This window comes from Rhineura floridana, chromosome 15 (assembly GCF_030035675.1).
Source record: "Rhineura floridana isolate rRhiFlo1 chromosome 15, rRhiFlo1.hap2, whole genome shotgun sequence".
Classification (NCBI taxonomy): Eukaryota; Metazoa; Chordata; class Lepidosauria; order Squamata; family Rhineuridae; genus Rhineura; species Rhineura floridana.
The window spans coordinates 6,788,390-7,270,517 of NC_084494.1; the positions used below are offsets into that span (position 1 = coordinate 6,788,390).

Consider the following 482,128-nt stretch of genomic DNA (forward strand, 5'->3'; position numbering starts at 1 on the left):
TGGTAACCAGGGGGGCTCAGGAAGAATGATAAATCCATTGACGAGGAGTCAACGGGGAGATTTGCCAATAACTTCAGCAGGCATATGGCTGCAGAAAAACACAGACATGGGGGAAAGTTGCAGGCTTAAGTGACTGTCTTATTCCTCACATTGCAAACTAAAGCCTTTCCTCCCCCCTCCCTCACAGCCCTGTTACCACACACACCTTTGACCTCTCCTAGCTTGAACGAGGGGTGGGTGAATCTGTCGGCTTTGGTGTCTCTCCATTACTCATTTTTCCAATCTGAAATTCTCCATTTGCATTTTTTTTTTAAAAAAGTCCTCATGAAAATTTGGCACTGAATTTCTACTAATGCACAGGTTTGTATGCAATTTTGCATAGCACACACATTTTTTCAAAGTAGTTCCCCCTAATATAATGCATTTCAAGTGTGCATTTCAAAGGATGGCTGTGTTTCGGTTTACATATTGTTTCAGAAAGTGCAAATTGGGCAGGTTTGCCTATAGATGCAAACTGAATCTTCCCCCTCCCTAGCTTGAGCTCTCCAGTTGCATCCAAGTGTCTCGGCCAGTTTATTGTTCCAACCGAGGCACCACTTGACTAAGCCACATGTATCAAAGGCTCTTGGTCTCTTCATGGACTCTTTAATCATCTTGATGGCTTTTCTCCAAAGCGGTCTGTCAGTGAGTTGGAAGCTCTTGGATGCTGAGCTTCTCTGAATGGGAAAACAAGGTTCTGCAGTAATGGGGAGGATGTTCACAGAATGGCTTCAAGATCTATGAACTGGTTTCAGCAACAGAGCATGGTACCTGGTCCTTGGTTCCTAAAATTCAAGAATCCCCATTCTCTAACCCTAAATGTTGCTGTGGGCTAGGCACTCTGCACATAGCCAGTTGCACTTCCTGCTTTATTACTTCATAGGTTGTGGGAATCGGGTTGCCAACTTTTTTTCCTGCTCCTGCTCCTGTTCTTGTAACCAAAATCTAGATCCTCAGAAACTTAGCATGTGGTGCTCTCCCTGCCAGCTAAAGCTTCATCGGTTGTATTTTTGTACGTCAGGTTGCTTCTACAAGCACCAGGACAAGAAAGGGAGAAGGAAAGCTTGCCAACCCTCTCAGCTGTGGATCCAACCTAAGACCACACGCCCCCCCCAACTATCCACACTAAAAGTGCCAGCAAAGCAGAATACTTTAACCCAGGAGCGGGAACTTCAGGCCCAGGGGCCAAATGCAGCCCTTCAGACCTCTCATCCTGGCTCTCAGGACTATCCACAGGGTGTGAACCTCTCTGGGCCACACCCCTCTCAGGGAACCACACCCTTTCATTTCCCTGTTCTGTGCCCTCCTCAAGGGCTCTAGCCAGGCTGGAAGGCGTCTTTGAACTCTGGCTTTTAAGTGGCTGGAACGTAACCTACTGTTCAAGGGTAAGTGTCATGCCCATTGCCCTGCCCACACACTTCTGTCTCCACCCATGACTGGCACACAGCCCCTGGAAAGTTGCCCATAAGGGAATGTGACCCTTACCATGAAAAAGCTTCCCCACCCTGATTTCATCAAGCTGTTGGAAATCCAGCCTCTTCCTTTGCCAGCTTAACCCTTGGCGCAGACAGGTGGGTTGTGTAATGTTTCCAAAAGGTGCACGGACTCAGACTTTGGAGGCCCTCCTGTGGAAGGAGCTCCATAATTAAATGGTGCTCCTCACTCTTGAAAAATCCCAGCCCACATGATCTGGCCATACTTGGGTCAGAGCTTGAGGCTCCTCCTCCATATAACAGATATTATTCACACATACTTCTTCCTCTCCTGCCTGTGTTGCTAGCTGGCTGAGAAGCTGTTATTGTGGGCTGGGGACAATCACAGATTTGGGGTGTGTGGGGGTGTGTGTGGACATAATGGAAACAAACCAAAACAGTAACAGCTGAGTTGCTTGCTGGTAGGGATGGGCCAGAATTTTGATTCAGTTCGCATTTCAAGCTGAATCTATCAAATTTGCACTTTCCAAAACAATAGGACCGAAGAACAGTCATACTTCAAAATTTGACCTTATCTGAATTTTTTGATGCAGATCTCCAACCACACAATGCTTACAAAAATGCATATATTGGGGGAAAGTGTGCATAAAAATGAATATATGAGTCAAGATAACATGCAAAAATGCATTATATGTCAAGAAATGGCTTGCAAAAATATGTACATCAGTTAAAACTGCCTACAAAAATGTGTTTATTAGGAGAAATTCACACTAAAATCCTGAAGAATTTTCAAGAGGATTTTTAAAAGGAAAATTTGCTGCAGAAATGTGGAGAACTGAATTCATGACTGGGAAAATAAGAAACCTGGGGAACCGAAATGGGCAGGTCTTTCCCTCCCTGCTGGCTAGTGCTTCATTCACAACATTGCCCAGATGTTCTCTCAGCCAAGGTGTCCTATCTTCCTTCAAGGAGTGAGAGAGCAGAAACAGCTGCCATAGGAACAGAGGAAGCTGCCTTTTGCAGCATCAGACCAGTGATCCAGCCAGCTCAGTTCTGACTGGCAGCGACTCTACGGGTTTCAGGCAGGGGATGTTCCCAGCCCTACCTGAAGAAGCTGGGGATCGTCCCAGGGACCTTCTGCATATAAGAGGCCTAGGCTCTGCCACTGGTCTATGTCCCTTCTCTTGCCAGTTCTTTGTCTCTGTAACTGCCCAGGACAACACTGGCTTCAGGATGCAGTAAGGTACTGGGCAAGAGAGCAGACTGCAACAGCCTTGGGATTTGTATGAAGGGTGATATCAAAAACATGTTAAAGAAAGATAAGCCAGTGCACATCCTTCACCAGGAAGCAATGGAGGCAGGGATTTGTGCAAATGGGGGGGGGGGGGAGAGAGAGAGAAAAACAGGATCCTCTCATGAAAGCCAGCCAAGTTATACGCCAGTGGCAACCTCCACCCCATTACATCATTAGACTATCCTCAGATGCATTTTCTGTTTACCATCAAGGGTGATGAAGAGTTCTGCAAAATTCAAGAGCCTGCACAGCAGTATTTTGAAGTATTTTTGGATTCTTCAAAAGGGCTACCTTGACTTTTTACATTCCTTGTCAGCATCTCTTTCCAACCAACGCTGCTGTCACACGTGGCTCCAGCCCTCTCACTACCAGCCCTGCGCTGGAACAGCCTCGTTCCTTATTTCCTAGCCTCTCGGGGTAGCTACACATGATCACACTTTCATATTCAGCACCAACCTGCAACAACAGCCGTTCCCATCCACACAGTTCTGTTGACAAGAAACCAGAACTGGTGGGCAAGCAGCAGAGTCGGGCTGACTACAGACAACTTGTTCCACCAGCATTGGCACAGTCTCTACAGGCTGCCAGCTTGTTTTCAGGCTCAATTCCAAATCCGGCCCTTGCCTTTTGCTGCCCCACTTTACCCCATATGGAGTAGCCCACCTGCTGAAATCTTCCTCAGGCAGGCAAGTACAGGAGGAAGAGAAATAGAAAGTGAGAAGAAAGGAGGGAGAGCAGGTGCCACACTGCAGGGGCTGCCCTCAGGGGTTAGGGTCCTAGTTACAGGAGATATAAACCATCACCAAAGTGCTCACCAACAAAAATAGGGCTGCAGAGGCAGCCCAGGCTAAACAAACCAAGGTCAAGCACACAGAATCAGTCTAGGTCCACATGCAATCCAGAGACAAACAGGGGTGTCACTAGGGCGGTGCGGCAGGTGGAGGCCCCACCGGGTGACACCACCAGACGGGGGTGACACCCAGAGCTGCCGCCCCCCCAGGCACCGCCTAGGCACCAACGAGAGTCTTCACATGGCGCACCGGCTGCCTTCCTCGGCTGTTAGAAGGTGGAAGCGACGGCAGACAATGAGGCGGCGGCACGCTCCCGGGCCCTGTCGTTCAGCTGTGCGCTCCTAGAGGCCACACGCACGCTCTGCTGCACACGCAATCACTCAGAGTCTGAGAGAGAAGGCACTGTGGGCCACACCGGGTGACACCAACCCTAGTGACACTACTGGAGACAAAGCCAAGCAAGAGTCAAAGAGCACTCTCCCAGAAAGGCAGCTCAACAAAAAAGCAGAGACCTCTGCTGTTTCCAGTGACTGGGAGGCCCAAGAGGGAGGCTTTACATTTGCAGGCCTCCTAGGCCACACCCCAACCACAGCTGCTGGCAGTGAAGGAGTTGCAGGGGCTGCTTACTCATGAGTAGACCAACATCTATGGGTCTGTAGACACGTGCTGTATCATCATCCGCCTGGGCCCAGAGCCTCTGGTGCCAGTGCTCTCAAGGACTGGGGGGTGGTTCCACCTCCTCTTCCAACAGTTCCAGGGGCTCTTCTTCAGGTATCAACACAGAGAGCCCTCAAGGAGATCCTCAGTGTTGGGTTCAGGGGGGCTACCTGCTCCTCGGGGTCCTCAACCTGCGGGATGTAGGGTTGCCAGGTTCCTGGCCTGAGACTGATCCTGTATCTTTAGAAGAGAAAGTCAGCCAAGTGCAGGTGTTCTTGCAACACTGCAATGGGAAAAACCACAAGGTGGATTTCTTCCTTTCCCCTGCACAACTTTTAAATATACAGGAGACCTTTTGGTTGCCAGGCCAGGCCAGGCCAGGAACCTGGCAACCCTAGCGGGATGTCTGGTTTGTTCTCAGAGGACTCTCATGTCTGATAGGGCATGATGACAGGAGGAGAGAGGGAGAGAAAGGGGGGCAGGGAACAGAGACAAAATGATGGGAGAGGAGGGGGGAGGCCTTTTCTGTGGTGGTGCCCAAATGGCAGAACTGCCTTCCTAGCCTTGTACACCTGGCTCCTTCCTTGCTATCTTTCAGACACCGGGCAAAAGTCTGCCCTCTTCTTTCAAGCCTCCGTAATTGTCTTAATGTCGCTTGCTCTAAGGGTTCATCTGGGATTTTCTTTGCCAGTTTCATTTGCTTGATCTGCTCCTTGAATAGTCTTGTGGGGTGGCTCAGAGTGTTTTTGTCATAAACTCCTTGAGGTGAAGCATAAATAAATATCTGGGGAGGAGACAGTAGCTCAGTGGCAGGTCAGGACCTGGCATGCAGAAACTCTTAGATTTCAGTCCCTGGTTTCTCCCATTAAAAGGATCTCGCAAAGAAAGATTCGGGGAAGAAGGGCCAGCCTGAGACCCCAGAGAACCACTGGCAATTGGAGGAGGTGGTATTGTCTTTAGCCAGCCGAACCAATTGTCTGACTGAAAAGAGGCCATCTAGGCAGTAGCGGCTCCATGTCAGTACGGCCGTGGAATCGGCTCTGGGTTTTTATCCAAACTTTCAAGGAGCTGTCCAAAGTTCTGAAAGTTCAGACTAAAACTCTGAGTGGATTCCACCGCCCCGCTGACATGGAGCCACCAGCCACCACTGTCAATTTCAATTTCTCTCAGCTTCTCATTTTTCCAATATTAAATTCAGTTCTCCGCATTTCCACATCAGTTTGCAAAAATGCTGATGGATTTTCCTGAGGACTTTTTTGTGCACATTTCTCCTAGTGTACGATACTTTGTATTCCATTTAGCTGCACCACAACATTCAAAGAAGAGTGAATTTCAAAGGATAGCTGTGTTTTTGGTTTGAGTGTTGTGCGAATTAGGTATCATAGGTGAACTGAACGGAAATGTCATCTGATAAGGAATTGAGATTAGGAGCGTTCACTAGGAGGGATGCACCAAAGCTTTCCAATAGTATTAGATAAAGCCACATTTTGTTGCAACCAGATGGGGTAACAGGAAGCTCAAAGCACAAAGCCTGAGGTACCTTTGAAACTTCCAGTATGTGCTGCCTCAGGACCCAAACGGTTGGCCACTTCCACACACAGCAGGAGCCTGCCAGGTGATAATCAGTATTGCGCCTTCTGCTCCCACCTCCTTTCAGCACTTTTATGTATTATTTCCCAGGCACCCTGAGATCTCTGCTGCACAACGTCTGCTTTATGGAAGCAGTCCTTGCTCTGCAAATTAGTACTTTGTTTTTCATTTGGAGTTTTTTAAAAAATCATCACTAATCAGCCTTAAGGTGAAGCAACCTCCTGACTTGATACATTGAACGACCCAGTAAGAGCCTAGATAAATCTGTGTTCTTGTTGATATTTTTATTCAAGCTGAACAACTTGTGCAAGCTGAACTTATAATTGCAGAGAGATGCATTCCAGGCTAGCTTTAAAAATGGAATCTCTGCATTGATTTAGACACTAGGGTGGGTACACAGACTGTCACAGTGTTACTTATATGCATGTGTGTGTGTGTTTGTGTGTGTATACAAAACTGTTTCAACACGGTTCACCTCCCACATTTGAACCACCTTTTAGGGCTGAGGTGAGAAAACTTTTTGGCTGGAACTTTATCTGGATCTGGCCCTACCCCACGGGCCAACTTTGACAATTGGGTGGGGCAACCCACCTGTCAATCACATAAAGTTATGGCATCACACGATTGACAGGTGGATTGTCCTGCCCACCTGTCAAAATCCCTAGCCATTTGTGAACCTCCCCGCAATTCTCCTTTCCATCCCCACTGTTGGAGGTGGAGAGGAGCCACACAGGGCAGCTTCAAAGAATGGAAACTGCTTTCCCCTCCTTGAGCCAGATGTACTGCTGCCACCCATCACCTGATTGGCAGTTGGGAGAAGAGGCCTCCCTCTAGCAAAGGAACCATTGGGAGTCCTCTTTAAGTTGAAAGAGGGCTCCCGGTAGTTCCTGTGAAGCCCGTCCCTTACACATCAGTGTAGGAAAAGTGGGTGTGGCTTCTCCAAAATAGCCTTGGGGGGCCAAATGGGGGTGCTTGGTGGACCAAGTATGGCCCATGGGCCAGAGGTTTCCCCCACCCTGTTTTAGGGCATCACTATCCCTGTAAAGAGATAAATGAGATATCAGACTAAAGCTCAGGACATGCAGATGAGCATGAAAAATGGTGGCTTTGCCAATTTGCCCTGCAAATTTGAGAAACTCAACAAAGGAAAAACAAAAGCAACCAACCTGCGGTAACACAGGTGACGGTATCTGAAACCAGTGCAGCAATTGGCTGTGAAAATTGCAGTTGAAATGAACTTTTCCAAGTTATTGGCACATGTACTGAGGTGGTATGGAATGTGTATGAACATTCCAACTTCTCAGAAGTGTAAAAACCCCAAATCTGCCAGTTTATCAGGCCTGGTGACAGATGGGGCTGCCTGCTGTTGGAAGGTTCAGCACTATTGAGGAATAGGACAAGTTTTAGGCTGTGTTTGTGTGAGAGAGTGGTATGTGAATGGCATGCGTGAATTGTGTTTGTGAGTGACTGCATTAGCCGCAGGCTGGGGCTGATGGAATTAGAATTCCAAAATATCTGAAGAGCTCCAGTTGGGGGAAGGCTGGTGTCTATGACGACTGTCTGTGAGGGCAAAACCAGCTATATTAACGGAGGTGCATGGATGCATTTCTATCTCTGAAAAATAGCAACATCAGGGGTGGGGTGATCTCAGTTGGGACCACAGTACAGAAGGAAGGGACTTTGACTCTTTGCTCGCCCCCCCTGCCCCAACCTCGCCAATTTCCGAGTGGAAATCCTTCCCCAAATTGCTATTTGAACCTATCAGGAAAAAGGATACCCTGTGCAATATGGTGTTAATTTGTTTGCTATGGGGAATTTTTACCAAGGCTATGCTTGGGCAGGGTTAAATCCCTCTCTCCTGGCACTATGCTCCCGATCTGGATTAGTCCCCACACGGCTATGTTACAATGTTTGCTGATGGGTGGCTATATCAACTGAATAAATCAATGACTTCCAAGGGGCTGTCATTTAGAGAGAATCAGACGCATTCACACAACTTTGCCATCATGCCTGGTTATTCCCTCATACGCATTCACCATACTCAACCTCCCAAACGCTGCTCAGATGCGCCATTCGCATAGCTCCATTGGAAGATGCAGTTTGGTCCTAAGGAATGTGAGAATGAAGAGGAAATGGGCTCTACCCAAGAATAAGCCAGAAGTTCTGCACATGAGGGCATGGGGATAAGCAGTCATGTCATGGCAAATTCAGAAGTGCAGAGTCCCTCCATAATACTCAAAGCCACACCCCTCCCCCCTCTTTTTACTGCTGGGTTGAGAATGAGATCCTTGTTGCCTTCTCTATCAACAACAGACATCCCTAGACGCCAATAAGCATTTAAGGGGAGAGTGTTAGCAGCACAGGGGATCCTTCTCAGTGGCTAACTCATCTCCTTTCATTCTGATTAACTCCAATCAGCAGGAAAGGATAAGGAAGCAGGAAAGGACATAGGAACCTTGCTGGGACCCTGGTCCTTAAAAAGTAAGGAGTCTAAGATCCCCTGAGACCCTGGATGACTACACACCTGATAAGCATGCTAGATCTGCCCCTCATTGTCCTCCACTGAAGTGAAGAAGCTTCCTCTACTCAAAGCAGAGGCTTCTGGAGAACACTGGAAAAACCAAGAGGTTCTACTTTACACGGGGAGCCTTGGTGAGTAGCAGGCTTCCTGATTCACACAGTCAATCTTGAACTCGTGGTGAGAAATGAGGACACAGGCAGAGCTAGCATTTGTGAAATTTTCCAGTTTACATTAACTCCTGCAGAGGGCTCTAGACAGCATTGCACGCACAAACACACACACACAGCATATGAGTTACACATGCCTCCACTTGTTCAGAGATATTTTATTGGGATGCCTTCTACTAAGAGCCAGTGTGGTGTAGAGATCAGAGTACTCGACTAGGCTCTGGGAGACCAGGGTTCAAATCCCTAAGTTCACTGTGTGACCATGGGCCATTCCTAGTCTCTCAGCCTAACCTACTTCACAGGGTTGTTGTGAGGATCAAAATAGGGAGGAGAAGAACAATGTGCACCATCTTGAGCTCCTTGAAGAAAAGGTGAGATGTACACGTAATAATAAACAAAAATAAATAAATTGAAGCTGTTAGGAAGTCATTAGAGGTGTGTGTGTGTGTGTGTGTAGGTCTTCACTTTGTGAATGGGATGGAAGAATCTGAAAGTTTCTCCTCTTTTCTCATTTTTCCAGTCTAAAGTTCAGCTCGTCCCATTTCTGTGATTTTCTTTAAAGCCACACATTTCTCTGAATATACTTTTGTAGGTAATTTTGCCTTTCATGCATTTTTGCAAGCAATTTTCCCTAACTGAATACCTTTCTGTATGCTGTTTTCCCCAATACGTCCATTTTTGGCTCTGCCTTTCTCTAACACGCACATTTCCGTACACGTTTCTTTGGCTGAAGACCTGAAACGTAAAATTTGAGAAAGTATAAATGTTGAAGGATACCTCTGTTTCAGGACCTGTCAATGAGGAAGGTTCTCTTTAAAATGCTGACCAAAGGAATGTCTCTGTTCAGTCCTGGCTGCGGAGCTGTTTGTGGTGCTGAACCTGTGGCTGCAAAAAAGGCAAATGCTATTTTAGTCTGCATTAACAGTAGTATGGTTTCCAAATTGCATGAAGTATTGTTTGCCCTCTATTTGGCACTGGTTAGGCCTCATCTTGAGTACTGTGTCCAGTTCTGGACACCGCACTTTAAGAAGGATGCAGACAAAATGGAACAAGCTCAGAGGAGTCCAACAAGGATGATCAGGGGACTGGAAACAAAGCCCTATGAGGAGAGACTGAAAAAAATGGGCATGTTTAGCCTTGAGAAGAGAAGACTGAAGAGGTATATGACAGCACTCTTCAAGTACTTGAAGGCAAGCAAGAGGAATCATCAAAGTCCAAGGGCAAAGGATGCATCTCAGCCTGTTAAAAGCACTCAAGGAAAGTGTGACGCAGGGCCACTGAGGGGTGTGGCCTAGAGAGAGTCCCAAGGGTCAGATGGAGAGGCTTGGAGAGTCACATTCGGGGCCCGGTCATGAGGTTCCCCACCCTGTATTACAAGCTTCCCTAAACCTGTACTTCTGAATCTTGAACTGTGAGCTCAGCAACCTGTCAAGTTTGCAAATCTTCTACTGCTTTTTTGTTGACATGTTTATATCCTTCCATTTCAATGCCTTGTCTACAGCAGTTTACAATAATTTTTTTTAAAAAAAATGAAAATGAAATAAAACCATCAAAGCAAGAGCAGACTCTATTAGGTCAGTAGCAGTCAAAACATTTTCAGCTGATGAATGCATGAGAGAAAAAAGAGTTTCTTTCCTGGTGCCTAAAGGAGAGTAGAGTGTGCTTTTCTGGGGAGTACGTCCCAGACTCAGGATGCCCCAACTCAGATGGCCCTGTCTCCAGTAGCCATCTGCCTAACCTCTGATGGAGGGGCCACCTGGACTAGGACCTCTGATTAGAATCTCAGTGAACAATCAGGTTGCACCTTCAGGGAGTCTTTTTCACATTGACTCAGCTTCTTGACCGTGAAACTAAAATTGAGCTGAAATTTATCGGAAGAGATTTTTCTGAGAAAATTTCTGTGGATTGTGTTCAACTAAGTCCTACCCAGAGTAAACCCACTGAAATTAATAAACCTAAGTTAGTTATGTCTACTACCTTCAGTGGCTCTGAATAAGACTAGCACACCCACCCTGCAAATTTCCTGTATTTCCAACCTCCCACCCCTGAAAATGAAGACTACCTTGTCACATATTCTCCACCATTTGTGTGTGTGTGGCAGCAATCACCCCACCACCGACGCCCCGAATGCCACAGGACTTTACAAGGTCTGGGGTATTGTGGGCAATGTGAAATGGTGTCTAGGCTGCCAACACAGAAGCCACTGCTGCCATTTCCCCTCCAATTTCACTGCCCACAAACTATGTGCAGGCTTTTAGGATGCCATTTTTGCTCAAAACAAGAAAATATATCTTCACAGAATACGTGGTCAAACTATAGAATTAGTTTCCACCAGATGTACTGATGGCCACACACACGGATGGGTTTAAAAGAAGATTCACCAAATTCATGGAGGAAAAGACTATCAATGGCTGCTAGCTATGTTCTAACTCCACTGTCGAATGCCAGTTGCTGAGGATCGCAAGTGCAGAGAGTTGCTGTTGCACCCAGGTCCTGCTTGCAGGCTTCCCATTGGGGCACCTGGTTGGCCACTGTGAGAACAGGATGCTGATCTGGATGGGCCTTTGGCTTGATCCAGCAGGCTCTTCTTAAATGTTCTTGCACACTGATCAGGCTTGTTGGAATTCGTTGTTGCAGGGATGGCTAACCTGCTGCCCTCCAGATATTGCTAGACTCCAGTTCCCATCAGCCCCACACAGCACAGTCAATAGTCAGGGATGATGGGAGTTTTGGTTCTGCAACATCTATAGGGCACCAAGTTAGCCCCTTCTGCACTATTGGCTGACTTTAACTGTGCTTGCCCAAGATCTTCCTCAGCGACTGGAAGACTTGGTGTGGTGAGGAAGTGGTCTTCCCAGAAAGATTAAGGATCATTTCGCTGAACAATACACTTTGGAAACCAGTGTCCTTTGAGCCTGTCTCTGACAGTCTCCAAGATTCTTTTGTAACAACATTGAAGCTTCTGTGACTGATTGTCAAAAGAGGCATGTAAATATTACTAGTTATTATTGCTTTAAAGGACAGGCCTAATTTCCTTTCTTTCCCACAATGCTCTGGTCTTATAACCTTCCCAATCATAGCTGACATTCTAATTGCAACCTTTGTGTGCAGCCACGGCTAAATTTGATCTGCAGTGCCATGGAAATTTGCATTAATTGGTTCATAATGCACTGCCAGGAACTTTTAATTTCTTTATGGGTGACAGAAAACATCACTTGAGAGAGGACATGGAAGAGGTGAGGCTTTGGTCGCTTGGGTGAATCCAATCCCACATTATAGATAATAAGCGCTCTAAAGGACAGTTTGATTTTAAAGCAGACGTGAATATTTTTCTAATGACCACAAGGGGGCATGTCCTAAACTTTAAAAAACAAATAAATCCAGAAACCATTAACACTATCTCAGGCCCTCAGAAGGGTGTCTGCTTAAAATCCCACTGAACTCACAGGGATCTAGCATTAGTGCCACCATGTTAATTACGTCTTAAGAAAGGGAAGCCAACAGAAATAGCTATGAATCTTATTTAATAGTTAGCTTTTGGAGCTGTGGCGAAAGTTCATGTAGACTCTGAACAGAACAAGAGCCAGAGGCATCCCAGATTGGTATTGGGCAAGATTTACCTTCCCATGCCACCATGGCACCAGAGCATGCAAAAGGAGCCCCCTTTCAGTGTCAGATGTCTCTCGGAAGGGCTGGGAAAAGCTCCCTCCGGAGAGCTGCTGCCAATCAGTTTAGAATTGGAGAACCTTCAGCCTGAGAGCCCAATGCGACCCTCCAGAGCTCTCTAACTGGCCCTTAGGACTTTCCCCAAGCCACACCCTTCCTTGAGTGTTTCGGCCTGGCTGGAGGGAGACGTGTCCCTGAACCCTGACAATGCCTCCTGCTTCCTGGATGAAAGGCATAGAGAGGTGTAGAAACTAGCTGACTGAACGAAAGGGTGGGGGAGAAAAACATTTGTTGCTCTGCGCACTTTTGCCTCTGGCCCCATTCACCACGAGCATGTGGTCCTTGGAAGGTTGCCCAAAAGGGAATGTGGCCCTCAGGATGAAGAAGGCTCCTCACCCTTGGTCCATGCAATCCTGAGCGAGATGGACCAGTGGCCTGTACACTTAGGTTCCCTGGCAATGGACAGCCAGGGGGAAAAGGAGGGCTGGCTTCCAATATCTTTGACAGTTGTACAGAAGGAAGATCACCTTCACACCAGACATTTATTCCGCTATTATTCCACTTTAAACAGTCATGGCTTCTCCCAAAGGATCCTGGGAAGGGGTAGTTTGTGAAGGGTGCCGAGAGGTCCTAGGGGGCCTCTATTTCCCTCAAGGACTTGCAATTCCTAGGAAGAGAGGTTGGTTGTTAAGCCACTCTGGGAACTGGAGCTCTGTGAGGGGAATAGATATCTCCTAACAATTCCCAGCACCCTTCCCAAGCTACCCTTCCCAGAATCCCTTGGGGGAAGTCATGACTGTTTAAAGGGGAATAATGGTAGAATAAATGTATGGTCTGAACATGGCCTTGGTAGGTGTAGCTTGCATTGGCCAAGTAGCTTCATTGAATGGAATTAGCTCCAGATGGCTATTAAAGGAATAGGCGCCCTGTGCTCTTTTGCATCTGGCCAGCCAGATGCCAATGAAGAAGTCGTGCAGAACGAGATGATGCCTGATATATGGGATTGCAGTCAAGAGCAGCTTCTCTCTATAGAGTCCTTCCTTCCTCCATTCCTCCTAAGATGTAGTTGTAAAATGCTGTGCATGATGCCATCTATGTTCCCACCCCCTCTCCACATGGCTGGCCATCATGGGGACGAGAGGCAACGTGGTGGCAGTGGGGTGGCTGGGGCTGGGACCCCTCCACACATTATTTCTACGTAGGGAGGGGGTTCATTCAAACCTGAAATAAATTTACAAATAAATAAACACGTCATGTGCTTCGAAGAGGGTTTGCATAAACCTCTCCAGATTTAGAAATAATGTGTGTGGGGGGGAGGGGTGTCACAGATCTTGACGCCACCACATTTTAGTACACATTTCTCGTTATATTTTGGAATGCAATTTTGCCTGATAAAGACAATTTGCACACAATTTACCTTACAATAATTTGATGTCATTTTCACTAATATATGTATTTTTATACACACTGACCCTTAATATACTTTATCTTCTTTTTTTTGTACCTGTTGTTTGGCATTGCAAAATTCTGAGAAGTGTGGATTTCAAAAGACAGCTGTGTTTCGATTTGTGTACATTGCAGGACGTGCGGGTAAGCTGGTCCACATTCAGACGCAATGCAAACCAGATTTCAGCCCCACCTTTAATCCAAGGTGCAGGGAGGGGTAAGACGGGACTCGGTGGTGCCATCTGGAAAGTGCCTTGGGAGAGCCACGCAGCTCTTTCTAAACAACTGTCTTTCCGCACTTGGCAGAAGGCCTTTTTCTTTCCCTTTGCATTTGCTCTTCCTCCCTTTTTGTCATTTTGTCTTTACTCCCTCCAACATGCTGTTTTATTGATCGCGGCAATTTACTTGGTTTGTGGTTGCTTTTATTCCTATTTCTTGACCGTGAATATCACGGGTGAGGAAACTTTTTTGGCTCAAGAGCCACATTCCCTTTGGGGCAATCTTCTGGGGGCCACATGGCAGTGGTGGGTGGAGCCAGGGGCAAAGGTAGGCAGAACAACAATGTACATTTTATCGTTGTCCCGTAGGTTTGTTTCTGCACATACTCACACAACCCTCTCTCTCCTCCATCCAGGGATGCAAGAGGCATGATCAGAGGACAAGGACACGTTCCAGCCCAGCGAAAACACTCAGGTCCAGGGAGGGGCATGGCCTGGGGAGAGTTTTGAGGGCCAGATAAAGAGGTTGGAGGGCCACATTTGGTCCGTGGGCCTGGCTTTCCTCCCCCCTGATGTATGTAATAGTTAGGGTTGCCAGGTTCTTGGCCTGAGACTGCTCCTGTATCTTTAGGAGAAGAAAAAGTCAGCCAAGTGCAGGTGTTCTTGCAACACTGTAATGGGAAAAACCACAAGGTGGAATTCTTCCTGCACATCTTTTAAAGGTACAGAAGACCTCTTGGTTGCCAGGCCCCGCCTCCAAGAGGTCTTCTGCATCTTTAAAAGTTGGGCAGGGGGAAGGGAGAATTCCACCTTGTGGTTTTTCCCATTACAGTGTTGCAAGAACACCTGCACTTCTCTTCTCCTAAAGATACAGGAGCAGTCTCAGGCCATGAACCTGGCAACCCTAGTAATATTATGTTTCACTGATGTGCATATACTTTTTATGTACTTTTGCAAACCGACAGCACCACCCACTCATTTTGTCTAATCTAGAAAGGAAAGGCTGGGCTTGTAATTTTCTTATTCTTTTTTTCTTTTTTCTTATGAATCCTTCAAAGTTTAAATATGCTGTCTGATGAGAAGCCACGTAACAGCGACTGCAGACAGACTCAGTTATCACTTATCTGCATAGAGTTATTGTGGGGCATTTCTTTCTAATGCAGCTACAACGTATCAGCATTTGCATATATTAATCCCCGGGTAGTCCCTGCATTATACACGTATTAATTGCATTTATGAGGATATAGCTATATTATTGTGTCCTAGTCTTTCTCTGGTAATTGCTTTTAAATACAGTTTCTTTCTCCCTGTTTATTAACACATAGACACTAATTTGCCATTATTGGTAGCAGGCATTTAACCAGGGGGTGGCAGCTCAACTAATGATGATTCCCTTCCCCCCACCCCAATCAATGAAGATAAAAGTATTTCTTTTGCAATTAACTGGTGCACCAAAGGCTCCAAGACAGTTTAAGGCCTATGGCATAAGAGAAAGCAGCACTAAAATCATCCAGAAGAGGGCAGCAGTGCATATAAGAAGAGCTGGGTTGGATCTGACCAAAGGTCCATCTAGTTCTGCATTCTGATGCAACCACTACAGAGAGCCAATCAGGTGCTTTTGGGAAACTCACTAGCAAGCAATGAGGGCCACAGCATTGTCCTATTTTTCCCTGTACAACACCTGATGTTCAGAGGTGTACTGCTTCTGAATCTGGAGGTTCCATTGGGGTATCAAAGCTGTGAACAACCGTACCCAGTTCTCTGAACCAAAAGATACCTGTTGCCTCCAAATTTGAATGGTTTCATCAAAGGAATATGTGAAACTCAGACCTTCCTCTACTACTCCCATGCTCAATTACCTTCCCTCTCAGCTGTTAGAATGTTAAAACAGACACAGCTGGTGAAAGAGAGCAGCCATTTTTAAAAAACGTTTACAAAGCCAGCCACAATCCGTAAGATTTTCATTTCTGCCTGTGAGAGCTTATTCAGATTCTTCCCTTGAGCAGTCATCTGACTAGCCTTCAAAGTTCATGTGGCAAAACTGTTTGGTCTCAGGCAGTGACACTGGGTGTCGGCCTACACTGCAAAATCTCCCATGAATGCTGCTGCAAAATCTACTACGCTGCTGCTGTTTTTAGCTCAGAGGCTGCCCTCAAACAAGAAGTTGCGTCTTCTCTGAAGAAATCCTGAAAACGGAGGTGCAGAACCTGTGGCCCTCCAGATGTTGCTGGACTCCAGCTTCCATCATCTTCCAATCCTCCATCCACTTGGCTAGAGGGCAGGGATGGTGACAGCTGTAGTCCAACAATACCGGAGGGTCACAGCTTCCCCACCCCTTCCCTACATTCACTCAGTCGATCACTGCGCTCTGCAGGTGAGGGCCTCCTGCAGATACCATCTCATCAAGAAGTCCATTCTGCACAACATAGGAAATGGACCTTTAGTGCAGTGGCACCGACCCTTTGGAATTCCCTCCCTTAAACATTATCTGCTGTCTTTTTGGTGCCTACTGATGGACTTTATCTTTCAACTCGCCTTTTAGGTAAAGTCCTTATCCCAGTCTGCATCCTTGTTGGAATTGCTTTTAAAGGTGTTTTTAAATATGTTTTAAAAGATTTTTTAAAAAAGATTTTTTTTAAAAGATGTTTTGTTTTTAATATGTTGTATAGATGTTTATAGTGTTTTTTCACTTGTTTGCCAGCCTGGGCTCCTTCTGCGAGGAAATAATTGTTGTTGTTATGTGCCTTCAAGTCGATTACAACTTATGGTGACCCTATGAATCAGTGACCTCCAAAAGCATCTGTCATGAACCACCCTGTTCAGATCTTGTAAGTGGGATAATAATAATAATAATAATAATAATAATAATAATAATAATAATAATAATAATAATAATAATAATAATAATAATAATGGTGGTGGTGGTGGTGGTTAGGGTGTTGAGGAACAGACATCAGCACAAACATAGGGGCATAGCAAGCTGCCTTATACAGAGTCAGATCATCTAGCTCAGTGTTTTTTACATCAGGGGTTCCCAAACTGTGGTCTGTGGACCAACAGTAGTTCATGAATTTATTCAGGTGGTTTGTGCATCTGTGGATCTGTGGTTAAAGATGGGAGATGACTTTTGATTGCACTTTTATTGCAGTACAATTTGAATTCTATGGAATTACAATCTCAGCAGGCAGAGAAATCATTAAGAGACCTTCAGCAATTTCCAAGTGGTCTGTGGGGGAAAAGTTTGGGATCTACACGGATTGGCAGTGGCTCTTCAAGATTTCAAGCAAAGTTATCTCCCAGCCCCAAGGGTATAGTCGTTCAGGATCTTGGGGGGTCTTAGACCCCTTACCTTTTTGGGCACAGGGGCTCAGCAGGGTCCCTATGTCTCCAGCATCCTACAAACCAATCAGCATGAAAAGGGAGTGTGTTAGTCACTGAGAAGAGTCTTCTAACATGCCTCCTTGTCCTCTCCTGCTCATTGGAGCCAATCAGAAGCTCTGCCACTGAGCTACACCCCTTCCTTCTGAATGAATGAGAATGAGGGAGTGCTCTTAACATGTCGCATCCCATGGCAATCTGCCTTGATGCTGCAGCCCTCCCGTGATGAGGCCCTCCTCCAAATGCCCCCCACATCTGAGGTGGCAACCAGAAAGGGGGGATTCTCACTTGTGGTGCCCCGTCAGAAGAATCCCCTTCCCATGGAAGTTTGCATGGCACCAGCTTTGCTATCATTGAGGCCCCAGGTAAAAAAAGTTTTTTCTGCTCCTAGGCCAGCCTTTGCCAACCTGATGCCCTCCAGATGTTTTGGTGGACTACAACTCCCATCAAACCCAGCATCACCCAGCCCTGCCAGCTGAGCTGATGGGAGCTGTAGTCCACCAAAACGTCTGGAGGCCCCAGGTTGGCAAAGGCTGCCCTAAGTCTTGTACATACGTGTTTTCATATTTGCAATATTTAACACTTGTTCTTCCTGGTCGCTCACTAGTTTCCTGACTTCAGTGTAGTTCATTTTTAAGTGCTATAATTGTTTGCATTATTACTTTACTTTCCTAGTTACTGTTAAAACACACCCTTTTGGCTCTGTCGATGTTGGGAGCTCCGATATTGGCTGGGCCAGGTAGGAGTGCAGAATCACACCCTACGTCAGAGTTTGGAAGTAATTCGTTACAAGTACTTGTAATTCATTACTTTTTTGAGGAATGAGTGGGTAATTCCTTTACCTTTTAATTGTAATAGAACTAGGAGTAATTTTATTACTTTTGTGGAGTAATTGTAATGTTTCCAGCATTACCTTTGGGCATTACTTGGGAGTGGAAGCAGGGGAAGTCTTCTGCTCCTCTGACTTGTGGATGAAAATCATGTGCCTCAAACTGGGCTTCTGTGCAGTGTTGCTCTTCCCTCATGCTCTGTGGGTGGGTAGGAGGCGACAAGGGAAGAGGTGGAGAGTGAGACGGGTGGAGAAAACAATTATTTTAAAATACAGATAGTGGTGGTGAAGAATGGAGTGGAGGGGAAAAGGATCCGGAGGTGAAGAACATGGATAAAGGAGGAGAAAGAGGCATTAGCAGAATGGAGATAAAGAACTGTGGAGGTGAAAGATGGCAACATGTGTGTGTGTGTGTGTGTGTGTGAATACTGTATTTGCACTTGGTACACAAAGTGGCCTCCATCACCGTCTCTGGCTACTGTGCTGCATTTGCAGTATTTTAACTTTTTTGCATCTCAGGGGAAAATGTTTGCTTGGGTGGGTGCCCCTTAGTTGGTGGCAGGGCAGGGTACAGGAGGTGGTTGAATGAGAGAGATGATGCTTGCTGGCTGAGGGGGGGTTGCACTTGGTTTGATATGCAAAGATCTGAGCGGTGGCCTCTGCCTCCCTCCCCACCTCCTTACCAGTGGAGAGACCACCATTGCTATCCTATGGATAAAAAGAATTATTCTACTACTTCTGTATGTGTGTCTTTATTTTTAATGTTGTTTTAGGCTACTTAGATGTGCAGCAGCCAAGGCCAGCACCTTGTAGGCCTTTTTTTTTTAAGTAACTGAAATGCAATTGTAGTGATTACTTTTGAGAAAAAGTAAAGTAATCAGTTACTTTCAGAGCAATTGTAATTGTAACAGTAATTACTTCTTTTTTCGGCTATGTAATTGTAACTGTAATTTATTACTTTTTAAAAGTAATCTTCCAAGCTCTGCCTTGCATGAATAAATGTCTGTGATTATTATTGTCTGAACCAGAGTTCTGAATAATGCAGAAGTCTGTGTTTCTTCGTCTCTCAACACAATGCCTGGGTGAGCCTCCATATCAGAGTTGGGAAATCTCAGGCCCAGTGGGGACCAAATGTAGCCCTCCAGGCCTCCCTTCTGGCCCTCAGGATTCTCCCCAGGCCACACCCCTCAGTGGCCCTGCATCACATGATCCTTGAGTGTTTTTTCCTGGCTGGAATGTGACCTTGAAAGCTAATCCTGCCTCATGTTTGTCTGGATGGTGGATAGAGAGGGGTGTGTAAGTGTCTGTAGAAAGGCAAATTTTACATTAATTGTTCTGCTTATGCTTGCCTCTGGCCTTGCCCATCACTGACAAGTGGCCTCCAGAAGGTTTCCCAGAAGGGGATGTGGCCCTCGAGCTGAAAAATGTTTTCCCACCTACTCTAAATGCACAGGACAACCAGCTGCCCATCGGGACAGACTGTCTACACCTTGAAGTGTTGTGCAGAAGGGGGAATCTTGGCGACCTGTCACGCAGAAGCGAGGGAGGTTGCGCCACCTTCAATCCCACCCCTCCAGAGAGCTCAGAGTGGTGTATATGCATCTCTTCCCCCCCTTTCATCCCAACAACCACTCTTGTAGGTGCTTCCAGGTTGTTGCTGTTTTCAAGTGGGATTCAATCGCATACCTGCAAATTCAGGTGGAACAAACCGGATTCCTCAAAAGACCACACTTTTGCGACAAGGAAAGTGATGGGGGGAAATGCACTGGACAGTGTGGGATAATGCTTGCTTTGATGCAGCATCGTCTAACTTCCCTGCAAACAAATCTGGCGGAACGCCCAATCAACAGGTTGTCTGAAAGTGCCCCACATTAGGCTATGAAAAAGTGACTGGCTGAAGTTCACTCTCTAGGTTTGTGCCTGAGTTGGGTTTGAACCTGGATTTAAGGGGCTTCCCTGGATTTAAGGTCACTTCCAGGTAACCTGTTGGTTAAGCATTCACCCTGATTTGTAAGTTTGTGGGGAGCTTATATGACAGCCGCTGTTTATTGGGCATTCATTCTGATTTGTTTGCGCAGAGGTTATTTTTTAAATTATTACTTATTTATTAAATTTATATCCTGCCCTTCCTCCCAAAAGGAGCTCAGGGCGACAAACATCTTTAAAAACATCTTTAAAACAATTCCAGTACAGATGCAGACTAGGCAGATGACATCACGTCAAGCATGCATTTTCGGGTCATTTTCTGTATCACAAAAGCCCATTTTTAATTTTTTTTTTTAAAAAAGTGGGTTTGATATGCAAGAGCGCCAAAATTCACTTTAACCACAAAAGTAGCTGCATTCTGGAAGTCCCCCAAAGCTGAACATTCTAGCAGCACCACCACCCTGGTTCTGAAAGGTTCCGGAGCTAGGCTGTGTTGCTTTGGGGCACCCTCTGTCACGACATCTGTGCCAAAACAGGAAGGCACCCAAGCCTTTCAGTGCTGAAGAGCTCCCAAGTCCTCCTTGAATGGTTTCTGTAAAAATCTGGGTTGCAGCCCCAAAGTGTCTGAGCTAGGGTCTATGCCTAGGGCAGCAACGTAATACCTGATTCCCTTGACTCCTGGCTAGGATCATGTCCCAGGCTTCCGTGATAGTAAGAACATTGCATCTTTTACTGTAATGTCTGGCTAAATCTCTCTACACTGCACTGGCTGCCAGTGAGCTACTTGGCCCAATTCAAGATGCAGGTACTAGCATTAAGGATGGGGGAAGATATCTGCTAAATTGGACTTAGTACCGGATTCCGACTGAATTTGACAGTCCGCTATCTTTTCGGACTGGCACTGATTTCTTGCAGTGGGCTGTGGCTATAATCAACACAGATTTCTTTGCGGAGGGCCACGGCTGTAATCAGCATGAATTTTTAAAAACAATGTTCCCCATTTTACGTAAGTATCATCATAATTTCCTCTAAATTGATGCATTCCTGCGTGTAGGTGTGACAAATAGGAAAAAATAAACCACGTGGAACATCATGATCATTTACATAGGCATTTATGTTAAAAATCACACAATTTCTTTTTTGCAACCAAAAAACCCACAAAAACCAGCGGATCGAATCGGCAAGTGCTGAAGCAAGCGGGAACAAGAAAAGGAAAGATCAGGATCAAACAATGGATTATCAGAATAGAAGCCGATTGGAACTAGGTGGCAAACCCCATCCCTAGCTAGCATACAAAGCCCCTAAAAGGTTTGGGGCCCAAGCACCTCCAAAAGCACCTTCCTCTTGGTCTTGGGCTCTACAATTGACAGGGGAGGCCCTGTTGGTGGTGGTGCAACTGGGTGCTGCCTGTTTGGCTGTGATCCACAACAGGGTCTTCTCAGTGATGGTTCCCCACTTGTAGAATCCCCCCCACATCTCCCTCACTATTATTTGGTGGTTGAAAAAGACTGTTCCTGGCAACCTTGACTTTATTAGCTGTGAAGGCTTTTTAAAGATATTCTTAATTGTTTTTATTTATCTTAATTTACCCAAGGAAGGCGGGCCCTGCCTAAGAACATAAGATCAAAAGAAGACTTGCTTGCTGCTGGGTCAGGCCAAAGGGCCACCTGGAACAGCATTCTGGTCTCATAGGAAACCCACAAGCACGACCTGAAGAACTCCCTAAGGCAGCATGCATCCTGTGTCTGCAGGCGCTGGCATCCTGCTCGCGGGCGGCTCCCGCTTCCTCATTCGCGATTGTCTGTTGACTTCGCTGAGTGTATTCCGACAGCATTTCGACACGCATTTGGTAAGGCTGTTTCTTCACCGTCTCATTCCGACACTGAGGCAAGGGCTGGCTTCCGTTCCCACCTTCGTCCGCAAACCGATTTGGGTTTTTTCCCCGGGGGAAAAAAATCTGGATTGGAATACCAAACGATGCATTCGCCGATAAACTCGGGTTGACCTCTGCTTAACGTGTGAATCGATCCCCCTGACTGCCCGCGTGCCTGGCGACCCCGCACAGGATTGCAGCTTTATTGGAATGTCTGAACAGACCGTCTAATGCACTCCCCCCACCCAAAGGGCGCCTGCACCTTCCCGCTTTGATCCGCCCGGGGCCTCCTTAAAGGCCGGGGAGTCCTTTCGCGATCTCTGGCCTCCTCCTCCTCCTCCCCCCTCCCTCGTCCCTTTCCGCGCAAACTCTCCGCTATGCCTGCCGCCACCGCCGCCGCCGCTGCTATTGGTATCACACGCATCCACACACACACGCACGCACACACAAGCCCTGCAGGAGCCGGAATAGCGCGAGCCCAGCCCTGCTGCTGCTGCTGCTGCTGCTGCTACAAGGAGAGGCGAGGAAAAGGGGAGAAGCGCCGGCGCCAGGCAGCCCCGGGCCCGGGCGCGCGTGCCTGCCTGCCTGCCTGCCTGCCGGGGGCGGGGAGGAAGGATGCGAGCCCGTTACTGCGTTTGCTCTGCAAGGCTCCGCCGGCTGCAGCAGCCTCAGCGCCGCCGCCGCCACCACCACCAGATCGGGGAGAGGCTTGTGCAATAGTTCAAGTGACGCACCGAGGGAGTAGGGAGGGGGGCTATTGACCCCCTCCTTTCATTTCATGTCATTTTTTGGAGGAAGGGGGAGATTTTTTCCTCTTTTTATTCACTAAGGGGCTTCATCAGCACTGCAACTTCAACGGAGCTCCCCCCCCCCAATAAACCTTGCATCCGTTTTTTCCTTGTGTTTGCACCCCCTCTTTAAAAAAATACCCACCGCAAGGGATGGCAAACTTCGGCTCTCTGGCCGCCTCTTCTTGGAAGATCTTAAAGTCCTGCTGAACAAAGATCAGGTAAGGCGCCAAAGACTTGCCCGACGGGGGGACGGGACGGGGAGAGGTCGGCGCTCGGCGCTTGTCGGAATGCCCGCAAACGGCGTCCCCGCCGCGCGGCCGCTTCCGCCCGGCTCTGCGTGGACCGAGTACAGGCGGAGAAGCCGCCGCCGCCGCCACCGGGCTAAAGTTGGTCGCGACGATTGAGGGCAGGATGAGCTCTCTGTTCCACCCCCCCTTTCCATTCGGCATTTTCCTATTCCTCTCTTATGCCCCCCCCCAGCCGAATCCCACCTTTCCCACGTTAGATGGCTTGGACCTGAAATCATCCCCGCGGCGCGCCTCGTCGCCCAGCTTGTTCGCCACAGTTGCAAAATGCCACAATTGTCCCTGCACCGCCCCCCCCCAGCTTTTTTGTTTTGTTTTGTTCCGAAGGAACAAAATTTGGTCCTGCTTTTTAAAAGAGGCTGCTTCTTTCAATGAGTAACCAAAAGGTGATGCATTTTGCAAATAGGAAAGGCTCCCCCCCCCAATGGAGGAGTGGGACCAAGTTTTTTTTTTTTACTGATGTTGTGCGGGGAGGGGGGGGCGCGAGAATAAACCTCTTTCTGTGCGCTTTTGCTCCCCTCTTCGCCCTGAAAGGCGACACCGGGAAGTGTCCGCCGCCGCCGCTTCGTTGTGCTGCGGTTTTTGATGGCATTCACAGGAAAGGTCCTCTCGCTCCCCCTCCCCGCCGAATTCAGCGGGCCGTTTCCCCCTTGTTGCTGGCTTTTTGAACGCGATGCCATCTAATACGAATAAATCGGCCACAGCTAATGACAGGCTTTTAGGAGGGTTTTCTGCGTTCGTGGATTTATTGATGCAAAAGGGGGGGGAGGAAGAGATTTTTTCCAGTCGATTTCTCTCTCCCTCTCCCCGTTGCATGCGACTTCCCAAGATCGTTTGCGTCTGAAATGGGTGCTTTTGAGTCCTTGCTTCTATCTCTTGGAGAGGTCGTTGTTCATCTGGGGGGGGGGGAGCGAGGAAGAGACCACCGGTGGTCGTTTGCTGTTGCATTACCAGGAAGAACGCGGGGGGGGATTTGCTCTGTCCGCGGAAGGCGGCGGAGCATCCCCTTCGGTGGCGAAGTTGCAGTTGGATGGGGCGGTTTCAGTGGGTCAATTCCTTTGGCTTTGCAAGCCGCAGTGTGCCTTTTTGCTGGGTGGCAACAAGAGAGCTCTCTACCCCCCACCCCCACCCTCCCCAAGGAGCGGCTTCGGAAGATGGGGAGGCTTCGCCTTTGAAGGAAGAAGGTGGATGGTGGAAGGCGGGCTTGAAGAAGAAAACTGAGTTCCTTAGAGAAGCTCACTTCCAAGTCCTGGTTTTTTCCCCAAAAAGTCATATTGTGTTTTTTTACAAGGTGGGTGATTCTGTCCAGAAGTGTTCTCTGGCGCCCGCTGCAGGAGAAGGAGGAAAGGACACCTTGTGGCCTGAGCGTCCTGTTGGAAAGACGCTCTCGATTTGTTTGGCCACATTCACACCATACATTCATTCAGCTGTTATTCCGCTGGAAACAGCCATCGCCTCCCTGAAAGAATCCTGGGAAGTGTCGTTTGTTAAAGGTGCTGAGAGTCTCTAGGAAACTGCTCTTCCCCTCTTCTGTCCCTCTTCCCAGACAACTCTGGGAACTGTAGTTCTGTGAGGGGAATAGGGGTCTTCTAATAACTCCCAGGACCTTCACAAACAACACTTCCCAGGATTCTTTGGGGGAGGCCATGACTGTTTCAAGTAAAACAAATGTCTGGTGTGGATGTGGCCTTTACATGTATGTAGTTCCTTGATGTCCCATGACCCACATCTGAATGTGTGAACCAAAACCATTGAAAAGGCTTATGTTTTGAGGGATAGGAATATTCTATCAGTGGTGGTGAAGACTGGATAGCTTACATATCCATTGTCACTTGATGTCACAGCCACTGAGTTGTATCTTTCTTTCGTTAATCATTTTATGGATGCTAGGAACAGGGTGGACTTTATTTCTGGGTAGATTCTAGCTTTCCTGTATTGTATTGAATTACCACTGCCAAGAGGTTGGCTTGTAGGTAAACAAACCAGGGTACAACATACCCAAAGGGTAAAATGAAACACATCCCTGTTTTTTACATTCTTGCAACCAATGTGTTGTGGACTTCTGCGCTGTCATGAGTTAAGCCATCTGGGTGCCCAGGTGATGTCTTGAGGTCGTGCAGCAGGGCCTTCTGGGTAGTTGCTCCTTGGTTCTGCATGGAGAGTCGCCAAAGTCAGAGCCTGAGCTTATTAGTACTCTATTTTTTATTTAAATGAACTTTCAGCAGAGTTCATTCCGCTGAGAGAAAAAGGAAGAACATTTTGGGGTGTGCTGTTGTGTTTTGATCTGTGTGTCAGTAAAAAGGGTAGTTTGCCTGCCCCAAAATGTGTGAACTAGTCATCCTCATAGATTTAAATCAGCCTTTGCCAACCTACTAGCCATGTTGGCTGTGCTCTGCCACCATAGTCAGAGGCTGTATGCTTTTGGATACCAGTTGCCGGAAACCGCAGGAGGGCAGAGTGCTCTTGCACTCAGGTCCTGCTTGTGGGCTTCCCATGGGCATCTGGTTGGCCGCTGTGAGAACAGGATGCTGGACTAGATGGGCCACTGGTCTGATCCAGCAGGCTCTTCTTATATTCTTCACCTGGTGCCCTCCAGATATGTTGGACTAGGGCTCCCATCAGCCCCAGCCAGCATCTGTTGGGAGCTCTAGACCCAAACATCTGGAAGACTCCAGGCTGGCAAAGGCTGATCTAAAATATATGTGAAATATTTTGTGACGGACGGATTCAGCCACCTGGAGCAGGTTTTGCGATCACACTAGTCTGAGTTGGCTCTGTTTGGAGAGATGAGGAAGGGATGGGGTGCCTGTGGAAGGAACTGAGTGTGAAAATGTGCATTTTGATGCTGCTGGAGAAGTGCAGATGAGTCACTTGTATGCATCTCTTTTGTTTTGCGCTTTCATCCCCCCATTTGCACTGTGGGTTGACATTCTGCTCCGGTCCTCTGTGCACTTGCCTTGCTGCATACAAAGGCACAGATTTTGGGAACGCTTCAGCGGCACAGAGGGTGGCTTCAGTTCCTCTTGAGTGTAGCAGAGCAAGGGCTGGCTCACCTGCGGCCCTCCAGATTGTGTTGGACTCCAGCTTGCATTGGCCCCAGCCACTATTGCCAGTGGTCGGGGATGATGGGAGTTGTAGTGCAGCAACATCTGGAAGGCACAAGGTTCCTATCCTGCTTAGTTGCAGACTCTGTTTATTTTACAGGCTCGTTATATAATGGTGGGGCAGTTTCACCACTTGGTTGACGGCACAAGGCACTGTGGTTTGGGGAAAGGCTGTAGCTCAGGGACAGAACGTCTGCTTTGCATGCAGAAGGGCCCAGGTTCTGTCCCCAACAGCATCTCCAGGTAGGGCTGGGAGACACTTCCTGCCTGAAATCCTGGAGAGCAGCTGCCAGTCAGTGTGGATGAACCCATGGTCTGCAGCAGCTTCCAGTGTTTCTATTTATGTATTTATTATTTGATTTATATCCCGCCCTTCCTCCCAACAGGAACCCATTCTAAGCTAGGGATGGGTGAGAATTTCGATTCAGGTAGCATTTCAAACCCAATCTCTCAAAGGCGCACTTTCCAAAACAATATGAGAATAAGCACCCAGCCATCCTTTGAAATTCACACTTATTTGAGTTTTGCGATGCAGTCCGCCAACCAACCAGTGTTCACAAAAATGCATTATGTTTGGGGAAAGTGTTCATAAAAATGACTATATAAGTGAAAGTCCCAGGCTATGGTCTGAAGGCACAGGAGGCCAGCTCCCTGCTGAAGCTAAGCAGGGTCAGGTCTGGTCAGTGCCTGGATGGGAGACCGCCTGGGAACCACATCTAAGCCTCCTTGGGTTTCAGTCATGAAAAGAAAGGCAGGGTATAAATGTAATAAATAAATAATAAATAAATAAATAAAATACAGAGCCAGTGTGGTGTAGTGGTTAAGGCACTGGACTACAACCTGGGAGACCAGAGTTCGAATCCCTACACAGCCATGAAGCTCCCTGGGTGACCTTGGGCCGGTCACTGCCTCTCAGCCTCAGAGGAAGGCAATGGTAAACCCCTTCTGAATACTGCTTACCATGAAAACCCTATTCATAGGGTCGCCATAAGTCGGAATTGACCAGAAGGCAGTCCATTTTCATTTTCAAGTGAAAATAACATCCAAAATGCATTATATGATGAGAAATGACTTGCAATAATGAATCCCTTAGTCAAAACTGACTGCAAAAATGTGTTTATTAGGAGAAATTCACACTAAAATGCTGGAGAATTTTCATGAGGACTTTAAAAAAAAACAGACTGAAGCAGAAATGTGGAGAACTGAATTTATGACTGGAAAAATGAGAAATGGAAATTGACAGATCTTTCAGTCCCTGTTCTAAGCCACGAGGTCCTTCACCCCCAGTTCCAGTCTCACCTCAGTGATGACATATTTGCTAGGAGGCTTGGAGGGAGACTTCTGTGGTCTCCAGCTTCACAGTATGAAGGTTATTTTAATACTGGCCTGGTCATTGGAAGGATTACCGTAAAACATTTTGCATGCTCAAGAGTGCTCTGGAAATTCGGAGTGTTGTTTACTAGAGTAAATTTAAACATTTGAAAATCTCACAATCCAATTTTATTCATGCTTTCTTGGAAGTAAGTCACATTAAGTCCTTCCTAGTAAGTTTGTTTAGGATTGGAACCTAGGTTTAAGTGTTATGATTTCTGGCTTTTCTGGAAGATGCTTTATGTCCATATTGATACATAAATCAATGCATGTTTTGTCAGAAGTTCCATGCTAGTCATAGGACTCATTCATTAGTAACTGTCTTTAGAACCTAAATGTGATTTCTGGATTGCAGAAAAATCTCTATATGGATTATATCAAACATTTTTTGACATGGCATGCTACTGGACCTCTTGGAGGTGGTTCACTTTCTTGCTTCTTATCACAGTCTTAGTGATTGAACATAGTCACTCATCTGGGCACCTCTGGTGTGTAAGAGCCATGTCTGGGTGACCAGGCAGGGGAACTGCTAGTAGACTGATGCCACAAATGACAGACAGCTTGGCTAACATGGGCAGGCTGGCTTGTGTTCAAAAAAATAAAATAAATGCAGGCTAGTAACTTGTTTGCAAAGCTGGCCCTAACCCTTTCTGTAGTGACTACTAAACTAGGTTAGCCTAGTTCCTTGTCTCCATTGTTAGATAGTTTGTATTTATAGATGGGAAGTTTTTTCCTTTCATTCTGCTAGGTCAGATTAGCTAGTGGTCCTGGGGCTGTACTTTACCTTCCCCAGGATCAGAGATTGGTGTGGGCTCCATAAGGTGTGGAAGGTCTGAGCCTCAGGGTGGAGGGTGTGAAATAATCAGAGTGTATTCTGAGCATGAGCAGAGTGCCTATCACCAAGTAAGTGCAACTAGCCCTGACAAATCAGGTTTTAGAAGCATGGGTCTCTGGGGTGCGTCACACATCTTACGTGCAAGCTCAAAGCCCAGTACCTCTCTCTTTGTAGAAATGAACCACCGTTAGGATCTCTCTGCTCTGCAATTGCCTTGGATGCAGTCAGATGGCTTGCTGTCCCTTCTTGAGATGTGTTGTAATCTGGATTATGTCAATTAATCCAGGGGAGATTAATGGGTGAGGGGTCCTGCCATATGTCAAGGAAAGCCTTCGAGATCCTTGCATCTCTCTTGCTGTACAGTTCTGTAGAGAGCATTGCAAAGCAGAGCGATGGGGACTTGATGTCGAGCTATTGTGTTCCTCTCCCAGCAAGAGAGCCAGTTTGGAGGCGCTGATGGATTTTATTTAGCCCTGGTCTCAGCTGGCCGTGATATTGGCAGTGTCTTAGCTCCTATGGCAGCCCTCCCCCGAAATATGACCCAAGTGATCCAAGTTGCCTTTCTAGGCCACCGCTTAACTCTTTGCTCACCATGGCTCACTCTGAGATGGCCCCTTTGGCATCTCATCCGGGCACAGGAAGAACATGGTGCAGCCAGGAAAAGGGCATCGCTTGGACACATCTGTGAAATGGAACGTCAGCCCCCAGATGGCAGTGCTCAGGCCCCGAGCAGATCACCAGCCAACATTCTTCCTCTGCTGGATGGGGTGGGAGAGAGAAATGGAACAAAGAATAATGTACGAAGCAGCATCTGGGGTAGAGTGGGAAGCATGAGGATGTGTGCATTGAATTAAAACAAAGGCATCATGTTGAACCTGGAGTGCTTCAATAAGTGGGTTTTTGCATCTGCCTTCCCACTGGAGGAAGTGAAAGGTAACCAGCTGTGGTTGGGATTGTTTGATGGAGCTCAGTTTGGAAATTCACAGTGAGAGAGAATCACCTGCATTGGATGCACTTTGCGGTGGCTTTGAAATCACTGCCAGTGATTGGCTGAGCTGCCCACGTGTCACAGAAGAGCACAGAGCAGCCGGCCATTGGCTGAGCTGCAGTGATCATGGAAAGGGGCAGGGCAAGCAGGTACAGAGGCATAAAAGGGTATTGGAAGGTGAGCCATCTAGGGAAGAAGCTTGGCACGCCCCAGAGGAATAAGGTCCGCATGGCCAGGAGATGGAGAGAAGGAATGGGGCCATTCGCAGACTGATTTGGAAGCAATCAGACCAACTCTTCGGCTGCAGGGCAGCTTTTGGTAGAGTCTGTAACCTCCCATTCCATTCATTTCTGAAGCTGCCTTTCAGGCCCAGTGCTGTCCACTCTGGCTAGCAGTGATTCTGCAGGGTCTCAAGCAGAGGGAGGCGCTGTGCAGCTCTGCACTTAAGATGATGGCAGGTGGTGGGGCTGTGGAGTCGGAGTTGTGGAGTCAGAGTCGGAAGCAATTTTGGGTGGAGTTGGAGTCAGTAGAAATGTACTCCAGCGTCAAAATAAAATCAATATTTTAATATTAATATTAATAAATTAATATACATTTGCCATTTATGAAGGAGTCGGAGTTGGACAGTAGAAAAATAGAGGAGTCAGAGTCGGAGTCGAAGGTTTGACGTACCAACTCCACAGCTGATGGCAGGGACTGGACCCAGAAACGTCTGCATGTCAAGCCGGAGCTTGACCATTGGAAAGGGCTGGACCCTCATTTCTGTGAGTTCTGAGTACTGAAGATCTCTTGGCAGACAAGAGACATTCTCTTTGAGCCCCTGCTGCAGCTGCCCCTAACCAGCTGCCCTCCAGATCACCTCCCACCACAGCCCCAGCCATTCATCTGTGGCTGCCCCTCCCTCACAGATCAGCCCCGGAAAAAATCCTGTTGTAATTTCTGCAAAGAGTGCTTAATGGCTGTTTCATCCAGATTCTGTAATTCTTCTCAATGTGACAGCTGTTCACGTGCAAGGGAGAGCACGAGGGATTTGTCACATTTGATAAGGACACTAGCCAGTTAATTTCTGCCCAGGAGGACAGGGAGAAATTGCTCTGAAATCTGATGCAATCCTGTAATGCTCTGTTCCATACAGATTCCTCCCAAGTTCCTTCACCTGTCTTTTGCATGGTGGGATTGCATGATCAGGAACCAGTGGTGACGCACCTAGAACAGGACTCCCCTCTCCTGGCTCCTGGAAGAGTCCTGTCTGCAAACGCGAGAGCCTTGCCCCATGGAGGGATGGAGGAGAGCTATGCATTTTTATGTGGTCTCATTCGCAGCTCCCAGATTAATACACAGATCAGAACATAATTGTCCTTTGGATTTTGCACTTCTCTGAATTTTGCAATATAGTTCTCAGCTCCAGAAGCATACCGAAATGCATTAAAATGTGTGGGTTTGAATAAATTACATTTAGAAATGCATTTGTTGAGATAAAATGCATTTTTAAAAAAGAAAAATCTATTTTAAAAAAAACAAATTCACAAATTACTGTGGGAATGAGATGCACTTACAAATAGACTCATGCAAAATTGACAGGAATCAAATGCAGACAGATGCAGCCATCCTTACTCCTTGTTTGGAGAAGTCTATAAGGAGACTCTCTTGCCATTGGCGATACGATTTTGCGTGCCAAAGGTGGGGGACGTTGTTCAGACAGAGGGCTCCATTTCCTCATCGCCAGCCTGCCGGGGGCCATATACCAGGAGGGTGGGCTGGGCCAGAAGAAGTCATAGGTGGGCCGTGGATGTGACTCTCCCTTTTGTACAACAGGATGCTCCCAGTCACACAAAGCGTCAGAGATTTCCACATCCCCATCTTTCCATCCCTTGTCTAAGCAATCAACTGATCAATCAATTAAATTAAATAAATAAAATAAAATAAAACTGTCACAACCACACACTTTCCAGCTGCAAAAAAGCAGTCCAGATGGGAGCACCAGTGGCGGCTGGTGGCTTCATGTCAGTGGGGCAGTGAATCCGCTCTGGGTTTTAGTCCAAACTTCCAGAAGCTGTTCAGGAGCATAGGAAACTGCCTTATAGTGAGTCTGGCTTGGTCCATCTGGCTTAGTATCATCTATACTGCAGGTGGGGAACCTACAGCCTGTGGGCCAAACTTGGACCACTAGGCGTCCTCCTTTGGCCTTTCAGCTGTTTTGGGCAAGCCACGTCCACCCACATCCTACATCTCCCCCGCCCCCCTACCGCAGGAGGAGACTGTTCACAGAGCAGCACAGGGCTGCTTGCAAAAGGGCTTTTCAGCAGCCTGCATTGCACTGATAAGGGTCTGGCTCGCCAGCTGGAAGAGGCTTCCCACTCCTGGTCTGGCAGCGGCTCCCCAGCTTTCAGAAAAGGAACATTCCCAGCTCTGCCGAGGGATTGAACCTGGGACCTTCTGCATTGCAAAGCAGTTGCTCCACCTCTGAGCTATGTCTCTTCTCCTGGTCAGTGTGTTTCTCCACGCAGACCAGTGTTGCATATTTGCTCTCCAAGTCTCTGGCCTTTGAAATCACCTGTTGCCACCTGAGATCTTTCCGAGTGGAGGTGGCAGGGACTGACCTCTGGACCTTCTGTCTGCAAAGCATGTGCTCTGCTGTTGAGGAAGAGGCCCTCCCTTTCAGATGACGACATGTGTAATAGGTAAAAAAAGAGGCAAGAGAAAACATAGGAAGCTGCCTTCTCTCAAGTCAGGCCATCAGGCCATTCTTGATATTGTCGCTGACCGGCAGAGGCTCTCCAGGGTTGCAGAAGGGGGTCTTTCCCAGCCCTAGCTGGAGATGCTGGGGACTGAACCTGGAATCTCCTGCATGCAAAAACACACACTCTTCCACTGAGCTACATCCCTTCCCAAGGAAACACAACTTATGTGTGCACTAATTAGGGATGGGGGAGGATATCCGCTAAACCAGACTTAGTACCGGATTCTGACTGAATCCAACAGTCCACTATTTTTTCGGACCGGCACTGATTTCTTGCGGCAGGCTGTGGCTGTAATTGGCACAGATTTTTTGTGGTGGGCCCCGGCTGTGTTCAGTATGGATTCCTTTTCTATCCCCCCCCCGATTTTACATAATTATCTTTGTAGTTTCCTCTAAGTTGATGCATTCGTAACAGTGTGTAGGTGTGATAAATGGAAAAAATAAACCACGTGGAACACCCTGATAATTTACAAAGGCATTCACCTTAAAAATGACGCAATTTCTTTTTTGCAACTGACCCTCCCCCCCCCCACAGCACATCGAATTGGCGGGTGCCAAAGCAAGCGGGAACAACAACAAAAAGGCAGATTGGGATGGAACAATGAACTATTGAAATACAATTGGATATTGGCAGCAAACCCCATCCCTGCTAATATAGGGGTAGCCAACATGGTGCCCTCGGGATGTTGTTGAATTGCAACTCCCATCATTACTAACCATTGGCCATGCTGGCTGGGACTCATGGGAGCTGGAGTCCAACAACATCTGGAGGTCACCATGTTGGCTATCCCTGCAGTAATGTGGTTAAATGACTGTGTACATCTTAAAGGGCAGTTGTGCCGAAGTTCCAAGTTTTCATTCCTGCAGTGGCAGCTATGGGCAGTGGGAACTGCTTTGGGTTTTAGTCCGAACGTTCAACGAGCTGACCAAGGTTTTTCAGCACCTTGGACAGCTCTGTGAAAGTTCAGACTAAAACCAGAGCGGATCCCACTGCCCCACTGAAATGGCGCCACCAGCCATCACTGCACTGCTGAGATAGACTGCTCCTTCTTCTTAGCACTCAGTCAGATCAGAAAATGTTGTTTGGTTTGGTTTTTAATCTGGTTGCTGCTGTCCAGTGGATCAGGACAAACTGGCCAGAGTTGCATGACAACATCTGTTCTCTCCCAGCTGTACTGGTGATCAAATGTGCTTCTTTGTGTTTGCCCAGTCCATCTCAGAGCTGTTACCTTCAGAACGGGTTGTATTCAACTAATTTCTATTCAAAATAGACCCATTGGAATTAATGAACCTAAGTTAGCCATGTCTGTTAACTTCAATGAGAAGGACTAGCATTGAACATCATCCTGTGCTTCCAAGCAGGCTGGTTTTTTCTCTCCCTGCCCCTTGAAATTATCCAATCTGACATGAAAGCGTTGGCTGAGCTCACACTCAACACTATTTATTCACTTATTGCACTAAGCCAGAGTTTGCTTCAACCATATCTTTGCTCAACAAACCACAAGTCATTTCACAGATGAGCAAACAAGCCATGGCTTCTTTTTCCAAAGTTCAAAGATCATCAAAGGTCGAGTGGCCATGGTTAGGCAAGGATGTTGGGTTCAGATATACATCAAACCATAGTTAAAATAAGCCATGGCTCATAAGTTAAAAGCAAACCATGGTTTAGCACCATGGCTTGTTGCTGGAAAACAAGCCAAGGCTCATCTGCTAGGCTGATTTGCCTACACAATGTGCCTAGACAAGCCATGGCTAGCATTAGTGTGAGGCAGGCCACTGTGTAATTAAACAGGGTTTAAACTGTCAATCTATTACATGAGGAACCTTGCAAATGTCCTTGAAAGTTATGAGCCTCCCTTATCACATATACTTGCGTTAGTTCTTTGCAGCCCAACACAAAAACCCAACTTTGGCATGGTTTGGCTATGTGGTTGCCTGAATACCAGTCTTGTTCGCCACAGGGGACTTGGTGCCTTTTCTGGAGGTATACTTGACACCCAGGACAGATGGCCCCATCAAATTAACCTGCATTCCATGAGGTGTCCGGGATCTAAAACAGCAGGAAAGACTGAAGGGAGCTGGGTTCAGGATTTATTGCCACTGTGGAGCAGCATTGCGAGACAGGCAGGATATTTGTCCAGTTTGGTTGGATGGAGCCCTTCCTGTCTTTAGGGAAACCTTCCTTAGAAGTGCTATCCATGGCTCAGAGGAGTCAGCATCTCTTCATTCCGGCAAATATTTGGGTCACCTGTCAGCTCTTATCTCAGAACTGGATCTTGCAGAGCAAAGCAGTCTGTTCTCTTGCGGATTGCAGGATGTGACTAATAAAAGTCAAGATTGAGTAGGTAAGAAAAGGAGAGTCAAGGAGAGATAAGTAATTGGCGAGAGAGAGAGAGGAAAAGATTAGGTACATAAAAAGATTTACTATCTTAAGAGCATGAGGACTGCCTTGCTGGATTTGTCCAATCTAGTCCAGCAACATCCCAACTGTGGCCCAAAAGCAGGACATAAAGGTAACATATCCTGGCCCTGTTTGCACCTGACACCTGCTATTTAGAGGTATAGTACCTTTGAACATGGAGGTTTCACCAGAGGTTAATTAACACACTGAGCACTAGTTTTTGGTAGGCCTAGGCTCTAAGGATTTGTCTAACCATTTTTAAGAAGCCACCTATGGAGTAGGTTTTGTGCAGTTGGTGATATTTCAAGTAAGACAACCTTGGGCTGCGGCTGACGTCCTTTCCAGGTGCGGGCAGACAGGTCACAGATAGGCTGCCCTGGGTAAGGCAAAGGCCCATGGGCCAAAGGCAAGTTCAGAGACAGAGTCAGGCAGGAGGCTGAGTTCCAAGGAGAAATGGCTGGCTGGAGGGGCCAGACGCAGGAGCACGTTCAAAGGCAGACGGTGGTCATGATCCAAGGCTGCAGGCAGGGAACCAGAGCAGGTGAATAGGTGCCCTCTCCACACTAAGGATGTGTAAGACACCATTGTTTTTCCGTTCCGCCATGTATTCATCACATGCAGCACCGTCTTTGTTCCACTGCAGTTCATCTTCCACCCAAAACGATGTTATTTGCTGTCCATTGTGGGAAAATTACATAATTTATGTAATTAATTATGTAAGGAAACACAATGCAAATTGGGTGGGCAGAACATAATAAATTACGTATCATTTGCAGACTGAAAGCAGCAATACCACCAAATACCAGGCATATTCGCCGGATTGATTTCTCCTCCGGACACAGAATGAATACGCGAACATCGGCTGTGTTCACTCCCATTTCCACTTTCGTCAGAATTCTCTGACATCGCACTCTGACATCAACCCCTCTGATCTCTTATCATTATTGAGTCCTCTGATCATGTGACATCACACTCTGACATCAACCCTTTCTCTGACATCACACTCAACTACACACTCAGAACACAGTGTTCAGAGGGATGAGCAGGATTGGCTTGCAATTCAGCTGACTGTATTCAAAAAATGAGGTCAGCTGACTCTCTTCAGACTGGAAGAGCAGCCTAGGGGGCAGAGGGGTCAAGATGCTCCTGGAGGCAGGCTGCTAGATGTTCCGGTTCGAGCCCCTCCCCCAGCAGCACACAGATAGTTGGGGGTGGGTAAGGAATGAAAAAGGTTGTTCAATCATGTGCAGAAGTAGGGTGGGGCGTCAGATGTAGGGTGAGGAGTCTTTAGGGAAAGTTCTACACCAGTCTTCGCCATCCTGGTGCCCTCCAGAATACTGAGGCTGATGGGAGATGTAGTCCAAAACATCTGGAGGGCACCAGGTTGATGAAGGCTGTTCTACATCCACTCAGCATAGAAAATCTGGGCCCATCTGTGTAATAGCGTAGCAGCAAGGTTTAAAAAGGAAGAGACTGGACTCCTTCAAATGCATGTAAATAACCAGTGGAATTATTATTATTATTATTATTATTATTAATAATAATACTGTTACTACTACTACTACTGCTACTACTACTAATAAAATTTACATCCCACCCTTCCTTCCAGTAGGAGCCCAAGGAGGCAAATAAAAACACTAAAAATACTCTAAAACATCTTAAAAACAGACTTTAAAATTTATTAAAACATCCTTAAAAACATATTAAAACATATTTTTTTTAAAAAAGCTTTAAAAATGTATTAAAAAGCAATTCCAGCACAGACACAGACTGGGATAAGGTCTCTACTTAAAAGGCTTGTTGAAAGAGGAAGGTCTTCAGTAGGCGCCTGTCTAACATTTAAAAAGGTAAAGGTGTCCCCGCACTTATAGTGTGAGTCGTTTCCGACTCTTAGGGTGACGTCTTGAACGTTTACTAGGCAGACCGTATATATGGGGTGGGATTGCCAGTTCCTTCCCCGGCCTTTCTTTACCCCCCAGTGTATGCCGGGTACTCACTTTACCGACCACGGATGGATGGAAGGCTGAGTGCACCTCGACCCCTTTTACCGGAGATTCGACTTCCTCCTTCTGTTGGAATTGAACTCCAGCCGTGAGCAGAGCTTTGGCTGCGTTACCGCCGCTTACCACTCTGCGCCACGGAGGGTCTAACATTTAAGGGGAGGAAATTCCAAAGAATAGGTGCCGCCACACTAAAGGTCCACTTCCTGTGTGGGACATTGCAGTGGGAGGTTGGGGGTGCTGCCGTTGCCTCAACAATTTCTAAAAAGGAATGAGAGGAATGCACTCAGAAGGGGCCTTTTCATGACTGCCAGACATGATAGCTAGGGGTGCAGCAACCCCCTTTCCCTTTATCCCCCCCCCGGTTTGGAGACAGACTTCCTCTGGCTAGCAGGTGCTGAGGCTGGTTGAACATCTGCAGCAGCTGCAGGTCACATAGGACTCCCTCTCCTTCCCTCCCTACCAAATATATATAGCAGATAAGAAATGTGTGAAGAGATGACCTGCAACAGAGAAAGAGAGACTACCCTAAAACAGGACAAGCAGTGGAGGAGTGCTGGCGGGGATGTATCCTGATAGGGCATGGATCCTGTAGTTGTTGTGCCTGGTCATTGATTTACAAGCAGCCTTCGCCATCCTGGTGCCTTCCAGAAAATTGGGGCGACGCTTTGCTTTTATAGTTGAAAAAGGTTGGGAGCCAGAGTGCCCGGCCGTTGTCAAAGGTGCCAAGCAGGTAATGTTGTGGTGATGGGGCAAGGGGAGGCCCAGGGTAAGCTGATCATAGAAACCTCTTTCCATAGTTCTGCCTGCTAATTTGACCCTTAGGCATGAAAGGCTGTTTGCCTCTTGCTGCAGTTCCAGCCCAGCTCCTAATTGCATTAGGAGTAAGGCTCTCATTTGGCCTGATGGAAAGCTCGCTTTCCAGTGCAAATGACAATCAGGTTTCTCTCTGTGTGTCGCTCCAGTCTGGTGTGGGGCCACAGCAAGGGACAGAAGAAACGGAAAGCCCTTCTACTATTCCATCCTGCCAGGGGCCTGATCTCGATTGAGCCCCATGTACCGGCTTTTAATTTAAGCCATCTGTACAATTGCCAGTGTGGTGTAACGGTTAGAGTGTTGGGTTAGCGCCTGGGAGACCAGGGTTCAACCCCCCACTTACCCACGGAGCTCACGGGGTGACCTCTGGCCAGTCACCGTCTCTCATTCTAAACTTACCTCGCAGGGTTATTGTTTTGAGGATAGAATGGGGAGGGGGAAGAAGAGTGTATGTCACCTTGAGCTCCTTGCGGGAAAGGCAGGATATGAATGTGAAAATAATTTTTTTTTAAAAAATTGTGAATGGAGTGACTAGGGTCACGGGGGAAAAGGGAGGCCTCAGATCTGCGAGTTCCCTTATTAGGAGGATTACATGTGGATTGGCTCTAAGAAGGACTGGATGTAGAGCCGGATCAAATCAAGTCACAGCAGTTCTTAAATTGGTATATAGAGCGAAGGCCGTCATCCTGCTGGCCTAGTTTATTTATGTAATTTATATCCCGCCTTCCTCCCAGTAGGAGCCCAGGGCGGCAAACAAAAACACTAAAGACACTCTAAAACATTTTAAAATCAGAGTTTAAGATACATTAAACCAAAACATCTTTAAAGGCATCTTTAAAAAAAAACTTTGAAAACATTTTTAAAAGCATCTTAAAAACATCTTTAAAATTTAGTAATGGAAAGATTGACCTAAGAACCGGGAAGTCAGATTTTGCCTCTTCTGGGAACTCTCAACCTATCAGCCTCAGCCCTAACAGCCATATGAGGATAGCAATACTTGCCTACCTTGCAGAGTTGTTGTAAGGATAGCAGTATAGCAATGTATGAGAAACACCTGTTATAATAAATTGGTTTTGTTGTTGTTTTTGCCCCTCCCCCTTGACCCAGTGCTCTGCTTTTGCAGACTCAGACCACTCCATCTCCCCCCATCCCAACCCTCCCGGCACGGGTGCTCTTGTAAATAACTCAAGGTGTAAGGCAGGCACAGAGTGTTCTCTGGCAGGGAATAGTCCTTAATCTTGGAGCGGTTTTTAACCCCAGTCTTGCATTTGGAAAACCTTCCCTTCCCCCCCTGCAGTTAAGGTGAAATAAATTCCAAAAAAGGGCTGCCTGACTGCCAGTGATAGCGACTCTGATCCAGCGATTGGCAAAGAGCATCACTGTTCACGAGATCAGCCTTGGTGGAACTGCCAAAGATGCATTCAGGCTCCGTGGAATGGGGAGTGGCAATGGGCCAGGAAGGCAGAAAAGGAGTGTTCCCGTGGCTCTTGGCCCAGTGGGCCGTTCTGCAGCCGCTTCTGGGCAAAGCTTCTCCTCCTCCCTTGAGAGTGGGCAACCTTCAGGACAGGTCTCCGTTTTTGCCGCATGTGAAAGGCTGTTTGCTGGCATTGCCTCTCTTGCATTGTTCTTCATCCTGCGACTCGGAGCTTTCATTTTAACTGGGGAAGCAACACTGGGGAAACTTTGCTTCAGACCGGAGACTGGTTTGCAAAACATGGTGAACCAAATGGTGGGCTCCTGGGACCGTGCAAATGGGCAGGCTTGCTCCCAGAGAGGAGCTCACAGCACCTTTCCTTTTGCCAAACCTTGGCTACAGCATGTGGTTAGTAAGGAGAGAGCTCAACCGTAAGCCTGGATTCGGATCAGTAGCGGCTAGTGGCTCCATGGCAATGGAATCCGCTCTGGGGTTTAGTCTGAACTTTCAAGGAGCTGTCCAGCTGAAGCACCTTGGACAGCTCCTTGAAAGTTCAGATTAAACCCTGGAGCGGATTCCACTGCCCCACTGACATGGAACCACCAGCTGCAACAGATTCAGGATATGTGAAGGCAATCCTTGACTTAGCTCAGTGCGGCTTGGGTGGGAGCAAATGGGACTGGGGAGGACCAAACGGGCTCCTCTCCGGAAGCCCATCTGTTTGCACCATCCTGAAAAGCTGCAGCTTGCCTTACTGTGTCATGCAAATCCTTCCTGTTCTTTCCTTGAAAATAGATGGAGGGGCAAGCTGGTTTGAATGTAAAACAGGGTTATCGCGTAACCCAGAAATACTGGTATCTCAGTGCCCAAGGGCGGTATCAATCCTCAGTGAGTTCTACAGCTTCTTTGGCTTCTGTGAGTTCAGGCCTGAGGGCTGAGCTTGTGTTCAAACATCAGACGGAGAATTGCATCCTGACTGTGCACACCTGCTTCTTAAAATCCTCATGCCTTGGTGTCCAAAGGAGTTAACAGGTTGGCTAATATTCAAGCTTTGCAAGCAAACGGGGAATGACAAACTGCTGTGACCAGTCTCATTGCTTAGCGCGTGCCCCCATAGCTCTTACATACATTGGATCCAGAGGTCTAGTAAAAACCCCAAGCAGGACTATTTGCTAACAACCGTTAGCCAAGCATGCCAGTAAAGAGACGTTAGCTAAGGGACCTCTCTTAATGTGTCAGTTGGACCGCTGTGGTGTGTGTTGCTGAAGCCTGGAGGTTGTGAGAGCATTTGAAGCATGGAAGAGATTTGGAGAGTTCAGCAGCTCAAGGGGAGGATGTGATGATGACAAGATCACATCCGCGGGAAGAGGAGAGATGCAAAACATCTGCATTCCTGCTAAGGAGAAGCTGGAAGCAGCAGGACCCAGCGATGGCCTGAAAAATGAGCCCAAAGCCTCAAAATGAGAGAACGTGTCAGATCCCATCATCTGAAAGGGAGGAGACGCATCCTGCTAAGCTGCTAGCTGCCAGGATGCATGGGTGCCTTTACATTACTCTTACGTTTGTCCAGTTCCCTCAGAGGAAAGGCTCCCTGAAGGATCTAGAGCAGAAACTGAGTGGTTCTGCTTTCGGACTGGAAAAACAAACAAACCCAAAGGGAACATCCCAAAGATGTTAGGAAAAGGGGCAGATCAGCGGAGAGGGTAGGATTATCACCCCCTCTCTGCTCATCAAATGATCGATCTGGTGACCAAGGGGGAGCTCTTTGCATGCCCGTGAATCAGTCCACTGGGCTCTTCCTAGTTACACCATTTTTTCCCTACCACTGGCAGAATTGGTGGGGTCATGGTGGAATTTTGTTGGGGATGAAAGCTTTGTCCTGACTATCAGGCCACAAATGAGCAAACACACGGGATGTTTGAGCACACACAGATTGCTAAAAATGGTCATTTTTGTGGCCAGACGGAGGGAAGCCATTATTCATTCAGGTAGGGCGTGTTCCCTTGCCCTGCAGTGTTGGGGGGTCTCTTCCTCCTCTCTTGCTCTCATTCCCTTCCCCACCCAAGTTGATGCCGTTCATTCCCACCCCAGAAGGACTCTCACAGAAAGCATCCAGTAGCTTCTGGCTTTGGGGGACGAGAAACTGTGGCAGTCTTATATATTTTATTGCCCTTAATTGAAATTCTGTGAAGTCTCTCTGAATGATAATCAGGCCTTTGAGGAATTGCCGTATCTTCCTGCTGCTACTATGATGTTATCAAGAAAACATCTATATCCTTTTGAAGAAATCTGTCTTCTGACGGAAGAGCCGAGGATCTGTTCTCTGGTGTCGCGGAGATGCCTCTTTGCACGCAGCCAAAACATGGAACTCTCATTTCTTGTCTGTACTCTCGGCCCACCCCTGAAAGCATCACAGAGAAAGGGGAATCAAATAAAGGCGTTTGTCATTGTTGGAAGGGTTGGGATGCAGCTCAACTCGTGGGTTGGCATGGGGACAAAATAGATAGAGAGGGGAACCGCCAAGCTTCCTAGACCGTCTTTCTGACCTAACCTGTATTGACCTTCCTTCAGGTGTAAGCTGATCTTCTTAGGGTTGATGCTGACCTCATTTCCTGACGGCAACTCTTTCTTGGGAGAGAGGAGACATATTCCCCCCCTCCCCTACAGAGATGAAAGGGCAAGCATGGGTCCTTGCATCTCCCACCAAGTTAGTTAGTTAGAACTAGGATCTTTTCTGTCCATCAAGTATGTACTTCCTATAATAATAATAAAAGTCTCAGTGCGATTGAAACTAAAAGAAAGAGACTCATACAGCATTCAGTATGCAGGCACTTTCCAAGCTGTGTGTATTCGGCTCTGCTAAATTAATCCACCAGATTCATGGCCCCAGAGCAGGACTCCTCTGAGCCAGAGTCCTCCGGCAACTGCAGCTCCAAAGAGGAGATGGATCCATGCCCTGGTTTGCCCCGTGCAAGTCCATGGGCACTGGAGCCTGCCTCCCCTCTCCCCAAAAAGACGCCTCTGCTGCCAAACTCTGATGGCTGATCCACAGACTCCTCGGGGGATCAAGAGAGCTCCCAAGGGAGGCAACTGCTGCATTGCCTGTCTGGAGCCTTGAAGAACCCAATTAAGCACCCAGCATACCCTACAACAGCCTTTGCCAATATGGTGCCCTCCAGAAGTTTTGGGCTGCAACTGCGAACATCATCGTCAGCAAGCACAGTACACATTGGATGGCTGATTACCCCAATTAAACAGCCTCAAAAATACTTCTTTAAAATAAGTTTCTGGATAATGCAAAAGGACCGTGTTTCCAACACAGGTCAGCAAGGGTCCCTTGGAAGCTCACAAGCAGAGGTGGTGACTACCCACCATTTATTCCCAGCATCTGGTCATATGCAAGGCAGTTTGCTTCTGTAAATGGAGGCTCGATTCAGCTGCCATGGTTAGTAGCCATTGATTTGACCCATCCCCCATGCATTCATCTGACCTTTTTAAAAAAAGCAATCTGTTCATATTGTTTGTTGATTTTTATGCTGCTGCTCCTCCAAGAAATTCATGGCGGTATACCTGGTTCCCGCCTGCCATATGTATCCCCACAGCAGCCCTGTGAGGTAGGTCAGACTGATAGATGGTGACGGGCCATGGCTCACCTAGTGAATTTTATGGCTGAGTGGAGAATTGAGCAGGCTATCATGCAAAATCCGATACTGTTCTTGCTGGACTCCAAATCCCATCAGCTCCAACAATCAGGGATGATGGGAGGCGGGAGTCCAACAGTACCTGGGGGGGCACCAGATTCCTTATCCCTGCTTTAGCCACTACACCACACTGCCCATCAAAGTCTAAGCCAGCCCCGCCAACCTGAGGCCCTCCAGATGTTTTGGACTATAGCTGTGCTGGCTGGGGTGGATGGGAGTTGTAGTCCGAAACATCTGGAGGGTGCCAGGTTGCCAAAGGCCGATCTAAGTTAACATTTTTTTGCATAGCTTGCCTCTCGATCTGATGAAAAAGTTTGGTCTGCGGGATCGACTGGCTAAGAGCTCTTCCCTTCCTAGGGCCGTTCCGAGGAAACCCGCCTCCTGCCGCAGAGTTGGGAAGGTTTATCCAGCTTGGCTTTGGGTTTAATAGACAGGAACACCAAATTGAAGAGGGCCACCCTCTCTGCAGTGGAACTCTCCCATTGTGTGTGTTTTTCACGGCTGCTGCTGAGTGAGATAATGAAAATTCTAAACAAACGCTAATCGTCTTCTAACTGCGCCGGTCTGTCTTGGCTGCAGTAAGATCTAGTGCCTGGTAAATGACCAGATTGGGGCTGTCGAAAAGAAAGTGGGGGGTAGGGATGGAAAGAGCTGTCCAGTTCGGTTCTCTGTTTCATTTTCCCAGTCTTAAATTCAGTTCTCCACATGTCTGCAACAATTTGCAATATATTTTTTTAAATCCTCATCAAAATTCTCCAGTATTTTAGTAAGAATTTCTCCTAATAAAAACATTTTTTGTAGGGAGTTTTGACTAACGTAGACATCTCATCATACCACAACACGTTTTTGCTTGTTATATTTTCATTTTATGTATACTCTCCCCTAATATATGCATTTTTTGTAAACCTTGTTTGGCTGGCAAACTGCATTGCGAAAATTGAATGAGTACGAATTTTGAGGATGGCTGAGTTTCAGTTCTCATATTGTTTCGGAAAGTGCAGATTTGATAGATTTGGCTTGAAATGCAAACTGAATGAAAATTCTCTTCCATCCCTAGTGATGGACAGCACTGTCTCCTGCTGCTGAGCTCTGAGATGCAGCTAGGCTGGTACGGACCAGAGAGAGGGCATTTTTGATTGTGGCCCCCACCCTCTGGAACTCCCTTCCTCTCGATCTTCGCCACACCCCCTCCCTGATAGGTTTCCGCCGGGCCTTGAAGACCTGGTTATTCAGGCAGGCCTATGTGGTCTTCGGGGGGCAAGTCAGTTTTTAATGTTGTTTAGTGTAATACTGTTTTTTTAATTTTTGTAATTCGGATTTGATATTGTATTCTGTTGTGGTAACGTACGTTGCCTAGAGTGGCCATTTGGTCGGCCAGATAGGCGACTCACAAATAAAATTTTATTATTTTATTATTATTATAACAGTATGATAATACTAGGGAAAGGCTGTAGCTCCATAGTAATGCACCTGTCTTGCATGCAGAAGGTCTGTCGCACAATCCCTAGCAGAATCTCCAGGTACAACCCTGTCTAAAACCTAGAGAGCTTCTGCTAGTCATTGTAAACAGTACTGAGCTAGATGGATCATTGTTCTGACTTCTTACAAGGCACTGCCCTGTGTTCCTAGGCATGAAAGAGATAATCATCCAACCCACCTTTTAGAGCAGAGATGGGGAACTAGCAGCCCTCCAGATGTTGTGGACTACAGCTGCCATTGTCCCTAACGATTGGACATGCTGGCTGGGGCTGATGGGATTTGGAGTTCAAAAACATCTGGAGGGCCACAAGTTCTCCACGTTTGTTTTAGTGCAAACTGGCCTAATTTCCTGTTCTTGGGATTAATATGTGGACTGGAACGCCGCTATCAGTCAGATGACACAGTTTTCTGAATTACGTGATGTCACTGCAGTTCAAAAATGTGCCTAACAATGTGTATTATCTGAGCAGAATCGCGTATTTTAAGGCAGGTATGGGGAACCTTTGGCTATCCAGATGTTCGATTCCAGCTGTTGTCAGGCCCAGCAAACAGGGCCAATTGCCAGGGATGATGAGAATTGTAGTTGAGCAACCATTGGAGGGTCAAAGGCTCCCCAGACCTGTTTTAGGGGAAGAATGTATAAAATGTGCTCAATTTAGATGTGGTGTGTTTTTTTTTACCAAAAAAACCCTGCAAATGTACTGCCTTCAAGTCGATCCGACTTATGTTGACCCTATGGATAGGGTTTTCATGAGGCTGAGAGGCAGTGGCTGGCCCAAGGTCACCCAGTGAGCTTCATGGCTATGTGGGGATTCGAACCCTGGTCTCCCAGGTCATAGTCCAACACCTTAACCACTACATCACACTGGACAGGATAGAAGGGATCTATAACTGAGCCCTAGGGATGGGTGAGAAATTCAATTCAGTTCATTTTTAAAGCCAAATTTATCAAATCTGCATTTTCCAAAACAACATGGGAACTGAAACACAGCCATCCTTCGAAATTCACACCTATCCGAATTTTGTAATGCAGTTCGCCAGGCAAACAATGTTTCCAAAAATGCGTATGTTATGGGAAAGTGTGCATAAAAATAAATACGTGAAAAGAAACATACAAAAATGCATAACATTAGGAGAAATTGCAAAAATGTGCACAATAGTCAAAACTGCATACAAAAATATGTTTATTAGGATGAATTCTCAGTAAAGTGCTGGAAAATTTCATGAGGATTTTTTTTTTTAAAGTTGCAAATTGCTGCAGACATTTGGAGAACCAAATTTAAGACTGGAAAAATGAGAATTGAACTGTATCAAAATTGACAGATCCTTCCCTCTCTACTGAGTACATGCAAAACTGAGATGGAATGTAAATAGGCTGACATGGCCATCTCTATTCAGCACCAAGAGCAACTGGACGTATGCAGACATGCGGATGTGCATAAATCTGGATTGATCAGCAGGGAGCTGCTGTGTGCAGGACACTGCGGTTGGAGCCGCATGTTTTTGGATCCCTCCCAGTCCTGAGAAATGCTGGGTTTTTGTTCTTGTTTTGGTCTTTTAAGGGGAAATTAGGCTTGAGAAGCCCACCTTGGCCAGGTGTCTACTTCCATGCCCACCAGCTTTTTCAGTTCTTCACTGTTGTAAACCTGTTCTAAAGGTACCTGGTGGCAGTGCAGAATTTTGCCTTCTTTACTTGCCTGGGTTCTTGTGTAGTAAGCAAATGAGCAACTCCCGTCGCTTCTGATCCTCTCTTTGCTGCATCTTTCCTCTGGGGTGAGTTCACAACAGGGAAGCTAAGATCACATTAAACGGCTTACATCATCTTAACCAGCCATAAGCGATTACAAGCCCATGTAAAATGTTTTTTGTGGCAGCCTAGGTCTGGTTTACATGTACAAGGGAGAGAGGTGGTAGAGTCCTGTAGCGGTAGAAGAGACCGTACCACTTCAGACTGCAGGTGGGATATCACATTTTTAAAATGTTCTCCAAGATTTTTTTAAAAAATCACTGCTAGTACTGAAAGAGCAGTACTGCTAAGAGTAAGGTGGGATAATACCTTTCTGCCGAATGTGTTGTCTTCTTACTGATGTGCAGGTTTCTTTTTTATTTTATTCTATTTCATTTTATTGTATGTAAACAATTTATAAACCACCCGGCGTTTGAAAATACTGCGGTGGTATATTAAAAAGAAAGAAAAACAAAATATAAAGTTAAAAGAGTGAAAGCACATTAAATCCATCTTTAAATCCAATACTTGTGCTGTCTCTTGAGAGAGTCTTCAAAAAGGGCATTGTATGCCTGCATTCTGAAATGATAAGCTTCTTCTCTGCTGCCTCTGTACACCAGCCCTAAACATATTTTGCACATTCAGAAAAATTAAGTGGTGACATTTTTTCCCCTGCGCTGAAGGCAAAGAACTGCATCTCTGAATGCAAGGAGGCAAGTAGCCTGATGGGTAGAGGGAGATGTTGGGGCACTTCAGCCTCTTTCCCCATTGGCAGAGCAACTGTGTACTCCCTGGCTTGTGAATTTGTCCCAAAGCACTGCTGCAAGTTTTTGAACTCTCCTCCACAACCTGAAGGACTAGAAAGTTGCTTTTAAAGAACAGGATGCTTGTGACTGTGTGTGGATTTGAGGCAAGCAAAGTGAGCGGTCTCTGCTTGCCTGGAAACTGTGAGGGCCCAACTGCTGCTGCCTGCCTGAAGCGGGCCCCAGTTACCTTAACCTTGGGGAGGTGAAGGAGATAAGCGGCAGGCACATCAGAGGCCGTGGCAGAACGTGCTTCTGTGTCAGGTGTGGGGCTGAGACTGTGAGTCTCATCAACCCCAGGGGAAAAAAAATGCTGTTATGCCACTAGGGACAGTGGGGTTGGTAGACTCAGCCCCATCCCTAGTGTGGGAAGTGCTCTGCTGGGCCTCGAGAGCATTTGCCCTTGCTGTTGGTGCCCTTACCCTCCCCACGGCAAGTAATGGGGCCCTTGGGGCAAAGGAACGGGGACAGAGGCAGGCACTTGGAGGGTTTGCAAGCACTTGACCCCAGAACTCAGAAATGCACAGCCTTTTTCGGATTAAACTTTGGGATGCAGCAGATTACTCTCTGGCGGCATATGGACATTGTTTTTGCCCCATGCCTGCAACATGGATGTTCCTTTTTCAAAGTGGCTTATTATCAATTGGAATTTTTTGAGGCATCAGCTCTCCCCTCCTCTCCGCACCCCCCCCCCCCGCCATGCTTATGTGCCAATCCTTCCAGGGGAACGCCTGGGGCGGGTTTCTCACGTGGACAACCATGATAATTTCTTAACAGGGTGACCAAGAACAGAATATTATCTCGTTACAGCTCACAGCATCTCCTCATAAAAACAGAATCAGTAAAAAGCATGTCTTGTTCTGCCTGTTTATTAGCTTGTACTTTGGCGGTGCCCTCCATAAGACCGGACATCTCTCTGAGGCAGCTACTGCCTGCAAGGAAGGGGGGACATGGGAAAGGAGGCTGCACAACCCTGGGAAAAGCAAAAAGTCCCCTCTGTCCCTCCCTCTGCCCCAGCGCAGCCTGTTCCTGAATGGCCACCCAGGAAAGGAAGAATTGCTCAGTGTGAGGGTCAACCCCTCTGTAAGTTCTGAGGTTAAGAATATGTGCAAGGAATAGCCAATTTGCAGGATTCCGCCATTTTTATTGTTTTCCATGACTACTAGGTTACGGATGTAGGGAAGAGTGTCATTCTATACAGAAACTGAAGCTCAGACTGTTGAAATATTATCAGTCCAGCTGTCTGCCTTGTGCAGTGTCACTAAGTGTTGCTTGCACATTTTCAAACACATCAGCATGACCTATTGGTTAGAGTGTTGGGCTTGGGCCTGGGAGACCTGCTCAGTTATGAAGCTTACTGGGTGACCTTGGGTCAGTCCCTGTCTTTCAGCCTAACCTACCTCACAGGGTTGTGGTGAGATTGAGAGGGAGGAGAACCATGTAGGCCACCTTGAGCTCCTTGAAGGAAAGGTGGGATATAAATATAGTAATAAAAGTAAAAATAAACATTTGCAGCCATAAGGGCTTGAAAGTTGCTTGTTTTTATATTTTAAAAAAGCTGAGGCTGTTAGAAAGTGGCATTCTGTGTCCAATGCCACTTTTAACACTTCTGCAGAATGACACCATGTTTTTTTCGTTCTATTTATATCCCGTCTTCCATCCGTGTAACTCAAGCTGGTGTACTGCGACACCGACCAGACCCAGACCTGCTCAGCTTCAGCAAGGTTGCTGCAGTGCTTGCCTCTTTAAATCATAACTCTGGGAACACAACTCTTGCATGCAAGCAGCAGCACTGTGGCTGCTTATAATGCAACCACTGAAACAGTGGCGGCTGGTGGCTGCAATGTCAGTGGGGCAGTGAATCCGCTCCTGGTTTTAGTCTGAATTTGCAAGGATCTGTCCAGAGTGCTGAAAAACCTTGGACATCTCCTTGAAAGTTCAGACTGAAGCCAGGAGTGGATTCACTGTTCCACTGACATCACAGCCACCACTGCTTTTAAATTCAGGTTGTTGGTGTTGTATGACAGTTGGCTGTGCCATTCCCACCATGTCCCACCCCCCACTGGCCACCCTTGCAGCACTGCAAAACAAATTTTCACAGCTTTGGGGACGGTACATTGAGCATTGCTCACACTGCATGGGCAGCTGCTTCACATGGACATCTTATTCCATGCAGCGGAGACCTAGAGATGGACAAATCTGCCAATTTTGATTCCCCTAGTTTCTCATTTGTCCTATCTTCGGTTGGGCACATTCCTGCGACAGGTCTCATGAAACTTCATCAGCATTTTAGTGGGTGTTTCTCCTAATATACAACACTTGGTACAAAAGTTTGAGTACAAGGACATAAGAAGAGCCTGTTGGATCATGCCAAAGGAGGCCCATCTAGTCCAGCATCTTGTTCCACAGCGGCTAACCAGAGACCTGTGCTAAGCCCGCAAGCAGGACCTGAGCACAGGAGCCCTCTCCCCACTTCTGATTCCCAGCAACTGGTCTTCAGAAGCATACTGCCTCTGACTATGGTGGCAGAGCATAGCCATCATGGTTAGTAGCCATGGATAGCCTTCTCCATGAATTTGTGCAATCATCTTTGAAAGCCATCCAAGTTGGTGGCCATCACTACTTCGTGTGCAAGAAGTTTCCCCTCCCATAATGAAGTTTTGTATGTTATTTTCACTAATGCATTTTTATGCACACACCCTTGACCCTCCACATTCCAATTTATTTCTGTGCAATTTGGAACATAAGAAGCACTTTTATACTAAGGTAGAATATTGGTCCATCTAGGTCAGTACTGTCTACACAGACTGGCAGGTGCTGTCCAGGGTCTCAGATGGGGGCCTTCTCCAGACCTACCTGGAGATGTCAGAGACTGGACCTGGGACCTTCTATATGCAAAACAGATTACCACTGAGCTATGGCCCTTCCTCTTGGAGACACCATCAGAGTATGCAGATCTGTAGTATTAAAGATAACGTTTAACTCGTTATGACTTAGCACTGTTTAGCTCCCTACCCAGCTTCTGATCAGGTGCCAGAAAAGGAATTCCTCCCCCCCTGTCCTGCCCCACTGTGAGGGTGGTCGGCTGGTGTAGATCTGAAACATCTGATGAGGAAGCAAAGTCTTCAGCTGTATGAAAATAAATCTCAGCAAAGTTTCATACGGTCAGGCTTTTAAACAAGTTTGGATTAGACTAGCACAGTTTCTCAAGGTGTTCTCTCATCTGCTTGGACAAATATTTACCCCATTATGTTACCCCACTGCTGAAAGAATTGCACTGGGTTCCCATTAGCTACCAGGCAAAGTTCAACATTCTAGTTTTGGTGTACAAAGCCCTATACAGCTTGGGACCAGGATACCTGAAAGATCATCTTACCTCTTATATATCCAATCAGTTGTTGTACTCTGCAGGTGAGGGTCTCCTGCAGATACCATCTTATCAGGAGGTTCGTTCTGCACAACATAGGAAATGGACCTTTAGTGTGGCGGTACCTACCCTGTTGAATTCCCTCCCCTTAAATATTAGACAGGCACCATCGCTGTTATCTTTTCGGCGCCTACTGAAGACCTTCTTCTTTCAACAAGCCTTTTAAGTAGAGACCTTGTCCCAGTCTGAGTCTGTGCTGGAATTGCTTATTAAGATTTTTTAAAATATGTTTTTAAATATGTTTTATTTTATTATGTTTTAAAGTCTTTTGTTTTTAAGATGTTTTAGAGTGTTTTTAGTATATTTGTTTGCCAACATGGGCTTCATTTGGGAGGAAGGGTGGGATATAAATTCAATCAATCAATCAATTTCACTATTGAGTTCTCTCCATTTCTAATTTTTCCAACCTTAGGTTCAATTTGTCAGTTAATCCTCACAAAGTTTTCAGCGGATGAAGATGATGATTACATTTATATCCCACCTTTCCTCCAAGGAACTCAAGGTGGGACACAAACATGGTTTTCCCCCTCCTGATTTTATCCTCAAAACAACCCTGTGAGAGACAATGACCGGCCCGAAGTCACCCAGTAAGCTTTATGGCTGGATAGGGAACTGAACCCTGGTCTCCCAGGTATTAGTCTGACACTGGTTCTCTGGTGCACATTTGTCTGAATTATACTTTTTAAAAATAACACTCCACTCCACCATAAGAAACTTACAACACAGGTTACAAGTTGCACATCACAAAGCACTATCAGTCACACCTTGTGACCACAATAACAAATCAATAGGCCTGTAACAGGTCACCACATATCATTTACATATTTGTGTGCACAGTTTTGCCTAGTGTACACATTTTGCAGGCAATTTACCCTCAGATAAATCTGTTTATATACAGTATTATTTTAACTAATACATGCATTTTTATACACACTTTTCCTGATCTATAAATTTGGAGAAGTGCGCTGCAAAATTTGTCGAGGCACGAATATCAGCGAATAGCTGTGTTGTGGTTCACGTATTGTTTTGGGAGGTGCAAATTAGCTACATCTGCATCACAATGTGAACCAAGATGGATTTCGCTCCTGTTCCTACCCTGGGCTGCCCACTGCATTTTGCCCACCATGAAATTCAGGGGAGATTTGGTCTTGCCTTCTTGGGTGTCAGATCAGATCTTCAGTGGAAGATTGAAATGTTTTTTTATAGAATAAAATTCACCAGAAGGCTTCTGGACATCCATAACAGTGGGAGAACATCTCCCTTTTCAAATAGCAGCCCAAACAGAACCTCCAGCCAGGGGAGGCTGGTGGCTCCAATGTCAGTGGGGCAGTGAATCCGCTCCAGGTTCTAGTCCAAACTTTCAAGGACCTGTCCAAGGTACTCTCAGCTCAGTTTGAAAGTTTGGACTAAAACCTGGAGTGGATTCACTGCCTTACTGCAATTGGAGCCAACAGACTCCACTGCCTGCAGCAGTAAAGTACTTACTATCTTGTAACGCCCAGACTACAATGCAATGAGGAGTAAACTACTCCTGTTCACTTCTGTGGGCCCACCCTTACCTTAGTGCTGGCATTAACTGCGGCAGCTTGTGAGCATGGGTGCAGCCACCCCCCCTAACTTAATGGCTATGGTGACACAACATCATTTGCAGCTGTGTGGCACAGAGGGGCGCTGTGCTGCAGACGTTGATTAAACCACAATGATTAATAACCACTTCGTATGACATATGCACAAAATTCATATGCACAAAAGCAGGACTGCAGCTGAACGTCCAAAAGACTAAAGTAATGACAAAAAGATTTCTGTAACTTTACAGTGGACAATGAGGACACTGAACTTGTCAAGGATTATCAATACCTCGGCACAGTAATTAACCAAAATGGAGATGATAGTCAAGAAATCAGAAGAAGGCTAAGTCTAGGGAGGGCAGCTATGAGAGATCTAGAAAAGATCCTCAAATGAAAAGATGCATCACTGAACACTAAAGTCAGGATCATTCAGACCATGGTATTCCCGATCTCTATGTATGGATGTGAAAGTTGGACAGTGAAAAAAGCAGATAAGAGAAAAATCAACGCATTTGAAATGTGGTGTTGGAGAAGAGCTTTGCGCATACCATGGACTGAGAAAAAGACAAATATTTGGGTGTTAGAACAAATTAAACCAGAACTATCACTAGAAGCTAAAATGATGAAACTGAGGTTATCATCCTTTGGACACATAATGAGAAGACGTGATTCACTGGAAAAGACAATAATGCTGGAAAAAACAGAAGAGAGTAGAAAAAAAGGAAGGCCAAAGAAGAGATGGATTGATTCCATAAAGGAAGCCACAGACCTGAACTTACAATATCTGAACAGGGTGGTTCATGATACATGCTCTTGGAGGTCACTGATTTATAGGGTTGCCATAAGTCGTAATTGACTTGAAGGCACATAACAACAACAACAACAATTACATTTTGAATTTAAAGAATTCACAATATTGAAGGGGGGGATGTGAGAAGCATGGAAGCACTGAAGGTTGCCTTCTGTGCGGTTGCCACACCAGCAAGCTTTGCAAAAGCTTTTACGAGCTTCTCGAAGCCTTGCTTGATAGAATTGCTCCTGTCTCCTGCTTCAGAGGTGGCTGAATGCCAGTGCTGGTCCTATTCTTGTTGGATGCCAGCCTTCCCCATCCTGGGGCCTTCCAGATGTCTTGGACTACAACTCCCATCGGCCCCAGCCAGCACAGGAACTGTAGTTTAAAACATCTGCAGGGCAGATGTCGTACATGATGGGGTCTGTTCTTATTCTGGCCGTTATCTGGACAGGGTGAAAATCTCAGGGTGAAAGCCATACAGGTATGTATGTTGGACCCAATGGCCTTATAAGCCCCTTCCAACTCTACTATCCTATGATTCTGTGATTCCTAGGGCTTTTTGAAACATGGAGGAGGTCAATGGTAAACAGGACATGCTTTGCCTGTACAGGGTTTCAGGTTCAGTCTTGCATCCTCCTGGTAGAACTAACAAAGGTTCCCTTTCCAAGTCCCTGCAGAACCACTGCCGTTCAGTGTGAACAATAATGAGCAACGTGGCCTGACAGCCAGACTTGATATAAGGCAGCTTCCTCTAATGTAAAAAGATATCACCATCTATTTTCAGGAAGGGCTGTAGCTCAATGGCAGAGATGCTTTAGATGCAGAAAGATTTGATATCATCTCATCCCTTATATACCCAATTGATCACTGCGCTCTGCAGGTGAGGGCCTCCTGCAGATACCATCTTATCAGGAGATCTGTTCTGCACAACATAGGAAGCGGATCTTCAGTGTGGCAGCACCTACCCTGTGGAATTTCCTCCCCTTAAATACTAGACAGGTGCCATCCCTGTTGTCTTTTTGGTGCCTATTGAAGACTTTCCTCTTTCAACAAGCCTTTTAAATAGAGACTTTATCCCAGTCTGTGTCTGAGTTGAAATTGCTTTTTAAGATGTTTTTAAAGCTGGTTGTTTTTTAAAAACATATTTTTAAAGCTGTTTTGCTTTAATATGTTTTTAAAGCTGTGTGTTAATATGTTTTAAAGTCTTTTGTTTTTAAAATGTCTTAAAAGTGCCTTTAATGTTTTTGTTTGTCACCTTGGGCTCTTTTTGGGAAGAAGGACAGGATGATGATGATGATGATGCAGAAGGCCTCAGGTTCAGTCCTTGGTATCTCAAGCTGGGCTGGGAAAGTCCCCTGTCTGAGGCCTTCAGGGGCCAGCACCAATCAGTGTAGACAGCGCTGAGCTTGATCAGAGGTGGGGGACATTTTTCTAGCCCGAGGGCCACACTCCCTCTTGGCCAACTCTCCAAAGGCTGCATGGCAATGGTGGGCATGTTCGAAAAGAGGGTGTGCTCACCTCACACTCTCATAGCCCCCCCCACATACACACAGCCCTCTCGTCAGCTGTAGGGGTGGGAGACTGCGGGATTGTGGAATGTCTGTCTCTTTCACAGGCAGTCGAGCACTCTGGTGAGTCCCGAGAGGCGGCAGTAATCGCTCAGCACTCAGGAAAGAGTGGGACACTCGGCTGCCTACTCCCGCATCAGCACTCCTATCTGTTTGGATGTTTCCTGAGCACTAATGATGATCACCAGGTACTCAGGGAAGATTGGAGCCAATTGGAGCACTCAGTGGCTGCTTGGAGACCACTGCCACCAATGGCTTCCGCCCCCAGGGGCTGGGGATCTTCTTCTTCTCCTCCTTCAGCAGCAGCAGCGTTGTCAACAATGCTATCCTCACAGGCTATTTGTGCAGCTGATGCTTTTCATTTTTTAATTTTCTTTAAAAAAGCATTTAAGGCAATGTTGTGGCACCTAACCTTTGGAATCCCCTCCCATTAAATATTAGACAGACACTGTCTCTGTTGTCATTTTGGAGCCACCCGAAGGCCTTCCTCTTCCAGCAAGCCTTTTAAGTAGAGATCTTATCCCAGTCTGCATCTGTGTTGGAATTGTTTCTGAGATGTCTCTAAAGATGCTTTTACTGTTTTATCGCCTATTGTTTGCCGCCCTGCGCTTCTTTGGAGGAAAGGCAGAATATCAATGTAGTAGATAAATAAATGTTAGTAGGGGGCTGGTGGGCCACTGAGAATGGCGAAGAGGGCTGGTGTTTCCCCACCCCTGAGCTACATGGATCCAGTAGCTTGAGTGGCGGCCGGTGGCTCCATGCCAGTGGGGCTGTGGAATCCTCTCCGGGTTGTAGTCTGAACGTTCAAGAAACTATCTAAGCTGCCGACAACTTGGACAGCTCTTTGAAAGTTAGGATTAAAGCCCAGAGTGGATTCCATTGCCCCACTGACATCGGAACCACCAGCTGGCATTGTGCAGCTTTGTGACTTCCCCGTGCTTCACTGGTTTGCTCGATGATAGCACAGCCAGTGTGTGAACTTGCTCCGTGGGGAAGGGTTGCGTCTGAGAGATGACCTGTAAATAATGTTCTTGGCCCTGTAAATAATGCGGTGGCCCATCCACATGGCCAAGTCAGCCTTTGATGCTGCAGTTGCCAAGGGATGACACGATAACCAACCCTTGGTAACTGGCAACCTCGCTGGATCGTCACCTTGTAGTGGTGAGTGGGCTTGCGTGTTCCATTGAACCCTGTGAGCGATGCCGTCGGGAGTCATGTACTCCCAGCAGGGTCACCCATGGTGGTAAGGTCAAGGGAGAGGAACCAGACAAAGAACGATCCAAGAAAGTCCTCAAAGGCAGAACAGGCAGAGGATAACAATGTGTACGTTACAACGGCTGTGAAGGGGGATGAAGGCTGCAGCAGATAAAGGACTTCCAATCGTCATGGTACCCATGCCATTCGATCAAAGCCTTTGTCTGTCAAGATTGTGTGTTGATCATCATGCACCGATCTCCCCACATAAAACAAATTCACGCACAGGCGTCTTCCATAACAAAAGTCCCATGGCGATTGGCAAATGGCAATGGGGGCAGGACTGTGAAATCCAGAAGCCCCTAGTCATGGTCTGGTACATTGGCAGTGGATACAGATTCAGACGGATTCAGACTATATTTTGGAAGACAATCTTACTCGGTCATGAGTGATCGCCAAGAAGAACTGGCTACCACATATGTGAATTGACTCCATTTTAAAAAATACATGGGAATTCTCGGGAAGGGAGGCCTCGTTCAAACATGCATTTCAGCCACTGATTTCTCATCCCTTGATGACTCAAGGCTGAATGTGTGAACAGTGTGACGCAACTGCAGCATCTTGATGTGATTTGAGGAGATAGAAAAGTATTGCCCATAAGGATATAGGAAGGCATCAATTTCCATTCCGATCTGTGTTTGTTGCATGCAGAGCTGTTTCCGTTCCACTGCAGTGTTGCATGCAGCACTGTTGGCTTCCAACAATAACTACATTATTTGTCTCACTGTCCACTTTGGCGGAATTTTACATAATTAATTATGTAAGTAATTACATTGTCATTATGTTATTCCATATCATTCATTTCAGTGCAAAGGAGACACAGTGCAGATAGGGAATAAACTAATCAGTTAGGTATTGTTTGCAGACTGAAAATAGCAACAGTGAATACCACTCATATTTGATGAATTGATTTCCGTTCCAGACATGAGACAAATTAGCAAACGCTGGCAAACTCTAATCTCGTTTCTGTTGGAATGCTCTGATATTCCAAACTGATTGATGCTTTTAATGATGTTTTTATGGTTGCTTTTACTGATTTTATATTTATATGTTGTATTCTGCCTTGATATGAAAGTGTGGATTATAAATACATACATACATACATACATAATTGTTGATAGTAGCATTAGTAGGTTTGATGGCATTTTCACTCATGCAAGACATCACAATGAAGGGCACAGCATCCAAAGGGGAGCCATTTCCCATTTTTTGGCCAGAGGTGACTTTGTTCCATGGAAGAAGGACTGCTAAAATAATGGAAAAAGATCTGGCTGTGAAATTGCTGGCTTCCAAACAGTGGTGGAATGGGGCAGGACCAAAGCACCACCACTTATTTCACAGCAGGGATGAGGGCCAGTGTGGTATAGTGCTTAGAGTGTTGGGCTAGGACCTGGGAGACCAGGGTTCAAATCCTCACTCAGCCATAAAGCTGACTGGGTGATCTTTGGTTAGTCACTATCTCTCAGCCTGCCTACTCACTGGGTTGTTGCAAGGATAAGAATGTCAGGGAGAGGAGAACTGTGTACACGACTTTATCTATTTATTTATTTCATATAACAAAATTTAAGTCCTGCTTGATTGTAGAAACCTCTAAGCGGTTTACAAAAAACTTAAGCTCCTTGGAGGAAAGGTGGGACATAAATGTAATAAAAAACTTGTCATCTCCAAAGATGGAGAATTACATTTTTGAATGTTTGTTGGTGTTATTCTTACTTTGTTTCTTTTCTGTGTTACTAATGTTTCTACAGAGAATCTAAACTATAAAAGTTTCCCTCATTATTCATCCTAGAAATCTGTGTCAAATTTATTTTTATTAATTTCAAAGCCTTTTTATTGGTCAATGTCATATGCTGGTGAAGATAGCTTTTGTGTTTCAAACTGGAGGCTATGGTCTATTTCTATTTTGGGTGCATTAACAGTTGAATCTGAAACTGCAGTTTGATGTAAAATCAGACTGATTACAATATGTTGCTACTTAAGCAATGGCTCTAGCTGTTGGAAAAAACAAACTTGGCCTGCCCAAGATGCATGTTTTCAGCCTGCTATGCTTAAACTACTCCACTTAAGAAAAGGTGGGCATGGTCAATTAAAAACATAGAGCACACCTAGAATTTTGCTAGAATTTATTTCACCTCCCACTATTTTATCTTGTGCAAACTGAGACACTCTTCATGTCCATTGGAAACTATTCTGCAGAACAGTCAGTGCCATTATTCCACAATTGTTTTTGGAGGGGTTTTTTTTAGTGTTGCAAAGTGTTGCTGTACTTCACATATTCACAGAAACAGAAACAAAAGAGAATGATTTACTATAGGAAACTTCCCTAAAATTGCAAAGTAAATCAAACATAGTTAAAGTGACTATCTGAACGATAACAACTGTTTCAATATTGTTGCTTCCTCCCTGCTAAAATAAGATCAGCACAGCACATGTCTTGTTTCTGTTATTTGGGCTGATTGCAGGTGTTACCACCACTCACCATATGCTCAGATGCACATTTTACCAAATTCTTCCAAGCTACACAGGAAAGACCAACCCAAATTGTGTTTGCATTTTGCCAATTTGTAGCGTAGTACAATATCTCAGGAAGGAGGTGAGGTCTTCTGCTCCCTTGGGGCATTCACTGTAGATGCCCAATTTCCCTGGTTTTTAAAGTTTCATAAAAATAGAATCCTGGGAAGTGAAGGGTGCTGAGAGTTGCCAGGAGATGCCCTGTTCCCCTCACAGAGCTTCAATAAGAGCAGCTGACTGTTAAATCATTCTGGCCACTGGAGCTCTGTCAGAAGGAGTCTCCTCTCAGCACGCTTCACAAACTACACTTCCCAGGATTCTTTGGGGGAAGCCATGACTGTCTCAAGTGAAATAACGGTCTGGCATGGGTGTAGCCCCGATTAGCCAAGCCCAGCAGCTGTGACTGTGGCTTTTAGAACACTGACAGTTGGTTCTTACTGAGCATGCCCCACATTATCATTGAGTTCAATGTTAAATTTCTTAAATTAATTAAAAATCAACCAGGCATTTTTTTTAACTTTTAAACTGCAGTAGATGAAGGTCAGAGTATGGGGTAAGGCCAGTAATAGGATTAGAGATACTCTGTGAACATGGCTGATTTTTAATGAATTTCAACAGATTATGAGAACTCTGTCAGAAAAAAGTCCAAAAGGGGTCTGTTTTCTCTCTTTCTCTTTTTACACTTTGAACTCTTGATTCCCTCTGACTGTTTTGTGTATCGCCATGAAAATTTAGAGGGTTGTTAAGCAAGCGTTTCTGAGTTCAGGACTATAAGTTTTGTAAGGTTTTGTTTTGAAATGAGCTTATGGGAAGCAGAAGAATGGCATGGGGTATTTTCAATTTAACATTGAGGAATGTGAAAAATCCATGCTGACTATAGTATACAGACACTCTTGTGGCTGTATAATAATGTTCTCTCTTGGGGTGCTGTTTGGCAATTCTCTGCATGCTAAATAGCTGAGTGTTTCTCAGAGAGAAACCCACCAGATAAGCTAGGCAGATAGGTTACATTAGTGTGCATGGCTGTTAAATTACCACTTCTTTATTTTGAAAAAAAGCCAAACATCCACAAACCTGCCAAAATATCACAAAGGAATGAGCAAGCCTTTGAATTCACCAGAACTCTTCGTCAGACTGGATGTTAAGCAAAGTGTGTGTGAGGGGGGGGGGGAGAGAGAAGCTGGTTTGATATTGAAGCCATCATGTCTGCCCTGTTCAAAAAGGGATGATTATTATTATTTGTCACCCACCCTTCACCCAAAGGTCCCACAGCAGGGTACAACAATTTTAAAATACAGCATTAAAAATAATATAAAAACAACCTAAAATCCCCCAATAGGGTAGGTCCTAAAAGTGCATGTCTCAGGTGTTAAAGGCCAGGGTAAAGAGGTGCATCTTCAACATTCACCTAAAGCTGCACAGCTAAGTTGCCAGATGCACCTCAGTGGGGAGAACCTACAAAGAGCCTGCTGGATCAGACCAGTAACCCATCTAGTCCAGCATCCTGTTCTCACAGGGGCCAGCTAGATGCCTATGGGAAGCCTGGCAAGCAGGAACTGAGTGCTGGAGCATCCAGGAGTTCCACAACTTAGGGGGCCTACAGAGAATGCCCTCTCCCAGCCCCCCCCCGAACTTCCGCAGGTGGAGGAACCAAGGTTGATTTGATTTAAATCAAATTGATTTAAATCATGATTTAAATTGCTTCTCTGAAGGACTTGATCTTAATGATTTAAATCATTAGTTTAAATAACTAGTGTATGAGATTCTATTTAATCATCATTTTTCGTAGAAGTACATTACTGTTTAATATAACCTTAGTACATATTCAGAGATGTAGGTTTCATTAGAAGGTAAGTGCACACTAAGCAATTGTTCTGAATTGTTTTCAGATTAATTTTTATCAAAAAAATGAGGTGATAATTTGGTCATTTTAGTATTAAAGCAGAATGAACTTGTGTAGTCATTCAGGAGATGAACCAGCTCCAACTGTTCAATTAATCATGATATTTTTGTCATGATGTACCAGAATCACCACCACCAAAGAGGGTTTTAAATTGTACTAAAATTGTTCATTCTTCTCGTTAGTTTTCTTCTTCAACAAGCAACAACATTAACAATACATGCACATGGATTTTTGAATGGTTAACTATTTTAGTTTTTGGATAAATGTAAAGTTCTTTAAAAATAAAATTTAGGCAATTTCAACCAAGTCAACATGAGAAATTTAAAATATTGAGTGGTCAGTCATCTTTTTCACTTTGGTCTTGTTCATTGTCTGGAAAAGAAATACAACCTTTCTTGCTTTTTCAGTTCCCAGATTATTTCTTCACCTGCAGGCTAGTGCTGTGAAGAGCTGGATTACCACTTCAGTGGTCTCCTTTTTGTTCAGATCTACTACATTTCCCCAAATTCTCTCTTCATTGACCTTCCCTAATGAAATTTAACAGGGATGAGTGGAAAGTTTGCACAGGGATAAGTGCAAAGTTCTACACCTCAGAAAAAGAAACCAAGTGCACAGTTATAAGATGGGGAATACTTGGCTCAGCAATATGACATGTGAGAAGGATCTTGGAATTGTCGATCACAAGCTGAATATGAGCCAACAGTGCGATGTGGCTGCAAAAAAAGCAAATGCTATTTTAGGCTGCATTAACAGAAGTATAATTTCCAAATCGCGTGAAGTATTAGTTCCCCTCTATTCAGCACTGGTTAGGCCTCATCTTGAGTACTGCGTCCAGTTCTGGTCTCCGCACTTCAAGAAGGATGCAGACAAACTGGAACAGGTTCAGAGGAGGGCAACAAAGATGATCAGGGGACTGGAAACCAAGCCCTATGAGGAGAGACTGAAAGAACTGGGCATGTTTAGCCTGGAGAAGAGAAGACTGAGGGGAGATATGATAGCACTCTTCAAGTACATGAAAGGTTGTCACACAGAGGTGGGCCGGAATCTCTTCTCGATCGTCCCAGAGTGCAGGACATGGAATAATGGGCTCATGTTGCAGGAAGCCCGATTCCGACTGGACATCAGGAAAAACTTCCTAACTGTTAGAGCCATACGACAATGGAACCAATGACCTAGAGAGGTAGTGGGCTCTCCGACACTGGAGGCCTTCAAGAGGCAGCTGGACAGCCATCTGTTGGGAATGCTTTGATTTGGATTCCGGCCTTATAGGCCCCTTCCAACTCGACTGTTCTAGGAGTCTATGGTTCTGTCTTTGCACTTAGAGAGAGGCAAGGTCTTGAGAGAGAGAGAGCTAGAGAGAGAGAGAGCATGTGCACTTCATGTACACTACCTGCAGAATAAGATTGATTAGATTGCCGCCCTGGGCTCCTACTGGGAGGGAGGGTGGGATATAACAACAACAACAACAACAACAACAATAATAATAATAATAAAATCCCCCATCTCCATAAACTGTCGCAGAATAAAATGAGAAGTTGCACAATTAGCATTCATAATGACATCTTTGACCTAGGCTCTTTTTTTACCAATTGTTTTAAGAAAAGTTTGAAATCTGATTTAAATTAAAAATATACAATTTATTTATTTTTTAAGAATCCTATTTAAATAAAAAATCCGATTTATTTGTTTGTTTGTTTATTAAATCATTTATTTTTGTCAACCCTGGGTGGAACTACCAAAACAGCCCCCTCTGCTGATCTCGTTCTTAGAGGGGTCACGGCTATGGGAGTGTGGCGAGGGGGTTGTCCGGAAGAGGGCCCTCTCCCATACAGCTTCTGAAGCACCTGGGACCCGCAGCCTTTCCTGCGTGTGTCTTTACCTGACCTGTGTCTCTCCTCAGGTCTCTTCCTGGCTTTCATGAGCAGCTGACAGCTGTTGGGTGTGTGTGTGGAGAAATTTTCCCTGGCGGTGGGCAGGCAGGCCTTAACGGAGGCTTTAACAATATCAACAAGAAATTAGTCTCTGCCCCCCCTTCCCAAGCACTCTTTCTTCTCAGACAGCAGCACTCCGTTATCTCAGCTGCCATTTTGAAAGCAGTGTTGGCCTGGGATCTCTCTCTCAGTAGTCCTTTGGCTTTGCCTTTGAGAGATGATGGGGGATTCATGGGGGCTGCTGTGGGGTGGCTTGCCTTAAGCCCTCCAGCAAGTTCACACAGGAGACAGCTTATGTGCCCATCTGGGAGTGACTGCTCCCTTTGTCACCCTCCCTCGTGTGCACATTTGGGGAGGCCCGGGGCCCGGGATGATCAAGAGTCTTGCATCAAGGTGATTGAAGTGCTGAGAGAACCGGAATTTTGTACAGTTCTGAAATCACTGTGCAGATTTGCATCTCTTACTTTGCATAATGTTCAGTTTCCACTGTTTTAATAAAATAATGATTACTGTTTATTATTCTGCTCCTTTACCAAATGTACCAGAGACATGCAGCCATATAACCAACTTCACTTGTAGATCTGGTGTGATTTTATTTTGAGAATCTCTTGCAAGCAACTTTGAGAGCCTTTCAGGGCTATAAAGCAGGAATTAAGTATTAAATAATGTCCTATATATATTTATCCTGTTTTGGGGGCAGGCAAAGAGCTAGGAAGGGCCCCTTCTGGCCACCAGAAATCTTACCTGACCTTGATGTAGTGGTTAGAGTGTTGGACTGTGACCTGGGAGACCAGGGTTCGAATCCCCACATAGCCATGTAGCTCACTGGGTGACCTTGGGCCAGTCACTGCCTCTCAGCCTCAGAGAAAGGCAATGGTAAACCACCTCTGAATGCCACTTACCATGAAAACCCTATTCATAGGGTCACCATAAGTCGGGATCGGCAGTCCATTTCCATTTTTACCCTCTCTACCTCCTGAGAAATCAGCTGGCATTGCCTGTACTCAGTTTTGAGTACATCTTTGTAACCATAAGAGCTAGAAGCCTGCTTTTTAACTGAGAGCAGAGATTATAAGATAGCTGAATTCTGCATCCAGGGCCATTCTGTGCATGGAATCCTGGCACACTTATAGCCTTAACTATAGTGTCAAGGGATGCACAAGCCCATGTTGCAGCCAAGAAGCTTATGAGAAACCAGCCATCAAGCCTCCCTCATTGACTGTGCCTGTGTTACTTAGTTAAAGGCACCCCCTGCTACCTGCACCTTTTCCTCCGAAATAGTTTTACCATAGTTGTGCTGTGTCAGTCAGTATTCAAAGCCTGAGATAGCATCACTATCTGGTATCAAGGGTTTGTTCCTTGTGATCCTGGTCTGGTATCAAGGGTTTGTTCCTTGTGATCCAGACTGTGTCAGAAGCCTTTTGCCTTATCCAATCACCAGAGTTCTTTTGCTCAGGACATCAAAGATAAAGGGGATATAGAAATTTCATGGCTGCTCCTGCAGTAGCAATTGCAGACATTGGTGGCATTTTAAACACAAAATCTGGTTGTGGCTTCTTTGGGATATTGTCCCTTTTTGTTTTCATTTTAAGAGCTAAAGCAAGTTTCTAGACCTCAGTGTTATAGTGTTTTTGAAAATATGGAAATGAATGGGGCGCTGGGCACATGCTTTCTTTAAAAGGATCCTAGTGGCTAATAATAGTAATAAAAATAAAACAAACAACATGAGAGGGAGCACAAGGCTGTGAGTTTCATTAGCTCCCTGACTAAAAGTATAAAATTAACACAGACGGAATGGAGATGGGTAGTACTTGGGGAGAATCAGTAGGAAGTAGGGAATGGAAAGATCTGTCAGTTTCGACTTTCTCCGTTACTCATTTTTTCAGTCTTCAATTCTCCATATTTCTGCTGCAATTTGCAATTTTTTAGAAAACAAAATCCCCATGAAAATTCTTCAGCCTTTTAGTGTGGATTTCTTCTACTAAACAAATCTTTGTAGGCAGTTTTTGACTTAATGTACACGTCTTTGCAAGTAGCATCTCCTACCATAATTCTCTTTTGTATGTTATTAATACGAATACGTTCATCTTTATGCACATTTTCCACTAATGTATGGAATTTTGTGGACATCGTTTGGTTGGAGAACTGAATCGCAGCTGCACATTTTGAAAGATGAGTGTGTTTTGGTTCTCATATTGTTTTGGAAAGTGTAAATTTGATAAATTCAGCTTTGAATGTGAACTGAATCAAATCTCTCCCCCATCCCTCGTCGGAAGGGGAGCCTGGCTAATTTGGGTTGGAAGAATCTAGGCTAGAAGAGTTCCCATGAAAACTGAACACAGAGGGCTAGAAGTAGATAATCTTTGTAGGCTTGGGTGACCTAGGGGAGGCATTTATCCTCCAGGCTTTTACTGGGACTCCAACTCCCACCAGCTCTAGCCAGCATGGCCAATGGTCAGGGATGACGGCAGTTGTAGTTAGAGAGGCTGGAGAATCACAGTGGAGATCCAGTGCCTGCAAGGGAGGAGGACCATCACTGCCCAGGGAGGGAGAGCCATCTGCCTGCTTTGCTGCTGCTGCTGCTGGATAACATCTCTGCTCTCTCCTTCTTGGGCTCCTGCTCTGCACGTGGGCACCTCGCAGGACCAGGCCCCAGGTGGCGCTTTTCCCAGGAAGAAGAACGGTTTGAGAGCTGCGTTGGTGCGCATGGAGCACGGGACTGTGGTTGTTGTGTAGACCTGAATGGAATGAGTGGATGTTTGTATGACTGTATGTTGTGAGTGTGTGTGTATTTTTATTTTATTTTATTTTTATTTTATTTTTATTTTTATTTTATTTTATTATGTGCCTGGGCGGGAGGATAGGGTATTGGGAGGGGGGACCAGAGGGGCCCCCTGTTAGCGTAGTGACGGGTAATGGGAGGTATGGCGTTGTGAGGAGGACATGCCGGTTGAGGGGAACTCGGCACAGACAATTGGTGGCTATACCGTGTTCCGGTCCTCCCCACATCCACAGGATTGCTGGTAGTTCTATCAGCCAACTCTCGGATCTCCAGTTGCTGCTGCTTAATGCCAGATCGGTAAATAATAAAGCTTCCCTCATCCATGATTTAATTGTGGATGAGGCGGCCGATCTGGCGTTTATTACTGAGACATGGGTGAGCGATCTGGGAGGCATTAATCTCTCCCAGCTGTGCCCACCTGGGTACTCGGTTCAGCAGGGGGAATCGCTGTGGTCTATAGAAGTTCCATCCCTCTCATTAGGCACCCTATCCAGGTAGCTAATGGTCTGGAGTGTCTCCATATTACGTTGGGCCAGCGAGACAGACTGGGAATACTGTTGGTGTACCGTCCACCCTGCTGCCCAACAGCCTCCCTAACTGAGCTGATGGAGGTGGTCTCGGGTTTGGTGTTGCGATCCCCCAAATTTATGGTATTGGGGGATCTCAACATTCATGCCGAGACCGCTTTGTCTGGGGCGGCTCAGGACTTCATGGCCTCCATGACAGCCATGGGGCTGTCTCAATTTGTTACTGGCCCTACGCATATTTCGGGGCACACTCTAGACTTAATTTTTGCTACTGGAGCAGGGGATGGTGATCTGGGAGTGAGGGATTTTACATCTATTCCTCTGTCATGGACAGATCATCGCCTATTGAGGTGTAGGCTCACAATGTTTTCTCCCCTCTGCAAGGGTGGAGGACCTATTAAGATGGTCCGCCCCCGGAGACTAATGAATCCTGAAGGTTTTCAGAAGGCTCTGGGGAGTTTTCCGGCTGATAAAACTGACGCTCCTGTTGAAACCCTGGTCAATCTGTGGAATACGGAAATGACCCGGGCAGTTGACACGATCGCCCCGGTGCGCCCTCTCCTCTGCAGAGCTCAATTGGCTCCGTGGTTTACCCCGGAGCTAAGAGTGATGAAGCAAGAAAGGAGACGGCTTGAGTGCAAATGGAGACGAACTCCCGACGGCTGTGGTCTTGCACTTGTGAAGATCTCTACCAAGCTCTATGTGAAGGCGGTGAGGGCAGCGAAGAAGCAGTACTTTGCTGCCTCCATTCAGTCATCTTCTAACCGCCCAGCGGAACTTTATAAGGTTGTTCGGGGACTTTTACACTCTGGTCCTCAGAACGCAATAATACCATCAATAGCCCGCTGTAATGAGTTTGCGAGACACTTCCAAGATAAGATCGCAAACATCCGCCGGGACCTTAACTCCAATATTGTAGCAGTTGAGCCTAATGAGGTGTCCGGAGCACAGTCCTGTCCTGTTTTATTGGATGAATTTCAGTTGGTTCAGCTCGAGGACGTGGACAAGGTGCTTGGACAGGTGCGGGCGACCACTTCTGCTCTGGATCTTTGCCCCTCATGGCTAATAAAAGCTAGCAGGAACGGAACAGCCGGATGGGCCAAGGAGGTGATCAATGCCTCTTTACGAGAGGGAGTGGTACCACCCTGCCTGAAACAGGCAGTGGTGAGACCGCTCCTAAAGAAAACCTCCTTGGACCCTGAAAATCTTGACAACTATAGACCGGTAGCAAATGTTCCGTTCCTGGGCAAGGTTTTAGAGCGTGTGGTCGCTCACCAGCTCCAGGCTCTCTTGGATGAAACTGATTATCTGGATCCATGTCAATCGGGCTTTTGGCCGGGGTTTGGTACAGAAACAGCCTTGGTCGCCCTGTATGATGACCTCTGTCGGGAGAAAGACAGAGGGAGTGTAACTCTGTTGGTTCTCCTTGATCTCTCAGCGGCTTTTGATACCATCGACCATGGTATCCTTCTGGGACGTCTTGCGGACTTAGGAGTTGGAGGCACTGCTTGGCGGTGGCTGTGCTCCTACCTCAAGAATCGTCTCCAGAAGCTGGTGCTTGGGGAGCATTACTCGAGTCCCTGGATACTCCAATATGGGGTCCCACAGGGTTCAGTTCTGTCCCCCATGCTCTTTAATATCTATATGAAGCCGCTGGGCGAGGTCATTAGGAGATTTGGAGTGCGTTTCCAGCAATATGCTGATGATACGCAGCTCTACTTCTCCTTTTCATCTTCTTCAGGTGAGGCTGTTAATGTACTAAACCACTGCCTGGCCACGATAATGGACTGGATGAGAGCTAATAAACTGAGACTCAATCCTGACAAGACTGAGATGCTGTTGGTGGGAGGGCTCTCTGCCCAGATGGTTGATGCCTGACCTGCCCTAGATGGGGTTACACTCCCCCTAAAGGAGCAGGTCCGTAGTTTGGGGGTCTTATTAGATCCACTCCTGTCACTGGAGGCTCAAGTAGCCTCGGTGGCACGGAATGCGTTCTACCAGCTTCGGCTGGTAGCCCAACTACGACCCTATCTGGATAGGGAGAACCTTGCCACAGTTATCCATGCTCTGGTAACCTCTAGATTGGACTACTGTAATGCACTCTACGTAGGGTTACCTCTGAAGACGGTTCGGAAACTTCAGCTGGTGCAGAATGCTGCGGCCAGAGTTCTTACTGGGACAAAAAAATTTGATCATATAACACCTGTCCTGGCCCAGCTGCACTGGCTACCAATATGTTTCCGGGCCAGATTCAAAGTGTTGGTTCTTACTTATAAAGCCCTTAACGGCATCGGACCGCAATACCTGGCGGAACGCCTCTCCCGCTATGTACCTACCCGGTCGCTGCGCTCGACGTCGAAGGCCCTTCTCCATGTCCCAACGCATAGGGAGGCACGGAGAACGATAACTAGAGCTAGGGCCTTCTCAGTGGTGGTCCCCGAACTATGGAACGCCCTCCCTGATGAGATACGCCTGGCGCCTTCTTTGCTATCTTTTCGGCGCCAGGTAAAGACCTATCTCTTCGCCCAGGCATTTTAAAAATTTTAAAATTTGAATTTAAAATTGAAAATTTTTAATTATGTTTTATTGTGTTTTTGTATTTTAACCTGTTTTATTATGCTGTGCACCGCCCTGGGAGCTTATTGCTATAGGACGGTCTAAAAATGTAATAAAATAAAATAAAATAAATAAATAATAAATAAAATGAAGATGGAAATGGAGTCTGCGTCTGTAATGGAATTACTTTTCAAGAGGTTTTTAAAGCTTTTTTTAAAAAGCTGTTTTGTTTTAATATGTTTTAAAGTTTGGGGCCAGCCCACTTTACCTCGGAAGAGGTCTGAATACCTCCAAAGAGGCTCACTTTGGTTTGGTATTCAGTCTTCAGCCAAAATGGGTATACACTCTGATCACTCACCGCTGAAGAAATGGGAGGAATCAGTAGTCTCCCACTGCTCTCATGGTGAAATATGCCCTTCTTACCATCCATCCATGACAGGTGACCAGTTGGTGGTCCCCTCCCCTCATGTGCCGGACAGAAAGAGATTCAGTGCAGCTGATCCTGAAGTTCAGCTTGATCCTGTGCTTCCCCCCTAGATTAGGCCAACTGACCTAGTTGAATTCCCAAAATAGTGGTATGCATTGGGAAAATTCTTAAATCAGAATAGGAGCTGACTGTGGACATAGACCACCCACCCACCCCCACCCCCACCCCATAGTATGGATTTAGAATGTGGAATAAATCCTAAATCCAGACTCCTTCCTGAACTTAGAAGACATTCCCTTTTGGCCTGTTGCCTTTGCAGCTGCTCCTGGGAGAGCTGACATGGTTATGTGATAGTCCCATCTTGCAAATTGGTCCCTGAAAGTCATTAGCCCACAGCATTGCTAGTCTGCCTGCCTGCATACATCTCTGTCAGCTATTTGTGGAATGCCAAGGGCCTGAAGGAGAAGAAAAGAACCAGCTTCTAATTTACTAACCCTTCCGTGTATGGTCACATGCAGACAGGTGACCAGGCAAGGAGTTATTTGCAAGCCTGTGATAGTCACTAGGACCCTTCTGCTATCCCAGCCTTCAACAACCTGGTGCCTGGGCTCCAGACATTTTGGATTCCAACTAGAACTCCCATCAGCCCTGGCCAGCACAGCCATATTGGCTGGGGCTGATGGAAGTTGTAGTCCAAAACCTCTGGAGGTTGCTGAAGGCTGTTCTTAACATTGTAATTGGTGCTCGTGTCATGAATTTGTATTGTGTTTGCAGCAGTGAACCCTTGCGAGAAAAAGTGTTTGTGTTGGGGTGAGGAAAAGCTTGGTTATCCAAAATCATCGGTGTGTTGCATGGTGCCATTTTTCAACCCCTTTTGAGCAAGGGTAGCACACTCGCTGTTCTGCTGGTTCCAGTGCGTTGCCACCTCTCTCTTCTGAAAATGGGGGCACATGAGGCTCCAGGTGGGAGCAGCTTGAGTGCGTTTTTTTTCCAAAAATTTAGCTTTAAAGAGATTTCACAACTGATTTGCAGATCAACCCATTCCCCTCCAGATGTAGCCAATGGAAACACGTTGCTCTGATGACTCTGGTGACTCCTGCTGGGAGGAAGGGCGGGATATAATAATGATAATGATAACGATAAGTGTTCACAGCCTTCTCTCTCTCTCTCTCTCTCTCTCTCTCTCTCTCACACACACACACACACACACACACACACACTGTTCCCCCATAGCTTCTCCATCTTAGCATCACTCCTTCCCCAGTGAAATAGATGAAGAGGGAGAGGAGAGTTTGGGCTTTCTGCAAAGTGCCATATTGAGCTGAGCCCTAGCTCTTAGCACAAATCAAGCTCTGTGAGCGACAATACAGATGTGGGGCAGGGGAAGGAAAGGGTGTAGGTAGGAGTGGACCTTTGTGACAGAGGGATGGTGTTATATGATTGTGTAGTGTGCTGGCAATGGTGCCAGGGACTGTGCTTAATTTTTATAAAGGGAAGGGGCTGGAGGCAGACCTGTGTGGAACTCATGCCCTTTAAGGCCTGTGTCCTTAATTCTCAGGAGGGCAAATACACTGTAGCTGCTCAGTGGCGAGATAAATGCCCTTTTCATATGCTCATGGGCTTTTGTTTTTACATATTCCATGACTCAGGCCTTGTGTTGATAACAGATGCAAAGGCCAAGCCCTGGTGGAAATGAAGCCGAGTCCTGGCATAAATATGTGAAATGCACCACTTCATATATTGGTTGTAAATTATCACCCAAATCTTTGATTGCGGCCACCGAGTTCTTTTTTTAAGAAAAGCAATTGTATGAATGGATCAATATAGAAAATGTCATTGCTAGAATAGGTTAGCAACACAGTTTTTCTGTGCAGGGGTCAAAACAGGATCTGAGAGCATGTCAGAATGGGAGCATCCTTGCTCCAAGATTGGCAGCTTGGGGTCAGATGCAAAGTGTGGGAAGCAACGCTGGCAGAAAGGCGAGCAACAGCACAGTGGGATTAATCACACCCTACACGCACAGACATAAAATTATGGTAACTGCAGCTTGGCACATTTGCTTTGTGGACAGCTGGAGTGACCCAGGACGGGTTGTGCGTAGATGCTGTGCGGCTTGCAGGAAAAGTGTGTGAGAGAGATGCTTGTAAAACCTCTGTGCATGCATGCATTCAGACGGGGCCCAGCGACAGACTCTAGGCAAAGCCAGACATGTCGCTTTGGCAGGGAAAAGCAGGGCCACACCTTTTGGGGAGAGGGCCATAACTCAGTCTGGCCCTGCATTAGGAAGGTCATTGGAATCAGTGTGTAGACCTGGGGTCTTCAACGTGATGCCTGTGCACACCAAGGCACCCTCAGGTGCCCCACTTGGTACTAACCAAGGCCATAGCTCAGTGGTGGAGCATGTGCTCTGCATGGAGAAGGGGTCCGGTAAACTCCCCTTCATGCCCAAGTGTGGCTGGGAAAGGTTCCCTGTTTGAAACTCTGGGAAGCCGTTGTCAGTCAGTGTTGACAGGTGTGACCTAGATGGGTCAAAGGTCTGACTCACTATAAGGCAGTTTCCTATAGTTCCCCTGCCCCCCTCTTTTAAAAAAAACAAAGGAGGGGTTTTTGGCGTGGTTGTTAATTGCCTCCTTTTACTTCTGGGTAATGGGTATTTTGTGATGCCACACCGATCAAAATGCCACTGTCCTTCAAACTTAGCTCTAGTCCAAAGTTTAATTTTTAGCGTTCCAATTAGACATCTGTACAAAAGTGTGTATCTTCGAGGTAAGCATGCATAAAGATGTATATATTAGTGAAAAGCCTACAAAATGCATTATATTTGGGAAACTGACTTGCAACAATGTGTCAATTAGGAGAAATGCACACTAAAATCCCCACAGATTTTAATGTAGACTTAGAAGAAAAAAATGGCAGACGGACACAAAGATATGGCGAACTGAACCTAAGACTGGAAAAATGGGAAACAGACAGCAAAGTGGACAGATTCATCCATCCCTAATTCAGGAGAAAGGCCACCTTATTCATGTCCTGCTTATGAGCATCCAGAGGCATCTTGCTGGCTCGCAACGAAGTCAGAATGCTGGACTAGACAGGCCTTTTAGTCTGAACCAGCAAAGCAACCCTGATGATGTTGAAAATGCTTAGAGGAGGAGTAGCCAACATGGTGCCCACCAGTTGTTGCGGGACTCCAGCTCCCTTCAGCCCCGGCCAAGATGGTCAATGGTTTGGGTGATGGGAGTTGTAGTTCAGCTGAAACCTGGCCAAGGTTTTAGTCTCAGCCACTTAGGGCAATGCTAATGATGGCAAGGGAGTAAATGGGAGGGGCTTGATCTCTTGTTTCTGTGATGTCCCCCAGAATGGCACACTGACCTACTTGCCCTCGCATCCAGCTCACAGGATCGTGTGGGGAAGCTGTGTGTGTAACAGGCTGCATACGTTGTCCTGCAGGTGTGTGCTCTGATGGGATTTTACTGTTACAAAAAAACCCTAGCATGCATGTCAAGCATTCCATTTTGGATGCTTCCTGAGTCCCCCAAGAAAGGCTTGCAGTTCCTTCTTTACCCAGCCTTGTTATCTGATGTGAGTTGAGCTTTTGCACAGAGGGGTCAAAAGCTCTCTTAATTGCTGACTTCTGCTTCAGCGGCACTACTAATGGACCTGTCGCTCAGGTGAGGGCAGCAGAGGGAGGTCTGGGCATCCTTCTGGCATTCCAGGTCGCTGGGAGTGAAGCACTGAACGAAGCAGCGGCAACGCGCCTGCTTATGTGCCTGGGGCAAGCTGACCCACCTTTCTCTCTTCCTCTGCCTGTTGCCTTGCCAATCTTCCGCAGCTGCAGAACGACTGTGGAATAATCCTCCCTTGAAGGGACACTGGGAAGTCTGCAGAGGGGGAACCGGAAGACCTGGATTCTGTGCTGGGAACAAATGACGTAAATTTGCTTTTCATGATTTACATTGTTGCATCATTTGGGGGATGGGGGGGAGATTGCAGAATTGGGAATGTAGTGGGCATTGTGCACATGTGTGTGTGTGTATGTGTGCATGCCTGTGCTTGTGCTTGTGCGTTGCTGTGAGGAAGGATTGAAAAAGGCAACTTGGAGGGCCAGAGACGTGGCAGGAGAAGAGCTGTGAGGAGTGGGCTGAGAAGTAAAGCAGGAGGGGGACCTCAGGTCAGAGAGCAATGTGGCCCTCCAAGCTTCTCCATCTGGGCCTTCGGATGCTCCCTAACCCGCACCCCTCAGGGGCACTGGTGGTGGCTGGTTGCCCAAGTCAGTGTGGCAGTGGAATCCGGTCCGGATTTTAATCTGAACTTTCAAGGTGCCGTCCAAGGTGTGAAGGCATCTTGAGGGTGGAGCCTAGACAAAACGGGAGGTTTGGGGCAGAGTCTGGGCAGAATCAGGGATTACTGGGCTTGTCAGCCTTCAGGATTGATTAGCTGCAAGGCCAGCGCTTCCGTGTGCAGGGCTGAGGCATCCCGGACTTGTGGGATCCATTAAAAGGTAACAAATTGTCGCTTGTTTTTTCACTATGGGGGGTGGCGGTGTCATTTTTGGATTTCTTTTCCTCAGGCACCAAAGTGTTTTGGGTCTGAATCTTACCTGACAAAAATGCGGGTTGGTTGGTTGGACCAGTAGCCTACTTACTGGCTTACTGTGGGCAGCTCTACTCCCTGGGCTACAGAAGATGTTTAGTGGCAAATGTTTCCTCCACCTCAATGACATCAAACTGCTCGCCGCAGCTTAGCAACCAAGTGGGCTCCTGCATCTTAACTCCTGAGCCTCTTCCTTCCTGGCCACGGCCCTCCTCCGCTCTGTGGCTCCTTCCGCCACTGTCTGGGCTGGTGCGATCAGAGCAGGCAGGAGGGTCTTCCTGAGACTTCGGGAAGAATGACCATCAGAGGCTTCTCTGTTGGAATGAATTAAAGCAAAGAGACAACGATTTGGGAGAAAAGTGGCCTGGGGGAGCACTTTCCTGGCCCCCCTCGGTCACTCAGGCCAGCTTGACAGGGTAGAAAGATGGCAGCACATCTATCATCATGGAGCAAGTGGGGGGGGAAGAAGGGGGTGCAGGCGAGAGAGGGGTGTTGGGTCAAGCTTAGATTTTATTTTTTTATTTATTTTATTTGATTGAACTTTTATACCGCCCATAGCAAGCTCTCTGGGCGGTGTACATAAAAAAATAAAACACTTACAAACAATCTAAAAGCAGCTAAAAAAACAACTAATCATCCAATTATAAAAGGTGTGTTGTATGACTGTCTATTAAAACATTAGATACAAATACAAACTTTTAACAGATATAAAAATATTAAATATTAAAATATTAAAATATTAAAATGCCTGGACAAAGAGGAAGGTTTTCACCTGGCGCCGAAAGGATAGTAATGTAGGTGCCAGGCGAACCTCATCAGGAAGGGTGTTCCATAATTCAGGGGCCACCACCGAGAAGGCCCTCTTTCTTGTAGTTGCCTTCCGGGCGTCTCTCTGAGTAGGCACCCGGAGGAGGGCCTTCGATGTTGAGCGCAGTGTACGGGTAGGTTCGTATCGGGAGAGACGTTTCATCAGGTATTGCGGGCCCATGCCGTGTAAGGCTTTATAGGTTAAAACCAGCACCTTGAATCGGGCCCGGAAACATATAGGCAGCCAGTGCTGAAGATTTAGGCTGAAGGTGGGTGTTTGCAGTGCAAGGCAGGGATAGACAAATCTGTCTGTTTCATTTTGGTGTCACAAGAAGGGGCTGTATACTGCGTCAGACTATTGGTTCATCTCGCTCATTATTGTCTACACTGGCTGGCAGCAGCTCCCCAGGGTTTCAGGAAGGAGTCTAACTCTACCTGGAGATTCCAGGGATCAAAGCTGGGACCTTCTGCATGTAAACCAGATGCTTTATCCCTGAGCCGGGGCCCTTCTCAATTTCTCATTTTTCCACCCTTAAGCTGCATAGTCCCAGGCTCTGGTCTGAAGGCATGCAAGGCCAGCTCTCTGCTGAAGCTAAGCAGCGTCAGGTGTGGTCAGCGCCTGGATGGGAGACCGCTTGGGAACCATATGTAAGCTGCCTTGGGTTTCTATCATGGAAGGAAAAGCAGGGTATAAATGTAATAAATAAATAATAATTTGCCACATTTCTGAATTAGTTTGTGATATATTTAAAAACTCACTTTTTGTACACATTTTTGCAAGTGATATGCACTAATTTAATGCATTTCTGCTTGTTATTTATTTATTTATTTATTTATTTATTTATTAAATCGCTATCCCGCCCTTCCTCCCTAAGGAGCCCAGTGTGCATTTTTATGCACAGTTTCTCCTAATGTAATGCATTTTTTTGTGCATCTTAGTTGGAGAAATGCACTGTGAAAATTCAGAGAATGGCAAATTTCAAAGGGTGGCTGCATTTCAGTTTGCATATCGTTTCAGAAAGTGTGAATTAAGCAGGTTTGCATTAGGGATAAACAGCACTGAATTGCTCCCCTGCCCCTTGCACAGGGGCCCTGCCATCTGCGGCTGGAGTCTAAAGATCAACAAGCAGATGGTCCTGCTCTGTTGACCAGCCAAGATCCCAGTATTTATATAGGCCCAGCCAATCCAACAGCTTCATACTGCCAGCCAATTGCAGGAGGAGATGCTGCCCATTGTTACTTCCTCTCCTTCCTATCTTGCTGAGAAAGTTCTGCATGTCTGGCTTAAGGATCCAGGTTCGATCCCCACAGGCATCTCCAGGTAGGGGTGGGAAAGAAGCCTGCCTGAAACCCTGGAGAGCCCCTGCCAGTCAGTGTAGGCAGTACTGAGCTAGATGGACCAATGGTCTGACTTAATATAAAGCAGCTTCCTGTGTTCCTAATCGCTAAACTGTCTTCATTAAAAAAAAAAAAACACTTCTAAGCAAGCAGCACTCAGGGGTCTAAATGGGAAAAACACACACATATACACACACACAGTTTTTTCCTTTTGCTGCAATCCACCCTGAATTGCAAACACTATTGATTTTTCTCGTCTTCTCATAGCTGCTCTCCACTTAGCCCTGGAGCAGCAAATCAGCTTTTACGCCAGTACAATAGGGGCAAACATGAACTTTGCTCAGAGAGCCCTAATGATTATATATCTCCATCCCTCCGTTCCTCAGTCAGGGCTCATTATCTGGAAGCTGGAGAGGATGGCTCTCAGGACAGTGTTGGTTTTCCTTTTTTAAAAAAAAGCTTCAAAGCAAACGACAGGTGGGCCAGTGTGATTAGTGGGTAGAGTCTTAGGCATGAATAGTAGATCTGGGTTCAAGACTCTGCTGATCCCAGAGCATCGGGTGACCCTCATGCACTCTCACTCTGTCACCTTAGCTATACCTCACAGGGTTGTTGTGAAAATAAAATACAATAGCCCTCTGAACTCCTTGGAAAAAGTGCTGGATATACATGTGACATACATGTGGGCACCACTCTGTTAAGGGAGACTAGAGGGTCACTCGCTTTGGATGTCTACACCCATGTTGTGCTCTGTAAATTCAGTAGAATCATGGGATGGTAGAGTTGGAAGGAGGATATAAGGCCATTGAGTCCAACCCCCTGCTCAATGCAGGAATCCAAGTTAAAGCATTCCCGACAGGTGGCTGTCCAGCTGCCTCTTGAAGGCCTCCAGTGTCGGAGAGCCCACTACATCTCTAGGTAACTGGTTCCATTGTCATATGGCTCTAACAGTCAGGAAGTTTTTCATAATGTTCAGCTGAAATCTGGCTTCCTGTAAGTTGAGCCCATTATTCCGTGTCCTGAACTCTGGGATGATTGAGAGGAGATCCCGGCCCTCCTCTGTGTGACAACCTTTCATGTACTTGAAGAGTGCTATCATATCTCCCCTCAGTCTTCTCTTCTCCAGGCTAAACATGCCCATTTTTTTCAGTCTCTGCTCACAGGGCTTGGTTTCCAGTCCCCTGGTCATCCTCGTTGCCCTCCTCTGAACCTTTTCCAAGTCAAGTGGTAGAGTCAAGTGGTAAAGCTTTTCATGGCCTGTACCAGTTCAGGCTTCAGGTGGTGATGGGATAGAGAATGTATTATTATTATTATTATTATTATTATTATTATTATTATTATTATCCTTGTAATAATAGTAGTAGTAGTAGTTGATTAATTAATTAATTAATTAAATATATATACCGCCCTTCCCCCTGAAGGAGCTCAGGGTGGCAGCTGGGGGCTCCATCTCAGTGGGGGAGTGGAATCCGCTCCCAGTTTTAGTCTAAGGTTTCAAGGAGCTGGCCAGGGTGCTTTCAGCGTAGCCCAAAAGCTTGGGCTAAAACCTGGAGTGGATTCCACTGCTCATGGAGCCACCAGCTGCCACTGGTGGCATGTATATGCAGGGCCAACTTATCCATTAGGCGCAGTAGGCACAGTGCCTAGGGCCCACAATATTTTTAGGGGCACACGAAAATGTTTTAATTTCTTTTAAAATCAGGAAAAAATGAACTTTTAGGGTCGAAGAAAATCTTTTAATTTTTTTCTCACATCAGAAAAAAATGAAATCTTTAGGGCCCACGAAAATTTATTAAATGTTGCCTAAAACAGAAAAAAAATGTTGAAGTATTTAAAGTTATCTCAAAAATGATTTTTAATATTGATATTATTATGGAGGAATGGGCCCACGAAGGCAAAAGTGCCTAGGGCCCATGAAAGTCATAATGTGGCCCTGTGTATATGTGTCCCTACAGTCCAAAATATCTGGAGGGCCCCAGCTTGGCCTGTGGTAAAGGATGATGGGAGTTGTAGTCCAACACCTCCTGGAGGGACATAGGTTCACCATCCTCAGTTTACCTTTATTCTTCTCTTCCTTTCTTACAGTGGGTAACAGTGGATTATGAATGGATGACAAAGGGAGGAGGGGCATTGTGCAGTGAATTTGCTGACCACTTTGGCCCCATTTCTGTAATTACCCAAAACTAAAACACACACACATACGCACAAAGCATAATATTATTTAGGAACCAACACCAGCACTGTAGGCTTTTGAAGGCTACAATCTTATCCCCATTTACCTGGGTGCAAGCTCCACTGAACTCAATGGGCCTTAACTTCTGAGTATCAATCAATCAATCAATCCATTTTATTACGGTCATAGACCCATATACATAAGACAAGTATTTCATATATTAAAACAGGGATACAAGGAGAATCAAAAGGATAAAACATCAGACTATTGTAGTCTATATTACAATAAAACATAAAATACTTCAAATGTCCTAAACATCAGGGGGAGACTTCTGAGTAGATATGTATAGGAATTGCACCTGTGCGGTCAATTGTCACTGCTCAGAATTAGCAGTTCAGCCCATCCCTAATTTTTGAATAAATCTAATTCAGCAGTGATTGTGCTCCAGGTGTATTGCGGTTTCAGCAGTGGTTAGAGTAAACTTACCCAACCTAGTGCCCTCCATATGTCTTGGACTAGTGATGTGAAAGCCCTGGGGGAAAAAACAGAGGGGAGGGTTTTTTCTTTTTTTAATTTTTGGGGGGAAATCAGGGGAAACATTTCCCCCCCAATTCTTCCAGTTTTTTTTCTGGGGCCCTCCCATCTCTGCCTTGGACAATGATTTCCATCAACCTAGTCCTTTGGCCACAATGGCTGGAGCTAATGGGAGTTGGAGTCCGATAGCATCCAGGAAGCACCCAGTTGGAGAAGGTGGCTGAGAGTGTTGGACTTGGACTGGGGGAGACCTGAGTTCAAATCCCTTCTCAGCCACAATGCTCACTGAGTGATCTTGAGCCATCCACCATCTCTCAGCCTAAACTACTTGGCAGGGTGGCCGTGAGGATAAAAGCGGAGAAACCCCACGTAGGTCACCGGCTTCTCCTTGGAGGAAAGCAAGATACAACTGTAATGAAATAATAATTGATTCTCTTTAACTGCTGGAGTTGCAGATAAAAACCTCTTTGCTCTTCTGTGCCTTTGGGGAGCTGGCTCCTTGAGCTTGGAGTATCTCCAAGTGATTGCTCTGTTGCCCGGTGGTGCCTTCTGCTCCGTTGGATCCCCAGTGCCAAATCTCTTCTGTATGAACGGAGGAAACATCTCTCTTGGGATCACCCTCTAGCCCTTTCTTTCTACCTCTCTGCAGACCTTCAACCTCTCCTTGGCTTTGTTTTACCTTTTCCACGCCTCTGCAACAGAATGGCTCCAAGGTGGCCTTAAGCCCATGATGTATTCAGAGCTCTCACTTAACAAGGCAACCCCAGCCTCATTATTTCATTAATGTGTTACCAAAAAGCTGTCTGAAGGCTAAGGGGCTCTGCAGGTTGGATTATTCTCCAGAAACTGAGCATCCCCTCCAAAAAAGATCCTCTGGCTTTGTTTGTAAAAAGACTTGGAAGCAATCTCATTTATGTATGTGCACATGTGGGTAAAACGTGCCCATAGGCCCCCTCACTATTTGGGGTCCTTTACAGCCTTGCTTTAGTCTAAGGCAGCGGTTCCCAAATGTGGGCCATAGACTAGGGATGGAAAAATCTGTCAATTTTGGTTCTTTCAGTTTCTCATGAAAATTCTCCAGCTTTTTAGTGCAAATTTCTTCTAATAAATACATTTTTTGTAGGCAGTTTTGACTAATGTACACCTTTTTCAAGCCATTTCTCATCATATTCATTTTTGCTTGTTGTTTTCACTCATATATTTATTTTTATGCACACTTTCCCCTAATGTATGTATTTTGGTAAACGTGGTGTGGTTGGCAAACTGCATTGCAAAATTCAGATAAGTGCAAATTGGAAGGATGGCTGTGTTTCGGTTCTCATATTGTTTTGGAAAGTGCAAACTTAATCAGATTTCTCCCTCTTCTCCACTGTGGACCTGCCAGTGGTCCCTGAGCTTCATTCAAGGTGGTCCATAGCATGCCTCTGGATTTCATTAATCACACTGAATATTCACAGTGGTCTTTTTATTGCTTTTTAATTTCTTATAATAATACAATTCTGTGGAATTACAATTACTACAACGAGCAGAACATTTATTAAGTGGTCTACGAAGACCCTCAGCAAGTGTCAGGTGGTCCGTGGGGGAAAGCAGTTTGGGAATCACTGGTCTCAGGCAGAAGCGGCTGTCCTAGAGCCTTCTAGATGTTGCTGTACCACAACTCCATAAACCCTGACTTTTAGCTGTGGTGGCTGGGGCTGATGGGAGTTAGAGTCCAACTATATTTGAAGATCACTAATTCCTTATCCCTGGTCTAAGGCATCAGTTGACTTGATACTTTCTCTTGCCCACCTGAAATTAATGAGATGAGAAATTAGTTCTCATTTATTCAGGGGCTGTTGGCACTCTCTTTTTAAAACCTCTCATTCATCAGTTGAATGTGTCTATGTCTAATCTAGCATTCATCAGGTGTTTTCTGACCATTTCAATAATTAGGTGAATATTCACCAACCATCAGATTTCTTCTTATTTTAGTCTTTGATATTTGACAGTCCTGAAAAATGGACAGGCAGTGGCATTTTAAGGTTTGACAGTATTCAATAGTTGGCCCACGACAGTTTTTAGTATATGACAGTTTAAGGCTTACGATATTTCATATCTGACATATTTCTTGGCCATACTCAAGAGACACCAGTGAGCCACAGCATGCTCAAATACTACATTTTTGTGGCAAAGTTAAAACAAAGTAGTTTCCAGTCCCTGGTGATGCCCCTCTCTCAGCCATTGTTGACCGGCCCTATGTGCATCTCCAGAGCTCCACCTCTTCATCTTGTTTCTTTTCCATTCATTACGCTATGTGGACCATCATCTTATGGAAGGTTGGGAACTAGCTGTACATACATTGGGAGAGCAACGGACATGCCAAATATGTTTTATTGTTTTATTTCAGAGACGACAGCACTGTGCTAGGGATGCACATGAGCGCTCTTATAAAAATTAGACGAATTTAAATACAATCACAATCAGTATCAAGTCACAACAGGATCTTGCTCTTTGTAACAGCCTGTTCAAAAGGCAAAAGCGAGAGTGTCCGCAAACCTGCCTGCTTAATGCCTTTGGGAAACCGTTTCCTCCATTTGCTAGGATATAAAGTGCTTTGTATAAAAATGACAACTGAAAGCTCTTGGCGGAAGGCAGTGATTTTTCAGATGGCGCTCCAGGGAGCTTGCCGGTTCCTTAGAAATTTATCAAGGATTCCTCAAGGGGAGGATCAGTAATGGCGGGTAAGCTTCTCTAAAAGATGGTTTATTCACTGCTACCAGTCTCTCATCATAGTCTCCAGTACCTCTGTTAATTATTATTATTATTTATTTAATTTATTAGTCGCCCATCTGGCTGGTTGTCCAGCCACTCTGGGCGACGTACAAGATAAAACAATACATTAAAACATTAAAATTTAAAACCATAACAGTAAGAAACCTAACCCACCCCAAAAGCCTGCCTGAAGAGCCAGGTCTTCAAGGCCCGGCGGAAGCTCATCATAGAAGGGGCATGGCGGAGATCGTTTGGGAGAGAGTTCCACAGGGTGGGGGCCACTATTGAGAAAGCCCTCTCTCTAGTCCTCACCAGTCTAGCTGTTTTAACCGGTGGGATCGAGAGAAGGTCTTCTGAGGCTGATCTTGTTGAGCGGCATCCCTGACGATGCTGGAGACGCTCCTTCAGATAGACTGGGCCAAAACCGTATAGGGTTTTAAAGGTCAAAACCAACACCTTGAATTGGGCCCGGTAAACAACCGGTAGCCAGTGCAACTCCTTCAGCACTGGAGTGATGTGATCTTGCCAGCGGCTGCCTTTAATCAGACGAGCCGCAGTTTTCTGTACCAGTTGCAGCTTCCGGACCGTTTTCAAGGGTAACCCCACGTAGAGTGCATTACAGTAGTCTAGGCGAGAGGGGACCAGGGCATGTACTACCGGTGGGAGCAGATGGTTGGGAAGGTAGGGGCGCAGCCTCCTTATCAGATGGAGTTGATACAGCACCGCCCGGCTCACAGCCGAGACTTGAGCCTCCATGGTCAGCTGGGAGTCAAGAATGACCCCCAGGCTGCGGACCTGGTCTTTCAGGGGCAAACGTACCCCATTGAGCACCAGGTCCACATCCCCCAGCCTTCCCTTGTCTCCCACAAACAGTACCTCGGTTTTGTCAGGGTTCAGCTTCAGCTTATTCCTTCCCATCCAGCCACTCACCGACTCCAGGCACTTGGACAGGGTTTCTACAGCCAACTTCGGTGAAGATTTAAATGAGAGATAGAGCTGCATGTCTTCCGCATACTGATGACATTGCAGCCCAAATCTCCTGATGATTGCCCCCAGCGGCTTTATATAGATGTTGAACAGCATTGGGGAGAGGATGGAACCCTGTGGCACCCCACAAGTGAGAGGCCAAGGATCCGAGACCTCATCCTCCAATGCCACTCTTTGGTACCTACCAGAGAGGAAGGAATGGAACCACTGCAATACAGTGCCCCCCATGCCTAACCTCTTCAGGAGGTCCAGGAGGATAACAGTCCTGGCCCACTGTCCACTCACTTGGAGCAATGGCATCGCCCAAGAGTCCTGGCCACTATGCCAGATGAACAGAGGGGGTCTCCTCAAATGCTTCCAAGAATCCTCTGCAACCTGCACACGTTTCAACATCCATTTCACACTGCCGTACCTGGCTCTAGATCATGGGTTTGTCAGCCTGAGGGCCACATGCGCATTCTACTGGGGGGCACGTACCGGGGTGGGCAATGGGCAAATGTGGGCAGAGCAATGGATGTGACTCTTCGCTTTCTAGAGCAGGCTACATCCCAGCCATGTTTTTGCCAAAGGTTTATGTATCCATATATCCAGCAGTGAATGGCAGGGTGGGATGGAGACCCTTACCTGACCTCCTGGCAGGTAAGATGCTGCTGCTTACTGGGAGGGAGAGAGGCGAGGCGGCAGGGAGGGTTCCACAGTACAAGTGTGCCAGCCCGAGCGCCAGATTGGTTCCGCTGGTGTGTTTCCAGTGCATCAGCCTCACCGCCATCTTGTTTCTCTGAGTAAACAGTAGTGATGCACCTACTGGGAGATCAAGTAAGCACTTCTGCTCCTCCATGCTGTCTGCTGCTGCATAACCTCTCCATCCAGGCAAGCAAGAGGCACTGCCATAGTCCAAGGGCACATTCTAACTGGGCAAAAACAGTGACAGAGGGTGCGGACCATGACCAGTGAGGGGGATGGCCTGGGGGAGTGGCCACAAGACCATAGGAAGCTGCCTTGTACCAAGTCAGACCACTGACCCATTGAGCTCAGGGTTGTCAACGGCACCAGGGATTGATGCTGGTGGCTCCATGTCAGTGGGGCAGCAATGAAACACCTTGGAGAGCTCCTTGAAAGTTCAAACTAAAACCCAGAGCCGTTCCCACCACCCCACTGACATGGAGCCACCAGCTGCCACTGAAAGCCTGTGCTCTCTGCCACGGAGGTGTAGCCCTTTCCCAGTGGCCTGGGAGAGCCTTGAGGGCTGAATAGAGAGGCCCAGAGGGCTGCATTCAAGATGGAGGCCCCTCACCCAACCCTAGATGTATCATTCTAGCTGATGCTCATTCCCTGTTATTGTGTCTTATGAATGGTGCAGAAGCGCACGGCTCCAAGTAACAAGCGGCCGACCCCAGTGCTGAAGGCAAGGTGTTCATTACAAACCCCTCCAAGGATTAATTAGACTGCTTGGCCAATAAAAAGAGAAGCAGCCACCTTGTTCCTGTCCTTGAACCAAGATGCAGCTGCAATTTGTCTGCAGAGAGAAATCAGAGTGAGGGGCAGGCCAGGGTGTGACCACTGAAAGAATATCTGTGCACATCATTCATGGAATTGTAGGAACAGGTGGTATAACGGGAAACGTTGTAATGCCATATCGATATAAAATTAAAAGGCAGTTCTAGAAGATGTTGAACAAGGCAGGGCTAGTTTACAACAGATTTAAGTGTCCTGAAAGACGTAAGATGCCTTACTCCTATGTGAACTGTCAGTATGCGCGTTACTATTTAACATTCCTGCAATTGCCAGTGGTGTGATGGCTTTTCTTCAGGACCCACAAGTGTGACAGTCCGTACCTAGGGGGCTTAGTTTAGGGAATCAACTGACAATGGCCCCAGAATCCGGCCTCTTTTGATATACTGACAAGCCCCACAGTCATTGACCCAACAGTAACAGAGAAATGTGGCAGGAGTGGTCATTGTGGAAACCTTTTGAGGAATGGCGAATTGTGGCCCTTGCTCACTGTTTCACCTCTGCTGCTTTGCAAAGGGGTTACTCTCATCCACAAGTAGGGATGGGGAGGAATTTGATTCAGTTCACGTTTAAAAGGGCAAACCTACCAAATTTGCACTTCCCGAAATGATAGGCAACCTGAAACACAGCCATCTTTTGAAATTCACACTTCTCTGAATTTTGCGATGCAGTTCTCTAGGCCCGCCTTTCCCAACCAGTGTACCTCCAGATGTTGTTGGACCACAACTCCCATCAGCCTTAGCCAGCATTGCCAATGGTCAGGAAAGATGGGAATTGTGGTCCAACAACATCTGGAGGCACACTGGTTGGGAAAGGCTGCTCTAAGCAGTTAACGTTTGCAAATAATTCATATACTAAAGTGTGCATAAAATGCAGTATATTTGGGGAAATTGCTTTGCAAAAATGTGTACTTTATGCAAGATTGCATTGAAATGTGTATATTAGGAGAAATCCACACTAAAATGCTGATGAATTTTCATGAGAACTTTTTTAAAAGAAAAAAAATCACAAACGGATGTGAAAATGTGGAGAGCTGAATTGAAGATTGCCCAGTCCTGTCCATGAGGGAAATATTGCTTGCACGTGCTTAGGAACAAATTCACGATTACTTCATTTCCTTATTACTTGATGCCTTAAAGGTTGCCTTCACGTATTCATAGTGAGTTTGGGGCCTGAGAACTAATAACCTCTTATTTATTTATGTATTACATTTATACCCTGCCTTATGGCCAAAAGGCCCTCAAGGCGGCTTACAAAAAACACGAATATAGCAATACATCAATAGAACATAATCCATCAATAAAATAATACAATTCTCAAAATTAAATAGCGAATAACATTATTAAAAGAAACAAAAAAACAGCAATTATAAGCTTCCAATAGCAGGTATCATACTGCAGGAATCATACTGGATCCTTCTGATCTTGTTGGAAATTCTGCCTTGAGTTGTCACGGCTTCGTCTCCTGCATGGTTTTAGATCCAGCTCTTCCAGCTGTATTTATGTGGCCCTTGGTGGAGATGACGTGCTTGCGAGTCCTGCTCTGGAGCACGAGATCGGCGACACGCTCAATAAGGTCATAGATGGCGTAGATGTTGGGGTGTAGATGTTAGGGTGCACCGGCTCGAAGCACCCGATCTTGACGCAGGTGGCCGCCAAGTTAGAGAGGCTGAACTGCGGCTGTGGCACGCTGCCTGGTGATGGGCCCAACTGGTCCTCCAGTGCCTCCAGGCTCTGCTGCTGCTGCTGCCCGGCACCCTGCATGGGCCCGCCCTGGAAGTTCATGGCTGCCGGCCTGCGAAGTGGCTGGGACTGGGACCGGGGCCGGGACCAGGAAGTGGCGGTGGCGAAATATTGTCTTGTGAACTGAGGTTGGCTCCTGCGCGTCCTCCTTGGGGCTCTTCATGGCAGGGTGGCAAGGCAGGGCGAAGAGCCGCTCACGGGCCGAGGGCAGCGGCAGCAGTGGCTCCTGAGTGTCTTCCTTGGGGCTCTTCATGGTGGGGCGGCGGCAACTTCCTTGACAGGTGATATCCTCCACACATCCTCCTCTTCATGGCATTGGAACTGAAGGATCTGACCATGAAGTCTTTCTGGCTGGTGATCCTACCCTGCTGCCAACACTGGCCAGTGAGATGCCCCCAAGAAGCCCATGAGCAGCGGCCTGAAGGAAAGAGCCCTTCCTTGCCACTTTATCCCTAGCAGTCAGTATCTGGAGGTAGACTGCCTCAGACCATGAAGGTTCTCTTCTTGACATAGCTAATAGCCATTGATAGACCTATCTTCCATGACCCCCCCTCTAATTCAAAGATGGGGAGTCTGTGGCCCTCCAGATGTTGCTAGGCTCCAGCTCCAAGCATCCCTGATTATTGGCCATGCTAAATGGAACTGATGAGACTTGGAGTCCATCCCTGCTCTGATTTCTGGTCCCATCCCCTGCACTCTCCAGCTTTCTAAGATAGGCAGGAAATGCTGCTCTGCCATGGAAGTTGGGGAGATTCACTCTGCAGCCCGCTCTGCTTATTTCCCACATCTCCGTGCACATTTTTCAACGTGCCTGCATCCTTGACAGCAGCTCATTTGTCTCAGTGTCAGGTACCGCCTTCTGGGCTCTAAATTTAGAAGTGGAGGTGCTTCTGTTTCTGTGGGGTGTCTGTCTGTGTGTGTGTGTAGAGGATACACCCTCTTTCATGCTTCCTGGACACCTTCCACTTCGCCTCTGCCTGCCGGCAACATAGCAGATGCAAGCTGAGTGTGACAGCTTGCCAGGGAGCCATGGCTCCACGGAGACAGTTGACTGCCAAAATCTCTGGTTCAAACCTGCCCAAGGTTTGCAACGGGTCTGTGTGTTTTGCTTTGGTGGCTTGCTTTGGATGGGAAAGAAAGTCTTGAATTGCAGGTGTCCCTCAGGTTTGGATGCAAGCCCAGATTTGATTTGTGGCAGGCCTCCTGGAGTGGCTTGTAAGCCCTACTGAGGCAGAGGGCGATGTAATGTGTGTGATGCACAGAGGACAGCCAGCCCCTGCCAGCAAAGAGGACACAGGTTTGCAGGTGCTAATTTGTATGTACAGATGCAAACTTAGAAATAATCACTATAGTTTAACTAGAAAGACAGTGCATCTTGCCATAGTAGGGAAGGGTGTGACCAGGTGACCTGCGTGCCTCTGACCTCCAGGAGCTAAGCGTTGATGGGTAGCTTTGAGAGCCTGGCTGTTGTCTCTTCTCAGGGTTCTTTAGCTGTCATCCGGAAGCTGTCAGGTTCTTTCTTCAGAAGGATCTATTGTAACAAGCCAGCCTGAGAAAAATTGCTGCCTAAGATGCTGGAGAACTACTGTCATTCCATAGGGATGGGGGACAAATTAGATCAATTCACATATAAATCTGAATGTATCAAGGTAGCAGTTTCTGAAACAGCATGAGGCCCAGTACAAAGCCATCCTTTGACATTTGCACTTACCCAGGTTTTGTGGTGCAGTTCTCCAACCAAACAATGTTTACCGAAATGCATATATTAAGGGAAAGTGTGCATAAAAATGAATACCTTAGTGAAAATGGCATGGAAAAATGCATTATATAAGGAGACATTGCTTGTACATAAGTCAGAAACTGCATAGAATGTGTTTAGTAGGAGAAATTCACTCTAAAATGTTGAAGAATTTTCACAAAGATTTTATTTTAAAACTTAAATTTGGCTGTAGCAGCTGCGAGTTGAGAGTCCCAGTCACATCTGGAGTGCCACAGGTTACTGGTTATCTAGTTCAGTGGTTGCAGAGCACAGCCTTTGCATGCAAAATGTCCCACGTTAAACACCCGACAGCTCTAGTTAAAATGATCTCCAGCAGAGGCGCTGGGAAAGATTCATGTCTTGAGAAGCTGAAAAGTCAGAGAATACTGAGCAATACTATTTCTCTCCTTTTTTAATCCGGAAGGTAAGAAATGGGATCCTGTGCAAGTTTACCGAGAATGGTTTGATCATTTGCATGCTTAATAAATTCAATGGGATTTACTCTGCTGCAATCCTACTTAGGACAAGTAAAACTGACCACAGGGGATAGGGAGGGAAGGGGGAGGAAGGGCAGGGATAAGGGAGGAGGAGGGAGGGGAGGAGAGCAGGTTTGATTATTTGCATGCTTATTGAGTTCAGTGAGATTTACTCCCATGCAATCATGCTTAGCATATGTAAAACTGACCATGGGGGTGGGGAGGAAGGGAGGGAGCGCTGGAGTGGGCTGGGAAGAAGGAAAAGGGGAGGGGAGGAAGAAGGGAGGAGGAAGGGAGAGCGGAGGGGAAGGAGGTCTGATTATTTGCATGTGTATTGTGTTCAGTGGGATTTACTCCTGTGCAATCATGCTTAAGATAGGCAAAACTGACTGATGGGGAGGAGGAGGGGGAGAGGAGAGGGGAGGGGAAGGAGGAGAAGGGGGATTGGAAGGGGATGGGGAGGAGGAGGGGAAGGGAGGGGCAAAGGAAGGTGGAGGGAAGGGGCAAGAAGGAGGGGATGGAGAGGAGGAGGGGAAGGCAGGTTTGATCGTTTGCATGTTTTTTGAGTTCAGTGGGATTTACTCTTGTGTAATCATGCTTAGGATAGGTGAAACTGACCTGGGGGAGGGGCAGGGAAAGGGGAAGAGGGAAGGAGGGGAGGAGGAGGGCAGAATGGGGAGGGGGAGGGATGAAAGTGGAGGGGAGGGGGAGGAGATTGGATGGGTGGGCACTGGGCAAAGGGAAAGCCCCTTTCCTTTCCAAAAGGAAAACATTGTGAACAGTATCATTGCTTGTCAGCATTTCCCCAGCTTTTTATTCTACAGCAGGCACATGTAGCCTCCCACCCAAATTTAAACCAAAGCTGTCCACACCAGACGTTTATTCCACTTGAAGTTTAAAAGTTAAAAAAATGCCTGGCTGATTTTTAATTAATTTAAGAAATTTAACATTGAAGTCTCTGCGCCATCTCTGCTAACTTTTCAGTGCCTTTTGAACAGTCCTTTTAAGTTGAGACCTATCCCAGTCTGCGTCTGTGTTAGAATTGCTTGTTAATATGTTTTAAAAATGTTTTTAAGCCTTTTTTAAAATATGTTTTTAAAGCTTTTAAAAAAATGTTTTTAACGTTGTTTTGTTTTAATGTATTTTAAGGTCTGTTTTTATGATGTTTTAAAGTGTTTTTAGCGCTTCTGTTTGCCATCCTGGGCTCCTGCTGGGAGGAAGGGCGGGATATAAAACAAATAATAAATAAATAAGTCTATTATTACCTTGGGGATGCTCAGTAAGAACCAACTGTCAGTGTTCTAAATGCCAGACTGACAGCTGGTTGGCTTAGCTAATCAGGGGCCACATTCACACCAAACCTTTATTCCGCTTTAGACAGTCATGGCTTCCCCCAAAGAATCCTGGGAAGTGTAGTTTGTAAAGGGTGCTGAGAGTTGCTAGGAGATGCCCTGTTCCCCTCACAGAGCTTCAGTCAGAGCGGCTGACTGTTAAACCACACTGGCCACTGGAGCTCTGTCAGGGGAATAGGAGTCTCCTCTCAGCACCCTTCACAAACTGCACTTCCCAGGATTCATTGGGGGAAGCCAGGACTGTCTAAAGTGAAATCAAAGTCTGGTGTGGGTGTGGCCCCCTGATTAGGCAAGGCCAGCAGCTGTGAGTGTGGCTTTGAAAACACTGACAGTTGATTCTTACTGAGCATGCCTGACATTATCATTGACTCCAATGCTACATTTCTTAAATTAATTAAAAATCAGCTAGGCATTTTTAAAACTTTTAAACTGCAGATAATGAAGGTCAGAGTATGGGGCAAGGTAATAGGATTACAGGTACTCTGTGAACATGGCTGATTTTTAATTAATTTCAACAGATTATGAGAACTCACAAAAAAGTCCAACAGGGGTCTGTTTCTCTCTCTCTCTCTCATTACACTTTGAACTCTCAATCCTCTCTGACTGTTTTGTGTATCACCATGAAAATTTAGAGGGTTGTTAAGCAAGCGTTTCAGGAGTATAAATTTTGTAAGGTTTTTTTTTTAAATGAGCTTATGGGAAGCATCAGAATGGCATGGGGGTATTTTCAATTTAACATTGCGGAATGTGAAAAATCCATGCTGGCTATAGTATACAGCCATTCTTGTGGCTGTATAATAAAAGCTGGTTTATTGATATATGGTCACAGACCCATTAAAATAAATAAAATACATAATCAAGAAAACATCTTCATCTCCGCAGAGGCATGGCCGATCCTCATAAAGGGCACCTTGGTACTGCCCTTCCAAGAGTGCGGAAGAGAGACGATTAAACCTAGGTCTAGAAAAGGCATGGTGTATAATAAAATGATGGAGAAAGCAAATAGAGAAAATGTTTTCTTCCTCTCATAAGACTAGAATGAAGCTGCATGTTGGACGATTCAGGACAGACAAAGAAATGACTTCTTCACAAAGAAGCACATGTTGAATCAATGGAATTGGCTCCCACAAGAGGCAGTAATGGCCACCATCTTGGATGGCTTGAAAAGAAGATTAGACAAATTCATGGAGGGCAAGGCTATCTTTGGTTACCAGCCATGATGGCTGTGGTCTGCCACGGTAGTCAGAGGCAGGATGCTTCCAAACGCCGGTCACAGGAGGGGAGAGTGCTCTTGCGCTCAGGTCCTGCTTGCGGGCTTCCCATAAGTGCATCTGTTTGGCCACTGTGAGAACAGGATGCTGGATTAGGTGGGCCACTGGCCTGACCCAGCAGTCTCTTCTTATGTTCTTAATCTATGCATTTGAAACCCGTCCCCTTGATTAGGTTACCACACCTTTTCCTCCCTGTCCTTCCGCAGGAGAAGGCAATGGTGTCTGGGCCGGTGTTGATGTGTCCGCCATTGCCGGGGCTGCCTACCCCCATTTTTATCTGCTTCCAAATGGACACACTGCCGGGTAATGCAGAATCAATCTGCAAGGAGCTTTTGTTTTCAGAATGAAGCTAGTTTCCCAAGAAGTGCTTTTCAGGGGCAAAAAATACACAATAGATCTAGATTCTATGTGGAGGACTACATCAAAAAAAGAAGTAGTCAGCCTCCATTGATTCTAGAATAAAATGTCATGTGACTTTCTGTCACACAAACATGAGTATGAATAGCGGCAGAGGCTGTGTTGGGGCACTCTTCTTTATGCATCAACCAGGGATTTGGGGAAAAGGTGGCTGCCTCTGCTGGATCAATACAAGTCATAAATCACGCAGAGCTAAAAGGGTTTCTGTATGTTTGTTTAAGCTGAGCCAGGCTGTCTAGCTGGGCCAACAATCCCTTTTGCAGATGAATCATCCCTGTTTGAACTATGGGCTCCCCCCAAAGCTTAGTCTGCCTTTCTGGGGGTGTTACCCTCTCTATAGGTAGAGGTACCCACTTAGACTGTACACTCTCCCTCCCAATTCTCCCCCCAGTGCTCTGGTTTGCTCATGCCACACAAGTTTATCATTTGATGACTGAAGGATCAAGTGGTAATTTTTGCATGCATAAACCTTCCATTACAGTGAAAAGGTGAGATGGAGAATAAACACACACACACCTGAGAAATTTTGCCATCCTTAATGGAAGTGTATTTTCTTTCTTTCCTCAATTGCAATTGATGGGTGTCTTGGTGACACCCTGGAGATTTCATCTTGATTTCTCCCTCTTCCACAGGAAATGCAGGGCAGACTTTTATGGGGTCAGGTTACTTGTGAGGAGAGAGGGAAATTATGGTGCCTTTTTACCAATCAGTTATTTTCCCTCACAAAAAATATTGATACTAAATACTGATATTTTGAAAGGAACTGTCAATAAATGAAAGGAAATATTGATAAAATTATAGCTGTTAATAATATTTTAGGGCAGAAATAGCCACGTAAAATTGCTCTTAAAAATCTGATCTGCAATGATAGAGAGTAAGTGAATTATTGGAAAATTTGGTACCAAATCCAAATTGGACAGAAATCTAGCACATCCCTAATTCATAGCTAGAGAAAAAGTATATATCACATGGTACTGCCCTCCTGGGATTGTACCAATTGAGGGTGGAGGTGGAGGATTGCATTGCATTTGTCCCAACCCTATCTACTCCTGTAAAACATTCCCAAGATCTAGCCTAATGTTGTTTCTGCCATGTGAGTTTTCTGAATGCCCCCACCCCTTCCCAGGAGAGTGTGCAATCATGCAGTCTCTCCCTTACTTTCTGAAGTGGCACACTCCCTGGAAGGGCTGTACCACCTATTGAATAATTATGCAATAATTATCAACTCATAATGGATCAGCTCTTATAGACAGGCACCTAGTTTGACATTTCAAGCATTCAGGGACAATTTCCTTGCTGTCCCTGTAGAAGTCACTGCTCCTTGCACACTTTCTAATCGGAAAGAGGCAAGCCCAGAGCAGTGACTCATACAGAGAAACAGCAGGCAGCCACCTCAGAGGGTAAGGTATAGTCACCCTTTTGCACTGTAAAAGTACATATCTGGAAGGAGGTGAAGTGTGGTCCTAATATGTATTTGTGTGTGTGTGTGTGTGTGTGTGTGTTGAGGCGAGGGGGAGAGGAGGGAGAGGTTTGGCTGCTGTTACTCAGCTGTGAGCAAAATGCACTTTGCACATGCATAGAGTTTCCCATCATCATAATCAATAATATTATTAATAATAATAAACTAAGGATGCTGATATTTTTGCAAAACTTCAGACCCAGCAAGGCTTTACTCAGAGCCAGCTTGGAGACTGAATATACCTGCAAGAGGAGAGATTCTGTTCTTCCTGGGGGGCTCTGGTTTTTCTCCCTGATCCTTACCTTCCAGGAGGGAAGGGAGAAATTTGTTTGATTCACATTTTAGTGCAGTGATGCCTAATTTGCATGTCCCAAGGCAATACACAAACCAAAACATAGCCGTCCTCCAAAATTCACACTTCTGTGAATTTTGCAAGATGGTTCTCAAGCAAACAACAACAAAAGTGTGCCAAAAAAGGACTTTAGGAGAAGTGCGTACATGGTGGGTTTTTTTAATGGGATTGTTTTGTTGCACATTTTAGTCATGGCTGTTTTTATTTTAAGTTGATTTATATTTTAATGGGGTTGTTAGATTGTGCATTTTAATTATGGCATATTTTTAATTATTATGTATTTTAGCAACGTTGTGCAATTGGTGTTTATGTTTTGTAACTGGTTACAAGCCTTCTGCACATTGGGCGGTATATACATTTTAAAAATACATATTTTTGTGCAGACTTTTTTTAAAAAAAAAAAAACCCTGCAGACTGATGTGGAAATTTGGCTAACTGAAGTTAAGCTTGGTGAAATGACCAACTGAGAGGAACTGGAATTAACCATTTCATCCTCCCTCATGCTTCAGGCAGGGAGGCTCCAGCCTGCCCTAAAGTCGGGAGCCTTTTCTCCAAGGGCAGCCTGCTGGTTGCCATGTCTCCATGCTTAGGGACAGGCACTCCCCTCCAGCCACTACTCTTCGCCTTCTTCAGCCCTACCACAGAAAGAAGTTTTGGAGCCCTGTTGCACTCCTGCTTCCTGTGTTGCAGCGCTGAGCTGCAGGAGCCAGAGATGAGGAAGAACTTCAATTCAGTTTGTAGTTATAGGTGAACCTACCTAATCTGCACTTTTGAAATAATATGCGGACCAAAACATAGCCATCCTTCTAAATTCACACTTTTCCTAATTTTGCGATGCTGTTCTCCAGCCAAGTAACGTGTACAAAAATGCATATACTCCATGTAAAATGTGCATAAGAATGTGCATATCGGTGAAAATAGCATACATAATGCATTATATTAGGCAAACCTGCTTTGCAAACATGTTTATGTTAGGCAAAATCGCATACAAAGGTTAGGAGAAATTTGAACTAAAATGCTGGTGAATTTTCATGAGGACTTGTATTAAAGAAAAAACACAAACAGATGTGGAAAGGAGAACTGAAGAGCAGAAAACTGACTGATAAAAACTGAAATTGACAATTCCCCATCTCTAGTTATGGCCTTGAAAATAGATTCTAGGGTCAGGTTTCTTCCCGCAGTTAACCTCCTCTTTCTGATTATCTTTTTTTTTTTAAGGGCAAATGTCATAGGATGAACCCTGCTGGACCACTCTTACTGTCTGTGATATTGTGTCTCCTGTGGCTGTCCTGGGGCTTCGACCCAGCTCCCAGCGCCTGCTCCGCCTTGGCCTCTGGGGTCCTCTACGGCTCCTTTTCTCTGAAGGACCTCTTCCCCACCGTCTCCACCGGCTGCTCGTGGACCTTGGAGAACCCCGACCCCACCAAATACTCCCTGTACCTCAGGTTCAACCGGGAGGAGCAGGTTTGCGCCCACTACTCGCCCATGGTTCTGCCGCTGGACCATTACCTCTCCAATGACACCTGCAGCCAGCCAGAAGTGACAGCCTTGCCACGGGAACAAGAACAGGAGGACAACGGAGGGGAGGTCAGGTTGGAGCTTTGCCAAGGTGGGGCCCCCATCACCTTTTTCCATTTCGACAAGAACTTTGTGCAGCTGTGCCTGGCGGAGGAGCCTGAAGCGGCCAGCCGGCTGCTGCCCCCCGAGGCCGTGGAGTTCCGCTTTGTGGAAGTCCTCCTGATCAACAACAACAACTCCAGCCAGTTCACCTGCAGCATCTTGTGCCGCTGGCTCGAGGAGTGCCTTCGCCTCGGCACCAGCCAGTCCTGTGGCCTCTCGCAAACTGGCTGCACCTGCCAGACCCCGCAAGCCCTTCCGGCCCCTCCGCCACACAACCAGACGCTCTCCAACGTGCTGACGCCGCCTGCAACCACCAGCAGCGATTGCTGCGTGACTGAATTGCATTCTGGGAATGCGAATGATCTGTACTCTCCGGAGATTAAATACGGTAAGTGTGGATTGTGGGGCAGGTGGTTCAGGCTTTGCGGTAACGCTGCCCCTACGGCAGCCTTAGCAGAGAGGGTTGCTTGTGGAGGTCTCTGTTTTGTTCCCACCCCACCCAGGTTCATTAATACTGCTTCAGATCAATTTGATTTTGAATCCCTCATTGGCACTAGTAATGTTGCTTTGTGTTGGGACTGAGCAAAATGTTCCTCACTCCCCTTTGGGAGTTAACTCTTAAGAAAAAAAATACGATTATTATTTATTAGTCCCTTTTTTCCCCAAAACTAAATGCAAAGCAAATTACAACATTAAAACAAATATAAATACAAAAATAAAAGCATCCTAAAATACTCATGAAATACATAAAAACAAGAGCCAACTGCTCCACACCTGACAAAAAACAAGCAGAAAATTAAACGCTAGAGGCCTGGGTGAACAAAAATGGTTTTACCTGGTGCTTAAAAACAGGCAACGATGGCACCAGGCATACCTGAGTACTGCATAGCAATATTTCACCAAGTCCTTTTTGAGTGGAGAGCTGTCCAACCCTAACACAAGGATGTATTCTGTACCAGGGAGCAGAGCCACTGCACACTGTTGAGATTACAGAAGGGCCAAGCCTTTGGCCTGTCGCAGGTACAAAGATCCTAAATTCCTGTGTTGTGTGAATGGCAAAAAAGGCAACCAGGTAGTCATTTCTTGGTTACTGCAGGAACTCTTTTTTATCTTGACAGTTCCATGGGTGGTTTGGGGCGGGGTCTGTAGGTACCCTGTGTGGTCTTTCCTTGAGTACAGCCTTCGCCAAACATTCACAAAATATTTTGACAGCAACTCCCATCAGCCCTAGCCAGCACGGCCTTCCTGTAGCTTCTTATACAAAGAGATGAGCTACAGTCATTGTTCCACCCGTATTTGCATCTAGGCCACCCACCATGGTATGTGGCCCCTGTAAGGTTTCCCAAAGGGGAATGTGGCCCTTCAGCTGAAAAAGGTTCCCTGCCTCTGCCGTAGTGCCCATTAGGGATGGGGTTCGCTGCCTAGTTCTGATCCGCTTGTATTCCAGTAGTCCGTCGTCCGATCCCGATTTCCCCTTTTTTTGTTCCCACTTGCTTGGCGCTTGCCTATTCGATCTGCTGTGGGTTTTTTGGTTGCGAAAAGAATTGTGTAAATTGTAACGTAAATGCCTATGTAAATGATCACATTCCACGTGGTTTCCCCCCTATTCATCACACCTACACACTGTTACGAATGCATCAACTTTGAGGAAATTACAAAGATAATTACGTAAAATCAAGGGGGAAATTGGGGGGCAAAATCCATGCTGATTACAGCTGTAGCCCGCTGCAAGAAATCAGTGGTGGTCTGAAAAGTTAACGGGCTGTCAGAATCCAGTACAAAGTCCGATTTAGCGGATATTCTCCCCCATCCCTAGTGCCCATGTGTTAATGATGCATTGTGTCAAACAGGAGTACCAAGTTTCTGTGTGTTCTGAATGTGCTGCTGATTGATTTCTTTCCATGGCCCTGAATTCTCGTGTCATGGGAAGGAAAAATACTTCTTGCAGAGTTAGGACCTGGCCTTACTCCAGCTCTGGGATATTCCCAAGTTTTCAGTGCAAGGTCAGCTTCCCAGCTGAGAAGGGGTTGCTTCTTAAACAGGTCTCTTGGCCCAGGTGAGCTGCTCCTGTCTCTTTGCTGCTGAACTTCTCCTCTCTGAGTTGGTGAGGGACCAGAGCGCACGAGGCCTATGTTGCTCTACACTGGCAGAGACACAGAAAACAATTTACTGGGAAAATGACCCCTTTTCCTGTGGCAAATTACCCTTGACTGTGACAGCTCAGGTGCCTGTTATTCCAAGCCAGAATATAAAGGAGATGCAATTCAGCCCAACGAGACTATTAACCAGTCTGAATGAGGCCATTTGCATGTTAGAGGGTGGCACAAGCTGGAAGTGGAATGATACCTTTTCTCTCTGGGCCAACAGGCATGTTTTGAACAACCACCTTGCTGCTGCCACCTCTGCTACCGTGAGATGATTCAGTTGGGAAAGGCTGTTCCTCCATTTCCCCTAACATGGGGTTGTCTCTTCCAGCACTACCATAACTGTGCCAGCCCACTAAGCCTGTTAAATGTGGGGTTCCTCAAGTGACTTCATAAGCTGGTATAGCACAGTGGGGAGAAGAGCCTGGCTGAGAGTCCAGAGTCTGTGAGTTCAAATCCCCGCTCATGTCTCCTGTGTGGCAAGGGCCAGCTAAAGATCACCCCACCGTGAGTGGCTCAGGGGTTACGTGCCCTGCCACCTGTGCAGCCGTGGGCAAGCTGCCTAGTCCCAAGGAGCCCAGCTGCCCCCCAGCTGGCAGTTGCGGGCAAGGAAGGGCTGGCTTGTGCAGCTGTGGCAAGCTGAGCAGGCCCTGGCCAGCTGGGGAGGAGTAGCCTCAGAGGGAGGCAATGGTAAACCCCCTCGGAATACCGCTTACCATGGAAACCCTATTTATAGGGTCGCCATAAGTCGGGATTGACTTGAAGGCAGTCCATTTCCACTTCCATTTCCAAGTGACTTCAACTCATTTTGGTGTCTTGTCAGTTGCCCTCCGGCAAATGCATTTCTACATTGGGTGCTTGATGAAGTTGATCTTTGTGAATTCTGATGCGAACAAATATGATCCTTGCCTCTGGACTAACATGTGGGGTTGTATTCAGCTAAGTCCTATTCAGAGTTAACCCACTGAATTTAATGAACCTTAATTAGTCATGTCTATTAACTGCAATGGGTCTACTCCAAGTATGACTAGCATTGAATAACACCAATGGATCTGAACATAGCTGCCTATCCGTTTTTGCACTTCCCATATGTTCCAACAAATCCCTGACTCATAAAACATATCAAAATATGTTTTGAAATGCATATTTTGAGAGAATGCATGCATAATTTTAAACTGTTTTTAAAATGGTATTTTTAAATTGCTGTGACCTGCCTTGGGATCTTATGGTGAAACGCAGGTAATAAATAGATAATAATATTTAAAATAAGTATTTCAATGTGTATGTGGATTTTTTAAATTGCACAATAATGCAAAAATGAGATGGAATGGACTTTAGAGTGAACACATACAAAAATGGCAGACTGGAAGTAAACTATGGCCCTCCAGATGTTGCAGAATGACAACTCCCATTAGCCAGTGGCCAGGGATGATGGGAATTGTTGTTCCATAACATCCAGAGGGCCAAAAATTTCCCCACACCTGGTTTATATTTTTCTGAGGATCCCACAATTGGAAAGTTTCTCTTTATAGAATTTTGCAGAATGTCAGGTATTTCAAGCATGGCGGCCTGACTTGCTTAGCTGGTCAGGTACCAAAAGCTTCTCTTACACTCCAGAGTTTCAGAATTTGGAAAAGACGCTCATGTTGCAAGATGGAGTTTGTCAAGCACTCTGTGTGTGCTTGTATGTGTGTGTAATAAGACTGCCTGTCTTTACCCACATTGCAGAGGCATTAAAGTGTAATTGAGTTGCATTATTTATTATAAGATTCCAGGGCAGGTTACAACAATATAGAATACAACCATTAAAAACAGATGAAACCATTACAATGATAAAACAAAGCAAAACCATTCCAAGCGGAGCAGAATAATGTAAATTCAATCAAAGAGGTGGGTCGCACAAAACAAAATACCTTAATTGTCAAAGGCTAGGCTAAAGAGGTATTTGGGGCCTTTCAGATCTTTAGGCAAAGTAAGCATTTTCTGCTCAAAGTGGATGGGGCTGTTCACAGGAAGCCCTGCCCTTGTTGCCAGGCAACTACTCCACGGAGTGTTTGGACCACATTTGCAAGAGGACGAGCATTTCCCAAAGTGGGCGGAGCTCCTCAGCAAGCCCAGCCCACAATGTCAGCCTGTGGCTCAGGCTAGGTCTGTACTTGTAGCAGCAGGCTGTGGACTGTACTACTTCAGGCTGTGGATAGGAGATGCTGTTTTCAACGGACCTCCACACATTTACTAAAAACAGTCACTCCAGATTCACAAAAACAGAAAACGTGCTCAGCTGGGAGAGTGATTCCAGCTCATTCTGCTCCCTGTCATGCTTAGAGTTCTACTTCTGGGAAGAGGGGCAGGTGGTAGGGGAATGTTCAAAATGTGGCTTCCCCATCTGCAATCTGAAATGGTGCAGCCTGCACTAGAACACCCAGGATCCTCTCATTTCCTCCTGCTCTGTGGGTGGAGCTTTTGAAACTCAACTGATATTGCATTACACGTTTTATGGTGTCGGCGACGGGGGGCTACAGCCACAGCTTCAGTGGAAATGTTTAGGTGACCCTTGCTGTGTAAGTAAGAGGCACATAGGAAGCTGACTTATACTGAGTCAGGCCATTGCACTGACTGTCCGTGGTTCTTCCATGAGTCTCAGACCGGAGTCTTTCCAAGCCTTCCCTGAAGATGCTGCCCGAGATTGAACCTGAGACCTTCTGCATGCAAAGTACTGAGCTCTTGTAATGAGGGCATGCAGGGCCCTAGGAGGGGGTAACAGGCAGTGAATATTACTGCAACTCCTCCTGAAAAACTCTTTTTCATTGTGGTGTCTCTGTTCAGGGGACTGGAAACCAAGCCCTCTGAGGAGAGACTGAAAGAACTGGGCATGTTTAGCCTGGAGAAGAGAAGACTGAGGGGAGATGTGATAGCGCTGTTGAAGTACTTGAAAGGTTTTCACACAGAGGAGGACCGGGATCTCTTCTCAATCGTCCCAGAGTGCAGGACACGGAATAATGGGCTCAAGTTGCAGGAAGCCAGATTTCGACTGGACAGCAGGAAAACTTCCTGTTAGAGCCATACGACAATGGAACCAATTCCCTAGAGAGGTAGTGGGCTCTCCGACACTGGAGGCCTTCCAGAGGCAGCTGGACAGCCATCTGTCAGGAATGCTTTGATTTGAATTCCTGCATTGAGCAGGGGTTGGACTTGATGGCCTTATAGGCCCCTTCCACCTCTACAATTCTATGATTCTATATCCTGCCCAGAGAAGCTTGCCTGGCCCCATCAGTGTTTACTTTTCATCCCTGGTAGACTAATTCTGTAAACAGATTGCTGTCTATGACATATTATTGCTGCATGGCTGTGGCTCATTGCTCTGGCAGTTTGCTTAATTTTAAACTTTTTTAAAAAATTGTTTTAGCGATTTGAATTTTCTGGAAAAATAAAATTATTGTTTGAGGCATTTGTATATTGCTGTCAGGTGTCCCAAGTAGGTCATGTAACATTACCTCAGTGATCCTTGCTGCAGGGGTGGGAAACCCGCAGCCTGTGAGCTGAATGAAGTCTGTGCAAGAATCCTATGATCCCCGCAGGATGCCCACCTCAAACTCACTCACCTGATCCTCTGACACATGCACTCCCTTCAGCCACCCAGAAAGCTGTTTGGCATGTTGCAGTGAGCATAATTGACATGGGAAGGGAAGAGATTGCAGTCATACCAGTCACACTCCCCTCAGCTGGCCAAACAACCCCAACTGCTGGGAGGAAGGGTGGGATATACAGCAGCAACAAGAACAACAACAATAGCTTTCAGCTGTCCAACCAGAAAGCTCCGCTTGGAATGATCCCCTCTCTGCTGAGCCGCATGGAGACAGAGTGTCAATGAGGAGGACTCTTCGGGATGGTGTGTGTGGGGGGCAGAGTAATTTCCCAGCCTTTTGCTGCGGCAAGCATGTGGATAATTTGCAATCGCCAGAGCTGCGATTGCTTTCGAAGGGCAGTAGTTTGAACTCCCCGTTACCTTCCTCAAATTATGTTTGACATTCAATTAAAAACCCTGAGGCACCTGGACATAAAACGTTAGTGTATCTGGGAAGTCGTGGGGGTAATGTTTTTTTTTTATTATTTGCAGAGTCATCACACAGTGGGCCAGCGGGAATTGGACTTGTCCTCGATGGGGGAGGGTAGAATATGGGGGACGTGGCTGAAGAAGAGCCAGGCTGGGGCTGGGCATAATGTAAAAACTGCTTGAGTTCCAAGGAAGATGTCTCTGTTAGAGATGGGAGAAAATTTCGGTTCAGTTCCTGTTTATAGGCAAACCTACCTGACTTGCACATTCTGAAAGAATACACAAACTAAAAAGCAGCCATCTTTCAAAATTTGTACTTTTCCACATTTCGCAATGCAGTTCTCCAGCCAGGTAATGAGTACAAAAATCCACATACTAGGGTAAAATGTGTAAAAAAAAACCCCTGCATGCATTTGTGAATATAACATTAAAATGCACTATATTGGGGGAAATTGCTTCGCAAAATTGGACAAAATTGCATACAAACGTGGATATTAGGAGAAATTCACTGCTGAATTGCCACAAGGACTTTATTTATTTTAAAGTCCTTGTGGAAATTCAACAGTGAATATCTCCTAATATGCACAGGTTTGCATGCAATTTTGTCCAATAAACTGATGCAGAAGTATGGGGAACTTAATTTATGATTGGAAAGATGAGAAAGTGAGAGAATACCAAAATGGACAGATTCTCTCATCGCTCATCTCCATCTTGTGGAAACTCGGCATGATGCAAAGTCAGGTGTGTCTCGAGTGAGTTCAGCAAAGGTGGAAGGAAAGAGGGAAGAATCCTGGATTGGGTCCATTAGGTCTCCTTCTCTCGTGGTCCTGCTAGGACATTAGCTACCTGCACATCCAAGCACAAAGCCTTGTCTTATAGTGCCTCGTCCTTTTCCCTGCTTGCTTCTTCCTGCTGGACACTGTCGTATCCGGGATGGGACTCAGGAACCAGGCCAGTTGATGAAAGCAATTCAGTTTTTATTAAAGTAATATCCAGACACAAACTACGTCTTCTCATGAAGTTACACTACAGAACATATCCTGCGACATACAAGAGAGTTGACAGAACGAAGGGTCACTATCTCTCCTGTCCCTTAAGAAGGGGGAAAACGGGCGCGAATTCTCTCACTCCGCCTCAAAGTGCTCTCATCCACCACCCTTCTCTCCCCCCTCCTTTCTCTTCGCTTTAGCTGCCTCCTGGTGCGCGGTGAAGGAGGAAGCACGTCCCCCTCCCCTTCTGACTCTGGTATGGGTGAAAGTGGGGGGGCAATGTGTAAACTGTCTGGCGGTTTCTCTTTGCTTGTCCCTGGCTCAGGAGGCCCTCCCTCTCCCTCTAACTGCTCTGAACTCAGGGGGGGAGGAGGCATGGGAACTTCAAGGGAGTCTGTGAGCCTTCCAAGGTCTTTACTGCTAGACAGTTCTATCTCTGGGATTTCCTCCCCCCCCTCCTGCTGCTTCTTCGCACAACTCTGGATAAATGACCCCCTCCCTTTCTTCGTCTTCTGAATTCTCAGGGCCCCAATCCTGCATCCTGACAGACACTACTAGTTTTGCACTGAAAATTTACCCTGCCCCCTCTGAAACCATTCCCCATCAATTAATGAGAAAAGAAATTGCAATCAAATATTGTCCAAGGGAGAGAGAATCTCAGTGCAGATCCTCAAGGGTAGGGTGCAGGGCTTTTATTGCACTTACCTTTCTTTTGGGGTGGCCGAGGAGTATTTGCATGAATGTCCTTTCTTTCGTTTTACAAATCCTTTCACTGGTGGTCTCCATTTTGCAGCCTTCCTGGGTGCCTGCACTTCCTGAAATCCCTGTGGTGTCTTCGGCTGGGCTTTCCTTTTAAGTGTGGGAAGCTGCGGGGGCTGTCTATCATGCTCCTGACAGCTGTACATTTTTAAGTGACGTCTTTTTTTACTTTTAAAGAATTGGGTGCAGAAAGAGTTAAAAGTAAGGGCTTCCCTTACAAACAAAATCAGCAGAAGTGCCAAGCATTAGGTAGCCTGCCTCCTCTGCTTCCTGCGCTTCATAAAAGGCCAAGGGAAGATAGTATGAGGTAGCTTTTTTAGAGCAGGGCCATTTTCAGATCAGGAAGTGCAGCCAGCCAGGAAGGCTGCAGAGTGGTGGCAAAATGATTAATACATACCACCCTTGGCTACCTCACAACAATACAGTAAGCTTAACCCCTCCCCCAGTGAAATTATCAATAAATTCTAAAGTGTCCTGTGATTGAGGCAAACCACCACCACCACCCAGAAGCGTCTTTTGTGGAGGAAGAAAACTTTTTGAGAAATTGGAGGAGAAGTTTTGGCATAGGACTAGCCACTGCTACTATGAAGGAGATGATGCACCTACAGGCTGATAATAATAATAATAGTCTGACCAATGAACCAGAATGTCCTGAGTTCAAATCTTGTCTCTGCCATAAACTCACTAGCAGCTCTTAGGGAAATCACTAGGTGGTCTCAGTCCTTCCCACTCCCAATGTGAATTATGGAGGCCATAATACTGGCTATGACACAATACTGATTCCTTTGCAATAAGGATTTTTGAAATAATTATGTGAAGCTCGTTCAGTACTCTATAATGCGATATGAAAATACAGCATCATTATTTTAAACATCCAGTGTTTCAGCTCTAAGGGGGTTGCAGAAAACCTGATTCATCACATATCTGGTGAAGTGGACTGTTGCCCATGAATGCTTATGCCATAATAAAATGGTTAGTCTTTAAGGTGTCATAAGATTCTTCATTGTTTTTGCGGAAAACCTGTTAACACTTAGGCTCAGGTTGGACGTAACTCTAATGCAAGCATGTGCTCACAGTAAATATGGTGGCTGCTTCGCTGTGCGATCTTAGATTGTAATGTTATTCTATTGATGTGTCATTTTGTGTTATTTTGTTCATGTTGTACGTCGGCCAGAGTGGCTGGATGGCCAGCCAGATGGGCGACTAAGAAATCCAATAAATTAGATTAAATTAAATCTTTTGGCTTAGTGTTGTGTCTGAACTGGGGCTCATAGTTTGTCTTACTCCAGACAAACCATGAGCTATAGCCAATATTTAGTTCTTTGCTTACCGCTTGTGGTTTGTCTGGGGCAGACAACCCACAAGCTTGGGTTCAGATGTAATGGTGAGCCAAACCACGACTTAGCAGCTTTGAATAATGAGGCGGCAGCAGGACTAGTGGTGGAGTGAAGCCATTTGCACATTTGCGAAGTACTTGCACACTTGTGTGTTTACACTTAGCCATGGTTTGCCTTAGAGTTGTGACCAAACTGGGCCTTGACATCCTTAACAGGGCCGCCAGCAGATTATCACTCTTCTGGTTGCCAATATCTGCCAGTGGGGCAGCGTGGGTGGACCTGTGGTACTCCCCCAGCTTCCTGTCAATGTGGATCGCTGCTGCTGACTGAGAGGGAAGGGGCAAGTAGTGGGGAGCTTGGTGTGGCATGCACCGATTTCCCTGCGCCTCAGCCTTCTCAGTCAGCAACAGCAACCTATGGTGTTGAGAAGCCGGGGAGAGCTATGCAGCCACCCCGCTGGCCACTACTGTTGGTTGACATTGTGCCATCAATGGGCAGCCTTCGTGAAACAGACAGAGCTCACAATCTAAATTGTGATAGGCAGAAAGAGAGCAGAAAAATAGGGCAGGCAAGGGCTGTTCTACCTCCAGCAAAAAAAGTTTTAAAAAACAGAGTCCATGGACATGCTTGAGAGAAGAGAGTCATTTAGAAAAGGTGTTTAGAAAAGGCAATGCATTGTATGCATTCTCAGAAGTTGTTGCGAAGGATCCATTTTGTAACATCCCCAGATCATGTTGCAGGGGAGATGTCTTTTGTTCTCCTTCTTCTCTATCAGAGTCAGAAGGACCAAACCATATGAATTTTTTCCTGGATTTTACAATCTGGTTGTTGGGGAGGGGAGGAGTTGAGTACGGTGTTTGAAAACAAGTTTTTGAACACAGACAAAACAGGACTTGTGGAAGAAGGCCAATCTGAATCTAGGGAAAGATCTGTCAATTTTGGTTCCCTTAGTTTCTCATTGTTCCAATCTTAAAGTCAGTTGTCCACATTTCTGCAGCAATTTGCATTTTTAAAAAATAAATATATTCATGAAAATTCTCCAGTATTTTAGTGTGAATTTCTCCTAATAAACACATTTTTGTAGGCAGTTTTGACTAAGGTCCATATTTTTGCAAGCCATTTCTCATGATATAATGCATTTTTGTATGTCGTTTTCAGAGCTTGGAAAAGTTACTTTTTTGAACTACAACTCCCATCAGCCCCAGCCAGCATGGCCACTGGATTGGGCTGATGGAAGTTGTAGTTTATGTACACCGCCCAGAGAGCCTTCGGGCTTAGGGCGGTATATAAATTAAATTAAATAAATAAATAGTTCAAAAAAGTAACTTTTCCAAGCTCTGGTTGTTTTCACTCATTTTTATGCACACTTTCCCCTAACATGTGTGTTTTTGTAAACATTGGTTGGCAAACTGCATTGCAAAATTCTAATAAGTGTGAATTTTGAAGGATGGCTGCATTTCAGCTCTCACATTGTTTTGTAAAGTGTGGATTTTATAGATTCAGCTTGAAATGAGTACTGGATCAAATTTCTCCCCCATCCCGAGCTAAATCCTTGTCCCTGTGCCATACTAGTTTTCTGTGTACAGGGAGGTCTGAAAGTTTCCCCTTCGTGATGTGGGGAGAGACATGTAACACCTCCTCAAAGTAGTTCACCCTGAAATACTACAGGAGAAGCTGTATCCCACACCGCAAGTCTCCCCAGTTGTGTTGGCTGTATAAATTGCCCATGATTGTGGCCTCTGAATGATTCCCTACAGCACTAGCGAACATGGCATGGGTGCACCTGGGCATATGAGCCTGAGAGTGTGCTCAGAATCATTCTCCTTTGGCAGTCTGGGAGTGATTGACAGAGGATGGATAACTCCACTCAGTCACCCTGTCTTGGCTGCTCTCAAAGTCAAGACCGTGGGCACGCTGGACCCCCGAACTGGCTGAAGCCGGCATCCCTTCTCATCTTCAATTCTGGAGTTCTGGGCTTTGATGGTTTCCAGCTGCCTCTCTCTCTCTCTCTCTCTCTCTCTCTCTCTCTCTCTCTCTCTCTCTCTCTCTCTCTCTCTCTCTGTGTGTGTGTGTGTGTGTGTGTGTGTGTCTGGCATCCCTTCTGGTCCATTGGTCTCTGTGGCTCACAGATGTCATGCAATTTCCCTGCTGCCCGGGTGCAGCTCACTGGCACACAGAGGGCTTTTCTGGCTGCATGAGCAAATCTTCCCAACTCCCCTGTGGGGCGAATATGCCTTCTGTGGCACTAAAACATGGATCTGTGGAGCCTCCCCCCCAACACCGCACTGGCTGGCTGGGTCATTGGGAAGTGGATACATTCACATCCCTCTTGATCTGCCCGCCTCCCCCCCCCAGAGCCAAGGCGTGTGCCACTCCGACCTCGGAGACGGCAACTCTGCTGAGGAGGTTAAAATGAAGATAGTTGGGAACCATCAGGTAGCTATGGCAACTGGCTGGAGGGAACTGCCTTATGCAAGGTTGATTAGGGAGAGGAGAAAAAATATGTATGATCTTCAGCTTGATTTTATGGGGCTGAGGGGAATGGCTGGCGCAAGGAGAGTGGCAGGGGAGGCTGTCACCCAGATGTGTCGGGGTTTGTGATGGACGGTTTGTTGCTAGGACAGCCGGCACAACACCAAGCGACACATTGATGATCTGGGTGCGAGTCTCTGCTCATCCCAGTAGAAGTGGAACTTCTGGCCTCACATAGTTGCTAGGATCTGTTGAGGACAGGCCAAAGGGAATCGAGTCTTTGCTGTGGCGCAATGGTGGCTGGTGCCCATTGGGACTGGTAGGATGGAACGCAGGGAGGCCAGCAGTAGAGGGAGCCAGAAGGGATGACAGGGGGAGCCAACTAAGGCCCCATCTGCACTATGCTTTTAAAGCAGTATCATCATCACTGTAAACAGCCACGGCTTCTCTCTGAAAGAATCCCGTGAACGGTAGTTTGCTGAGAGCGCTGAAAGATTTTTGAGGGGACGCGCTGTTCCCCTCACAGAGCTGCAATTCCAGGAGTTCCCTGGGAAGAGGGATTGATGGCTATGGGAACTGTAGCTCTCTGAAGGGAATGGATAATACAGTGCAGATGGGGCTTATCCTAGGTTTGTCCCTGTCCTCTTTTCCTGGCAGGTTCATCAAGGGGCGAGTTCTTCAACCACTCTCTGGAATGGTTGTAAGCCAGAAGGCAGGCAGGTGGGGACTGGCTGAAGACAGACTGAGATTGGTGGGGCTGGGCCCCATTCACCCTCATGGACCAGCCTGCAGTGGGGTAGCAGCACCCGGGTGACCAAATCCTGTCTCCCCTGGAGGTTAGCCAAGCTCCCTACTTACTATTATTCTGCCTTGAGTGTCAGAGGCACATGCTCCTGAATACCAATTCCTAGGGAACACAAGTGGGAAGAGTTGCTCTTGCACCCCGGTCCTGCTTGTGGGCTTCCCACTGGGGTATCTGGTTGGCCACTGTGAGAACAGGGTGCTGGACTAGGTGGACCTCCTTTGGCCTTGTCCAGCAACAAGGCTATCCTTATGTCCTTGTGTTAAGAATTTAAGAATTGTGTTAAGAAACTAGAGGGGCTGCTAAATCCTTACAATGCCTGCATTCTGCAAATAAAAGCATAATAATGGAGCAAATTGATTCCAGATTGGAAATGTTGCATATGTAGACCAAAGACCTTGCTGCTGGCTCCCTAGAACAAAGGTGGAAGTAAAGATGCTGGCTTGTTTTAAGACAATAAATTCCCTCCTCTGTAGCTGGTAGGGGATCCCCCCCATCAAGTTGGTGGAAAGATTTTTATTTTTTTAAGATAGCACTTGCATGTAATGGAATGGATGCTTTCAGTGATGAAGGCGGCAGGGTGCAGAATATAGAGTGAGCAGGGAAAGTTACTAAATTTGGACCCATTTTAGGAAGGTAATAAGTTTTAAGGCAATCAGTGCAGCTGCAGAAGCAGTGGAGAAAGCGTGAAAGGCACAGAGCAGAGAAGATGGCAAGACTGGTGGGCTCTTGGTGCTATGTGTGTGTCGAGAGTAATTTTCCATTTTTGATAACTTGGGAGGGAATGGGAGAAAGAACTGCTGATAAATTGCACTTGTGACCGAGTCTGTAAGGCAGACTACGATGAGACCCAGTTACACTGGTAAAAGCCTTCCAGACATATGCCTCTTTCAGATAACCTGCTTATTAAGCATCCATCCTGATTTGCTTGCACAAAGCTTATGTGGTGGTTATGCTGTACCCAGTCTTTATCGAGCATTCATTCTGATTTGTTAATGGGGCGGTTATATGACAGTAAACATTCATTCTGCATTCATCCTGATTTGCTTGCAGGATGCTTTCCTGTCTTCCCATTAATCATCCATTCATGCCATACTTTTCAATTCATTTCCTCATCACTGTCCACAGTGTTTTTGTTTTTTTTAAGTGGATTTGTGGCACTATGGTGACAGAACACTTTATTATTTATTTATTGAATTTCTTACTCGCCCATCTGGCTGGCTATCCAGCCACTCTGGGCGACGTACAAAATAAGCATACAGATACAATAAACATTAAAAATCTGGACACAAGATAATAAAATCTAGCCCACCCCAAAAGCCTGCCTGAAGAGCCAGGTCTTCAAGGCTCGGCGGGAACTCATCATGGAAGGGGCATGGTGGAGATAATTTGGGAGGGAGTTCCACAGGGTGGGGGCCACAACTGAAAAAGCCCTCTCCCTAGTCCTCACCAGTCTGGCTGTTTTGACTGATGGGATAGAGAGAAGGTCTTTTGAGGCTGATCTTGTTTAATTGACTTTAATTGTATGAACCTAAAGTTCCACAATATGCTTGGATCCCTCCTGCGATAGTGAAAGTCTGGAGTAGAGATGGAAATATCTGTCATTTTTTGTTCTTTCCGTTTCTCATTTTTGTAATGTTAAATGTGGTTTGTCACATTCCTGCAGCAATTTGCAATTTTTTTAAAAAAAAATTCTCATGAAAATTTTCCATTATTTCAGTGCGAATTTCTCCTAATAAATCCATTTTTGTATGCAGTTTTGACTAATGTACATATTTTGCAAGCAATTTATCCTAATTAAATGTATTTTTGTATATTATTTTCACCAATACATTCATTTTATACACATTCTCCCCTAATGCATGCATTTTTGTAAACATTGCGTGGTTGGAGAACTGTGTTGCAAAATTTGGATAAGTGCAAATTTTGAAGGATGGCTGTGTTTCAGTTCCCATAGCTTTCCGGAAAGTGCAAATTTGATACTTTTGACTTTAAATGCAAACTGAAATCAAATTTCTCCACTCTCCCTAGTCTAGAGGCATCCAGAATTGTTGTGCATCTAGTAAAATGCCCATTGCTGTGTCAGGGGAGTGGCTCTGAGGGGAAGGATACTCTGTTGCAAGGTGCCAGGAAAGGGAAGACGCCTTTCAGTGTGCAGGGCATGTGGGAGCCGTTCACTTCCATGGGAGGAAATAGGGGAGTTTGCACCCAGCTTCCTTAATTCCATAGAAGTTAGCAGGAGCCATGGAGAGCCAAGTCAGCCCCGCCTGCACAGTTCCACCTATTGGCTTCGCCAGTCTGTCACCATCAAGGTACCTGGCACTTTCACAGAGTGACATCAGCAAATTTTTTTTAAAAAAACGCATAAAATGTAAAGACAAGTCTCTGCTCCAAACAAGCTTATAATCCTGATTTTGACAGTTGGGTTGAGGGCCAAGGAAAGTGAGAATCCAGGAGAGCAAGTGGAGGGAAAGGACCACTGAGCGAGGCCAGGACCACAAGGGTTGGTGAAGGGAGCAAAGGTGGTTGGGGATGAGGAATTGGGGGGAAGAGGGAGGGGCTCTTAGGCCAAAGATCTGACAGAAGAGGTCAGGGCTGAGGAGGGCTCTGAAAGAAGGGAGAGGGAGGCTGTGCATTTTGGGAATGAAAACTCCAGGTATAGGGGGCAGCAATGGAGGATGGGGATATGGCTTGCCATCCTTAGGCCCTTTTACTCAGTGGAGGCTGGTCCATGAAGGCGAATGGGGCACTGCCCCACCAACTTCAGTCTGCCCTCAAGCAGCCCCCCCATCTGCCTGCCTATCAGCTGCTTCCTCCCCAGTGTTGCCAATTGTAGACCCCAGCAGGGAGGAGGATGGGGACAAGTGTAGAATGAGTTGGCTCCACCTCCCACTGGCTCTGGCTCCACCTACTGGTGGGCTCCCTGCATTCCGCCCCGCCAGTCCCAATGGGCTCCATCCACCACTGCTTTTCCTTTGAGTTTTTAGCTAATAGTAGGTGTAGTGGGTAAGGTGTTGGACTAGGACCTGGGAGACCAGGGTTCGAATCCCCACGCAGCCATGAAGCTCACTGGGTGACCTTGGGCCAGTCACTGCCTCTCAGCCTCAGAGGAAGACAATGGTAAAACCTCCTCTGAATACCATTTACCATGAGAACCCTGTTCATAGGGTCGACATAAGTCTGGCCGACTTGAAGGCAGACCATTAATATATATAGGACTGTGCTGAGGCAAAATGCCCCCAGATGCGTGGACTCTCTCTGTTTTTCCTTCTCTACACCTTCCATCCTCAACTTCTCTCTCAAGTACTCTATATAAGCGGGATTGCTTAAATATCCTTCTGGGGTCTCTTCTCTGACAGGTTGTTTTTGCTGGGCAGTTGCAAATCCTATAAGTGCTACCCTCAATTCATCTACCCCTTTACCCTCATGAGGTAAATTGAATGTTATGCACTTCTCCACCAGCTCCTCTCTTTTCATTTTTATGTATTCAGCCATGGTGTTTGAGTTCACTCACTCTTTGCCACACACTCTTTGCCAGTCACTCTCACAAGAAATCTTGTTTTGTTATTTCTGTTTGCCACACAACTATTAGGGATTGTCTAGTATTCGTATCTCACTGCTACAGCCAACACCTGTGACGTAGTCTCCTTTGTCACCACGTGTCTTTGGGACTCTCTTTGGTTCGTATCTGGATTCTCTGTTGTTCGTATCCCACCGCTACTGACACCACATGTGATGCGTCCTTCCCTGGCTCTCCCTGTCAGGTTCCTACCTGCTCGTGGTTACTGCCTGTCACTAGGCACCACCAGGGACTCCACCAGTCCGGACCACACTCTCTTATGGTTTACCTATCCGCTCTAGCACAGATCTCAACAGATCCCCCTGCTAGGCAACCACCAGTAACGTCCCAATACTAGTATTCCCAGAGACTCTGAATACTGGTATTGTTATTCTCTTCGCCGCTGCCACCATTTGTTACAGTTCCCCTTCAGCCTTGGTCATTACCTTACCCTCCCTTCTGGTCTGTGAAACCCCAGCCAAGGATCAGGCCTTTGGTAAACCAAATTAAGTATTTATTACAGATAACAAAGCTAACAAGATTAACAAGATTTCTTCTTAAGGCACATAAGCATATGGTTTTACCCAATACTAATCTGAACTCCACCTCCCTCCTGCTAAACAACTCTCTAAACCCCACCAAGCAATCCACTCTTTCTCTTCTCCCCCCAGATTCCACAATTCACCACCTCACATTCACCAGATTTACCTGTCATCCTTTCATTTATACTGTCAGCCATTTTAAACATTCAGCCAATCATCAAGCATTCTATTGCCCATTCACTCCCCCTCCTCTTTCACTACTTACCATGTATACTCTAAACAACCAGCACTTACCATATATACACTAATATATGGGAACATCACAGCCTTCCACATTTTTTGGAAGCTCTTCTGCTGGTGTCTGGCATTTTGTTTCTCCCAGAATATCCTGGGATGATGCTGTGCCATAACGTGACATCATTCTCCTGGGGGACATTCTGGGGAAAACAAGACTGTGGGCAGGAGTCAAGGAGACAGGAGGAATTTTGAACATTGCCACCATGCCTGCCCCTCTTCCTCTCCTATGCCGGCCAACAAGACCACCCCTGAGGAACACTGGAAGCTGCCTTCTGCTGGGCCAGGGCAAGGATCCATCTAGCCCAGTGTTTTCAACACTGACTGGCAGCCACTCTCCTGTGTTTCAGACAGAGAACATTCCCACCCCCCCCTGGTGACACCAGGGGCTGAACGTGAGATCTTCTGCATGCAGCGCAGCTGCTCTGCCCCTGAGCTCTGCCTCTTCCCCTGGACCACACCCTTGGGCCATCTACCTCAGTGTTGTCAACACTGACTCACGGCGGCCCTCGAGGGTATCAGGTAGGGGCCTCTCTCAGCCCTATCAGGGACTGACACTGGAGACCTTTTGCATGCAAAGCATCTGCCTGGCAGGGAGAGGTTTGAGCCAAGCACTAGACGGTCCTGTAAGCAAGTCTTTCCCCTCTGTGGCTCAGGTGAGCAGGAATCCTTTTTAAGTAAGCAGGTAAAGAAGGTCAGGGAAATTTGTTCAGGCTGCAGGTGTGCCTCAGATGGCTTCCATTTGGGAAGTCGCTTGCACAGTCGCCCTGCACAGCTGCTTTAAACCCAGCTGGCCTTGCTGGAATGGAGGTGCAAGGCGGCCCACAATGTCGGGGGACCAGATCCCTGGGAAGACCAGCAGGAGCTGCGGCTGCTTCTTCCCATTCCCTCCCCTCCTCTCTATCCAGGGCTCTTATCAGTGATATTAAAGCCAATTAGCATGTTTGCTTTTTATTCACTGCCATTTGTTTTCATGTGGCATGAAGCATCTGCTGGGCCAATAAGAGGACTGTCTATGGGGCGGGAAGCAGCCATCCGCCTGCCTGCCCGGACATGCGCATGGACCAGCGTGCCATTTGTGGCAGCCCTTGCCCGCCGTGACCAGATGGGAGATTTTAATCACAAGTGCCAAACGGCCCTGCTTTGTGTAATTGACAGATTGTTATCAGCAATGCTTGACACGCCTAATAATAATAATAATAATAAAAGGAGAAGGGGGAAAGAGGGCACACAAAACCTGGCACTGCCTCTGATGGCTAAGCAGGAGACAGCTTTGAAAGCCTGTTGACAGATCTGAAGGGCAAGGGAGTTAATTAGAGCTGGTGCGGCGGCAGCCTGCAGAGGCAACTCACTTGTTCATGTGGAGCCCTCTTCATTTCCTTCTCTTGCTGGTCTTCTCTTCCCTGCAAAGAGAAGCCTCTTGCCTTTTCAGGTGGGGCAAGAGTGGATGGCAAGAAGGAAGCACGAGTGACGCGTTTTTGCAGTGCGGGAACAGGGTGCTGTTGTTTTCCAAAACCTGTTGTCTGTTTGGGACCATTTCTGTTGCTTACGGAATAGACAAATCACAGCTGTTAGTGGCACCCCAAAATTTGCTCTTCTCCCACAGGAGGGAGGTGCAAAGCTCCCAATCTGGGATGCCTCGTGCATCTCCCCATTGGGAGGGTTGGGAAGATGAGTGGGGTGCTGCTGGCTACTTGGGGGCTTGCTTTGGTGTTGTTTTGTGTTCTGCCCTGTATTTGTGGCATGCAGCACCATTTCCATTCCAGTGCAGTTTGTCTTCTGCCGAAAGCTACATTATTGGTCTCACTGTCCACTGCAACAAAATTACGTAACTTACATAGTTTACGTAATTAACACAATTAATTGCGTGGATTACGTTGTCATTATGTTATTCCACCCCATTCATTTCAGTGCAAAGGAAACACAATGCAAATAGGGAAAATAACAAAATCATTTGCATATCATTTTCAGAGTAGAAGAAACGACGGCAGAGATGCCAATCATTTTCACTGGCTTGATTTCCGTTCCGGACATAGGACAAATAAGCAAACATAAGCAGTTTTTGCTCCCATTTCCATTTTCGTTGGAATTCTTTGGCATCCATCCTCTCTGCTCTGTTGCTTATTCTTTTATAACCATATGCAACTCTTTCTCGTGGGCACTATGGTTCTTTGTCCCCATGACTCTACTAAGCAGAGAGTTCAAGGGTTCTGCAGCTCTGATAATTTCTCTTGATAGCTTTGGGGAAGAGGTCCTGGCAAGCAGCAAAAGCCTTGGCTGCTGTTTCTTTTTCAAATTCCTGCAGATTCTCTTCAACTGGGATTGCCTGGTCCAATTTCAAACGAGCCGTGCCAGGCGGTCTGATACTCCTCCCCTTGGGAGTCTTAACTCCCCTGCTTAATAGATTCTTCATCCTCCCCGATAACCCCCTTTTCTGCTCTATTCCTGGCTTCTTTCGCTTCCGTTGCTGCCCATTTTTGCTTCTGTCGATCACAGATGACACAACCTGGCCCCCATCACTGCAGCAGATGAGCATCACATTGCTCTTCCTGTATTTATTGCTACAAGCAACCACGAGAAGCCAGGGCCGTGTAATTCTATTACAGTATATCTAAAATGGAACGGCAAATGAGGACCCAAATGCACCAACAGAGTTCTTTTAAAAAAAAATCCTCTGCTGAATTTTTGCATTGGGGAGAGCTGTGTGGAGAGACCTGGCAGAATTGCCTGTGCTTGGCAGAGGCTGATTGGAGCAGGCAAGACCAGGATAGGGCAGTGAGTACCAGGCAGCCTCTCTGCTTTTGGGGAACGTTTGGTTTGATTTGATTTGATTTGATTTGATTTTAATATTTCTAACCCGCCTTTCGGCCAAGGCGGCTTACAAAAGAGCACAAATATAAAGATACACCAATAATACATCAATAAAACAATACAAACAATACAATTTGCAAAAATTAGATTATTAAATTTTAATGTTATTTATTTTTTACTCTGCAATTGTGTGTGCTCTGGGGAAGTATTTTGAAATTACTGCATTAGCTTGTAAATTAGTTTGCAGTTTTAAGAGCTGGGCCCAAAATCCCCTCCCCAATTTTTCAGCTCCATACGCAGGGCATTAAACTGGGGGGGGGGCATTTTGGCTATTCTTGAGGGGGGGACCCATGATAATTGGGGAGAGGGAAAGTTACACCAGTTCATCCTGTTACATTCAGTTTGTGGCTGGCGTGACCCCACCAAAGAAAAAGATCCCCCAGGCATTCTGGTGGGCAAATGCTGGGCGCCATCAGAATTAAAGAGGTTTGCTTACTTTTGCCCACCTTCCCCCATGCAAAAGAAGGGAGGTGGCTTTGTTACTGACTCCCCCCCTCCCCTGCCATCAATTTGGGTTGAAATTCTAAATCCTCAGCAACTCAATGAACTTCCTAGGATATCAGTGGGGCATAGCCCTAGGGCATCATAGCCCCACCCCCAAGTAGTCTGATGGTGGGTGAGGCCAGTTGGCAGACTGCATGGTGCTGGGCTCTTGTTGCCTGGCAGTGTTCCCTATTTAAAGCTCCATCTGCACTATTCATTTAACACACTATGATACCACTTTGGCAGTCATGGCTTCCCCCACAGAATCCTGGGAACTGTCATTTGTTAAAGGTGCTGAGGGTTGTTAGGAGACCCCTATTCCTCTCCCAGATCTACAGTCCCCAGAGTGGTTTAACAATCTATCCCTCTTTCCGGGGAACTTTGGGATTTGTAGCTCTGTGAGGGGAACAGGGGTCTCCTAACAACTCTCTGCATCTTTAACAAGCTGCAGTTCCCAGAATTCATTAGGGGAAGCCATGACTGTTTGAAGTGGTACAATGACACTTTAAATGTATAGCTAGGAAGTGGCTTAAGTGTTGACTGGTTGGCTGGTTTTGAGCTGCTGAGATCCTGCAAGGGAGGCAGGAGAGGAAGAAAATCCTAGAGAAGTGTGGCAGAAGGAGATCCAAAAGGGTGCCTAGGAAAAGAAGGTTTTGTTTATATACTGTGTTTCATTTACAAAACTGAAAGTGGTTCACAACTTATATAAAAACCATTTGAAATCAATAAATAACAAAAAATCAAACATCCAGATTGTCATTGACCATAATTCCAGCAATTACAACATTCAGAACCAAAAAAAGAACTGTTATCAGTGTTAGGAAACAATGGGGTAAGCAGAAGCTCTGTAACTGCAAAAGCACCCCATTGTGGGAGCTCGCCAGATTGCCCTAAGGAGCTTATTTGTGGGTGCCACAATGGAAAAGACCCTCCGAACTTCTGTAGGCTGATGTGGTCCAGTCAGGGAGGGTCCCACCTGTAACTTGCAGGTTGGAAGAGGGAAGGCCCAGAGGCCAACAAGGTTGGAAGGCAGGAGGGTCCAGAAGAACTGTTACCGTTCTTGTTTAGTGACATGCCTCTTAATTACCAAGGTGGCTTCTAAGCGGTTTATAAGAATAAAACCAATTACAAACACTCACATACAATTAGAATACACAATAAAACAATTTCATCAAAACAGCAGAATAAATATCCACAAGAAAAAAGTAGAATAAAACAAACTCATTAATGCAGCATAACAATTAAAACAGTTAAAAAAGGAGGGTGAAGTCAGAAAATCAGATGAATGCTTGGCTTAACAAATTCAAGGTTCTGGTTTTGGTGTTCAAAGCCCTATGCAGCTCAGGACCAGGATACCTGAAAGACCGTCTTATCCCTTATATACCCAGTCGATTACTGCGCTGTGCAGGTGAGGGCCTCCTGCAGATACCATCTCATCAGGAGGTCCATTCCACACAACACGGGAAGCGGATCTTTAGTGTTGTGGCAGCTACGTTTGGAATTCCCTCCCCTTAAATATTAGACAGGAACCATCTTTGTTATCTTTTCGGTGCCTTCCGAAGACCTTCCTCTTTCAACAAGCCTTTTAAGTAGAGACCTTATCCCAGCCTGCGTCTGTGCTAGAATTGCTTTTTAAAATGTTTTTAAAGCTTTTGTAAAAAGCTGTTTTTAAAACTGCTTTGTTTTAATATGCTTTAAAACTGTTTTGTTTTAATATATTTTAAAGTCTGTTTTTAAGATGTTTTAGAGTGTTTCAAGTGTTTCTGTTTGCCGCCCTGGACCCCTACTAAGAGACAGAGTGGGATATAAATTTAATAAATAAATAAACAAATGCCAATAATGATGGGGCCTCTCATATTTCAGCAGGCAGTGCATTCCACAACACCGAAAAGCCTGCTTCTGTGTTACCATAAGCCAATCATCATCAGACTATGGCTAAACTAACCTGGTTGCATTTGCTGAGAATAGGATTGCCAGGTTCAGGGACTGAGCCTGAGCCTGTACCTTTAGGAGAAGAGAAAGTCAGCCAAGTGCAGGTGTTCTTGCAACACTGTAATGAGAAAAAGCACAAGGTGGAATTCTCCCTTCCCTCTGCACAGCTTTTAAAGATACAGAAGACCTTTTGTTTGCCAGGCCCAGCCTCCAAGAGGTCTTCTGTATCTTTAAAAGTTGTGCAGGGGGAAGGGAGAATGTCACCTTGTGGTTTTTCCCATTACAGTGTTGTAAGAATACCTGCACTTGGCTGACCTTCTGTTCTCCTAAAGATACAGGATCAGTCTCAGACCCTGAACCTGGCAACCCTAGTTGAGAAGAAGAGAAGTGTAAAGGGAAGAAAAATGGGGAAGTCAGGAGAGGTTCACATGGCCAAGAGGTGCCGAGGTGACACATATTGATTCAAAATAATCATCTAACTCAGGGGTTCATAAGCTGTGGTCCATGGATGGTCTTCAGGGGGTCCATAAATCACTCTCCCCCAAAAACCCTCAATTTCCAATGCAATAAAATTAATTGTAATTAATTCTTTATTTATGGGGGTCCATAGCTTTTATCAGATTCTCAAAGGGGTCTGTGACCCCAAAATAGATACGAACCACTGATCTAACTCTTTGGCTGCAGGCCTGCAGTAGTCATTTGGGTAGCCCACAAGGATCGAGGTGAGTCTCTTCCCTTGTGCCCTGTTCTGGTCTTGTAGAGTAGTAGTCTTCAGTCATTTCAGATCTGGGGCCTACCCTTAACCCAAACATGCATTTGAGGACCCATTTCTTAATTTTCTACAACATATCTGTATGGGTGGTGCTGCAGCAGTTGCAACTCACTTTAGACCAGACCATGACCCGATAGTGCAGGAGTGGGGAACCTTTTTGCCCACCCCACCTTACAGACCAACTTTGACAAGTGGATCAGGGCCATCCACCTGTCAGTCATCTGACATCAGGTGAATGTAGGTGGGCATGGTTTGGGGGAAAATGGCCTCACAGGCCAAATTGGACCCCCTGGCAGGCTGAAGGTTCCCCACCCCTTTGGTGAATCCTGAATCACAGGTTGAATACTATTGCCGAAGGGGATGAATACCATTGCCACAGGGCAAGACAGATTGGTTGTTGAAGGATCAAAGAGGGTGTTGTGAGTCAGGCAGTTGGGAGGGGGCTGGTCGAGGGTGAGTCAGAAGATGCGGACTTAGACTGGGACCCCGGGGTGGGGGATGACAGTGGGGTGAACTCACAGGATGCGCCAATCCCGTCTCAGACAGTACAGTTTCTCCCACTCCCAACTTCCCTGCAGAATCACCACCTAGCTCATCGGACACCCTCCAGTGGGACACGCCCCTGCTGCCCGCCTCTGAGACACAGCTGGGCTCATCAGACATTTCCCGCCTAGCGCTGCCCAGTTTCCCACACCTGAACTGACTGTTAGAAGCCCCCCTCTCTCAAAGGGAGAGCTGGAGATCAAACCACCTTCGCCAAACACACAGAGGCACCAGAGGCAGGAAGTTCAACAGTCGGAGCTGAGGAGGAGCCTCCGTGTGCACGCATGATCCAAGCCGACTTAAGCTGACTCAGGGGGGGACCCAGTTGCTGAGCCAACTTCTTAGCGCTGCTTTAGCATGCTTAGTCAGTTAGCTGAGGGCCAGAGTTCCTAGCAAGCTTAGTTAGGCTAATGAGGCGCACTGCTTTCGATGTATCTGCAACTTTAATAAAAAGAGAAAAAACCACAGACACGTCTGTGACTGAGTCCTTCAATGACAGGCAGGACAGAGAGTCTGTGCTCTATGGCCTCTCTCCGCATGCCACCCCTGCGGCATTGGGCTGCCAAAGTAGCATGGGAAGCTCTCAATTCCTTGCGCCAGGCAGAGGGAGGGGGAGGGGAAAGTGCCTGCAAGGGTCCTGGCTCTGGGCCTACAGGAGCTGGCCGTGTGACATCTGGCTCCGTGGGCTATAGGTTTCTTGATCTCCTGATCCTGTCGGGTCTATGACCGCAAATAAAATTTGTTGTTGTTGATCTCCTGATCACTGCCATCAGAGTCAGGAATCTGGTCTGACTCCTCAGTGGGTGACACTGTAGCTCAAGGAAAGGGAACTTGTGGCTCTCCAGATGCTGTTCGACTACAACTCCCATCATCCCTGAGCATTGGCCATGCTGCCTGAGGCTGATGGGAGTTGGAATCCCAACAGCATCTGGAGGGCCACAGGTACCCCACACCTCATCACTGCTGGACTCTGGCATCATGACAAGTTGCAAGCCCTCATGTTTTTTTTACTTGTAGCAGCCCCACTATGCAATTTTATAATCTGTAGCTAAAGCTTCAGCTGAACCGTTAAACCCTTTCATCACTTCAGGCTGCAATCCTGTACCCACATCAGAAGATCCAGTGGCCCATCTAGTCCAGCATCCTGTTCTCACCATGGCCCCAATGGGAAGCTCGCAAGCAGGGCCTGAGCGGAAACCTTCCCTGCTTGTGATTAGTCACAACTGGCATTTGGGGACATGCTGTCTCCGACAGCGGCAGTAGAATGTCAAGTAGTGATGGCCACCAACTTGGACGGCTTTAAAAGAGGATTACACAAATTCACAGAGGATACGGCTCTCAGTGGCTAGTAGCCACGATGACTGTGCTCTGCCTCCACGGTCCGAGCCAATAAGCCTCTGAATACCAGTTTCTGGGAATCACAACCAGGAAAGGGCAGTTGCACTCAGGCCTTGCTTTTGGGTTTCCACAGGAGCACTGAGTTGGCCACTGTGAGAACAGGATGCTGACTAGATAGGCCTTTGGCCTCATCCTGCAGGCTCTTCCTATGCAGTGAACCCCGCTGACCTCCATGGGACTTTCTTCTTTCTTCATATATAGGATTGTGCATTTAATCTTGTAGCCCCCCAGCCCACATTGTTTAGAGAGATGCAGACCTGCACTCCATCGGCTGCTTCAGACCCTCCCTGCAGCAGGGTGCAGCTGGAAAAATCTTGCCAGCGCCTGGTTCTTCTCTTTCCTGCGTTGGGGAGCTTATGAGGTCATTAAAAGAGGCAGCCAGTCCAGTTTACAGCCGAGAGTCCTGCTCGGTTTACCCTGAGGGTAAGACTTTGCGGCAGGCTGACCGCCCAACGTTCCTATCAGGGGAAGAGCACCAGGCCCTCTTCCACAGACCCTGCATGCTGCAAGGGCAGAATTCTGTAAGGTCAGTTTGAGCTGAACCCCTTTGCTCCCCCCCAAACATATACCCCCCTTAAACATACAAATTATGGTGTTCCCTGACTTCCCTGAATGGGGAAAGTCCTGAGTAGTTTTTATCTCTGTATATATAAATTTGTTCGTGGCATTTCTACTAAAGGTATTCAAAGCTGTTTACAATAAAAAAAAACCAGAATAATAAAACCCAACTTAAAAACCCAATAAAAATAAAAATCTCTAACAGGTAGCATGACACCAGCCACTGAAAAACAACCTGCCATGTCAGCTAGGCAAGGCCCCTGAACAGAAAGAAGCGGTTGCCTCTAAGACAGAAATGGAGAACCTCAGTCCTGGGGGCCAAATGTCTCCAGGTGACACCATCTCACCGGCCCTCCTTCACACTGTCCTGGAGAGTTTTAGTTTGGCTGAGACGTGACCTTGAATTCTGATCATGGCTCTCTTACCTAGGTGGAAGATAGAGAGGGCTGTGTGAGTGTGTGTAGAAGCCAGCCTTCTGTACAAAGGTGAATTTTAAATCTGTCGCTCTGCCCAATTTTGCCTCTGGCCCTATCTCGTACTAGCATGTAGCCCTTGGAAGGTTGCCCAGAAAGGGCCGTGGCCCTCAAGCTCAAAAAGGTCTCCCACCCCTGTGTGACGGGAAAGAGTTAAACATTTGCCTCTAGCATTGCTCCTCCCAGGGCAGAGGAGGCTCCATAGTTTGGCCACCTCAAGGGTGAAGGTCCAGCTTGGGTGTCCCCCAGCCCCTCCCCGAACATGGGCACACACGCTCAACTCACAGAAAGGGAAGAATACAGAGGGAAGGACCAAGACTGGAATGTAGAGTGGACATGTATCCTATTTTACAGAAGACAGTCCTCTGTTTGGAAGTCTGCCTGGTTCAAGCCTGGCGGGAAGATCAAAACCCGCAAGGATATCAGAAGAGCCTGGCTGCTGGATCTGGCCAAAGGGGGCCCATCCAGTCCAACATCCTGTTCTCACAGTGGTCGACCAGATGCCCCAATGGGAAGCCCTCAAGCAGAACCTGAGTGCAACAGCACACTCATGTGCTTTCCAGGAACTGGTGTTCAGGAGCATCCTGCCTCCGACTATGGAAGCAGAGTATAGCCATCATGGCTAGTAGCCACTAGTAGCCTCCTCCTCCTCCTTCATGAATTTGTCTAATCCTCTTTTAAAGTCATCCAAGTCAGTAGCCGAGAGCCAGTGTGGCGTAGTGGTTAGAGTGTTGGACTACAACCTGGGAGACCAGGGTTCAAATCCCCACACAGCCATGAAGCTCACTGGGCGACCTTGGGCCAGTCACTGCCTCTCAGCCTCAGAGAGAGGCAATGGTAAACCTCCTCTGAATACAGCTTACCATGAAAACCCTGTTCATAGGGTCGCCATAAGTCGGGATCGACTTGAAGGCAGTCCATTTGCATTTTCCAAGTCAGTAGCCATCACTGCGTCCTGGGGGAGCCAGCTCCATCATTTTAACTATGCATTGTGGGAAGCAGGACTTTCTTTTGTCTGTCCTGAATCTTCCAGCATTCAGTAGGGGGATTAGGAGGGGACTTGAAGTTCCCCAGCAGCAGTTAGCTCCTGGACAGGAGACGGAGCTATCACCTGGCAACAGGTTTCCCCACTAGGATGAGATGTACTGTGTTTCTATTTAAATCAATACAATTGTTTCTAAAATTGCATCTCTACATAACGATCCGCACATGTTACACAGATCTGTGTGCCTTCTTTTGACCCTCCTTTCTGGCAATGCACAAGCCGCTCCCTTCCCAAGACGTGCTGTGGGTGTCCATGCCTAAGTCTAGGCCAGGAGGAGGTGTTCTCCAGCTCACAAGCCCTTGAGCTGAGTTGCTGGAATTAGAGGAGCTGGGGTGGGGAACCTCAGGCCCTCCAGAAAATTGCCGATGTTCACTTATTCTTTCCATGTCCAGAACGGAAATCAGTCTAGCACATACAATCAGTATTCATGGGGATTGTTGCTTTCAGTCCACAAAGGCACATAACTGATTATGGAGAAGAGAAGACTGAGGGGAGATATGATAGCACTTTTCAAGTCCTTGAAAGGTTACCATGCAGAGGAGGGCCAGGATCTCTTCTTGATTGTCCTAGGGTGCAGGACACGGAATAATGGGCTCAAGTTACAGGACATCAGGAAAAACTTCCCAACTGTTAGAGCAGTATGACAATGGAACCAATGACCTAGGGAGGTGGTGGGTTCTCCAGTACTGGAGGCATTCAAGAGGCAGCTGGGCAGTCACCTGTCGGTTATGTGTTAAGCTGGATTCCTACATTGAGCAGGGGGTTGGACTCAATGGCCTTATAGGCCCCTTTCAGCTCTATCATTCTAAGATTCTGTGTTTCCCTCCCCATTTGCCTTGTGTTTCATTTGCACAGAAATGAATGGGATAGAATAACGTAACATGACAACATAATTTACTTAATGTACATAATTACATAACTCAACATAATGTCTATAATTTTGCCACAGCAGGCTAATAAGTTTTGGTGGAAGATGGACTGCAGCAGAATGGAAACAGTGCTGCAAGTGATGAATGCAAGGCAAAACGATGCCTTCTTACATCTGTACTCCACAGCCACGCCCCCTCTCTTCAGGTCATACCCATCACTGGCCCTGCTTTGCACTCACCTTGAGTGTTATTTGCCTGGCCGGATTGTGTCCTGGAACTCTGATAATGACTCTTACTTGCCTGGGTGGAGGGAAGAAAGGAAAGGGGTGTATGTAGAAACTGTTATACAAAGGTAAAATTTATATTTGTTTTTTTGCCCACCTTTGACTCTGGCCCTGCCCACCAGTTTTATGTGGCCCCCAGAAGGTTACCCAGAAGGGAATGCGACACTTGAAGGCTTGAAGGGCAAAAAGCAAGGAGGTCCAGCCGCGTGGTCCAGGCTCATGTAGAAGGCCAGGTTCTGGATACTTATCCCAGGCCTGGCCATTGTTGGGCCTGATGTTATACACTCTTGCTCCCATTTGTACCCAAGATGTAGAGCCAAATAGCTTAATAAGCAAGCCAACAGGTTTGACCCCTTATGATGGGTAGATAGAATCAAGTCTCTGGCTTGGCCCAACATGGTATAAATAGCAGGGACCTGGCCTTTTGCCCTTGCCTGGTTGACAGAGCAGAAGCCACTTTCAGTTGGACTTCTGGCCCCAGGTCAGTCCCTTGTTCCACTTCCGGTAATGTGCAGGGATTTGCTCTTTCCACATCTGGATTTGGGGATGGCATTGTGTATATTACAGGCAAAACCTTTCCAATTCCTTTGTGTATCTCATGGAGAAGCTGAAATGGGAGGTTTTGTTCTTTCCCTCTGCAACAAATAACCAGATTGAGAGTGTGTTGCTCTTGTTTTTAGAAAGGTCCTTTCTCTAGACTGGGTGGCTTTCAAAAATGTGAGGGGGGAGGGGTAAGGGAAGCAGAGGATTCAAAATGCCCCCCCTTCCTGTTCCTGACTTGGAGCTGACTGTGCATCTTTGTCAAGCTTTTATACATTCCTGTTAATTTCACGCAAAGTGCCCTTGATGGATCTCTTGCTATTTTTCGTGAGCTGAGCCATAAATTTGTGACATCTCAGTGTAGCAATCTGTTAAGTGCACGTCGGGGGTGGCAGGGAGGAGGAGGAAGGGAGCGTGTGCGCACGTGTGCATGTTATGTCCATGTCACACGCCAGAGATTGACAACGCTGCCGGTTCATGAAGGAGGTGGGGTGGTGATTAAAACTGAGCAGGATTCTCTGCCTGGATTTTGATTTTCAGTGTTGTGACAATTACCTTTTGAGGTGAAGTCAAAAAAAGAGTACAAATTAAGTGCCCTAACCCATCACCCTCACTCCACTCTCACACTTCATTTACACTCTCCATTTTGCTGGCAGGGTGCTTCACCTTCCAAATTTATTAGGGGGTCATGGTGAGGAATTCTGGCCAAACTTCATCCCTCCTTCACAACACTATTTGCAGTGATGGGTTGTCATATCCCAAACAGGGGTCACAAGAAACTCATAATAGAGGTCAGTTATTTCAATCCAATGTGTGAATTTCACCCCTCTCTGGAGCTCCAAGCCGCCACACCACACACACACTTCCCTTCTCTGCTTGTGACGTCGCTTCGAGAGAGGCAAAGTTAGGACTGTAGGGCTTCTCCGTCAGTTCTGCCAAGAGGCCAGTTTCAGTGGGACTTGTTCCCTCAACTGTTAAGCTCAAGGAGAAACCAATTATTGTCAGGAACTCTGTCAGTCTTCCCCAGCAATGTGCAGCCACGGAGGGGGGGGGGTTGTTGGTTGTGTTCTCCAGTGCATTCCAAGTTCATACAGGATGATGTGTGGTGCAGCAGATCTGGCAGAGCAAAGGATGGCCTAAACAGCCTAATTGCATCCCGGTGCAGTTCCATTGGCATTCAGTCATAGATCTCTCCCATTTTGTGTGGCTTTATTTTTAAGGAATGCAGGAAAAGTCTACATTTAAATGGTACACATTTTGTATGCACTTTTAATGTAAAACACAGATTTTTATGCTGTTCAGTGCACTTTTTAAAATGCCAAACATGTATTTTTGTACACACTTTTTGTGCACTGAATCTGCATTGCAAAATCTGTAGAAGTGCATAATTGGATTGAGAGTGCTGTTCCAATCCGCAGGCAAGATCGGGAGGGTTGGTCCACTGCAAAAAGCTGGCAGAACAAATTCCTTCCCTAGGTAGCACACTATGTAAACTTAAGGCTACGCTCTTGGATGTGCCCCAGAATCCTCTTCAACAGCCAGATTTTTCATGCCCAGCATGGAAAGGATCCTAATGTCAGGGGTGTTCACATGTTGCATTCAATGAGTGTACTATCTGCATATCTGTGTACATGAATAGTTGAGCTGCACACTTGCGCAGCTATTCACATGCAACACTCAACAGTTGTATGGTCTGTGTACCTGTGTACACAATGACTGATCAACAGATGTGCACTCTTTCACACAAACACTTGTACATATGTAGATACAGCTTGTACCTGCATTCACTACAATGTGCAAACAAGCCTATAGAAAGGGTCTCCTCACAGAAGGAAATCTTGAAAGCCACTGTTTTTTAGGAGGATCCTTTCCAATTATGGAAGGGGAAGTGTTTGCACAGAGTAGGGATGGGCCAAAATGTTTGCCCCTCTTTCAGGTGGTAAACAGAGGGCGGCTGTTTTGTGGCCCACTGACTTAGATTGTAAGAAACAAAGTAGGCCTGAGTGGAACGTTTTTCATTTAACTTTTTCAGCTCAAAGTTGTGGTGCTCCAACAAGGCAAAAGGTTTCAAGGAACTGCTTGCCCTCCTGACTGATCTTATTTCACTCTCACTTTGTGCTTCATTGTCCTTGCACTGATAGTACTTCTGGGAGTCCTGGGGGTTGATGGGCACATTATTTTTCCTTCCCAGCAGGCTTCAGAGTGAGGGCAAGAAGCATCGCCCTTCCTTGGATTGGCTTCATGATTATCTCATGTCATCATGTCACATCATTGTGAAGCCAATGAGAAGGGGTGTGATGCTTCCTGCCCTGACTCTGGAGCTTGCTGGGGAAGAGGGTGTAAATGGCTGCCAGGGCTCCTGGGGGAAGAGCTACAACAGGCGGAGGATAACATTGTGTATGTTACGACGTTTGTGAAGGCGGATGAAGGCTGCATCAGATGAAATACTTCCAATCGTCGTGGTATCCATGCCATGGGATCAAAGCCTTTTTCTGTCAAGATTGTGTGTTGATTGTCATGCACCGATCTCCCCACATAAAACAAATTCACGCACAGACGTCTTCCACCCAAACCAAACCAAAAGTCCCATGGCGATCGGCGAATGGCAACGGGGGCAGGACTGTGAAATCTGGAAGCCCCTAGTCATGGACTGGCACATGGGTGGTGGATACAGATTCAGTCGTCCTGGCTCAAGGACCGAGGCAGTTGAGTAGTTTGGTAGCTGTATCCACGACTGAGCAGTCCTACTCAGGATCCACTCTGCTCACCCCATATGGGGAGGGGGCTAGAAAAGGTGCCCTAAACATAGTCTGCCTCATCTCTCTCCCTGACTGGATCACCGCGTCCAGTGGGGTCACCACTTAGCGGTCGCAAAAGACAAATGAACTTTGGAACATGGAATATATGGATGTTGCTGGACAATACAGATAGTGAACGTCCTGAACGCAGGACTGCCATCATTGCGAGGGAGTTGAGACATTTTAATATTGACATAGCAGCACTCCAAGAAACTCGAAGAGCAGGAGAAGGACAACGGAAGGAAGAAAAGGGAGGCTATACCTTCTTCTGGACTGCCTGAACAAGAATGATGAATACATGGAGTAGGCTTTGCTATTAAAAATGATCTTGTGAAGCTCTTGTCAGAAGTTCCTACTGGCATTAATGAACGACTGTCAATCTCCAATTAAAACTCGCCAAAAACCAGCAGGCAACTATTCTAAGTGCTTATGCACCAACATTAGATGCTGATGAAGACATCAAGGAACATTTTTATAACCAGCTGGACCCCATCTTATCAGAGATACCTAAGGAGGATAAAATTATCCTCTTGGGCGATTTCAATGCAAGAGTTGGGCATGATTTCGATTTATGGCCAGAAACCATTGGGAAAGAAGGAGTTGGCAATAGCAACCTGAATGGCATTCTACTTCTGATTAAATGTGTAGAGCATAATCTTGTTATTACAAACACACTCTTTCGGCAGAAAGATAAATTTAAAACATCATGGAAGCACCCTTGGTCGAAGCACTGGCATATCCTGGATTACGTAATTGTCCGTGCCAGAGATTGTCGTGATGTACTCCTCACCAGGGCCACGACGAGTGCCGATGACTGCTGGACATACCACGATTAATTCGAACCACTATGGCCATTAATATTGTTCCTCAACGTAGGCTCCAAGGAAGAAAACCAAGGCATAAAATGAACATTCATTCCCTTCAAGATCCTATTAAGCGAGCCTGCTTTCAAACAACTCTCAAGAAACATCTACTGACGGGACTCCCTGAAAATGTCGAGGAACACTGGATTAAACTGAAGACATCCATTATTGCAGCATGTGAACAAACGATTGGATACCAAACTAAGAAACATCAGGACTGGTTTGATGAGAATGATAGTGAGATTGAACATATCATCGACATGAAAAGGAAAGCCTTCCAGATATGGCAGAAAGACATTAACTGTGCTGCTAAGAAAAACATATATGCCAGTGCAAAGACTGAGGTCCAAAGAAGAACTAGAGAACTTAAGAACGCCTGGTGGATAAAGAAAGCTCAAGAAATCCAGCACTTTGCAGATGCTAATGATGCACGGGGCTTTTTTAATACCACAAAGGCCATTAAATGGCCTATGGACCAACAAATTACAGTACAAATCCCTTACATTCAGTGGATGGTACCAAACTTCTTAAGGATAAAGAGTCTATTGCACTGCGCTTGAAAGAGCATTACCACAAACTCCTTAATCTTAACTCTATTGTGGCTGATGAGGTCTTCTTGCAAATTCCACAACAATAAACTAGAGACGAGCTTGCAGTATCCCCTAATTTGATGAAGTCAGTAAAGCCATCAATCAAATGAAGAACAACAAAGCTAGTGGACCTGATGGGATTCCTGCTGAAGTCTTTAAAGAAGGTGGGCCTGAACTTTCACAACAACTTCATAAGCTCATCAAAAAAACTGGATGAGGGAGAAGCTCCTGGAAGACTTTAGGGACACCATAATTATCACCCCTTTTAAGAAGGGTGATAGAACATATTGTGGGAACTATTGAGGTATTTCTCTTCTTGCTACCACAGGTAAAATTCTTGCAAGGATCCTCGCAAATCGCCTCCTACCTATCTCAGAGGATGTCTTCCCCAAATCTCAAAATGGTTTCCGCCCTTCCAGGGGGACAGTGGACATGATCTTCACTGCACGACAGCTTCAAGAAAAATGCCAGGAGCAGAATGAACCTTTATATATGGCGTTTATTGATCTGACTAAGGCCTTTGTTGTGAATCGAACTGCTTTCTGGACCATCCTTCTGAAAACTGGATGCCCTGATAAATTTGTGAATATTTTGTGACTCCTTCATGACAACATGACAGTGACAATTTTGGATAACAATGGCTTTCGGAGAGATCCATTCAGAGTTGAATCAGGCTTAAAACAGGGATGTGTCATTGCTCCTACCTTATTTGCTATTTTCATTGCTATGATTCTACACCTTATTGAGGGGAAAATTTCTATGTGGAAATCACATATTGAACAGATGGAAAGCTTTTTAATCTCAGTAGGCTGAAAGCAAAAAGTAAGGTAATGTCACTCTCTGTTGTAGAACTTCAATATGCCGATGATAACGTAGTCTCCACACATTCAGAGAAAGATCTTCAAACTATTTGCAGAAGCATATGGAAAGCTTGGGCTCTCACTTAATATTAAACAAACCAAAGTGCTTCATCAACAGGTGCGAAGTCCCTATGTAGCACCATCAATCCAGCTTAATGGTGTGACGCTGGAGAACGTTGATCACTTCCCCTATCTTAGCAGCCATCTCTCTGTAAAAGTTGACATTGATGCTGAAATTCAACATTGTCTGAGCTCTGCGAGTGCTGCATTATCCCGAAGCGTAGAGTGTTCAAGGATTGGGATATTCGCAAGGAGACCAAAATGCTTATTTACAAAGCCATTGTACTACCGACCTTACTGTACGCCTGTGAAACATGGACCATTGATAAACGCCACTCCCAACTTCTTGAAAGATTCCACCAACGCTGCCTCTGGAAAATTCTGCAAATTACTTGGGAAGACAGACAGACTAATGTTAGTGTTTTGGAAGAAGCAAAGACTACCAGTGTTGAAACAATGATCCTTCAACATCAACTTCGCTGGACCAGCCATGTTGTTCGAATGCCTGATCACCATCTTCCAAAGCGGCTACTTCACTCCTAACTTAAGGATGGAAAACGGAACATCGGTGGACAGCAAAAGAAGTGTAAAGATGTTCTTAAAGCGAATCTAAAAATATGTAACATGAACATCAAGAACTGGGAAGTCTTGGCCCATAAACATCCCAAATGGAGGTCGGCTATTATCAAAGGTGCTGTGGACTTCAAAGAAGCACGAATACAGGGCGAATGGGACAAATGAGCTAAGTGGAAGGCACGTCAAACAAATCCTCATCACAACCATCTTCCATCTGGAAACCTATGTCCTCACTGTGGGAGGCTGTGTTGATCCAGAATTGGCCTCCACAGTGACAGTCATTGTTAAAGACTTACCCTGGAAGGCAATCTTACTTGGCCACGAGTGATCGCCAATGAATGAATGAGTTGGATGTATGCTTCATCCCCTCTTGTTCCTCCCCAAATTTTCAGCATTCGGAAAGGCTGGGGACATTGGAGGCGGCATTTCAGCTCAGCAGTAAACAGGTGCACTGAGTCTTGAGCCATCCATTGTTCCCACATACACTGCCTCTTGAACCCCTGGGCCGCGTGTACTCTGCATATTTTCAAAATATAAAAATAAAATCCTGTGCCAGGCAATGCATGACGCCTGCCAAGGAAATTTGGATTCTGTGATGCCAATGGGGTGAACTGGCCCAATTTCCCTTTCTCTCTGAGTAAATTTGTTCCATGTTTTCTTGCTGTTCCACCAAATCCATGGCTGTGGGGGATGGGGAAGGAGTGCCACTAAGAATTCTTGTGCCTCTGGAAACGGCAGCTCCATCTCAGGGCTGCCGTGGCCAAGAGTTGTTGCTCAACCCACCCGCCTCCCTCAATCCATCTCATCTCTTTTCAAAACCCACTCAGCTTCCTTAAGTTGACTGTGCATTTGTGTGAAGTACTCCTTTTTTGTTTTGTGATCCAGGATTAGTTTCCCCTCCATGCCCCTTTGAGTGCCATTATTTCAGTAGAAAATGTGGCTTATAAAACACTCAAATAACACTGTCTCTCCTCATTCAGCTTTGGGTTAGTTTCATCGGATACCTTTGAACTGGAGAGTTCAACAATGTGTCTGTTTGCTGTCTCCATCATCTTATAAATCTCTATTTTGTCCTCTCCCCACCCAATCCTTAAGATTGGCTGATATCTGGAATTTCCTGTAGGTACGCCTGCGCCGTTCCATTTCTCTTGCTACCTTCAAAGCCTACCTTTTCCATAATGCCTTTGGCACAATTCATTAGCCCTCATCCTATGCTGAAAAACTAGCCCTAAGTAATTTATGTAAGTCAAAAAGAGCACAGTAGGGAGCCTCCTCTATATTGTGCTCGAATTTGGAAAGCCTAAAATAATATGTTTTTTGTTTTATAATTATGTGTGTGTATATTTATCTACAGATGGATAGTGATACGCTTTTAAAGATATGTATGTGCATGTGCACATGTCCAAACTTTGTTATTTAATTTTCCTTTAAGAATTTTCTGATTTTTAATATAGACTGGCTTTAAATTCAATATTCTGCAGGAAAGGGGGGATTTTAGGTTTTTCTGGTGATATGTTTTTCTTTTTTATGTCAAGCAGTACTCATATTTGGAGGCTGTAATTGATGTATAATTGGTTCCTTAAAAAAGTTAATTAAAATAAAAAACCTAGCCCTAAGTAGATGCAACTGAAACCCTAAATACATATGATTCCCCAGTTTTACCGTCCCCTCTGTATTCCCCCCCCCTTATCAGTGACCCCTCCTGGCTTGAATGTTGAACAGCAACATTCCTCAAGGTGGAAGCTTGCCTTTTACTCTGTCAATTGCTGCGCACGTTGATAGCACACTATTATGAGGGTGGTGGTGTTCACAGAGTACATCAGTACAGAGAACCCTTCAAAGCAATACCACCAGCTCCTCACTTCCCCTTCTCATACACACATACTTGCCTAGACCAAAGGCTGTCATGGCTATTTCATGGTTTCTTCTGCCTTTCAGGTGATGGGGTGGAAGCGGATCAGAAGGTGAAGACACAGTGGCCGCGGTCGGCAGATGAACCAGGGTTGTACATGGCACAAACAGGTAACAGCCTTTGTGGGCAAGTGATGGGGAGATGTTGAAAGCCACCAGGGTCTTTTCAGGGAATCCTCCCTCACAGGCAGATTCAGCATTTTCTGTGTGTCGTGGGTCACCATCCTTTTTGGTCTCATGGGCACATTTCACCAACCCCCCCCACTCCACAACCTGTTCTATTGGCTGCAGTAGCATACTTCTTTCAAGCCTAATTTCGAGGGCAGGAAGGGACCTTGGTGGCATAAAAGAAGGCCTTGGTGGGCATGTCTGCCCATGGGCATCCTTTGGGCACCTCTGCTGTGTGTTATTTTCTCTCTGTGTGTTTTAATTCCAGATGTTTCAATAACAGGACAAGGGGTATTACAATTACAGTGGTACTGCAAAAAAAGGAAAACAAAAAGATTTTGCAAATCAAATACACATAGATTCTGTCTTAGAAATGTTGCATCCAGAGATCTGGATCTCTGTCTAAGGCCAGGACTCAACACTAGAGTCACTATCAACGTTTCACCTACAGCAACCTTTGAAGTCCTCCCCAGATGAGACATACCTGGGATTTTGAGGGAAGATAGCAGAGTTTTGATGATATTTGCAGTGTTTCTCAGGGTGGGAACTGGCTGGGGGTGAGATGGGGTAGCCCCACACATTGCCTTGACTTCCACCAAAATTCTCCTAAAATGAAGGTTGAAGCAAATTGTGAAGGTTCTTCCTCAGACTGAAAAATATGAAAGATTTAAAAGGAAAGGGTTTTAATGTGCGAACTCCCCTCAGCTCAACTTGGAATTGTTCAGGAATGATGAACATCTCTAGGGAACATTTAGAATTTCACCACCACCAATATTCCTAAACTGATTTGAAACACTAGTTGCCTTAGGCACTGATGGCCAGACAGAGCTAAACAAAGCTACCCAAAGAGGATTTTAAAGCCTTTAATTAAACGCTGCAGGGCGTTGAGGGAGAGGAGAGATACAATCCCTGAACTTGTCTGACCAAGAAATAGGAAGCTCCCCCCCCCCGCAATCAGCCTATAGCTTTTGCAAAGGACTCCTGTGTTTACTCTCTCTCTCAACTAAACCCCTGAGCTGGGGAACATCTGTGGCCCTCCAGATGTTGTTGGGTTACAACTCCCATCATCCCAACCATTGCCCATGCTGGCTGGGGCTCAGAACTGGAGCCCGCATGTATTTGCAGGGCCATCGGTTCCCCAGTAACAGCTAGTATAGCACAGTGGGGAGCAGAGCCTGGCTGGGAGTCCAGAGTCTGTGAGTTCAAATCCCTGCTCGTGTCTCCTGGGTGTCAAGGGCCAGCTAAAGATCACCCCACAGGGAGTGGCTCAGGGGTTACGTGCCCTGCCACCTGTGCAGCCGTGGGCAAGCTGCAGAGTCCCAAGGAGCCATGTTGCCCCCCAGCTGGCAGTTGCGGGCAAGGAAGGGGCTGGCTTGTGCAGCTGTGGCAAGCTGAGCAGCCCCTAGCCAGCTGGGGAGGACTAGCCTCAGAGGGAGGCAATGGTAAACACCCTCGGAATACCGCTTACCATGAAAACCCTCTTCGTAGGGTGGCCATAAGTCAGGATCGACTTGAAGGCAGTCCATTTCATTTTTTCACCCTTGTAGAACAGTAGCTAAAGGGGGCGTCATCACAAATGGTTTTACACATGCACACACACACCACGTCATTACTGAAGCACTGGTCCTACCATGCCCTTGGAACCACTGGCTTGTCTCCTGGGTGTCAAGGGCCAGCTAAAGATCACCCCCACAGCGAGTGGCTCAGGGGTTACGTGCCCTGCCAACTGTGCAGCCGTGGGCAAGCTGCCTAGTCCCAAGGAGCCCAGCTGCCCCCCAGCTGGCAGTTGCGGGCAAGGAAGGGGCTGGCTGGTGCAGCTGTGGCAAGCGGAGCAGGCCCTAGCCTCAGAGGGAGGCAATGGTAAACCCCCTCTGAATGCCGCTTACCATGAACACCCTCTTCATAGGGTAGTGTTTTAATAGTGCTTTCTTTGCTGAGAGAAGACAATAAAATCATACACATTAAAAAACACAAAAAATTGAAATAGATAAAAATACAAAAAATACAAATAAGAAATATAGTGGAGTGATATTAAAAGGGGACTAAAGAGGTAAATAGCGCCAGTGTGGTGTAGTGGTAAAGGTGATGGACTAGGACCTGGGAGACCAGGGTTCGAATCCCCACACAGCCATGAAGCTCACTGGGTGACCTTGGGCCAGTCACTGCCTCTCAGCCTCAGAGGGAGTCAATGGTAAACCCCCTCTGAATGCCGCTTACCATGAAAACCCTATTCATAGGGTTGCCATAAGTTGGGAGGGAGTCCATTTCATTTCATTTCTAGGTCCCCCAGTAGCTTATGGTGAAACCTCAAAAGCTTTCCTTCCAAAAACCTCAATGTTGTGAAATGCAAATTGCAACACTTGCATCATGTGCATAATTAGTTTGTGAACCAGGTGAATAAATAATGCAGCCTGGTGATGTCACATCACTGATTTTGGATTTTGATGAGGCTAGCAAAATCATGAGACAACCAACAAATTTTGGATAGCTTCTGCATCTCAGGACAACTCCCCACATCTTCATCTCTGAGAGATCTCAGCTGAGATTCCTTCCTTTTAAGGATGAACTGAAAGATTGAAATTTCAGACACTCAGCTCAATATTTTTGGCTCCTGATTCACTTTTTTTTCTTTCTAAAAAAACTTTTTTAAAGCAGGCCCCCCACCTCTTGGGTCTGGGGATACATATGGAAATCTAAAAAAAAATGGTCAAGGGACACCCCAAAATACCATTTCACAAAAGAAAACCAGTGATGCTTCACCTTCCACCAAACAGGAAAAGAACCACCACATGCCCCGAAACAACTAAAACACAGACAAGAAAGCAGGCAAACCCTCCCAACAGAAAAGGCAAAAGGATCTCAATGGTGGGGGGTTTGGGTGGGCTCCGTGTCTGTCTGTCTGTCTGAAGGAGTTGTAATGTCCATGGGCGTCACATCAGGGGCCCCAATTTTGAGATATTTTCTTGCTCCTGTCACTCCTGGGTGGGCTGTGACCATCACTCCCCCACCCTACATTAGAATGATGCTCTGTGACAATGTCCTGGCAGGGAAAATGGCAGCCTTGAGCTGGCCATCACCGAGGATAGCTCCACTGCTATATGAGATGGTGGTAAAATACTTAAAAAAAATCTTTAAAATGGGGGGGCAGGGAGAGAGCCCACTGCTGCTCACTGCCACAGTAAATTCCATCCTGAAACCTTTCAACAAATCGCCTCCCAGTAATTCATGTATTTATAACTTTTTTAATTTCCTGGAGTAATTTTAGATGTGGGGTGGGATAAAAATAACAAAATGCATGCACACACAAATTTTCCACCTGCAGATGGGGTGGCGATTTTGTGGTGTGTGTGTTATACATCTCTCCACAAACGGTCATGGCACGGATGAGAGGCAGTAAAGATTGCCGAGCTGAGGGGTGAACACAGTTGGACTAAACCTGCCCTTTTGCCCTTCATCCCAGGCAAAGGGTGCAGCAAGGGCAAGTTGACCCCCACTTTCAGTTGTATCCTAGACTGCAGCCATAGAACTGCCCCATAGAACTCAGCAGAAGCCGTTGGAAACAGAGCCAACTCTTATCTGCCCACCTTCACCCTTGCATTTGCACACTTCCTCTCTGTTTCATTTTTAATTTAGTATTTTGGGTGAGGGGAAGAAGCACGTTTGCACATTTGCATGTGACAGAACCCCCAAAGTGGGTCATTTCTGAGAGAGAGAGAGGTGAGTCTGTGCCAGGGATGAGGAACTTCAGGTCCAAAGACCAAATGTGGCCCTCCATGCCACTCTGTCAGGCCCTCGAGACTCTTTCCCAGCCACACTCTCCCCAGCTCTCCTTTGTTTCCACCCTTCTTGCATGCTTTTGCGTGGCCCAAATGTGTTGTTGGTCATGCATCTTGCTTGCGTGGATAGATGATAGAGAGGGTGTGTGTGTGAATGTGTTTAGAAACTAGCCTGTTCTACAAAGGTGAAATCCATATGTGTTGCTCCCCACACAAACACACACTTTTGCCTCTGGCCCTGCCTACCATTGGCATGTCCACCCTGAAAGTTGCCCCGAAGGGAATGCCGTCTTTGGATGAAAAAAAGGTTCTTCATCTCTGGCCTATGGCAGTCTTTGTCAACCTGAAGTCCTCCAGGTGTGCTGCCTGGGGCTGATGGGAGTTGTAGTCCAGAACATCTGGAGGACTTCAGCTTGGCAAAGGCTGGTCTATAGTTTTGCCAATACGGCGTTTTTGACAATGTTCACCACAGGGTTGTATAGCTCAAAAGAAGACCAGTTTGCGGGTGAAGGAGACTGCCAGCTGTTATAACTGGTAGATAAGGTCTAAACTGGGACGTGCTATTAATCATTCACTTCTTCCCTGGCGCCAGCAGTCACATGCATTTTAATTAAGATGCAGCCCCCAACGACTGAAAAACCTGCATTTCATCTTCAATCCCCACCAGTCCCCTGAGTGCTGTCATTTTCATGGCGACAGCGAATCAAGATGATGTGTGCTTATCCCTTATTCCTCTTCCCACCCGCACTGCCCCCCCCAGTGCAAATGAGTTTAATTCGCTCCATTTATGCGTTCTCTTAGCACCTTCCTTGGAGACCCATAAAGAAAACAAATGTATTAATTGTTTCGCTCCCACGTATTTATGTAGCAAATCCGTCTGGGTAATATGAACGCCATTCACTTTCCCTCTCCTCTCCCTTTCTCCTTGCCTTTGATTTATAGTCTCTGGGTCCTTGTGTGCATTGCCTCGGAAGACAATTGGAGCCACAGTCGAGGAGAACTTGGAGGGATCTGCTAGGCCAGTTTGTGCAAACAAAGATAGCGGCCAGTTTGTGGCCTTGCTATCTAAGCTAGGCCTCATCTGCACTGTCCATTTAGAGCAGTGTTATACCGCTTGAGACAGTTACACCTTTCCCTAGAAGGTGGAACATAGCGAAGAGGCAGAACAAGCAGACATAATACACCAGTAACAGGTGCCTGCCAGCCTCAGCTTTTCCTCCACGTCAGACTGAGGAAGACAGGAGCACTGCAGTGTCACCTGACCACACCGTTCCAGGTGACACATCGTGCCACCAGGCAATGCCACTGGGCAAAGGAATCGTGGTCGACGCAGCACTGACACCCCAGGCAAGTTGCTCCTCAGCAACAGGAATCCCCATCAAGACCCACGTTCTTCCCAATCGTGATGGTGGCTGCTTTGTCTCACTGCTTCCTTCACCTTGATTTCTTTGATCATTTAAGATTTATGTAGGGCATCTTTCTGCCCAAAGCCCCTTCCCCTTTGCAGGCTGTTAACAGATCAAATTCTAATCAGCAATTAAAATACTACAATAAAAATAAAACAGCCTCAGCAAAAACAGAACAATTTTTTTAAAAAAGCCCAGGCAGCCTCCCCACCCTGAAAAGCACCAACCCTGTCAAAGGCCCAGCAATCATCATCATCATTACATTTATTACCAGGGCAGGTCACAACAATATAAAATACGTTATTAAAAAGCTTAAAACAAATTAAATTCACAACTAAGGAAGGTCTTAAAAATATATCTCTCAAGTGTCAAAAGCCAGGGTGAAGAGGTGTATCTTCATCATACGATGAAAGCTGTGCAGTGAAGATCCCAGACGCATCACTGTGAGGAGGGGGTTGTACAACTTAGGGGCCACCACAGAGAATGCCCTCCACCAGACCACCATCTCCCAAGCTTCTGAAGATGGCAGAACTACCGAAAGGGCCCCTCTGCTTATCTCAACACCCGAGAAGGTCTGTAGGAAAGAGGCAGTCTTTCAGATATTGGGGACCTAAGTCATTTAGGGCTTTAAACAGTAGTGCGAGCGCTTTGAATTGGGCCCAAAAATGAACTGGCAACCAATGCAGCTGTTGTAAATAGGTTTATAAAATCTAAATGGAATCCCAGCTAATAATCTGGCTGCTGCATTTTGGACCAGTTGAAGTTTCCAAGTCATCTTCAAGGGCAGCCCCACATAGAGCGTATTGCAATAATCCAATCTGGAAGTTGCCACCCTGGGCTCCTGCTGGGAGGAAGGGTGGGATATATATAAAATAAATAAATAAATAATTTGTTTGTTTGTTTGTTTGGTTGGTTGGTTATTTAAAATATTTCTATCCTGCCCTTCTACCCTACAATAGGGCACTCAGGGCTGCTACAATAAAATCTCACACATATATAATAAAATACACAATAAAAACACAAAACATTACAGTAAATTAAAATGCATAAAATACTATTAAAATACTATTAAAATACTATTAAAATACATTATGCACATACATACATAAAATGCATTATGCATGCACATACAAACATACATACATGTATATATGTGCAAACACATATAAGAAAGTGAGAATAAAAGAACTTAAAAGGTAAAAATAAAAGATAAAAAACTTAAAACAGTGTCAGGCTGACCCATCATAATAAATAAATAAATAATGTCATCAGAGCATAAATAAAGTTATCAGAGCACAGAGAACTTTGGCTAAGTCATCTCTGTCCAAAATGGGCCAAAACTGGCAAACCAGCTGGAGCTGGAAAAAGGCACTCCTAGCTGCTGAGACCACCTGAGCCTCCAGTGACAAGGTTGAATCTAGGAGCACCCCTAGCCTAGATCCTTCCAGGGGAGTGGAACCCCGTCTAGGACAAGCAGTCTCCCCACCTCCCAGACATGAGAACTCTGGACACATAACACCTCTGAGTGTTTTCAGGATTCAGCCTCAGTTTATTGGCCCACATCCAGCCCATTACCGCCTCCAAGTACCGGTCCAGCACCTCAAGTACCTCTCCTGATTCAGATGGAACAAAGAGATAGAGCTGGGTGTCATCCACATATTGGTGACACCTCACTCCAGATCTCCTGATGACAGCTCCCAGCATGTTCATATAGATGTTAGAGAGCATGGGGGACAAAGTGAAACCCTGAGGGATACCATAGGACAACTCCCGTGGTGCCGAACATTAGCCTTCCATAACTACTTTTTGGAAGCAGCCTTGGAGATAGAAGGAGAACCACTGAAGCACAATTCCCCCAACCTGAGACACTTCAGAAGGGTACCATGATCAACAGTATCAAAAGCCACCAAAAGATCAAGGAGAATGAACAGGGTCTCACTTTCCCCATAACTTGCCCAACAAATGTCATCCACCAGGGTGAGCAAAATAGTTTCAGTGTCATTGCCGGGCCTGGAGCCAGACTAGAATGGATCCAAGTAATCAGTTTCTTCCAAGCATGCTTGAAGCTGGACCGCCACCACCTTCTCAAACACCTTGCCCAAAAAGGGGATATTTGCCACTAGGTGACAGTTGTTTAAAATGTCTGGGTCCAGGGAGGTCTGCTTGAGGAGGGGAGACACCACCTCCCCGTTCAAGGAAGATGGTACTTTCCCCTCCTTCAGTGAAGCATTGATCACTCACCGGACACACCCAGGCAACCCCTACAGTTAGCTCTAAGAAGCCAAGATGGGCAAGGGTCAAGGGGGCAGGCGGTTGGCTGCACTTCTTGAAGCAACTTGTCCTAGAATCATAGAATAGTAGAGGTGGAAGGGGCCTATAAGGCCATCAAGTCCAACCCCCTGCTCAATGCAGGAATCCAAATCAAGGCATTCCTGACAGATGGCTGTCCAGATGCCTCTTGAATGCTTCCAGTGTCAGAGAGCCCACTACCTCTCTAGGTAATTGGTTCCATTGTTGTATGGCTCTAACAGTTAGGAAGTTTTTCCTGATGTCCAGTTGAAATCTGGCTTCCTGCAACTTGAGCCCATTATTCCTTGTCCTGCACTCTGGGACGATCAAGAAGAGATCCCGGCCTTCCTCTATGTGACAACCTTTCAAGTACTTGAAGAGTGCTATCACATCTCCCCTCAGTCTTCTCTTCTCCAGGCTAAACATGCCCAGTTCTTTCAGTCTCTCCTCATAGGGCTTTGTTTCCAGTCCCCTGATCATCCTTGTTGCCTGTGAGGATCCCACCTCAGACCACCATCTGTCAGGTCCCTCCAGTCAGGATCCTGGTTTTTATTTGTTCTCTCACCAGCTCTAGCACAGATCTTGCAAGATCCCACGGCTAGGCAGCACCACCAGCCACTCCCTATTTCACAATATTGCCTGGGGACTTTGCCTTAGGGCTTATCCAAACAGAGCGGGATAATCCACCGTTTCCATATCCAGTTTGTCAGCTGATAGTCCTCACTTTTCGCCTTTTTGTTCACTGTTTCCCAATGAAAAAAATTGTCCCAATGAAATTCCCGATTTCAAACAGCAAATCGCATTTTTGCCAGTATTGGAAGGAGCGGATTTAACCCGCGAAAATGTGTGACACCACGTGACATCATTTGGACAACTGAAAAATAATAAGCACACATAGCGCACGTGTCACACATTTTGCAGTCATCTGGATGAGCCCACAGTCTCCTTCTGGCTTGTTGTTACTTTGTGTCTGGGTGCACTTGCAGGCCACAACCCCCCTGTATCTTTGTAGTTTGTCAGTCTTAACTTTTATCTTTGTTTCACCTGGCTTAAATTAGACATATATAATTCTTATTAGGTCTGGTGTTCATCAACATAGTATATTCACTTACCACAGTTATTATTAATATTCTCTTGTGCTTTTCCCCTCCTTTTAAAACATGAGCACGATAGAAGAAAAGGCCCTTTCAAATACATTTATCTGTTCTTCCAACTTTTTAATGTGTCCACTAATTCTTTAGTGTACAGTGGGGAGCAAACCTTGGAAATCCTTGTGAAGATCTATGGACTTACTGAGTTCCTAGGATAACCCTCAATCTCCCCAATTATTTCAACATAAAATTGAAATAAAAGGACTCTCAGGGTTTTTGAGAGGCTGAACAATGCAAGAAAATTATGTTGCCTAGGTAAGGAGTAGGGATGCAGGAGGAATCCTCCCATTCTAAGTTCCTGTCTGTCTATAAATAAGTAAACAAGATTTTTTAAAATGCATTTTTGACATCTGTATATCTTTTTCTCTGTATATTTTTATCTGTTGGTAGCAAGGAAGAATGAACAGATATCTATCTGTATGGAAGTTGAATTACTATTTATTATACCTTGATTTGTATTGTTACAAAATTCTGCCTTTGACGCAGGTTTCCTGTTTTCCACACCAATGTGGGATTTGTCAAAGTAAATACTACTGAGGAAGCAGTGGAGAGATACAAGCCTGTGGGGCAGAACCATGCAAAGCCAGAACTTTCTGTTTTCACTGCAGGAGTTCCCATGGTTAAAGAAATGAGCTGCTTTTAAAGCGTGCAGTGGCTTACCTTGTTGAACCAAAATCAGGAGGCAAACCATGCAGAGTTTTCTTGTTTGTGCAGATCCCCTTTTGGATCTTAGCAGTTATAATGTTCCTTCCCTCAATCCTGTGCAAGATTCATGGTTATGTTTGTGATGCTACTGATCCTCACAATGAACGAAGGGCAACTTTAGCAGCAGCTAGTGAGGTAACAAAGAGGAAGAGGCTGCTGTCAGGATCCCTCCTCAGGCCACCAACCTGTCAGGTCCCTCCAATCAGGATCCTGGTTTTTATTTGTTCTCTCACCAGCTCTAGCACAGATCTCACAAGATCCCACTGCTAGGCAGCACCACCAGCCACTCCCTATTTCACAATATTGCCTTGGGACCTTGCCTTAGTCTCCTTCTGGCTTATTGTTACTTTGTGTCTGGGTGCACTTGCAGACCACAACCCCCCTGTATCTTTGTGCCTATAAAGCATACAGCCCTGGGTTGCCCTGGATACTTGATGATACACTATCTCTTCACCTCTGCTACCATTTGATACTGTTTCTCCACCTTGGTAATTACCCTGCCCTCCCTTCTGGTCTGTGTAACCCCCAGCCAAGAATCAGGCCTTTGGTAAACCAAGAAAATATTTATTTATAAACACCAGGAAATAACAAGATTACTTTAGGTATATTTAACAAGCGTATGGTTTCATATAGTGTCACTCTTTATGTCTCCAGTCATATATAATCTGCCTTAATACCAGCCAAATATAATCCAACCCACAACCAACTCCAACCCACAACAACCGACCCACAACCAACTGTCATCCTCTCATTTATACCTTCAGCCACTCAAACGCTCAGCTAATCATCATACAGCATTCTCGCCCATGTACTCCCCCCTCTCACTCAATCCACTTACCATGTATACTTTAATAAACCCGCACTTACCATATTTACAGTTATCAAAATACAGGGGCATCACATTGCCCTCCTCTGAACCTGTTCCAGTTGCTCATGCTCAGGCCACAACAATCAAAACTGACCCAATACAGACAGACCAGACAGTACTCTGGATACCTCCATTGGACTTACTCTGACTGTGGCATCCAGCTCTGTCAGAATCTGAGTGACTTTGTGTCCATAGGCCTAAAATAGTTTTCAATCCCAGGCTAGAATTTTTGGTTTGGACAATATAAGACCCAGGTTCAAAAGGCAAGTACCTGTTTGGCCCTGATGTTCACACAAGTGGCTTTAGACAAGGGATTATCTTTGAGTCTCAGTTCCTGCAACTGTAAAATGCACATAATAATCTCCCTGTGGTAAGGGTGTTTGTGCTGCAACAAGGAGTAAGTGTAACATTTCACTCAGTTTTCTGAGCTTCAGAATTGGACAGAAAATAATTCTGAACAGCTGTATCTGAATTGGCTAAGTATAGTTCCCAGTAAGCAGCGAATCAGGGTTGATTTCCCCCCCCCACTCCTTCACTTTGACTGGCAGGCTAAAGGCTTATTTTACCCTTTAAGAGGAGGTACCAGTATTTTGTTGTATGTTGTTCTGCAGGCTTGAGGACTAGAAGCATGACTTTTTAAAAAGAAAACAAAAAGCAAAAGAAAGAAAATGACAGCTCTCAAGATCCTGTTGAAACCATTGGTTCCTGGCTTGCAAGGGAGGTCCTTTTTCAAGATAAACACAGAGTGGAAGCAAGATCCCTCTTGACATCCTTGGGACCACACTGAATATTAACAGCTTTGACTTTAGTCTGCTATTCTCTAGTGTAGTCACTTCTGGGTTTTGCTGTTGTCTACTACAGACAGTCTAGGAACAGAAGGGATTCCCCCCCATACACACACACACAAACACACATGCACAGGAATATTAATTTTACACTCATATTTGAAGGTCAGTGTTCTGCTGGAATGACTTCTCACATTGACGCCCCTTTCGGCTGATATTTGCTTTCTCTTTTCTTTCTCTCTTGCTCTTTGAAAAAAAGGTAAGTCCCCCAACTCCCCTCCTCCCTCCTCCATCTGTTCCTCCATAATTTAAATGGATGTCCTCCACTGTGGGACCGTCCAATAACTTCAGATAGATCATGAAGTCTAATAAAGAGCCAGATTGTTGTAAATGTCAGCGTCTTGTCTGCTCAAGGCAGAGTGAAAGAGAAGCAGGTTGGCTGAGCCAGGCCCGTGCTGTATCCACCAGCCATGGCCAGGGGGCAGCGAGGAGTGGGCTGCTTCACATTTCAGCAAATGATGGGTCCACATGTTTTCTCCATGGCCTCTGAAGGGCGTTTGCATGTCTGAAAATGAGGAGAGCCCTCAAGGACAGAGGGCACAGCATACCAGGTGCTTTTCACATGCACCGATGCCCATAAAAATGCTACCGAAACGATGCAAGAGTCCCATGGTGGGAGCACAAGTTTTAGGCAAGGGTGAAAAAGCCCACAGAGAAATCTCTCGTCAGCCTTACGGAAACTTTGGGCTTTGCTCAGACATTTTGCTGAACAGGAAACTTTAAATGGCTTTCAGCTTCAATTTTAAAGCAATCTGGTGGCAACTTCGGAATCTGCCAAACCCTTCTTAGAAATGTCACCCGGGGCCTTTAAATATAGAATGACTAGAGATCTAAATTATCTCCTGTATATTCACCTCTCCTCCCCTTTCAAGCTTACCCAAATATTGGTGATGACTGTCTAGAAAGACATATGGCAGGGTGGGAAAAGAAAGGATGTTTTCGCCTAAGAGACTTCTATCCACAGGGATTACCAGTCTCTGTTCAACAATTCAAAATAGATATTTCAACATGGGGATTAGGATAGTTACACACTCATCAGTTGGAGCAAATATTAAAAGACCCACAGGTGAAATCATATGCTACAAAACCCACCACGCCATTGGAAAGGATAATGTTGGACAAAGACTTGAGTGGAAAAGGCCTGGTATCCATGGCATGTAAAATATTAGTAGAAAAATATACAGGACGTCTCTCGGGTCTTAGGAATCAATGGGGAAAAGATCTAGGATTTAAGTTGAATGCACCAGATTGGATAATGCTCTATACATTTAAACATAATAAAACAATTTCTGCCAATCATAAGGAAATTATGTTAAAAATATTTTGTAGATGGTATCTCACACCAATCCTGCTGTCTCATATATCTTCGACTATTTCACCCAATTGTTGGAGAGGTTGTGTCCAGAAAGGGACATATTTCCACCTGTGGTGGACGTGTACAAAGCTTAGATCGTTCTGGAGTATAATCGACACTGAACTCATCAAAATTACTAAAGAAAAAATTAACCTGAATCCAGAATTGTGTTTGCTTTCTTTATATAAGGGTGACAATAACAATTTGAAATCCAAAAATCTTGTTTCTAAATTATGGTTAGCTGTTAGGATAGTGGTATTGCAACATTAGAAACTCCTAGGTGACTTGGATGAACAGGCGTGGTATAGAAACATAAGGACAATTGCAATTTTGGACAAGCTCATGTTGCATCTTCGATACCTGCAAGGCAAAGCCAAGCCAGAATCCTTCACAGAAGTGTGGTGGACATTTATAGACTATACAGCCCAACACGATTTACGTGATCAACTTTCTACAATGGCAAAATATATTTGGTTGTCATGATCAAACAACCTACATTACTTATATGATGGACTAATCACTCACCTGTATTACTTTTTCTTATCTGTATGATCCTGAATGATATTTGTAATAGTTGTTTTTGGCATTCCATGACTCCGTGGGGAGGAGGGAGGTGGGGGTTGTTGGGTGGTTAAATATTTGTAATCTGTTAATTAAGTAATAAAAGTGTACATAAAAGACCCCAGGGGCCTTTATAGTCTCTCTCCTCCCCCTGCCCCAGTGGTTATGTGGGGGAGAAGAGGCTTCCCTCAAAATTCCTCAGATGATTTCACAGAAGGTGAAATCTCCAAATTCTCTCTGAATGTTGTTTTAGGCAAAATGAAAGGGAAAGGTCAATAGCTCAGTGGAAGAGCATCTGTCTTGCATGCAGAAGGGATGGGGACTCTTTATGAAACTCTGGAGAGCTGCTACCCAGGGCTGGCCCCAGACATGCCAGGGGCCCTGGGCACAAGCCTGCCCCGGTCCCCGGTCCTCCCCTTCCACGATTCGCAGCAGAATCGCTGCTGTGGATCGCAGAGCAGGAGCTTCAGAGCCCCTGCCATTCCCTTGCTCAACCTACCTTTTTGGCTGTGTTGTGTGGCTGTGCGCGCAGCACGCACAGCGCTACCCTTAACCAACATGGTGGCTGAGGTTTTTCTAAGGGGCTGAAGCATCTCCCGCCATCTTGGCTGATGGGAGGGATGCGCGCACATAGCACGCATGCATGCCATTAGCCAAGATGGTGGCAAAGGCTTCAGCCCTTAAGGGAAACCTCGGCCGCCATCTTGGTTAAGGGCAGTGCTGCATGCGCAATGTGCACACCCACACAACACAGCCGAGAAAGGTAGGTTGAGTGGAGGAATGGCAGGGTCTTTGAAACTCTCACCCTACGATCTGCAGCAGCGATTCTGCCACGAATCATGGAAGGGGAGCAGAGGGCCCCCTCAGGGCCCCCTGTAGCCCCAGGGGCCCTCAGCCAGGGCCCCACCTGCCCACTCTTTGGAGCTGGCCTTGCTGCTACCAGTCATCTACTAAGCCATCTACTAAGCTAGATGGATCAATGGTCAGGCTCAGGCAACTTTCTATCTTCTTACGAAAATTCAGGAGCAGTTCTGTTGGGGTGAAGGAATTCATCTTTGATGTCAGGTATGAAGCAGGTAGGAGTGTCCTTGCTGTCCATCCAGGGAGCTGTCCAGAAGACAGTGCTGAAACCTGCTTTTCTTACATAACAGGGCTACCCTGCGTTGCGCAGGGTGAAATGAAACATGACATCAAATGCATTGAGGTTCATGGGAAGGCCATTTTTTGTTAGGATTACAGCAAAGTGGTGTGGGTGGGGAGTGTTAAACTCCCTCTCCCTGCCCATTATGATCCCAATCCTGTTTGGGCCTCACTTCTCTTTGCATTTAAAAAAGCAGCACTGCACAATAAATGAGCACACAAAAGCATTTCACATCATGTTCCTAAGAACAGAATCCATGTACCCCAATTGGCCCTTGTGTTACTTAACAAAGCAGAGAGGAGTGCAGTTTAAAACACTGGCCCGTCTTTACCCAGGGTGATGTGTTATGCAGTCATGTCACATGATTTAGGTGGAGCTACCAAAAGGCAGTCTGGTGTAGTGGTTAGACTATCAGACTAGGGCCAAGGCTCAAATCACCATTAGCCATGAAGCTGACTTTCCTTCAGCCACCTTTTGTGTATGCCAATGTGTGCTCTCAAGGTGAAGGTTGGATTAATAATAATAATAATAATAGCAACAACAACAACAATAACAACAACAACAACAATAATAATAATGTGTGGTTGAGTCAATGAATAGATGTGTGATACTGTCTGGAAGTTACACCCAACCACAAGATACTGCTGTTCTGATAGAGGATAAACATATTTGTCAGAGAAGCAATGTGTTGGGTCCCCCCCTTCCCCCATGCTGACATTTTAGTGGGATCTGAGCTGACGATGCTGGGAGTGGCTACTAGCACCCCTGGGGCTCCCTGAAGCATGCCTTCTTAATTTCTGCCCAACCTATAAAGTTCTATAAGAAGCCACGTCTTCCAAAGGTGCCAGGGCTTGGTGATCTTCTCTCCTCCAAAGGAACTGGAGGATGCCTCTGAAATCCCTATTGCCCAAAGACAATGCATGACAAAGTCTCTGCCAAAATAAAGGCCAAGGAAGGTCCAGGATAGACTGTCAAAGTTGCCTTTGGGCGCTTCAGCTTAGTGAGTCTTTGCCGTTGGGCTTCCCAGATGCCCGACTGAGTCATGGGGCTGATTCACATACTCATTTCTCAGCACGCGATGACTCACTCGATGGCTGGCAATTGATTTATACATTCTGCAGAACAAAGCAATGATATTCCTGGATGGATTGTAACACCTCAGACTCACAAGAGAGGCTGGGGTTGTCTCTCTGAATGCTCCCCCTCCCATAAAGAAACAGCAACTTTTATATTTGCATATAGTAAACACATACAATAGTTTTAGCATAATCCTGTCCCTGGTGTGCAAGTGTGTTCCAAGAGCTTTTTATTAAAAGAACGTTAAAACACTGACACCCTGCTGTCAGACCTGAAGTGAGAGAGTCCTGAATTCTACCGCCTCATTATGTATCATTTGTAAAGCAAATATGAGCATTTGAGGTGATTCAGAGGATAAGGAGGTTCTATCAGCGGTGATTAATCTGTGCTGTCTCATTTCCTGCATGCAGGTTATCATTTGACATTTGCTGCAGCTGGAAGCATCCACTGATAAACCTCTGTGTGGGAAACAGCTAAATGTCTAACTAGTCCAGCCCCCCACCCCCGCCCAGCAGAGTGCAGGTTGGGCATGACTGAGGAGTTTGATCTTTGCAGGTTCTGAAATGAATCCACACCTTTCAAACTAATGTGTATATTGGAATTTAGTTCCACTATTCTTACGCAATTCTCAACTTTAAAAAGATAATTATAACAAGACATTTTTAAAATGTGTATTTTGGAAGGGCGCACACTGGATTTGAATAGATCCTGAACCAAACTGGGCTTCTTTGGGAGTTATCCGAGGCTAAGTATGCTCCCTCCATATCGCTCTGAACCAAATTTGGGGCCTCCCAACACTTAGTGGGCAATCTGGAGATTTGGCACCAAACAGAGCTGCAAAAAACATTTGTCTGCAAAAAATGGCAACGTTTGTGCCCAAGCTTGCCATTTGAGGACATTTGCCAAGGTGGGGGGAAAGAAAGCCTAGAGGTATATTTTTGTGACTGACGTTATCTAACCTCTAATCGGAGTAAAGCACTGTTATACTCATTATTATTTATTTAATGTGTGCATCTCCCCCCCCCACACACACACAAAAATAACCCTTGAAGTGACTAACAGCAACAATAAATACAAAGGGCAACAGAATAAATAAAATACAGAGCAACATTAAAAACAAGGCCCTGAAAAGTTTGTTCGCGAAAAAGGATTTTGTCAAGCGTCTCCAATGAGACGGTTTTGGGGAAGGGTGTTGTCTCTTCCGTGTGCTTTGCGAGTTTTCTCTCTTCTGAGCAGGCTGTTTTGGTGAGGATAAATGCATTGCCTGTGGCAGCCCCCTCCAAACACTTCCCTTGTTTGTGGCTCTGTGTGGTACTCTGAACCTTCCCCACACTTCCCTGCTAACATGGGCAGGGCTATAGCTCAGTGACAGAGCACCTGTGTTGCATGCAAGAGGTCCCAGATTCAATCCAGGGGAAATCCTGGAGAGCCACCATCGGTCAAAGTAGGTGGACCAACACTCTGACCTGGCATAAGGCAGCTTCCTATGTTCCTGTGCCTTGCTGCTGGTAAAAAGGGAGTAGTACTAGTATCGGGAATAAATGTGGTGGTGGTGCTTGCTTGGGAAATGCCGGGAGTTCGAGTCCTTCTGCCTCTGACACATGCCCACATCCGCATCTGTCCAGTCCACTTTTGTAGTGTTCTGTGACTTTGGTGCCAATTAAGCAGAGCAGAAAAAAGCCTAAAGCACTTTATTTCATTCATCAGAACTCCCTAGCCCCTGCACCTATCCTTCTGAAATTTGGCAGATTTACCACCTAAGGGATGCTGCTCTGAGGCATGCCATTTTCACACGAACTGTTTGTTAGCATGTACATTTCACAAAGAAGGAAAACCAGCCATGAAAGGGTTAACGGACAGTAAAGAGTAAATCAAAACCCTCAGGCGAGACAGGTGCAGACCCTAAAGCACCTAATGACTAAATGACCGTGATGGGCTATAAAGACAGGAAAAGAAAAGGATGTGTGGGTGTGGGGAAGTAAAGAGGAGCAAAAGACGGACTGTGTAACTTGTGTATTCGATGTTAGAACTGCTGTATGTTATTCTGCTGATAAAGGACTGTATATTTCTACATGTGAGTTGGACCAAAGCAAGGGGGTGACTACGGTCGGGTACGCCAGTGTATGTCTGCCAGAGCAAACGCCAACACTGTTGCCCACAAAACTACAGGGAAGGAAGCGACTCCTTTTTTTATACCCCCCACCCCCCAAAAAACTTTAAGGTACCCAGCAGAACATCCCCCCGTATCTATCCTTCTGAAACGTCTTACCTAGGGAGCTGTTCTCCAAATGATGACATTTTCACCAGTGCTGGTGCCAGGTACGACTTAGCCCTTGGGCACCAGCCTGCCCCAGGACCACAGCACCCACCTGCACCTACATCTCCCTTCTGTGGTAAATGCTGGCCACGCTGCACGCACATGCCTATCATCAACCAAGATGGCGGCCGAGGCTTCCGTAAGGGGCTGATGCCTCCACTGCCATCTTGGTTGATGGCACGCATGCATGTAAGCGTGCACGCCTGCCTGCCATTAACCAGGATGGCGGCAGAGACATCAACCCCTTAGGGAAGCCTCGGCTGATGGCAGGCATGCACGCAGTGTGGCCAGCATTCACCCCAATGGGAGAGGTAGGTGGGGTGTGCAGGCAGGTGTCGCGGGCCTGTACTGTTGTGTGGGTGGCTTCCTGGGAGCTCCTTCTCTGCGATCCGCAGCAGGGTCAGGAGCTGGTGCTGCCATGGATCATGGGAGTGCTACCCACCTATCCTAAGGAGGGGCGCCTCAGGGGCCCTCAGCCAGGGCCTGACCTGGCCACCCTCTGGTGCCAGCCCTGATTCTCACACAAATTGCCAACAAAACAATCATGGGGGAGAGGGGATAAACAAGTTCTTGTTTTAATCAATACCAAACTATAAAGGCTATCCTTGTAGGAAAACCCCTGCATGTATCCTTCTGAAATTTGGCAGTATTTATCTACTCAGAATGGGCAGGTATGATTGCACCTTTCATCCAATTCTGTTAAAAACAAAAGTTACAGATGGCTTCCTTAGGAAAAAACAAATCAGTGAAATTTTAATGTGTGCAGCACAAATAACCCCTTCACCTATGAGTCTGAAATTTACAGGCGGGCCCCGCTTTATGGTGCTTCACCTTTCGGCATTCTGCTAATGTGGCTGCTTTCAATTAGGGAAAGTCCCCACTTTAAGGCGCTTGTTCTGCTTTTACAGCGGTTTTTGCTCATCGCGCGCCATTTTCGTGTCATTTTTGCGTGCGCACCATTATCTTCAATGGGTTCCGCTTTTCAGCGGTTTCCACTTTTCGGCAGCAGTCCGGAACAGAACCTACCATATAAATGGGGCCCGCCGGTACTAGGCTTTATCCACTCAGGAGGAACTACTATGCCTGCATATTATATTCAATTCTGCCAAAAAGGGGGGGGGGAAGGTTTTAGCCATTTGTTGATTTAGCCATGATAGTCTATCCTCTGAAGTCAAATTGGACCATGTTCTGAAGCAGTGAATTGGGATCCAAACCAAATCGGGCATTCAGTGCACAATCTTGGTGTCTTGGGGGGAAATGATTAGAAGTGCATATTTTGAGGAACACGTATTTAAATGCAAATTTTTGTCCCTTTTCTTTTTCTTTCTTTTTTTTTTAAAAAAACATAGATTATAGTAGAAATAAGAACAGTTTATGGGTGTACACATGCAGAAGAGACACTGACTGGAAATAGGCTGATTGACTCATTCTTAGCTGCATGTGCAGAGCACAAACCTACTTGTCTGTTCTGGAGGTGGCTGAACTGATTTTTCTCTGTGTGTCTGTGTGCTTGTGTGTGTGTCTGTCTCTTGCACAGGTGACCCTGCAGCAGAGGAATGGTCTCAGTGGAGCGTCTGCTCGCTGACCTGCGGTCAGGGTACCCAGGTGCGGACTCGCTCCTGCGTCTCATCACCTTACGGGACACTGTGCAGCGGGTTGTTGAGGGAGACCCGGATATGCAATAATACCGCCACCTGCCCAGGTAGGCAGGCCAAAATAGGCCACGGGGTCTTGTTGCCATTTGCCCCTTCCTTCTACCCCTTTGTTACTACTTTTTCCTTCACTCTCTCAGGTTGCCTTCATGAGAGATGCCTGTCGACCATTATGCTTTGTTTTGTATTCCCAGAATGTTCATTCCAACCTACATCATTAACGGTCATATGTTAACATGGCAACGTTCTTAGAAGCCGCTAAAACATTTGGTTCAATTTGGGTTCGGGTTTAGCTTTGTCTGTGTGGGTTGTGGTTCAGTCCCTCTGAAGATTTACTGACCTACTCCACCCCACCCCGCAGGACAGGTGCAGTTCTGGTTCACGAGGAGAAACAAGTTAATAGGCCTAATTTGTTATAGAGGCGGTTCAGCCATAACCCTTAAGTACTGTGAAGTATTAATGAATGAAAAATAGCTAAAACAGCTCATAGTAAATTTGCCACACGTTTTTAATGTGCCCTGTTTAATTAAAGAGTATTTTACCCTTTGCGCAACAAGGCCTGTCTCCTGCCTGATCAATGCCCAAGCACTTTAAAAGGGCAGAATGAAAAATGGGTAAAAACTCACCCAAATGTTGTTTCACTACATTCTGAATCTGTTCCAGTTGGGGCCGGTGAGTTGTAGTGCCACACCAGGAAATGTTTAATTGAACCCTTCTTTTGAGGGCCAAATGGTTGCATCTCCCACATCTGTAGCAGGGGTAGCCAGTGTAGTTTCCTTCAGACATTTTGGACTCCAACCCCCATCGGCCCCAGCCAACATAGCCAGTAGTGAGGGATGATGGGAACTGTAGTCCAAAACAAGGGAGGCACCACTTTGGCTGTCCCTGATATATAGAATCTGACTTCCAGCACAATCCTATGCTTGGAGCAAGCCCCACTGTGTTCATTGGGCACTTACGCTCGCCTTAAAAGCAGGTGGGAAGATCTTGAATTGAATCAGTGGTGTTGGGGCCTGGGGGGTGTTTTCCTAATCTCAAGTCTCCCTCTCCCACTCTCCACCCCTCTTAAGCTGTTCTTTGCCTGCCCTGCTGGAGGCAAATACAAGATAAACTCGATGTGGGTTTGAGATTATGGGAAATGCAACAAGGGGAAAGAGTTCAACATCTGTTCCCCTCCCCCCAGCACTGATGCTCCCCACCCCAACCTGCTTTGATTTTATTCATCAGTAAATGTACTAATAAATAAATACCAAGATCCCCTGGATAGTGTGGAATTTTGAATTGGGTTGCTGAAGGCAGCCATGCCACTACTTGGAGGGGTGGGGAGTCTCTTTTCTTGTAAAAGGAGAGAGAAATCCTTGGCCATCTTGTATTGAAAGAGAAGAGCACCCCCTGAAAATCTTTATAATCTGCCTTTCTCCAAAGATCATCCCACCCACCCCTGAAACTTTATGAAAAATCATGGGCCAAAGCACTAATTACAGTGCAGTCGTAGATGTGGCTACTCAGAGGGAATTCCCATTGGGTTCAGTGTGGCTTACTCCCAGGACTGGAGGAGCAGCCTTGTCTGGTGGAAGCACTCCTATCCCTGGGCTGGGGAAGAACCAAAGGCGAAGCATTAGAAATATTGGCAGGCACATGATGCCTGGGAGGGAGGGGTTTCCCCCCCTTTGTTTTGTTTTCCCTTTCCATGATTTTTTTGGGGGGGGCAGATTTTACCATTCTGCTTCCAACAGGAGTGGAAATACTTATGCCAGCTACCATGACTGGCGTTTCCAACCCCCCACCCCACCCCCGACTTGGTGAGCATGTCAGGGGAATAGTAAGATTTTGGATCCTCAAATCCAAACCCTTCCCCAATAAGCACCCAGTGCACCCCTTTTTTCTCTACCGGTGTTGGTAAGGGTTAGGGTTAGGGTAAGGCAAAGACTGTTGAGGTTTCCACAGCAGCTCTGAGGCTCCTTATGAGGTCTGATCTCCCTCTTTGAGGTCAAACTTGTCCCTCCACCCTCAGAGTAAAAGATATGAAATGTCTTTTGCCCCTAGGATGCTCTAATTGGAATCACAGGATTGCCCCATTAAAAGAAGGGTGGCTAACCTTTGGCCCTCCAGATGTTGCTGGAATAAACCTCCCATCATCCCTGACTGCTCGCCATGCTGGGGCTTATGGGAGTTGCAGTCCGGCAATATCTGGAAGCCCACAGTTGGCCACAGTTGGTCCACAGTTGGTCCACAGTTGGCTTAGAGTCTTAGTTCCGTTCTAGTCCAACGGAGACTTTCAAATAACATTCAGATCCTGTTCTTCCTCAAGGAAGATATAGAAAGGCAGTTGGGTGTCTCCAGCACATGGACTTAATTAGGCCCACCAGGCCTCCCCATTTGGCCCATCAGGCTGTTTTTGGCCAAGCCACACCCATCACCCACCTACCCCACACCTGACATCAAATATGACATGAGGTGTGGAGCACGTAAAGACTTGACTGGGCCAAAAGGGGGGTTGCAGGCACTGCCAATTAGCACACTGAAAACCCCATGCCCAGCATTTTACGAGAGCCAACCATCAGCTGCTCGCCAGAGCTTGCCAAGTGCTGTGCCCCTGTGTAGGAACATCGTTCTGATCTGTTTCCTAAGCAGGAAAGGCTGCATCCACATCAAGGAATATTGGATTCTGAAAATGAACAACCGACAACGCATGCCTTTAGGGTGGCACACAGGGAGAAGGATAGATTCTTCTTGCATGAAATTGTGAAGTTGCAACTTTCAGAATTGCAGTTTTGCATAGATGTGGCAGGGAGGTTGGCAGGAATGCTGGATTGGTTGCGCCTTCTCATCCATCCCCCCTCCCTCCTGGTAAGCAGCAGTGCCCCACCTGCCAGGAAGTAGCGTGGTGTCGCCTCCTCATCCGGCAAGCCACTTTTGCTTAATTCACAAGCCCGCAAAAAAAAGAGAAAAATCTTCAATTTAGTAATACTTTGAAAGTGCCTTCCTTCCTTCCTTCCTTCCTTCCTTCCTTCCTTCCTTCCTTCCTTCCTTCCTTCCTTCCTTCCTTCCTTCCTTCCTTCCTTCCTTTCTTTCTTCAAGCCCTGAAAAGCTGTGTAGCTTTTAGTATTTAGTATTTTGATTTAAAGGAGGTTGAAGAGTTTATATGCATTAATTAGTATTCACAGCCTATGACAGCTAATCGATGATGGATCACTATCAGCTTGAAAAATCTGATTCCTGTGTGGAAACACTGAACAGAGCTGAACTGGGGAGCTTAGGAGGGCATTGTAGAAAGATTTTTTAAAAACAACAACAAAGTTTCCCTCACCACCATTCTGTTTAATCTGCATTCATCAAAGGCCAGATTTCTCATTGGAATGTTGCAAGTGAGTCTTCCTCACTGTGTTCTTACATTTCACCTCATGTGTCTTTTGATAAATAAACAATCCAGAAACCATATTTAGATATATGAGCCACTGGAGTTACTAGAACAAATTACACAGAAAAGCAAAAGACATACAATAGGCATATAATTTCTTTTTTAAAAATTTCAAGGAAACAAAAATTACATAGGGTGCAATCCAACTTGTATTTATGCCAGGTTGAGGAGAGTTGGATGTGGCAGACCCCCAGCTGAGCCAGCAGGGTCCCGGCTGTGCTGGGCTCTGCCTGCAGAAGCCCCTCATCCCAGCTCCACCATGGCAGAGCTGGGACCCACCAGAGAAGTTCAGCCTGGTGGAAGGGGTGCCGGTGGAAGGCCCGAGAAAGGGCATGTCAGAGGAGGGGCAAGGGAGGGTGGACTTACGCAACATCCACCTTCTATTCAGAGCGCTCCTGTGGGTCCCAATCTGGGCTAAAGTCATGCCGAGAAAATGGTTGGTCATTATAATGGAAGTCCATGGGAGCTCTTACTCGCCGGTTGGTTTATTCGTGAGAGCTGGCTTTTTCTTTTTTATTCGTGCACGCAGTTCCCAGCTGAGCTGACATTCCACCGGGCCAGCACCTCTCGAATGGCAAATGGATGCCGCAGAGCTTCCCACCAATTCCTCCTCCGCCGGCACCCCTTCTGCCAACTTCCCCTGAGTTGAATTGCTGTGTTAGACAGGAATGTCAGCTTAATACCTATTAGAGGACTAGCTGAAAAGCACAAAGTAGCAACTTAGCTGTAGTGCTTCAGAGAACCTTTCCTCAGGCAAAACAAGAGAAATGGAGGGTGGGAGTAAAAAATAGTTTTTGATAAAAGCTTAATTCCTGCTATGTCTTTCTTTTAAAATGTTCCTTTTTCTGCTTTAAGAGCTTTTTATAAAAAGTCTGGAAGTTAATAAGTTCTTCAATAGCTCCTGGTGTTTTTGAACGCCGTGAAGACCTCATATGTTTAGCTAATTGTTTCTTGGCCAGCCTACATTCTACATCAAACTATCTGTGTGCCTAAGAGTTCAAGATATTAGATGTTAGTGACTTTACTACCAAGTAAAACTTCAGTTATTATTTCATGGTATGTATCATTTGCTAAGGGCGGTATATAAATGTAAATAAATAAATTTACTGCATTTGGGTTTTCCATAATACATTTGCGGCACTCCAACTTGAGGGGGTCTAGTAACTTTCCATCTATAGCTTCTCCTATATTGGAGGTCCATTTAATTATTTTCTCCCCTATTACTGCTCCATCTGCTTTATGCAATTTCATTATTTTGTAAGTTTTAATCTTAGTCTGCAATTTAATATGCAAAGGCAGACGGTCACTCTCTGTCCTTTCTAAAACATCCATAAGATAAATCCAGGCAAAGAGTGAAGGGGAAATTAGAATATAATCGACTATACCACCACCTCTTTGGTCCAAGATGATGTAATTACCTTCTGATTTGTCCAGGGGGGTACCATGTAATGAGAAGAGGTGGTTACTGTATAAGAGCTCCAAAAGTTTTTTTTACCATGTTTGTTGGTCTTCTTATCTCTAGAGGTGTGACCAAAAGTGAGAATTTCCTCCTCAAGGATTTCCAGTACATACCCACTGCTGGGGTTCCTATTCTCGCATTAAAATCCCCCATGATCATTAGTCTAGCTTCTGAATATGTCTGATCTATAAGTTCCAATAAATTAGTAGTTGTTGTTGTTATGTGCCTTCAAGTCGTTTATGACTTAGGGCGACCCTATGAATCAGTGACCTCCAAGAGCATCTGTCATGAACCACCCTGTTCAGATCTTGTAAGTCCAGGTCAGTGGCTTCCTTTATGGAATCAATCCATCTCTTGTTCGGCCTTCCTCTTTTTCTACTCCCTTCTGTTTTTCCCAGCATTATTGTCTTTTCCAGTGAATCACGTCTTCTCATGATGTGTCCAAAGGATGATAACCTCAGTTTCATCATTTTAGCTTCTAGTGATAGTTCTGGTTTAATTTGTTCTAACACCCAATTATTGGTATTTTTCGCAGTCCATGGTATGCACAAAGCTCTCCTCCAGCACCACATTTCAAATGAGTTGATTTTTCTCTTATCCACCTTTTTCACCTTGTCCAACTTTCACATCCATACATAGAGATCGGGAATACCATGGTCTGAATGATCCTGACTTTGGTGTTCAGTGATACATCTTTGCATTTGAAATAAATTAGTTAGATCTCTCCAAATGTTCTTTATTTCCAGTACTGTTTTGCTCAGAGGCAAATATACATTAACACAGACCCCAGTATTTATTTTGAGTACTGGCAAAGCAATACCTTTGTTATACTGTCCTTGTAATATGTAGGGCTCTCCTTCTATTTCCACTGAAATGAAGGTGGCCAGCCCCCTCTTGTTTGTCCTTTGTGACTTTTTTTTTTTTTACTAGATGGAAAAATTGTGAATAACCATTGAGCTCTGGGGGACTATTTTCTTGGGCCCAGGTTTCTTGAATGCAGACAACTGTTAATTGCTGTAGGAAAATTTCAAGCTCTCTATCCAAAGTTTTCTCTCCCCACCCTGCTAGGTTCCATGCTATACAACTTAGTCAGGCAGCTCTCATTATATGTTTTAGATCCCTTCTTTTCTATAAACACACATCCATTATTAGTAGGTGGGAAAATACATCTATCGTTGTTGTTGTTGTTATGTGCCTTCCAGTCGATTCTAACTTATGGAGACCCTATGAATCAGCAACCACTAATAGCATCTGTCGTGAACCATATTGTTCAGATCTTGTAAGTTCAGGTCTGTGGCTTCCTTTATGGAATCCTATCATATTAATTTCTTTAATTTCATGGATCGTTTCCAAAATTTCACCCTGTTCATGTTTTTGTAAATATTGCCTACTTGTCCACTTCCCTGGAGCCGTAGAATCAACCAATGCAAATATTCTCTTATTTTCATTAGTGTCTGCCCTAAAATGTTGATCTGCTATCGTCTCATACTTCTCCAAAACATGCGGCTGTACTTCCATTAAGGGCAATTCTTGATTTTCTATGGTAACTACATTCAGCAGAGGCTTCTGCTTCTCATCTTTCTTATCGCTTTGCCTAGCTACAAGTGTTTCTCTCAACTTATTTATCTAAGATGGTATTTGCTTAAGGCCATACTACCCTGAACACTCCCTATCTCGTCTGATCTTGTGAAGCTAAGCAGGGTCAGGCCCGGTTGGTACTTGGATGGGAGCCCGCCTGGGAATACCGGGTGCCGTAGGCTTAGAGGAAGGCAATGGTAAACCACCTCTGAATACCTTTTATCCTGAAAACCCTATGAATATATCCAAAAAAGATTCGTAGGGTCGCCATAAGTCATAATCAACTTGAAGGCATGTCACAACAACAACGTGATGGTATTTTGTGACTCTACCAGTAAAGCAGGAAATGGTTGAATTAAATTTTCTTCTTCCGGTTCTAGGGGAGTACTATCCATCTTAAGAGTTGTATCTTGTTTCGTTTTGCTCTGACCTAAAACCTGTGTATCCTCCTTAATTTTTAGACTCAGGTCCTTACCAGGGCTTCTAGTTATCAGTGTTCTTTGTGAAGTCAGTTTCCTTAGTTTACCATGTCAAGATCTAATTTGCACATGCTTGTAGTATTGGGAGGATATTGGTTAGATGAGGCACGGTAGATAGGAATGGGCAAATCCATTTCTTTTAGTTTCTCATTTATCCAGTCTTAGGTTCAGCTTGCCCAATTTCTGCATCAATGTGCAATTTTTTTTATAAAAAAAGCCCTCTTCAAAATTTCATCAGCACTTTACTGCACATTTCTCCTAACACACATTTTTGCAAGCAATTTTCACTAATATATGCATTTAAATAACTTCTGCCCAGTCTCTAATCTCCCCTTTTTGGGCAAGGTAATTGAGAAGGTAGTGACCGCTGAGCTCTGGGTTTTGCTGGATGAATTGGATTATCTAGACCAGCGTTACCCAACCTTTTTCGACCCAACGCCCCTTTGCAAAATCTTTTTGTGCCCAACGCCCCCCTCAGATTAAGTATATGCCAATGCTTCCTATTCTTCCCTTAAAATATGAGTAATGCATAAAAGGTATTTTCAATGATTATTACTGATCATTTTTATCATGCCTTTTTATTGCACTTAGATTACACATTGAATTCTTAGTATGATTTATTAATATACATACATAGTTATAGAAAAGTAAATAAAATGAGATTTATTATACTAGTGTGATCCTTGAGCTTGATGAGTTTTGGTTAACTTCACAATATCTGGAGTATACTTGGATAGTAATAGTCTTAAGTCACCACGACTAACAATATCCAAACGGTTTCGATTCTTCACTAGTATGCGATTCACTGCACTAAATCCTAACTAATGAAGTCCACACAGTATGAACCAATAAAATACACTGTGTTACTTAACAAGAAACTCATTCAGTTTACTGGCATTGTTTCGTTAAACAAGTTCATTTAAACATCACAGAAATAAAGGGTAGCGAGTGTGTCCCATTCCTGAAGAAAACCAGTGAATAACTGTCTGTCTGCGTCACCCGTTTGCACATGGCACTCATCCGTTGGAAGAATGCGCCCTCCACCAATACACCCAGCTTATCAAACACTCTCTCGTGATTGGTTCCAACATCCCTCAAGGCAGCATTGGAACATTACCTAGTGCCGGGGCGTGGCTAATATCCCCATTCCTTGATATGACATTGGCTGCTATTCAGAATTTCTTTACTAAAGAGCACACACTATTTATAGTGTTATTTCCATGAATTGAGACTATTAAATACATTCTAACTGGGGACAAAACAGTTTAAAAATTAATGATTTGTGTATTAAATAAAATTAAACTTAAATGCTTCAACTGTCGCAACAGACCGCCAAATGTCAACGCCTCCCTAATGAACCCAAACGCCCCCTAAAAATTTTAGTCATGCCAATGCCCCCCTGAAAGGCTGTAATGCCCTCCAGGGGGGTGCTACCGCCCACATTGGGAATCGCTGATCTAGAGCCTTTCCAGTCAGGCTTCAGGGCTGTCCATGGGATTGAGACTGCCCTGGTTGCCCTGCTTGATGACCTATGCTGGGCATCAGACAGGGGGAGTGCATCCCTGTTGGTGCTGCTGGACCTCTTGGCGGCTTTTGATACCATCAACCATGGTATCCTTCTGGGCCGTCTAGCTGGGATGGGATTGGGAGGCACTGTTTTACAGTGGCTCTGGTCCCATCTGCAGACAGGTCCAGAAAGTGGTGCTGGGAGACTACAGCTCAACCCACAGTCCTATGGGAAGCCACAGGGTTCCATTCTGTCTCCCATGCTCTTTAACATCTTTATGAAACTGGTGAGAGATTTGGAGTACAATGTCATCAATATGTTGATGCCACACAACTCTATCTCTCCCTACCATCTGATTGCAGGGAGGGAGTGCTGATCCTAAACCAGTGCCTCAAGGCTGTGAAGGGATGTACGTGGGCTAACCAACTGAAACTTAATCCAGACAAGACAGAAGTGTTGCTGGCCAAGGGGAAAACTGCGCCATGGATAGGGCTGCAACCTGTTCTGGATGGGGTCACACTCCCCTTGAAGGAGCAGGTTTGCAATTTGGGAGTACTCCTGGATCCTGCCCTGCTGCATGAATATCAGGTGGCTGAAGGAGCCAGGAGTGCTTTTGGCCAATTCATACTGGTCTACCAGCTGTGCCTGTTCCTGGAAGCAGTTGACCTGGGCACAGTGACACATGCATTGGTGACATTGAGACTTGATTACTGTAATGTGCTTTATGTGGGGCAGCCTTTGATAACAGTTTGGAAATTGCAGTAGGTTCAAAATGCGGCAGCCAGAATGTTAACGGGATGACAGTGCAGGGAGCCCTGTGCTTTATCGACTCCACTGCCTCCCAATTTGTTTCCGGGCCCAATTCAAGGTGCTGGTTCTGACCTTTAAAGCCCTAAACGGGCTTGGATCAATGTACCTGAGGGACCACTTATGCCCATATGTACCTGCTCATGATTTAAGATCGGCTGCCTCTGGTCTCCCCTGTGTGCCTAGAGTGAAAGATATTAGAGTGGCAGGCACTCAGGAGAGTTTTCAGCTGTGGCCCCCAAGCTCTGGAATGCCCTGCCCTGAGAAGCCCACTGTACTCCCCCCCCCGCAGTGGTGTTCTGAAGACTTCTAAAACCATCTTTTTCCTGAGAGCTTTTGGGAGGGATTGAAACTAGAGCCTGAAACTGATTTTATTTTCCCCTCCTTTTTAGTTTTACCTCTTTGGACTGCCTTCAAGTTGATCCCGACTTATGGTGACCCTATGAATAGGGTTTTCTTGGTAAGCGGTATTCAGAGGAGGTTTTACCATTGCCTTCCTCTGAGGCTGAGAGGCAGTGACTGGCCCAAGGTCACCCAGTGAGCTTCATGGCTGTGGGGGGGTTTGAACTCTGGTCTCTCAGGTCATAGTCCAGCACCTTAACCACTACACACTGGCTCTCTTTACCTCTTTAGTCCCCTTTTAATATCACTCCCCTATATTTCTTATTTGTATTTTTATCTATTTCAATTTTTTTTAAATGTGTATGATTTTATTGTGTGCCGCCCTGAGTGCCCTATTGTTGGATAGAAGGGTGGAATAGAAATATTTTACATAAATATAAATGTTATGTGCACTTTCCCTTAACTTATACATGTTGGAGTTGGAAAACTGCACCCAAAATTTGGAGAAGTGTAGATTTCAAAGGATAGCTCTGTTTTGGTTTGCAAATTGTTTTGAGAAGCGCAAATGAGATAGGCTCACCTTAAAATGTGAAGCGACCCAAATCGCCCCCACATCCCGAATTGTAGAAGCCCCATCTGCAATATATGAAGTCTAAACATCAGTAGATCTTTGGAAACTAATTAGGTTGGCTTATGCACAGTACAAAAGGTCTCAGGTTTCCCCAAAGTATTCTGGGATAAACAAGCAATGTCCACTCTCCTCTTCAAAATATTAAAAGCCAACAGTTATTCATTTCTGTCCCAAGCACTACTCAGCAGAATCCATGGGTAAGGCAGAGAGATCAGAGTTAGAAAGCAAAACATGGTAGTCCTTATGTTAGCAAAGCTGAATATTAATTATAGAAGGTGCAGTAGATTTCAAATATACGTTCCCCAAATTTTTGCAAAGACAAAACGAATCATCTTCTTCCATTCCTAATTCCAGTCATTTAAAACAAATGTAAATGTTGATGTAAAATATTATTGTGAATACATTTGTTTAATGATAAATAAGTGTTGATTAAGTTTGACCAGGAAGCTGTTCAAGTGCTCTCCAAAGTGGGCATCTTAGGAAAAAGTCCACAGACTTCATCTCATGTACTGGATGATGGAAATGCGTTTTCTTAGCACTGGATTCAGCATCCTTTTCAAGACAAAACCCAAATGAACTTGGGAATTTTCTCCCTTTTTCATATGAAGTGCATGATTCCTTGTAACACCTGCTATGATGTCACATCCACCCTATGTGATGTCACATCCAACAGATGTGGGTTGGGTTGCAATTGATAAGATCAGCTTAACCTTTACAGTTACGTTCTTCAATTTGGAAAGCTTTTGTAAAGTTACAGAAACACAACCAGAATAGTAGATGATGATGACGATTTATTAGATTTGTTAGTCTAATTTTTGTTACCCAAAAATCTCCAAGTGACTTACAACACTGTTAAAAGCACAAATAAATATAGCATAAAAACAACAACAACCACCCCATGACAGCCACAGGAAGCTTTGACAGCACACTAATAAAAAACATCATCTCAGTCTATCAAAAGCCTGGGGGGAAAGATGTCAATGAAGGTGCCAGGCAGACTTTGCTGGGGAGCATTTTCCAGAGATGGGGAGCCACAACTGAAAAGGCCCTCTCCTTTGTCACCATTCCCTGAGCCTCCCTCAGTGGGGGTCCTGCAGAAGGGCCTCAGAAGAAGATCAAAACTGACTATAAAATTGGGTGGCTTCTAAAGCTCACCTGATTCTACCAGGTATACTTGCTAGAATGATCCTTTAGAGCCCTGTTCTTCAACCTTGGGCACCTGGATGTTGTTGGACTACAATTCCCATCAATCCCATCCAATTTAGCCAATGGCCAAGGATGGTGGGAGTTGTAGTCCAACAACATCTAGGGTTGCCAGGTCCATGGACTGAGACTGATCCTGTATCTTTCGGAGAAGTCAGCCAAGTGCAGGTGTTCTTGCAACTCTGTAATAGGAAAAACCACAAGATGGAATTCTCCCTCCCCCCTGCACAACTTTTAAAGATTCAGAAGACCATTGGGAGGCCAGGCCTGGCAATAAAGCGGTCTTCTGTATCTTTAAAAGTTGTGCAGGGGGAAGGGAGAATTCCACCTTGTGGTTTTTCCCATTACAGTGTTGCAAGAACACCTGCACTTGGCTGACTTTCTCTTCTCCTAAAGGTACAGGATCAGTCTCAGGCCATGAACCTGGCAACCCTACTAGGCACGCAAGGTTGAATAACAGTGCTTTTTAGAGAGTGTCAGATGGGCAATTTTAATAGCTGCTGCTCTGAAGGAGGTTCTGCATCAATGTGTGAAACACTGTCAAAGTAGAGTGTGCATGCATGAGCCCTTCACTGCAGGGTGTGCCGGTAATGCTGAACCATTGACACTTGGTCACCAATGCAGTGATATGTAACAAAAGATGGTGAAAAGACTATTCCTTTATTCTGGCTGATATTTCTGCCTCCCCAAATGGGCAGCATTATACATTTGAGATGCTTATCATCAGCTAAAGTTGATGTGTTGTTTGTTGATAAGCAGATCCAAATTGTTATTGCCAATTGCATGCATTATGCTGACCGTTCATGATCAAAAGCAGCAGTGTGAATCTGAATCACTGTTGTTCATTGTGTATGCAACATGGGAAGCTGCCTTATGCCACATTGGTCCATGTAGCTCAGGATTCCTCACACCAGCCTTCAGACCTGGCTCCAGCAGTGGCCCAGGAAGGGCACTGGCTGAGGGCCCAGGAGTGCAGAGGGGGCCCTCACTGGTCCCTGCGGAATGGGATCTGCTGCTTGTTGCCGACCCTGTCCTGTTCCAAAGAACAGGAAGTGTTTCCCCCCCTCCTCTAGCTTCTCTTTTTATCCAATTCATGAGAGTGGAGAGAAAATTGAGGGGAAGCCAGTGTGGTGTAGTGGTTAAGGTGTTGGACTACAACCTGGGAGACCAGGATTCAAACCCCCACACAGCCATGAAGCTCCCTGGGTGACCTTGGACCAGTCACTGCCTCTCAGCCTCAGAGGGAGGCAATGGTAAACCCCCTCTGAATGCCGCTTACCATGAAAACCCTATTCATAGGGTTGCCATAAGTCGGGATCAACTTGAAGGCAGACCATTTCCGTTTCCAATACCATAAAGATGAAAAGCTGAGCCCAGAGGGTCTCCTCAACTTGGCCACTGTCTCACTCAGGTGTTGAGGACATTGTCTTGGTGAGTTGCCGCCTAATCTCTGTAATCTTAACCCCTGAAATGCCCTCCATCAGAAGGGCAGAAGGAAAGAGCAGTGGCACAGCTCCAAGCCGAGCTGGATCACAATGTAGCAGAGGAGGAACAGGAGGCTTCCTGGCATGGTGTGCTCTGCTTGCAGGGCAAGCAGCAGGGACTCTGGAGCCATGGCAGGAATGCCCCTAATGCATTTACTGGCAGAGGTCTGGCATTCCTCCTCTCTCTCTCTCTCCTGTCTGATTCCTTTGCCACCCCAGTCTTTCTGTTCAGGTTTTGTTTTACTTTAAGAGGGTGAAGCCAAGAGGGAGGAGGAAAGCAAGAGGGCCAGGGGCTTCTGATAGCCTTTGCTCATGGGCCCCCAGAAACCTGGAGCCAGCCCCACCAGCCTTCCTCAGCCTGGTGCACTCTGCTGCATTAACAGAAGTATAGTTTCCAAATCGCTTGAAGTACTAGTTCCCCTCTATTCAGCACTGGTTAGGCCTCATCTTGAGTACTGCGTCCAATTCTGGTCTCCACACTTCAAGAAGGATGCAGACAAACTGGAACAGGTTCAGAGGAGGGCAACAAAGATGATCAGGGAACTGGAAACCAAGCCCTATGAGGACAGACTGAAAGGACTGGACATGTTTAGCCTGGAGAAGAGAAGACTGAGGGAGATATGATAGCACTCGTGAAGTACATGAAAGGTTGCCACACAGAGGAGGGCTGGGATCTCTTCTCGATCGTCCCTGAGTGCAAGACACGGTTGCAGGAAGCCAGATTTCGACTGGACTCAAGTTGCAGGAAGCCAGATTTCGACTGGACTCAAGTTGCAGGAAGCCAGATTTCGACTGAACATCAGGAAAAACTTCCTAACTGTTAGAGCCATACAACAATGGAACCAATTACCTAGAGAGGTAGTGGGCTCTCCGACACTGGAGGCATTCAAGAGGCAGCTGAACAGCCATCTGTCAGGAATGCTTTGATTTGGATTCCTGCATTGAGCAGGGGGTTGGACTCGATGACCTTATAGGCCCCTTCCAACTCTACTATTCTATGATTCAGTGATTCTGTCATCCCTGACTATAGGCCTGTACTGGCTAGGGCCAGGGCCGGATTAAGCTGAGGAGGGCCCCTAGGTTGATTGGTGTTTGGGGGGCCCTTCTCCCTACCTTTCCGCTTTTTTTCATGCAGGTTTGCCATCAAGATGGCGGCCGAGGTTTCCCTAAGGGGCTGAAGCCTCGGCCGCCATCTTGATTGATGGGAAACTGCAAAAAACAGCAGAGAAAAAGGTAAGTGAAGCGGGGGTATGGTGGGCGGTTCAGAAGCTCTTGTCCCATGATAATTTTTTTTAGCTTATGCAGGAGCTCCCAAGAGCTCCGGGCCCCTAGGCTTCAGCCTACGAAGCCTAATGGATAATGCGGCCCTGGCTAGGGCTGATGAGAGTTGTCGCCCAAAACCGCTGGAGGACACCAGGTGGGGAAGGTTGGTCTGCACTGACTGTGGCTCTCCTGATATTAGACAGGAGTCTTTCCCAGTCCAACCCGGGGATGCCACGGATTGAAGCCGGGACCTTTTGCATGCAGATGAGATGCTTTGCCACAGAGCTTCTCACTGAGCATCACACTCCTCATTCATTCAAAAGTATAAAGGAGTATGAAGGAATGCAGATATGAATAACTTGTGGATTGCATATGCAACTGCCTTAATTCCACATCATGCTTGCCTTCATTCAAAAGCACAGGCTGCAGCATACATTTATGCAGATCTCGGTAATTGTTGCACATTGCATGCACAATTGGCTTAATTGTACAACAATCTAGCCTGCCACAGAAGTGTAGAGAGCTTCATTTTCTGGTACATTTCTTGTTGTCATGCTTCACCCAATTATGCTTGAACAAGATTTAATTTTGCCAGTTTTTTTTTTTAAGAAACCAAAATATTTTTTGTGAATCTTGCAGTATTATTCCGGAAAGACAGAATACTTCAGGTTGCAGTTTCTTTTAAAACAGATTAACTCCAGTTGGATTTTAAAAACAGAACATTTTCAGCCATCTCTCTGTGTAAACTTAAATCAAGAAGAGGATGTGCCCGTAATACATGCTGACCATTTTTAGAACATAGTTTGACTGACTGACTGTTCCTCTGTCCGCCCAGGGCTGGACTAGATAGCAGAACAGAGGGCTCTTGTGTTTGTGCAGATGCATAGCAAGGAAAGAGGAGAAGCAAAATTTTGTTTTTCAGTAGTGGGGATTTCGCTGCTCTCTGGAAATGGAGGGGCACTGATCTGACTTTTGGGGAATGTGAGAGAGAAGATACCATAAAAATGTCTTGCTGGGCAGACTCTGGTCATAGTGCTGCCTTCTGAGAAGGGCCCACAAAATGCCTTGGGGAAGATCCCTACTAGCATACAATGGAGACAAGCAGTCTCTTGTTTCATTTGTTTATTCATTTATTCACTATATCACAAAAATAAACTTACTATTATTTTATGCAAGCATTTGGTTAGATTTGTACCCCTTTATGTCCTTCTACTGATGTTTTTAAGGATTTTATGGATTTGTTTATGTATGGTTTTATATATGTTTTGTATTTTTAAATCTATGTAATCTGCCTCGGGATCTGCATTCTGGGTGAGGGGCAGGCAACAGATATATATACCCTTCCTCCAACCAGGAGAACAAGTCAGCCAACAACATAGACTAAGGGTGGTATTCAGCTGACTTTTTGCGCTAGCTCAAGGATCAGCACTAGTGCAAGGGGATTTTCCCCCTTCCCCTGTGTGCACTCAGAATTGTCCCCAAATCTGTTCCAGTGGGTTGGGGAACCCCCAAAATAGATTTATGGGGGAAGAGAGATGGAGGTTGTTCCATGGGAACCTTAGCTTTAGCACTACATTGAACACAACCCTAAGCAATTGCCAACTTTTGATAGTCAGAGGAACAGATTCAGAGGGGAGCAGCAAAGATGGTCAGGGAATAAGGAAAATGTTCAGCCTTGAGAAGAGCAGTCCAGGTCAGGACCACCCTCTTCAGACACCTGAAGGGTTTCTACACAGAAGAGGGCAGAGACCTGTTCTCTGCAACTGCCCCAGAGAAGAGAACTAGACCAGATCGGCTTCAGTTACAGGAGGATAGCTTTTCCTTGAAAAGTAGGATGGTAAGAGCAGCTAGATAAAGGGATCAATTACCTAGGGGGTGGGTGGGCTCTCCTTCACTGGACGTCTTCAAGCAAAGGCTGGGTATCCACCTGTCGGGGATGTTCTACTTGTGGATTTCCAGCATCAAGCAGGGCCTCAAAACCTATTGTTCTGCAACGTCACTGAGCATGGCTGTTGGTTTGTAATGGCTGGTAGGCAATTGGTAGAATTCTCCTCCACGTAAGAAAGCAGTCGAACCTATGATGCTGCCTTGTATTGAGTCAGACCATTGCTCCATCTAGCTTAGTATTGTCTCCCTTGACGGGCAGGTGATCTCCAAGGTCTCTGTTCAAATTCGTTTCCAGCCTTGGTACCTGAAATCTCTTAATGGATGTTGCTGCAGATTTAACTGTGACAGGAACAAACTTCCCCAATCAGATTTTGACTTGGTTGCAGAAAACAGCTGTTTTCACAAGATCTTACAAAATAGCTTGGATTATTCCAAGCCCAGCGGGACCTTTCCAAACCCCCACAAATGTCACCTGGAGAGCATTGGGAGCATCCCTCCCACAGTCGCTTCCTTGTGAACCTCTAAAGCCCATTCCTACCTGTCCACCTTCCTATCTGCAGTAGTGGAAGGGAGGGAGGTCCCCTTTCTCCCTCCTCCTTCTCTGGCTTCTAGCACACAACTACAGCTGCAAGCCAGGAGCGCTGGGAAAATTACATCTCCCAGGTCTCCTAGTTCCTAATTCCCTGCTATAGCTGCATGCCAGCACCCAGAGATAGAAAAGAGAGACCTTCCTCTCCCACAGTACTGTTGGAAACAGCAAAGAATGGGGATTTGGAGGCTGGTGATTGAGAGGAAGGGCTTAAGTTCCTCTCTGGCTTGGATTTTTGTCTGAACTAGAGAAGAACTTTCAGGGGTGCAATGTTCACCACATATTTGACGTGAGTATCATAAGGGGAAGGCTGTAGAGCAACTGCTTTGCATACAGAGGGTCCCAGGTTAAATGCTGGCAGCTTAAGGTAGGGCTGGGAGAGAGAGAATCCTGCCTGAAACAGCTTCCAGTCAGTGTGGACAATACTAAGCTAGGTGGACCAAGAATTGGACTTGATATAAGGCAGCTTCCTATGAGCTCACCGAGATATATATTTCCAACACAGGAAACATGAATCTTGGCAACATGACCACCTGTGGCTTTGTATATGCAATGTGTGCATGCATTCTTGTTGCTGAGCTGTGTCTCCTCCCCTTTTCTGCCATCACAACATGAGTGAATGTCTCTCCCTATAGCCTGAGAGATCAACAGGAGAAGCCTTAGTATGGATGCCACCAAAGTCAAGGATGGCTTCTACTTTTTTGTGGCTCCTTCCTAAGGAAATTCCCTCCCCAGACAAACCTGCCAGACCCAGTCCCTAGAGCAGACTTTGTCTGAACACCACACTTTTAAAAGGATGCAGACAAACTGGAACAGGTTCAGAGGAAGGTAACAAGGATGATCAGGGGACTGGAAACAAAGCCTTGTGAGGAGAGACTGAAAGAACTGGGCATGTTTAGCCTGGAGAAGAGAAGACTGAGGGGAGATACGATAGCACTCTTCAAGTACTTGAGAGGTTGCCACACAGAGGAGGGCCAGGATCTCTTCTTGGTCATTCCAGAGTGCAGGGCATGGAATAATGGGCTCAAGTTGCAGGAAGCCCGATTTCAGCTGAACATCAAGAAAAACTTCCTGTTAGGTATGACAGTAGAACCAATGACTTAGGGAGGTGGTGGGCTCTCCAACCCTGAAGGAACTCAAGAGGCAGTTGGACAGTCACCTGTCGGGGATGCTTTAATTTGGATTCCTGCATTAAGCAGGGGGTTGGACTTGATGGCCTTATAGGCCCCTTCCCACTCTACTATTCTATGAACCTGGCACCCTCCACCTGTTTTGGACTACAACTCCCATCAACCTCACATGCATACATGTACTCATTCACACAAACACTGCAGAAGCCTACCATTTTGTTCTCAAGCAGTGGGGGTGAGGACTACTTTCCCCCCAAGCCATACAACCAAATAAATTGTTCTGAAACTACATAGAGAGGAGAAAACCTATAAAGAGGCAGGGAAAATAAGGTGGAAACAAACATGAAGAAACTTTAATGGGATTGAAGAATGCTGCAAGACATATGGGGGGTGTAGGTTTAGCGTTAGGACTGACAGTTCTTGGGTTTCTTGAGAAGACAGTAAATGATTTAGCACATATCTGTGCTACCGGCCCAAACTAGACTGAAAACTCACGGTCGCCGTTGCCAAGCCATGTATCATCCGCGTATCTCCCGGTTGTAGCTAGTCAAAGTCAATATGAGACATAATGTCATCACACTCTGTATTGCTCTCTTTCTGTGCCACCTCAGTGACAGTGAGCCTGGGGGATGGGGAAATGCTGAGTATAATATCACATCATGCCCATTCTTCAACAAGACACAACTGAGAGTAGGGACGGAAGAGAAATTCAGTTCAGTTTACATTTGTAGGCAAACCTGCTCAATTTGCGCTTTCTGACATAATACACCAGCCGAAACACAGCCGGCCTTCGACATTCACCCTTCTTCAAATTTTGCAAGTTTATTTTTCAAAATTTTCTTCAGCAACTTAATGTGTACAAAAATGCATATATTCGTGAAAACAGCATTGAAATGGAAATGGACTGCCTTCAAGTCGATCCCAACTGATGGCGACCCTATGAATAGGGTTTTCATGGTAAGCAGTATTCAGAGGGGGTTTCCCATTGCCTTCCTCTGAGGCTGAGAGGCAGTGCCTGGCCCAAGGTCCCCATTGTGGGGATTCGAACCCTGGTCTCCCAGGTCGTAGTCCAGCACCTTAACCACTGCACCACACAATAAAATGCATTATATAAGGAGGAAATGCTTTGCAAAGATGTGAATATCAGACAAAACAGAATACAAATGTGTATATTAGCAGAAATTCACTGTTGATGTTTTCTTGAGGACTTTTTTGAAAAAATTACAAACTAATGTGGAAATGTGGAGAACTGAACTTAATAATTTAGACTGGAAAAAGAGACACTGAAATTGACAGATATCTCCCTCCCTAACTCAGAGACACACAAGTCAGTGGTGACCGAGTTTCAGGCAATGCCTAAGAACGTAAAAGAGCCCAGCTGGCTAGGGATGGAAAGATCTGTCCATTTCAGTTCTCTCCATTTCTTATTTTTCTAATGTTAAATTCCGTTATCTACATTTCTGCAGCAATCTGCAATTTTTTTTAAAAAAAATCCTCTTGAAAATTCTCCACCATTTTAGTGCAAATTTCTCCAAATAAACACATATTTGTAGGCAGTTTTGACAAAGGTATACATTTTTGCAAGCCATTTTTCATCACATCATGCCTTTTTGCATGTTATTGTCATATATTCATTTTCATGCACACGTTCCCCTAATATATGCATTTTTATAAATATTCTTTTGTTGGCGAACTGCATCCTAAAATTCTAATAAATGCAAATTTTGTTTTTTTTTTTTTTTTTTTTCAATAATTTTTATTCAGATTTTCATAAAACATACAAGACAAAATCATAAAACATTCAAAGACAAAAAACAAAATCAAAAATAGTTAAACAAAAAGAAAAAAAGAAAAAAAAAACAAAAATAAAAAATAAAGAGTAAAATATTGACTTCCCATTTGTCAAAGATCAAATCAGTTATAAGTCTATAATATATAACAATCCTGTCTCTTAAGTCATATTATAAAATCACTTTCCTCCAGTAGTTATCTTACTTAATCATCAAATCTCATAAACATTACTTTATTCTTTCCACAAAAAGTCAAAGAGAGGTTTCAATTCTTTAAGAAATATATCTATCAATTTTTTTTTCCAGATAAGCATATCGATTAATCCATCTCATTACTAATTATGATAATCTTGTTGTCATAACCATAGTCAAAATAAACATTTCAATTAATCCATCACATCAGAATCTGTTAGGTTCAGTAATTTCAGTAGCCATTGTTCTATTATCCCTATTAGTTCCATTTTCCATCTTCCATCTTCAGTAGTCTTGTTAAGTCCAGTAATTTCAGTATCCAATCTTCCATTATCAGTATTCCATAATAATCTTGCTGTCAAAGCCATAGTCATATAGTAAGAGTCTGATGGGAATTACCTCTATCCCAAATATTTTCTTGCCATCCATTCTGAATAGGTTGCTGAAATACTGCTGTAAAATCATATCTCTGTTCTTTTTTTCAAAATACACTGGGTCATCTCTTGAAAGTTTTTCCATTGTCACATGGCTGCAGTTAATTCCATAGATTTTCTCTATATTGGGCTCCATCACATCATTCCAGTCCAGAAGATTATCCATGCCATTGATAACTTTATCTCTAGAATCTTCATTAATTTCTTCAGAGATAACATTGAGTTCCAAACAATAGATTTTATTTCTAAAGTCCATAGACTCCAAATCTTGTTCCTGTTCCACGTTTGTTCCAATCTCCGGAATCTCCTCTCTCACAGGGACCCCTGTTCCAGTCTCCAGGGTCTCCTCTCTCACAGGGACCCCTGTTCCAGTCTCCAGGGTCTCCTCTCTCACAAGGACCCCTATGTCTTTAATCTCCTGTGTCTCCAAACAATAAATTTTGTTTCTAAAGTCCATAGACTCCAAATCTTTTTCCTGTTCCACGTTTGTTCCAATCTCCGGGGTCTCCTCTCTCACAGGGACCCCTTCCAGGGTCACCTCTCTCACAGGGACCCCTATATCTTTAATCTCCTGCTTCATTTTACTCAATTCAATTTTCAGCTCCTTACAACCCTGTCGCAGGTTTTGTTTCGTTATCTCAATCTCATCCATTATTTTCTGAAACATAGTTATTTCCAGCTTCTCAGCCACTTTCTTAATTGCCATTTTAAAAAAAAAATATAGGAAAACCACTTCTTATTTCAGCAACAATTGGGTTAATACTCCAAACTTGGTGACATCACAGTATAAACAGAGCAGACAGCCTTATCTCTCCATGCTTAAGTAAACAAAATGCAGTTCCCAGGATCGAAACAATTAATGGCGGTCGTCAGAAAACAGATTCGTCAAAATAAAATAGACCAAAAAGAGAGTAGTCTCAGACAATATAATATTCTTCAAAATAAAAATCTGGAATAGAAATCCCTCTTCTGTGTATATCTTTAGAATGCAAATCCAGGACAGCTTTTTGCAACAAAAACAGAGATAAGCTATTAATTAGTGAGTAGCAGAGAGAAGTTATGGCTCCCCAGTGAGATGTCAAAAACCGATCAATCTGGCAAATCTCTTTTAAACAGCAACAATTTAAGTCAAGTAAAAGAAAAATATAGAAAGAAGGGTGCTTGCCTGTTAGTGCGTTCTCTCTTAGAAGATAAGATGAACGTTCGCTTTTCCAGATAGAGCTTGTTGTTAAAAATCCGTCCCACCTTCGTCGGCTGGACCTCGTCCCATAAATTAATGAGATCTGGTCGTCCCAACAAAAATAGGCTTTGAGGTTAATCTCTTCGTTTCTCCCTACCCGGGAGAAGTTTAATCAGTCAAAAAAAGAAAAAATCTGACTGATATATCTGAATAAGCTTCTTTTGAGGCAGGAGCCTGTCTCAAGAGCAGGCACAGGCTAAGTCACCCTTCCCGGAAGTCTAATAAATGCAAATTTTGAAGGATGACTGTGTTTTCGTTCTCATAAAGTGCGAATTTGATAAATTCTGCTTGAAATGCAAACTGAATCGAAATTATCACGCATCCCTACGGCTGGGTCAGGCTGTGGAGCTCTCTAGTGCAATGTTTGATTTCTAACCATGGCCAGCCAAACATGTCCAAGACACTCACCAGTCAGGCATAAATGCCTCAACCCTTCCTGGTTATTTCTCACTAACACCTGGTGGGGTTTTTTGGGGAGATCCCCTCTGAACAAGGTTGTTCCATTCAGCTATCACATCTAATAACTAGATAACTAAGAACTACTCACCTATTAAAAATCTGGCATGGAAAATTAAAATCAAAACCTTAAGACTCAATCACTGAATTCATCCTTGGAAAAGTAATCTAGCTTTAAGGATCCAGCAGAGAACTGGCAATATGGTGGAATAATAGGACCTCTTTAGGTATTATAGTTCTACTGTACTGAAGTCAAAATAGGAAGAAAACAGATGTTATTTAATTTAATGTTAATTTTAAATTTAATTTTATTGTATTTTTTATTTTTAGTTGTATTTTAATTTTGTTTTTAATATGTTTTATAATCTACACTTGCTTGTATTTTAATTGTGGTTTTATCTTGTTGTACACCGCCCTGAGAGCTTATTGCTATAGGGCGGTTTAGAAATGTAATTAAATAAATAAATAAATAATATCCCAGGGGTAGAGCACCTCAGGCCAAATGGGTGCCAAATGCGGCCCTCTAGGCGTTTCTGTCTGGCCCTCAAGACTCTACCCACACCACACACACCCTCCCCAGCCCAAGCTGCTCACCAGCCCTGCTTCACATCCTCCTCAAGTGCTTTTGCCTGGCTGTAATGTGTATCCTTGAACAATGAGAATGTCTTTTGCTCGCCTGGATGGAGCGGGGGGGGGATGAGTGCATTTTGTGTGAAGATGCTTGCCTTCTGCACAAAGGTAACATTTACATTTGTTGCTCTTCCCGATTTTGCCTCTGATCTCACCCGCCACGGGCATGTGGCCCTCGGAATGTTGCTTAGAAAGGAGTGCGGCCCTCAGACTGAAAAACGTTCCCCACACCTGCAATAGCTGTTTGTAGGCCTATCTTCCATACATTTGTTTAACTTTTTTAAAAGCCATCTCAGCTAGTGGCTACCATTGCATCTTACAGCAGTGAATTCCGTACATTAACTGTGCTCCTGTATACGTGTCTGTGTGTGTATATATATACTTCAAGTTCTCAAACTATTAAGAAAGAAAGAAAGAAAGAAAGAAAGAAAGAAAGAAAGAATGTCTTTGCTCACATCACTCATAATTTTATAAACTCTGTCATGACTCGTCTACCCTATCCTTGGTGGGGTTTTGGTTTGTTTGTAGTTTAGCCTCCCTTGTAAGTGCTCCAACCCCTCATTATTTTGGTTGACTTTTTCTGTACCTTTCCAGCCTTTTTGAGATGGCTTGACTGGGAATTTCACACAGTTCTTCCAAATGTGGCCGCACCATAAATTTATAACGAAAGCACAGTGATAATGACGATTTTATTTTCAAGCCCTTTACTAATAACCCTTTAAAACAGACTTTCCCTTTTTCACCACCACAAACTGAGTAGGGTTGGGTGGTTGCACTACGGGGCAGAGGAAACTGCCTTATACCACTGAGTCAGACCATTGGTCTGTCTAGCTGTTTATAGGCTGTACTGATGGGCAATGGCTTTCTAGGGTTTCAGACGGGTTCTAGGTTTACCCAGGCTGATGTGAAGATGTTGGGAATTAAACTTGGGATTTGTGGATGACTCTTCCCCTGGCTAAATCCACTCATGAATTCCCTCAGGCCCCAGAGTCAAGTCTTGACAGCATTTTGCACATTCACCGTGATGGGTTAAAAAAAAGTGTTGAAAGGGATCTGTCAGTTTATGTAATTGACCACCCCTGCCCTGAGACAACTTAGAAGAAGAAAGTTCTTCATACTGTTAAGCTTTATAAGTAGAATGATCTGCCTAGATCTCCCCCCGCCATTCATTTCAGACCAGTTACTTGATGTTCTGTCCTCAAAGCAACGCATTGTTCCTTCTCTGTCTCAGTCTTCCTCCACTGACTCTGTGCAGACTTTCTTTGTGCATTCCCTCCCCTCCCAAGATGCCTTTCCCATTCTGCTGCTCCCAAGCACACACCTGTCCCACCCTGGCTGAGAGGCGGGCCCAGCCCTGACGGCTGTGTGCTGTGTTGCAGTTCAATGCCTATGAGAGGATTGGTCCCTCTGGAGTCTGTGCTCAATGACTTGTGGGCCAGGGTCACAGACCAGAATGCGGCAATGTGTTCCTCCACAGCACGGCAGAAAGGCCTGCCAGGGGCCTGAGGTGTACAATAAGCCCTGCAATGGCGCTCTGCCCTGATTAGTAACCAGCTCCTTGGATAGCCCTCACCCCTGCCAAGTTTTTTCCCCACTCTCTCAAAGATAATTTCTCTTTTGGCTCTCATCTGTATTAATAGACCAGGAGTAGCGAACCTTTGGCTCATTTGACATTGGACACCTTCACATCAGACATTTATTCCATTCTTATTCCACTTTAAACAGTCATGGCTTCCCCCACAGCATCCTGGGAAGGGTAGTTTGTGGTCCTGAGAGTTATTTCCCTCACAGAGCTACAACTGTCACAGTAGTTTAATATTGATAATTCTTTGCAATGCCAAAAAAATAATAATCAATGAAGATTGGAAGAATGGAAAAGGTATCAGAGGAAAAAGGAATCGGATCGTTAATGACTCCCAGGAGGCCACGTTGAGACGTAAAGGAAATAAGGCATTAAATAAGATTAAGGCTACAATCCTTTGCACAATTACTTGAGAGTAAGCTCCATTGAACTGTGAAAGTTACTTTCGATAAACCTGCTTGGGATTATGTTGTTAAGATACAAGGGATAGCTATTACCCAAAATTTCTATTATTTATTGATAACTATCATTTCTGAGCAATGTGTTACCTAGCCATTAAGTTATTTTATTATTGCAGTTGTGATAGCAGCTATTATTCATTACCTGCACAGGGGGGTTGGAGCAAGTTTTGGAATCTGTTTGTGGCACTATCCTGAAGAGTAGGTGTACTACCCGTAACAAGCAACAATAAGAGTCACGTGATGACACATTGAACATTTAACAGACATTATAAATTATCATATTTATTGATAAATCACCTAGTATTTAAAGGAAAGGATTGAATTTAGAAGTTAAAGGCTGTAATTCTATATTCACATTCACTTCAGGAGTAAGCCCCATTAAACTCAGTGGAACTTACTTCTGAGTGAACATGGCTAGGACTGCACTGGACTGTGAGCAGACACAGAGGCAAACTCCCCAACTGTTTCTTTTAAGAGGCTGGAATCCTAATGCTTCTTACCTGAGAGTAAGTCCCACCAAACTGAATGGAATTTACTTTAGAGTAGGCATGGGGTTAGGATTGTCCTTTAACAATGTAAACAGTCCTTGCCTAGCTCTAGCTTCTCTGGCAGAACACTTGCTTTTTTTTTAGGCAATCCTAACTCCACTTACCTGTGAGTAAGCCTCATTGAACTCAGTGGGATTTACTTCTGAGTAGACATTTTTAAAATTCAAATGTGAATCCTGCAAAGCTCTCTCCTCTCCATTTTTTCCCTCTGTCCTTTCCTCAAACTCACTCATTGCCAGCACACAGAAGCACTGCACTCCATGGGACTTACTTCTGAGTAGACCTTTTAAAAATTGCAGTGAGTCCTTCAAAGCTCCCCCCCTTTTTTGCCTCTTTCCTTCCCTCAAGCTCATTCGTTGCTTCAGACTGGTCTCCCTTCCCTTCCCTTGCCTCCATTTTAGTTTTACTCTTCTTTCCCACTCCGTGGCTCCAGCAACTGACGTTTCCTTCAGCCCACTTCTGATCGGCTGCTGCTGCTGCTAGGAGGAAGGCTCGGGCTGTCCCAGGGGAGAAACTGATTGCTCACGATCAGCTCCATGGATACAGCATGCAGGGAGAATCACCACGTGAGTAGAAGAGGGCTTTTTCCAGGAGGCCGGTACACGTGGTGGTTTTTGAACTCACCGAGTGTACACTCTTTCTCACGAGCAGCTGTACCCAGGTACAGGAGGCTTGTACCTGGGTACAGAGTATCGTGTGAATACCCCTAAAGGCACAAGGCAAAAGCAGCTGAGAAACAAACCAAGCTTAGGAGAAACAAACCATGGCTTTGTGTCAATGTGCGAATGCAGCTTTTGGCTCAAATAGTATATAACCAAAGAAGACGATGAAATTGGGATGGACTGGCTTCACTACTGGGAGGGGGGGTCTTCGTATTTTTGGTTGTGAATGCTACCCGCACTTAGATCCAACTGAGTATTTCTATACTGAGTATCCTGAAATATAGCTTGTTAGGTTTTTTTAGCATCACAGAAAAAGGTGTCTTGCTGAAATACATTGGCCATTTGTTCCAATAAAAGTTTTTCATTTTTGAACATTGTTATGTGGTTTTGCCTCTTTATTGGTCTCCTGTTGTTGTTGTTGTTTGGTGTGTACCCCTCCCCCTTTTCCTTCTATCTTTCACCCCCCCCCCGCAGAACTAAGCAGTGGCAGATCACGGCCTGTCACTGAGCAGACCGCAACACTCACCGATTGCCGTAAATCCCTTCCGTGAAACCACCAGGGCCGCCTCCTGCATGTTTCTGTGGCTCCCATCCTCCGGGTGCTGTGTGCTTTTCAGAGCAAGATTGTAGACCAGGCTTGTACAACACGGATCCCCTTGGGCCATACACGGCTCACCATTCAATTTTTGTGAGCTGCCGGGTGCCTGGGGCCACAAAAACGGGAACAGAGAGAGCGCCTGATGTTATGCGGCCCTGTTGAAAACAAAGTCTTCCTTGCTTGATTGGTCCATCTGGCACAGAGGCCTTCTTAATGACTGATTTTGTACATGACCTCTGTCAACCTTCTGCGCAGCATGAGGATTCTTGCAGATATATCTTTGTGTCAGACACTGCAGGGTCTCTGGCTGTTGGCAGGGCCAGACCTTGGCAGCAGTGGATTTTTTTCCAGAACATAGGAAGCAGCCTGATTCAGAGTCAGACCAATCAGTCTGTCTACATGGATTGGCAGCAGCTGTCCAGAATTTCAGACAGGGACCTTTCCCAGTCCTGTCTAGAGATGCCAGGGATTGAACCTGGGATCTTTTGCATGCAAGGCAGATGTTCTGCCACTGAGCTGTGTCCCTTCCCTAAAGACATTTGCTTTTATTGAGACCTTTAGTCCATCTAGCTCAGTATAACCTACACTGACTGGCAGCAGTTCTCCATGGTGTCGGATGGGGAACATTCCCAGCCTTACCTGGAGATGCTGGGAATTGAACCAGGGACCTTGTGGCATGCAAAGGAGGTGCTGTACCACTGTGCTGCGGCCCATCCCCAAAGCTGTACTTGCAAGCATGAACCAGAGTGGGAGGAGTTCCAGCTACAGAGATGGGCCGCAGGGTATGAGGAAAGGGCAAGGCAAGGCACGCAACACCACTGCCACGGCTCCACCATGTCTCTGCTTTGACTGATGTTTGGCATTGGCTTTAAGACCGACCAGGGGGCCACCGCCCCAACATCGCCACCAGTGCCGCTTGGTACAGAGCATCCAAAAAAGTTGCTGTCCAGTCGCAGAGAGGTGGGGAGGAAACAGAGCCAGCAAGGACTGGACAGGAGACAGACATTTAGGCAGAGGTTAGGAGCAGTGGGGTTGCATGCAGGTCTTCCACGGACAAAGCTCTGGGGACAGACAGAAGCAGGCTCACTGAGTGACGCAGAGCCACTAGTTTACGCTCCTAGCAGGTGGGTCACTTTTGCTTTCCCAGAGGGGGAGGGGTGAGGCAGTGGGGATGTCAGCACGGTACAGCACAAATGCACCAGCAGAGTCAGTGCAGGGCTCCCAGTAAGCAATGGCGACCCAACTGCTGGGAAGCAGTGTAGTGAGTCTGCAGCATCCGGCAAGCAGATTCCTTGGACAGATTCCTTGTTCTGGTGACTGCTGTGCTCCAAGTCGGCTGCCTTACGTACTCCTTTACGTGCTCAAGAGAGCAGAACCTTAAAGAGACAGGCCTGCAGCATGGAACCTAGCACACCGTATGCTCTCTCTCACACAGACATGCTCTGTAGGTTTCCTGGGTAGATGCATGGGCCAGGGTGTGTATGTGTGTGTGTGAGGTCCTTGAGAGTGAGGATGTTGGTGTCCTTGGGAGAGGGGGGTCCATTCAGGGATCTCTGCCTTGGGAGATCCCTTTTTGCTGGGCTCTGTCTCGGGGTCAAGGCCCTGATCCAGTTACTAGCCTTCTGACTCAGCTGGCAAGAACCCTTGCTGTGAATGCCCAGGTCATGACAGAATGAGCCTGAGAAAAGTTCTAGTTCACCCAAACACACACATACTCCTTTTCCAGATGGCACTGCTCAGCTCTCCAAAGACGTCCTCCCAGTTGCAAAACCATCCCCACCCCTCATTCTCCTTCCTCATGTTTCATTCTCTGTTCCCAGATAACACAATCATGATCACAGAGTCCCACAAGGCGAACAGGAGGGGTGCCGTTAGCAAAGAAGGCACAGCCTAAGACTGGTTACCTCAAACATGCAGCCAGTGCTGGTGAAAAACAGCCACTTATTTAATCTCATCCCCCTTCCTCCCTCCCTTCCTCCCTCCCTCCCTTCCTTCCTTCCTCTGGAATGTGAAGGCGAGATTTCCTAGAGGGCCAGTTTAACAATGGAGTCAGTGGTAGTGGGCCAAGGTTCCTGCCCATTCATCCCTCACTGCAGCCTGCTGGCAAGTCCTATCGCTCTTCACTCTTCTTTCTGGTTTATAGTTTACTTATTTATCTAAAAGTTATATCTCACTTTCATTTTACACCCCTCAGAATGGGTTGCAATAGTAGAACATATGACTTTCAAAAAAAAAAAAAATACAAAATTCAGTACAGTTAAATAAAACCTCAGATGTCTTATCAATATATTACTGAACAGGCCCATTAATCAGAAGGCCTGGAGGAAGAGGAGGAAGGTCTTCAGGTGACTCCTAAAGATGGATAACAGCGCCAGCTGAACCTCGGGCAAGTCCATTCCACAACCAGGGTGCTGTTGTTGTGAAGGCCCTCTTGACAAGTAGCAGCCCACCCTGACTTCACCAATTGATGGAATTATTAAGAGAGCCTTGTGACGCCCTTCCCTGGCTCTCCCTGTCAGGTTCCTACCTGCTCGTGGTTACTGCCTGTCTCTAGGCACCACCAGGGACTCCACCAGTCCGGACTGTCCTTTTTTATGGTTTCTCTCCCCGCTCTAGCACAGATCTCAACAGATCCCCCTGCTAGGCAGCACCACCAGTCACGTCCTATAACCAGTAGTCCCAGAGACTCGGCCTGAGTCTCTCTCAATTAGGTTACCTCTGTGACTGCGTGCTTAAGCTGTCCCAATCCCTTTGACTTACTCAGACTGCTTATAATTCTGGTTTGCTCTGAATACTTGTGGAGTTATATTCTTCCCTTCACCCGCTGCCACCATTTGCTACAGTTCAGCCTTGGTCATTACCTTACCCTCCCTTGTGGTCTGTGAAACCCCAGCCAAGGATCAGGCCTTTGGTAAACCAAATATATTTATTTAATAACAGAGATAACAAGATTTCTTTAAAAGGCACTTAAGCATATGGTTACATCTATTCCTGAGGTACTGGTCTTAGTATTAATCCGAACTCCACCCTCTCCTCACATCCACCAACTCTCCACCCAATCTCCTCTCAAAACCCACCAAAACAACCCACTCAAGTCCACCAACGTCCACCCAGATTTACCTGTCATTCTTCCTTTTATACTGTCAGCCATTTTAAACATTCAGCCAATCATCCAACATTCTACTGCCCATTCACTCCCCCTTCCTCTTTCATTCTACTTACCATGTATCTCCTATACAAACAGCACTTACCCTATTTACACTAATACAGGAACATCACAAGCCTCTTTGATTGTCAGCTAAGTGGGTGGAATGTACCCAGGTTTGGACCCAGGGCCTCTTAAGTTGCTGTACCGTAATCTAGGGCAGTGCACCCATGCCCTGGTGTCCTGGAGTTTTCTGTCCCTGCCTCATAGCCATCAGAGGTTTGTGCATATGCGAGGAAGTGCACAATGGTGTTGCACTGTATAGGTAAGTTGTACAAAATGTGACAGAGAGGATAACAAGACGCTCGGTTGTCATTTCAGCAGAAGCTGCACCAGTTAACACAGTGGCTGCATTGCCATATAATGGTAAGCCAAGGTTTCTGGCTTACTGTGGTTTACCATGAATGAGCAGCATGCTGGTACACGCTGCCTAGCATTTCCACTTCATCCTTCCGCTGGCACAAGTGGGATAAGCAAATCATGAAACCTTGGCTGCCCTTTATGTCTGAATCAGGGACTGTGCTTTATTGCCCCCTAAGAACAAGTCATGTTCTGTAAGCCAACAACAAACCATGTATTAAAGCTGGTTAGAGACCGTGGCTTGTTAGACTGCAACAAACCACAATCCCTGGTGATTGATTGACTGATTTATTGATTATTTGATTGCACTTATGAGGTTCCTTTCTGCCAAAGCACTTAACAACTTTAAAGTACTAAACTAATAAATTATATCAAAGGCCAAATTGGCCTTATGTGGGGAGGGAACAGTCCAATTGGAGCAGGCCCTGGTTTTAGGTTTTTTGCTTGCCTTCTTCACTCTCTTTCTCCCACTGGGCCAACGACGGTGTCTCTGGCTCTGTGGCGGGGAGGGAACAGTTTGACTGGAGCAGGGCCTGATCCTATCTCTGCCAGCTTCCCTCAAAGGATGGTTAGGGTGGAACGGGAAGTCAAGTTCAGTTGCTGCTTCCTGAATTCTTTTTCCCGCTCACTCCGGGGGAGGAGCAAAGCAGAAGTGATCAGGCACCATTATGAGCAAATGTGGCCAATATACAGGCCAACCCTTCAAGTCTATCAGCAAGCACCCTATTTTTACCTCAGTTCAGCCTTTTAGCTTGCCATGCTTTTATTTTCTCTTCTTCCCTGTGTATGGTGTATGGGTTAGCTTGCTTAGGGAAACCACCTCAGGGATGTTGTTAAGCTGTTTTTCATGAGTAGAGAATTCCAGCAAGGAATTTGTGATGATGGCCACCAGATTGGATGGATGGCTCAACTTTTTGTTTATTTATTTATTTATTTCCATTTGCAGATTTATAAACCACCAGCAAAAGCTACCACAATGGTGTACAATAAGATAAGATAAAATACAAAAGATTACAGGCTCAGAAAACTAAAAGCAAAATTTGTTTTAAAAAATCCTACAATTGTATAAAAATGTAAAAGAGGATTAGACAAATTCCAAGAAACTCCAAAGAAATGCCATCATCGTTTTGCAAGAGAATGTCAGAAAGCATCATTCCACTTTCCATCCATCCTGCCATCTGCTGATCTGGGGAGACTTTCCATCACACAAATAAAAACAGTGGATAATTTTGGGGGTTTAGGTCATGCTAAAACTTCAGGCTCACAGTCATCAAAGCAGGATTAGACAAATTTATTTATTTATTTATTTGTTTACTTATTACATTTATATCCCACCTTTCCTCCAAGGAGCTCAGTGTGGCATACAAACAAAGACCTCCCCCTCCCCATTTTAACCTCACTACACTCCTGTGAGGTAGGTTAGGCTAAGACACAGTGACTGGCCCAAGGTTACCAGTGAGCTTCATGGCTGAGCAGGGACTTGAACCCTGGTCTCCCAGGTCCCAGTCCAACAGTGTAACCACTATACCACGCTGGCCCTCGTGAATTCATGGAGGATAACACCGTCGATGTCTGCTAGCCACAACATGTACCTTCTCCTTCCGCTATCTGAGGCAGTAATGCCTCTGCATGCCATTTGCCAGCACTCACAAGTGGGGAGAACGCTGCAGCACTCGGGTCCTGCTTGCACGCCTTCCAGAGGCATCTGATTGGCCACTGTGAGAACAGGAAGCTGGACATGATGGGCCTTTGGTCAGACCCATCAGCCAGGCTCTTATTTTATTCTTATGTCAATATTGAAGGTTATGCTGCAGTTTAATGTATGGGGTAAATGCAGGTTGGCGTTTGGAGAATCCTGCCTGATTTCATTATTTATTTATTTACCAAATTTATATCCCGCCCTTCCTCCTGGTAGGAGACCAGGGCTGCAAACAGAAACACTAAAACACTCTAAAACATCGTAAAAACAGACATTAAAATATATTAAAACAAAACATCTTTAAAAACATGTTTTTTAAAAAGCTTTAAAAGACACATTAAAAAGCAATTCCAACACAGACGCAGACTGGCATAAGGTCTCTGCTTAAAAGGCTTGTTGAAAGAGGAAGGTCTTGAGTAGGTACTGAAAAGATAATAGAGATGGTACCTGTCTAATATTTAAGGGGAGGGAATTCCAAAGGGTAGGTGCCACTACACTAAAGTTGACCTTCCTGTGTAGTGTGGAGCAGACATCCTGATAAAATGGTATCTGCAGGAGGCCCTCACCTGCAGAGCACAGTGATCGACTGGGTATATAAGGGGTAAGAAGATCTTTCAGGTATCCTGGTCCCAAGCTGCGTAGGGCTTTGTACGCCAAACCCAGAACCTTGAATTTGTCCTGGTAGCTAATGGGCCTTAGAGGAACTGGATCAGACAAGGACTGGTTGAGTGAAAAGGAAAGAGAGGGGGCATCTTCCTGGGGCATCTCCTTGTATTACCCCCCCCCCAAAAAAACCCATGCACTAACAGAGCTTTTTCCCTGTTCTTCTCCCTGACAGTGGAAGGCCAGTGGCTGGAGTGGGGATCCTGGAGCCACTGCTCTGTGTCGTGTTCCAACGGGACTCAGCAGCGCACTCGCAGATGCAGCATCTCGGCTCACGGCTGGGCGGAGTGCAGAGGGGCTCATGCTGACGCGAGGGAGTGTTACAACCCTGAATGTCCAGGTAGAGCACCCACAAGTCTCCATATGCAGGTGGTGAGGAGATTGCAGACAGGGAAAGGTTGCAGTCGTGCCACCAGAGGGACTAGCATGATCGCTGTGGACATGGCCAGCTTGGTTGGGGGTATGGCGTGTGGGTATGGTTTGATTCTTCTCCAGCCAGTTCCAAGGGGTGTGGATAGGAAGCACGCCACAGTCGGCAAGCCACCACAGGTAACTCTTCCAAAGGTTTTTGGAAAATCCTTCTCATTTTCCCCTGGAGAGCCATTTGGTAGGAAGCAACAAGGCCTCTGGTGCTTAGAGCAGGAACCTCATAGCCTGAGCCTTGAGCCTAGCCTAAGCAAACCACTTGAGAGTGTGTGCACTAAGGCCTCGGCGCCCTCTCCAGGTAGGAAAGGGAATAAGCATGTGCAACATCAACCCCTGCCATTGGTGGGCAATATAGAGCCTCTGGATTGGCTGAGCCTGGGGAAAGAATGCATAGCCTTCCTGTCTTTGTCTGGTCAACAGAGCAGGTCCCCTTGGCTGCTGCACGTTAGGCTACAGCTGTTTTAGCCTCAGACATTTTAATTACAATTCACCGCCTCACATGCTGTTTCTCTGGAAAGAGTCAGAGCTTTTATCAGTGTAGCAAATAAGGAACAATTATCTCTAAATAAATCAAGGCCAAGCCTCCAGCTCCAGTCACTGACCTCCAGGGACCCTGATCCGAAGAACAAACTATCCAAGTCTCATTTCAGGTTTGGCTGCCCACAGTTGGGGAAAGGTTTAATATTTTTTCATGTGGGACACCACCCTGTGATGATTGCTTAGCTCTCAGTTTGGCTTACAGTCAAACAAAAATCTTTAAAACAATCATGAAGCAATTTACAGAACAAATTAACAGCAATATAGTTACAACAACCTGGCTGAAACAGCAGGGTGGGTGGGAGAGCACAGCCAACTCAATAAAACCGAGCTAACATTTACCAGCCCGGGTGGGGTGGGCAGCAAATTAACAAGATCTTCACCTGGCACCAGAATGTCATCAGAGTTGGCACAGATGAGCTTTGTCCCGGGGGGGGGATCCCACTGAAGAGGTCCCACAACTGAAGAGGTCTTCCACCAGCCACCCCCTTCCTGACTTCAGAAGTCAAGGGCACCTGGGAAAGGGCTGTAGCCAAATCAGGAGAAAGCAGATCTCAGAGTGCTTTTCTGTCTGGACCCTTTCCTCGAGTGAGAGGTGCAGCTCTCTGGCTTTACAATCCCGGCTTGAAACTTGGCTGCAGACCCTGGGATTTCTTCCACCCAGATCCTCGACTGACATCCACAAGCTCAAGCTTGGCGAGGCATGCCTTTGACGTCAGTCCCCATGCTCTGCCAATCTGTCTGGAGTGACAGCTGCTCTCCATAAAGCCACTGCGCCTAATACAGCGGGTTCGGAGACGCCAGTCATCCAGCGGCCGTGACAGATGGCCCTCGGCTGCGGTCTCTCCCTCCCCCGCCCCACCAGCGTCAATTTTCATTTGCCAGTTTTTATTGAGGAGTGACAGCTGGGGGATGGAGACCCGAGGTGGAAATCAACAAGTTGGATGTGCACAGATCTGGTTGTAGGGTCACAGGATGCCTTAGGCCAGACTCTGCCGACCTGGCATCCTCCAGATTGTTGGGACTACAGGTCCCATCAGTCCCTGGGGAACGTAGGAAGTTGCCTTTGGCCAGTATTGCATACACTGACTGGCAGACGCTCTCCACGGTTTCAGGCAAGAGTCTTCCTGGAGATGCTGCCAGGGATTTAATCTGACACACAGATCAGATGCTCCTCTACTGAGCCACAGTCCTTCCCCTGTGGGCTGCCTTAGGCTCTTCCTCTCAGGTAATCAAAGCAATTCTTAAATTTGCAAACATGCCTTAAACTCTTTGGAGTGCTCATTCTTACTATGCTCCTGGTTTGCAATTAGGGATGGAGGAGAAATTCAATTCAGTTCACATGTATTTATTTATTTATTTATTTATTAAATTTATATACCGCCCGACTAGCGATAGCGATTTATCAAATCCTCACTTTTCAAAGCAATATGAGAACTGAAACACAGCCATCCTTCAAAATTTGCACTTATCCAAATTTTGTGATGCAGTTTGCCGAGCAAGCAATGTTTATAAAAAAACATATATTAAGGGGAAGTATGCACAAAATGAATATCTTAGTGGAATAAACATACAAACATGCGTTATATTAGGAGAAATTGCTTGGGAAAAGCGTACACGTTCATCAAAACTACATACAAAAACTTATTAGGAGAAATTTGCATCAAAATGCTGAAGAATTTTCATGAGGATTTTTTTTAAAAAAATCGCAAATTGCTGCAGAAACGTGGAGAACAGAATTTAAGATTAGAAAAATGAGAAGCTGAGAGAACCAGAACTGACAGATCTTCCCATCCCTATTTGCAATAAGTGAGTGTTTGCTTGGCTTCCCATGGTAAACAATGTAACAGAAGCAAGACTGGAACTCAAGTCTCCTTCATCTAATCCTGGCTGCCTGTTGGTGAGACCAGTCCTGTGGCAGGTGTTACAGCAGCTTAGAAGGAGTTCACTGCCTGTTGAAGTCCATGCTGAGGGTTGCTGAGGGGATAAAATGGCGGGAAGGGCCAAACCAAGTACGCTGCTTTGACCTCCTTGGGGGACAGAAAAGGTGAGACATAAATACAGTCAACATATGCAAGGACCTCGGGGCTCACTTGCCCTGCCAGGATCTGGACTCTCTGCATCTGGGCTGTACCTCAGTGGCAGAGCATCTGTTTGGCATGCAGAAGGCCCCAAGTTCAATCCTCAGCATCTCCAGGTGGGGTGGAGAGACCCCTCCCTGAAACCCTGGACAACCACTGCCAGCCAGTGTAGACAACATGGATGTAGATGGACCAATGGTCTGACTCAGGCCACCTTCACACCACACATTTATTCCACTCTTAATACCACTTTAAACAGTCATGGCTTCCCTCAAAGAATTCTGGGAAGGGTAGTTTGTGAAGGGTGGCGAGAGCTGTTAGGAGAGCCCTTATTCCCTCATAGAGCTGCAATTCCCCAATTTCCTGGCGGAAGAGGGATTGATCGCTAAACCACCTCTGAGAATTATAGCTCTGTGAGGAGAATGGGCATCTCCTAAAAACTCTCAGCCCCCTGTACAAACTACAGTTCCCAGGATTCCTTGGGGGAAGCCATGACTGTTTCAAGTGGCATAATAGTGGAATAAATGTTTAGTGTGAACGTGGCCTCAGGCAGCTTCCTATGTTCCTCCCTGCCCCCTCGGCTCCCTGACCTTCAATCCAGAGCATTCCCAATTTACTTACTTCCCAGAGCGCCTCCCCTCTCTCGGCACTCCGTGACGCAAGGGTTTGCTCTAGTCGCTCTTCCTTGAACTGCACGTGCCCAGCATCCACTCTTTCTGCCATTCCCTGATTCTTTGCCCTGTTCCTTTTGGCCTTGCAAGCAGCCTCCCTAGCCCTCCTCGTTAGGGATGGAGAGGAAATCCATCTCAGTCTGCATTTCAAGGCGAACCTACCTAATTAGCAGCTTCCGAAACAATTCCCAAACCGAAACGCAGCCAGCCTTCGAAATTCACACTTCTCCAGACTTTGTGATGTGGTTCTCCAACCAGCCATTGTTTACAAATGTCCCTATACTGGGGAAAGTGTGCATAAAAACAAATATGAAACGATGTGAAAATAGCACACAGAAATGCATGGTGGATGGGGAAGTTGCTTGCAGAAATGTGTACATTAGTCAAAACTGGCTGCAAAAACGTGTTTACTCGGAGAAATTCATACTAAAGTGAATTTTCGTGATTTTTTTTTAAAATAGCGAATTGCTGTAAAAATGTGAACTGAATCTAACTTTGGGGAAAAAGAGAAACTGAGAGTACTGAAACTGCCAGATCTCTCTACCCCTATCCCTCGCCACTACCATTCACCTATCTTGACTAGGGATACACTAAAATTCCACCCAGTTCGGATTTGATACCGAATTTTCCATTAATCCGCTTAGTCTCTATCGTTGCATTTTTATGTTGTGATTTTCCTCAGCTATTTTTGAAAATTGCTTTCCTCTAAAATACGGATAAAAAACAATAATTTTATCAGTATTTAAATGTCAATATTTCCTTTGAAATATAGATATTTCCTTTGAAATTATTGATATCAGCATCAATATTTTTGGGGAGGGGAAAACAGATCAGTAAAAGCAGCAAGTAGCAGACAAAGGATGAACTTGAATCAATGCCTGTTAGGTCGGCAGAATGCTTTTGAAGAGGCATCAGCTGACGGATCCCATCCCTAATATTGACTGAAGCACTGAGAGTTTCCTTCCCAGACCCCTCTTTCCTTAGTCCTTTCCTTGTCTACTTTGCTCCTTTAGCCTTTTCCGTCATCCATTCTTCCCTCAGCTCCTTCCTTCCCAGCCCACTGCCAATTCTCCACCCTTCTTTCAGCCCCCTTTCCTCTAGGCTCCCTAGCCCCTTGGCTTCCCTAAATTTTCACACTTCTTCCCTGTCTCCAGCTTATGTGAGGTTCCAGTCCCAGGCACGCAAACAACTTTCCCTTCCCTCACAGAAGCCATACTGGAAACATCCTGACAGCAGTGTGTTTCACGGGAATTTAAAATATTTGCAAACATTCTGTGTCATCACCCCAGCTTGGCCCATCAGTTTCAGAGGCCTCACTTCTCACATGCACAATCCACTACAGACAGCAATAACGGCAGCAAGGGATTAAACTCCCAAGACTCTCCAAAATAACATGGCAAGAGCAGCTGTAATGCGGTTTTTAAAATTCCTTTTGCTTCCACCCTTGGCTTTAGCTTTCAATATTGCTTTCTGTGCTCACACAGGCTAAGCCTTTAAATGAAAAAAAAAAGATTTCATTGACCATTGCTAAGCCGCTTGACCTTTAAATGTTTCATGTGGGTATCCTGGGCAGATGGACAGGTGGGGGAAATGGAGTGGCACACTGAGGTTTTCATGATTTTCATGGTGTGGATGCTTCTATCTATACCAGCCTTTCCCAACCAGTGTGCCTCCAGATGCTGTTGGACCACAACTCCCATCTTCCTGACCATTGGCAATGCTGGCTGAGGCTGATGGGAGTTGTGGTCCAACAACATCTGGAGGCACACTGGTTGGGAAAGGCTGATCTATACGGTGCTTCTTCTTGAACTTGAGCCGTGGGTGGTATCAGCTGAGGGCTGTTCCTCATGTTAACAGACAGCCTCCAAGAATGACAATATGCTGAAAATCAGGAACCCAGATGAGGTGGGTGCTTTGTTTGGCTTAAGGGGGATGCAGCCAGAAGATCAGCTCTGAGGGCAAGATGGTTGCCAGACCAAGAGAGGCTCAAGCATAGTTTTGAATCTGGACAATCAGGCCCAACCAACAAGATCAAATGGTAACCTATTAGATAAAGGACTGAAGGTAGAGCCTGACACTGATTTTATGCCTTCTACGTTAAATTTTGCCTTTGTAGTCCCTTTAGTACCAATCCCTATATATATATATTGTATTTTATGTATTATAATTGTATTTTACGTATTTTAATTTATTTTAATGTTTTTGTGATTTTAATGTTTACAATTTTATTATGTACATGTTTGATTTTATTTTTGTAAGCCGCCCTGAGTGCCCTATTTTAGGGTAGAAGGGCAAGGTAGAAATATTTTAAATAAAAATAAATAAATATTCTGTATAGGGATGGGATTCGTGGGCCAGGGCCAGTTTGAAAGCATTCAGTCAACCTAACAAGCCAATATTGATCTGAAGGTCTGAGCGAGTGATATCAATGAGATTAAACAGGAAACCTATTAATATAACCATCATCCAAGTCTATGCTCCAACGGCAAATGCAAATGCAGAAGAAGAGGAATTGGGGAGATTTTACGCAGAAGTATAGGAAGAAATTGATCACACACCAAAACAAGATGTGCTGATAATCATGGGGGACTGGAATGCAAAAGCAGGGAACAGAGAAGAACTAGGAATTGTGGGGAAATGAGGCTTAGGAGATAGAAATGAAGCAGGAGAAAGACTTACTGAATTCTGTGAAGCTAATAATTTGTACACGTGGATATCACCAAATGGTCAATAATGTATAGGAATCAAATTGATTATGTAATTGGTAGCAGAAGATGGAGAAGTTCCATACTTTCTGTGAAAACAAGGCCAGGAGCAGACTGTGGTACAGATCATGAACTGGTCATATAAATAATCAGAGTAAAGCTAAAGATGAACAATAAAGCAACCATAATGCCAAAATACAATTCAAATAACATCTCAGAAGAATATAAAGGTCAAATAAGGGACAGATCTGAGGCTTTAAACTTAGTTGACAGAGAACCAGAAGAACTATGGATTGAAGTCAGAGACATTATCAGGGAAGAATGCAAAAAGACAATACCTCTAGTTAAAAAGAGAGAAAGACCTCAATGGATGACTGAAGAAACTCTTAAAATGGTTAGAGAGAGAAGAAAAGCAAAAGGAGATAGAAACAGGATCAGAACCCTAAATGCAACAATACAGTGACTAGTATGTAGGGACAAAGAACTATTACAATGGTTATTGTATAGAAATAAAAGAGGACAACAAAAAGGGTAGAACAAGAGCCCTATTCCAAAAGATCAGAGAAATGAAAGGTAAATTTACACCAAGAGTAGGGATGTTGAATAATCAACAGGGGAACACATTAACTGACCGAGATGAAATAAAAGGAAGATGGAAGCAATACACTGAAGAACTCTGTAAAAGAGATGCTAGGATGACAGATTCATTCACGGAGGAACTGTATGATGAAGAACCAGAAATTCTAGAATGTGAGGTGAAAGCTGATCTTAAAATACTTGGAAGAAACAAATCACCAGGAACAGATGGCATACCAATAAAGTTGCTACAAGTTACTGAGACTGAATCTGTCCAAATTTTGAGAAAAATTTGTCAACAAATATGGAAAACTAAACAATGACCCATAGACTGGAAGCTTTCAAAATACATCCCAGTTCCAAAGAAAGGGGATCCCAGGAAATGCAGTAATTATCGAACGATTGCCTTAATATCCCATGCAAGTAAAGTAATGCTCAAGATTCTACAACAAAGGCTCTTACCATATATGGAACAAGAAATGCCAGACATCCACACTAGATTGAGAAAGGGAAGAGGCATGAGAGATCATATTACAAACATACGGTGAATAATGGAACGGACCAAGGAATATCAGAAGAAAATCTATATGCAATACTTTAAAAGAAATGGGGGTGCCACAACATCTGATTGTCCTGATGTGCAACCTATACTCTGGATAAGAGGCTACTGTAAGGACAGAATATGGAGAAACCGATTGGTTCCCCATCGGAATGGGTGTGAGACGGGTGTCTTTTATCACCCTAGTTGTTTAATCTATACGGATAACATATCATTCCCAATCTCTATGTATGGATGTGAAAGCTGGACAGTGAAAAAAGTGGGTAAGAGAAAAATCAACTCATTTGAAACGTGGTGTTAGAGGAGAGCTTTGTGCATACCATGGACTGCTAAAAGACAAATAATTGGTGTCAGAACAAATTAAACCAGAACTGTCACTAGAAGCTAAAATGATGAAACTGAGGTTATCATACTTTGGACACATATGATGCACTCGAACAGACAATAATGCTGGGAAAAACAGAAGAAAGACCAAACAAGAGATGGATTGATTCCATAAAGGAAGTCACAGACCTGAACTTATAAGATCTGAACAGGGTGGCTTATGACAGATGCTATTGGAGGTTGCTGATTCAGATGGTATTAGAGGTCGCCATAAGTTGAAATCGACTTGAAGTCACATAACAACAACAAAAGAAAGGAAATTGATTTATTTATTATTTAATTTTTACCCCATCCTTCCTCCCAGCAGGAGCCCAGGGTGGCAAACAAAAGCAGTAAAAACACTTTAAAACATCATAAAAACAGACCTTAAAATACATTAAAACAAAACAACTTTAAAAACATTCTTTAAAAAAGCTTTAAAAACATCTTAAATAAAAAGGGTTAAAACATATTGTTTAGAAAAAAATGTTTTTTAAAAAATGTTAAAAGCAATTCCAACACAGACACAGACAGGGATATTGATATTTTGAAAGGAAATAACAATAAATGAAAGGATATATCAATAAAATTATCATTCTAAATAGCTTTATTTTAGCGGCATCGAAAATAGCCACAGAAAATGGCTACACAAAAATCCAATCTTCAACCATAAAAAATCATTAATGGAAAATTCAGCATCAAATCTGAATTGGGTGGAATTCTAGCGGATCCCTAATTTTGTATCACTGCAGGCATAAGAGTGGGGGTGCGCTTGCCAAGTTCAGATGTTCTCCCATTTTAAAAAAAATGAAACAAAATTCCTTGTGAATACAAAGCTGGCATGTTAAGGAATAGGATCAAGCCTGCTCCCTTTCTTCCTGAGGTCCTAATTTTCTGTGTGCTAGGAGGTTTTTTTATGTTTTGTTCGGAAGTTGTTAAATGAAGTGACCTCCCACCTGGGTCCAGAAATGACGCAGCCTAGGAACAGGGCAAAAGTGCAGACAAGGGAGATGAAAGTTAAAGGGAAGGGGAGCAGAGAAAAGCTTGTGTGGCGTAGAGGCTGGGAGCAGTCATTCCCCGACTGTGCTGCAGGTTATCAGGGCTGGTGTGCCCCTGATAAATGCATATGCAGGTCTCACCAGACGACTCATCAATACCTACTGAGTTGCCCGTGAAAGATCCCCTTAACTACCCCCTGAAACATTTGCAATGCACAAAAGTCTGTTTGTTCTTCCTGCTCAGTTCCTGCTTCCACTGGATCAGTTTCCCTGACATTGAACATGGCCCCTTTAAAATGCTCACATTTCATTGGATGTCAGGATTGAGCCTTCCCATCTGCAAAGAGGTGCAAAGAACTTCTCCCTGTGAGAGAGAGCAGCAGTAGCTGATGCAAGTGCCTCCCCCTCATTAATGGGGAAGCCGATGGGGGGAGCGTGCCTATGGCATATTGTGGCCCGTCTCTTTGTCTGCTCATGTGGATGTGACAGCCGTTTTATGTAGTGCCACGCCCCACAACGGCCATTTTTGTGACTAGCAGCCCATCGTACTTTAATGTGCCCATTGGCTCACAAAGGTTGGAAGCCCTTGCAATAATGATGAAAGGCTCTTGTGTGCCCAAAGTATCCTCCCCCATAAAGGAGTCTGACCTTTGTGTCTCTGAAGGGTTCCCTGTGCCAGACTGTCCTTCTCCTAGTCTGCCTCCACCAAATGTAAACAATCTACTGCACCTCTATAGTAGGTTGGATTTGATCATTCGAGATGCAGAGAGGAAACAGAAATACTGACCCAAGAAAGAGACTACCCTCCGCTTCTCTGAGTGAGTCACTGGAAGAAGGCAAGGCCAGAGCAATCAGGCTCCAGTGGGGGCAGGACCATTTAATCAAGAAGCAATCATCGTCTCTCAGAGGATGCACACTCAAAACAGTGACACCCATGGAAACTAGGATTTCACTCTTCCAAGGATGGGTAATTCTTGCACACCTGGGGGGGGTAGAGGGTGAAGTGTGCTTCCAATTTTAATTCAGGAAAGGCGTGCTATCAAAAATTTGGGAAGTTGGAGGCTTGTTCACTTGGTTTGGATGCAGGAAACCTGGGTCCAAATTCAAGCCAGGTGGGTATACGTCAGGTTGCATGTTGGTTAGGGGTAAGTTTCCGTTCTGGTCCGGGTGTCATCTCTTACTGCATTTGGTAGCACAGGCAAATTAAGCCCTGTTACTCAAGCTGACTGAGATCCACAGGATTCACAGCCGTGAAAGAAGCTCACCTCCTGAGGAATGAAAATAAATCCCTTGCGGTCGTGTCCTGGTTGGGAAGGAGAAAGGGGGCATTTTAGCTTAAATGAGATCTGAATTATTGATAAATCGGTTTAATTGTCTGTGGAATATTGGATTAAAGTAATTATCAGCCGGCACAGTTGCACCCCAGTGATAAAGAAGGACTTTTCTATCTCCTTGCCATTCTGTCAACCCTTCCACCTAATATGAATCTAAATTGGGAATGTGTGTGTGTGTGTGTGTGTGTGTGAGTGAGTGAGAGAGAGAGAGAGAGAGAGAGAGATGGTTTGGGCCTACTCATTCTTCTTCCTTTTTGCTCCCTGAACTGAAGCTGATAGCAAGTGGGGCCCGTGGAACCACTGGAGTTTGTGCTCCAAGACATGCGACACAGGCTGGCAGAGACGCTTCCGTATGTGCCAGGGGTCAGGCGTGCAAGGCTACCCGTGTGAGGGCAGCGGGGAGGAAGTCAAGACATGCAACGAGAAGAAGTGCCCAGGTAATTGGCCTTATCATCTGGCTGGATTCCTCCAACACATCTCTACCAGACTTCCCAGTCTGTTCCAGAATATTATGAGAGATCCTTGCCGTTTCTCTGACTAAACTTTCATTAATTCATTCCAAACAGGGACGGAAGAATCTGTCAATTTCGGTTCTCTCAGTTTCTCATTTTCCAATCTTAAATTCAGTTCTTCACATTTCTGCAGCAATTTACAGTAAATTAATAAAATAAAAATCCTCATGAAAATTCTTTGGCATTTTAGGGCAGGTCTGTCCTAACAGACACATATTTGTATGCAGTTTTGATACATTTTTGCTAGCAATCTCTCCCAATATAATGCATGTTTGCATGTTATTTCCACTAATATATTCATTTCAATGCACACTTTCCCCTAATCTATGCAATTTTGTAAACATTGTTTAGTTGGAGAACTGCGTTGCAAAATTTGGATAAGCGCAAATTTTGAAGGACGGCTGTGTATCATTGCAGAAAGTGTGAATTTAATCAATTTGGCTTTAAATATGAATTGAATCAAATTCCTCCCCCTCCCTAATTCCAAAAGGACTTGTTCTCCTTGTGTCAGGAGTTAACTAGACGTACCAGTACCCCATCCTTCCCCTCTCTCCTCCCCCACCCCTAATTGGGCAGCTGCCTGTCTGCATAGTTGTATCTTTACACATCACCTCTCTGTTTGCTTCACGTTGCCCATCTTCCAGTTCCTTTCTCAACAAACACAATTAATTTTTCTACCAGCTGTATACCAGGGAATCCAGGTTTTTGCACCAGGACTCTTATAGTCTGGGAGAGGAATTCACCTCTAGTAAGCTGCCTTGGACATGGTGGGCACCCAGACTCCTGAGGAAGAAAGGCAGAACATCAATGCTTTGCAATTGACGGTGATTATGATGATTGTAGATTTTCAGGGTCTGGTACGAATACCAGGATCCTGGCCTTTGGCCTGCATCTGGTCAACAGAGCAACTACTGGAAGGCCCAGGGTTGTTGTTGTTGTTATGATTATGATTGTTATTGTTATTATTTATTACATTTGTATACTGCCCCATAGCCGAAGCTCTCTGGGCGGTTTACAACAATTAAAAACAAATATGCAAATATACAAATTTAAAAACACTTTTAAAAAACCAATTTAAAAACACATGCTAAAATGCCTGGGAGAAGAGGAAAGTCTTGACCTGCCGCCGAAAAGATAACAGTGTTCAAGTATTCTCTCCATCCCTGCCTCCATGCTTTGTTTCCATGGTCTGAGGCAGGATGCTTCTGAATACCAGTTGCTGGAAACTGCAGGAGGAGAGAGTGCTCTTGCCCTCAGGTCCTGCTTAAGGGCTTCTCATAGACATAGAACAGGATGCTGGACTGGATGGACCACTGGCTGATCCAGCAGGCTCTTATTATGTTCTTATGGTTGTGACAGTCTGGTGTTTGTGTGTATGTGAGTAACTGCAGAATACGCTGCCTTCCAAAGAGACTGTCCATCCAAAGGCACATATGTATCCATTTCTTTTGTCAAAAAAGCACTGCATTTGTTCACTTTATACATGTATACCTGCTATGCCAATCATCCATTCACTGATCAGCCCATTCACAGGTCACCATCTAGGGACTGGAGAAATCTGATTTCAGTTCACATTCAAGGGCAAACCTACCTAATTCACACTTTTGAAAGCAACGCACAAACCAAAACACAGCCATCCTTGGGAATTTGTAGTTCTCCAAATTTTGCAGTGCTCCAGCCAAGTAATGTGTACAAAAATGTATATACTGGGTTAAAGCGTTCGTAGAAATGCATACAGTGGAAACAACATACAAAAATGCATAATATTAAGAAAAACTGGTCTGCAGAAATGTGTTGATTAGGCAAAATTGCATACGAAAATGTATATATTAGGAAAAATTTGCACTAAAACGCTGATGAATTTTCGTGAGGATTTTTTATTTTAAAAATTCACGAACTGATGTAGAAGTGTGGCTAACACACTTAAGATTGGGGGGGAAAGGGAAACCGACAGAACGGCCAATCACATTTCATCAGCGTGTGGGCACGCACGCACACACAGAGCCCCCCGACCTTTGGCTTTGCTCTCTGGGAAAAGGGTGAGCAGAAGGCAGAGCAGGAGCTCAGGGTAGATCTCTCAGGAATTTGCAGTAGAGCAGCTTCTAACTCCCATTTGTTTAACAACAAAAGGGGCTATTTCCCCCCTTAAGTAAGGCTGCTAGAAAAAGAAAAGAAAACCAGTGTTGCAAGAGAAAGAACTGTAAACTCAGTTCTGCTACTGAAAAACAGGAAGGCATGCCTGTTCCTTAATTCGAAATGCATGGTCTCTCCCCTCCCCCCTGTTTGTACCTGACTCTGGTTAGTGGGTCTTGGTGCCCAAGTAAAAACAAAACAACACAAAACCGAAATAGATCCTGCAAGCTTAAAGTCTGCCCACCCCTGATTTAGGACTCTTGCCCCACACTCTGAAGCCCATCAGCTGTGGCCCTCTTTTCAGTGGCTTCTAGTCATGATGGGCAGTGGCAGTTGTTGGCTCAGACATCATTGGGGCTCCTTGAAAGGTCAGACTAAAACCCAGAGCAGATTCACTGCCCCACTGACGTCCGAACCACCAGTCTCCACTGATGATGAGTATATACTGCTTCCAGATTCAAAATCACCATGACTCCAAATACCCGTTACTGGGGAGCATCATCAGGAGAGGTGTATTGCAGTGCACTCAGTTCCTACTGTCTATGGGCTTTCCAGAGGCATCTAGGGGGCCGCTGTGGGGAACAGAATGCTGGTCTTTCATCTGATCCAACAACAAGGCTTGTCTTATGTTCCTCTTACAGCCTACCATGAAATGTGCAAGGATGAGTATGTTACATTGATGACTTGGAAGAAAGTTGCTGCTGGCGAGATTGTCTACAACAAATGCCCGTCCAATGCCACAGGTAGGCAAGCTGCATGGGCGGAGGGATCCGCATTTTATAAGGGGAACTGGAGGCCTTGTGGGTGGCAGACGGCGAGATGAAAGGAGGTGTCCCTAGGGATCTGCATGCCAGGCCAGCACAAGTTTCCTGCTGAAAACAGAAGGCTCTTCCTGTCATTTCAGCTGCGTACACACCATATATTTAAATCACATGACTTTCCCCAAAGAATCCTGGGAACTGTAATTTGTTAAGGGTTCTGGGAATTACAGATCTGTGTTAATAAAACACAGTTCCCAGGATTCTTTGGGGAAACCATGGGCTTTTAATGTATGGTGTATACACAGCCCTAATAGGGTAGGTCTGCACCAGCCAGTTAAGATTCCAGTTAGTTGCATGCTCCTTTTCCAGTTTGTGCTGTATGATAACTGGCTTTTTCAATCCAAAAAGCAGGACTGTCTCATGAAAGTTGCTGACATCTCTGAGATATTCCTGAGTGAATCTTGCACCAGGCTGGTGCCCTCCAGATGTTTTGGACTACAGCTCCCATCAGCCCCAGCTGCTGGCTGGGGCTGATGGGAGTTATAGTATAGTGACACCTAGAGGGCATGAGGTTGGTGAAGGCTGCCTTAGTAGAAGTTTACATGAAACTCCCAGATCCTGGGCATTGCCCTGCCTTTCATTCCTCACTGCTGTTTGGATTATATTCAATTTGTTCCTACTCAGAGAAGATCCACTGAAAATGAACCTAAGTTAGTCATGTCTATTAACTTCAAGGTGTCTACTCTGAGGAGGGCTAGCACTGAATAGAATTTATCTTGGTAATAAAGAAATCAGATTACACACATGTTCATCCAGTCATTAAAACCAAAACCTCTTTCCAGCTTCCTTTTTAAAATTTGCACAGAGCCAGGTCTTTTTCAAGTCTTCTGTACAGATGTCTTTTGGAACATTCCTTCTGTCTCCCCCTTGCAAATCTGCATGCACTTGCAAATGCTGAAGGAGGCACACATCTGCCCACATGCAACTGTGGCATAAAACCACGCACTCTGAATGGAAAGAGTAGCTCAGTTGTTAAAGGAAGAAGAAACCCACATTGAAACTGAATACCATGTGCCAGGCTTGTGCAAGATGCTGCACTTAGGAAACTGGGACCATTACATTATACAAAATAATATGATTGTGCTGGAGGCGTGGCCTCTCTGGGTCTGGGTTCCTCATCTGTGCCTTGCTTCACTGAGAACATCTATTAATGGTGCAATGTGCCCTTTTAAAAAAGTTTTCTCTTGTGCAAGACCCATAATGAGCACATTTAAAAATAAAGTTGGAAAGAGAGTTTTTGAGGGTTTTTTTCTTTTTTAAGATAATGGTCTTAAAGACTAAGGGTGAGGAGCCTAACTATGTCAAGGATGTAAGGAGTTGCAAAATGCTCCTCCAGATAAATTAGCTCTTTGGAGAAAACCTGAGCTCCAGCTGAGGAGAAGTACGGCAGAGTGACAGCTGCATCCCAAGTTCTGCTGCTCGCTCCAGCCAGTGTATGAGGTAGAATGGTTTTTCCTTTTGTGCTGTGCCACCTCCAGACTAGCACAGTGGAAGAGCTCAAGGATCAGGCCCCTGCCTTTCAAAACAGTGCTTTATAACTTTACAGCCGTTCGCAGGTGAAATAAAAAGCAGGTCAGAAATTTAAAGCCTGGGAGTATTGAAATGCCCTTTCCTGGCACCCAGTGTAGGCCCCAGGAGAGTTCCACAAGTGGGATTGCCACCCACATGCTGATGGCAGCTCTCTTTTCCATCAAAATTAGATGAAGCTACTCAGGTTCTAAGGCAGTGTTTGGCAGAAGTAATGGACTGGATGAGACCCAACAAACTGAAGTTGAATTCTGGCAAGATGGAGGTGCTGTGGATCAGTGGATCTGGGAACTGGGTGATCAGCCTCTTCTGGATGGAGTCATACTCCCCCTGAAAGATCAAGTGTCTAGGCTGAGGATGCTCCTGTGTTGCTAGAGGCTCAGTTGGCCACAGTGTTTTGTGCCTATTTCCTGGAGACTGGCCTGGGTGGGGCATCTTCGGCTGCAAGCTCTATTTCTTTATCTCCTTTCTTAGGGTCTGCCAGCCGCCGGTGCCTGCTTAACTCCCACGGTGTGGCTTTCTGGGGCACGCCCAGCTTCGCACGCTGCATTTCCCACGAGTACCGATACTTACATCTCTCAGTAGGTGCAGACTCTGGCAGGCAAACGGGCCTTCTCCTCTCTTCCCTTCTCTCTCTGTTGTGCTCTTATCTCAGCCCATTTCCTATCTGGTTAAAAAAGGGGGGGAGAGACTGATGCTGGGGGGTGGAGCAGATGTGGCTGAGCATGCACAAGAAAGGGACCTGCACATATTGCATGGAAAATGCGATAGGCACAACCGGTTAGGTGAAAGAGTTTACAGCAATCAAATCAATGACTGATGCTGGCACTTTTAACAATATGGTTGTTGGAGGGTGGCTGTGTCTATGAATTTGAATCCCTGACAAAGGTAACAGAATGTGGTGGGGAAGTTTTTAATTAAGAAAGTATTACATAGCATGCGATTCTATGCATGATTACTCTGAAACTACCACTACTGGGCATAGGATTGCACCCTTAGTTGCTGTGGCTGAGCATGTCAACCCATAGCTTGGGGAAGAGCCATAGTTCAGTGGTGGAGCATCAGCTTTGCATGCAGAAGGTCCCAGTTCAGCTACCAGTGGCATCTCCAGGGAGGGCTGGGTGAGACTCCTTGCCTGTAATCCTGGAGAGCTGCTGCCAGTCAAAGTAGACAATACTGACCTAGATGGACCAGCGATCTGACTCAGTATAAGGCACCTTTCTATATCCCATCCAGAGTAGAGCTGCTACTACCTGTTGCCTCTAGTGACATCTGGGATACCTTTTAGAGGGTCTTGTTTCCAGCCATGGGAATGATGAAGGAAGTTGAGAAGAATGTCGAGGTTTTGCTCCAATGCCCCAATACTAGCAAATCACCATGAAGAAAAAGAAAACAAGAAAACAAATGAGTCACTGTGCTGCTGCCATTTGCAAAATTATTCTATCCTTTCTCAGTTCCCACATTGCTGCCTTCTGCAAAGGATGTAGTAAGGATTGCGAACATGGTGCAGTTGGACTCCAACACCCATCACCCCTGACTATTGACCAGCCTGTCTGCGGCTGATGGGAGTTGGTGTCTGACAACATCTGGGAGGCACCACATTGGCTACCCCGCCTTGCAAAGAATTGATAAGTTCTAAAGGAGAAGTGGTGGACTGAGTGTCCCTGCAAGCTACTTGGTCCTAAAAACTAACTCCATAATCCCAGGCCCTTTAAAGCTGAATGTAACTAATTCATTCTTGGCCAGGGATGGGGAGAGAGACAGTCTGCCCATGTTCTGAAACACTCTCTTCCTGGTTACTATGGCATAAAGCCCCAAACAAGGGCAGAGAAATCAAAGGGGCAGACTTGATGAGTTGGATTAATTGACATGTTTATCTAGAAAAAAAATTGATGGACATATATCTCAAGGATTGGAAACTTCTCTTTGACTTTTTGTGGAAGAATAAAATGATATGATGTTAATGAGATTTGATACCAATGAAGATAATCGCTGGAGGAAGGTGATTTTATAATTTATTAAGAGACAGGCTTGTTATATATTATAGACTTATAGCTGAACTACGACAAACCGGAAGTCAATATTTCAATATTTTTTCTTTTTTATTGTATTAGTTATAGATTTGTGTTTTTTCTTTTTGTATTGTTTTGGTTTTGAAAATTTGAATAAAAATTAATTGAAAAAAAAAATCAAAGGGGCAGTCAGTGACAAGCCCTGTTTTCCCCATTCCAAAACTGAGATTAGGGGTGGAAAGATCTGTCAATTTTCGTTCTCTCGGGTTCTTATTTTTCCAATCTTAAATTCAGTTCTCCACATTTCTGCAGCAATTTGCAATTTTTTAAAAAAATCCTCATGAAAATTCTCTAGCATTTTAGAGCATTTCTCGTAATAAACACATTTTTGTAGGCAGTTTTGAATAAGGCACACATCTTTGCAAGTAATTTCTCATCATATAATGCTTTTTTCCATGTTATTTTCACTCATTCATTTTTATGCACACTTTCCCCTAATATATGCATTTTTGTAAACATTGGTTGGCAAACTGCATTGCAAAATTCAGGTAAGTGCTAATTTCAAAGGATGGCTGTTTTTCAGTTCTCATATTATTTTGGAAAGTGCAAATTTGATAGATTTGGCTTGAAATGTGAACTGAATCAGAATTCTCACCCATTCCTAGCTGAGAGTCACCTTCATCCTGCTACTTTGCAAAAAAACAACTCTGTTTCAACTATAGATTTGTAAGCTCAGAATACTCAGCACTGAGATTCCTGGTGCTAATCCCAAATCAGAATTGGTGCAGGCTCCATAGTCTAGCAAATTCAAAAGCCATGTGGAAACCTTTCAATATATAGTGTAATGTTTGGAGCACAGGTTGCATTTGCTGAGGATATGCAAGGAGATCTCCCCAAGGGGGGAAATGAGTGCTTTGACTATATAATATTAAGTCTTGTTGTTAGGAACCTAGGAAGCTGCCGTTCACCAAGCCAGACCATTGGTCCATCGGGTGCAGTGTGGCCTACACTGGCCTTTCCCAACCTTTGGGTCCCCAGATGTTGCTGGACTACAGTTCCCATCATTCCTGACCATGGGTCATGCTGACTGGGGCTGTAATCTTTGGGAAAGGCTGGTCTACTTTCCAGGGTTTCAGGCAGGAGATATTCCCTGCCCTACTTAAAGATGCCATTGGGGATTGAACCTGATATCTTCTGCATGCAAGGCAGAGCTATGGCCCTTCCCCATGGACTGTGGGGTATTTTTCAGAGAAAATGTCCATTTGAGTCCCATCCATTTCAGTGAGTTCAAATGCATTTAACTTTCACAAGTCCCAGGATCTGCCTTATCCTCCTCTAGTCTCTTGGCCTGTTTAGCTTAATACTGTTTATACCAGCTTTTGACAACTTGGTGCCCTCCAGATGGTTTGGACTGCAAGTCCCATCTGCCTCAGCCAAGTTGGCTGTGCTGGCTGTGCTGGCTGGGACTGATGGGTGTTCTCGTCCATAGCCCCTGGAGGGCACCAGGAGAGCTGGTCTGCACTGATGGGCCGGCTACATGAAACCCTTTGTGACCGGACTTCCCAGGGATTGAAACTGGGATCTTGTGCATCCAAGGCAGATGTGCTGCTCTTCCTCTGAGTTACAATGGAGGCATGCAAAAACTCCTTCCCTCAAAGTCTGCCACTGTAAGCCTAGAATGATCTAGGGGGTGGAGCAACTTCCCTATGAGAAAAGGTTTTAGTTTAGAGAAAAGGCAAGAAAGAGGTGACATGACAGAAGTGTGTAAAATTATGCATGGCAAGTGGACAGAGAAAAGTTTTTCTCTCCCTCTGATAACACCAGAACTCGTGGACATCCAATGAAGCTGAATGCTGGAAGATTCAGGACAGACAAAAGAAAGTACTTCTTCCCACAGCGCATCGTTAAACTATGGAATTTGCTCCCACAAGTGGCAGTGGTGGCCACCAACTTGGATGGCATTAAAAGAGGAGTAGACAAATTCATGGAGGAGGTTTATCAATGGCTACTAGCCATGTTGGCTATGCTCTGTCACCATAGAGGCAGCATGCTTCTGAAAACCAGTTGCCAGAAGTCGCAGGAGAGTGCTCTTGCACTCAGGTCCTGCTTGCCATAGGTTGGCCACTGTGAGAACAGGGTGCTGGACTAGATAGGCCATTGGTCTGATCCAGCAGACTTTTCTTAAGTGCACACAGGTCCTTTTTCCATTCATGACCTTATCTTGCTCCATTTCTCTGACTTTCTCTGTCTGAATTTAAGCTCCGAGAGCATTTGGCCAAGGGACAGCGCATGCTGGCGGGTGAGGGCATGTCTCTCGTGGTCCGTGGCCTGCTGGAGCTTGTAGCCCGCAAGACATACTACAGCGGGGACCTGCTCTTCTCAGTGGAGATCCTGCGCAATGTCACGGACACTTACAAGAGAGCCACCTACATCCCTTCCTCAGATGATGTGCAGGTACAGTTCCGAAGTGGGAGGAGGCGCTTTCAAGGCTCATGGTGTGCCAAGACCATTGTAATCAAAGAGGCTTGTTTGCCTTACGATATTTATTTATTTTATTTATTTTGTTCGATTTATATATCGCCCACAGCCCAAGGGCTCTCAGGGCGGTGCACAACATGGATAAAAAACAATAAAATCACAAAAACAGTAAAATATACAGTATTAAACAAGTAAATAACCAAGATAGATTAAAAACACAAATAGGTTAAAATCTCCCAGAGAGCAACACAAACTGCAGTTATTAACACCCAGACAGGAATTGCTGTTAAATAGGGTGTAGTTAGCACTTTTTCAGCACCTGAGCATAAAAGATATGACAGGGAGAAGGGGGCGGATTGATCAGTCAATATCCTGTTTGTGCTAGTTTTGCATGTATTCAAACATGAGCCCATTCCATCCCATTTTCTGTGATTTGATTTTAAGGCACACAAAAAATCACGTTTAAATTGTATGCATTTCCTCCTAAAATACACATTTTAGTATGCATTTCCCCTAAAATATGCATTTTGTCAAAACCTATGTCTAAAATAGGCAAATATTGAACCAAAAACTTCATCACAAAATTCTCAAAAGTGCACAGTCCAAAGGATATCTGTGTTCTGATTTGCATATTAGTCTAGGAATTGCAAATGAGGTGGGTTCACTGAAAAAATGTAGACCAACGAAATTCTCCAGTATCCCTTATAGGGAGTAGTCACAATGACAAAGCCTTGAATCTAGGTCAGATGTCTTCCAAACAAAACCCAAATTCTGCCTCAAGAAAAGCAATATTCTGTGTCTTGCATGGGTTTTTTTGCAAATCAAGCAAGCTTATTTTGCATAAAGCTTCTCTGCTATTCCTGGGGAAGGGGAAGGCACTGCATGTGTCAATAACACTGTTTGGAAGAAGCCCTGCTCAGCTGTCCCCTGTGCCTTCAGTTTTTACCAGCTAGCTCTGCCTGCACAGTTTCAAGCTCATCTCTCCACACTGAGGGCTAGAAAGCTGCTTTAAAAAGAAAAAGGGACTCTTCCCTGCCCCCCACGGGGAAGCAGAATTTTGAAAGGAGTTACCAATGAAATTCACCAACTGAAAAATGCTGAGGTGGAACATACAGGGTTGTAACCAGTGCTAGTCCTACTCAGAGTAAACCCATTGAAATGGATAGCTATGACTAACTTAGTTCCATTAATTTCAGTGGGTTTACTCTTAGTAGAACTTAGCTGATTACAACTTTTTATATATTATAATATAATACACTGTACATACAATTCAATATAAACTTTTTAGAAGAAAGCAAAGAAAAAGAAAAAAGTTTGGATGACTACCAAAATTTCTTAGGAGGTGTCCAACCTATTCATAATTTTGAGCTCGTTCAATGCAATTGTGCATACAGCAGCCTTCACCAACCTGGTGCCCTCCAGATTTTTTGGATTACAGCACCCATCAGACCCAATCATCACAACCATGCTGGCTAGGGCTGATGGGAATTATAGTCCGTAACATCTGGAGGGCACTTGGTTGGCAAAGACTGATAGCTGAAGCCTTCCCAACTCCTATACTTCAACCTCTCTTCTCCCCGCACAGCGATTCTTCCAAGTCGTCAGTTACATGGTGGATGCAGAAAACAGAGAAAAGTGGGAGGATGCCCAGCAGGTGAGCTGGTGTGCGTCGGGCACAAGGGCTATGCGGTGGGAATCCCTAGCCTATGCTAACAACTCATTCCTTCCTTGTGCCTCACAGGTCATGCCTGGCTCTGTCCTCCTTATGAAGGTGGTTGAGGATTTCATCCACCTGGTAGGAGATGCACTCAAGGCCTTCCAGAGTTCCCTCATTGTCACAGACAACTTGGGTGAGTGGCCAGAAGAGGAAGGGGGGCTGCCTTGCTGGTTGGAAGGGAGGGAGCAGCGCAGGGCTGAGGGTGGTCGCACACCAAATCCTCAAGCCTGGAGGTTGTGTTCTCCAGTCCAGGGTCCCTGAAGTCAATTGGTAGGCCCTGAGCAGGGACGTAAGGAGGAAGAAAATTCCATTCTGTCCTCCGTTTGCTGCAATCTGTGCTTTCTGCTATAGTTCAGCTTCAATGCCATTATGGCCAAAACTAACATTAATACATTAACTACATAATTAATTTCAGTGCATTTCAATGGAAAGGAAACATCAAAAATGATGCAGGAAATAACTTGATTATTTACACAACGTTTGTGAACTAAAATCAATATACTCATATGTGCTTGGACAATTTCCAGTCCTGACCTTGGACAAGCATGCAAATTGCAGCAGTTTCCTCCGATATCCCTAGCCTTGACCTAGAATGCAGCTGGCAGAAGATGCTTGCTCCGTAAACTATGCATGAACAGAAGGGCGGGCTCCTTCCAGAGGCTTTATAACATCTGCCAATCTGCCCTGGTCTGGTCTGACGGAGAAGCCTACTGAGTAAGGCAGGTCGCTTGCCACAGACAGAAAGAGAGCATCTTTCCTCTTGGCTGTAATTTGTTTTAAACTGTTTTTAATGTATTTTTTAAATTGCTGTAACCCGCCCTAAGACCTCAAGGTGAAGGACAGGTAATAAATCAATCAGACAAAGAAATGGATTATAAATAATAATAATAATATATAATAATAATAATAGTGGGCAACTTGCTCCAGCAAGGACTGGAAGCAAAGTGAGCCCTTTTGTTCTGCTTCCTGCTCATGTCTTCTAGGCTCCCCCCCCCTTTTCTGGGAGCTAAAGTCTCTTAAAAGGCCAAACCTTGGTCCAAAGGTGGGCACCTCACCTGTGTCCCACTGGCCTTCCACCAGGTATGCTCATGCCACTGTTGGACTGCTGAGGTTCTGAAGGAAGCACTTGGTTCCCTGACCTAAGGGAAGGCCCTCAGGAGGGTCCCGGCACTAGTTCACAGACTCTGGTGCTGTGGGTTATAGTTCAGCCAGCTCCTGCCTGCCAGATTCAGGTTCAGTCTCACCATCAATCACCTGATCACCATCATCAGGCTCAGCGGCAGGAAACCAGTCTGTCTCCTTAGACAGTGACACTGTAGCCTCTGGCTGGAGGTCCTGCTCACTGCTGGACTCCAGGCTTTGTCTTGAGGGCTCTGAGCCCCTGGTGCTCACCACCTCTGTTAGTGTGCTAGGCTTGGTCCCTCAGCCAGTGACTGTGAGGCTCCTGGCTGAAGCCGTAGAGGCCCACGGTGTTGGCTGAGGGGCGAAAGGGGTCCTTGCTTCACTCACAGTACCCAGTAGTGACACCCTCCCCTTCCTGCTTGCTCCCTCCCACCCTTGGCAGTAATCAGCATCCAGAGAGAGCCGGTTTCTGCTGTCTCCAGTGACATCAACTTCCCCATGAAAGGACGGCGGGGAATGAAAGACTGGGCTCGCCACTCTGAAGACAAGATCTTCATCCCCAAGGAGGTGCTCAACCTCTCCTCATCCGGTACGTGGCTTGGGTGTGTGTTTGGAGAAGGCTTCAGCTCAATGGTAGAGTGTGCACTTTGCACACAGAAGGTACAAAGGTTCAGTCCCCTGGCATCTGCGGCTAGGGCTGAGAGAGACTCCAGCCTGAAATCTGCTGCCAGTCAGCGTAGACAATACTGAGCTAGATGAACCATTGGTCTGACTCAGTGCAAGGCAGATTCCTACGTTTCGAAGCCTGTCCCGGGGCCTCTTGGATCTCTTTATGTCTCTGGGTTCTAATCATCCTTTTAAAACATGGCCTTCAGGAGAAGCTGGGTCCCTGAACACTTTCCTCTTCTGCCAGGCATTTTAGCATGTGTTTTTAAATTGTTTTTAAATTGTTTTTAAATTGTTTTTAAATTGTTTTTTGTGTTTTAAAATTTGTATATTTGTTTTTATTGTTTTTAATTGCTGTAAACCGCCCAGAGAGCTTCAGCTATGGGGCGGTATATAAATGTAATAAATAAATAAATAAAATAAGCAGGAAGGGCCATAGGTTGGTGGTGGAGCACACGCTTGGCACTCCAAAGGTCCCAGGTTCAATCTCTGGCATCTTCAGATAGGGCAGGGAAAGAGACCTGGATGAAGCTGGAGAGTCAGTGCCTGTCAGTGCAGATAATACTGAACTGGTTGGACCAACAGAATGGCTGCAGCTCAGTAGCTGGGGCTCTGCATGCGGAAGGTCCTAGGCTCAGTCCCCAGCATCTCCAAGTAAGGCTTGGAATGCTCCCCTATTGGAAACCCTGGACAGCTGCTGCCAGCCAGCCAGCACGGGCAACGCTGAGCTAAACGGAGCAATGGCCTGGCTCGGTGTAAGGCAGCTCCCGAGGTTCTTATGGACTCTCCGCTCACAGCTGGGGTGGGTGAAGGAGGCCTTGTGTGTGACTCTGCTTTGAGTATTCCCCTTCCTATACATCTGTATTAATAGAGTGAGAAAGACAAGGCCAGGCTGGGAACACCTGATGCTGCTGCATTGTTGAAGCTAAGCAAGGGTGAGCAAGGTCAGTATTCAGAGGACAGCAGCTCCCCGGGGGATGCACACGCACAATGATCAGAGCTCACCCAGGGAAGACCAGGATAAAAGAAGAAAAACATTTTGTTAAGAAAATAAAGTGATAGTAGCTGAAATAGTTTCTCCAGCTCTGTATTTTTAGAAGTTCATGATAGTAAACGTGAACGGATTTTGGAAGCTTTGTATTTTTGTTTCAGTTTTGACCGTCAAAAAGGTACAGTTATAATATCAGTGTGTTAGATTATTATTCTTTGTACCTCTTCCCCCACTCAGCTGCTTGGTCCTCTCTCCTTCTGTTTTGCTTCAGGGGTTTGCCTCAAAATGCCTCCTGCAAATTCAAGCAAACCCTCAAAACAAACCAGAAAGGAGACCGGCCCTAGGATCCGTGGGAGCTGATTTTTCTCATGGGTCCCTGCGTCTGGAATGCCCCTGCGGCACTCATGACAATAGGTTGTATCCCATGTTAGTCCTACACAGAGTAGACACATTGAAATTAATGGACTTGACTAACTTGGATCTATTAATTTCAGTGTGTCTGCTTAAGTAGAATGTCTTAGCTGCAAGGATCCGTGGGAGAAATAATGCTTGTGGTTCCCGCTAAACCTACTAGGATGCCAAGTTCCATGGAAACTACAAGGAGAAGGGCTGTAGCTCAGGGGCAGAACATCTGCCTTTCATGCAGAAGGCCACAGGTTTAATCCCCAGCATCTCCAGGCAGGGTTGGGAGAGAACCTTGCCTGAAAATCTAGAGAACCACTCCCAGAGTGTAGAGCTTGATGGTCCAATGGAGTGACTCACTATAAGGCAGCTCCCCATGTACATCTCCCCTAGATCTTTGTGCCTGGGATGCTGCTGTAACCTTGAAGACTCCACCATCGCCACCAAGCACATTGGGGTGAAAAGGAAGAAGAGTTAGGACATAGCAGCCTCCTAATAATATGACTGGGAGCAAAACGGAGCTATAGCATGAGATGGGAGTAACCTTAAATGAGCTTAATTCAAGCAGAGGTCAAGCCCAAATAAACTCGTCCAAAGTTAGCTCATTCCAATTTAAGCCCAAAGGAGCTTCCCCCATCAACTTGTACTGGCTGGTCTAGAACCCTTTCTAAGCACAGTCTCAGTCTATTATTTCCTCCCTCCCTCTCTCCCCCCCCCTCGGCAGAAACAGATGAATCATCTTATTTCGTCATTGGTGCCATCTTGTACCGCACATTGGGATTAATCCTGCCTCCTCCTAGGTGAGTGGCTGGCGCAGAGGTGCCTTGTGGAGGGTGTGTGTGTGGTAGCACACTCAAATGCCTATGGTTATGTCTCCAAACAACCTTTTTCTCTTCCACCCTCAGAAGTCCCTTGGCCGTCATGTCCAAAGTTCTCACGGTGACGGTGAAGCCACCAACCAAGGCCATGGAACCCTTAATTATGGTGGAGTTGTCCCATATAATCAATGTAAGTGGAGGGGCTGCACCACACAATCACCGGCAGATAAGTCGCTTTTCTCTCAGTAGGTCTTGGATTGATTTCACAGGCTAAGAAATTTGGGCAAGAGACACACACACCCTCCATGCTTTTGCTCTTTGGCTCTTTTCCCAGGCACACCCTTAAATAGTACCTGAAAAGATGAGGAAGACAAATGACCTCTGAGAAGAGCCAGTGTAAAAGGCACAAGGTTCCCTTTCCTCAAACACTTTGGCAAATGAGCATCCCCTGAAGTCTGCTGTTCTGTCTCATCTGCTACAAAATGATCAGACTACAACTACAGGGGGACAAGCAAGATAGGGCCAAAGGCTGATTTGCATGCAGTGGGAGAACTTGCCTCACCCATAAAAAAAAAACTAAGGGAAGACCTTGTGAAGGGATTTAACTTTAGGAGATTTTTCAATAAGGTGCTAGAACTGGAACACTACAAACATCAATTTAACATTTCTGGTCCCTGGAGCTTTGTTCACCCAGCAGGCCCAAATCTGATGTAATTGAAACACTGAGTTAAAAGATTTGACAAAAGCTTTATTGGAAACACACACGCTCACAGCTTCATGCGAGCATTAAAAAAGAAAAGTACCATCATTCAAGCAGGCAAAGACAGTATAAATACAAATATCTTACAATTCCAATGGACAATGTGCTAGCAGTAGAGGTGACTTGTCAACCCGGCGTAGCCAGATAGTCCAATGCAGGAAGAAACTGTTGAGGTTGTTGTTATGTGCCTTCAAGTTGATTACGGCTTATGGCAACCCTATGGATCAGCGACCTCCAATAGCATCTGTTATAAACCACCCTGCTCAGATCTTGTAAGTTCAGGTCTGTGGCTTCCTTTTTGGAATCAATCCATCTCTTGTTTGGCCTTCCTCTTTTTCTACTCCCTTCTGTTTTTCCCAGCATTATTGTCTTTTTGAGTGGAAGGAAGGGTGGGGTATAAATAAAATAATAAATGAATAAAATAAGTAACTATCTTCTCATTATGTGTCCAAAGTATGATAACTTCAGTTCATCATTTTAGCTTCTAGTGATAGTTCTGGTTTAATTTGTTCTAACACCCAATTGGTCTTTTTTGCAGTCCATGGTATCTGCAGCACCACATTTCAAATGAGTTGATAAAAAACTCTTAGCCACTTTTTTCACTGTCCAACTTTCACCTCCATACATAGAGATCAAGAATACCATGGTCTGAATGATCCTGACTTTAGGGTTCAGTGATACATCTTTGCATTTGAGGACCTTTTCTAGTTCTCTCACAGTTGCCCTCCCCAGTCCTACCCTTCTTCTGATTTCTTGACTATTGTCTCCATTTTGGTTAATGACTGTGCCAAGGTATTGATAATCCTTGACAAGTTCAGTGTCCTCATTGTCAACTTTAAAGTTATATAAATCTTCTGTTGTCATTACTTTAGTCTTCTTGATGTTCAGCTGTAGTCCTGCTTTTGTGCTTTCCTCTCTAACTTTCAACAGTATTCTTTTCAAATCATTACTGGTTTCTGCTAGTAATATGGTATCATCTGCATATTTTCAGTTATTGATATTTCTCCCTCCAATTTTCACACCTCCTTCATCTTGGTCCAATCCCACTTTCCGTATGATTTGTTCTGTGTATAGATGAAACAAGTAGGGTGATAAAATACACCCCTGTCTCACACCCTTTCCGATTGGGAATGAATTGGTTTCTCCATATTCTGTCCTTACAGTAGCCTCTTGTGCAGAGTATAGGTTGCACATCAGGACAGTCAGATGCTGTGGCTCCCCCATTTCTTTTGAATCATTCCATAGTTTTTCATGATCTACACAATCAAAGGCTCTGCTGTAATCTATAAAGCAAAGGGTGATTTTCTTCTGAAATTCCTTGCTCCGTTCCATTATCCAATGTATGTTTGTGATATGATCTCTGGTGCCTCTTCCCTTTCTAAATCCAGCTTGGACATCTGGCATTTCTTGGTCCATATATGGTAAGAGCCTTTGCTGTGGAATCCTGAGCATTACTGTACTTGCATGAGATATTAAGGCAATAGTTCAAAAATTACTGTATTCCCTGGGATCCCCTTTCTTTAGAATCGGGATGTATTTTGAACGCTTCCAGTCTGTGGGTCATTGTTTAGTTTTCCATTTTTCTTGACAATTTTTTGTCAAAATGTGGACAGATTCAGTCTCAGTAGCTTGTAGCAACTCTATTGGTATGCCATCTATTCCTGGTGATTTGTTTCTTCCAAGTATTTTAAGAGCAGCTTCAACCTCACATTCTAACATTTCCGGTTCTTCATCATACAGTTCCTCCATGGATAAATCTGTCATCCTTGCATCTCTTTTATAGAGTTCTTCAGTGTATTGCTTCCATCTTCCTTTTATTTCATCTCGGTCAGTCAGTGTGTTCCCCTGTTGATTATTCAACATCCCTACTCTTCGTGTAAATTTCCTTTTAATTTCTCTAATCTTTTGGACTAGGGCTCTTGTTCTACCCTTTTTGTTGTCCTCTTTTATTTCTATACAGTAACTATTGTAATAGTTCTCTTTGCCCCTAAGTACTAGGCGCTGTATAGTTGCATTTAGGGTTCTGACCATGTTTTTATCTCCTTTTGATTTTGCTTTCCTTCTCTCTTTAACCATTTTAAGAGTTTCTTCAGTCATCCATTGAGGTCTTTCTCTCTTATTAACTAGAGCAGCCTTTCCCAACTAGTGGCCACCTGATGTTGTTGGACCACAACTCCCATCAGCCTCAGCCAGCATTGCCAATGGTCAGGAAAGATGGGAATTGTGGTCCAACAACATCTGGTGGCCCACTAGTTGGGAAACGCTGAACTAGAGGTATTGTCTTTTTTCATTCTTCCCTGATAATGTCTCTGACTTCAATCCACAGTTCTTCTGGTTCTCTATCAACTAAGTTTAAAGCCTCAAATCTGATCCTTATTTGATCTTTATATTCTTCTGAGATGTTATTTAAATTGTATTTTGGCATTATGATTGTTTGTTGTTGTTCTTTAGCTTTACTCTGATTTTCGATACAACCAGTTGACGATCTGTACCACAGTCTGCTCCTGGTCTTGTTTTCACAGAAAGTATGAAACTTCTCCATCTTCTGCTACCAATTACATAATCAATTTGATTCCTATATAGACCATTTGGTGATGTCCACGTGTACAAATTATTAACTTCACAGAATTCAGTAAGTCTTTCTCCTGCTTCATTCTATCCCCTAAGCCCCAATTCCCCCACAATTTCTAGTTCTTCTCTGTTCCCTACTTTTGCATTCCAGTCCCCCATGATTATCAGAACACCTTGTTTTGGTGTGTGATCAGTTTCGTCCTGTACATCTGCATAAAATCTCTCCAATTCCTCTTCTTCTGTGTTTGCCATTGGAGAGTAGACTTGGATGATGGTTATGTTAATAGGTTTCCCATTTAATCTCATTGATATCACTTGCTCAGACCTTGAGTTATAGCTCCTAATTGCTTTTGCTACATCTCACTATTAAAGCAACCCTGTTTCTTCTTAATTTCTCATTTCCTGTATAAAATATTTTGTAGTTGCCTGATTGAAAATGTCTCATTTCCGTCCATTTTAATTCACTCATGCCAAGTATTGTAATGTTGATATGTTCCATTTCTTGCTTGACAATTTCTAACTTTCCCTGGTTCATGCTTATCACATTCCATGTTCCTATTGTGTGTGTCATACAACTCCGGACTCTCCTTTCGCATCTGTGCGCATCAGCCTCTGGGCTTCCTTTCGGCTTTGACCCAGCTGCGTCATTAGTCACAGTGCTACTTGTCCTTTGTTCTTCCCCAATAGCTCGGTGAGTGCCTTCTGACCTGGGGGTCTCATCTTCCAGAACTATCTCGTGTTGCATTTTGGATACTCTGTTCATAGGGTTTTCATGGTAAGAGAGATTCAGTGGTGGTTTACCATTGTCTTCCTCTGATCTTCTTCGAGGAAGAAACTGACAGCTTCTCTTTCTACCCCTTCTTATGAAGTCGTTTGTGTCTCTACATTTCCTTTTTCCCCTTTGTGGTGGCCTTTACTGGCTAGATGCCTTGCACGTGCACACCTCACATTTGCATCCAAAATGTCCTCCAAATGTTCTGACTACAAGTCAAATGTTACAGCTAGCCTCTAGAGGTTTGCTTCCCTTTCCTATGTTTGTGTTTGTCTTGAAGAACACATATTCTGTGGTCATAGTGGTGGAATGGTCTATCCATTTCAATTCTCTCAGCTTCTCATTTTTCTAATCTTAAATTAGGTTCTCCACATATTTGCAGCAATTTGTGATTTTTTTAAAAAATCATGACAATTCTTTAACATTTTGGTGTGAATGTCTCCTAATAAATACATTTCTGTATGCATTTCTGACTGATGCACACGTTTTTGCAAGCCATTTCTCCTAACGGAATGCATTTTTGTATGCTATTTTCACTCATTCATTTTTGTGTGCACTTTTCCCTAATATATGCATTTTTGCAAACATTGCTTAGTTAGAGAACTGCATCTCCAAATTAGGATGTGTGAATTTCGAAGGATGGCTATGTTTCAGTTCTCATATTGTTTTGTAAAATGCAAATTTGATAAATACGGCTTTAAATGCAAACTGAATCAAATTTCTCCACCAGCCCTAATCCATGTACAGAGTGCCTGCTGACTTCTGCATTGTGCTTATTCCCTTTTTTGTCAGTTCTCACTCCAGCCCAACTGCAAGCCCAACCACAGTCTATATTTCCTATCTATACTCATGTCCAGATAACATTTCCTACTATGAAACTACAGCTGCATGCTACTGAAATAAATTTATTGGTGTAAGTTTTCCTACACTGGTTTATATACCCCTGGCACATGTTTTTCCCATGTCTGTACAAATACCTATAATCTCGGATTTTGAAATGGAAGTTAGTCTTGGATTCCAAGGGAGAGTGGATTTCCCTAATGAAAGTAATAAATGTTCAATGGGAGGGGACGTTTTTGTTTGCATTGCAGGGACCTATGGTCCGGGGAGAAAAACAAACAGCAACCGTGGAACCAAAAGAAAAAGCAGTGCAGATTAATATTTATTCCCAATGCAGTTTGAAACATTTTTGTCAAGGGAAAATGCTCCTTAATAAAGACTGCTCCAAGAAAAAAAATCTTTCATGGCTCAATCTGTAGGTTTTTCTTTTTTTAAAAAATCAGTCTGTATTAAGGAATAAGTACAAGAATTCTCCTTTGATAAAGATTGTGAAGATCATTCATTATTGAGGGCATTTCTACCCCACCCTTCGAACTATACTCTCAGGGTGACTAACAATAAAGCCCTTAAAAATACAAATAAAATCTTTAGAAATATGTTGAGTATCTGGGCAGAGCTGCTCCTTTTTGAGGATCCCCTTGCCACCTTGTGCTCCTTCTGGAGAAAGGGCGGGATACAAGTTGAATAAATAGATAAAATAAATAATGTATGAGTAAGGACTGAAATCAGAAAAAAGTGGCATTTGCAATACTTAGTTCAACCATGCCTGTACCCAGTGCCAAACTAATCACTTCTCTCTGCCTGTCCCCCAGGGCACCTCGCACCCACAGTGTGTGACCTGGGAGTACACCAAAGTGTGAGTACACTTCATCTTGCTTTGATGTGGGTTGTGTAAGAGCACAAATGCAGATGGTGGGCACATGCATGGGACTGAAGGAGTGGGAAGGTAGTGGCTGATTTTGGGAGTGGGGAGTGTCTCTAGCCATTTTAACCTTATTCCCTCTATTCCTATTCTGCCACTCCCCATCCTGGAGACTAGATTATGGCTGGAAGGAATGCTAAGAGGTGGGAGAGTCCTGTGGGAGCCAGGAGGAGGTCACAACACTCACCCCTAGCTAAGCACTACATTTCTTCTCTATCCAGGTGAATACACGAGTGGCCAATTGCACCTCTGAGCTACGTACAACACTTTTTGTTAGGATAGCCCCATGGGGGGGGGGAGTCCTAGTTGAGCCCTGGAAAGATTTGCAATTAACATTTTCCAGCATAACTTTTCTGTGTCTGTGTGCTCAAGATGTGACTTCTTTAAAAGCCATCCTACAGGTGTTGGGTCAGAATTGTTCTTTGATTGTATGTTATGGGTCGGAGAGATGAGGTGGATCTTGGGAAAAGGAGGATGGATGGATGGATGGATGGATGGATGGATGGATGGATGGATGGATGGATGGATGGATGGATGGATGGATGGATGGATGTGGAGCGACTTTGGATTTGGAGTAGGGGAGAGAGAATAATGTTATAAACACAGACTGCAAGAAGCATGATCTTTTGTATCTGTCTTCCTCCTCTCTGGCTCAAGGCATTTAGGGATGCAAGGCTGCATTTCTATTCATTGTGGATCTAGCCTGGCAGTAAACAACATACTTGCAATCAGGGTTTAATTCTGGATTAAGTCTTTGTGCATCACTGAGACATGGTCAGCTGTATCTTATGTGTATTTGTTATAATATCACTTGAGGACAGAGGGCTGGTGTGGAATGACAGAAGTCTGAAAAAGAATCTTAGTGGCTGTCTTGTCCATGATGGAAAGCATGTTCCTAGGATTTGAAGCCTGGAATAGTTTAGGGATTCTGTTGGCACACCACTCACCATGCTGCCTAATAGACTTCCTGGCTGAGTCCATCAGCTTGAAGGTTGCTTTGAGACTGGCCAGACTCAATTTTCTGCTCATCTGCAGTTTTCACAGGGTGACCTTGACTTAGGCTTCTTAGTTTAGAAAAAAGGTGAGTATGGGGGTGGGGAGATGACATCATAGAGCAGTATAAAATTATGCACGGCGTGAAGAAAGTAGATAGGTAGTTTTTTTCCCTCTCTCATAATATAAGAAACTAGAGGCGTCCAATGAAGCTGAAGCTGTATATGGGAAGATTCAGAACAGAAGAAAGAAAGAGCTTCTTCACACAGTGCAGAGGGAAACTTAGGAGTTTGCTATAAGATACAAGGATAGTTAGGGCTGTGTGAGGCTGTCCTGCCCTGCTTTGGTTTGGGGATGGAGTTGGCAATTCGGATCGGGCTCTGATAGGTTCAGATCGATTTGGACCCAAATAAAAATCAAAATTCAGAAATTTGAATCTTTGCTCCTCTCATTGACTTTCAGTGGGAAACCAAAACAGCCATTTTTGTTTTTTCACATAGGTGCATGAAATTTGGAAACATGATAAACCCTCAAGAGGGGATTAACCCTGTCAACTTGTGGACAGGTAGATCCAGGGTTTTTTTGTGCTATCTACCTACAAAATTGGGCTTTTTTCCAAAAAATAAAATATTTTTTTAAAAGTAAAACAACCATAGCTTTCTTTTTTGTTTCACATAAGTGCATGGAACTTGGAGACATAGTAGCCCCTCCAGAGGGGATTAATCCTACCAAACTGCAGACAGGTAGGTCTAGTTTTTGTTTGTGTGTTAACCACCTTCAAAGTTTGCTTTTTTCAAAAAATATTTTTGAATGACTGTACAGTCAGTTGAATGTGGTATGTGTGCTGTTTGTGCACTGACTGCATTCAATGTACTCACAAGATTTACTCACACACACACACTAGATAAAGTACTAATAACAGACACAGAAAACAACACAGCTGCAAATAAAATGCAAGGCTGGGTAGGGTACTGAAGGATAAACAAAAAGACAAATGCCACCAAACTCTTTCTAACATCCCTCCCAGCAAGCGCACTCTTTCTTTATGATTGGAGAGTATTGGGTGAGGTTATAGCAAAGTCCAGCTCCCTCCCCCTCTCTCCATGATGGCATTCTCCTTATTTGGTGTTGTTTTGCAACAGTTTGGAGGCAGGCTGTCTGGCTTTCTTAGAGAGCGTTTGGAGCTCTGGATCAGTCTGAAGCACTCCAGATCAATCTGGCCTGATTCAGACTGATCCAGAGCTGCCTCAACTCAATTTGGACTTGGTCTGATTCAGACTGAATCAGCCCGATTCGGTTTGGAATTTAGGATCCATCTGAAGTGGTTGCACTGCTCTAGTGATGCCCTTCAATTTGGATGAGTTTAAATGGAATTAGATCAATTCATGGAGGACAAGGCTATCAGTGGCTACTAGTCATGATAACTTTATCATCTCCTCTATCGGAGGCAGCATACCTCTGGATACCAATTGCTAGGGTACACAAGTGGGGAGAGTGTCCTGCTTCTAGGCATTCCATAGGCATCTGACTGGCCACTGTGAGAACAGGATGCTGGACTACAGGGGTCTTTGAACTGATACAGTAGCAAGGATCTTCTTATGATCTTAGCTTGGTCAAATTGCAAGAGCATCAGTCCTCCATCTGTAAAATGGTAATAGCATTTCCTAGTTACCTTATGATGAAATAAACCTAGGAAATGTGTGGTATCTGTTTTGTATGATAGGACCTGCTCAGAGACAGAAAAGAAATTTAAGTGAGTTTATTAAGATATATAATCTCTTGATATTAAGACATATAATATTAATATTTATATTATAAATAATTAATAATTAATAAAGCAGGTTTGTTGATTCAAGGCAAACTTGTAGAGACTTGGATTGAGTGGGTGTCGAAGGAGCACCCATATAGGTCTTCTCACATCACAACAGTTTTCTAGCTCCACACTCACACAATGAGAATATATCTCAGGAATCTTTCTTTCTGTGCAAAGAAGACTGTGTCTTTTCCTTTGTTTCAGTGCTATTTTTCTGAAGCTGTACACAGTGATGATGGTGATGACTACTTTTATAACCCTTCTTCCAAGGAACTGAAAGTGACATACATGGTTCTCCCCCTCCCCATTTTATCCTCACAACAACCCTGTGAGGTAGGTTAGGCTGTGATTGGCCCAAGGCCACCCATTGAGCTGCATGGCTGAGGAGGGGTCTGAACCTTGGTCTTCCAGGTCTTAATCCAACACTCCATCCACTATACCACACTGGCACTGAATGATGCAACCATTCCATGTTTTTCCTCTGAGAACATAATGCCTAGATGTTTTGAGAAAGATTGTCTCCCCCAAGTTTGCAGAATGTAAGTCTTTAGCAAAGCAACAGGATTGTGAGAAACCTGGGTCCCTCTTGTCGCTGAATTTTACCTGGATCTGAGAGGAAGAGCTGTCCAGCCCTTCAGTGCTGAAATATCCCTCTTTTGTAGCCTGCATAGTGTTGTAGCTCCACATTACATTATTGTACATCAGAAAGGAACCTGACAATACCTCTCCTCTCATTCTTGCCTGTGCCGAGAGCTCCCGGCTCCCTTAACAAGGTGAACCACCCCTCCCCCACCCACCCCTCACTGTGGGTTAACTTTGTTAATAACGGCTATTGATTAGTGGGCACTTAGAGATGGATGCCTCCTGCTTGCCAGATGTAATTCATTATCAGCTGGCCGGGAGGGATGAGAGCAGCAGAGAATAAAATAGGACAGATTCCACTCTAAAACATGCTGTAAGACGAGTAGCTGCAGTGTTCATCTCTTGGTTTGCACTTAGCCCCACAGTTGGGCTTCAAAACCAGAGTGAGAGAGAGACCCAGAAGCTGACCCAGTAGCCAATGCCGTTCTTTTAGACCAGGGGTGGCTAGCCTTTCTTTGGCCCAAAGCGTGCATTCCCCCTTGGCCAACCCCCCCAAAGCCCACATGCCAGTGGTGAGTGTCTCCTCCTCATACTCTTGCATGTGCAGAGGACACACAGCAGATCAGCTGATGATGATGGCCTGCCTTCAAGTCGATCCCGACTTATGGTGACCCTACAAATATGGTTTTCATGGTAAGCAGTATTCAGAGGGGGTTATAGAATAGAATAGAATAGAATAGAATAGAATAGAATAGAATAGAATAGAATAGAAGAGTTGGAAGGGGCCTACAAGGCCATCGAGTCCAACCCCCTGCTCAATGCAGGAATCCAAAGCAAAGCACACCTGACAGATGGCTGTCCAGCTGCCTCTTGAATGCCTCCAGTGTCAGAGAGCCCACTACCTCCCTAGGGAATTGGTTCCATTGTCGTATGGCTCTATCAGTTAGGAGGCTTTTCCTGATGTCCAGTCGAAATCGGGCTTCCTGGTTTACCATTGTCTTCCTCTGAGACTGAGAGGCAGTGACTGGCCTAAGGCCAACCAGTGAGCTTCATGGCTGTGTGGGGATTCGAACCCTGGTCTCCCTGGAGGGACCACTTTGCATTCCAGACAGGGCACTGATCTGGGCAGAGACCAAGCAGTATTTTCTTTTTGCCACCGCTGTATACAAAATCAGAGGGGAAGAAACATTTGTTTGGTCAGCTTGAACCAAGTCCAGGAGTTAGCCATCCCCGTCCTAGATGGAATTTGGAGGAGCCTTTGGAATTGTAAGCTGAGGCAAATGTAATTCCGGGAGATATTCATGTAGCACCAATAGCTAAAGTTATGGGTGTGCCAGCTAGGGCAGGAAAAGCAAATCATTTAGTATGGTGTGCAGAATCCTGCCTTATGAGAATTTAAGCCCCTTTCTCTGCTGCCTCCTCCTCCTCCTCCTTTTCCTTGTCTTGCAGCTCCTTACGACTCCTAACTAAGCTATTCTCGTCTTCTCCATCAAGGACCAATTCATAGGAACATAGGAAGCAGCCTTCTTGCCAAGTCAGACCAGTGTTCCATGTAGTTCATTACTGTCCTCAATTAGTGGGAGTGGCTCTTGAGGGTTTAAGAGAGGGAGTCTTCCCCAACCCTATCTAGTTTGAATCTAGGGTCTTTTGCACCCAAAACAAGTGCTCATTGGGTGAGCTATGTATTTCTTTTTTTCATTTGATATACTCCTATAACTTTCACTACCAGCTATAACTGTAAAGGGAAAACACATGGGGTCATAAAGAAGGGGATAGTTCTTCCTAGAGAAGAAGCTCCCCAGCTTGGCTTGACTTGGAAAGGAACACAGCTGTTCTATCACCTCCTCCATAAAAGAAAATTGGGGGAAATAACACAGCTCATTTCTGAGCCAATCCAAATTTGCTAACTCTGCCACTCCCATTAAGTCCTCTGACTCCCTACATCCCACTTACCCTATCCACCAAAATACCCTCCCCACTGTTCCATGAAAAACTTACTGGACCAGGGCAATGGTGGGAGCATTCCTGCTGCAAAAGGAGTAGTTCTTCTTAACTAAAAGAACTCTCGCATTTGTCTCTCCTGGGAATTTGAGCCTTCTTAGTTTCTTTAAGCAAAGCTCTGTCAGTATGATTGCAACTTTCAAAGAGTTTCCCTCCCATCCCTCTCCAGCAGTTTTACAGAGCAATCTTATACACATCTACTCAGCAGTAAGTCAGTGGAATTTACTCCCAGGTAAATGGATATAGAATGGATGGTGCATCAGGAAAAACAATGTGTTGATGGCCTTTGTGAATTGTAGTTTTCCAAAGGGCTACTAGGTGTTGGCAGTGGTAAACTGGGACTTTTTCTTTGGTTCAGATTTTCATCTGAGCCAAAGAAGAATTAGGGGGCTAACCAGAAGATTTGTCAATTCCTCAAGACTAGTACTTCCCAAACTGGCATATTCTGCCCTAGAGGGGAGGTGTTTGAATAAGAGGTAACTATGCCATTCACTTGTTGACTGGCTCCTTTTTAGATGAATTATGGGACCTAGACAACCAGTAGATGTGTAACACACAAATTTGGCCTTACAACTTTTATTAAAGAGCCCTATTTTCTTCTTTGAACCTTTCTATTAGCCACCCTGACCTTTACCTTACTTCTGACAATAATGGAAAGAAAGGTTATTTTACATGTATTACTTCTCTCATCTTATATGGGTTGCATCTGACGGGCAGAGCAATCCAAATCATGGGAAGCCAGCAGGAGGGGGGCCAGCAGAAAGCTCTGTGGCATCTGCTTCCCGTTTGGGAGCCACCAAGCTGGCTAAACACTGGCTCAGATAAGAGCAACATGCGGGGTCTGGAAAAGCAAAGGCTAGCTCCCACAAACAGGCCTACCAGATAGTGAGTGCTCCCCACTGACCACCATGGAAATAATTTTACTCCGCTGGCCAATCAGTGGAAATTTCACCTGAATTTGAACCTGTGGGAGCACTTCAAAAGTGAGGAGAATGATGTCTCCCTCAGCTCCTTCCCCGGAATGCCCCATTTTCAGGCCTTCTGCCGGCTCTTCATCTGCAGGGCTGGCTGCCCCCGGTAGACCCCTGGCACTGGTGGTGCTGGCAGAAAGGGCTTCTGCTGGTGGAGCCCGGCGATGCTGGGAGCCTGCTAGCTCAGCCAAGGAGGGGGCACCACATCCAACTCCTGCCCAGCCCGGTGTAAATACGAGTTGGATTGCACCCTATGTAATACTCAGAATACACCCATTGAAATCAGTAGGCTTAAGGTCATTCAACTAATGGGTGTATGCTGAGTATGATTTAATCAGATGCAACCATGTCTGTATCTCTCTGCATAATTGTCTCATGCTCTTCCTAGAGTAGTAGTTGTCTGCCATTCATGCACTAATCAGGGCTACATCCTTCTAGGTTTGGGTACTGTCCAAGCCATTCACTATTGTTGTTAAGAGCAACAATAAAGAGCTCTTACATTTGTCTCTCCTGTGGATTTGAGCCTTCTTGGTTTCTCTAAGTGAAGCTTTGTCAGTATGATTGCAAGTTTCAAAGAAATTGGTTAGACATTCTCCTGACACCGAAGTTATCTTCCACAAATGATGGATTTGTTCCTGCAGCAGGTAACCCTTTAAAAACCCTTTGATCGGTACCTGTGTTGCTTGCAATGCAAAGTGACTAAGATCCCTCCCTTTCTTTGAAGTGTAGTCTCCCTTCACATCAAAAAACTTAGGTGAGAAAAGACGTTTCCACATCTTTTGAGGTTAGTTCATGACTAGTGAATGGACACTCAGCATGGAGAGTTAACATGGAAACTCCTGCAGACTTGTGAATCACTGGAACTCATATCCAGGCAGGAGCAGACAGAAATCAACAATTTCCCAAATGTCCATCTAGTCCAGCATCCTGCATCCAGCAGTGGCCAGCCAGATGTTTCTGGAGGCCTCCAAGCAAAAAGGCAACAGCCCCCTCCCACTACAGCTTCCCACCAACTGCTTCATTTGCACGTTTTAATCTGTCTTTATTTTATTTATTTATTTATTTATTTATTTATTCATTTATTTATTCGTTCATTCATTCATTCATTCATATACCGCCCCATAGCTGAAGCTCTCTGGGCGGTTTACAGTTACTAGGGAGTGGGGTTTTATATGCTGCATGACAGACCAATATTTACATGCTTTAAGTCCTGTCTCTGTAGGAAAATTAAATTGTAAATACCCACCAACCTGTGATAACCCATTGGATAGAAGTTCCATGGCTTTATAGGTTCCCATCTCTTCTTTGCATTTCTTTCCTTTAAAATGTAGTGCTTGTCTTTATGCTTTGACTAATAAACCGAACCACCGCTCTCCAACCTAAGCAATGCCTAGGGCTATGGTTCCCAAACTTTTCCCCCCATGAAACACCTGAAAGTTGCTGAGGGTCTTACTGGACCACATAATGATTTTTCAGCCAGTTGTTGCAATTGTTTTGTTTTGTGCAAGGTGCTGCATGATTTTTACCGCTTCTTTTATTTCTTACACTCCTTTTATTTCTTATAATGTATTTTATTAGATCACAATTTGCATTCCATAGAATTCAGATTGTAATACAATAAAATGCAATATTAGATATAAAAGAAACAATAAAATCCAGTTAAAAATCAGTGTGAATATTTAATGTGAACATTCCATGGATTACCTGAAAGAATCTCGCAGACTGCTGTTTGGGAACCTCCGGCCTAGGGGATAAGAGACTACCTTGATCTCCATTTCTGATGCAAACTTATAAACCTGCTGCAACATATTCTGTAGGAAGAGCTGAGAGCCCAGCCTTTTTCCAAGGGTATGGTCTGAAGGCACATGAGGCCACCACCTTGCTGAAATTCTGCAGGTCTGTGTCTGATCAGTGCCTGAATAGATGACTACCACACATATACAGTATACCTTCTTAGGTTCCATGATGGAATAAAGGCAGGATGTAAATGTAACATAAAACATTTTTTGAAATAAATTACATCTTTAGTATCTTGCAATGTAAGTTAGCTTTTATAATTCAGTGTTATCTCATTTTTGCTTGCGAGTGTCTTGTGTTTTGTTTCCTAACAAATAGCAGTTGATAAATTACTCCTGGTTTTACTTGGGAATTCAAGTGTCCAGGTCCTATTCTTTGAAGTCTTGTGTATCTATCTGCTACTGTTTCTGTATTGCTTAGCTATAGAATAATTAAGGAGTTGAAAGCTCTCTTACAATTAACTGAGGGTGTGCCATGACATCTCCAGAGCTGCCTGCCTGATTAGATTTGCTAAACAAAAGGCAGGTGATTGGCAAACCCCTGGCTCACATCCATACATTTAAAGCACAGAACTTCCCCCAAAGGATCCTGGGAACTGTAGTTTGTTACGGTTGCTAGGGATTATAGCTCTGTGAGGGGTAAACTATCATTCCCAGGATTCTTTGGGTGATGCCATGTGCTTTTAAATGTACATTATGGATGTGACCTCATTGAGATACGGCTTTTTCATGTTTCTCAAATGGCATTTCACCTATTGTAGCCAGAGGTCAGCAGGAGCTGGGATCAATAGAGTTATAATATTTGGATCAAGTCCACATATGTGACCTTTTTCCATTGCTATCTGATTCTAAGAGGAGTGTTGATTTATTGATTGATTGATTGATTGATTGAGTTTATTTATATGCCATTTTTCCACAGTGAGTTGTGCCCAAAGCTGCTTTATTATCAAAATAGAAAACACTGAGGGTGGTGGTGGAAGAGAAAGCAGTTTACAAAGCATATCAATCAATTAAAATAAGACAAAAATCAACGATTTCCCAAAGGTCCATCTAGTTCAGCATCCTGCATCCACCAATGGCCAGCCAGATGCCTCTGGAAACTTCCAAGCAGGGCTTTAAGGCAATAGTCTTCTCTCACTGCAGCTTCCCAGTAACCGGTATTCAGTAGCATCTTAGCAACTGACAAATCCATCCTCTATGAATTTGGCAAATCTCATTTTTAAAGATGTGGCTGTTGCCCCATCCTGATTTTTTCACATCACCTTTGGGCATCCTAGCAGAATCATTTCTTTGGGGAGTCATTTCTGTCTTCAGATCCTCCACCTTCTAACTTGTCCTGGGTATGTCTTGGCTGACCATTTTGGTGGAATGATGGATGCAATGTTGCAACAGCATCTTCCTCCACTTCCTACAGCATCCCTGCTACTCCTTGCAAACCCCTCACCTCTTCCTCTCCCCCCATTTTTTCTCATCTAATGCAGAAGTCTGGCTATGGGCTGCAACCCAGTTGGTGTTGGGCCAAGGAAACAGTTAACTATGGTTGCTGCTTGTGTACCATCCATTCTGCTGCCCAGCAGCTTCTCTGATCAAGCTGGCAGAGGCCATCTTTGCTGAAGTGTTGGAGGAGCCCAGAATGATAGTCCTGGGTGATTTCAATATCCATGCTTAGGGCTGCCTCTAGTGTTCCAGCGCAAGACTTCATGGCTTCCATGGCAACCATGGGGCTGTGTTAAGTTGTCACTGATCAAACACATAGGGTAGGGCACACCCTCAATTTGCTTTTTGCTTCAGAGGAAGAAAGGGGTGATGGGGGTTGGAGATGGGGGTGGGGGATGTCACCAAGTTGTCATGGTCAGATCACTTTCTGATGGAAGTTTGGATTTACAGCTCCAGTCCTCCCTTCAGGGATCGTGGACAGATTAAGATAGTCCACCCTCAGAGTCTTAAGAGAATCCAATGAATTCCTGAATGCTCTGGGGAAGTTTCCAGTAGATAAGCGTAGATAAGCAGGTGACACATGGAACAATGAAACGCATTGGGCTCTTGACACAGTTGCCCCTGTGCACCTCCTCCAGCATTGTGGAGACTGTTTTGCACATTGGAATAGTAGTGAACTAAAGATGATGAAACCATCTGGATGGCAGCTAGAGCACGTGGCAAAAGGCATGCTGTGAAACTGACAAAGCACAAGTGCAACAACATAACTGTACCTACTGTGTGGCGGTGAGGGTGGCAAAGAAGGGCCACGTCTCTGCCTCCATCCAATGGGGCTGTATTGTATCATTCTGGGTTTGTTAATGTCTACTCCAGGGAATGGAGATTTAGACGCTTTGGAAACCTGCTGTGAATTATTTGCAAGGCACTTCAAGGATATAGTAATTTGCCTCCATAGCACTCTTGTCACCACATCCATATTCACTGCAGTCTCTCCAGTGAGGTGTCCAGTCTTGGGATCAGTTTCAGTTGATGTGGCCTGATGACGTGGACAAGGTGCTTGCAACAATGCAGCCAGCAACGTGTCCTCTTAACCCTTGTCCCCTTGGCTTATTAAAGCTTGCTGAGGGGGTATGACTCAGTGGATTCAGGGTGTGGTCAATACGACTTTTCAGGAGGTGGTGGTCCCAGCCTCCCTGAAAGAGGCAGTGATCCGACCACTCCTGAAAAAGCCCACCCTGGATCCATTGGTTTGTGACAACTACCACCTGGTCATAAATCCTCCCTTTTTAGGGAAGGTGATTGAGAAGGTTGTGACACAATTGTAAGTAAACTTGGATGAAACAGATGTTCTCGACTCATTTCAATCTGGGTTCAGGCATGGTTATGGAACTGAATCGGCCTTGGTCACCCTGATGGATGACCTTTATCGGGAGAAGGACAGGGGGGAGTGTGACCCTGTTATTCTTAATTGATCTCTCAGTGGCTTTTGATACCATTGACCATGGTGTCCTTCTGAACCAACCTAGGGAAATAGGTATCAGAGGCACTGTTTTTCAGTGGTTTTGAGCCTATATCTGGGGTTGGTTTCAGGAAATGGCATTGGGTGATTGTATTTCAGCCTCCTGGCAGTTGTGCTGTGGGGTGCCACAGGGTACCATCTTGTCGCCAATGCTGTTTAACAACTATATGAAGCTGTTGGGAGTGATCATTAGGGCATTTGGGATAAGGTGTCAGCAGTATTCTGATGATACTCAGCTGTTTCTTGGTAACATCTGAACGGGGTGAGACCATGGAACATCTGGACCAGTGCCTGCCTGAATGAGGGCCAGTAAACTGACTCTGAATCCTAGCAAGACAGAGATGCTTTGGGTAGTGGTTCCCGAGTCCAGATAATTGGCCAATTACCTGCTTTGGATGGGGTCATACTCCCTCTGAAAGACCAGGTCTGTAGTCTGGGGATGCTCTTGAATTCATCTTTGTCGCTAGAGGCCCAGGTGACCTAAGTGTCTAGGAGTGCCTTTTGCCAGCTGTGGCTGGTAAGACAGCTGTGGCCTTTCGGGACGGGGATAGCCTGACCACTGTTGTCCATGCACTGGTATAAAGCAAAACGTAGCCGTATGACCTCCTCACTAACAGTACTGTTTCTGCTCAGGTTGCCAGCCAGCTAACCATGCCCTCCTTCAGGCTACCCCATTCCATTCTCCCTCACCACCCTGTCAAGCTTGCCATTTTTCTGTTCCAACTTTCTGTTGCCGCTGAGCATGCTCAGTCCTCACCAAGCTGCTGTTTGGGTTTCTGTAAGAACATGAGAGGAGCCTGCTATGTCAGGCCAGTGGCTCATCTAGGGGTGGGCAACTATTTCCTGTTGAGGGCTGCTTCCTCTTGGAGGTCATCTGTCGAGGGTTGCATGCCAGCTGTGAGCAGAGCCAGGGCCAATAAAAGGCAGACCCAGAGACAAAAACTGTTCGGGGTACCTAATCTGGAATAAAGATCCAGCCTACTTATATTTTTATTGTGGGTAAAAATGGAAATGGACTGCCTTCAAATCGATTCCGACTTATGTTGACCCTATGAATAGGGGTTTCATGGTAAACGGTATTCAGAGGTGGTTTTACCATTGCTTTCCTCTGAGGCTGAGAGGCAGTGACTGGCCCAAGGTCACCCAGTGAGCTTCATGACTGTGTGGGGATTTGGTCTCCCAGGTCCTAGTCCAACACTCTAACCACTACACCACACTGGCTGTCTTATTGTGGGTACCTCAGGTTAAAATTGCCATTCCTGTGCAAGTCTACGCTTATGTAAGCCTCACAGGGTCTTATAGGTTTACAGAGTGATCCGGATGAGGGGCCAGGGAGTTAGGAAGCACTGGATTCACCACTGCAACCAAAGCCCTGCCTGCCAGAGCAGAAGGTTGGAGGTGATTTCCTTTCTCTTTTTGTTCACAACTGAAGGGCCTGAGGATTTGGGGGATCCATTGGGTTATGGATCCAGTTGGGTCCAAATGCTCTCCCTGCCTCAAGATGCCCCATTTTGGGACTTTCCACTGGCTACGCTCACCAATAGCTTTCCACTCAATAGAGCGACAGTCAGCAACCACAGTGGGGGCCCCCCATCAGCAACAGTCCCCTACCCACCCCCCAGTATCAACAAATAAATAAATAAGTAAATATACAGAGGATTTTTTATTTATTTATGCAAAGTGCAGCAGACCAGCACAGCTACTGTTGCAGAAAGCAAGTGAAAATGATTCCTTTCTGACTTTAGTGTGCTACACACACACACATTTACAGAAGCTTACCAGTTTGTTGCGAAACAACCCAGGAAGTTGGGACTTTCCCCCCAAAGCTATGCAGCTAGAATACTACACCTCCCAATTGTTCTGAAACAGCATAGAAAGCGGGGAGGGGTGGTGCTTTACAAAAAATTAAGGAAAAATAAGGATGAAAGTAACAAGAAGGAATTCTGGTGGAATGGAAAGATGGGGAAACTTCGGGAGGCATAAGGGAGTCCCTGTGCCACCGGCCAACAGGGGTTCCATCCCTGTTCTAACCCCAGTCAGTTTTCACCCCTCCCTCTCTTTCAACCCAACAGCACCACACAGTTTCTCTGATCCAGTTCGTGGGCAACAATTAGTCTCTGTTTTGTTAAGATCTCTGTCCATTGGGCTTTGGGAACATACACCCAAAGCTGCTCTGTTTCTGTTTCTGTTTTCTTATGCCTTGGCCGAAGGGAAAGGTCATGGGGATAAGCATTGCAATATGGATGGCAGGGATGCGCTAGAATTCTGCCCAATTCAGATTTAGTATTAAATTTTCCATTAATTTGCTTATTCTCTATAGTTGCAGATCAGATTTTTATATAGCGATTTTTCCACAATTTCCCAAAACAGATTTTTTTTAAAAGAATCCACCTCTAAAATAGCAATATTAAGAATGATAATTGTATTGATATTTCCTTTACCAATATTTCCTTTAAAATATTGGTGTTTCCTTTAAAATTACGTATATTTCCTTTCAAAAATATCAATATTATTATCAATATTTTTTGTGAGGGAAAGAAAACATTGGTAAAAGCAGCCGCTAGCAGACAAAGAACATGGCCAACGGATGCCATTCCTAATAGATGGCATTAAACAAATGTCCAGATGCGTAGCTGCAGCATCAGCTATGCACATTGAAGGCTTTTGTGTTCTAGAGTGAGTGTCTGTTTAATTTCTTTTTGCACTTTTTAAATCAAACTCCCGCATGCATACACATTTTTTTTTTAAAAAAATGCCTGTATGTGATAGTCATGGCTACTGTCTTGTGGTGCAGATTGGAGAATGAACTGTGAACTGGCAGGGTTTGAGGCTATGACCTATTCCTGATAAGCTGCGTTCACTTAGGCCTCAGAGGCCTCTGCGGCCCCTCTAAATTCGGAGGAGGTACCTTTTATTTTTGTCGTGCAAACTTGCCAAACATAAAACCACCAGAGCAGCCTCTATCAACTGCTGGCTGTTTGCTGAGCAAGCCAGAAAACTAGCTAGCTGTAAACCCCAAAGGAGCCTTTCCTGGCCGCCCCCCTGCCCCCGCTCTGCCCTTATAGTGCAGAGACTCCATGCCCATCTCAGTCTCCCAAATCCCTGTAGGCATCAACCTTCAAATTAGATCAATGCTTGCTGCAATAGCAGCAAACAAACAGCATCCCCTGATCTTGCTGCCAGGAAAGCAATATAGGGCTATGCTGGGAGCAGAGTGGAGGGCAGGAGGGGGGTGTTGGGTTGAGATCTCTGCCTGAGGATGGGGAGGGAGGGAAGACTTTTCACCCCAGCAAGTGGGTCAGGATTAGGAGATAAAGCAAACAACTCAGACAGAACCGTCGTCGTGCCTGCCTTGTACACACAGGCACCCGGTGCATTAGTAGGGCCATGCCCTGCAAAGGGTTAATGCAGGCAGTGCACCAAAGGGATGTGGGCTGTGTAAGTGTTTGATCATTTGAAATCTCTCTCCCCTCTCTCTCTCTCCTTCGCATTCCATCAATCAGAGAGGTTGGCGCTGGAAACTGGGAGACCGAAAGCTGCCAGACCGTGGAAACCCTCTCGGCTCACACCAAGTGCCAGTGCAGCCAGCTCTCCACCTTCGCTGTGATTGCTCAGCTGCCCAAAGACTTGGTAAGTGCCGTTGGCTGAGGAAGGGAGAGCAGGCAGGCTGCCTCCCACCAGCAGAAGCAGCCCACCCTCGAGGCAAGGCAAGCTAGACAAAGTATGGGTGCCATTAGAGGTGACAAGGGACAAGTCAAGGCAGCTGTGTGGCCCGTGGGGCACAATCCAAAGTGCCTCTTCTCCTGTGGAAGCCCTGTTGCGATGGGCAGGAGAAGCTCAAGAGGGCACAAGCTTCAATGCAGCGCAGGGGAAACCCCCCCTGGATTGTGGCCTGTGGTACTTAGTATGGGGGGACAGGTGTGAAATGCCACTTTGGACTTTCAGAATCACACACCCAACTGCCTCTAGGTGTCCCTAAAGTGCACCCTTCAGCTCTGTGTGTGTGTTGGAGAAAGAGTGAGGAAAGAAATGAGGCCGGGGGGGGGTGTTGTGAGAGGTACTGCTTGCCTTGGGATCAGAAATTTCCAAAGAAAAACTATTGGTCTGGGCCCAGAAGGAGTTTGTAAGGTCGCATCCCTGCAGTGTGGTTATGCTCACATGCACGTGCATATCAGCACCTTTGTTGCACACTTGCCCAAATCTCCTATACTCACTCTTATCTACCACCTCTACCTTTTCTCTTGTGAGCTCTTCTAAGGTGTGAAAGTGTGGGCAGTGAGCAGGAAAGTCTTCTGGTTCACATCTTAATTCCTGGTTTGCTATTTGGGGATCATAATTCTGACCTATCTTAAAGGGTTGTCATGAGGATTACAGAGGTGGTCTAAAAGTGTGACATGTGAGCTGGACAGTCTCCAGCTCCAGACGCCGCTGCCCAGACACTTGTTCATATGGTGGGGAAACATCCTGTCTTATGCCGACAGTGCTTCATTTTCTTTCCATTTTGCAAATAAACATGCACCCCTGTGCTGCTGCTGCCACCCCCCCCCCCGTTCTGAAAATGTTCTGAGGGCATGTTCAAGCCAAAGTACAAAAAGTGGCACTTTAAGTGGGGAGGGGGAAATGGAATGTGTTTGGTTTTGTGTGTCCTTTCTTCCTTCCTCTAGTCCCTAAAGAGGTCCTTTTATAGGCTCGGCTGTGAAAACAAGGCCTCTGGCTTATACATCCTCTTACCTAGGCTTAAACCTAGAACTGGGCTGAAATTTCTCAGAAAACAAACTGAACATAATTGAACATTATTGAAGGACAGTAACGGGCTCGACGCCTACGAGTCCTTCTCTCTCAGTCCATCTAACAATACAGCTTTATTCAGTTACTGAGGTGAAGTTTCTCAGAAGACAATTTCCTGAAATTTTCTGCTCCCCCCAGTTATTTGGAGAATTCTGACATACGCACACCAAGCAGACCAAGAATATTTTGCAAAATCACTCACACAAACACAGACTGTCTTGCCACCCACAAATAGGATGGAGAATTTTGGGAAGCTATTTCACCTCGGACGTACAATAAATATTTGCAGCCTGAACTGAACCTATAAGGTTTCTATGGCAACCATTAGGCCCCTGCTAGTGATGGGCTTGCATGAAGTGACACAACACAGAGATATCTGCGCCCTGAAAGACAAACAAAAAAGGAGACAGTTCAGCCTTAAGAGGTGATGGAGGGCAGTAGCTTGTGCAGTTGGATGTTGAAAGTTCTCCTCCTCCTTTCTCACTACTCTTTTCCCCAAACCACCACAGGATTCTGTATTTTTCTTCACATTGTCTGCCACTCCTCCTTGCCCGCCGTTTTCCATTGCTGTTACACCCCACTCAGAGTCTCCAGCTTCACAACCTCTTCTCGGTGATCATAGGGAATGTGAAAGAATAGTTTAAAAAGAATGGAGGGGGAAAGTAAAGGTAGCCATTTAGGCCCATAAGAAAAAACCCAGAGTCCATGTCATGGGAAATGTCACAAAATCGTGTGCAAGTTTTTGAGTTCTCTAGAACTCTTCATCAGGCCAAATCAGCCATCACCAACCTGGTGCCCTTCAAATGTTTTGGACTACAACTCCCACCAGCCCCAGTCAGCACAGGCAACCTGGTGCCCTCCAGATGTCTTGGATTGGGGCTGATGGGAGTAGTGGTCTAAAACAACTGGAGGGCGCCATGTTGGCAAAGGTTGAGGAAAATGCTAAACAGATTGGGATGGGAGACAAAAAAGGACTGATGTGATTTTAATTGTATCAGTTGCCACCCTGGGGCTTGAGTAAAGGGCATACTATAAATGCCTAAAATTTATGTAATTATTTATTTGTTGCAGATGTTAACCCACTGTTCATCAAGTGACCCTAGGTTGCCCTGCAATATTATTTAAAACAACAAAAATAATCCAGCAGTTAGGAGCAGGTAAAATAGTGCAGATTAAAATCTTTTTACAGTCAAAACAAACAACTACAGCACCCAAATGCCTGGGCATACAGAGAGGTTTTAACCTGGTGCCAAAATGCCAACACTATCAGCATCAGGTGTATTTCTGAGGGGGAGAACATTTCAGGATTGGGGTGCCTCCAACTGAGAAGGTGAATAGTTGGGAAAGCATTTCTATACATGTGCAGAGTGCAGGATATCTTTCTTCTTCATTAGTGAGTAATGAGATCAAGCCTCCCACACATTTGCCATTTTAAGGGAAAGTATTTCAAGGGCATAGGAAGTTATGTCCAGAAAGATTTGAGTCCCCAACTCTTCCCTATTTTTTTTAAAAAAAATAATTTTAAGCCGTGACTGTTCTCTCCCCCTCCTCCCAATATCTGTCCCCTTTTTCTTCACTCAGTGTCTGCCTCCTCCGCTCTCCTCTTTCCACCATCTTCCCATTGTTTTCACCCTCCCACTTTCTTTCTGAACTCTTCCCATTTTCAGATACCTTTAAGTACTGCAGTATATAATGTACATCTATTCTTGGCTGTGTTTCTCACCCCCGACACGCACACGCTCGCTGCTAGGGTTGTTGAAATTTACAAGGGTTATTAGGAAGTCTTCAAGGCATTAATACACTTAGAGACAGGGAGGAGAGCCTGTTCCAGGAGGAAACGGTCAACCATTTTGGGGGCGTGCTTGTGAATCCTACATTGCCACTGCTGCTGACGATGGCAGACAGAGAGAAGCTTCACACGCATCCTTTGCTCACAGTCGCTCGGTCCTTCTTTCATGCCTCCCTAAGCCAGGCTAGGTCATTGCTATTCCAGAAGCATGCCCTATTGGCAAGGAGATGGAGAGCCACCCTTGAGGAATGCAACTGGTTCTCTCTCTCTCTCTCTCTCTCTCTCTCTCTCTCTCTCTCTCTCACACACACACACACACACACACACACACACACATCATGTGCCATAGCAGAAAAACTAGAGGGGGAAGCTCCCAATGTGATTATTCCGAGACAGCATCCTTCCTGCTTGTTAGGGAAGGGGCTGAGCTTTGGAGAAGGAAAAAGCCACATACCTGCTAAAGGAGCCCTCAAACTGTCCCATTTCTCCCACACCTCCTCAGCATAAAAAAAGATCAGGCATAAACTGGCTTAATAATAATTGTTCCCTGCCTCTTGTCTCCACACCAAATCCTGGAACATAAGAAAGGCTTCCTGTTCTCACAGTGGCCAACCAGGTGCCCCAATGGGAAGTGGGCAAAAATTGTAGTTTGGGGGGTCAGGGCCAGCAGAATTCTTTGCACCATCACTAAACTAAAAAGGGGTGCATCTATATAGTGCTCTCTGCATGATATGTCAGCCTTGAGCTCTTATCAAATAGGATGGGAAGAATCTTGGAGCCAAATCTTGAATCTAACCAGTCAAAGCTTGAATCTAACCAGTTTTGCCCCTTCCAGTCAGTTGGTGGGCCACTGTTTGTCTTCCTCACAAGGGCCCCATCTGCACTATAGGTCTAAAACAGTATCATACCACTTTAAGCAGTCATGGCTTCCCCCAAGGAAACCTGAGAACTGCTAAGGGTGCTGAGAGTTGTTAGGAGACCTCTATTCCCCTCATAGAACTACAGTTCCCAGAGCAATTTAACAATTAATCCCTCTTTACAGGGAATTCTGGGAATTTTATTTATTTATTTATGATTTGATTTATATTCCGCCCTTCCTCCCAGCGCAGAATTGTAGTTCTGTTAGGGGAACGGGGGAAGCCATGACTGTTTAAAGCAGCCTTTCCCAACTAGTGGGCCACCAGATGTTGTTGGACCACAACTCCCATCAGCCTCAGCCAGCATTGCCAATGGTCAGGAAAGATGGGAATTGTGGTCCAACAACATCTGGTGGCCCACTGGTTGGGAAAGGCTGGTTTAAAGTGATATGATCCTGCTTTAAATGTCCACTGCAGATGGGGCCAGGGAGGAGGATGTTATATTGCCTGCATAGTTTCCTTTTGTATCTATAGCCACTTCCAGATGACCTGTTTATCAAGCATTCGACCTGATTTGTTTGTGGGGAGCTTAGACAGTGCCAGCTATTTATTTAGTGTTTCATTTTGATTTATTTGCAAAGAGTGTAGATAGTGTAAGGGATGGGCAAGAATTTCAATTCAGTTCGCACTGAAGCCAAATCTATCAAATTCACACTTTTCAAAACAATGAGAACTGAAACACAGCCATCCTTTGAAATGCACGAATTTTTGAATTTTGTGATGCAGTTCGCCAACCAAACAATGTTTGCATATATTAGGGGAAAGTATGTATAAAAATGAATATGAGTGAAAATAACATGCAAAATGCATTATATGACAAGAAATGGCTTGCAAAAATGTGTACATTAGTCAAAATAGCCTACAAAAATGTGTTTAATAGAAGAAATTTGCACTAAAATGCTGGAGAATTTTCATGAGGTGTTTTTTTAAAAAAAAAAAATCACAAATTGCTGCAATTGCTGCAAAATGGAGACCTGAATTTTAGATTGGAAAAAGGAGAAACTGAGAAAAGCAAAATTAACAGACCTTTCCATCCCTAGATGGTGTTGCATTGAGCGAATGTTATCCCATGCCGTCCAATGCATTTTCCAATCGCTATATGTTTTGGGGGAAGTGGCTTTGTTGCACAAGAGCCCAAACTCAACTTTACTTGCACAATCTGATTGAATCCCACCCAAAACAGGGGACAATCTGGAAGAACCCTGGAGCTTCTTCCCTTGAATGGGAAGTTCCTCCACTAAGGACCTGCTGCCAGTGGAGGCTTGTCTATTAGCCCAAATGGGGCACAGCCCCCGCACCTCATTCTGCCCTTAGTCAGCCCCCTCCTGCCTGCCTTCTTATTTATAGCCAGCCAAGGGAATGGCCCTAGATGTCAAGTTCCTCCTGCTTAGTCTCAACGTTGCACTTGTAGGACTCAGCAGGTTGGCAACAAAGCTAGAACCAGTTGGCTCTGCCTGTGATTGGCTGTAGCTCCACCTGTCGTTTGGGCTGTCCCAAGAGGCACCAGCTGCCACTGCCTGCTTCCAAAGAGCATCTCAACTTTGCAACCTCTCACACTCTCTCCTCCACATTTTTTTGTAGGCCATGGACTCTAGCAGTTCCCCCTCTGTCCCACTTATGATTGGTTGTGCTGTTTCATGTATGGCTTTGCTGACCCTCTTGGTGATCTATGCTGCCTTTTGGAGGTAAGTTGGCCCAACCAGCCATGGCAAGAAGAGGGCCTGAGAACTTCTCTTTGAGCTAACTCTGGTTAACCAAACTTCATTGGGCAGCCCCCCAAATGGAGTGCTTGGTGTGGGTGGTGGGAATGGTGTTCTGGATTTGAGCTGAAATGAAATTTTGCACAACTCAGAAATTAGGGGCATTTATTAGTTTGACTTTAGATGCTTGTTTTGTTTTTTGTTTTTAGATTTTATTTTGAGGACCAATTATAATAAAGCAAACATTTTGTTGCCAAATTTGAAAGCAATATTACGTTGTTACAAGAATTACTTTACCCTTCCCCCCGAGTTTTTCAAAGCCCCTATATTCAGCAACATATATAAAAAGGGATATCGTAAAACAAAACAAAAAAAAACTCCAGTCATTGGATAAATATACATTTGACCTTTTTGCACAAATTTGCGTGGGAATTAAATGTGTTTCAGCCGTAGAGCAGCAAAAAGGGTGATATTTTTCTTTCCTGTCTTTTGGTACACTCATATATATGGAATAATGAATCATTTTGGCATTAGTGATTCTGAAGATTGGGGAGGGAGAGACACAGCAATTTGGGAACTACCCAAATGGGCACCCTTTCAGCATTTCACTAACACCGTGGTGGACGGTGCTTTTCTGTGAGCTCATCCCATGAGACTAGTGCAACATTTAAAACCCTGCATCCAAATGGGAGTGGCCGTAATATTAGCATTTACACCCTCAATAAAAGGGGGAGGGGGCAGGGAGAAGGTGTTGCTGATTCTAGAAAAGATCCATGTGATTGGCCACACCCAATGTTACAAGAGCGCTGTGTGATGAGCACATGGAAAGCACCTCCCATTGCAATTCTGTGATGTTTAAATGTCCAAGTGCACTAGCACCCAGATGCAAGCTCCAGCTGTGTCTCAAAGCATCTGCCTCATCTTACAACTTGCAGGTTTATCAAGTCAGAGCGCTCCATCATTCTTCTGAATTTTTGCGTCTCCATTCTGGCCTCCAACGTGTTGATCCTGGTGGGGCAGTCCCAGATGCTCAGCAAGGTGAAAAAAGTTACTTCTTTGCAACACATCTACAGATCATGCCCCCTTTCCTCTGTCATGAGGAGCATGCCTCCTTGATGCTTTTACTGTGGGTTTGTATCTGGTCATCTTCCACTTTTATTTAATGCATCTTCTTTGTAGAGCTAAAAGGAAACAGGCAGGGGTTTTCAAAATTTGGCCCAAATCTTCCAAATTTTAATCAAAAAAGTTACCTTTTTGAAATATCCAATATTTGGATATTACAGTTTGATTATGATGAGCCTTTAAAATAAACACCAGGGGCATAATCTAGCCAAAGTACCCGTAAACCTCTCTTTTATTTCAATGGAGACATTTAAACTAGGGCTAGACCCACACGTTCGCCCATTTTCAGGCTGCAAAAGTGACTGGAGAAGCATCTCAGTGGCCTTTGGGAACCAGATGGAGGCTGTGAACCTCACCTCCAGGTAGTAGTGGCTACCAGGCAATGTTATGTCATGACCTTATATGTCATCACTGGTTTTTGCTGCCTTTTGCCACTGCTGCTGTAAGCTGGCAATGATGGCTGCAATGGGGGTGAAAAGGGGCAGGCAGTTTCCTTGCTGCCTTTCCCTCCCAGCATTAGGCTGACATTTCTTGCTTGAGAACTTTCAGGCCAGCTTTAATTTAAAGATGTGCTTAAGCATCTCTATTGAAATCAGTGGGATTTAAAAGTTTAAATTTGGCATGATTGGGCCCTAAATAATATTAATAGTATCATGTAAGCACCCCAAAATAACTTTATCAATCTCTTGAGGAAAACATAAGATAATGTTAAACATTAACTCAGCAGATGTAATAATTTCTTCCTTGTTTTAAAATATTTAGACACAACTGAACCCTTAGATAATAGCCATTTAATTTTTATTTCTGAATTCATACTGGGAGGATTTTCTTTACATATTTTCTCATGGGTGTGGTGGTTTCAATTCTAATTATGTGTCTACACACAGTTGGTTAATAGTAATTGCAGTCCTGATTTGATTTTCCAGTGCCTTCCCACCTTATTTTTCTTCCCACATCATCTGCTCTTTTGCAATATTTCAAGTTTGATTCGGTGACCTACTCTCTCATAAAACTAGAGCCCAGAGCCATCCAAATGAATCTGAATGTTAGGAAGATTCAGGACAGACAAAATAAAGTAATTATTTACACAGCTCATTGTTAAACTATGGAATTCGGTTTATAGTCCGGATCACTAGTTGGATATTCTATTTGCTTTCCCTTCTATCAAGAACTTGGTGTGGAGTGGAGCAGGGTGGATTTTCCTTTCTCTGGGGCAGCCTTCCCCAAGCTGATGTAATCCAGATGTTTTGAACTATAACTCCCATAATGCCCATGCTGGCTGGGGCTGATGGGAGTTGTAGTCCAAAGCAGCCATGCTGCCTGGAGCTGATGGGAGTTCTGGTTCCTTTGCACACACACACACACACACACACACACACACAGAGGCCACTGCTCCCAAAGAGCTTACAGTCTTACATTTTGCCTGTGAGGGATCACAGAGCAAAGGGTCAAGAAGCAAAGTTAACAAGGGTCCAATGCTATACAGGCATACCCCGCTAAAAGTCACTTCACTTAAAGTCGCCTCGCTATAATGTACATGCTCCATACTCCACCATACCCCACTTTAACGTACGCGCTTTGCAATAACGGACGCTTAATGGCATGACACCGCTGCCATCTAGTGGCGATTGCGGTGCAGTACATACATAGACAATTGCTTCACTTTAAGTACATTTTCACTTTACATACACGCTCCGGTCCCATTGCGTATGTTAAAGTGGGGTATGCCTGTGCCATATGTGCCAATTTTTAAAGTCTGTATAGGTACCTTATCTTTCTGGATCAGATTTCATAAACACCATACATTTAAAAAAACATTCCCCCCCAAAAAAAGAATCCTAGGAATTGTAGTTTTTTTGGGGGGTAAACTACAATTCCCCCAAAAAATGAATCCTAGGAATTGTAGTTTACCCCCCAAAAAAACTACAATTCCCAGCACCCTTAACAAACTACATGTCCCAGGATTCTTGGGGGTGGGTGAGGTGTGCTTTAAATGCATGGTGTGTATGGTGCTTAAGGTTGATCTAGTCACAACATTCTGTTTCCCAGAGCAGGCAGCCAGATCTCCCCTTTCAGGGGTAGAGAGGAACTCTCTGCACCTAAAGCTACAGATTCCCAGAGGTGAGCTAAAGTGCCATTGGAAACTGAATGCTAGCCTAAAGAAGCCACTCCCCAGGACTCTCCTTATGTTCCATCTCTGCTGAATTTGAGGAGCATTCATTGTAGCCTCTCTCTCTCTCTCTCTCTCTCTCTCTGGGGCTACATCGTCGCGAGGGGGACGGAACCAAGCAGCAGCTGTTTGGGAGATGAGTCATACTTAGTGAGAAAGCCTGTCCTTGTGTGCTTGTCTGCATGGGGGAAATTGCAATATTTGGTTATCTGCAGCGTGTGCATCCAGGAAGAGAGTGGGGGCAGGGGGAGAGGAGGGATGCTCAGGAGCAGGGAAAAACAAGGAGCACCATATGCTAGAAATGCTTTTTGATTAAGAGGGATAGAAGGAGTGCTTAGGCACAGAATTCAGTGACTTTTAATGGTGCAAAAGTAGGCATGGAAGTGGGCATCAGGAACCCTTAGGAACTGTGAGGAGGGGAGTCCAGGATAAGATGTCCTCATTGGACCCCCTTAAAATGTGAAGTGTGAGGAGAGAATGAAGGAGGCACCTGTATTCCCACTCAGGTAATGCACTCACCTTCGCATAGCGCCAACTACAGGCACCTCACGCTCCTGTGGCTGCTGCTTCTATCCACCACTGTTGACTCAGAGGAGTTGTCCCCACCTGCCTGGTCCCTTTGCATCCTGTGCTCTGGTGGGCATCACTAGGGGTGGGGTGAACGTTAACTTCCTTTTACTGAGAAATGACCTAATTGATACTTCTAAACCAACACACAAACTGGCACTGTGAACACACTAGCTGCCAGATCAAAGCGTTTCCATTGGCCGCACCTGGAGGGGGAATGAGTTGATCTGCCAATCAGTTGCGAAATCTCTTTGAAGTTAATTTTAAAAAATAAAGCACTCAAGCTGTTCCCGCCAGGTTTTACAATAAAAAGGAGCAGGGTTTGATTAGTGTCATGTGCCCCATTTTCAGGAGAGAGAGGTAGAGAAGCACTGGAACCGGCAGAACGGTGAGTGTGTTTCCACCTTGAAACACAGCTGTCCTTCAAAATTTGCACTTCTCCAAATTTTGCGATTCAGTCTTCCAGCCAACAAATTTGTACCAAAATGCATATACTGCAGTAAAGTGTGCATAAAAATGCAAATATTTATGAAAATAGCATGCAAAAGTTTATGTTAGGGAATATTGCTTGCAAAAATGCATACATTAATCAAAACTGCAGACAAAAAATAGGTATTTTACTAGGAGGATTTTGCATGAAAATGCTGAAGAATTTTCATGAGGATTTTTTTAAAAAAGAAAGATTGCAAATTGTTGCAGAAATATGGAGAACTGAATTTAAGATTGGAAAAATTAGAAACTGAGTGAAACTGAAATTGGCAGATCTCTCCATCCCTTGACACCCCATGATGGCAATGGGCCCAAAGAGAGAAGGTGAGTGGCATCTTCTGCTTCTCATCCTCTTCACCATTGCAGCCCATCCAGCAGGAAGCAGCAGGCCCCACCCAGGACGGGTCAGTAGGGTGGCACAGGTAGGGCATTGCTCCTGCCTCTGTGCTGCACCATGCTGAGCGCCCTGTACCTCTTCCCTCTTGCTCTCAGGAACCAGCAGTGATGTTAGGGATGGGATCTGTTGGCAGGTGCCTCTTCAAACGCATTCCATTGACCTAACAGGCTGGTATCGATTTGAGTTCGCTCTTTGTCCACAAGCCGCTGCTTTTACCGATCTGGGTTTTTTCCCTTGCAAAAAATATTAATATTAATATATTTGAAAGGAAATATTGATGTTTTGAAAGGAAATGTTGATACAGGAAAGGAAATCTTGATAAATGAAAGTTGATAAAGGAAAGGAAATAGCAATAAGATTATCCTTAATATTGATATATTAGAGGCAGATTTTTTTAAAAACAACCCGTTTTTGAAAATAACTGCAGAATATTGCTACATAAAAATCCAATCCACAATGATAGAGAATAAGCAAATTAATGGAAAACTCAGTACCAAATCTGAATTGGGTGAGATTCTAGCACATCCCTAAGTGACACTCAAAGTTGGGTAGGCAAGTGAGCACCAACCACCAACCACTAATGGCCCCAGCAGTGCACTGTTTTAGGGTTTCAGCAACAGTGGGGCCCCTGAGGCCATGCAGTTCCCATCAGATGCCAACCATGCACAGTGGGGTTACTGCTCACATAAAATCCCCATCAAGCACCTGTCTTGGCAGATGTACCTGATGACAGTGTCATACATACAGGAGTCAGGTGGAGGGCAGGGCAGGGCTTCAGAGATGGGACCAGAGTGCTCTGTTTTTGCCTCTGCCATCTCTTCCCAGATAAAGAGAAGCAGAACAGGTGAAGCAGCATGAATAAAATTGCTTAGTTCATTCCGTTTAGAAGATTCATTGCAATTGTTGTTCTCAGTGGTGGCTGCTACCCACTGGGACCTGTAGAGCGGAAAGCAAGGGGGGCAAGCGTAGGCAGAGCCAGGGCCAATGACAAGCAGAGGGAACTAATTCTGGTGTTGTCCCTAACTTTGTTCATGATGAGCTTTACATCTTCCTTGATGAGTTCTATGAGCGAGGTCACTGGGACTAAAGAGGAGGAAGGTGACAGCTGGTGACTGATTGTAAGAAGGCAGGCAGGCGAGGTCAGGCTGGCAGAAGACTGAGGTCACTGGGGAAATGGTCCATTCACCCTAATGGACCAGGCTCCACTGTTTTTTTCAAAATTCTTGGTTCCAAATTTGAAGGCACTCCTTAGCATACACTGCTCCTTGAGCTGGGGTTTCCAGAAGTAAGTCAATACTATAGTTAAACTTTTGCATGCCACTGTTAATTTAATTAGGAAATAGTAATTTGCAAACCTAACAAAGCCATGCAATGAATGTGTGCTCCTCAGGGTTGAATTTGAACTTGTCTCTCTCCAGTCTGTGTCCAGCTCATCCTCACCCTTGACTGTAACAGTTCACTGTGTTATGAAAGTTTCATACAAGTAAGATGAACCAACTTCTGTCCTGGCCCAGTTTCCCTGGCCAGAATCCAGAGTGCCAAACTGGGAAGGGGCATCCCAGAAACAGCCAAGATCTCTTGGGCTTATTCCAAAATAGCTGGCAAGGTGGAGCTAATATAATTGGACCTGTGGGCCTCCAGGCCACTGCTTTACATGCCATGAAGCCAGCAATATAACTAGGGGATTTTGTCACTGCTTCCTTGCTGGATCAGAGGCCACGGGACATATTGAAAAAGCCTACCCATAGTAGGTCTTGCTTTCTTTACATGTGTCCAGAATGGATCTTAGAATCCATTTTATATTCTCCAGTTAGATATTTTGGATTCTGCTTCTTAACAAACTTGTTATTGCAACCGGATGCCAGATCTGTGCTGGGACCATCAGGGGCAAGTTTTTCCACCTGCCTTGCCCCACCCCTCTGCCTGGGCCTTATCAAGAGGAGCTGCAGGCTGAGTCGTGCTGCTGCAGGGATGAGACTGTGCTGGGACCGTTAAGGGGCAAGCGTTTCCACCTGCTTTGCCCCCTCACCCCTGCTCTCAGTGACATTTTTCTGGGGACTGCCCTTTACCAGGAAGATGAATGCTTTTGGTTAGCTGTTGTTGCTTTTTAGAAATGCTAGGATTGTATTAGCTTGATTTTTTGTAAATTGTATTGTTTTTATTTATATTTTGTATTTGTGTTTTTCTATTTGTGTGTAAGCCTCCTTGGGGGCCTTTTTGGCCAAAAGGCGGCCTAGAACTAAACCGTAACATAACATCTGTAAACTTTCAGACAATGTTATGTTTGCCTGGAGGAAAAAAGCTACTTGTACCTTAGTGACAGCATCTGGTTTGGATACAGAATATCCTAAGCTCAGTCTCCAGCTAGGGCTGGGAAAAGACTCCTGCTGGAAACTCTGGAGAGCTGCTGCCAGTCCATGTATTCAGAACTAAGCTAGATGGACCAATTGGTCAGACTCTGTATAAGACACCTTCCTGTGTTTCCCTTATTTCTCCTGTCAGCATGCATGGCACAAGGGATCAAGCCACCCACCTTTGAGAAAACTGTGTTAACTATTCCTCCCTCAACCCTGTTCGACTCATTTAGTTTTTCCAGCTGTTTTCCCTGGCCAAACAAATTTCACAGGTTTGGGAGCACTCTGGCAACCTGCAGCACCTCTTTGACCAATGGAATAAGGCAGAATAGAGCATCTCCCCCGAAAACAACAATAGCTCTGTCATACCCTATTTAACTTTCTGGGGGGAAACAAGTATCTCAACTCCTGGTTCTATTTGCTATGCCCTGTGATACCACCTGTGGGGGCAGGAAGTATCTCTTCATCCATTCTCCCCTCCACATCTACCAGTTCTCCTCTGTGAATCCTCCAGAACTGATGCATGAATTTGGCCAAGGGAGATCAAAGGCTGCCGCAGCCTCTCTCTCAGCCCCCAGGCAGCCCAGCCATTGCCGCTGCCCTTACTGGCAAGCACCCTCGTGCATAATAGATCACCACCCCGCAGCATTTCCCCCTTGATGTACTAGAGACACCAGGAACCTGGAAAACATGTTTCAGACAAGGAGAACAAGGAAGGGTGTGCATACGCCAGATGAGTTCTCACTGGTGTGCCTGTGCAATGCTGGATGAAATCCCTGAAAGTGAAATGGTCAGGGATCTGTTGCTTCTGGACTGTGGCTGGAGACAGAGAACTGGGTTTTTGTTTCTTTGTTTCCCAAAGAGGGAATGGTCCCATGACTGAGCTGCCATTGCTAGGGGTTGTGAGTCAGTCAGTTTTTTTATTGGCTGTTGCTAGTGGCCATTACAGTGTAAATCATCAAAAGGCAAGACAATTGTAGAGTAAGTTAAATTGTAATAACTTTCAGAACTACAAACTATCAAAACTTACAATTGTAAAGGGCGGTATTCAACTAATTTGTCTCATCAGCGCAAGGATTTCCACTTGCACAATGGGACTTTCCCCTCCCCCTAGGAACCCCTAGAACAGATTTGGGGGGCATCAGGGGAAGTTCCATTGTGCTAGCAGTAATCCTTGCGCTAAAGGGACCCTGACTTAGCTCTACATTGGATACAACTCAAAAGTTTTCCAAATCATTTAAATTTTAAAAAATCCCCTCAGCAATCAACACTGTTTTGGGTCAAAAAAGTAACTTGTATGTTTTTCATTACTAACGCATATAAAGCTACCCTGTAGGACAGTGTTAGGGAACATCCAGCAAGCAAGCCCAATTTGTCCCAACATAAGTCCTCATTTGGCCTGCACAGTCATTTTTCCTAGCCACGCACACCTTACCCTGCATCTGACATCATATATGACATCAGCTGTAGGGCAGGTGAAACTGTAGCTCCCTGCCAAGAGGGGGAAGTCCTGTTGCCCTAGTGGGGTTTGCAGACACCACCAGCTGACAAACATCTGTGCCTTTGCCCTGTGCACTTTAATTTCTAACCGTTCAAGCAAAGGGTAATTCTTTACCGGCTGTCATGGTGATGTCAGGCGATTGACAGATAGGCTGCCAAGCCCACCTGCCAAAATGACCCACAGAGGTTGGGGGAAGATCACCAGTTCACCAACCAGGAAAGGTTCCTCACTCATGTTCTAGATAGTGCAGCACCCAATTTTTCACACAAAAAGTGGGCTTTCAAGGACTAGAGAAAGCCCCATTTAAAATTTCTTGGTTGACTTTTTCTGTCTATCCACCTTGTCTTGGTCATTGCCCTTCTCTTCTGCACTGCAGGATTCCAGCCAATCAGAGATCACATTGTGAATGTGTGTGCCTTTTCTCACAGCATAGATGTGTGTTTTCTCCCGCAACTAGAAAGAACAGGGTATGCAATCCAAAAATTAAATAAATACTATATGCAACTGTAATAATGAAGGAGGATTGGCATTGCTTGCTTATTCATAGAATCATAGAATAGTAGAGTTGGAAGGGGCCTATAAGGCCATCAAGTCCAACCCCCTGCTCAATGCAGGAATCCAAATCAAGGCATTCCCGACAGATGGCTGTCCAGCTGCCTGTTGAATGCCTCCAGTGTCGGAGAGCCCACTACCTCTCTAGGTCATTGGTTCCATTGTTGTATGGCTCTAACAGGTAGGAAGTTTTTCCTGATGTCCAGTCGAAATCTGGCTTCCTGCAACTTGAGCCCATTATTTTGTGTCCTGCACTCTGGGATGATCGAGAAGAGATCCCGGCCCTCCTCTGTATGACAACCTTTCATGTACTTGAAGAGTGCCATCATATCTCCCCTCATCCAGGCTAAACATGCCCAGTTCTTTCAGTCTCTCCTCATAGCGCTTTGTTTGGAATATTTAGGCACTGGGAAGCACTACAGACGTGCTAGAATTCCCCCCAATTCAGATTTGGTACCAAAGTTTCCATTAATTTGCTATAGCTGCAGGTCAGATCTTCTTATGTAGTGATTTTCCATGCCAATTTATTTAAAAAACATGTCTAAAATATTAATATTTTTATTGATGTTTCCTTCAATTGATTGATATCTCCTTTCAAAACATTGATACTTCGTTTCAAAATATCGATATTAACATCATTAGAGGAGGGGGAAATGGATTGGTAACAGCAGCGGCTTGCAAACAAAGAACAAACTCAAATCGTTACCAGCTTGTTAGGTTGACAGAATGCTTTCGACCCAGCACCAGCCGACGGATCCCATCCCTAGGGAGCAAAGATGTTTACAAGCCACTACCACCTCCATGCTCGGATGGTTACTTTGGCAAAGGTGGTGACTCATTCCTCTGTCTACACCACCACTGCCCTGACACCCACTCCTTTGTGAAAGCCACCTTTTCTCAAAGGAGTGCAACACCAAATCACCAAAATGTGAGGGTACTTTTGAGGTGGGGGAGTGGTTTACAAAAACCAACTGCCGTCAATCACTCATGGGTTTCTTCTCAGCGATACTTGTGGACTAGAGTCACCACACTGAGCACAATTTAGAGCAAATCTGAAAGATCATAGTTGGGTCTATAAACCTGGAGAAAATCTGAGAGAACCATACTGTATTTCAGATTCCTTCTATGTAACTGGCTCAGGGACATGCCTATGCAACCTGTAGCCCATCAAGTCAAAGATGGCCTGTCAGCCAGGTACTGTGGCTCAGTAATATCTGCCAAAATAGGGGGGCTATCACACCCCTGTGAAGTCTCAGCACAGGGCTAGAAGGCTATGTTCAGCTTTATGGGCCACAGGTTTATAGAGTTTCACAGAATTATAGAGTTGGAAGGGGGCTACATGCAGGGCCGGATTAAGCTGAGGAGGGCCCCTAGGCTGATTGGTGTTTAGGGCCCCCTTCTCCCTACCTTTCTGCTTTTTTTCACACAGGTTTGCCATCAACTAAGATGGTGGCTGAGGTTTCCCTAAGGGGCTGAAGCCTCTGCTGCCATCTTGGTTGATGGCAGCAATGCGCGCGTGTAGCACGCATGCGTGCCATCAACCAAGTTGGCGGCAGAGGCTTCAGCTCCTTAGGGAAACCTCGGTCGCCATCTTGATTGATGGCAAACCGCAAAAAACAGTGGAGAAAAAGGTATGTGAAGCGGGGGGATGGCGGGTGGTTCAGAAGCTCTTGTCCCGCGATATTTTTTTTTTAGCTTATGCACGGGCCCCCAAGAGCTCCGGGCCCCTAGGCTTCAGCCTACTAAGCCTAATGGATAATCCGGCCCTGCCTATATAGCCATTGAGCCCAACCCCCTGCCCAACGCAGGAATCCAACTTAAAGCATCTCCAACAGGTGGCTGTCCAGCTGCCTCTGGAAGGCCTCCAGCGTTGGAGAGCCCACCACCTCCCTAGGTCATTGGTTTCATTGCCGTACCACTTTAACAGTTAAGACGTTTTTCCTAATGTTTAGCCAAAACCTGGCTTCCTGTAGGTAGGCTGTCAATGTTGAGCTTTTTGGCACAGATTTTTCAATTTCCTGTCTTGGTCCTTAATAGGGATGGTAGAGAAATTCCATGCCATTTGCATAAAAAATTATTAGACAAAATTGCTGCACAAAATGTGTTTATTAGGCAAAATCCACTGATAAACTTTCATGAGGGCTTTTTTTTAAAAAAATTGCAAAGTTATGTGGAAATGTAGAGAACTGAATTTAAGACTGACAAAGTGAGAGGAACCAAAATGGACAGAAGTGCTTATCCATACTAGGGCCCCAGGATCAGTGTAATGTTTCAGTAGTTCTAAGCACACGTCTGTATTCATGCACCAGTGCCCTGCACAATTTACAGAATGCCCATTAAAGCAAAAGATCAGAGGCAAATAGATCTCCTTCACTGCATGAGCCTCAAAAAGCACCTCACATTTTCAACACATTTTGCAAGTACCCTCACTTTGTTTCTGTGCCATCATTCTTCATCAGTCTCATTTATTTATTATTTATTCATTTATTTAATTTGTATCCCACCCTTCCTCCCAGCAGGAGCCCAGGGTGGCAAACAAAGCACTAAAAACACTTTAAAACTTCATAAAAACAAATCTTAAAATACATTAATACAAAACAGCATTAAAAACAATTAAAAAAAAACAACCTTAAAAAAGGGTTAAAAACATTATTAAAAAACATATTAAACAATTCTGACACAGATGCAGACTGGGATAGGTCTCAACTTAAAAGGCTTGTTGAAAGAGGAAAGTCTTCAAAAGCCGCCGAAAAGATAGCAGAGATGGGCGCCTGCCTAATATTCAAAGGGAGGGAATTCCACAGGCAACCCACATTGTTATTTTAATCCAGTTGTTTTCATGGCAACCCATGTGATTTGAGTTGATGACATCACAGCTCCGCATTGGCGATGACGATGTCATGGAAAGGCAGAATCACTCACTATCCTACTGGCTAAGTTTGAGCCAGGAAATCCCTGACAAAAAACTTTAGCTTGGCCATGGATTTTGCTAGGCCAGACTTTCTAGTTTGTCAGCTTGACAGTACCAGAACTGAACTGAGTTCACAGTCCTTTCACACAAAATTCTAGTCCTGATTCAATGTCTTCATTTAAGCCAAATTTAGGTGGGGGAAAAGTTTTTTTGTTGTTACTGTTAAAACTTGATGATCTATTGCATATCACCCAAAGGTCTGTTAGTAGACCTCCATCCACCTTCTGCTCACCCTTCACGAGGTGGCCTTAGACAAGCCACTGGCCTACCGCTACCATCAGTACATATAAGGCGGTATAACACTGGACTTCCTTACAGAGTGATTCCTTACAGAGTGTTTTTAATTCCTTAAGATGTGTTAGAGTGTTTTTAGTACTTTTGTTTGCCGCCCTGAGCTCCTACTGAGAGGAACGGCAGGATATATATCTAATAAATAAATAAGATGTATTATTAATTAGGATTTTAAACTGGATCTCCCATGAAAGGTATTTAAATCATAACAGGTGTGAATGAATGCCATTTCTTCTTGAGTACAGCCTGAATCCTCCATATGAAGGCAGGGACTGGCTGCGTGTCCGTCCCCACACCCCACCCTGGCCCTGGCACCATTCTGATGCCTCTTGTCTGCTCCCTTCTCTTTCTCCTCTCCCCTCTCTCCAGGGTGTCTGCACCATGACCGCTGCATTCCTCCACTTCTTCTTCCTCTCTTCCTTCTGCTGGGTGCTGACAGAGGCCTGGCAATCCTACTTGGCTGTGATTGGCAGGATCCGGACACGCCTAGTTCGCAAACGATTCCTCTGCCTTGGATGGGGTAAGAGGGCATGTTCCTTTCCTGAGGCAGGGTGCTGCATCCTTGGTTGGAAGGTCAAGGGAAAGAGAGAATCGCCTTACAGGCCTGGTTCACAGGAGGACAGTCATCACTTGATGACTGCAGCATCAAGAGCTGGCTTGCAGGTGCAAATGAAGCATGCAGTAGAATCATAGAGTTTGGTGTGGACCTTGTAGATCATCAGGCCCTGCCTGGTGCCCTCCAGGAGTTTTGGACTACAATTTCCATCTCCTTGAAAGTTCAGACAAAAAACCTGCTGACATGGAGCCATCTCCTGCCACTTGATTCCATCCTCCCCTTTTCCAAATGTAACCTTATAGGTGGAGAGGGGGAGAAAGGTCAAGCTGGGGACAAGCCCCCCCCCTCAGCCCAAGCTTTCAAAGAACTCTTGGTAGAAAGCTGAAGCTTTCTCCATAAGCTGTCTGGAAAGAGCTGGGCCCGTTCCAGATAAAAATGGGGGGATTTCACCTGTCAGTAATCAGTAGAACTCAAAAATCTGTGTGCGGCAACTTCACCCTGTAACCACTTTGTGTTACAAAGGGTGATATTAATCATGTGAGCAGGGCACGGATGGTGCAAGGACTCAAATTGTGGGCAGGGAGACTTCGAGTTAGGAATGGGTGAGACATTCAGTCCAGTTTGCATTTAAAGCCAAATTTATCAGATTTGCACTTTCTGAAACCATATGAGAACTGAAACACAGCCATCCTTTGAAATTCTCAGTTTTCCAAATTTTGTGATGCAGTTCGCTGATCAAGCAAGGTTTACAAAAATGCATATATTACGGGAAAGTGTGCATAAAAATGAATATATTAGTGAAAATAGCATACAAAAATGCATTATATTAGGATAAATTGCTTGCAAAAGTGTGTACATTACTCAAAACGGCATACAAAATGTATTTAATAGGAGAAATTCATATTAAATTGTTGATGAATTTTTATAAGGATTTTTTTTTAAAAAAAAGATGCAAATTGTTGCAGAAAAGTAGGGAACCAAATTTAAGATTGGAAAAATGAGAAACTGAGAGAGATCCTTCCATCCCTACTCCAACTGCAAAAACAAGAACCTATTTGGGAGAAAATGCAGCCCATTTCATGTGAATCCACAGCCCTACCTCGGTTGATCCTCAGAATGGGTCAGTAATGCCCTCCCCTGCTAGCACCTCCCTGTTTACAAGAAGAGAAAAAAAGCCCTTACTATTGGGAAGGTAACTGACAATGGGAGCATGTCCATATCACTATAAAGATGGCCACCCAGGTTCTTGATCTGAAATGATGGTTGAGGATGCTCTGAAGCATCATTTCCTTCTGGGATCAAGGAGCTTGCCGTTTTCTCTGGGTAGCCTATTTGATCCCAACAGAAAATGCCATGTCTGAGCATGGTCAGAACAATCATTTCAAGGTCTGGAGCTGGTCAGCAAGCCTGCCTCCCTGCTTGATCAGTAACGAGTTTGACTCTTTCCTGCTGCTAGTTACCCCTCCTTTCCTTTTCTAGGGTGTTGTTTCAAAACATACACCATGCTGGGTTTTGCAAGCATCGTTTCCAAGTACTCTCAAATCCCCTTGAGGGTTTTGGGACTAGTGTGCCAACGGATGCTCACAAAAAGCAAGATGGTTTGTGAGATGGGCAGAAGTAGGAATACAGGGGAATTTCATTCAGTCTGCATTTGAAAGTGAATCAACAAAGTTCAACATTCCAGTTTGGAACACAGCAGTCAGAACTGCACGCTTTTATTTATGGGGAAAATGCACACAAAAATGTATATTTTAAAGGGGAGTGTATAAAAAAGGCATACAAAAATGTGCATTTTATCTATTTAAAGTACTTTTGTGTACTTTGGGGGGAAATGCATACAAAATGTGTATTTTAGGGGAATTATTTAAATGCTAATTTTGTGCTTTTAAAAAAAGAAAAATCCACAGACATGCCAGATTTTATTATTGATTGTTTGACTGTATTTATATTCCACTTTCTTGCAAGAAGACTTTTATTTATTTATTTATTATTTTGATCCTTCTCATATTCCACCATTCCTGAAAGGAGTTCAGTATGGCTGACATGGCTCTCCCTCTTGCCATTTTATCCTCACAAAAACTCTGTGAAGTAGGTTGAGAAATAGTGGCAGGCCCAAGATCACCAAGTGAGCTTCATGGCTGAGTGAGGATTTGAACCCAGGTCTCCCAACACTCTAACCACTACATCCCCTGGCTGTCATGTCTACATGTGAAACAGGCATGAAACAGAAGCAGGCTCATCTGTCCATCACTAACAGAGATTCACTTGTTCCTGGTAACTGGGTCTCCACAAAATGCCTCACATACTGAATTCTTTCTTATCTATTTCTTTCCCATTCAGGATTGCCGGCCTTGGTGGTTGCCGTCTCCGTTGGCTTTACTCGGACCAAAGGATATGGAACGTCCAGCTAGTAGGTTCTACAGGAGGGGGACTACTGGCCTTAATGTCTTGAAGTTAAATGGGTAGGGGGGCAGAATCAGGGCATCCCTGATGCATCCAGTCGTGCTGTCTCCAGAAGGAAGTGGTCAGCCTCTAAGGGGAGCAGCAGAGGAAAACATTGTTCAGGACTTGGCCTGTGTCACCTCACTTCCCATGGCAGCTTACAGGGCAAACCCTGATCAATAACTGGCCGGCTCTCCCACCCACTCACCATGCTTTGTCACCTCTGGCAGAGATCTCTAGAATTTTTGGCAGAGATGTCATCTGACAAACCTCACCCCACTATTCCATGAACGAAGGGCTTCTGGGACAAGAGTAATAGGGAAACAGCAGTATTGGGGCTGGAAGCTGAAGCAGATGGTTGGGTAGATGGACACTACCTCAAAGGGCTGGGTCCAAGGTGCCACCTACTGGCTAGGAACACAAGAAGAGCCTTGCCGCTGGATCAGGTCAGAGGGGGCCCATCTAGTCCAGCTTCTTCTTCTCACAGTGGCCAGACAGATGCCCCAACAGGAAGTCCACAAGCAGGACCTGAGAGCAACTGGAGTCTTCCTAGTTGTGATTCCCAGTAGCTGCATTCAGAAGCCTCTGACAGTGGAGAGAGACCATAGCCATCATGTCTCGCTGGTTTGTCTCGCCTCAGCTCAACATTGCTGAAGGATGTTCAGGTGCCAGCTGGAGATGGAGCAAACTCTGGCAGCCTTTCCCAACTTGGTGCCCTCCAGATGTTGTTGGGCTACAATTCCCATCATCCCTGACCATTTGCCATGCTGATTGGGGGTGATGGGAGTTGTGGCCCAACAACATCTGGAACATACTTGGTTGGAGAAAACTGTTTGGAACTAGGATTTTGGAGAGGCATTTTTAGTAACTTTGTCAAATTGCTTCGGAGATTGGGGGTTGTTTTGTTCATGGGCTTTTTCACTGGATGTCCAAGATACCTTTGTAATTAAGATTTAATTTTTTAAAAGGAACTAGAACTCTGAACTTTGCAACTCTATATATCATTACCATTATAGAGGCAAAAGAGAGCTCTGCCTAAGGGAATTGAGAGGAAGGCTGAGATAGGAGTGGGCTACTTAGACGTAGGGACTTGGGGCTGGGGGGGGATTAGATTCAGGTCTCATTTAAAGGTGAACCTACCTACTTAGCACTTTTTGAACCAACAGGTGAACTGAAACACAGCCATCCTTTGAAATATGGTCTTGTCCAAATTATGCAATGCAGATTCCCAGACATGTTTACAGAAATGCATGTACAGTACTAAAGTGTGTGCAAATAATGTATGTATAATGAAAACAACACAGGAAAAATAGCATGCAAAAATATTAGGGAAAATTGCTTTGCAAAAGGGTATATTTTAGGAGAAACCCACACTCAAGTGCTGATGAATTTTCATGAAGACTTTAAAAAATTGGCAAAGTGACACAAACTAAACTTAAGAGTGGGAAAATGAGAAATGGACAGAACTGGAACTGAGGGATCTGCCGATCACACAGCTTTGGAGTTTCAGATCCAGAGCTCTTAAATACTGAGACCTTCTTTGGCTCTTCCTGCTCTTCCTTGACATGAAGACAATGTCACCCTTCTCTCTCCAGCTGCTGGCTATCCCTTGAAGGAGGATTGCTTTACGCCTTTGTGGGCCCCGCAGCTGTGATTGTTCTGGTAGGTGCTCAAATGCTGTCTGGTGGTGGTCGTAGCAGTTATCTGACCTCTGTGGTTTGTTTATCGTGGTGCCATTCCTTTGCCTCCCTTGCTGATGAACAAGAGGGCTGCTGGGGGAACACATTTTTCTCCTTTTTATAGCATGGTTGGGTGAGCGCTTTAAGAAATTTTGTTGATAACAGACTTTGTATTCGTTGTTATCTGGTTTCTAACTGTTTAGCAGAGGGCGGGGAGCTGTCTCTGTATTTTACAGCATTGTAAGTTGTTTGAGGCAGCTAACGGCTATCTGCTATCCTGAGAATTTGATACAGAAAAGGGGCCTAGGAATTAGATACCGTGTGGATACTCTTTATCATGGATCACTCTCTCTGTGTGTGTCTCTCCTTTTGCCAGGTCAACATGCTGATTGGAATCATCGTCTTCAACAAGCTTATGTCTCGGGATGGTATCTCAGATAAGTCCAAAAAGCAGCGAGCTGGGTAAGGGTGCACACATGCACGCGTGCACACACACACACACAGGCTCACACACTCCAACACCAGATGTTTGTTTTGTGACAAAATGCAGACGCCAGTGTGCCTGCCAAGAGAATGAGCCTGTCTCTTCCTGCCATTGCCATGCATGGAGTGAGGCAGGGATGTTGGAGGAAGGGGTACTTTCCTCTTGCTGAGCAAAATGTAAAGGTTTACATTTCCCCCCCCCAACTACACCCCCACAGTGGAAATCCCCATTAATCTGATTCTTGTAGCATGTCCTGAAAATAATTTGCACGGACATGGAGAGATGGTTTGGCTGTCAGTGGCTACTAGTCATGATGGCTCTGTACAGACAGAGCTTGGAAAAGTTACTTTTTTGAACTACAGCTCCCATCAGCCCAATCCAGTGGCCATGCTGGCTGGGGCTGATGGGAGTTGTAGTTCAAAAAAGTAACTTTTCCAAGCTCTGTCTGTACAGACATGGCTCACTGGATGTGGAGGAGCTCCTGTGGTAGCTTCCTGGGAGGTGGGTCAGGGTTGCTTACTGGGAGGGAGAGAGAAAGGCTGCAGGAAGATTGGCGTGGCACAAATTTGCTGGTGGAGCCAATCCACAGAATCAGGGAAGGACTGCGGCTCAGAGGTAGAGCGTCTGCCTTGAATGCAGAAGGCCCCAGGTTCAACCCCCCAATGGCATCTCCAGGTAGGATTTTTATGATTTATTTATTAGATTTATATCCCACCCTTCCTCCCAGTATGTGCTCAGGGGTTGGGAGAGACTCCTGCCTGAAACCCTGGAGAGCCCCTGCCAGTCAGTGTAGGCAGTACTGAGCTAGATGGACCAATGGTCTGACTCAGTAGAAGGCAGCTTCCTGGGTCCACCAACTCTCCCCCGCCACCTCAGTCCTGGTAAGCAACAGTGACCCACCACCTGGGCAGCTGCGGACTACCTGCAGTATCAGAGGTGGCATCCCTCTGTCAGTCAGTCACAGTTGCCCTCGGGTCCTGCTTGCCGGATGCTGAACAAAATGGGCCTTTGCTCTGATCTGGCAGCAGGGCTCCTCTTATAGACAGGGACTTCCAAATTCACCTGGAATTTCACATTAGCTGAAAATTGATGGCAACTCACAGATGCACACAAAACAAATGCAGCCTCCCTCCCTTCTACTGCTGTGGAATTTTGGTAGTCTTACTGGGAAGTGCCTTAATTTCATTTGAAATTTTTACAAATGTTTTATCCTAGTAGGACATTGCATATACATACTGAGTCCAATGTGACCTTTTCCTAACTTCTGTGGGTATAATACTGCTTCCCCCAATCTGGTACCCATCAGCCCCATCAAGTATAGCTGTGCTGGCTGGGGCTAATGGGAGTTGTTGTAGCCCAATACATCTGGAGGGCATCAGGTTGAGGAAGGCTGGTATAATACATCAGAAAACATGCACATTTACAATCTCAGAGACACCCGGTGTAACCCTGATGTGTAAGACTTGTGAAGCTCCCAAAGCAGGATTGCCTGACTCCTGGCTAATTGCTTACGCCTGACAAAGTTACCGGCCTTTTGTTATTTAAAGACGGCATTTCAGGAAAAGAATATCATACCCTCCAAGCGCTATTTCACACAGGAGCTTCTTAACATAGTTCTACAGGGTGTGAAGCCTCCAGGTACCTGTAGCAGCTAAGCTGTTCCAACAGCTGCTACAACCACCTGCTGAGAGCCCTCTTGTTGTCCACTGCTTCAAACCCAAGAAGAAGCCAGGCTCTGCAGGAGGGAGGATGTGCGAGCTGGCAGGCAGCAGCGGAGCTCTGAAGAAGGGTTGGGAGGGGGTCTCCCCTCAGGCGGCTGCAGTAGCTGTTGGAAACATGGGCTGGCCTAGCTTAGAACTGTGGGTTTAACCTGAGAAAGGGAATCCTGTAAAAAAAGGCACAGCTAAGCTCACCCCATGGTGGCTCTGTTTGTAATTAATTACAGCAATACAATATTTACCCCATTTACTTTCCTATTTAGAGCCCCAAAGAGACTCTCTGTGTGCGTGTGTGTACAAGAGAGAAATTAGAGGGGTGAGTTTTAGAAATGGGAGTCGCTTGAAAAAGCCGCCTCCCATTTGACTGAAGCAGTCCCAATTTGAATTGTTGACTGGGCTCCCTTTGAATAGGTCTGGCTCAGAGTGGGTCTAACTCATACCCCAGATCTGTAATTCCCTACCAGCCCCTTACCTTGAAGAAAGAGGGAGAGCAGCATGTGATGGTGGGGTCCGATGAACAGAGACCCTTCAAAGTGTCAAACGACTCATAGGATGACATTTCCTGCTCATAGTCAACCCCATGATTCCCAGTGGGAAAAGATGTTGTGCACAACCTGTGCATGTTGATGGGAGGCCTTCGTGGCCTGCCCCCCTTCTCAGAATAAGACCAACCCAGATCACATGGGAAAGGGAGAGTGGCCCCCTGAGTTGGGATTTTTTTAAAAAATTATATATATATATATATATTGAAGATCTTTGCATACAACTTGAAACTGGTACAACCTACAGGTGGTGTAGCAAGCAAAATATGATACATCTCTTTTTTGAGAGCATGGGATAATGTAATTAAATTATTTTGATATGATAATCTTACTATCAGCCCTAAATTGGAATCTCTGAGCATTCATTTCCGTCTTTTAAAAAGCCTTTTCATGAATAGTCACTCAAAAATCCAAATTTATTTTGGGGACAAGAAGCTGCGGCATCCCTGTCATCTGCGAGGCTCAGGCACGTGGGCCAACCTTGGAGGGTTGGGCTGCCCAAAGTGGCTGAGGCTAGGCTGGCACTCGAGCTTTCTCCGCTTTCACCAGAAGGCGCCACCCTTGCCATGTGCAGCTGTTGGTCGCCTGCTGCTTGTGGCGGTTCTGCCCTCATCGCCCAGCTTTGATGTTAGCTGTTCAGACTCCCTGGGACCCCTCCACAAGTGGCTTCCTTTGGGGGAGCGGAGGGGCAACAAGCTCCAGCCCTCCTCATGAGAAAGCCTTGTTGGAAGCTGCCTGGGCAGCAGAATTTCAGCGGACGGCAGAAAGGCAAAGAGAAGGGCCTGACCGATGCCTGCTGTGAGGGAGAGTCACCCTTCTCTGCAACAATATCTTTGCTTGTGATGGCAGAGGGTGGAGCTTGGGGGATGTTGTGAGGGAAGGGTAATCTTACGGCACTCAGCCTGATATAGAAGGGACCGTACCAAGTCATCCCCTCTCCCTGGCAGGCAGCCTTCCCCCTCCTCTCCAGGACCCGCCAAACGGGCTAAATCCTGCAACTAACCCATCTCTCTCTCTCTCTCTCTCTCTCTCTCTCTCTCTCTCCCTCTCTCCCCCTCCCCATTTGCTCTGTCCCTGTGCCCCCTGTCTGTCTTGGCTTCTTTTTCTTTTGCTTCTGGCTACTTTTTCTTCTTGCTGTGCCTCTTACCTTCCACACCTCGATGGGGCGGGGGATGGTGTCATGATGCATGCTTGGGGGGGGCGGGACCACCTTCAACCCCCCATGCGGCAGCCTGCTCTTGAAATGTACCAAGTGTGGGGTCGTCTCAAGCACAGCTCTGCTCTCCACCACTGCCAGCAGCGCTATGTGAGTTTCCGCGCTTGCTCTATTCGCTCCCTTCTGATTTTCTCTGTCTCTGCCTGTTTCGTTGACAGTGCATGTTGGTGAATTCTAAATTTTTCATTTCAGTTGGCCAGACCCTAAAACTCATGGGAACTGTTAGCATTTACTTAATGAACATGATTCCTTAGCTAGCAAAACTGGCTTGTCTCTTAGTTTTGAACATGTGAAGCTTCTTTACAGTGTCAGATGATTGACACCATAAAGCAATGAAGGGAATCCTCCAGCTCATGGGCTTCGTTAGGCCCACCAGGCTTCCCTATCTGGCCCACAAGGCTACGTTGGCTGAGTCACAGCCACCTGCCCTACACCTGAACATCATGTATAATGCCAGGTGTGAGGCAAATACAGATGTATCTTATGCCAAAAGTGGGTTTTGCAGGTGCCTACAAAGCCCTGTGCCTTTGCAAGCACCAACAGTTAGCTGATCATTGCTACTTGGCGAAGCCCTGCACCTTTGCAAGCACTGCTGTCATGAGGCAAACAGGTCACCTGACATCATATTGTCAACAGGTGATTGATAGACAACCCCATCCACCTATCAAACTTGGCCCCCAGGGGGTGGGGAAGGTAAGAACCTGGCCTTCCCCACTGGCCAGATCCAATCCTCCGCTCCTGTAATTGTGTTGCTCTGGCTGATAGCAAATTTTCTAAGGCCTCAGATTTCCCATCCCTCTAATCTTAGATCTTCCAGATGCCACGGCTTGAACTTTGGACCTCTGCATGTGAAGCGCATGCTTTGCCACCACTGAACTGTCGTCCCTCTTTGTCTGTACAACAGTCTCAGTTTCAGATTGAAAGTAGCCATTTCAGTGGGGTGGAAATGTCTCCTCCAAAGCACTGGGACTCTACGAATATTCACCTTGTCTTTCCCCGTGTGGTGATGGCACAGGTCCCTCAAGCGGCTGTTTTTTCTCTGTGCTGCTTTTCCCTGGATGCTGATACTTCCTCTTTCCTGGATCTGTCACCTGGATTGTGTAGCAAATGGGATGACATCATGATGATTCCATGCAATTTAGTCCCGTGATGCCATGGAGGGAATGCATTTGTTAAGGGAGGGCAATTTAAAGGACTTTAAGCAAACATTTTTGCTGCTAGTGCTGTAAAATCATCCTCCCCCCCCCCCTCCAGGCAAAAAAGGAAGATGTTTTCCATCACTGCCAAAACTATTTGCAGAAAGCAACCAATAGGCCTGGCGTTTGCCCAAACGACAGTTGCAGTCTAGAGGGATGTTTGTGCAGCTGAATTGGTCGCCTCAGCAGCTTCTCTCCACTGAACTGTCAAAACTCCTCCAGATTTTTTAAAAAAAACTTTTAAAAGCTATTTAAAATAAATCTAATGAATTAAAGAACCGTTAATGTACTGCCTTTGATGGTAGCCACAAGATGATACAATGGTTTTGCATTATGTTTCGGCCAAGACCCTCTTTGATAGAAAGGCTGTAGTAGAACTATAGAAAGCACTCAGCTCCTTTCTCTTCTGCACCATCAGGAGGGACTGTGAGCCGCATGCTCTACCTTGCAGGGTGTGTTTGGTACCTGCAAGGCCCTGAGGCTGAACTACCCCTGCCCCCCCTCCCCAATTCTGCTCCCAGAGCTTTTGCCAGCAGCATCTGGGGATGTCTCGGGTTGATTGGCAGGAAAGCAAGGCGACAGTGGCTTAAAGGCTTTAAACTTTTTAAAGGCAGTAAAAACCTTCTTGCTGAAGAAGCACTTGTTGAAAAATGCCCTTCGGATGGAAGTTATTTTGGCAACAGGCAGAAAGTAGGGACCAGCTTCCCCAACTAAACTGGGGGCTGCGCGGCTCTTCCATTTCCTCTTGCAAACTGATTACTTTGATCAGCCTGTAGAGTTAGGCCTAGTTGGCACCCACTCAGGATGGGGAAGAAACCTATTCAGTTTGCATTTTAATGCCAGCCTACCAAATTTGCACTTCCTGAACGAAAATGCAGTTTTTCTTCAGAATTCATGCTTCTTTGGACCAAAGAACAAAAAAAGTATCTATTAATGAAAAGTGAACACAGATTTGTATGCTAATGAATATGATATACAAAAATGCTTTCTCTTAGACCAGGGGTGGGGAACACAGGTGGCCCTCCAGATGTTGTTCAAGTCCCTTCAGCCCCAGCTACCATGGCCAACGATGCAGTCCGGCAACATCTGGAGGGTCACAGATGTTCTCCATCCCTGTATTAAGGAGGGAAATGCTTGCAAAAAATGTATATTCTTGGGCAAAGATTGCATAGAAAAAATATATCTGTTAGGAGAAATGAGCATAAAACCACACACACATTTCATGTGGACATTTTTATTTTATTTTACATATGTGGAAATGGGGCAAACCGAACTTAAGACAGTAAAAATGAGGAGCTGATCCATCCTCCCATGCGTTATGATGATCTGGTCCTGAGCACTTCCATGCTCTGGCATGGCGCCAACTCATTTCCTCTTTCACTGCCCATCTAGCATCTCAACTCACATTCGTTTTACCAAGGCCTCCTTATTTATTTGCTTACAGCATTTATACGCCATCCGTCATGGCTGAGAAGGCTTTCAGGGCGGCTTACTAAAATTAGTTCTAAGGCGGTCCCTGCACCCAGGTCAGATCACAACCTACAAAGACATGACACACAAGGAAAAAGGAATGGGGAGGGAGGGAGGGAAAGATCAAGCTCAAGTTCTTCAAAGTTGCAGCTGATGTCAGTGGTGGTTGTGGCTCTCTCGTCCTTGACAAGCCCTTAAGGTTTGTGCAGGAGACCTTTCTGGTGGACTGCACGTCCTTGCAAGACCAATATTAGGATTCTCAGTAAATTGAATCAAAGCAGATTTTTAAAATGACACAAATGACAAAATGTGTTCACAGAAACAAACCTTCAGATGATATCTGGCAACAGGCCACCATTCCGTTCCATACACTTTCCCATCACTGTGTCTTCTCAAGATTAAATTGCCGGAAACATTCTCCCCTTTTCCTTGCATTTCCTTTAATGAGCCTTTAAGAGCCGAGTTTAGCGCAAGAGGAGATGCTTGGATTAAAAGATAGTTAGGTCTAATTAATCGCATGCATGAGCTGCCGCTGCCTCCCTTTTCTCCCCTCTCTCTCTCTCCCCCTCCCTCCCTATGTGTGTGCAAAGCACAGAGAGAGGAAAGGGAATCCATCACACCTGGGAAAAGATTTCATTTTGATCGGCCTCCTTGGAAAGACATGTTAAGCAGCGGCTCTAAAATGCTGTATCTCTGCTAGCGCTCATTTGACATTGGCACTTCTCATCTTAGGGGAAAAAAACACCTCTTTAATATTGTCATCATGTCAAAAGACAACTCCTTCTTAGTAGTTAGCACTCATTAGACTATTTCACACCAGAATGTGGGGCAGGGTGTGCTGAGGGCCAAGGGTGAAGAGTCATTACTTAACTTCCTTATCCCTTCCTTGTCAGCTGCAGAACCCAAACCAGAAACGGGGGGGGGGTATGTTGCTCGCCTTCCTTCTGAACATTCTGAGGCGAGGCACAGGGAGCGGCTGAGCCAGTCCAACGCTCCTGAGGCCATACTGTGCTTCACTCCCCATGCCTTCCCCTTCCCCTCTCAGGAACCAGCAGTGACACTCAGTGTTCAGAAGGCAGGCAAGGAACAGTGGCCACTCCTAGCCCAAAACCCTATTTAAAAAAAAAAATGATTATCGATCTCACCCTCTTATCTAGTTTGGCTCTCTACCTGCAGAGATGGTGACGCAGAAGAAATAAGCCTCAGGATAATGCATAAGATAAGATAATGATAAAAATAAGCCTCAGGATAATGGCCAGAGTTGGGAGCCCTGGGGATTTTGCCTAATCCATAAATCTCACAGAATTCTAAATCCCAGATCTGCAGCCTTCCTAGCTCCAGCTCTTGGATCCCGTAACCCTAGGACTGCTACTGAATATTTATTTATTTATTACTTACTACTTACTTACTACTTATTACTTACTTACTTTTTGGCCCAAGGGCCTCCTTCACCTTTGGTCCACCCACCAGGGGTCCCCCTCCCCTCTCACAGAATGCACAGGCACACAGGACTCCTCCTTCTCAGCTGGTCAATGCAGATCAGCTGAGGATTAGGATTATCACATGCCCCCACTCCTCAAATAATCAGTCTGATGACCAGGGGACACGGATAGAGGAGAAGCCCAATTTAGTTCTCATTTAAAGGTGAATCTATTAAATTTGCACTTTCCAAAGCAATATGCAAACCAAAACGCAGCCATCCTTCAGAATTCGCAGCTATCTGAACTTTGCAATGCAGTTCTCCAACCAAACAGTGTTTACAAAAATGCACATATTAGGGGAAAGTGTGCATACAATGAATATAGTAGCAAACGTAACATACAAACATGCTGTATATTAGGGGAAATTGCATGCAAAAATCTACATCAATCAAAACTGCATACAAAAAAGGTTTTATTAGGAAAAATTCACACTATAATGCTGAAGAACTTCCATGAAGTTTTTTTGGGGGGAAATCATGAATTGCTGCAGAAGTGTGAAGAACCAAACTTAACAAAATGAGAAACGGGGAGGTCTGAAATTGAGAGATCCATCCCTAGCAGGGAGAGGGCAATTTGCATCCCTAGCACGGCACTGGTCTAAACAGAAAAGTTTAAACCTTTACAACTTTTTTCAAAAACGTATTTTTTGCTGCCACTGCCAAAACTGCTGGGTTTCTGGAGGGAGGGGCAGAAAAATGCAAGGGTGGGTGGTGGGTCAGATGATTCCTAGCCTACTACATGGAAGGGGCTGAATGGGATGCAGAAGCAATGCAGTCCTTGCCCAGATAAGCGATGATCTCCAGCTGATCCCTGCAGCTACCCCTCTATTCAGCGCCGGTTAGGCCTCATCTTGAGTGCTGTGTCCAGTTCTGGTCTCCACACTTCAAGAACGATGCAGTCAAACTGGAACAGGTTCAGAGGAGGGCAACAAAGATGATCAGGAGACTGGAAACAAAGCCCTATGAGGAGAGACTGAAAGGACTGGACATGTTTAGCCTGGAGAAGAGAAGACTGAGGGGAGATATGATAGCACTCTTCAAGTACATGAAAGGTTGTCACATAGAGGAGGGCCGGGATCTCTTCTCGATTGTCCCAGAGTGCAGGACATGGAATAATGGGCTCAAGTTGCAGGAAGCCAGATTTCGACTGAACATCAGGAAAAACTTCCTAACTGTTAGAGCCATATGACAATGGAACCAGTTACCTAGAGAGGTAGTGAGCTCTCCGACATTGGACGGATTCAAGAGGCAGCTGGACAGCCATCTGTCGGGAATGCTTTGATTTGGATTCCTGCATTGAGCAGGGGGTTGGACTTGATGGCCTTATAGGCCCCTTCCAACTCTAGTATTCTATGATTCTGTGATAGGTTAGGATGAGTGGAGGGAGGGAGGAAGTTAAGATGAAGCTAAGGCAAGATTGGCGCTGTCCAGGAAAGGGAAGACCGAGGAAGGGAGGACTAGAAAGAAGAAAGGGGAGTGCCTGAATTAATAACAGCAGGGGAGCCTTGATCTTCCTTGTGGCCATTGTCATTAAATGCCACCAGAACCCACCAGACATGGAGGAGGCCTTATTTCATGCCAGAGCTCAGATGTGGAACATTAAGCAACTAGCTGGCAATGCCTCTGACCGGGTGCAAAAGTGCATTCCTTTGCTGAACACAGAGGGCCCCTACATTTTTCGTAATGTCTGCTAAGAGAGCCCAAACATCTCTGTAGAAATATGATTTGGCAAAGGCTGAACTGATCTGTGCATCCCTGATAGGGATGGGCAAGAATTCCGCTGAATTCAGATTTAGCACCGGATTTTTCAGTGGTCTTCATATTCTCCATCCTTGCGGAGCGACTATGTTTGCTCCGAACTTCAGTGGCTTTCCCCCTACACTGGATTTCCCCCCCATGAATATTCCCTCGAATATATTGTTCTTGTTCTGTTTTTACTCTCAGCACAGCACAGCTTTACAGCTCTCTTGCTCTCTCTGCCACCCCCACCTCTCCAATAATACAAATTCCAAGCAGGAGGGGGAAACCCAAGCCTCAGCCACCTTGACTCTAGGAGGGGGTGTGGGGAGCACTGAACGCTGCTCTCCTTCTCAGCCAGTCTTCACTGGCTTGCTGACATGGAAACTGACCAGCCTCAGGCACAGCGGAGAAGGAGGTAGCGGCAAAACTACTGTCCTTTATCAATATTTTTCTTCCAAATTATTGATATTTTGTTTCTATCAAAATACCAGTATGTTCTTTCATTTATGCATAGTTCCTTTCAAAATATCAACATTTTGAAAGAATATCAATATTTTGAAAGACAATATTAATATCAAAAGCTCTGGAAGAAAATATCAATATTAAGTTCAACATTTTAGGAGAGGGGAAATAACAGACCAGTAAGAGCAGCAGAAAGCGGACAACGAACGAGCTCAAATTGATACGGCTTGTTAGGTTGGTGGAATGCTTTCAAAGATGCACCAGCTGGCAGATCCCATCCCTAGCCCCTGATACACTTGCCCTGTGCTGTTTGCTTAACATACCCTCATTTGCCAGTACTAAACTGCTTTCTACCATCACCCGCTAGCCCTCCAAATGCCTTTGGACACCAACCAATCGGATACAAGAGGCCCCTTTATGGGGCAGCATGGGTGATCCAGCCTTTGTGCATCCCCCTTCTCCTCTGTGATTGGCTCCTGCGCCTGTCTCTCTTACCTTCTCCCCTCCCACCCCCTCCCAGGGCATCGCTATGGAGCTCCTGCGTGGTCCTGCCCCTGTTGGCGCTCACTTGGATGTCGGCCGTGCTCGCCATGACTGACCGGCGCTCCATCCTCTTCCAGGTCCTCTTTGCCGTCTTCAACTCAGTCCAGGGCTTCGTCATTATCACCGTTCATGGCTTCCTGCGCAGAGAGGTGGGCATCTCACGCTGCCAGCTTGCTGGGATTTTGTCTTCGTGTGTCCTCATGCTGTGCTTTCCCTCTCCTGGGTCGTATTTCAACAGACAAACCCAGAGCACATGAAGGAGCCGTGGGGAGCCCTGTCCAACAGGCAGTGTGGTATAGTGGTTAGAGTGTTGGACTGAAACCTGGGAGACCGTGGTTCAGATCCCTACATAGCTGTGAAGCTCATGGGGTGACCTGGGGCTAGTCATGATCTCTCAGAACCAGGTACACCACCTTGAGGAAAAGTGGAATATAAATATAATAATTACTCCCATTTGTAGTTAATCCCTCAATAGCCGATAGTCTCATCCCCATCCAGATGAACTGCTTGAAGCCATGCAAGCCCAAACCACCAGCCCCCATAGCTGCTTGCATTTTTCCTGGGGAGGGAGCATTTCAGCCCAGCCCTAACTCTTTTTTAAGCTGTAAGAACAAAGTATTTTAATTCCAATTATTATTATTATTATTATTATTTGTTGAATTTCTATACCGCCCGACTAGCATAGCTCTCTGGGCGGTGTACAACAGAGAAATATAAATATACACCAGAGCTTGGAAAAGTTACTTTTTTGAACTACGACTCCCATCAGCCCCAGCCAGCATGGCCACTGGATTGGGCTGATGGGAGTTGTAGTTCAAAAAAGTAACTTTTCCAAGCTCTGAATTACACAATAAAATCCTATAAATTCAGTACAAAGAACATGTATATAACAAATCTAAAATCAAATTTATAATCAATCCAAAAAAAATTAAATCAATTAAAACATATTTAAAAGACTAAAATGCCTGAGCAAAGAGGAAGGTTTTGACTTGGCGCCAAAAAGATAACAACATTGGCGCCAAGCACACCTCATCGGGGAGACTGTTCCACAATTAGTGGGCCTCGGTGACCAATATTTGGGAAACGTTGACCTGCACCAGGGGTAATGAACCTTCTTGAACCGAAGGGCCACATTCCCTCATGGGCAACCTTCCAGGGGCCGCACAACTGTGGTAGGTGTGGCTGGAGGCAAAAGTGGGAGGAGCAATGTATGCAACTCTTCCCTTTGTACAGGAGCCTCCTTTCAAGGCATGCAAAAGCTAGATGTTTCCACACATACCTCACCCCATCCAGGTGAGCAAGAGGCATTGCCACTGTTCATGGAGTCACTCCAGCCAGGCGAACGCACTGAAGGAAGAGGTGAAGCAGGTCCATTGAGTGGTGTGGCCTGGGGAGAGTTCCAAGGGCCAGGTAGAGAGGCCTGGAGGGCAACATTTGGACCCTGGCCCTGAGGTGCTCCATCCCTGACCTATGCAGAAGGAGCAGTCCCATGTAAGGTCCACAGCTACTTTTGTGATGGGACACAGGGAAGGAGGAGGCCCCCAAGATATTTATGCCCCCAGCTGTTTGAAGAGGCATTTGCCATCCTGAGCCACCCTCGTTTGCTCAAATCAATCAATCCAATAGCTCAGTCATTCCAATTAATGGTCATCTGGCACATAGGTGGAGATATCTGCCTACATTTCCTTCAGTCTACTTGGAGAGAACCTTCTCCAGATTTCATCCACCTCCGCTCTGGAGGCCAGTCCCCTCCTCTTTCAATGCCCCCATTTATCTTAACGCGATGGATGGTGAGTGACTGCTCCATAAACTTAAAGCACAGGCGCACAGAAGTGGTGCATGCAGCACCCGCTGCTGCCAGCTGCTCCACATTCCTCATTCTTCTGTCAGAAAGAGGGAGCTGGTAACGGCCACGTCCTTGCGACAGATTTGGTAGCTTAGCGACATTCAGGCTGGCGCTGATGTGCTAAGAAGGTCGCTCGGAACGGCTGGCGCATTTTGGGCATGCAGCTGAGCGAGTCACAATTTATGTAGGCTAATAAAGAAAAGTCTTGGGGAGTGGGGGAGGCATAATGCTGGCTCATAAATATTCCCAAAGTAATAGTGTAGACAGCAGTGGGGAATTTGTTATTGCAGAATTGGAGGCAGCAACTGAAGCCAAGCCCTCCTCACCAGAGTCTGCCCCCTGCTGCCCACAGCTCGCATGTGTCTGCTTGGCTTGCATACATTTGCTCTGCCCACGTTTGGCCCTGCCAGTCAACCTTTTGCAGCCTCCAGAAGGTTGCTCACAAGGGAATGTGGCTCTCAGGTTGGAAAAGCTTCTCCGGCCCTGGCCTATCCAGTGGACAGAGATGGGACTTGATCTTCTCTCAAGCCAGCATAGACTGCGGTCCGTGAGGGAAATGACTCAGGACCCAGAACAAGGGGAAAGGGTTAAACTCTAGCGACTGAGGCCACGTTACCTTTTCTGCATCCCCCAGGTGCAAGATGTGGTGAAGTGCCAGATTGGCGTGTGCAAGAGTGATGACAATGAGAACTCCCCCGACTCCTGCAAGAACGGGCAAGTCCAGATCATGGTGAGTGAGTGTGGGGCCCATGTTGCGTGCAGGTGGTGGGGAGCCAGCCATATGGGCCCAAAATATGGAGGAGTGTTGCACAGTTAGGCAGTTGATTTCAACCATGCCATTTGCACCCCCGTCTAGGCCGCCCTTCACAACCTTGTTTTGGTTGAGTCTTGGTTGGTGAGATATTGGTAGCACTGATGGTTCTATAGCTGATGCGTTCTAGAACATTTCTGGGCATGCTCCATAATAAATAGTATGGGTTGTAGACAACTAAGTTACACTCAACAGTTAGGGAGGGAGAGAAATCCTATTCAGTTTGCATTTAAAGCAAAACTTTATCAAATTTGCCCTTTTTGAAACAATATGAGAACCAAAACACAGTCATCCTTCGAAATTCACACTTACCCAAATTTTGCAATTCTCCAACCAACCAGTGTTTATAAAGATGCTTGTATTAGGGGGAAGTGTGCATAAAAATGAATATATTAGGGCAGATAACATACAAACATGCATTATATTAGGAAACACTTCTTGCAAAAATGTGTATTAGTTGAAACTGCATAGAAAAATGTGTTTATTTGGAGAAGTTTGCACCAAAATGCTGAAGAATTTTCACGTGATTAATTTTCATGTGATTAATAAATCACAAATTGCTGCAGAAATGTAGAGAATTGAATTTAAGATAGGAAAAATGGGAAACGGAGAGAATGTAAATGGAGAGATCCTTGCATATCTACTCTGAGTAATGGAAATGGACTGCCTTCAAGTCGATCCTGACTTATGGCGACCCTATGAATGGGGTTTACATGGTAAGCAGTATTCAGAGGTGGTTTACCATTGCCTTCCTCTGAGGCTGAGAGGGAGTGATTGGCCCAAGGTCACCCAGTGAGCTTCATGGCTATGTGGGGATTTGAACCCTGGTCTCCCAGGTCCTAGTCCCAACACCTTAACCACTATGCCACACTGGCTCTCCCCGCTCTGAGTAGCCTCTTTAAAATTAATGGTGCTAAGTCAAGTCCATTCATTTTAGGAGGTCTATTCTGAGTAAGACTAGCACTATCTATATGTATAGTGTTTTGTGTAAGTGTCCACTAGAGATGGGCAAGAAATTTGATTCAATGTGCATTTTAAGCCAAATCTATCAATTTCGCACTTTCTGAAACAATGTGAGAGCCGAAACCCAGCCATCCTTCGAATTTTGCGATGCAGTTCACCAACCAACCAATGTTTACAAAAATGCAGATATTCAGGGAAAGTGTCCATAAAAATGAATATATAAGAGAAAGAAATGCAAACATGCATTATATGGCGAGAAATTGCTTGCAGAAATGTGTACCAGTCAAAACTGACTACAAAAATGTGTTTATTAGGAGAAATTAGCACTAAAATGCTGGGGAATTTTAATGAGGATTTTTTTAAAAAAAAAACAAATTGCAAATTGCTGCAGAAATGTGGAGAACTGAATTTAAGATTGGAAAAATGAGAAACTGAGAGAATCAAAATGGACAGGACTTTCCATCCCTCACGTTCAAAGGGCTTCACATCCATAGTCTCAGTGATCCTTACAAGTGCTCTGTAACCTGGATTGATGTTATTTTTATTACAGATGTGGGTAGGAAGTGGGGTGCCTGTGAGATGATGAATTTCTTAAGACCATCTAAATGCAGCCATCCCCAAGCTAGTGTCCCAGAGAGGCAAACAATGACATTAAAATTGCCATTAACAATAATGATTTCCCTGTCACTGTGTTTTTTTGGTTTTTTAGAAATATATATTTTTAACTATGGGACATAAAGCATTGCATATTCCCTTTTGAAAGTCAGGATACAAATAATGTTAATCAGTTAAGCAATCAAATAAACCTGAAGCCTGCATCATAGCACCTAACAGAGCCTTATTTGATGGTCTGCCACCTGCTTCCCATTCCACCATAAGACTTCAACAGGATGCAGACTCAGTGGCTTCACCATCAGCCAAACCTTTTCCTTCTTCCACCGCAGTCGGTTTGGCTTTAGCCCAGCCTTTGCCAACCTGGTGCTCTGCTGACTGGGGCAGGTGGAAGTCGCAGCCCAAGAACTACGAATGGCATCAGGTTGGGGAAGACAGGTTTAGGGAGTTTGAGGTTGTTGAGACTTGAATCATTGGCTCACATAGAGGTCATGCCCTCAACTGCTGTGCTATACTCGACAGCCATTCAGCATATCCAGGATGAGGATGCTTGCCATTTTGGAAATGGGGATGCTGCCATTTTGGAAAAAGGCACAACCACCTTTGACCTAATGTGTCTGGGCTCGTTTTTCGAGATGGCCAAGCAGTCAGGAGATTTTAACACTGCTATGTTGGGTACAGCCAGGAAAACATAACATGGTCATTTGAGCTTGGGTGTGTTTGTTTGTATTGAGTTGTATTCAACTAAGTCTTGCTCAGAGTCAACCCATTGAAATTAATGAGCTTAAGTTAGTCATTTCCATTCTGTGTAGTAATACCACCCACTGTGTGGCATCACCAAGGCAAAAAAATGTTCAAAAAGCACTCTTCCTTCACCTTCCCCAACATTAACATTTGAAACATGTAGAAAGCCCCAAAGATAGCTGAGGAACATTACTGAGCCACTCTTGTTACCTCTGATGCATTCATTTCTCTACTTCCACCTTCTCTCTCTCTCTGTCTCTCTCTCTCTCTCTCTTCCTCTTCCTCTGTTTCTCTCTCCCTTTCTCCCCCTCTTTCTGTGTTTTTATAGACAGATTTTGAAAAGGATGTTGACCTGGCGTGTCAGACAGGTGAGTCCTCCTCCTGTCTCTGGGACTCATCTGGGTTGGTAGAGAAGGGTTTGGCTTTCAGAAGAGCTTATCATCTAATGGGGAAAGGGGACAATTGAAGTTCTTTCCTGGAACATTGCAGAACATGGATCTCCATAGGTGAGAGAGGTCAAGAGCGTAGTATTTTGTAAGAATGGCACCACATCAGGCAATAATCCCTGAGGCCCAGGGAACAATACATGCCACAGGCAGGCAGAGGAAATGGAGACAGGTCAGGCTGGGTGCAAAAGAGATCATCTGTCAGTCCCAGAAGTTCCCAGCTTAAGACTCATGGGGCTAACCCCCACACTTAGTATTCAAAGCTGGCCCCCAGAAACCTCCCTAGTCCCACACCACCAACCAGCTCAGGTTTCATTTCCACGGCATGCAGCAGCCTTCGCCAATCTGGTGCCCTCCAGATATTTTGGCCTCGTAAATCCCATCAACCTAGCCATCATGGCAAGCCCCAGCATCATATGGACACACTGGCTTGGGTTGATGGCAGTTGCAATCCAAAATGTTTGGAGAGCGCTAGGCTGGTGAATGCTGGCCCACAGCTTGAGCATCCACAGAGGTGCCCAGAGGCTTTCCCAGTCCCTCAGTTTTCCTCAGCTTCTTCCTCAGCTTTTAGTTTTTTTTCTGACCTGCCCTTCTTTAAACACACCTGGATTTCCAGGTTTTTGGAAGAACCACTCTTGTTATCTCCATCTGTATAGCAGTCTGGATTAACAATGTCAGCTGATGCCCCCCGATGTGCTCTTCAGACATGAGATGGGTCCCCACTAAAGGGGCGGTGCCCCCTTCCTTCCCACCCAGCCCCATCCCTACAGAGCAAGGTATTCCCAAAGAGCAGGTGCTCCCCTAATTTCTTCCCAGAGCTCTTGCTGCATGTTCCGTTTCACTGTCCCCTTCCCTCCCAGTCCTCTTTAAAGAGGTCAACACGTGCAATCCGGCCACTATCACGAGCACCTTGTCGCGCATCTCCCTGGATGGGGATGAGGATCCTAAGCTCAACACCAGCTCCGAGGGCGGCCTCGGCTTCTCCACCCTCCCTGGGAACATCCCGCCCACTTCCATCCTGGTCCAGGTGCCCAAAATGACACACAACCTGGTGAAAGGACTGAATGAGCTCAACGACCCGCCCGCCAAGAAGGATGTCAACCTGGACGCAGCACGGGGCCCAGTGTACCTGTGTGGCGATAGCAGCCTGCGGCAATTGGACTATGGCTGGCTGCGGCCCCAGGAGGCCACCCTGGAGAGCAACTACATGATGTTGCCGCGGCGGACAGTGAGCCTTAAGCCCTTCACCAGGGAGGAGGGCAAGCTCAACATCAAACTGGACGAAGCGCCAGGCCTGGTCAAGGGCCACCACCCAATGGAAGCCTACCCCAGCTTTGCCTCGATGGACCACATCAACGTGAACTTGAACCAGCCTTATGGGACAGTCAAACACCCATATGGCCTCCAGTTCAAGCAACATCCAACGGTGCGGCAGATCTTGGCCTCGGAGCTGTCGGAGCGCAGCCGCACCATGCCGCGCACTGTGCCTGGCTCTGCCATGAAGGTGGGCTCCCTGGAGGTAAGAGTGACCATGAGTGAGTGCAGGCTTTGAGCCTGTTTGATTTTGAGGGGAAGGGGTCAACAGGCAGGGCAGCCTTCTCCAATGTGGTGCCTTTCAGATGTCTTTGAGTACAGCTCCCATCAACCCCAGCCAGTAGAGCTGTGGCTGATGGGAGTTGTAGTACAAATCATCTGGAGGGCACCTTATTGGGTAAGTCTATGTAGATAGAACTTAATTAAAGTGTGAACAAGCATTGGACCTGCGCACCTCCTTCCTTCACTTTGATCCTGATGTATTTTAACCCCGATTCCCCATTATGTCCAAATACTGTGCTATTGGGTTAGTCCAGAACTGTGCTATTGGGTTAATTTACTAACCAGGATCTTAAACCATTACTTGATCCTGGCTTAAGTTCCTGGTTAGTAAACCAACACTAAACCACAGTTTCCTATTTCAGAAGTAACAAAGCACTGGGTTTAATTTGACCAGGACTGCAGTGCCAAAACTGGAGTACACTGAGATGGGGGGGAGAAAGGAGGAGTGTTCAGGTCCAGAGTCTGTTCCTTGCTTCCTAAAGCCTGATGAGTTAGGAAACCGGGGTCATTGCATCTGAAAAGGTCCGCTGCTCATGGAAAGGCTTCACAGCCACAAGTACAATACAATTTAAGATATATTGGGGAGACCCAAGCTACACAATTGGCAGACTTGTGTGGCCCAGCTTTTGTGGACCATGTCACTCCAGGCTGCAGATAAAGCTCTGAATGCTTCACCACATACACACACACACGAAAAAACCCACCCTGCCTGCACACAGAAATTGAGCATCTCAGAGAGAAGGGTTCTCACTTACCCTTCTCCCTGAGATGCTAGTTCTCCATGTGCAAAGAGTAATGGTTTCCTATACGGTATATGAAAATGGTATAATCCACCAGGGGCTTCTCCACTTGCTTCTACTGATTGTGTAGCCGGCTCTGAGGGTGCATGTGTGTGCACATGTTAAAGATTCCATGTCTACATTTCATGTGCAGAAGTGACTATATGGGGAGAGGGGGAACATGCAAACATCTCTCTGTGCAGGTGGACCCACAAACCATCGTGCATACAAGTTGGGTGGTTTGAGTATGAATAAAACATCCTGGGAACAGTAGTTTGATGAAGGTGCTGAGAATTCTCTGATACACAATCCTTGGTTCTTACAGAACTACAGTTCCCAATGTTCCCCGAGTGAGTGATTATTAAATTATTTTATTTATTATTTATTTATTCGTATATCTGTATGCCATTTTTCATCACCAGGTGACCTCAAAGCAGCTTCCATAGCAAGAACAAAATAATATGATAAGAACAATTCAGAAATAATAAAAACTACAACAGTATCAATAAATAATACCACAAAATATCGCACAACAGGCTGAAATATCAAACCGATCTAGTCAAGCTTGTGGCATCACTACCTCCATTGAAAGTAGTAGTGAGAAGCAGGACTTGAAGTCTGGGGAGGAGCAGGGTGATCTCTGTAGCACAGCCTTCGTCAACCTGGTGTCCTTCAGATGCTTAGCCAGGCTGGCTTGGGCTGAGGGGAGTTTTCCAGAACATTTGATTGATTGATTGATTGATTGATTGATTGATTGAGTTTATTTATATGTCGCCTTTCCACAGTGAGCTGTCCCCAAAGAAGCTTACAACAAACGTTCAAAATATCAAAATACAAAACACTGAGGTCGGGGAAAGGAGTCAGTTTACAAAACAACCAACGCATTCAAAAAGGACAAAAAGAAACAATTTAGCAAACATTCAGTATTACAAAAGAAATAATTGTCATGTCATTGCTCTTTGTATCTCTAGTCCCTAAATGTATTCCTGCTCTTTAGGAAGTCATCTTGGAACAAGATCTTTCTAGTGCTGTTCACCATACAGGGAAGCATACTTTAGGAGGTGGGAAGGACGAAAGGGCCCCCTTTTCCCACCCTCAGGTTTTCCCCTTCTGTGCTTTATAGTGCTGGAAAGCTGCCATCCACAAACCTAGGCATTTTTAACTGTTAAGTAGGGAGGGGAAAATAGAAAAGGGAAAACATTTTTCATTTCCAGCCTACCCTTAGTATTGAGCATGCTCAGTCCTCCTCATCAGAAAACAGGACAGAAAATCTCAGAGTTCTCCTGAAGATGCCAATAGCGCCCTCTTGTTTCTCAGTAGTCCTATTTTGTCTTCATTTCTGTCGGCACTCATCATCTGAGTTCCCTGTTAGAGAGATGCTGATGATAGAAGGGGTGGATAAAGGTGGAAGTTTAAGTGGTGGGTTCTGGGAGCTTATCCTGTACTAGGAGATCATCTCTCTAAGGAAGGAGCAATACCAGAATTCCTTTAAACTGTTGGAGGGCACCAGGTTGGGAAAGGCTGCTGAAGTAGAAAGAAGCACCTGTTCGATGACTTTCATAATAAGCATGGAAAGTGTGTTTCCCTGTTCCAGGTCGGAACTCGTTTCTGCCCTCCAAGGGACCCTACATTTCCCTGACTTGAATTGATCCATGTGGCAGCAAACTGGCTTTCACTCCTTGTCTTTTTTCCCCTCTGCACCAGAAACAGCATTTCCCCAGCCTCCCCTCATGTTCTCATCTGCAAAACACTTTCCCTGCAAGAAGCCACTGTAGACAAAGCTGGCTGTAGGAACAACTTTCCAGTAAATTTAGAGCGGGCTTCAATTCCCTTGCAGTTGCTAATGAACACAGGCACACATATACACAGCTATTGTGTGAAGCCACCAAAAGCAGCTCTTGACTGTTTTCTGAAGTGGGAAGGAAAATGTGGCTTTCTTGGGTGGCGGAAGAGCTTCTGGGCTGCCAATAAAGTGTGACATTCAAAATGGCTGCAGGGTGGAGGTCACTCTTGGGGGAGAGAGCCAAGATCCTGGACAAATGTAGGGTTGGAGTTCTGTAGCTGGTTCCTATCCGTTTGAATTCCGACAGTCCGGTTTTCAGTACCAATCCACCATTTTTTTGTTTCCAGCAAAATAAATTATGTAACGAAACTACTTATGCTGTAGGAGCTTGTTCCACTGAGTTAAGACTGCATCAGCTTAAAGGAAAGCTGATTACGAAGTCAATAACGTAAAATTCAGAGTAGAATCATAGAATCACAGAATAGTAGAGTTGGAAGGGGCCTCTAAGGCCATCAAGTCCAACCCCCTGCTCAATGCAGGAATCCAAATCAAAGCATTCCCAACAGATGGCTGTCCAGCTGCCTCTTGAATGCCTCCAGTGTCGGAGAGCCCACTACCTCTCTAGGTGATTGGTTCCATTGTCGTATGGCTCTAACAGTTAAGGAAGTTTTTCTTGATGTCCAGTCAAAATCTGGCTTCCTGCAACTTGAGCCCATTATCCGTGTTCTGCACTCTGGGCTGATTGAGAAGAGATCCCGGCCCTCCGCCATGTGACAACGTTTCATGTACTTGAAGAGTGCTCTCATATCTCTCCTGCCAATAAGAGCTGTGCCCCGCCCAAGAAATCAGTGCCAGTCTGAAAACAATGTGGATTGTTGGATTAAGTCAAAATCCAGTAATAAATCCGATTTAGCGAATATTCTCCCCCACCCCTAGTTACAGGTAAGGATGTGGGAGAAACTGTGGGAGAAACTCAGTTTTGTTTGCATTTTACCTATATTTGAACCACTATGCAAACCAAAACATTGTTATCCTTCAAAGTTTGCACTTTTCCGAAGTTTGCAAGCAGTTCTCCAACCAATGTGTATAAAAATGCATATATTAGGGAAAGTTGTGGTTATGCTGTTCCCATAATGGTTTGGGTGTGCCTTCTTCCTCCTCCTCCTCCTCTAATACCTTGGCAGAATTCTCCTCCAACTTCTGTCTCACCCACATCATACTGATGGTCCGCCTTTCACCCCTAAGCACTATTATGCATTTTGGATGCCCCCCTCCCATCCATGTGTTCTCCAGAAACTTTGTGTCTGTAATTGCTGGACAAATTAGTAAAGTCCTTCCCCTCCTTTTTCTATTTTGTTTCTGTGTTTCCTTTGTGGTGTGCCTACTACATGCCTCCCTCCTCAGAGAAAAAGACTACGATACTCTGACCTGGATTTTGAGGTAAGTGCCACCTTGGCTCCCCCTCATTCAGTATTTCCTTCCTGCTGTACTAAAGTGACATCCTTTGCCTATATGAGATTGTGCTTGTGCAGGAGTCAATATGATACAGATCTCTCTCAGTTCCAGCTAATCTGCACTACAGACTTAACCTGGTTTAGGAATAATTCCCTCTCCTCCACTCACCCCTTGAGCCTTGGGAAGTGTAGTTCTGAGCCCAGGAGGGCTACGGTTTTCTAAGTACGCTCACCAAGCTACAATCTCCAGGATTCTTTGGGGAGAAGCTATCAGTGAAGCAGGTATCAAACCAATACAGCTTTGTAGTGGATATATGAAGGACCCCTCCAGATTGGGGTTGTTCATTTGCTCGCTCATTTGCGAGTGTATTCTGCAACATGTCATTGATGCAGTAATAGCACCTTAGTGGTATATTTATACTGGACCGTCCACACATCATTCTGCTGTATTCGTTGTTCTGCAATGCTTCCCCAGTGTTATCGCATTATTGCCGTCTGGAGGGACACTCTTTTGCTATAGCACAAGAAATGCAGGACTAAACTGAAAAATCAACCTGTGACATTTGTGGTGTACAAAAGCTACAGGATGTCAGCAGGAAGTTTTGAGACATGCACTGATTGGAAACGGAGCAGTATTTCTGACCCAAAATGTTTACAGGCACAAACAGTATTTAAAGCAGGATTGTGTATAATCACCCCAATACCATCATGAGCACAAATCATCATGAATGCGCAATAAAAACTCTTAGAGAGGGGCCCTAGACTTCGTCAGGGCACTTATTGGGCCAAGTTCAATCATTTCAGCCTTCTGCTGCAACGTGGGACTTGGATTTAATGTTATTTATCATCTGTGTCTGTCTTCCTCCTCCTCTCAAGTTTTTCTTCCTCTCACCCCCTTTCGCCCTTGCATTTCTCCTCTGAAAATAAACAAAGTAAATGGTGAACATAACGACAGTGCCCCTGCAATTGCATGAGGATGCCATTGGTCTGTGCACTGGTTCAGATGTTGCCTGTGGACTGATACAACCCGTCACATGAAGGAGAAGGGAGAGCATGTGTGCCCCCTCTAGCAACGCAGCCTCACACACACACACATCCATGCATGGAGGGCATATCCAAAGTTAGCCTACACACATAATATCCAGATCACACAGCCACAATCCTTTGCTTGATTCCCTGATAATTCCCCAGGAGTCATCAGCACAATTTGAGGCCTACGTCTATTGCATTTTATGCCCATCTGTTGATTTCCAGATGTGGCGTTGTGTCTCCAAGTGGATGGCAGGCACAGAAAAATACCCACTGCTGTGGTCTAGGGATGAAGTAGAACTTGATTCAGTTCACACTGAAAGGCAAATTTACCTCATTCACACTTTCCAAAATGATGTGTGAACCAAAACAAAGCTATCCTTCAAAATATGCACTTCTCTCAATTTTGGTTGCAATGCAGTTTTTCAGCCAAGTAACGTGTACAAAAAGTGTATATACTAGGGTAAAGTGTGCATAAAAATGTAAGTGAAAATAATATACAAAAATGCCTAATATTAGGCAAATTGCATACACAAATGTGTTATTACAAGAAATTCACACTAAATCGCTGGTGAATTTTCAAGATAACTTTAAAAAAAAAGATTCTCAGACTGACATGGAAATGTGGCAAACTGAATTTAAGACTGGAAAAATGAGGATCTGAGAGAAACCAAAATTGGCAGATTTATCCCTCCCTATTCCAGTCCATGCAGTGGGCGAGGTTGGCCCACAATACCCTTGGAATCAGGCCTATTATCATCTTGCCTTGTGGTGATGTTTTCATACCTGCACATCCACATGTTTCCTGCTTCCCTGCATTTCTAGACAGCTGAGGTAAAATTTACAACCCTTCATGACCTAACACTGCAGAGTAGTCTCTCCCTCATAGATCCAAGCAGCCCAAAGCCATCTGTTGCTAGCTGTGACTCCCCAGATGTGGGGACGAGGTGGGAGTTGGACTGAAATGTGTCAAGCTAGAGAAGGTTTTGGTTGGTGGTGTGTGTATGTGTGTGTGAAGTTCATACTTATTGATATTATGATTTGTGCTTATTGATTAGTTCTACTGTTTTGAGTTATTGTTCATTTGGCATGTTGTGAGCCCCCTTGAGCACAAATTTGTGGAAAAGTGACATATGAATAAATAGATGAGGATGAGGATGATGAAGACACAAAGAATACCAAGGAGAGAATCTTCTACTCCCTAACCCCTTTGTTTAAGGTTCTTTCTTCTCAGAAGCTCAATTGGTCTCCAGAGACATAATGTCACAGGCAGGGGTTTGGCACAGCATTCTCAAGCACTTCTGAAGTAATAGCCATTTTGTTTATTTCCTCTCTCAAGCCACTTCTTCTGGCTCTGATTTAAGCAGAATCTGATGAAATAGGCCCCAAAGTTTTATAACGGATAATAAAGAGAGTTAGAGGTTGATTAAAATGCTGGAGCCAGGGATGGAAGTATTTCAGTTGGGTTTATGGGGGAAGACGTAATATCCTTCCAGTTATTGAGAAATATTTGATAGTGGAGTGTAGTTCCAGCAGGCCTTAAAGGCTCATCATCAACTGATTTCAGCCCATATAACATTGACCTGATAAAATCTCTGGCCTTTGCTGCAATCAACCAATGGGGGAGGAGGGGAGGGTGGCAACATTCCAGACTGTCCCTCCACCAACGTTATGTCCAGAAGAGGAGAGTCGATAGCTGTTCGTAGCATTGAAGGCCACATGAGGTTTCCCACCCCTGTTCTACAAAGAGGGGACCCGAAGTGCTTGCTTAAGGGCACCTAGTGAGTTCAAGGCTCCGATGGAGTTGGAGGAGGGCTCCCCAGCTGATGTTTTTCACTCCTGTGGTTTTAACAATTAGAGTTGCATGGGAGGGTGAAGATGAGATTTTGTGCCTGAGCAAGTTCCCCCACTGACTTCCTCCCTCCCCCTTCTTGGGACTTGTTGGTTTATATATCTGCAGAAAGTCATGCATACAAGAAAGCGCCACTCAGAACTTTACCACGAGTTGCATCAAAAGTTTCACACGTTGGACCGGTATCGGGCTCCAGCTACCAATGCTGCAAAGGTAAAGGAAAGGAACGAAATCCCCCCTCACTAAGGCAAGAGGGGCATCTGACAGTGGTACCGTACACGGCTTAATCTGAGCCAGGGGCATTTAGAACTAAGAGCCTGTGCTAAATGCCCCTGGAACATGCACCGTTAAAATGCCTCTGAGCATACACAGACATTAGGACAGGTAAAGGAATTTGCCGGTTGTACACATTGTACTGCCCTCTGGGAGGGGGCAAATTTTGAGAATTAACAGGCACCAAGGCAGATGTGAACTGAAAAAGGCAGGCCCCAAACTTTATTGATTACGGCAAGTAATTGGGGTTGGTATGGCATTGGAGGTAGGATCAACATCACCTGCTGTTTGAAAACTGCCTCAGAATGCCTACTGAGGAAACCCGGGGAGTTGGCCAGTGTGAAATGGCTCCAGTGTGGTGCTTGCCAGGCATCTGAGTCCGGCTGGCAACCAGAGACACGCAGCTTCAGATCCGGCCCACTGAGCCAAGGCCATCCCCTTAAAGGGGATCCCTTTATGTTCATTATCCTGTCCAGTGCCATTTCTGCCCCTTACAAAAGTTGTGACAAATTGTAACACCTAGCAGTTCTGGCTACTCACTGAGAGACACACACAGGAGGAAAACATATCCTTTCCAACCCTGTTAACCAGCGACCACATAAGGCCTCAGGGAGAGCTCTAACCCAAAGGTGGGTGGGTTGGGTGAATTTCACAAGGGAGGAGATCCTGGCACTGTGCCAGGCCTTTTATAGGCTGTGGTGGCACTCATCCAGAAGATCCCACAGAATCTCGCAAGAGCACTAGATTCAGCCGGATTCCTCCCCCCTCCCTCGTCAGGGCCAGCCATGCAACCCCACAACCAGGTCTTCCCAGGGAAAGAGGTTTTTCCAAGGGAGGCTCATCCATTGCACTCCAAGTATCGGACCCTTGCAAATTTCCCCCAAGGGGGGAAAATTGATTGCATAGCTTTGTTTAATTGTCGCAGCACCTAATTCACTTTTGGGATTGATTGCTGAAGGGTGGCCAATTAACATCAATGCTTAATTGTTTTTTTAAAAATACAGTAACACTAAAACATGGAAGATTAAACATCCTACAGTTCCCAGGATTCTTTGGGTCATGTTCTTTAAATGTACTTTAATGTATGATATGTATGTAGCCTTAGTTACCCAACGGATTTTGCTGTTCCCGAACTTACAACAGTTCTTGTCTGAAAAATAATATATCAACATATGTATAAAAATTCGTATTTTAAAATCAAAAGCATGAAGAACTGTGTATTTAAATAAGTATCTAAATGGGAATTTTTGTGTGGATTTTTAAAAATGCAGGTGAATGTTGGGGAAAGAAAGGAAAGTGACATAGACTGGGAATAGATCGATTTGCGCATCCCTAGTATAAACTCTGTTGAAGAATCTGAATTCCACACCAAGAAAAGCCAGAGTTTGTGACCCAGGTTGAGTCGGATCGCAGGGTGGGAGAGGAGATGTACTTGAGGGGCTTAATGCTTGCTCTTCTTTTCATGCAGAGAGAGAAGCGGTGGAGCATCTCTTCAGGGAGCGGAGAAAAAAATGTGGCTGGCGTAAGTGCCCTTACATAACCAGAGATAGAAAGATGTATTATGGGCAGTGGAGCCTGGTGGCTCTGATGTCAGCAGGACAGTGAATTAGTTCTGGGTTTTAGCACCTTGGACACCTCCTCAGAAGTTTGGACTAAAATCTGGAGCGGATTCACTGCCCCACTGCCATCAGAGCCACTGATTATGGGAGAGGAATTGTTGGTATTGCCCACCTCATAGAATAAGTAGGAAATAGCCCAAAACCATCAGGGAAACATCTGTAGCTTGTAAAGGTGTATCCCTGAGTCCACGGGACACTTTTGCCATTGGTAGCAAAGGCTACCATTATATGTGAGGAAGACCTTGGTCATGTGATTAAGAGTCCAAGCTGGCACTGCTGATTGGAGTGAAGGGAGATGCTGTCTTACCTATATCCTTCCATACGTACATAGACTGGTCACAGATGATGATGCTTGTAAGTCTTATGGGGCTGCCATGTCGGATCAAATTATGCACATGAACGGGACTTAATGAACGTCCTCAGTTTTTTGGGAGAGGTGATCATAATGTTCAAACTTTGTAATTCTGGATTAGTTATGCATATCCTCATTTGTTTTTACAAGCAGTAAAGCATCCTTGCATTAGTTTTTTAATTGACATCAGACATTGGCTGGGAGCAAAGTCTGAACATTACTTGAACCAAGATGTAGTCCACAGTACTTTCTATCTAAGTCCAGCCCAGGCAATGAGCAACTTCAAAAAGATTTAGTCTTTTTGCAGATAAACCCTCTGAAAACAGAAACCCTCTCACAATGTCTAGGCCAACCTTTCTAACCTGGTGCTCTCCAGATGTTTTGGATTACATCTCCCATCAGCCCCAGACAGCACAGCCTTGCTACCTGGAGCTGATTGGGGCAGGGGGGTGTAGTCTAAAGCAGTGGTTCCCAACCTGGGGGCTATGAGGTAATCTTGGGGGGGGCATGAACAGTAAAGAAATGAATTATTCATTCATTTTTAAAAAGTCTTCCCTCCCTGAGTGCTGTCTGCTCCCCACTGCTGCTGCAGGCAACACCTCCCCCTCGCTTCAAACAAGAGGGGAGGACTTTTGCTGAAGTGTTGTTCAGGCGTGAAGCAAAAAGAAGCAAGGCTGCAAGGAGAGGCTGTTTCCCCCTTCCTTCCTGGCAGCCAGCCTGCCTGCCTTTCTTGGCTCCTGCTTCGCCACCACCTCCTTTTAAAAATTACTCTTTTTTTGTGAGGCCGCCCAGATCTCACCTTCAGCCCAGACAGAGCCGAGAAGCAGCAAGGAAGTGCAGGACTTGCTCACCCTCCATTTCTGAGGCTAAGTGTGTGTGCCAGTATCCCTCCTTACTTCCACCTGCACTCTGCCCCCCCATCTCTCCAAGATGCTGCAGCAGTTGAGGGCTTCCCCTCAACCACATGCCAGAATGCATGCCCGCCTGCACATGCTTGCAGGAGGGGTGTGTGTGTTTGTGTGTGTGTGTGCGCGGGGGGGCAATCTGTCCTCTGCTCCACTTTCATTCTGCAAGTGTACGCTAACCAAGTCATCAGTTCTGATGATCATTCCAAGGCCTAAAAGCACACCCCCCTCCTCAATCTGTGCACCTTGTTGTCTGCAGTGCACAACCTAGCATCCCCATCACCAACACATTAATGCTTCTTATTTCTTATTTATTTATTCATTATTTTATTTATATCCCACCCTTCCTCCCAGCAGGAGCCCAGGGCAGCAAACAAAAGCACTAAAAACACTTTAAAACATCATAAAAACAGACATTAAAATACATTAGAACAAAACAACTTTTAAAACACTTTTTTAAAAGCTTTGAAGGTTTTTTTTTAAAGGTTAAAAAACATTGTTTTTAAAGAAAAAAAGGTTTAACAGCAATTCCAACCCAGAAGCAGACTGATTCTTGATTATTATTAAAAAGCAAAAAGAGCAAAACCTCAGCAGGTTGGCTGAGGCTGGGATCCTGGTATTGCAGCAGAAATCTACTTACGTATTTATTATTTCATTTCTATCCTATCTTTCCTCCAAGTTGCTCAAAGCAGTGCACGTGGTTCTCCCCCCTTTCCATTTTCTCCTTATACCAACCCTGTGAGGCAGGTCAGGCTGTGTCTGGCCCAAGGTCGTCCCGTGGGCTTCATGGCTGGGTGGGGATTTGAACCTGAACCTTAGTCCAACACTGTCGCCCACTAGTGTTAGGAGACAGGACTGTATATCTTCAGACTGTCGGGAGAGGAGAGGGGGATCCCAATTTGATTGGGTCTTTGCATTAAGAAAAGAAAGCAACACCTCCCTGTCAGCAGGGAGCTTTTTATGAAACGGGATATTTGGAGATGTGATTTTGCCACGCAGCATTTTTTCTATTAACAGAGACTAAAGTTCCAGTTAGCATGGGGGGGGTCACAAAAATTTTTGAGCTTACGAAGGGGCTCCCATACTCATAAAGGTTGGGAACCACTGGTCTAAAGCATCTGGAGGGCTCCAGGCTAGGCAAGGCTGGTCTAGTTCAACTTACCCCTCCCTTTCTGATGTCGTTACAATGGAATATTTCCGCCCTGAAAGCAGAATAGGCCCATTGAAAATAATGACAATGGCTCTTAGGTCCATTGAAATTAATGGTCTACTCTGAGTAAATGTTAGTTAAATACAATCCATAGAATTGGAATCTTGAGAGTGATAGGCATATAAACTCAGTTTGAACATACTGATTAACCATGGTTTAGCATAGCAATGGGTAACATGTAGCTCTCCAGATGATGTTTGACTACACTTTCTATCATCCCAGCTGGCAAGCTAGCTGGGGCTGATGAGAATTGGAGTCCAAAGGGCCATAAGTTCCCCAACCCTGGTTTAGTGTTACATGAAACAGCTTGCTCAGAGGAGGACATTGGAAAAATCTACTTCCTGGTTCAAACTTACTACAACTTAAAGCTATGTCCAAAATGGGAACTGGCTTGTTTAAACTGTGGTTTATTGAATGAAATCAAGAAAATAGACCACACTTTGACCTTGGATTGTTTCAGTAGATAGTTCAAACGTACTTTGATCCAGTTCCGATGCAACAATAAACTGTGGTTAGTTTCAGTAAAGTGGTGCTTGTTTCCAATCTCCTTCTTGCAGTCATGCCAAAGAGGAAGTTAGGGAGGAACACATGAGCCCAAGGTATGGTTTAGCATTACATTCAAATTAAGCCATTTACTAACTAAGGAATGCCTGGCACAATTTTAATGGTATATGGGATGCCTTTGATGCAGCCCTTTGGTTACAGCAGTATTGTAGCCCCAACAATAACTGCTCTAACTTGTTTCTCCAACTCAGCCTAGTTGACAGCACAAACCTAACTCTTCCTCTCCTTCTGGCCTTCTTCTCCCGCTTTATTCTGCATCTTCCTACTTACCAGATTGCAAACAGAAGATTGGATTTTCTGTCCTTCTATAGAGCCTCAAACTGTTAACGCTAAGAATATAATTTAATCTTTTTCCTGATAAGTTTTGTACCACTCAAAGGGATGATTTATCTGTTTTTCAAGTTTTTGTTCTCGTTTTAATTATCATTACTTTTTCTTCATTTGTGCCATTTATTGTTATCGCTAGTGAGAAAGGTTAATAAACTGTGTTGATTTGTGTTAGCCCACACACCACTGGTGCTAATATCAATGAGAGTACAATGGAAAAGGTTCATTGCCACGACATCAACACTTATACATTACAGAGAGGGAAGGGGGACATTAGAAAGACAGGATAGGAGTGGGGTGGAACAGAAATTCAGTTCAGTTCAGATTTCAATGCAGAACTACCTAATCCATACTTTCACACAAAAAAGTGAACCAAAGCACAGCCATCCTTTGAAATTCACACTTCTCTGAATTTTGCAGTGCAATTCTCCAGTCAAGTGATGCATAAAAACACTTACACTAGGGTAAAGTGTGCACAGGAATGCATATATATTAGAGAAAAGAACATATATAATGCTTAGTATTAGTGAAAATGGCTTGCAAAAATTGTATATCAGGCAAAACTGCATACACTAAAGGAGAAATTTGCACCAAAATGCTGACGAATTTTCATGAGCACTTTAAAAAAAAAATCACAAACTGAAGCAGAAATGTGGATAACGGAACTTAAGTTTGGGGAAAATGAGAAACTGAGAAAAACTGAAATTGACAGACCCATCCATCCCCTAGACAGGATAGGCTTGGAATCCAGACACGCTCAATATTATTTGGACTGACTGGCAGTGACTCTCCAGTCCTACCTGGAGGTGCCAGGGATGGAAGCTGGCTCCTTTTGCATGCAAGGCATGTGTTCTGCTACAGAAGAACAGCCCTTTCTGGCCCAGCCTTTTTCAGTGGCAGCCCTGTATTTCTTGTGCGCTCTGTTTTAGCTCTGAGCAATTCTCCTCTCTCTCTGCTTCCTATTTCCCCATCAGGAGGTTACCAGCCCAGAGAGCCGGCAGCAGAAGCAAAAGTCTTGGAGCACCTTCAAGGCCATGACACTGAGCTCCTTGCCTTCCAAGCACCGGGAGAAACTGGAGCTGCATTCTGCCGACTGGGAGAAGCATTGCATGAGCCTGGATTTCTCCGAGGGGGACTTCCAGACGGAAGTGTGAGCCTCATGAACTCTGGGATTTATCGATCTATAAATATATATAAATATATATATATATTTTCACACTGACGCTTTGGAAAAAGAAGACAAAACAAGGCTGTTCCTTCCCCTTCCAGGGGTTTTACTGAGGGGGGCAGTTTTGGAAGCCATGGCCACTTGTTTAGACGCTCCTCGAGAGAGAGAGGAAGAAGAGGGTTGCAGCAGAAGATGCTGTGCCCCCTCTCCGGGTGTCACAAAGGCACGGCCATGCACACACCCCATATAAGCACCTGCTCCACTTGGAGGTCACGAGGGGAGGCATTCATATACACACACACCCCTCCTGGCAGTCCCTCCTTCTGTGCAGTGGTTCTCTGCTGGGATCCCAAAGTGCACATACAATCATGCCAGCGGCTCTTCAGTCCTCCCGCCCGCGGGACTTGGAGGGGCAGGGGCAGGTTTTCCCCCTCTTGGGGGCAAGAGAACCCATCTTAACTCTTTTCTATCTGGACATTTTCCTCCCGCCACGCACTGTGTGCAGGGCCAGCAACCTGGTGCAGAGGGTCACCACCGCCCCCCATCTCCCTATTTGAGACGTGGCCCCTGGCACCTCCCTTCCTCCAACTCCAGGTCTTCCTGCCTGGGCTGCAGGAGAGAAGATCTGGCTACTTCCCCATCCCATTCCGCACGAGGTTGAATCTGAGTCTCCTCCCCCCAAAACTCTTTCTTCCCTGTCCTCACCTGTTCTATCCCAGGCTGGGCAGGCGCTGTGTTTGTTGGAAATAAAACATTCACTCTGTGGATCTTTGCTGTCGCCTGGTTCTTGGTTTACTGCTGTTTGGCTGATGATGTGAGAACAAGCCTCAGAAGCTGCCTTATACCATGCAGATCATTGGTCCACTTAGCTCAGTACACTGACAGGCTGCAGCTCTCTAGCATTTCAGGCAGGGGACATCCTCAACCCTACCTGAAGATGTCCAGGACTGAACTTGGGACTTCAGCGGTTCAACAGTCAATCCCTCTGCCCAGAGAACTCTGGGTATTGTAGCTCCGTGAGGGGAATAGGAGGTCTCCTAACAACTCTCAGCCCCCTTCACTTCCCGGAATCCTTTGTGGGAAGCCATGATTGGTTGAAGTGGAATAATAGTGGAATAAATGTACGGTATGAATGTGCTCCTTGTGTTGTGGCTCTGGCCCACCAGGCCAGCCGCTCCTGATTGCTATTGTGCTTTTTCTGAGGCTCCCTCCTTCCCACCCAGGATAAGGAAAATAGGCAGTGTAGAATGCAAGTACAGAACCTTTTTCAACCCAAGGGCTGCATTCCCTAATTGGCAACCTTTCTGGGAGTGCATACTCATGGTGGGTGAGGCCAGAGGCAAAAGTGGGTGGAGCCACAGGTGTGAGACTTGCCTTTGTGTGTATGTGTGTGTGTGTGTGTGTGCGCGCGCTAAAGCACTTGAACAGGTGTGGAGGGCCAGGGAGAGGTCTGGCCTGGGGAAAGTCCCAGGGGGTGGATAGAGAAGCCTGAAGGGCCACATTCAGTGACTGGGCTTAAGGTTGTGGACCTCTAGCATAAAGTCACTGCTAGTGTTTTTCCCCTCCATGGCTCATGGGAGGTTGAACTACAGTTCCTATCGTCCACAGGAAAGGAAGACACCAGCAGTGTCCTACTCTGCCAGTGTGCTGTACTTATCCTGGCTGGGAAAGGCAAGAAGCCTAATGGGCCTCTCCTGTCAGTGAGGGAGTCTTCCACTGACTATTTCAGCATGGGGGTCTTGCCCCCTTGAAGGTGTGGGATGAATAGAATTGGGCCCTTTGAGAATTCTGATGGACTTCTCAAGGAGCCTCTGGGAGGGGGGAATTCAAGCCGTATGCTTATAGAGCATGAGGGACGGAGGAGAAGTTCAATTAAGTTCTCATTTGACAGCAACTCTTACCTAATTCGCACTTTCTGCAACAAAATGCTAATGGAAAGGTCATAATTTGCTCTTCTGTGAACTTTGCAATGGAGTTCTCCAGCCAAGTAATGGATACAAAAATTCATATACTAGGGGAAAGTATGCACAAAATACATATATTAATGAAAACAACATACAAAAATGCATTATGTTATTTATTTATTCATTTATTATTTGATTTATATCCTGCCCTTCCTTCCAGCAGGAGCCCAGGGCGGCAAACAGAAACACTAAAAACACTTTAAAACATCATAAAAAGACCTTAAAATACATTAAAACAAAACAATGTTAAAAACATTTTTAAAAAAACCTTTAAAAACATCTTTTAAAAGGGTTGAAATATTAAAAGACATATTAAAAGCAATTCTGACACAGACGCAGACTGGGATAGGTCTCAACTTAAAAGGCTTGGAAGAGGAAAGTTATGGGAAGTTGCCTTGCAAAAACTGTATACTAGGTAAAATTGTATACAAAAATGTGCAAGCTAGGAGAAATTCACACTAAAACACTAATGAATTTTCATGAGAACTTTTTTTTAATGCAAGCTGACATGGAAATGTGAAGAACTGAACTTTAAATTGGAAAAAAAATGAGAAAATGAGAATCCCAAAGGGACAAATTTGCCCATCCCAAATTTGGCTCTTTTTTGGAAGGAGCATCAAGCTGTTCATGTTCCCTTGCTTACTGTCAGACAAAACTGCATTGCATTGCAGCTTAAAGTGAAGTTTCTTACTTAACTTGACTATTTAAAAAAAATAATTTGAACTGTGCAGTTATGGGAGACTTTGAAAGGCCTCAGAGCAAAATTCTTTCGATCTTATCGAGGGCAGAGTTGCACACAAACTCACTGCCAGAATAATTTTTTAGTCATATCAAAACTCTTTTGTAGCTTCCTTCAAAATCCCTCAGAGGTTTTGCCTGAGGAGGGAACCTCCAAATTCACCTTGACGTTTCGCTCAGAGTGACAGTCATCCGCAATCTCGATAGATGTATTAAAAGATTAATGTAAATGTACTGCCTTCAAGTCGATTCTGACTCATGGCGACCCTGTGACACATTTCCTCCCTCCCACAGACACACACACCCCAAGAATCCTAGGAATGGTAGTTTATCCCTCACAATGCTACAGTCCCCACTACAGTTCCCAGGATTCTTTGGGGGGGAACAGAAATTTTATTTATTTATTATTTGATTTATATCCCACCCTTCCTCCCAGCAGGAGCCCAGGGCGGCAAGCAGGAGCAAGCAGAAATGTGCTTTGAATATATTTTGAAGGTATGGTGTGTATGTAGCCTTTGCTGGGTCACCATACTTGGCTGGTGGGGTGCATTTCACTTGATGGGTCACCACTTGTGTATGGCTGGGAGAGCCCCTTATTTCCAAAGGCTAGCAAAAGCAAAATATATTACACTGACGGGGACTTTTGGGATTCATTGGACTGGGGGTCCTAGATGAAATTGAAGACACAGGCTTGCAGCAAAGTTAGGCCTTTATTGGTTACGTGTGCACGGTCAGTCTCCCATGATGTTGGTGGAGAGCTGCAACATGGCACTGTGTGCCTGGGTTTTTTATACACTCCAGGACAAAGACATCAGCATTTCCCCAATCAGGGGGCTACACATCAGCATTACATAGGCATTACATGAGCATTACATCAGCATTGCATAGGCATTGCATTGGCATTGCATTCTAGTCAATCTGGCAATGTTCAGCATTTCACCAGTACATTTTCACTATGAGCATTTTCACTTAATGCAATCCTTCCTACATCTTGGAAAGTACAGGCATGTTCAGTGTCGGTTCAGTGTTATCTTATAGAGTTCAAGCTGTACCATACTAAAAAGCATAGTCAGGGAAGACAGCTCTAAAAAGAAAAAGGTTCTGGCTGACTGCTAAGCTACTAAAATATTATGAAACTTTATAGTTTTATAAAATAATATATTTTGCTTAGTTTGTATATAAAAAAAATCCCCCTCAACACAAACTTAAGAGATGTTTCCAAAATTCTTCATCCCATATTTCTCTCTGGTTTTGAAATTCCAGATTCGTGGGTCTTCTTGTTGAACCAATGCATTAGGAATTTTCCATTGTACATTTTATTATTATTATTATTATTATTATTATTTCTGAATTTTTCAGAGGTCCATGCATGCCACAGTGTTCACTTTATTTGTGTCTTTCCTCTCCCTTATCTTAGGGAATGTGTTCATTCATTATTTGAGTCTTTCCTCTCCCTTATCTTTGGGAATGTGTTCATGGGGGAGGCAGGGAAGCAATCTTGAGGCGATCCAATGTGCTGGTATCAAGACTCTTTTTTCCATGGTGTTTTATCAGTACCCAGCAAGTGCACAGTGTGCACCAGTAGAACTCCCTGTGCACTCACAGACAAATCTTGATGGAGACAGATATCCAGTCATATCAAGATTGCTTTTCAGCAACGTTTCATCAAAAGTGCACAAGTACTCATCAGAAAGGTGGGGCGGGGAAGTGGGGAGACATGAGTTATCTAAAGGAACTGAAAGCTACAGTAAACTCTGTCTAATCCAATTCCCAAATCAAATTTTAGAAATTCTCCAAGCTGCCATATACTGAGACAGACCATTAGTCTAACTTGGTACTGTCTACCCCAGCGGTTCCCAAACTCTCCCCACCCCCACCCCCGTGGACCACTTGAAAATTGCTGATGGTTTTGGCAGACTACTTAGTGTTTTTTTCTGTTTGTTGCAGCAATTGTCACGTGCTGTGCTAAAAGCTGTGCGATTTTTTAATCGTATTTTTACCACTTTTATTTCTTCGATTGTATTTTATTACAACACAATCTGCATTCCATGGAATTGCAACCCAATAAAATAAATGATAAAAACACAATAAAAAAACCAATATGAATATTTAATGTGAACATGCCCCAGACTATTGGTGGTTCACAGAGCTCAGCTTGGGAACCCCTGGTCACCTGACTGGCAGTGGCTTGCTAGGGTTTCGAACAGCAGACCTTCCCACCCCTGTTTGGGAATGCCCACGATTAGACTTGGAACCTATACAAAGTACTGATGCGCATGTTTTCCTTAAGTTGCATAATTTCAGCACATGACAGCACCTACACTCCAGAAGTGCAGGGGATCTCTGGCTATGCGCTGCATAAGGTCATATCCCACACTGGTGGTGATGTACATGAGTGAGGTTTTGCCCACTACTGGGCTGGGACTGTTGACTTCTGTCAGCTCCAGAGTACCCTGGAAGGAAAAATGACAAAATGTGTATCTTCAGCCACTACACATGTTTCCAGAGGCAGCAGGGAAGGCAAGAACTGTTTTGACAATAAATACAGCCAGCGGGGAGTCTGGATAACACCTTGAGCCTGAGTCCTTGTTAGAACAGATGGAAAACAGCCACATCAATTGGGTTCTTTGGGAGGGCTCTGCCTTGGCAGCTGTTACAGCGCAACACAAAAGGAAGAGAGAAAGAGTAGCCATGATTGATCCTTCCCTGCCCACGGAGAGGAAGAGAAGGAATCTAGGACTGCCTTTGAATTCCAAGCCAGCTGCAGTTCAGAGTTTGCGCATCCAGTTGGTAAATGATGTTTTCTTAAAGGAGGGAAGGCACCAAGTAGAATCTGCAGCATGCTCCTCAAGCCCCAGTGATCCCACACCATCTCCCAGTCCTTTGGCAAGGCCTTTAGACTGGGGATGAGACAAAATGCCCCACCCCCATTTGCAGTTGGTGAACCGGGGAGGCCATTCCCATTGCTCGGGGAAGCCTTCCTTAGTGGTGAGCATGGCTTCCACTTTTTCTAATTGAACCTTTAGATGTTTATTCTTTGTCAAAAAAGTTCAATGCTGTTTTTCATTGACAAAAGAAATTCCAAAGCTGTTGAGATGATGATAAAATAAATTGCCAATGTTTCGAGGAGTCATGATGTAGTAGTAATGGGGGATTTCAATTGTCCCGATATCTGTTGGGAGACAAATTCTGCCAAACACAGCCCCCCCAAGAAATTTCTGACTTGTGTTGCAGATAACTTCCTCCTACAGAAAGTGGAGGAAGCAACCAGAGGATCAGCTATCCTGCTTGATTGTAACCAATAGAGATGATTTGGTGGATGAAGTGGCAGTTACGGGAACTCTGGGGGAAAGTGACCACAACATACTTGAATTCTTGATTTTAACAGAAGCAAAAGCTGAGAGTAGCCATACGCACACCCTGGACTTCAGGAAAGCTGATTTCAATCAACTCAGAACAATTGTAAGTAAGGTTCCATGGCAAGCCACCCTAATGAGAAAAGGAGTCGAAGATGGGTGGGAGTTTCTAAAAAAGGAAATTCTAAAAGTGCAATGGCAAGCAATTCCAGAGCTTGGAAAAGTTACTTTTTTGAACTACTACTCCCATCAGCCCCAGCCAGCATGGCCACTGGATTGGGCTGATGGGAGTTGTAGCTCAAAAAAGTAACTTTTCCAAGCTCTGAATTAATTCCAACAAGGAAAAAAGGAGGGAAACAGCAGAAGAAGCCAATGTGGCTTCACAAAAAGCTTAGAGATGACCTGAAAACAAAAAAGGACACATACAGGAAGTGGAAAGAAGGCCAGGCCACAAAGGAAGAGTACGGGCAGGTATCACGGAATTGCCAGGATGGTGTCAGGAACGCTAAAGCTGAGAATGAGCTGAGGTTAGCAAGAGATGCTAAAAGCAACAAAAAATCTTTCTTCAGGTATGTCCATAGTAAAAGACAGAGAAAAGAAATGGTGGACAGCTACTCAATGAGGATGGCAAAATGCTAACAGATGACTAAGAAAAGGCAGAAGTGCTCAATTCCTACTATGGCTCAGTCTTCTCCCAAAAAACGGTCTGTGACCTTCCCGGGAAACATGAAGTAGAAGGGTCAGGATTGGAGCTTGAGACTGATAGACAAATGGTCAAGGAATACCTAATCACTTTGAATGAGTTCAAGTTGGCAGGGGCCGATAAACTGCATCCTGGAGTATTGAAGGAACTGGCTGAAGAACTCTCTGAACCGCTCTCTATTATCTTTGCAAAATCATGGACAACTGGTGAAGTGCCGGATGACTGGAGGAGAGCTAATGTTGTCCCTATCTTCAAAAAAGGCAAAAAGGAGGAACCAGGGACTACAGACCAGTCAGCCTAACATCAATCCCTGGAAAAACTCTGGAGCAGATTATATAGCAGTCAATCTCTAAGAACCTTGAAAGCAATGCAGTGATTACAAGGAGCAAACATGGATTTATGAAGAACAAATCCTGCCAAACCAATCTTATCTCATTTTTTGATCGGGTAACCCCCCTTGTACACTGTGGGAATGCTGTGGACATAATATATCTCAACTTCAGCAAAGCTTTTTACAAAGTGCCCCATGATATTCTGATTAGCAACCTAGCTAAATGTGGGCAGGATGGAAGAACTATCAGGTGGATCCACAGTTGGCTCCAGAATCGTACCAAAGAGTGCTTATCAACGGTTCCTTCTCAAACTGGGCAGAAGTAACAAGTGGGGTACCACAGGGGGCCCAGTGCTCTTCAACATTTTTATTAACAACTTGGATGAGGAGGTACAGAGCATGCTTATCAAATTTGCAGATAATACAAAATTGGGGGGCATAGCTAATACCGTGGAAGACAGAAACAAAATTCAAAGGGACCTTGATAGGATGGAACATTGGGCTGAAAACAACAGAATGAAATTCAACAGGGATAAATGCAAAGTTCTACACTTAGGAATAAGAAACCAAACGCAGTTATAAGATGGGGGATACTTGGCTCAGCAATACGACATGTGAGGAGGATCTTGGAATTGTCGTTGATCACAAGCTGAATATGAGCCAACAGTGTGATGTCGCTGCAAAAAAGGCAAATGCTATATTAGGCTGCATTAACAGAAGTATAGTTTCCAAATCGTGTGAAGTATTAGTTCCCCTCTATTCAGCACTGATTAGGCCTCATCTTGAATACTGCGTCCAGTTCTGGTCTCCGCACTTCAATAAGGATGCCGACAAACTGGAACAGGTTCAGAGGAGGGCAACAAGGATGATCAGGGAACTGGAAACCAGCCCTATGAGGAGAGACTGAAAGAACTGGGCATGTTTAGCCTGGAGAAGAGAAGACTGAGGGGAGATATGATAGAACTCTTCAAGTACATGAAAGGTTGCCAAACAGGGAAGGGCTGGGATCTCTTCTTGGTCATCCCAGAGTACAGGACACGGAATAATGGGCCCAAGTTACAGGAAGCCAGATTTTGACTGAGCATCAGGAAAACCTTCCTAACTGTTAGAGCCATACGGCAATGGAACCAATGACCTAGAGAGGTAGTGGGCTCTCCGACACTGGAGGCATTCAAGAAGCAGCTGGACGGCCATCTGTCGGGAATGCTTTGATTTGGATTCCTGCCTTGAGCAGGGGGTTGGACTTGATGGCCTTATAGTCCCCTTCCAACTCTACTATTCTATGATTCTATGAATATTCTTTTTTAAAAAATCAATAAAATCATCATAGTAACCAAAGTCATCAAGAACCAGCATTAATAATATAAAGGAGCAGGGATAGCCTGGATCAGAGGGAGCCAACAACTGCCATCCTCCCCTATCATTGGTGCCGCAGGCTGGGGCTAATGGGAGCTGTAGCCTAAAACATCTGAGGGGCACCATGTTGGTTATCTGTGACGTGGGTGAACAGGTATGTCTTCAACTGGCAGTAAAAACACCCTGCATTTGGTGCTCACCCGATCTCAATGGAGACAGCATTCCCCTTGGAATGCTACAGTGGAGAACCCTCTCCTCTGCACCCCTACCGAGAGGGTTCTCTGCAGGTTGCAGTACAGTCAGTAGGACCTCATCCATAGACCACTCTCTCAGATACCCTGGTCCCAGGCTGTTTAGGGCTTAATACAGCAATACCTGCACCTTAAATCTGGTTTGGTAGCTGATCAGCAACCAGCACAGCTCCTCCAGCATGCTGCCTTCTCCCCTTACTCTCAACTGCATGGCTGTGATATAGGGTTGCCAGGTCACCAATTTTCACCTGAAGATTCCAGTTTTATGGGAGTACTCTCTAGGTCTCAGGTGTGTCATTCCAATCTACAGAATCTTAGCTTTCATCTTTTTAAAAAAATACATTCCTATGTGGTCTGGTTCAAGAGATATACAACAAAATGTCAGCTCCTCTCCGTCTGCAATCTGTTAAATGAGCTAATAGCCGGCTGTTTGAATCCCCAACCTTTCAGATTCTTAGCCAATAGGTGAAGTCAGGGTTGTGATTGATGATGGATTTTGTTGACCTTCAGGCAATAGTTGGAACCCATTGCAAGTCCTGAAAATAGCTTCTTTTTCCTGCTTATCTGCGCATCATTGGTTGAATAAGTTTAGAGCTTTCAGCAGCAACAGGAGTACCTTTTTCTCTGTGTGCATATACTGGACAATAATTGAGCAGGAGATCTAGAACAGGATCATAGCAGGATGTTGGTAGGCATGCACAGTAAACTATTTAAGTTATGGTTATAATAAAAGTGTACACGTAAGGTTTTTTAATTACTTGCAAATTATAGCACATTATACATTTGAGCTTCCAAATAATTTTTGAACAGAAATTTTAAAAAGTGTACATGCAACTTATGATGCCATTACAATGTGTTCTACTTTTCTAATTATAAGGAGTCAAAGCTTAAATTTTCCTCAGCTGCTGAAGAGGACAGTTTATTTGTCTAATTCACAGGCTTTTTTGAAAACCTTCGCAATATGAAGCTTTAATCCTATACTCACTTTTCTAGGAGTAAAGCTGCAATGCTAATCCCACATACCTGGAAGTAAACCCCATGAATTTAATAGGTCTTACTTTTGAGTAGACATACTGTAAATCAATGGGACTTTTGAGTGAACTTAGCAAAGGATTGTGTTGTAAATCATTCTCTCCCCCTCCAATCCTATTTTTTTTTAAGAATTAGGCAGGGCTTACTTAAGGGTCACTGCTTTTATGTGGTAGGAAACTAATACTGATTTTTTTAAAAAAATGTTCAGCAATGACCAACTGGTTTTGACAATAAACTATTATACGGGGTGTATGTCTTTTTACATCTCCAATGTGTGTATATATGGAGTCTTTCCAACATCCTTGTTCCAATTGGAAACCAAGGCAGTTCACAAGAAATAAATCCATTTAAAATCCAGTAAGCATAAAAACAAGTATAAAACGGTTGCAAATCTACTTAAAGTGGCATGATTCTGAATTTTGGGCTGGTTGAGTGAAATTCCTTATCACTTGAGCTTGCAGGTGTTATAACTTGAGCTTGCAGTCCTGTGCACATTTCTCTGCTTGAGTAAGCCCCAGTGAATACATTGCGACTTGCTTCTGAATAAACATGCATAGGATTGCATTATAAATTTATTTACAGGTTCTGTAAATAATAAACATCTTTGACAGTTATGCTTATATAAATATTTCTTCATACTATGTCTCAATAACTATCTGATTTCACACTATGGTTGTACATTATTATTTCCTCTACATTTTAAGTGTGTCCTCCTTCCTTGGGGTGGTCATGGTCTCCCTCCGTTGTTTTCACCCTGAAGATTAGGCTGAGATATGGTAAGTAGCCCATGGTCACCCAGTAAACTTTGTAGCTGATTTCCATTTTTAAAAAATAGTTAAATGATTTATATTCAGGCAAAGTGATGAAGTAATGCAGATCCACATAATACATTTAAAGCACATCCACCTTGCATTTAAAGTGCATTACTTTCCCCAAAGAATCCTGGGAAATAGTTCTCATCACCCTTAACAAGCTACAGCTCCCATGATTCTGTGGTGGGATTCATGTGCTTCAAATGTGTGTTGAATGTGCTTTAAATGCATGGTGTGAATCTGTACTAGGTATGCTGTGTGTTAATTAGTGAATTGAAAATAACATTTAAATAGGGGAAGGACTATAGCTCAGTGGTAGGGCACATGATTTGCATGCAAAGGTCCAATATCTGAAAAATATTACTTGGAAACCTGGAGAGCCAGTGCTAGTCCATGTCATCAGTACTCAGCTAGATGGCACCAAATGGCCTGAGTAGGTATAAGGCAGATTCCTTTGTCCCTAAAAGAGGAAAGAGACCCAAGGGCCACAATGACTCCAAAAATTATTTTTGTATTTTATTTACAACATTTATATATTGCTTTATTGTAAAAAAACCTCAAAGTAGTTTACAGAAGGAATTAAAACAATGAAATTATTGGCAAAAACAGTACAAGACAGGTATTTAAAAACATTCAAAATAATAAAACCAACAATGAATTCAGAACAGATAAAAAATGTAATGGCTTCTACATGCCTGGGTAGGCTTGCCTAAACAAAAGTGTTTTTAGCAGGTTCCAAGAAGAGTACAATGAAGGTGCCTGCCTAATGTCAATAGGCAGGGAGTTCCAAAGTGTAGGTGCTGCCACACTAAAGGATTGATTTCTTACAAGAGCAGAACAAGTACTATGTGGCACCCATAACATGGAAAGCACACCTTTAATTTGGCCTGCTAGCAAATTGGCAACCAGTGCAGATTTCAGAGCAGAGGTATTATATGCTGAGAGGGTCTCACTAATGTCAGCAATTGTGCCACAGCATTCTGCACTTACTGCAGCCCCCAAGTCAGGTTGTGCTACATGGGGATTTCTGTGACCTTGGCTGGCTGCCAGGGATTTTTTAGTTTTGGTTTCTGGTTAGGAATCCTGACTTGTTGTGGGATGCTGAGTTTTCTGCTTAACTCATAGGAATCATCTTGTGGTTGGTATATTGCATTTAGGAAATCATCACTGCCTTCTGTTTTTCTTTTCCTATTTGCATTTCATTAACCTTATTGCCTTACATCCATAGAAGCAACAACAGTGGTTCCATGCATTCAGCTCAATCCCCTTAAGCCCACTGATGATGCACCTTGTTGTTTGCATGACAGTTTGTTTGTTGCCCAATTTTGTGGTAAAAAAGAATTCACATACTGGCAAATGTCACTACAAGTGCTGTTGTTTCCAAGCTACTGTCTGTGAAAGTAGACCAAAACATGTATGTTTTCTCTGGAACTCATTGGAATTGAGTTGGCTGTCAAACTGAGTTTATAGCAGCAGATGGGGTAGGTGGAAAGGGTAGAGAATCTTCTTAATTTCTCAAACCTCTGTCTGCAGTGAAGGGTCAAGTCTTTAAAGAAGTTTGGAGCAGCCACCTTAAAAGGCAGGCTGGGCATTCAAGGCAGGGGGTTGCCAACCCTGCTTTGATATGGATATATTTGCAGAGGTTCCCTTGTCAAGCCTTAGCACAATCCAAACCATATCTACTCAGAAGTAAGTCCTATTGAGTTCTATGTGGTTTAGTCCCTTCATAAGTGTGCTTAGAAGTGCAGTCTTCAGGGGCATCCATCTTTACTCCTGAGTGCTCCCATCTAACATCTCCACAACACTAGGCTTTCTTCTTCCTACAACTGCCTTCTGATGACTGGCCTGACCTGAGGGCACTTAAAACCTTCTTGCCAGAAGCAAGTAGGCTAGACTAGGCTCCCTAAGCAGGTGAGAAGGAATGATCCCAACACTTCATCTGGACCTGGAAACACCCTCCTTTAGCTAAGAATTCTATCTTAATTTCCAATCAGAGAATTCTTTTTTTGGATGGTATGCTCCAAGAAACTATGGTTGATGCTTAACATATCAATCTTAATGACATCACTGGGGCCCACCCCATGACATCACAGGGCCTGGCCCCATGACATCACCAGGGCCCGCCCCTGAAATCTCAGACTTTGATGCTTCTAACCTGTGGCAACCCTACTGTGCAAGGCCTCTGAATTGGTTGAGGGCCTGGATCAGAGTCACGTTGAGTAGGCCCAGGGTCAGATTGGGGCTGCTCTGAAGTATCAGATTGGCCCCTGACATCAGATTGGGGTCAGGGTCACACCCCTAGCATGGAGACAGTTCTGCTTGGAAATGCTACTAGGTATATCTGCACTACAGCTAAGTTTCAGTTTGTACTCTCTTTTTTTGTTATACCCTCCAGGAGAGGACCCTGGGAATCATAGTCTAGTGAGGGTGCTATAAATAACAATGTTGCCTTGTTCCCTACTCCCTCAAAGAGCCGTTTCCCAGGAAGTGGGGAAGGCTGTTTAACAGACAGGCATAACCCCACTGTGTCAAGGGTTGCTTTTGCCTACCCTTCCACTTAAAATACAGAATTAAAAGAAGGCAGGGATCAAGGAAGATAATGTAGTGGCAAATTCAGAAGTGCAGGGTCCCTTCATGATAGTCATGCCATGCCCCCTCACAGCCACACCCATTCCTATGATTTTACAATAAAGTTCACTTTCATAGAATCCTAGGACAGTAGAGTTGGAAGGAGCCTATAAGGCCATTGAGTCCAACCACCTGCTCAATGCAGGAATCCAGCTTAAACCACTGGAAATACAGGGACCTGCAGGGACCCTGCCCCCAAAATGTAAGGGGTATAAGCCCCCCATGACCCTGGACAACTACACCCCCGATCATAAATTTACAGCCCTGAAACTATTTCCCAACCCCCTCATCAACACCTGAAGTTGATCTATGGAGGATTCTGCCGTGGGACACAGCTCCAAGTGAACACCATGCTGTCTTTTCATTGGAAGTTTTGTAATCACTGTTTTTTAATAATGTTATTTGTTATTTAATTTTGTAAATTGTATTGTTTTATGGATGTATTCCTGTATCCGTGTTTTCTCTTGTAAGCAGCCTTGAGGGCCTTTTGGCCATAAGGCAGGGTATAAATAAATAAATAAATAAATAATAACAATGGTCTGCTCTGTGAGGCCACAAACAAGGCCAGAAGGTCACCCCGTGCAACCCGTTGTCCAAAAGCAGCATCCCCATGACCATCAGTCCTGACACCAGTTATGCCCCAGTTTGCCTCAAGCCTTTCCTTGGATGCCAATTCGCTACCTTCTGTAATAGCTGTTTTCCTCACAGCATTAAAAAATCTGGCTGGATTTCTGTGGACAAGTCTCTAATGAGACAGACCCCAGATGGTTCCTGGGAACTGCTGAGTTTTTAAAGCAGCTTTGGAGGGGGGGAGTAAGATTTAATGCAGGTCTGCAATGGGAGGCCAGGTGTGTAATAATGGATCATGATGGCACAGGAGGGATAGACAGCGGAGCTTTATGCAAAGGAAGGCAGAGCTCTGTTTCTTGTTACCTTCCATCTCTTTCTCAGTAATGGTTCCTTCTCTGCCAGGAACCTCGGGCTTGGGGCCCAAATGTGGCCCTGCAGACCTCTCTGTCTGGCCCTCAGGACTCTGCCCAGGCTAGACCCCCTCTGCCCAGGCCATCCTTCCCTGCCCTGGCCTGTGTTCTGCACCCTCCTCAAGTGTTTTCCCCAGACTAGAATGTGTCTTTGAACGGTGATAAAACCTCTTGCTTGCTGCTGGAGTGTAGTCTGCTGTACAAAGAGCCACAGCCCGCCGACTTTTGCCTCTGGCACTGTTCCCCATTGGCATCTGGCCCCAGAAGGTTGCCCGTGAGATGATGTGGTCCTCCGGATGACCAAGGACCCCCCAATTCCTGCACTATGCAAAGAGACATTCTGGTATGTACAGGAGTGGGGAAGGAGGGGGCTTAGGGGAGCCCTACCAATTAGGCAATGCAACCTTGCTCTCTGTGTTTCTGGAGCTACTGACTGGGCAAGAGAGGAGCTGCAGCCTATCCGAGCTGGAACACGCCATTGCCCAGAATCCTTCTGGAGCTGGGAATCAGCTGGTCCTTGCTCTCAAGCAGGGGTGAGGGACCTTTTCAGCCGAGGGCCACATTGCCTCCTGGGCAAATTTTGGGAGAGGGTACATGCCAGAGGTGGCCAGGGCCAGAGGCAAAAATGGGTGGAGCAACAGGTGCAATGTTCCTTCTCCACACCCTCACCCACCCCTCTATCCTCCATCCAGACAAACCAGAGGCATGATCAGAGTTCAAGGACACATTTCGGCCTGCTAAAATCATTTGGTTGCCAAGCAGGGCCAGGGAGAGGTGCGGCCTAGGGAGAGGGGGTATGGCTGAGGAGGCTGGGGAGAGTCTCAAGGGCCAGATTGGGAGGCCTGGAGGGCCGCATTTGGCCCCTGGGCCTGCTACAAGGCTCCCAGGGCTGTTGCACTCAGTCAGGGTAACTTGCCGCTGAGGGAGCCGCCAAGCGGTCCTCACTCGTGGAGTCTTCTGCTCTATGAGGCCACAATGAAGGTCAAAAGGTCGCCCACCACAACCGACCTGCCTGCTGATCTGTTCCAGGTATCTATCATCCTTTGGGCAGAGAGCCCAAAAGGTGCACGTCGATGGTCTCATGCAGTGATTACATGTGCATTTGTTTTGCTGCTGCTGCTGCATGTGATGTACACACACCAGGAGTCCGTCCACATGCATGGAAGGGATGTGTGTGAGAGACAGAACAGGGAAAGGCTCTCCTTTACCATTATGATTACTATTATTACCACCCAAGTTGCAAGACTGAAATGAAAACCTAATTCTTCTTGTTTTCAGCCTTCGTTTGGGGCTGGTTCACACACGCATGTAAAGTTGCCACTAGGGATGGAGGAGAAATTTGGTTTACATTTACAGTAGAATTGATCAGATTTGCACTCTCCGAAATAATCTGCAAACCAAAATACAGCCATCCTCCAAAAATCACCCTTATCTGAATGTTGCTGTCTCCAACCAATGTTTACAAAAATGCATATATTAGCAGGAAATGTGCCTTAAAAATGAATACATTAGTGAAAATAGCATAGAAAAATACATTATATTAGGAGAAATTGCTTACAAAAAATGTGGTACGTTAGTCAAAACTGCATACAAAAATAGTAGAAATTAGCACTAAAATGGTAGAGAATTTTCATGAGGATTTTTTTTTAAGCAAATTGCTGCCGAAATGTAGAGAACTGAATTTAAGACTGGAAAAATGAGAATGGAGAGAACCAAAATTGATGGATCCTTCCATCTCTAGCTGCCGCTAAAGTTGGACCAAAGCAAAAAGTTGAAGTTTGTCAGCTAAACTATCCAAGGAATTTTGAGTGAGGCAACAAGAAAGAATGGCATTCCTTAGACATTTCTGAGACACACAGATGATTAGGGATGGGAGAGAAATTCAGTTCAGTTCTTATTTAAAGCCAAATTTATCAAATTCGCATCTTCTGAAACAATCTGAGAACCCAAACACAGCCATCAGTCAAAATTCACACTTATCCAAACTTTGCAATGCAGTTCTGCAAACTGTGTCGTTTACAAAAATGCATACATTAAGAGGAAATGTGCTGAAAAATGAATATATTGATGAAGATAACATACAAATATGCATTATATTAGGAGAAATTGCTTGCAAAAATGTGTACTTTAGTCAAAACTGCCTACAAAAATGTGTTCATTAGGAGAAATTCACACTAAAATGCTAGGGAATTTTCATGAGGATTTAAAAAAGGATTGCAAATTCCTGCAGAAATGTGGAGAACCAAATTTAAGACAGGGAAAATAAGAAACTGAGCAGACTGAAACTGATAGATCCTTCTAACCCTACAGGAGATATGAATATGGATTGAATCAAACTGTGCTATAGGTAATCAGCCTCTGCCTCTCACTGCCAAACTCTTAGGCAATCAGGGTGGGTGAAAAAATGTTCCTTTCAGAGAGTGAAGTTGAAATGGCCAAGGGCAGAAGCTGCCACCCGTGAAATTTCCAGCTGAATTAGGGCATTCCAAAATCGAATGCAGCATTCTCCCACCTGGTGCCCACCAGATATAGCCCAGCCTAAGACAACCTGGAGCCCTCCAGATGTCTTGGAGTACAGCTCCCGCTAGGCCCAGCTAGCATGGCCGTGTGGGCTGGGGCTGATGGGAATTGTACTTCAAAACATTTGGAGGGCACCAGGTTGGGGAAGGCTAAACTAATGCATTTTCAGGGAAACAAAAAAAACCCCATCTGAATACAACTTGTGAGGTTTTCTGAGCTGAGTTTGAGACATTCTTATAAACATGCTCTTCACTTGATGTGTGATTGAGCCATACAGATCAAATTTGCCTCAAAAACTGTTATTTGCAATGCCATCAGTTTCACACAATCACCTATCTGTGTAGGCAGCTAGTATGGGGGGGATGCTGCATTCGGACTGGTGGAGAGCTGGGTTCAAATCTCTGCTCAGCCATGTAGCTCACTGGACTCAGTACTATTTTCCAGCCTAGCCTGCCTTGCTGGGTTGTTGTGTGGATAAAATAGAGGAGGGGAAGAAACATGGATTTTACACACACAGACTCCTTGGAGGAAGGTCTGGATATATACGTGTGACATAAGAAATAACCAAGCGATGTACATCTGTGTGTGAAAGAGCTCCTGGCTTCCAACTCTTCTGGAGTGTGTGACCCTCTTAGTAGCCCTTCCCCCCACCTCCCCCCGCGTCTTCCGTGTCTTCGCGTTGACTCACTTCTCTGTTCCGCCTTTCTCCTCTCATCACCAGCACCCAGAGATAGAGTTGGCATGGCAGAAAGGTTGCATGGCAGCTTTTCCATTCAGTTGGTAGCAAGTCAGGCACCTGCCCCTGTGGATTCGGGCAAATGCATTTTCGTTTTCCTCCTGCAAAATGAATCGGCAGGCCGTTACCCAAGGAGGGAACTGACCCCTTTTTCAGAAGGGCGAAAGGAAATGAGGGCATGAGGCTTCCATCACTCGGTGGCATAATGGATGGCTTGGCTCTATGGCCAGAGACCAGTCTTGGCTCTTAATCAAGTGCTCACACACACAGGCAGGCATAAGTGGGTTTTGTGCCTTGAGTTACAATTTAATTTCTTAATATTTCAAATGGCCCAGGAATAGAAAAGAACAAACCACCCACGCGGATGATCATGGCACTGGCTTTTTCTTTCCTTTGAATAACATGATTGCCCCTGAACAAGAAAACGGAGTGTGCACGTGTGTGTGTGCAGTAAGAACAACCCCTAGTATATTTGTTCCTTGAACTCCATCTCTGTGGGGTTTGTAGTGCTTAATGTGGTGCTGGCCGGTGATCAACCCTGTCCATGTATTTTACAACAGAGCTCCGGTGTCGACAAAAACTGGCCTCCACAACAAACAGCCCACTAGGCCAAATGCAGCACCACAACCATGCACAATGGACCACCCGAGGCATGACTAGCCCACCTGGGTCTGCAGGAGCAGCCGCATATGGTCAGCCACGAGAGGCTCCAATAAAGCAGGTTTTTTGCTGCTGCTCCGGGTCTGTGACAACAACAACAATAATGTGGGCCATGTGGCAGGTGGGCTGGATTCAGTTCAGAGGGTCAAAGCCTCTGCAAGCCTATTTTTAAAGTCTCATTGATTAACAAAGTGTTGCCTTTGTATCATTTCTACACACACTCACACATTCTTCATCCAGGCAAGCAAGAATCACAATTAGAGGACACTTTCCAGGCAGGCAAAAACACTCGAGGCGGGTGCAGAGTAGGTCTGCTAGGGGGTGCGGCCGGGAGAGTCCTAAGGGCACACAGAGAGTCGGAAACAAAGCCCTATGAGGAGAGACTGAAAGAAATGGGCATGTTTAGCCTGGAGAAGAGAAGACTGAGGGGAGATATGACAGCACTTTTCAAGTGCATGAAAGGTTGCCATACAGAGGAAGGCTGTGATCTCTTCTCGATTGTTCCAGAGTGCAGGACATGGAATAATGGGCTCAAGTTGCAGGAAGCCAGATTTCGACTTGACATCAGGAAAAACTTGCTGTTAGAGCCATAGGACAATGGAACCAATTACCTAGAGAGGTAGTGGGTTCTCAGCCACTGGAGGCATTCAAGAGGCAGCTGGACAGCCATCTGTTGGGAATGCTTTGATTTGGATTCCTGCATTGAGCAGGGGGTTGGACTTATAGGCCCCTTCCAACTCTACTGTTCTATGATTCTATGATTCCTGGAGGGCTGCATTTGGCCTGCGGGCCTGAAGCTCCCCGTTCCTCAAGTAAGAAAAGGAGCTGCCCCCTCACACCTTGACTGCTCCCTCTGGGAGGTGGTGGGCCCAGGGGAAGAGGCGAGTGATTAGGCAGTGGCAACAGCATGGAGTTGAGGTGGCAGACTTACTCGGGGGGGCACAGAAAGGATCTTGCCCTGTGCCTCCCCCCACTCCAAAAAAAGTCCTGGAACCAGGTCTGGTATAAGGCCCCAGGAGGCTTGAGACAGAGAATCTGGCAACAAGGTCCATGGATATTAACACTCTGCTCCACTAGGGGCAGTCCTTAGGCAAAAGGAATGATGAGTCTGAACTTTGCTGTGCTGCAGCACCACCCAGGTAATGGCCAAAGAGGGGTACTGCAACTCATCAGTCCAGCCAGACCAGGTGATCTGGGGAGCCAATAGGAACGTAGGTGCCCTGATATAACTGTTAATTCTGGCTTAGTTGTTTTGTTGGTGCAACTCTTTGTTGCTAAGTGTAAGCAGACAGATTTCGGTGTCTTCCCCCCCTATCCTTGGGCTACTGTCTTTTTGAACATGATCACCTCAGCTCGACTACATATTTGCTTCTGGGCCTTCCAAGTGTTGGCTTGCCTATGATGTTAGACCTGCCTAACTCTGTATACGACTGGGCTGTTGTATAGCATAAGCGTTTGTAGGCTAGTATTATTGGTTACTTGGGCAACCAGAGCATAGAATCTGAACTCTTTGTCTGTAAGAGTGGGAAAGCTGAAATGTGCAGAAGCAAGATATGGTGAAGATTGTAATTATCAGTTGTTTATCCCTGGTTTCTAAAAATCAGGCATACTACTGCTGAATATGGAGGTTCTGTGTTCAACCATTGATAAACCATCTGAAATATGTCTAATCATCTTTCCCTCTCCCTTCCCAAGGCCTTTTAAGGACAGTTCAAATGTTTTCCCTGGGAGGCAACTCTGGAGATACAGCCACGTGGGGAAAATGAAGTCTAATCCAGCACATTCATGGATAAAGCCATATGGTGGGATCCCCACACTAAGTGTTTTGAATCCAGGTCCTACTTGGATAGGGCAAATCCTGTGGCTCCTCTCCCAGCCAGGTATTGCTCTGTCCCTCACTTAGCTGAATGGCAATTGGGTGCTAAGGAGCCATACAGCTGATGACATGTGAAGTGATTCAGCCAATAAGGCGCCGAGCATATTCATGATATCACAGTATGTGGTGAACAAAGTCAATGAACTGTGAAGCACATCACCATTGTGTGCTCAGGCCCTTGGTCAGCAGGCAGCTCCCCTCTCCCAAATACCTGTCTAGCCATTTGGATTCTCCCAGGGCCATATCCCTTCTCCAGGACATATCATTCATCAACCCTGCTCTGCACCATCCTAGAGTGCTTTTCCCTGCTTTGAATGTGTGTCCTTGAACTATGAGAGTGTCTTCTCACTTGCCTGGATGGAGAGATGGAGAGAGAGATGTTCAGGAAGGTCTACCTTTTTGCGTGGCTGGAATGCAGTCTACTGTACAGAGGTAAGAGCCACATCTGTTGCTCCATCCACTTTGCCTTCTGCCACTCCCACCCCTGGCATGTGGCCCTCAGAAGGTTGCCCTTGGGCTGAAAAAAAGATTCCCCGCTGAGCACAGTGTCACAATTTTAAATAAAGAGAAAAAGGTCACAATGGGTTGAGAAAGAGCATCTCTCCAATTCAGTTTGCGTTTAAAGGCAAACATACCTAATTCGCACTTTACGAAACAACCTCTGAAGTGAAACGCAGCCGTCCTTTAAAATGTGCACTTCTCTGAATTCTGCAACGCAATTCTCCAGCCCAGTTAATGTGTACAAAATTCCATCTTCTAGGGGAAAGTGTCCATTATAAATGCATATATTAGGGGAAACAGCATACAACGATGCCTCAGGGGAAATTGCTTTGCAAGTATTAGTAGAAAGTTGCACTAAAATGCTGGGGAATTCTGATGAAGACTTTTTTTAAAAAAATCACAAACTGATGTGGAAATGTGGAGAACCAAACTTCAGTGTGTAAAAATGAGACACTGACAGAAACCAACATGGGCATCTTCACCCGTTCCCTGCAAGAGGGCCCTAGAAATAAGTGGGGGAAGAGATGTAATTCTCACAGCGCTACAGCTGAGCTGAAATTTCTCAAAAAAAATTCTGACAATTTCTTCTTTCCAGACTCCTGAACTGTTGGAGAATTTAAACACACACATAGACACAGATTATATTTGATGGAATGACCCCTCCATTTCAACATCCCCAAATAAGGTGGAGAATTTTGGGCACAACAGTGGATCCAGCTGTAATATTATTGGATATTATTTTTAAAACGAAGCATTACAGTGCTCTCTAATAAATTGTTTTTATATTGTTTTGAATTTTAAAATTGTGTTATAAATTGTTTTTAAAATATGTTTTAAATTATGTATTTGTTTTAATGTTTTTGATTGCAGTAAACCGCCCAGAGAGCTTCGGCTATGGGGCGGTATACAAGTGAAATAAATAAATAAATAAATAAATGGGCTTGGCTCCCTCTCCCAAAAAAGCCTCTTAGCCCACTGCTTCTTTCATCTGCCGGTATAAACTACCTGTAGAATTTCATTCTGTGTTAACTGAGACAAAATGTTTCAGAAGATAATTTTCCGGGAATATACTGAGGTTTTCCCCACATACACATCTGTAGGAGAACTCTGCCCCCTACTCAGAGAATACTAGATGAAATCTCCCCCTGCTCCCCTCCCATTTTGCTGCCAGGAAATACCAAACGGAGCTCATTTAAGCTTGGCCCCCATTGCAAATTGAGGGTCCAACATTCTGCTGAAGATGTTCAAAACAAAATGGATCCTGAAGGCTTCTGCTCACCACCCATTATTTTATCCAAAAATCCCCTATCAGGCACAGAAACGCCTCACTGTAGGCTTCCATTAATCGTTCACTGCCTTGCCAGCTTCCTGGTTACAAGGATCCATGGGAAATGTTGTTCCCATGGATCCTGATGTCTTGGTAGCATGAAGATGCCGCTATACCTGCTCTAACAGCCACTTGGGGTTTTTTGAACGGTGAAAGGAAAGGAGTGGGGAGTGTCTTGGAAGCCAGGACCATCCCTTCCATTAGGCAGACTGAGGTGACAGCCTCAGGTGGCAGATGCAGGGGCCACTGTGATGTTCCTATATTAATGTATATATGGTAAGTGTTGGTTGTTTAGAAGATACATGGTAAGTGGAGTGAAAGAGGAGGGGGAGTGAATGGGCAGTAGAATGCGAGATGATTGGCTGAGTGTTTAAAATGGCTGAACGTATAAAAGGAAGAGTGAGAGTGGAATCTGGGGGGGGGGAGAAGAGAAAGAGTGGATTGCTTGGTGGGGTTTGAGAGAGTTGTTTGCCAGGAGAGAGTGGAGAAGGAGGGAGGTGGAGTTCGGATTAGTATTGAGTAAAACCATATGCTTATGTGCCTTAAGAAGAAATCTTGTTAATCTTGTTAGCTTTGTTATCTGTAATAAATACTTAATTTGGTTTACCGAAGGCCTGATCCTTGGCTGGGGTTTCACAGACCAGAAGGGAGGGTAAGGTAATGACCAAGGCTGAAGGGGAACTGTAACAAATGGTGGCAGCGGTGAAGAGAATAACAATACCAGTATTCAGAGTCTCTGGGAATACTAGTATTAGGACGTGACTGGTGGTTGCCTAGCAGGGGGATCTGTTGAGATCTGTGCTAGAGCGGGAAGAGAAATCATAAGAGAGAGCGGTCCGGACTGGTGGAGTCCCTGGTGGTGCCTAGTGACAGGCAGTAGCCACGCACAGGTAGGAACCTGACAGGGAGAGCCAGGGAAGGGTGCCTCACAGCCACCAGCCCCTGGGTGTTCCTTCTAAGCTCCCTGACCATGTTGGAATGTATGAGGTTCAACTCCAACTTGTGGATTGAGGCTGCATGGGGTTAAAAAGGGTAGCTACAGAGGAGACCTCTTGGTTGCTAGGCTATACCTATCCCTATGATCTCCTGCTGTCTCTCCCTTCCTGCTAGACTGATATGCAAAGGATGTTGATCCCAGTTCCTTCCCTCCTTCCCAGTCTTCTTCTTTCTCTCGAGAGGGGAGCTTCTCTCTTCCAGCATGAGGGTGAGCACTGGGCGCAGTGCTTGCTGCTCCAACATAGCTAGTTAGCTAGATATCGGACTCTTTCCTGTCAAGCATGTACTTCCAGAATAAAGTAGTTGTTTCTTATTTTAAAGCTTAAAGCCTCTGTCTGACTAATTTGCAGGGAAGGTAGAATCTTAGCAAAGATTCAAACACACACACATAAGCTCGCTCAATACTCTCCGTTCCGCTATGCAACTCTGCAGGGTCCTACAGGACATTGGGCCCAACGTCCTATAGACCATTCCTCCCTGTTGGTGGGCAGAGCTGAGTATGCTACGCGACCTGTCCTGACCCCTCTAAGCTAGCCTGCTGCCTCACATGTGGTACAGGATGATGTCCCATCACCAGTGATGTTGAAGTAAGATTCAGCTGCCTGTCCAGTCTGCTTCAGAATGGGTCGCCATCTTGTCCTCAGGCAGCAAACTGTCTTGGGCTGGCCCTGATGGAAGCCTGGTGTTGTGCTAAATGCTTTATGTGCTGGTCTAAATGCTGGAGTGGAACTGATGCCAGTTTGGCAATGGGACTGAGAGTTTCTGGACTGGGAAAGTTCATTTCCCTACCTCACCCCCCAATTCTACACATTGGCACTGTCGTTAATGGAAAATCACGTGCCACTCATTGCAGGGAAGTCCATGGCTCAAATGGGGCTTGAACCCAGCTCTAAGGTCACTCCCACAACATCCATTTATCTTGTGACAGACAGTTTGTAAAGGTGCTGGGAATAGCCTCGCTGTCACTGAGGCACCAGCTCCAGAAGAGTGGCTGGAGGGGTGCTGCCTCTGTTACCTTTCCATCTCCCACTTGAAGTGGTAGAGGCGGCCGTGCTGTCTATGAACAGCAGGGTATCTCCCTCTCCCACCAGCCTCCTTACTGAGGCTTCCTCCCCTTCTCTATCGCTTATTCTTCTCCAGTGCCAGTTTATTCATTCCAGTCCCATTAGGGATCTGCGAAGCAAAAAGCAGGAAACACCACCTGACTGCAAATGGACTTTTTCTTTTAAAGGAGAGAGAGGCCGGTCTAATTGCTCTTGGCTGCAGAAGGAGAGGAGTTTGGCATGCAGCAGCAGAGGAAAGTGGGATAAGAAAAGCTCCATAGTCAGATCAACTGTCATTTGGAGCCATTTCTGGGAATGCAGTCTTGAGGGTCTCTCTCTTCTCCCAGCCGTTCCATCTACAACAGACTGTTTCGAGGCAAATGTCTTGCCTCTTCCACGTACAAAACTTGCTTAGAGAAGTTTTGCTAATCTCATCTGCAGCCTGTCAGAATTCCTATGGGTTATTTGCCTGCACTGGACTATCAAAATCCAACTAAAATTTCACCTTATGTGAGATTTCAGGGCAACCCAGATATGTGTGAAACTCACATTGCCAAGTTTATTAAAATTCTGCCCCTACTCAGCAATTTTTTTTAAAAAAAAGTCCTTGTTTTGCCTGGACAGAATTCTGCTAATGCATCTCTAATGCTTTTGGCAGTATTCCTTGCCAGTTTTTACTTTTATATCCCAAATACTCCAACCCAGATATTTATAATGGCTTTCCTTCAAACAACAACAAAACAGAAAACAAGGCCAAACCAACTGTACGTTCTTATTGCTCCAGCATTTCAGACTATCACCCTTATAGCCAAAGTGTTCCTTAGGACAATGTTATATAAAGCAATTGTTTTACTTACGAATAATTGCTTATGGGGAAATTGCTACGCAGTGTACTCCAATACATTACAGTGCTCTCTAACAAAACATAATGCACTTTAAAGCTTTCACATACGTTGGCAGGAGATGCAGCAAGGGCCGCTGGTTAGTCTTCTATCAAAATGTTAATAAACCGGTAAATAAAAGGAACCATAGTATGATGTGATTTTTCTTGTTTGACATCTTAGTAATTTCACTAGTTTTCTTGATTATTCATGGTTTCTTTTAACTGCCAGGTGTTTTCCAGGACCGGTGGCAGGGCCTGCCCTGAGTTGAGCCCTCTCACCCTGCCCATGCCCCCCCCCCAGCTTTGCCAAGCAGTGAGCAGTGGAGGATGGAAACCTGGCATTTTTGCTTTCCCACAAAGCTTTGGAGCGCTGCTACGCCAGAGGGCTGTGGGAACATCAAAATGGTGGGTGGCTCACAGGCAGTGACCGCAGATCTCTGCAGCACGACTAATTTCTTCTGGTAAGCCAGCTGGGGAAAAGGCTGCCAGTGTTGGAGGAGGCCACCAAAGAGCAGTTTGTCATACACGCATCGCACAAACACCCCAATCTTGGTCTCATTTTTATTGTAAGTCACTTTAAATCAGAGCTTGGCAAAGTTACTTTTTTTGAACTACAACTGCCATCAGCTCAATCCAGCAGCCATGCTGGATGGGGCTGATGGGAGTTGTAGTTTAAAAAAGTAACTTTGCCAAACTCTGCTTTAAATAGTACTTTTAGTAAAGCGATGGTTAAGTTTTCTAAGTGCATCCAGGGACTGAACCAACAGGCTCTGGGGCTGAGCCTTGTGAAGCACAGTGCACAATCACCTGAGCAGGATGAATTGTGGGTGGGTGTTGGATTGTAGAGATCAGCCTGCCCCCTGTTGCCTTTGCATTGTGGATGAAAGGTCCCCTTAATCTTCTCCAGGTTCATTACCTTCCCATTACAGCTTCTCTCATCCCTCACTGGGCCAGGAGGCCGGCACTCTGGGGAAAACCAATCCCTCTAAATTATGTCTCCCAGCTGCTGCATCTTTGTTCACCTATTTCATCGGACTGACATGGGATGCGGGGGGGGGGGATGCAGTCGGGCCTCTTCTCCTTCCTTTGCAGGAACCAAGATCTTGCATAAACGGGGTTGGGAGTTTCTTTGAACTGGGGGCTTCCACAACCCCAGCAGGCTGCCAACTTTTGATTTTGAATAGAACAGCAAACTGACATGTGGAGGTACAGCCAGGAAAGGACCTGAAAGGTCAGTTGGTAGAGCCAGGACAGAGTTCGGCAGTTGAGGAGGAATTATTATTGTTGTTGTTGTTGAAATTTTTTGATCACATGAGTTTTAATTGCTTAGATTATTATTGTTATTATTACTCTGCATCTGTATTGGAATTGTTTTAAAGTGTTTTAATTGTTGTATCACTTCTTATTTGCTGCCCTGGGCAATTATCTTTGGCATAATAGTAATAATAATAATGATTCTTACACATCCTTCACCAGAGGTTCCCAGGGCAGGTTGTATTACATTTCTTTGATCAGTTGATTTAATTAACTTAATGAAATCTGCATACACTTGCATATGAGTAAAAACAATAGCTCTAAAGAAAAAAGCATCCTTCCATTGCACTTAGATAAATGCATTTAGAGGGCCTTTTCTGGGCTGGCTCAGGATTGAAGGAATTCCCTCCCTCTCGAGGTAGGACTAGCGCTCAGGGCCGATACCAGACATGCCAGGGCCTTTGGGCACCAGCTTGCCCTGGGCCCCAGTGCGCACATGCATGCACACACACACACGTGCACATGTGCATGCCTACCTGTCTCTTGCAGGGAAGGAGCTTCTTCCGCCTGCCCTTTTGCTGGCTCCATCTCTCCTGTCATCAACCAAGATGGCGGCAGAGGCTTCAGCCCCTTAGGGAAACCTCGGCCGCCACCTTGGTTAATGGCAGTCCTGCGCATGCAGCCTGCACAGCCGTAAAAGACATGAGAGATGGCAGCTACTCTGCCACGGATCATGGAAAAGGAGCACTACTCCTCCCCCACCCTGTCGAGGGGCCCCTCAGGGGCCTCTGTGGCTCCAGGAACCCTCAGCCAGGGCCCGCCCTGGCCTTCCTTTGGGACCAGCCATGTTGGCACTGCCTCTTCTTGGGTTGCATTACCAGCTGAAGACACACTTATTTGCTCAAGCATTTGTGGGCTATTCATGTTCAGTCTGAGTTAAAGTAAATACAGCTATTTCTATTGATTTGCTATCTGCCCTTTTTTGTAATATTATTGCTTTTACTTATTGCAGTGGTTCCCAACCTTTATGAGTACGGGACCCTCTTTGTAAGCTCAAAAAATTTCATGGCCCCCTCCCAAATTGTAATTAGTCTCTGTTAATTGAAAAAAATGATGTGTGGCAAAATCACATCACCAAATATTCCTTTCCATAAAAATCTCCCTGCGGACAGGGAGGTGTTGCTTTCTTTTCTTAATGCAAAGGTTCATCAAATTGGTATCCCCCTCCCCCCCCCCATCTGAAGATGTACAGTCCTGTCTCCCAACACCAGTGGGTTACAGTGTTAGACTAAGATCCAGGTTCAAATCCCCACCCAGCCATGAAGCCCACTGAGTAACCTTGGGTCAGACACAGTCTCTCAGCCTGACCTATCTCACAGGGTTGGTGTTAGGATAAAATGGAAGGGGGTGGGAACCATGTGTACCACCTTGAGCAACTTGGAGGAGAGGTGGGATATAAATGCAATTATAATTAAATAAATAAATACATTTCAGCTGCAGTATGGGGACCCCAGCCTCAGCCAACCTGCTCATCGTCATCAAGAAGCAGCCATGTGGTAGTGGTGAGGATGCTAGATTGTGAAGCCAAAAGGGTGGATAGGTTGAGGAGGGGGTTAGTGTTAGGCCTTGGGGTGATCATCAGAACTGATGACTTGGTTAACATGCACTTGCGAAATGAGAGTGGAGCAGATCAGTGCATGCGCGTGCACACAAGCACACCTGCCCCTCCTGCAAGCAACTGCAGGCTTATATGCATTTGGGCATGTGGGAGGGGGGAAGCTCTCAACTGCTGCAGCATCTTGGAGAGAGAGGTTGAGGGGGCAGAATGTAAAGAAGAAAGGGAAGAAAGGGGGGACATTGGCACACACACTTAGCCTCAGAGTTGGGGGGGGCGAGCAAGACCTAAGCGTCCTCACTGCTCCTTGGTTCGGTCTGGGCCGACGGCAAATCTGGGTAACTTTGCAGATAAGAATAATTTTTAAAAGGAGGTGGCACCAAAGTAAGAGTCAAGAAAGGCAGGCAGGCTGGCTACCAGGAAGGAAGGGGGAAAGCAGCCTTTCTTTGCAGCCTTGCTTCTTTTTGCTTCACGAAAAGCCCTCTCCTCTTGTTCTGAGCAAGGGCATTGTCAACCGCGGCAGTGCGAGGAGTCGGGAGTCAGGATAGTAACCCCCTTCCGGGTAGCACCTCCCTCAGCCTCCTTTGGCATTTGCCATAAGTGGTATAGGCAGATGCCTGCCCTCGGCACGCCTGAAAGATGCTCTGGCGCTTCAGCAAAGTCCTTCCCTCTCATTTGGAGCAAAGGGGAGTTCCATCTGCAGTGGCAATGTGAAGCAGACAGCATCCAGGGAGTGAAGATTTTTTTAAAAAAATTCATTTCTTTACTGTTCACGGCCCCCTTGGAATTACTTTGCAGCCCCCTGGGGATCACAGCCCCCAAGTTGGGGACCACCGACTTATTGTCTTCTTGTGGGTTTAAAGTGTTTTATTGAACCCCTGCTCTTGGGATTCTTTACAGTGAAGGATGGGCTGGAAATATTTAAAATAAATAAACAAATGTGTTGCAAAGGGCATCTTCTTAGAACAGCCTCTTCTGATATGGTGCCTGCCACTGGCAGTTTGTATAAGTACTTGTATTAAAAACAAAACATTCAAAAAGTTCAAATTTCCCAGACAATTCATTGGGGGAAGGTACATTTTTAGTTGATTAACACATTTTAATAGATTAACTAATTAATTCACTGAGCACTGCAGCCCGAATTGATTAAAAAGATATTTGTAAAATACTTTTTTCTGTTCAGTAGCACACAGCGCATTGCATGGCACAATCCAATGCAAATACGACAAAAATTAAACCAAAATACAAAAGAAACACCTCATAAATCAGCAGCCGCAATAGTAGTAAACCAGAACTAAGGAAAGTTCTTTCACTTAAAAAATGAGACAAGTGTAAGCAGTGGCACCTGGGAAAACACCTTGGACAGCTCCTTTTACTTTCAGAATAAAACCCGGAGCAGATTCACTGCCCCACTCGCATCGGAGCCACCAGCCTCTACTGAATGTAAGTGTGAGTTTCCCTGGGTAAGTACTACCTCCAGTATCGGAGGTGGAATGCCTCTGAATATTAGTTTCCGGGGAGCACAAGTGGGGAAGAGTTGCTGTTGTGCTGTGTAGATTTCATCAGCTCATAGGCCAGGGCATTGCATTCTGGGTAAATGAAGATGGCAGGCAGCTGTCAGAGATGAGAGCCAAACTCAGCTCCCATTCAAAAGAGACACCCCCTCCTGCTCACCACTAAAACGGTGGCTTGTCCAGGGTTCCGGTGTGGAGGGTGCTGTGGAGGGATGTCAGAGAATGCCAATGGAAACAGAAGCAGGAGTGCAAATTGCTGGAGTTAGCTTCTGCATCCCTTGCCTGGAATGGAACGCAACCCAGCAAATATGATCAGTATTTGCTGTTGTCATCACTTCAGTCTGCAAATGAAATATAACTGATGCTTTCCCCCCCCCCATTTGCATTGTATTTCCTTTTCATTGAAATGAATGGGGTAGAAAAATGGAATGGCATCATAAGTTATGTAATTTTGTCACAGTGGACAGTGAGTCGAATACTTTGTTTTTGGCAGAAGACAAACTGCAGAGGAACAGAAACAGTGCTGCATGTGATGAAGAAAGGGTAGAACAGAAAATGATGCCTTCTTACATCCTTAGTGGTGAGTGGTATTGCTGTCAGCAGCCGCAGGGGCAAAAAACTGGAGGGAGGATTGTGTTGTGGGGGGGTGTCTCTGGAGCACTGTACTAAAGGCCCGCTGAAGTCTGGTGCTGGCCCTGCTCCTAGCTATTTGCCTCTATTGGAGGGCAAATCTGTGCGTAACTATGGACCCTGTTCTGCATTCCCCTAGTCGAGCCTGATGCCTCACACAAATAATATTCAACACTTAGCTTCTGTATCTGGAATGGGGAGGAAGCACCATCTCGTCCTTTGCCTCCTGTGGCAAAATGCCTGGGGGTGACTGTGAGAGAGTTGCACAATCTGGGGACCATCACAGAAAAGTCCATGTCTCTCCTGCTCACCAGCCAGATTGGCCTGACAGATGGGTCTCATGGTGTGTTACTGTATCTTTAAAATTAATAGAATCTTAAGAACAAGTCTGCTCAGTTAGTTTTGGCATTTGGACAAGATTGTTCAGTTGATTGTTGTTGTACATATATTCATGTGTACTTGCCTGTTTTTAAAAAAATCTGTTCTGAATTACTGTCTTTAATTTGGAGCTTCATATAGAAAACAATGCAATGGGCATTTGGGCAGAAACCCTGAGGCAGATCTTACTCTCTGGGCAGGCTTGTGTTGAATTACCTGTCCTTCGGGGAATGTGGTCCTAAACCATTTTAGACTTTGAATCTGGGGTGGGGAAACCTTCCAGATGTTGCTGGTCTGCAGCTCCTATCAGCCTCAGCCACCATGGCCAGTGGTGATGATGGGAGTTATAGTCTTGAGGGTCACCGTTTCCTTACCCTTGGTGTAAAGGTCAAAGCCAGCACTTTGAATTGAACCCTGGAAACAAATTGGTGTCACGTGCTTCAATCACCAAGCACCCACTATGCACAAGTTGAAATTTCTGGACTGTCTTCAAGGGTAGCCCCATGCTGAGCCCATTACAGCAATCCACCATGGCTGTGACTAAAGCACGGATTACCAAGGCAAGGTTCAACGTCTCTAGACAAGGTCAGCGCTGGTGTCAACTCTCTGACCAAATTACTGGCTGCTCCCTGAGCTGTACTGCAATTCTTCACCTGATGCAGTGCAACGCTATCTTAGTGGTGCCCAGCAGAGGCTTCAGCCACAGAGATCCTCTGCCACTTGTATGGTGCTGATGTCCAGGGTTTTGCTAAGACGCAGTTTAAAGCTCTCAGTGCCTTGCTGCTTCTCTTGCAACATGGAAAGTTTTATGGATCCTGTCTCCAGCTGAGGCTGCCAGCAGATCTAGGGATGCTGAAGTCAATTCCCCCCTCTGGCTCTTGGCCAGGCTGCAGAGCCTGCCTGCCTGCCTGCCTTTTAGCATTTATGAATGTTGCCGTGGCTTCCTCTAATGACCACCTAGAGGTCAGGGCCTTGGCACTCTCCATCTTTGGAGAGGTGACTCTCTAAAGCTGGTGCATTGTTACTATTTATTGCACCACAGAGTAAACTGTACGTACAGAGGAGGGGGGGGAAGCATTTGCCAAAGAGCTGCCATCCCCTCCTTATAAGATTTATCCCTCAAATAAACTCCCAAGAAACAAACAGTAATGGATCAGAGGCTGAAGGGCTGCAAATTGCTAACTCCACAAGGAAAAAGGATTGATAGGGAATGATTTTGTAGGAACATCCTGCTGAATCATCCCTCTAAATCCAATGACTGTCAGACAGTGTCGTTCAGTGGTTTCAGCAGCATTAAGTTGCCACCAGGCTTAGCTCCCAGATCCATCATGCTGAAGCCACCATTGGTCCTGCACGCTGGCTGTACCCAGGCCCTACCCGCTGTGCCTCTATTGCTGTGAGCAACAATGCCATGTGGTGGTGGTAGTGTTAACCATGGAGCTTCTGCAGGTGATTTGGCTGTCAGAGCTGGGCTATGGGCAGAGTCTCTGAGTCTGGAGCCAGGAGCCATGTGAGATAAGCCAGTGGCCAGAGCCTATGAGCAAGGCAGGACTGGAGGCAAACCGTAGGGCAGGAGCAAGCCAGGAGTCATGACCAAAAAGTAAGTCAGGACCAGAGGAGCAACACAAGGAGTTGTCTTATATTGAGTCAGATCCTTGGCCCCTTTAGGTCAGTACTGTCTACACTGACTGGCAGCAGCACTCTAGGATTTCAAGCAAAGGTCTCTCCAAGCTCTACCTGGAGATGCCGGGGATTGCACCTGTGGCCTTCTGCATGTAAGGCAGATGCTCTTCCACTGACCTATGGCCCTTTCCCCAACTAATTAAGTTGCATTATACCAAGTCAGGCCAATGGTCCAGCTAGCTCAGTACTGTCTACAGTGACTGGCACAGCCTCTCCAGGTTCCAGACAGGACATCCCCAGCCCTCCTAGAGATGCCAAGGATTGAACTGGGACCTTCTGCATACAAAGTATGTGCTCTACCTCTGAGCGACAGCCCTACCTTGAAGATGCCAGCCAATCAGCCAGAAGCGAAGTAGCAGAGACATGCCAGATTGATTGCATCAGTGGACCTGGGCTCCCATAAACAGTTTTCTTTGGGGGGGGGGGTTGCCGATGTATTGTGCAATATGTCATTGACACAATCATAGTGCATTAGTGGTAGATTTACACTTGACAGTCTACACATCATTCTGTTTTATTAGTTGTTCTGTGATGTTTCCTCAATGTTGTCACATGATTGCTATCTGAAGGGGCACTGTTGCACATAGCATGACAAAAGCAGGACAAAAATCCCACCCCTGGACCATTTGTGGTATGAACAGCTACAGAACTTCAGCAGGAAGTTACGGGACATACACTGACAGGGAACAAAACAGTAGGTCACTGTGCCCCAAAACGGTTGCAGGCACGAACAGTATTGAAAGTGGGATTGTGTATAACTGCCCTGACACCATCCTGAGCGCAAATCATCATGGATGCACAATGAAAAGGATGTCTGGAGGGGCCCCTGAGGTAGCCAGCTGCCTGCTTAGTTTCCTCCGTTGAAGTCATCCATCTTCTCCCCTGCTCTTCCTGATAGCTCTTGCTTTGGCGGTGCCTTGCAACAGAAATATTCAGTTGCAATCATCAGCAATTCGGGAAGCCGGGGAAAGAAATCCCTGAACCTCAAAGGAGGCCAAGAACGAGAATAAATGGATAGCTTTCTTGAGTGAAAGTTATTTTAAAAAGAAAAAAGAGAGAGAAAGTTGTTTTTGGGTGTACACATATCTCCACTGAGGGAGTGGAGAAGGTGCTAATGAGGGGAAGATATGCTATTTAATTCCCAGCTCACGTTTTCACTTTGAGAGCCCAAGTAATTAGAATGTAACCAGTTAAATAATTTATGACCATCTGGAGGGGTTTCGCCTACCTGTGCAGATGCAAGCAGGGCTTTCTTTGTTGGCAGGAGAGACCCCAAGCACACCGTCTCACTTTCCTTCCACAGGGGGCTTGGCTAAGAGAATAGAAAAGAACAGTTTTATTCCTCGCACAAGGTTTACATCATCCACCTCTGCCAGATCCTCCATATCTCCTTAACCAGAGACAATTTAGAAATATAAATAGTTAGGATTTGCATCACCACGCATACTTGTGATTCCGATGAAGAACTAGTGCCTGGATTTGCTTGTTCTCCAGACCACTTTCCCCCTTTTTGTCCTGTGTCTATTAAATCATAATCCCGCAAGTGGGGACTGTGTTATTTTTGAATCTTGGTGCAGCACCTGGGAACATATAGGTGCTGTATAAATAAATCATTAGGAGGAGGAAGAGGCTTACAGGTCCTAGAATGCTGCACAGGCTTACAATAATTAGAAGTCACGCACAGGCTTACACTCTAAATACGTCTGATTTAGAAATTGGATGCGAAGGGTTCTAAATGCTTTGCACAGATTATGGCAGGAATCCTGACAATAGCCCTCTGTCCTCCCGTATTGCAGACAGGCGGACTGAGGCTGAGAAGTAGAAAAGGGGTTCCAAAACTGTGGTCTATGAATCACCAGTGGCGCTTGAGCACGTTCCTTATTAAATATGCATATTGATTGTATTTGCATTGTTATTGCTTCCTTTATATCTTCCATTCTATTTTGTTGCATTACAGTTGGAATTCTATAGAATGCAAAGGATAATGCAATAAAATCAATATAAGAAATAAAAGAATTAACAATACAATTAAAAATCATACAAAAAACATTACAATTGCTGCGACAGGCAGAGAAATCATGAAGTGGTCTGCCAAGATCATCACCAATGTTGAAGTGGTCCATGGGGGAAAAACGTTGGGAACCAGTGAGGCAGAAGATTCCTTAAGGCCACCAAGTAAGCTCCTGGCTGAGCTCTGGGCTTCCCGGCTCAGAGATTACACTTGGATTGTGGAGAAACGTTTTAATTGTATTTTTATTTTATTTTTTTGGTCAGCAATATATTCAGGGATGGTAGTCAGGAATCTGGAAGGATCTGGAAAGTGCATCCCAGGATCCTTTGCAAATACTGGAGTGGAACTCTGGGATAATGTAGGGACCTAGGAAGCTGCCTTATACCAAGAGAGTCCATTGGTCCACCTAGCTCAGTATTCTCTACAGAGAGATGTGCAGGTGGTAGATCTATCAGCAGATAGGTCTCCAGATGATTTGCAGTACATCAGCAAGAGTTGTCACTTCCAAATTGTTTAACAATAGCAAAAACCAGCAGCAGTTGGAGTACGGGTACTTAGCTATCCCCCCCCCCGCTGTTACTGTCTTGTACTGGGAGGGGAGAGAGAAGGTCAGCACAGGGCAAACTTCCTGGCAGGAGCACCAGATTGGCTCAGGTGATGCATTTGCACAGTGCCAAACTCACTACCACCTTGCCCTCTTTGCGCGCATGCAGACACAGTGTCTGCTCAGCCCCAAATTCATTAATACTAAAATTCATTATTATAATTCATACTGAATCCCAGACAGAAAATTCCAGATTACTGAAGATTTCATTGTGTGCATTGAAAATCCAGAAGTTTAAATCAGATCAGAGGTTGGCTCCACCTGTAAATCGGAGGGGCATTGCCATCCCATTCCTCCATGTTTCTGGGCCCGCTGTTTGCCCAGCAACATGTAGGGTTGATTGATGAGTGCCTTAACAGCACTGCATCGCCATAGGAAGCTTTTTAATTACAACAGGACTCTGCAGGGTGCAGCCGCAGTTGATCTGAAAGCCTCCCTGTTACGCTTCTGTGCTCCTGGCAAGCTGACCCCACCTAAGGCCCCTTCTCCCAACAGGTAGTAGAATGCAGGGTGGCATGTGTAGAAACGGAACAGCACAATTATTCTGCTGCACATATTCCTAGCTCTTTCTCTTGCACCATTTCCCTCTGTAGCTCATTCATGCATCCATCTTTGTGCTTCCCTCTTCATCAGCCACAGGGTACCTCTTTCTTTCTTTCTTTCTTTCTTTCTTTCTTTCTTTCTTTCTTTCTTTCTTTCTTTCTTTCTTTCTTTCTTTCTTTCTTTCTTTCTTTCTTTCTTTCTTTCTTTCAGGCAGACAGACAGACAGACAGACAGACAGGCAAAGACACACACACACACTCGCAAGCTTGTCTCATCTGATGAAGCCCTGCTCTGGGTACCATGGCCATCTCCATTTAGGGTGGTGTCTACATGAAACAGGGCCTTCTTTGGTGGCTGTGTCCTCTCTGTGGAAGCCAGCCAGGCCCATGCTCTGCTCCCAAATTTTGCCTCGGAATTTCCAAAGAATTTCTGATGAATTTCCACAGAAGCGAGAAAAGAAAAGAAAAGGAAGGATAGGGAAGGGGATATCTATATATTAGTCTTTTTCCAGCAAAAACCAGCATAGATATGTTATGGCAAAGGCAATTGTGGCATAAGCTCTTGGTAAGTGCATGAAGTGGGTTCACAAAAGCACAAGACTGTTCAATAAGACTAGTGAAAGTTATGCGAGCAAGGAGTTCTGCACATCCTTTGGGCTTTTATGAGATTGAGTAAGGCAGTAACCCTTTGTATACCTACCTAGGAGCAGGGATGGGGGAGAAATTTCAAACTGAATCTATCAAATTTGCATTCTTTGAAACAAAATGAGAACTTTAGTAGACCTTTAGTGTGGTGGCACCTACTCTTTTGAATTCCCCCCCCTCATTAAATATTAGACAGGCGCCATCTCTGTTGTCTTTTTGGCACATACTGAAACCTTCTTCTTTCAACAAGCACAGACCTTATCCCAGTCTGCATCTGTGCTGGAATTGCTTTTAAGATATTTTTTTTAATTTAAGATTTTTAAAGATGTTTTGTTTTAAAGATATGGTTAAGTTGTTTTGTTTTTTTAGATGTTTATAGATGTTTTTAGTATTTCATCAGTTATTTGCTGCCGTGGGCTGCTTCTGGGAGGAAGGGAGGGATAGAAATGTAATAAAATAAATAAATAAAACATCTGGAGGGCACCATGTTGGCTACCTCCAGTGAAATGCAGCCATCCTTCAAAATGTGCATTTATCTGAATTTTGCGATGCAGTTCTCTAACCAATGTTTGCCAAAACAAATCATGTACTGGGGAAAGTGTATATAAAAATGAATCTATTAGTGAAAATAATATACAAAAATTCATTATGTTAGGAGAAATTGCTTGCAAAAATGTGTACATACAAAAAATGTGTTCATAGGAGAAATTCACACTAAGATGCTGGAAGAATTTCCATGATGACTTTTTAAAAGACAAACAGGCAAATGCTTCGGAAATGTGGAGAACTGAATTTAAGATTGGAAAGACGAGAAATGGAGAGTACCAAAACTGACGGATCCTCCAATCTCTACTTGGGAGTGAGCCACACTGAATACTCTGGAGCCCATTTCCAAGTAAACACGCAAAGGATTGCACTGCATGACACAAAGTCTATTCAACCAAGTTCTACTTAGAGTAGACACGCTGAAATTAAGGGACCAATGGATCCCATCCCTACACTGGATACACCTCACGGTTGTTCCACAAAGCCCAGTGGCGTGCAAAGCAACATAGGGAGCTCCCTTATACTGAATCAGACCACTGGTCTATCTAGCTCAGTATTGTGTCTACTCTGACTGGCAGCAGCTCTCAGGGGTGTCAGGAAGGGGTCTCTCCCACCCCTACCTGGAGATGCCGGGGTTTGAACCTGGGACCTTCTGCATGCAAAGCCACTGAGTTACGGCCCTCCCCACTGAGTAGCAGCCTTGGCTGGTTTAGTGACCTCCCGCTTTTCAAATGTGTTCTTTCCCCCCTGGAATCTTAAATGTTCTTTCACTTTATTGCATTGTCATTGTTGCATTGGATTGTGTGTGTGTTTATCTGAGGGCTTGAATCATCTTAATTATAGTTGATGCCAACATTTCACCTGAAGTCTAATTCAAAGCGAATATGGGGGGTGAGGGGGGTTGGCGTGCTCACCTCAGGCAAAACAGCCGAGGAAAGCCACAGGCAAATAAATTTTGACAAGATTAGCAAACTCCAGGGGAGGCTTTGCACATCCATAGGTTGTTGCCAGATTATGCCCACAGCAAAATCTCAGTGTGAATCTGGAGCAAAACATCTGCAGAATTTTGAGGGACACCAACGGAGTCAGCCAAGAAAGTTTCTCAGAGTCAGGATGTCAACCAGCTGTATAACAACATTAGTTCTTGTGAGTCTGAAATCAATATAGAAAGCCCCAGGGAGCTAGTTAAAGGCTTGAAAGAAGGTGGGGGAAATCATTCAAGGGATAGGAGGATGTCACGTGGTGCCTGGATTTGAAATGGCAACGCTCAGATCTGTGTGCAGCTGTCCCGTGGAATGAGCCACAGAACTGCAGGGTGCAGGATCTACCTATGCCGTGATGCACCCTCAGGCCCCAGACTGACTCCACCCCCTGAGGCTGGCCATTGGAGCCTTCTGGATAGGAAGTAAGGTAAGCCTTGTCTTAGCAGCATGGTCCTGCTGGACTCAAATGTCTGCTATCATGTCCCCTACAGCTGGGACCCAGATTCAAAGGACTCACACGTCACCCCACTTGGAAGGCGAGTCCTCAGCACTCCTTTGTGCACTGTCCCAGCTAAGGGCATTGCTCCCCCATCATCCTCAGACTATTGGGATGACACCCCTGCAGTTTCTCCACTCCACAGCCACATTGGCTCAGCATGCAGAAGACTCCAGGTTCAATCCTTGGCATCTTCTGGTAGGGCTGGGAGAGACCCTGATCTGAAACCCTGGAGAGCTGCTGCCAGTCAGTGTAGACAATACTGATCTAGATAGACCAATGGGTTTGATTTAGTATAAGGCTTTTAGCAGCAGGCTCTTTGAGGATGGTGGGAACTCTCATTGTTGTTGTTGTTGGACCTCTGGAAGGGAAGGCCTTGCCACTTTCTTAAGTCATCAGATGAATCTGGTCCTTTCCTAAGATGGCATCTTCCAGAACTCAGCCATCAGGACCCACTTGAAGCTGTCCAGGGCATTGCCCTGCCACTATTAACAGCTACTGCTTCCCCAGCAACCCACAGGAGGATGAGATGGTGTGTTCCTCCTGTATCATTTGGTCTTGACTTATTCCTCAGTCATGCAAGCTCCCAGCTTGTCCGTCAGTCCCTGTTTCTGGCTTCATCCTTCCACTCTGATCAGCAGCAGAGCTCCTAATTCCCATTCCTAGATCATCCCGGACTCCTGTCTAGATGGAAGGATCTGTCAATTTTGGTTCTCTCAGCTTCTCATTTGTCAAGTCTTAAATTCAGTTCTCCACATTTCTGCAGCAATTTGCAGGTGTTTTTTTTTTTTTTTTTAAATCCTCATGAAAATTTTAGTACAACTTTCTCCTAATACACACTGTTTTCCCAAGCAATTTCCCCCTAAAATAATGCAGCTTTCTAATGTTATTTTCACTCATATTTTCATTTTAATGCATACTTTCCCCTAATATATGCTTCTTTAAAAACATTGGCTAGAGAACAGCATCACAAGAGTCAAATAAGTGCACATTTGGAAGGATGGCTCTGTTTTGGTTCTTGCACTATTTCAGAGTGTGCAAATTTTATAAATTTCACTTTGAATGTGAACTGAATCTAATTTCTCCCCCATCCCCAGCCTGCAGCTCTCAGTCCTAAGAAAGGAGGTTGTTTTAGCCGTGCCTAGAAAGTAGCTGTTGTCAGGGAATAAATCTGATGATCAACATGTGTTCTCCATTCTGAATTTTCTATAAATTATCCTTATGGGGAAAAAGAGAGGAAACTTTAAGGGAATGTAGAGAAGAAGAAAAACGTTCACACACACAGGCTTCCAAGCTGCTTTATTTTCCCCCTTGATTCCAAACAGAATCGAGGTGCATTTATATGCCTAATAACTGAGCACTTAGCACTTAATGGAAATTTTCTTTTTCTCTCATGATTAGTTCTGGGTCAGTAAAACACCATTTAAAGCTTACAGAGACTGATTGCTGTTGACGGAGCTCATTTCTTCCCCCTTTTCTCCCTGTTGCAGTTTGATTACAAATAAGAGGCAAAAGTACAGTAAGAACCTGGGGATGGGGATGGAGGACGCAGCAGAGCAAGAGGCGTCTGCCATCCTAATGGAACAAAAAGCTCGCTAGTTGGTATGCAGGATGGCATGCCAAGGAGCTGCCAGCCATGCAGCCTTTAGGCTCTGGTTGAAGCCATAAACTCAGGACATCACCACCACCACCACTGCCTGCAGTGTTCTTGTGGAGCTGCTGTTCATCTGACAGCTCTTGTTAACCTCTCTCCAATGCACCATGTAATTTGCTTTCCCCCCGCATACTTTCTAAATGGGGGGGAGGATGTGTGTTTAAAAAATGCCAAGAGCATGCTAAGAAAGCTCAGGATGGTGCTGATGCCCTGGGAGGAGCTCCCTTGAAGCCCTACCACTAAGTCCTGCTCGTCCTCAAACAAACGTGCCCTTTTGGCAGCAGGACAGCTGGGTGGCAAAGGCAGAAGCCTGTAGGGTGTGTCTTCAAGGCCTTGGCACACCAGTTGTTCCTGATAGGCATTTCATGGAACTGGAAACTCCAGTAATGTATGCATCAAGGCCTTAAGAGTAAGACCTCTGCTGTTCAGAATACCACCGCCTGGTGAAGTTTGGAGGGCAGTGGCACATGGAATGGCCTTCTCTGTGGTGGCCCAAAGGCTATGGACCACTCTCCTCTCCAAACTGAGTCTGACCCCAACATTGTGCAGGGGGTTGGACTTGATGGCCTTACAGGCCCCTTCCAACTCTACTATTCTATGATTCTATGATTGCTCAAAGAAGAGCCAAGACACACCTTGTTGCCCAGGCCTTTGAGAATAGAACATAAGAACTTAAGATCCTGCTGGATCAGGCCAATAGCCCATCTAGTCCAGCATCCTGTTCTCACAGTAGGCAGCCAGATGCCTGTGGGAAACCCTCAAGCAGAACCTGAGTGCACAGCAACTCTCTCTTCCTGCAGTTTCCAGCAACTGGTATTCAGAAGCATTCTGCCTCTGACTGTTGGAGGCACAGCATAGCCATCGTGTCTACTCCTTTTAAAGCCCTCCAAGCTGGTGGTGAAGGTGTAACGATTTTTCCTCTCTAAATGGGTGTGTGCGTGTGTTTTGATTGTCTCTTAAAATGTGGTTTTACACATGTAAGCTGTTTAATTATTGTGTTGATGTGCAATTTAACCCGCCCTGGGACTGCATGGTGAAGGGGCAGGCTATAAAAACCTAGAATAAACAGATAAATAAAACACTGTCACTAGCCAGCACTCAGCATAATGGGTCTGGGAGACAGCTTTTGAGTTTTCCATTACAGAGCCCCCATTCTAAACTTTAGATGAAGAACTTCCTGGCAGGTTCCAAATATAGCTGGGTGCGATGAACTGTTCTCAGCACTGTAATTTTTTTTAGCTGGAGCAAGGAACGCGGTGAGAAAAAGACAAATATCAGGATAGAGATTTTGTTTCTTTGTTGGGAAAAAAGCAATCCTACCCTTTTCACCCAGCAGGCTCACCAAGCTGCAAAGCAATAAAGATGAAGCAATAGACATTGGGGTGATGTACTCTTAATTGTCAGAGGGTGCAACAATGTTACCCTTGTGTGGGAAAAAAAAACTAGGTTGCAATGGGAAATTCTAAGGCCTCCAGGCAGGGGTCTTTGGGAGCTAATCTGCAGGCCTTGCCTTTGGAGATGACTTGGGCAAAAAGAGCTTTGCGTCCTCTTTCATCATTTTAATCAAGCAACAAAAGCTTGAGTTGATTGGCCAGTATTAATTGTGGAGGGCAAATGTTTGGGCTTCAAGTTAAGGGCACACTTGCTTGACTTTTTAAGCCTGTTTTGCTTCCAGTGTGTACTGTAATAAATAATGGGAAAGAGAATTAAAGGTGCCCTTTCCTTCTAAACAGTGACTGGTAGTTTTTTCTTAAATTGCCAATATATGCACTTTTAATTTGCATACCACCTATCTACATTGTAATATTCGAAGCTGTTTACAACCCATAGAAATGACAAAATATACAACAAAAATCACATCCTGTTCAGTCAAATGAAAATAAGTCACAATTAAAATTGTAAGTTAAAAAGCCCAAACAATTTAACAATTAACATAAAATGCAATAATCCATTTCATTTCAAGCTGTCTTACACATCCTTTGATATCTCCAAGGCATCAAATAATACAGAGGTTTTGGTTATATGCCAATGCATTTTAATTTCATGATTTGTTAAATGTCTATAAAGGCCTTCTGCTCCATTTTCTGAAGGGCTGGCACACACACACACACACACAAGATGAAACAGACTTGTTCTCTCTTGCTCCGGAGGACAGGACAAGAACCAACGGGTGGAAATTTCAGAGAAGCGGACTTGGACTGAGTGGTAGGAGACACTTCCTTACAGTCAGAACTGTTTGACAGTGGAAGAGACAGACTGCCTCATGAGGAGGGGGGCTTTCTCTCAGGGATGCTGTAGTTCCATCCTGCATTAAGCAGGGGGGATTGGACTAGATGACTGCTAGAGGACCCTCCATCTCTGTGATACTGTTAACACATTCCATCAATAGCGCAGCATGTTCCTGTTTAAGATTCTCCTGCAGCTTTCATTTTGTTTACACAGACATATTCCTCGCTAGCCCGATTCACATGTCACCTGGGCCGGGTGTAAGGGAGATGAGGGGGAAATTTGATTCAGTTCACATTTAAAGTCGAACCTAAGTACTTCATACTGAATTTTCATTAGGGCTTTTTTATCATTGCAAACTGCTGTGGAATGGTGGAGAACTGAACCTGAAGTTAAGATGGGAAAAAATGAGAAGACGAGAGGAACCAAAATTGGCATTCACCTCTCCCTACTCATGTGTAGGGCATTGGTGTATACAGCAAGGAGAGAGGCCATGCTTTTAGTCCTACACCCACCCAGTGGCGGCTGGTGGCTCTGTGTCAGTCAACACCTTGGACAGCTCCTTGAAAGTTCAGACTAAAACCCGGAGCGGACTCCATGGCCCCACTGACATGGAGCCATCAGCCACCACTGCACCCACTGCTTTTTCTTTCAGTAATACATGTGGGAGCATCACCATCACCATCAGCTTAGTGGGGCTCAAAGCGATCAGGATCCTAACCACCCAGAGCCCCTACTCATGAGCAGGAGCGTATACACTAGGCTTCCTGCTTATGTTATGTGTATAACACATTGTGGCTAATGAAAGGAAAAGATGTGGGGGAGGGGGCTAAAAGTGGGGACCTGCTCTTTGCTCCACCCACTTAATGCCCTACACATGAGTAACACATGAACAAGGGTATGGAATTTTAAACACGGAATTATATGCATGTGTAAGATATTCCATCACAATCGGCAGTTTCATGTCACATGGGGAAAAGTCAAGCACAATCCTTTCCAATGGGGCAGCTCATTCACACATTCAACTGATGGTCAAGTGTTGAGCAATGAAGTATTATAATTATTATTATCCCACCCTTCCTCCCAATAGGAGCACAGGGTGGCAAACAAAAGTGCTAAAAACACTCTAAAACATCATAAAACCAGCCTTTAAAATATATTACAACAAAACATCCTTAAAAACATATTAAAACATGTTTAAAAACATTTTAAAAAGCTTTAAAAACATCTTCAAAAGCAATTCCAGCACAGATGCAGACTGGGATAAGGTCTCAACTTAAAAGGCTTGTTGAAAGAGGAAGGTCTTCAGTAGGCACCAAAAAGATAACAGAGATGGTGCCTGCCTAATATTTAAGGGGAGGGAATTCCAAAGGGTAGGTGCCACCACACTAAAGGTCCATTTCCTATGTTGTGCAGAACGCACCTCCTGATAAGATGGTATCTGCAGGAGGCCTCACCTGCAGAGTATGTATGTATATGTATGTATAGTTTATTTATATACCACTTTTTGGCCAAAAGGCCCCCAAAGTGGTGAACAACATATTAAAACATATTACAAAAAAAAATTACATAAGAAATAACCAATAAAAAATACAATAAAAATACAGTGCAACATGAACAATGCAACAAGAAGAAAGTAAACAACATTTGCAACAAAACAATGTTTTCTTTATTTTCAAATGATGCACACAGTTACCACAGCAGACGTGGTCTTAGGAGAGATGTTCCTTCTTTTCTTGGAAGTGCATAATATCATCTGCCAAGTTGTCCCTCTCCACCTCCACGCGGCCCTTCTTGTTGATGAGCCGGTCCACCTCCCTTGCCTAGGCTCTGCAAAAGCGCCAAGAGGGTCATTCTCAGGGCCTGGCATTCTGGGCAAAGTAGCTAGGCATTACTTGTGCTGCTGCTGAGGTGTGCCACAACAGCTAGAAAGCCTTTTTTAAATCTAGAGGGTTTTTTAAAGCTTTGAAAGAAAATCCGACTGTCACGGCAAACTGTGGCAGCAGCACAGGTATTCTCCTGGCCACCTCTTGGCCCTTACACAGAGCACAGACACTGGATTAAAGGATAGGTTGATCGTAACAAATTTATCACCTGTAATTTGGCACCTGCAGGACACTTAAATTATGCAAAGTCGCTGATGCGCTATAGCTCATGACATATCTAACATGGCCATTGCTAGTGATCGACTGGGTATATAAGGGGTAAGATGGTCTTTCAAGTATCCTGGTCCCAAGCTGTATAGGGCTTTGTACACCAAAATCAGAACCTTGACCTTAGCCTGGCAATATATGTGTGAACTGAACCCTACATCAAAAGCAGTAGGAGTCCCACAGCTGTGCACCAGTGTTGAGAGAGAACTGCTGGTGAACCTTGAGAAGTAAATTAATAAAATAACCGACAATTCTCATGAGCCCAAAGTGGCCACCTAAAAGAGACTACCTGCAGCCTCCTTATGTGATATACTGCTCCGACCTTGTCTTGTAATTCTGCTTATGTGCCTAAGATTGGATCATTCATTCTCTGCTGATGCAGACACAGCAGAATTGGCTCAACTCAGAGGAGCTTCCTGTTGCGTCTTCCCCAACTTTGGCCAGGGAAGGCATAGCCAGATCTCTTGACTCTTCGTCACACTGGAAGCCATGAGCGCTATTTGGATGGCCAGGTCTTCCAGGTGATTAGAATCATGCAAGGGACAGTGGGGACATGTTGGGTGGCCCTGTTCCTTCCATGGCCAGCCCCACAACCTTCAACAACTGTAGCATGATCGTCTCCAAAGGGGAACCCTCTGTACTCATGGAGACTCCCCCTGTAATTTAAGGATGGTGTGCAGAATTCTAACTCACACAGGGAACCCCACAAAAACAACAGCTTATCGCTGCAGCTGTTTACCCTTCCAATCCATGGAGGGCAGCAGGGCCAAGCACAGGGATGCTTCAGAGGGTGTGTGGCTGGTAAGCACATCCCTGCTCCCCCTTACTCAATTCTAACTGCATGAGAAAACTGAAAGAGGACTATGGCAGGGAACCTCAGGGCCAGGGGCCAAATGCGGCCCTCCAGGCTCTCTGTTGAGCCCTCAGAACACGCCCATTCTCCCCAAGCCCCACCCATCACTGGCTCTGCTTTGTACCCTCCATGAGTGTTTTTGTCTGGTTAGAATGGGCCCTTGAACATTGATCAATCTTCTTGGTTGTGTGTAGAAACAACTCTCCTGTACAAAAGTAACACTTCCTCCTGTTTTACCCACCCCTGGCATGTGGGCCCCAGAAGGTTGCCTGGAAAGACATGCAGCCTCAGGCTGGAAAGGGTTCCCCGCTACCCCGACTATGGAGTTGGCTCCTCTGAGGGAGGACATTTCTTCCTCTGACAGCGTTTAAGGGTAGAGTGTGCCTCCAACTCTAAAGCTAGTTCCTTGGCTTCAAAATGGTTAGGAGCTACTGATCTGAACACTTGCCTCTCTGTTTCCCCTCACACTCAGTTTAGAATCCTGAAAACAGTTTGGCTTTCTGGATGAAACCCACAGCCCATGAGACATTTGATGTTTTTGGTTGATAACATGTCACAGTCCAGGCTTTCTTCTTTCTTTTAGTGGTTTCAGAAAGAAGTGGCTACTTTGAGGCTGAAAAGGAGATAAACTTCTCAGGCCTACCTACAGAAAGAGACCACCACCCACTATCTGGCCCCTTCTTCCTCATCCCAACTCAAGTCCTCTCCTTTGAGATATTGTACTCTTCCTCTTTATCTTTTCACTATCCCTCTTTTTTCTGCCCCATGGCCCAACCATCCTCTTGACCCAATTGGCAAATTCCTGCTTGGCCCAAAAGCGCAAGAATATTTGTTCTTTCTTTTGCCCACTGTGTGTTTCCCATTACTGGGCCATATCCACTTGTGAAAAAACCCTGCTGCTACTTACCAAAGGAGCCTTCTCATCTCTCTTCTTGACCTTCTACTTCTCAGTCTCTTTTAGTCTGTTATGCACACAGCGCAACCTGGATAACGGCTTCCATTCTCCTTTTAAGAAAGTGCTTTAAAACATCCGGGGTTACCAACAGTTCAGCTTTGTTCAGCCATTTAAAGTCCTTGCTCTCTGAGGATGGGTGACCACCAACCCCCATGGGCTCTTTGATGGTTACGCTAAGATTCCATCCAACCTCTCAGCTCCTCTTAACCCTGTAAAATCTTATTGCACATTTTCTGTACCCCGTCCCTAATATGTTGGCTTCCAGTGCTAAAACAGACTATATCGTGCTTCATACTATCTGTACTGTGTATTAAAAACTCCTGCAGATTTGATATTTTTGCGTGTGTGCCAACTAGAGCTGTGCGCGAATGGCCTCTTGAAATTTTCCACCTAATTTGTGGGCAGAGAAATTGGAGGGACCATTTTACTGAGTCAGAAATTCTCCAACAGTAACGGGACTCACCATTAATAGTGGCAGCGATGGTGGTATTCCAAAGTGGCAGCAGCTACCACTATGCCACAGCCTGGTTGCCTTTTCGCACACACCCCCATGCTCTGGACCAAGTGTTGCTCTAGGGCAGGGGTAAGAAGCTGCTTTCAGGCTGAGGGCCATATTCCCTTCTGCGCAGCCTTCCAAGGGTCACATGTCAGTGGTGGGCAGGGCCAGAGGCAAGAGTGGAAGAGTAAGATAAAAATGCTTTAAATAAATAAATAATCTCCTTTCACAACCATCTACTGTCCTAAACCTTGCAACAGAAAATTCCAGAAATTAATCACAACTTGTTTGACAAAGTACTTTATGTAGTATTGTTCTGCAACTACTATCCATCACTTTCATCGCTTAAGATTCTAATATTATCTGTGAGGGAGAAAGAGAGCGGCCTTTTCCTCCTTCCGTGCGCACAGATGTCAGGAAGCAGCCATATGGAGTGCGAACATTGATCTGCATGTTCCTTGGCCCTCACTTGGTAACGGTACATTCCTTAGCTTGACAATTCTGATCCAAGCAGGGATCTTTCACAATTCCGTGAATTTGTGTGTAGAGAGTAGTATAACCCAATAAAGCCCCAATGCTACTGGCTAGATGCACTTATTTTCCATTTACTTATGTTCCAGCTGTTCACACAAATGCATGTACACATTGTTACTCAGAGAAACCCAAATGTAGCCCACCAGTTCTGTTCTGTATAGTATATGACCCTCCCCATCTGTTTTTGCAGTTGCAGAAACTTTATCCTCATGGGATACAATATATGGCTGGCAGACATTGTATGACTTAGTGAAGAGATTGGAAACCTGGCACCCTTCAGAAGTTGTTGGACTCCAGTTCCTATCAGCCACAGCCAGCATGGCCAATGGTCAAGGATGAAGAGAGCTGTAGTCCAACATCTGGAGGACCACGGGTTTCTCATCCACTGATCATGTTGCATGTATTTTACACACACACACACACACACACACACACACATGTATCCCCCCCCCAGGCCAATCCCTGCCCACCCTTTAATCTGGGGTGGGAAACCTGTTGAATTTGACCTTTCTTCTTGGACTAAATGTTTGGATCAGAACTTAACTGTCCACTGGATTTTACAGTTTTCTGAATGCCATAACAGTTCTGAGCATTTTAAATGGATCAAAGCTCACATGTGAATACATATTTTTGGGAGACATTTCAAATTGAAATGAGGGCTAGACCAAATTGACAGGGACCATTTCTTGGCTGTTTCACTTGTTTCGAAATCAGCTGGAAATATTTTGGGGGATGAGGCAATATTCTTTCAGGGAGAAGATAATTGGAGTGGCTGCCATTAAATTCTCCCCAGAAATCCCTGTTCTGAGGTGCTGTTTGAATTTTAGGGAATTTGTTAAGGCTGCAGCTATAAAAGTTGTTGCCTCCTTTGCCATTCACTTACAGCCACTATTACAGTGAGCAGCAGAGTATCTAAAGAGAAATGTACACTTTTACAAAGGGGATGAACTACTCCTCCGCACGGCTCCTTTCACTTAAGGGGGTGCAGTGCTAAATATCCTCCCTCCCTAAAAAAAGACAAGGCAGTGACTAAAGCAGGCTTGTCAAAAATATCCCCCCTGTTCCTTAGCTGTGGGGCAACCCTGTCTGCTTGACCCTCTTTGGGCCCTGAGAAAACCGCCATGCTTGTCTACATTCAGAGAGTGGCAGTTGGGGCTCTGGATGCTAAGGCCCTAAGGGCTATGTGGTCGCCATGACAACGAGGTTCTGAGCCAGCCCATTGAGAATCAGGCTGCAGGTTCCAATGGTGCACATTGACGTTCTGGACTTGGCTGCAGGCAGAGGCGCCTCTGGGTCTCTCCTGCCAGTTGATTTCAGTTGTGCCATGATCCTCGAGAGACTGTTCTCAAAGTAAGTGTTGACCCCCAGCCACAAACAGCTTGAGGGTGGGTGGGAACCAGACCACCCGGGCCAAATTTCGGATAATTCCCTGGGATCTTAGTGCACCCTGGCCCCAGCTGGGATGGGCCAGCTGAGCATTCACCCCACCGCAGCCCATCTCTCCCTCTGACCCAGATTCCTTTTGTGCTCCTTTGCAGAATATCCAAGAGATATGTCTATGCTTCTGCCTGCTAGACATCAGGAAAGAGGGGTTTCCTATGGCTCCTGCTGCAAGGTCCGATATCCTGCTCCCCATTTTTGATTGTTAAAAACAGCACCATCGATGCACATTTACAAAGTTTAACAAGAGTTTCATAAGCCAGGAATAGACAGGTCTCTGTCCCCAAGTAGCTTCCAATTTAAATTCAGAGAGTGGGAAATCAATAGGCAGGGAGCGGAGGGGAGAGAGAAGGGCAGGAAGGAAAGGCAGCAACTTGAATTTGGGCTTGGCTTGAGGATTCAGGGGTAAAGCCACAGCGGCAGGATCTGAAGGTGGGGAGAGGAGCATCCATGTAGATAATGACCTCTCTGGGGGTTCTCTGGGGGCGTCCTCTAGTCTGCTTTTCAGGGACTGGTGCAGGCTGCATTTGCTGGTGCACCTGTCATTTGATCCTTTGGCATCCTGAGTCTAGGTGTGCCCTGGAGCTCCCCAGACCATGAAACTAAGGATTCAACATGTAGCCTGTTAAGCCCTGGGCCTGGCTGAATCCTGTGGTGCCCCCTCAGTGCAGAAGGAGGTTGGAGTGGTGGAGAGAGTGTATCCAGGATCAGGAGCATTTAAAGCCTCAGGCCCAAAAGCACAGGATGGCTGTGAGCATCGGTGTGCTTCCTCCTGAATCAGACCAGTGTTGTCCACTTCTGATTGACAGCATCTCTCCAAGACCCCAAACAGTGGAAGATTATTTTTGGTAAGGTTACTGGACATGCTCTTCCTTTAAGAGGTAACCCTTGTTTGAAAAGGTTGGTCCTTGTTCTGGAACTTCAAAGACCCATTGAAAAACCATGACCCCAAAATGTGTGGTCTCATCTTCCTCCTCCTCCTCCCAAGAGAGATAACAGAAGGTGGCATCTTCTGGATTGAGCCAAGTGATGGGGTTCAATGTATTTGTTCTCCTCTTTCCTTCATAGTCTTCAGCAGAGGATCATGACTCCTCATCTGAGATTAGCAACCTGAGGGATAGGGCATGGAATCCACTCCCATTTTAGCAAGGTACTCTATTCCCAGCTGAGGGCCAGTGGGGAAAATGATGCCCTTTACTCTGAAGATGGTTGGGAAAGTGGCACAGAATGCTGCTGCCCGGCTACTGATGAATGCCAGATGGTCAGAGCACATTATTCCAATCTCATCTCAGCTGCACTGATTCTGAGCCCAATTCAAGGTGCTGGTTAAGCCCTGAATGGTTTGGGATCAGGCTATTTAAATGACTGTCTACGCCCATATCATCCTATACCCTGTGATCAATGTCTGAGGGCTGTTGCAGTGCTCACCTGTGGCAACAATCAGGTGAGGAGACACTTGAACTAGGGCCTCCTTGCTGATGGCCCCATCACTGTGGGGCTCTCTTCCTTCGGAAATGAGTCTGGCTCCAGCACTTGGATCTTTTAAAAGGGCCTAAGAAAATCACCTCTTTACAGTGGCTTTTAGGGAGTGAGGGGAGCATAGATAAGAATAGGTTACTGGACTTGAGTGTTGTTTTATTGGTTTTGTGTTGTGTTTAATATTTTAAAATATATTTCTGTTATGTGGATGCATTTTTAATGTTTGTTAGGCAGCTGTGAACAGGAATTTCCCCTCATAAATGGGACAAGAAAGTTCTGGAGTACTTTTCTAAGAGGAATGACCCAAAGGGTTTCTACCTTCTAACCACCATGGACAGGAAACTTGTCTCTTCTTTCCACTGTGAAACTAGAGATTGGTTGGCAATACTTGTAGATCACTCTGGGTCAAAGCAAATGTGTCATTAAACACACCTTTCCATTGAATGTGCACTGGAAAAAAAGTTTTGTGGGATTTTAAAAACTAACATGCTTATTAAGACTTAATGGCACATTACTAGAATCAGGGACTAGAATCATGTCATAATAAATGAGTTTGACTTTAAAGTAATACAAGATATTCTTCCTGCTGCAGCCTTACACTGCAACCCCTCTGGATGAAAATTTCTCCTCCAATGCTACATTGGGAGAAAATCCCTAATTGGTGCCTAATGCCTGGGGAGCTTATATCCCAATGCAAAGAGCGCCTTTGGAGGAGTCATTTTTGTCAGACTGCAGCAGGGGCAGGAAGGAATGAAATTTCCCCTCCCCACCTGCCATTGCCCCAGTAGCCATTAGCCTCTTCCCAGTTCCTGCTATTTTCTTTTTATTTAAAGGCCATTTTCAATGCAAGAATGCGCTTAGCATCATCTCCAGTTGGGCCGTCACTGAAGTTCACTGGCAGCAGGTGCAGGACAGACGGCTCAAAATAGATCTTCACACGTTGTTGAACCACCTTCTGGGGTTCACTGGGGTTCACGTAAGACTCTTCTTGCGGTTTTATGTTCTTAGACAGGGCATGTTCTTTTCCTTCTCATTGCCCTGCAGCGATGTAGAAACACCTGTGATGTCCCAAGGCAGAGTACATATGATGCTGAGGAGTCGCCAAAATCATTGGCAGCAAGGATTGGATTGACAGGTCCTCCGGTACATGACAGGGACATTCCCATTCCTCTCCTCTCCCATTCCACATCAGTCTGCAGGGTGGCTGGCATTGTGGGGTGGCTGGTATGAGGAAAGGAGAGAGATAACCATGTAAGGTAAAGACTTCATGGGAATCAGTGGAAGGCAACACCCTCAATGACGTCAGCAGCCTGACTGATGAGGAGTGGGGCTCTCCTACAGCATCAGAGAGGTACCCTATTCTCAGCTGAGGGACAACTGGGAAGATCAAGGGATCAGACCAGCATCCCTTAAATGGAACGGGCAAGAGGGTTTGGGCCTTCATGGTTTGGAGAAACGAAGGCTGCGGAACCGCACTAGTATCCCCCAAAGTCAAGGGTGGGGAACCTCAGGCTCTCGGGACTCTCCCCAGGACATGCCCATCTCCAAGACCCACCCCTCCCTGTCCCTGCTCTGTCCCCTCCCCAAGTGCTTTTCCCTGGCTGGGATGTGCCCTTGAACGGCCTCTGCCTTCCCTGGATGGAGAGATGGGATGTATAAATGGAAACCTCTCACTTTTGCATGGCTGGAACGTAGCCGACTCGATAGTCAGTCACATACATTGCTCCGCCCACTTTTGCCTCACTCTCACATCTCTCCCTCCCCTTTGCCTCCCCACCACCACCACAGGATGAGGCCCACAGAAACTTGCCCATGAGGGAATGAGGCCCTCAGGCTGACACAGGCTCCCTCCTCCTGTTCTAAATTCTGAACACCAAGGACAGGAAACATGACTCTTCTCTTTCATAAGAGTGGAACTGTCAGTCATTCAGTGGCCATAGGTGCTGGACAGACCATTGCAAGTGCTGCTTACCACATTGTGCCACTGATAGATGGTGATGGCCACTGACCGTAAAAAGAGGAAGAGATAAATTCAGAGAGGGGAGATCTCTCAAGAGAACCGGATGCTGCCTTAGATGCATCACTGGTCTGATGCAGCCGGGATCTGTTCATTCATTCATTCATTCATTCATTCATTCATTCATTATTTTATGTGTATGCCACCTTTCGACAAAAAATTGTGCTCAAGGTGGCTTACAACAAGGTAAACAGAAATACACCTCAAAAACAATTAAAAACAATTTCCTAATAACAAAAAATAATAAAACAGTAACATGACAAATATAACAAGCAAAAACAACTTTTCAATATTATGAACATAATAAACCAATCTTTAAAAACAAATAAGAAGTAACCATTAACACCCCACAAGCCCCTAACCACCACACCAAAACAAGATGTGCTGATATTCATGGGGGACTGGAATGCAAACGCAGGGAACAGAGAAGAACTAGGAATTGTGGGGAAATGGGGCCCAGGAGTAAGAAATGAAGCAGGAGAAAGCTTACTGAATTCTGTGAAGCCAATAATTTGTTTCTTGCAAACACATTTTTCGAGCAACCAAAAAGATGACTGTACACGTGGACATCACCAGATGGTCAATATAGGAATCAAACTGATTATATAATTGGTAGCAGAAGATGGAGAAGTTCCACACTTTCTGCAAAAACAAGATGAGGAGCAGACTGCGGTACAGATCATGAACTGGTCGTATCGAAAATCAGAGTAAAGCTAAAGAAGACCAACAAAGCAATCATAAGGCCAAAATACAATTGAAATAACATCCCAGAAGAATATAAAGATCAAATAAGGAACAGATTTGAGGTATTAAACTTCGTTGACAGAGCACCAGAAGAACTATGGAGTGAAGTCAGAGACATTATCAGGGAAGAATGCAAAAAGACAATACCTCTAGTTAAAAAGAAAGACCTCAATGGATGGCTGAAGAAACTCTTCAAATGGTTAAAGAGAGAAGAAAAGCAAAAGCAAGAGGAGATAGAAACATGGTCAGAACCCTAAATGCAACTATACAGTGACTAGTATGTAGGGGCAAAGAGAACTATTACAATAGTTATTGTATAGAAATAGAAGAAGACAACAGAAAGGGTAGAACAATAGCCCTATTCCAAAAGATTAGAGAAACGAAAGGGAAATTTAAACCACGAGTAGGGATGTTGAATAATCAACAGGGGAACACACTGACTGAATGAGATAAAATAAAAGGAAGATGGAAGCAATACACTGAAGAACTCTATAAAAGAGATGCCAGGATGACAGATTCATTCAAGGAGGAACCGTATGATGAAGAACTAGATACTTTAGAATGTGAGGTGAAAGCTGCTCTTAAAATACTTGGAAGAAACAAATCACCAGGAATAGATGGCATACCAATAGAGTTGCTACAAGCTACTGAGACTGAATCTGTCCACATTTTGACAAAAATCTGTCAAGAAATATGGAAAACTAAACAATAGCCCACAGACTGGAAGCGTTCAATATACATCCCAATTCCAAAGAAAGGGGATCCCAGGGAATGAAGTAATTATCAAACTATTGCCTTAATATCTCATGCAAGTAAAGTAATGCATAAGATTCTACAACAAAGGCTCTTACCATATATGGAGCAATAAATGCCAGACGTCCAAGCTGGATTGAGAAAGGGAAGCTGCACCAGAGATCATATCGCAAACACACGTTGGATAATGGAACAGACCAAGGAATTTCAGAAGAAAATCACCCTGTGCTTTATAGATTACAACAAAGCCTTTGACTGTGTAGATCATGAAAAACTATGGAATGTTTTAAAAGAAATGGGGGTGCCACAGCACCTGATTGTCCTGATGCGCAACCTGTACTCTGCACAAGAGGCTACTGTAAGGACAGCATATGGAGACACTGATTGGTTCCCAATCGGAAAGGGTGTGAGACAGGGGTGTATTTTATCACCCTATTTATTTAATCTATACACAGAACATATCATACGGAAAGCAAGATTGGACCAAGAAGAAGGAGGTGTGAAAATTGGAGGGAGAAATATCAATAATTTAAGATATGCAGACAATACCATACTACTAGCAGAAACCAGTAATGATTTAAAATGAATGCTGATGAATGTTAAAGAGGAAAGCACAAAAGCAGGACTACATCTGAACATCAAAAAGACTAAAGTAATGTCAACAGAAGATTTATGCAACTTAAGATTTATGTAACTTTAAAGGTGACAATGAGGACATTGAACTTGTCAAGGATTATCAATACCTTGGCACAATCATTAACCAAAATGAAGACAATAGTCAAGAAATCAGAAGAAGACTAGGACTGGGGAGGGCAGCTATGAGAGAACTAGAAAAGGTCCTCAAATACAAAGATGTATCACTGATCACTCAAGTCAGGATCATTCAGGCCATGGTATTTCCATTCTCTATGTATGGATGTGAAAGTTGGACAGGGAAAAAAGCAGATAAGAGAAAAATGAACTAATTTGAAATGTGTTGGAGGAGAGCTTTGCGCATACCATGGACTGTGAAAAAGACAAATAATTAGAACAAATTAAACCAGAACTACCATTAGAAGCTAAAATGATGAAACTGAGGTTATCATACTTTGGACACATAATGAGAAGACATGATTCATTAGAAAATACAATAATGCTGGGAAAACCAGAAGGGAGTAGAAAAAGAGGAAGGCCAAACAAGAGATGGATTGATTCCATAAAGGAAGCCACAGACTTGAACTTATAAGATCTGAACAGGGTGGTTGATGATAGATGCTGTTGGAGGCAGAGCTTGGAAAAGTTACTTTTTTGAACTACAACTGCCATCAGCCCAATCCATTGGCCATGCTGGCTGGGGCTGATGGGAGTTGTAGTTCAAAAAAGTAACTTTTCCAAGCTCTGGTTGGAGGTCACTGATTCATAGGGTCGCCATGCCATACGTCGTAGTCGACTTGAAGACACATAACAACAACAAGCCCCTAAGGAAAATAATTATTCTCCCTGGATGATAGTACATCAAGTGGGCTATAGCTCTGCCTAGCGACCAAAGGCAGGAAATTGCAGCAGAATTGCTGGTAGTAGGTGGAGTCATGCACGTGACCTCTCGAGTCTTTTCTTGCCTTGTCAACCTAGGCGGTAGAATTTCCTTGTCTCTCCATTTTTCCCCTCACAGTTGAGCTTACCTTGTCTGTTTGCTTTCTTTTCCTCAGCTATCTTCCCTTGGTTGAGTAAGTGTTTTTCCTTTGTCTCATTTAAAAAAACAAACAAACAAACCTCTGCCAGTGTCGCTTTCCCTCAGCCCCGTTCCCCCCTCCTGCTTCACTCTCCGCTGGGGCCGATCGGGACAGGAAAGGGAGGCCTGACTACATCCAGTCAGAGCCCCTTTTTGAGCTGAATTAGAGCCACTTCTTGCACTCTCCACACCCCAGAAAGGCACGAGTGCATGTGAGAGAGAATGGTGGCAATGGGCGATTCCTCGGGGCTTCAGGCAGACGCTGCCTGCCCTTCACCACCTGCCCTGCCATCACAGTCTCAGCGGCTGCTGTGGGCTCCTGCCACCGCTTCAAGAGATGAGATTCCAGCGCCTGGCAAGGGTCTCAAGCCTGTGCGGCTGGAGAAAGCTTTTCCCCCTCCACAGCAGAGCCTGATCCAGCTCCCCTAAGGCACTCAAGAAAATAAAACACAGGAAGACTAAAGCAAAGGTTTTAACAAGCAGTGCGGTGGCTCCAGACCCCCCCCCTGCTTCTCCCGCTTCACGAATTTCTGCCAAAAAGAGATCAGCCACCATTTTAGGAGCCTTCCCCCTTCTGTGGCTCCCACCAGTAAACATCTTGTGGCTGCTGCTGCCTCAGAGCCAGTGAGGATTGCAAGGGAGTCTGGCATCACCTTCACGTCATGCCAACCCTCAGGCGCCTCAGAGATGCCCATGATAGCTACAACCATCCTGGTGCCTAGGCCTAAGAAGCGCCTTCAGGCTACTCACAGTCATAGGCGCCATCAGCCTTCTGTCACATCTTCCAGGCGTCATTATGAGGCTCACGCTAAGCATACTCAGGACTGCTTCTCAGAGGATAAGGCTGCTATAGGTGCACCTAGGGGTTCCTCAGCCAGTGAAGGGGAAATCTCCACAGACGAGGAAAGTGCTCAGCCTCCACCTGCTCTGACTCACCCCATGCTAGTGCAAGCAGTTCCATTCCAGCTCACACCTGAGGCATTGTCCCACATCAGGGAAGCTCTTATTGGGGTCTGTCCACTGAACTACTGGCCCCCGTCCTGCCACAACACACAATGGCCAAAGCTGCTTCCTCACAGCATGTCACAGATATAGGCGTCCTCAGCGCAAGCTTCCTATAGAGTTTATTGCACATTCGTCAGAGGATGCCTCTTCTCCTGAACCTTTTGCAGCGCCCAGAGGCCGTGACACCATCAGTTCAACCAGAGACCCTTTGGATCTGTTCATAGATCCCGAGTGCAAGGATGAGGATGGAGTGCAGATTCAGGCATGAAGGATGCCCCATCTGCAGCAACTTCCACTTCCCACAGACTTTTTGTGGCTGACCACTTCTTGCCTCTACTATGCAAGTCCTTGGCAGCCCTGGACATCAACTCTTCATTGCAAGACTCGCCTCCACCTTCTTCCAGGGTTGGTGACTGTCCCTGTGCCAGACACATTCAGGGCAGTAGCCCAAGCCAAGTGCAAGCTCCTCTTCAGACCTGACGCCCTCCCAGTTTGGCAGCCCACTTCTACTCCCTCAAGCCGGCTTTCAAGGACATGCTGAAAGTCCCTGGGGTGGATGGTCCCATTTCCGCTCTGGTTTCTCGTTCTCTGTTGCCAAAAGAAACCAAAGCTCAGTTCAAGGATGTGTCTGAGCATCGCCTCGATCTTTCCCTTCATAAGACCCACGAGGCAGCAGCCCTGGCAGTCAGAGCTTCTTGAGTAGCATCTATATTTTCATGGGCTTCCTTAGTTTGGCTGAATGATCTCCTGGAGCTGACTGCGCAGGACATCACTCGTGACCCTGTTAGACTGTGCAAGACTTTCCTGAAGCTTCACAGAGCCACCGCTTTTGTGGCAGATGCAAGGGAAATTGCAACACAGGTCGTGGCACGATGTACCTAATGGTTACATCACTGGGATGCCGACACAGCGGCTCGGGTTAATTTGTAGACGGCCCTGTATGTTGGACTGAAATTTTTTGGCAAACAGGCCCTCCAGGAGGTCCTCGTGGATCCTAAAGAGAAATGCAAACCATTCTTGGCTACCCTGCGTTGAGAGGAGTGCAGACCTTTTTGCAGATTTGTTCTTTATCAGCAGACCTTTCAACCATTTCAGCCTTCCTTTCAGTCATTTCAGTCCTTTTGGCATTCGCAGTCATGAAACAGAGGCTGGAACTACTGGCCCGGTCAACCAAACTGGGCCAGGAGTCACTTCTCCAGAAAATCCAACTTACAGTGAGGAAGCAGGTTTAACCCCATGTCCTCTGGACCTAAGAGCAACAGGCCTCACAACTCATCATGCCAGTTCTGACTCAGAGATCCCTCCAGTGGGGGCCTGTCTTCTCTGTTTTTCCAAAAATTGGGACCACATAACCACGGATCTCTGGGTACAACAAGCCGTTCAGGTGGGCTACACGATAGAGCTGGAAAGTCTTCCTCCAAATCATTTTCTGCCCTCGTCCATGCCCAGTTCTCCCATAAAGCGTCAAGCTCTTTCGGATACCATTCTCCACCTTCTCCATATCGGGCAATAGAGCACGTACCAGTCGCAGAGTGGTTCTCAGGAGTCTACTCCATTTTCTTCATCGTGCTGAAACGCGACAAAACTACCTGGAGGGCAGTCTTGGACTTGAAATTCCTGAATCAGTTTGTCCAGTATCAGAAGTTCAGAATGGAGTCCCTCTCATCCATCTGGGAGGCTCTACACCAAAATGACTATCTAGTCTCAATAGATCTCCAGGAGGCCTATCTACATGTGCCTATTCACCCACGGCACAAACAATACCTCCGCTTTGCCTACAACTGGCAACACTACCAGTATCGCGCAATGCCCTTTGGTTTCTCCTTGGCTCCCGAGTGTTTGCAAAGATTATGGTCACCTTGATAGCTTCCCTTCGTTGCCAAGGCGTTCATTTTTATCCATACTTAGACGACCTGTTGATCTGCACAGAGACCCATCTTCATGTGGAAGTGGGGGTTCGTCTCACCCTACAGGCCCTGTCATCCCATGGCTTCCTCATCAACTATGCCAAGAGTCACCTGGTTTCCACACGCCTCCTGCAGCACCTGGGGGTGATTCTAGACACCCAAGAGGCCACAATCCGACTGTCCCCGGAATGGGTGCAGACCCTACAGTCCACAGCAATGACATTACTTGCTTTGACCTCTGCAGACCTTATTGTCAGGATGCAGGATTGGGACCCTAGCACTTCAGAGGATGAGCAGGAGATCACTTTCTCAGAGCTGGGTGAAGAGGGGGAGGGAGAACTCTCAGAGATAGTGTTGCCCAGCGGCCGTAGAGGCCTTGAAACTCCAGCAGACAAAGTTACAGACACTACTCAGGAATTTCCCACGCTTACCCCCCTCACTGAGCCAGAGCCGTTAGACCAAGAAGGAGGGGGGTTTCCACTCCCTCCTCAGCCAGGGAAAAGTCAGCCTGATGGGCATGATGCTCACCCCCCCTTTCTCCAATCCCAGAAACAGAATCTTCAGAAGAGGAGGGGGAGGCAGAATTTCCACCCTCACCACGAACCCAGAGAAGGGAAAAACGAGTCAGGGGGAGAGAGAGATGGGGCGGGGAAGAAATTGTCCTAAGGCGGAGTGAGAGAATTTGCGCCAGAAAGCCCCCTTAAAAAGGATAAGGGGGGGCAGGAATTCCTTGTTCTGTCAACTCTCTTGCATGTCGCAGGACACATGTATTGTGTTGCTTCATGAGGAGACGTAGTCTCTGTCTGGATATTACATTAATAAAAACTGAATTGCTTTCATTGACTGGTGTGATTCCTGAGTCCAGCCCTGGACACGACACTTATGGATCTGGCCAGGGCTCTCGGCTGTTTTATATCTGCAATCCAGATAGTGCCTTGGGCAAGGCATCACTCTCGTCCATTGCAGTGGTTCCTGCTTCCCTATGAGCAGGATATCATGACCTGCAGGCATCGTCGGCAGCACCTTCCCACTCACCTTTGTGACTCATTCGTATGGTGGATGAATCTTTCCAACCTCAGGAGGGGCATCCTTTTCTGAGATCCACCAAGGGTTGTAATCATGACCGACGCCAGTCTCTCCAGGTAGGGCACACATTGTCTCTCTCGTTGCATCCAGGGGTAGTGGTCCTCAGAAGTCTCAACACAGTGTCAATTGGCTGGAACTCAGGGTGGCTTGACTCACCATCCAACACTTCACTCCCAGCCTCAACCTTCGCCACATCCTCCTTCGCACCGACAATGTCTGTACGAAGGCCCATATCAACAAACAAGGAGGAATGCGGTTGCAGAGCCTTCAGCAGGAAGCCACTCTTCTCCTCTCCTGGGCCGAGTCACACCTGGAGTCTATGCATGCAGAACATCTCAGCGGAGACAACGACGTGGAAGCAGACTGGCTAAGTCATCAGTGACTTCAGGAGAGGGAGTGGAGACTGCACCTGAAAACCTTCTCTCAACTACAACACCACTTTGGCAACATGGCAGTGGACCTCTTTGCTTCTCCTGGCAACCATCAGTTGCCTCGATTCTTCACCAGGTATCCATCTGACCAGGCTGATAGCTCACACCTTACGGAAGCTGAGAGAGGAACGTGCAGAGGTGGTGCTGATAGTGCCCTTCTGGCCATGCCACCCGTGGGTTTTGGAGTTGATGCGTCTGTCAATCGACACACCCCTGAGTCTTCTGCTTTACCGGAACCTTCTCACACAAGGGCCAATCCAGCATCTGGACCCATCCTGGCTGCGTCTGACCACCTGGAGATTGAGCACAGCTACCTAGGGGAAATGGGTCTGTTGCAGGAGGCCGTAAACACCATCCTGTCATCACGCCGTTCCTCTACAAAAAGAATTACAGTTCCACGTGGCACAGCTTCACCACTTACAGTGCAGCCAGAGACATCTCCCCAACTCATGCGTCGGTCTTGGAGATCCTGGTCTTCCTCCAAGAGGGCCTCAACAGGGGCCTTAAGGCCAACACCCTGCAGCGCCAGGTCTCGGCCCTGTCATCGATATCTCTCTGTTCCTCCGGAGTCACTGGTTCCCATCCTCTCATACAGCGTTTTCTCAGGGGAGCTACCAGCCTTTGTCCTCCTATTGCCCATCAATACCCCTCTTGGAGTCTCCAAACGGTCCTCGCGGCGTTGGAGAGGCCACGTTTTGAACTGCTCAACACCGCTACTCTTCACCTAATGTCATTCAAAGTGCTTTTTCTTGTGGTCATCACCTCGGCCAGGCATATTTCAGAGATCAATATGCTGTCCGTGGCCAAACACCTCTGCATTTTTCACAAAGATTGCGTTGTTCTGAGACTAGTCCCCTCTTTTGTGCCAAAGGTGAACTTGCCATTTCATCACCAACAGGAGATCGTCCTTCCTTCCTTTTATCCGGATCCTATACAGCCACATGAGAAATCCTGGCATTCCCTAGATATCCGGAGGACGTTGCAGGTGTATCTTAATCAAACTAAAGAGTTTAGATTGTCAGTCGCATTGTTTGTATCTTTTCATCCCACATGCTTGGGGAAAAGGGTCTCTACTTCAATCCTGTCATGTTGGCTACGAGCCTTTATTAAGTTAGTGTATGAAGTACAAAAGGTCCCAGTCCCTAATAATATAACAGCACATTCTACCCGTTCAGCTTCTACTTCAGCAGCCTTCTCTGTTAATGTTCCCGGCCACTTGGTCGTCTGCTAATACCTTTGCAGATCATTATAAAATGGTTTTTCATTCTTCAACCGCAGCTACTTTTGGCCGCCAGATCCTGCAGCATGCTCTTAAACCGTGAGCCACTTTACCCTCCCTATCTTAGGTGCGGACGGCTCTGGTATATCCCATTTAATTGACTATCATCCAGGGAGAAGAGAACTTTGGCCCTCACTTGAAATAAATTTACCCTGGATGATAGTCTATCATGACCCACCTCTACGTGGCTCTGCATGGTGTAGTCCTCCAGTGTCAGGGTTCTACGCATGTAAAAAAGAATAATTACACTACAAGAATCTGGCAAACTGAGATGCATGTTACAGTTTCTTCTCATTATATTGTTTTTTCCTTGCCTTACGGCTATCATAGCTTAAGTATGGGGCTGGTCGGGGCACCACAAGGGATCTTCCATTGCAGTATGCATGTAACAATCCTATGTTCGAGGGTTGCTTGTTCTGTTGTTTTGCTTATATTCCATCAATACATTTGACATCTAAAAATTGTGCAGTTTTTGTCTGTGTTTTCCGTTTTTCCCATTTCAAAGGAGTAGGTCATCACCGGTTACAGTTCATATATAACTGGCACCATGGTATTCATCTCGTCATGAAAAGACTGGAGAGGTCACGGGCATGACTCCACCTACTCCCACCAATTCTGCTGTAATTTCCTGCCTATGGTCGCTAGGTGGAGCTACAGCCCAATTGATGGACTATCATCCAGGAGAAATTTATTTCAGGTAAGGACCAAAGTCCTCTTCTATCTCCTACAAAACTTCATTATTTTGAGCGGGGGCTTGTTTTGATGGGACTGCTGAGGATATGGACCGAGAAACATGGCTATAGATCTTCATTGAGATATTCGTATGTCCATCTCCCATCCAAGGCCAAATTCATGCCCCTCTCCATCATTCCTCAATGTACCCTTGGGTGGTGGTGGGGAAGGCTGATTCTGTGTATTCAGGTGGCTGCCTTTCCCCATACGAAATGAGGCCTAATGAACATTTCCTTTCAGGAGTGAGGGGGAGGAAGAGGAAGCCCTGATCCCCAGGGAATTCCTCCCATTGCCTTCAGCCAAGCTAAGGGATAAAATGCAGGGTGAAGATGTGAGACTTCATTACCACACCACTGCTTCCCTTGCACACCATCTTGCCCACCTCCAGCCCTCCTCAACCACAAGGGATATAACTATACGCAGAGATGTTGCATGAATTTGAGCAGAGCCCAGTCTCAGCTGCCTTCGCCTTCCCTTGCCCTATGGGAGGCTTGTGGCCTTGAAGCAGGGCTGTGTGGCCATGGGGCTTTCCGTGCATTCTCTTGGGGTGCTCAAGAAGGCAGTCTCCCTCCCTTAACTAAGGGGACAAGAAAAGTCAAAGAGGACCCTCCAGCGGAAGGCGTTCAAGGTGGGGGGTAGAGGGGCCTCCCTCAGAAAGGGGTTCAGGGGCAGACTGAGCTGTCCATGCCCAGGAATGTTCTGGTTCCAGAGCCCTCTTCAGGCACAGAACAAAGCTGGTGCAGTGCAAGAATACCAGCCCCTCGGTCTACAGAGCAGAATGCAGTCCTGCGGTGGCCATGGCTGGCTGAAAGAATGCCAGCAGTTTGGCCTTCTGTGAGCACCTCACCTGCTGAGCAGAATCTGGTCCACTGCAACTCCGTTCCACTGTGAGCTGGAGAGAGCACCCTTTGCAAGGCTCCCAGATGCCACAACTTCCTCTGTTTGCTCCCTGGAAGGCAAAGGAGATTTGCTACCTGGCCTCCAGACCCTTCTCTGGAAATGTTAGCCAGGTGGCATCAGTGCTGTGCTATGTGGCCAGAAAATGCCTGGAAGTGACCACGTACCAGATGTTGGACCTGCCTTGGAGGTAGGAGGAGCTGCCACATTTCCTGCTTTCAAAGGTCCAATGAAGTCAATCAAAGAGACTAGGCCCTTGGTCTTTCTCCCAGTGGGCCTGTGAGTAGAGGAAGGCTCTGGCTTGCTTATCTTTGGGTCTTCTTCACAGCATTTGCAGTGAACTGATTTGGACTGTGATCAGCTCACCATATTGCAGCGTGGATTCTAGATTTTCCAGATGTCCAGTTTTCACCCGGAGATTCTGGATTTTTGGGGTCATCTCTGGGACTCCGGGTGAGTCACCTTAATCTCCAGGTGAGTCACCTTAATTTGGATGTTAAAAGGTAGGGGCAGGGTGTGATGTTCCTATATTAATGTATATATGGTAAGTGTTGTTGTTTTAGAAGATACATGGTAAGTGGAGTGAAAGAGGAGGGGGAGTGAATGGGCAGTAGAATGTGAGATGATTGGCTGAGTGTTTAAAATGGCTGAATGTATAAAAGGAAGAGTGAGAGTGGAATCAGGGGGGAGAAGAGAAAGTGTGGATTGCTTGGTGGGGTTTGAGAGAGTTGTTTGCCAGGAGAGAGTGGAGAAGGAGGGAGGTGGAGTTCAGATTAGTATTGAGTAAAACCATATGCTTATGTGCCTTAAGAAGAAATCTTGTTAATCTTGCTAGCTTTGTTATCTGTAATAAATACTTAATTTAGTTTACCAAAGGCCTGATCCTTGGCTGGGGTTTCACAGACCAGAAGGGAGGGTAAGGTAATGACCAAGGCTGAAGGGGAACTGTAACAAATGGTGGCAGCGGTGAAGAGAATAACAATACCAGTATGGTGCCTAGAGACAGGCAGTAACCACGAGCAGGTAGGAACCTGACAGCGAGAGCCAGGGAAGGACGCATTACACAGGGCACCACAGGCAGGGGGTTGCCAACCCTACTTGGATATGGATATCTTTGCAGAGGATCCATAGTAAACTTTACCAACAACACAATCCAAACCATATCTACTGAGAAGTAAGTCCTGTTGAGTTCTATGGGGCTTAGTCTCTTAGTAAGGGTGTTTAGAATTGCAGCTCTTCGGGGGGATCCATCTTTACTCCTAAGTGCTCCCATCTAACATCTCCACAACACTAGGCTCCTTTCTTCCTACAGTGACCTTCTGGTGACTGGCCTGGCCTGAAGGCACTTAAACCCTTCTTGCCGAAAGCAAGCAGGCTAGATTAAATATTCCCTACCCAGGCTCCGTCTTTTAGCTAAGATTTCTATCTTAATTTCTAATCAGAGAAATGTTTTTGTTTGAATTTTATGCTCCAGGCAACTGTGACTGATGCTTATTGTATGATGCTTAATGACATCACTAGGGCCCACCCCTGTGACATCACTATGGCTCACCCCTATGACATCACTATGGCCTGGCCCTGTGACATCACTACGACCTGTCCCCATGACATCACTAGGGCCCGCCCCTGAAATCTCAGAGTTTGGGATGTTTCTGACCTGGCAACCCTAGTGGATTCAGTCCTGGATCTGCTGCTGGCCAAGGCGAACAGGGGCCTTAGCTACCAACAGGAGAAGAGGAGCAGGAGACTGAGCAGTGATGGTAAGGACATAGCTCACAAGGGCACGGTCCCACTGAGTGCCAATACTTGCTCCAAAAATTCCTGAAGAGTCCTTTTCCTCTTTGATTCCTTGATGGGCTTGCTGAACCCTAAGAAACTTTGCTAGGCTTGGGGAGAGAAGCAATGTGCAGTGGGGGGGCAGAGAGGAGTAGGCCCCAAAGAATCTGTCATGAGACATACGTCTGCCTCTGATGCCCACAACTCCTCCTTTGAACAGGGTGGAAGGAGGTGGGGAAGCCTCCCCTTGCTGACCGTCCCCAGGAAACCTGGTGGTGAGGCCTGACTACCCTCCCCCTCTCCTCAGGCAAGTGATGAGGATCACTGGGCACATCATCAAGGGGGCTGGAGGCTTGGTTCCCCAAACCTCTGCTAGGCCTGGTGAATAACAGCCTGTGCAGAGTTGGAACCAAAACAAGAGCTGCCTGCCTCCCAAGTAAGCAATGGGATTAGGAGAGCTGGAGGAGAGAAGCCTAATTCTGCCTCTGCCCCACGTCTCTCTGAGGACAGGGTACGTCTGGCTAGATTCCATGGGGGAGACCCTCTAGCACTGGAATCCCTCACTTCATTTGCAGCAGGAATACCAGAAATCCTGTTTCCTGAGATGGAAACAGTGACACTCAAAGATTCTTGGAGCCTTTGCTTTCATTTTAAGACAAATGGCGTTTCTAGTGCTTTTGATGTTTACACAATGTTGAGGAAAGGACCAGAAAAGAGACTCCTAGTGGTGAGAGGTGCAGATGAAGGAAGAGAGTTCTCTACATGATCACCATATTTTTCTCTAGCCCTGCTCCTCTGCATTTAAGCAGATTCACAGAAATTAAGAAGGGAGAGGGGGGAAATTTTACCAATCCTCTCTTTGAGAAGGTGCTGTTAGGCATGGGGACAACGGAAGTAAAAAGGTGGTCTTCCTAGTTCAGAGCCCTTTGTTACATCATAGATGTGGACAACCTGTCTTGATGACACTGCCCTTGTCTCATCTGCAAGGAAGCAGATGAGATAATCCAGGTGCTGCTCCAGAGGGTGGCACATGTGACCCTGGAGCCATTGTACAGGGACATGTTGTGCTAACCCACCTGCTGTGTCCAGGGAGTGTCCCTCTTGGTGAGGTAAGACGGCAAACAGAAGAGTTCCCCTTTAGCTCCAACCTGGTCTCTTTGAGGCTTTTTTCTCACAAGACTTATTGCACGTTGCAGGACAGTCATCAACACACCCTCCTCCGTAGCATGCATTCTGATGAAGTATCTCATGCCCATCTTTGAGAACAAGGAAGATCCACAGGAGCATTCAACCACCATGGTGGCCTTCTTCGTAGAGGTAGGGAAAGCATTAGTCTACATGGGGTTCAGTGACAGCTCCTGGACAGGATTAGAAGTCAGAAAGAGGTATTTCCTTGCTTCCTCTGAGGTCAGAGGACAGCCAACAGGAATTTGTCTCCCCACCTGGCACAGCCCTTCACCAGCATCTAATGCCCACAATATGGTTAATTTTGTGGCTATAAAGGGAGGGAGTGAATCATGAAAACGTTTCTCACTTCTCACAGCACTCAACTTTTGCAAGTTTTCTTGCAAAACTTCCAAGCTTAGACCCTCTTCTGTTTCTCAGAAAAGAGGCCACTTGGTGAGGTGCACACCTCCCCTTAGCCGGCCCTCCTCCCTCAAAAGGAGTGCCCAAATCAGGGTGACTTAGAGAATCAGACTGGCACTTCTGCATTGGGGTCTAGTCACATATGGGGTTTTCTGCTAATTGTGATGCCCCTGTACATATCACGTATGGGGTTTTCTGCTAATTGTGATGCCCCTGCACATATAATATTGTAAATATGGTACGTTCAGGTTTATTAGACTATATGTGGTAAGTAGACTGAGTGAGAGGGGGGAGTACATGCATTGGAATGTTGAAGAATGTTGTATGATGATTGGATGAGAGTCTGAGTGTCTGAAGGTATAAATCAGAGGATGACATAAGAACATAAGAACATAAGAAGAGCCTGCTGGATCAGGCCAGTGGCCCATCTAGTCCAGCATCCTGTTCTCACAGTGGCCAACCAGGTGCCTGGGGGAAGCCCGCAAGCAGGACCCGTGTGCAAGAACACTCTCCCCTCCTGAGGCTTCCAGCAACTGGTTTTCAGAAGCATGCTGCCTCTGACTAGGGTGGCAGAGCACAGCCATCACAGCTAGTAGCCATTGATAGCCCTGTCCTCCATGAATTTGTCTAATCTTCTTGTAAAGCCATCCAAGCTGGTGGCCATTACTGCATCTTGTGGGAGCAAATTCCATAGTTTAACTATGCGCTGAGTAAAGAAGTACTTCCTTTTGTCTGTCCTGAATCTTCCAACATTCAGCTTCTTTGAATGTCCACGAGTTCTAGTATTATGAGAGAGGGAGAAGAACTTTTCTCTATCCACTTTCTCAGTGCCATGCATAATTTTATACACTTCTATCATGTCTCCTCTGACCCGCCTTTTCTCTAAACTAAAAAGCCCCAAATGCTGCAACCTTTCCTCGTAAGGGAGTCGCTCCATCCCCTTGATCATTCTGGTTGCCCTCTTCTGAACCTTTTCCAAGAGGGTTGTTGGGTGGATTGGATTTAGATGGGTAGTGAGGCAGGTTATTTATGACTGTGAAATATAAAGAGTAACACATCTTATGAAACCACGCGCTTGTTGACAGAACCTTTACGTAATCTTTTTATTCCCTGTGTAAATAAATAAATATTTCTTGGTTTACCAAAACGGCTGATCCTTGGCTGGGTTTCACAGATCAGAAGGGTGGGCAGGGCATGTACCAAGGTTGGGAAACGGTATCAATGGTGGCAGCAGTGAAGAGATAGTGTAACATCATCAGGTATCCAAAACAACCCAGGGCTGTAATCCTTTTAGGCACAAAGATACAGGGGGGTTGTGGCCCGTAAGTACACCCAGACACAACGTATCAATAAGCCAGGAGGAGACTAAGGCACAGTCTCAAGGCAATATTATTTACAGGGAGTGTCTGGTGGTGCTGCCTAGCAGTGGGATCTTGAGAGATCTGTGCTAGGGCTGGTGTGAGAACTGTTAAGAGACGAGGACCCTGAGGTGGGATCATGACAGGTGGTGACCACAGGAGGGGGCCTGACACTGCTTAGTTCTTTTCTAGCTGCTCATGAACTTCAAATGTCCTGCCTCCCTGGAGAAGACCTCGAAGCTTGGCTGGTCCACCCCAGTCAAACCACCATCTGAGAAGGATGGGGCTTCTGCACCTCAGTGAAAACTACAAGGTAGTGTCACTCACACTCAAATGCAACTCATCCCTGGAGAACCTGGCAAGGTCCTTCTCATCCCTATTCTGTGCTCCAGTCCAAACTCCCTGGGCAGCCTACCATAAAACAATGTCTTTGCTAATCTGCGTAAGCAAGAGGGACAGCCAGTGGTCTGGGTTTCACGGGAGGAGGATGGCTATGAGTTGGTAAGACTTTCATTTATATATGCAGAAGATGAGACCCCAGGTTTTAATCCATCAAGTCATTGGGTGTCTCAGCTCTGCTAACATGGAGATCACCTGGGAGTTCCCGGGCTTTGCAGATCTACTGAGGCTCCATGTGTGGGAGCTCTCTCTTCTGAATATTATACGGTGACAGAGCTATCAACTCACGTGTAGGGACAGGTGACTAACAATGGTGTGGCACCTCAGCCAAATTCTGATTGGCCTGGAGGTGAAAGGAAGCCAATTTCCCCCTTTGGGTGCCCCCATAGGAGCCGGGCAAGGCATGCCCTGTTAGGCTACAGCAAAACAAGAACCCTTCTTCATATCTTGTTTGCAGGAAGAGGTGAAGATCAGGAAGTCAGCCTTCTAGTGTTATCAGGATCTTCTCAAGCACCCAGAACATTGTGACCATCAGAGGCCTCACCACAGTGCTTGTGCATGTAGAAGAGGAGCATGAGGATGTGGTCGAGATGAGGACCCAGATGTGCTGCCCAAAAAGTGGTGCGGCTTCCCTAAATCAAACTGCCCACTTAAAGGACCACATGGTTTTGGAGACCATTCTAAGATCATTCTCTGCATTGCACACACCCCTCGTCTAATGGAGTGAGAATGAACAATGGATCTGACAAATTAATACTATCAGTTGCTCGCTGTTCCCTCCAAGGGCATCTCTCTTTCTGTCCTCTTCTTGTAAAGGCAACAAAGGACATCTTGCAGCATCTTCTGGAGGGCCTCCACTAGCACCCTGGAGGCCATCTTCTGGCGGGGGACCCTTACAACCTGCAGGAGCCGCTCCACAAGATCACCAAGCACCTAGTAAGAACCTTCCTTCTCCAGCCCCCCAATCTCTCTGGTGCAGACACAAAAGATTGGAGCATGGTTGGTGCATGATGCACAAACTACACAACATTGGATTTTGTCTGTTATCTTAAATTTGGCACCACAGCTTGGAGAAGAAGTTGGATGCACTCACCTATGATAGCGCTTCCCACTTCTACAGCAAGCAAGCTTCAGTGAGGAGGATGGCTGCCAGTGCCTGCAAGGAAGGAGGACCATCACCGCCCAGGGAGGGAGAGCCATCTGCCTGCTTTGCTGCTGCTGCTGCTTGGCCAACATCTCTCCTTCTTGGGCTCCTGCTCTGCACGTGAGCACCTTGCAGGACCAGGCTCCAGGTACTCAGCCAGCTGTGCCTGATACTGTTCCACCTGTCCCTTCTCTGGAGGGGATATATAAGCCGGCTGGCTGAGGGGGCTTGGGAGATCCAGTGCCTGCAAGGGAAGAGGACCATCACCGCCCAGGGAGGGAGAGCCATCTGCCTGCTTTGCTGCTGCTGCTTGGCCAACATCTCTGCTCTCTCCTTCTTGGGCTCCTGCTCTGCACGTGGGCACCTTGCAGGACCAGGCCCCAGGTGGCGTTTTACGTGGGAAGAAGAACAGTCTTAGAGCTGGCGTTTGGGCGCACAGAATACGGGACTGTGTCTTCTGTGTGGGTTTGAAGTGGATGAATGGGTGTTATATGAGTGTATGTTGTGAGTGAATGTGTATTTTTATGTATATGCGTTTTTTGTATTTATAGTTTATCATGTGCCTCGGGAAGAGATTTTATCATCAAGAGGGGAGACCTGCGGGGGCCCCAATTGCCGTAGTGACGGGTAGAGGGAGGTATGGTGATATGAGAGGGACGTGCCAGGTAAGGAGAACGCAGCCCAGACATGTAGTGGCTGTGCCGCGTTCTGGTCCTTCTCATACCCGCAGGGTTGTTGGTTGTCCTATCAGCCAACTCTCAGATCTCCAGTTGCTGCTTTTTAATGCCAGATCGGTACATAATAAAACCTCCCTCGTCCATGATTTGATTGTGGACGAGGTGGCCGATCTGGCATGTATAACCGAGACCTGGGTGGGCAAACAGGGAGGAGTTAGTCTGTCCCAGCTCTGCCCACCGGGGTATCTGGTTCAGCATCATGGTAGATCTGAGGGTCGGGGAGGGGGGGTCGCTGTGGTCTATAAGAGTTCCATCTCACTCACCAAGCACCATGTCCATGCAATCACTGGTCTGGAGTGTTTGCACCTTGTGCTGGGCCAGAGGGACAGACTGGGAATCCTTTTGGTGTACCGCCCACCTTGCTGCCCAATGGCTTCCCTAACTGAGCTGACGGAAGTGGTCTCGGAGATACTGTTGAGATCCCCCAGACTATTAGTACTGGGAGATCTCAACATTCATGCTGAGGCTACTTTGTCTGGGGCAGCTCAGGACTTCATGGCCGCCATGACAACCATGGGGCTGTCTCAATATGTTAGTGGCCCAACACATACATCGGGGCATACTCTTGACCTGGTCTTTGCTACTGGACATGGGGATAGTGATCTGGATGTGGGGAGTTTTACATCTCTCCCGTTGTCATGGACAGATCATTGCTTGCTGAAGTTTAGACTTTCAGTAGCCTTTTCCCTCTGCAAGGGTGGGGGGCCTATTAAATTGGTCCGCCCCCGGAGACTAATGAATTCTGAAGGTTTTCAAAAGGCTCTGGGGGTTTTTCTGGCTGATAAGACTGGCGCTCCTGTCGAAGCCCTGGTCAATCTGTGGAATACAGAGATGACCCGGGCTGTTGACACGATCGCTCCTGCGCGCCCTCTCCTATGTAGAGCTCATACAGCTCCTTGGTATACTCCGGAGCTGAGAGCGATGAAACAAGACAGGAGGCGGCTGGAGCGGAGATGGAGACGAACTCCCGACGAATGCAATTATGAGCTGGTTCGTGCTTCTACTAAGCTCTATGTAGGAGCGGTGAGGGCGGCAAAAAAACAACATTTCGCCGCCACTATTCAGTCATCTCTCTCACGCCCACGGGAGCTTTTTAAAGTGGTTCATGGCCTACTTCATCCAGGCCTACAAGATACGGCAGATACATCGGTAGCTCGATGTAATAAATTTGCTGAACACTTCCAGCATAAGATCTCATGCATTCGCCGGGACTTAGACTCCTATTTAATAGCAGTTAATCCTACTGAGGTGTCCAGAGCACAGTCTTGTCATGTTTTCTTGGATGAGTTTCAGTTGGTTCAGCTCGAGGACGTGGACAAGGTGCTTGGACAGGTTCGTGCGACCACTTCGGTACTGGATCCTTGCCCCTCTTGGCTAATTAAAACTAGCAAGGAAGGAACAGTTGGCTGGGCCAAGGAAGTGATTAATGCCTCTTTACGAGGGAGTGGTCCTTGGCTGTCTGAAAGAGGCGGCAGTGAGACCACTCCTGAAAAAACCTTCCTTGGACCCAGAGGATGTTAGCAGCTACAGACCAGTAGCCAATGTTCCGTTCCTGGGCAAGATCCTGGAACATGTGGTTGCTGACCAGCTCCAGGCGCTATTGGATGAAACCGATTATCTAGATCCATTTCAATCGGGGTTCAGGCCTGGTTTTGGCACTGAGACTGCCTTGGTCGCCCTGTTTGATGACCTATCTCGGGAGAGAGACAGAGGGAGTGTAACTCTGTTGATTCTCCTTGACCTCTCAGCAGCTTTTGATACCATTGACCATGGTATCCTTCTGGAGAGGCTTGCGGAATTGGGAGTTGGAGGCACTGCTTGGCAGTGGTTCCGCTCCTACTTAGCAGGTCGTCTCCAGAAGATAGTGCTTGGGGAACATTGCTCGACACCGTGGGTTCTCCAATGTGGGGTCCCGCAGGGTTCGGTTCTGTCTCCCATGCTTTTTAACATTTATATGAAGCCGCTGGGGGCGGTCATCAGGAGTTTTGGAGTGCGTTGTCATCAGTATGCTGATGACACGCAGCTCTACTTCTCCTTTACATCTTCTTCAGGTGAGGCAGTCGACGTGCTGAACCGTTGCCTGGCTGCGACAATGGACTGGATGAGAACTAACAAACTGAGACTCAATCCTGACAAGACTGAGATGCTGTTGGTGGATGGTTTCTCTGATCGGATGGTGGATATATACCCTGTCCTGGATGGGGTTACACTCCCCCTAAAGGAACAGGTGCGTAGTCTGGGAGTCATCTTAGACTCTTCCCTCACACTTGAGGCTCATGTAGCCTCGGTGGCCCGGAATGCGTTCTACCAACTTCGGTTGGTAGCCCAGCTACGTCCCTATCTGAGTAAGGAGGACCTCTCATCAGTGGTACATGCTATGGTAACCTCGCGTCTGGACTACTGCAATGCGCTTTACGTAGGGCTACCTTTGAAGACGATTCGGAAGCTACAGCTAGTGCAAAATGCGGCAGCCAGACTGCTAACAAGAACTAAGCGGTCTGAGCATATAACACCTGTGCTAGCCCGTTTGCACTGGCTTCCAATATGCTTCCGGGCCAGATTCAAAGTGTTGGTACTTACCTATAAAGCCTTATACGGCGCGGGACCACGATATCTGTCGGAACGCCTCTCCCGATATGAACCGGCCCGTACACTACGGTCTACTACGAAGGCCCTCCTCCGGGTTCCGACTCATAGGGAAGCCCGGAGAGTGGTGACAAGATCTAGGGCCTTCTCAGTGGTGGCCCCCGAACTATGGAATGGTCTCCCCGAGAAGGTGCGCCTGGCGCCGACACTATCATCTTTTCGGCGCCAGGTTAAAACCTTTCTCTTCTCTGAGGCATTTTAATTCCTGTTAATTGTAAATTATTATATTTTAATTTTAGACTGTACAGTTTTGTGTACAGTTTTGTGTTATTTTTATTGTATTTTTAATGTTCACCGCCCAGAGAGCTGTTGCTAGTCGGGCGGTATATAAGCTTAATTAAATAAATAAAATAAATAAATGTTCATTTGGAGTCCTCCTTAGTGGGCAGCCAACAGGCAGAATCTCCTTTCAGGGTTTGTCCCATAGGATATATGGTTGTAAAATAAGTTGTGACCTCTGGAGGATGGGCCTTTCCAGCATTTGCGTATTCGGGTAGAACTGACTGCACAATTCCCTCCCCTCAATGCAACATGGGAGTGTTGCTCCGTTTCTCTCTCAGGGATCAGACTGTGAGTGGGAACCGTTTGTGGAGGTGGCCATGTGTTTTCTCCATTCTCATATCTCTAGGTCACCTGAGTCACAAGAAAGTCAGCATCCCCACTGAAGAGAACACGTACATCTATCATGCTTGTGAGGGTTTGGGGGTGGGAAGGGGCAGGCAGAAATATCTTTGCTGGCTGTGGTTTGGGTTAGTAATGTCAAACCAATTTTCAGGCACACATCCCTAAAAAAAGGAAGTCCTCTGGTTACACTTGTAGGGATGCTCAGTATTGGACTCTCCTAAGGTGAAGCACAGACCCAAGAGATAAACCCCTTGTAGGAAAATGGTTGTACCTGGAGATTAGTAGAATAAATTTCCATTGGGATCCCATAGAGGGGAGGGACATATTGCTCTTGCCAGTGGTCTGAACAGATCACTTGCAAATGGCTTTTGAAATTAGGCCAAGGTGGCATGCGGTCCTAAGGCTGCAGCTTGCCCCCCTGTGCCCTGGGGTGTGGGATACACTGTGTCTGGCTAGGCCCAAGGATACCCACATGCCCCTCTGAAGGCCTCTTCTCTTCAGTGGCTTTGTGGGCATGGAAATGGCCTCTTCCAAGTCTGCGTGCCAGTTTGTCACCTGCAGGCCTGGAAAACTGTCTCAGTGACCAGGAGCCTGCAGTCAGGCAAGACAAAGAACATCACATGGAGAGCTTTTCGCCTCTACTGCTGACATGGGCTGCCGGCTGCCATTCAGCACTTGGTTGCGGGCAGCAGAGGTACCCACCGCAGTATGATAACATCTCTGCCTGGTAAGTGGAGCCAGGCAGGAGCTGGCCTGGGGGGGGAATGAGAGTGTAGGAGGGAATGGCCACAGAATTGGCCACCTCTTCATCCCAGTGGGAAGCCATTCAAGGCACTTTCTAGGCTTTGAGTCTAGTTTGCCAGCAATGCTCAACGTCTTTGGCCCAACATTAGAAAGATGCCAAGAAAGCTCAGAGAAACTTCAGATAATGGACATCTGTCAGGTAGTGGTCAACACTGACTGAGGAATGTCCGGTTGTCAGTCTCCCTCCTATCAGTGTCGAAAGGGAAATGAATAGAAGAGAAAAATTGTCTTATTTGCACATCTTTTTCGGGAACGAGATCCCCAATTTTCTTCTGCCAAGAAGAACCGGCTGTGCCACAGCTAAAAAGGTACATTATATTAGGCTAAGCAATGCCAGGGATGTTGCTCCACCCCCTGGCCTGGCAAAACCCACCCCTAGACTGCAGAAGCCCCTCACCCAGCCCATAATTACAGAGTGTTGGTGGATGCCTCTGGGTGACCTTCTCACCCAGTTCTCACTCACTTCTGACTGTATCATAGAACAGAGGGACCAGCAGAAGTGCTTGGGGTCCATCTGCTGAGCCCAAAAAGAGAGGAAGGTCCTTCATCATCATTGGTTCAGAGTGGGGGCTGAAGCACTCCCCTTCTTCTTCTATAACCCACCCCCCAACCCGGCTGGCCTGTATTGCCTGTACTGTTTGGCACAGAGGTAAGTGACACCATAAAGGCGATCGCTCCCACCTTTCCTGGCCAGGATGTGCCGCTGCTTTTCCCTTTCCCCTCTGGCAGCCAAACCTCACTTCCCCCTTAGTTCATTCTGCAGGCCCTGAACAGCGAAGGAATGTCCCATCTGACCAGGGGGTTGCTGGGCTGTATCTCAGAGGCGTCTGTCTGAACTGAAACTCCCTTACTACCAGCAGAGATGCAGCTAGTGGCTTGCCATCCCCCCAGTCTGACGCTTCTGCTCATAATCTCTCCCGCATGTGACGCCAAAGTTTGGTTTCTGCCTTGCTCTAGAGCAGAGAGAAAACTGCATTTTTTTTAGAGGGGGGGGAGGGCATGAGACAAAGTGCGCAGGAAGTGCAGCAGCAGAAACACTTCTCCATTTAATGGGGGAGTTAAAGAGTGGCAGAATTTTCTGGGTTGCAGCCTGGCAGCCCCATCCAGCCCCTCCCCAAGTGAACTCAGCTGGGAGTGGAAAGGGAGGAGGAGCAGGAACAAGCATGCTGACACTGTTTTCTGCTTCCTGCAGGTGCACCGGAATCAAGAAATGATATCCATCACCCTGTGTCCCCATCACCTTGCTATGGACAGATGCTAGCCCCCAGTTGATGGGGTTGGGAAGGAATTTTACCCACAATTTGAAATTGCCTTAAGCCATGTGTGATTTTGCCTTCCCCACAGCAGTGGATCCCTACCCTTAAAGTTACATTTTCTCTTATAGTTTTATACTGTTTTATATTGTTTATCTCATATGCTGATTATGTAATTCAGTGATCTTTATGACAGCACATGAGCCCTCAAGGTGCCTCTTCAAAAGGGTGTTGACTAGGGATGGGGAGGATATGACCTAAATTGGATTTAGTACCGGATTTCGACTGAATCCGACAGTCCACTGTCTTTTTGGACCGGCACTATTTTCTTGCTGTGGGCAGTGGCTATAATCAGCACAGATTTTTTCCCCCAATGTTTTCCTTATTTTACGTAATTATATTCGTAATTGTATTTCCTCTGAGTTGATGCATTCATAACGGCTGTGTAGGTGTAACAACAATCGCCATTAACATCCATTTGCGCAAAGCAAGAGACAGACTCAAAGGCAATTATCTGCCTCATTGATATGTAAATGGGGGGGAAACCAAGTGGAACACTGTGATAATTTACATAAGCATTTACATCAAAAATTACGGGTAAACAATTCGCCAATAACAAAAAAAACAGTAAATCAAATTGGCAAGTGCAAAAGCAAGTGGGAACCAAAAAAAGGGAAGACCAGGATCGGTCAACGGACTATCAGAATACAAGTGGATTGGAACTAGGCAGCAAATCCCATCCCTGGTGTTCAGCAAAGCTCCTGGTTATTCCGTCCCTCTAAACAAGCTGCCCACTTTCTTTCTTTTCCTGCTCCCTTTCCTGCTTTTTTCCTGTCCTCTGACTGAGTCTCAGACCAGTCCTTTTCATCCTTTGCCCAAACTGCAAACCAAAATTTTACCACCAGTAGTCTATATTACTTTGGAGTAGGAACCACCCAGTGGGATCCAATACATCTTGTACACGAGATTCTCCCAGATGTGTGGGTAAGGTATATAATTTGTAGTGGACTAACACATATTTTGGGGTGATTAGTATTACTATTTTTTTACATATTTTGGCAACTGGTGATGTACATGGACACACTTGTGTCATATGTCCACAGGAAGCTCTGGGCCAGGTGGGATCCAATGCCATTTCGTAGAAGACGCTCTGTATGATCTGTTGTGCCCAAAGCATATTCTGGGGTGGGCACTCCCAATTCCTTATCTTTTTTTGTCTTATATTGTCACTCATCACACATTTATGGGCATTTCACAGGCATGATAATTTTGATTTGGGGGCTTGAAGAGGGGAGGTTAGGACCTTATAGACCTTACTTTAGAATGCAGAGACATATAAACGTTCCTTCTTTTTTTAGTGTTTTGAACTTCTGAGCAAAAAAGGAACTGGGAACTAGTAGCCAACTTGAGCATCAAATGTATGTTCCCATGCTGTGGCTATTGCCACAGCTACTGCTTGGGAAAGCTATTTGCATTCAGAAACCTAACTTTTTCTTAAGGGAGAAGTGGTGGATAATGTGATGATGGTGTTCCTATTAGATTTCTGTGAGTACTGGATGGATTATCAGGGTTGCCCCTAAGGCAATACCTGGCCAGAGCCACAGACTCCTCAGCAAAAGAAAACACTGTCTTCTTGATAGCCCTGCAAAAGGTTTCCGTGGGGTCTAATTTCCTCAACTCTATTCCTCCTCTGAGTACCTTTATTTGGTGGGTTTCTTCAAATTATAGGTCAGCAGTGGGACACATGCTTTGTATGCAGAAAGTCTCTGGTGTAAGCCTCTGGTGCAAAGTCCCAGCATCTCCAGGAAGAGTTGGGAAAGACTCCTGCCTGAAACCCTAGAGAGCCACTGCCGCTCAGCGTAGACAATACTGAGCTAGAGAAACCAATGTAGTCTGTATTGGTATAAGACAGCTTCCTACATCCCTGATGTCTTAAAGGTAGCAACTGAAGAACCAGGCAAATATCATTTCTATCATTTGGGCACCAATATATATTAAACAGCTAGAAATTTGCCACCAGCCATCAGAATGTATATACACTGAGTACATGATCAAAGACAAAATGCAACTGAACAAATCCCCAAATTTAACATCACACAGATTAAGACTCAAGAGAGGACTATAATGGCGCTTATTTTCATGGCAGTTGCATTGACCTCTCTTTCTCTCCGTTTACAGCAGATGCAACCCACAGACTGCCACCAGCAACCCAATTGAGGCACCGGCCACATCACAGCTTGGCAGTGGCACAAACAGAAAGGGAGAGGAAAGCAAGATGCAGCAGAGAGAGGCCAGGTGTGATGCTGGAGGCTGATGCAGCAGCGAGTGGCTCCTTCTAGCCCTCCCTCCACTCTGTGTGTGTCTGATCGCAGCCCTGGGCAGTCTGTAAAACAGGCTGTTCCGTCACAAAAAAAGAGGAAGTAACGGTGGAGGGGGAGTTGCATTTCATGGCGCATCAGTACCTGGGCTGTTTATTATTATTATTATTATTATTATTATTATTATTATTATTATTATTATTATTATTATTGATTTGCTAGAGTCCTGAAGCAGCTTGCTTGGAATTAGAGCGGAAATAAGTTTGCTTCTAGAAAAAGAACCTCTGTACATTTGATAGAGAATTCTTATTGGATATTCTCTGAATAGTCACCAAAGGTTCACCGAGTATTTGCTATCTGCCTTTGATTCCCAGTCAGATTGTATTTCAGTATTTGAGGTATTTGACAGGCCTTATGCACCATGTTTCCCCTTGCTTAGTTCCTGGCCTGCTTGCCCCTTGGCTTCCTTGGACAGTCCTCTTCTGGAGCAGTAAGTTTCTCCCATCTCCCAGCCCTGTGCAAGGGTTCCCAGCATGCCTTTCCTGCCTTCATACATCCCAGGCCACAAAACCATCATCACCACATTTCTTCCAATCCTGGCTATGTACTGTTTGCTTCATGGCTGGGATGGCAAACCTGTGGCCTCAAGATGTTGTTGGACTCCAACCACCATCATCCCTGACCACTGTCCGTGCTGGCTGTGGCTGATGGGAGCTGAAGTCCAACAACATCAGGAAGACCAGGCAGGGAGTGGCCAACCCTGCTTGGATATGGATGTCTTTGCAGAAGATCCCTAGTCAAGCCTTACCAACAGCACAATCCCATGACATCACTTGGGCCCTGACCTGGCAACCCTACTGGCACTTACTGTGCCAAGGGATTTCTATCCCCATAACCACCACCCCAAGCCTCACAGTATTTAGCGGGCAAATTAGAATAGGCGTCTAGTGGGGCTTTGTCCCACCCACCCATGACTGAGCCTCACAGCATCAATGGGCAGGTCTGAGGATGCCCCCCTTCATCTCCTAAGTGTTCACTGCCTTCATGCCTCTCCCCCAAATCCATGCTGACCCAGCTAGCAAGAAATCTGCCAAGCCTCCCCATCGTGGTCAATGTATTCCGTAGATGAAGAAAAATGTTTTTTTAGATTTGCAGCCGATCTAGGCCTGTTGAGGGGGGAAATCGTATGCAACCCCAAATTAAATTGACAACCAGAAAAATCCCCACACTTAAGGAGGGCTGGGCAGGCTGGCTAAAGCATGATTGTAAGGGAGAAGGGAAAACCTAGCCATAGATAGCCAACTCCAAGGCACTCTAGACATTGCGACGTGGACAAAAGGGGCATCATATGTCTGGCTGCAAAGAGCTGGTCACAAAGCCCCCATGCCTACCCGTTCACAGGGGGCAGAGGAAGGAGCAGGGTTTTCTAAATGACAGATAAAACACCAAAAGTGCCACACAGCAAAATGTAACAGTCCATAAAAACAATTCAACAGTTCTGTAATGCAAAAATTAGTGAAGACACATAACATGAGGTGAGGCCTGGTCCTTTCTTTGAAGCTAAGGACCCCTGGTACATCATGTGGCAGTGAATTTCCATACGTTAGCTTTGCAGTGTGTGAAGAAATATTTTCTTTTCTCTGTCCTGCACTTACTGCCAATCAACTTCACTGGGTGACCTCCAGTTCCAGCATTCTGAGGGACCGAGAAAAAAATCCCTCCACAGTGGGTTATAATGTTAAAATCCACTCTCTCCCCGCCCATCCCTTAGGGGAGGTGCTCCAGTCAGGTTATCCTCTGGCTGAGAACAGGCTCGCCCCACTCCTCAACCTCAATGTTGCTGAGCTCATCTAGGGTGTTATCTTGTATTATGTGACACCGAATGAGAGAAAAATCGGGGCAGTGGGACTCCATTTGACCTTCTCAGGCATTCCCATCCCATAAAGAGCAGCATCAGAGCTTGCAGCCTCCTTCACAATGAGGTGGGCCAGATCAGAAGCTCATCATCATGGCAACCATGTAAACACACATGGCCCTAGAATTCAGAGCAGCCCCCGGCCACTTTTTCAATCAATACACCCAAGGGGTGTATATTATATCTGTTTATATTAGCTGCCTGCCACACAGAAGATGAAACGGTGAAGATTTTCCCACCACTTTATCTCTGTTTCAGGAAAAGCTTCACCTGCTACATATCTTCATGTCAGGTTGTTGTTAAAGACACAGGAACTGGGCCAGTAAGAACAGCTGGCCATCTTAGAAACATATGGCTGGAGGTAAGGATGGAGAGAAATTCAGTTTAATTTGCATTTAAATCTGAATCTATTAAATTCACACTTCGCAAAACAATATGAGAACCAAAACACAACCATCCTTTGAAATTCGCACTTATTCAGATTTTACAATGCAGTTCTCCAACCAAACAATCTATTCACAAAAATCCATATTTAGGGGAGAGTTTGCATAGAAATGAATGTATGAGTGAAAATAGCATAAAAAATACATTGTATTAAGTGAAATTGCTTGAATTGCTTGACAATATATGCTCATTAGTCAAAACTGCATTCAAAAATGTGTTTATTAGGAGAAATTCACACTAAAATACTGAAGAACTTTCTTGAGGATTTAAAAAGAAAATCACAAATTGCTGCAGAAATGAATTTAAGTTTGGAAAAGTGAGGAACAGAGAGAATCAAAACGGACAAATTCTTCCCTCCCTAAGGGAATGGGTTCTAAAATATTGGTGCATTCAGAAATTGGATAAAGAAGATAAATATATGCCAGAACATTTGGATAAGCAGTTTTTTAGTACCAGAAATGTGGGCAACGTGTGGGAGAGAGAAAGAAATAGAGAAGTTGTACTAAGAAGGCCTCCTATCAGCTTCGTTGCTGCTTAAAAGGCTTGCACAACTTGTGGTCTACCAAACAAACTGCAGCCCACTAGCCATTATTACTTCTATTACTATTATCATTACTTTATTATTTTATTATTATTATTATTTTATTCAATCTTTATACCGCCCACAGCCAACGGCTCTCTGGGCGGTGAACAGCATAAATTTAAAATACAATATAATAAAATCACATATCAATACCACACACATAACAAAATTCAAGGACTAAAAACATATTACATAATTGTTCTAGTATACTAAGGTGTAATAAATATACTAAGAATATTAAAATATTAAAATGCCTGGGAAAAGAGGTACATTTTAACCTGGCGCCGAAAAGAGAGCAAAGTTGGCGCCAGGCGCACCTCATCAAGGAGACTATTCCATAGTTCGGGGGCCACCACTGAGAAGGCCCTAGATCTTGTCATCATCCTCCAGGCCTCTTTATGAGTCGGTACCCGGAGGAGGGCCTTCGATGTTGCACGCAGTGTACGGGTAGTTTCATATCGGCAGAGGCGTTCCATCAGGTATTGCGGGCCCGCGCCGTGTAAGGCTTTATAGGTCAAAACCAACACTGAATCTGGCCCGGAAACATATAGGCAGCCAGTGCAAACGGGCCAGAACAGGTGTTATATATTCGGATCGTTTGGTCCTAGTCAACAATCGGGCCGCAGCGTTTTGCACGAGCTGCAGTTTCCGAACCGTCTTCAAAGGTAGCCCCACGTAAAGTGCACTGCAGTAGTCCAATCTTGAGGTTACCAGAGCATGGATAACTGAAGCAAGGTCGTCGCTGTCCAGATAGGGACGTAGCTGAGCTACCAACCGAAGTTGATAGAACGCACTTCGTGCCACCGAGGCTACCTGGGCCTCAAGTGACAATGAAGGATCTAAAAGAACTCCCAAACTACGAACCTGCTCCTTCAGGGGGAGTGTAACCCCGTCCAGAACAGGTTGAATATCAACCATACATATAACACCTGTTCTGGCTCGCCTGCACTGGCTTCCAATTTAGTGCCTAATCCATACATAGGTCAAAAAACAAGACAGTCTCTGACCACAGGCCTGCAATCTAAAAGGAAAAAAGGGATGAGGAGCAAAGCAGTGGTTCTGCTCCTACTTGGCGGGTCGTCTCCAGAAGGTAGTGCTTGGGGAACATTGCTCGACACCGTGGGCTCTCCAATGTGGAGTCCCGCAGGGGTCGGTTCTGTCTCCCATGCTTTTTAACATCTACATGAAGCCGTTGGGTGTGGTCATCAGGAGATTTGGAGTGCGTTGCCATCAGTATGCTGATGACACGCAGCTCTACTTCTCCTTTTCATCTTCCTCAGGTGAGGCTGTCAATGTGCTGAACCGTTGCCTGGCCGCGATAATGGACTGGATGAGAGCTAACAAACTGAGGCTCAATCCAGACAAGACTGAGATGCTGTTGGTGCAGGGTTTCTCTGATCAGATGGTGGATATATACCCTGTCCTGGAGGGGGTTACACTCCCCCTAAAGGAGCGGGTTCGTAGTCTGGGAGTTCTTTTAGATCCTTCCCTGTCACTGGAGGCTCAAGTAGCCTCGGTGGCACGGAATGCGTTCTACCATCTTCGGTTGGTAGCCCAGCTATGTCCCTATCTGAGCAGGGAGGACCTCACATCAGTTGTACATGCTCTGGTAACCTCACGACTGGATTACTGCAATGCGCTCTATGTAGGGCTGCCTTTGAAGACAGTTCGGAAGCTACAGCTTGTGCAAAACGCGGCGACCAGATTGATAACGAGGACCAAATGGTCCGAACATATAACACCTGTTCTGGCTTGCCTGCACTGGCTTCCAATTTGCTTCCAGGCCAGATTCAAAGTGCTGGTTTTGACCTATAAAGCCTTATACGGCACAGGACCACAATATGTGTTGGAACGCCTCTCCTGATACGAACCTGCCCGTACACTGCGTTCTACATCGAAGGCCCTCCTCCAAGTTCTGACCCATAGAGAAGCTCGGAGGGTGGTAACAAGAACTAGGGCCTTCTCAGTGGTGGCCCCCGAACTGTGGAACAGTCTCCCCGATGAGGTGCGCTTGGCACCGACATTGTTACCCTTTAGGCGCCAAGTTAAAACCTTCCTCTTTTCCAAGGCTTTTTAATCTAACTTAATTCAGTTTTAAAATGTATCGTAATTGTTTTTAGCTTTTTGTATTTTTTGTATTTTGTTATATGTTATTATTGGATTTTATTGTATATATTTGTACTGCTTTGTTGTACACCGCCCAGAGAGCTATGCTAGTGGGGCGGTATAAAAATGCAACAAATAAATAAATAAAGAGGAAAGCAAGCAAACTCAGGCACTAGGTCTTCGTTCTTAGTAGCCTGCCAGATGCTTAAGCTGTCGGTGAAATTTGCAGACCCAGGCTGGCAGCAGCACCAGGAGGTTCGTGAAGCCCTTGGTAGGATGCCTTATTTGGCTACTGGGCTGACGTCACCCTGGCAGGTTACAGGATGGGCAGGGCCTTCATAAAGGAAGGGCTCAGGCTGACCTGAAGTTGCAACTTCTGCCCTAGAAACTCATCCCAGATGTCAGGAAGATGGCAGTGGGCCCTGTTCACACGTTACAGTCAATGAGTGTACAGTCTGTGTACCTGGGTACAGAAGTAGTCAGGCTGTACACTCGTACAGTTATTCACATGTAATAGTCAACGAGTGTACAGTCTGTGTACCTGGGTACACAAGTAGCTGGGCTGTACACTCGTACAGTTATTCACATGTAACATTCAACGAGTGTACAGTCTGTTATATACACATTTGCTGCCAGGGAAAGAAAATGGCTTCAATGACACTTATTAAATGCGCCATTGAAGCAATTCCCTTTTACTGGCAACAAGGCAAGGCATGCTGGGTTTGTTATACTTCCTGAAACTGTTTCTTGTCAAGGGCTGCATTCAATAGAAAGAGTGTTGGCAGAAACAGGAATGTAGTTTTACTCTTTTCATTTTTCCTGCAGATTCTTAAGTTTTTAAAATCAAACCCCCAACTTTTAAAAAGAAAATACTCACCTGTAACTATCATAATTATAGTTATTAAAATATTGCATTTCTCACTGCCTGTTATTAGAGTATGTATGGGTTTTGATGTAGGCTTTCATGGAACAATCCTATACATGTCTATACAGTCCTATAGAGATCAATAGGACTTACTCATAGATAAATGTGTGAAAGTGCAGACCTAAATATATTGAATACTTATATATGAAAATATTTTGAGGGGGCTGCAACAAAAACAAGCTGCTTAAAAGATTATGAACTGAAACTATTCTTCCAACATGGAACACCTGATTCTTTCTTGAGGATATCATGCGTTTTAATACACAAAACTACACTCAAAATATAAATGTGGGAAAAATTATTTATCAGTTGTACTTTCCAGCCTACTGCTCCCACTGTAACATACTCTGTCCCCTGTGACCTCCTCCCTCCAGGAAGGCAGCTTGGCTGCCAGGAAGGAAGGGGGAAAGCGGCCTTTCCTTGCAGCCTTGCTTCTTTTTGCTTCACAAAAAGCCCTCTTGTTCTGAGTAAGGACGTCATCAGTAGTGGTAGTGTGAGGAGACGGCAGTCAGTGGTAGTAATTCCCTCTTCTTTCTGGTAGTTCCACCTCAGCCTCCTTTGGTGTCTGCCATGTATTTCAGAGGCAGATGCCTGCCTTTGGTGCGCCTGAAAGATGCTCTAGCACTTGAGCAAAAGTCCTCCCTTCTCATTTGGAGCAAGGAGGAGGTGTCATCTGCAGCGGCAATGGGGAGCAGACAGCGTCCAGGGAGTGAAGACTTTTAAAAAATAATAATAATTAATTTCTTTACTGTTCGCAGCCCCTTCCGGATTACTTCACGCACACCCAGGTTGGGAACCACTGATCTATGTCATAACATTTAGCTTTTGGATAGCACTTTAAATGCAGGGTGGGCAGAACGTAGATCAAAATGTATTGGTATATCTGAGGATGACTCACAGTGAGGATTTCAGACTCCTGTTTCACAATGAAAACAAGAAAATGACCACCCCACCATTATACTGCTGAAATGAAGAAAGTGGGGGGTAATCTGACTGGATTTTTGTGTGGACTGTGAGCTCATCTCAGTTCTGATAACCCTGTGCTCAGCAGCTTCTCAGCCGCCATGTTCTTTCATACTAGACGTACGTCTTTTGCAGCTGGCTGCAGTTGGTGGTTCTTGAGGTTCTAGTAAAACGCAGGGTGGATCCCTGACTCTGCAATAGCAGTGCTCTCTCAGTAATGGCAACATTGCCACTCACTGAATGAGACAAGGTGCCTTCAAGTTCAGGGCTGGTGGCACCACCATCCTGCAGCACGTGGGCACACACCTGCAAGCTTGTGCTGCATCCCACCAAAGTACCCCCAACCTTGCCATCTCTGTGCCACTGCCATTCTCCCCCACCCCCATGTATCACTGCTGACCTATGTCATCAAATTATTGGAAGAGTCTTGGCTACATTTCTCTTCTTGACCTTTAGGTGGAAATAGAAAACACACAACAGAATTTACCTTACCATTGATTTCAACAGGTTTTAAAAGACCAAGGAAGAGAAGTATAGTGGGTAATTTATATTGGATTTATAGAGGTACTGTAGTGTACAAGTTCTGCAAAAGCCAGTGTGGTGTAGTGATAAGAGCCTGGGAGACCTGGATTCAAACCCTAATTCAGCCATGAAACTCACTGGGTGACTTCTGGGCTAGTCACCTTCTCAGCCTAAACTACCTCATAGGGCTGTTCTGAGGATATATTTGAGAGGTGCAGGACTACGTATGCCACACTGAGCTCTTTGCAAGAAAGTTGAGACGTAAAGGAAATAAGGCATTAAATAAGATTAAGGCTACAATCCTTTGCACAATTACTTGAGAGTAAGCTCCATTGAACTGTGAAAGTTACTTTCGATAAACCTGCTTGGGATTATGTTGTTAAGATACAAGGGATAGCTATTACCCAAAATTTCTATTATTTATTGATAACTATCATTTCTGAGCAATGTGTTACCTAGCCATTAAGTTATTTTATTATTGCAGAATGGAATTTACTTTAGAGTAGGCATGGGGTTAGGATTGTACTTTAACAATGTAAACAGTCCTTGCCTAGCTCTAGCTTCTCTGGCAGAACACTTGCTTTTTTTTTAGGCAATCCTAACTCCACTTACCTGTGAGTAACCCCATTGAACTCAGTGGGATATACTTCTGAGTAAACATTTTCCCTCCTTCCTTCCCTCAAGCTCATTGCTAGCACAAACAAGCTCCACTCCACTTACCTGGGAGTAAGCCCCACTGAACTCAGTGGGATTTACTTCTGAGTAGACATTTTCCCTCCTTCCTTCCCTCAAGCTCATTGCTAGCACAAACAAGCTCCACTAAACTTACCTGGGAGTAAGCCCCACTGAACTCAGTGGGATTTACTTCTGAGTAGACATTTTCCCTCCTTCCTTCCCTCAAGCTCATTGCTAGCACAAACAAGCTCCACTCCATTTACCTGGGAGTAAGCCCCACTGAACTCAGTGGGATTTACTTCTGAGTAGACATTTTTAAAATTCAAATGTGAATCCTGCGAAGCTCTTGTGACGCCCTTCCCTGGCTCTCCCTGTCAGGTTCCTACCTGCTCGTGGTTACTGCCTGTCCCTAGGCACCACCAGGGACTCCACCAGTCCGGACTGTCCTTTTTTATGGTTTCTCTCCCCGCTCTAGCATAGACCTCACCAGATCCCCCTGCTAGGCAGCACCACCAGTCACGTCCTATAACCTGTATTCCCAGAGACTCTGCCTGAGTCTCTCTATCAGGTTACCTCTGTGACTGTGTGCTTAAGCTGTCCCAATCCCTTTGTATCAATGCAGATAATCCTGGTTTGCTCTGAATACTTGTGGTGTTATTCTCTTCACCGCTGCCACCATTTGTTACCCTTCAGCCTTGGTATTTACCTTACCCTCCCTTCTGGTCTGTGGAACCCCAGCCAAGGATCAGGCCTTTGGTAAACCAAATATATTTATTAAATAACAGAGATAACAAGATTACTTTATAAAGGCACTTAAGCATATGGTTTCATCTATCCCTGAGGTACTGGTCTTAGTATTAATCCGAACTCCACACTCTCCTCACATCCACCAACTCTCCACACAATCTCTTCTCTTAAACCCACCAAAACAACCCACTAACATCCACCGTCCACCCAGATTTAACTGTCATCCTTCCATTTATACCCTCAGCCATTCTAAACACTCAGCCAATCATCCAGCATTCTACTGCCCATTCACTCCCCCCTCCTTTTTCATTCCACTTACCATGTATCTCCTATACAAACAGCACTTACCATATATACACTAATACATGAACATCACACCCCGCACCCAGCACCCAGCAGAAGCTCTGGGCCGGGCGGGACGCAGTGGCATCTCATAGAGGACACCCTCCCCTTTCCTGGGGTATATGATTTGTCCTGGCCCAGAGCAGAGTTTGGGGTGGGCACCCCCAGTTACTTATTTTTTATGATTTTATGACATCATTATGTGTTTATGATAATATCAGAAGCCTGATGAGTTTGATTGCATAAATGTATTGTTATTCCTGACGGGGAGAGTCCCCCACTCACAGTGATATATCATACAGGGTACCCCAACATATATTTTGGGGTTCAGAGACATGTTAATTTGGTTTGAAGTTGCTGCAGTTGTCAACTCTTCTTTTTTAGTGTTTTGAACTTCAAGCAAATAAGGAACTGGGAACTAGGAACCAACTTCAGCATTGTATCAGTTAAATAGATTAAACAGTTGCGGGACGGCGGCTGACGTTTTGGTGTATATTTTGGGAACCAGACCACCTAGAAACTTAATTTTTTTTAAATTGAAGCTGAGAGTCCGGAGATTAAGGGGTGCTAGCTGAAGAGCCGGAGGGCCCCCGCAAAAACTGGAGACTCTGGCTGAAAAACAGAGACCTGGTAACTCTAGTAGTGGTGCAGTCAGAGCAGGACTTTGGGGCAGAAGTGCAGGGCCCCACTCAGCAGGTCCCCAAACACAGGAGGGTGGCTTACCAACTTGGAACTCAGTGAAGTAATATATATTGCCATTTAAGAGAGGTGCTCATGTAACACCATTTAAACCCAGAGACTAGAACACGGGCCACCAACTTTTGCAGGTTAAGGGCACACTGGGGATTTTGAGAAAGTGCCACGGGTGCTTGTCAGGAATACAGGTTCCCTCAGCCTCAGTTTGTATTAACCCCAGTTGAGGTATCTGTGCTTCTTTCAGTTCAGTTCAGTTCATTATGCAACAACCAGTCAGACTTTTGGCAATTACACCACAAGAAAGAGACACAGGAAAAGCATTAAAACAATTATTACAAAAAAATAACAAATATGGGAATATACATATACAACAATACTGCAGAACTGATAATTAATAATAATTATAAATTATCTCTGAATATTATCATCTGAAGGAATAAAGTTTTTCTCCTCACTAAAGTGAATTTAGCAGCCCAATATGTCACATAATAGTCAGTTCCCGCTAATAAAAACACAATTGTATCTGTGCTTCTTTATTTTTTGGATGCCACCCATTCACTCAGAATGTTTTCCAAACTTTCTAGTAGTATGTGTAGCAGGCTTAGGCATGAGATGGATACCAGCACTAAAGATAGGATGAACTTTAAACTAAGATTGTTGGTTTATTAAGGGAATCATCTGTACATAAGGGAATACTGATACATTGGGGTCCTAAAGGTGCTTGTTTACAGTTTCTGAAGACTCAAGAGACACTGTTGCTGACACCAGCCTCTGTGTGGCTTTTACTTCAGGCCAATTTCCCTGAACCTCCACCCCAGCCAATTTCTCTCACATCCCAGTCCAGCTACTGGGGACTTTCTGCCTCTGTGCGCTCAAAGCTCCTCTGGCTGCTTGGACAGTTAAACCAACTTGAAAAACCCGCTTGTGTAACCTTTCTCTGGTAAGACCTTCACAGGGCAGCCTCTCAATCACCAGCTCCCTTAGCCTGATCTTCACCAGACAAGTATTAATAACACACTGAGTATTAATTTACAGGCTTCAGTTTTTCCTTCAGTTATTCTCTGGTCTTATTCCTCATACTGCCCTCATACACCATCTCCCTATCTCCCCACTCGACAACTGACAAAACTCCATTCTCGACTGACAATCATCTCAATTGTCTCTCTCACTGACAGTTTACTGCCAACTGACTGGAACCTCCCGCCTATCAGATTCTACTGACACACCAAGACCAATCAGAATGAAATTTACCTCATCCAGGCCTAGGGATAGAATGATCTGTCAGTTTCAGTTCTCTCAGTTTCTCATTTTTTAAATCTTAAATTCGGTTCTCCATATTTCTGCAGCAATTTGTGATTCCTTTTTAAAAAATCCTCATGAAAATTCTTAAACATTTTAGTGAAAGTTTCTCCTAATAAATACATTTTTGTATGCAGTTTTGACTAACGTACATGCTCTTTGCAAGCAATTTATCCTAATCTAATGCATTTTTGTATGTTATTTTATTTATTATTTGATATATTAGCCGCTTGCTACATGAAGGTCTCCAAGCAACTTACAGCATAATTAAGAGCCAAAATAATATATCAAGCACAAAAGAAATATAAAATAAAACAATAACCACCCCCAATACAGCCATATAAAGCTTTGGCAGCACACTAACCCTGGCTACCAAAGGAAAAAAAACCCCAATCCTCACCCATCCTCCAGCAGATAAAAAAATTAAACATAAACACACACACCCCAGGCCAAGGTCAGATGTGTTTGTCAGACCCCTACTCTGGGTCTGGTCTCATAATGGATCTCTCACACTGGCCCCAGCACAGGTCTCTCATGATCCTACCACTGGGCCACAGCACCTGACACTCTGTAACGTAATACTGACCAGAGACTGTGCCTTAGTCTCCTCCTCAGATTACTACATAGTGTCTGGATGCACTTGCAGGCCACAACTACCCTGTATCTTTCTGCCTCTAAAGATTACAGCCCTGGGTTGCTTTTGGATACCTGCTGCTGTTACACTATTCCTTCATTGCTGCCACCATTGATACTGTTCCCAGCTTTGGTATTTGCTCTGCCCACCCTTCTGGTCTGTAATATCCCAGCCAAGGATCAGGCATGTTGTTAAACCAAAATTATTTATTTATTAACACAAGGAACAAACAAGATTACTTTAAGTTCAATCAACATACATGTGGTTACATATAATAGTTTTCTCCTTATATCTCTTAGTCCTAAAACCTGCCTCACTACCCGCCTAAACACAAATCCACCCCCCCCAGAACCAATAACGAACTGACCACTCTCCAACTGTCATCCTCTCATTTATACCTTCAACCACCCAGACACTCAGCCAATCACAACTCAGCATTCCTCAACATTCCAGCCCATGTACTCCCCCCTCTCACTCAACTCTACTTACTACATTTACCCTACAAAACTGACAGTTACCATAATTACTGTAAAACATTTACAGGGGCATCACAGCGTTATACTGGGAATTTTCCACCCCTCCCCATCCAGAAGTCTTGGCCTCAAAGCCAGCTGCTGCAAATCACTCGGGGAGTGGGTCTTCCTCTAGGGAAGGGCTGCCAGCTCTCCTCTCCTAACAGGGAGGAGAACATCAAACACAGAGCAGTCGTAGACTGCAAGAAATTTTACCTGTTCTGCAGATGGTTCAGCTGTTGCACCTCTCCTGTATTCATTTTGTGCACACTGTCCTCTAATACAGTGTTTCCCAACCAGTGGGCCTCCAGATGTTGTTGGACGACAATTCCCATCTTTCCTGACCATTGGCAATGCTGGCTGAGGCTGATGGGAGTTGTGGTCCAACAACATCTGGAGGCGCACCAGTTGAGAAACACTGCTCTAATACGTGCATTTTTGTAAACATTGCTTAGTTGGAGATCTGAATCACAAAATTTGGGTAAGTACAAATTTCAAAGGATGGCTATGTTTCAGCTCTGTTTTAGAAAGTGAGACTTGGATAAACTTGCCTTTAAATGCGAACTGAATTGAATTCTCCATTCCTATCCTGGCCCCGCCTAATAAATTCTCTCCTTTCAAAACCTGTCACTAAGCAGCCACTGCTAAAACAGGCTTGACAGACAGTAACAGTATAAAGCCTCCTGACAGCCATAGAGGTCTCAGGATTTTTTCCTCTTCTTTTAAACACAAACCTGAGCTGGCATATACACAGCATTTCTCCACCGTGCCAGTCACAAAATGGCTGCTGTGGGGACAGGGCATCTATAAAATGGCTGCCGTATCTCAAAGCGAAGAAAAAGAGAGAGGACCACAAAATGGCATGGGCCTGTTGTCCATCAACCCCACCCCATCAATGAAAAAAAGTCACCTACATCAGCTACTGCTGCCCTTGCTCACAGAGAGAAACTCTTTGCACCACCTCTCCATTCAGAACAGAAAGGAAGGCAAGGTGTTCGATCCTGGCATCCAGTGAAATGTGGGCATGTTTAAGGGGCTGTGCCATGCAGGAGAGACTGAGCAAGTGCAAGCAGGAACTGAACAGGAAGAGCAAAGAGTCTTCTGTGCACTGTGGATTTTTGAGCAGCAATTTACGAAGACTTTTTGTGGGTGCTGTAGGAAGTACTGGCAGGCATGCTGGCGCCCATGGGCATTATACTGGCGACCCGGGTCTAGAATCACCTCACTGCACCACTGTGTAAGGGGCTGACAGGAGCTGCAGTCCAACATCTGGAAGGCCACCAGTTCCCCATCCTTGAAATAGAAGGCTCTTTCACATAGAGGATTGTCAACCTGCTAGCCTTTCAAGCAGAGGGCTGCCCTCCATTAAGTAGGACACACATGGCCACCCTATGCTGAGTTCAACAGCATCCCATCAGATCTTGGCACTCATTTGGTTTGTGTAGATGAAACTCATTAAAAGCTAAGCATTGCAACAAAAGGAGAAAAAGGTGGGAGAGAGAGAAGGGTTTTGCAGCCTGTTTGTAACTGAGGAACCAGGTGGCGCAGATTCCTTGTCTTCATTACTGGAGTTTTCTTGATGGGTTATTTAAATAAATACATGTTGATGGAGACAGATGCAGTGCTAGCTGTGCTTGCTAGGCAAGCAATTCTGCAAAAAAACTCAAAGTGGGGGCAATCTGAATTCAGTCAGTTGTAACAGTCTTCCACTCAGAGCAAGAACGAGAGCAGAGAGGACTCTCCTCGTCACTGAAATGCATCTCTTCTCAAGAAGAAGAACGCTGACTTAATTAAACTTGGCTTCCATATTTCAGCAGCTGTGCCATCAGCCTCAAGTTTGAGTGGTTTTGTTAACTTCATTGTCTTCAAAGGCCTCTTCAGGTCTGGGCCTTGAATCCCAAAGTGCCTGGCTAAATGCGGATAGATTATGATGAGTTAGTGGAGGCAGTGCTTCAAGTAATGTTGGGCTTTGGAGCTTCAGGTTCAGGGTTTAGTGCTGGCATCCAAGCTGCAAAGATACTGCTCTTGAATCTAGTGGAGTTATTGCTTTACAATATGCAGGTTTACTCAGAAGTAAGAACAAAGAAATCTGCTTCAGTTTCTCCTTTTTCCAACCTTAAGTTCAGGTCACCTCATTTCAGTTTGCAAATTTTCTTTTTTTTAAGTCCTCATGAAAATTAATGAGTAGTGTAGTGTGCATACACATTTTTGAATGCAATCTTGCCCAATATACACATTTTCCAAGCAGTTCTCCCTTATATAATGCACTTTTGTACATTTACTTTCATTAATGTATGCATTTTTATGCACGCTTTCCCCCTAACATAGTAATTTTTGTACATATTTTTTGGTTGGAGAACTGCACTGCAAAATTCAGAGTCGTGCAAATTTCAAAGGATGGCTGCAATTCAGTTTGTGTATTGTTTTGGGAACTGCAAACTAGGTAGCTTCACATTAAAATATGAGCTCATTCCCATCCCTAATGAGAAGGAAGTCCTACTGTGTTCACTGGAGCTTATTCCCTAGTAAGTGGGCTTAGGACTGCAGCCCTCATTAATATATGCTTGGTAAAATAAAATTAGCTGTGGATCTGAAAGCTTTCAAACAAACTATTTTAGGGCTGCATACTTGCAAGTGTATAACATCTTTTCTGGTTTGAGTGCGCTGGCTCCCAGTTCATTTCCAGGCCCATTTCAAAGTGCTGATTTTAACCCATAAAACCTTAGACATTGCAGGACCACAATACCTTCCAGAACCTCTTTCCCCATATGAACCTACACAGGCCCTGAGATCATCTTTGGAGGCCCTTCTATGTATGCCCCCCCAGCAGCACTTCAGAGGGTGGCAACAAGAGAACGGGCCTTTTCAGTAGTGTCTCCCATTTATGGAATGCTCTGGTGCAGACGCTGACATCTTTTGGGCGTCAAAGATATCTCACTTCTCCCAGTCATTTGAGGGTTAATTTTTCTGTAGTAGTTGAAGGTATCTCTGGGCTGTTTGCTTGCTGGTCGAGTATATCTGGGGTGGAGGGATTTGATTTGTAGTTTGATCACCTTGTTCTTTGTGTCATGTTCTTTTAACATTTGTATTGTGTATTGGAATTTATTTTTAAAAAAATCGGTTTGTGGAAAGTGACTCATACATCATATAAACAAATAAATAAATGTGTCAACATTTTGTGAGGGCCAAGTTCCTGTTGAAAAAAATACATTTTGAGACGCAAGATATATTTGGGGAAAGGGTCTTGAGAAGAACCACCAAGCACTTCTTTGTGGGCAAGTCTTTTCCCAGAAATGATAGATGTCATCAGAACAATCCATGAAGACCTTGTGTGTTGAGGCCTTCAAGTCTGGGATGGAGCACCTGTGGACTTCCAGATACTGTTGGAGTACAACTCCCATCATCCCTGAAAATGCTGCTTGAGACTCATAGGAATTAGTGTGCAACAACCTCTGGAGAGCCACAGGCACAGAGAGATTAGAGGTGAGCAACATTGCCCCCTGTGATTGGCCAACAGTAAGAAGCCTCTGGATTGGCCCGGTGTGGTATAAATATTCAGGGATGTGGATTTTTGCCCATACCTGGTCAACAGAGCAAGACTTTCTGTCTTGTACTTCAAGATCCAACTTCCAGCTTAAGCCACTGATTTCTGGATCCAGAGCTGGAGACTCTCCGGGACTAGATTTGGACTCAGCTGCTCCCACCCCAATATTCTCCGTGCCAGTTTTGGGCAGCACAATTAGGGATGGGGAGAGGGAACATTTTGCTGAATATGCCAGGGGAAATTTCGCTGAATATTCACTGCAGTTAGAGGAGTGAAATGCCTCAATACTTTAGGAGAAGCTTGAAAAAGAAAAAAAAGTCAGAAAATTCTTTTCAGAGAAATTTCAACTCACTGCTACATACACCTCACTACCGTTCCCCAAGAATATAGCTGCTTTTATTGAAGTGAATTTGCAGCCCCTGTTCAGGTGAAACATCAGCAGGAATTTTGAGAGGCACCAAAAACATTCCTGGGGAAGGGGGCATTCAGAGGTGACACTGAATTTCACAAAAACATCAAGGCACATTTGGAGGGAGCCACTCAGGCAAAACATGAGCAGGAATGTTAAAGGATGTCAAAAGTGCTTGTTTTGATAACAGGCAGAATTCCTCAGAGGGGATTTCCACATCTCTACATTCTGTTGCAGCTCATATTTAACAATAATTGTTTATACAGTGCTACTGGTGTACATAGCGCTTTATAGCATAACATAAGCAAAACCAAATTTACTTAGTTGTAAGGGCTACTTTTAGCTAGTGCTGTGCCAAAATCTGTCCAATTTCTCAAAAGTTCCTCTATGAAAGAGGCTTCCATTTTTTCTGCCTCATTCTCAAAGCACCAGTTATTGAGAACTCCTTCAGAATTTTAATCCATGCAGGGTTTGGAGCTTACCTTAATCATAGTGAGGTGTCCAAGAGTGGTTTATGTGTTTTCCCCCCAGTAAACATTTTCCACCCTCCCTGCAGGCTCCTCAGATGCCCATGCCACCCAGGAGGAGTTATTCCCTGATGCCTTTCCTGGGCTTTGACTCAAGTGTCAGCACCCAGGAAGGCTGCAGACAGAAGACAGCTGGTGACATTATTTGTGGGCAGAAGGAAAGGACTCTTACAAACACCCCTTGGCTACCTCCAAAATAAGGTAAGCAAATCAAACACCCTCTGCCCCTGCTTTCACGAAAGTTTTCACTTCGATAATTTTTAGATGCATTTTTGTCATTAATTGATGGGGAATGGTAGATAGAAACCCAGCAGTACCTTTAGCCCACCTTTCATCCTGAAGGCTCCCAAGGTGCGGTGCAACTACATAATAAAATACATGCAATGATATAAAACAGCATTCTTATTTTTTTGCAATAACACCATGAAGTGAAGCCCTTCACGCAAAAGTATCTGAAAACCAACTGAGTTCTGACTAGAGATGTGAAGGCCCAGAGATGTGAAGGCTGGGGAGAATGGAGTGGGGGTTTTTTTGGAAAAACTTTTTTTTTCCAGGGGAGTTTTGGACCTTCACATCTCTGGATCTGACTGAGTCGCTGTAGTGAACGTTTAACAGCCTGACAAATAAGTATCAGGGTTTGTGCAAGAGCCAGGAAGAAAAGATGAAACACACACACACACACACACACACACACACACAGGGCCAGCCATTAGGCAAAGTGCAGCAACTGCATCAGATGCCAGATGCTGCGGGAAGCAGCAGTCCCTGTTTCTCCTCGGGCTCCCAGCCATTCCCTTCTGTTTCTACAAGGCTTGTCCTGAGCCCCGAATCTGGTCTGTTGCCTTAGATGTGGAGAACCAGTGTGAAAATAAGATTTGATTGCCAGCCTTGTTGGCTTCTGTATGTGGAGTGGGAGGGGCCACCATCTTGTCCTCTCTCTCAGGGAACAAAACGTCTTGAGCCAGCTCTTCACATAATGCATCTGCATAAGGTAGGATTCAAATCTGGTGCTATGTATCATAGCAGAATGAGATTTCAAGAGGAGGAGAAAGAGGAGGACCAAGGTGCCAGCCCTCATAAACAGAGAAAAGCATTAAGGCATAGTCATACTCAGAGTAGACCCATTGAAATTAATGAACCTAAGTTAATTTTGTCTGTTAAATTCATAGGTTTCTACCACGCTTAGAATTGTGAACACATTCACTGGTACTGGATGAGAAAACGTGAAGGCTCTTTGTGGAGTTCTGAGGGAGTCAATACTTCTTCCATAGTACTGTCCAATATACGCAAGCTAATCTGCATACCCACCCAAACCCTATTATTTCAACCCTAGCACAGTGTGTGTGATAATTTACTGCCATCAATTTAGTTCATTGATCCAATGATCCTTTATGCTTCCACTGCAACACTGTAGGGACACGCACGCAGCTGGGCTCCAGCCTCGAAATGGCATTCGTTTTATATGCTACAACTCTAGCTGCCCTCCCTCGCCCCTTGTACCAGATTCCATGGTATAATGTGTAAAGTGAAACCAAATGGTATTTAGCGGAGCGATTACCTTCAGAAACACCGAAGATGTGCTTGACGAGGAGCTGGGAGTGGGATAAGGATCTGTAGCGCGGCAGATTCAGAGCCTTTCATGTCAGTTATTTCTCTGCAGTAACCAAGTTACTGTTTGCATATTACTTAAACACAATTACAGTGGGGGCATGTGCATGGCATTAGAGCCGAAGGGTGCCCCCAAGGTGCCAGGCTTTCTAACACTTGTTACAAACAAACAGAACATTTTCAGAGTGTTGGTGGTACTATGAGGGAGACAGGGTGGCACCAAATCCCAGCGTTTGTTTCTTCTTTCCTGCTGTAAGCCCTGCACAAACTGGTTTTGCAGACATTTTCAATGTGCTTCAAGCTGTACCTGGGAAAACCCAGCTCATAAGAGCGTAAGAAGAGCCTTGCTGCTGGACCAGGCCAAAGGCTCATCTGGTGCAGCATCCTCTCCTCACAGATGCCTCAATGGGAACCCCCAAAGCAGGACCTGAGTGCAGCAGCGCCCTGCCTTCTTCTGATTCCCGGCAACTTTTCCCAGAAGGGAAACAACAACTAGTTATGCAGGAAAGTTTGCTTATTTATTTGCATAGAAGTTATTTATATACCACTTTTCAGGAGGATCTCAGAAAGTGGTTTACATAAATAAATGTAAAACAATAAACATCAATGAAAAGTCATCTAAAAATAGTAAGTACCAGTTAAGTACTATGTGCCATTCCTTGGCTAGCAGAAGCACAATAAACAATACAAGTGATACAAAATTCTAGAAAATACATGGAAGATAATGCAAAATAAGATAATCTGCATAATATATACAGATTACAGAATTCAATATTGCATGGGGAAGAATTTGTTTTCAAATGTAGGGATGAGTACATGCTCCCTTGACTATTCTGCCCTACTCTTGTCCCTTTGTCACTACCTGAAAGGGCTGTAGTCTGGTGTCTAGACATGTAGTCCAATGAGGGGAGAGATCAACCTGAACTCTTTGTTTGCTCAGCTGGTTTTCCACTTGCAGGACATTTTTTTTAAGTACAGGAGCATTCATGGAGAATAAGGCTATTAGTCATGAACGATGGCTATATATCACATCTAGCATCAGGGGCAGCAAGCTTCTGAACACCGGTTGCTATGGAGCAACATCAGGAGACTGCTGTCGTGCTCATAGAAACAGAGAAAGCCGCCTTATACTGAGTCATATATTGGTCCATCTAGCTCAGAATTGTTCACACTGAGAGGCAGCAGTTCTCCAGGATTTCAAACAGGGCTCTACCCCAACCCTACCTGGAGATTCCACAGATTGGACCTGGGACCTTCTGCATGCAAAGCAGATGCTCAACTATCACTGAGCTTTCGCCCTTCCCCGTGTGTCGCTTGCGAGCTCCTTGCAGGGGCGTCCAGGTGGTCAATGCGAGAAGAACACCATGCTGGGCTAGAAGGGCCTTTGGTCTAGCAGGGCTCTTCTGACATTCTCAGCATTCAAAAAGGGGATCCCCAAGTCCATGCTCTGTCACCTCAGGATTCCACCACCTCGTTCTGACAGGTGTGTAGACCAGCTGTGCTTCTTCTGTGCGAGCAAAGCCACACTACTAAGAAGCCACGTTGCAAGCAAAAGAGCAGTGGCCATTAGCCCACTTCAGCCGTGTGATTAACCCTATCCTGTCCGAAGTGTGCTAATGCGCATCTTTCTTTGATGTTCAAGGGGAAATGTTTCCCTTTGAAATCACAACCCAAGACATTGTTTTGATCTCAGTTCCATAGATATATATGTACAGGCAGAGCCAGCGCCAGGCATGACTTGGCCCTTGGGCACCACCTTGCCTTGGGCACATGGCTCCTGCCTGTTTCACTTACCTCTCTCTTGCCTCTTGTTGCTGCGTGTGCTGTGCGCAAAGGCCTGCCATCCACCAAGATGGCAGCAGAGGCTTCTCTAAGGGGCTGATGTCCCTGACACCTTCTTGGTTGATGGCAACCCTGCATGCAGAGTGTGCGCAGCCTCAGAACATAGGAGGGAGAGGTAGGTGGAGCGAGCGAACAGGTGGGCGGCCTGAAAGTGCCCTCCCTGTGATCCGCAGTAGGGAGCCTGTCGCAGATTGCGGAAGGGGAGTGCTGCTCTCCCACCCTAATGAGGGGCCCTTCAGGGGGGCCTGTGGGCCATGGGGCCCTTGGCCAGGGTCCGACCTGGCCGCCCTTTGGAGCTGGCCCTGTGTATATGTATATGTGTGTATATATATGTGTGTGTATATATATAAATAAATACCACAGAAGCATAAACAAGGCCTTTCTGGGGTGTTACATTAGTAGGACTGAAGGAAAAGGAACATACATTATGTCATCCATATTTCTCACATAGAAGCAGGTAAAGATGTACAGATCTCAGTGTCGGTAGAATAGGAGATAAATTTCCACCCTACTGCGTAGAAGCACTCTGGTTCCTCGGTTCCTCTAGATGCCCGTAAATCATGAGTCAATTTCTCCATGATTGCCAGATTCCATCGATTTTTATACCACGGGGTAAGTGGAGGTCCTGAGCAATGTTCCACCTTTGTGCAATGGGGATCTGAGACGCAGCCAACATCCATGTAAGCAGTTCTTTTGCATGAAACGTTGTCTTCTGGGGGTCCCATAGGTTTAACAGAGGCAGTTGTGGGGTAATTTAGATATTTGTTTGGAATATTTTTGAAATTTCTTGATAAACTAGGAATGAGGACCTTTTTGACTACAAGCAACCTTCTGGGGGCATAACTGTGATGGGTGGGACCAGAAGCAAAAGTGGGTGGAGCTGCAGGTGTGACTCATACCTTTGTACAAGAGGATACATTCTAGACAAGTTTCTGCACAGACGTCTCTCTCTTCCAAGCAAGCTAGAGGCATTGTCACCAGGGGTGTAGTCATCCAGGGACTCAGGAGGTCTTAGACTCTTTACATTTTGGGCAGCAGGGTCCCAACAGGGTCCCTATGTCTCCAGCAGCCTACAAGCCAATCAGCATGAAAGGGGAGCGTATTAGCCACTGAGAAGAATCTTCTAACATGCTTCTTTGTCCTTTCCTGCTGATTGGAACCAATCAAGTGAAAGGAGGTGAGCCAGCCACTGAGAAGACTCTTCACAGTAGCTAACACTCTCTCCTTTCCTGCTGATTGGCTCCGAGGGATGTCTGTTGTTGTGAAAGAAGGCATTTAACAAGGATTTCATTCTCAACCCAGCAGCAAAACAAAACAAAAGGATGGGAGGGGTGTGGCTGTGACTATAATGAAGGGACCCTGCACTTCTGAATTTGCTGCTACCCTGCTGATTGTCACAGTTCTTCCAGGACATATTTTGGCCAGTGCTTGAGGGCTTAGAGCAGGGCAAGTGAGGAGTATGGCCTGGAGAGAGTCACAAGGGCCAAGCAGAGAGGACTGGAGGGCTGCATTCAGCCTCTGGGCATGAAGTTCCACACCTCTTTTTATGCAGAGCAAAAGTTAATCCTATTCAAGCCCTCTCACTTTTGGTTCCCCTAAGTGGAGTTCTCCAAATACATACCCTTTAAAAACTTTAAACTATTGCTGTATGTTCCCTCCGTGTCTCCTTGGAAGCATCTCCCTGTAAGATGTTGCTTACTTTTTCAGAGATGCAAAGAGTTTCTTCACTATAGATTCTTCTGAACTTGTTTCTCTGCAGAGCCAAAAGGGTCATTATTAGATACATATTTAACAATCAGAGTGAAAAAAAGCAGATTATCTTTTTGGGTCTTGTAAGTCAATTACTGTGTGTTAAATAAATGTTGCAGCAGTGGCCTCGTGCATTAAAATTCAGACAGTGTTTTGCACCGCGGTCACCTATATCCAATTAATGTGGAATTAAGAGCACAGTGACTTAGAAGTCTATCGAAAAAGCCGTCCCTGAGCTCGAGTTACTGGTGGTCATTTCCGATAGTATCTCCTTCCTGGACGAGGAAGCATCTCCTTTTCCCAATCAAATTCTGTACGCAGGCAGGCAGGCAGGCAACTCTGGTGCCTGCTCAATTCCACTCACACACACACACACACCATAATTTCATAAACTGTTCATGCCTGTGCAAATGGAACAATATGAGCAGGTAGCAGCAGTGAATATTCCCTTCATCCCATCCTCCATAAATATGGAAATGTGTGTTTACTACCATGCAGAGAACTGGGTAACAAGAGGGAGTGTGTGTGTGTTTTCATGACAATTTACATACACACAAAATAGGGAACCAGCCTTCATGAAATTTATCCTGCTATATTTTTCTGCAGGCCATTCTACAACTACCTGTCAGATTCTCAGTTGCCATATCCTGAAGTATCATAGTTGAATTGAAAAATCTTCTTTAGATTTCCAGAAATGTGCTATCATACGAGCTGCTACAAACAGGAGGGTCAACAGATCTTTATACACCACCATTTATTTTTGTTGTAGGTTTTTAATGTATTGCATTTTAATTTTTATTGTATTTCTGGGGTTATTTAATTTAAGTCACCATGAAAGCAATTCATGAATTTCTCCCCCAGAAAATCCCCATAAAAATTCTTCAGCATTTGGGTGCAAATTTCTGAAACACATTTTTAAGGCAGTTTCGACAAAGGTACACATTTTGCCAGTGATTTCTCTGAATATAATGCATTTTTGTATGTTATTTTGACTCATATATTCATTTGTATACACACTTTTCCTTAATAAAAGCATTTTTGGTTGGAGAATTGCATTGCAAAATTCAGAAGTGTGGATTTTGAAGGTTGGAATGTTTCGGTTCTTATATTGTTTTGGGAGGTGCAAATTTGATAGATTTGGCTTTAAATGCAAACTATATTGACTTTCTTCTCCATCCCTAGTATAGTCATATTGATATTTAAAAAGAGCCCTCCTGGAACAGGCTGAAGTTCCGTCTAGCTCAGCATTCTATTTCCAACCGTGGACAGAAGGTCTCAAGAACAACATGAAGGCATCAGCCCTTCCTTGTCTATAACTGGACGGCACTATTTCCAGCAGCAAGACTGAATATGCCCAGACTGACCGGCTGCTTTCCATCTTCTTTCATGGTCTATGGTCTGGTGGCTCAGATACATACGTGTTCCTACTGGCCAGTACCTCTTAATGCCTGCCTCCAGGTTACAGCATGGCCTGGGCCTATTCGGAGCCTGGATTTTGAGCCTCCCTGTAATTAATATTGGCAGCAACCAGAAAAACAAAGAGTGGCAGGTTTAATTTACTCTTGGCATCCTCTGAAGCAGTGGAGCACTAAAATAAAAAATTGCAGTCATGATTCATTGGCCTGCCTGCGTGCTGTTGGCACGATGGCAGTTCTCTGGAACCCTCTGATAAATTAACCTTGATCGCCTTCCTACTGGTGTTGCACACCTGCTTTCCTGATATTCATTGTAAGGCATTTCCTCCAAGGCTTGTCTGGAAAGAGAAGGCAACTAGCTGCGCAGGTTGTAGAAAAAGACACACACAAGACACACAGCTGGCTATATGTAAAGTAATGTTGTGTATGTGTGTGTGTGTGTATTTTGTTGTAAAGATAGTGTCGCTTGTACTTCCATTGACATGCATTCAGCTCTTATTCCCCTGCCTCTGTCCCCACTCCACCAGTCTCATTGTAAGGTCCCTGGGGCAGAGAGTCCTCTCTTCTATGTAGGTAACTCTGCACAGTATAGCAAAATGCAACAAAAATAGGAACCCCCAAAAAGGAACTGGAAGTAGGAGCAGAGAGCAATGGGGTAGATAAAAGAAATGCTGATTAATACAATGTGTTTCAGACCCTACTGGTCCTTCTGGGAAATTCAGTAAATCTTTATTTCTCTGAGTTTTTATATCTCTGAAGAAGCACAAATGGAGTCCAAAACACATTGTGCTAATAAATATGTGTTGTCTAACCCATTGCTTTTTGCTCCTACTTCCTGTACTCTGTAGCACGATGTACAGCAATGGTGCAATATAATACTGCAATTATCTGAGCATGTACAGAGTGCCTTTTATTCACCATTCAATAACCATGCATATCTGCTTCTCATCCTTCTAAGCTGCTGATCTATGACTGGTGAGACAGCACAGTCCAGTCTACCATGGGGATAGCTGCCATTTGGCTCCTCTCCTTTTCCCAGCATGGCAGCTGACCCCCCCCCCATGCTCCAATGCCATTCTGGGAAATGAAAAAAATGTTGCCATTGTAAGCTGGCTGCCATTAAGAATCTTTACCACCAGCAGGAAGAAATCACTTTTTATTTTTTTAAAAAAAGATATATGACCACTGTCACCACAGAGGGTAAGCTCCTTTCAAACTTTGTCAAAACAAACACAATATTCTGCCTTTCCCCCAAATAATCCTTTAGCTTCAGCCCCAGATTTCATCCCCTACCCACACACTAATTTTGACCCCAAGGTTCTCACTTGAAAACTGTTGGCTTTTGTCCTCCAACGCTTGAGGCGTGTTGGGGGCAGATGTAACATACTTATCCCCATTCCCCCCTCATGCAATTAGAATTATGAGGAAAGTAACATTGTTGGAAATTAGGAATAAATAAAAAAAGTCCACCTATTTGTGCCCCTCCCTTGTTTTTAAGTCTGCCTGTGACTCAAGTATCTGTTGAACTCCCAGCATTTGATTATATGTTAAACATTACCAGGGCCCTCAAGGATGCAAAAAGGAGAAAGGAAAGGTGAGGGGGAAGGAAGTTTTATTTTTAAACCAAGGGTGCTATTTTAAAAACACAAGATATATTTTTGCTTGTCATTTGGGTTATGACCAGTGCTATATCAAACGCATGTACATTTTTCATTACAGTAAGCGTCTGTAAACAAATCTGTAGTAACTGATAACTCATGAAATGTAATTTGACTAATGCTGTTAACAGGACTTTAACTGCTTGCTTCATTTGTACGCATGGAAATGGCATTGGCTGGGTATGTGTGGGAAAAGGTAGTGACGATATTAATACACATGTAGTATACCTGTCAGCTGGTATAGCCCAGTGGGGAGGAGAGCCTGGCTGGGAGTCCAGAGTCTGTGAGTTCAAATCCCCGCTCGTGTCTCATAGTCCCAAGGAGCCCAGTTGCCCCCAGCTGGCAGTTGTGGACAAGGAAGGGGCTGGCTTGTGCAGCTGTGGCAAGCTGAGCAGCCCTAGCCAGCTGGGAAGGACTAGCCTCAGAGGGAGGCAATGGGAAACCCCCTCTGAATACCACTTACCTTCATAGGGTAGCCATAAGTCGGGATCAACTTGAAGGCAGTCCATTTCCATTTTTCAGTATACCTGTACAGTATAGTGTGAGTCTGTGTCTATAGTATATATTGTTATAGATATATGAATGATCTCAGAGTACAAACTGGATGACTCATCCACTAAAGCCTTATACTTGCATGCCAATCATGCATATAATGATCTTTGTTGACCTTGTACCACACACTGGGGGGCACATCTGTAATAAGGAAGGAACATACTCTATGCATTTAGGCTCCCCTTGAGACAGGGAGCCCTGCCCAGGAACAGGACTCCACATCACAGACACAGCCTATGTGTACAGAGCAAGCTCCCCACTAGAGACCTGTCCTTCAACATGTAGAGAATGGGACAGAGCCAATGGGGATGCGGCAGTGAGGTGGGGCCAGCAGGTGTGGTCTCCCTGTCCCTCCCTACACTTACCTATATCCATTGCTTGCCTGCAAGCCTCTCTCCAGGTTACTGGCTGACTTGCTATGACATTGCAGAATGTTCAGAAACAGCTCCTAGTCAGTCATGGTACAATGATCAAGGGTGATGTAGGAAAGCTCAGCCTGGCAGGGGTGGGGGGAAGCAGGTGATAAACAGGTCTAGGGACCAGGTGATCTAGAAGGCAATTTTCATGATGACCTTTTAAAAAACATTGCAAATTGCTGCAGAAATGTGGAGAACTAAATTTAAGATTGGAAAGAAGAGAAACAGAGAGAATTGAAAATGACAGTTCTTTCTATCCCTACTAGAGATCAAGATGAGAGTTAATTCACTTAAGTCTTTGAAAAAAGCAGGATGCTGATTCAGGAAACTGAAGGCACAGGCACAGAGAAGGAGGCAGAGGGGACAGGAGGAGTTATTTAACACCGTGCTGTGCATGATGGGGAGGCTGGGGCTAATGAGCTAAGATGGCTGGGGGCAGAGGGGTTCCTATGAGCCTCGGAGGAGAGCAGAAAGGTGAGGAGGGCTGCATTTCATATATTGATTCAAAGCAAGCAGGCAGATCTTCTGGCAGCTGCTCTCTAGTTTAAGTTTCAAATAATCAAGGTAGGCCATTGTGTAATAGGGTTGCCACCTGCCTGATCTTTTACTGATTTTTGCTTTTCAAAAACCTTACATTGGTTGCCAGTCCAGGTGACTGATGAAAAAAGCTGGAGAACCCAAATGTAACCAGGCACCGCCGTTATCTTACCTTGTATGACACAGATTTGATACATGTACATGTATAGATATCCATAAGTGTGTTAACAGTGCAATCCTGTGCGTACCTACTCCAAAGTAAATCCTATAGACTTCAGTGGGACTTATTCCCAAGTAAGAGTGCATAGGGTTACGGTCTAAATCTTGGAACTTAAGTCTAAAAGCTGGTTTCATGGGCTAAAACACATGGGCTAAGTTTTGTCCTAAAAATAAATAAGTAAATCTGAAAGCATTGCTTTTACAAGCACTTTAACTGGCTTACGCGGGGGAGGGGGAGGTATAGATCTGCTAGACGTGAACCAAGGACCCTCATTCAGTCTCTCCACACTGATACCCTTTTGTAGGAAGCCACTTAAGGCTGTAAAGTAGAAGGGGAAAAGGGGTGGTGGAATATTATACTCTCTAGTCTCCACCATGGTCTTCCTTGCCCCCAAGACATTTCAGTGGTTCTCTCTCACCCACCTGGCCTGGAGTTGCCAAGCTTCTGGAGTCTTGGACCCAGAGCCTCAAGGGGAGGAGCCTGAGAGAGTGCCTGGCAGACTGGTAATAGAGCCTTTATGGGGAGCAGTGGAACCTAAAGGCATATGGCAGGTCAGAGCTGGCTATGTCTGGTGGCCAAGGGTGGCGCCTGGGATAAAAAAAAGCTCTGCTGAACCAAGCCCCAAATGGTTTAGATATTTCATTTATACTTTATATTTTTCAGTGGATGTTTACTATGTCTTATTATGAATGGGCAGTTTTGCAGTTTTGTGTGACTTTTTAATCTTTCCCTATGCATTTTGGTTTGACGGACAGAAGGAAAATAGGCTGCTGCTTGGGTCTAGCACCCCACCTTCCAATGTTGCACCTTCCTTGCTCCTATAATTGCTACCAGGCAAGTCGACTTTCCCTACCTGGCCTGCTCCCTTTCTGTGTCTGCCTTCAGTCATCTGTCTTCCCAGCTCCAATTTTAACCCTGAATGACTCTGCTTTAGACAACCCCTTTCTGCATAATACCTCCAACTGCAGCCCAACAGCGCCTGGACATCCGCAATTCTGCTATGGTTGCCTATGACCCCATGGTGGTGGACAGGGGGATGAGGGAGAAATTCAATTCAGCTCACATATAAAAGTGAATCTACCAAATTAACATTTTCCAAAACACAAACAGAAACGCAGCCATCCTCCAAAATGTGCACTTCTCCAAATTTTGCAGTTCTCCAGACAAGTAATGTGTACAAAAATGCACACCCTGGGGTAAAGCATGTATAAAAGTGCACACATGCATGAAAATAACAGACAGAAATGCATTCTATTGGGCAAAATTGCAAAATGTGTATGTTAGGTAAAATTGCCTACAGAATTATGTATATTAGGAGAGATTTGTTAAGGAATTTTCATGAGAAGTTGTTGTTTTTTTAAAAAAATGCAGACTGATGTGGAAGTGTGGAGGATTGAACCTAAGATTGAAAAACTGAGAAACCAAGAAACCAAAATTGACACACTTGCCTATCTCTAGGTGGAAGAAGAGGTGGGAGGAAAGGGCCCAGGTTGGTTTTTCAGAAGGAAAAAAATGTCACCCTTACATGCACACATAAATTCATCCCTCAATCTTAGAGGGGGGGAAATATTACACATATCATCTGCTGCCTATTTGCATACCTAGCTAGCCGCCCTAGGCCCCTTCTGGGAGGAAGGATGGAATATAAATTTAATAATAAATAAATAGCTCATGCTGATATCTTTTGGAGATTTTACTGGGGATTGCTGAAGTCAGTTGTAAAGGTAAGCTGCTAACACCAGGGCATGAGAGAAAAGGGACAGAGCTCTATTTTCTGGCAGCTATCCAAACAAAAACCCTTGTAAAGTAGGTTAGGGTGAGAGGAAGAACAATTGGCCCATGGTCCCCTAGTGTGTAGAGATTCAAACCCAGTCAGGCCTTCCCACTTGTCGTCCAGCATGCTAACCGTTACACCACACTGGCTCTCTGGAGAGTTTAAGTAATCCCCAAATTCTTACCAGAAATTGAGGGTATGTGAAAAAAAGGAAATAGGTAAACACAGAAAACACAAGAGCTCCACCCACTCCCAAGAACTCTGGACTATTTTTTTAAAAAATGTAACTGTGGTCTGTTGACATCAACTCCAGGAAATGGAGTTTTAGACCCTTCAGAGGCCCACTGTGAATTGTTTGCAAGGCACTTTCAGGGTAAAGTTGCTTGCCTCAGTAGCAGTCTTGATGCCCCCTCCACATCTACTGTAGTCCCCAATGAGATGTCCAGTGCAATGTCTGCTGCAACTTCTTGGGAACGGTTTCAGTTGATGCAGCCTGATGATGTAGACAAGGTGCTTGTGTTGATGCGGCCAGCAACGTGTCCTCTTGACCCTTGCCCTTCTAGGCTTATTAAAGCTTGCCGAGGAGGTTTGACCAAGTGGATCCAGGGTGTGGCAAATGCATCACTGCAGGAGGGAGTGCTTCCAGCTGCCTTGAAAGATCCGACCACTCCTGACAAAGTCCACCCTGGACCCATTGGTTTGTGACAACTACTGACCAGTCACAAATGCCCCGTTCTTAGGGAAGGTGATTGAGAGGGTTGTGGTGCAGCAGTTGCAGGTTATCTTGGATGAAACAGATTATCTTGACCCATCCCAGTCTGGGTTCAGCCCTGATTATGGGACTGAATCAGCCTTGGTTGCGTTGATGGATGACCTTTATCGGGAGAAGGACAGACAGAGTGCAACCCTATTATTCTTACTTGATCTCTGGGCGCTTTTGATACCATTGACCATGGTATCCTTCTGGGATGACTTGGTGAGATGGGTATTGGAGGTGCTGTTTTAGAGTCGTTCCAATCCTATCTCCAATGTTGTTTTTAGAGAATAGCATTGGGTGATTGTCTCGGTCCCCTGGTAGTTGTGCTGTGGGGTGCCGCAGGGTACCATCTTGTCCCCCATGCTGTTTAACATCTGTATGAAGCCCTTGGGAGCAGTCATCAGGAGACTTGGGGTGAGGTGTCAGCAGTATGCTGATGATACCCAGTTCTATTTCTCTGTAACATCTGAATTGGGAGAGGCTGTGCAAGCCCTGGACCGGTACCTGGAGTTGGTGGTGGGCTGGATGAAGGCCAATAAATGAGTCTGAATCCTAGCAAAACAGAGGCACTGTGGGTTGGTGGTTTCCAAGTTCAGATAATTGGTCAGTTGGCTGCTTTGGATGGGGTCGTACTCCCTCTGAAAAAGCAGGTTCGTAGCCTGGGGGTGCTCCTGGATCTGTCTTTGTTGCTAGAGGCCCAGGTGACCTCAATGGCTAGGAGTGCCTTTTACCAGCTTCAGCTGGTAAGACAGCTGCAGTTGTTTCTGGACCGGGATAGCCTGACCACTGTTGTCCATGCACTGGTAACCTCCAGGCTTGATTACTATAATGTGGGGCTGCCCTTGAGGTTGGTCCGAAAGCTGCAGCTGGTGCAAAATGCAGTGGCGAGACTGCTCACTGGGGCATGTCACTCGTCAACATGTCACTCTGCTGCCGAAAGAATTGCACTGGGTGCCCATTTGCTACCAGGCCAAGTTCAAGGTTCTAATTTTGGTGTACAAAGCCCTATACAGCTTGGGACCAGGATACCTCAAAGACCCTCTTATCCCTTATATACCCATTTGATCACTGCTCTCTGCAGGTGAGGGCCTCCTGCAGATACCATCTTATCAGGAGGTTCGTTCTGCACAATATAGGAAACGGACATTTAGTGTGGCAGCACCTACCCTGTGGAATTCCCTCCCCTTAAATATTAGGCAGGCACCATCTTTGCTATCTTTTCGCCACATATTGAAGACTTTCCTCTTTAAACAAGCCTTTTAAGCTGAGACCTATCCCAGTCTGCATCTGTGTTGGAAATGCTTTTTAATATGTTCTTAAAAATTCTTTTAAAAATGTTTTTGATCTTAGAAGATGTTTTGAAAGCTTTTTTAAGAAACATTTTTAAAGATGTTTTGTTTTAATGTGTTTTAAAAAATTTTTATGATGTTTTAAAGTTTTTAGTGCTTTTGTTTGCCACCCTGAGCTCCTGCTGGGAGGAAGGGCAGGATATAAATCAAATCATAAATAAATAGACACTTGTGTTCTTACATGCATGCTGATGCTTGTCGAGAATGTGCATTCTGTGCTGCTGGTGGCTACTGGATTTTGTGTGCCTTCATAAAAAAAACCCAGCCCTGAATGTGAACTTTGCTGGAAATGTGTGATACTCCTCTGCCTTATGAACTCAGTGCTTGTGCCAGGAGACCCACCACAGCTAAGTGAAATAAGCTGTTTCTTTAGCCACCTGACAAAACTCTAGTGACTTTGCTAATGGCACTACTAGGAAGCTGTCTTGCTATGTTGTTCCAGCTGGCTACAGAGTCTTGGGAATCATCCGTTTTTGGCCTCACTCTTTCTGCCCTTTATGTGACTATCTCAATCACATGATGAGCCTTGCCACATGTATCACAAGCGGTGTCAAGGGCGCCCGCCTGTTCTCACCCTGTGACACAATTTATGCTTGTTCTTTGCCATTCCTCAGTAGAAACCTTGCTTTGCATTTACAGCTGCTTTCCAAGCTGAAAATTAGCACACCTGACACTTTAAATTTCCTTACCTTGTTCATTTATTTAGGCTCTTCTCCTGTTGTAACATCTGCTGATACGGACATGCCCAACTGATGTAATACTTTGCTTCAGCTGTGCTGTGGTAAGCTGCAAATCTGTGTTACTTGATTCAATTATCAAGCGAGCTAAACATCCCACTCGCCCTAGGACCATCCTCAGTTTGGCACGCCTGGCATTCACAGTGCTTGTCAGTGGCCTATGCTTTTTTAAGGGCTTGGATCAGAAACTGAAACCCTTTGGGGAAATCTAGCTGCAGCACCTCTTCCCCCATAAAGAATACAACTGGTCCTCCAGGTCCTAGTTTGGAGGTCAAAGAGATATGAAATCCATAGCAACAGAACCTGCTGGAAGACAACTTAGCTAGCACAGGGTGGGAAACCTGTGGGCTGGCAATTCCACCATCCCTGACCATTGGCCATGCTGGCTGGGGCTGATGGAGTCCAGCAATATTTGGATGGCCACCAGTTTCCCACCATGACTTTGTAGATGGGTGCTAAGGCACCGACTGGCCCATCATCCCTCACTAGCTTCTCAGACTGGTCTTCCAGGAAAACAAATTGCTGAACAGGCCCTGTGAGATGGGTTAGGCTTAGAGCTGACCGACACCAGGTTGTCCAGTGAGCTTCAAGGCTGAGTCGGCATTTGAACTCTGAACTCCCAGATTCTAGTCCAACACTCTAACCACTGCACCATTCAGACAGAATGGATTTGGTGGACATGATAACCACTTTGGGATTATTAAAAATGGTTTATAAGTATTTCAAATGAATAAATTGAGAGCCAGTGTGGTGTAGTGGTTAAGGTGTTGGACTACAACCTGGGAGATCAGGGTTCGAATCCCCACACAGCCATGAAGCTCACTGGGTGACCTTGGACCAGTCATTGCCTCTCAGAGGAAGGCAATGGTAACCCCCCTCTGAATACTGCTTACCCTGAAAACCCTATTCATAGGGTCACCATAAGTCAGGATTGACTTGAAGGCAGTCCGTTTACGTTTTAATGAATAAATTAAAATAAACCACAGTCTTCAACAGCAACCTTATCCTCACTTATTTGACAGTAAGTCCACTGAAATCAATGAGACTTAATTCTGAATGAATTTGGGTTACACTGTGAACGAGGGAGGTGCTGCAATGCTAAACACGCTTACTAGGGATATTATTACTGAAAACACAATGGGTTTTTCTTATTTATTATATAATTTGTATCTGCCCTTCCTCCCAATAGGAGCCCAGGGTGGCAAACAAAAGCACTAAAAACACTTTAAAACATCATAAAAACAGTCTTTAAAATATATTAAAACAAAACATCTTTAAAAACATTTTTAAAAGCTTTAAAAACATATTTTTAAAAAAGGTTTAAAAACATATTTAAAAGCAATTCCAACACAGACTGGGATAAGGTCTCAACTTAAAAGGCTTGTTGAAAGAGGAATGTTTTTCTTCTGAATAATTGTGCATAGATTTGTGTGCTTAAGCTGCCCACTTGCTTGGAAGTAGTGCCCCCCCCCCAAAGTAGGGATGGCAGGATCTGTCAATTTCAGTTCTGTCAGTTTCTCATTTTTCCAATCTTAAATTAAGGTTTCCACATTTCTGTAGAAATTTGCATTTTTAAAAAAAATGTCTCATCAAAATTCATGAACCTTTTAGTGCTAGTTTCTCCTAATGAACACATTTTTGTATGCAGTTTTGACTAATGTGCATATTTTTGCAAGCCATTTCTCCTAATCTAATGCATTTTGTATGTTATTTTCACTAATGTATTCATGTTTATACACACTTTCCCCTCATATACGTATCTGGAGAACTGCATCACAAAATTCAAATAAGTGTGAATTTCAAAGGATGTCTATGTTTTGGTTCTCATATTTTTTCAGAAAGTGCGAATTTGATAGATTTGCTTTTAAATGCTAACAGAATCAAATTTCTTCCCCATCCATACAACAAAGTGGGACTTACTTCCTAAACATGCTTATCAAAGAAAGCCCTGTGGTTGTAGCAAAGCATGCTGGGATGAAGAAGCAATCACTGATCTTCCTTTGAAAAAATGAATGCCTGGCAGCATTTTTTAATTGCCTGTAGCACAAATAAGAATGCATGAGTGCCTTGTGGAGCAGAATTAAACAGATAGCATGTCAGTCCTTGTATTTCCATCCTCTCCATGGTGGTGTGGACTGGGCTCTCTGATAGTATATACAGTGGTTTTTAGGTAAAAAAAGAAAGAAAGATGTGCCACCACTCATACCTTGATGTGGGTGATAGTACACAGCAAAGGAAAGAGGTGACAGTACTCTGTACCAGTGAGTACGATCACAAAAAAGCACTTGTACAACAGGTGGTGGTTTGAGTAAGATGGATCATGAACCAAGGGAATATTTTCACTTGTGCAGCATCTCTGCAAACCACCCTGAATGCCTGTAAAAGATTGGGAGATAAGCAAGGCCAGTCTGGTCATGAGGTGAGCTGCAGGCATTGCCTCAGGCTCCTGATTTGTGAGGCAGTTTGAGGACACACAAATAGGCTTCCTTGAAATCAGCTGCCTAACAAGTAGAGCTGAAAGTAACTTGGGGCGGTGGTAGCTGTATTGTCACCTCTGTTCTCAGATTTTAAATGTGTGGGCTGGTAAATTTCAATGCACAGAACCCACCCCAGATCAATGGAGAGAATCTCTGCTGGGTCCTTGTAGACTTATCTGGCTGTGCTAGGGTTGCCAGGCTCAGGGCCTGAGAGTGATTCTGTATCTTTAAGAGAAGAGAAAATTCAGCCAAGTGCAAGCTTTCTTGCAACCCTGTAACAGGAAAAACCACAAAGTGGAATTCTCCCTTCTCCCTGCACAACTTTTAAAGATACAGAAGACCTCTTGGTTGCCAGGCCCAGCCTCCCAGAGGTCTTCTGTATCTTTAAAAGTCGTGCAGGGGGGAGGGTAAATTCCACTTTGTGGTTTTTCCCATTACAGTGTTGCAAGAACACCTGCACTTGGCTGGATTTTCTCTTCTCTTAAAGATACAGAATCATTCTCAGGCCCTGCGCCTGGCAACCCTAGGCTGTACCGATGGCACTCTCAGTACGTTTGGGTGTCTGTCTCTAGTCAGTATACAATGCCCCAGAACAACACAGCTATCCACTGCTGGTCTTGTTTGTGAGACTTCTCTTCCACCCTCTGGAGGGAGAGAGATCACATCATGGGTCTCTAGACAAGTAAGTCTCCTTGTTCTGGAGGAGCACCCAGCTTACACATCCATGGAGGGGAAGGTGGAGAGAGGAAGTTTTCTCACATACCAACCGGCTCATCTCTTGAGCTCAGTGGCTGAGGCTAACTGGTACAGGATGAAGTTGAAGCACCAAGGTCTGTGGAAGGGCTTTTTCTGTGGTGGCGCCACCTCTGTAGAACACTCTCCCCACTGACATGCGCCATCTAGCCATGCCAGCCATTGTTTTCTTTGAGGAAACAGGTGAAGATGCACCTCTTCTGGCAGGCTTTTAGATGAAATATTGACTAAAATAATGTATGAATAATTGGACACTGTTGCTTATTATGAATTGCTTATCATGAATTGTAGTTATATAATTGCTTTGTTTTTTTTGTATTTTGTGGACTTGATGTTATGTACACACATACATTGTGTTTATTATGTTACTATGTTGTAAACTGCCCTACGGTCTTTTGACGAAGAATGGTGTATACATTTCTTAAATAAATAAAAATGAACCATGGCTTATTCCTTCTCCCACACACGGACCCTTGCCTTCTCTCTCTCTCTCTCTCTCTCACACACACACACACACTTGTCTCTCCTTCCTCACTGATGCATCACTTTTCACAGTGGGGCTTCACCACCACAAACACAACACAAGAATATTGGTCGGATTTATTTCTGTTTAATCATCAGCAGTCGTCTCACTCCATAAAATGTTCGAGGTCCCTCTTGAACCAAGATTTCTATGGACGACAGCAAAACTAGCAACCGATCCTGCCTGTCTCTGTCCTTGTGCATATGCCTGCCCATCTAACGAGCACAGAAGCCTCCCAATGACCCAGCTCGCTGCCGCCTTCTCTACCTCTTCGTTAATTAGTCTTAACTCAGTGCAGTGACTCAGTGGCACAGCCATGTATAAATAGTTACAAGAATAGGCATGAAATTTAAAAAAATGATAAAAAGAGCCATTATTAACTGGGAGCCCACTGAGAGGGAGTGAGAGAAGGGCCTGATCAGAATCTCTCCCCTGCCCCCAGCTGGAGAGAGCAGCTGTACCAGGGATGGAAAGGCTTGTGGTCCAGAGGCCCCTCAGCATCCAGCGAGGGAACATCCCTCCCATCCAGCAATTCTCGGGGCCCTACAGGTTCTGAATTCTTGCAGAAAGGTCTGTGCAGCAGGGGAGGGGGGAACTTTGCATGACACATGCAGAAAGTGCCTTCGATTGTAGAATGCAAGCTTCACAATCATTCTATACACCTGCAGGAGAAAGAAAAAGTATCTCAGCCTGACATTGTTTGGCAGTGAGGAGCAAATAGAAGGAAAAGAAAGGAAGAATAATGAGCAATGGATACGAGCAAACGCTGTTTGAGAGAGAGAGAGCTAGTCTCTTGCCTTCTTGCTTGATCATCCATAATTAGGGTTGTCCAACCAGTAAAACTGTTTCTTGTCATGTCACCAGCACTGGGGACTTAAAAGCCTGTAAAATCTGGGTGCCACCAGTGACAGTAAGGCTCCTTTAAGACTGGGAATAGAAGGTGGTGGAGAGTGGTAAGCGGCAGTGACGCAGCCGAAGTGCTCACGGCCGGAGTTCGATTCCAACGTAAGGAGGAAGTTGAATCTCCGGTAAAAGGGGTCAAGGTCCACTCAGCCTTCCATCCATCCATGGTCGGTAAAATGAGTACCCGGCATATGCTGGGGGGTGAAGAAAGGCCAGGGAAGGAACTGGCAATCCCACCCCATATATACGGTCTGCCTAGTAAACGTCGCAAGACGTCACCCTAAGAGTCGGAAACAACTCACACTATAAGTGCGGGGACACCTTTACCTTTAGAAGGAACAAGGAGTGAAGGATAGGGTGGAAGAATAGATTTTGGTACTCTTAGTTTCCCATTTTTCCAATTGTAAATTAAGTTCTCCATATTTCTGCAGCAATTTTTTTTTTAAAAAAAATTCTCATGAAAATTCATCAGCATTTTAGTTTGAATTTCTCCGAAAAATATATGCAGTTTTGACTAATGTACACACTTTTGCAAACAATTTCCATGAATATTTTAACTAATAAATTCATTTTCATTCCCCCCTAATACGGAGCATTTTTGTGAATATTGGTTGGTTTGAGAACTGCATCAAAATTTGGATTAGTGTGAAGTTTGAAGGATAGCTGTGTTTCATTTCCCACCTTGTTTCAAGAAGCGTGAATTTGACAGATTAGCCTTTAAAGACAAATTAAACCAAATTTCTCACCCATCCCAAGAGAAAGAAAGAGGGAAACGAACAGCCCAAGCTGGATGGTGAACCAAGATTGTTAACACCTCTTGTGTTAAACCTGGAAAAAAAACCAATTTGTTGTTGGCTTAAAACAATTTCTAGCTTTCTTCCTTAATGCAAAGAACCACCCACCAATTGTGGGGAAGGTTCATAGCTATGGGGAAGGCCCATAGCTCAATGGCAGAACAACTGCTTTGCATGCAGAAGGTCTCAGCTTCAGTCCCTGGCTTCTCAAGGTAAGGCTGGGAGAGATGCTGCCTGAAATTCTGGAAAGCTGCTGCTGGTTGGTGGAGGCGATATTGAGCTCGATGGGCCAGTGGTACAAGGTAGCTTCTTAAGGCCAAGGTTCTCCAGGCCAATCCAGAGACTTCATGCTGCTGGCTAATCACAATTTCCCCTGATACAATGTGTTTTTGTATATTATTTTTCACAAATATATGCATTCAGATGCACACTTCATCCTAGTATGTGCATGTTTGTAAACATTATTTGGGTGGAGAACTGCATTGCAAAGTTTCAAGAAGTGTGAATTTTGAAGGATGGTTGTGTTTTAGAGAGAACCAGTGTGGTGTAGTGGTTAAGGTGTTGGACTACGACCTGGGAGACCAGGGTTCGAATCCTCAAAGCCATGAAGCTCACAGGGTGACCTTGGGCCAGTCACTGCCTCTCAGCCTCATGAAAACCCTGTTCATAGGGTCGCCATAAGTCAGAATTGACTTCAGGGCAGTTCATTTACATTTTGCGTTTAAGATCATGGATTGTTTTGCAAAGTGCATTAGGCAGGTTCTCCTTTAAACATGAACTGAAGTGAATTTCTCCCCCATCTCCACAAGTAAGGACTCATTTTGACTCATCACCTGGTGGGTGGGTGGAAGAGGAGATGAGCAGATTCCCCCACACCTTGATTGCTTTGTGGGTTTCCTTCCCTGTCTGTCATACTACTTCTCCCAAATTCTGGCTGAAGGAAGAATGTCTAAAATTCATTCTGGATCTTCAGCCTGTGCATCTTCCCAGTTGTTCTGTTTATTTGTAATCAGCAGGATTCTGGGTTACTGCATGCACAAATATTTGCCTGCATACCATTGAGTTTTCCATAGGAAAACCGTGTGTTCACAGTAATGAGTGACACAAACATGTATATAGTTGTCAAATGTTTCACATGCATACTCACAGTTTCATAAACGAAAGGTCCTGGGCCTCACCAGTTTCAATGGCAATCACTTGCAAAATAGTTGCAGCAAAGATCTTCACCTTTAATCTGCTCTCTTTGTAGATCCTGATTCAGTTAAGTTGTACTGTACCTCAACTCTTGCAATGTTTATCTTCATTGTGTTGCTCGTTCCGCTGTAAGGACAGAAGCCGGTCAATATGTCAGTCTCAGAGAGAAGAACTGAGAGTGGTTTTTAAAGGAGGAGGACACTCAAGCTAACCCCTCCGAGGGTTTTCACCAATTATGTAAAACTTGAAATGTAGTATTTGTTTATTTTTATTTAGAGGCTCCTCATAATCTGAGGCCCTAAATTGTAGTTTATGCATCGTGTGTATAAATCTGGCACCATTCCCCACCACATATATAGTACAGTATTCCCAGGGCCTTCTCATTGTTGCTATCTCCCCCTCCACAGTGATGACTGGGCATTGCTCTCCTAAGTCTATGAGGGGCTCTGTGTAACCCCTAAGCGAACAAAACCAGCAAGGCCTCAGGGATACACAGAGAAGTTCAAATGCAAAGAAAGTCAATATTTAATTTCTGCCGGACTGTGAAATATCATTGATCCGTGCTTGGGGGTAGCACAGGGGTGGTGTGTGTGCGTGAGAGAGAGAGAGAGAGAGAGAGAGAGAGAGAGAGTTTTTCTGACAGAAAACTTTGCCATGGCATGAAGGGATATGGCAGTTTAATTAGGCTGTGCAGTTGCGTAGGGGCTGAGCTGGGGGCTGATGCAGTGGGCATGGAAAAATAAAGCTAGCCTGAATTACGGGTTACTGAGAAACATGTCAGTATAATAAACATTTGTTACTGTTCTTGTACTGCACAAACTGTTCAAACAACAAGCCCTGAATTCTATGCTATATTACACTGTTCGACTGCCCTGAATACTAAGGAAGAACAATTGCTGAATACTGTACTATATATGTGGTGGGGAATGGTGCCAGATTTATACACACGATGCATAAACTACAATTTAGGGCCTCAGATTATGAGGAGCCTCTAAATAAAAATAAACAAATACTACATTTCAAGTTTTACATAATTGGTGAAAAAATAAAGGAAACAGATTCTGAAACAGGCATTATTGTTCTGATATAACAAAAAAACTTAATGGCTACACAGTTATTTGTCATATTGTGTTCATAAATCTATGTAAGAACGATAATATAGTTTTCATATATGCTAAGTAAGAAATCGTAAAGTACTTTGATTTCTTACTTAGAAATCATATTTTATATGTAAATAGGCTTATTACAAGATATGTTTTAGGTAGACTCCTTTTAGTTGCCTTCTTGCCTAGGCACTGGTAAACATATGCTAATATAAATATTTATTATTTCTATTTTCATTGCCCTTTCTATTAGAATAATGCCCACTTTTGGGTTATGCTATGGGGCTTCTTAAACTGGACATAGTTTAGGGTCTCAGCATGTCTTACTCCAGCCCTGGTGGGGCCCATGGGTCGAATGTGGCCATCCAAGCTGCTCCATCAGATTCAGAAACCTGTTTTGGTAAGCATGCACTACAAGGTCTAGAGCAGGGGTCACCAATGTGGTGCCTGTACCCACATTATACTTCCTGTGGTGCCCGCAGGAGAAAAAAAAGGAAATGGACTGCCTTCAAGTCAATCCCGACGTATGTTAACCCTATGAATAGGGTTTTCATGGTAAGCGATATTCAGAGGGGGTTTACCATTGCCATCCTCTGAGGCTGAGAGGCAGTGACTGGCTCAAGGTCACCCAGTGAGCTTCATGGCTGTGTGGGGATTCAAACCCTGGTCTCCCAGGTCGTAGTCCAACACCTTAACCACTAAACCACACTGGCCTGCAGAAAGGTCTCAGTAAAATCCACTGCACACAATCGTCTATATGCAAGAGAGTGTTTGCTATTCGTGCTCTGCACCTGGCTCACCCTCTTCACCACTGAACACGGCCCCTGAAGCAAGCTTGCATTACATTGGATGCCCATCCTCCCAGTTGCTCTGAACAGGAGAGGTCCAAAGAGCTTCTCTCTGACTGTGAGTGAGGGTGGTAGTGACTGATGAAGGTGTCTTTCCCCCCCTTCATTTTTTAAAATTGATTGGGTGGCTGGAGAGGAACATGCCCACACCATTTTGTGGGTCCGTCTCTTTTTCTGCTCTTTGACTTGTGGCAACCATTATGCCAAAACCCCATGGCAGCCATTTTGTGTTATGGTACACACACACCAGCAGCCATTTTATGACTGAAACCCGCTGCACTCCCTCAACATTCCAAATGTGCCCACTGGCCCTCAAATTTTGCCGAACTCTGGTCTGGACTCTAGTTCCTGCTATAGCCATTCTCAACCCTGAACAGCCTCTTCAGTTCAAGAGCCAAAAAGAGAGCTTGAAGAATGGCTTTTGTGCAGGAGCAAGCCCCATCAGCTGCCACCATGGCAACCTAATGAAGTCATTTTCCCCCCTATTCCAACAAATGCATCGGGGGAAATCTTGTCAGCCGCCACATAAGGATTTATCCGATCTGATGCATCACCTTTCCTTATGCATGTCAAACCAGGACAGAAGAATATGCCAGCCTCTTGCTACCTCTGGCAGGAGCTTAATTAAGAGAACCGACGGATGTCTTCTTTACATCCCTGATGGAAGTGGACAGAGCCCACCTGGACCCAATAATCAGCACTGGGCAAGAGAAGCCATATTTAGCCATCAGGTGAGGTGAGGTGAGGTGGGATGGGGAGACAGAGGACAGATTATTTAGCTGATGATGCAAGGACCAAAACAAAAACATAATACCGACCTTTCCAGTGAAAATGGAAGCCCTTTCCTTCCAAAGCAGTTAAGCATCTTCCCTGGATCTCCTTGCTACATTGCCTTTGGTAAAACTCTCTCCTGTTACAATGAACTCATCACCATCCCTCTTCCTGAGGGCTTTTTTAAAGAAATGGTATCCTATCACAGTTGGCATCAGCCTCCAGCTTCTTGTCCTTTAAAATGACAACAAAAACCCTTCCCTGCATGTCTCCTCCTGCCTACAGCTGAATTCATATGCAATCTGAGTGGCATGAGAGACACTTCCCTGTGGCTGCTACACATGCTGCTCTGGCAATGCATGAAGAAAGGAAGCTATGTGGAAAAATCTCCCAGTCCCTGAGAGTCCTTGGGGTCATCACTACTCCTTTGTCTACTGATGATGGATGGTGGGAATTCTCCTGGGCAGGTAACTCTGTTGCCATCCAGCCCTGCATAATGACAAAAAGAGCCTTCCCCCTCATGCTGGAGCCAGGAAGTGGTCTGTGTTAGTGTCGGTCTGAGAAAAGGCTGGGGGTGAAAACAGACAGAGAGGCTTGCTTGCTCCCTGTGTCTGAACCCCCAAAGCGATGGGCTAGGGGAACAAGATCTGATGGACTGTTAATGCTGTGAATCCCTCCATCTTAAGCTCAGGTTGTATACATGTGTAAACCATATATCCTATAAGACACCTCAGTCTGCTGACCTTCATTCAAAGGAAAACAAACCCTGGGAAAGCACTGGAACCCCTGGACGTCTGCTCGGAGATTGGGGTGGTGCACAACAAGATTGCTTGCACCTTTGCCAGGCATTTTATTTATTTATTTATTTATTTTATTAAGCTTATATACCGCCCGACTAGCAACAGCTCTCTGGGCGGTAAGTCATGAGTCATGCCTCCCTAATCACAGGCCTTGCCTTCTAGGACCACCAAAAAGTCTCGAGCCAAGCCTAGTTGGGCAGACCAAAGAAATGTGAATGAATAGCACAATGGAGACTGACCTGTTAGGACAAATGGGGCACTGCTCCACCAACCTCAGATTGCCCTCAGCCAGCCCCCACCTGCCTGCCTTCTTACTTACAACCAGCCCAGAGGGTGGCGGCACTGCCTGTCAGCTTTATCCTCCTTGGTCTCAGGGCTCATTCACACTGGAGTTGAACTCCATTTTAAAGATGTAGCTGTTTCCATCACGATGGGAGTTTAAAGATTACACTTCCTACCTTCCAATCGCTGTTTTCCATTCATATGGAAGGGAAAGAGCCAATCACACAGCTTCCTAATGACCACTCCCTCTTAAAGTCAAACTATCACTTCCTCTGGTTACCTTGGCAACCGAGGATGCTCTGTTTGTTCCAGAGTAAGTTTCATTTAAAAAATCCTTAAGTTTGATTATTTGTATTTTCAGAATCCAGCAGAAATACAAATATTTGTTTGACCAATGTTATGCTTTTTCGTTCAAGTTAGGGGGGAAAGGGAAAAAAGCACGGTTTGCAGCAGGCTTGCAAAATGGGAGCCAGCAGAAAATGACATAACAAAGGGGGGGCATGAACTCACAAAAACATAGGAGCTAAGCCTCTACAAGCCACTAGAGATACGAAGCACAGACAGTTTTTCCTTCCCTTTTCGGATTAAACTTGGATTTATTTGCTGCAGATTAAAAGCCGAAAGCACCGGGGTGCCTTCCCTTTGCATCCTACATCATGTGATCGCTGTGAATTAAATGGGCATGCACATTAAATGTGAACCGGCCCTCACTCTCAGTTGGGATTGTTGTTGATCATAAGCTATATATAAGCAAACAGTGTGATATGGCTGCAAAAAAAAGGCAAATGCTATTTTAGGCTGCATTAACAGAAGTATAGTTTCCAAACCGTGTGAAGTATTAGTTTCCTTCTATTCAGCACTGGTTAGGCCTCATCTTGAGTACTGCCTCCAGTTCTGGACACCACACTTTAAGAAAGATGCAGACAAACTGGAACAGGTTCAGAGGAGGGCAACAAAGATGATCAGGACTAGAAACAAAGCCCTATGAGGAGAGACTGAAAGAACTGGGCATGTTCTGGGCCTTGAGAAGAGAAGACTGATGGGAGATATGATAGCACCCTTCAAGTACTTGAGAGGTTGTCTCACAGAGGAGGGCCAGGATCTCTTCTAGATCATCCCAGAATGCAGGACACAGAATAATGGGCTCAAGTTACAGGAAACCGATTTCAGCTGAACATAAGGAAAAACGTCTTAACTGTTAGAGCAATATGACAATGGAAGCAGTGACCTAGAGAGGTGATGGGCTCTCCAATACTGGAGGCCTTCAGGAGGCAGCTGGCAGCCACCTGTTGGGTATGCTTTAATTTGGATTCCTGCATTGAGCAGGAGGTTGGACTCAATGGCATTATAGGCCTCTTCCAACTCTGTGATTCTATGATTCATCCTTGTAGAACTCAGCAGGGAGAAGGATGGGGACAAAACTAGAATTAGCTGGTTCAGCCTGTCATGGGCTCTGGCTCCACCTACTGTTGGTCTCTCTATCTTCCGCCCTCCCAATCGGCACCAGCCACCACTGGAATAACAACAAAGAAAAAAATCAGAGGAAAACAGTGCCTCCCCTAAAAGCCAGCAGCAGCCATTAGCATAGGGCAGAGATTCCCCAACTGTGGTCCACAAGCTTCATTGAGGTGGTCTGTGGCCTGCCCATATTGAATATTCATATTGATTTTTAACTGTATTTGTATTGCTTCTTTTATTTTTTATATTTATTGTATTATAGTTTGAATTCTGTGGAATGCAAATTGTAATACAAGAAAACACCATGTAAGAAATCAAAGAATAAAGATGCAATTAAAAATCATACAGCCCCTGGCACAGGGTGAATTACAACTGCTACAACAGGCAGAAAAATACTTAAGTGCTCCGCCAAGACCATCAGCAAAGTTCAAGTGGTCCTTGGAGAGAAAAGTGGGACCACTGGCATAGGGTTAACCTCCTTTTGCTGCCTTCACTTATATTATTTCCCCCTAATTCAGAGGACCTTGGTAAAAAGCATCTTCTCCCCTTTTGTCTCTTATCACTCTGACCACATCTCTCCTCCCTTTAAATCTCTGCATTGGCCCCAAACTCAGGGACAGCATGATTTTCTTGTCTCATCTTTAAGCTCTTAATAATCATAGTACGTTAATGGAAGCCATTGTGTGAAATAATCCAATGGGTTGACTTGTTCTTTCCCCATCCAGTGGGCCTAGGTATGTTGTTCTGGTCTTGAACATAGTCCACCCCTCCCCCCAAAAAATAATGTTTCCAGTCGGTGTCCTGGTTCCACTAAGTTTTTACAGATTTTTCAAACATGCATGTAGCTGTGAGCTTCAAATGCCTTTGAGCCACTTTCACAGCTGGACAAAAGCACACGCAACTACATTCTCAAATGCCACTGGTGGCTTCCAACACTTTGGTTTGTGACTCGGCCATAGAGCTCATCTGCATCTTTGCTCTGGCTGAGCAGGTCTGGGATAATGCTGGTGAAGACCAGGGAAGGGGAAAGCAGGCACATCATAGGTGTGCTCAAGGATGGTTCTTCTCAATTTACATTGTCTCTGGGTTTGAGGACATCAAATTACTTGATATCATTTCCAAAGTGGAATCAATGCTTTAAGTACTCTGCATGTTTCCCATTGAAAATAAAATCTGAATTTTGTACAGAGCATTGTGCCTGGGCAATTTTCATTCCCTTCAGTTTGTTTGCATCTTTCCACCCATCTGAATTACAAATCCTGATTCGTACTGCAAAAAAAAAGAGAGAGAGAGAGAAATCTTGATGCAATCATGCATTCGATTTAAGTTTCTTTTAGTTTGGTGTTTCACCAATGTGCATGCTGGGTATGTTTGTGTGCCTTGTTAACACACCACAGGGGGAAAAACTAAACCAAATTTGATGCGATTGCAAATACACGTCTTTCAAGATTCTTTCATGTGTGTTGTTTTTGCCAATATACAGAAACAGATGTACACATTGCTTAAACACAAAAAAGGATCTTGATGCGATCATGACAAGGTCATATCAATGCTGGCTTTTTAACAATGGTAATGTGGAAGTGGGGGGAAGATGCAAATGAACCGGAGAGACTGAATACTGCAGCAAACTGTACATGCTCCAATTTCAGAATTAATCTCACAAATTCTACTTAAACCAGAATTCAGGAGGAAGAAGGCGCAGGGCAGAGAGGACCAGGGAGCAATTAAAAAAAGAGAAGAGGGGATATCCTCTCATCTCTAAATGCAGGCATTTTACTGTGTATAATTCCTGGGGGAATAAGACCCAGCCAAACAAGAGCCTTTAATATAACAATAGTCTTTAATTCACCTCAAGCTATTCACAGTAACAGAGTAGATAAGCAGGAGGCATTTAAAAGGGAGTTGGCATTACAGGGCTCAGGAGAGGGTCTAGAGCAGCCTTTCCCAACAGTTTGGTCTCCAGGGGTTGCTGGACTACAGTTCCCATAATTCCTGACCATTGGCCATGCTGGCTGTGGGTGATGGGAGTTGTGGTACAGAAACATCTGAGGACATAAAGGTTGGGAAAGACTGCTCTAGAGACTGGAACTGCTCCAACAAACACCAAAGTATTGGGGGTTGTATTCAGCTAAGTCCTACTCAGGGTAGACCCAATGACATTAATGAACCTAAGTTAGTCATGTCTATTCAGTTCAATGGTTTTGCTCCGAGTAGCACTAAGCACTGAATCCCACTCGTGGTCAGCTTTCACCAGCCCGGTCCCTACATATGTTTTGGACTGGAGCTCCCCAGCTTGACCTATACATCCATAAGCATAATGTGATAATAGCCAGAGCCCCGGCCCTGTAGTGATGATGCAAGAAATTTAAAGAGGTAGTGTTCTGTCTTGGATCCATGCATTGTGCAACTGCTGAAAGGGCATCGGATTGTGTTCTTCTTCAGGAGAGTAAATAGCCTTTTGCCACTGTAGTTCAGCTCCTTCTCGTCAGGGTTGTGTGGATCAGGCCTGCGGAGATACCGTTTTGGTGGCAGTGCTAGGAATTGCAGGTCAAATTTATTAATGTTTTATTAATATTTCAAGAATGGGTTGGGAGTCTGAGCCACTTTCTCTAATAACTTTTTATAATATATCATATGAAATGCATTGCCCATAAATCACCAGACGATCATTCCTTGGCAGGCTGCTATGGCATGTCTAATCAGCTATTGACAAGGTTTTAGCAATTTATGGCGAGGGTGTGTGGCTTAATAAAGGAGTTCAGGCTGTTATGAGTTGCCAGATTTCAACCTTGCCCGAACGCTGGAGAACAGAGCTTGCCTGGCCAGTTTTGACATGGGGCTTCCGAGGGCTTCAGATATAAACATTGGACCAAGTTCCCAGGTTTTTATCTCTCTCCAGTGCCTCTGGAACTAAAAGTTGTGAACATTCCCTCTAATATTTCTTTCATTGCTTTGCAAGCCTGGTTTTATTTGGGCTGCATTTAAAATGATCAAGGGGATATCTGGCTTAGGATTTCTCTGGCCGTCCTTTTCACTGTGCATTCATGATGATCTGTACCCATGGTAGTATAGGGGCCGTGGTATGCAATCCCCCTTTCAGTATTTTTTACAGCTGCAAAGGTTTTTTTGGGCTGACACACTGCTTTGTTTCCATTCAGGGCATGTCCCGTAACTTCCTGCTGAAATCCTGTACCTTTTCATACCACGAATGTCCATGGTTGTTGTTTCATCCTGCTTTTGTTTTACTATAGCACAAGAGTCCCCATCCAGTTGGCAATAATGCAGTAACATTGGGAAAGCGTGGCAGAACAACTAGCAAAGCAGAATGATTTGTGGACGGTCCAGTACAAATTGCATCAATGACACATTGCAGAATACACTGGCAAAAAGACACCTCTGGAGGGGCCTTCAGTCTACATAAACAGCAGGTGAGGACTGGACTCTATTACTTGGGTTTCTAGGAATACAAGGGTATCAAATGGTTGTAACTCTTCCCAAATGGGTGGAAAAACCCTTCACATATAAAGTGAGTATATCTGCAAGAAGGCTCTTCTCCCAGACATCTGGTTCTATATGTGCAGAGAAGCATTTTTAAATTTTAATTAGTATTATTAGCATTAGCATTCAAACCTGTTATTCCTTACTACCCTACCCCAACCTGCAGTCTGGCGCAGGGATACTTATGCCTTCTTCTCTGCTATTTATGTGGACCATGCCACTGTTAGCACTGGTGCGTGTTGCGTATTAGCTAAAAGCCTTCAGCCCCATGTGCGCCTACTTGGGAATAAGTCCCATGAAATGTACTTGGACCTACAACATCCGAGCAAAAGTGCAATGGATTAGACTGCATGAGTGTTGAAATATGAGCCAGGAAGTCCTCAGTTCAAACCCCACTTCTCTCACTTTTCTCTCAGTCTCAGCCTCCTGACCTCAATTTGAGTAAAACAGTAACTCACCTTATAGGATTGCTGTAATGCACTAAGGTTGGGATCCTATAGCTGGGCCTGATCCACTCACATTCCATTGAAATGGAATGAAATTCCATTTCAACTTGTCTTTTTACCACAAACTTCTGCTTTGTTCCAATTCAATATACAAGCAGAGCTTGGAAAAGTTACTTTTTTAAACTACAACTCCCATCAGCCCCAGCCAGCATGGCCACTGGATTGGGCTGATGGGAGTTATAGTTCAAAAAAGTAACTTTTCCAAGCTCTGTATAGAACCAGGAACCAGAAATTGTGTTCTGAACTTGTGGGGGAACAGAGAGTTGGAACCCCAGGCCTTCCCCTCCCTTCTGTTCCTGGCTTACCGTTGGCTCTGCTGGGCTCTCTGTGGTGGTGCAGGCTGTCCCAAATCCGAGTTCCCCCTGACCACCTCTGTGGCGTTGGAAAGGACAGAGAACACTGTAGCCTGGGCTGGGAGGCAGATACCCCTCTGTGGGCAATCCAGCTTCCCTTGTTCTCCTCTGACAGCTGAGAGGCCCAGTGAGGCTATGCCGCATGCAGCTTCTCTTGTGGCTTCTCCCCCTACCTCTGATTTTTTTTAGGAGGAAAAAGGGTTCATACTAGAGAAATTAACAGAGCATTGTGCCTGGGCAATTTTAATTCCCTTCTTGCCTGAGAACAACATGGGGTACAAGTGCAAGCTGGTGAGGGCTGCTGGAAGAGAAAGCGAGAGACCTCGCACAGCGGTTGGCCACGTTGAAGAGTATAAGAGAAGACAAAGTGTTCTTAGACAGAACATTGGAATGCCAACAGCAAAAAGAACTGCAGGAGGTGGAAGAACAACAGCACGTTGAAGCAGAAGAGAAGGCCGTTGTGGAGAGCAACAACAAAATGTAGGAAACTCCGTGGAAAAGGGTGGCAGTTAGGAGCAGAAGAGTGAGAAGACACCCTTCACTGGTGGAACTACTGAACCGCTTCCAGGCACTTGAGGATGAAGCTGGAGGACAGCCTGCAGGGGAAAAATTACAGGGGACCCCATGCAACCTCAAGCAAGAGGCTGAAGCTCAGTCAAGTAGAGGCAATGAGACCAAGCCCCACGACACAAAGAAGAGAAGAGTAGTAGTGGTGGGAGACTCCCTCCTGCATGGGATTGAAACCCAAGTATGCCTAGAAGATCCATGGACTCGCCAGGTATGCTGCCTCCCTAGAGGATGGATTAGAGATGTGATGGAAGGGTTGCCATCACTCATCAAGCCCACCAACAGGTATCCCTTTCTCCTCATCCATGTAGGAACAAATGATACTGCCAAGCAAAGCTACAAAGAAATCACATCAGACTTTGAAGCTCGTGGAGGAAAACTCAAGGACTTTGGGGCCCAGATAGTTTTCTCATCCATCCTTCCAGTATTTAGAAGAGGAGTAGAAAGGGAAAGAAAAATACTCCGGGTGAACGACTGGTTTCAAAGGTGGTGCCGACGGGAGAGGTTTCCTGGAAGATGGACTGCTGGCAAATGATGGCTTGCACCTCACAAGGACTGGGAAGAATGTGTTTGGCCACAGCATGGAGAAATTCATCAGGAGATGTACCCTGGACTTCAGGAAAGCCAATTTTAATAAACTCAGAGCAATGATAAGTAAGGTTCCATGGCAAGCAACCCTGATGAGAAAAGGAGTCCAAGATGGGTGGGGGTTTCTAAAAAAGGAAATTCTAAAGACACAATGGCAAACAATTCCAACAAGGAAAAAAGTGGAAGAGAGCAGAAGAAGCCAATGTGGCTTCACAGAAAGCTTAGAGATGACCTGAAAACAAAAAAGGACAGATACAGGAAGTGGAAAGAAGGACAGGCCACAAAGGAAGAGTACAGCCAGGTAGCACAGAATTGCAGAGATGGTGCCAGGAAGGCTAAAGCTGAGAATGAACAGTTAGTGACAGATGCCAAAAGCAACAAAAAAGCTTTCTTCAGGTACATCCATAGTAAAAGACAGAAAAAAGAAATGATGGTACTCAATGAGGAAGGCAAAGAAAAGGCAGAAGTGCTCAATTCCTACTCTGGCTCAGTCTTCTTCCAAAAGGGGGGTCTATAACCCTCCTGGGAAATGTGAAGTTGAAGGGGCAGGATTGCAGCTTGAGACTGATAGACAAATGGTCCAGGAAACCTAGTCACTTTGAATGAGTTCAGATCTGCAGGGCCTGATGAACTGCATCCTAGAGTATTGAAGGAACTGGCTGAAGAACTCTCAGAACCATAGTCTATCATCTTTGAGAAATCATGGAGGATGGGTTAAGTGCTGGATGACTGGAGAAGGGCTAATGTCCTATCTTCAAAAAGGGCAAAAAGGAGGAATCTGGAAACTTCAGACCAGTCAGCCTGACATCGATCCCTGGGAAAATTCTGGAGCAGATTAGAAAGCGGCCAGTCTGTAAGCACCTTGCAAATAATGCAGTGATTACTAGAAGTCAACATAGATTTGTCAAGAACAAATCCTGTCAGACTAATCTTATCTAATTTTTTGATCAGGTAACATCTCTGGTTACTGGTTACTGTGTGAATGCTGTGGACATAATATATCTCAAATTCAGCAAAGCTTTTGACAAAGTGCCCCTTGATAATCTGCTTAGCAAGCTAGCTAACTGTGGGCTAGATGGAACAACTATCAGGTGGATCCACAGTTGGCTACAGAATCGTATTCAAAGAGTGCTCATAAATTGTTCCTTTTGAAACTGGGAAGAGGAAACGAGCAGGGTACCACAACGCTCAGTCCTGGGCTAAGTGCTCTTCAACATTTTTATTAATGACTTGGATGAGGAGGTGCAAGGAATGCTTATCAGATTTTCAGATGATACAAAATTGGGAGGGATTACAAATACCCTGGAAGACAGAAACAAACTTCAAAGCATCTTGATAGGCTGGTGCATTGAGCTGAAAACAACAGAAAACAACAGAGATAACTGCAAAGTTCTACACCTAGGAAAAAGAAACCAAATGCACAGTTATAAGATGGGAGCAATACTACATGTGAAAAGGATCTTGGATTAGTTGTTGATCACAAGTTGAATATGAGCCAACAGTGTGTGTGGCTGCAAAAAAGGCAAATGCTATTTTAGGCTGCATTAACAGCAGTATAGTTTCCAAATCACATGAAGTATTAGTTCCCCTCTATTTGGCACTGGCTAGGCCTCATCTTGAAGGATGCAGATAAACTGGAACAGGTTCAGAGGAGGGCAACAAAGATGATCCGGCCTTGAAAACCAAGCCCTATGAGGAGAGACTGAAAGAACTGGGCATGTTTAGCCTTGAGAAGACTGAGGAGAGATAAGCTAGCACTCTTCAAGTACTTGAAAGGTTGCCACACAGAGGAGGGCCAGGATCTCTTTTTGATCATCCCAAAGTGCAGGACACAGAATAATGGGCTCAAGTTAGAGAAAGCCAGATTTCGGCTGGACATCAGGAAAAGTTCCTGTTAGAGCGATACAACAATGGAGCCAATGACCTAGGGAGGTGGAGGGCTCTCTAACACTGGAGGCATTCAGGAGGCAGCTGGACAGCCACCTGTTGGGGATGCTTTAAGTTGGATTCCTGCATTGAGCAGGGAGTCAGACTCAGTGGCCTTATAGGTCCCTTCAAACTTTACTATTCTGTGATTCAATTACTCTCCCCAGGTCACACACTCTCCTGAGCTACACCCCTCATGAGCCCTGCTTTGCAACACCATCCTTGAGTGTTTTCTCGTGACTGGAATGTATTCTTGACCTGTGGCTTGAATTCCTGCTTGGCAGGATGGAGAATAGAGAGGGGCGTAGAAGTGTAGAAATGAGGCCCTGTACAAAGGTAAAATTCACATTTATTCCTCTGCCCATTTTTGCCTCTGGACCCCACCTACCTTTGGCATGTGGCCCCCGGAAGGTTCTTCAGAAAGGGATGTCATCCTGAGCTGAAAAGGTTTCCTACCCCTGATCTGGAGAGTCCATTACGATCGGATTCAAAGCAGGGATGTCCTCTTTTTATCATTCATCATTGCAATTCCAGGCATGTCCACACAGAACTCAAAGTCCTACAGAGTTCAAAAGGAATCGTACAGGAAAGGTGTGTCTAGGAGTGCAGCTTCACCTTCAGCCTGTCTCTCAGCTATGCTTACACCAGCATTTTCCTGCCATGCATCTGTTTTAGATCTTTAATTCACAGAAACACACGCAAAAATAATCAGGCACAATTTCCTGTCCTATATCGGAACATGAAATAAGCCGGAGAGAAATCTGGGCAGCAATTTGACAGCACAGTGGTTCAGCACGCGGGGTCCATGCTGAAAACTCAATCAGGTTTTGTCATTTGAACATATTGTCTCCCTATTTGATTCATTTCCATGCTGAGGGGGCCTGGTTTGGAGTTGATTGGAAATAATACATCCCTCTGGATTCCATGTGTCACCCAGAAATTGCTGTAGAAAGATGCAAGCTGTTCTGTGTGGTCTCTGTTAACATCTCTGTGGAGAGGGAGAGGGGGGGGAGGGAAATGCAGTCAGAGGAGCAGGCAGCCTGATCCTATCCATTTACATTGCAACTGTGCAGCTGCATCCTAAGCAAATTTTCTCAGGATTAGGCATGGGTGAGAATTTCAATTCAGTTCGCATTTGAAGAAGAATTTATCAAATTTGCACTTTCCAAAACAATATAAGAACCGAAAAACAGAAATCCTTCATAATTCGCATTTATTAGAATTTTGGGATACAGTTCGCCAATTACAACATTTACAAAAATGCATATATTAAGGGAAAGTGTGCATAAAAAGGAATACATGAGTGAAAATAACAGGCAAAAAGGCATAAAGTTATGAGAAATGGCTTGCAAAAATGTGTACCTTTGTCAAAACTGCCTACAAAAATGTGTTTATTTGGAGAAATTCGCACTAATACGGTGGAGAATTTTCATGAGGATTTCTTTTTAAAAATTTGTAGATTGCTGCAAAAATGTAGAGGACTGCATTTAAAATTGGAATAATGACAAACTGAGAGAACAGAAACAGACAGATCTTTCCATCTCTACTTAGGATTGGAAAATTGAGAAACCAACATGACCAGATCCTTCTATCCCTACTCAGTAATAGAGGTGGATGGAACTGTCTATTCCATTTTCTCTCTGTTTGTCATTTTCCCCATCTTAAGTTCAGTCCGTCCCATATTTGTATCAATTTGCTTTTAAAAAAAACACATGAAAATTGGACAGCATTTTAGTACACATTTCTCTTTATATTATACAGCCACAAGAGTGGCTATATACTATAGCCAGCGTGGATTTTTCACATTCCACAATGTTATATTGAAAATACCCCCCTGCCAGTCTGATGCTTCCCATAAGCTCATTTCAAAACAAAACCTTACAAAACATATAGTACTGAACTCAGAAACGCTTGCTTAACAATCCTGTCAATTTTCGTGGCGATACACAAAACAGTCAGAGGGAATAGACAGTTCAAAGTGTAAAAAGAGAGAGAAAAACCTCAGAGCCCTTTTGGACTTTTTTCTCTGAGAGTTCTCATAATTTGTTGAAATTAAATAAAAATCAGCCATGTTCATAGAGTACCTGTAATCCTATTACTGACCTTGCCCCATACTCTGACCTTCATCTTCGGCAGTTTAAAAGTTAAAAAAAATGCCTGGCTGAGTTTTAATTAATTTAAGAAATTTTGGCTTGAACTCAATGATAATGTTGGGCATGCTCAGTAAGAATCAACTGTCAGTGTTCTAAAAGCCAGACTCACAGCTGCTGGGCTTGCCTAATCAGGGGGTCACACCCACACCAGACCTTTATTTCACTTGAGACAGTCATAAATAATAATAATAATAAAATTTTATTTGTTAGTCGCCCATCTGTCTGACTTAACAGACACTCTGGGCGACTTACACAATATAAAATACAATTTAAAACATATTCATACAACAGTCACCATATTAAACAACAATACATCTAAACCACCCGTTAGTAATACAACATAATAGCCTAACCCACCCCAGAAATCCCGTAGGCCTGCCTGAATAACAAGGTCTTCCCCCAAGGAATCCTGGGAACAGAGCTTGGAAAAGTTACTTTTTTGAACTATATTTCCCATCAGCCCAATCCAGTGGCCATGCTGGCTTGGGCTGATGGGAGTTGTAGTTCAAAAAAGTAACTTTTCCAAGATCTGCCTGGGAAGTGTAGTTTGTGAAGGATGCTGCGAGGAGACTCCTATTCCCCTGATAAAGCTCCAGTGACCAGACTGGCTTAACAGTCAGCCGCTCTGTGAGTGGAAGAGGGCATCTCCTAGCAACTCTCAGCACCCTTCACTAACTACACTTCCCAGGATTCTTTGAGAGAAGCCCGGACTGTCTCAAGTGAAAAAAAAAGGTCTGGTGTGGATGTGGCCAGGGACAGCTTTGGTTTAAATTGGGTGGGAGGCTACATGTGCCTGCTGTAGAATAAAAAGCTGGGGGAAATGCTGAAAAGCAATGATAATGTTCACAATGTTTTCCTTTAGGAAAGGAAAGGGGCTTCCCTTCTGCTCAGTGCCCACCCACCCAATCTCCTCCCCCCTTCGCTCCCTGTCCCTCCCCCAGGTCAGTTTGACCTATCCTAAACATGACTGCATGGAAATAAATCCCATTGAACTCAAAAAGTATGCAAATGATCAAGCCCACCCTCCCTTCTCCTCCCTTCTATCCTTTCCCTCTTGCCTCTTCCCTCCCCCTTCCTTTGACCCTCCCTCTCCATCCCCTTCCCCTTCTAATCCCCTTTTCCCCCTTCCCCCTCCTTCCCATGGTCATTTTTTAAGCATCTTAAGCATGATTGCATGGGAGTAAATCCCACTGAACTCAATAAGCCTGCAAATGATCAAACCTGCCCTCCCATCCTCCTTCCTCCCATTACCTCCCTTTTGCCACTCCCCTCCCCCTTCCTTTGCCCCTCCCCTTTCACTTCCCTTCCTTCCACTCCCCTCCCCTCCCTTCCCTGTCCTCTCCTCTCGCCTCCCCCACCTCCTCCCCATGGTCAGTTTTACCTATCCTAACCATGATTGCATGGGAGTAAATCCCATTGAACTCAATAAGCATGCAAATGATTAGACCTGCCCTTCTCCTCGCCTCCCCCTCCTGCCCGCTCCCCTCCCCCTCCTCCCTCTGCCCTTCCTCCCCTCCTCCTCCCCTCCTCTCTTCCTTCTTCCTCCTCCCCTTGATATTTCTGTCAAACGTTTAAAAGCAGGGAAATTGGGCAGCTATGGTGAATGCACCAAGGGAGCAGAAGACCTGACCTCCTCTTTGAGATATTGTACTGCCCTACAAAGTTGTCAAAATGCAAACACAATTTGGGTTGGTCTTTCACAGTCCAATCCACTTGCTGTGTAGCTTGCAAGAATTTGGTAACATGTGCCTCTGAGCATATGGAGAATGGTGGCAACACCTGCAATCAGCCCAAAGAACAGAAACAAGACATGTGCTGTGCTGATCTTGTTTTAGCAGGGAGGAAGCAAGAATATTAAAACAGTTGATATAGTTTAAATATTTAAACTTTAAATATGTTTGATTTACTTTGCAATTGTAGTGAAGTTTCCTATAGTAAATCATTCTCTTTTGCTTCTGTTTCTGTGAATATGTGAAGTACAGCAACACTTTTCAACACTAAAAAAAAGCTTCAAAAACAATGGACATGAGGAATGTCTCAGTTTGCACAAGATAAAACAGTGGGAGGCGAAATATATTCTAGCAAAATTCTAGGTGTGCTCTATGTTTTTAATTGACCACGCCCATCTTTCCTTAAGTGGAGTAGCTTAGGCATAGCAGGCTGAAAACATGCATCTTGGGCAGGCCAAGTTTGTTTTTTCCAACAGCTAGAGTCATTGCTTAAGCAGCAACATATTGTAATCAGTCTGATTTTACATCAAACTGCAGTTTCAGATTCAGCTGCTAATACACTCAAACTAGAAATAGAGCATTACCTCTAGTTATGCACAAAAGGCTGTCTTCACCATCATATGACATCGACCAATAAAAAGGCTTTGAAATTAATAAAAATAATTTTGACACAGATTTCTAGGATGAATGAGAGAATTATAATTTTCTAGGTTAGATTTTCTGTAGAAACATTAGTAACAGGAAAGAAGCAAAGTAAGAACACCAACAAACATACAAAAATGCAATTCTCCATCTTTGGAGATGGCAGGTGTTGCCACCACTCACTGTATGCTCAGAGGCACATGTTACCAAATTCTTCCAAGCTTCGCAGGAAGTGGATTGGACTCTGCATTGGATTGTGTTTGCATTTTGACAAATTGGTAGGGCAGTACAATATCTCAGAGAGGAGGTCAGGTCTCCTGCTCCCCTGGTGCATTCACTAGAGCTGCCCAATTTCCCTGCTTTTTAAAGTTTGATGGAAATATATGTTGGCTATAGGTACATTCTTAAACCCCAAGGTTTTTTTTTTTTTGCCTATTAGTGAATATACATTTTGCATGTAATTTGGCCCAATATGCACATTTTTGCAAGCAATCGTCCCTTGAGAAGGCTGTAGCTCAGTGGTATGGCACCTGCATGCAGAAGGTCCCAGATTCAATCCTTGGCATCTCCAAGTAAGATTCCCTTTCTGAAAACCTGGAGTGCTGCTGCCAGTCAGTGTAGACAATACTGAGCTAGATGGGCTACTGGTATGATTCAGTATAAAGCAGCTTCTTATGTTACTTTATGTATGTTATTTTCACTGCTATGTGCATTCTAATACATGTTTTCCCCTCATATATGCATTTTTGTACACATTTTTGGTTAAAGAACTGCATTACAACATTCAGAGAAGTGCAAATTTGCAAGCAGCTCTGCCTCTAGATCATTTCATCCCATGCTGGGCCCAAACCTGCACATCATTCAAGCCTAAGATTCTGCAATGTTTAAGAAGGAGAAAAGATGGCTGTCCTGGTCTGGAGCCATGTGTGCACTCTGGCCCCTCTGTTCATGCCTGTGCATGCAGGAGATTCATTTCAGTGGCGGAAGCACATCTCTGCATGCCAGGTCATGCAATCCTGTATTGGCAATCTCCATGGGCATTACTAGAGAAGTCCTAGACAGTCAGGAAGTTTGTGTGCACACATCAGAGCTTTTGTGCCCATTCAATGCAATGCATTGGATCTAGGCTTTGTCGTGCTTAGAGTACAGACCATTGCACTAAATATTCATATTGATTTTTAACTGGATTGTTATTGCTTCTTTTATTTCTTATACTGTATATTATTGGGTTACAATCTGAATTCTATGGAGTTTGAATCAAATTGCAATACAACAAAATGCAGTATGTAAGAAATATCTCTTCAAGTACATGAAAGGTTGTCACATAGAGGAGGGCCGGGATCTCTTCTTAATCAGCCCAGACTGCAGGACACAGAACAATGGGCTCAAGTTGCAGGAAGCCAGATTTCAACTGGACATCAGGAAAAACTTCCTAACTGTTAGAGCCATACGACAATGGAACCAATGCCCTAGAGAGGTAGTGGGCTCTCCGACACTGGAGGCATTCAAGAGGCAGCTGGACAGCCATCTGTCAGGAATGCTTTGCTTTGGATTCCTGCATTGAGCAGAGGGTTAGACTCGATGACCTTGTAGGCCCCTTCCAACTCTACTATTTTATGATTCTATGAAATGAAAATAGCATTAAAATAACATTTTTATCATGCAGCGTCTAGCACGGCACATTACAACTGCTCCAACAGGTGGTGGTGAAGGAATCATTAAGTGGTCTACCAAAACCCTCAGCAATTTTCAAGTGGTTCATGGGGGGGGGGAAGGAGAGGAACCACTCAAGTATCCTCATTGAAATAAATGGAGCTGAACATCTTTTGCTTGCTATGCTGACTGTAATGGGCTTAAAGCATCCTTCGCCAACCTGGTGCCCTCCAGAGGTTTGGGGCTAAAATTCCCCAATTGCCTAGGGCTGATAAGAGTTGTAGTCAAAAACATTTGGATGGCACCAGTTGGCGAAGGCTGGCTTAAAGGAAGAAGCGCCCCCAAAGTAACAGCCAGGTATTGAGCTGAGAAAGTCTGCCTGTGTCTCCTTTCCTCTCCTGGGTTAGTACTGGCTTGGACCTAACATTTTCAAATGTTTTCTTGTGAATGCTGGCACCTGACATTCTGCTGGGTGCCCAAACGTGTACAGCTGCTGGGCGGAGTTTAGAAAGAAAAGGGAAATTGCCATTCATCTCTTCTGTGCCTTCTCTTCCTCCAGCTGCTCTGAAGCATATCTAGCTAGCTAACCACTTGCAACCTGCAGGCATCCCCAGCTGCAGCTTTATCAGTCAGGGAGGAGGCATCACCTGGCCCCATCACCTTCTGGAAAGCACCTGCCACAAACTTTTCTGTTCTCTCCTGTCAAAGAGAGGGAAGGAAAACTCGCTCTCCTGCAAGCTTTTCCTCCTCTTCCTCCCTCCCCCCACCCACACTGATGCAAATCAATAATCCACTGCTGCCCCCTAATGCCTCTTGGTGGCAAATACAGTTCCTTGTAAAAGAAGAAGAACCTACACATTAAATGGGCTTCTGTCATTCTTTCACTATTATTATTATTAATTATTATTTACTAAATTTATATCCTGCCCTTCCTCCCAGTAGGAGCCCAGAGCAGCAAACAATACTAAAAACACTGTAAATCATAAAAACAGACATTAAAATATATTAAAACAAAACATCTTTTAAAACATTTTTTTAAAGCTTTAAAATCATCTTTTTTTAAAAGAAAAGCTTTAGAAACATCTTATAAAGCAGCTCCAACACAGACGCAGACTGGAATGAGGTCTCTACTTAAAAGGCTTGTTGAAAGAGGAAGGTCTTCAGTAGCAGACTGGGATAAGGTCTCTACTTAAAAGGCTTGTTGAAAGAGGAAGGTCTTCAGGAGGTGCCGAAAAGATAACTGAGATGGTTCCTGTCTAATATTTAAGGGGAGGGAATTCCAAAGCGTGGGTGCAACTACACTAAAGGTCTGCTTCCTATGTTGTGCAGAACGGACCTCCTGATAAAGATGCTATCTGCAGGAGGCCCTCACCTGCAGAGCGCAGTGATCGGCTGGGTATATAAGGGGTAAGACAGTCTTTTAGGTAGCCTGGTCCCAAGCTGTATAGGACTTTGCACACCAAAACCATAACCTTGAACTTAGCCCTTGAAACTTTCATCTGCAGTTTTATTTTGGAGCAACCTGGGGCAGGCTGCATCAAGACAGAGAGGCTCCCCCCTCTAGCCCCTGATCAATATTACTCCAAGCTGTCTTTTTTGCCGATGGGGTTCATCTATCCCACCCCACCCCCACCCGCTGCTGCCATGGGTGTAAAAGCATCATAAGGTAGGTGATCCTGAACTGGAAAAGAAGGGAAAGATTTCAGCACTCTCTCTCTCTCTCTCTCTCTCTCTCTGTGTGTGTGTGTGTGTGTGCCTCCATCTGCCACTCAGACTCGCAAGCATAACTTCGTTGTTTTGTGTCTAAAAGCAAAAAAAAAATAAAATAAAGAGAATCACACACACTTTGTCATCTTCCAGCTCAACAACAACATTTTATTGCAGTCAACCAACCATTAAAAAGTACACATCTGGATAAATACATAATCATAAAATCAAAAGAGCAAAGGTGAGGATTTAAGAGCTAACAATCACTGAATGTCTAACAGACATTAATACATTCAGAAATACTGCTACCTGTTCAGTAATTAATTTATTGGATCCCTCATGGAAAATGCTCAGACGAGGCTATGAGGATCGACCGGAAAACTGCCACATCAGGGGGTAGATTAGACGTTCTCTGACCCCTTGATGGAATCTACAGTAAAACACACACACACACACACGGAAAACCATTTCAAGTTCCAGTTGATTACACCTGTCCTTAATAGGAACTTTAGCAAATCTGCCCTCTAACATCTTTGAGGGTAAAATGTTAAAATGTGCCAGCAGAACAGCTGTCCTATGCTTAGGTACTGTTTAAAAGTGTAAGTATGGCATGCATTGATTAAAGGCAGACCAGAGAGCGTGGTGAACAAGGCCCATTCACTAAGGCACGTAGGCTCTTGATCATCCATACCTTTTATTCTCTCTTTAACAATGGATTTAGCTTGCGTTGAGTCCAAGGACAAGAGATAAGGAGACAAACCAACAGTACTCATTTTACCAATTAACTCTCTTTTCCAAGTAGACACAAAAGAATCAAGTAGCATCTTCCAGCTCAAATCACTGCATGCCACCAAAGGGCCATCCAAGTGAATGCAGCAGCATTGCCCAGGCTCTGTTGTTGAGAATTTGCTATCCAATTGCTATGAATGAGGCTGGGCTTTGGATAAAAGACTGTTAAGGGGCCAAGATGTTTGGTTAATGGTCAGCGAATGTCTCTTTATGAGAACTAATTATTTAAAATGGCAGCTCCCTGATGCAGAGGTCATCTCTGGAAATGTGACTGTCACCATCTTTCTTCCTAACAAGGGTTGTGTGTGGTTTCCTTTTGAATGTATAAAATCCGCCTACCAGGTTTTATGTTCTTAAAAACAACAAATCGGGCCCCTGTCTAGGGAAGTCATTGATTTCCATTCTGCACTTATTGACTACATGCAGCACTGTTTCCATTCCGCTGAAGTTTGGCTTCTGACAAAAACAATATTATTCATCTCGCTGTCTGCTATAGTGAAATGATTTGCAAGTAATTACATAATTAGGTTATCATTTCATTATTCCACACCATTCATTTCAGTGCAAAGGAAACACAGTGCAAATGGGGGGGGGGAGGAGAGTCATCAATTACATATCATATCAGCGGGGCTGATGGGAGTTGTAGTCCAAAACATCTGAAGGGTACCAGATGGGGGGAAGGCTGGGCTATGCTACTAGAGCCTTCATTTTGCTAAGCTTGCCAAGGATGGAGTCCAAGACCTTCTGCACATGAAGTATGTGCCCTGCCACTGAGTCTTGCTCCCCCCCTTTACCGTTGACCCATCTGTCCCAGCTAGTGGTGCACTTAGTTAATCAGACTCTGGACTGAAGGGTCTTGTGGGAGGTCCTTTCTACAGATGATGGTGTGTATTGCTTCAAAAGCCTGTCCTGCTGGGTTTGGGAGCCCTCCTGCTCATTGAGGCCCTGGACCTCTGCCCCAAAGTCCTACCCCAACAGCACCACCAATTGTCTGCTCTCCAGGCTGCAGGTCTGCAACTCCCAGACACAGAGATATTTTTCTTAGCCCTCCTACCTTAGTTTTAAGCCATGTCATGGACTGCTTTTTATCTCGAAGGCCACTTTCTCTCCTGGGCAACCTTCTGGGGGCCACATGCCCATAGTGGGCAGGGCCAGAGGCCTACATGGACAGAGCAACAAATGTGAATTTTACCTTTGTGCAGAAGACTAGTTTCTGCACAGGCTCCCATCTCTATATCCTCCATTCATGGAAGAGGCATGATCAGAGGTCAAGGACACATTTTAGCCAGGCGAAAACCCTCAAGGCAAATAGGGTGAAGGAAGCATGGCCTGAAGAGTGGGGGTGTGACTGAGGAGGGGTGTGTGACCTGAGAAGAATCCCAAGGGCCAGATAGGGAGGCTTAGAGGGCCACAGCTTCCCCCTCCACTCCTGTTTAACCAGAGCGTCTTCTCTCTATTAGTTTTCCTCCCCACTTCCCTGAGTATCCAGAATGCATACACTTGAATAAATCATCAGCTGGTAAATACGGGTAGCATTTTGTAGATGTTCCTTAGGGGGTTGGGTGGGTAGGCTTGGCTGTGGTGTTATTTTATATTATTAATGCCTGTAAATTGCAGCATGCTGCTCAGAAATGATGTTTTAAGCTATATATATAATTCATAAATCCTTTTGCGATGTTTTGGAAAATGTATCAATTAATAATAGAGTGGTTGGGGATTCAGCCTGGGACTTCCTGCATACATCTCTTGTGCTCCGCCACTGTGATGAAGCCCTGTTCCCTGAGGGGGAGAGGGAAACACAGTGGCAGGTGGTGGCTCCATGTCAATGGGGCACTGGAATCCCCTCTGGGTTTTAGCCTTGGCCAGCTCCTGGAAAGTTCGGACTAAAACCTGGAGTGGATTCCACTGCCCCACTGACATGGAGCTCCCAGCAGCCACTGGGACAAAGAAGTGGCTGTCAGCAGCTAAGCCCTATTGGATTTGGGTCTTTGCTTGAGTGAAAGCTCTTCTGGGCCGCAACATACTGAGGATAACTATATTGTTAGAATCCCAGTTTCCATCACGCATGACTAAGTTCAAAGTTCTGGTTTTGGTCTACAAAGCCCTATGCAGGAGATTTTGAAATGTCCTCAACTTTAAAAGAGCATTTTCCGTGGATGTTTTCCTGTAATCCTCCACATTCCAATTGTAAAAGTTCAATTGATATGTTGCCCCACACTTTGCTGCATTAGCTGTGTGACTCAGCATGGCAGCCTCACAGCCCTGGTGGGAGATGTGGGCTTTTAATCGTCGTATTTTCTTCATTATATGGATCCTCCTTCAGATCAGTTTCCAGGAATTTCACCTCTCTGCTGCCTCTCTTCCTGCATACGGGAACTGGTCTTTGAAAAAGTAACAACAACTGAAACATATCGTGCACAAGAACAGTCTGTGCACAAGTCATCCTGCCGTCTGAGTGAGAAAGAGGGACATGGGGTGACCCGTGTGCACGTTGCGGGAGGAGGGTGTGTGTGCCAGCAAGAGAGAGTGGGTCTGCCAGTTTGATCACAAAAAACTCAGCCAAACATGAGCTCTGTCAGGTCCTGCTTCTTAATGTCCTTGGCCAGACTGTGACCTTCTGCTGGGCCGTTGTGGATCTTGGCCGCAGATCGGAGCCGGCCTCGTGGCTCTGATTTTTCTTTGTCTTCTAGCTTCCACATAATCCAACAGAGAGACCAAGCCAGGCCCAGCTTGAAGCCAGTCTCCTCGGCAAGCCGGCACAAGCAGTAGCAGATTCTAACTATTTTGGGCCCATGACCAGGGTTTTTTGTTGTTGTTGTTGTTCCTAGTAATACTTTCTCTCTCCAGTTCCCTACGCCGTTCTTATTTCAGTCCTCGCTTGGGTGTCTCGTGCTGAAGAGCTGACTCTGCCCACTTGTCAAACTTCCCGCCTCCGCTTCTGGAGCGTTCATTTTTCCCTCCCCTCTTCCTCTAAGAACTTCTCTGGACTGAGGTCCGTTACGAAGGGCTGCAGCTCTCCAGGGGGGAAAAAGCTGTATGTAGAACAAATCGCTTTGTTGCCAAAGTGAAACAAGTGTCTGTATTTTTTTCTTATGTAAACAATTTTTTTTTTTGTAATTTGGAGTCTGTGAGTACAAAAGTTATACTTGCCTGTGCCCCTGAGTTACATATCTTCCAGCTCTCCCAATCGGGGCCAGCTCCAGACATGCCGGGGCCCTTCGGCATGAGCTGGCCCTGTGCCCCGGCATGTGTGCACGCACTTAAACACACATGTGCACACCCTCACATGTGCACATGCGCCTACCTATCTGTCACAGGGAGGGAGCTTCTTCCACCCACCTGTTGGCTGGTTCCATCTCTCCTGTCTTTTGCGGCTGTATGGGGTGCTACACGTGTGCAGTGCTGCCGTCAATCAATATGGCGCTGGAGGCTCCAGCCCCTTAGGGAAACCTCAGCCACCATATTGGTTAATGGCAGTCCTAAGCACCCAGCCCACACAGCCTTAAATGATAGGAGAGACAGGCGGGCAGAAGAAACTCCCTCTCTGCGATCCATGCCGCAGATCATGGAAAAGGAGCACTACTCCTCCCCCACCCTATTGAGAGGCCCCTTTGGACCGGCCCTGGTCCCAATTTCTTGCAGGGATCCATAGGAAATTATTGTGGTTATTTTGCCCCAACTGTGCCTGAGGATGAACTAAAAAAAAAAAAAGTTAGGCTGAGTTCACTTTCCAACAATTGCGTTAGGACTTGACGATAAAAAAGAAGTTGTTATAGTCCATTTGCTAACATCCCCACTTCAGAAGCCATTGGCAGGGGGGTAGTCATACGGGGTCTCGGGGGGTCTTGGACCCCTTACTTTTGGGGAAGCAAGGTCCCAGTAGGGTCCCAGTAGGGTCCCAGTAGGGTCCCTATGTCTCCAGCATCCTACAAGCCAATCAGCATGAAAGGGAAGTGTGTTAGCCACCGAGAAGAACCTTCTAACATGCTTCCTTGTCCTTTCCCACTGATTGAAGCCAATCAGAAAGGAGGTAAGAGAGCCACTTAGAAGACTATTCTCAATAGCTAACATACTCCCCTTCCATGCTGATTGGCTTCTAGGAACATCTGTTGTTGTGGGAGAAGGCACATGTGGGAAGAACTGGGGAATGTGGAGATGACAATAGAGAGCAAGCGAATGAGGGGTGTGGCTGTGAGGGGGCTTGGCATGGCTATCATGAAGGGACCCTGCACTTCTGGATTTGACACTGTACTAGTGTTTCAGTTTTACCTTGTTTTTGGAAAGTGCAAATTTGATAGATTCAGCTTTCAATATGAACTGACTTGAATTTCTCCGTCATCCCTACTTCCAAGGCTTCCTGTTCTGCTGCCATCTGTTCTGGGTCCCAGTTCTTGAGAATTCCAGTGTTTCTGCTAAATCTAAAGAAAGGGAATGGGAATCTCCTATGCAGATGTACCCAGTGAGGCTCTGAGAACGAGAGATAGCTTTCAGATCCTATCTTCTCTTTCTGGCCCAGATTCCTCTGAAATGCCATTCTACAGGTTGTACAGGAAAAGATCAGTCAGCGGCCATGAAAGACAGAAGAGAGAGAGAAGCGGCACTGAGGTTTTTGTAAGGCATCTGTTAGTAATCAACATTTTTAATGCTTCGCAGCGATGCCATATGTGGTGTGCGGATGGAGCCGGTAAGGGGGAGGGAAGGATCCAGTCACTTGTGACAACTTCCTCTCCCTGTTTGGTAGAGAACTATGAAACACCGAGTCATTTCATTGGCAATTACTCATGACTAAGTAAGATTGTCTTCCAAGATAAGATCTTTAATGGTAGGTCTGTAAGTGACTGTGGAGGCCAATCTTAGATCCACACAGCCTCCCACAGTGAGGACAAATGGAAGACAGTTGCGATGAGGATTTGCTTGATATGCCTTCCGCTTAGCTCGTTTGTCCCTTTTGCCCTGTACTCATGCTCCTTCAAAGTTCATAGCACCTTTGATAATAGCCAGCCTCCAATTGGGACGCTCATGGGCCAAAACTTCCTAGTTCTTGATGCTCATGTTACGTTTTTTAGATTATCTTTAAGAACATCTTTAAACCTCTTTTGCTGTCCACCGATATTTATTTATTTATTATTTAATTTGTATCCCACCCTTCCTCCCAGCAGGAGCCCAGGGCAGCAAACAAAGCACTAAAAACACTTTAAAACATCATAAAAACAGATCTTAAAATACATTAAAACAAAACAGCATTAAAAACATTTTTAAAAAAACTTTTAAAAAGGGTTAAAAACATTATTAAAAAAATATTAAGCAATTCTAACACAGACACAGACTGGGATAGGTCTCAACCTAAAAGGCTTGTTGAAAGAGGAAAGTCTTCAAAAGGTGCCAAAAAGATAGCAGAGATGGCGCCTGCCTAATATTCAAAGGGAGGGAGTTCCACAGGGTAGGTGCCACCACACTAAAGGTCCGTTTCCTATATTGTGCAGAATGAACCTCCTGATAAGATGGTATCTGCAGGAGGCCCTCACCTGCAGAACGCAGTGATCGACTGGGTATATAAGGGGTAAGACAGTCTTTCAGGTATTCTGGTCCTGAGCTGTATAGGGCTTTGTACACCAAAACTAGAACCTTGAACCTGGCCTGGTAGCAAATGGGCAGCTAGTGCAATTCTTTCAGAAGCGGGGTGACATGTTGGCGATACCCTGCCCCAGTGAACAGTTTTGCCACCCCATTTTGCACCAGCTGCAGCTTCCAGACCAACCTCAAGGGCAGCCCCACATAGATCGCATTACAGTAATCCAGCCTGGAGGTTACAAGTGTGTGGACAACAGTGGTCAGCCTATCCCAGTCCAGAAATGGCCGCAGCTGTCTCGCCAGCCGAAGCTGGTAAAAGGCACTCCTAGCCATTGATATTCCATTTTCCATCCTTAAGTTGGGAGTGAAGTAGTTGCTTTGGAAGACGGTGATCAGGAGTATCAGTCTGGAGTGTCATCTCCAGACTGATGAACTATATAGGTGTGGAGGACTTTTGTAATTCTTTCAAAGCTTGCCCACCTGTCGCATCTCACTAAACTCTCTAGCCTTCTGCACAATGCCCCTTTCGCTCTTCCCACCCACTTCCACCATCAGTTACAGCCCCATACTCCATTGCAAAATGAGGACGTTACTTTCCTCTAGTTTAGGTGAAGGGCCATAGCTCCATGGTAGAGCATATGGTTTGCATGCAGAAGGTCCCAAGTCCAATTCCCAGCAGCTCCAGGTAGGGCTGTCAAAAGACCCCTGCCTGAAACCCTGGAGAGCCGCTACTGGTCAGTGTAGACAGTACTAGGCTAGATGGAGCAATCATCTGACTGTGGGTTGCTGTTTTCAGGCAGGATTCAATCAGGGTGTGTACATTTTGGCTGTGACTAGTCACCAGAGCTAAGAGTTTCCTTTAGCCACACCTGGAGGGGGAACAGGTTGATCCACCAATCAGTTTCTTTCTTCTTTCTTTCTTAATTAAATTTATATTCCACCCTTCCTCGCAGAAGGCGCCCAGGGCGGCAAACAAAAACACTGAAAGCCCTCTAAAACATCTTAAAAGCAAAAGACTTTAAAACATATAAGAGCAAAACATCTTTAAAAAAAAACAACTTGAAGGACATCTTGACAAGAGAGGTTTCTCCCTTGGCTCCTGCTTTGAGGCAGGCAGAGAGAGGCAGGCAGCCAGCCAGCCAAGAAAATCCAACACGGTCACATTTGACTTCAAAAGAGGAAACTTCACAAAAATGAGGGAATTGGTAAAAAGAAAGCTGAAAAACAAAGTCCAGAGGGTCACATATCTCAAAAATGCTTGGAAGTTGTTTAAAAACACTATATTAGAAGCGCAACTGGAGTGCATATCGCAGATCAGAAAAGGTACCGCCAGGGCCAAGAAGATGCCAGCATGGTTAACGAGCAAAGTCAAGGAAGCTCTTGGAGGCAAAAAATCTTCCTTCAGAAAATGGAAGTCTTGTCCAAATGAAGAAAATGAAAAGGAACACAAACTCTGGCAAAAGAAATGCAAAAAGATAATAAGGGATGCTAAAAAAGAATTTGAGGAGCACATTGCTAAGAACATAAAAACCAACAACAAAAAATTCTGTAAATACATTCAAAGCAGGAGACCATCTAGGGAGGCGATTGGACCCTTGGATGATAAGGGAGTCAAAGGTGTACTAAAGAACGATAAGGAGATTGTTCTTATGTTTTTAGAGAAGCTAAATTAATTCTTTGCATCTATCTTCACAGTGGAAGATATAAGGCAGATCCCCGAACCTGAACTAACATTTGCAGGAAGGGATTCTGAGGAAGTGAGACAAATAGTGGTAACGAGAGAGGAAGTTCTAGGCTTAACGGACAATATAAAAATTGACAAATCACCGGGCCCGGATGGCATCCACCCGAGAGTTCTCAAAGAACTCAAATGTGAAATTGCTGGACTGGAAAGCGGCAAATATAACGCCAATCTTCAAAAAGGGATCCAGGGGGATCCCAGAAATTACAGGCCAGTTAGCTTAACTTCTGTCCCTGGAAAACTGGTAGAAAGTAGTATTAAAGCTAGATTAACTAAGCACATAGAAGAACAAGCCTTGCTGAAGCAAAGCCAGCATGGCTTCTGCAAGGGAAAGTCCTGTCTCAGTAACCTATTAGAATTCTTTGAGAGTGTCAACAAGCATATAGATAGAGGTGATCCAGTGGACATAGTGTACTTAGACTTTCAAAAAGCGTTTGACAAGGTACCTCACCAAAGACTTCTGAGGAAGCTTAGCAGTCATGGAATAAGAGGAGAGAGCCTCTTGTGGATAAGGAATTGGTTAAGAAGCAGAAAGCAGAGAGTAGGAATAAATGGACAGTTCTCCCAATGGAGGGCTGTAGAAAGTGGAGTCCCTCAAGGATCGGTATTGGGACCTGTACTTTTCAACTTGTTCATTAATGACCTAGAATTAGGAGTGAGCAGTGAAGTGGCCAAGTTTGCTGACGATACTAAATTGTTCAGGGTTGTTAAAACAAAAAGGGATTGCGAAGAGCCCCAAAAAGACCTCTCCAAACTGAGTGAATGGGTGGAAAAATGGCAAATGCAATTCAAGATAAACAAGTGTAAAATTATGCATATTGGAGCAAAAAATCTGAATTTCACATATACGCTCATGGGGTCTGAACTGGCAGTGACCGACCAGGAGAGAGACCTCGGGGTTGTAGTGGACAGCATGATGAAAATGTCGACCCAGTGTGCGGCAGCTGTGAAAAAGGCAAATTCCATGCTAGGGATAATTAGGAAAGGTATTGAAAATAAAACAGCCGATATCATAATGCCGTTGTATAAATCTATGGTGCGGCCGCATTTGGAATACTGTGTATAGTTCTGGTCGCCTCATCTCAAAAAGGATATTATAGAGTTGGAAAAGGTTCAGAAGAGGGCAACCAGAATGATCAAGGGGATGGAGCGACTCCCTTACGAGGAAAGGTTGCAGCATTTGGGTCTTTTTACTTTAGAGAAAAGGCGGGTCAGAGGAGACATGATAGAAGTGTATAATATTATACATGGCATTGAGAAAGTGGATAGAGAAAAGTTCTTCTCCCTCTCTCATAATACTAGAACTCGTGGACATTCAAAGAAGCTGAATGTTGGAAGATTCAGGACAGACAAAAGGAAGTACTTCTTTACTCAGCACATTGTTACACTATGGAATTTGCTCCCACAAGATGCAGTAATCGCCACCAGCTTGGATGGCTTTAAAAGAAGATTACACAACTTCATGGAGGACAGGGCTACCAATGGCTACTAGCCATGATGGCTGTGCTCTGCCACCCTAGTCAGAGGCAGAGTGCTTCTGAAAACCAGTTGCCAGAAGCCTCAGGAGGGGAGAGTGTTCTTGCACTCGGGTCCTGCTTGCGGGCTTCCCCCAGGCACCTGGTTGGCCACTGTGAGAACAGGATGCTGGACTAGATGGGCCACTGGCCTGATCCAGCAGGCTCTTCTTATGTTCTTAGTTGCAAAATCTCTTTGAAGCTGAATTTAACAAACAAACAAACACTCAAGCAGCTCCCACCACGTTTTACAGGAAAAAGAGGTGGGGTTTGACTAGCGTCGTGTGCCCCCATTTTCAGAAGAGAGAGGTGGAGACACACTTGAACCAGCAGAACAGTGAGTGTGTTTCTACCCTCAGTTTCTGCAAATAAGTTGATTTGGAGCTCTTGTGTAACAAACACACTTTCCCAAAAGATCAGGCTTTTTGCAATAAGGAAAATGCACTGGAAAGCGAGAGAAAACACTTGCTTTGATGCAATGTCATCCAGCCTCCCTGCAAACAAATCGGAGTGAATGCTCATTAAATAGCCAATGCTGTCTAATCTCCCTGCAAACAAAAATGGGTGAATGCACAGTAAACAGGTCATCTAGAAGCGCCTTCGGTACAAGACAGCTTCCTATCTTTCTAAAATGGCCTGGCACCTTCCAGGTTTTCCACCCACCTAACTACCTTTTGGGGGGCCTCTTCTGCAGCTACCCTCAGCAGCTACCCACAAAGTGTTCCAGCAGATGAGAGATCGCAGGGACTGAAATAGCAGTTTGTATGTGGACATAGCCTGCCTCTCTACATTCAGATGGGGATGCTTGAGGAATTCAAGACCTGATCCAGACCTCTCAGACTAATGTGCAGATCATAAATTAGCTTTCCATGGCCTTGCACACTTCTCTGAATGTTGAGGCACAGTACCTCATGGTTTAAATGCATCAAACTGTACACTTACATATGTATTTCAGGAAAAAATACATATTTAAATAGACGTTTAAGCTCATATTTCAGGATTTATTTTTAAAAAATGCAGGTCAACAAACTGAATTATGGGTAAAGACATTCAAAATTTACTCGGGCCAGAAGCAGACAAATCTGCTCATCTGTAACTTCACAGTGAGGGGTTTGTCTGCTTGTTTTACCACCAATGACCCTGATGGCTAGTTCCTCAGAAGATCGGGGTGGTGGCCAAGGAGGGGGCATTCTCTTTGGCAGGCAGCCCCTAAGTTGTGGAATTCAGAGTGAAAATGTAAATGGACTGCCTTCAAGTCAATCCCGACTTATGGCAACCCTATGAATAGGGTTTTCATGGTAAGCGATATTCAGAGGGGGTTTACCATTGCCATCCTCTGAGGCTGAGAGGCAGTGACTGGCTCAAGGTCACCCAGTGAGCTTCATGGCTGCGTGGGGACTGGTCTCCCGGTCGTAGTCCAACACCTTAACCACTGGATGAGTATAATAATAGTAATAATAATAATAATAATAATAATAATAATAATAACTCTGAATGCCAGTTGTGGGAAACCACAAGAGGGGAGAGCAGTCTTGCACTCAGGTCCTGCTTGTGGGCTTCCCATGGGATCTGGTTGGCCACTGTGAGAACAGGGTGATGGACTAGGTGGGCCACTGGCCTAATCCAGCAGCACCTTATGTTCTTATTGCATACAAATATGGTAGCACTGAATTCAGGCTTAACCTCTTCCTACCAAGTCACTGAGGAATGCAATATGGTAACAAATTGGGCATGAAAGCCCAAACTAGGCTATTGCCAGAAGACAGCTTCAGGCTTGACCAGAAAGCATTTAAAGCTAAACTAGGGATTACTCTCACTCTCAACATCCCTCCCCCATTTGAATGTTTGAGGAATGCTGAATTAGGACCAATCCACATGTCACCATGGCAATATAGCTTGTTGTGGTCTCTCCCCACACTGCTCTGAGGGCCAGGAGATGTTTGTGTAGGAAGGAACCACATCATCAGCCTTGCACAGGGATAGGCAAATCTGTCAAATTTGGTTTCTCTCTCTGTTTTTCATTTTTTCCACTCTTTAAGTTTACTTCTCCACATCACTTTTTGATTATATCCTCATGAAAATTCATCAGCATGAGTGCAAATTTCTCCTGATATATACACTATAAACTATTCTGCACAGCAATTTTCTCTAACAGTATATATGCATGTTATGCGCACAACCCTCGTAGATGCATTTTTGTATACATGGCTGAAGAATTGCACTGCAAAATGTGGACAAATGCAAACGTTTCAGATGGAGTTCGCTATCTGATTCCATTTCGTTTTTCAGTTCATCAAATGGGCTGCCAGTTCCTATTCGCTATAAATTGTGTTCCGCTAATTATTGCAATTGCCGGTTCTTTTTTTCTCCTGTTATTTTTTCCAAAAAAATACATAACGTTTTCAATTATTCCTTATGCTGCTGTATATTTATATAATGTATACAGCAGGAGAAGATTACAAAAATAATTAAGTCATTCTTGCCACAGATCCATTTTTTAAAAATTATGGTGTTGCTAACAGCCGCAAACACACGCAGAGAGTGGGAGCCTGTTCAACGATGAGACGAACTTGTGGATTATCCCAGAATTTGATACCAATCCAATTTTGCAGATATTCTACACCATCCCTAGTGGTGCATCATTCAAACCTTTGGGTTGAGAACAAAAGGAGGCAGCGTTGTCTTCTCCAGACTCTGCAGTTCTACCCCCAAGGAAGCCCATTAGTTATCACATAAGAAGACCCTTGTTGTTGGATGAGGCCAATGGCCCATCTAGTCCACCATCCTGCTCTCACGGTGGCCAATGAGATCCCTATGGGAAGCCCACAAGCAGGACCTAAGCTCTCCCCTCCTGCAGTTTCCATCAATTGGTATTCAGAAGCACACTGCCTCCTGCAGTGGAGGTAGCACATAGCCATCAGTGTTAGTAGCCATTGATAGTTTTATACTTTTCCAATGAATTTGTCTAATCCTCTTTTACAGCCATCCACGTGTGTAGCCATCACTGCCTCTTGTGGGAGTGAATCCCATAGTTTAACCATTTGCTGTCTGAAACCTCAATTCCGGTCCCTCAGCCACAGATTTTACTCCTTCCCTTGCCTTGAGAGGCATCTGCATTTGGCCTGTAGTGTTGAATCAATGTTGTGTGCAATAGCATTCCCAGCAACTTGTGTCCAGAGGTATGCTGCCTTTGCAGTGAAGGAAGAACACAGCCATTTAAGTGAGTAGCTCTTTTTAGGCCTTGCCTGTCTGGCTTCGGTCGGTCTACTTTCAGGTTGCGTTCTGCTTTGCTGCTTCCTTGGATCTTGCTCACTTTGGGTTGCTCCCATAACATTGACTCTGCCCAGTGGTTCTTTGGATAGCCAGTGTCCCAGTGGCACCTTGAGCCTCTAGGTGGGAACAGCAGCCCCTGATCTTGTAAGGGTACCAGCTTGGTCCTGTTTCGGCTTGTCTGCAGTCTGACCCTGACAATATGGAATATCGGCAAACCTCTGTGGTATTCTGGAGAAACGTTCCATTCACCACTGAGCTTAGCGATCCAGCAAAACGTGATGGGAATTGCAGGAAAACATGTAATTGCTTTCCATTGCGGCATGAGGCAAGCCTAGTTTCTCATCCGAATGCAAATCCTGTGAGGCAACCAAATTCTCCTTCAACCTTGACCCCCCCTTTTTTTAGCAACACTGTCATTTCTGCAATAGTGGGTTTGAAGGTGCCTCCTATCTGCTCCCAAGACATTTGTGCTGAGCGAGGCTCCTTCTGCAGCCCATCGCGGGGCTCGTCTCTAGAAATCTAATAAGCAAATCCTCCAAGTGGGCGGCTCATGGCAAGAAGCATTTGCATTTGGCATGTAGTGTCGAAGCAGTGGCTGCTTCAGCCAAGAGATGCGCTTTGGAGCCCCTGGGGGTTCTGGCAAGTGCCCAGGCAGGCAGCCGAGCGAGTGAGTGAGCAAGCGAGAGCGTGGGAGGATAAGATAGGACCTGGCAACTGAAATGGCACCTCATGTTGGTGGAAGATCCCAACCTCCTTGCACTGAGTGGGTAGGAAGACTTATCTGTGAGAACAGGAACTTGGCCTTCATCTTGAGACACACTACAGAGCGGGGCTGGAAGAGAGTGCCTCTCTCTTGCTCTGTGGCATGTAGGTGTTTGGTTGGCATGGGAGCCGTATTTGGAACAGCACTGTGGGTAAAGAATTGACACTAGTCAGTGACTTTATGTTCAGAAGGCAGCAGTGGAGAGAAGAAAAAGATTTGGCAGTGGGAAGATGGGGAGGCCACGGACATCCTATATATTTAGTATCCTTAATTCTCAAGAATAGCAATGAGTGGATTCCCCTGAGTCAGAATCAAAATCAGCCCATTTAAAACCTGATTGATTGACTGAGCCCATTTAAAACAGTTTAATTAAGAGAACATCTGCCCAACATCTGTGATCTGTCATTTTTAAACTGATGAGTTAAGAGTCTGCTTTATCAGGCCAGTGGCCGATCTAGTCCAGCATCCTGTTCTCACAGTGGCCAACCAGATGCCCATGGGAAGCCCACAAGCAGGACTTGAGCGCAAGAACTCTCTCCCCTCCTGCAGTTTCCAGCAACCGGTGTTCAGAAGCATCCTGCCTTCAACGATGGAGGTAGAGCAGAGCCATCATCATCATCATCATCATCATCATCATCATCATCATCATCGTCATCGTTATTATTATTATTATTATTATTATTATTATTATTATTATTATTATTATTATTATTTGTACCACCCCATAACTGAAGGTCTCTGGGCGGTTTACAACAATTAAAAACATTAAAAGCAAATATACAAATTTAAAAACACATTTTTAAAAAAACAATTTAAAAACACATGCTAAAATGCCTGGGAGAAGAGGAAAGACCTGGTGCCGAAAAGGTAACAGTGTTGGTGCCAGGCGCACCTCATCAGTAGTACCATGGCTAGTCGTTGTGAATCAGTTAGGCCTCTTCATCCCAGTGTACCCCCATTTGATGCCACCACGAATGCATTGGTACCTAGAGTTTTCTTCCTGCCACCTGCAAGGTTCATGATGTGGATGACACCACTCTCAACCTCTGGTAAGATATGTGGTGGAGAATGTCAGGGAGGATCTGGTCCAGGCCAAGAAGGGCACAGGCTTCGGGGAGTGCTTGGGCACCCATCATGCGTCCAGTAACATCACCAGGAGCAAAATGGGGTCTAGAGGTGTTTGGGGTCTTCTTGTCCCTGATTTGGTGTCCATGGCCTTCATGTGCTTGTGGAAACAGTGCTACAGAAAAAATAGATTATCCCGCCCCCATGCCTGTCTAGTGGGCAAATCCAGCCAGGAACTACATCATCATCTAGCACTTTATGAGTATGGGACCCCCTTTACAAGCTCAAAAAAATGTGACCCCCCCACGCTAATTGAAAAAATGGTGGATGGCAAAATCACATCTCCAAATATCCCTTTCCATAAAAAGCTCCCTGCAGACACAGAGGTGTTGCTTTCTTTTCTTAATGCAAAGGTTCATCAAATTGGTATCCCCCTTCCCCCCCGTCTGAAGATGTACAGTCCTGTCTCCCAACACCAGTGGGTTACAGTGATGGACTAAGATCCAGGTTCAACCCCCCCCCAGCCATGAAGCCCACTGGGTGACCTTGCGTCAGACATAGTCTCTCAGCCTGACCTATCTCACAGGGTTGGCGTAAGGATAAAATGGAAAAGGGGGGGACCATGTGCACCACCTTGAGCAACTTGGAGGAAAGGTGGGATATAAATGCAATAATAATTAAATAAATACATTTCAGCTTCAGTATGTGGACCATACTCAGCCAAACTGCTGACCTTTAATAATAATAATAATAATAATAATAATAATAATAATAATAATAATAATAATGATGATGATGATGATGATGATGATGAAGCAGCAATGTGGTAGTGGTGGAGATGCTAGATTGTGAAGACAAAAGGATGGATAGATTGAGTTGGGCAGTTACTGCTTTAGGCCTTCAGATGATCATCAGACCTGATTACTTGGTTAGCTTGGGAATGAGAGTGGAGCAGAAGACAGATCAGCGCATGCACACACACGAACACACCTGCCTCTCCTGCAAGCATCTGCAGGCGTGCATGCATTTGAGCATGTAGAAGGAGAGAAATCCTCAACTGCTGCAGCATCTTGGAGAGAGAGGTTGGGGGGAGGAATGTAGGTGGAAGAAAGAGGGGATACTGGCACACACACTTAGCCTCAGAGATGGTGGGTGAGCAAGTCCTGAGCTTCCTCACTGCTTCTTGACTCCGTCTGGGCCGAAGGCAAGATCTGGACAGCCCCACAAATAAGAATAATTTTTAAAAGAAGATGGCAGTGAATCAGGAGCCAAGAAAGGCAGGCAGGGTGCCTGCCAGTAAGGAAAAGGGAAAGCAGCCTTTCCTTGCAGCCTTGCTTCTTTTTGCTTCACGAAAAGCCCTCTCCTCTCATTCTAAGGGTGTCGTCAGCACCGGCAGTGCGAGGAGATGGGAGTCGGTGATAGTAATCTCCTCTTCTGCCTGGTAGCTCCACCCTCAGCCTCCTTTTGCATCTGCCACGTGTTTTATAGGCAAATGCCAGCCTTTTGTGTCTGAAAGAAGCTCTGATGCTTCAGCAAAAGTCCTCTCCTCTCGTTTGGAGCAAGGGGGAGCTGTCAGCTGCATCCGCAGTGGGGAGCAGACAGCATCCAGGGAATGAAGCCTTTTTTTAAAAAAAAATCATTTCTTTATTGTTCGCGGCCCCACTGGATTACTATGTGTCCCCCCCGGGATCATGGCCCCAGGTTGGGAACCACTGATCTAGCAAATTAATTGTTTATTTGTGCCCCTGTCACTTTCACATGTGCTGTTTCCAGGGCTTTTTTTAAGGAATTGTCACTGGGGTGGGGGGAATGAACTCAAAAAGGCTCTTTAATATCATGCGAAAGGGCATTTTTAATCTTCATTCTCAATATTAAACACATCTATTTAAATAAAGAAATGTCACGAAGTGTGTATTTTAATAGTAAGTGACTGCAGTTTAAAGAAATGTGGCATTTAAAATTTAACTAAAAATGTCCAGACCTCCGAAAGATTTTTTTTACAAAATCCCATTCAGCATAAATCTCTTGATCTGTTTGACATTATCTCCTATCTCTAGTTGAAACAAAATGGACAACAGCAGGCCGGGGATCATAATAGGCTGTACTGATCCCATTTAGAGCTATGTTTAGCCATGCATTCACTGTGTTGTCACATTTGTTCATATGTCATCCACTATAAGATTATGCAGGGACACAATTCTTTCAGTTTGCATTGAGTGTGGGGAGAGAGTTGCAATTGCTACCAGAAGTTTTTGCACCGTGCCAGAAGTTATGGGCAACAGTTGGCAAAGACACACAGACATCGAACACCCTAAATCACTGCCACGTGGAATATGAGGTACTTCAGAAATAACTGGCCACTGTTCACATGCTTCATCTGCAAATGCCCCATTTTTCCCTGGGAAGACTCTGGCATACAATACCAATCCTGTCTTCACAAACTGTGTGAATGACTATGTTGATAGCAGATGTTTGATAGCAGACAGTATGGTATCCTGTTCACCATGAAAGCGTTCTGCTAAAAACGTTTCTGCTGCTTGCACACTTTCCAAACTAATCACACATACATTTCAACGGTTGGTTGTAACAAACTTGTTAGTTGTAAGTCCTCTGCTGTTAACACAACTACCAATGTTAAATCTGGATTTTGATTCATGTTTCCCAGAGAAAGGTCCTTCCTTCATTAGCTTTCCATCTGTAGCTTTCTGATTGCTGAATGTCTGCAAGTAAATATGTCAGGAAGGATAAGGTCATCACGTTGCAGATTTTTCTGTAGAATCTGGTATATATCTAAGATATCTCCCATAAGTTCTGTCAGCCATATTTGCTTATCATCCCATGTTTTCGGAAAACCATGGGCTTCTGCATTTTCTTTTCTATCTCCAATCTCTTCAAGATTTTTCCACACTTTCTGGCAACCAGGCATGTTGTACAACACTATATCAACTATACCTGATGCTGTGTAAATCTCACATCATGATGTTGTAGAAACCGTTTTGCTTCAGGAAAGACAGAATGTAGCAGTTTTGTTTTATGCTTTGATGTGCTGAAGTAGGTGTTTAATGCTAATAAGTTAGCCTTCCAAACCTTCAGTTCTGAAACAGTAACAATGACGGACTCTTGATTGGTGTGCACAGCACCAAAAAGTCAAAATTTCTCTTGTGTACTGGTCACTAAGAGGTTTCCAGAGACCAGAGTTCTTCCCTATATTTGCTGATTCTCCATCTGTAGCGATTCCAGTCCATTTCTTCTCATTAGAACCACCTATTTTCAGAACTTCAGTGTCATATCCAGGTTGGGACTCAGGAACCAGACCAGTTGGTGAAAGCAAATCAGTTTTTATTAAAGTAATATCCAGACAAAGACTACGCCGTCTCATGAAGTTTCAGTACAACACAACCTGCGACTTAGAAGAGAGTTGACAGAACAAGGAAGCACTATTCCCCCTGTCCCTTAAGAAGGGGGCAATCGAGCGCGAATTCTCTCACTCTGCCTCAGAGTGCTCACATCCACACCCCTCCTCTCCCCCTTCTTTTGCTGCCTCTTTTGCTATCTCCTTGTACGTGGTGAAGGGGGTGCCACAGCCCCCTCCCCTTCTGAGAACTCTGATTCAGGTATGGGGGAAAGTGGGGGGGGGCAAGGCCTAAACCATCTGGCTGCTTCTCCTTGCTTTTCCCTGAATCAGGAAGAGGTTGGATTCCCCCTTGCCCTCCCTCCTTCTCCAAGCTCGAAGGGGGAGGAGGTGTGGGAAGCTCACGGGAAGGATGTGTGTCTGTTGGACATTCAAGGTCTTCGCTGCCAGACAGTTCTATCTCTGAGATTCCCTCCCCCTCCTCTGTGTCTTCTTCACACGGCTCTGGCCAAATGACCCCCTCCCTCTCCTCATCTTCTGAAACATCAGGGCCCCAATCCTGCATCCTGACATTCAGTCACTTGTTCAAGCAAACCTTTTGCTCCATTCTGCTCTGGCAAATACATTAGTAGGAAAGAGTTCTCAGATTTCCATTTGGCGTTGCAATTCTACAACTGATAAATTTGTTATCCTCCATTTGTTTGCTGACACTGCCATCAATCTGAATACTGAATACCAAACATTCATCAAACATTTTTCTAATTCTTTTTAGTTCTGTGGCATTGATACACTCCAACATTTCTCTGTAAAGAACAGGATCCCTGTAGTGAAGGTCAGAAGCTGCAGGACTAAATGCTGATAGTTCAGCTTCAGGTCCTTCATCATGCATAAGGCACACTAAGCAGTTGGCAGCAAGGGTGGTCAAGGATCTGGATGGCCATGAATATGCTGACATAGTCTCACAAAGGCAATCACTGTATACATCATATGCCAAAGTGACCAGGAATTTGATATTTTCTTCTTTTTGTGCCTTCAGTATTTTTACAAGATACCTTACACTGAGCTTTATTCCTTGATATAAACTCACTCCTTTTTCAATGATTGTTGGTTCTTTCCCACTCTGTTGGTCAGGTTTTGGTATATTGTTCTTCTCACAGTGTAACTGTAATTCTTGTTGGGGAATGGAATTGTCCTCTGAGACAACAGCAGTCACAATGGCAAGCAGTGATGACTGCTTGGCAAACATACTTGTCAACTTATAGCATTTTGCAGCAGCTTGTTGAATTTCTTTATGTTTCAGTTTTGCATGTCTTTCAGCATTTGGCATTGCGCATCTCACATAAACACCGATATCAGAATAACTTGATCAGGAGCAGAAATCCTAGCCCACACTTTGTCCTGCACTAGAATCCTTCCACCAGGGTCCTGACCTGAACTTCCCCAGCCAATTTTCAGAAGGGTAGCCATCTTAGTCTGTTGCAGCAAAAACAACAAGCATCTTGTAGCACCTTAAAGTCTTAACCATTTTATTTTGGCATAAGACATAAGCTTTTGAGGACCACAGCCCACTTCAGATACAGTAGTAATTCACTAATAGGCAAAAAAACCCTTGCGGTTTAAGAATGTACCTATAGCCCACAGATATTTCTATCAAACTTTAAAAAGCAGGGAAATTGGGTAGCTATAGTGAATGCACCAGGGGAGCAGGAGACCTGACCTCCTCTCTGAGATATTGGACTGCCCTACAAATTTGTCAGAATGCAAACACCATTGGGTTGGTCTTTCACAGTCCAATCCACTTGCTGTGTAGCTTGGAATAATTTGGTAACATGTGCCTCTGAGCATATTGTGAGTGGTGGCAACACCTGCAATCAGCCTAAATAATAGAAGACATGTGCTGTGCTGATCTTGTCTTAGCAGGAAGGAAGCAACATTATTAAGACAGTTGATATAGTTCAGATGGTCACTTTAAATATGTCTGATTTACTTTGCAATTTTAGTGAAGTTTTCCTATAGGAAATCATTTTCTTTTGTTTCTATGAATATGTGAAGTAGAGCAAAATTTGCACTAAAAAACCTCCAAACGTAATTGTGGAATAATTCCTTGGGTGGGTGGGTACTGGGCAGAAGGGAAGCCCCTTTCCTTTATTTATTTATTATTTGATTTATATCCCGCCCTTCCTCCCAGCAATAGCCCAGGACGCCAAACAGAAAGGATAAAAACACTTTAAAACATCATAAAAAGACCTTAACATGCATTAAAACAAAACAAGGTTAAACACATTTTTAAAAAAGCTTTAAAAACATCTTTTAAAAAAAGGGTTAAAAACGTTTTTAAAGAAAACATATTAAAAGCAATTCTAACACAGATGCACACTGGGATAGGTCTCAACTTAAAAGGCTTGTTAAAAGAGGAAAAGTCTTCAAAAGGTGCCTTCTCCCAGGCATTTTAGCATGTGTTTTATATTGTTTTAAATTTTTAAATTGTGTTTTAAATTGTTTTTTAAAAAGATGTATTTTTAAATTGTATATGTTTTTAGTTACTGTAAACCGCCCAGAGAGCTTTGGCTATGGGGCAGTATACAAGTATAAATAAAATAAATAAATAAATAAATAAATAAATAAATAAAATAAAAAGATAGCAGAGAGCAAAAGGAAAACATTGTGAACAGTATCATTGCTTTTCAGCATTTCCCCCACCTTTTTATTCTACAGCAGGCACATGTAGCCTCCCACCCAAATTTAAACCAAAGCTGTCCCTGGCCACATCCACACCAGGCCTTTATTTCACTTTAGAGTCATGGCTTCTCTCAATGAATCCTGGGAAGTGTAGTTAGTGAAGGGTGCTGAGAGTCGCTAGGAGACACCCAGTTCCCCCCACAGACTTCAATCAGAGTGGCTGACTGTTAAACCAGTCTGGCCACTGAAGCTCTGTCAGTGGAATAGCAGTCTCCTCTCAGCACCCTTCACAAACTACACTTCCCAGGATTCTCTGAGGGAAGCCATGACTGTCTCAAGTGAAATCAAAGTCTGATGTTGGTGTGCCCCCTGATTAGGCAAGCCCAGCAGCTGTGAGTCTGGCTTTTAGATCTCTGACAGTTGGTTCTTACTGAGCATGTCTGCCCTTATCATTGGCTTCCAGCCAAACTTTCTTAAATTAATTAAAAATCAGCCAGGCATTTTTTTAACTTTTAAACTGCAGAAGATGAAGGTCAGAGTATGGGGGCAACGTCAGTATTAGGATTACATGTAGTTTGTGAACATGGCTGATTTTTAATGAATTTCAACAAATTATGAGAACTCTGACAAGAAAAAAGTCCAAAAGGGCTCTGAGGTTTTTCTCTCTCTTTTTAGACTTTGAACTCTCAATTCTCTCTGACTGTTTTGTTTATCACCATGAAAATTGACAGGGTTGTTAAGCATGCGTTTCTGAGTTCAGGACTATAAGTTTTGTAAGGTTTTATTTTGAAATGAGCTTATGGGAAGCATCAGAATGGCATGGGGGTATTTTAAATTTAACATTGTGGAATGTGAAAAATCCCGCTGGCTATAGTATACAGTCACTCTCATGGCTGTATAATATATTAGGAATGGCAAGTAAATCACACACACAAACACAATAGCACTTACTTTACTAAACTGGCTGAAGGCTGTCCTTAACTTTGGGGGAAAAAACCACATTTTATTAACTCTAAGAAGTCATCACAACAGTAAAGAAATACTGTCCTCAGAATTTCTGCAACTACATCATAGAATCATAGAATAGTAGAGGTGGAAGGGGCCTATAAGGCCATCAAGTCCAACCCCCTGCTCAATGCAGGAATCCAAATCAAAGCATTCCCGACACATGGCTGTTCAGCTGCCTCTTGAATGCCTCCAGTGTCAGAGAGCCTACTGCCTCTTTAGGTCATTGGTTCCATTGTCGTATGGCTCTAACAGGAAGTTTTTCCTGATGTTCAGTCGAAATCTGGCTTCCTACAACTTGAGCCCATTATTCCGTTTCCTGCAGTCTGGGATGATCGAGAAGAGATCCCAGCCCTCCTCTGTGTGGCAACCTTTCATGTACTTGAGGAGTGTTAGCATATCAGTCTTTTCTTCTCCAGGCTAAACATGCCCAGTTCTTTCAGTCTCTCCTCATAGGGCTTTGTTTCCAGTCCCCTCATCATCCCCTCATCATCCTTGTTGCCCTCCTCTGAATCTATTCCAGTTTGTCTGCATCCTTCTTGAAGTGTGGTGTCCAGAATTGGATGCAGTACTTAAGATGAGGCCTAACCAGTGCTGAATAGAAGGGAATTAATACTTCACATGGTTTGGAAACTATACTTCTGTTTATGCAGCCTAATATAGCATTTGCCTTTTTTGCAGCCACATCTCACTGTTGGCTCATATTCAGCTTGTAATCAAAGACAATTCCAAGATCCTTCTCACATGTTGTATTGCTGAGCCAAATATCGCCCATCTTATAACTGTGCATTTGGTTTATTTTTCCTAAGTGTAGAACTTTGCAATTATCCCTGTTGAATTTCATTCTGTTGTTTTCAGCCCAATGCTCTAGCCTATCAAGGTCCCTTGAAATTTTGTTTCTGTCTTCCACGGTATTATCTGTGCCCCCCGATTTTGTATCATCTGCAAATTTGATAAGCATGCTCTGTACCTCCTCATCCAAGCCATTAATAAAAATGTTGAAATCTCATCATCCCAGCTCTCTCTGTCATTTTTATTCATAGACTGAAACAGAAATACAGATTTTCCTTCCTTTTCAGCTCCCAATCATTATCTTAGCATTGAGCAAATAGTACCCAATGACAAATGTATTCTCTCTGTGCCTACAGATTAGGGTGGAGTTTAAGGTTACCAGACCTCTGGCTTTCTGCTGGAGGCTCCAGCTTTGGGGGTGCTCTCCAGATCTCTGGTCAAATCACCCCAATATCCCTGGATCTCCAGTTTTCTAGACTCCCACCCAGGCACGTATGCGTGTTCTGACTTCCAGCCACTCATACACCAAATCCCCCTGGGATTCACCACCTTCATGGCCGCTTGGGAGCCTCCTTACTTCACCTCAGCGGGGATGGGAGGGTGGAGGGGCACCAATGCCCCCCCATAGTCTCCCTCTCTCATGTACGCATGTGTGCCACATTAATACGTGCACGCGTGAGCGATCACGAATGCAAGCGCAAATGCAAGCACAAGCGCAAGCCGCTCTGGCATGTGGAGAGGGCCTCGCAGCAGGACATAGACAGTGTGTGTTTATCCTTCCAGGCTTAAAGTGTAAGCCTCTTTGCAACCCAAAGAGCTTGCGAAATCTGCTTATTGTATTTATCATGTGAGCTGATTTTTTTACCTTCTTCACTTTCCCCTCTTCCTTTCCTCGTCTTTTCTATTTTTCTTCTTTGTTAAATTTGCTTATATCGTTTTCAAAAAATGTGTTTGACATTTCCACGAGAGAAAACTGGGGGGGGGGGGTTATCCCCAAATCCTTCTTCCTTTTGCAGCCTCCCATTCTCCCTGAAAATCTGTTCTGGAGGGTTGTAGAAAATCCCAAAGCAGTATGGGGGATGGCATGGGATTGCAGGCAGAAGGGGAAATCAGCATAAATCTTCTCCACATTCCCTCTTCTAGTGGGAACCCCTACTGGAACAAAGTCCCTTCTGTGAGTGGAAGCAGACTTTCCATTTGTGGGTTGGCAAATCTAGATCCAGTGCTATCTGCCTGATCAAGCCAAGGTTACAAGGTTGATTTTACCCATGTCCCATAGACTGATTTCTGCTATGGAAATCAAAGGAATTTCAATCTGCTGAAGTTTTCACTGAATCATGCCTGATATTAATTTTTAACTTCTGAGATAATTTTCTAATGCAAGAGATTCTACAGTTTTGGTACTTTGCTGTTTTATCTTCTTTACTTTAGAATTCCATATTATTTGGAAAGTTGCCCTCCTTTCCTCACTGCACTGGAAAAATCTGTATGGCAGGATTCGTTTGAGTCAGATGAGGATCTTCATTTCTAAACCAGAGGGGGAAAACATGCAGGAGTTTGATGTGATGTGTAGATACATAGAGAGCTTTTCATGAGCTATACCCATGTTAGGGGAAGTATCTTGTGTTGTGGCTGTTGATGTAAGGATCTCATTTTTCTGATATGAAGGAAACTTTGAAGCAGAGAAACTCCATTCTGACCTCATCAGGCCAACACCTTTTGTAACCTCAGTTACAAAATCCAGCTAGCAGCTGGATTCAGTATGTCAAAGGAATACATGGAGATATTTAGAAGTTAAATAGGAAGTCTGTTTTTTTCAGTTCTATGAACTACCAAACTATACTTTCAGATTCTATTTTCTACCTCTAAAAGGTTTTTGTAGTCGTATTGTCTTGTAAAACATCAAGGGTCAGCAGCATAGAGTTACCAACTTTTCCTTAAAACAGACCCTCCTTCTGTGCTCAGTATTGCCTGTACCGACTGGCTTTCTAGGTTTCAGGCAGGGAGTCTTTCCCAGCCCTTCCTGGAGATGCTGGGGCTTGAACCTGGGACCTTCTGCGTGCAAAGCAGATGCTCTCCCACTGAGCTACAATCCTTCCCTTCCCTTTCAGTTCCTCCTTCTGCTAGTGCATGGAGGTGGTCTCTAGGCGGAAGCCCTGCCTGATACTTGCATTCAGTTCAACTCCTATAGCAGGAAATCAAGGAGCACCTCTGGCATGAGATTAGAAGGGCTGCTGCTGCTGACGTGTTTTAAAGTAAAATGCTGCATCCCCAATGCAAACCAGATCTCCAAGTCAAAGGCCACATCCACACCAGACATTTATTTTACTTGATACAGTCATGGCCTCCCCCAAAGAATCCTGGGAAGTGTTGTTTGTGAAGGTCCTGGGAGTTATTAGAAGACCCCTATTCCCCTCACAGAACTACAGTTCCCAGAGTTGTCTGGGAAGAGGGACAGAAGAGGGGAATAGCAGTTTCCTAGAGACTCTCAGCACCTTTAACAAACGACACTTCCCAGGATTCTTTCAGGGAGGCGATGGCTGTTTCCAGCGGAATAACAGCTGAATGAATGTATGGTGGGAATGCGGCCAAAGAGTCTGGCCACAGGCACAACCATTTTGGAGGTCCTTGGCTGGTTATTGTGGGATTTATAGTGGGGTGTGTGTGCATGTGTGCGTGTGCATGTGTGTAAAAGCAATACTTATGAATGTTGTTCTGGATAGGGCTGGCAGGTCTAAAGGTTTGACTGGAGTTTCTACTTCCTTCTCAGCATTTCCAAGGGGAGGAGTAAAACATTTTTCTGTGGGGCCAGAATTGAGGTTTCAGAGAGAGCTATGGAATTTAATCTCACAAGAGATAGTTGTGGCCACCAACTTGGATGGCTTTAAAAGAAGATTAGGGTTATCAACAGCTGATAGCCATGATGGCTGTTCTACACTGTTAGAGGCACTGTTGGACAGCTGGTGCAGAGACGACAAAGACAGGCAAAGAGCAGGAGCAGAAGCTGCCACGGCCGGAGCGCTGCCTTGCCGGGAGCCCCGCAGAGGTGAAGGAGGGGCGTGCGCGAAAGCCCTGGATTTCCAAGACTAGACCCCAAAGCAAGCAAAGTGTGGAGAAGCTGAGAAGAGTTGGATGAGCAATTCTGGCCACACCTTGCAATGCAGAGTACCTGAGAGACTGGGGAATGTAGCGAGAGACATTGTTCCTGCAGCAAAACCGGGTCTACAATGAAACAGGTCATGGCAGAGAGGCACAACATGTACCAGTGCCTGGTGGAGAGCTGGCCAGAGACGTTCAAGAGCTGCAAAGACTGCAAGGAGCACTTGGTCAAAGTTCACTGCTACCCTTCTGATTTTCCCTCTGTGATTTGTTAATGTATTTTTATTGGAAGTTGTAACTGCTGCTTTTTGTAAATTGTATTGTTTTTATTGATGTATTTTTATATTTGTGGGTTTTTTGCAAGCCGCCTTGAGGGCCTTTTGGCCAAAAGGTGGGGTAGAAATAAATGATGATGATGATGATGATGATGATGATAACAGTTGCTGGGAATCACAAGTGGGGAGAGTTGCTGTTGTGCTCATCCCCTGCTTTTGGGCTCCCATTGGAGCATCTAGTTGACCACTGTGAGAACAAAATGCTGCACTAGGTGGGCCCCCTTTGGCCTCATCCAGCAGCCAGGCTCTTCTGATGTTCTTATATGCTGCCTCCAGATTCAGAGGCATGTACCTCTGAACAACAGTGGGAGAGAGCTGCTGCACTGGTGTCTGGCTTGTGGGCTTCCCAGAATTTAGTGTACAGCTAGGACTGGACCTCATGGCCTCATAACCCAGTCCCCTGCCCCCAACCACCCGGAGAGTGGCAAATGATGAGAGCAGGGGCAATCAGCATGGTCTACACACCAGGGTGGCTATGGAACTTGCTTCCACAAGTGGTGATGGCTGCCAACGTGGATGGCTTTAAGAAATGATTAGAGAAATTCATGGAGGAGGGCAAGGGTATGCTGTGCCTCCATAACTGCCTCTGAATACCAGTTGCTGAAACATGCAGGAGGGGAGAGTATTGTTGCACTCAATTCCTGCTTGTGGGCTTCCCATCAGCATTAAAAAAAATTTTGGCCATATAAGGACACTGGTCTGAAAGGGCCTTTCACCTGATCCAGCAACCAGGCTCTTCTTATGCTCCCAAATCCATCAAGCTCCACTCCTGAGGCACCAGACCCAGCCAGCTCTCCCCCTGAATCACTTCATCTCTAATCTGCCTTGACCACCACCACCCCATGAACTTCAAGAGATTTGGCAACCTTTTGTTTTGCAAGACAGCACATTACTAATCCAGGACACATTGCAAGCTCTCTGCTCCTCCTGTAAATTCTAATTTAGGAGCCAATTTTGGTTCCATGTTGTGTTGTCATCATGTGGATCTTGATCCCCAAATCATGGAAATAAGTTGTTGTCATTTATCACATTAGTGTTACATCTTGGCTCTTGGTCCTCATCCAAGGCTCCATTGCCATCTTGCAAAGGATGTTGGGTCCCTGAAAATGTTCTCAGGTAACACCAACAGGATGACCCTGAGAGCCAGGCATATGGCTCTCTGTTTACTTCCTTGGGTTTGATTTTCTTTTAAATATCTACCTATCTACCTACCTACCTACCTATCTATCTATCTATCTATCTATCTATCTATCTATCTATCTATCTATCTATCTATCTATCTATCTATCTATCTATCTATCTATCTATCTATTCTATCTAATCTATCTATCCAGGGTGCTTCAAAGAGGGATCATAGCTCAGTAGTAGGACTCATTCTTTCCATGTGGAAGATCCTAGATTCAGTCAATCCTTGGCATCTCCAACTAGGGCTGGAAAAGACCCCTGCCTGAACCCTGGAAATGCTGCTTCCATTCCATAATAGCAATATTCATTGGAACATAGGAAGCTGACTTATATCAAGTCACACCATTGGTCCATCTAGCTTAGTATTGTTGACACTGATTGGCATTGCCTCTCTAGGATTTTAGACAGGGGCAGCCCTACCTGGATATGCCAGGAATTGAACCTGGGACCTTCTGCATGCAAAGCAAATGCTCTTACCAGTGAGCTACGGCCGTTTGCCAGCTAGACAGACTAATGGTCTGACATGGTCTAACTCAGCTGCCTGTTTTCCTTTTAAAGCATGATGTGTGAATGAGACAGACGCTTGTTATTATTCAGCCAATCTCACCGAAACGCTGTGTTGGCTGCAGTTCCGTGTCAAGCTCACAGTCAGTCAAAAACTGGGGTTTGCTGCCACGTCATGTGCAGAATGGCCCTTTGTTTGACTCCCTCCCTCTCTCTCCCCTCCTCCATCTTCAGCTGTTCTTCCCTTCCATCATTCCTTGTGGCTTTTTCCCCATCAGTAACTAATTATTGGTTAACTGAAGCAGCTCCGTTGGGATCTTTTCCAGTGGGCACCAGATGGAACATTAACCCCCAAACTAGCACTGGCAAAAAAACAAATCTGCTTTTTAGTGAAGTGGGGGTGGGAGCAAAAAAGATAAATTAGGCACTATAAATTGTTTTTAAGTGACACTCAGATTCCATGATGCAGTTTTGCAAGGCAAGGTATTTAGTGACTGCATCTTTTAAAGCTTCCCTTCATCTGCTGTGCTTGAGTTTTTGATTTGGTTTGCTGGTTTTCAAAAAGAACAAGAAGTTTATTTCAACTGCCAAATCTGATTTTGGCTGTGCATTGGAAGTTGTCACTTTTTTTAATCTCCACTTTGTCTATTTTTATCTTCTTAGCTGCAAAAAGTCAGAGGGTCTTTCTCGTCTTGGCATATCTAAGGGACAAAATGAAATGAAAAGCTTCAAATTGGATGTTTTCAGTTTAGCATTCACAGATTTCAGTGTTTTGGGTAAAGGTTGGTAACTGAATTAGGCCAGCAGCCAAAGTGCCCATTCCCATTTCTCATGAAAGGACCCCCCCAAAAAAAACTTCCCAAAAAAGATGTGTGTATAGACTGTTTCAGAGCAGTGGAAACCACTTCCCCCTGCCTCACTACCCTCCAATACATAATTTGACAGAGAAATGCGCTGGACTTAAAATATAGGCATGTTCATTTTTTGAAAAAATGTAGAAGATACTCTCTTTTACTTTAGATAAGTGTACATTTTTAGGGTGGTATTTAACACTAGTCCTACTCAGAATAGACCCGCTGATGTTAATGGACGTGGCTAACTTAATGGGTCTACTACTCTGAGTAGAACTTACTCATAGTTTTTCCAGGGAAATTTCGCAAGCCAATCAACCCAGTGTTCTCCAGTGTCACCCCATGGTTAAGCATTATCTTAATTCACACCTGCTTTTTTAAAAAAAGTTAAAAACCCAGTATTAACCATCTTGGATCCTATGATCGGCAAGCAAGGCCTTGTTGGTGCCGCCACTGGGGGGGGTGCCCTGTTGGCATTGCCCCCTGACAGGGCCTTTTCCGTGGTGGCTCCACATTTATGGAATGCCCTCCCCAGTGGGGTATGTCTGTCTGCATCACTATTGACTTTCAGAGAAAGTTAAAAACATTCTTCTTTACCCAGGCATTTGATGGCTGAAGGGGACTGTTCATGGCAATCTGGAGATCACAGCATGGAAGAATGTTTTAAAACTGTAACTGTGTTTAGAATGGTTTTAACTACTTTTAGAATGCTTTTCTTTTTGTTGCTGTCAAATGGTTTTATGTTTGCTGCCTTGGGCTCCTTTGGGAGGAAGGGAGGGATATAAATTTAATAAATTTAATAAATAAATTAAATATATGTTGTTATTATTTTAGTAATATAGCACCATCCATTGACATGACACTTTGCTACAGCTGAGAGGACAGGTCCCTGCCCTGAGGGAATGACAATCTTTTTTTTTTAAAGGAAAGTAGGAAGATTAACAGTGGAAGGGGAGCAAAGAAGAAGAATATGCAATCAGGGGTGATGTATTGGGTGGCATGGGGAGCGGGGGGTGAGATCCCCAGGTCTCTTGCACTTAGGCAAGTAAAGATTCAGTGATTTCCATCCCATCTTGGATTCCTCGCAATCAGTGCTGTTTCTTTTTCTGCTACAACCTATGTTACCGGAATGAAGCTACTTTTAAGGAAGGTTTTTTTAAGGAGAAACTGACCAACTTTGCCCTGCTATGGATAAACATTGAAGCCTGTTTCTTTGATTTAAGGTGAAACTGACTAGCCTGTGTTTTTGCTTTGCTCTTATTAAACTGATAAGTCCCTGCCTTTTCTGTGTTAGGGTGAAACTGACAAGTCTCTGTTAGGGTTGCCAGGTTTAGGGCCCAGCCTCCAAGAGGTTTTCTGTATCTTTAAAAGTTGTGCAGGGGGAAGGGAGAATTCCACCTTGTGGTTTTTCCCATTACAGAGTTGCAAGAACACCTGCATTTGGCTGACTTTCTCTTCTCCTAAAGATACAGGATCAGTCTCAGGCCATGAACTGTGTTTGCTCTGCATTAAAGAGATCTCTTGCTGTCTCACAGGGCTAGGAAGGGAAGGATCCAATACAATGCAGAGGAGGAAAGGAAAGGAGAGGGAGTGGGTGGGTGCCAGGTAGACACCTTTTAAAGTCCCTGTTGAGGTTACCCCCACCATCTATGAGAGGGTGTAGGAACCTATCCCTATACTTTACATGTTATTCCTACCTCTGGCACCAAAGTTTCTGTTAAAGAAGTAATGTCCAGAAATGCATCTACTTTGTTAACTGGGGTGTTACTGTATTTGTCAATGGAAGGGAATCGTCAATAATAATGTATTTATGTAAAGTCTGGCAACTAAAAAAAGAAAAAACACCGCATGTGTTTGGTTCTGAGATTTCTGTTCCTGGCCTCTGACAGATATGTGAATGGTGGGAATTTCCACTCCCATTGCCATTTCTGACAAAATTCTGTTGGGCCCCAGATCTTCTGCTCCTTTAAAAAAAATTCTGCTTGTAGGAGTTTGAGCAAAGAAGGAGTGCCGGTAAGACCTCAACCATCCAACATCTCAATTTGCTCAGAGATTGAAATTTGCATCTGTGCATATAAATTAGCAAATGCAAATTTTATCTAGATAAGAGTGCTGTGGCACTCAGGTCCTGCTTCCTTGTGGACTTCCCATTGGGGCATCTGGTTGGCCACTGTGGGAACAAGATGCTGGACTAAATGGGCCCCCTCTGGCCTGATCCAGGAGCCAGACTCTTCTCATGAAAATGTGGGTTTTGAATAAGGATTTGAAGGAAGTTGAAGAGGGGGGTAGTGCGGACATGTTCTGGGAGGTAGTTCTAGGCATATGAAACAGCAAATGAGAAAGGTCAATGTTGTGTTTATTTATTTATTGTATTTATAGGTTCAGGAACCATTCAGTATTTTCATTACCTGTAGTTGTGGCACCTCTTCACTTACATAAAAGTGAAGAGGTAAGAGCAAGTAAATGCAGGGATGCCATGATCTCTCACTTTCTGGTGTGATTTTAAAAAATCATTTAAACATCTGTGAAAAGATTCAGCTAAGGGATCAGAGCTAATCGCTATGAACTTAGTGCTTCTAAAACTCGCCTTTAGACCTAAAAGACTGCAAACCTCAAATGGTCTGTTCTTACTATGGAATAACAACCTTGGGAAACACTCAAATTGGAACATGTGAAGGACGTGATGAGAGGTTTCTTAGAAGTGGGAACATAATATCATCTTGGATCCTCTGCAGGGTGCCTGCTCCATCCCTGTGGGTTTGAAAATAATTGGCATCAAATCTGAATACAAACTTGACATGTCACTTTGAGCATACAGCCTGCGCTAACTTAGGAACTAGCATAGCTATTCTTAACAGCAACTTTTGGGGTGGAAGAGAGCCTTTGGTCTATATTAGCCATTAATTGCTTGCCAATTTACAGTTTGTTTCTATCCCAGCAGTTCTTCAGATAGAAAAGTTAGTGTCAATGGAGCAGTGGTTGGTTGCTGGGGTTTGGGAAAGAGCAATGCATCAAAAGCAGCAGGGTCTGTGTTAGGGATGGGTGAGAATTTTGATTCAGTTCGCATTTCTAGCAGAATTTATCAGATTCGCACTTTCCTAAACAATATGAGAACTGAAACACTGCCATCTTTCAAAATTCGCATTTATTAGAATTTTGGGATACAGTTCGCCAATTACAACATTTACAAAAATGCATATATTGGGGAAAGTGTGCATAAAAATGAATACATGAGTGAAAATAACATGGAAAAAGGCATGAGATGATGAGAAATGGCTTCCAAAAATGTGTACCTTTGTCAAAGACAAGGTGCTTGCAATGATGCGGCCAGCAATATGTCCACTCGACCCTTGCCCTTCCAGGCTTATTAAAGCTTGCCGAGGGGGCTTGACAGAGTGGATCCAGGGTGTGGTCAATGCATCGTTGCAGGAGGGATTGGTTCCAGCCACCCTGAAAGAGGCAGTGATCGGACCGCTCCTGAAAAAGCCAACCATGGACCCATTGGTCTGTGACAATGATCAACCAGTCACAAATACATCCTTCTTAGGGAAGGTGATGGAGAGGGCGCAGCAATTGCAAGTACTCTTGGATGAAACAGATTATCTTGACCCATCCCAGTCTGAGTTCAGGCCTGGTTATGGGACTGAATTGGCCTTGGATGCCCTGGTGGATGACCTTTATCGGGAGAAGGACAGGGGGAGTGTGACCCTGTTATTCTTACTTGATCTCTCAGCAGCTTTTGATACCATTGGCCATGGTATCCTTCTGGGCCAACTTGGTGAGATGGGTAGTGGAGGCACTGTTTCAGAGTGGTTCTGATACTATCTCCAAGGTTGTTTTTAGAGAATAGCATTGGGTGATTGTCTCGGTCCCCTGGTAGTTGTGCTGTGGGGTGCCGCAGGGTACCATCTTGTCCCCCATGCTGTTTAACATCTGTATGAAGCCCTTGGGAGTGGTCATCAGGAGATATGGGGTGAGGTGTCAGCAGTACACTGATGATACCCAGCTCTATTTCTCTGTAACATCTGAATCTGGAGAGGCCATGCAAGCCCTAGACCGCTGCCTGGACTCGGTGGTGGGCTGGATGAGGGCCAAAAACGGAGTGAATCCTAGCAAGATGGAGACACTGTGGGTTGGTGGTTCCTGAGTTCAGATAATTGGTCAGTTCGCTGCTTTGGATGGGGTTGTACTCCCTCTGAAAGAGCAGGTCCATACTCTGGGGGTTCTCCTGGATCCATCTTTGTTGCTAGAGGCTCAGGTAACTTCAGTGGCTAGGACTGCCTTTTTACCAGCTTCGACTGGTAAGATAGCTGTGGCCATTTCTGGACTGGGATAGCCTGACCACTGTTGTCCACACACTGGTAACCTCCAGGCTGGATTACTGTAATGCGCTCTATGTTGGGCTGGCCTTGAGGTTGGTCTGGAAGCTGCAGCTGGTGCAAAATGCGGTGGCAAGACTGCTCACTGGGGCAGAGTATCTCCAACATGTCACTCCGCTGCTGAAAGAATTGCACTGGCAATTCTAGCCCATTTGCTACCGGACCAAGTTCAAGGTTCTAGTTTTGGTGTACAAAGCCTTATATAGCTTGGGACCAGGGTACCTGAAAGACTGTCTTATCCCTTATATACCCAGTCGATCACTGTGCTCTGCAGGTGAGGGCCTCCTGCAGATATCTTATCAGGGGGTCTGTTCTGCACAACATAGGAAATGGACCTTTAGTGTGGCGGCACCTACCCTGTGGAATTCCCTCCTGTTAAATATTGGACAAGCACCATTTCTGTTAACTTTTCAGTGCCTATTGAAGACCTTCCTCTTTCAACAAACCTTTTAAGTTGAGACCTTATCCCAGTCTGTGTCTGTGTTGGAATTGCTTTTTAATATGTTTTTAAACCTTTTTTATACAAACAATATGTTTTTAACCTTTTTTAAGATGTCTTGAAAGCTTTTTAAAAGATGTTTTTAAAAATGTTTTATTTTAATGTATTTTAAAGTCTGTTTTTATGATGTTTTAAAGTGTTTTTAGGGTTTTTGTTTGCCTCCCTGGGCTCCTGCTGTGAGGAAGGGTGGGATATAAATCAAATCAAATAAACCGCCTACAAAAATGTTTTTATTTTAAGACATTTGCACTAAAATTGTGGAGAATTTTCTTTTTTTTTATCATTAATTTTTATTCAAATTTTCAAAGACAAAAAACAAAACAAAACAAAAACAATTAAACAATAAAATAAAATGTCGACTTCCAATTTGTCGCAGATCAGTTATAGGTCTAGAATATATAACAATCCTATCTCTAAAATTATATTATAAAATCACTTTCCTCCAGTAGTTATCTTAATTAATCATCAAATCTCATAAACATTATTTTATTCTTTCCACAAAAAGTCAAAGAGAGGTTTCAATTCCTTGAAATATATATCTTTCAATTTTTCTCCAAATAAACATATCGCTTAATCCATCTAATTCAAATCTGTTAGGCCCAATAATTTCAATAGCCCTTCTTCCATTATCTATATTAACTCCATCTTCCATCTTCAATATTCCTGTTAAGTCCAGTAATTTCAGTAGCCATTCTTCCGTTATCAATATCCCATAATAATCTTGTTGTCATAGCCATAGTCCAAGTAAACATATCAATTAATCCATCTCGTCAAATCTGTTAAGTCCAATAATTTCCATAACCATTCTTCCATTATCAATATTAATTCCATCTTCCATCTTCAATAGTCCTGTTAAATCCAGTGGTTTCAGTATCCATTCGTCCATTATCAGTATCCCATGATGATCTTGCTGTCGTAGCCATAGTCATATAACAAGAGTCTGATGGGAATTTCCCCCATCACAAATATGTCTTTGCCATCAATTCTGAATATGTTGTTGAAATATTGTTGTAAAGTCACATCTCTGCTCTGGGTGCATCTCTGCTCTGTCACATATTTGTAGTTAATTCCATAAGTTTTTTCCATGTCAAGCCCCATTGACAAGAAGTCAAGAATTCTGAATATGTTGCTGAAGTATTGCTGCAAAGTCATATCTCTGTTCTTCTTTTTTACAAAATGCACTGGCTCATCTCTTGAGAGTTTCTCCACTGTCACATATCTATAGCCAACTCCATAGATTTTTTCTATGTCAAACTCCATCACATCATTCCAGTCCAGAAAATTATCCAAGACATTGATAACTTTACCACCAAAATCTTCATTAATTTCTTCAGAGACAACGTTGAATTCCAAACAGTCAACTTTATTTCTAACATCCATAAAATCCAAATCTTTTTCAAATTTCACATTTGTTCCAATCTCCAGGTCTTGTAGCTTCCCTATCCCATCAAACTCCTCTCTCACAGAATCCACTATTTCTTTAAGCTCCTGCGTCATTTTGTTAAGTTCAATTTTCATCTCCTGTCTACCCTGTCTCAGGGTTTGTTTCGTTATCTCAATCTCACCCATTATTTTCTGAAACATAATTTCTTCCATGGTCTCATTCACTTTCCTGGTTGTCATTCTTAAAACCACAGAGACAAAAATTATTTCAGCCACAATTGGGTTAATATTTCAGGCTTGCTTGTATCAGTGTAGACAATACAGCCTGCCTTATCTCTATGTGTTCAGGAATACAAAACAAACTTAGTTCCCAACATCAAAACAATTAGTGGCGTCGTGAACAAGCAGATTCGTCAAAATGAAATAGACCAAAAAAAAAAATTTTTTTTTCCCCTCCTCGAAATAGAAATCCCTCTTCCGTTGATATCTTTAGAATGCACCTCCAGGACAGCTTTTTGCGATAAAAACAAAGATAAGCTTTTTCGATTTCTTTCCTCCTTAATTTCGTTAGTGAAAGAGAATAGCCAAAACTCACCTAGAATTTCTTCACAGCTGATTCATTGACAAATCTCTTTTTTGCTGCACCAATTTAAGCCAAGTGGAAAAAGAAGATAGAAAGAAGGATGCTTATCTGCCTGTTAGAGTCCGTTTTTTCTTTAAAGAAAAGATAAACGTGTCGCTGTAATCAGCTAGAGCTTGATGAAAGTCCGTCCGGCATTGCAGTTTGAACTTTCTCTCATAAATAAATGAAATCCAGTTCTCCCCTAAAATTGTGGAGAATTTTCATGAGAATTTAAAAAAAAACAAAAAATCCACAGATCTGTGTAGATATATAGAGAACTGAATTTAACACTGTAAAAATGAAAAAGTGAGAGAACTGAAACAGACAGGTCTTTCCATCCCTAATCTGTGTATATGTTTCCATCTGACGCACAAGCCAGCCAGCTCTGGATCAGAGGCAGATGAGGGGAGAGGGACTCTGTTTGTCATCGGGAGAGGGCTATTTCCACCTGCCTTGCCCCACCCTCCAGCCTGGGAAGCCTTCAAACGCAGCTTCTTTCAGAAGACTTTCTGGCCCATTGGGTTGAGCCATAAGGGTCAGGGGGATAGTAGAGATTTTTGTATCAGCTTGGGGGTTGGTTTTTAAATATTTTTGCTTTGGTTTTATTATTGAGCTTTATTCTCATTTATACTTGTGTGTGTGTGTGTGTGTGATGTTGTAGTGATTTTACTTTTTATTGTGTATAGTTGTGCTGCAGCATTTGGACTGATTCTGTGAACTGCTTTGAGCACATGTGTATTTGTGGGAAATGTGGTATATGAATAAATTGAATAAATAAATAAATAAATAAATTTTCATCTGTGAGAAGCATGAACAGCCTATGGAAGAATGTGTTATGGCCAACACTACTGATGTGGGAGAAATTAATTCAGTTTACATTTTAATTCACTTTAAGAAGGATGCAGACAAACTGGAACAGGAGGTCAACAGGGATGATCAGGGGACTGGAAACAAAGCCCTATAAGGAGAGCATGTTTAGCCTTGAGAAGAGAAGACTGAAGGGGAATATGATAGCTCTCTTCAAGTACTTGAAAGGTTATCACACAGAGGAGGGCCAGGATCTCTTCTCAATCATTCCAGAGTATAGGATCTGGAATAATGGGCTCAAGTTACAGGAAACCAGATTTCAATTGAACAGTATGACAATGGAACCAAAGATCTAGGGAGGTGATGGGCTCTCCAACACTGGAGGCATCTAAGAGGCAACTGGATAGCCTTCGGTTGGGTATGCTTTAACTTGAATTCCTGCATTGAGCAGGGGTTAGACTCCTTGGCCTTATAGGCCCCTTCCAACTCTACCATTCTATTATTCTAATGCAATCCTACCCAAGTGCACTTCCTTGCAAACTGAAATGCAGCCATCCCTTGAAATTTGCACTTCTCTGAATTTTGCGATGCATTTCTCTAACTAAACCATGAGTGCAAAAAAGGTACTATTAGGAGAAATTGTGCATGAAAATGTGTATATGCAGATTTTTTTAAAAAAATGTGGAAATAGGATGAACTGGAAAAATGAGAAATGAAAAGAATCTAGAACTGACACATTCACTCCTCCCTAGCACAGAATGTGTCCTTTGCGCTGTAGGTCCTGCCTCCCCCTCCAGCGCCGAGAACATCAGCCCCGACGGTGGTGAGAGCACTGAGCTTGGGGCGCGAGGGAGAGCGGCCGGGCGCGAGAGGATCATGGAGGATCTTGGCCGGGCCTGGCGGCGGTGGCAGCACCGCGGGAAACCCCGGAAGTGCCCGGCAAATGGCATTTGAGAACTGAAGGGAACGATACAGAGGCTGGCCTTTCTGACCCCTGCACTTAATACGGAGAGTCGGGAGGAATATTGGCCCGACAGAGGTGAGAGTATCGAGGGAAGCCAGGCGTGGGGCGTAGCCCGGTGGTGGAGAAGCAGCTGAGCGTTAAGAGTGCGGCTTGGCGGCGGCAGCAGCAGATAGACGCGGTGGAGAACAACAGTGTAGGAGCGCGCGAGAGAGCAGCCAGGTGTGGAGGGCTGTGAAGAGCGTTGGTCCGGCGGCAGTGAGAGAACGCCGCAGTGGAATAGCTGGAGTGTGGGCATGGTTCAAAACGACTGGGGAGCATCATAGAAGGCGGCCAGAGACTGGATATGATCTCCCCCCTCGCCTCGGCGAGTAACTTGGACATAGCTTGGATGGGTTGGGGAGTACTGGCCTGGTGGGTGCTCAGACCCACGCCTCCGGTGGCTGCTGGCACTCTCCATTGCTGGTTCTCACAGTGGCTGGGTGGGGGGATAACGGGATATTTTGGCACTTTAGGTGGTCCTGTCTGGAAGTGGGGGGACTTTACTTGAGTCCCGGCGGGAGGGAGGCATGTGCTTGGCAGAGAAGGTTCTTGTGGGGAGGGCGGATGGCCATGTTATCGAGAAGCTAGGCGGCAGATGCTGGAGGGGTACGAGGCGCAGGCCATGCCAGCTTAGGGGAACAAGGGATAGATGCATAATATCCATCCCCTGTTCCGGGCCTGCGCACCACCAGAAGACAACTGGGAGATGTACGACTCCACCCAATCTTTGACTGCTGTTGTGTAACGCCAGGTCTGTGGTGCAAAAAACATCGCTCATCCATGACATGATCATGGATGAGCATGCAGACCTGGTGTGCATTACGGAGACCTGGCTGGATGCAGCGGCAGCGCCTGTGCTTGAGGCCATGTGTCCAGCGGGTTTCCGATATGCACAGCAGCCAAGGATTGGTAGGCGGGGAGGGGGAGTGACAGTCATTTATTGGGAGTCCTTGAGTTTTGCCAGACTCCCTCTCCACAAGACCAAGTTTGTTGACTGCATGTACTGGAGGTTGGGCCCTAAGGGCAGTTTAGGGATTCTTCTTGTGTACCGCCCACCCCGCTACACAAATGACTCCCTGACCGAGGTGCTCGAGGTCGTCTCGAGCGTGCGGGTTCTCTCCCCTGACCTCTTAGTCTTGGGGGATTTTAACCTGCATGTCGAGGCTGCTCTCATAGGAGCTCCTCGGGATTTCATGGAAACCATGACTTCCTGGGAACTGCACCTTTGTAATTTTGGACCCACCCATGTAGCCGGTCATGCTCTCGACCTTGTGTTTGTCTCGGGAGGGGAAGGAAGTGCTCTGAAAATGGGAGCTGTTTCTTTGAACCCCGTGTCATGGTCAGATCACTATCTGGTGAACATGGACTTCTCACTGCCACATACCCTCCGCAGGGGTAAGGGACCCATTAAGATGGTCCACCCCAGACGCCTGATGGAGCCAAAAGGATTCCTGAATGCGCTGGGAGATGTGGAGCCATCAGAAAGTCACCCAGTCGAAACCCTGGTGACGGAGTGGAATAGGGAGATCACCAGGGCAATAGACTGGGTGGCTCCAAAATGTCCTCTCCCACTGAATAGAACTCAGATTGCACCCTGGTATACACCACACTTACGGGGCCTGAGGCAGGAGGTGAGACAACTAGAGCGCCGGTGGCGGAAATCTCGTTCTGACGGCGATCGGACACTTGTTAGAGCAGCAATAGCTGCCTATCAAGTGGCAATGAAGGCAACGAAGAGAGAATTCTTTGCTGCCTCCATTGCGTCTGCAGAGTGTTGTCCCAGGAGGTTGTTCGGTCCAGTTGCACAGGAACCCTTGGAACATTCTAAAGCCTCCTGTGACAAATTTGCCAAGCACTTTGCTGATAAAATCGAGCGCCTGAAGAGCACGATTCCGTACGTCGTGGACACAGGTAGTGGGCCAGAGCTGGCCAATTGCATTCCGGTCCAGTGGGATTGGTTTCAGCCCCTTCCCTCTGAGGAAGTGGACAAGGTGCTCTCTAATGTGAGGCCAACCACGTGCTTGCTTGACCCTTGCCCTACATGGCTCATTGTGAGCTGTAAAAAGAAATTGAGCGAAGGGATCAAGGCAGTGGTGAATGCTTCCTTGGAAGAGGGTGCAATGCCATTAGCCCTCAAGGAGGCAATAATAAAGCCCATTCTGAAAAAGTCCTCCTTGGATCCCCAAGAGTTGAACAACTTTCGCCCAATTTCCAATTTACCATTCCTGGGCAAGGTGATCGAGCGAGTGGTGGCTACTCAGTTACAGACACACTTGGATGAAGCGGATTATTTGGATCCATTCCAGTCAGGCTTCAGGACTGGACATGGAACTGAAACAGCCTTGGTCGCTCTGGTGGATGATTTGAGGAGGGCGTTGGACAGAGGTGAACACACATTCCTCGTCCTCCTGGACCTCTCAGCGGCTTTTGATACCGTTGACCACGGTATCCTCCTGGATCGCCTGAGGGGAATGGGAATAGGAGGCACTGTTTTACAGTGGTTCCATTCCTATCTCTCTGATAGGCACCAGCGGGTGGCATTGGGAGATGAGGCTTCAGACCCTTGGCCTCTCAATTGTGGTGTGCCACAGGGTTCTATCCTCTCTCCCATGCTATTCAACATCTATATAAAGCCGCTGGGGGGCATCATCAGGAGATTTGGGCTGCAGTGCCACCAATATGCGGATGACACTCAGCTCTATCTCTCATTTAAGTCCTCACCAGAGATGGCTGTGGTTACCATTTCTAAGTGCCTGGAGGCCGTAAGTGAATGGATGGGAGGAAACAGGCTGAAGCTGAACCCTGACAAGACCAAGGTACTGCTTGTGGGAGATAGGAGGAAGTTGGGTGATTTTGACCTGGTGTTGAATGGGGTAAGATTGCCCCTGAAGGACCAGGTTCGCTGCCTCGGTGATGTTCTTGATTCCCAGCTGTCCATGGAGGCTCAGGTCGTGGCAGTGAGCCGGGCAGCTTGGTATCAATTGCATTTGATACAAAGGCTGCGACCCTACCTCCCTGTCCATCTGCTCCCACGGGTGGTACATGCCCTGGTCTCCTCTCGCTTAGACTATTGTAATGCGCTCTACGTGGGGCTACCCTTGAAGACGGTCTGGAAATTACAGCTGGTACAGAACGCGGCAGCACGTCTGATCAAGAACAGCCGCCGCCAAGACCATATCACTCCAGTACTTAAAGATCTGCACTGGCTACCAGTTGTTTACCGGGCCCAATTCAAGGTGTTGGTTTTAACCTTTAAAGCCCTACACGGTTTTGGTCCAGTTTATCTAAAGGAACGCCTTCAGCATCACCAGATAGGCCGTCAAACGAGATCAGCCTCCCAAGACCTTCTCTCGGTCCCACCAGTCAAAACAGCTAAGCTGGTGCGGACCAGAGAGAGGGCATTTTTAATTGTGGCCCCCGCCCTCTGGAACTCTCTGCCTTATGATCTCCGCCATGCCCCCTCCCTGACAGGCTTCCGTAGAGAACTGAAAACATGTTTTTTTAGGCAGGCATTCTAGATCTCTGTCTAATTTAGTTTAAATTTTTGTGTGATGGGGGTAGGTTTGGATTGAGTATACTTATTGTTGTTTTGTATTATATGTTATATTTTACTCTATGTTATATTTTAGTCTATGTACGCCGCCTAGAGTGGCCGTTAATTCGGCCTAGAAATAAAATTTTATTATTATTATTATTATAGGTTGCAGACAGTTCCCAGGCACAATCACCATAGTGTCTGAATGCTTGAGTGGCAAAATGTGAGGCACTAGGAGTCTCAGAGACTGTGGCTGAACCAAGCCATTCCTCTGCACCATTTCAGCTGCCTGCCAGAGATTAGAGATGCATGCACGAGAGAGATGCTCAATTGCTTCCTGCTACATATCAGTGCCACCACTGTGGATAGGCAGAGGATGGTGTTACAGCTACCAGCTCAGGAGCCATCAAGCACCTTTATTTATGTATGATATTTTGATACTGTGCACTGGCCAAGTCTTCTAGGCAGCTTACAAAACATTCAACTGAGAAATACAGAATGCAGTGAAATCAACACTGAAATAGAACATGCACTTAAAATAAACAAAAACGATATCAGTATAATATCTATACCACCAATATAACATGTGTACAAAACCAACACAAGCGGCACAAAATTAAAAGGCCTGGGAAAATGAAAAGGTCTTCACCTAGTGCCCAAAACCTACAATATGGGCACCTGGTGAGCCTCTCTGGGGAGGGCATTCCATAACCAGGGTGGTACCACTGAGAAGACCCTCTCACTAGCGCATTGCTTTTTTTGTGTGATGGCACTCAGCACTATGGAGTACCATTGCCTCCTTCTTTGCTGCACATGGCAGCCATTTTGCACTGGCACCAGGGGCACTTTTTATTAAGGTATGAGTACCAGCACTTCAGTTTTTACAAAAAAAAAAAAAAGTGCACTGCCCTAGTGGACATCCACCTCACATTTTCAACCTGATGAAGATCTTAGAGCCCAGGTAAATATACTGTATATGGGAGGAGACATTTCTCCAGGTAACCTGGTTCCAGGCTTTTGGGGGGGTTCAATATCAGCCCTTTGAATTAGTCCCAGGCTGGTGGTATACTGCTGGCATGATATGATTATATTCAAAACTCCCCTTCAGTTAACTTGGTTGCTGTATTGGGGGCCAAGTTTTCAAAAGGAGCCCATGTATAACACATTGCAGTAATCCAGCTGGGGGGCCATTTTTTTTCTTCTTGGTCTTTTAAAGCTTGAGATTCTGGCCTGGCTCCTCAGTCAGCCTGAGCTGCTTCTCTTCCATTCCATGTGGCAATAGCCATAGACTGCTGTGGGAAGAGATGGTTACTGTGACAGCTGCCTGTTTGACAGGGGTGTCCATGCAGAATCTCACATGCACAAGCACAGTCTTTGGATCAGCCCCCCCTTCTGTCAGTTCATGCAGTATGATTGTTTTACAGCTCCACCTCTCCCCCAGGTGAAGTGCCATGGGGAAAATAATTGCCCAATTAAAAAAAGAATTATAAAATTTGGGTGATTTCTCATAGCCAACAGCTCTAATTACCCCCTAATTATCACTGTGTAACTAGCAATGGAATAAATTCCCTGTTGTAGAGTCTTTGGGGGTTGTCGAGAAAACAAATGGTCAAGGGTTGCACTGAGCACTGAAAAGACTCTTCAGTAATCATTCTGACCACCCGCGACATCTCCTTCACCACGCATGGAGGAAACTGTCAGGTGTTAATTAGACCCTTGCTTATTGAGATTCATGCATGCATATTTGTTTAACCAAAAAAAGCCTCTGGGAAAATAGATTTGTCACCATTAAGGAATGAATCTGTGCAGAAAAGAAGCAAATCTGAACTCTTGATACTCTGCCACCGCTTTTGGCGGTGTCTGTATCAGGAATTGGAGGGTGGGCAGTGCCCTTAAATGGCAGGGGCTACATGAACATATTCTCATGCTGACTACAACTTTCTGGGTGCCCTCTGCAAAGTAAGACCTGCAGCTCTCCCCCATGAATGATCTTGCTGTCCTCTGAATCTGGCTACATCTATCAGAAGCAGGTGTTGTCACTTTTCAGGAGCAAATGTGAAATATGAGATTGGTGGAATATTCGATACCTAATACTTAAAAGAATCCTAATGGTGATGATATCCAGCATTTCTGACAATACACTGCATAAGAAGGATGAGGGACCTGTTTAGTTTAAAAATGAAATAGGAACAGTATGTAGTCCTATTTCTTAGCAGAAGTATTTAGTAACAACAGCGGATCTTGAGACTCAACCAGATCACCTTTCCCTCAGACACAAATAACAACAGAGACAATCTTCTTAGGTAAAAAGTATAAAGAAGGTTTACTCACGGCCTTTCATATGTTCAGGAAACATAGGCTCTAGCTTAGATGGAAAAAGTAAGTTCATTTTAGTCTTTGGTGATGATACTCCTGGAAGAGCATCTGCCATGCTGCATCTGCTAGAGCAGCCTTTCCCAACCAGTGTGCCTCCAGATGTTGTTGGACCACAATTCCCATCTTTCCTGACCATTGGCAATGCTGGCTGAGGCTGATGGGAGTTGTGGTCTAACAACATCTGGAGGCACACTGGTTCAAAAAGGCTGTGCTGGAGGTTAAAGCTTAATAATGGTGGATATGCAGGAATCTACAATATCCCCAAAGGAGGAGGAAGAAGAAGGTAAATAACCCCACCCTTTAAGAAAGTTACATCATGGTAAACAGGTATATAGAGATATTCCCCAAATATTAGTTAGAGGGAACATCTCCCTATCAAAGGGGGCAGCATGCAAGCTTGCTTAAACCCAGCAGAACCTGTAATAGAAGTTGTGGGACTCCATTCACAAACTGCCCAGACAGAATGGCCAATGAGAAGGGCTGTCACTCAGTGGTAGAGCATCTGCTTTGCATGCAGGGTCCGTCCTGGGCATCTTCAGAATAACTTTTGTCTCTGAGACCTTGGAGACCCTCTTCTGGTCATTGTGTGGACAATACTGAGCTAGATGGACCAACGGCTTTGTTTATTTAAGACATTTATATACAGCTTAATCATTAGCATTTCTAAGTGGTGTGACGGTCTAAGGCAGCTTCCTATGCCCCTCTGTCAGGGATGGTGGGAGTGGTAATCCAACAACATCTGGAGGGCTACAGATTCCCCATCCCTGCAGTGCAGCCAAGGTGGCTGACAAACCATTACATTAAAATATTTGCAGTAACAAAATGACAAATGACCAAAATGCAATTGTGTCAAAAGTTTAAAAGCAATATCCTGAAATTAACAACACAAAAATGCATGATATTAGAGAAAATTGCTTTGCAAAATGAAAACTGCCTACAAACGTGTGTATATTAGGAGAAATTCACACTAAAATGCTGATATATTTTCATGAGGGATATTTTTTTTTAAAAAACCCCACAAATTAATGCAGAAATGTGGAGAAGTGCTTTTAAGATTGGACAAATGGAAAACTGAGGAACACCAACGTTGACAAGTTTGTTCATCTCTAGGCCAAGTAGATGGGCCTCTGTTAAGATTGTTCCAGATTCTGGATACCCCAAGCTGGTGGTCCTGCCAGTGCAACTCCTGAGTTGTTTGTGAAAACCAATAGGTTGTAGACTCTACCTTCACCAACCTGGATTTGTAGTCCAAAATCTATGGAGTGCACCAGCTTGGTAAAGGCTTCTGTAATGGCTTGATCTGTGTAAACTTTACAGCCTGGGAGCATTTCTTGAGTGTCTAACAGACTGCTGTTTGCCATAAAAACACCAAAGAGCTGTAGAACAAATAATTGGGCACATTGCAAAACACAAAAACAAGCAAGCCACCCAAGGACAGTGTAAAACAATAAAGCACATTCCTGCCATCCCGGAATGCTTGAGAGGTATGGAATAATTTGTGTGTGGGGATGGTTTGAGTTCAGACTTGAGTGCAGAGGTCTGAAAAGGCAATGTTAGAAATGCAGGAGCTCTCTGTAAGCCGAGCGAGGCCTCTTGGTAAGAGGTTCCCCAGCCAGAACGGCCAGGAATTGCAATACTATTTCTTTTCTGCTGTTCCTGGAAAATCTCTTTCTGGATCTATATGAATCTGTAAATGCCAGAGAACGTCTGAGGTTTTCAATTGTCTGAGTCAGCTGAGTAATGTAGCTGTGGGAGAGGGGGATGTATATGGAAGATGTGCAGTTCTGCAAAACATTTCTCTAGTTTGCCCTTGACTGAGTTCTGGAAATGTCGCCCAGCCTTGAATTTCAATGTTCCATCCCTCTTGGGGAAACCGCTTGTGGGAATTCTGGGGAGTGTTCTCTTCAATGCAGCCTAGGAGGGAAGACTGGGAGTGCAAGTGAGTGCAGGGGATTGTGAAGAAAGCAAGGAGGTTTTTGCAACTGCTTTGGGCTCATATTTTCAACAGCCACTGCTTTCTCCCCACCCCAATTCTATACCCCACTTTCTTGAGTATGATGCAAGAGGCTGCCTAATTGCAATCTGGGGAAGGGTTGTAGTTCAGTGGTAGAGTACAGGTACTAGGTGAAATCCTTTGCATCTCTGACAGCAGAACTGAGAAGACGCTTCCAGACAACCTATTTACTGAGCGTTTGCTTGGAAATTAGATGACGTTGACTGCTTAATGAGCGGTCATTCTGATTTGTTTGCAGGAAGGTTAGATGATGTTGCGTCAAAGCAAATGTTATCCTACATGTTCCAGTGCATGTTCCCGTGACCTTCCTTGTTGGAAAAAGTCTGATCTTTGGGAGAAGTGGGTTTGTTCCACAAGACCTTCCCGCAAGTATAATTGTGCGATGTGAATTTGCCGGTACGTAATTGAATCCCACCCGTGTGCTAGTATGTGTATCCACCTTAGAAGCAGGCTTTTACCCTGCATTTAGATCGCTGAGACTTAAGACAGTAAACTAAGAAAAGCTACTTTATTTGTAGAAATACAAATTGTAGGTAGGAAAGGCATACCTAGTTCTAACTAACTAACTAAGTTGGAGGTGTAATGCCCAGACTTGAGTATTGCCCTCATGGCTCAGGAGAGAGAGCAAAGACAGAGATGTCTCCTCTCTCTCGGTCGGTCAAAGAAGAAGACAAAGGAAGGAGGGGCAGGTCAGCTTCCCTGAGCATATCAATTTATAATGGAAGGAAGTTAGGCAGAGAACAGCACAGGTAAAGGTAGGCAAGCCTAGCTAGCTGGAGGACCCTAACTCTGTCTATGCTCCACCTGCATTTTCTTGTTAGCAGCAACACTCAGAAGAGTTCTGATGGTCATGTGTTTGACTATGGGAGCAAAAGTTTAATAGTAGTCTTGTCCATACTTTTGAGAGTATCCTTTGGCTACTAGTTTTGCTTTGTATCTCTCAATGTTTCCTTCAGCATCTTGCTTTTTCTTGAAAATTCTCGTGCAGCCTACAGCTTTCCTTCCTTGAGGAAGCTTGGTCAGTGTCCAAGTTGTATTCTTGTGTAGAGCTTCCAGCTCTTCCTTGGCTGCCTGCCTCCACCTCTCAGCTTCAGCTTTGGTTAAGGCTTCAGTCTCTTTCCAGGTCTCTGGCTCTGGAAGTTCATCTCTCATGAGGTAAGCAAGTCTTTCTGGTGGTACACCTTCATTAGCGAGTTCAGAGTGTCTGGGTGCTGGTGTTTCAGCTTCCCCTTCTGGCTCTAATGCCTCTTCTGGCTCAGACTCCTCATCTTCCTCTGCTGGTGTATTACTGTGATCCCTTCTGTTGTGGAAGAATAGCTCAGTTTCTTCTTCCATTTTGCTGTCATCTGTTTGGTGTGGCGCCCCTGCTGGTTGGTGTGCTTCCTTCATCAAAGTGGACAGCTCTGTATACTCCAACTTTGCCAGTTTGGGGATCTATGACTCGGTATCCCTTCTGCATTGTAGAATATCCAATGAATATTACTTCCTTGGCAGTGTTGTCAAATTTTGACCTCTTTCATTTTGGGATGTGTGCAAAGGCCTTGCAGCTGAAACACGAAGGTGAGACATACCTGATGTCTGATCATGCCATAGCTTGAAAGGTGTTTTGTTGGTTGCAGCTGCCAGAAGTCGGTTCTGCAGATAGATGGCAATAACCGCTGCTTCCCCTCAGTACTTCTGTGGTAACTGTGCATCTTCCAATAAGGAATGAATCAGCTGTCCAAGAGTCCGGTTCATTGCTGTCCGTGACCCCATTTTGTTCTGGAGTATAAACAACAGTAGTCTGGTGCTCTATGCCTTCCTCACATAGAAAGTCTTGCATAGCCCTGGATATTCTCCTCCACTGTCAGATCTTATAATCTGTGGCTTTCTGCCAAATCTGTTGGATACAATTCTGACATAGTCTTTCAATTTTTGAAGTACTTAACTTTTCTCTCTCAGTAGGTACATTGTAGTATACCTCGAGTAATAATCTATGAAAGGCAGCATGTATAAATTTTCACCCTGTGATGGCATACTCATGGGTCCACAAAGGTCAGTGTGAATTAATTCTAGAGGTTTTGTATTTTTTCTTTCACTTTTCTTAGGAAATTTTGGTTTCACACTTTTTGGCTTTATACAACATTCACATTTTTCTGTAGACTTATATTGACCAATTTTAATGCCTCTAGCCAAATTTTCCTTTTCTAGAGCTGGTTCTGGCTAAGCTGGCTTGTCCTATTCTTTGATGCCAAGCATGTAAACATCCAGAATCACAGGTTTCTTTGGCTGTATTTGCATGCATAGTTTCAAAATATTCCAAATGCAAAAGTCCATTTTTCAATTTTGCAGTACAACATAATTCTCCTTCATCTAAAACTTGGCAAATTTTGTCACTTAAAAAAAGTTCACCTCCAAGCTCCATTATTTTAGTGGCACTTATTAAATTATCTTTAAATGTTGAAACAAACAGGCAATTTTTCAGTTCAAGCTGTCTGGAGCCCTCTGATGTTTTGCAAAGTAATTCCACCATGCGTATTCCTTGAGAACAGAAAATATCTGGTGCTGTGATTACATTCTGTGTCTGAGGGCTTAAATTCTTAAACAATTTTTATCATTTGTTAAATGTGCGGTACAACCAGTGTCAATTAAAATCTCGTTTTATAATCCTCATTCTTTCCCATCAGATACATAGTAACTGGAATGCTTTACTTTAGTTTGGCTAGCTTGCTTCTGTTTAAAATCAACTCTTTCTCCTGTCTCCCTTCTAGGACAATCTCTTTGAAGGTGATTAGGAGATTTGCATTTGAAGCGACTCTTCCTTTGTTTGTCTGTGCCTTGCTGTGGCATTGGGGCATGACTCATCTCTCTATCCTGCCTTTGGTTGCTGTTTCTCCGCACAGTAAAATTTGCTTTTTCAGACAGAGCTTGTTCCTGACTCTCTTTATAGTCCTGATCTTTCAAATATAACATAATCTAATCCATATTCTGATCTGTCTGTTCTAGTATGCAAACAGTCAGTCGATGACATTCATTTGGAGCCCAGCAAAATAACTTTTTTGCAGATCTCCCACATCTTTCTAATTCTCAGAGCAGACTTGTAAACCTCTCTAGATGTGTATTCAGATCCTCTCTGTCAAACTGTTTCAGCATGTACAGCGACTTATAGAGAAACATCACATGATTTTTAGATTTTCTCATATTTCCTTCACATTCTTATAACCCATGCAAACATTAGTGCCTCATCTGATAAAGCAGAAATAAGAAGAGACTTCACTTTGGTATGCTTATGTTTCCAGGAGGCAGTGGCTGCTTCATCTGCTGCTGAGGGTTCAGGATCAGTCAGGACTCCATGCAGATCCTCCCCTTCCAAAAGTGCCATCATTAGAAGGCTCCAAATCACATAATTGTCCTTGTCCAGCCTTGGGATGCTTGTCTTAAGTGTAGATTCTTCAGCTATGGTTTCCTATCTTTTGTTCTGCTTTTCTTTTTATAACCTAAAGTCTCATTTTGATCTCTTTTGTAAATCACACACAGTCTTTTTTGGCTTTCGGACACAACTTGCAATTCAATTTAGCTTACTGGGCTGCCATAACCCTTTGTTGTGGAAATATATATGCAAAGATACTCAACGTCTCAGCTGCTTGTGTGCCAGTGTGTATTTACCTAAATAGCAGGCTTTTATCCTGCATTTAGATCACTGAGACTTAAGACAGTAAAATAAGAAAAGCTGCTTTATTTATAAAAATACATGGGACTGCCTTCAAGTCAATTCCGACTTATGGCGACCCTATGAATAGGGTTTTCATGGTAAGAGGTATTCAGAGGGGGTTTACCATTGCCTCCTCTGAGGCTGAGAGGCAGTGACTGGCCTAAGGTCACCCAGTGAGCTTCATGGCTGTGTGGGGATTCGAACCCTGGTCTCCCAGGTAGTAGTCCAGCACCTTAACCACTATACCACACTGGCTCTCTTAGAAATACATAGTAGATAGGAAAGGCATACCTAGTTCTAACTAACTAAGTTGGAGGTGCAATGTCCAGACTTGGGTATTGCTCTCATGGCTCAGAAGAGAAAGCAAAGACAAAGATGTCTCCTTTCTCCTCTGACAGTCAAATATGAAGAAAACAAAGGAAGGAGGGGCAGGCCAGCTTCCCTGAGCATATCAGTTTACAACGGAAAGAAGTTAGGTAGAGAACAGCACAGGTAAAGGTAGGCAAGCCTAGCCAGCTGTCAGGATCCTAACTCTATCTTCCTTCTGGAATACAAACACAAGAACCCAAACAGGAGTTGCTCTTGCCCCACTTCCAATAAAACTGGCCAGTGGGCTGTTAAGTATGAGGTGGCTACAAAAGCACAGTTTTTACTGTGCTCCACAAAAGCTTGTGCCGTAACAAATGTTTTAGCCCTTAAGATGCTGCAAGATTCCTTGCTGGCATTTGATTGTGTTTCTTCGGGGTGGAACAAGTTTGTTCCATTAATATTTCTCTTTCTTTTGAGTTTGCTGCAGGAGATAGCATAGCTAGCCTTCTGGAATAAACCAAACGTGCAAGTAAGGATGTAAGAAGGCAGTGATTTCTGTCCTGTCCTACGTTCATCACAATCGGTGCTGTTTGTTTTCTGGTACAGTTCGGCTTCTGCTCAAACCTACATTGTTTGTCTTGCTATCTGCTATCAATTTCAATGCATTTCAATGGAAGGAATACTTGGATGGGGAACACAGTGCACCATTAGGCTAACTGTGGATTGTTGTTGTTATGTGCCTTCAAGTTGGTTATGACTTATGGCGACGCTATGAATCAGCAACCTCCAAGAGCATCTGTCATGAACCACCCTGTTCAGAGCTTGTAAATTCAGGTCTGTGGCTTCCTTTATGGAATCAATCCATCTCTTGTTTGGCCTTCCTCTTTTTCTACTCCCTGCTGTTTTTCCCACCATTATTGTCTTTTCTAGTGAATCATGTCTTCTTCAGAGCTTGGAAAAGTTACTTTTTTGAACTACAACTCCCATCAGCCCAATCCAGTGGCCATGCTGGCTGGGGCTGATGGGAGTTGTAGTTTAAAAAAGTAACTTTTCCAAGCTCTGCTTCTCATGATGTGTCCAAAGTATGATAACCTCAGTTTCATCATTTTAGCTTCTAGTGACAGTTCTGGCTTAATTTGTTCTAACACCCAATTATTTGTCTTTTTCGCAAAGCTCTCCTCCAGCACCACATTTCAAATGAGTTGATTTTTCTCTTATCCGCCTTTTTCACTGTCCAACTTTCACATCCATACATAGAGATCGGGAATACCATGGTCTGAATGATCCTGACTTTGGTGTTCAGTGATACTTCTTTGCATTTGAGGACCTTTTCTAGTTCTCTCATAGCTGCCCTCCCCAGTCCTAGCCTTCTTCTGATTTCTTGACTGTTGTCTCCATTTTGGTTAATGACTGTGCCAAGGTATTGATAATCCTTGACAAGTTCAATGTCCTCATTGTCAACTGTAAAGTTACATAAATCTTCTGTTGTCATTACTTTAGTCTTTTTGACGTTCAGCTGTAGTCCTGCTTTTGCACTTTCCTCTTTAACTTTCATCAGCATTCGTTTCAAATCATTACTGGTTTCTGCTAAGAGTATGGTATTGTCTGCATATCTTAAATTATTGCTGTTTCTCCCTCCAATTTTCACACCTCCTTCATCTTGGTCCAATCCCGCTTTCCATATGATATGTTCTGTTTACAGATTAAACAAATAGGGTGATAGAATACAACCCTGTCTCACACCCTTTCCGATGGGGAACCAATTGGTTTCTCCATATTCTGTCCTTACAGTAGCCTCTTGTGCAGAGTATAGGTTGCACATCAGGACAATTAGATGCTGTGGCACCCCCATTTCTTTTAAAGCATTCCATAGTTTTTCATGATCTACACAGTCAAAGGCTTTGCTGTGGTCTACAAAGCACAGGGTGATTTTCTTCTGAAATTCCTTGCTCCGTTCCATTATCCAACATATGTTTGCGATATGATCTCTGGTGCCTCTTCCCTTTCTAAATCCAGCTTGGACGTCTGGCATTTCTCGCTCCATATATGATAAGAGCCTTTGTTGTAGAATCTTGAGCATTACATTACTTGCATGGGATATTAAGGCAATAGTTCGGTAATTACTGCATTCTCTGGGATCCCCTTTCTTTGGAAGTGGGATATATATTGAACGCTTCCAGTCTGTGGGCCATTGTTTAGTTTTCCATATTTGTTGACAAATTTTTGTCAAAATTTGGACAGATTCAGTCTCAGTAGCTTGTAGCAACTCTATTGGTATGTTGTCTATTCCTGGTGATTTGTTTCTTCCAAGAATTTTAAGAGCAGCTTTCAACTCACATTCTAAAATTTCTGGTTCTTTATCATATGGTTCCTCCGTGAATGAATCTGTCATCCTGTCATCTCTTTTATAGAGTTCTTCAGTGTCTTGCTTCCATCTTCCTTTTATTTCATCTCGGTCAGTCGGTGTGTTCCCCTGTTGATTATTCAACATCCCTACTCGTGGTTTAAATTTCCCTTTCATTTCTCTAATCTTTTGGAATAGGGCTCTTGTTGTTCCCATTTTGTTGTCCTTCTCTGTTTCTATACAGTAACTACTGGATGAAACGGAGTATCTAGATCCATTTCAGTCTGGTTTCAGGCCTGGTTATGGGACGGAGATGGCTTTGGTCGCTTTGGTGGACGACCTACGCAGAGAACTGGGCAGGGGGAGTGTGTCTCTGTTGGTTCTGCTGGACCTCTCGTCAGCTTTCGATGCCATCGACCATGGTATCCTTCTGGGCCGCCTTGCTGGGATGGTACTTGGAGGCACTGTTTTACAGTGGCTCCATTCCTTCCTGGAGTGACAAACCCAGAAAGTGGTGCTGGGGGATTCCTGTTCGACTCCTTGGCCGTTGGCCTGTGGGGTCCCTCAGGGCTCAGTTTTGTCCCCCATGCTATTTAACATCTACATGAAACCACTGGGAGAGGTTGTTGGGGTTCGGTGCCATCAGTATGCTGATGACACCCAACTCTACTTCTCCTTTCCACCTAACTCCAAGGAAGCTGTCTTGGTTTTAAACCGGTGTCTGTCATCAGTGGTGGACTGGATGAGGGCGAACAAATTGAAGATTAATCCAGACAAGACAGAGGTGCTCCTGGTCAGTTGAAAGGCAAATCAGGGAATAGGGATTCAGCCTGTGCTGGATGGGGTTACACTCCCCCTGAAGACGCAGGTTCGCAGTTTGGGTGTGCTCCTGGACTCAGCTTTAAATTTGGAGGCCCAGGTTTCTGCAGTGGCCAGGAGCGCTTTTGCACAATTAAGATTAGTGCACCAACTGCACCCGTTTCTTGAGCTGTCTGGTCTGGCCACAGTGACACATGCCTTAGTTACATCCCATTTAGATTACTGTAACACGCTCTACGTGGGGCTGCCTCTGAAGACTGTTCGGAAACTTCAGTTGGTGCAACATGCTGCAGCCAGAATGTTAACTGGGGCTGGTTACAGGGACCATACGACTCCCCTGTTACAAAAGCTCCACTGGTTGCCACTCTGTTTCCGGACACAATTCAAAGTGCTGGTGATGACCTATAAAGCCCTATATGGCTTAGGTCCAGGCTATCTGTCAGACCGTATCTCCCTATATGAGCCTGCCCGGGCCCTGAGATCCTCAGGAGAGGTCCTTCTCTCAATACCTACATCCTCACAAGCACGACTAGTGGGGACGCGAGATAGGGCCTTTTCGGTGGCTGCCCCGAGGCTTTGGAACTCCCTTCCTAGGGAAGCAAGAATGGCCCCCTCCTTGCAGTCCTTCTGTCAGCAAGCAAAGACTTTTTTATTTCAACAAGCCTTTGGAACTGAAAGCTGTTAAGGACAGGACTTGAAGGGTGCTGCATTGCTATTGTCTAACTGTATTATTTTAAACTGAGTTTGAATTATTTTAACTGTATGTATGAATGGTTTTAATACTGTGAATTGTTTAATTCGATTTTAATCTAGACTTTTGTATGTTTTTAATTATATGTGTGCTTTTATCTGGAAGCCACCATGAGTTCCAGTTTTGGAAAAAGGGTGGGGTAAAAATAATGATAATAAATAAATAAATAAAAATAGTTGTCTTTGTCCCTACGTACTAGTGGTTGTATAGTTGCATTTAGGGTTCTGACCGTGTTTCTATCTCCTTTTGCTTTTGCTTTCCTTCTCTCTTTAACCATTTTAAGAGTTTCTTCAGTCAGCCATTGAGGTCTTTCTCTCTTTTTAACAAGAGGTATTGTCTTTTTGCATTCTTCCCTGATAATGCCCCTGACTTCAGTCCATAGTTCTTCTGGTTCTCTAAGTTTAAAGCCTCAAACCTGTTCCTTATTTGATCTTTATATTCTTCTGGGATGTTATTTAAATTGTATTTTGACATTATGAGTGCTTTGTTGTTCTTCTTTAGCTTTACTCTGATTTTTGATACGACCAGTTCATGATCTGTACTGCAGTCATGTTTTTGCAGAAAGTATGGAACTTCTCCATCTTTTGTTTCCAATTATATAATCAATTTGATTCCTATATTGACCATCTGGTGAAGTCCACGTATACAGTCGTCTTTTTGGTTGTTCAAAAAATGTGTAAACTGTGGATAATATGCATGTGTTGTGCAACAACATCTCTGATCAGTGTTGTGAAAATCACATATTTGCCTCTATAGATAATTATCCCAAACACACACTTCCAGCATAAAAATGAAAATGGACTACCTTCAAGTCGATCCCGACTTATGGCTACCCTCTGAATAGGGTTTTCATGGGACTTCCGGAAGGGTGACTTCGCTTGTGCCTGCTTTTGAGACGGGCTCCCGCCTCAAAAGAAGCTTATTCAGATATAAATCAGTCAGAACATTTTTTTTTTGACTGATGAAATTTCTCCCAGGCAGGGAGAAACGTAGAGATCAACCTCAAAAGCCTGTTTTTGTTGGGAGGACTGGATTTCATTAATTTATGAGAAAAGGTCCAGCCAGCAATGCCGGACGGACTTCCGAACAAGCTCTATCTGATTAATGCGATACGTTTATCTTTTCTTCAAAGAGAAAACGGACTAACAGGCAAGCACCCTTCTTTCTATTATTTTTTTTACTTGGTTTAAATTGTTGCAGCAAAAAGAGATTTGTCAAATGAATCAGCTTTAAAGAACTTCTGGGTGAGCTATAACTCTTCTCTGTTATTCACGAAATTAACAGCTTATCTCTGTTTCTATTGCAAAAAGCTGTCCTGGAAGTGCATTCTAAAGATATAAACAGAAGAGGGATTTCTATTCCGAGGAACATTATATTGTCTGGGACTATTCTCTTTTTGGTCTATTTTATTTTGACGAATCTGCTTCTTCACGACGCCACTAACTGTTTTGATGCTGGGAACTAAATTTGTTTTGTATTCTTGAACATAGAGAGATAAGGCAGGCTGCTCTGTTTATACTGTGATGTCATCAAGCCTGGAATATTAACTCAATTGTTGCTGAAATAAGAAGTGGTTCTTCTTTATTTTTGTTTTGTTTTGTTTTCGTGGTTTTAAAAATGGCAATCAAGAAAGTGGCTGAGAATCTGGAAGTAATTATGTTTCAGAAAATAATGGATGAGATTGAGATAACGAAACAAACCCTGCGACAGGGCAGTAAGGAGCTGAAAATTGAACTGAGCAAAATGACGCAGGAGCTTAAAGAAACAGGGGATCCTGTGAGAGAGGAGAATGAGATCAGAGATGAGAAAAGAAAAAATAAAGGGAAGATACAAGCCCTGGAGATTGGAACAAATGTGGAATTGGAAAAAGATCTGGAGTTTATGGATATTAGAAATAAAATCTACTGTTTGGAATTTAACGTTATCTCTGAAGAAATTAATGAAGATATTAGAGATAAAGTTATCAATGGCTTGGATAATCTTCTGGACTGGAATGACGTGATGGAGCTTGATATAGAGAAAATCTATGGAATTAACTGCAGCCATGTGACAATGGAAAAACTCTCAAGAGATGAGCCAGTGCATTTTGTAAAAAAGAAGAACAGAGATATGACTTTACAACAATATTTCAGCAACTTATTCAGAATTGATGGCAAGAAAATATTTGGGATAGAGGAAATTCCCATCAGACTCTTATTATATGACTATGGCTATGACAGCAAGATTATTATGGAATACTGATAATGGAAGATTGGACACTGAAATTACTGGACTTAACAGGACTATTGAAGATGGAAGATGGAATTAATATGGATAATGGAATAATGGCTATTGAAATTATTGGACCTAACAGATTTTGATGAGATGGATTAATCAATATGTTTATTTGGACTATGGTTATGACAATAAGATTATTATTATTATTAACGAGATGGATTAATCGACATGTTTATTTGGAGAAAAATTGATAGATATATTTCTTAAAGAATTGAAACCTCTCTTTGACTTTTTGTGGAAAGAATAAAGTAATGTTTATGAGATTTGATGATTAATTAAGATAACTACTGGAGGAAAGTGATCTTATAATATAATTTAAGAGACAGGATTGTTATATATTGTAGACCTATAACTGATTTGATCTGCGACAAATGGGAAGTCAACATTTTATTTTTTTGTTTAATCATTTTTGTTTTGTTTTGTTTTTTGTCTTTGAATGTTTTATGATTTTGTTTTGTATGTTTTATGAAAATTTGAATAAAAATTATTGTAAAAAAAAATGAACATGGTTTTCATGGTAAGCGGTATTCAGAGGGGGTTTACCGTTGCCTCCCTCTGAGGCTAGTCCTCCCCAGCTGGCTAGGGCCTGCTCCACTTGCCACAGCTGCACAAGCCAGCCCCTTCCTTGTCCGCAGCTGCCAGCTGGGGGGCAACTGGGCTCCTTGGGACTATGCCGCTTGCCCACGGCTGCATAGGTGGCAGGTCACGTAACCCCTGAGCCACTCCCTGTGTGGGTGATCTTTAGCTGGCCCTTGACGCCCAGGAGACACGAGTGGGGATTTGAACTCACAGACTCTGGATTCCCAGCCAGGCTCTCCTCCCCACTGTGCTATACCAGTTGTTACTTAGAAGAAGGTGAAATATATCCATAGAAATATAGGGTCAGTTTCACATAATAACCTTGTGTAAAACTTTGAGAAATCTCCCACCAGTTCTGGCACTTTCTGTTCCAGCACTTTTAAAGTATTCAACACTTAGGAAATTGGCCTCTTTTTAAAATCTCTCATTTGAGACCCAGGCTTGATAGCTGAAAGCCACATCAAGCTATCAGTTGCACACCTCCGCCTGGGTACTGACCATCAGAAATCTGTCTTGCTTCTGGCTCCTATATCTGGGCCTCTATAGCACGTAACACATATTGTGATGTGTGAGCCAGGACTGCGTTCAGCTCTCCCATAACCATGTTGGCTGGGGAGCCCTGTCAGGAAAAAGAAGCATTAGCGGCAGCTATTTTAGTCCCAGAAAGTAGGCTGTATTTGTTGGCTGCTCCGAAAGCCCCTGGCAAATCTCACTGTGGATTTTCCTCCTTCCCTTCCTGCTATTTCTTATTTTTCTTACATTTCTAATTTGCCCATTCTAGTTCTTTCAAGGCAGGCAGTTACCATTTTAAAATACAAAAATGACAACCTTAATAATGCTGCTGATAGATGAATGACTTGGGTGTTAGAACAAATTAAGCCACCTTAGAACATCAGAAGTGCCCTGCCGGTTCAGGCCAAAGGAGTATTGAATCCAACATCCCACAGTGGCTAGCCAGATGCCTCTAGGAAGCCCACAAACAGGGCCTGAGTGCAACAGGACTCTGGCCACTTGTGATTCCCACCAACTGGAGTTGTAGTCCACCAGCATCTGGAGAGCCACAGGAAGGGATGGAAGGATGTGTCAATTTTGATTCTCTCAGTTTCACATTTTTTCCCCAGTCTTTAATTCAGTTCTCTGTGTTTCTGTAGCAATTTGCCATTTTTAAAAAAATAAATCTTCATGAAAACTCTTCAGCATTTTAGTGCTAATTTCTCCTAATAAACACATCAGGGCCAGCGCCAGCGTCAGGCATAACTGGGCCCGTGGGCACCAGCCTGCCCCAGGCTTGTGGCATCGTAGCGCAACACCTGACCCCATACAAGTGGCGTGAGACCAATAAGCCTGCACATACACCTGACCTACCTCTCATGTCATGTGAATGATGTGAACACATAGCACTCATGCCTGCCATCAATCAAGGTGGCATCAGGAGCATCAGCCCCTTAGGGAAGCCACCACCGCCATCCTGGGTGATGACAGGCATGTGTGCACAGTGCATATGGCATTCACACTTACGGGAGAGATAGGTGGGGCATGTGTGCAGGCTTATTGAAGCCCCCGCTATCTGTATTGGGGTGGTTCCTGGGAGCTCCCTCTCTGTGATCCATGGCAGGGTCAGGTTGCAAGACCTGACCCTGCCGTGGATCATGAAATGAGGGTGCCACCTTCCACTTAAGGAAGGACCCTCCAGGGGCCCCTCTGGGCCGCAGGGACCCTCAGCCAGGGCCCAACCTGGCTGCCCTCTGATGCCAGCCCTGCATTTTTGTATGCTATTTCGAACTAATGTACACTTTCTTGCAAGCAATTTATCCTAATATAATGCATTGCTGTATGTTATTTTTACCAATGTATTTTTGCACACTTTTCCTTAATGTATACATTTTTGTAAACATTGTTTAGTTGGAGAATTGCATTGCAAAATTCAGATAAGTGCAAATTTCAAAGGATGGCTGTGTTTTGATTCTCACATTGTTTTGGAAAGTGCCAGTTCGATAGATTAGGCTTGAAATGTGAACTGAATCAAATCCCTCACCCATCCCTAGCCACAGGTTCCCTGCCCCTGATCTAAACACTGCTAAAGGATTGCTGTAGCTACTGGGGCTGGGGAGGGTTGAAGAGAATTAGAACTGTGGCAGGAGGGGAGAGGTTTTGTTTTTTCATTCGCCCCTCCTGTGCCTCAGTTCTGACAAAAAATCACTCCCCTGGAGCTGCTGTTTGGCATGGAGGGGGAGGCTGCCCTTGATGCTAATGGTGCCTCCCTTTCCTGTGCATCATGGTTCCATTCAGTACAGAAGTGCAGGGTCCCTTCATAATAGTCACAGCCGCACACCCTCTCCCTTTTTTGCTGCTGTGTTGAGAAAGAGATCCTTGTTAATGCCTTCTCCAACAGCGAGCCCAATCAGCATGAGTGTTAGCTACTGAAAAGAGTCTCCTCAGTTGGCTAACTCACCTCCTTTCACTCTGATTGGCTCCAGTCAGCAGGAAAGGACAAGGAAGCAGAAGACTCTTCTCAGTGGTTAACACACTCCCCTTTCATGCTGATTGGCTCATGGAACGCTGGAGCCATAGGGACCCTACTGGGACCCTGATCCCCAAAAAGTAAGGGGTCTGATCTCCTGAGACCCTGGACGACTACACCCCTGGGTCCCATTCCCAGTTGGTCACTGCTCCCACCGCTCCTGCAGGGGCTATTTTCAAGCAATGTGATGAAGAAAAAAACAGTCCCGCAACACTGAAGTGCACATTTAATGTAATGTGCAGCTTGGCTTTCAGAATACTGAGCCCCTTAGCCCAGTTCTAGCTAAACAGCAGCATCTCCAGGCAGAAAAGGCTGCAGGAAATGCCTGCCTGGAGATGCCAGGGATTGCACCTGAGGCCTTCTGCATGCTGGGCATTTATTGTTATTTACTATTACATTCTTTAAAGGGGTGTACATGGTACTTCCCCCTCCCCATTTCATCCTTACAACAACCCTGTGAGTTAGGTTACGCTGAGGAAAGGTCCCTGAGGAGCATCATGGCTGCGTGGGGATTTGAACCCTGGTGTCTGAAGTCCTAACCCAGCACTCTAACCAGTACACCACACTGACATGCGTTCTACCATGGAGGCAGGGCCCTTCACCTGGAAGGAAACATGGGAAGCTGCATAATATTGCCAACACTGACTGGCAGCAGCTGTCCAGGGTTTCAAGCAGGAGACACTCCCTTCCCTATCTGGAAATGCCACTGAGGACTGAGCCTGGCTCTGTCCGCCTGCAAAGCAGATGCTCTGCCACTGAGCTACACCCCTTCCAGTTCCTGAGCTTCCAGGTTTGTCATTAAACATCAGACTGGAGGCAAAACCAGGGGATGAGGGGTGGGGAGCCGGCCAAAAAGTCAAAAGGTGGTTGTTGAGAGTGAGGAGAGGGGAAAATTTGATTCTTTAAAGGCGGATCTCCCCAATTCGTACTTTCTGAAACACTGTGCAACACCGTGCAAACTGACACACAGGCAGCCTCTGAAAGCCACACTTTTCTGTATTTCACAACACACTTGTCCAGCAAAGTAATGTGCATAAAAATGTATACGTTGGTGACAATAACATGCAAATTGCATCACATGAGGGAAAATATAATGTGCAAAAATGTGTGTTAGGAGAAATTCACATTAAAATGTTGATGAAATTACAGGATGACTTTTTTTTTCATTTTTGGTAAAGGAAACTGATTGGGGAATGTGGAGCACTGAAAAAAAAAAAGACATGAGAGAAACCAAAATGGATCACCCATCCCTACTGGGGAGCTTTTGTTACAAACCTTCAGTTCAAGCCTTCCTTTGCCACACATCCATTCCCAGCCTCTCTCCTTGCTTTCCTGCTTTGTACTGCCTCAGACTTTCCATCGAGAGCAAATGCAGGCTAATTTCTTTCGGCTCCAGAAACAAGCGTTGCTATGTGAATGTGACTAAGGAACCAAACCACAGGCTGGAAGACAAACTGCACAACGAGGCACTGTGGGCTGGCAAGGAGAGACCCCATGCAGAGATTTGCAGACTCTCCAAGCAGGTTTTCACAGATGAAACAAGCACATGGTGTGCAAGGCCGAAGTCTCACGCTCAGGACCGCTGCCCGATTCCCCTTCCTCAGGATGGTAGGCCAGCCTTCGCCAACCTGGTGCCCTCTAGATATTTTGGACTATAGCTCCCATCTGCCTCAGTGCTGGCTGGGGCTGATGGGAGCTATAGTCCAAAGCTTCTGGAGGGGCACCCAGTTGGAGAAAGCTATACTCTAGACTGTGCTGTTTTACTCTGCAATAACTTGTCCACCGCTGAGTTGAAAGCTGCGAGAGCAATGAACTGAAAGGTCGCACTTGAAAACCAGAATTGTCCTTCATTTGTTTATGGGTCATTCAAAATAGGGACGAGGAAGAAATTCAATTATGTTTGCATGTTAATGAGAAGCAGCCTAATTTGCACTTCTCAAACCAATGCACAAACTGAAGCCCAGCTGTCCTTCAAAATTCCCACTTCTCTGAATTTTGCAATGCAGTTCTCCAACCAGAAAATGTCTATGTGTGTACAATGTGTATACCTAAAAATGTATATAGCCATGAAAATAACACACAAAGATGCATTTTACTAGGGAAAATCGCTTGCAAAAATGAGTATATTTAGTCAAAGCTGCATACAAAAAGTGTGTGGAGAAATTCCATCTGGAATACTGCGTTCAGTTCTGGGCGCCTCATTTTAAGAAAGATATAGACAAGTTAGAGCGGGTTCAGAAGAGGGCGACGAGGATGATAGCCGGTATGGAGAACAAGTCTTATGAGGAAAGGTTGAAGGAACTTGGCATGGTCAGTCTGGTGAAGAGAAGGCTGAGGGGTGACATGATTGCACTCTTTAAGTACCTGAAGGGCTGTCACATAGAGGAGGGTACAGATTTGTTCACTGCTGCCCCAGAGGGTAGGACTAGGTCTAATGGTTTTAAGTTGCAAGAGCGTAGATTCAGACTGGACATTAGAAGGCACTTCTTGACAGTAAGGGCGGTTCGGCAATGGAACCGACTGCCTAGGGAGGTGGTGGGATCCCCTTTGCTGGATGTCTTCAAGCAGAGGCTGGACAGCTATCTGCGGGAGATGCTCTAGCTGTGGATTTCCTGCTGTGAGCAGGGGGGTGGACTCGATGGCCTACAAGGCCCCTTCCAACTCTATGATTCTATGATTCTATGATTCACACTAAAATGCTGAGAAAAGTTCATGAGGGTTTTAAATTTTTTTAAAAAAAATCACCAATCATTGTGGAAAAGTAGGAACAGAATTTAAGGTTGGGAAAATGAGAAATAAAGCCAAAATTGACATATCCGTCCATCCTTAGTACAAAATGCACTTTGGCAAATGCAGCGTATGAAATAGTGGGTTGCATTCAACAAAGTTCTACTCAGAGTAGACCCATTTCAATTGCTAGATCTAAGTCAGTCATGCCCATTAATGTTGATGGATACACCCCCAGTACCTTTAATGTTCCAACCCCTGGAGGCTTGCCAGAGAGTAGATGGCTCCATTCATTCCACACCCAAAAACATATACTTTCTTTGCCTGTTTGCTTATTTGTGGCATTTCTACTTCACCTTTCATGATAGCCTCAAGGTGGCTTTCAAAAAAATTAAAATACAATAAACAAAAGACTAAAAGTAATTTTAAAAACATTAAAAATACAATTATAAAAGTTTGATTTCTGGAGACCCCGGGAAGAGAGCTGAATCCTGAAGAATGAGAAATTTAGCAACTTCTGCTTGCAGAGGGAAAGGGTCGCCGTAAGCCTAAACCTCAGCAAGCGGTGATCTGTCCATGACAATGGGGTAGATTATTTCTCCTTTTCATCTTCCTCAGGTGAGGCTGTTAACGTACTAAACCGTTGCCTGGCCGCGATAATGGATTGGATGGGAGCTAACAGACTGAAGCTTAATCCAGACAAGACCGAGGTGCTGTTAGTGAGTGCCTTCTCTGCCCAGATGGTGGATGTTCACCCTGTTCTGGATAGGGTTACACTCCCCTTGAAAGAACAGGTTTGTAGCTTGGGAGTTCTTTTCGACTCTTCCCTGTCTCTTGAGGCTCAGGTAGCCTCAGTGGCACAGAATGCTTTTTACCATCTTCGATTGGTAGCCCAGCTACGTCCCTATCTGGACAGTGATGACCTCGCCTCAGTCGTTCATGCTCTGGTAACTTCTAGATTGGACTACTGCAATGCGCTCTACGTTGGGCTGTGTGAGGCGTCCTTCCCTGGCTCTCCCTGTCAGGTTCCTACCTGCGCGTGGCTACTGCCTGTCTCTAGGCACCACCAGGGACTCCACCAGTCCGGACCGTTCTCTCTTATGATTTCTCTCCCCGCTCTAGCACAGATCTCAACAGATCCCCCTACTAGGCAACCACCAGTAACGTCCCAATACTAGTATTCCCAGAGACTCTGAATACTGGTATTGTTATTCTCTTCACCGCTGCCACCATTTGTTACAGTTCCCCTTCAGCCTTGGTCATTACCTTACCCTCCCTTCTGGTCTGTGAAACCCCAGCCAAGGATCAGGCCTTTGGTAAACCAAATTAAGTATTTATTACAGATAACAAAGCTAACAAGATTAACAAGATTTCTTCTTAAGGCACATAAGCATATGGTTTTACTCAATACTAATCCGAACTCCACCTCCCTCCTGGCAAACAACTCTCTAAACCCCACCAAGCAATCCACTCTTTCTCTTCTCCCCCCAGATTCCACAATTCACCACCTCACATTCCCCCAGATTTACCTGTCATCCTTTCATTTATACTCTCAGCCATTTTAAACATTCAGCCAATCATCAAGCATTCTATTGCCCATTCACTCCCCCTCCTCTTTCACTACTTACCCTGTATACTCTAAACAACCAGCACTTACCATATATACACTAATATATAGGAACATCACAGGCTGCCCTTGAAGATAGTTCGGAAACTACAGTTAGTCCAGAATGCAGCGGCCAGATTGTTGATGCGGACCAGAAGGTCCGCTCATATAACACCTGTTCTGGCCCATCTGCACTGGCTTCCTATTTGTTTCCGGGCTAAATTCAAAGTGCTGGTTTTGACCTATAAAGCCTTACACGGCATGGGACCGCAATACCTGGTGGAGCGCCTCTCCCAATATGAAACTACCTGTACACTGCGCTCAACATCTAAGGCCCTCCTCCGAGTACCATCACATCGAGAAGCTCGGAGGGTGGTGACTAGTAATAGGGCCTTTTCGGTTGTGGCCCCCGAACTGTGGAATGGTGTGCGTGATGAGGTGCGCCTGGCGCCGACGCTGCAATCTTTTCGGCGCCAGGTGAAAACCTTTTTATATTCCCAGGCATTTTAATGTGTACTATTAATATTTATTGATGTATTTTGCTGCTATTTTGATTATTTTTGTTTGATTCTATTGTATTATTGTATTTATATATTCTCTGATTGTTTTATTATTATGTACACCGCCCAGAGAGCCCTTGGGCTTAGGGCGGTATATAAATTAAATTAAATAAATAAAAATAAATAAACAGTTTTAACAAAGGATCCTTTAAAAATGGGGACAAAATAAGTCCTGTGCCAATATGCCTACACCGCATGCATTCCCTTCATTTTGTGGCCCCATTTGCAGACTAGGACAATGTGAGGAGGGATTTTGCTGAGTTTTGAGAAGTCAATTTGCAAGGTGGTGAGCAATGCACGCAGACACTTTTCCATCCCCCCCACCCCCCGAACGCTCTTTGAAATTATGCTAAGTAAGCCTCCACCAACCTGGTCCTATCTAGATGTTTTAGAATACAACTCCAAAATATCTGGAAGGCATCAGGTTGGTGATGGCTGTGTTAAACCATAATGCAGCACAGTAGCAGTCAGTGTGGTGCCCAGCTGTTGCACCTTGGACAGCTCCTTGAAAGTCTGGGCTAATACCTGGAGCGCATTCCACTGCTTCAGTGACATGGAACCACCAGCCATCACTGGTCATGCCTAAGATATTGTTGAACTCCAGTTCCCATTATCCCTAACTGGGCCATGCTGGCTGGGGCTGATGAGAGATGAAGTCCAACAGCATTTGAAGGACACCATGGGGCATTCTGGGGACATACTCCAAAAAATGGGTGGCAACCAGCAGAATGGCAGCCAGAGGAGCACCACTTAATTGTTGCCCCCACATCAGAAATTTGCCCCCACCCATTCCTAAAAATGCAAAGAGGGAGGGGGGATTCACCCTCTGTTTCTTCCCTTGTCCTCTCCCCTGCCCGGCACTTCTGGAATTTCTCAATTAAGACATTTCAGCCCAGCCCTAGATGCAATATTTTTAATTATTCCTGAGCAGGCATTCAGTACGCCTCCGAATGCCAGTTGCTGGGGACCACAAGTGAGAAAGAGCTTTTCTGCTCATTTTTTGCATTTGCTGTAAGCATCGGGTCGGCCATTGTGGCGACAGAATGCTGGACTAGATGGGTCTTTGGTCTGATCCAGCCAGGGGTGGGATTCTTCCTGTGAGCCACCACTGTTGAAGCATTGCACCTATGGTGGGCAGCCAGTTCCAAGACCAAGCCCTGAGATCTTCAGAGAGCAAGGGCCCACTCCAAGCCTGCTTTCAGGAAGAGATATTAGGCCTCGGCCATATGCAGTAATAAAAGAATGCCTCTGAGCATGTTCATACTATGCACATTCCCTTCACTGGAGCATAATCCTCGCAGCTAGTCTACTCTGAACTGACATGTTTTATACCACAGATAGACCCACTTGATTGTGGTCACTCCACAGCAGGGTGGGACCCAGATTTTAGTCTGTGCTGCCAAGATAAAGCTCACATGATGACCTTTGCCCAAACACCCACTGTCACCCTAACCTACCTTGCAGGGTTATTATTGTGAGGATACAATGAAGTGGAAGGAGGATCCATGTAGGCTATCCTGAGCACCTTGAAGGAAGAGTAATATTAATTAAAAAGCAATCAAGCAGGGGAAGCCATTGTGGTGCCCTCCAGATGTTGCTAGACTACAGCTCCCATCATCCCTGACCATTGGCCATGCTGGCTGAGGCTGATCGGAATTAGAGTCCAACAGCATCTAGAGGGCACCACATTGGCTGCCCCTGACATGGGGACTTATGTCTTTCCTTTAAAAAAGCTTCAAAGCCTACAGACCATTGGCCATGTTGGCTAGAGCTGATGGGAGTTAAGAGTCCAACAACATCTGAGAGGCATCATGTTGGCTACCACTGACTTAGAAGAAGATCCTGGCTCCATGGTACAGTCATCATGAGAAAACCAGTAATGTGTTAAGTAGTCGGGCTCTGAGGCTGTGTACATACCATACATTTAAAGTACATTTAAAGCACATGGCTTCCCCCAAAGAATCCTGGGAGTTGTTTACTCCTCACAGAACTACAATTCCCAGCACCCTTAAAAGACCACAGTTCCCAGGGTGCTATAAATGTTGTTTAAACGAATGGTGTATATGCAGCCTGAATGTCTCCAATAGAGACTGAAAATTGGATAGCCCTTTTTTGAAGGTGTGCCTCACTTGCTGTGTTTTTGGGTTTTCCCCCTGCCGTTTGCACTGAGATGTCCCTGTCCAGCTTCTTCTCACACATTTCCTGTGCAAACATGCTTGAGATTAACAGGCTGGGGTTTCCTTTTTTGTGAAGAGCCTTACAGGGTTGCCTTTTCTCCTTCCCTTTTTACATGCCACATGTGGTCACACACCAACAGTTGTGACCTGCATGTGCCAAGAGGTTTGCTCGCATTCACCCCAAAGGGGTGGGGGTGGGGAAGAGAGTCTTTCTAGGCTGATGCAAATCTAGAGCTCATGTCATGGAAGTATTAAGGGAAGGAGCCAGGAGACGGCGGCCAATGGTTCAAATCCTGTCTCAGCTACAAACTCAATGGCAAGGCACTGGCCCAGATCCATCCAAGGCAGGACTGGGGAATGTTTTTTCAGCCTGGAGGCTGCATTCCCTTCTGAAAGCTGGTGGGTAACTAATAGCACAATCCTCCCCATGATTCCTCAGGTGTAAGTCCCATGAAAGGCAATGGTGGTGGTGGTGATGATAGTGATTGCATTTCTTACCCACCCCTTACCAGAAGGTCTGGGTGGGTTACAGCATATAATTAAAACAGAGGAGGAGGAGACATAAAACTAAATGGCCCTGTGGGACATGGAAATATTCCCCCCCCCCGATTTGGATATATGACATCAGGTGTGGGGCAGGTAAAGATGTGGCTGCAAGGAAACAATCAGGAGCCTTATAAAGTATTCCCAATTGTTCTTGGCAAGCGGAGCTTGTATTTGGCACAGTTTACATTTTGGCTTACTCCAAGGTAAATGGGGTTAGGACTGCAGCCTG

General features: G+C 45.2%; 1 protein-coding gene and 1 pseudogene across 1 annotated transcript; both read left to right on the plus strand.

Annotated features, from left to right (window-relative positions):
- Positions 1-22,768: 22,768 nt before the first annotated feature.
- On the plus strand, positions 22,769-281,231 carry ADGRB2 (adhesion G protein-coupled receptor B2). The gene is given in 34 exon segments (XM_061596282.1): positions 22,769-22,837; positions 92,294-93,083; positions 129,101-129,184; positions 148,269-148,433; positions 172,285-172,434; positions 178,125-178,139; positions 180,859-181,023; positions 181,179-181,181; positions 191,206-191,370; positions 194,220-194,321; positions 196,401-196,507; positions 200,198-200,392; positions 202,002-202,070; positions 202,158-202,266; positions 203,698-203,844; positions 206,039-206,114; positions 206,220-206,322; positions 211,888-211,931; positions 226,613-226,739; positions 232,185-232,288; positions 233,239-233,341; positions 245,087-245,237; positions 247,614-247,683; positions 249,311-249,377; positions 249,771-249,856; positions 260,223-260,394; positions 262,726-262,821; positions 265,550-265,589; positions 266,528-266,694; positions 266,737-267,186; positions 271,230-271,265; positions 274,269-274,373; positions 275,902-275,955; positions 280,385-281,231. Coding segments are annotated over 33 exon segments (4,482 nt in total). The 5' UTR covers positions 22,769-22,837; positions 92,294-92,308; the 3' UTR covers positions 280,565-281,231.
- LOC133371068 (5S ribosomal RNA) lies at positions 154,904-155,023 on the plus strand (annotated as a pseudogene).
- Positions 281,232-482,128: the final 200,897 nt, after the last annotated feature.